The 576,716-nt window shown below is 41.9% G+C and overlaps 1 protein-coding gene and 1 non-coding gene across 3 annotated transcripts; both read right to left on the minus strand.

Moving 5' to 3' along the window:
- Positions 1-202,866: 202,866 nt before the first annotated feature.
- BMPER (BMP binding endothelial regulator) lies at positions 202,867-438,105 on the minus strand. 2 transcript variants are annotated; one of them, XM_004582375.2, is made up of 15 exons: positions 437,668-438,105; positions 436,560-436,645; positions 403,909-404,008; positions 378,902-378,984; positions 376,856-376,946; positions 372,650-372,732; positions 308,144-308,243; positions 303,473-303,582; positions 300,488-300,628; positions 298,442-298,546; positions 293,205-293,250; positions 277,652-277,981; positions 270,416-270,752; positions 214,104-214,234; positions 202,867-204,295 (listed from the first exon to the last, which is right to left on the minus strand). In XM_004582375.2, exons 1-15 carry the CDS (start codon positions 437,798-437,800, stop codon positions 204,114-204,116), a joined length of 2,058 nt encoding a protein of 685 aa, XP_004582432.1. In that variant the 5' UTR covers positions 437,801-438,105; the 3' UTR covers positions 202,867-204,113. The 2 variants fall into 2 exon arrangements, with proteins under 2 accessions (XP_004582432.1, XP_058534050.1); XM_058678067.1 differs by lacking the exon at positions 277,652-277,981.
- Positions 342,106-342,212, minus strand: LOC131482814 (U6 spliceosomal RNA). Its single transcript, XR_009247312.1, has one exon. It is a non-coding gene; the product is annotated as a U6 spliceosomal RNA (small nuclear RNA).
- Positions 438,106-576,716: the final 138,611 nt, after the last annotated feature.

Consider the following 576,716-nt stretch of genomic DNA (forward strand, 5'->3'; position numbering starts at 1 on the left):
CTAATAGTTTATATGTGTGTTTTCAAGATTTAGCTATTATTTTGTTTGAGAGGCAGAAGAAGAGCAGAGAAAAAGAGATCTTCCATTCATTGGTTCACTTCCCAAATGGTCACACTAGCCAGAGCCAGGCTGGTTCAAGTTGGGAGCCAGGGGCTTCTTTAGGGTTTTCCCTCCAGATGCAGAGGCCCAAGGACTTGAGGTGCCTATATGAAATGCTAGTGCTAGCAGGTGGGAGGATTAGCCCTTAAGCAACTACATCAACAGCTTGTGTTTTACAATGTGATGAACTGAACAGCATTCTACATAACTTCTGGATTCCCTGACACCAACAAGCAAACACACACACACACACACACACACACACACACACACCCCTAGGCTGAATGCAATGATGGGAAACCCCAAACAAACTCAAATTTAGAAACACCCAGAAAAATAGACACTATTTTCTAAAAACATTACAGTGATTCACCAATGACGATGATGGAGGAGCAGCTCTATGTTAGAGGAGATTAAAAAGGTCCAACAAGGAAAGGCCATATTTGATAGTAGAACAAAAAATACCAGAAAGGACATAATTAGCAAAATTGATAATATTTGAATGTGGGCTGACTGTCAATGCTGAATTTCTGGATACTGAAAACTATCCTGTAGTTACTTAAGAGAATGTTCTGTTATTGGATAATATACACTGCATAGACTAGGAGCAAAGTGAAATGATACTTGCCTTCTATTCTCAAGATTATGCTCAGATGCGGCTCAAAGCTCCTATCTGGAGGATGTGTCTAGTTTACACCAGTTGGGTCAATGTTAGAGCTTCACCTCTATAGCTGCAGAGGACAATTTACCAAAAACATGGAGGGAGATATTCCCAGCACATAACTAGGAGCAGAGTCCCACTTCCAAGGCAAGAAAAGATGATTCTTTTCTTCCCCATTCTGATACTGCTTATTTCAGAACGACCCTCTGCAAGTCTTCCCTCTTTCCACCCAGGATCAGTTGTGGATTGTGTGGGCAGACCCATGTGCGTAACAGGAGGGCATCAGAACAGTGTTACTTGACATCAAAGCCAAAGGAAGAACATGCCGGAAGCTGGGAAGACTGTGTGGCTTCTCCAACCTTCTAGACCCTGGCATGCAGACTTGCACAATGCTGTTCTTAAAGCAACTAGCCCTAGAGCTCCCGTACACACTCCCCTTTCTGTAATTCTGGATTTGGAAACAGTGGGTTTTATATGCTGTTTCTTTTCAAAGTCTGAGGACTTTGTGCTTCCTCTTCTCTCCTTTTAACTTGATGATCTTGTCATGGTGAGCAAAGTCACAACACCGATTTGTCAATGTCTCTTCAGGCTGCTGGGTGTTGTGCTCTCGGTTTCTGTCAACCCATCTGTAACTGCAGATGGATTCAGAGCTCTGACCTCGAAATGCTCCCTGATCTGAGACTTACTCCCCACTTTTACCCAAATTTCTCATGCTTGAATCCTTTATCTTTCACTTCCATCCTTAGACATACTTCAAGGAAACTAACGGTTCTTAGAATTTTCTTAACCAGGGTGGGCATTTGGTGTAGCAGGTAAAGATGCCATTTGAAATGCTTGCATGCATTATTGGAGTGTATGGGTTCAAGTTTCAGCTGTTAACATCCTGATAATACCCACTCTATGAGGCAACAGATAATGCCACAGTGTTTGAGTTTATGCCACCCATAAGAGAGACCTGATCTGAGTTCCAGGCTCCTGGCTCCACCATGGCCAGTCCTGGTTGCTGTGACATTTGGGAAGTGAGCTAGGGAACAGAAGATTATTCTCTCTCTCTCTCCTTCTTGATTTTTCTTTCAAAAAATATTAACAGCTAAAAGATTTTCCATAACCATTTCAGAGGAGAAGAGTGAAACACAGATTATTAGGGTCACAAACTACTAAGTGTAAGAGTCAAGACTGGACCCAACTTGGCTAATAGCTCTGTATACTTTCTGCTGTACTCTTTTCCTTAAAAAATTAAAGAACTAGCTTCTTCCACTTTTATGAAGAGGGAGCGTTATTCAAGAAATGTATAGTTGTTCTTCTAATTCACAAATCAGGGAGCCAGAATTATCCTTGTGTTTGATGGAGTTACTAAGCCCACATGAAAAGGTGCCAGAAGTGAGGTGGGGTTTGCGGTTGTTTTCCATTCATTGGAGCTATTCCTCCGGAAAGCTCAGAAAGAAAAGGGTACCAGGGATTCAAGTGGAAATATGATTTCTCTTTCAATGTGGTATGAAACAATTTGGAGATAGCGCTGAAAACTGTAAACAAGGTTTGCTCTCCTGGAGGAATCTGTCCTTCTCATGTGTGACTCTGGGTTTAGCAGAAGGCAGCTCACCTGCAGAGACAGAGAGAGAAAGGAGGATGCAGCCTGCTGCTCTCCACCTGACTTTTCCTTTGCCTGCTGCAAAGCTCTTTTCTAGTTTCTTTTATTTCAGTGTCTGGCTTCTGCTTCCAGTGGTGAATCCTGAAAACCTGTGCTGCCCAATTTTCCTTTTGCCTGCAAAAGACTGGGTTGCCCTTCCACGGATGGTCACCTTGCTCTGTCCAGCAATAAATCCACATGGCCATGGCAAACTGAAGCATCCCTGCTCAGACTCCTCCCTGCGATGCCTTTCTCATCCTCCTTCAGCTGAGATTATTACCTACTCCCTACTGAAATGACCACTAGATATGAACAGGACTCGTGCAGATAAGGACATGGAAGCCCAAGGGCAGCTCGAACTTGTTTGAGGTTAGACAATGGAAGGAGAGTGTTGGAACTAAAAATCTCGGATCTGGGCTTCTGCATCAAGCCCCTCCACTAGGTTTTGCCTTTGAAACAAATGGTTGCAATGAAAAGGCAGCCTGGCAAGTCCGGATGCTGGAGTCAGGCAGACCTGTGCTAAAGTCCCTGCTCCTCCACTTCCTAGGAGAGACAGAACAAACATTCTTCCCCCGGCTGTATAATATGAATTTTAATCCTAACATACTAGGTTGAATTGATTGAAGGAGACCATGCAGAAAGAAACTGTAAATCCAAAATTGCTTGATAAATGTAACAATCTCCTCTGTACCCTTCTGCAGAAACACCTTGCATTAGTCAGTCTTTTCTCCCCTTTGGCATGGTGGAACCTCCGCAAAGATTGACAGGGAGTCAGGATCTTACCCATGCATGTAACCTGTGGGTCTGAACACCCAACTTACTTCCTAAGGGTTTGAAAAGGAATAAGTAAATTTTAGTTATCAAAACAGAGAAAGACATTTTAAGGCCATATTGAAGTTTAAAAAGTTAGTGCTTGGGCCTGGCACAGTAGCCTAGTGGCTGAAGTTCTTGCCTTGCATGCACTGGTAGCCCATATGGATGCTGATTTGTATCTTGGCTGCTCCACTTGTCATCCAACTTCCTGTTTGTGGTCTTGGAAAGCAGTACAAGATGGTCTAAAGCCTTGGGACCCTGAACCATGTGGGAGACCCAGAAGAAACTCCTGGTTCCTGGGTTTAGATCGATGCAGCTCTAGCCATTGCGGTTACTTGGGGAATGAAGCAGCAGATGGAAGATCTTTCTCTCTGTCTCTCCTCCCTGTATATCTGTCTTTCCAATAAAAATAAATAAATCTTTTAAAAAGTTAGTGCTTAACTCCTTTATTTAAAGTGAATAATAGAATCATTTTGCTGAATGGAGAAGGAAACAGTTGAATATATTGGTCAATAACTCCCATTAATTGGCTTCAGAATCAAGAAAAGAACCCGTGGTTTTTGATCTCTGATCCATAGCCTTTTAGGCATCTCCTGTGCTGGGGACATATGATTAGGCAAAAGCATTTAGATTTTAATTATTTTGCTTAAGAGATGAGCAAATTGAGGACAAAATGAAGTCCTATATAATGACATTATTTTGTTAGTTTTCATTAGTATTGTTTAATTCTGAGTAAGATTATACAACTCTTGGAACTCTGTCACCATTGTTTTATTCATTAATTTCTTGGACACCTTCACGAATTTATTCTTTTCCTTACTCAATGCAGTTCTTTCTAAAGACTTGCAAGCAACAAGCATATTTCACAGTTGGTAGAAGTTAAAACTCCCACTAACCCTGCCAGCTTAGTTGCTATGGTGATAAATGGTTTAAGAAAGTCTCATTTATTTGAAAATATATTTAGAAATAATTGAGCCCCTTGAGAGCAAATTGTCCTGAATTCCCTCTATGGTGATGCTTGATACGTTTCCTTCAGGGGACCAATCGCCTTTGAAGAAAAATTCTCTTAATCATGGTAGCTACGTTATCCACATATGAATCTCTACATTGGTTTGATTAGATCTTGGGCTTGCAATACTTGTCCCGGGCTCAACAAATACCTTCATTATCATCTACTGCTAGGGATTAAGAACAATCTTGCCTGGTGAAAGTTTTCCCCTGTAGCAGCCGTGGACCGAAGCTTAATGCTAATTAGACAAATTGTGATTAGAACAGGAAAGAATATGAGAAGCCTGACAAAGCTGACTTCAGAAAGAAATATTAGCTAAGTACTTTCTATTTAACCAAAAGAGATGAACTATAGCAGTTTGTTTAACCCTTTAATCACATCCCATTACACAAATAATCATCTTTTTAATTTTCTGAACTAGTGTCTATTAAGGTCGACTTAATTTTTACATTAAAAGGACATACAAAGGATTCCATAGGCATTACGAGTGATGATTCAAATACTTGCCACTCAGGTGTGTGACTCAGATGGAGTTCCTGGCTCATGGATTCAGCTTGACCCTGGCCAGGTTGATGTGACCATCAGTAGAGTGAACCAATGAATGGAGGATCTTTCTCGCTGTCTTACTCTCCCTTTCAAATAAATCTTAAAAAAAAAAAAAAACTTACAGAAACTCAAAGAGAATGAGAAAAGTGCATCATAACTGAGTTATGGGGGGGTGCCAGGAGGACTTCAGAATGCCAAAGGTATCTAAATTACATGAAAATCTTTCTAAATTACTTCAGAATGCCAAAGGTATCTAAATTACATGAAAATCTTTCTAAATTACATGAAACCTTTCTAAACCTAGGTAAAAGTAAAACCACCCACACAGAGGAATCAGAGGTTACCAGTGAAATTCAACTAAACCAAGACAGAAGATCCTTAAGGTCTCAGAGTCGAAAGATAAGGGGCTCCTCAATGCTGCGAAGGAAAGACACAGAAAGCATTCGCTGTCTGACTGCAGGCTCTTCAGGATAAACTTTACAAGCCAAAAGGGTGTGGAATGAGATTCTCACAGCTCTGAAAGCAAAAACTGCCAGTCAAGAATACTGTTCTCAACAGAGCTATCCATTAGACATGAGGGGAAAAAGACTAAAGATCTTAGGCAAAGCAGAACCGAGAACCTATTTCCATCAAACTTGTCTTACAGAAATCAGTGCTAACATGTAAGAAAAATATCAGAAAGCAGAAAATTCTCTGGCAAGAGTAACTATACAAATTGGAACCACTCTAATCTTGGAAACATGATGGTTAAAGCATTAATGCCTTTAATATGAAGAAAAAACCCCAAAGTAATTAAAAATAATGCATTTCATACATCAGTGTATGAAGAGACAGGCAGCACAAAATATGTCAAATGAACAGAAACATTTTAAAACTTTGGAGAAATGGAGTGCAGGTATAAAAGTCTTCATTCGTATTCTGTCCTCATTCTTTCCTTGTTTCTTTCTTCTATCTTTAGAATTAATTTGTTTATTTATACTTCTTTCTTTGCAGTAAATCTTGTTTCATTTGAAAATAGCCTGTTATAATAAAAACAGGGTTTTGTAGGTCTCATGGTAACAACAAAGTGAAAATCTATAATAGTCTTATCAAGAATAATAATCTAGAATAGAAACTACACTACTAGAGAAACTGATTCAGCTACTAAGGAATGTTGTAAAAGGGGAGAAAAAATGACAATGAAATCAGAACTCAAGTATCACAAAGGCAATAGTTACCTTAAATGTAATAGATAAGATTCTTGTATTTGAAAAACATAATGTGACTGGATGGATTTTGGAAAAGATACAAATATCCACTGCTTACAAGAACCTCTGTTCATGTCCACACATAAGCATAGGCTGAAAGTGAAAAGATGGAATAAGGAATTCAATGCAAGAAGAAATCAACAAGTAGGAGTAATTGTACTCATAACAGGTAAAATACACTTTAAATCAACGGCAGTAAGAAGGCACACAGAAGGCTATCACATACCAAAGAAAATGATATTTGTAAGTACGTATGTAACCAAATTGGGACATCCAAATACACAAAATAAATATTAGCAGAAATAAATGGAGAAATGAACTGCAGTACAATAGAATTTATAGCCATTCTAATACCACTGTGAGAAATGCAGAGATCATTCAGATAGAAAACAAAGAAATCACAGTTAAAGTGTATCCTAGCTTAGTTAGAGCTAACAGAAACCTTTAGGATGGTGCATCTGCCAGACGCACAATGTAGATTTTTCTCATCAGTTCACAGGTTAGGTAACTAGGTAAGTCACCAAAGCAAAAGGCCTTGGCTGCTTCAAAACATAGCAGTGGTATGAAGTATTCTCAGAAACCAGTGGTTTAAAAAGCTTTGGAAACTATGTAAAGACATGAAAGTATAAAAACTTTTCTTGGAAGAAGCAATGGGCCAAGGAAAATGAAAATGGAAACAACACAATAAAATTCTATGATGCAGCAAAAAAAAAATGGTACAAAGAAGGACCTTTATAGCAATCAAGTAGTCTAAAAATCTTAAACAACTTATCATAATACCTCAAGGAACTAGAAAGAGAAGAAGAGATAAAATCTACAATTACTTGAAGGAAATAAATCATAAAACTTAAAGCATAAGTAGGCAAAACAGAGACTAAAAATGCAAAAAAAAATCACAATGAAACAGAGGTGGTTCTTTGACAGATTTTTCAAAATTGACAAACCTTTTACTAGACTAAGAAAAAATAAACAACTTTTAAATAAATAACATCAGCGATGAAAAGGAGAATGTAACACTGAATACAAAACAAACACAAGGGATAGACAGAGATAGTCACGTGACAACGAATTTGCTCAGCAAGAAGAAGCTGAGAAGTTCCTGGACATATACACTTTACCAAGACTGAATCACAAACATGGAAAACCCGAAGAGACCAACACAAAGCAGTGAGATCAAATCAGATATAAAAATATTCACATCAAAGTGAAATTCAGGTCCAGATGGCTTCACAGCTGAATTCTATCAAACATTGGAAGTTAAAATCTACCAAACACTGAAAGAAGAATTAACTCCAATTTCTCTTGAGATATTAAAAAAATACATAAGAGGAGGAGATTTTTGCAAAAAAATTTTATGATGCCTGCTTTACACCAACACACAATTCAGATAAAAACATAGTCCCCACCCCCCAAAAAAAGAAGAAGAAAATAGAAGAAAAAGCAAGCAGAAAGCCTGTATCCTTGGACACAGATACAAAAAATGTTCAATACAACACCTGCCAACTGATACAACACATTAAGAAGATCATTAACTATGATCAAGTGGGACTCATCCTATGCATGCAAGCTGGTTCAACATGTGCAAACAGATGTGATGCTCGGGAAAATTATGATTATCTCAAGAAATGCAGAAAATACGTTTGGAAAACTGATCAAATTAGGTTTGGAAAGAACACAACTCAGTATATTGAAGGCTATGTATTCTGAACAGAAAAATGTTTAAGGCTTTCTTCTGCATTTTGTGATGAACAAGGATGCCCAGTTTCAGCACTTTTAATCAGTACTGTGTTGGAAGTCCCAGCTGGAGTAATTACACAGGAGAATGAAATAAAGGACATTTGATGTTTAAAGGAAGGAAGTCAAATTGTCATGGTAGGAAATGTGTTCTTATACATAGAAAAACTCAAATATGCTACAAAAACGTATCAGAACTAATACACTTAAAACATTACAGGAAACAAAATCAACATACACTTATTATACACTATCAATGAATTATTTATAAAATAAATCAACCAAGCAATCCTATTTCAAGCAGCTCAGAAGGAAATATCCAGGAATAAATACACTCAAAATGAAAAATTCTTATGATGAAAACCATAAAACATTGATGAAAAAAACCTAAGATAGAAGAAGCAGAAGGATATTTATTAGTTATAAATTAGAATAATCAATATCATTTAAATGTATGTGATTCCCTATAAAAATGTCAATGGCATTGTTTCACAAAACCTGTAAAAAAAATGCGGCCGAAATTTGTGTGGAACCTGTGGACAACCAAAGAAACTTAGAGGGAGAAATAAGGCAAGGGGAATTATACTATCTGACTTTACAATTGATAACAATGCTACAGTCAATGGGATTCTGTCAAATTTAAGACCTTTGACACAGAAAAAGAAACCATCAACAGACAGAAAACAGAATGGGAGAAAACACTTGACACTGAGAAAGAGTTAGTAACAGAAATCTGTAAGAACTGAAGCAATCCAATAGCAATAATAATACAAATAAAATCAGAGTCAATCTGAACAAATTTACCAAAGGAAGGCCTACACACGACTAACAAAAACATAAACAAGTGCTCCACCTCACTATTAACCACAAAAATACACATTGGAATCACTTCACACTATTTGATTGTCAATTAGGAGACAGACAAAAGAGGAGGAGGTGTTGTGTCCAATTCCCGCCCCAGCTACTGTGATCTTCCAATACAGCTTCCTCTTAGTGTACCTGGAAACCAATAGATGATGGCTCAAGTACTTGATTTCCTGTCACCCACATGTGTATTCTTCTGGCCCGGCCCTGGGTGTTACATACATTTGGAGGGTGACCTACCAAATGCAAGGTTTATTTCTACCTCTCTTTTTCCCTTTCTGTTCTCCTTTCTCTGTTACTGTCCAAGATCTAGGAGAAATCTGTCTATAGGGAGCACCTGAGATCGTTGCAAGTGATAGGTTCCTAGTTTCACAGCTGGATGTTGGCAGTCAGTAGACCTGGTGTGGGATTCTGAGCTCAGTGACTCCCACTACATCTCAGGTCCCTTTTCTATGAGCCACCACCTGTTCTGGCCCTGCCTTGTGGTTCCATGAGTGGCTTCACAGCGATAGGTGAGCCCATTCAGTGGTCATGAGCAGCGTAAAGAGACCACCTTGGTGAGGCTTGTATTTCTAGCCACAACCTGGATGACCCAAGGGCCCGAGGACGGCTAACAGTGAGCTTGTGATTGAGTCACAAACCCAACATCAGTGTGGAAAAGACTACAACACGATTGCCACAGTCTTTAAGTACAGCACTTTGCATTTTCTTTAATCTTCCATTGGGAGATAAATCTAAAATCAATATTCAATATACTTTTAAAGAAATTATTTTCTTTCAATTTGGTAAGATGGCAAAGTGATAAACAAATGGATTGCCCATTGTTTCTTTATGTTACTTTGTCACAGACCACAGGGGGAGCATGGTTTGCATAGCCAAAGTGATCTGGAAGAGGGAGGAGACCCAGGGCTCTGGGAAATGTTTACAAAGAGCAGCATGTTCAACTAATAAGAGATCAGATGTTATCAAAATGTTCCATGTTTGACAAACCCTGCAGAGTTCTGGCAAGGAAAAATCATTGACCTTGTCTTGAAAACATGGATTGCATTTGTTGCTGGCAACGAGGTCCCTCAATTTCCATAGGGATCATGTGGCGTTACTACTTCTCTCAAGCCAAATAATAACAGGTTGGCCACATGTCAAAGCCAATTTACAAATGTTCAAAGAGCGCCGGGAGTATGATTCCCAATGATCCTTTTGTGCTTCGGTCCTTGCTTCTATAATCTAAATTGTAGCCAACAAAAAGAGAAATGCAAAGTTAATATCTTTACCATAGGTAGAAAATGACAGCATCCAAAATGGACTGGTGAAAAACATTCTGGAAAACGGAAAGGTTTTGTGTCATCCTTTGAGTAGTCAGGATTGACAAGAGGTGAAGAAAAACTTCTGGCATGACTTAAGCCTCTGTGAGGGGAGAAGGCAAGGGTGTACAAGTTCACTCCTGCCCAGTGCGGTACACAAGCCTGTTGAAATGACCCACAAATGAGGTGGGCAGCTTTACCAGATGCAATTTGAATAAGTTTTTTTTTGGGGGGGGGTAGGTGACAGGGCTTTTCAACTTCTATCACACAAAGCATTTCCAGCTCAGCAGGAAAACATGAAATAGTGTATTTTTGCCAGATCTTAAAGTCATCTCTCCAGAACTGATGCACGTCATTTTCAATCCCATTTAGGTGGAAACCCTGGACACAGGACACACCAAGGCTCATGGGTTCAGGAATCCTGCATGGAGATATTAGTGAATGTTAGCCAAAGCTTCTATGCAGAAACAGAAACATTAGTGTCCCTGAAGGAAATTTTGCTGTACCATAAAGGATGAAAAAGAATAGGAGATGTCACCCTAAGGAGGAAGAGGAGGGTACCCGGACATAAGGCCACAATGCAAAGCAAAGCTGTTTGTGCTGAAAAAAAAAAAAATGGTGTGGGCACAGGCATACTACAGCAGCACTTCCAGAAATGGGGAAAAATCAGCAGAATGCCAGAGTTTAGAAAAAAATCATGTTTATCATACTAAGAATGATTTTATTATGATAAATTGGAGTAAGGATATGAAATAGGCAGTGAATATCTAAGAATAATGAGCTAAGAAGACACATATTTGTAAGACAAAAACATAGAGATAAAATTTAAAACATTAGATGAATCCCCCAAAAAGTGGGGAGGCAGAGTGAAAAGTATGAGAGGGTGTTAGTTGCTCCTGAGATCCATGGCTTGAGTCTCCTGCATTGAAAGAATAGGCAACATTATAGGATCAGGTATAAAGGACAGAAAAGTGAGTCCCAGAAATCCCATGAAAAGTCCTGCCCCCATGGGAAATTCTCACGGCTGGACAATCACCCTGGAAGGTGGAAGCCTGGGGGAACATAAAAGTAGGTCTTTGAGTTCATCAGATTTTTGGATTTGCAAATGCATGTAAAGTGGGGGTGAATGAAGAGGGAACTCAGCTTAGTGGCTACTACACTGAACTTGGAAGAACATGAATAAAGAAATGACTTCAGGTAGAAGACAAAGATGTCAGATAAGCATAAGTAGAATTGCCTTCCTATTTTGTAAATAGATCTTCTCGGTAGGTTAAAATATTTGGGGCTGTATCTGTCACATGTGCGTGCATACTACTTGCTTTTCTCCAGTTCCCATGTGGAGCTAGCTGAGGGCTTTCCAATGTTAACATCGTGAAAAACCCCATGAAGCAGAAATCATTACTACATACAACTACAAATGAGAAGACAGTATAGACAACTTTGTCTGTGTCACACATCTAATAAATGCACTGGATCAGATCTTAAGAGTCTATTACAGGGATCCTGCTGTAGAACTTACATGTGTAAGATCATTCTAATGAATTATTTCAAAAATATATATATAATGTGCATGATAACACACATGCCAAAAGATGAGATAAAGAAAAATAGAAGTGCTAACATTTTCTCTGTCATTCTGATAAGTTTTCATCAGCTGTGTGAATTTGGACACCAGTATTAAGGTATCAATGAATTCCATGTGTGATGATGTTTAACTAAGTGTGAAAGAAGGCTACCTTGTTGTACATTGACAATAAGATTAGAAGTTGTAATTTTAGGAGTGGCTTATTTTTTGAAATGATGTGACCAGATAAGTGATAGTTTTTGAAATATAAAGGTAATTATTGACAAAACAGGGAATATGGGAGAAGGTTGAGCCAGGCCTGGTGATTAAGACACTGCTCAAGGCTCTCATGTTCCATATTGTAGTTCCTTGTTCACATTCTGGCTCCAACTTCCAATTCTAACTTCCTTCTTTTTGCAAAATTTATTATTTTATTCAAAAGGTGGGTCTATGGAGAGAAGGAAAGACATAATAGAGGCAGTGACGTCGGAGTTAGGTTCTCAAGATGGTGATGAAAGTAATGAAGGTGGATAGAAAAAGATATTCTTAAAGAATCTTCAGAGAAAAAAAGGTCTTAAAAACCAGGGATGTAGACAGTAAAAATCTGATGGGGGATTTTCTTTCCTTCTGGTTTAGATAATAACCTGTTGTAGCAGTCTGGCTTGTTTTGGGGCAGAGAACTATGTAGCATTGCTTCATCCGTTTCATCTAATTTTGATTAAAATTTTTAATTTTCATCCATCTACTTCTAACAGTGGGAGAAGGGTGTGTGTGTGTGTGTGTGTGTGTGTGGCATACGAGATTATTGAATCTAGCAGCTGTCACTGTAGGTTTTGCTCAGCATGACTCAATTATGGACATAAAGGAATTGCATACCAGCTGTTTGATACAAGCTTTGGGAACTTAAGAAAACTTACTTAACCTCTCTGCATCTCCATTTTCTCATTTAGAAAATGAGATATAATAATACCTTTGCTACAGGATCCTTGTTTGATTTAAATACTGTAGCACACACAAAGTATCCTGTAGATTGTATCTCTCCACTCGAATCAGAGTAATTATTGTTATAATGACTACATTATTATTCTGGCGTACCAACGGGGAAATGAACCCAGAGGAGCAGTTCTAAGATCCTTTATTTGGAAGCATAGTTGTAGTGACCAGATTGCAAGCAGATAAAGCAGAAGGTGCCAGCCTCCTGAACAGGTTGAACACATTGCCTCTTCGTGTTCGGTTGTGCAAGAAACCATCCATCAACCAAATCTCTGAAGGACAAAAGTACTGTAGCCACAAAGGACAGAAGACAGACTACAGCATATTGTCAGTAGCACAAGCTAGATCGGGTTGATGGCTTTGGTAATAATTGAGTGCTTTCTTTATGCAAAACTCCAGGCATTGGGTCTTCTCAGGTGACCTCACTGAAGCCTTACAGCAAGTATGTGATGAGCTGGCTTTTTTTTAGATTTTTATTTATTTTTACTGGAAAGTCAGATATATAGCAAGGAGGAGAGACGGAGAGGAAGGTCCTCCATCTGATGATTCACTCCCCAAGTGATCGCAACAGCCGGTGCTGCGCTGATCCGAAACCAGGAGCCAGGAACTTCCTCCAGGTCTCCCACATGGGTGAAGGGTCCCAAGGCTTTGGGCCATCCTCGACTGCTCTCCCAGGCCACAAGCAGGGAGCTGGATGGGAAGTGGAGCTGCTGGGATTAGAACCGGCACCTATATGGGATCCCGATGCTTTCAAGTGAGGACTTTAGCCGCCAGGCTACCACACTGGGCCCAAGATGTTTGGTTTATACATAAGGAGACTGAGGTCCTGAATGCTCAAAATTTCTAAGGGGAGCAAGGATCAGAACCAGGATTGAATGCTTGACCAAACTCAGGCTCTCCCTGGGAAATGAATGTATGTTTCTTGCACTGATTCTGTGGATGTGCTGCCCTCCTCTGCAGCGTTGGTGCCACATGTGAACTTACCAGAAAGGCAAATTCCAGGTCCTAGACCTGCTGAGTCAAAAGTGGAGAAACGGGCTGGTCCAGCAATCTACTGTTTAACAAGCCTCCTGGAAACTGGGATGCAGAAAGGGGGAGCTCAGAGTGCAGTGGGAGCAGACAGCGTACAGGGAATTGGAAAAAGGTTTTTTTTTAAGGTTTATTTATTTTATTGAAAAAGCAGAATTACAGAGAGAAGACAATACAGAGAAGGATCTTCTGTCTGCTGGTTAACTTTGTAAGTAAACCAGAACTGAGCTGAGCTGAAGCCAGGAGCCAGGAACTTCTTCAAGGTCTCTCATGTGGGTGCCAGGTCCCAAGGTTCTGGACTGTCCTCTACTGCTTTCCCAGGCCACAAGCAGGGAGCTGGGAGTGGATCGGCTGAGATACAAACTAGTGTCTATATGGGATCGCAGTATGTGCAAGATGAGGACTTTAGCCACTAGACTGCTCTGGGCCTGGAAAAAGTGGATTTTGAGTGAGGTATCTGGAGCTTGGGCAGTGAGGGAAGGCATGGGAGTGAAGGGTCTTTCCAAATGCAACTAGTGTGAGCGAAAGCAGAGGCACCAAAAAGGGGACATACTAGGCAAATTGTGAGACAAGGACATGGGTGCTTGGCAGACAGGGCCACTAGTCCAGAAAGATTCTGTCTTCTTCTGTGGCCACTGGGAATGGTGGACACTTTCCAGCCTGTGCCAGTGCATGCATGTCACCGGCAGAACCCAACCTCCTCCAAAATCATCCTCAGAGCAGGAACACCAATATAATCCCTGAAAGAAGTAAAAATGGGGGTCTTGAGCACCTGCAAAGTGGCAGCCACTCCCTTGGGGATATTACTTCTGTCAGCTGGTTCCTTACTTCGTTACTGAAGTTCTCCTGGAGGTGGTTTAGAGAAGTACACGCAGTCCATGCCTGGCTGCCACATGATGTTTGAAAGCCGAAATCATCGGGACCAGCTGGGTATGTCTCCGTCCGTTTACACAGTCGTTCAGCTATCTGTGCATTCTAGGCTTGGCTTCCTACATTTGGGGAGGGAGTGCCTTACTGTATCTTCCCCAACTCAGAAAGCTTGCTTTATGTCCTTGTTCTGCTCAGCCTTATGTACCAATTCCTGAAGTCTTTCATGAGCACGCATCAGCTATTGAATCAGCCAGTCCAGATGCCAACCCATCCTCCCCATCCTTCCCTGTCTACCCCCTCACTCCCAGATCTGCTATCAGTTTAAATTTATCTTTATCTGTTTTCCAATGCCTGTTCTTGAGCTCTTGGCCCCGTGACTTCCTGCTAAGTTTCTTTGGATTCTTTCTGTTAGCTGATATCTTGGGTGCTCAGGAATCACCTTAGTTTATTCTTTATCACTTCCACCCTCCCAGGAACATCGTTGCTGGTATTGCCTACAGTCGTGCAGAGAACCACTGAGCTCCTGTGCTGGTTCCTCACTCTGCCCTCATGCCACCAGGTGAGCAGCTAGTATTTTGACAAGGTTGGCATCACTGGTATGTGCTTCAGAATTGCTAGTGAGTGGGAAGAAGGCATCGACTGCTTTCATTTCTCTTTATGGTCTTGTTTAAATTCCTCTTTGGCTGCTGTCTGCAGTGCTGGGCCCTGACCCATATTTTCTTCCCTGAGGTATAATCTGTCTGACTTTCCAGATTCTCTCTAGGGGGACCATCTGGTTTTGTCTTGTCTCTTTTGGCTTCAGCCCATCCAGTGCCTCGGATTCGGGTGAGCTCACTGTGATTCACAATCCAAACTAGGACAAGGCCCTGGATAGAAATGGGCTGAGGAGTGAATCTGAAAATATAGAAATGTATTTCTTCACCCTTCAAAGCCTTCACATCTCTGAAGAGGTAGAAGTCCAAGTCAGAGAAAGACTCCTGGTGTGGTGGCAACTGCAAGTGGCATTCCGAGTTTATTTTCCATTTTCCATGTAACCAGGCTGAGAGAGTAATTGTTGGATACATTGGAAACTCCCTTTGCTTTTCTCCTTCAGGTGACCTTGATGTTAAGCAGAAAGCAATTTTGACATCCTATAAGGAGAGGAACTATTTCAGGGAAGCTTTATGGTAATGTAAGAATTAGAGACAGTCTATTGTAATTACCTTTGTCTCAACAATTAATATAAAATGAAGTATAATAATTTAATATCAGGAACACCGAGAAAAAAGTGCACCCCAGTTAGGAGTTCTAATTAAAATACAAAGGTGGAGGAGAACAGTTGTGGATTATCGATCATGATCATCATGATAGTTAAATCGAGCACTTTATGTGATTGAATCACTAATGATAACTCAATGAATCCGACATTAACCTCTTGAGAAGCGTTTGGGTTTGAAAATAGCACAGTGCAAGGATGGGGCATGGAACCTGGAAGATTGGCCAGCCACACAGAGAGGCCCTTTCAAAGTGAAATCACCTTCATATATTAACCAGTGCTGAGGTCCTGGCCCCTAGCCACAGCAGCTCATAAAAACATTTTTATATATGCATCAAAGTTAATTGGATTTGGAAATGCTGATTCAGGCTAGAGAGAGAATACACTTAAAAAGACTGATGAGTAAATCAGACTTGCGACTTATCCATCTGCAATAAGAAATAGCTGTCCAACAAAATAGATACTTGTGTCAGCCTCACCTGGATATCCCCTCCCTGTAGGCAGCTCTGCACGCAAGCCAGATGAGGATTAGGTGCAGCCTTGGGGAGCGGTGGAACTCAGTCAGGAGTTGACTGCTGATTAGTATCAGGCTATGTGAGCCCAAAACGCATCAATTTCCAGATGGCCCAGGCCTTCCAGATGGGCTGGGGTCAGCCAGACACAGATGGAATTTATGTTGCCAGAGTTTCTGTGTGACTCTCCATTTGCTTCATTCTACTTTGAACTATTTTGGTTATGCAAATAAAACTCTTAGACTAATTGAATCTACAAACTAGAATGTTTGATGTCACTGCTCTAAACCACGAGCTAAGCAGTGGTCCATGGATCAGTTGCAACTTGCCCTTAGATTTTGTACTGCCTAAAGAGTAAGAAGACTTTTCATGATTTCAAATGATTTTTGAAAAAAAATCAAATGTTATAATATTTTCATGACATGTGACAATTATAAGAAACCCAAATTTTCATACTGATACATGGTTTTATTGGAACCCAGCCATGTCCATTCGTATCTATATTGTCCATGGCTACTTGCAAGCTACATGGGCAAAATTAAATAGTTATGGTGGTGATCATGGTCTTGGAAAATTCCATATATTATTCATCACTTTGAGACTTACAGAAAACCTTTGCTGCCTGTGCTGTAATCCATTAGTTTGAGTTTATTAATTAACCCCTAAGAGTGGTGTTATTTCCCTGTATTCTTTTTTTTTAACCTCTGAAACCCATTATATTTCTTTTTTTTATTATTACATTGCATTATGTGACACAGTTTTATAGGTACTGGGATTCCCCCTACCCTTCTCCAAACCCTCCCCCCTTTCCCTGTGTTCTTAAAGGTGATACAAAGCAGAATATGTTCCCTTACAACATGATTCAAGTTGTCTTATTTTATTTCCATACAATTCTGGATGAGATCTGGAGGTAGAATGTAAAATGCTTTGTTCATACTTTAAATAGGTGTTATTTATCAAGCTGTTGTTATGTGCTATGAACTGTATAATTTTAGAATCATCCTGTGTGGTAGATTTCATTACAGCCATATTTTTTAATTTTTTTTTTTTTTTTTTTTTGTGGAAAGTCAGATATAGAGAGAGGAGGAGAGACAGAGAGAAAGATCTTCTGTCTGCTGATTCACTCTCCAAATGGCTGCAACAGCCAGAGATAAGCCAATCTGAAGCCAGGAGCTCCTCTAGGTCCCTCACACAGGTGCAGGGTCCCAAGGCCCCAGGCCATCCTTAACTGCTTTCCCAGGCCACAGGCAGGGATTTGGATGGGAAGCAGGACTACTGGGATTAGAACGGGTGCCCATATGGGATCTCAGCATGTGCAAGGTGAGAATTTTAGCCACCAGGCTACCCTGCTGGGCCCCCATTACAACCATTTTTAGCAAGAGGAAAGTGTGCCCAGTTAGCTTGTGACTCCTCCCAAGTTTACTCTGATAGTTGGATGAACTGAAGCCCTAGGCTAAGTCACACAGCTCTGTTTCTCTTCCCATTGCACTTTCATCCTTCCTTAAATAATCCAAAATAGAATCTGGAAGGCAGCTATACATATTTTAGGAAAAATCCACTAAAAAAATTTTATCAGGATTGCATTTCTAAAAAGGGTGTTGTTTGCTGGCACCTTCAATGCAGTCCACCAACTTCACAACCAGGTGTTTTCTGTGGTAAGAGTGATGGATCAAATGTTACAAAAGAGGCTGCACAGATCTTTCAAATAGGTATGATGGAGTCAGGGCCAGGCTAATCCTTTACCTGCCAGCACTTTCATCCCATGTGGGCACCAGTTTGTGTACCAGCAGATCTACTTCCCATCCAGTTCTCTACCTAAGTCCATGGGCCTCAACATTCACATGAGAGAACTGGAAGAAGCTCCAAATTATTGGCTTCCAATAAGCTCAACTCCACCAGTTGCGCCCATTGGGAGATAACTACCGGATGTAAGACCTTTCTCTGAGCCTCTCCTCTGTCTGTAAAAAAGAAAAAGAAAGATATACCTCTCAAAAAAATCTTAAAAATGGAGCACATTAAAGAAAATGTATAGTATTCTCTTTGGTTTTCCATTGTTGTACAGACAAGGGTTCAGAGACTATTTAATAGTAAACAATAAGCCTGTGATTAAATGCAGACTTCTTCTCATGTCTAAAGGGCAGATAAGATGCAAACCACCCACTTATGACCATGTAGGAGTGTAGGGCCAGCATTTCTAGTCTCTTGGATTTTCAAGGGAAATAATGGATTTAGATGTTTTTTTGCCGTGAAATGATCTGAGACTTAAACACTGTGCCAGTCAATCCTCACTTATCTTCTGTACAAATATGGCCCTTGAGCTGTCAGGCCACGATCTCTGGGCTGTATCAGGCAGCCTCCACCTGCTCCTGGCCAAGCTCTGTTATTCTCTGCTGGTACAGGTGCAGGAAGCTGCTTCCTATGCACATTTCCAATGACACAGCTAGGGTCTTTTGCTCTGTGCAGAGGGATAAAAGGCTAGAGACAAAATAACTCACCTATGAGACTTCAGTTCTTATCTATATGCTTCTTTCAGCGTTGTTTTAACACTACGTTTGTAATAGCTGCATCTTATGGGCTTTCCAGCTGTTTATTTTAATTTTCCTTGAAAGGCAGACTGATCTTCTGTGCATGTGCTCATTTTTTCAAATGCACATAACGGCCACAACTGGGTCAGGTCAAAGACATGATCCCAGAACCTACTTTACGTTTTCCACAGAGGTGTAGGGGACAGATAGCTGAGTCATCCCCTGCTTCTTCCCAGTATTTGAAGAAGAAGCTGTATTGGAAGCCAGAGAGATAGGACTTTGGTAGGAGAGGTGGGTATCCCAAGAAATGACTTCACTGCTGTGCCAAATCTGTGCCCTGAGTCCCTCAGGGTACTGCCTCCTTATTAAAAGTTTTCCTTCACTTTAAGATTTCTCATATATTCTCAATGCTCGCCGGCTGACTTGCCTGTCCTCTTTCACTTCTTTCTGAAGCTCACTGGGAATAGAGCTGACCTGAGTAATGAGGAATTTCATCTGACTCATGTCTTCCTGTTGCTAGCAGCCTCCATCCCAAGCAGATGCATCCTGCAGCCTGTCTTGCACAAATTAAAAAAAAAACCTAAACAACCAAACAAAAGACACCCAGTTGCAGTCTATCTTGTGTTGTCTGAAGAACTCCTTACAAACCCAAGCACTAATATCCTCTCTTCAGCTACTTAAAACCCTTCAACTGTAATAGTAAACCAATTTCAGCTGCAATAAATCTATTTTAATAGCTATTGATTCAAAATTCAATAGCTCTTTTTGAACCTCGCCAGAATTCAGCCAAAATTGCACTCTGCCTGGGACGCTGATTAAACTGTTTTTGAGAGGGGACGTTTAATAGCACAACTCTTGATGGTAGTTTGGAAGTCTCTGTCTGATTCTGTCCTTCTCCACTCGTCCCAAACAGAAGCTCAGTTACCTTGGGGTTACTACTGAGACCTCCTGGAGGTGGGTCATACAGACTTGTGTGCATTCACATGTGCCTAGTCTTTCCTGAGCCTTGGGAAATATTTACCCAGCTTTGTATGCCTAATGTCTGACTCAAAGCTGGAATTACACGAATGTTCATAGAAAAAAGTGTCCGGGAAGTTTTCTTTTCCATGTACCTTGAGCTCAAAGTCAAAATATCTGAATCTCCCCAAAGAGATCATATATGTGTAACTAACAAGGATTTTTTTTTTCAGAGACAGAGACAAATTTCCTGAACTAATTTGCCATTTCTTCTTATATACTTCTTTAAAAAAAAAGATTTATTTATTTATATTGGAAAGGTAGTTTCACAGAAAGATGGAGAGATCAAGGCAAAGATCCTCTACCCAAATGGCTGGGATGGCCAGAACTGAATTTATCCAAAGCCAGGACCTAGGAGCTTCTTCCATGTGTCCTATGTGTGTGCAGGGTCCCAAGGCCATTCTCCATTGCTTCCCAGGGAGTAGAATGGGAAGTGGAGCAGCCAGGAAATGAACCAGTGCTCATATGGGATTCCAACGTTTCCAAAGGAAAGGAAAGATCAGTCAGTTGAGCTATCACATTGTGCCCATAACTTGGACTTCTAAAACCTAAAAACACTGTTTAAACAGAGAGAGACAAACTCAAAGAGCAAATTAAACTCAATTTAAACTCTAAATTGTTTCATAAAGTCAATTTTTGTTGATTTTATATAGAAAAGGTACAAATATAGTTTCACAGCATATCAAAGGTTCTGCCCAAGGATTCTGAGAACTGTGATGGTTGTTGAATAGACCTCCCAAAGTTAAAAGTCAAATCCAGAGTCTGGTGATTGCTGCAGCACATGGTTGATGGGCTGAGTACACAAGTAGCGAGATGAGGAAAAGGGAAAGCACAGGACAGATTTGAAACTCATTCAAAACACCATTCCCAGTGCGAAATGCTGAGATCATTAAAGATCTTATTAGCTATAGGATTACCATTTTCAAACCGGCGGCAAGGCACACGGCTAATTTAATCATCTCATAGAACCCTGGGTGCTAGACATAAATCTTAAATCCAAGACACCCTCCTGGGGCACCCTGCCTACCCTCCGCAACTCCATTTGCCATCCTAGTTTCATAGGTGCCAAAGCTGTGAGAGCACTGCCATCATCTCTGAGACTAGCTCCTTTCTCCAACCACTTTCATCCCACTAAATGGCCCTGCAGTCCCTTCACCCTCATGCGTTTCTCTGTCATGCTCGTGCCGCAGTCATGACCTGTGCTGCTGGGACAGTCTGCCCTTTGGCCCCCTATTGCCAACATGTCATGGCGTCTTCTGGTTGAAGAATCTTCCAGTGCCTTTCCATGGGTCAAGAAGCAAACCAAGTTCCTATGTCTCTCCAGGAAACTCCTTGTCATCACCTTCCCATCTCTTCTCTCAGGCTACACTAGTCTTGTCTGGGTTTCAAGAACATGCCACCCAATATCCTTTCCTTACTTGGCTTATTTTATATTTTCTTATTCTCCAACGAGAAGTTCAAATACTCCTCCCTTACGCAAAATTCCTTGACTCCCATGCTTCTGTGTAAGACTCATTGCATGGTCCAGGTGATGTTCAGTCTCACCACTTCCTTGTTCAGCCTCTGCATTTTTCATTGACATTGACAGGATGGAAAGAAGGATGAACCTTAGCTGTAACGAATAAGGCAGCACTATGTGAGCAGTAATTGTAGCTGTAGTGGTGGGTGGGTTTGTGCAGAAGTTAGTATAATGCCAACTGTTCCAGGTCACCTGATTTATCACGTGCACTTCCAATCATGTAAATTTTCAGAAGTTATTTACCTTTGGGGGCCTCAGTTTCCTATCTATTAAATGGGAATGAAGATTAAGTGACTATATCACAAAACATGGAGGATTGAAAAGTGCTTAGAACAATGCTGGGCACACAGCTATATCTGCCTTGTTCCTTGATGAGATGTTCATCTTAAGAAAAGGCAGAGCTCCTCCAAATGTTGGAAACTTGCTTGAAGAACCCATGAAATTCAATTTTTGCAAAGTCCTCAGAGAAGCAACATCATGCATTTATCAAAATGTGGCAGATTAGTGATCGCACATTTACTGCGTTGCTCTTAGCCTCCAGGTTCTCAGAGTGAATTGAACAAAGATTTATCACTGACGTTTTTTGGGGAAGATTTATTTATTTTTTTGAAAGACAGATTGGCAAGGAGGAGAAGAGAAAAATGGGGGAGGTGAGAAGGGACTGAGGGAGACCGAGACTGAGAGAGAAGGAGATTCCGTCACTGATTCCTTCTCTACATGCCTACAATAACCAGGACCAAGCTAAAGTCAAGAGCCAGGAAATCCACCCATGTCTCCTGCCAACTGCACTGCCTCTCATTTGCATCAGCAGAAATCTGGTTTGGAAACACAAAGTACACAGGACTTGAACCAGACATCCCCAGCATGAGCTTATCCAGCGGTGTCATTTTTTTAAATTTCATATGTGAGAGAATTCTCCTTTTGATTTTATAGATACGTAGATGTTCCTTTTTCTAAGTCTATTTAATATATTTCACATATACAAACTTTTATGCGCAATTACAGCAGTTTGAATACATTATAGACATCTGTCATGGTTAGAGTTCTAAAAGTTTTCAAGTATCTAGTTCACATACAAACACTGAAAAGTGATATTAGAAAGGCTGAATATCTGGGTTGGAATTTGCAGCTCACAGTGCTTTGAATCTCAGGGTTCTGCTTTTACTTCTCATAAGCACATCCTCCTGTGGCCACTAACTATAACTGTTTCCGTCATTAGAACTCAAGTATCATCATCGAAATAAGGGCATGAGTAGCCTTTCAACTCTCAATGTTTTCCACTAATGTGTTTATCACAGAGAAACAAAATATATAACTGCATCTAGGAGCAGAGGTATTTCGAACGCTGTGTGTTGACTCATTTCCTGGTCCAAGAGTTCCTGTGATTAGGTATTATTAACTGTTGGACTTGACTTGAATGGAAGCTCAATATATACCTGATGGAAACCACTTTTCACTAGGCAACTTTTACCTTGAATATATGAAACTACAATCTCAGCAATAGTTTAATTACAACTCTGGGCCAGACCTGGTGTTAATTTCTTTCATATGCTGTGCCTCTTGTAATGGTTTGAATAAGGAGCCTTTTTGTACAAAAAGCCCCATTTTTTTAGACACAACAGAGCAATCAATATATATGGGACCTGTTTAAAAGAAATGCTTGGAGAATCTCTGAACTACTGAGTTTCCGTAAAAAGAAAAACATTGCTGTTGCAGATTACTTCGTTGTGTAAATAAATTTTAAATCAGCAGCTTCAAAGGTTACTCAGTAAACTAATCGAGCTGTAGTTTCCTCAAGTGCCAAGATTCTGTGCAATAGCAGAGCTGAAGTGTGACTTCACAATGTCATTTGAAGATTTGTGCCTCTCTGGAATGAGTGTATCATTTGCAAAGGGCAAGGGGTCTCAGAAAATAATCACAAACCATCGTAAAGAAACTCTTAATGTCAATCATTCAAGCAACCTGCTATGTATTCTTGGGGTGGAGGGGCAATGAGTGAGAGACCTGATGGAGACCTGGATCTGACACAGCTACTGTGGGCATTTGGGTGGCAAACTAATGGCAGATCTCTCTCTCTCTCTCTCTCTCTCTCTCTCTCTCTCTCCTTTCCCAATCTCTCATTCTGTTACTCTGCCTCTCAGTTAAAGAACATAAGGAAATAAATATTTTACAGGGAAATCCTTAGATTTTGACACTAATGACTCATGATTTCTGCCATGGTAAAACACTGTGGGAACCCACAGAGATATCACCCAGTGTCCTTTAGACATCCCAAACTCAGTAGCGAATATTTTCTCTGAATCCCTCTTCATTCATAATTCTTGTCATGGAGTGTCATGTCAAGTCAGCATGCCCTCAGTCTGTAAGACTCACCACATAGAGTGCTACCTGCTGGCCATTGACTCTGGAGAAATAACCTCAGCTCCCCAAGCTGCAGTTTCCTTATCTATTAAAAAACAGGATAGTAATTGTGACACCATAGACTTATTGGTGAGGATTAAATGGTGTTCAATGTGCGCAGGCACCCAGCAATGAGTACACATCTGTTAAATGCTATCTATTACTACCATACCCAGTAGAAAGTCTGAAGATAGGAAATATGACCTGGAGCAATATTGTAGGAGCCTAGTAATATTAACCAAACACTCTTGTGAATTCATAAGTGCAAAATCTCATAATGAAACGATTCTTACAAATCCTAGGCAATAAATCCAGTGAACTAGTGTTTGGAAGAGCTCAACAAGATGCATGGTGCACTATTAAATATAAATTGCACTATTAGGAATTCTTATGCCTTCTTTCTCATGGATCCCCTTACTTAGTGGAATTTGGGCATGTAAGCACTCATTCACAAATTTTGCACTCATGTGGGCAGGTGAACCCATAAATCATCTAACGTGTTTGGGCTTAGAGACATAGGCAGGGATTAGCAAAATGTGTTCCAATCTGGACTTCCCTCTATGTATTTCAAAATATCAATTTTTTAAAAAAGCAAACTCCAGAAAAATCACCCATACTTGCTTTTTAACTGTTATTTAATGTATTTATGAGGATCTATGTTATTTTTCATTTGCAAAGCAGGGTTTTACAGAGAAAAAGATAGACAGAAGATGATATATTCCACACACCAGCTCACTCCCCAAATGCTTGCAAACTAGTCTGAAGTCAGGAGCTTTTTCCAGGTCTCCCACTTGGGCACAGGGCCTCAAGGACTTTGTACCCATCCTCCACTGCTTTCCCAGGCCATGAACCTATTTTACCATGGCCCCAATCCCTGTTTTCTTTCTTTGCGATGAAGAATGATAGGTCTGCAGAGACAAACACCCACTTGACCAACATGAATTGCTCCAGGCTCAGACTGTGCTGGTTGAATCAGACATTAACCTATTCATAGAAATTGCATGTCCAGACAACCTCCTTGCAAACCAGTTGTGTTTTTTGTTAGTTCCTTTTACAGTTGTCCTCACAGCAGTGGGTTCAATGGAAGTCCAGAGAGGGTAGGACCATTGGATCTCTGTTCACTATGGCATCTTCCAGCTCTGCACTGTGCTTCATCAAATTGCATAATCACTGAATGACTGTTTTTCTGAGCTTTTTGTATATGCCAGATGGCACCCTTTGGGTTTCCCAAGTTCTTCCCTGCCTCTAACACTTTACTGCATGAAGATTTTGGTAAAAGTTTCTCAACATTACCATTCAATACAGTGAGGGAAAAATCATCCACCAGGGCTGACACTGTGACATAGCATGCTAAGCCTCTGCCTGCTGCACCAGCATCCCATATGAGCACCAGTCTGAGTCCTAGTTGTGCCAGTTTTAATCCAGCACCTTGCTAAAGTACCTGGAAAATCAGTGGAAGATGACCCAAGTCTATGGACCCCTGCACCTACATAGGAGACCTGGAAGAAGCTCCTGGCTTCCAGACTTCAGACCAACCTAGCTTTGGCCCTTGCAGCCATTTGGGGGAGTGAAACCAGTAGATCCTATAGAAATAAATAAATCTTTAAAAACCTCAACCGTCAGTAATCTCAGGAAGGCAACATATCCCCAGGTCTCTGTGGCTGTTTTCCGTTATCTCCTGCTCTTTTCCTAGCATTATCCATCCCCACCCCCTCAACCTCGAACTGCTGAGTGATTGTCTTCAACATCTGTAACTAACGTTTATCCTAACAGAGAGAAGCTACTTTTCCCAGTCACATAGGAAGCTATTTTGAATTACGTATTAGATGCCCTTGGGCTTGAGAGAAAACTCAGCGGTGTTCAGACCTGCCGCCCTCATGCTGGCCTCTCTTCTTCAATCTCAGCACTCTGTTCTTGAGCACATTCACCTCCACTCACCCCAGCATGGTACTTGTCTTGGGCAAAGAATGTATAGCATCAGTGTGTCACCCCAACAGCCTCAGCTTTCGCATCCAACGCTGCTATTTGCCCATGTGTATGTGTGTAAGTGCTGGGCGTCTTGGCATTGTTGCAGGTAAACTTGCCTCCTGCAATGCCAGTATCGCATATGTTCTAACTACTCCAGTTCTAACTACTCCACTTCTGATCCTGCTGTCTGTTAAGCTGTCTGGGAAGGCAACAGAAGATGGATGCATGTGGGAGACCCAGCTGAAGTGCCTGGCTCCTGGCTTTGGCTTGACCCAGCCCCGGCTAATGACAGCTATATGGGGAATAAACCAGCAAACAGACAGGTCTGTTTCTTCTCCTTCTCCTCCTCCTTCTCCTCCCCTTCCTTCTTGTTCTTCTTCTCTCTCTCTCTTTCTCTCTCTTTCACTCCCTCCCTCTGCTTCTCTCTTGTAACTCTTTCAAATAAATATAACTCCTAAAAGAAATAAAAAAAAAAACATAAAACAAATGAAAAAAGGACTGATGTTATCTTTCTTCAAATGCTTGCAAATTATTTCCTGTTCTATATGCAGGTGTTATTAACTAGCATCTTCTTATGGTCTGGTTCAATATTTGATCAGCGTGAGTTTCCTCTAATTGGCAGGTCTTCATCTGTCTCAGTAAATGAGAGACAATTATTCTCTTCACTCTCGTTGGCTTAGTTGGGGAATACTTCACATTCACTTCACCAATTAGGAAATCTTACTCTTTCTGACTTTCTCTTTGGATTTAGACTGTAAATCCTTCTCCAGGCCAAACACATCAGTAAAACTTTTGCCACATAATTACACTGCCTCTTTTCTATCCCTTTTCTTAAATGGTACTTTTCTTAGCTTATTCATGCATTTTTCATTTGTTAATACACGCCAAACTCTACCTTTACATTCATTTGATAGATTTTGTCAAAATACCAATGAAATGTAACACACAAATCACAAAAACAGGGTTGTGTGCATTAATTCATCCAGCTAACACTTACTGTGAACTAAGCATGCGTATCTTATGGGAAGCACTGTGTGAGATTCCTGACAAAATAAGCATAGATCAACATAAATCCTAACTCCGGTCATTTTTCGGTTTGGCAATAGACTAAAGTCTGTGGAGAGAGAACTGTAGCATAAATTAGACAGCGGTAAGGGTGGGGGCATGTACACTCAAAGTCCTGCAGGTGCAAGTTAAACGCTTGTGAATCGTCTACATGATCTCCCCTCACTGTAGATATTTTAATCAGAACTTAACTGTATGACTCATTGCTTGCTATAGTGTCTGCATCTTAAAAGGAATTAAGAAAAGGGATATCTCTCACTGATGTTTCTGAACACCTCCATCTTCCTGTCAAAGAAACGACTTCTCTGCAGATTACATCAGCACCGAAGATGCAAAGAACATTTGGTGCAGCTTAAAAGAAATCCCTGCGTGCATATTCTGTGTTGACTGCTGGATGAAATCATGACTAATATCACTACAAACTAATTATCTTACTTAAGTCTTGTGAACACCATCAGTGGGTTGAGGAAATTAAAAAAGGTGTGATCCAATAAATTAAGGAAAACTGCTTTGAAATGTATAAAGCACTCAAATTTCAGCGCATTATGACTGTAGCTAAGTGAAAAATCTGTGAGCATAAATGAGAAAATGAACTTCTGGCTTTACACAACAACAGGCAATGGGAGTGTAGGTGGGAGTGCCAGCATTCCACCTGGGTGAAATGGCTTCCTTAGATTTGCCTGCGCCTACTGCTAGGGCTGATTTTGTTTTGCATGCACAGTTCCCCATTTTTCTTTTGTCAAAGCTGCATACTACATTTAGCATTCTGAGAATTTTCATGGAATATAGGGATTTGCTTATTTTCAAGGACGGCATAAAAATCACTTATCTCAGAACTTGAATTACTTGCTATGAAAGGCACAAAACAAAGTAGCCGAAGCAAAGAGATAGAGAGCAGAGAATGATATAAACAGGGGTCATAATAATGTTTTGCCTTTACAAAATGCTTTCATTTTGCTTTGAATATACAACACACTCTTTTGACCCTAAGTAGTGGTGCTTTAACATATGTTTTTGTATTAGTTGGCTAAATATTTTATACTAATTATTGTTAAGAATGAATATTTATATTAAACAATGAATCACTACAGTATTAATAAAATACAGAAATAAATGACTGCAACACCCAGCATTGTAGTGTCTTGCATCCTTAAAAAGAAATATGTCATCAATGATGCATACCACTCTGAAGTCTTATTATGATTTAGAAAATAATTATTGTCTTTTATACCTGAAAAGAGTTTTCAGGTTTGTCCTTATTTCAACTTGCCAAGCCAGTGAAGTATTTTTCCTATTCTTAATGCGTTAAAGGAAAAAGGAGTTTCATAATCTCTCTCTGTGTCTGCCCAAATATTTAACAAAATTTTTTCTAGTGTTAGTTTTACTTTTGACCTTTTTGTTTTACATTAAAACCATAACTGAAGACTGAGCAATGGACTACCATTATCTTGACAGAACATGTAATACGTCTATTCTAACTGAATTATTCATTGTTTTTATTCTTCATATTCTTCTTTGCTCTGCCCTCCAGCTCAAGATGAAACTCCCTTCCTATGATTTATCCATCTCAACTCCTTCCCCTGATTCAGGACAATGCACTGGAAGTGCCTAGTTCGAACAGCGCTCCAGTCTCAGCAACATTCATCATGAAAGCATCCACAGCCTAGTGGAGGCAGCTGCATCATTGCATCGTGTGTCTGTTTACATGGGTGAGTGTACGTAGCCAGCACTACCATTACAGACTCATGGTGCTGCTTCTGGTGGTGGTGACAGGATGAGGGAAACAGAGACAGAGTCTCTCCTCCGTGATCAGTACACACTGCAAAGGGCATTCAAAGAAAGAAAGGAGAAGCAACTCATTAGAGCCACCGGAAATGGGTCAAGGTAGATGACACCTTGAAAAAAAATCTACTCAGTAATAACTACTGCTTTGTGGGTTAAGAATGGTTGCCAGACTTACATTGTGACCAGCCCTATCCTTCCCATTCACAGAGACCTAATCCCCATGCTTTATCAGAGAAGAGGAACTCAGCCTGAAGTTGGTTACATAAAACCTAAAAATCGAATAGGACATATTTGAAAATGAGAGACAACAATTCAATAGAAGAACAGAGTAGACGTTCTCTGCTCGCCTGACTGACATGAACTACACACACGTACTTGAGACTCTAGGCAACTTAGCAGCTGTGGAGAGACATACAGTCAGGCTCTCTGCCTTTCAATGAGATTGTCATGTTCAGAAGAGTTAGAAGATCAGCAATATGAAGTGTTGTCACATAGGGGAACAACTGGAAACCTAACTGTATTTACTGTTATTGAGAGTAGAAAATAAGGTTAGATTTGAGTGTCATCAGAGGACCAAACTTCATTTACCTATGCATTTATGTGCACTTCTTTGTGTGTATACAGTATTTCAATAAAGGATCAAAAAAAAAAAGAAATCTTAAGCATAAAGAAATCCTAAAAATTCTCAACATATACCAATACTGCGTCATGGAAAATGCTGTGTGCCTTGTGGAAATATAAACATCTCTCTCATTTAAGATTGATTGATTCATATTGCAAAGGCAGATTTACAGAAAGAAGAAACAGAAAGATCTCCTGGCTGCTGATTCACTCCCCAAATGGTTGCAATTGTCATAGCTGAGCTGATCAGAAGCCAGGAGCCAGGAGCCTCCTCAGGGTCTACCAATGCAGGTACAGTGTCCCAAGGTTTTAGGCCATCCTCCAAGCCTTTCCAGGACACAAGCATGGAGCTAGATGGGCAGTGGAGCAGCTGGAGAATGAATCAGTACCAGTGTGGGACCCCTATGCTTGGAGATGGAGGATTAGTCAATCAAGTCATCATGCCAAGCCATAAGGGGTAAAGCTGCTGCTTAGGTGTTGATTTCTGTCCAGGCTGCTCCACTTCTGAAACAGCTCCCTGCTCAGGGCCTGGGATAAGTAGTGGAAGAGAACCTACCTGCCTGGACACCTACTACTGATGTGTGATTGATGGATGAAGGATTAATTAATCCTTAAGAGGAAAAAAAGATGAAAAAATGTTGCAGCTACATTAAAAAAACCTTCTGGCAATTTCTTTAAAAGTCAAAAATAAATTCTCATATGTCCCCCAAATCCCATTCTCCAAAATATTTGAAAACCTGTAGCAAATTAATGTGATACATGTTTTTTATTCGAGTTATTATGATAACCTAAAATTAAAAGAAGAAGTCCATGAACTCTATGAATTGCTGAATGCATAAACCATTGTAAAATATTCATACAGTTAAATTTGCTTAGCAATAAAGATTGAATAAGCTACTGAGATGTCAAAAATCCAGATGAATCCAACTTCCAAAGTATCTTGATATAAGTGTTCTAAGCGTCTTAACTCAGTGAAAGAAATAAGCTTAAAAACCTACATGTTATATGACTGTGCTTCATGAATCTTTTAGAAAAGGTGAAACTGGGCCAAGAACAATGGCTTAACAAGCTAATCTTCCACTTGATAGAGCTCAAATTCTGTATGAGCGCTGGTTTGTATTTGCAGCTCCACTTCCAATCAAGCTTCCTACTGATGACCTGAGAAAGTAGCAGAGGATGGCTCAAATCCTTGGACCACTGTGCTTACATGGGTGAGACCAAGGAGCAGCTCCTGGGTTTAGCTCAGCCATTGCAGCCATTTGGGGAATGAACCAGTGGACGGAAGATTCTGTCTCTCTGTCTCTCTCTCTCGCTCGCTCTGTGTTTCTTCCTCTTTGTAAATATGCCTTTCAATTAAAAATTAATCTCAAAATAGAACAAAGAAAAAGTAAAGTTATGATAACTACAGCAAACTGATGGCTCTCAGGTGAGTGTTGGGGGTTTGATTGATTGTCAGGGAGTATCAGGCAGGGGACTTTTCAAAGCTGATGAAAATGTTTTAATTCTTGATAATGCTGATAGTTGAACAACTCTTTGAATCTACTGTGCACTTAGAGTGGAGTGACTTTTGTTGTATAAAATTTATGACTTTATAAAGCTATCAAACATGAAATGATGATTCTTTTTTAATTTTCTTACACTATTTTTAAACAGAAAGTATGTAGAAGCTCCAATTTTTTTGTCTCCAGTCTCTATGATTTCTGAATTACTGCTTTTTAAAATAATTTATTTGAAAGACAGAGAGAGAGAGAGAGAGAGATATGTTTAATTTATTGATTCACTCTCCAAATGTTCATTGGAGCCATTTGACGTCAATAGCCCCAAACTCCTACAGCTCTCCTGTGTGGGTAGAAGGGACCCAAGAATTTGAGTCATCTTCCATTACCTTCTCAGGATGCATTAGCAGGAATCTAATGATTCCTAATAGGCAGCTTACCCACTGTACCAAAACAGCACCGCTTGAATTATTGTTTGTTATTTTGTTCTTTTTCTTTTCAGATTTTCTTGAAGCAACTCTAAGACTGTTTCATTATCTTGGAATAACAAAAACTCATGCAAATTGAATTGATACCTGAATTTCTAATATTGTTTCCATTGTTTTATATTGTGAATCTAATTTGTAAAATAAAATTGGTAAATTTTCTTCTAAACCAATCTGCATATTATCCCAATTCTTTTTTCTATACTTAGCATTCTGCACTGCATAAGACACATATGTAAAATAACAACCTATGTTTCTGTGAAATATGTGTTTTCTGCCATAGTGTTTTGGCATGTGGTTAGTTTTCTTTAATTCACTTTTTACCCAATTCCCAATGGAAAAACCATCAGAACTCTAAAAATGATGCTAACTCATAATAACTACGTCTAAAACTAAGGCTGAGCGTTAACATTGCCAGATTGTAGGGAGCATTTTCACTAATTAAAAACATATGACACAGAAATAAGACTACATGAAAGAGACTAACATATGGTTTTCACTTAAGGAAAAGTAAATATTCTGGCTGAAGAATGAAGAACATAAAATTTCTCACCCAGCTTTTTTGCTTGTGTATCAGAGATAGATTTTTTTCAGTCCAGAAAGAAACCTATATTTCCCTGGTGCAGTAAATTTTTATTCTGTAGTACTGTGACACTGCCCACCATCCACTTCGTATCCCTGTTAGTCAAACAGCTTCAGAGATGGCAAAACGCCAGGGAAAGCAGTTGGAACTCTGTGAAGCTTCTTGGCTTTGCTTAGTTGTCCTCTAGAAGCAAATGCCACTGGCATTAAAGATTTTTGTTTATCTTCTCAGCTTGTAGTTTCCAAGAAAAAGAAGTAAAGATTTTAAAACTATCACTAATTAGGTAAAGAGAAACCCAAGTCACAAATCCTTTCTGTTGGGAAACTATAGAACTAGCTCATTATTTTAAAGTCTTGGAAGGAATCATACCACCAAAACTGAAAGTAAAATGAGCTTTTAAAAATGGAAATACAAACTTATTACTGGAGAGGTGAAACAAAAAAGAGGTGGATGCTAGGAAGAAAGTAGAGAAACAGATAGTAAAGCTGGATTGGAGAAACAAGGTAGCTCACACTTGAGCCAGGAACTCCGATATTGAATGCAGGCAGCCCAAGTGGTGAATTCATCACTTTGCCAAATGTCTGCCCCTATTATTTTATTCATATCTTATGTATCAAGACTCAAGATGTCAGAAGAGGGTAAAGACACGTTTAAAAGGACAGATAAACAATACCCTGCGGATTTCAGAAAGCAGCAATCTGAACTGTACTGGTGGGCAGACCTCTACCAGCTGCCAGGTGGGAAGGGGAGTTTATCGGGCACCTGGATACTGATGGACACAGGAAAGCTGCAGAGACAGCAGTGCGGTGTTGTAGTGACCAATACCCATGTGGTATTCAGAAAGCGGCAATCTGAACTGTACTGGTGGCCAGAACTCACACTGAAAATAATACCAACTCTGACAACTTAAGATACAAAATAGGTCCAAGAAGCCCTTAGACAGAATAATGGTCAGGAGATTTCAGCAAGATCAGCACCACCAACAACCTAACTATTTAGGACACCTTGTGTATCCATAATCCTGGCAATGATTTTAACCAGGAGTGGGAGAAAAGTTGAACAGACAATGGTGCAGCCCCAGGACAGGATCACAGGAGGTAGAATGCTGAGCCAGTAGCTGGACTACAGAGACCATGGTGGACGTCTACCATGAGATCCCAGATCTGAAACTCACTGGAGGGAGTGGCACAAGTGACTGCAATAAAAGAACTGGATATCAATTTCAATAAGTAAAGTTGAATTGCAGACCTGTGGGTGACACAGCTTAGAAACCTGCCCCAAGGGGAAGACTCTGCTAACCAGAACTACCATGACCAAGAGCACAAGAAGAGGCAGGGGCACAATGAATATTGCTAAAGACACCCTGGCAAAGGAGCCAAAGCCTCGGCCAACCTCAGAGTTAAGTGAGGAAGACATTGAGCAAATGGGGGATACAGAATTCAAAACACTTGTTATAAAGCTGCTTCTCAACAACAATGAGAAGCACATGCAGCAATTTACACACTATATCACACAGGAAATAGCAACACTGAAACAAAATCAAACCAAATTATTGGAAATGAAACACAATAGAACAAGTTAAAAATTCAGTGGAAAGTCTCAATAATAGAATGAATGAGGCAGAAGAAACAATTCCACAATTAGAAGTCATTTCTTGTCACAATGGTGAAACAATGAAAACGCTGGAAGCAGAGCTCAGCTAGACTAAAAAGAAGTATTCAAGAATTAAAAGACAGTATTAAAAAGCCAAATATAAAAGTTATGGGGGATTGTTTCTCAGCCTCTGGCTAAGATCAAGTGTAAAATTTATGAGAGTTCCAGAAGGTGCCGAAAGAGATTCTGGGCTTAAAAATGTATTTAATGAAATCATAAAACAAAACTTTCCTAATCTGGAGAAAGAACTGGGAAACAACATCCAGGAGGGGCACAGAGCTCCCAACAGGGTTGACCAAAGGCGATCCTCACCAAGACACAAAATAATCAACATAAGGAAATACTCCAACATGATAATCGAACATAAAGAAAAGATCCTTAAATATGTTCATGAAAATAATCAATTGACCTTTAGAGGAATGGCAATTAAACTCACAGCTGACCTCTCAACAGGCAACTCTGCAGGCCAGAAGAGAATGAAGTGACATACTCCAGATTCTAAAAGCAAAAAAAAAAAAAAGTCAGACCAGGATAATGTACCAAGTAAAACTTTCATTTATCTTTGAAAATAAAATAAAATTATTCTACAATAAAGAAAAGTTAAAAGAATACACCTATTCCAAATCTGCCCTGCAAATGATGCTTAAAGATGTTTTCTTGACAGAGTAAAGGAATAGTACCCACCAAAAACAAAGGCAAATGAGAAGAACATCCCAGAAAAATAGCAACATAAAACTAAATAGCAACATAAGACTAAAGTAATGAACAACCCATTGCTAAATGACAGGAACAGCTTACCACCTGCTTATATTAATTTACAATGCCAAGAAGTTAAACAACATGGCACTGGATATGATGGTCGCTGTTACACAGTTACTACACATCCCCTTGAATGAAAAGCCACAAAACAAAATCAACAACACGAAGAAAAAATAGAAACTTACAATGCCATGAAGTTAAATAATATGCTACTGAATGCCTAAGGTGTCGCTGAAGAAATGAAAAAGGAAATCAAGAACCTTCTTGAAGAAAATGATGTTACTGTATGATCTGAGTCAGTGAAGAATTTAATGGGAAAAAGCAAAACTGTTTTGAAGAAATGTTTTCCTTTATTATTTTGTTAAATATATTTTTAATCCCAGCTTCTCTTCCTGTACATTCTGGAACTCCCATAACTTTTATATTTGGCCTTTTAATAGTGTCTTTCAGCTTCTGAATGCTTGTTTTAGCTTGACCCTGCTCTGCTTCCAGCTTTTTGTTTGTTTCCACCTGCTGACAGGAAATATCTTCCAGTTTTGAGATTTTTTTTCTTCTGCTTCATTCATTCTATTTTGGAGACTCTCTACTATAGTTTCAATTTGTCCCACTGTATTCTTAATTTCTAATATAACAACTTCCATTTCATTCATTTCCTATGTGACATATTCCTTAAATTCCTTGAACTCTTGTGTTACACGGTTCTCATTGTTGAGAAGCAGCTTTATAACAAGTGTTTTGAATTTCTGTATCCCCCATTTGCTCAATGTCTTCCTCACTTAACTCTGAGGTTGGCCGAGGCTTTGGCTCCTTTGCCAGGGTGTCTTTAGCAATATTCATTGTGCCCCTGCCTCTTCTTGTGCTCTTGGTCATGGTAGTTCTGGTTAGCAGAGTCTTCCCCTTGGGGCAGGTTTCTAAGCTGTGTCACCCACAGGTCTGCAATTCAACTTTACTTATTGAAATTGATATCCAGTTCTTTTATTGCAGTCACTTGTGCCACTCCCTCCAGTGAGTTTCAGATCTGGGATCTCATGGTAGACGTCCACCATGGTCTCTGTAGTCCAGCTACTGGCTCAGCATTCTACCTCCTGTGATCCTGTCCTGGGGCTGCATCATTGTGTGTTCAACCTTCTTTAGGGTTTTATACTTCTCCATGGTTTTCTTGTCTTGTTACAGGTACATAAAATTTTCCTTTGAATAACACCCAGTTGAGGTTGAATATTTGATGCCTGTACTAACAGCAGTTCATGGAATTAGAAGCAATTTGTAAAACCGCTTTGTTCTTCCTCATCACCATGAGGTCTTGGTTCCCTTATATGATCTTAGAGTTCTTTAAAGTACAGTTAAAATATTGTATAATCAAGTTTTTCAGCCCCAAAGAACATGTTTAACTGCTAGTAATAAACATAATGCAATAATGTTCTTAGATTCTGCTTTGATTCCCTTCTTGTTCCATGTTTTCATCAATTACATTATTTCCATTTTGTCAGAACATAAATATTTATAGAAGAATGTACTTCAACATGTTCATGAAAATGGAAGTAAAAGTATGAGTTTATTTGGTGCAAAATTAGCCTAGGTACAATTTTTTTGCAGTATATGGAAAATAAGTAGTAAGAAGAAGAAAAAAACCATGCATGAATTTCCAAACTGTTTATGCACTAAAGCAAGCACATATTTTACATTAATTTGTACATGAACTATTTAAGGTACCTAGTACTTCTTTCCCCATAAAGACAGAGAGGCAGATAAACAGATTTTTTTTAAAAAAATCTATTCCACAGTTAAATATATGCAATGATGACTCTCAGATATTATGTTGACGCTTCTTCAATCATCTGAGGTTATCTGAAGTTCAGTCTCCAATAAATTCTTCAGGAATGTCTCACTGAATCAATCTTCACAGAGTCATTCTGTATTCATAAGTGTTTGCCTGTGACCTTTGTAATGGAAGATTTTCACTGAATATAAAAACTTATTTTCTTCATGTGAATATCTCAAAAATAGTTTTCCAACATTTTCAATTGAAAATGTTCCCACTAAAGCAGAAGATGTCAGGGTGTCATTCAGAACCGATTTTCTTTTTCTTTTAAAGACTGTGGCTCTGCCTACATTCTCAGAATCTTTTCTCCATGTTCTTCTGTGTATGAGTCCCTACTGTATATTTTGGGATGCACTTCAAAGGACCCTGACTTTTATTTCAAATAGGAAAATTTAGGACTTCTTCTATTTTAGGGAAGATTTCCTCAGTTATGATTTTGTAGCATTGATGATTCTCTCCCTGGCTTCTTCAGAGTCTCCAGTTCTACGAATGTTTAATGTCACTTATACTGCACTCAAATCCATTATAATTTTAAATATTACCCCCTTTTCTATACTTTTTTTTGCCTTCCTCCTTTAATTCTTGCTCTGGCTTTACTATAAAGTACAGAGTATATATTCTCTTGTATGCTCTTCCTATCGGCTTTTATTTCAGAGAGCTTTCTGTAGCCAGTACTGTGGTGTAATGAGTTATTCCTCTACCTGCAATGCTGGCACCCACATAGTGTCATTGATTAAAACCTAGTTTCTCCACTTCATATTCAGCTCCCTGTTAATACACCCAAGACAACAGCAGAGGCTTGTCCAAGTGCCTGGGTCTCTACATTCATGTGGTAAAGCAGGGCTGCTGGGATTAAGGATCAGAACCAGCACCTGTATGGGATTCCAAGCGCATGGAAGGCGAGGACCTCAGCCTCTAGGTTACCGCAACAAGCCCTCTTAGTGTGTTTCTACCTAGGTTTTCTTATACTTCTTGTAGTCTTTGTATGGGATTTCATAAAGAACAATGCTGTTTTGTTTTGCATTAATATCCACATGTATTGCATTTCAATGTGGAGTATAATCTTCAGCACTGAAAGTATTTTTCTCTTTCATATCTAATGACCTTAGCTAATAATATTTGTGTGACTTTAGATTACTACTCTGCTGGCATTTTGCTTCATTTACCTGACATAGTATGCCCAACCATTTACATTTGACATTTCTGAATTATTTGTTTCAGTGTGATTCTTGAAGACAGCAGAGCGAGATTGTGTTTTATTAATCCATTTGAACATCCTATCCTTTCATATGTAAGTTGACTACTTATATCAGTATGTATCATCTCAATTTTATCGTACTTTTGATTATTCATACTTCTCTATTCTTTCAGTATGTGCATTTTATGTATGAAGATATTGATAAGTGATATAAACATATATGTACTTTACATATGCTTTTCCTTTTGTGATTTTTATTTTTATTTTTTTGTGATTCATATTTTGATAATCATTTCTTTTGCATTGTCTTGTAAGAGACCTTCTTTATTGTAACCCTTTTTTTCTCACTCTGGCCAGCTCAGGTGTGTTTAGGTTCCCTTTGTTTTGCTGACATACATGGGGTTCAGAGTCCTCTAGTTTTGTGATTCTTTCTGTCTTACTGGACTCTGTTTCTCCCCATTTTTAAAATTTATATTTCCCTTTCTAATTGCCAAAGCACAATTTTGCCTTTTCACCATTTCAAAATCTACTTATTTGTAAGATTTATTTTATTTTCATTGGAAAGGGACAAATACAGAAAGAGAGAAGAGAGACAACTATCTGCTAGTTCTCTCCCCCAGTGTGTGCAGCAGCTGGAGCTGAGCTCATCTGAACCTCTTCCGGATCTCCCATGTGGGTGCAGGGGCCCAAAGCCCACTCTCCATTGCTTTTTCAGGCCACCAGCAGGAACTGGATCAGATGTGGGGCAGCAGGACATGAACGAGTGATAAGATGGGATAGTTGTGCTGGAGGTGGAGGCTTGGCTAATGTGTCACAATGTTGGCCCCCAAAATCTATTCATTTTAAGGCTGCTGTGAAATTAAGCCCACTCTTTAGCATCATGATGTGCCTTTAAATCCTAAATCTTGCCCTTTCTATTGGTTCTGATTTAATTCCTCTGGAATCAGCAGTGCCTTCCCTGAAGTCTATACCTGTTTCTGTCTTGAAGACCTGCAATTTTAATATTTCTCCTTGTCTGAACCCAGTCACTGCTGAACATCCTTGCTTCCTGCCCTTTTCAGGCTGCTCTGTGTTTCTCAAGGACAGCCATTGCTCTGTCACTTTTGCCTTCCAACAGGAAGGGTGGGAGCTCCAGGATCATTCACAGAGAGATTAAAAAAATGATTTTTATTTACTTGTTTAAAACGAGAGAGAGAGAGTATCTTCCTTCCTTCCACTGGCTCACTCCCCTGATGACTGCCATGACCAGGGTGAGTCCAGGTCAGAATCAGGAGCCAGGAGCTCATCTGGGTCTCCCCTGTGGGTGGCAGGGGCCATCTTTCATTTCTTTTCCCAGACACACTGGCAGGAAGATGATCAGAGTGGAACAGCTGTGACATGAACCTGCACTGATATGGATTGCCAGCATGGCAGGCAGCAACTTTACCCAACCATGCCACAATGTCTTCCCTGTACAGAGAATTTTTTAATGATTTATATATTTTTATTGGGAAAATCAGATTTACAGCAAGAAAGAAAGATATCCCATCAGCTGTTTCACTCCCCAGGTGGCTGCAGTGTCAGAGCTGACCCGATCCAAAGCCAGGAGCCAGGAGTGTCTTCTGGGTCTCTCACACAGGTACAGGCTACCAAGGCTTTGGGCCGTCCTCCACTGCTTTCCCAAGCCACAAGCAGGGAGCTGATTGGGAAGTGGAGCAGCTGAGAAACTAACTGGCACCCGACATGCTAGGCATGCAAACCAATGATTCAGCCATTAGGATATTGTGTTGGGTTCAGAATTTTATTTTTTTAAAGATGCATTTTATTTAGTTGAAAGGCAGAATTACAGAGATAGAATTACAGAGAGAGACATATCTTCCATCTGATGGTTTACTTCCCAAATGGCCCCAACAGCCAGGGCTGGGCCACACCCAAGCCAGCAGCTTCTTCCTGGTCTCCCACCTGTGTGAAGAGACCAAGGACTTGGGTCATCTGCTGCTTTCCCAGGCATATTTGCAGGGAACTTAAGAGGAAGTAGAGCAACAGGGACCTGAATTTGGGCATTTGTATAATGTCAGTATCATAGTGGCTTTATGTGCTATGCCACAATGCCAACTCCACACATAAGAATATTTTCAGTTACTTTGTGAGTCTATTCTCTATTGTCAAGTAATGTTAGGAATAGAGATTTTAGCATTATTAGATTACCTATATTTTGTATCATGAGGGAACTACATTTTGAGAAACTGATTATTTCATAGGCTATATTGTTGTCAGCTAACCAGAAGTCTTAAAATTATGTGGTGTTGTGCAAAATCTATTAAATGTAATATAGTTCAACTTGGCAATTATTCCCCTTACAATTAGTGTGTGTTTTTCTCTTTAATAATCTTGTGATAATGCTAAGTTCATGAAGAAGCCTTTTTATGTTTATGGAGAGATTTTTGTAATCTTTTATGCTTACAGGGATGTTCTTTGTTTTATGCTTATTCAATAGTATTTTCACATTTCACATTCAGAGTGACCATCGATCTGAAATTGATTTTCTTCTACAGTAGGAGCCAAGGGAATCTATGCTTGTCTTCTTCTTCTCCTCCCTGTTAAACAGCTTTCCTTATTTTATTTCCATATGCATATTCAAATAATGCAGCAGCATTCATTGGAATATCAATCCAATTCCCTACCCCATAAAAATAGCAACTTTGGCCAAACTTGAAGTGGCCAGACAGTGATTACAGGACAGAGCCCGCACCTAAGTTCTGATATTGTCATGGATTTCCCACGCATTTCTCAACAGTATTTCTACTTGCAAATCCTCTTTAATTATAAAGAAGTGACAGTAATGTAAATGAAAATATTATGCAATTCACATATTCTTTTACTTCGAAAAAGACCAGGTTATACGCATTGAGAATAGGAATGTTCAATTCAAGCATTGTGGCGTAGCCAGAGAAGCCTCTGACTATGATGTCAGCATTCCCTAAGGATTCGGGCTGCTCCACTTCTGACCCAGTTCCCTGGCAATATGCCTGGAAAAGTAGTGGAAGGTGACTCAACTACTTGGGGCCCCGCCCCCATGTGGGAAAAGATGGAAGATCTTGGTTGCTGGCTTTGACCTAGTCCTGGTCCTGGCCCTGCCCTGCAAGCTATTTGGGGAATAAACCAGTGCTTGGAAGGTTTCTCTCTCTCTCTCTCTCTCTCTCTCTCTCTCTCTCTCTCTCTCTCTCTCTCTCTCTCTCTCTGTTTCTCTCTGTCTCTCCTCTGCCCTTTGAATAATAAAACAAAGGAAGAATAGGAATGTTCTTTCACATATTAACTTGGTTACATATATTCTCTTGAGTAAACAGACAGTGCTTTTATGGAAGCTACAATTTTGTTCCAAGGGTGCGAATGACTAGATTATCTTTAAAACTACTGTTCCTTGTCCAGTAGAGGACCCAGTCTAAGGTTAGATTCTGCTTTCATTTAGTCATTTATTATCTCCTTTACTTTTGAACACAAACATAGCATTTTGTTCTTTGATGATATCAGTGAGTTGAAGCATATGGTTTCTCTCCCTCCTGTTTGAAATAAAAATCTCCACATTTGGGGTTTTGATCAGATTTTTCATCGTTCTACCAGGTTACGCATTCCTGGATAGAATGCTGCTAAAAGTGCTGCCATTTGCATATGTTGTGTTCAGAGGTACGTGATATTTATTGTCCTTCATGATTTTACATTCTGTTGACCTGGTCAAAGTGTTTTTCCTCCCTTTAATCATATGTTCTCTCATAGGTTTGTGAAATATATTTAAACCATTTACATACTCTGCGCTTCATCAAAATTTCCCCCCTAGATTTTCCTTCCATTAATAATTCTTTATTGACCAAAGAAATTCTTTATTTTGATAATCGCAAGAAGATGACTTTTAAACGCTCACATCCTTTCCCAGTCAACACTTGGCACTCTGCATTCTACTAGAACAAGTTGTTCTTCCCCCCATTTAATTATTTATTTATACTGAGCATGGAAAAAAGTCATATTTTTTATTTGAAAGAGAGAGTGACAGAGAGAAACAGAGAAATATACTTCATTCACTAATTCACTAGCCAAATTGCCACAATGGTCAGGGATGGGTCAGGCCGAAGCCAGAAGCCAGGAACTCCATCTGAGTCCCCATTGTGGAGGACAGGGGCCCAAGTCTGTGTGCCATCTGCTGCCTTCCCGTGAAGCGCTATTGAAAGCAGAGTAGCTGGGAGTCGAACTAGTTTTTTGCTGTAGGATCCAGCATCACAGGTGGTGGCTTAGCTTTCTGTGCCACGGTGCTGGCGCACATTTCCTTTTTTTAATGGTTTCTGAATCATTACTTAATTTTTTAGATTTTTCAAATGTCTCAGATTTGAGTACTAGGAATTTTCTAAAACCCTGTAACATTCTACCCCAATATGACAGGTTTATCTTTTCAACTTCCATGAATGAGTCCTGGAACCAACATTTTTCTGAGGAGCCATACTATCAGAGACAATACACCTTTATCTGATATAAAGTTTGTAAAAGTTTGTACCTTTTGCTAAACCATTAATTGAAAAACTATTGAAATGAGATGGCTCCCATGCCTTGGGCTTCTGTTTAAGCAAATCCAAACTCAATTCAACATTAACAGTAAAATGAAGCATAAGCTGAACCAATGAGAAACAGTTCATGTAACCATTTAACTAGAGAATTTCCACTTTAATGAATTTAGTGCATTTCTTTTGGTCTTGCTCCTATAGCGTCTCGTCCTATAGCGTTTTCCAATTCCCCCCACTTGGTGGAGCCAGAACTGCCTGCCATCTGACTGTCTAATTCTCTATCTGCCGAAAAGAACTCCAAAGCTTTGACACACCTAAGCTTATCTTTTAAAGCTGCCTTTTACTTTGTTCTTTGCAGTTTTGCTTGAATGTTTTACTTTTGCCCTCTTGGTGTTATATAGTCACACTTAACCATCTTTTTTACTGAGTCTTGAATTTATTCATTGTTAGAAAGCCTTTTCCTACAATTAGGTTTTGGAGGAATTCCACAAACTTTCTTGTACTGTATTTTTTCTTTCTTTCTTATTTAAGATCTTTAATAATCTATATGCGTGTAGGTAACCTAACTGTATTGTTTCCTAATTGGTTATTCATTTGACCAACTTATTATTTTTTTTAACATTTGCTGATTGAAGGGAGTTAGAAAGATGCAGAGGCATAAACAGAGGGCTTCCATCCAATGGCTCACTCCCCAGATAGGCACAGGGATCAGGGCTGGTAGAGGCCAGGAGTCAGAAGGTTCTTTTGGGTCTCCTGTGGGGCTGAAGGGCTCCAAGCAAGAGGAGCAGGATGGCAGGGGAGAAGAAGATGAGAGAAGATGACTAATGGGTACAAAAGCGCAGACCAACCTCAAAGAAGAACGTTGGATATTTTCCAGTATGGTAGGATAATTGAGTGGCAACATTTCAAAAAATAAACAGAGAGGATTTTAACTCTGACTCGCACAAAGAAATGATAAATGTTCAAAGTGAAGAATATGCCAATACTCTGATCTGATCATTACACAATGTGCATATGTAGATATGCATGTTATTATCCATCAATGACTAATGATTTTTAAGTGATAAGACATATAATATGCTGCTTTTACTTTACCTTGTCTTGTATGTTGTATCTGAAAATCTGATGCTAGCTTTTTCATGTATTTATAAGGTATTTCATCTTGTTGTCAGAAGGACTCTAGGACATTATCCCTGAAAGTCTACTAGGTAGGCTAAAATATTACATTAAAAACTTAAATATGATCATTCTGTCACTTTTTCAAACTACCTAATGTATCCTTTCAATGTAAAGATTTATATTCCTTTAATACTGGAATGTCTTCTAAGATTGTCATTTTAAGTATTAGCACTATATTTGGGTTTTTATTTAGCCTAACATCCTTAAAGAAAAGTGTATAACACTTGAATTCAAGCTTATTTTCCATTTTTAAGTTTTTATACTTTTTTTTTTTTTTTTGGTAAACGCTGCTTTTGTTTTAAACACCAATTCGGCTTTGTCCTGTTGGTAATTTTCTTGATTTAAGCAGTTTTTTTTTAATTATTAAATTTTCATTTCAATCTACTCACCACTGGGTGCCTTAAATTTAGCCTTTCTCTGTGGCTAAATATATATGATTTTATATTTTCCCCATCTATTTTTTATGAGTTCAATTAACCTTCCTTTAGCTTATTCTTGTTTTCCATTTCTGTAGTTAGTTCCTGGTTTTCCTGTTCCAGGTATGAATTTCTCACATACAAACATTTGTTCGAGGATGTTAAATCTAAGATATCTAGTGATATCTTCTGGGAGATTTGCAGCAGAAGAAATATTTATTTTTTATTTTTGCAGTAATTTTGTGTGGATCTGATCTTTTTTTTCTTCTGCTGTTAACCCTTATTCCCGAGAATGTTGAATGCTTGAGACCATCATCTTCTGCCAGTGACGCTATCCTCTGTAACATTTCTTTAGAGTGCCTGGTGGTGGGTTGGGGGATGGGACATGGACAGAGATTAGGCAGTGTCTTGTCACTTACTTTCATTTTATCAATTTCTTAAAATTGATCTTTACTGCCTTTTCCGTTCACTGCATTGTCTTCAAGGCATATCACACCCACTCTGCATATCTAGTTCTTTCTCAAAACAAACACTTCTCCAGGATTCCCACGAAACCCAGAAGTGTAAAACCACCTGCAAAGTTCATAGCTAGAATGAATAGTTTGCCACCTTTACCATTTCTATAAATGTAGCAAGACATCCCTGTATATACTTTAATGTGTACCATCATTTCAAATAAAGAAATTAGGTACACTTCCCACTCCCCTTCAAAAAGTAGTCTATGAGTTGGGCCTGGTGTTGTCACAGAGCAAGTTAAGCTTTTGACTCTGAGGTCAGCGTCCTCTTTGGGTTCTGGTTTGAGTCCCAGCTGCTCCACTTCAGATCCATCTCCTTGCTATCCCAGCTCAGAAAGCAGACAAGGAAGGGCCAAGTGCCTGGGCCCCTGTACCCACGTGGGAAATCTGGATGAAGTTCCTGGCTCCTGGCTCTTGACTTTGTCATGGCCCACCTCTGGCCATTGTAGCCATCAGTGGAGTGAAGCAGCTGGTGGAAAATCTCTTTCCCTTTTTCTCTGTAACCATACTTTTCAAATTAAAAAAAAACAACAGTGTTCTATGGAAGGTGCTATGTTGGGAAAAGTCACACTAAATCAGAGTCTTGTAATAGATTGTCTCAGCAATTAATGCAAAGAGAAGTAATAGAATTTAACATCCAAGTCTATGTCAGACCTTGACTGTTTTGCACATGATAACCACTACTAACGATATGCAGCTACTGTGTGATGTTTACCTGAGAGTTCAGATGATTTTTTCCTCTTGAACAGCTCACATTCTAAAAAAAAAAAAAAAAAAAAAAAAATTGCTTGCGGGGCCAGCGTGATAGCCTAGTGGCTAAAAGTCCTTGCCTTGCATACACTGCGATCCCATAATGGTCTCTGGTTCTAATCCTGATGGTCCAAGTTCCAATCCAGCTCCCCACTTGTGGGGGGGAAGCACTCGAGAACAGCCCAAAGTCTTGTGACCCTGCACCCACGTGGGAGACATGGTAGAGGCTCCTGGCTCCTTGTTTTGAGATTGGCTCAGCTCCAGCCTTTGCAGCCGCTTGGGGAGTAAATCAACGGATGGAAGATCTTTTTCTCTGTCTCTCCTTCTTTCTGCATGTATGACTTTCCAATCAAAATAAAACAAATCTTTTTTTTGAAAAAATTGTTTACAAAGAGGGTGTTTAGCACAGAAATTGACATCATACACTGGCATTCCATCTCAGAGTCCCTGGTTATAGTCCTTGTCCTGCTTCTAAATGTAGCTCCTTATTAATGCTCCTCCTTGAAAACAGCAGCTCTGTGACTTGGGTCTCTGCTGTCCATGTGGGTGACCTGGACTGAAATCCACGCTCTTGGCTGCAGCCTGATCCAAGCTCATCCTTTGTGAAAAGTTAGGGAGAGCACCAGAAGATGGGAGATTTCTTTTCCCATCCCTGTCCTCGATCCTTCCCTCCTTCTCCTCTCTCTCCCTGCCTGCCTTCCTCCTTCCTTGCCTTTCAAATAAGAAGTAAATAAATAAAATTTTTAATATACTTGTTTGATGTTTTGGTTTTATAAAAACACAGAGAGATCTGAAAAGACCTGCTACACCAGTTGCACAAGATTGGTTAATTTGGCAAAATAACATAAATGCAGTTCATGTTCCAGAAATACACCCTATTTCTAAATTACTGATGGAATAACTTACCTGAATTACTGATAGGAAAACCTTACCTGTTCTCTATCTTAGAACAGAAACAGAAACACAGAATAGGAACCAAAAAATGTGAACTATTAGCTTGTGAGAGTCCTTCCTTCATTGATTTGTATTTCTGAGTTTCTGCATAGAAGGTGCTACACCAAGAATGGCCTTTGTGGTGATGAGTACAGCAGAAACAGTTCTTAACTCTATGGAAAACTCAGACATACTTGCATTAGTAAAATTCCTATTGAAGCTGTACATTAATTTATTTTTGAGCTCATAGTAAAATGGACAGCATAGAATGTCATGTCTCCCCATTTCTCTTCTTTATGGTTGTCAAGAATAACCCTTTTTCATCTTACGACTCTTTGCCAAAATTACGCCAAAGAAAGACTGAAATTGCTCCGCCTTGAACCAAAACCCTAGCATGCATGTTTCCCCATCAAACTACCCTTTGTGAGTCTTCCATTTTGTTCACTGGCTGAAAGGCTGTAACAGTTCACTCGGTCCATAATGCCAGTAAGAATTGCTGAATTCTGTTTTGGGTTCTGCCATGTATTCTTTCGTGAGATCATTTATTTTCTCCACATCACAGTGCTTTCCTCTCGGCAACACGGGTTTGGGTTATAGCATCTGTGGGAGGGGTCCCGCTGCTGGAAGTTTCCTGACTCCTTCCTGCGTGAATCACATCACATCTTGTACGGTGTCAGTCCTCAACCAAGATCCCGAGAAAGCAACCCTCACTGTTGCCTGCTGCTTCTGCCCTGAAATTCCTTCACTGCGATACCAGAGCAGAGGATACTGTCGGATACACCACAGCCTCATCTGATTATAGATCTGTTCTCCACGTCACCACTTCCTTCCTCATTCTGATTTCCAGGAGCCTCTCAGCCAGGAACCAAACACAAGATGAAAAAAGAACAAGGTGCCAGCCACACGGGGCTGCTATTTAATTTTGGCTGCCGCACACATTTAATTAATCTTTTAGCAAATATTCCTTCTAGGTGAATGTTAATAAAGGGCTTACTCAATCTCATTAGAGAACAGTTATAAGAGATTGTGTTTATTATGTAGTTTGGATGGTACTTCACACACAGAGCAGATAAGAACTAGGAGCCAATATTGCTTTAGAAATTATTGCTATGATAAAATGTATTATTGCCTGGCCTCCCAGCTCACCTCTTTCCAATCCACACCATAAACAGCTTCTAAAAGGATAGTAGTAAACTGCAATTCTTTCTCTGCTTTCTGTATCTAAAAACTGTCAAAGAAACCTGCAGCTTATTGAAAAAACTCACTTAGTCTGTAGCGTCTTTTAGCTTGGCTCTCTCTAGCCTTACTCTGGGCTACATGGATATCATTTCGAATCATTGTAATTTCCAAAAGATGGGCTTTTCCATCCCCTGAACTTCCGGTACCTGCTCTTTCCTCTGTCTGAAATGTATTTTAATCTTTATCTTGCCAGTAAAAAAAATGGGGGGGGGAGGGTTAACTAAATATATTTTAAAATAACTGTAACCTAATTAGTTTTCAAAAATTACATTGCAATATTCTCACATTATGATGGTACCCACAGGTACCAGTATGTGATTTTTATAGGAAGGAGCCAACATCTCTAAAATTAAGTGAAATATTAACCTGAATTAACCCACATTCTTCTGACTCCCCAGATGATGCCGGATCTTTGTTTTCCTACTAGGTTCAGTCACCAACATTAGTAAACTCTTCCCCAGGAGCACAGGGAAAGAGTCTCATGTTGTGTTTTTGTGTCCTTTACAGTCAATGTTGTCATCCTTGGTCCCAAGCAAGAAGTTTTTGTTTTGTTTTCAATCAAAACTCTCTCTCTCTCTCTCTTCTCTCTCTCTCTCTCTCTCTCTCTTTCTCTCTCTCTCTCTCTCTCTCTCTCTCTCTCTCTCTCTCTTCCTCCCTCCTTCTCTTCCTCTCCGTGTGTGTGTATCTATGTGTAGGTATTTATCACTTATTTAGTGACTGAAATTACTAGAATTTAGAATTCTGGAGGAAAGTTCAAGAAAGTGCTGCTTGATCAGTCAGGATTTTTCACAAGAAGCAGGTTTGATAGGATGCCAAAAAATTTCATTGGAAACTAAAAGTTTATGTTGGTGCCAAGTAAGAACCTTGAAATCTGTGCATAGTTTTGCCATGATACACAACTTTCACAAACTGCTTGGAAATCCCCTCATATGCTGAAACTCAATACTTATGCACTAAAATAAACTTCACTTTTAATTCTATCTCCCAGGAACATTTGGAAAGATCCTCACACAAAGACGTGTTCTTTAAATAATTACCTTACATCTTTATGAAGGCTACAAAGTCTAAAGAGCTGAATTTGTTGGGTTGTAAGTCCAGGAAAGCCAACGTCCAGAGTTCTAGCCTGGGCAGTCAGTCAGGGAAAGGTTTCTCCTATTCAGCCCTTTGTTTTGGCAGTTCTTGCATTTGTTAGGCAAGGAAGGCTGTCTAGCCATCTACAAATTCAAATTCAAGATCACTCTCTTACAACCACATACAATGAAGTTTGACCAAATTTCTGAGTATGCCTTGATCCAGTGAAGTTCAAATACAAAATTAGTGGTCACAGTTCCATAACCTAGTTCATTCCAGAAAGAATAGGTTCAGAATCTTTTTTTTTAGAAGAAAGTTCATAGATGGAGGGGGAGAGAGAGATGAGAGAGAAGAGGGGAAGAGCCTGAGAGAGAGAGAGAGAGAGAGAGAGAGAGAGAGAGAGAGAGAGATTGTCTTTAATCTGCTGTTTTATTCCCCAAATGGCTGCAACACGTAATGGCCAGGGGGCCAGGGGGCCAGGGTACTACCAGGAGCTTCTTCCAGGTCTCCCACGTGAGTGCAGGGGTCAAAGCATGTAGGCCATCTTCTGATGCTTGGCCAGGCACATCAACAATGAGTCAGTTAGGAAGCAGAGCAGCTGGGACTGTTACTAGTGACCATCTGAGTTGCAGGTATGGCAAGCTATGGCTTAACATGCTTATGCCAGAGCAGCAGCATTTAGGTTTAGATTTTCATATTGTCACAGCCCTCCTACCCTCCAACAAAACTGCACCATTACTTCTAACCACCTGCTTCCAAAGGTCCTTGTGGTCACTCATGGCATTCAATGTCTTAAGAGTAGCCATCTTGTTGTCCAACTTCTGGGATTTGGGCTGGACCCTCCAGGAGCTGGAATGGGGTTATGAGATCCATGAGCTTTCTATTATGTCCTTGTTTTAACTTCCTACAGAGACAAAGGGGCAAGTCATCCCAAGACAGTTTGTGTTGCCAGGGAAAGAATGCAAGGATGTCAATAATAAAACAATGCATCCAGCCAATGTCAAATTGCTTTATATAGCTGTATATGTATATCTATCTACCTATATCTCTATAGTTACAATCTAGCTAATCTAATTATCTAATCATCTTGGTAACATTTATCACCATCTATCGTCTGTTTCAAATCACACTCTCAGAATCTGAACTCTCCAAAGGCAAGACATATACTTTATTCATCATTATATTCTATGCCAGAAGATAAGCTTGGCAAAAAGGAGATATTGTATCTGAGACTTTATAATATTTGCTCAATAATCTGGCATGTTCTTGGTGTGGAAGATTCTCAGGCATCTCAAGAGAGCATCTTTCCAGAACTAGGGGTTTCTGGCTTCATCCCTTCTGTTCCCCTCCCTGGGCTCTGTCTGTTGTGCAGTGCTCTCCCTTGTTCCACTGAGAGAAGGAGAGATATGGACCTAGCTGTCTTCCCTAGTGTCCTTGGCTGAGTGCCATCTCCCACCAACAGTGAGTTCCTCCGTACTCTTTATACAGCCCATGGTGTCTCTGATGGACATCTATGAATGTCCTCATTGCTTCTAGAAGGCAAAACAGAAAAAGCTCCTTTCCAGAGATCTGTTTCCTTTCTTCCACCTTTGTAATTTTCAGTCACAATACCTCATCATCCCTTAAAGGAAAAAAAGGGTAACATTCCTGCCTTAGGCAGCCACGCACATGTGCACATTCTTAGATCCTACTTAGTCCATGTCAGAGTAAGACTTGTATGGAGAGCACATGCTCTGTTGGCACCCTCTGCTGCTGATGGTTGATTGTCCGGTTTAGGGAGAAGCAGAGCCTCCTGTAATTAGTCCCAAGATGCTACATCCCAGAGGCATTTCAGTACACATACAGTGTCCCTTAAGCCCAGAAGGAATACACTGAATTCTTACAGTGAAAGTTATTTTCTTTCATTGTAGAGATGATACTTCTTGATAAAAATCACTAGTTTTTCTAATAAATGTTTCCTTTCTGTAGTGTCAGCTTTTTGATTTTTTGCTTGTTTCTTTTTTAACCACCAAGCACATCCGAAGGCCGGAGACTTAGGTGTATTTGAATATACCTCATAAATAATACATAGAAATCAGAGAGTTTCTGTCCGGTTCTGTTTATAAAATATACAATGGGTTCTCAGCAAGGAACAAATTTTTTGCCAGATTTTAACAACCATTTTTCCTATAATTTTAATGAGCAAGGAATTACTGTCAACCCTCACTGCTTGAGCCTGTGCTTTCAGAGCAAAATATAGAGTGGGTAATTTATAATGAATGGAAATGGGATTTATTTTATTTGTGTAGGAGGAGAAGTTCAAGATAAAGGCTCTGGAAGACTATATCTGGTGACTGCTGCTCCCTGCTTCCAACATGCTACCTGTCTGCATCCTCTGAAGTTGATGCTCTCTGCATCCTCCAGTGGCGAATAGGACGGAAGAACAAGAGTGCTTTCTCTCCAGCCCTAAATCATATTTTAAAGAGAGCTAATCCCATTCATGAGAACAGATCTCTCTTGACTTGGTGACTTCTCAGGAGCCACACCTGTTAATAGTATTTATTGGAAATTAAGTTTCAACCTGAATGCTGGAGAAGACATCATCATTCAGTCATAGCTCCCATCAATTGCTACTGCTCTGTTTAGAAGCATTTTGCCTTGGAGGGGGAGAATAGGCACTGCTTCTAGGAATGGAGACTTAAATCTCCTTCCAGTCAGATTCTATCCACTAGAGAGTGAATGGCCAGAGCACCCGAAAAGACAGGCCTAAGAATAATCATTTGGAAAAACCGAATAACTCCTAGACATAGAGATTCAAATGGAGAATACTACCCTCACTCTCCTCCTTAGTTTATACAATCCATAGAACTTGACACAGATTTGAACAAAGATGGGTATAAATAGACTCAAGAACTGACTTAGCCAGCTGGTAATGTTGGCAACCACAGTCTGTCCTAATTCTCAGATACCGGAAGGATGGAGAGGGTCAGACAAAAATTGGTTCTTTGGGATTTTTTTGTTTATTTACTCACTTATTTAAAATTCCAAATCACAGCAATAGAGTAGGAGCGAGCGAGAGAGAATTGTCCGTCCACTGCTGCACTCCCTAAATGATTAGCAACACCATGATTGGATCAGAATCTGGTCAGGAGCCTGGAACTCCACTTCTCCAGGAGGGGTAGCAGGGGCCCAAGCACTAATCCTTCTTCAGGAGCTCCTATTAGCAGAAAGGTAGATCAGAAGTGGAGCAACAGAAACTCAAACTGGCATTCTGGCAAGGGGTATGGGAGTTGCAAGCAGTGGCTTAAGCTGCACACCAACAGTGGCCCTGAAACGTTTTGATATTTCTTTTCGCTGTCATGAATCAGACCTCAAATAAACATGGTCCTGTGTCACTCAGACAAGTCATTCCTATCCTGTAGAACAAGACGTAAGACAAGATTGTAGAAACATCACTTTAAAAAGTCCACGTTGTTTAAATAAACAGGAAAAACAGGGTACAAGATTCCCTACTATAGACTCCTTTTAGTTGCTGATGTTGTGTTTAAGATGTAAACACTGAGTGTTCAGAATGACAGGTGTAAAAGTTGGAGCCTCCTGAAAGGAATCACTTGCAGAATTACATCACTGCAAATATCAAGCTTCCAGGAAAAAGAAAAATGGAAAGAAAACCAGCTCTGACCTTGCTCATCTGTGGGATTCTTGTGTTGCACTGATTATCTTCTCAGCCCCCATGGAAAGATGGAACAGGTACGTAGCTCTTTCTCTAAGCAATATACCTCTCCTGGAACTTGTGTTTTACCTCACTCCTGGGTATATGCTGTTCTGTGTTCTGTTGGAACACCCCTGGGAGAAGGCACGTTCTCATCCAACACCCTGGATCCTAGATGACTAGAGAGCCTTCAGCAGGATTGTACATAGACTACTATAAATACTTTGAATGAAGATATTGCTTGTTACCCCTTTAATACTCATCTATGGCTATACTAATTCAGAGAATTTGCTTCCAACTACTTCCAGATAAATGGAAGGGAATTTTACTTTCTAATGAAAATCAAGAATGAATGATTTCTTCACTCTCAACAGTGACTCTGAAAAGCACAGTCAAACTATGTAAGTAACCACACCAGAATCTACTAAAACATAACAAATGGGACATTTTACACAGGTAAGTAGAGACTGCTTTGCTCTCATTTAAGAGCAGAGGTTTGGGGCTGGTGTCATGGCATATGAAGTTAAGCCTCTGCCTGCAGTGTCAGCATCTCAAATGGGCATTTGCTCCAGTTCTGGCTGCTCCACTTCCGATCCAGCTCCCTGATAATGTGTTTGGGAAAGCAGAGACAGATGATCCAACTCACTGGGTCCCCTGCACCCACATGGGAAACTCAGAAGAAGCTCCAGGTTCCAGGCTTTGACTGGACCAGCTCTGGCCTTGGGTTCATTTGGGAAGTCAAACACTTGATGGAAGGATTCTCTCTCTCTCTCTCTCTCTCTCTCTCTCTCTCTCTCTTTCTCTCTCCTCTGTAAATCTGTTTTTGAAATAAAAATAAATAACCCTTCAAAGAATGAAAAATAGAAAGGGTGGTGGTTCAGTTGTTGACATACTGACTTTCCACTTGACTGAAGCTGTTTGCTGGTGACAATGGTGGCGTGTGCGGGACTGTGTCTACTCTGCAGTGGTCTTTCCTGTGTGCCAATATTGAACAGACATGCAGATAAATGGCCTCATGAAATGAAACCAAGGTAGGTTGCCATGAGCTGTGTACTGAATTTTCCATATCTATTCCAAGCCAAAATAAATTAAAAAAAAATCAATAAGTTGCCATGGTAACAAGATTTGGAGGAATCTAAAGGGGAGACCAGCAGACCAAAGTACACCAAAAAAAGAGAAACAAAAGCCATCCATTTGAACAAGCATTAGTCCAGAGCTAATCTTCTGGTAGCTCCCATGAAGTCTGATTTAGATCTGAGTGAATTTCCACTTTTATTTTCTTCCAACTATTCAACCTACCCCGGGAATTGCTTTATGGAGAACAAGGCTCCGACAGGCTAAGACAATTGATTTTAGTTCTCACTTGCTGACCTTTGCCTTGGGCTCACAGTTCTTGGTTACTCAGTCCTACACCACCTGACTCTCTTAGCAAGCAAGTTGTGCACATTGAGATTCTGACCCTGACTGGCTTTCCCAACATCTCTGCCCATGACCTTCCCAGCACTTGTGCAGAAATGAAAAGACAGGAAATTTGATTCAAATGTTTGAACTTTCAAGCAACATATATAACAGAACACTTCAGAAAAGAAATATATAGGCAGTGACTATATTAAATTATCTGATTAAAAATGGTGCAAAAATAAAGAATGGAGTTAAAACATCAGCAATTGTAGTACTGTTCCCCCAGTTTTCTTACTAAGTACAGATTAATTCATACGCAGGCTACCCAATACACAACGAATCTATATTTGATCTGAATACCACGCTTTTTATTGCTATATCTCCATCTCTTTTCCCTTAAAGTGCAAACTTCACTGACACTCAAGTGAAGGGACCCCGAACAAGTGTCAGCACTTAAATCTAGAATTCAACCACCCAACAACTACTTGCTGGTCACATGTAAGGCACACCATTGACCCTGTCCAGAGCTGGCCTTCATTGCATCCAGTAAGACATCATGTGGGACACCCACATCCCGTACTGCAGTGCCAGAGTTCAAATCCAAGCTCTGCTTTCCATTTCAGCTTGCTGATACAGTGCATCCTAGCAGGCAGCAGGTGCTTCGGTCCCAACAACCCATATGAGACTCCCTTATTCTTACCTACCTCTGGCTCTTGTAGCTGTCTGGGGAGTGAACCAGTGAAGATATCGCTCTCTCTCAGGTTATATATATATATATAACATAATGACCCTCTCAGGTGGTCAGGAATAGACAAGTTCAGTGCTTTTCTATCATTTGCCATGTAAAATTTCATAACAACTCTGTCACACCTTTGACTCAAAGCTCTGAGTATATATCACAGCAAAGTTTCTGTTACCCACTATTGCAAACTTTGTTGCATAGTTTGGGAAATGAAAGAATAACAGTGAAGGTCAAGACTCAAGATGACCTTCCTTTTGCACATCATTCTAAAAGGATCTGCCCCTTACATCTTTTCTTTATTTCCCATTCTTGCAAAATGAGTGTGCCTTTAATCAGTCAGAGTTCCTTGAAGCAAACAAAAATGCTGACAAATTTAATGAGAAGAAAGCACCTTTTGTGGTTGATTCAAACTGACGACCAGTCTCAGCACATAGTGATCATCAGTGTAAGTTGTAAAGCTTGCTCTGCACTTTGAACTTTAATTCCGCAATTTAGTAATTCCGATAAAAGGAAGAAAATCAATGAGGGCATAGTGAGTTGCTATGGGAAACAGAGCCAGGTATATTGCACTGCTCTCTCCTCCAGCCTTGTTTATGGATTTAACTGTGGGGCGAAAATATAAGATTGTTTACCTCTTCCCTGAGTTGTTTTGAGAGCCTGTTTTGGCAAGCATTAGGGAATTGAAAAATTTTATATTAACATGGGAAACAGGAAAGCTACTTTCAAATGTGCATATGAAAATTCCTTAGTGTTGATACTGTGCCCTATGGGAGACTTACCAACCTGCCCTGGCTATCTGTGCCTCTAAACTTGTGATATGAACTACAGCAGTAACTAGTCCAACTCCAAAGAGACACAAATCCTACTCCTACGCAAATTGAATAGTGCCCTTTGAAAAACTGCCTTGTTTAACCTGTTTTGTGTTGCCTGTTTCCAACCCTTCCAATTCCAATGAAAACAATTTGCTAATCTTGTGTCTTCAAAAAAAAACCTAATTGAAATTATTTAAATAGCAGAGAAAGGATGACAGATAGGGATCCCCCATCCATTGGTTCACTCTCCAAATACCTGGATGACAGTCAGGCTGGGCTAGGTCAATGCCTGGACCTGGGTTCTCAATCTAGGAACACAACTACATGAACCAACACCTGCTATTATGTACCAAAATGTACATAAGCAGAAAGTTGGAATACAACATGAAGCCAGGACTCAAATCCTGATACTCCAGTAAGAGGTGTGGGTGCTCCAAAGGCATCTAAATCACTCACCAAACGTCCTTCCTCTGCCGCTGCTTTTGAGTGACACTCTCTCCATTTCTAGATGTTATGGGTTGTATTAGGCCCCTCCTCAATTTCCCTCAATACTTGTGGGCCGGATTGCAAGTTGGGCAGCTAAGACTCAAACAGGTCTCCATAAGGGATACTGGCATCACACCTCTGATTTTAACACTGGCATCTTTTAAGTACACCAACTAGTGCCCCAGCTGCTTCACTTTTGATCCACCTCCCTGAAATGCCCCTGACAAATCAGCTGAAGATGGCCCAAGTGTTTAGGCCCTTGCACCCACGGGGGAGCTGGAAGAAGCTCCTGATGCCTGTCTTCAGACCAGTTGAGCTCTGGCCAATGTGGCCATTTAGGGAGTGAATCAGTAGATTCAAGATCTCTGTCTCCTTCTCTTTCTGTGACTCTGCCTTTCAAATAAAAATGAAGTGTTTCTTTTTGTTGTTGTTGTTGTTGTTGCTTAATGGTTGCTCAGTCAGTACCGTTTTCTCTGAGTGACCAGTGTAATGCGCTGAGCCAGAAGTAAGTTCTTTCCCAGCTTAGCACATGTGCAGCTGACTTATTCCTACAGTCCCACAGCCTCATCCTCAGTAAACAAAATGGTACCTGGCATGACACTGGTGGGGCTCTGGGTCTGCTGGCCATTAGGTCTGGAGGCTACCCTGACCTATTTTGGGTGGAAACTGTAGGATGCCAAGTTAGTACTACTTTCCCTATGAGATTAGTGCAATGTGTTAAGCTGGATATGAGTTTACCCCTGGTTTGAAATCTGCACATAAGAAAATGACCTGTAATCCTGTATTTACAGCAGCACAATCTACAATAGCAACAACCCAGATGCCCATCAAAAGAGGAGTGGATAAAGAAACTGTATTTCATCTACTCAGCCATTAAAAAGAATGAAATTTTACCATTTGCAATAAAATGATCCCAACTAGAGACCATTATGCTCAGTGAGATAGTCCAATCCCAGCAGGACAAACATCATGTGTTCTCTCTGATATAAGGCAACCTTCATGCAAAATACAGGATCAATAGATATTAAGGAAATTATGCATATACATAGTCATCTAGAGTAACTGTATAATAAGGACTATCATATTGAGGTGTGAAGATATAAAGCAGTATACATCTCTACTTTCATACCAAACAAGGACTCCCAATGAAACTGTTAAATATATCTTGACAATAGGATTCTGTACTCTCTGCTATTGCCCATGCCTACAATATCAGAAAACATTTAAATAGCAGAACAATGGGCTTATGACTGTTTTCAAAGACTATACTATTATAATAATAAAGGGAAAACTAGTGGGGGCAGGATTTGGGGAGCGGAGGAGGGAAAATTTCAGAGTCTATAGAACTGTATCATAAAATAAATGAATAGATAAATAAATAAATATTTTTAAATGGTAAAAAATGGGGCCAGGGCAGTGGCCTAGCAGCTAAAGTCTCACCTTGAAAGCGCTGGGATCCCATATGGGCACCAGTTTTAATCCCGGCAGCCCCACTTCCCATCCAGCTCCCTGCTTGTGGCCTGGGAAAGTAGTCAAGGATGGCCCAAAGCCTTGGGACCCTGTACCCTGGAGGAAGTTCCTGGCTCCTGGCTCCTGGCTCTGGATTGGCACAACACCGGCTATTGCAGTCACTTGGGGAGCGAATCATCGGACGGGGGATCTTCCTCTCTGTCTCTCCTCCTCTCTGTGTATCTGACTTTGCAATAAAAATAAACAAATCTTTAAAACAAAAAACAAAACAAAAAAACCCAAAAAAATAGTGAAAGACATAACCCTAAAGGTAAAATTGATTATTTTACCAGCGCTAAAGCTCAAGATTGTGATTAGATATCTGGTGTGCATATTATCATTATTTGGGATTACAACATAGCTAACCAACATTTTCAGCATATACCTTGCTATATTGATTATACCTCAAATCACATGTGATAATAAAACGAATGTGAAATGCATTAGAGTAGAAAGAATTAGAAGTTCAATAATGCCACCCCCCAGTAACAGTATGTAATTTCATGAGCAGTGTCCCGAGATAGCAGTTGAAATGTTGTTTGGGTCACACGTACCCCGTGTTGGAATCCCAGCTCAACTCTCTGTTTCAGCTTCCTGTCTCTGCACATGCTGAGAGACAGCACTGGTGGCTCAAGTAGTTCAGCCCCTTCACCCTGTCATCTAGTAGGGAACTAGACGGAGTTTCACCTGGCCACATCCTGGTTTTAGAACACTTGGGCAATAAACCAGCAAATGGAAAATTCTCAAATTCTCACTCTCTCTCTCTCTCTCTCTGCCTGTCTTTCAAATAAAGTGAAAATAAGCCAAAAAATTTAAACATGTAATTTCACAAAGAAAAGCACACAGCAGAATATTTCAACCTTTGCAAAAAAAGGTTAGGCTTCACAGTTCTGAGAAAACAGTGCACATATGCTCGTGTATGTTATTCTGAAGAAAGAATCCAAGTCTTTTCTCAGCTTCTGATGGGAGAGGCATTTCATAAGAAGATGCACAATCACCTTAGGCCTAACGCCATTTGTTTGCAACAGCTCTCACATTTTATTAAAGTTTCCTGAAAACTTACAATGTTTGACTTACCAAATTCTACAAACATCCATGATCTATCCAGTCTATAGATTTGGCTTAGGCAGCACTGTTATTGGAGGTGCGCAGTGTGTGTGTGTGCATCCGTGTGTTTGAGGGATAAACAGTCATCTGTCTGAAATGTGGCATTATTCAGTGTTTCTATACATCTGTCAAGACAACAGAATCCAACGCTTCAGAACTGCAATACCCTGGGACACCATCTCGCTCTATTATTAGACTTCACAAAGGAAAAGAGGGGGACTGGAGGGTAGTCTGGCAGCAACATCTGTCACTCCATTGATCATCAGGATTGACTTGTCTGACCTGGTTGACGTCCCCTTCCTCTGTTAGCACTCCATATGTGTCCCCCTTCTAACTGTGTACTTGGACAAAGAGGATGACCTCTGCTGCTTGACAAGGACTATTTGGTCAAAGATACACTCTGCTAGAGCCTCCGAACAGCCTCTCGAGAGAAAAGAGGAGTTCAGAGAAGGAAAATGCTCAGACTGTCACAGCTGGAGTGGTCAGGCGTCTACTTTCTCAATGCCCAGTCAAAGCATTGAAGACAGGCTCACCTGTTTTCCTGCATTTACAAAGTTAAGTATGTTTTCACCATAATTTGAGGCATCATAACTATCACCAGTGTCAGCCTCACTTTTCCTGCCATGCATATTGTACAGGATTGGTCACCACTCTGGCGAGAAAGTGAGAACACATCTCCTTAACTGGTGATGACTCAAGGTTTCCTCTCTAAACAATTAGTTTGGCTATCTTCATCTATGTACGGGACTGTCTGTGAACATTTTTAAGCAGATTGAGATAGTATCAGCACGGTGCAGCAGGTTAGGCTGCCATCTGCAATGGCAGCATCCAACTGGGGTCCTTGCCAAGGCTTAGTTGCTCCACTTCCGATCCAGTACCATGCTAATGTACCAGGGAAAAGAGTGGAAGATGGCCCATGCACCCTTGCAAGGGATCTGGGTGAGTTTTTTGATTCCTGGGTTCAGCCTAGCCCATCCCTTAACTTTTTGGACATTTATAGTGTGAGAGATGAAGAGAGAGACACACACACAGAGACAGAGATCTTCTATCTCTGTAATTTTGCATTTCTAATAAATAAAATAAATCTTAACATGTTCCTGGAGCCCTTTGCTATATCTCAATTACCTTGCCCTTTTCTTTTTGAAACAAAAACACAATGCATAGAAGGAAACTCATCTTCTTATGACACCAGAATAAAAATTACATGCTGAGAGTGGCAAAGCAGAAAGGTAGAGAAAGTTTAAATCTTTGAATAGCACTACTCAAACCCAATTTTTATTCTTATATGGGGTACTAAACCGTATTTGTTCAAGTTATTTACATGTCGTATTATCTATAAGCAAATACAATGCAGACATATGTGATAGACATTCCAGTTCAAACAGCTGGGAATAAAGGAGATCAGAGAAAACGTTTATGCAAGATGTGGGTTCACACCATTACACACTGCTTTAGAAAGCCTGTCAGACACAGGAGAGAAGCAGATAAAAGTGTTTCTGATGATTAGCACCTGAATGAATACTAAGAGCTCACTGCTACACAACATAAGAAGCTGGAGGGACCCTAGATGTGTGTGTGTGTAAGTCTCGACCTATCCAGCTTTTTACTCCATTTCTTTTGAGGCTGTCTCTAACTTATTTTATAAAGATAGATTGACCTAAGGCAGTATGTCAGAAAAGGAGGGAGTGGAGGGGGAAGAGAGAGAGGGGAGAAGGGGGGGAAGAGAGAGAGAGAGAGAGAGAGAGAGAGAGAGAGAGAAAGAGTAGAAATGTTCCGTGCTAACTTATTCATTTAAATGGAAGTGCTGGGCAAAGCTGAACCAGGAAGCAGGAACTCTGCGTGTGTCTCCTGCATGGGTGGTAAGTGCCCAAGCACATTGGCCACCATTCCAGGTGCATTACAGGAATGTTGTATTGAACATGGAGTGGCTGAGATTTGAACTAGTGCTCTGATAAAAGATGCTGGAGTTGCAAACAGCAGCTTCAGCTGTTGCATCACAACCCTCGTCCTCTTTCCAAATAAGATTCTTTCTCAATTATCCATGGGGGTCGGTTTCAGAACTCCTACATGAACAGCAAAATCTCTGGACACTCAATCCCCTTATGCAAAACAGTGTAGCATTTGCATACAAGCAACACATATCCTCTCCAAATTATTTATTATACCTAATACCCCATCTATCTATCCAGTCTTTACTATTTAGGGATGATAAGAAAGAAAGGTCTATGTATGTTTACTCCAGATGTGTTTTTTCCAGATATTTTTGATCCACAATTAGTTACAATTATGCCCCTTAATGCAGAACCCATGATATGGTTGGAAAATAGCAAAATGCGCTTGGAGAACCAGCTGCAGAATATGTGTTTGAATCCTGATGTCCGAGATGTTACTGAAAAGACTCCTGAAGTAGAGAATGTTGAGGATCCGCTGTATATAATTTGCATTACGAAGAGTCAAGCACACAAAGAGAGAAAGATTTTAGGCTTGGTCTTACAGATTTAGCTTTAATCACGCAGCCCATGCAGCATTGTAATGGAAAGCAGAGGCATATTTGTACAAGTTTGTTTTTGTGTGTATATATCTATTTATATTTGTATGAATTCCTTCAGTTATAGGAAGATATTTATGTTTATTAAACTGAAGGGAGAATAATATTAGTGAATCTCTTCCACATGGAAAATCTGGTCACAATTTTACCAAAAGCTACAGTCTTCAATTTTCACTAAAAATATATGATGTACTAAAAAAATAAAAATATATATATGACGTACTAAGTATTTGTAATTTTTACTGACAATTAGGAAAGTACCATTTTTATTCCTGTAGTCAGCCAAATTATGTTATCAGCTATAAACCAGTAGTTCACTAAATTGTTGACCAATACATACACACACAACACCCACATACACACACACATACAAACACACACATACAAACCACCTAAAAGCCCTCAAGACTGAAATTTGCATTTTTTCCCTAGCATTTTCCCCTCATTTCCCTTTTCTTATTTAATTGCATTGTACAGTGCTGTTGGGAATAGACTTAGTGACTTGCATGGGCATTGTTGCTTAGTTCTTGACTTGATAGAAACCACACTAGAAGTTTCAAAAAAAAAAAAGAATTCTTTCTTCAGGATAAATGTCTATCATTGAGGATTAGCTGCATGAGTTTATTCCTGAAAATTGGTTTCTGTGGGACAGTAGAAGGTTAGGTAAGCATTGTCCTACATGGGCTAAGGAGAAATGATGGGGATGTGCTTCCATTATGTGGCTTGGAAGAGGACATTCTCCAATATGCTTAGTTTTCTTATTTAAGAAAAATTGGTTTTCCATGTGGGATAAATATTAAATTTTACCTTGTCTTTCTTTAACATCTATTACATTGATTAGAAATCCAGGTTTTCACCTTTGCTCTGCTGATGGGATTAATTAGGAGAATGAATTTTCTGAGGTTTTAATCACGTTTGCATTACTCAATAAACCCTGCATTAATCATTGATTTTTCTTCTTTCTGTACACAGCTGAATTTAATGTAGCAGTTTTTTTATTCCAAAATTTGGCATCTATATTCATAAGCAAGATGAATTTCTTCCTGCATTGAATCTGTCAGATCTTGGAATCAGAATTCTGCTGCACAGGCAAAACAAAGCTATATTTTCCTATAATCTGGGATAGCTAAATGTCAGGGGAATAACAGTTTCCTTAACAATTTGAAAGTCCATCTGCAAAATAGTCAAAATCTAGCATCCTTTTGGAAGTGGTTCATAAACAACCTTTAAATTTTCATCACTGGATTATTGATTGGTACAACTTTTCTGCAGATTCTTGAGTCAGTTCCTGTCATTTGTAGTTTTTAGATTTAACCATTCATCCATATTTCCAATAATTTTTGCTCAGCATTGGTGCATGACATCTTAGTCTGCTTCTAATCTTGGACTTGCCTAATTTCTCATTCTCAAGGTGATCATTTTTTTTCCTTGAATGATCATGTCAGTTTTCTAACAAAACGATTAGTGCATTCAATTTTGGAGAAGTTGGTTGTTTAGACAAGGAATACTATTAACATGACCAGCTTAATAGATAATAGATTATGTTGGTAATTCAATAATTCATGACCATACTTGTTTAGGATATATGTACATTTGAGGGAAAGTTCAAAATGTTCAGAGCTATTTCATAAGATGAAACAATTCGAGCATTGTTCTGAAAAATTGTTTTATCAAAATAAGTTTATATTTGTTTTATTTTTCCATGAAATTTTAGTTCCCTCAAAACCGTGCATTTTTGACTGTAAGAATATAAGTAATTTTGAAGAGTTCCTAAGAAAAAATTCTCAGATGGATATTTATCAGGTGCTGGAAACTTTCTAGGCATTTTCCAAGGAGAGCATTTAATGATTGTCATGCTTTCCCTTCCACAGTGCCTCACACATGGTACAAGCTATAATGGGTATTTAAAAATATCTTCATAACAAAGAATGGAGTATCCTCTGAAGCATTTTAAGTACTTAATACTTTCTTTCCCAGGGAAAGCATTAATTCAACAGCCAGATAAAATATAAATCTTCTTTCTCAGAGTATATCTTCATTATTCTAAAATTTACAATTCAAGAACTTTTGCTGATGGAAAGAACACAGTATGAATGACTGCAAAAATGTCTATTATTATTTTTAAGTGAATTTTGTTACAGAGGCAAATCCAGTAAAAATAGTCCTCTTGATTTAGTTTCCTATTTAAAGTTTCGTTATTGTAAATTCTCAGGGAGCGGCAGCTGGGAGAGACAGAAAGAGCTCTACTATGCCAATTCACTCTCAAGGTGACTGCAGGGGTCAGAGCCAACGCCAGGAATGTTGCCCGGGTTTTTCACAAAGGTGGAAGGAAATTATTCCCTTGAACCATCATCAGTGTCTTCCAAGATCTGAAGAAGCAGGACTTAGGAACGTGGAGCCAGGCTGCAAACTCGAGCAGTTCCCACATGGGACAAGGCTGTCTTAGGCAGGAGACCAATGTCTGCTCTCATGAAGTCCATCAGTTTCTTGACACACATGTTCTAAAGTCTCTTCACTCAACAGAGGAAGCAAATCACACTAGAGTCACCCCCACATACCCCGTCCCCTATTATCCCCTCTACGTGTAAGGAAAGAGCCACCAGGGGATACCAGAACCTTCGTTTTAATTCAACATATTGCAGAGTGCATGATAGCACAGAATACCTGTGTTCCATCCCCAATAGTAATTACTAGTAACCATGGATAAATCTTTTTCCTTCCTCTTACACTATTTCTTTCTTTCTCTCTCTCTCTCTATAATTGCAGGGATTATATTCCTGTACCTGTAGTTTTCCTTGTAATTTTAACAGAAAACAAGTTCTTGTATCACATTGCACGTAGTATATCATTGATAACATATTAAGGATCTCCATCAAATTCTACACGAAGCATTCGTCAAGGCCCCCACTGGAAATGACATTGTCATGGTTGCCATTTCCATCCTCATTAATAATCCAGCAGTTCTGAAGAGGTGGTGCAATGATTCCAGCTTAATTTTGTGAGGTAAATCCTTGAAGGATTTATAATGTCTAAGCTGGCCTCTAATTTTAAATGTCTTCCCTAATCTGTTCTTTGTTAAATCTCTCCTGTCACTTCAACTGGGCAGTCTATAGTGGGGATCCTTATCCAAAGACTCTCAAAGGGTGATTAAAAACATACCAAACAAAATAGGACAGAAAATAAAAGCAAATCAAAATAAGACCGAAAACCTGAATTGAGCAGTCCCATTCAACAATTTAATCTACTTCTTGATGGCCCTTGGGACTTTGTGATATCTGGTACTTACCTTAGAGATCTTGAGTCATTCCTGGATGAATGCAAATATCCACGACAATTTATCAAGTATGCATACACCCACATGCACACCCACCACTCAGCTTGGTTGGGCTCAGTCATAGATGGCCTTTCTAATTTCCCGCAACAGGCTAAAGGAGAATGGGAGAACACAGACCACACAGACTGGAATCTTTAGATACATCTAAACAGCCTTGAAACAGAAAGTGGTGTCTGGTAGAGCTCAGACCCATTCTAGCCACTGTGAGTCTTTTCCAGCAAATCCAGGTTGAGTCTTGCACACTTACCATGTGGCTCACTTGCCTTTTCTCAACAAAAAAAAGCAAAAGACTTCACCACCCACTCACGGCGTGAATCTGTACGTGATTTTACTCATCTCCTCTCACAGTTTCCTGAAGGCCTTGGACAGACACCACCTGACTCCTCTCACACTGCCACACGGATGCCTCCGGTAGACAGTACCTGACTTCTGATTACAATAATACCTGGCACCTAATTCATCTTCATGGAGTGTTACTTGACTAGAGGATTGATGAACCACTAACTTTGGACCTTCTTGTTTCTTATTAATTTTGCCTTTCATTTGAAGGTTTATTTCACATACAACTAGGAATATATTACCTAAAACTCTATCAAATAGTAAATAGTAAATTGTTGAGAAGGCGGGAGAAATCTGTGAAAATTTTGCTTTTTAAAAAAGATGACCTGTATGCAATAAAAAGTTCATTTCTAAGCTGCTCTATGGTGTTGTTTATTCACTTCTTTGGGTTCTTAACATGGAAATGTGAAACCCTAGTTTAAATGAGCTCTTCTGTAGGTCTGGCAGCATTCCATTGTTACAGCACCAGCTCTTTAATACATATACTGAGTGCGTTGGATTCTAGTAAAGTGCATAATTGAGAATGCAGTCACATGTATTACCCTGCTACTATAATTTTTAAAAAATCGTCTGTCTCCTGAAATGTCAAATCATACCATTTACATTCCAGTATGCAATTTTCACCTTATCCATGAAAGTGTCTGAGACAGTGATTAGGTGGGACTAAAATCGCAATCATTATTTCCTGTAAGTAATGGATAGCATATAATACATTTTACCCTTCAAAGAAGTTTTTATTTTCTGAGAGTGTTTTATATTTGCTTTGAACAACAGAGTGCTGTCAGAAAATCTGTCGAAATGATTTCTTTGACTCTGGTTGTTTGGTGAAGTCAAATTATTGAGTCATGTAGAAATGGAGGTTAGTTATTTATAAAACATAGAAGGGGAACATGGCTTCAGCAAGTACATGGAAATGTTTTAAAACCTGTGTTTCATACCAGGAATTCAGGGTCAACCAAAAGCTTATGTATTATGTATTAGGTTGAATAAAACAGCCCAAAACTAGCAATGAGATGTGGCCCTGTAGCAAAGTGGTTACAGCATCACATAGATTACCTGTATCCCATATTGGAGCATCTTACTGGAGTCCCAGCTACACTGTTTTCAATGTTGTTCCCTGGTAATGCACACCCTGAGAGGTGACAGGCAATAGTGCAAGTACTTCTGTCCCTACTATGTGTGGGAGACCCAAGCTGAGATTTGGCTTCTTGAATAGTCCTTGGCTCAGTGGATATTTGGTGGAGTGAATCAGCTAATCTAAGATCTCTCTCCATCCCCCAACCTGGAACTCTTTGCCTTTCAAATAACATGAAAATAAATAAAAGCTGAAACTAACAACTGAATTTTAAAACGTGTTGCTCTTCATTACTTTAGAACATAAGCTAAAACTCTTACAGGAAAAAAAAACTTGACATTTTATAAAAATATGTTGTTATACCTAATTCATTTGTCTGTTTATTCATTCAAGTACCACGAGCATCTCTCACAGGTAGACCCCAGGACTAAGTGCTGATGATGCAAGGTGAGCAAGATGGACAAAGCTAGGCGAGTTGTTTCTTTAGTTTAAGATAGAAATCAAAAGCCCGGAATCAGTTGTGGACAGAGAAATTTTATTTGTAAAATGCAACTGAACATGAATAGAAGGAAGTGGAAAGCACTGCCCCCTGCCCCCGGGAGAGATCTGGGAAATAGGGTATCTTCTGGAAGGAGAGAGACAGTGGGGTTTTAGCAAGTGTTCTGGGTTTTTAAGGGTTCCTTGGCACCTCTTTGGGCAGGAACTTGCAGAGGACCTTTCCCATTGGTGATTTCTCAACTAGTTAGGAAATGGGCGGGCAATTCCTGTGTTGCCCACTTGAAAGTGTGATTTTTCCTGGCCACCTGGTGAAGGATAAACAGTGATTTTCTCAACAAATGACAACTTTGGCTTCTCACTGAGGTGTCTGGCTTCTCTGGATTTAAACATTGTTCTGTTTGCCAGTACTCACAGTATGTGCAGACATGGGGCAATGAGATGGTGCCTCGAGGAGAATGGCCTCGCAAGGCTTGCCCCTGGACTTGACATAAGATTTTAGTGGGCTTGCACAGTCTCACAAAGTGTCTACTCTCAGGAAATGAGTGCATAGATAAACAATAGAAATAGTGTGAGTTTATGAAAAAAGACCATAGAGAAATTAAGCAGGAAAGGGTGATATACACAGCGATCAATTTAGATACCGTGGTTGGGGAGCTCTTTCTAAGGAGGGGACATTTGGCCAGAAGAGGAAGAAAGGAATGATGAGTGCCCTCCTGGGCAGCTCATGCCATGATATGGGCATCTTTGTTGTCACTGAGAATATAGACACACTATAGATTTGTAATGCTTCCTTTGTGAATGTGCAACAACTTTAAGTCCAAAATTACACCACTAAGTGTGCTCAGACACAGTGGAATGCCATCTATCAACTAGTGGCATGGGTTACAAATTAAGCTGTCCAAGTTATTAGAAAATAGTATTTGCCAGCGTAGACGTATGCCAGAGGAAAACGTGTGCCCTCTGCTTCTCTCCTGGCTGTTCCCGGTCGCTTCAGGTAGCATTTGAGACACCCCGTGAAAAGCGCACAATGGGCTTTGGCTGGATTTTCTACACTTGCCTGCCCTCACTGTCATTTTAGGAAATCGTTTCCCTATGCTATGCAGTATCGGTGAGGAGATACATCATTGTGCCTTGCCCAACCTTCCCCATTGTGACTAAGCTGTTGAGGATTTGGGAGAGAAAGATGAAAGATAGAGCTGAAGTCCAGTCATTCCAGTAGCTGCTCGATGATGAAACTGAGTAATCCCTCTCATGTAGTGTGAGAGTAGGCCTGGTCTGCCCCTTCTTTTTGCTCTGTTCTTCTATCCAGGCTTCCTGTCGGGTCCACCAGCCGCACAATCTTCGGCCAATAAATCCCTTTCGCGCTTAAATTATTGAGACTGTTTTTCGTCCGTTGCCAACAAAAACCTCTGATTCTTCTACTTCCTGGCTGAGTAAAGTGCTATGTACACCTGCAAGGAACTGAATGCTGTCAGCAGTCATATTTTTGACCCATAGAAAAAGTGTGGTTATTAATAACCAAGCCGCTAAGCTTGTGGTAATTTGTTACAGAGAAAGGAACAACTTAACAATACCATGATGATGCAGCGAGCCAATTTCAAATTACAGAATGCACTATACCATAAATATCCTAGCTTCTTAAAACATTAATGGCTTTTAAAAAGGAAGAAGGACATCATTAAAGCACAAAGCAGACTCTCCGCCCATCTACTCGTCTGCATAATTTGAAAGTTTTTCATTTAAAAGCTGAAGATTGAAACAAAAGGGCATTTCTGAAGTAAAATTCAGAGCACAATAAGTGAAATAAAAGCAAGAAATAAAGTACGAAAAAATTGTGCTTGGAAAAAACTGAGAATGAATGATATGTCAAAATTCGTATTAAGGATGAGTCAAAAATAGATGTGTTTATATTTTTAAAGCAATGGTCCATATTGCAGAAGGAAGAAAGGAAGAAAACAGTTTGGAAAAGAAAAAAGGAAGGAATAAAATACATTATAGCTTTGCTTCCAAAAATTTTTATAAGTGTTTTATCTATGTATTATTTCTTTATTTTTTGTTGAAAGGCAGATTTCATGGAGATAGAAGGGAAAACGAGAGAGAGAGAGAGAGAGAGAGAGAGAGAGAGAGAGAGAGGGAGAGAGAGGCGTTCCATTCACTGGTTCACTTCCTAAGTGGTCTCAGTGGCGAGAAGTAAGCAAATCCAAAGATCTGGGGTCCAAGAGCTTCTTCCTGGTCTCCCACGTGGGTACAGGGCCCTAAAGTCCTGGACCATCCTCCACTGCTTTTCCAGGCCCCCATAAGCAGAGAGCTATGTTGGAAATGGAGCAGCTGCACCTGAACCAGCATCCATAGGGGATGCCAACACTAGCAGATAGATGATTAGCCTGAATCAGCAAATTGGGTTTCTCTCTTTCTCTCTCTCTCTCTCTCTCTCTCTCTCTCTCTCTCTCTCTCTCTCTCCCTCTCTCTCTCCCTTTCTCTCTTAATTAATTAAGTGTTAAAGCAGAGAGCTCAATGGAAGAGTTTACACTGTTGGAGTCCAGGTCTTTGAAGTTCAAAACCATGCAAACTGAAATAAATCACAACAATGATTACTGTTAGGGCAAGATCTGATTAAGGAGAGGCACAATTCTATTGATTTGGATGACAATGAAACATGTAAAAACAAATGTAAAAATTCAAAACACAGTACCTTCAATATCTGTGTCTTTTGTGAACGTTACCTAAACCAACTAAAAGGCATTACATGCTTTAAAATAAGTAGATAGGAATATTGAGCTAGTCAAATAACAAAATTCTGTAGCCCATGGCTTATTTGTAACATGTGATCTAGAATGATTTCTTTTTCTTTCAATTTATGGAAAATAAGCTGGATACCAAGAATGAGGTTAGGAAGTAGGCCATTAAGTCCCTCTCGAACTGTCCTAAGTGAACAGATGTTGAGGCCAAGGACAATTATTCCTTCTTTAGTAAGCTCCAGGATGAGGCAAATAATGAAGGCCACTGGGAAGACAAACAAAACAGCACAAAAGAGAAGCGGAATTGCTAAGAAGTTCACAATAAAAATTGCTGAATCTGAACTAAAACAAGAACAGCAAAACATCTTTCTAAATAACATTGACAAACCTTGACTTCTGTAGAATTGAACATCTTATGAAGGACCATCAGAGATAAAAAGCAGTGAACTATCTTGAAAAATGAGCTGTATCGTTAAAGAAATCAATGCCAAAAAGGTAAATCTGTCATGGTAAACCAGAAATACATCATTAGAGCAGAAGGTTAGTGGAAATGATACTGAGCTTAATGTCATCACTAATCCCTAAGTCAATTTGAACTCTTCTCTCAGAATTCAGAAAAAAATAAACCAAAGGAAAAATAGTAAGACACCAAGAAGACAAAACAAAGACAAGCAACTCCAGCCAACAGAATTACAGATTCAGTGTTTTATTATGTATGCATTAAGAAAGAAACCAGGACACTGCCAGAGCAGTAAACACAAAATTAGCAAAAATGCATCCAGAAAAATAAATGAGCCAAAAAATTCAATTCATTTTTATGCAGACAGAAAGCATTAAGCATATGTCAGACTGAAATCAGGAGCGTGGAAACACACCTAAATATATACTTGCAGAATATTTGAACAAAATAGATTTTTTTTAAAAAGCTCTTAAAAGCTGACAGGCAGAATTATGGGTTAGCCCAAAGGAAAGTACTTCCACAAGAAGCCAATTCTGAAAGGAAAGGTTGCACCCCAAGAACCTGTACATAGCCAGGTTTCTTTGTTCTATGAAGACAGTGGACTGATACAATATTAAATACCTTGAAAAAAGTCTTCTCTATAGGCAAAGAGGCACATTTAAAATGAAAACTCCACAAAAGGAATTTGTTGGAACAATAAGCCTGACTACTGGGCAGTAAGAGACCCATTCCCAACGCAGTAGGAAAGTTGGAGTTAAGTCGTGCTAAAAACTCAAGAGCAACTGATAAGTGAGTTTAAACCACACACACACACACACACACACACACACACACACACACACAAATGGTGAGGGAACACTTATCGTAACCTGGAGATAAGAATTTGAAACAGACTATTTCATTTGCATATTATTATTTCACATTACCATAAAAATCTCTTTTTGAACATTAAATTCCCTTAAATTGAAACTCTCCCTCAGATCCAGATATTAATTAAATATGATCATAAACATCCCCAAAGAAAAATATAACCCTATGCACAGTAATAAAATTTACCAAAACGTTAATTTAGCTATATTTAACTAACAGACATAGGCAATTTTCCACAAATACTTATCAGAGAAAATTTAAGAACACAGATTAGGAAATAATAATTTAATTAGAACTCCAAAAAGTCAAAGCAATTACAACTTGAAAGTATCCCAGATTTTTATCTCCAGGTATAAATGTTCCAAAATAAGGTTTCTAGAAATAGGATTATCTATATAGTGAGACACCTTTATGCAAATATAATCTGACCTTTCCCCCCGAATTACAGATGACCCCTAACTAATGGCTGTTGGGATTCATGATTTCTAATTTGGACAGCGATGAGAGAGTGATCACTAGTCAATACAAGCCTTGCTTTGAGTTTTGAGTTTTTATCCTTCCCTGGGTTACTGACTTGCAGCAGGTTCCTCTCTTCTGATGGTGGGCATTGGAAGCAACCACAGTTCCCTGTCAATCCCATCATCACAACAGGAAGGGAACAGGGACACTGCGATGTGCTGTGTGATACGCTAGAAGGGTGGGTAGGCTGTGTGTATTTGTTTCTTTCTTGACCTGGTGGTGTTTAATTCATGATGAATTTATCAGAGTAGAATCCCATAAGCTGAGAAGCTTATACAAAATCTTAGTGTGTGATTACATTATACCATTAACTTACTGAACAAACAGAAAAGAATAAAATCATAAATACAAGTAAAAACTGGGAAGAACATTATATGCAGTAAGACAAGTGGGCAGAAATTTTCTGCTGTATGTAGAGATGACTCAGATTAGTAAGACAGGTAGACTCAACCTAGCAAGTGACCAGAAAAAGAGATAAAATTAAGGAATATAAAATTCAATAAGTATTCAATAAGTACTTTTGGGTGAATATTGAAAATGCAATTGGCAGAAGGAAGTAATAAATGGATCAGAGAAAGTTTTACATGACCAGTTATTTGAGAACTACAAAAAAGCAAAATATTATTTATAATTGTGTGGGAATCAATTAAAATTGTAATATTCATGCTTTCTGCTGTGATTGCCCAGGAAAATTTGAACAGTCTTTTAAGAAGAACCTTGTCCTAGGTATCAGAAGATATAAATATGTGCTAACTCTGCAAGGTCCCAAGGTTTTGGGTTGTCCTCGAACAGGCCACAAGCAGGGAGCTGAATGCAAAGTGTGGCTGCTCGGATTAGAACCAGTGCCCATATGGGGTCCTGGAACATGCAATGTGAGGATGTTAGCCACTCGGCTACCATGCCAGCCCCCTCAAAATCTTGTCTTCATTTGCTATTGAAGTAATTGCAGCAAGAAATTTAACAACGTGCTGAGGTGAGTGGATAGAATGCTTTGCAGAGCAGATTTAAACAAAAGTTGTGAGATTCTATTTCTATTCCTCCAAAATAGTTAACATTGAATGTCTTTTCAAAAGAAGATACTGGAGGTGCATCATTTGACATAGTTTCAGTGTTAAGTATAGCTATACATCACAATGCCAAATAGTAATTCCTCCAAATGAAACCAAAAAGCTGTAGTTAAGAAAAATATTGAAATCTCTATTATTACCGAATATTTTATAAATGTTCAAAATGTATATATTTATATTACACTATATACTTACACTATGTACTTAGAAATCATGTGTGTGCTTTTGTGTTTTTGTATGTGTGTGTATATATGTCCACAGAGAATGTATTCATAAATGTGTATACATACATGAATGTGTAAGATGTGCTTGGGACATTTGTATATTCATCATACAGGACACAAATGTGAGGATCATCTACTAAACTTGAATGTTTCCTGGAGGGATTTTGTTGTGGATGACTTTTTCACTCCTTCAGCCACACACAGACAAGTTCTTCACAGACTTCCAAACGTTTCTTGAGATCAAGTATTGCCTTGCTTTAGGCTCTCATCTCTTCCTAACCTGTGCTGTCTCCTGGTACAACTGGACTTGACCAAAGAAACTTTGAGTGGCAGACTATCTGTATAGGGATGAGTTTGTGGCTAACAGACAGATGTTTGTCCATTCTAATTCACACTGAGGACCCCGAGACGCTTTTCTGAAGTCTTGCCGAAGGCCTTTGACTTGGTGTGGCCTAGGAGGCAATGGGTGGCCAGCTCAGGGTGCAGGCTGCTGTTGGGTTCCCCTGCTGCCCTGTTTCATCCTTCCTGCACTCACCTCCCCTCTCCACTATTTAGCAGATAAGCTACCGATCAGCTTGAGGAATTAAGACTAAGACATGCGCTATTTAACTTATTTGCATGTACCCCCTCCCGCCATTTTCTCAGCATCCCATATTAATATATTTGCCACAGAAAATGAACCATCCTCAGCTTCCTCTTTACATTCCCTATGGGAACTGTGGGTCAGTTCCATTTTTGCCCTGCAACTCTGGACTGCTTGTGCTATACCCCTGTAGTAACTTGGGCTTACCTGTGAGATCAAGGAGGTCCTGACTCCATGGCTCTGCTTCAGGCTGTTGACTTGTCATCCACAATCCTCAGCATTACTGGAACTCACCCCATGAAAACAGGCTGCAAGCTCCAGGGCTGAGACTATTAGTACTATATCCCTCCAAATCATGGGAACCTGCCAGTGGTACCCAGGGCAATGTCAACTTGCACGGCAGTGCTTCCAATTTACGATCCCCTACAAAAATTTGCCGTGTGGAGCTGTGACAAGTTCCACTTAGCATGGCCCAGAGCTGGGTCTTGGGTTTTTGGAGTGTTAGTCATCTTCACAAAGCAGCAACTTGAGAAGGTCCTAGCCACATCATACAGGCTGAAACTCAGAATGACTGGCTTTATAACTCCTGGCTTGCCTGGTGGGACAAGGGGATAGAGCCCTCCATGTCCCACAGCATCAGAAACAAGGATACTGCCATCACAAACCCCAGTGTTGTAGACACACATCATCTAACATGTATTTCTTTTATTTCATTATTTATTTATTTGTAAAATACACTACAAATCAGAGCTCCAACACACAATGTTACAGGTTTCATTGCCTGCCAAGGGTCATCATTTCAGTTTATAGCTTTTAAAAATAAAAGAACTTTTCATGGTTAGAAAAAAAACACAGATTTGAAGGCTGGAAAACATTTATTGTAGGCAAGCAGTGGTCTGGTGATCAGAGTAGGTGAAGTAGTGATTTATGTCAATGTGTCTGGAATACAAATTGAAATCATTCTTCAAGCCAGATCCCAGTTTCCAGAAAAATTATGTAGTATCATATACAAGTTCTGGTTGGGAAATTATGACTTTTAAATGGCATGCATTTTATTAAATGCATACCATGGTATGTGAAATAGCAATGGGGATGCTATTGACTCATCTTATATGAAAGGAAGAAAAGGAAGATGGATGATTGTGGAGTCGTATCTTGTGAATCTGCTATCAGCTGGCCGCTTTGGTTGTTGAAGAGCGTTCAAAATATTCTTCTTTGCCTAGCAAGCCAACATTGCCATTTTAAGTGTTTCTTAATGTCTTGGGGAGTAGAGAGATCAAAATGTCATCATGAGGAATCTCAGTCGTCTACTGTTGAGCATCTTCCAGAGCAGGATTCCAGAGCAGGGTTGAGATTCAGCACCGTTAGATAACTCCTAGATGTGAGTCTTTCAGGGAAATTTGCTTATATTTGATGAGTTTCAACTTCAAGTAGAATGAAGTAGATATGTTGAGACATCACCAGTGTTGGGCAGAGAATGCCAGGCACATAAAGAAGGCACTGGGAAATCAAAGGAGGAGAGGATGGTGTTGTGTTGAAGGTGATGCTGTGTGGTGTTATCCAGGAGATGTAAATTGCATATTTTATCCACTCATTATATGGTATCTGACACACAGTAGGCTCTTCATTCCAGTTACTTGTCCTCATGTCTGCACCCAGGAGCACTTTCTCATTAACACTGCCTGCTAGAGTCCCTGCACAGACATGTTCTCCACATGTGCCACAGCTGCCCAGACTCCAGGGGTAATGGGAGACAAACTCCAACCCACTGGATGCTCCGCACACTGGCAGAGAGCTTGGTAGAGCCAAACAGGTTGTAACTTCCAGGAAGATGAACTTAAAAATTATGAAACTAGTGAATGCCAGCTGTAGTGGGAGCTGAAGCAAAGTGTTTGTTGGAAAGCTGGGCAACAGAAATTAATTCGTTTGAGCTTTATATACCTATGTATTTACACATGGGAATAGAGGTATGATACTATTAATAGATTCTACCTATCTTTACCTGGAAAGTTTTCTTTCTTTTTTTCTTTCTGCTTCTCATATCAGGGCTCAACCATCATCTCAAATAGTCCCTGAGTTAAAAGAGTACAACTGCCATTAGCTACCCTGGCCATCTCATCCTTTGCTTTCTTCAAGAAATTTACTACTCCATAACTGTCTCAGACATTTACATATTTGCTCATTCTCTTCCCTCCCTCCCTCTGACTCACTAAATATAGCCTCAAATAAAGCAGGATTTATTCCCCGTGCTCAGCCCCACTGTACTTAGAGACCCAGAATCAGCTCTGCTACACTGCAGCTCTTAAAATATGTTCTTCGAATTAATTAATAATGTATGACTCTATGGGGTGCAGAGAAAGATAGCATGAATCACAAATACTGTTTGAAATTGCAGTAATGTTTAATTTTTATTGATTATTAGTGTACGTGTTATCCATTAATAATAAATACCTTGTGTTGTGCCTTCATTTGTGTTGTTTCTCCTGTGCACTTAATTGATCCTTGGGGAATAGAAGAAGCAAATTGTTGTTCAGAAGGCAAGATGGAAATAAAAAAGAAAAATACAAGTTAAAATAGTCTTACTTTTATCTGTGGGTAATGTAAGTGTTCCCTGCTCTCTTCCTTGTGCCCTCCCACTTGATGCTGTTGAGACCGAGTCAAGCACCTTTCAAGCACAGCATTCTGCACTCTTATGTCACAGAGCTGTGTGTGTGTGTGTGTGTGTGTGTGTGTGTGTGTGTGTGTGCTTCTACAGTAGCATTCACAAGATGGGGTAATTCATGAAGAACACAGGTTTGTTTAACTCATGGTCTGGAGGCAGCTATGTCCAAGAGTCTGCAGTCTTTAGTGAGGGCCTTCTCAGGACAGCATCAGTTGGCTAAGGGCACCACAAAGTGAGACAAAGCAAGCTCACCAGCTCCTTCCTCTTCTTACAGCTACACAAGTGCCATCATGGGATTCATCCCCATGACTGCACCTAATCCAAATTACTTCCCTAAAGTCTCACATCCAGATGCCATTAACATATGAATTTAGGGATTAAATTTCTAACACATGAACTTTTGGAGGACAGACTCAAATTGTAACACCATATATAGGCCAACAAGGCTGTTTATGGGCTGTCTAAATCTGTACTAGTCTCATTTCTGCTAATAGAACCTCCCAAGTGAACATATGGTAGACAAATGATGCTGCTTTTTCCAAATATAGCACCCGATTCCTAATTACCCCGTTAACTGAACCATGGAGTGGCATGGGCGATAATTAATAAGTTATCTTGGCTGGGGGATTTAATCCAGATATTTAATCAACACCAGTCGAGATGTTATTGTGAAGTTGTGAATGACATCTGAAATCCACTTCTTTTAAGTAAAGAGGATTCATTTTGGTTGTCTCTACCAAGAAGTTGAAGATCTTAAGAGCAAACAATGAGATACCCAGGGAAGAAATTCTACCCCAGGACCACAGCCTAGACTCACACTTAATTCTCAGACTACTATCCTGCCCTATGAGCTTCAGATTTACCAATCCCTACAACTGTATGAGCCACGTCTTTAAAATCAAATCTTTATATAAGCGTCTGTATTTCCTATTACTTCCATTTCCTTGGAAAACTCAGAGTTCATTCAACCATGGTCCTTTCCTAAGACTTTTAAAAGCTCCTTCATCTCTGAGTGTGAATCTATAACGATGCAGTAGAACCCTAAACCAATGCTGCTTGAAGCGGAAGCTGGTTTGAGTATAATGAAACCAGTTCAGGGATGCAAAGACCAGAGATGGAGACAGGGAGGATTGCCCGAGAGAGCACCCAATTGCAATGCAGCAGTGAAGTACAGCCCTATTCTTTCTGTCATTGTCTCATGTTGAGCATAGATCTACATCTCAGCCCTACCCTGTTGTAACCTACTCTGCCACCTTCATTCCCTCTGCCAGAACAGGTCATGGTACATGGTCCCCAGCACTAACTCGACTGTTGGAAGTAAAGCTGGATAGACACACATATCGTCTTTTCCATTACCAATTCCTGGTGAGATCTGGCTCAGAAAGATGGGTTGAAGTGCTCAGGTTCTAGTCTTGGAAATTTAAATAGTAGTAATTGTAACTACATTAGAAGTAAAGGTAGATTTTTAATTAAATTCATCATGTTGACAACAGAGCAAATCGACAGAAAAAAAGCCGGGGCAGGGAGGTGGTGAGAAGATGTCAGCTGGTAAAGTGAGAATCATTTAACAGATGCACAAGAAGTAGCAGCTATCATGAACGGGAAGCTATGTGGTTGAGGGAGTTCTGGTTCCTATTCCCACGAAGTTTAACGATGCGGACAAACAAAATAAAACTTCCTTTACCTGAGCTATTACAAGATTTTCTTTTACTCGTAACAACCAAACAAGGTAATTTGAGACATGTCCAATGTGGTTGATAAGCACTTAAAGTTGAGTTATATCAGGTAGGCCTCTCTTCCAACATGCAACATTTTAAGAGATAACAGTACAGGAAATGCCTTTTACATAGCAAAGTTACATATTAAGGAAAACCAGGTTGCAGAGTGCAGATTACATTGCATTGGTTAAAGTTTGCAGAAAGAAAACAACTGGGAAAGACTCTTTTTTCTATTTAAAAAAGATATAGTTATCTATTTTAAAGGCAGAAATACAGAGAGAAATACGCAAAGAGACAGAGAGGGAGATCCTCCAGCCATCGGTCCACTCCCCAAAAGGTTGCAGCATCCAGAGCCAGGCCAAATCAAAGCTGTGGGCCAGGAGATTCCTCTAGAGACCTTTATTTCTTAATTAGGTGATTTCCTTTTTTCTGACTACAGAACTGGTGTTTTAAATAAGTATAGTTTTTATGTATGTTATTAAACAGCCCATAAATATCATCATGCTTATCTAGATTAAAAGCAAAAGAGAAAATCCACAAAGCATGGCCGTGTTTTTGGCAGGAGAAAAATCATCACAATAAATTTAAGAGAGAAAGAAAATGTCTTAGCCTTAGAGAAAAGTAAAGATGTTGACCCACACTGAGATGTTTAAAAAAATATGCAAATCCTATAACAATGTGTTGTCATTATTTCTCTAAATGGGAGATGCAAATTATAATGTCAGTTCAGAGACATAATCTGGGGATAATCAAAATCAGAGCTAGCCTGCACAGCTTGGGAATAGCTTTCTCAACAGGCACTTAGTATCTGACTGTCCATTTTTTGTGAGATAGATGAGTGCAGGTGCATAATAAGGCCATGGCATTCAGTTATGATAATGGCCTGTGACAACCAAACTGATCCATAAATTACAACTGAACTGCAAATGAGTGCAGTCAGCATGTGACAGAATTCATTCAAGTTCCCACATTCTAAGTCCAAGCCCAGAATTGTGATTACAGAAGCCGCAGCAGACAGGGATAAGAGTTCTATAAGGAATCCTTTCTCTATCTTCAACTTCCTTAGTGAGTTTCTTTAAAATACTTCCCTTTTATTGTCAAGGCACGTAAACAGAGTGAGACAAAGAGAGATCGCCCATTCTCCAAATAACTACAACAGCTAGGACTAGCCAGGCCAAAGCCTGAAGAATGGAATTCAAACTGGATATCACACATGGGTCAAAAGGAGCTGGATACACGGGCCATTATCTGCTGCTCCCAGGGTTTGCATTAACAGAAAGCTAGGTTGGAAGTCAGGTGGCTGGAAATCAAACCAGGCACTCTTTCACTGCATGCGGTTGCCCAAGCAGAGACTTAACCAACTGTTAAAATAAATAAATAAATAAAAGCTACAAAAGCCAGGGTTAGGCCAAACCAAAACCAGAAACTAAGAAGCTAATCCTCTCTGCCTTGTAAAACGCAGGAACCCAAGTACTTGAACCATCATTTATCTGCTGTTTCACTGCACATTAGTAGGAATCTAGAAGCAGAGTAGCTGGGACTTAAATGGAAATAGTACTATGATATGTAGGCAACCCAAGCTGCAGGCATTCAAGCTGAGTGTGGCTCCAGCAGTTATACTACGATGCCCACCCTTATGTTCCAGTTTTAAACATGAAGTATAGGAAGACATTAGTTGCTTGAGCAGGAAGAGTCCGCCTTATCGCCCTCTTTCTACATCCTCTGTAGTGCCCCAGCCATTGCTATAAATGCCTTGGCAAGCTGCTTCTCAGGGAGGAACTTGCTTTAGGTAACTGTCCTTTCATGCTGTCTCCTTTTCTTATCCTAAGTTAATAAAGCTTCCCTTAAAGCAGATTTGGCTTGAGGTTGATTGGTGATAATGCCAAGCAGATGGATACCTTGTGTCCGTTAACACAAGTCCAAAATCCAGGGATCCTGATAGTGTCAACCTCAGACCAGGGATGGAAACATACCACACATTTCCATGGATTTTTGAAGATACCTTATATGCTTGGATTTCAGTTTTTTGCACCAAAATTATTATCCTTCAATGCCACCTCCCCATCATTGTTGTGAAGATTCTTCATCAAAAGAAAATGCCCCTTATTCTTGCCAGGAATTTCAACTTTCCTTCCTGTCACTTGTCTTATCTGTGTTCATGAAGCCCAGGGCAAACAGCCTGCATGAATGCGTCAGAGAAAGGAAAACCAGCCACAGCAAAACCAAATGCATAAAAGAAAGACAAAACCTCACTTGGTCACACGGAGTCCCTTGAAGCATGAGACTCAGTTTTTCAGGCTATATAGAGAAGCAGAAAGGGGTGGCTCTTGGTCACCCACGATTCCACACATGGTGGGCTCCAATGCCCAGAACCTCCATGTGCATGGAAACCACCTGTGGCCTGCTGCCTCTCTGCCCACGTGTAATACTCCAGGGGTTGACCCAACGAGGGGCCAAGGAAAGTCCACAGGCTAAATTAGCTCAGTGCCTCACAAGCCTTTTTCTGGCAGGCAGCTGCCATTTAGGGGTCCCTTGCTGGGAAAATCCACACTTTGGTCCCAGCTGCTTGCTTGTACTTAAGAGTGAGTGCAGCTTTTACCAGCATCGTTTGGAAGATGCACACAGTGTTCCCAATTACAGAACTACAGCTATTTGGCATCTGTCCTTTACCTAGAGCTGATTGAAGGATGTATTCTTTCTTACATCCGAGTGCTCTAGTGCTCTTATGAGAGAAGATGCTGATGATGTTGCCCTGTGTGTGAGCACGCCTGCAGAGCCCATGAAGGTCGTCGTAAAATGGCAAGAGTGTTCTCTCTCTCTCTCTCTCTCTCTCTCTCTCACACACACACACACACACACACCAGGCCATCCAGCTTCAATTAAGTGACCAGAGCATAAAACCAGACCATAAGACCAGAGCAGATCTCAGTAAGATAAACCAGTCGCCCAAAATTAAATGTTTCCCTGAGTTGTGGCACCGAATATATAAACAAAAATGTGTCTGAGCAGACGTTTTGCGATCTGATGATTGTTTATACCCTTGTCTATACTCTAGAGGAAGAGTGGTGTTAATCCTTACTACTTGTTGAATTCTTTACATGACAGAGGCTTAAACTTGTGGTTAGAAGGAAAATTAAAAGCAAGTAATTAGGAAAATTAAGAGAAAAGTAAGTAAAGGGGGGGGGAAGGAGGGTATGGTGGGAAGTATCATTGTGCTTTTAATATGCATATGTGAGATTCTTGAAATTTGTTTCCCTATACAAACAGAATTTTTTAATATCAGAAAGTATTATTTTCTGGATTTCCTGTTGGTAAAGCAGTTCCTGCTTGACAGAGCTATCTTCTCGTTTGCCTTCTGTGATTTGCGTTCAGACGCAGGCAGCCCAGGTGAAAAGCGCTCCAGGAGCACAGCAGTGAAGATGCGGTGGAGCATTCCTGCATCTCAGAGCAGGCCTGGGGGCCAACTGCCAGCTCTGCTCCTGGCTCCAGTGTCCTGCAGAGGGTCACCATGGGATGCAGCAGGAGATGGCTCATGGATCTGGGTCATAACCACCTAGATGGCACACATGGCTTGAGTTCCTGAATCCTGGTTTCAGTTTAGCCCAGTCCCAGTTATTGTGGCCATTTAAAGAGTGAACCACAGGGGTTGGTGCCATGCAGGTTAAAAGTCCATCTGCAGGAAGGGCCTTCCCCTGTGGATGCTAGTTCCAGTCCTGGCTGCCCCATGTAAGATCCATCTCCCTGTTAATGATCCTGGGAAAGCAGCAAGAGAATGGCTCATACGCTTGGGCACCTGCAGCCAAGTGGGCAATCCAGAAAAATTCCCTGGCTCCTGTTTGGGAAGTGAATCAGTAGATGGAAGATCTCTCTCCCTCCATAACTCTTCCTTTCAAATAAATAAGTAAACTCTTAAAGAAAAATGAAACAGCAAATGTGACCTCTCTCTTCTCTTCAAATGTATTTGAAAAACTTTTAAGCGATCTGCTGAATTTTCATCACTAGTGCTGATGGTAACCTGTACCTTTATCTATTTTTTCAAAAAATTTTAACCTCAACATCTGTCCCAGAGTGTCGCCACAGTAGATACAGTGAGCCAAAACCAGCATCTTTTTTGTTTGTTTCTTTGTTTGTTTTTGCATTGGAACTTACAGTCTTGTGGACACCTGGTATTATTTTAGCATGACTTCTAGTGTTCTCTATTGAATGAATTGGAACCCTGGGTCTGAATTCCCAAAATCCCCTGCCTCCTTCCTGTCTGGTCCCAGGTGGCATTTTCTTGCTACACATCACTTAGAAAGTATACCCAAACTCACCTGCTCACTTTTAAAATAACGCAAGTACCAATCTGTGAGCCTGCTTGCTGTGTCTGTCTCTGTTCTCTTCTGCTTGCATGGCAGTCCCTGCCCCACAGCCTGCCTGAGCTAACACCACAGATGTCTTTCTGCTAAAGCAGAAAGCAAGCAGCATTGTCAGATGTAGCAATGTGAATTGATTCAGCCATGTTTGTGGTACTGCTTTCAAGCTGACAGACAGAACACCCAGAATTCAACAGTGGACATCTGACCCTTGAGACAACTGGCTTCAAAAGCCTTCCTGGCGACCTTGATTTGTGTCCCTTCATAGCATTCTTTCTTCTTGTTTGTTTAGGACTAAGCACCTTTCAGTTACTGAAATAGTTCATTCATTCAGTGGTCCAAACGGTCACTCAGACCCATGTCGACAACATCCTGCTAAAACACACTCAATTCCAGCCACCTGCTGTGGGCACTAGAACAGGGAGAAACCACTCCCCTAACTATGACCCCGTCTCATCAGGCAGTAATCATAGAAACTGTGTCCCCATTCCTTGTTTGTCCCAGCTCCAGGGTTCTTGCCTGTGTAAAACCAAAATATTTTTGTTTCTTTCCATATATGTATTAAAATGCTGGGTGTCTTGGGACCACTGAGCCTGAACCCACAGGACTGATGAAACTTGGTGCAAATAGTTCATGTGAAGGCTAGTGCAATGCTCAATTGCTCTGGAGGCTCTGTGCTTGACATTCCACATTGTTAAGACGGTGTGCCATGAACTTCACCAAGGAGCCTTCCTTGCATGTCCCCATCCACCTTTCAAGTAAATAAATCTTAAAAAACAACCAAAAAGCATATTTTGCACAAGAACATCAAACTACCAGGCAGAAAGAGGGCTTTGATGACAGTTTAAAATATGATGGAAGGGTGTTATTTTTTCATTTGAGAGGCAGGTTTATAGAAAGAAGGAAAAACGAGAGAGAGAGCTAGTTCTATCTGATGGTTCACTTCTCAAATGGCCACAATGCAATGAATGGAGCTGAGTTGATCCAAAGCCTGGAGCCAGGAGTTTCCTTCAGGTCTTCCACATGGGAACAGAGGCCCAAGCACTTGGGCTGTCCTCTGCAGTTTTTCCAGCCCATAAGCAGGGAGCTGGATCAGAAGTGGAGAAGCCAAGGCACAAACCAGCAACCATAAGGGATGCTGGCTGATACCAAAAGCAGAGGCTTAGCTTCCTATGTGCAGACCAAGGATTAACAAATTATGCCATGACACTGGCTATGAGAACTTAGCTTTCATACACTGGTATTCAATCCAAACTAGGGTGAGTTTTTCTGAGGGTATATATATTTTTAACTACTTCATTCTTTCACCCCCTACATTGTTGCTAGAGGTCCCTGAGATGAGAAATACTTTTTATAAGGGCTTGACAACTCACCTCCACTGCCTTTGTTCTCCCAGCTAAACATTTTTGCAATATTAAAACGCTTGCACACATCTAGGGCATCCAGCTCACCTCGGAAGCCTGTGTCTGGCTGGATTTATCTCAGAGTGATTTATTTACAATCTGCCTTGTAATTAAAGAGACGTGACTCTTTAGCCGTTAGCAATTGGATGCAATTTGATTATGGCGTTTAGAAGGTTTGAAGTGGAAAGTCAAAGCCAAGAAATAGGCTTGCAACTATGCAAATATAGATTTGCAAACTATAACAAGTTTCTACGAGCAAGATGAGTTTTTACTTTCCTATGTGGATTGTTCGTTCTATTTTTCCTCTAGCCATTCTCCTTCTTTCTTCATCCCACTGTGTTCCAAGCTCCAAGGATGATATAAAGGCCTCCAGGCCCTCTGGGAGGAGACATGTGCAGGGCAGGAGACCCAGCAGGAAGCTGTGAGCAGAAAGGATTTGGGAGACTTTTGTCCTTGGTTCCCTGATGGGTCACCGGTTGGTAGTGGGTCTAGTCTTCTGCAGATGGACACCGCTCCTTTGGGGGAAGCTTCTCTTTCCTCCAATTACTGCCGAAACTCCATCCCCTTGTCTGGACATCTCTAGGATGAGTGATAACTCCCATGTGTTTATAGCATCAGGGACCTCATCAACCCTGGACTTTCCAAAACCCTACCTGCATTTCCAAAATAGTTTCTTTCTTAAGCCCCTCAGCTACACCTGTTTTAGTCTGATGTGCATCGTATTGCCTTTAGACGCACATGGGGCTGTGTCTACAAAAGGTAGTGGTGAGAAAAGTTAAGCATAATAATCTTCTATAAAGTACCCTGGCTTTGTTTCATGCATCACATTATAATATCATATTTATATTACATTAACCAGCTGCAATCTTATAATGGCATTTACCTCTCTTTTCTCCCTAAGAGTCTTGAGACTCCAAAATTCACTTTTCGACTTTTACTCACTGATGTGTCTTTGAAAATTACCAGGTTCCACTGCATTTTGACAGTGTTCTAGGCCATCATTCTTTATCCAGATTTAGCCAACTCTGGTACTCACCACGCTTATTAGAGCTTCTGTGTGATTCTTTCACCTTAAATGTCTTTTCTACCCATCTCTGTATCTTCATATCCTCTTTTTCGTTGTTGTTCAGTTGACACCTCTTCTGTCCATTCTCCTATCTAATAACTGTTTCTCTGATAAATTGTGCTTGATAATGATGATAAATACTCCCCTTCTTCAATGGGAGAGACCTAGAAGAGTCTTGCTAAAAAATCATCCCCCTCTTCTGTGTTCCTGAATGCATGTGCTTGCATTATACAATCACCCCACTTCACTGAGCAGTGTGAGAGCTGTGTCCACGGCTAGCTGCTACCTGACTATGAACTCTCCAAGAACAGGAAATCTGAGGACACTTTGACCTTTGTCTTCTCTTCCTAAAAGCCACATTCTAATCAGTAACAGAGTGAACCTGGTGGATGCTGGAGGAATGAAATCAGCAGGAAGGCTTCCTCCCCACAGCAAGTGTACCAGAGATCTGATTTAATGTAGGCTGGGACCTCTGTCAGGTATTTCAGAATTGTGGTCCATGTGAGCAACTCAGGTTTAAGGACAACAATATTGCAAAGCTCAGAAAGGCCATTTCAAGGGTTCCAATCTGAGCTGTCCCCGTTGCAAAGTAAGTTTAGTTTCCTTGCCACCTAAACTCTGCTCCCACCCAAAGCCTTAAATAACGAGGCAGGGACAGCTTTAGTCAATTTACATAACTTTGGATAAAGCCTCGCCCGAAACCCTGCTCACACTGTACTGACTCATACGCCCAAAATACGTCTGACCAGTGAGGCAGAAATAAGTGATTCTTGCTGGCTTTTAACTATCAGTCTCCCCAGCTCTGCTTCCCTCAGTCCTTAACGGTGATTCTAATTTGGTTCCAAAAAAAAAGTAAGTCTGCCGGTTCCCACTCCAGAGTGACTGAAGGAAGCAAATGCATGTGATTATTCTAAAAGCACATGGACCGGAGTACCTTGAAAAGTTTGTGGAAAGTTGACTTAAAGACTAAGTCTATTTTGGTGCTTTGAAATCCAGGCACAGTTTTTCCTAATGTGCATTTTCTGTGTATTTTTAGAAGACCTCCTCCTATTTCTCTTAAATGGATCCCTCACAACCTCTGTCCCAGACTCCATAGCCACCATTGTCCCTACCTAATTGCATGAAAAGATATGAGTCTGGGCTGATGCTGTGGCACAAAACTGTTGCTTACCCTGCTGGCATCCTGTAGGGGAACCAGTTCACGTCCCAGCTGCTCTACTACCAATCCGTTTCCCTGTTTGTGGCCTCGCAAAGCAGCAGTAGGGGATGGCCCAAAGCCTTGGGATCCTGCACACACATAGGACACCCAGAGGAAGCTCCTGAATTCTGGTTCTAGAATAAACCCAGCTCTAGCCATGTGGTCATTTGGGGAGTGAACTAGCGGCTAGAAGATTCTCTCTCTCTCTCTCTCTCTCTCTTTCTTTCTGTAACTCCATTTCAATAAAAGACATATTTTTTAAAATTATTAAACATCCCATCAAGAAGGAGATTAAGCCTAACATTCTGTTTAGAGACTTGCCAAGGAAATGCCTGTGTGCTTTCTCTATAGGAAGCAGGTATGAGCTGACAGAGCAATTGATTTAGCCTCTATTAGAAATACTGCAAAATGTGCAATCCAACCCCTTCCCTTTCTCTGCTGAATTGGAGAAAGGTTACAGCCAATGCTTGTTTCCTATGTGCGAGCACACAGGTCTCTGAAAGACACAGCTTTGTTTAAACCTCGTTTCAGGTTCCATTTCATATTTGTGCCTCTCTGGCCCTTTGTTTGTCTTATGTTTTTATCTCACCTTAGTGTATTTTCTATATCTTTGAAGACTGCCTGGGTAATCTACAGAAAAATGCATAGGCAAACCAAAAATGTAACAAATGCTTGGAACCCTTATCTGCCTACCTCCCTGCAGATAAGTCAGTCCTTCAAAGAGAACAGTAATTACCCTCAAAATGAGAGCCAAGACACAGGGGCAATAGTCTGCACCCTTGTATGCAGACACAGGATGGAGAAAGGGAGAATCCAGCAGCAGTCACTTGGCCTCAGCACCCACTTGCACCCTCCCCAGTGATAGCATGTCTGCATTGTCCCACATGTGAGGAGTGACCTGAGAGAATTGATGTTCTTTTTTTTTTTTTAAGATTTATTTTATTTTTATTGTAAAGTCAGGCATACAGAGAGGAGGAGAGACAGAGAGAAATATCTTCCGTCTGATGATTCACTCCCCAAGCAGCCGCAATGGCCAATGCTATGCTAATCCGAAGCTAGGAGCCAGGAACTTCTTCCAGGTCTCCCATGTGGGTGCAGGGTCCCAAGGCTTTGGGACATCTTCTACTGCTTTCCCAGGCCACAAGCAGGGAGCTGTGTCACTCTTTTCTCTCCTGGATAGCTCTGCCTTTCAAATAAATAACAAAAGGAATATTTTTAAAAATAACTAGTTATACAATTAGCTTGTATTTGGTAATAATATCAATTTCCTTTCTACAGAGACTTGGAATATAAATCATCTGTCACTTGGGCTTCCCAGAATAAGCACCTTAAAAAAAAGATTTATTTATTTTTATTGCAAAGTCAGATATACAGATGGGAAGAGAGACAGAGAGGAAGATCTTTTGTCCGATGATTCACTCCCCAAGTGACTGCAACAGCTGGTGCTGTGCCGATCTGAAGCCAGGAGCCAGAAACTTCTTCTAGGTCTCCCACACAGGTGCAGGATCCCAAGGCTTTTGGGCCATCCTTGACTGCTTTTCCAGCCTACAAACAGGGAGCTGGATGGGAAGGGGGACTGCTGGTATTAGAACCAGCATCCATAGGGAATCCGAGCATGTTCAAAACAAGGACTTTTGCCACTAGGTCACCGCGCTGGGACCAGCACCTTGTTTTTGTTTGTTTGTTTGTTTTGTTTTTTGTTTTTTTTTTTTTTAGAAAAGACTTATTTATTTCTATTGGAAAGTTAGATTTACAGAGAAACGGAGAGACAAAGAGAAAGGTCTTCTATCTGCTGTTTCACTCCCCACGTAGCTGCAAAGACCAGAGCTAAGCTGATCTGAAACTGGCTGCCAGGAGCTTCCTCCAAGTCTACCTTACAGCAGGGTCCCAAGGCTTTGGGTTGTCCTCTACTGCTTTTCCAGACCACAAGCAGGGAGCTGGAAGGGAAATGGAACAGCCGGGGTTAGAGCAAGCACCCATATGTGATCCTGACACATGCAAGGCAAAGACTTTAGCCACTACGCTACCATAGTAACATAGGGCAGGCAAGGGCAGCGGAGGGCGAGAGAGGGAGCAGGCTGCGGCCCAATATGCACCATTTATAGGAACATTTATTCATTCATACATCTATTCATAAATATTGAGGAACCAACACAGGGATGTAGAAGGCTAATATACCACTTAGTACTGGCATCCCATATGGACACTGGTTCTAGCCCCAGCTTCCATATTTCTAATCCAACTCCCTGTTAATGGCCCAGGAAAGCAGCGTAAGACAGCCCAAGACCTTGAGCCCCTGTAACTTTAACTTTCAAGTAAAATAAATCTTTAAAAAATTCTTGAATATCAAATTTGTGATAGGCTGTATGCGAATACTGGAAAACAACAAAATGTATAAATAGATACAGAAAATAGTATAAGCTAATGAGAGTTTGCATCACAAATGGAGTCACTGTAGACTGTGACTGCACAGCCAGAGGCATGGTGAATACAAGGTGCTCCATGCAGGAGTAGGCTGGGTAGATTCTTGGGATAGGGAAGGCACAAACATGGTTAAGATGCTGAGGGAGCATGCACAGGAAGAGACTAGAGTCCGTGTAGTTCACAGTGGGCAGATGTTATAGGTCTTTAAGGCATCCTTAAGAAACCTTTTAAATATGTAAGTACAAGGAGAAGCAATAGGTGGTTTCAAATGACTTTAATTGTGGAACTTTTAAGAGTCGAAAGTCTTTAGAGTGGGGGACTTGACCTAGGGGGATGCCTACAGATGAACTTTTAAGGAGCCACTAATCTAATGGCAGAAGAATGGGCTTGGCTGCTTTGCAGAGTTTGTGTTCCTCACTGTTTCTTGTTCCCTTATGTCCTGTAGGCATATTACTACCAACAGCAACAACAATAATGATGCTGGATTATCAGACAGAGCAAGATCTACTATGTATCACGCCAGTACTTGTGCTCATAGGGAGAGAATACGCACGAGGCACAGAACCACTGAGAAAATGACATGGGTTCAGACAGTTTCACTGGCTGTAGCACTAGCAACCTGCCTAATTCCTTTGCAACAGCAAATACCTCTACAGGCCTTCTTATTTTGAAATATTTTAAGATTTACTAGAAGTTTCCAAAATGGAGTTCTATGTCATCTTTACCTTCCTTCTTCCACTGACAGTATTTTACATCTACATAATACAGGTAAAAAAGAGAACATCAACATTAGTATATTATTATTCATTTAAGATCAGACTTTATTTGGTTTCCCACAGTTTTTATAGGTTATATTTTCGAAATACTTATTTGTTTGCTTTTGAGGATTTCATAGCATTGTGCAAACAGTACAACCAACCATTGCAGTAATCAGGTCACAGATTTATCTGATATTTTTAAGTAGATTCCTTTGGCACACCCCTGAACTATACAACGCAATCCATTAAATACTCTTCAAAAAGTTCATGGAACATAGTATTGTAAACCAAATGTATAGATTTCAATGCCTTTTTGTATCAGAATAAGTACCTGCTAATGTACCTGAGCAGGAACTTGTCAAATGCACTATCAAGGGTAGGACCTACATTTATCCACAGCAACACGACTTGTGCTAAAGTGGAAGCAAGAGAAAACATCGAATTTACAGTGATTTATAAATGGAAGACTGGCAACATAATTGATGCATTGTGAAACTTTGTGAGGAAAACATCCCTCTACCCCAAGTCAGCAGTTCAGAGATGGGAAACTGACTTTAGCAGAGGAAGAGACCGTTCTGACGATGAAGCTCCTAGAGACAAAGCTCATTGATTTGCAAGGAAAAATTGTCATCACGCTCCATGCCCTCAGTGAAGAGGACAAACAACTAACAGTGAAACAGTAGCCAAAGCCACGGGTATCTCAGTGAATTCAGCTTACACAATTCTGACTTGGAAAGTAATGGAGAAGAAATTTTCTGCTCAATGAATGCCAAAGCTATTGCACCCAGGTGGGCTCCACGCAAACACAGAGCAGAAAATGAAATAGGTTTTCACCAGCGTGATCCTGAAGACACAGAACAATCAGAGCAATGGCTGTCAACCACTGGAAGTGAGCCAGTAAAAGGACAGTTATCAAGGTCAGCATAAAGGTCATGGCACTGTTTCTTTGCCATTCCTCAAAGATCTGGCTTCTTGATTTTTTTTGAAGGATCAACAAATGATGACCCCTACCTACCAGGGGAGTATTTTGAGAAAGTTGACAAAAGCTTTCACAGAAATATTCCTGAGAATTGCTTACCACTGAGTCCTTCTGCACTGCCAGGTCCTGCCCATTCTTACTAAGACACATTTGTGGGAATTTTGATGGGGATTATTGAACATCCATCTTATAGTTCTGGTGTTTGTTCTTCTGATGTAAGTTTCTTCAACAAAGGTTTTTAAAGGATACCTATTTTTCTTCAGTTCAGAGTGTGGAAGGACTGCACTGACCCGGTTAAACTCCCAGGACCTTAGTTCCTTAGAGATGAATGGATGGGCTGGTAATATCACTTGAAAAGTGTCTTGGGCTTGAAGGAAATTTTGCTGAAAAATACAGTTTATATTTCAATATCTAATTTCCATGAACTTGTTTAAATCCCTTCTTTTGTTGTGTTTTATGAATATACCATTCTAGATTTGAAAAATATGGTTCATATAGGTTTCTCTATTTAAAATCCAGTTTATTAATTTTTAAAATCTACTTAACACAATGTTTATACACATTTACATAATTAAGTCAGTATTTACATATTGTATGAATCCTCTTAAATAATAGAGCCTTGGTTTAAAATGTAACTAACAAAACTCTACATTATTTCAACAGAACTGTGAGTCTAATTTGTCAACTTGCTTTAATTAACTCAGTCAGCTTGAAAACAGAAAATATTCACCAAATGCCAATATTATTTCAAAATTTATGTTACATCTTTTGGCTTAAAACAAATATGATGTTATGCTTTGGAGTCATTTATTTTTCTATATTTATTTTATACCTTCACAGGGTTACAGTAATTTTGCCAGACTCAAAGGAAAAGAATATCTCACACAAATCTGCTGTTTGGAGCATTGATTGACTAATTCCCGGCCATGGCAAAACATCGGATTGCACCCTGAGTCGCTCAGCCAGAAATGGGTACTTCTGAAGCCTCTTACAAACCAATCTGCTTTGTAAAGGAATTTTTCAAATTCAAACAAAAACTGAAGTCAAATACTTTTTTTTTCTGGGTGGAGCGGGGGCTGTTCTTTGCCCCATGATCTCAAGCGCAAAACTCATTAACCTCTCAAGTTTACTAATAAGTTTTATAGACCATTAACATTTCTGGGTGCTTTGTTCATACTTTATTACTTTAAGGTTTCTCCATGATTCTATAATTCAAGAACCAATAACCTGTTCTATACCATCTGTGTACCACAGTCCCGTAAACGGATGTTCCTAATCAAAAATGGAAATTTACAACTGGGAGAGGAGAGTGTTTGTATCTCATGTCCCTTGCTCAAAATCATTGAACTAATTCTTTTCCAGCCACTGCTAAAGCAATTCTATATAGGACTAAGCAATTTATTCCTGTTTATTTTGTTGAAAGCTGAAGGTAGGTAAGGATGGAGGGCAAGAAAGAGATCTTCAACCCAAAAATTTATTCCCTGAAATGCCCACAACAGCCAGGAATAAGTTAGACTCATGAGAGAAGCTGGAAACTCACGTAGGTGGTAGAGCGACAGGTGATGAGCCATTAGTATTGCCTCTCCCGTGTATGCATTAGCAGCAAGCCAGATCAGAAATGGAGAAGCAGCCAGGACTCAAACCAGACATTATAATAGGGAATATGATGTCCTACTTGACAGCTTAGTCAGTGTGTCCACAACTGCTCTTGGAAAACTGCTTTTGTATGAATTGGAAAAGAAATGAAGGAGAGAGAGAGGAGGAAAAAAGGGTCAAAGATGGAAAACGGTGTCTTTTGCCTTCCGTTTGCAGGTGTCATCCTGTAGCTACTTGTTTATCAAATTTCCTTTTATCAAGATTTATTAGAAGAAACAGGAATGATTAAAATTGAAAGTGGCAAACAGCATTCATATTTCTTTACAACAGAGTTACAGCCTCAAGGATTCCTCTTGTAGCTAAAAAAAAAAAAGTCATAATAAAAACAGTAACAGGTCAGAAAACCAGACTTTTCTTTGTGTATTCATTTTAGGAGGCACTGATTGTCATCTTGCTAAGGATGAAAAAAATTAACATGCTCATATTTCCTCCAACAATCTTCCCATTTTCTTACTGCTGTTAGTCAAGGCATGAACTTTCAATAATTTAGGCCACATCTGTGTGAAAATAGTTTCAGTTCCATAGTCAGTGCTTTTTGCCATGAATTCTCCATGTTAATTATTTTACTATTGCGATAATAAGATAAAATCAGATTTATTTTTACTTCAGACTCTAGAATTCATTTTGCACTGTTTTGCCTTTATCTAAAATACCTTATTTCATTATTATCTTTTTGGGCATATCAATATGGTAGGACTTCAACAGGCAAATCATAATCATCTTCTAGAAGGTATCTGACAAACAGCATTTTCTTGAGCTGTTTAAGCATCACAGCCATCAGGGTGGCTATTAGGTGTAACAATTCAGATGCTGCCTGGGACACCCACGTCCCACAGGAGCGTGCCTGGGTTTGAGTCCTCAGCCCTGCCGTGGATGCCAGCTTGCAGCCAGCATGCAGCATGGCAGACAGGAGGTGATGACTCCAGTAACTGGGTCCCTTTCACTCACATGACTCCTGTTCAGTTCCCATCTTCCGGTTGTCTTTTCTCTGGCCCAATTCCAGCTATTGTGGGCATTTGGGAACTGAAGGAGCCAATAGGAGATCTCTCTTTCAAACACACATGAATAATTTTTGAAAACCATTCTGTAAAAACCATGACTACTATCAGCCAAGAGCTGAACATTTCATTTTATTTAAATTAAAGTTTAAGTGATGAGTTAAAGTTACAAGTGGTTAGTTGCTACTTGATTACTCAGCTCAAGTCTGAAAGATACTGTTACAGGCTCATGATTTAGGGCAGGAAAATCCTTAAATAGAACACAAAAAGTGCAGAACACAAAAGAAACTATTGAAATGTTTTATTATGCGAAAATTTATTTTTGTGTAAATGTAGCCTTAAATGTATAAATAAACCATAGAATCTATAACCACACTTGCAATGCATTTAAGTCAAAGATCACATAGGCAGAGTTAAAAACAAAAAACAAAAAAACTCCTACAATTCAGTAAGAACAAAATAAAATATAATCCTAAAAGTACAATGCATTTAAGCACTTTTCTCTCAAGATTATTCAACTAGTTAATAACATATGAAAAAGTACTTTTATTATTCATGAGAAAATAAAAATTAAAGCTATTCACAGAGTTAAATCTTCAACCACCAATATTAAAGAGACTGATATTACCTCTCAAGTGTTGGCAGTATTGAGCTACTTGAACTCTCACACATTGACGATAGAAATGTAAAATTTTACAACAACTTTAGCGAAGAGTAGGACATTATATATTAAAGTTGCATATATAGGCATTCCTTATGTGTAGGTATTTCCAGTTCTGGATATAAATGGACAGAAAGTCCCATATTTATAAAAACATACAAGAAATCCACAGTGTCTCTGTACGTAATGACCAAAACCTAGGAGCATCTCAAATGTCAAAATCAGAATGATAATTCATACCAATCCACATTATGAAGTCTTGTACAACATAAATTTATAAGAATTCCAACTCCATATAGTGACCAGGATAAACACATAGATCCCATTGAAGCAAGGCAGATGTAAAAGAATGACTCCACTTACACGGAGTTGGAGAGAGGGGAACTTGAGCAGCAGTAGAACTGGTAAGCTACCTTGGGATGGGCTGGAGAAGCACTTAGAGGAAGCTTCTAAGAAACTACAGTGTTCAGCTTCCTGACATTGGGAGGGTAACCTAGGTGTTTGCTTTACGATGCTGCATCAGGTGGTCTCCTTAGAGTTTAAACAGTCTTCGCTACGTGTGTTATTCCTCAATAAGAAGTGTTACTAGAGGAGATATTAAAGCGTTTCCTAAAGCAATTGCTGTGATTCTTCAAAATATTTGTTAACATGACATAAATTAGCCAGTTAATTAAACTGTCCTTTTTGAATTGCATTTTATATTAATGAATTTTACTAAAAATGGGATTTGCGTTCAGCATCTATGAAAAGCTTATTCATATCCTTTCTGATTTTTCTATGAGGTACTCATTATTTGCATAACGATTTGGAAGAAGGTTATATGATAAGAATAGTACCGATTTATCTGCCAAATAAGTTGCAAATATTTAATCTAGTGTGTTTTTATATTATAATTTGTTTGCCAAACTTCTCATTCTTATTTAGCCCATTCATCCTATAGTTCAGTTTGCTGAGTTTTTTAGCTGCTTGCACTAGTTTTTTTGACCCTGAGCTTAAAATTATAAAATATATTTGCTTACATTTTTCTTTAGTATTTTAAAAACTCAATTTTTAAGAGATGAAAGCTATATATACCTGGAATTTATTTTTGTTTTTGATGGAATACAACCTAATTCTATCTTTGTCTATCTGAAAGTTATTTTTTAACACATTGCATGTAAGATTCATATTGTTTGCACCAACTTGATTCTTGTCGTTAAATATAGCTATACAGCTGCATATACCTGCAAAAGTACTTTATGAAAAATGGAATTAAAAATAAGTTTTCTTTGTTACAAAACCTTTGAAATCATATATACATATATGGTTTTTGTTACTTGAACTAAAATACCTAGTAATAGCTTCTTGGGGAAGAAAAGGTTTGTTCCCATCTGTAGTTTGGAAGTGAGAGCACAGGGCAGGGGAGCCCCACACTCTGGCAGAGGCTGGTCACGGTGCGTGCTAGAAAACAATCACAGCTTCTTTGGTTTATCAGACCTGTTGCTAAATATTATCAAATACAGAATCTATTATGATGATCCTATGATTTGATTCTTTAAAATAATTAACAATGGATCCCATTAACAACATTCTCAGCTTTGAACCATTCTTCTATGTCTGAAGCTCTCCGTGCTTAAAATTCGTTGTTCTTTCACACACTCCTACACTCCACTTATTAGTATTTTATGAAGATTTTCCTTCCTAATCGTACATGAGATCATTATTTATTTCTCTAGCATATTAACTAGATCCTTTAACTTGCATGGAAGGTATACATGAAACCACAGATATGAAATTGCTGCTTTGGGTTTATTAGAAGTAATGGGTCTGAGTATACTATGAGTTTACCACACTATGATGCTACCAGTGTTTCAAAATATTCCAGAATTATTTTTGCTTGTTCTGATCCTGGTACAACTCTAAAGTCTTTTAGAATTTGAGAACTTAAGAAAAGTGTCCAGTATGGACCATTCAATATTTATTACTCAGTGTCTGCTGCAAGTCCCATTAGTATTCAAATATTAGTGATTGTAATGTCTCTATTAACTCATAGAAATCCACAAGATAGCTAGCCCCTCTAGTCCTCGTCTACTTAGTCATGGGCTCCCTAGAGTAGTGTCACCCAAGCTGTTGTGAGCTGCACTCTGCTACCCTGTGGCACATTCTTTGCTCCATCTGCTTACATTCTGCTAAGTTGCATTCATTGCCATGGAGGGATAGAATTTCATGTAAACTTTCCAGGAAAGCAAGTGGTATTGCTCAAAGCAGCACAGTTGAGGTGCTTGAGGGACTCTGTCACTCTGGCTGCATTGCAGACAATAGTTTTAGCATCCATGCCCTGCCAACTCTAAAAATCAAGGAGAGTCCAGGCCATCTTCCATCCTTTCAGCATTTAGTAACCACCTCCTGGTCATTCTGCTACAGGGTACAGTCTTCATGTAACACCAAGGAACTCAAGAATCTAGTCTATCTGGGACTTCCAGAGAGAACTTTATCCCTAACTTCGACTCAGAACAGATTCTCTAGTAAATAAGTCCTATTTTCACACGTATTTTGTTCAATGTTTTAGCAATAAAGAAAGAATTCAGTAAACTTTCTCCCTAAAACTAACACCAAGCATAAAACAAGAGGCCTAAACATCTTCAAGCACTCATAAAAATACCCCTACATGTAAGTGGAGCTTTAGCTGCTATTCTGCAGAGTTGGCTGAGTAGAATCAAGCCATAGCTTGGAGAGTCAAGCTAAATTCCACGCATTTGAAGAAAAAGAGATATTCTGAAATTGGGGGGGGATTATCAGCACATTTAGGTTTGTGTGAAGAAATAAACCTAATGGAAGCAAAATACCTGCAATAACAGCAACAAAAAGCGATTTCGAACAATTCTAGAATTTGGCTTTAAATGTTTTGCGTAGGATCTTCATCTGAAGTCAAAAGTAGAAAGAATGCAACAAAATCAATTACTAGTTCTAGTAAATTTGAAGCATTTTTGTCCTTAAGTTTTCCCAAATAGCAAAAATATTTTTTGACATCTTAAAACACCAAAAAGAGAACTAGATTCTTCTGAGACAATATTTGAACAATTTAGAAAAGAATTGCTTGGCAAAGAAACAAGAAAGGCACAGATGAGCCTATTAGGTACTTGAAAAGATTAAGAAGCAAAAATATTCTATAAAATGTGCTGTACTCCAAATAAGATTATAAACCCTTAGAATTACATGGAATGATAATATGTGGATGTTAGGGCTAATTGTTTGATATAGTACCTTACTTAAAGAGAAAGCACTGCTTAGTTTTACAGTGCTTTTAAGAACAACTTCAAGGAGAAGAAAAAAAATTTATATGTTTACAACAGAGGGAGAGAAACCCTAGGTTCTTACACTTACTGTTTCACCCACCAGGCATGCCCTCTTCCTGTCTGTCCACTTTCAAGCATCCTTCAAGTCTCAATACTTTCTTTGTAATTTCTTCCTTGTTCTCTCTGAAATACGAATGTGAGAAGCTGATGATTAGCCAAAGGGCTAAGATGATTGCGTCCCACATCGGAGTACTGCGGTGGATACCCAGCTCCTGAGCTCATAAAGCTTCTCCTTATGAGAAGGTTTGTTGAAGATACACGCACACAGTTCCCCACGTGTAATGTGATGATGATCCTGTCTTGAGATGCTGGGTTCTGCAGCTCCCAGTAAGCCTCACAAGCAGGGTAGTGAGCAGTCAATATGCTAAAGTGCTTGGATATAGGTACTCAACACATTCCACGATGTATCAGTGCTTCATCATTGCAATGGACCCGTGTTGTGGTGTAACCAATTAGGCTACCATCTGCAACACCTGCATCCCACGTCAGAGCACTGGTTCAAGTCCTGAATGTCCTGTGTCCTGCTCCTGATTCGGCTCCCTCTTAACATGCCTCAGAAAACAGCAGAAGATGGCCCAAATTCTTGGGATCATTACATTAGTGTAGAGGATTTAGATGGAGTTCCTTGTTGTTGGCTATCCTGGTCAAGTCCAGGACACGGTGGCCATTTAGAAAATAAACCAGTGGATGGAAGACTGCATCTCTGTCTTTCTTTGTGTGTGTCACTCTGCCTTTCAAATAAATCTTTAAAAAGTGGTTTTAGAAAACAGGCTTTGTGTTAGATACTTTTCTCAACTATGGGTTATAAATAGTTTGAGAAAGTTTATGGTAGATTAAGCTAAGCTATGTTGCAGAAAGTTACATATATTACAGACTTCTTAAAATTGCTATTTTTAAAATTATTCTTTTCTGATATGTTTCAGTATCTGAACAATTTTATAGTGTACTGTGTGATATTTCAACACATATGCACAGTGTATATTGATAAAAATAGACAACCAGTGCCCAGCACAGTAGCCTAGTGACTAAAGTCCTTACTTTGCACACACCAGGATCCCATATGGCCATTGGTTCTAATCCCGGCAACTCTGCTTCCCATCCAGCTCCCTGTTTGTGGCCTGGGAAAGCAGTCAAGGACAGCCCAAAACCCTGGGATCTTGCACCCACATGGGAGACCAGGAAGAAATTCCTGGCTCCTGGCTTCAGATCAGTGCAACTCCAGTTGTTGTGTCCGCTTGGGGAGTGAATCAACAGATGGAAGATCTTCCTCTCTCTCTCTCCTCCTCTCTGAATATCTGACTTTAAATAAAAACAAAAAATAAATCTTTAAAAAAGAAGACAACCAGCTTTTTTCATTTCATTGTCCTCTCTTTTTGTGTGGAATCAATTGGTGTTCCTTGACTTATGGTAAGATTATATTGCAATTAATGCATAAAAAATTGAGAAGTTTGTAAGTGGAAGTATTACATATTACAAACAATTTTTACTTACAATATTTTCAATTATGGTAGGTTTGCTGGAATCATAAATCAAACAGACCTGTTTTCTTACTGTTTCTTTGTATTACTTTGGGGCGGGAGGAAGATGCAGAGCTGATAGGAAGAAAAGTGGGTCATCTGTCTGAAGTGCTTGAAGGTAGTGTGGTTTCATAGGTGCCCTCTTAGTGTGGCTTCTTCGCTTCTTAGGTAGCCTCTCAATGAATGCGGGGATTTTGTTTTTTTCTGAATTGGATGACATGGAATTTATGGTGTTGGATTCACAAATGAAAAAAGTAAATCAACCCATAAATGAGAAAGAAAAGACCTAAATAATTATTTTTAAGGAGCAAGCCTTTGGCACAGTGGTTAAAATGCCTCTTGGAATGACCGTATCCTGTGTTAGAGAGCTTGTGTCTGTCCTGGCTCTGCTTCCAACCCAGCATCTTGACACTGTGCACCCTAGGGGGCAACAGGTGGTGGCTCAAGTACTTGGATCTGTGCCACTTTGAGGCAGACACAGGTGGAGTTCTGGTGTCCTGGCTTCAGGCTGGTCCAGCCCGGATATTGTAGGCACCGCGGGAGGAAACAGAAGACTGAAGATTCCCCTCCTCACTTTTCTCTCTCTGCCTTTCAAAAAAAAATTCAGATAAGCAAATTTAAAAGAGTAATGATAGTTTTTTGACTGGACTGATTGGTCTTCAAGCATTTGTAGGGTCAATGGATACGTGAGTTTTCCTGCAGTGGGAAGGAGGATTGAGTGTTCTGCTGGAATGACATCATCTAGACTCTTGTTCACTAGAGTGGATAAATGGGATAAGGAGACACTTAGGAGAGGATGTTTGGGTGGGCAGTATAGTACAAGATGATAAAAAGCTGAGAAATGTCTCAGTTCACCACTTGCACTAAATAGTTTTCTTTGGGGTGAAAGACATTGCAAGACAGGGAGTTCTCCAAGAACCCTTCCAAGTGTCCTCCAAAGCCATCAACTTCATCACTCACGGGGATCCACAAAACACAAAACTGCCCGAACCTCTGTGAATTTTCCTGATTGTTCTCCTTCACCTGCCTTCCCCTGGGACCCTTCGTGGAAGCAACCCAAATGATAGAATTTGGCAAGATCATACTCCCTCTTTGGAAAAACTGCTGCATGTTCAAGTTGGCAGAAAGAGCTCTACCAAGTTAATCTAACAATCTGATGTTTATAAGAGGTTGGACTTCACAAATTGTGAGTCCAACGTGTTTGCTTTTTTAAGTAAATGTTATCATATTTCTAGAGTAAGGAGAAAATCATGAGTCTACCACAGGCAAAGAATACCACCACTGTACAAAGTTGAAGATAAAGTTGAAGATAAAAATAAAACTTGTTTTGATTCCAATCCACATATTGGGGTTATTCAGCATGTCAGTTGCATAAGGAAGATCTGTCATTCTCCCCCCTTCATGCCTCAGTAACTCATACACGAAGTTGCTGAGGCAGGAAAGTTCGTTAAGTTTTAATTTGGCTTGAAATGTTATTGAAACTCTCATGAACTACTAAACACTCAACAATATTTCATTTGCCTTTGGATAAGAAAGCTTAGATCGTTGAAGGAAAGGTTGAGAATGAAATTCATAGGTCACAGTGTCTCACCTCCTCATGTTATAAATAAAGAACTTCATGGTATAGAGTTGAAAGGTTTACCCTCAACACTGCTGCTGATTAACAGCAAAACACTTTCTGATGTTTCGTACTTCCTCTTGTCCTCACCCCCCACATTTCCACAGCCTGCTGGAGCTACACATCCAGTTGGAAAGGAGCCTGAAAATAGAAAAGCAGTGGGCAGTTTTCCTAACAAAGCTAATCACAAGTTAGAGAATTCGCTAAAGGAGTGTCAGAGAGGTTCTTACAAAGCAAGCTTCTCAGGCGTGTAGGAAGTTAATTATCTTCCTGTATAACGCATTACTCATCCTCCTTGTAACCTGGGGCAGCTGGAAAACAGCTTGTATACAGTAGCAAAGATTCAGAACACTTTGAGTGTGAATATGTCCAAGAGAGCCTCTTTAACTAGTTTATCTTTTCCTTTGCTGGGCTTAAATGACTTTCACAATCTATCATTTTGCTTTGCTAAAAACTGCAAAGTAACCAGGATGATGGAGAAATAATGTCTGGGTTAGAATCAATAATTACTTAATATGTCTTCTTCGAGTAAGTATGAATGAAGATGACATATTTAAGTGGAATCCTAGGGATGAAATTGAACAGGCTTTCTAAAGCGTGCTGAGTAAAGGACTGCCTTGGGTTATGTGGGTGAGAGGAACATTCTGGATAGACTTAATTTCCTCAGGAGAGTAGACTGAAAAAGCACCCAAAGAAGCAAGAAAAGAGAAAGTCATAAAGCTGAGGTAAGTAAAAATGCTGCCAACCATCTGATCTTTCTGCAAGCCCATCTGACATTTCCATAAACCCAGTAGAAGCAAAGGGACTTTGGGTATTTGTGTCTCTCCTCCTCTGAATTTTTTCTTCCTATCTCACTCCATGTCACAGAGTTCCATGGCAAGCATCCAGTTGAAAACCATTCTGATGCTTTCATATCCCAACGCTTTGGTCAACTTCAGCTCTAACTCTAACCATAGCTGTCTATAATTCATGTTTCAGATTTTAGTGAAATATGGTACAAAATAACATGCCAAATAGATAAATACTCACCAAACTACTTCAGCAGGTCTTCCATTTATCATACACAGAAAAATCGATATTTTAGGTAATTAGTTCAAGAAAGCTACCAAAAAACAAATAGCAGCAAGAACAACAATAAACAATGATTAATCCTGGGGAGGAGGTATATAATTTGTAGAGATAACACACTATATTCTTTTAAAAATTATTTAATTACTTTCATTTTATTTAAGAGAGAAAGAAATTGAAATCTTCAATCTGCTGTTTCTTTCCCCAAATGCCTGCATCTGCCAAGTAGCTTAGTTAGAACCCAGGAGCCCAGAACTCATTCCAGTTCCCACCTAAGGAGCAGGGATCCAGGTCCTTGTTTCATCATCTGCTGTCTCCTAGGTGTACATTATCCAGTAGCTGGATCAGAACAGAGGACTAGAACTAGGAAGTCTCTTTTTTTTTTTATTGTTAATTATTTTGCATTATGTGACAGTTTCATAGGCTCTGGGAATCCCCCCCTCCCTCCCCCTCCCCTCCCCCTGGTGGATTCCTCCACCTTGATGCAGTATTACAGTTCATATTCAATCAAGATTCTTTCATTGCAAACATATACCAAGCATGGAGTCCAGCTACTTATTGTCCAGATGGGTTGAACAGTTTCTTGGGGAGACCTTTTCTGGTCTGAAGTTTGAGCTGGCAGAATATCATCACAGTCAATTAAGAGTCCCAATATAACATCAACAGCAATTTGCAATGTTATGGAATTGACATGGTTTTGAGTAACCAGTGTATTAAAAAGAAAAAAAAAAAAAAAAAAAAAAAAAGGAAAACAAGTCCTAGCCACAACCTATGATTAGCTCATTGACATTTCAATTTTAGTTCATATACAGGACCGGCTGCTCTATACCTTAAAATGGCCATAAGGCACCATTCAGCTGTTTCGTGTCCATTTCATCTTAGTATTTAGCCAGTTGTTGTGTTGAAGTAAAATTTTGCTGATCTTGGCAGATTTTAGGATAATCCAGACTGGCTTGTAACTCTAACAAGATATATGTCAACATTTTAGGTGCAGAACATTTTTTTTTGGGGGGGGGGGTGCAGGAAAATCCTCAACACCATGGTGAGGAGTAACTAATCTTTGTGACCCACCCAGCGAGGCATGAGCCAATCCATGCCAGCTCTTTAGGAAGTCTCTTTAAAGTGCAAAAGTAACTGCTGTGCCAAACGCTTCCCGGACTTTACAGTATTTTGAATGCCTAGGAAAATCAAAGAATTATGAATTTAAAAAATAGAAAAGTATGCAAGAAAAAGTAAAACCAGCCTCTTACAAAAATCTAGACTTTAAACTTATTAGGCAAAGAATTTCAAATAAGCTATATATATCCCAAGATACGTGTATCCCAAGAAATAAGAGAAACCACACCAAATTAACTGAAAGACAATATGAGAACAAGACATTACATAACAAATTATCAACAGATTAAAATCACTTGAAAATTAGGAAAACAAAAAATGATAGAAACGAAAATTTCACTAAACAGAATTAATGGCAGATTTTAGGTGGCAGAAGAATTAACAAACTTTGTGTTAATTGATATGACAATTGTTAGAAAAAAAACAACAAAGGCAGGAGTGAAGTCAAATAACCAGATTCAGCTACTGTAAGACACCTGGAAGTACACAAAAATACACATGATGGAAGTCTCAGTAGGGTAAGAAAGAGGCAAATGTAAGGAAAGAATAATGGAAGAATGCATGGCAAACACTCCTCAAGTTTGATAAGAAGCAACAGCATTATCATCCAAGAAACTCAACAAACCACAATGCAGGATAAACTAAATGAAATCCACACCCAGGAACATCACTACCATCCATCAAAAGACAAAAAGATTTTTTTAAAAGATTTTATTTTTTTCGCAAAGTCGGATATACAAAGAGGAGGAGAGACAGAGAGGAAGATCTTCCATCTGATAATTTACTCCCCAAGTGACCACAAGAGGCCGGTGTTGTGCTGATCTGAAGCCAGGTGCCAGGAACTTCCTCCAGGTCTCCCATGTGGGTGCAGGAACCCAAGCCTTTGGGCTGTCCTTGACTGCTTTCCCAGGCCACAAGCAGGAAGCTGGATGAGAAGCAGGACTGCTGGGATTAGAACCAGCACCCTAATTGGATCCTGGCGCTTTAAAGGAGAGGAATTTAGCCGCTAGGCCACCACGCCGGGCAGATCTGAAATAAAAAATTATTCAATTTTAAGATATCTATTTTAAAAATCTGTAGAAAACATCATCCTGCAATGGAGAATGACAAAAGCTTTCATTTAAAGGTCCTACTCATGAACAACTCTAAAATATCTGCTCGCATCCCTTCTATTCAAGGTTAGGCTGGATGCCCTAACTAGAACAATTAAGGGAGGGGTGGTAATAACAAAGTTATCCACATTGAAAAGGAGGAAGTTAAACTCCCCTATTAACCAAAGCCATGATTTTATATAGGGATAATCTCAATCAACCAACAAAACCATCTATCAGTGCTAACAGACATACTCAGCAGAGATGAAAGACATGAAAATACAAAATTCAGCTGTGTTTTTACTCACTAGCAATGTGAAATCTAAAAGAGAAATTCAGAAAGCATGTTCGTTTAAGGGTATGAAAGAACTCAGTAGTCAGGAATAAATTTAACAAAAGAAGTAGATGAATACTATGGAGCATTGTTTTTTTTTTTTTTAAAGCAAAACAAAGGATGGACAAGTAAGTGCGTGTTCATAGCTCAAAAACCTAACACAATCAATACAGCAAGGCCCTCCAAATTCACCTATGTGTTTAAGATGTGCTTGTAAAATCCCAGCCACCATTTTGTCTTGCAGTTTTAAGCCATGTGGTTCTGGACTTTTATTTATTTGGAAAGGTTTTGATTACTGGTTCATTTTTCTATTTTAGATCTTTTGAGTTTATTAATATGTCTTCTTGAATCATTTTTGGTAATTTGTTATTTCAAGCAACTTTTCTGTTTCAAGTAAGTTATCTAAATGGCGGGTATGGGTTTGCCAAACTAATTCTAAAATGCAAGACATCTAGAATAGATTCAATAATCTTGGAAAAAAAGAATAAATTTGGACGAGTTCATACATACATGGTGAACCAGAAAAGCAAGTTCAAAGTATAATTAGGACTAGCAATTAATTTCCATGTATATACCCAAGAGAGTTGAAAACAACTTTTATGTGCAGTGGGGAGATAATGGATCCAAATCCAACCATTTTATCAGAAAAGTTACAACATCCAGGTTCAAAAGACATGGGATGTGGGAATTCCTTTCTCTATTCCACTTTCTCAATAGACACACAATCAAAATCATTGTTTAAGAGTGAGACAGAAGAAACCTGGAGAGCTTTGAGAAGAGAAAATGTGGTTACGATTGCACTCTGGGAAAATAAAAACTTGATTTGACAAGAGTCTAGGTGAAGGTTGTAGTCATTGTGAGAAGAAGCATCTTGGTTTTGTATTTCTCTCTAGTCCAGAAAGTACAGGATACCTAAGGATTTAACCAATGTTGGTATTTTCCAAGTGAGTATTGTATCTTTTGAGATTGTATACAGAGAGACTATTATGATGGGTCATGAATTGTCTTGGGTAACTATGGAAGCAAAGATGTAGAGGTTAACCAACAGAAAATATATAAAGTTAAATGAATTAAGAGTTACTGGGAGTTTAGAAAGTTATTGAAGTAAGTTGTCTCTTGTGTGTGACCCCAAAACTTAAGAAGCAGAAATTGGCATGATTGACACAGATTTTATAATAATTCTCCAAAATGATGAAATTTACCTCTAAAAATGAATGACTAAAAGCAGATAGACAAAATCAATGTTACCTGGAATCAATATATTGCTATTCATTGTCCAACTTTGCATCTGCTTGGAGTAGAAAAACTATAGAAGTTTCTCTTTTATAGCACTGGAAAAGAATATTATTGAAGTATGTAGAGGTGAGATTAGCACAGCAGGTGATGAAAGACTGGAGGGCAAGGGATTTCAGGATGCTGTAAGTCAGTGTTGCTGAGATCAACTAGGGATCTAAACCAGGCCAAACTCCAGCAGCAGGAAGAATTGCCGGGAAACTGAGAAACATGGTGGCCAGTCGAGATGGAAGAGGAACAAATCTACCAAGGAGTCTCTATGCTTCCTAGGAAGCATGGTTTGACTAATCTGCTCTTTTTCTCCACCTGCAAAACACATTGCAGCATAGTAAGATTTAGAAGATAACTTAAGGTCAGTTTGGGAAGTGTTAGAAATGCGTAGTCATGCCCTTAGCATCTGCTTCTTTCAATAATGCCTTCTTGTATATGAAAATCAACACATTGATTTTACTGAAATGTTTTGAGTTTTAGTGAATTAGTTTGGGATAAAAAAAAAGTTGTCAAATTTAGACTGAAATAGAATTGGTGGCCTCAATGTCTCAGCTATTTGAACTGTGAAAACTCAAGCTACCAGTTCTGAAATAATAGGAGAAGCCAAGTGATTAATTTTTCCTTTCAGCACACATAATGGAGTATTTTGCAGCATTCAAAATCTGACAGATGAAAGCTAAAAGCAGAAGAAAAAACAGAAAATAATAAAAAAAAATCAATCTAAAACATTGTTAAAATGCCCAGTCATCTTATGTTGCTCAATCACAGCTGGGCTTGAATCAGGTTTTCCTATGCCTGGCTATGTGACCTTGAATCTTTTTTTTAAACCATGCTGGATTTTAGATATTTTTTTAAGTACTGCAATAACATTGTTGTTGAATTTCATCAAACAATGTGCCGTTTATAAAGGTTATATTATATACAATGTCATATTCTTAAAGGTAAGAAGAAAAAGAATATGTTGGAGGATAAATGAAGTAGAATGTTTCATTGCAGATTATATAATCTGCCTCCAAAAGTATATTTAGACTCCCCCAAATGTAAATCTTTTTAGACCTCAGTCTCATTATTCATATATCTCCTACACTAGTAAGTTTTGAGCCTCTCAGAGCATTAAAAAAAAAAAGGGTTTAGTTTGGCTTTGTTGTTACTTAACAGACCTCTCTTGGGCCTTGAGGTTTGGAAAAAATATTGGTAAAGCTATGGTGAGTTCAAACCAAATGAAGGCAGGTAGTAAATTAGATAATATTTTAAAGTTCGCCTTTTTTGAGCTTTGGATAACCAGCATTAATTTTCCTTATTATACATGAATTTTGAAAATTGATTTTCCTTATAGTAGGTGCCATCTCCATGAGATTCATCCATGTTGATAAACTTGCAAATCCCACCATTGTGTCATTACTCCAAACTCACAAAGCCAATTTTGCTGCTGGAGGTAGAGGGATTGGAGGATTGGGTGAGGATGAACCTATGTGTGCCCAGCCAAATGAACTTGTGTAGCCAGGAAGGACAGACTCCAACAATTAGACCTAGCCATGCTCACCGCCTTGGTGTGAGGAATATGTCAACCAGGCCTCAATGTGCAGCTCACTTCATTGCTCCACAGTTATTCTTCAAGAGATGGACTTCCAGGTATCCATTTATGTGTTCATAATACCTAGTTATCTGGTGCCTTTCCAAGAGAGAAAATTAATACCCACATTAGCTAATGGGTTCATGGCAATTCTCCTATTCAAGGCTTGGCATCCAAATAGCACTTGCCTTTAAAGACTCAGAAATTCCACTTGTCTCATCTTACTCTTAAAGACAGTTTTCCATGTTCTTGAATGGGCCAATTCCTTTATTGAGATAACTGATCCAACAAAATCCACTAAGGGTTCCACACAAATAAACAAAAGCAACAATAATAAGATAGAATTTATTTAGTTTTAGTTGTTTTATTTCTACCTGTCCTCCTCCTAAATCTTATCTGAAATAAAAATTACATCCTTTGGGGTTTCCAGGCCTTAGGAGTTGTGATAGAGTTGAAAGTGAAAAGCTCTCAAGAATGATGAATTTTTCAATTTATAAGCATCAGAGTCCTTAGAGAATGTTTGTTGTTCCAGAGTTGGAGTAGAGCGATTTAAGTTTTGAGGGCAGTAAGAAAGATTGTGCAAGACTGGAGAGAGAAAAAAGTCCTTTGGTCCCTCAAGTAAGCCTGGTGTTTACCCCTCGTAGCATGTCCTCTGTCAGGAGGTCATCATAGTTCATTTGGAGAAGCTGAATCTCACCCAAGAGTGGCAGGGATGACATTGGGCCTGATGACATCACATCTCCATGGTAACCAATGGGGCCTGGCACACCAGAGCAATGTTGTAATGTCATGGGAACCCCCAGAGCTCTCAGACTTGGTGAAGATGATAGCTAAATAATTCCTCAAGTTGAATTTTCAACCCATTCAGATTCAGAATCAAAATATTTAAAGGATGAAGCACAATTTTTCTCATACGTATTTGTATGTGGACTAGGACTTAATATCATAACATTAATGTCTCATGAAGCTTTCCAATGCTCAAAATTGTTTCCTTCCTCCAATGACTTATCTCTTAGAAATAAATGTATTAGTAAACAGCCTTCAATTTTGACTGATAGATCAGGGAATTCAGATGCATGGAAATCAAACAATTGGCTTCGAATCCATAGCTAATAGGTGACAGTCAAGATGGACCGGACCCATCTTCTCCCACATTTCCTATTTTCAGTATGCCCCCACTGCCTTTCTAGTAAAGAAGCAAGACTCATTAATCAAGAACTGTTTAACAGACAGTGGTGGAGCTATTTAAATACAGTATAAGTAACGTTATAACTTAAGCCATAAATAACAAAATCAGATAAGATCACAGGCTCCCAAGATCACTGTGGGTTGAGCTTACTGATAATTTTTCTACTTAGAGCTGGCTCATTATCAGAGCGCATGGTTGCCTCTCCTTTTAATATTAGCTTTTGCTTTGCATTCCACACATTAGGTTTGCAAAACTTCCATGCAGTGGGAAGCTTACTCAGATATTGTCTTCTGTGGGACCCAAATGAAAACAAAAGGGTCCTGATTACTCCATGTGCAGCTCATGATCATGTATAGGATCAAGTTGTTACATGAAGCTCGTACAGCAGTGGCCCCTGCTCTCTGAGTAAAGCAATGTGTCTTCTTAGCCTGAGCTCTTCAGCTTTAATTATGCTCTCCAGAATGAAGATACTGCCCAGGCAGATAATTAAGCATCATGACTGTCTCACTATCTATCAACACACCACCCTTGGTTTTACTTCCCAAATTCTCTAGCCTGGAATCCATGACACAGCATTTTCAGAACCTTATTCCATTCAGTCACTCTCCATACTTAGCTAACAAAACACCAGACCTACGTTAACACTAATGTCCCCCCTTTTTTCATGTGCCTACCCAGAAAAATCTCATAACCCAGATGACTGGTTTCCCTGAGAATTCACTATCTCCTGTCTCCTATGAGTCTTCAATGGCATCAATCAATACCCCCACCCTCCTCTAGTCTTTCTTGCGGTCTTCTAGACCCTCTCATCCCTCAAGTAAGGGCCGTGCCTCTTATGTCATCTTCCCAGGAGCACATCAAAAGCACCTGCGTCCCTCTTCCTCTTCTCCAGTCCCAGTGGACAAAACATTATTCTCCCTCCTGAAGCCTCATGCTCCAGGTGAATGCCCTCTGCTTTCTGCAGGCCATTGTCTTTTCACTGTCCTAGACTATCATTTCTCTCCCAGTAACCATTCCTTTCACACGTTAATTATATTCTAACATCTCCCTTTTTGATAAAACCTCCAAACTTTCTCTGCCTTATGAGAATACCTTACTTCTCTCGTCACAGCAAAACTTCCAAAGAAGTTGTTCAGACACACATCACCTCCATTTCCCAACCTCTCATTCTCTCTGAAATGTCACACACTATTCCACCAATTCTTTTTCAAGTTCGATAGTAACGTCTATGCTGCCAAAGCAGCACACAGTGGATTTTACTCATCGTTCTGGTGCTATTCATACGTGACCTTCCCATTCTTGAAGCAGGACTTCCTTCATCTCCTTTCCATCCCATTCTCCTGGCTTTCTTCTTATCTCACTGCCTTAGGTATTCTTGGTTTTTCATTTTGTCTATACTTGAGTAGAGTGCACACTTTCCTCAAGGCTCTGTGTGGGATTCATTTGTCTTTTCTCACACTTTCTTCTGAGGCAATCTCCTCAAGTCCCCAAACTTTAGGACCTGTTTGCGATTATACAATTCAACCCTAAAGTAGTGGCTAAGCTTTCCTGATTTCCACATGTTGAAACAAAACCAAAATTGGTCATTTCTATTTAATTACATGTCCAAACTTTCACCGCATTGGTTGAGCCTGGAATACGTAAAGTGTTGCGTTTCTTCCCTCTCCTATCCTTCTGGCATGAAATCCGTTAATCCTGGATTCGGCTTGCAAGGTCTCCACTCTGTTATCTCCATGTCTCTTCTGATCTGTGCTATCCCTGTCATCTCTCCCCTGGACTTCTGCGACTGCACCCTCACTCCTCTCACCCTCCCAGTCCTGACCTACTGCTGTAACACACTACTCCTGAGAAGCAAAAAATAATCCTCTTAACCTGATCCCTGGTTCTGAACCTTCTAAAGCTTCCGCCTTCACCAAAAGAAATCCAACCTCTACATTATAGCCCACTAGGTGCTGTTGATCTGACACCTTCTCTGGCCCCATCTGCTGTCCTTCTCACAAAATCTCACTTGTTCCATTTCCGCTCGACTTTGAGATTCTCAAATGCCAGTTCTTATCAAGGGCTCCACAATGTTGTTCCTCCTGCCAATATAATTTCTCCCTCTGAATGCCTCTTTGTAGTTTGTGTCTCAAAAACCTCATATAAGACATCCTCACCCCATATAAAATGTTTAGAACTTCACCCCTATTTTGTGCATCCCCCTTTGACACATAAAAGTCTGTACTTGTTTCATTGTTTTATTCAACAATATTTATGCTCCGTGAATGAATACAGGGACCATGTCAACCTTATTTGTACTTGAGTCTTTAGTGTCAAACATTGTGATGGATACATAGACATTGTTTGCTGAATACAGACTGTCTGTGGAAGAAGGGCTTCATCACCAAACTCAGCAACTGTCTTAGCCTTGTCTTCACCTATGACCACTGGAGCCAGTTATGTAAGTCCTGCAATGGTTTTCTGTGTCATGTTACCAGAAAATATCATAACAATTGATGCTTTTAGAAGACAGTTTGGTCTTGCCTCTAGGTAGGCGATCAGATCATTTTTTCAAGGCTAAATACCTGTGTGGGTATACTTGTAATGTGCTTCATAATTGATTTTTGTTGGGCTATGTCTAGAAAAACTTTCTACACCTTAATTCTAATACACATGCCTTACTGAGAGAAGTATGGGGTATAGTGCCTCTCTTTTTAGCAAAATAGATTCAGAGCAATAATAGTTCCACTCAAGGGAGTTACTCAAACATAAAAAATAGAACTACTGATATATGTGCATCAAGTTAGGTGAGCCTCAGATACATCATACTGATCAAAAGGAAGCAGATTCAAAACACCGCGGACAGTTAAACTTTTAGGATACACAGGGAAAAACAAAACTGTAGGAAGAGAAAACAGATGAGATTTCAACAGAGGCAGAGTTGACGAGTGTGATTATTATTCTCAATATATTCACAGTAGAATGAAGAAAACATTAACACTCTACAAATAAACAGAATTCTTCATGTAAAATGTTAAGAGATTCAGCAAAGTAGGGAAAGTTATGCCACCTGAAGAAGAGGACATTGCAAGTATAACTTAACCACTTCAGCAAGTTAATGTAAGTTAAAAGTTCAGCCACATGTGAAAAGGGTGAAAGATTGCTTCACAAAGTGACGCTTAAGATAGACCATGAAGGAAGAAGATTGTTTTATAAAACAGAAAGGGGAGATGGGACAAAGGTTATTTCAGAAGGGAAGAACAGTACGAAAACAACAAGAATGATAAATGTGTGAATAGGTGGGAAGCAGAAAATCTGGGCTCCAGGAACTTGTGACCTGTAGAGCCAATGCGTAGCAAGTCAAATGTATCCATTGATTCAGTGAATATTTACTGAGGGCTTTCTATGTGCCAATGTAGCTAGAACATAAGGTATAGCTAAACAAGCGAAAGGTTAAGGTGAAAATACTGACTAGCCACATTTCTTAATTAGAGTCTGCTCTGAAATGTTTCACTTCTCTTTGGGAAATGAGTGAGCCCAGATGTGAAATGGATCACTGGGACTCGTAAGATCTAATTAAGATTTGCTCAAGCCATCATTCCACACTCTATTAAATACCCGATGTCTTTCCTCAAGGACTTTGCTGGTTCCTGGGACTCGGTGATTATCACTTCTGACTCCGGTTAACTATGCTCCTTGAACTCCCATTTCCTCATTGTATCTTCCAGCTGTTCTCTTTGATCTCTTCCATACACCTCCAGCTACCACCTCAAGAACAAGGCTTCTGCCCTATTTCTCTTCTTCCTATATCATCAGCTTCTCCTTCCTCATTGGATTATTATAACAGTATTCCAGATATATTTACACTCACGTTTGTGAAAACAGCATCCCCAACAGCCAAATGTGGAAGTGTCCCAAGTATCCATGGATGGTTGTATGGATTAAAAAAAAAAAAAAGAGTGCTACATCCATACAAAGAAATACTATTCAACCTTCAGGAGGGAGAAGGGTCATATAGGCTGTAAACTAAATGATCCTTAAACACTCTATCTTCAGTGAAACAAGCCAGTCAAAAAAGACAAATACAGCTCGATTTCATTTATCTCAGCTACTTGGAGTACACTAGATCTTAAACACAGAAATTAGAATGGTGATTATCAAGGGGCAAAGAAGGAGGAAATTTCAAAGTTATTATTTAATAGACATAGAGCTTTAGTTGTACAAAATGACTTCCTTTATGGAGACTGACAGTGCAAGTTGTACAATATTATGAGCATATGTAACACCACTGAATTGCACACTTCAAATAGTTAAGAACAAAACAAACATTCTGGAACAGTTTCTGTTTCTTGATGAGATATCAACATCTCCCTCGGTTACTCTGTAGCAGATTCCATTTTGTCAGTCTTCATGGAACTTAGTGTTGATTTTCATTACTTTTGGTCACTTATTTGTTGTCTGTCTTCCCTCATTCAAGGGCAAGGTTTAATAAACAAAAATTCTACCGTTGCCCTGCTCTCCAGTGACTAGATGAAACTTGCTTCATAGCAGATTTCAATCATCATTTGGTGAAGGATTGGACACATGCAAAAATGAGATTCAGGTGCTTTTCTTGATTTTCATTCAAAAAAAAAATAAGATCAAGGGAGCTCTTTACGCCATAGACACTTTGATGACTTGGAGGAGATGGAAAATTTTACTTCTGCTTGTCAGTCTCTATTTTAAGTTTCTCCAGCACACCGCAATTTACAGCCTGCATTCTCTCATTTTCTGATCCCCCTCTGCCTGACCTCCTTGGAGGACACATCTAATCCACATTTCTCCACTGGATGCACCTCTCCTTCCCTCCAGCTCTCAGGGGCAACCAAATGCCCACCTTGGCAGAGCCAAGCAATGTCTCCATCACACAGTCTGCCCCTTCTGAATCCTCCCATCCTCCACTCCCATCAGGACCCTAACAAAGGGTTTCACCTCTTCACTGGAGTGAATTATATGTCTCCTCTTAGAAGGCAGAATGCCCACATTTTGCTTAAAACATCTTCTTTTTAAAAAAATCGCAACTTACTGCTTTTGGGCAGATATTAAATTTCTAACTATATCCTCAGATTAGGAGCGTGACATGTAGGGATACTCCTCATGTGAATCAAATAGGAGCTATGAAATGCAATCCCAGGGTCTCGGTGGAGTCCTGTCTCCACTTCCAGTTTCCTGCGGATATGCACCTTGTGAGGCCCCCAGTTGGGATTCAGGTCTCGGGTCTCTGCGATGCCCCTCCACACCCCCAATGCGGAGATTCCAGTGAGGTTCCAGGTTCTGGGTGTCTGCCTGACTCTGCCCTGGTTGTTGCAGGTATGTGGAATGGGAGCCAACAGAGAGAGAGAGAGAGAGAGAGAGAGAGAGAGAGAGAACACTTCTTGCTTTCAAATAAAATGAAAAAAAAATCAAAACAGAAAAAATAAAAATGCAAACTCAATGCCCTAGTTTTGCATTCAAATGAGCAGTTGAGAGTGAGGTTGGTAGGCACGCCACATGACCTCGCTGCTTTCCCATCTTCCAGTTCTTTCAAAGAAATCTCAATTCAAACGATTTCTGCAGTCAGAGAAATAAAAGGCAGGTGCGTCCGTGCATATCCCAGGTCTTGATGGCAGTGCTCTCTCAGCTCTCATGCAGATGCTCAGAAGATTCCCAGACCTAAGCAATACCTTTCAGACAAGGTCAGAGTCAGAACCAATCTCTGGACCGACCAGCCACTGCCAAGGCCTCTCAGAGGCTTCAGGCCCACGTTAGTAGAAGAGAGGTGGAAAAGGAGGATGTCAGACAAGATAGACAAACAGGAACAATGACAGGAAGCTCTGGACATCACGAGCAATCGCCTTGGGTGCCCTCCTCGCGGCTGAGTCGGCCTGTCTGCCTGTGACCTCCAAGGGCCTGGCAGGGCTAACAGAGGGGCTCCTGGCTCACCGACCAAGGATTGAGACACTCCTCTGGAGGGAGGGCCCTGTGGAAAAGGGGAAATCACTACCTTATTTGCATGAGGAGTGGCTACTGAGTTCTCACTGCCTCTTCCAATGCGAGCTGGAAACCTACGCGGGGAATTTTGTCCATCAATTTTGCATGCCTTGCTTAGCAAATGAAACGGGGTCAACCGGCTGCCGCGGTAATCAAGCTCCAATCACGGCCTGCAGCTGGGGAAGCGTGTGGGCGCGTCTCCCTCTAGTGGGCACACCACGACTCCACCGGACCCTCGCAGCCCATGCGGCTGCTGAACACCCGCAGGTGCCCTGGGCACCTTGGAGCACCGCGGGGACCCTGGCTTCGCTGCAGCAAATTCAAGCCTGACGGCCCAGGGTTTGCTTTTATACAAAGGCAAGCTGAACTGAACGTTTTGCACATCATCTGAGAATGTTTATCCTCGAAGCGCTTGTGCTTAATTTCGTTGTGTGAGACTGCTTATCTCTCTCATTACACGGCAGAAGAGGAGCAGGCTATAATGTGTCATTTTCTAGGACTAATTTCAAAAATTCCAAGTCACTTCTAAGGGAGCTATATTTGGAGACTAGCTGAGAAGGACTGTGGGTCAAAAAACGATTTGAGGAGCACAATCTTCTTTGCACGGGAAAATTCCAATTTCTTTCCCCCATGAACAGGGACAGACGGGAACCGCACCAGGCAGGCAGGAACCACACCAACGTGAGCAGAATCTCACGGAACTCCCTGACCCCCCCATCTTTTGCCAACTCCACCTCAACCAGTCTCATTCTCTACCACGTTTCTTCACCGTCTGGGAAGAGAGGCCTAGCAAGTCACCCATGCCCTAGTGCTAGCCCGTATTTGTACCATCTGCTCCAGCTATTTTTGTCTCTGGATGGGGAAACGAGGCTGAAGTCTGTGGAACAGACGTCGAAGGGGCTTCTGAAATCCTGATGTGTAGGCGCAAGGCGTCCATTTGAGCATGTGTGTAAACGCCCACGTGACTGGGTGACTGGGTGTGTCTTACAGAATGGAAACGTGCACACTGGGAGTTCACCTGGTTTTCAGAGTATTTATAACCCAAGGAGTAGTATAAGCCACTGAGTAGAAGCCTGACTTTAAAACAAGCCACAGCAGGGGTTAGGTACCCAGTTCTACATTCCAACTAACATTTCACAGAAAACGAACTTAATCTTTCCAAGCCATAGTTTCCTCACTTGTAAAGTGAAAACAGTGAAAGATAGCAACAACAAGAGCATTGAAACCATTGAAATAATGTGAGGATTAAATGATACAAACCATGGGATGCATTCGGAAGCCTATTTGACTTATATTAATTGTTCGTTGTGAATCAAATAGGAGCTATTTGATTCGTTTTTATAATGAAACTTCCTCATTATAATGAATCCCTTGAAGAATCTGTGAAATGTTAGGATATTTTAAATTCTAATGTAATGAGCATCATGCACTCTCCAATATTTTTTTTTAAATTTTAGGTGAACTAGAAAGGTTATTTTTGTCTTTTGATAGGAAAATACTTCGTTTCTTTGGAGCAACTTAAATATAGTTCTATTCAGGGTAATGTCCTAGATCACAGAATCATATAATTTTAAAACAGAGAGCTGAATTATTATCCAGTCATAACTCCTTCTCTTATTCCATTTTGTAGATAAGATAATCCAGAGGCATTATGACAAATCACTATCCAGTTCATACAGATGTTGGAGCCACAACCCAGGACCTTGACTTTCAGTTCTGACCTGATTTTACCATAGCTGTGGCCTTTGCCCTATTGATGTTTCCCACTCTTCAGCCTCATTTCAGGAGATTCTCAAAGGTCCATAGAAGAAAAAGGCTGAGAATGGCTGTCCTGTGGGAAATGTGCCATCCATCAGCTAGTACCCTGGTCAAATCCCTGGTTTCCTGAACTCTTCCAGCCTTCTGCATCTGAAAACTTCATGTATCAAGTCTCATCACTGTTTATCTCAGCCTTAAAGGAAGATTGCATCTCATTCTACTCTTTGTCCATTATATCACAAACTCATTGAAGACAAGAGACATGGCCTTGAGTCTAATAGAATCTGACCAAATAATGTTCCATGAAGAGAGAAGAGAAATACAAATGGACTGGGAAACTATTTATTTTGCTATTGAACTCCTAGAAAACTCCAAAGGAAAGGGCATTACCTAGTGCCAATGCTTTCTGCTCTTCCAGAGCTAACTAAAATGATATGAATTGGACTGGTTGTGCTCAGTACCAACGACTCAGAAAAGCTAGAGGTGAAGTATGATGAAAAAATCAATACAAGACCCTCTCACATCTTGAGAGCAGGACTGTAACATTTCAGAAGGACAGAAGATGAGGATTCCAGCCTGCAAATGAATTGTATGACAGCAACTCATTCATAGGAACTTGCAAATCCTGAGTTCCTAGACTTAGACTTCAGGGAACATAAGAGGGCAGGATCAAAGCCCAGGCTTACAATATACATCTGAGAACGGAAGAGATCTGAAGGAAGGGTGCATGAGTGGGATGGGCTGTTCTCTTGCTGCAGTCTCCCCAATGTTGGCTTCAGCTGCCATTTCTCAGCCCTTATTCTTTACTGTACATTATAATTAGGTTTTAATGGGAGATAAATGGCCACACCTTCTCCCAACCCAAAACCTGTCCAGATGAAGCAAGGGTTCTTCACTTGGGATAACAGTGATTTCTGACCCCTGCTATGGTATGGATGTTACCCAATAGTGCTTGTGTGTTGGTAGCGTGTTCCTTACCTTGGATGTTTTGGGAGATGTTGTAGAACCCTTAAGAGATTTGGCCTAGTGTGAAGTGATTAGGCCATTGAGGATGCTACCCTTAGAAGAAACTGATGTAGCTCTCATGGGATACTGGTCAGTTTTGTAAAAACACAGGTTGTTATGACAAAGCAAGCCTGACACATTTCCACTCTGGCTTTTCTGCCTCACCATTTAGTCTCTCCCTCTCACATGCACTGCCCCCATTATGACACCTGCCCTCATGGGAAACAGTCAAGCGGATGGATGGATGGATGGCCTGACTTGTATGTGAACCAACTAGAGCTGTTTCCCTCCACCATTATCCAGCCCCTGTTATTTTATTTGAATAATAGGAAATAGATGAACATAAGTCCCTGGAAGGCTATGAAAAAAAAAATACCTCCTAGATCCATGTGTGTCTACCCAGATAAACAAGCTGAAGATTCCAGAGGATTCTCTAAGTAGTCTGTTACCCATAGACGATGAGTGATGGTGTTTCCAGGCCTCTTAGGTCCTTGCAAATCTCCAAACTCCTCCTCCAGAGAATTCTTGCTTTATTCAGAGTACTTTCTGGAAGGAAAACATGAAATCCAGTCCCTGGACTAGTGGGAATGTTTCATAAATGACTTCTCTTGCATCATAGACCACACTTCACTGTGTCATAGACTGAGAGTTGCAGAGCCCAGACCCTTCGAAAGATTCTCAGAAGTTGCTGAAAATTCAAGGCTAACACAGAATACTCATATGCCTGGAGAGGCAGACTACTTGAGAATACAAAAGGAACCTAAAGCCTTCTGTAGTGGAGGAGGACTTTCCAAAACACACTGTGAATCTGCTCATCCCCCTGTGACATAAAAGATGCAATGCTTTAAAAATGCTAGGTTAATGTGTGAGTGCTAATTGTTGCGGTAGATTGGTGATTCGTTCCTTCTCAAGTCAGACTTTGATCTTGACAGAGGGTGGGAACAACTGGCTTCATTGTACCTTTAGACTGCCTGGATGCCTGCTTTCCAACAGCTGGAGAAAATGAGGACTGATCTGGTCTTCCTGACCCAACACCATCAAGATGCTGTTGTTCAACAACAGAGAATTTACAGAGTGCTATCTGAGGTCCTCGGGTTAATTAAACACTGCAAGCTACCTGAGAGTGATGATGTATCATCTGTGGGATTTAGACCTCTTCCAGTCTGTCAGTGAATTGTACAAGTTGTTGGGGTGCCCCAGAGCCTGTGAATGATAATGGCAGAGATTGGTCTGAACACTGCTGGGGCTGTACTAATTAAAAGAGCAGCTTTTCAAATGGTGCTTTTGTGTCTCCTCATGTTAGACGCCCAAGTCAGTAATATTGTCCTCCCATCCATCCTGTCTCCTGCACTAAATCCATTACAATCTCTGACCACTATGCCTTAATGGAAAAGGAACGTGTCAGTGGAAATGGAGACATTGACTGAGAACTGAGGAAGGAGATGTTCTCCAAGGATTGGTGCCCACAAAGTGCAGTGCTTGTGTAAGACACTGCTGCATTCCTGCCTCACATCCAACCTCTCTTCTTTTCTTCCAGCCATTCTGCTTTCATATGTCTCAAACTTTCCGTTTTGAACTTTAGTCAAACTTAACCCTATGACATCTTGACCCTCTCCTTAGTAATTCTTTTTTCTGATCTGTTTCATCATAAGATATTACACAATATGTAATTTTATTTCATTTTAGTTGAGTGGAGACAGAGAAAGCACTCCCATCTGCTGGTTCATTCTGAAACATTCACAGCAGCCAGAGCCAGGGCAAGCCAAAGCCAGGAGCCCAGAGAACCACCCAGGTTGTTCATGTAGGTGGCAGAGACCTAAACCCTTGAACATCATCTGCTGCTTCCAGGGTGTGCATCAGCAGGAAGCTGCTTTGGAAGTGGAGACAGCAATCAGGTACTGTACTATGGAATGCAGACAGTTAGGACTTAAGCCACTGAGCCAAACAGCCTCATCTGTAATTTTTCATGAGAACATTTATTTATTTGAAAGAATTAAAATGAGAGACAGAGACAGAGACAGAGAGATCTTCCATCCATTGGTTCATCCCTAAATGGCCATAATAGCCAGAGTCAGGCCAATACAAAGCCAGGAATCAGGAGTTTCTTCCAAGACTTTCATGTGGATGGAAGGTCCTAAGTACTTGAGCCATCTTCCTCTGCTTTCCCAGACTATTAACAGGCAACTGGATTGGCAGTGGGATAGCCAAAACTCCAACAAGTACACATGTGGAATGCTGGCACCACAGGTGGCAGCTTTACTTGCAATGCCACATCACACATCAAGCACCTTTTTAAAAAGAAACCTTTGGGTAATGTAGGCTTTGTCTTCTCCTTTGTTGGACTGGGGAAGTCAGATAAATAAGGATCTCACCATGAATGTGGAGGAGAAACTAAGGTAAATGGAAATCACAGCACCCGGCAGGTCATAGTAAGTCCTATGGAATACATACACAGATACAGCAACCATGTAGAGGTGTCACCTGATGAAAACAGGTATGATTTTTAACACACAAAGAATGGGCGGGAAGGCAGTGCAGAGAGAGCAAAAAGAAGCAAAATGCCAGATGATGGAAACTGGAGCATATTCAATCTGGTGAAATCAATTGCTGCAATTCTGGGGTGTCTGTGAAAGGTTAATGTCCATTGTTAGTATCCGCTCAGGTCTTTGTCCTTCATCTGTCTTGTTCACTACCGCTGGAGGCAGAAGAAAGATCCTTCTGGGAAAATTGGAAAACATTAAGAAGAGGCTGAAAAACAGTCTTAGGATTTACAATCACGAGAGTTGGCCAAGTTTTCTCTCTGGGGAAATCCATACTACCAGGTGTCTCTAAAACGTTTGTGTAAAACACATATTATGAGAAAAACTATGCATGGATTTCAAAAATTTTCACACCAAAACAAAGATATTTGAACTCCATCGTCCACGAACTATTGAGAAGCATTCTCATAGATACAAATGCACAAATGGAATTATTTGTCTATCTGCTTAGCTGGTAAAGTTATAGGGAACTTTAATTCTTTTATTTCCTGACATTTTTAAACAATTTATTTTGCTTATTTGAGAAGCAGAATTATAGACAGACAGAGGGAGAAATAGAAAGATCTTCCATTTTCTGGTTCATCCCCAAATGGCTGTAAAATCCTGGGCTAGACTAAGCCAGTGCCAGAAGCCAGCAGCAGCATCCAGGTCTCCCACCTGAGTGCAGCGGCCCCAGCTTTTGGGCTGTCTTCTGCTTTCCCACATGCATTTACAGGGAGCTGGATTGGATGGGGAGCAGCGAGGACATAAACTGATACCCCTACGGGATCCCAGCATTGCCGGTGGTGGTTTAACCTGTGACGCTACAACACCAGCCTCTTTCTAAGATGTTTGTACTAAACATTTGTCATCTTCATAATCAGAAAAAAAAGAAGAAATGTTCAATAAAAAGGAGAGTTTAAAGGCCAACATTTATCATTTTGTTCCTCCTGAACATTCTTTAATTTGTGAATATGATGTGGTCTTGTTTGGACAAAAAAAATTGGATTAAACGTGATTCTGAAAACAAACGCAAAATGACAATTTGTTCTTTCCATGCTTAGCTTAGTAATGTCAGGAAACTTGTGAAAATAGAAATAACTTTAACAAAATACAATTCTACCCATGGAAGAAGGATTATATAATGAGACCCCTGCATTTCCAGAGAAGACCCACGAAATTTTGAAACCCTGATTTTAAATGCCTCTGCAATTTCAAGAACCAGTTCTCCATGGTTACCAACTGATGGCTGCATTTCTTTTATTATAAATGGGGCTAAACACAAATAATGTCCCATTGCTTGTTTTTCCTGCATGTTGTCTCACTTATTTTTCCTTATTGAATACTGTGATAGTTTTGAGAACCAAAACACTGGAATTACATACTTTTTGCATGATTCTAATCACTACTTTGGGTCCCCTGCTGTAGGAGAGAAAGTAGATGTTCAGCTGCTGACAGCTTACAAGGACATCACTGAAATGATATTCCCTGTCAAGCCCAATTATGGGGAAATGTGCTGTCCTGGGATTGTGGAATCTGTCCAGTCCACAGGAATGTAAACAAGGGCAGAGATGAGCCACCCCCATGGAACACCACCCGAACTCCTGACCCAAAGAACTGGGAATGATGGTGTGGTCTTTGTCTTCAGCAGCCAGGCTTGAGGGGTGTTCATTTGTAGAGATATCTGACCACACCTTCTCCAAAGCCTGTATCTGAAGGAGACAAACAATTCCCTAAAGCAAAACCTGAACACTGTCCTAGCAAAAGTGTGCGTATTCTAGGCAAGGAAGAACAAGTTATGGTCAATGGAAGACAATCTGAGACCCATGCTTTAACTGAAGCTTTCACTTACGTGGGTGTATCTCTCTCCCTTCATAGCCTCTTAGCTATTTTTGCTGATGCTCAGGTTTTAAGAATAGTGTCCTGGACAGGCCCATGCTGGATTAGAGTCCTGCCCTAAACTGGAGACTGAACATCTTCCCATCAAAGGATCCATCCTGCAAGCTGCCCATCATATTGGATGCATATAGATGCAGCTGTGTGCATCCAGACAGAACCTTCCGGAAGCAACCAGCTATTACATCAGCATCTCAAAGCTTGACGTTGCCCCAGATCTCTATTTTCCAGGAGCCTGAAGGTGTTATTTCTTTTTGGATTCTACTCTTATGTAATTCTGTCTTTCAATAAACTCCTAGAAATTCAGGGTTAGAGACTCAGGGATCTCAAAAAACATATATACAAATCTTGAGAGAAAGTGGCTTGTAATGTGTGGCTAAATAAGTCATTGAACTATGCATATACTATATGTTTTGAATAGAGAGCAAACAATACATTTGCCAATACCAATTCACATCTAATATTGAGAATCTAGTTGATAAGAAGAGAGTTAAGAGGAAGAGCAATTTTCCCTCCTTTTAAGAAGGTCTCAGCAGTAAGACCAGAGCCGGAGGGCATGAGATGCTTTAAAAACCCACAGAATAAAATGATTTGCAATTTTAAAAATCATTAAAAGTTACAAAGCTATTGTTTATGAATTCAGTCATGAAATGAATTTTTGCTTTGCCTTTGCCAAACTGGTCTCTAGGTTAGCTGTGTTCTGGTTTCCTCTGTTGAACGTAGCCTTTCTCTGTGTTTCTTACAGCTTTATTTGTCAAGAAGACAGGCTTTTCCAACTCATGACATATTCCTCATTTTCCACAACATATTCCGCTGCTCACTGCATCCATGCGCTTTATAGTTTTATAGGCACTGGCTCTATGAGTTTTTCATTTCTCAACTTTTATAGCGCTTTCACTCTGGCAATTAAATAGGGTCTCTTACTTTTTGATTTTCCACCTGTGCTTTCAGCTCCAAGATGTTTTATTCTTGGGTAGCTGTAAATCTTTTTCCTTCTCTCACTAACCTCACAGTTCACAAAACAACAATAAAACGGGAGCTGGCACACTATCTCAACAGGCTAATCCTCCACCTTGTGGCGCTGACATGCCTAATGAGTTCAAGTCCCGGCTATTCCACTTCCCATCCAGCTCCCTGCTTATGGCCTGGAAAAGCAGGCAGAGGATGGTGCAAGTGCTGAGGCCCCGGCACCCATGTGGGAGACCCGAAAGAGACCCCTGACTTTGGATCAGCTCAGCTCCAGTCATTACAGCCATTTGGTGAGTGAACCAGCATACGGAAGATCTTTCTCTCTGTCTCTCCTCTCTGTAAATCTGCATCTCAAATCAAAATTAAATAAATCTTTTAAAAAATTAAAGCAGTAGCAAATCTTCAGACTTTTATTTATTCATTCATTTCTTCAGTGTGTGTCTACATAAAGCCTTTTACGTACTAGGAATGGTGTTCTGCTCAGAACCAAGAAATGGGTGACTCAAGGCCTATTCTTCTCTGCGCCTTTTTATCTCCAATCTTTAGCAGATTCATGCAAAATGCATGTTGCACAAAAATCTACAAATTAAAAAAAAAATTTAAAAAACCAGCCGGTCCTTCTAAATTCCCAGGGACTTTCAAATGTCCTCTGCTTTGTGGAGGCTGACACGCCTCCATATGACACTCAAAGAAGAAACTTCACAAAACTCAGACAATAGCAAATGGAAACCCGCCAATGCCTTGACCATCACAAAGCCCAAGAGGCCTGAGCTGGTGGACTCTGAACGAGCGAGCTCTGCAGAGACCAATTTTGCTCAGCCACTCCGAGCTTTGGTGTCTGCAAAACTGAGAAGTCATTCTCTATGTTCCCCTCCAGTTGTAAAATTCTGTGGACAAAGATTAGGGTAAAATGTTCCTATTCTTACCAGAAGTAAAATGAAATTAGGGAAAAAAATTCAAATCGAGGATGGTTGTGTGATGTAGTTCCCTCAAGTGAAGGTTTAATGGAATGCTGAATTTTTCTCCAAATGAGTAGATTAAAACTTTCCAGGTTTAAGATATTTCATAATAAATCCTGTCAAGTTTCACAGTCTATAATGTCAGCATCCTAATAAAGCCTTTGAAAGTGAGTAAGAGAATAAAAGAAGGCAGCAGAGATAAATGGATTTTCTCTTTCTGGAGTATCATTCTACGAAAGAATTTCCCTGCCTCCCCAAAATTCACCATTCCTTGTTTCTTGAGTAGAATCCAAAGAAATGGAATGACAGTGGAATAGATTTGTAAAGCGTTCATTTACAATGACACATTTACAAAAAAACTTTTTCTCCTACCCAGGACACAGCTTCCAAGCAGAAAATGGGTTTGCAGCTTTGCCCCACACATCCAAAGGCTATACGCGGAGGAGACAGAAGAGTGAATATTATGTCAGCGTCATGATAAGCCTGAGTGACAAAGTAATCAAATTTAAGGACAAAATTTTGGGAGCCAAGTAGTAGTAGCTGTAATAAAGCATGAGATAAATTGTACCAGGAACCATGTAGCTCAGGAGACTCAAATGCAAAAAAAAAAAAAAAAAAAAATCAGCAGCCTGAGTTGAGCATTAACTTGCATTGTGTCTAAGTCTGAGGGGTGAAACAAAGTCCCCGAGGCAGCAGTGACGAGGACAGAGGAGCCACATGGGACTCAGGAAAGCAGAACCACAATGAAGGAAACATACAGAATCATGGAGTCAAAACGGATTGCCATGGACACATTCCATGAAGTTATTTTACTCTCTTTTCAAAATGCAGGATTCTTCCTTGAAAATATAGACATGCCCCCCCCCAAAACTGAGCCCTTATAGCTTTGCTGCAAAAACATGAATCTATGCCAAAGAGGCAGAAGGCAGGAAAATTAAAAGTAGATGTCCAAAAATATGGCCTCGAGTGTAGACAGCTGTGAAATAAAACAGAAATCCAAAAAGGTTCCAACTGTGAGAGAATATTCTCAAACATACAGAACTCTGTTAACATGTAAGTGCAACCATGGTACCATTAGGCCTTAATGGAATTCAGTTCAAGTTGAGACAAAAATCGTGATGGTAAGGGCTTTTAAGTCAAGTCAGAACATTTAAACCGAGGACTCCCCAGATAACAAATCTCAGACACCCTTACCCGTGCACTGCACTGCCTATCCGCTGGGTTGACTCCAAGGCTGTTCTGTGTATCAAATGAGCAGCACTGAAGTAGGGGGAGAATCCGGTAAATCCTGACCGAGGTACCTGAAGCACATTGGATTGTGAAACAACAGGACAAAAAGACAGTGTTCTGGAAAGGTAAGTGCTCTGCTCTGAGGGCTGTGTTGGGAAGCAGCTACATCACTGACATGAGCAAAGACAGGGTGCTGTGAGATCCTGCAAGCCGGGAGGGTCTGGGGGAAGACACACATGGCAGAGAACAGGTGGTGATAGACAAATTAAATGATCAAAGATATCCTGGAGTGGCACTGGAATTCCGTCTCTGGGGACTAAGAATTGTGCTTCACAGTGCTTACTGTGGAAGTGATGACAGACATTTTCCATACTAGTGAACTAGGGTCTAGACTTTTCTAATTGAACCAGCCCTGACCAGCTGGAAAGATTTGTGACCTAGTCTGATCTATACATCCAGAGAGCATTGTCCCCATGTTCTGCCCGTAGGACATGGTACGGACAGAAACTAGAAAGGAAGCAAACTGATGTTCATTCAGCACCAAATACTTGCCAGATACTTAGACAATTCACGTGTTTCTTTTAATCCCACTCTAAGGAGTAGCTTTTTATAGGTTAGAGGAAGTGGTAGATGAGAGAAGTTGAGAAATACTCCCATTACTGCTTAGCTAGACACCAGCGGAGTCAGCATTTAAAAGAAGTGGCTACAACTCTTAAACCTCCAATTTCCTCCATACCATGTTGCCTCACAACATACTCATTTGAGCTTTGCAAATTCCAAAAATGTTTTTCCATATCGAACTTCGCTTGAGCTGAGGTAAAGGACTTGCCATTGGGCTCAGCCTTACAGAGCATCTGTAACAATCACCTAATATCCCAGGGCTAATAAAAAAAATTGTGGTGGAAAAAAAGAGAGAGAATGATCCGGGGCCTGAAACTACAGTGTGGATCCCTAGATGGAAGAGAGAAGCCACCTGTGTCATTTCAGCAGTCACCACCTTCCTCACTGAGCATCAGGTTGTGCTCCGTGTGCAAGCAGTACTTGCCCAACAGACATCACACAAAGGGGCTCCAAACAGCCAGCTGTATCCTGCTGTGCAGAGAGAACATGTCCCAACACAGGTGCAGCTCCCTTGAAAACAAGATGCTGACAGTGGGGGAGGGTTGGGGTAAGAATCACATGAGGCTTTGCTACCTGCTATAAACATGGGAATTCACCAAACACTGTTATCATGGCCACATGAGGACCAGATACGCCTTTCTGGTTGTCTGTTTCTCAGCCTGATGTCTCAGACATCCAGGTTATCGCTATTCAATGGATCCTTCTTGTGGCATTCAAATAAAAAAATAAATAAGTAACATTTTGAAAGCAGTCTGTGGGTCAAGAAGTAATTATTTAAAGTGAAGTGCCGAGGACTTATCTAATAAAAAAATCCCTAGCATTATGAGTAAAGTCATGGTTTTGGTGTGAAATCATTTCAATCTGGCTATCTACCCTGCTTTTTATACATTAGAATTCATTTCTTACTCTCCCCCTGCCCTTTGTCTTTAGCTATAGGAGGTTAATGGATTTATTCAAATGATTAGTCTTAGGCTAGTATTTTCTCTGTAATTTAGATAATAGACTACTCAAGTGCACTGCTTTTTTTAATTTTTTGAGTATGAGGAGGATGTAACGTTTGTAGAAAATGGATTGTACGAATCAGTAACCATTTGCAAAGTCTGAGGTCACTATATGTGTAAAAGTTTCTGTATTATAATTTAATATCTAATTTAGAGACAGCTTATCTTTACATAATGTTAGGCAGGACCAGGGTGAAGCAGAAACACAAATTTAACTAGCAGCTGTTCATACAGAAATACTAATAATAGCTTAGCATTTGTCCTCATGGTTTTGTATATGCATATAGATATATACACACATACATGTAGTATTTGTGTATACCTGTGTACATGTATATGTGTCTCTAGGTGAATAAAGAGCTATACAAAATGCTTCATAACCACTAGGTATTTGATCAGATGCTTTAGACACCTGTTAAGAAACCTACATCCCACATTACAGTACCTATGTTTGACTTCTGGCCTTGGATCCCAGCTCCAGCTTTCTACCAAGTCAGACCCTTGGTGGTACACTACTCACATGGAAGACCTGCGTTTGAGTTCCTGGCTACTGGCTTCAGCTCTGACCATTACAAACACTTGGGCAATAGGCCAGCTAATCCCAAAATCCCATATGGGCACCAGTTTTTAAGTCTCAACCGTCCCACTTCTTATCCAGCTCTCTACTAATGTGTTTGGGTAAAGCAGAAGAAGGTGGTCCATTTCCCAGGCTTCTCCATTCAAGGAGAAGACCTCCCATGAGGCTCCCAGCTCAACCCCAGCTGACGTAGCCATTTGGGAAATGAACCACGGATAGAAGATCTCTCCCTCTCTGGCTCTCCCTTTCTCTCTCTGCAACACTGACTTTCGAATCAATATGTAACTCTTTTTAAAAAGACATAAATATCATTTTCATGCAGACAGTGTTTAAGTTCACATATGTAAGTATATATATATATACATACAAATACCATATATGTGTATTTCCATAAATACCCATATAATATATAGACATATAAATACACATGTCTATTTGTATGTTCATATATATGTCTATGGATATAGATATAGATATAGATATAGATATAGATATAGATATGTTTCAGTCCACCACTCCAGGCTCACAATGCCCATGGCCCTTGTCAATTCCTAAGTGACTGCAGAAAGAAGCATCTCCCTTGCTTAAGTATTTGGCTTTTTGTCCTGGGTTCCTGAAGCAGCTTTGGAATAGCTACAGAGCCACAAAGATGAAAGACTGTCTTTCATTATAAGCTTGGAACACTCAGCCTCAGAAACAGAACGCAGAATCTCTGTCTGACTTCTCCTGCCTGCCTTTCACTTGCCCCCCAAGGCAGACCATAGACATAAGAATTTCTTTTCTCCAAGGCGTGTCACAAAAACTAAAAATACCTTCTCATCCTCCTTTGCCTTTCTCTCCTGGAGTGGACCATAAAGAAATTCTCTGACCCATCTTTTCTAATAATAGATCACAGGACCCCCATTTTAGAAGGGGTCCTGCCCCCTGTCTGAGAAGAAGGCATGATGTTGTACAGCCAGTCCAGGACAGACAGGCCTTTTCCAATCACGGTTCTCTACGGTTCCTCAAGCTTCCATGGTGCCTATGCATTGGTCTTCTTCAATACTCAAAAGCATAAGAGAGCTTGTGAAAAAGCTGAACCTGTGGAAGCCTGCAGGAAGGGAAGCAACATCATTATCCAATGTTGACTGTTGATCATCTCTTTAACGGTATAGTATGCACAATACATTCTTAAATCAACAACATCTTTTACTTATAATATATTCATTAAATAACATACAGATGGGTCTGTGAACACAGAAACCTTCCCTAGCTTTGCACTTCATTCTATCCCCAATTCTCAACACATCTTCATATGTAAGAATGGCTCAGTAAATGCAAATAAGTACAGTATTGTTCACACTTCATATTTCTTTTTTTGAAGACTTATTTATTTTTGTTGCAAAGACAGATATATAGAGAGGAGGAGAGACAGAGAGGAAGATCTTCCATCTAATGATTCACTCCCCAAGTGACCGCAACGGCCAGTGCTGCGCTGATCTGAAGCCAGGAGCCAAAAGCTCTTTTGGGTCTCCCACAAGGGTGCATGGTCCCAAGGCTTTGGGCCATCTCAACTGCTTTCCCAGGCCACAAGCAGGGAGCTGGATAGGAAGTGGGGCCGCCAGGACTAGAATTGGTGCCATATGAGATACCGGCACACTCAAGGCAAGGATCCTAGCTGCTAGACCACTGTGCCAGACCCGTTCACCCTTCATATTTCAGGGACACAGTGATGGACACTTTTTGGGTCGAGCCAGCTCCCCCATTAATGCTTGGTGCATTACCCAACTGTGCAAGTTGTGTGAGGAGCAAAAGTCTGGCTATCAGAGCAAGGTCTATAGGTCCATGATTTAGGTTCTATAATGAGATGCATCTGCCTGGGTCTTTGGCTCTTGAGAGAGTGGCATCAACGTGCAGCGATAGGCCAGAAGCTCTTTAATAACGAAAAGAATCCCCAAGGGGAGAGCAGCAGCATCCGAGAGCCGTGTGGGGGTGAGTGCTGTTGCCATAGTGTGTATTTCTTCAACCTGAGAATGTGGCTGTTCAGTCCTTTCCTGCATTGTTGAACTAGATATCCTTCCAAAATGTTGATTTTTCTTGCTTCACCTAGCCCAAACGAGTTTCTATTGTTCACAATGAAGCATCTTTACAGAAAAGAAAAAGTGATGCTACCAACCAAATTCTAACTGAATACTTTCAGGGAAAGGAAGGAATTTGAGGCTGAATGTATGAATTAACAAGTGCTTCAGTAAGATTTACTCTTAGTATTCAACCATTATATTCTTGAAACCCGGAACAGTCTGCAGTAAAACATGTGAAAAATGAAGCACTACAATTCTTGAAGACGATGTGAGATCTCAGGGCTGCTGACACAGTGACTTTGAGCATGGAGAAACGTGGATTCTAATGGGGAGGTCACTACGACGGTGTAAAGAAGGCCACAGTCAGAGATGGGCCTGACTTCCATTTGTACCTTTTCCTAAATTGATTTGCTTGAAATGGCACTGAGGGTCACGGCATCAGTGAAGTCCATTTCTTACATCTTTTAGAATTGCCTTTACCTCATCTTGGGGGGGAGAAAGCAGACTTCTCAGTTCCCAGAAATAGTAACAGGGACAAGCACAATTGCTCAACTGGCTAATCCTCCATCTCTAATCATGGTATTCAACATGGGCACTGATTTGTGTCCCAGCTGCTCTACTTCCCATCCAGCTTCCTACTTGTGGCCTGGGAAAGCAGTAGATGGTGGCCCAAAGCCTTGGGACCCTGCACCCATGTGGGAGATCTGGAAGAGGCTCCTGGCTTCTGCATTTGAATTGGCTCAGCTTCAGCCATTGTAGTCACTTGGGGAATGAATCAGCAGATGTAAGATCTTTGTTTTACCTTCTCTCTTAAATCTGTCTTTTCAAATAAGATAAATAAATCTTAAAAATGAAACAAAATAGGGTCTGGCATGATAGCACAGTGGTTTAAGTCCTCGCCTTGCACACATCTGGATCCCATATGGATGCCGGTTCTAATCCCGGCAGCCCCGCTTCCCATCCAGCTCCCTCCTTGTGGCCTGGGAAGGCAGTTGAGAATGGCCCAGAGCATTGGGACCCTGCACCCCCGTGGGAGATCCGGAAGAGCTCCTGGCTCGTGGCTTCGGACTGGCTCAGCTCCAGCCGTGGTGGCAGCTTGAAGAGTAAGCCATCAGACAGAAGATCTTCCTCTTTGTCTCTCCTCCTCTCTGTATATCCGCCTTTCCAATAAAAATAAATAAATCTTTAAAAAAAGAAACAAAATAAATCTAATAATAATACTAATAATAACAATATGTTACTAGTACAGGGACAAATAGAGAAATTGGTGAATTTACTCTTCCTGTAATTAAGATACTCTAAATTACAGAAAGCCTATTTGAATAGTATGAAGGTATTTGAAAAAAAAAGTACCAAAACATGAAATAAAAGATAAACTTAGTGAAAATGTTTTGAAATTTGCACTTGCAGGGTATCTGGAAAAAAAATCTTGAAAATATGTGTTATGCAAAAACTATGCACTAATTTCAAAAACTTTTAACAATAAAATAAGCTCATCTTTTAATTTGCTTTCCATGAACTTTGATATGCCCTCTTATTTTCCCACTCCTAGATCAAAGTGTTGTGTTTGGAAGATGGAATATTGGCTCCTGTATGAATGTTAACCGACTTTGCTTGCTTCATTCATTCATTGTGATAAAAATTTTTTTAAAAAAGTGTAGATACTGTAGAAAGGCCTCTGCTTAACAGGCGTGTGAATGTGCAAGAGAAAGAATTATTTCAGGCACGTGAAAAATTTTGGCAAGCTTGTTTGCCTGATTTTTCTAACCAGAAAGAAATCTAAGAAGTGAGATGGTGTCTCACAGGATACACATTAAAAGCACTAATTGGATTTTTTTAAATTATGCTTTGTTTCTGGCAGGAAATGAATCTTGATTTTTTTGTTTTAGTAACATAGGAAAGACTGAATTTATCACTTTGTGTGACAGGGTTATCTCATTAATTAAGTTATACATGCAATTCTAAACTTTAGGGTTTAGAACTCTCTAGAGTTCTTACTCTATATCTCTCCTTGACTCTCCAAAAAATATATTTTTAAAAATTCTACAATAGTACCACTAAGTAGAATAACACTGCTTTCTTACTTGAAAGATTAAAAAGTTTAATATTTAGTCACAATTGTGTTTTGTTGCTATTACAGAGAAATTATGATAGAGAAATCAACTAAAAGATATTAACACCCATAAATTGTGATAATAAGTTATGAGTGAAAATATCAGAGATACAGGAGCTCACGAGGGGGAAAGCTATGTCAAACTTCTGACTGTGCATATCTTTTATGTATATTTTATTGGAGAGTATTAAATTGCTATGATATTTTGGTTCCAACAGGCATAATAAAAAAGCAACACAACAATTTTACTGTAAAAGATCAATATTTATAACATACTGGAAAATATTAATTTTTTTATGTGATCATTAAATTTATGTTGAAAAATATAGGCTGTCGACTTTCACTACTTGAGACGAAGTACATCATTTAAAAAATTATGTTGGCCAAATTAGAAAAATGCTGAAAAACATCACCATGTGATTCCATACAGGGAATGAGGAATTCAACTGCTGCCGGCATGCTGTGTCTCATGGCTCTGAACAGCTTGAAACTCAGGTTCTTAAATTCTGGGTTCCAGGCATGAACTGAAGTTAAGAATATCTTTGGTGTTACAAGGTAACCTCACCTTCTATAGCTATAGGGCTTGGCAGGTCAAAATCATTTGAGTTCGATCTTGCAGGCAGTTAAATAAAGTATGTTGGAGTCCCACCCTCTCGAAAATTCTGTGAAATCAGAGCACTGAAAATAAAAAAACAAGAAGATATTTGAGAACTTGGAGAAACTGTAAAACTCTAAGAAGTGTGAACCTGTTCACCTGCTGCAGCAGCCCCTCTGCTCCATGGCTGGGTTTTCCCTTGTTGCTTGATTTTGTGAAAAAGAGGAAATCAGTTCTCATGCCCCAACCCATACTCACCTTTCATTTTCTGCAGATTATATTTAAATGTTTAGCTCAATGTGCCCATGGAGGTCATTATAAAATATAACTCAAGAAAAAGTTTGCGTAAGATTTATATTTGTTTTCTGAATTTTAGCTTGGGTTATGTGGGTATAGGTATTTGTCAAAATGGACCGAAAGCACATTCAAATTTTGTACACTTATTACATGTAAAGCTTATTTTGAAACTATGAACAAATCTTTAACAGGATTTGCATGCTGAGATATTAAGGCAGGGGGGAGGTGGCAACAAATCTTCAACTTACGTTAAAATACATAAAAGTAAAACAGATTGAAGAACAACAGAAAGATGAAGAAACAGATATGCAACCATTCAAGGCAGTAAACATACATGTGTTCACTGTAAAATTTTTCATTGTGTACTTTGACATTTAATATTCTCTGTAATGAACTGTAAACAATGTACTGAGTACTACTTTTTATAGAAAAAAAAGAAATGTTGATAGAAATACTTTTCAGGGGTTTTTGATCTAAAGAAAAGTAAAATCAATTTTAAAATTCAAGGTGCTGTAAGTTTTAATCCACGCAGTGGAAATTGATGGCCACTCAGCTCTTCCCAGACATGTAGTTCCTATTAAATAGACTGGAACACTCTTGAGGAAAGATACCCACTGCAGTTCCAATCACATGAAACAAGGCACAGGAATATGTATTCTGATTTTCCAGGAAGATTCTGGAGGGAGATTTTTAGACCAAGTAACAAGTAGCTTTGACTTAGACTTTCTCCCAGTAATCCTAGTATGATATAAATCTCTTTCTCCAATTCTATGTAGAAGTGAAAAGAAAATCTACAGTGACAGGTAGAACTCCTAGAGTGAATTCCAAATCCATTACTGAAGCTGCCGTGGGTAGAAGGGCAAAGCTAAAGCCATGAATGAGACCTTCATGTCAAAGAAATAAATTAAAATCAATACTGCATCACAATGTGAATTAGATTTTAGTTCCAAGTGCAGTCTAAATTTTCAGGAGTGCTAATTTTCCTCATATTCCTAACTGTTTGAAGGTGAATGTGCTAAAGTTGTATTGGTCTATTACAAGGCTGATCATGTGGAATGATTTCATTATAGCTAAGAACTGGAACCAAGGATAAAGTCCTAATTCTTGGCATGCAATTATAGAACCGACAAATGTTGGTACTGCCTCCCACTAAAGAGAAATAGAGTAACATGCTTTTACCTGGAAAGGACAGCAGTACATGGGTTTCAGAGTTACATCTCCCCTGCAAATATGAGACACACTTTATTTATAAGAAATTTCAACATTCCGCCAACTTTTAAATCAGTGATTACGTTGCTGCGTTTGTAGATCAGCTCATGGAAAGGGTGGTTTTACTGGGAGACTCAGCTATGTTCCATTGCACTGTAAGGTGTCTGTTTGAGATCCAGACACAAAAGGAGGCTACAGCATTGATGGCAATTATCAATCACAATGATCAAGAAAACAAATATGGAGAAGATGTGTGCACGCTATGTCTAGAGAGAAATATGGATGAAAGCCAGTTGGTAGCTCTCCATTGCTAACTAAGCCTCAGAGTAAACAGTGAATAGAAATTCCAACAGTGCTCTAGATAGAGGACTCCTGGAGATTCTCTCCAGGTTTGGTCACTCCGCTCCCTGGAAAACCCCAACCAGCTGATGTCCCAGGTCTGTGAGAGCAAAAGAAATGAAGTCAGTTGCAGAACAAGAGAGTACAGACACCAGGCTGTCACAGCGTTATGATCATTGCCTAACAGTACAGCATACCTGATAGCTCCTCCCTCATTGTCTTGGATATGTAAGACGGTTTCTTATATCTCATGGTGACTTTCATTATCTGTTCATTCCATTTATCCATGAACACTTTGAAACCCTTCCTGTTAAAAAAAAATCTTTAAAAAATGTTAAAAAAAAAATCTTTTTGTTGCATTTTTTTTCTTCTGAGTCTGCATCCATGATGGTGAACTTCACAGTTTAGTTTATACTCACAGAGTTTCAAGTCTGTGAGACGAATCAAAGAGCAGTAGAAGGAGCTGTACATCCCCAGCTTGCAATAAAATACAGCCCTTTGTGGAAGGTTGGGGGGTTAAGTGTGCCTCTTTTAGAAAGTAGTTAGTACATGCCCCCCTTAGGAGAACAGTTAGATGGAAGGATTATTTTCAGAAGGCAAAAGGATGTATGCAGCCCTTGAGCTGAAATGGGCTGTGTAAACATGGTAACAGGTAAAGGTTCAGCTCTCAGCATACAGGAAGCTAATAATACATGTTACTCCTCTCCCATAGCTACTGGGAGCTAGAAAGAATCTTACCCCTGTCGTGTGTCCCACGTAAAAGATGCTGACCCATATGAGAATAATCTACAGCAATAGTGATGTTCAGCTGTCCAGCAGTATCAAGTGTCCACAACTGATGGAACCAAAGACACAATCCCAGACTCTTCTTGCAATGTGAGGTTGGCCACATTCCCTGCAACTTAGCTTTTCTTAATTCCTATGGTCTTGTAGCTTTCCCAAGAGATTTTGAACTCTCTGATATTGTTCCAATACATTCATTTTCTTATATTATCCAGCATTGTCTAGTGTCCATTGTTTGAAAGCAAAATTTGTGATTCATGAAAATGAATATGTTAGAGCCCAATAACAAAGAAACTATTAACTGTCACAGGGTTATCTCACAAGGTGGGTGTATGTAAGAAGGCAAGATACTGGGTCTTATTTCACATCTAAAGGAGAAATTGCCTCATGACTGCCTATAAGATATATTTAAGAAATTTTTTTTAAAAGTCAGTCTAATTGTTATTTTGATTTTAATACATTAAATTATGAATGATTGTGAGTATTTATATTTACAATTAATGGAGTACCTATAATCTAAACGTCTTAAATCTGAAAGACTCCAAAATCTGAAACTTTATGAACACTGATATGATATTACAAGAAGACAATTTCATACATGATCTCATGTGAATGTTGAACCCTTCATTGCAAGAATATAGACATTGTAAAATTGCTGCACTAACTTACCTTCAGGCTATCCATTTAAGACACAGATGAAACACAAATAAATTGTGTGTTTAACTGTGGGCCCCATCCCCAGGATAGTTTATTATGTATATGCAAATACTCAAAAATAAAAAAATTAGTGAAATACTCCTGGTCCCAAATTTTCAGATAAGAGATACTCAATCTGTATTTATTTTTGGTATTAGGTTATTTGTATCTTATTGCCAGTCTCTTTCATATCAAGGAAAGCAAACAGTACTGCGACATGTGAGCAGATATGATAAGGGTAAGCTTTAATCTTAATCCACAGAAATCACCCCTTGATGCTTTTTATAGGTAGAATTTCAGAGAACAAGAGCAAGGCTGTGTTGCAAATTACAAACACTAGCCAACTACAAACACTCATTTTGATCTCAACATGAACGTGAAATAAACTTCTACATTTTGCATTGAGCCATTTTGTATTTTGTCATTTGTCTGTTACCACAGTAGGACTTACCCTAGCTGGGAAACTCTTCAACATTAACTATAGGACATTAAATCTAAAACATCACAAACATATGGATAATAACTCCACAACGAGATTTATTTTCTTCACCAGGATCTCTGCATAAGCAGGGTGCTGAATTTAGGCAAATTTTATTCTCAGTTTTCACACTATGCTGGCATTTATAGATATATAATATGTATTTTCAGAGTTATATTCAGGCATTGGCAAATGGCATTTTTATAACCATTCTGGGTTTTCCTTCAAGAAACAAGACCCTGCAGAGAGCCACATGATCATTGGTATAATGACTCAAGACAGCAGTCAACACTCATTGGCACCTGCCCTCTTTGGAAACGTCTCTGGGTGAAAGTCGTGTCTGTTGATTCAACCCACTTCCTCTGTAAGACACAGTGAAAATCAAGAAAGACACTTTCCCTATAATAGCAGAGACACATTGACTTGGAAAAAAGAACAGCCTGGCATATTACTCTGTCACTCCATAGAAAATGCATATTGCCAGCAGATTGGGGACCTTTATGGGGAGGAAGAATGCTCTGTTCCTAATGAGGAGCCACTGTCCAAAGGTGTATTGTTTCTACACTTTCCTGGATTCTTACAAGGATACAGGATACACAAGTGAGAATTTTGCAGATTTCATGGGAACTGTTTGACCAAAGGACCAGTGAGCACACCGTGTCTGCAGAGTGGGTGTGCTTTCCTTCTCAGAACTCAAATCTGTGTCAGTTCTGAGCAGCTAAGTGCTACATATGCAGGAGTGTTATGTTGAGGGCAAATTTAGGAGAGTCTAGCACTGCCTCAGTCCACTCTTCCCTGACTTACTTACTTGTTGTTAGATTCTCTCGGGTTAGTGTGATGCGTAGAATCAGTGAAGCCCTTATAATTGCAACCCTTCTCTGCCTTCTACTTGTCCACAATCATGGTACCAAGTGTGGCTGAAGGTTACTTGAAATGAGTTTCTGCCCACTGCCTCAAGGGAATACTGCATGTCCAGTAACCATCATTCCTTAAATCAATTGTTTAGGCAAAGGATCATCCAATTCCTCAGATTTAGTTCCCTTTAGGATCTGCATGGGCTGTCCAAGAGCCAACGAAGTTCTGTTTGGAACGTTAATAGTGAATATTTGGTCAAGTGCATACCAGGGTTTGAAGAATTCAGAAAGCAGCCTTGTGTTCATGTCGTAATCTGTAAGCCAAAAGGAATCCAGTGAGAGTTTTGGAGAGAGATCATCTTTCCTCTTTAACTTATTCCATCACTACCATCATGGGAACAGGTGCCTTCTTCTATTCATATGGCTGTTCTATGATGCCGCAAGGCCACATACTCATTGTCAAAGATGCAGTGAATCCTTTTCCTTAACTCTTTGCCTGTCTTCCCTTCTTCTTTTTCCCAGCACTTTAAACCCCTTTATTATCGTTCTTTGGAGATTTTCCTCCCAAGTTCCACTGAGGTTCACGCTTTACATATAGGGAAGAAATCAAAGCAAATACAAAACAAAAACAACAGCCTATCCTTACCCTTGCTACAGCCACCAATGATCTCTTCATATAAGTTGCTCCCATATTTACACTTAAAGTACCCCTGTTCTTTCTTCCCTTGCACATTTCATGGTTCAAGGATCATCAGGTTTGAAGTATGTAGACAGGGGAAGAATAAAGAACCACATGCTTATCCCAAAATGCAGTCAGGAACAACTGCAGAGGCCTTGAATAAATGAGTGACCTGCAAGTTCAAGCAGAAGTGAGAAGACAGTGAACCTGGGAAATGTAGATCAACGGAACCTGCAGACTTGAGGCTCCTGCTACCCCCTAAGCCATTCTGCAACAGCCATCAAGCTTCTATTAAGACTTTGTCTTGGAAACTCAGTGCATTAATCTAGTGCAGGAGATTGAATAAAAACAATCAATATGTCAGTAACTTGGTGGTCATTAATACTGACTCAATAGCATAGAGAAGCAAGAATAAAAGATCGTAGAGAAACGAGCAGTCTCAAATATCCCCAGAGAAATTAGAGATGAAAGATGACCATGAAGGAAACAGTTGCTTCTGATATTCCATCTTAGCTTGTAGTATCAGTCAATTGAGAGGGACTTGGGAATCATAGAAGAGCCTGTATTTCTGCTTTGAATAAAAAGTTTGAAATAGTTTTTCTTGAAATAGTTTTTCTTGAAGAAATGAAAGGGCAAGCACTATCAATTCTTGATTCAGAGATCACAGGAATCAACTAACTCATAGGCAGAGCAGGGAAAGTAAATGTTAGGTCCAGTGGTGAAGAGCACGTGTAATCCATCTAAAGCCTATACATTTAACTTTTAGAATGTTAAATAATTAACAAAAGCTGTCACAAGTCCTCTGCTGGTCCAATGTGATGGTATTAGTGGATAATTTTTGGCGCACTGGTCTTTGTGTGTAACTTCTGAAATTTGGACTATCAATCTCAATACATACAACTTTCCAAGGCTTTTAAATTAATCTTCCTAAACCCTGGGAATGTACCCAAAGGAGATGAATCAGCATATGAAAGGGTTATCTGTACTCCTGTGTTTATAGCAGCTCAACTCAGAAAAATTAAGATGCAGAATCAACTCCGATGTCAGTCTTTTGAGGAATGACTGGATAAATTGTGATATACATAAATATGTATGTATATATTTGATGAAACCTGCATATGTGTGTATATATAATGGAATGTTACTCAGCCATAAAAAGAATAAAATCCTTTCTTTTGCAACAAAATTGATACAATTTGAGACCATAATGCTTAGTGAAATAAGTCAGTCCCCCCAAAACAAATACACATTTTCCCTGGTTTGTGCTGATTAATATCCTGAGCACAAAGAAGTGATGTATATGAGTGAAAATGAAATTTTATTATTGTTTATAGTCCTTGCATATTCTCTTGAGTAACAGGCTGAATTCTTTATTTAGTAAAGGGTTAAGGTTGTGATTATATAGTATATTAAAAGTACGCTTGTGTAAAAATTAAAAGAAAAATAAGCAAGGAAAAGAGAGGGATGATGGGAACAGTAGAGGGAATGGAGAAAGGGAGAAGTACTATTATGCTTTCAAATTTGTGTATGTGAGCTACATTTAATGAGTTTCCTTTATATAAATGCTTAAATTAATAAGAAAACAGGAAGTGAAGAAGGCATTAAAACACAAATGAATTACGTAAAGGATGGAAAAAATACAAGGGAATAATACACTGTTATTGTCAAACTAAGAAAGCTTCCCAGGCTTACTTCATAATTGAGATCCATGATTGTTGAAAACAAAGTTTGATTTTAAAAAGCAGATTTTTGGAGCAAACATTGTGGCTCAACAGATTAAGCCACTGCTTGGAATACCTGGATCCAATATCTAGTGCCAGTTCAAGTCCCAATTTCTTTCCTCTCAATCTAGCTTCCTGGAAGATAGAAGATGACCCAAATACTACCAACTAACATGGAATACCTTAGCGGAGTTCTGGGCTCCTGACTTTAGCTTTGTCCAGTCCTAACCACTGCGGGTGAGTGGGGAGCGAATCAATGCGTGAAAGATTTATCTCTGTCTCTCCCTTTTTCTGTCACTCTGTATTTCAAATACATAAATCACTCTATTGTTTAAAAGGTCAGATTTCCAATATCAATTAAGAAGGGAAATATTGGGACCTTGCTTGCTGTATTAGCATCTCCACTGAAATCTCAGTTGAGCCCTTGGTGGGGACAATCTTCATCTCTCAGCAACCCAGACCCCTTGGCACTCTGCCTTCCCAGCTTCTCATGTGCTAGTGCCAGAATGATCTACCCAAAGCACTCATTTGATTTAAAGGCATTTTCTGCTCTACTGTTGGCTATGGTTTCAAGTGCAGGCTTTAACTAGAATAGATGTTCAAGACTTTTTGCAGCCTTCAAAGATTTGCTGAGAAGAACATTTTCTTTTTTTCACATTTACCATCTCTAAAATCAGTTTGGGTCTTAAATCTCTCCGGCAGCCATGTGGCGGATGTACTGGTTATCGCCTGTGTGGACACACATCAGAATCTGCAGAACGGGTGTCAGCAGTTTGGAGAGAGTCCCAGGGGCAGCAGTGGAGCTCTTCTTAGGGAAATGCTGCATCACAGGACCCTGGGCAGCCCAGAGATCAATCTCCACGAGATGGACATCGACAACAGCACTTCAATGACTCTTGACTCAGGATGCAAGAAGCGAAGATTTTTACACATTCTTGAGTCCATTTACTTTGCTTTTGTTTTCCTTTCCTGCTACTACTTGATAATGATATATGATGCCCAGATAATTCTAAAGCAGCTGTTTTGATATAAGAAAGTCCATGTTTTAAATGCGATATGTGACCTGAGTTCTTTCCAAGTGATGCATAAAATAATGATGCAGGTTGCTGAAGATGGTGATATTAGAATTGACCGAAATGGACTATCCCGATCCAAGTATCCATTTAAGTTCCTGATCTCTGTCTCTCTAAACCTTTTATTCAAGTCAACCCTCACCATTAGGGGTTCCTGGATCACTTAAACACTTTTCAGCCTTAGCACATTTCATTTACCCTTCCAGAATTTTGTTATCTACCTGCTGACATTCGATGCAATCTGCAAGACCCAGTTTAAATGTAAATCTCTCTGTGTAACTCTTTCCCATTTGACTCACTTACTATGACTGTCTCCCACACTGCTTTGTATACCTAATATATTTATACAATCACAAAGTTTTGAAACTCTTCCATGGCCTGGGCATCGTGGTAACATCATTTGTCTTGTTTTATCTTTGTAGTAACCTTTGGAGTTAGGAATTAGCTGCAGTTCTTCAGATTAGCTTGACTGAAATTTAGAGAGAAAACTTACATATTTTTATAAACTTAGTAGTGGCAAACACGAATCTTTTGATTTAAATCCTTGCCTAGTGTGGGAGGCAGGCTTCTTTTTATTCACAGCTTCCCCTTCCATTTGCATATTGAATACACTGTATTGAATGTAATTGAATGTGAAATCCAAGACACCATTCAAAGCTAAATTTTCTTGGAAACGAAGCCCCAAATTTATGTGAAACGCAAGCTCAAGCATTTTGAATTACTTTTTCATTATTAGGCTGATATTCTTTGTTTTACCCCCACTTGTTTAAGCAAAATTAGCATTATATGCTATTGTAAAAAAAGAACTATAAACGCTTAGCCTCACAAATACTGTGATTATTTTTCTTGTTCTTTCTGTTATTTTCTTAAATGATAAAGGAAAACTGCTGGAAACTTAGTCATAACAATCAATTTACATTCAAAATAATAAAATGCAAGAAGTAGAATTCTCGCTGATGCTTATGGGAAGAATCAGTTATAGAGAAAGACAAACAGTATATCTTTGCAAGAAGGGGAGAGAAGGAATTTCCTTGTCCCAAATATAAATAGGAGAAGCCAGTGTAGTCTTGAAATCAAATAGACTTGATCATAGTCCAGGTTCCCTTTAACATTTCTTTAGCATATTAGGTACATTATTTCTCTTTGTTGGATCTCAAAAGCTTCATTTACAGAACGTAAATCAACCAAAATGTCATTTTAAAACCATTAATAATACTAAATCCAAGACCATATCATTGTAGAAGATAGTAGAGACTATTAGACCACATCCAGGAAGAAGACTGTGTTACAACCTGATGTTTACAAGAAGCAAACAGTGGCCAGAGTTGTGAAGTAGTGTATTAAACCACCACCTGTGATGCTGGTATGCCATATAAATGCTCACATCCAATCCATCTTCCTGCTAATGCTGCAGGGAACGCAGCAGAGATGGCTCAAGTACTTGTGTCCCTGCCAATGAATGATCTGGATGGAGTTCCACGCTCCTGGCTTCACCCTAGCCCAGTCCTGGCTCTTGTGGCCACTTGGGGCGTGAACCAGTGGATGGAAAATTTCTCTCTCTCTTTCTTTGTATTTCTGCCTTTCAAAGAAATACATAAATTTTAAAACAAACAAGCACACAAAGCTCTTACTTCTATAAACAAAACAGGTTAAATGGTGACTGGGAGTTGAATAACCAGAAAAATGATTATGGGTTTTCAAAAAAAAAGATGGTTGCTTGAACTCTACTACAAAATATGATCACAGGCATTTCAAGTAGTTACAATTAAAATAATTTTAGAAGCTTAATCCCTTTACTATGATATTGGTTGTGAGGAGTCAAAAAAAACTTTTACATCTGTGGATTCTATGAGTAGGTGGATAGTGATACCACCATTGACCTGGAGAAAACTGAGGTCACGTAGGGCAGGAGGAAGTAGAACCAAAAGGTGATTCTGATGCAGGAACTTAAGTGTTAAAGAGTCAGCAGGTTTCTTTGTCCTTGGAGGGAGTGACCCCTTTTGGGACCTAAAATTTTGATTGCACCATTTATCAAACCAGAGTTGTTCCCAGCCTCTGACTTCCCCACCTCTCTATAGACTCACTCAACAAAACCTATATTGTTCAGTTTGACTAACTTTCCTGGTTGATGTACAAACATAAAACCAGTTGCCACCTATGGTGGCCATAATCACAACTACAGAATCGTAGGTGTGGTTTCTATTATACCTTGTGTATACGCTAATCACCGTTACAACATTTCCTTTCCCTGGGTCCATCCAAGCTAGTAAGTCTAGATAACTCTGATCAATGACAGGCAGAATAGGATGACTCTCGGTAAAACTTCTCCCTCTCAGATCCTATGGATTATGCGTTGAAAACTTTAGAGGAAATGAAAACTACTTATTTCTCACATAGCTATTAATTTACCGGAAGTTTTATAGTTGTACTCATAATTCCTTTGATTATCAGAAATAGTGTCAGATGTACTGGGAAAGAAGACAGTGCTGCCAGGCTTCCGTAAAAAGGCATCAGAGACAGTGGCTTATGAAGTGAACATCTGTTAAAAAGCTAAGGTGTAGTGGTAGGAAAGGTCTTGGTTACTGCCATCACTAGGACCCTAATTAGTTACTGAATTTGAACACAGCCTCACATTTCTTTTTAACTATGTCAGGGTTACTTCCTCTCAGCACTACTGCCAATTGGGGTGGGGCAAATTTTTGCTGGTTGCTGTATGATTTACTCTGTCTTGTAGGATCAGAACCAATTCTTGGACTAGAAGCCACTAGCACTCTCCATCTCCGTGTGCCAACAACCCACAATGCCTGGAGCCATCGGTGAGTGTTGCCTGGGAAGCCAACTGCCCTCGCCCCTGCACCCGGGAGAATCTCTGAGGAGTTTATCCTCAATGGGAAAAGTGGTATAAACAAGGATGCCCCCTCATGCTTCCATAAAAAATTAATATAAAAGTTCTCATTTTTTAAGTTAAAAAATAACCACTGGTGAAACTGTTAAATTGATACATGTGTTCTGAATTAATGTATACTCTAAAAATAAGTGAAACCCTTTGTATTAGTTAATATTTCATCAAAACAGTAAAGTACCTGAGGCAAAACAAGTTTATCAAGAAAAGTTCACTTAGCTCAAAGTTTTGGAGTTTCAGGGCATAGCACTGGCATCGGCTTACTTCTGCTGGTGACCATCACGCTGGCAGAACGTTGAGTTGACACAGAGCATCATAGGCTAAAAGACAGGCATGTCTCATATCCACTGCTCTTCATTTAAAGCCACCGGGATTCAGTACCAGGGCTCACAACCAAGTCATTTTAAATATCATAGTTGGATTAAGATTCAATACTCCTAACACCATTAACTTTGGGTATTAGCCTCTTATAAGAGTTTAGTGGGACAAATCATGTTCAATCAATAACACCATATGATTTACTGAAAACAAGTAGGAGACACCTAGGACAAAGGCGAGCTCTGATTCTGTTAGGAGACAACATCAACTCAAACCCAAGAGTAAAGACAGAAACCTAAACAACTAAACATCTACCGACAGACAGCAGCACTCAGGTTGTAAAAGAGTGCAATTAAAAACCAGGTATAAAACAACGCTTTTTACTACGGCCTCACAAAAATAAGCAACCAAAAGAACAATACCGTAAAATTAACTTCAGCCATTGCCCAAGTTAAAGCATGAACAAAATCCTCTCATATTAATACTGGAAAGAACACAGAAAATTTTTATCATGTGATTGAGTGATTAAATTATATTGAATGTTAGGAGGGTTTTACAATCACTCCACAGAACTCTGAAATGCTTCTTCTTTTTTAAAAGTGAACGGCTTTTAAGCCAAAAATGGGCCTCCGTCTGCTTCAAAAAGTTGTAGATGGATAGGCTATATTACTCGATAACATAATAATAAATTCATAAAGCACTTAAAATGTGTAAAAACATTCTTTTAAAAAAATATATCTATTTTTATTGGAAAGGCAGATACACAGAGGAGGAGAGACAAAAAGGAAGATCCTCCATCTGATGTTTCACTCCCCATGTGACCACAATGTTGAGCTGTGCTGATCTGAAGCCAGGAGCCAGGATCTTCTTCCAGGTCTCCCACATAGGTGCAGGGTCCGAAGGCTTTGAGCCATCCTCAACTTCTTTCCCAGGCCACAAGCAAGGAGCTGGATGGGAAGTGGGGCCACTGGGATTAAAAGCCAATATGGGATTCTGGCACATTCAAGGTGAGGACTTTAGCCACTAGGCTACCACACCAGGCCTGTGTAAAAACATTCTAACAAACTACTTCAACCAGTAAGAAATTAAGCCAAATTACATTTTTGGAAGACCAATAACATGATAATATCACATTTGAAAATTGATGGGCCCAGCGAGATAGCCTGTTGGCTAAAGTCCTCTCCTTGTACGTGCCAGAATCCCATATGGTTGCCTGTTCATATCTTGGCTGCTCCACTTCCCTTCCAACTCCCTGCTTGTGGCCTGGGAAAACAGTAGAGGATGACCTAAAGTGTTGGGAGCCCGAACCTGCATGGGGGACCTGGAAGAAGCTGCTGGCTTTGGATCAGCCCAGCTCCAGCTGTTGCAGCCACATGGGAAGTGAGCCAGCAGATGGAAGTTTCTTCTCTCTATCTTGCTCTGTAATTCTGACTTTCCAATATAAAAATAAATAAATAAAATCTCTTTCTTAAAGTTATTGGAAAACATGCATTTGAAAGAAAATCCATGTGATACAAACTTGGAATTCTAATCAAGGCAGAAATATTGGTTTGGCAAGCAAATAAGTGTTAACCTAAGTAATACACCACATCTCTCTCCAGGAGTTGGTCCTGCTAAATGACTATGAACAGGGAGGGCAAGGGAAATGAGGGCCATATCCATGCTGGGTTGCCCTAATGACATTTTTTGAATGGTCGTGGAGACTAAATGCTGAGCCAGGTTTTATTGGTGGAAGGAAAGAGAAATTGCATTGTTATGTGTCTGGTTTGGCTGAGACTGTGGGTCACAGCACATGGTGGAAGGTCTAGAGGGCTCCATCCCAGGCAACATCCTGAAAAAGCTCTGTAGGCTCGGGAGAGCAGCTGCTAAGGAGAAAAGCTCATGGACTTCTCAGGGCGGAGGAGAGGCACTTGACACTCAACCAGATGGGAGCGAGAGCTTGGTCAATACCCTGGACCTGCAGTTGAAACTCAAAATGTTTAAATTGTCCAAATTTACATGAAGAAGTGAAAAGAAAAAACAACACTTAACACCTGAATCCTATGTGTTTCTCACATATGCAATGGGAAAAAAAATACACATTTTTGAAAGGGATAATGGTGGGGATGTTCTGAGACAGATGAATTGTAGTCAGGTTATATTCACAGAACAAACCAATCTTGTTTACAGTTTTGTTGTAGCTCTAAAGAGAAAAAGAAATAATTCTGTGGTAGAAGACATAACGTGGCTTAGATTTTTCCAAATGTCCCTCCCCCCCCCCCCCATTCTGCTCCCTACTTCGAGGTCCTGTTCGGATCTTGAACCTACTTCTGGCCAAAGAACTTGAATGAATAAAACTGTTTTCCCAGATCAAGCAGTAAGAGGCTGTGTTTCCTCCATAACTCTTACTACTCCAGCAAACACCGTGGTCAATATTTCAGATAACATAACACTAAGATGGAAAGTTGCTGGACAAATTAATCTTTGTCAGGTTTGGGAGCATTAATTATGCAACCATTAAAATCTTATAAGAATACAGACAGAAGGGAGTTTAGAAGATTTAGATAATGAAAATACTAGCATAAATCAATGGATTCAAAAGATGTAAAAATGAACATTTTTCTTTTAAATTATTAATCAGATAAGCAAATCTAATCAAGGATCAACAATAGAACATAAATCAACATTAGCGTTAGTTTCCTGAGGCTGCCATAACAAATTACTTCTAACTGGGTGGCTTGAAACAGAATTTATCCTTTCTCAATCCTTGAGAGTAGAAGCTCAAAGTGAATGTGCTGGCAGGGCCGCAAACTCTCTGAATGAACTTTCAACCTCCAGATCTCAAAGAAGAACTGCCTCTTGTTTAAACTGACTTAGTCTACCAGACTAAGATATAAAAATGATTCTGCCTTGTCTTTGTCTTAGTTTATGTTGACTGCTGGCAATTCTTCACTTTTCTTGTGTTTTGATAGCCCAGGATAATTCTAATTTCCGTCTCTATTCTCTATTTCTTATAAGAACACCAATTACATTACATTTATGGCCCTTTATAAATCAATATGATCTCAACTATTTACTTTTGTAAAGACTTTATTTCCAAATAAAGTCACATCCACAGGTACCTAGGTTACAATTTCAACCTATAATTTTTGTGGACCACAAGCCAGACCACAAGAGATACAGCAATATGGAGTAGATTTGAAAAATTGATAGCAGACTATGAAAACACATAGTACTATGAGATATGCAATATGTTTGGGAATCCAATTAGTTAATGATAATTAGTCCAAGAAGTAGTATACCCACACGGATAGATGTTGGCAGAACTTTGGGGACAATAATTAGGCCTCTTTCAAGCCATTGGGAAAATGCAATGTTTAGTTCCAAAAGCTACAGTTTGGAACAGATATTTGCAATGGTAGTTATGCTGTAATGTGGGGAGTTGGCATCCTGTATCAATCACAGTGTCTCATTTTGTGTCTAGGTCCAGCTTTCTGCTACAGCTTATTACAAATGCAGACACTTTGAACAGTTGTACTGGCTCAGGTGCTTGGGCCCCTGCCGCATACATGGGAGACTCATTTGAAGCTACAGGTTCCTGACTGCAGCCTGGCCCCAGCCTGGCCCACTTATGGCCATTGCAGGCTCTTAGAAGAGATCTCTCTATCTCTCTACCTCTCAAACTAAATACATTTTAGAAGACTAAAATAAAATGTCCAAGTCAAAATCTGCTGGCGCACTCTCCAAATGGCCACAACAGCTGGCAATGTCCCAGTCCAAAGATGGGAGTGAGGAATTTCTCCGAGTATCCCACATAAGTGCAGGAGCCCAAGCACTTTGGCTGTATTTTGCTGCTTCCCAGACACAATAGCATGGATCTAGATTGGAAGTGAAGCTTCCGATTGAGTCTGATTAGTAGATGTTAGATCTTTGGGACCTTCAAGACCTTCCGGATTATGTTGTCAGGAAGTGAATCCCACCAAAGGAAGCTACATTGTTTGGGACATGCTGAACCCCTAATACCTGCTCTCTCCCATCCCAAGACTGACCATTGAGGGAGATAGGAAGTGGCCTGGGGCAGCCCTGCGGGAGTCACCCACAGCTATTCTGCAGAGATGACTGTCGCTGTTAAAATCCTAGCCTTACACTCAGGGTTCATCTGTAGGCCTGCTTCCCACAGAATCGTGTCCAGTTTGTTTTGCATCAGTTTTAACCATCTCTGGCTACTTCTCCAGCACACGGCCACTCCTGTCCATTTGACACAACATTCTATAGGGTTACACTCCTCTCCTCTTTACTCAAATGTAACATTCCAGACAGTAGAGACCACCCTTCAACTGTCTTCCCACACAGTGTCATGTATCAGAGTGTGTGTTCAACAGCGCTGCTAACAAAGAGGATGGAGTTTGTGCTGACAGAAAATCATGTACAGGTTGCATGTGTTGTGGCATATTGTGTTTAAGCATAGCCTGCGACACCAGCAGCCCACAGGGGTTCTGGTTTGATCCTACCTGCAGCACTTCCAATCCAGCTCCTCGTTAATGTGCCTGAGGAAGCAGCAGAAGATGGCTCAAGTATTTGGGCCCCTATACCCACATGGGGAGACCCTCACAGGAAGTCCCTGACTGTTGCCTTCGGGATTTAACTGGGCCCTGTACCATTTGGAAAGTGAAACACCAGAGGGAAGAGCTTTTTCTCTGTAAGTCTGGCTTTCAAATAAAGTAAATAAATCTTAAAAACAAAAAAAAGCATCACATACCCCACAGGGAAAGAAAGGGAAAAATTACACATCAATTCCTTCACATAAATTGTAGATGATAACTATTTGCTGAAGTGTCCTTAATAATGCTTTTGGTAGACCATGATCATGCACTGATCTAAGAATTAAAATAAAACTGGCCTATTTTTCCAATATATAAGTCAGCAGATTTACTTTAGCGAGCATGTATTAAACTCAAAGACCTTGTGCAATGCTATAAAGACCTTGTGCCACACATGACAGAGATTGAGATTAATATGACAGAATGTAATTTAATTTAATGTAATTCTAGTATTTATTGAGTGCTTACTGTGAGCCAAAATGATGCATAGCTCAGAGCTACTCAAGGTTGGTAGTTGTTAACATTACTAAGGATCACTTTGTGAATGCAGTGAGAATTAAAACAAGTGTTCCATACTGGCAGAAGGAACACAAGGAACACAAGGAACAGAAGGGTTGACAGGAGAAGCAGGGGTCGTGGTCAGATCAGCAAAGGTAGTAATGTTGATGAGGAAATACATTGGATGTTTAGACAGAGTCAAGTTTATTTACTAAGGAGTGGTAGCAACTTCATTGCCAGGAGTAAGACCAGCCAGCTCTGCCCAGCAGAATGAGACTGAACGGGACTAGGCAACCAAAGGGCAAGCACACTAAACACACAGCAGACAGACATGTGGACATCTCAGTGACGTACACGGCTGGAGATAGGATCACACTACTCCAGAAATGAACTGAGGTATGTTCAACGATAGAAGTGCAGAGTCAATGAAGAATAAGCAGTGAATTCATCTTTAAGATCCTTGTCAGTGGGACCAGCACTGTGGTGCTGTGAGTTAACCCATCACTGGTTATGTTGGCATCCCCTATCATAAGGCCTGTGAATCCTAGATACTCTACTTGCAATGCAATTCCTTGCTAAGTGGCCTGGGTAAGCAGCATTTCCAAGATACTTGCTTTTTGACCATTACCCATGGACAGAGATCTTCAGGTCCTGGATCCTTGCAAGCTTAGGAAATCCCACTGCTTAGCTCAGGGCACATTGTGGGGTAAGTGGAAGACAGGTGTCTTGCTGCAGTTCTCATCTGGTTTGCCGGGTCAGGTGTCTGTGGAAGGTACCCTGCTTACACACATGCATACCTACACATTCACACTCACACACTACAGAGAGCTCAGCTACTGCAAAAGCAGCAAGAGTAATGATAAGCAGAGCTTTTATCACAGGCAAATGTTTTCTTTTCCAAAACATGGATTGTGTGTTTTAAGAGATAACCAGCAATTATACGGAATTATCTGGCTGAGGCCAGTTGCTTAATCTTACATAAAACACATCCCATGTTCTTTGAAATCCCTGATATGAACTGGAAGTCGGTTTAGGATCATCAGTTTCAAAATAAAGATTCAACCATAATTTGTTGCCTTGGTTGAGTTTCCTTGGTCAGGACATTCAATCATTTCAAGTCATTGATAAAAGACAAAACACCGTTCCTTTGATAACCCTGCTGATCATTTCAAGCTGGCCTTTAAGACAGTGAAACTGATACTGATTGCAAAGTGTTATCTAATAGCTTGGTGGAATCTTTTTTTTTTTACTGCCAATAAAATAATAACTTGGAAAAGAGCAAAAGGAGAATAAATCCAAGCTGCTAAGCTATGAGAATAATTTGGACCATATCAGCTTCCTTAAAGTGTGACTGATTTGGCTCATAATCTTTCAGGAAGTGCATCAAAATGCAGCAGGGGTGAATTCTGCTTTTTTTCCACTGACACAGTATGAATTGTAAAAGATGGAAAAATACCCAGAGACAAAAAGTATAATTCACGTATTGTCATTTGATGCCGACTGGAAATAGAAAGTTCTACCCCAAATCGTTCTAGCAATTTTTCATACTCCAAAGCCTGTCTAGGTAAAAACAGCTGGCTCATGCTCAGAATTTAAACCATAACCAGACTTCTAAGTGCTTATTTTATGTAAAAGGTCACGGCATTAAGTATTGCTCGGAGAACCTGCAGTAGGAGGAAGAATGAAAAAAGAAAAACAGGAATAGAAGGGCTGTCAAAAGATCTCAGCTGTGACCACGAAGACAGGTAGTGGCAAAATTCATGCAAGTATTTGTGGGGCAATCATATTATGAAAATTAAATATAGATGCTTGGCTGTTTGTAATGTGAGTTGGAGTGCTTTCAATCTGTGACATTTATATTCCTATAAAGTCATATCTTTCCCTGAAATCTCTGGAAGATTCATTCTACACTCCACAAATTTTACCAGGAGATATATTTGATTCTGAGCCTGTCGCCCTTATGCATAATATTCCATGACATGTACAGGATCAAGTCAAAACCTCCCCGCACAGCTCAGAGGGAATCACTCACCAGCTGCCACCCTTTTCCTAAATCTTATATCTCTTGTTTCCTCTCTACGCCTCATCCTATAAATCTTCCTCATCAACTATATTAATGTGTTTGTAGGTTCCTGAATCAGCAAAGCTATTCCCATTGGGATGTGTTTTCTGTTGTGTTTTCTCTCTGCTGGAAAATATCCTGTGCTCTACATCAGGATTCCAGTGCAATGTTTAACATCTGAAAGATTTCTCCCAATAGATCTTGTTAAGGTTCCTTCTCATGGTTCAAACAGGTCAAACTATCTCCACCTGCTGGACCAAAATCCAGCATTCATTGCACGTGTAACTAGTCAGTTTGCGGACTCCTGACCTCTCCGTTAGAGCATGACTGAGCTTTAGTTTCATGCAGTGCTAACATGCACCTGCAGTACAGAACTGAGACAAGCTGCATTTCAGGTTCCAGAAAGACAAAGCACTCAGTGCCCACCATCAACACATAATAAACTTAAAAGAGCTTGGATGGATGGAGCATATGGCTTTAATCCGGCAAGATTGGGGTCAGAGAAACAAAATCAACTTATAGACTAGAAGGGCTAGAACTACAATGAGAACCAGTGCTTTGAGAAACATCTATGCTTGTTGGAACATAGGAGCCCTGAGAACTTTAAGAAATCGCAAATATCTTGGTCCAAAGGCCTGGGCTGGAGACACTCAAGCCAGATGATCCATGAAGCAGCCATCATTTTCCATTATGTTCAGTGACTCAGCAATCACAATGAATATCTACAACATGTATTCCCCAATAATTGTGAGACTTCTCTTGAAATCTGTGTTTGAAATACCAAAGAAATGTCCAAAGGAGCTAACGCTTTCAAAATAGTGTTGAACAGCATGTATTATTGACATGTCGTCCAAAAATGCATTTGCCTAATACTATGACGCAGACATCTTTTTTACTTTAGAGTATAAGCAGAAGTGTTCTTGGAGCTAGGATAGACTGCCAAAACTGCTATTAAAGCTGAAAATAATTTAAGGATTAAAGGAATGCAAGCATAAGAGAAAAGTATTTTAAGCCCCTCATCTCATGTCCCAAAAGCACTGTCCTCCCAAGGTCCTTTCAGCTTCTGTTGTTTCAGCATTCTGATAAAACTGCAACATCAGTAAAAGTGATCCCCAGTGTCAGCTTGATACTGTGTGTTTCTCTCAGTGGTACAAATGGCACAAGCTTTGATGTGGAAGTTGTGCAGAATAGAGTGACTGCCATCCATAACTGATTCTGCCAAATAGTAACCATTTTGGTAGAGATGGACTCATTTCTATTGGTGCTGTTTTGTTATTGCATATCCAGCGATTTGTTCAAAAGTTATAGTAAGAAATAAAATAATGCAAGTCTGGCTTGGCCATGTGATATATAAAGAGAGTTTAGAAAAGAGTTTCATAACCCCAAGTTAGACTCATATTAAATTTGAATTCTACTTTAAAATTTTTATTCCCAGAGGAAACATTCTCATGTAGTGCAGGAGGATCTAGGTTTACTGAAAACCAAGAATAAAGGTAGATTAGAGAAAATGGGTATGAATAAAATCATAGACGCCTACACCTAATGTGATCATCTAGGAGCCTCAACTTCGTAATTTGATAACAGCTTAGGAACTTGGTACATCTAAGTCCCTTATTTTGCTTGCTGATGACATTTGTAATTAAAAAGTTCAGATTGTAACACACGGCCAGTGAAGATTTCCTTCACCAAAATATTGGCATTCCATTGATTCCTTGTCATCACTAACTTATTATAGCTGATTCTAGGTCTAGCTGCACTGACCCAGGTGAGGGTAGTGTTATTGAGTCCTGGTTTTAACAACAAGGTGGTAAGAACTGGTAGAAACAGTTCTGGAATGAAAAAGCAACAATTTTGAACAATCAGAAACAGAGCTTTGATCTGACCCTGACTTTTTGAAGCTTATTTCTTAATGATAGGGCTCTATATTTAGGATATGATATAGAAGTAATTATATATTAGGACATACTTTTATGTTCCTTAGTTTATCATGATAAGATTAAAGTGACAATTCATACTGTTATCTACTTATCAAAAATCATGTTTTATGATAATGTCCTTCAGATGAAAGTGTTAGGTTTGGCATATGTCCTCTGAGATTTCATAGAGTTATCGTCACTATAAACCATTGTATTTTTCTAATGGCAGGTTGAATTATGCAGTCACACTCATGGTATATTTTTGAAAGTATTTACCCTGAAGGGTTTATTAGGAAGTAAATTGTTTAGCATTAAGGTTCCCATTTTCCATGCACACATTCCTGGCACAGGGCCTACTGTCATAAACAGTTCCTGTCAGAATGATACAGATGGCAATGGGGACACTGACAGCAGCATCTCTGATGCCTCACACACTTCCCTCCAAAGACAAGAAAGAAAAAATACCAAGATTAGCCCTCCTTCCCAAATTTTAATATGCACCTCTTGTGCCATGCAACCTTACAGTAAAATTCAAGGCCTCGTAACTGAAATGGCCACCATTCATTGGACTCATTTTTGGATGGCTTATAAAATTCTTCACAGTCGTTCCTAGACTTGTGGTCGGTGTTTAACAGCTGCCAAAGATGTGTTGCTTAGATGTTTGCTAGAGGGATCTAATTAAGACAAGAAAGGCATCTTTTCCCACCAAGCACACAGAATGCCTGGCCTAGATCTGAAACAGGAGAAGCAGCAGGAGGCTCAGACAGGAGGAGTCACATGATGGGGACTGGGGCAGAGGGGTCAGGATGCAGCCACGGAGAGCCCCTCTCTCTTGTGGTGAGGACACAATGAAAGCAGTAGGAAGCAGGAGATAGAGGGAAGTTCGCTCTGTGATGCCTCATTGATAAACCATGGGGATGGCGTAACTGGAGCGGCTTTATCAGCGAAGTGCTTCGTGAATTGGGTAATTAGCTTTATTGGCTATCACTGGCTGTGCAGTCCCTTTACTGAGCACTCTCCGAAATGCCTGAAGTGTAAGACAAGGACCATTACCATAAAGCTGAATTCAGCGGAACTAAACAGAAAGAACTTTTGATGTACATCAAACAGTGAGTGCCTCCGGCTCACACAGAGACTCAAAAACTCCCTCCCTGGCCCCAACTTTCAAATCCTCATTCACTGTCCATAACCGTGGGTGTTGTTTAGCAACTGTAATTATAAGCAAGTTTGAAATGTTGATGATATACTCAGTGCTAGACCTTTCAGCACCTTCAATATTTGATTTAAACCATGTATTAATTAGCGTTAGAAAAGGTTTATTTATTTTTGTATTATGTATTTATTTGTTTCAAAGGCAGAGTTACAGAGAGATGGGAGTGGTGAGGGCAGAAAGAGAGAAAGAGATCTTTCATCTGATAGTTCACTTCCCAAATAGCCATAATGGCCATGGCTAGGCTGACTGAAGCCAGGAGCCAGGAGCTTCCTCTGAGTCCTCCTTGTGGACTCATGGATTCAAATACTTGGGCCATCTTCTGTGCCTTCCCAGGCACACCAATAGAGAGAGGGAAAGAGAGTAGATCAGCTGAAAATCAAACCCATGCCCATTTATGTTGCTGACACCACAGGTAGCAGTTTTACCCACTATGCCACCACATTGGCTTCTAATTCTACAGTAAATGTTCTAGTCTCAATGGTATACTGAAAATCAAAAGAGGCACAAAGGGGTCAAGCAGCCTTCTCAAAGTACACAGGTGGTGAGTAGCATCACAGAGGTTCTAATTCAGGGACTTGACTTTGTAGCCTTGGAATTCACCATAGAGATAGTGCCTCTCTGGACACAAAAGTAAGTGTGTGTGGTGGTGATGATGGTGGTGGTGGTGATGGTGATGGTGGTGGTGGTGATGGTGATGGTGATGGTGGTGGTGGTGATGGTGATGGTGATGATGGTGGTGGTGATGGTGGTGGTGGTGGTGATGATGGTGGTGGTGATGGTGGTGGTGGTGGTGGTGGTGATGGTGGTGGTGGTGGTGGTGGTGATGATGGTGATGGTGGTGGTGGTGGTGATGGTGGTGGTGGTGATGGTGATGGTGGTGATGGTGGTGGTGGTGGTGGTGATGTTGGTGAAGGTGGTGGTGATGGTGATGGTGCTGGTGGTGGTGGTGGTGGTGATGGTGATGGTGGTGGTGGTGGTGGTGGTGATGGTGGTGGTGGTGGCGGTGGTGTGTGTGTATGTGTGTGATGGAAGCAAACTCCCAGATCTCCAGCAATTTTGCAACATCCTGAATGAGTTGGCCAAGGACTGTCTGAAGCTTAATACTTGCACACATTTCACTCTGAGGCTGGAAGCTGGCATCAGACAGAAAGTTCTTTCTGGTTCACTTCCATCATTATCATCTCTCATCCATTTTCAAGAAAGTTCTGAGCAAGTTGTCTGCCACTGCCCTTGGCTGGAAGATCTGGTGAAAGTATTGCTATAGCAACCTAAGTTTGGACCTCTTTGCTTCAAGGCTCACCATGCCTATGCCCTGACATTCCATCCAGTGTCACTACCAAAGGCCAAACAAATGAGGATGTCTGATCTTGATCGGCATTCTCTAAAGAAGTCATGTAAAAAAAAAAAATATGTTCTTGTAATAGTTTCCTCAGGTAGTTCATTATGGTAACAACAAGCTGACAAATGCAATCATGGAAACTTACAGAGAAAGGCTTGCACAGAAGGGAGGCAAATGGTATCTCCCTGAAGGCAAAGGCAAACTTTGTCCTCTGTGGTATAAAATGTGGAAGCTGGAAGTTGGATGGGGTCCCAGAGATTAAGTATTGACAGAATAAATCCCCTGGGAGGCCTTGGAAGAAGTTTGTTCTCTGCTCTTTTTGAAGAAGATGTTACCTCTATTGAAAAAGCGTGATTAAATATTAAGGGCTCTGGCTTTTGACTGACTGCTGCATTGCACTGCAGAATGTTCTAGCAGAGTTTGTCCCTAAAACAGTTAGGTCTTGCCTGTAGCAATTTGGACAAAGCTGCCTCCATAGATGTCAGTCATCTTCTTTCTGGAACCAAAAAATTTGTTGGTAAAACTTATTAGGTCAAGGCGAACACTAAGTCCTACCTGATGGTGGCCATGAAAACATGCCACTTAGACATCCTGCTGCATGATGGCTTCAGGTGCTGTCACTTCAGAGCCACTAAGCCTTTACACCCCAGACACCTACCCATATACTGTTTCAACAAACAACTCTGCCTTAACATGGATCCAATTATGGAAGATGGAGACTTTGACAGTGACTTTGGCTAGTGATTCACCATCAATCTTGTTCATTCTTAGACCTTTGTTGTGATTAGAATTCCCTAACCTCTTCTCCCCCCTCTTCTGTCCCATTCCTGAACAGATGCCTTGTGATTGGCAGGTGCTTCCAGCCTTGCTCATCCCTTCCTTGCCATGGAATGCTATGGGCATTTCTCTTGAACTCCTTTTGCACATATACTCCTTGCTAAGATGGCACTGAGTGGAGATTTTCAACTAACACACCTATGAAATAAATAGAAAAGTCCTCAAGTTCTGAGAAATACTGCATTAATTCTAAAAATTAACCTAAGATCAAGGAAGATGACATTCATATGATAAGTGAAATTACTTGAAAAATGTCAAACGGAAGCAAAAGCAATATGCTGAGTGGCAGAAGCTATCAATTCAATCTAAACATCAAGTTTCCTTGCAGAATTTGGTAGTAAAGAAATATTTAAGTAAACCCAGAAAAAGAAGATGGAAGACATAACGAAAAATTACTCATTGAAGAAAGAAAAAGATGTTTGCTCCCACATTCCTTGAGATTAAAGGATCGCCTTTCTTTTCAAGATTCTGCAACTCCAACAGAAAAGGAAACAATAGGAGGTAGAGACCTTGTTCTTGATTGTCCAAGGGCTCTGAGAAACAAATGCTCCTGGAAGATTCTACCCTGGACGCCAACTGCCATTCAGGCTCTTTGTCAGCCTGGGAGCAAAGATCAACTCAGAGATGGACTAATTAATGTCTTTCAGTGTCTCATTATAAGAAACTGGTATGAGCTGCAATGTTGCTAGGAAACAAATCTCTAAATAATCATCAACATGACATAGTACAATCATCAGGTAGGGCTAATCAAATCACAATAAAACCCATTATTAATTTAGGTTAATCTGGAAAATAGGAAGCTGTGATTTTGTAGATTCTTTTAAGACTGATGCTCACAGTGTTTTTCTTTTAATTTAATATTGAAACTTAAAGGATATCTTCTTCACAAATCCTTTCATAAGGTTTTGCTAATGAGACTGGAATACATGATTGACTGCTTAGGAATAAGGCGAAGAGAAAGGATCAACACTCAATTCCTCTCTGTCTAGCCACATGCATAGTACATATATGAGAATTTCTGTCATCAAATCTATCATCAAATTGGTGCCCAAATGTGATGCTGGCATCACAGGTAGAGGATTAGCATACTACAACATGGTGCCAACCCTGCATTTCTTTTAAAGAACAATTAAGATATGATGTACTCAGCATCGAATGGCCCAGGAATGGTCTGGTTGTTAATCATTGATGTCTTCTTTACTCATGCCTTTCACTTATTTGAAACCATGCCCCTTTGAAAGGCAGAAGAAACAAGAGTTAAAAAACAGATCACAGTTTCAGGTTTCCGGGCCTGACATAATTGCTCAATTAGCTAATCCTTCTCTTGCTAGTGCCAGAATCCCATATGAGAGCTGGTCCATGTCCTGGCTGCTTCACTTCTGATTCAGCTCCCTGTTTGTGGCCTGGGAAAATAGCAGAGGATGGCCCAAGGCCTTGGGATCCTGATTGCATGTAGGAGACCTTGAAGAGACTCTTGGCCTCTGGCTTCAAGTGGGCTCAGCTTTGGCCACTCCAGCCATTTGGAGAGTGAACCGGCAGATGGAAGATCTTTCTCTGTGTCTCTCTGTCTTTCTCTGTAAATTTATCTTTTTAATAAAAATGAATAAATGGCCTCTTACAACTATTACTGCAAAAATTATATTGAAATGTGTATGACTCATTAAACACACTCTGGTACCCATGATCTTTATGTTAAAGGATCTGGACCCCTATTTTAATGGATAAATTAAAGCAGTCTGTCTTTTTGGAGAGCATATTAAAATCATATACTACTGGGTTTAAGATCTATGTAATTATCTGGCAAATGAGGTTTATTAAACAATAAACAGCTACTCCTTATAAACAGTACAAGCATAACCAATTTTCAAGGAGTTCCAATAAAACAACCTCAGCACCAAAATAAAATCCAGAGATAGTGAACGACTTTAATTTACATTGTCCTGGCTCAAACTTTGAAGTATTTTGGTTTAGCAAATTTTTAAAACTAATTTTGTTTCATAGCCTTTATTTCTTTATCAATATTTTATTAAATAAATAAAAGACTTGAAGAAATTATTTTATGATTTATTAAGATAAAGTACAACTGTTTCTTTTTTTCTGTATACAAAAAAAGGAGGTGGAAAAAAGAAATGCTGACATTAGAGTTTCAAAAAAGCCTCAGTTTCTAGTGTCCCTTTGACCGACAGTCAGCTGTTAGGGTTTGAAAAAAAGCAAAAATGGCCCACTGGTATGAAAAAGCAATCAGACAATTTTGCAGGAATTCCATCATTGCTACAGGGGTGATCAGTAGGAAGATTTTTGTTTTGGTGAATCCTCCAAAATGAATAATGAAATGTCCAGCCATCATCACCTGTAATTGCTCCTGGACTGTTTCAGCTATGAAACAGTTTGAATGTCAGGCTCGTATTTGAAGAGTAATAAAGCCATCAGCAAAACTAGGCCAGTGAAGTTTACTCCCCACCTCAAAGGTTGTACCAGTTAAACACTTGAAGCTACAAGTAACAGCCAACTTGATCTAATGCAGAGGCATAGAATGGATTGCGTAAGTATAATCTACAAGTAGGCAGTCTCCCGTACCATGTTCCTGCAACCCCGTTTCTCCATCCTGATCTCTGTGCCTTTTCCTCCAGGCTATAGACAAAACAGATGCAGCAACATTGGCTTTTTACAGAAGCCAGCATCATGTAGAGGGAGAGAATGTGTCCCTCCTGAGGCTTTGTCTAAATGTGGGAAAGCTTTCCTCAGAAAACCCAAAGAACCTCTATTGAAATCTCTTTGACCTGGATTTGGATTCTCTACGCATTCCTGAACCACTCCCAGTGTCAGCCATTGCTTGGGATCTGGGTTTCTGAACAAATTCCTGCTATTTCCATGAAGGAGTAGTTGGAGAGAATCCAGTGGTCAATTGTATCTGAGAGCATTGGTTCTCGGATCTGCCTGTTCTTAGGAGCTACTGGAAAGCTTGCCCCTAGAAGGTTATGACTCAGTCTGAGGAATTCCCATCCCCCTACATTTTACAAATGATGTTGCTGCTTTTGACCCACAACCACCCTTTGCAAACCTGTGAATTAGACCCTTCAGAATTTAACCCAGAAGCTGGAGTTATTTCCTTGAATGCCTCTGTTGCCATGTTCAAGGAATGAATCATTATATCCTCCTCATTGATCTTCAAGGTCATAAACTGAGCACAGCCTGGAGGCCTCCTCACTCCTTCCCAGTCATGTAGGTTTGCTTTGCCTGAACTTATTCTCCCCATCTCTAACTCCATGCCTAGAATTCTTTTGTATATTCTTTCTTCTGGAAAAAGATGGAGCATTCTTCAAGCTAACTGAAGTAAACTGAAAGTAATCAATAAAGAGTATTGAGATGCATTTTTTGGCCGAAGTTTTGAGGTTCAGTTGTAGACAAGCTAATAATCCATTAATGTGGTATTAGGATCAGTTCTCTAGGGCAAACAGCATCCTCCTGGCTCAGTGTTTGGTGTCAGGCTAACCAGTAAGACTTTATATGAAAAGGTTAATATAATATTAGATGTATTGAGTGGGATTTAAAAAATTTTTAATACCATCCTTCTTAACAAATGATTCAATCACATTGCAATGAATGCTAAACTTTCTTATCAAAATATGATGTCCTGAGAGAGTCCACTCCTCCTACTGCATGCGGCCTATACCATGAGGGACCACATCAGCTGGGAGCAGGGCAGGAATCCTTCACCATCCACATCCTTCCTTTTCGTATGTTCTTTGTTGAAAATGTTTTATTTAGGAGCCACAGGAGACAGTGGAAATGAATCACCTCCAAGTTCTCAATGACAGCAATGAATTATACGCAGGAGGAGCGATTGTATCTAAGGCAGATAGGAGGGTCAGTTCAGGTAATCACAGTGTAATTATAGCATTAGACCAAGCAGCACCAGACCAGGCTAGCTGATGCATGACTTTTCCGAAGGAGAACAGGGTGAGAGTACTTGGCAGACTGTCTGTGGCTTCCTTCTGATCGTCAAACATAGAATTGGATTTTCTCAAGAATGAGGCAAAGCAGTTCTGTGAGGCTGCTTAAACTATGCTTGTGTCAAAGTAATCACTTACTTAACAATGCTTGTCAAAAGATAGGAAAAAATTACCTAGAGGAGAAGGCCTGGTTACTGTACACTTCCGAGTGTCTCCTATATCCATGAGCAAGAGCAAATGAACATAGAGGAGGTGGATGTTGACCAATAACTTGTGTTGAGGAGAATGGCATGAAATATCTCCCAACACCTGCTTATCAAATCAGACATCTGACCTGCGAGTCAAACCTCAGCAACATGGGAAAGGCTGCAAAAGTAGCTGTCTGTCTCAAAGGAAGACCAAGAGAAGACTACGGAAAAGGAGAATGTCTGAATGTTGACAGTCAAGTGGGGACTTTAGTAGACTACTGTCCCCTGAAAGCCGCACCATCCAGTTTTTGGTGTCAAAGTTTGGTAGCTGCACCTGCATTTTATATTGTTAGTGAATCACCAATTCTGCATTTAGACAGTTTAATTTTGGTGGAAAATGTATTTCTGATAAATACACTTTTGAATATAAAACACAAGGCTCTGGCACCATCTAAGACAAGAAGGTTAAGGCAAAATGAAGATAAACTGTTCTGTTGAACAGTAAAGCAGAAATCTGGGATATTTAATAGGGAGTAAGGCCTTGGGAGTTAAAAGAAAAGGAAAGAAGAGAAAGCTCTAATGAGGAAGGATGGGAATGGGGTGAGCAATGTGATAGGATGCCAGGTCCCAACATACTGAGAATACTTTCTCTGGATTAGGGGATGGCAGATCAAGTATTAATAATAAGAACAACTACCAATGCAGCTAGGAATTTCTTACTGTTTTGTGCCACAAGCCTATTTACATTCCCAAATAGTTTCAGTAGAAGCCTATTAGACCCAACCTGCCTCGTATTAGTGATGTCTGGAGGGTATAATGAAAAATGCATCATGTCCACATTCTAGTGAAGTCAATGTACCTCCTACCCCAGCTGCTCATGGGTGAGCTAATGGATTACTAAGAATAAACAGAAAGTCTGAAATGGGGGTGGGCATTGACTACATTTCAAAAATATTATCTACACATAGCTCTCTAGAGGGGTAGGAGTTAGTAAGCAGTTGAGGATACATCTCTTGATGTCTTGCTTAAGGGACACATAATGTTCATGACTTCAAATAATGCAAGGCAGGAGATCACTTGCAGCCAAGCCCTCTGTAAACATGCACAAACCCTTTGCCCCTGAGTGGGAAGTGAAACAGGAGTATTGAGAAATGGAGTGTCAGCCAGTATCCCTGGAGGAGAGAAAGCTCCAGAACCACGAAGTGATGGCCACCAACAACAGGAGTTGCTGTTCCACAGAGAGCATTAGGGGAGTCGTGCATGCTCAAGAGCTCCAGTTCGAGAACAAACATGGACAGGGGCTGGCATTTGGGTCAGCAGTTCAGACTCTGCTTGGGACATCTACATCCCACAGCACAGTGCCTGGTGTGAGTCCTAGCTGCTCTAGTTCCAATCAGATTTCCTGCTAACACCTACACTAAGAGTCCACAGCTGAAGTCCAATGTGGGAGATCTAGCTGGAGTCCTGGTCTCCTGACTTTGGTCTGACTCAGCCCTGACTATTGTGGACATTTGGGGAATGAACCAGAAGATAAAATATTTCTCTTTATTTGTCTGCCTTTCAAATAAAATTGAAAAAAATTATTTGAAAAAGTTTTTAAACAACAAATAGATCAAGGGTGAGATGGGTAGCAGTGGAGAGGAGAGCATATTGTATTAGGCAAAAAAGATTCTGATTGAGGACAGAGGCCGCCTTGAGGACAGGAGGAGAAATCAGAGCAGAAGGCACTGGACAGGCAGCAGGGGCTCAAAGAGCTGTGCAAGCCAGGCTAGAGCAGGGCAGAGGTTTGTGCTGTTCTGGGTGGGTGCATAACAACTGCTTTCAGAAGCTGCTATGAACTGTTCCATAATTTGTTATATAATTATGCTTAAATTGTATCCACAGTGAATCATGCATCAGTTCCCATTCCAGTGCCAAAATACAGGTTCTGTCATTTGCAACAAATTGCCTGTGTTGCTATTATCAGTGCTTGGGCTGCAGAAGCCCTGTAGGTATTAATATAAACAGGCGTCTTCCAACACCATAGCTGATACCCACCCCCTCACCCATGCACACACACAGATAAATGGTTTCTTTATGGAAGACTGTGGACCTCAAACTGGACATAAGAGTTAGGCAGCCTAATTATCCTTGGGCTTAAACTAAAAAAGCAAGGTCATGGCATGCATGTAAGAGTGATACCAAATTTTATAATTGGAGAATATACTTCTGGTTTAAAAAATTAAATACAGTTTGCGGACATTTTGTTATCTGTGGTTTTAGCTTCTTAGGACAGTTGTCCTGCCTTTCTGTGCATAAGGGTTATAAAGGAGAAATCAAATTTGCAGGAAATCTGAAAATCTGAGTTCTGAAACAAAGTAGAGGATGTACTGCTTTCTCAAGAAAAGAAAAAGGCAAAACACATCAGAAAAATGTAATAAAGAAAATGGGCAGGAAACCTGGATACACAAAATAAACTGACAGAGAAATACAGGAAAAAGATGCTTAAGCCCACCACCAAGCAAGAACGACAAGTGGATATAAGTTATCATCTTCAACTGTTCAGGTTGGGGAGGTTGAAGAGAATGGAAATGCCTGTGATCGGCAGAGGAACGCGGAAGCCAGCTTTTCCGAGCACTGTGCTGTGAGCAGCAGATGGACAGCCTTCTGGGTCCAGGGTTGACCTCTGTGTCCAGAACCATCAAGTGCACATCCTCCTTACCTTTTATGAATGTTTCAAATGAGCCAGCAAAGGTGTTCCCTGTAACATTGTAGAAGATTACCACTATGTTAGAAATTCCAGGAATAAAGACTATTGGAACAAATGTAGATACAATGCAATATTAATTCGATTAGTTAAAGATGAGATCAAATACATTTTATAGAAAGGAAGATGATGTATCACTGCACTGCCAAAAGATGGACCGATGGCTAGAGAGTGATTTTTTTTTCCAGCTGCACGGGTATATACACACGGGAGACAAAACCAAAAGAAGATTCTACACCAAGATGGCACCAAGCTTCTTCTGCATCTTGGAAGTGAGTTATGGGTGAAGTTTTTCTTGTAATTCATTTGTCTTCTGTAATTAATGTAAATTGCTCAGGCAATATTCATAATAAAAAAGAATAATGATCCATCAAACTAATCAAAGAGAGTGTGGATCTTTGGTAGCCAAATTAGTGCTGTTATTATTCGCACTTCCCTTAATACCAACAAAAACTAATGTCCATGCATTTTTATACGCCTATGTGATCTGGATCCAAATGGGTCCTTTAAAGTTTAAATCTCACATTTATCTTCATAATGAGCACGAAGGAGGTTACTGTGTTGTAAGCGGAAAAAATGAGGCACAGATAGTAGAAATTTTCCTTGAAACAAAACAAGTAATAGAAGCAGCTGTAAAAGAAAAGATGAAAACTCCCAAACCATGGCTTTGAGCAGAAGTTTCCCTTTGGATTTTGGTGGGAATTTTATTATCACCAACATAACTTCAGTATCAGGCTCCTTTGGCCACCCTAAGAATTCTTTCCTCAGGTTTTAGAAACTTCCTCCTCCAGTCAGGAACATGGGAATGCCCATGCTGGTGTGGGTTGTGACTGCTTCTGGCCTAGGACAGAAATTTTGGAATTCGCATCGAATCTCTTCTATCTCCAGGAAGAGATAACTCTGTCTCTCTGCTGGGCTGAAAATACTGTGGAAAAGGAAGACTTCTGCTGTACCAAGAAAGTGAACTCAGAACCAGGCAGGTTGAGGTCAGAACCTTCACATTCCTGCATCTCGCTTTCTTACTAAGCAAAGTGGACCTAACTAATTGGTTCTGTGTTAATTTTGTGTGTCATCTTGTCTGGGCCAGGAGCTGCCCAAATAGTGAGTCGCACCTGATCCAGGTGTTTCCATGAGGGTATTGCTGGAAGAAACTGTCGTCTGACCAGATAGACTAGGCAGCTCATCACCCAATCTGCTGAGAGACCAGCTAGAACAAACATTGGAAGAACAACTTCCTCCTCTTGGATTTGCCCTCAGAAATCTGAGTTCCTTCAGATTTGGAACTCTGGCCAGCAACTCCTCCCACCCCAGTTTGTGGGTCTCTAGGATTGCATGAGCAGCTGAGCAGAGCATATGGTAAGACCTCTTACCTTACACAGTCTTGTGTGCCAGATTCCCATTATAAATCTCCTCTCACTTGTGAGTACTTCAAACATTCACAGAAAAATGGTATGAAAAGGCAAGTTTATTTTGTTTTAAAAATAAACCAAAAGGCTGGCATTGTGCTGCAGTGGGTTAAACTTCTGCTAACCATGCTGCTATCCCAAATAAACTCTGGTATAAGTCCTGGCTGCTCCACTTGTGATCCAGCTCCCCAGCAGCAGCAGCAGATGGCTCAAGTACTTGGGACCCTGCGAGAGACCTGGATGAAGGTCTAAGCTCCTGCCTTCAGCCTCACTCAGTCCTGGATCCTGTGACTATTTGGGGTTTCAACCAGCAGATGGAAGATCTTGTGTGTGTGTGTGTTTGTGTGTGTTTGTGTGTGTGTGTGTGGTACATGCCCCTCTCTATCTTTGGTTTTTTGCTTTTTTTTGTTTTTCATGATGCAGTTCCATAGGTTCATTGACTTCTTTTACCCTCCCCACTTCATTTCCCCCTAAATGACTCCCCCCTATAGTGTTACAAGACTATCATCCTTCAACAACAGTCACAAGTCTATCATTCTGCTATTTAAGTGTATCATGACATTGTAGCTACAAACAATGGTAGAGAGTTCAGCATCTTATTGTCAAGATATATTTAACGATTTCATTGGGAGTCTGATTTTTTTTTCAGGAGTAGGGATTCTTAATGCAAATGTGTCTTTACTTCTTGGTATGCTAGTCTTCATTACGCTGTTCCTCTAGATGAATATACGTAACTTTGTAAGTAACTCTTTTAAAAAGTGAGACCCATGCATTTTTTTTTTTGCAATACGCACTTTTCATGAACACTTTTCAAACTTTTAAAAACTATTTCATATGTATTGGTTCTATTTATAAGGAATCCTAATATTCAGAGGGAGATATCAACACAAGGTGTTCTAGGTGCGTAGTAGGATTTCAACAAGGGCTACCACTCTGTCTCAGACTCCAGCACTCTTTGCAACACACCCAGTGTACTCCCTGAAGGAGGGCTGGTCCTCCTAGGATCTGACTATACAACCAAATCTAAACCTGGGTGGGAACCCAGAGATGAAGATGCTGTGCAGTTGTGAGGTTTCAGTTTCAGGGTTCTTCCTCGTAGGTCTTTTAGGAGATTCAGAGTTTAATTCCAAAGTTGTAGAGTGTTTTGACTGGAGATGGAAAGGCAGGTTATGAGGAGGAGTTTTAGTAGCATCCCAGGTACTATTCTTAGATACATCACCTCAGGTCTCAGAGGGAGGAAGGGTGAGTATTCAAAGCCTCATCATTTCTTTTTCCATCCTCAGTATTTGCCCTCATATAAAAGTGTGGGTTTACATCTTGATAGCTTGTTATTTTAATTTTTAAATTAGTTTTTCACAGTTTCAATTCTACATTTTCAGTTCATAAGTTTTCATGTCAAAGAACATAATGATATTCCCTTTCTTCCTCTTCTCTCCCCCTCTTTTCTTTCTCTCTGTCCATTTTTTTAGTTTGAGATAAAATGTAAAATATTTTAAATTTATATTACAGTAAGAAGGCTTAATACTTCACTGAAGAAGAAACTTTGCAAGTAAAACAGACCCCAGTTTACTGAGAGAGTACAGACAATGGCTATGAATAGTAATTAAATGAAAAAACTGACTGTTTTACTCATGTACAGTAAATTTTAAAGTGATCACAGATCTTTAAAACATAGTAGTGTAACATTCTTAATAATTGGCTTGCAAAGCTATTACTAAGATTTACAAAGCTGTATTTGCAACAGCACTGAAGCACATAGACATTTTTCCTTTAAATTTAGATCCTGCATATAAAGGAGAACATGCAGTATTTGTCTTTCAGTGCCCAGCTTACTTCACTCAACATGACGTCCTCCAGCTGAGTGCACTTGCAGCAAATGATAGGGTTTTATTCTTTCTTATGGACTTTGGTAGTAATTAAGAGATATCCTAAAACTGTGTACTTCATGCCCTACAAAACGTGGGTCATCACTGAGAACCTAAACACATTAGTTAGATTAAGATTCTTAACTTTGTCCGCACTTTGGTCTGTGCTGGCACCCTGAGCAACAATGAGATTTCTACCTCCCTAGGATGTCCAGTCTAGTGAGAAAGAGTCCTGAACCATTTACCAAATACACCGACACTGTGTCCTTGCACACCAGGTTATGAAGGCACATTTCTGTTCCCTAGAAACACACAAAAGATGCAGTGTGTCTGCAGTTGCCATGGAGGCATAACCTTATCATCTGCTTGGGCTCCCAGCTTGCTGCGTTCCTCCAAGGATTGATGCCCAGGGCTCAGACCAGACCTTGGGGTATGACTGGGCTTACTGGATCATGTGACAGCTGTATGTACTTTCTGGTAATGCTGGGAACAATGCCCATCCTAAAAGTCCCCAGCCAAAAGCAGCCTCTGCTTAGAAACAATGGAAATGGACAACAGTGGAAGAATTCTAGGGCCAAAACAGCTACAGCCAATTCCCCTCCCCAACACCATCAGTTGGTGGTAATGCTGAAAAGGGGGGGTGCTTCCTCGTCTGTCCCCCAAGGAAGGGATTCCATGGAGTTTGTGGGAAGGAAGCCAAAGCCTGAATAGAGACCACAACAGAGCTAAGTTCAAGGATGGCAGCCATGTTCCGCATGTACCTGACCTGGCTGCCACAGGACAGTCAGGGCTGGAAGCACATTGAGATGGACTGCAGTCCATCTGGACTGCACATTGAGATGGACTCCCCACACACTGGGAGGGAGCAGAGGAGGACCCAGTGCAAGTTGCAACTACTTTCTTTGTGAACTTCATGGTCTGGCTTCCATGCCTCCTACTCAACTTTCTCCCAATCTTCATCTTCACAGATGCACAGAGCATGGGTCCTTGCCTTCTCACAATCCCCACCACCCTCACAAAAAGAGGGGGTAAAACCACACTTCCTTTGAAAAGCAGCTGTGAAACTAGAAAGAGCTTTCCTAACATCTTAGCCTCAGGGAATCCTGCCAGCCATGACCATTTTCCCAGTGGACAAGATGTTGTACATTCAACCGATTGGCAAGACAGATGTCAGCCAAACAAGCAGGACACTGAGATGACTGGGATGGGGTTAGCAAGTGGTGCTTCCCAGCACCACTGATTCACTGTCCAACTGTACTGTGCATGTAAACACACACACACACACAGAAACCATGCATACACACATGCATGCATGCACACACAAACACATCACAGATACACCACGCATTTGTGCCCACACACATGCTCCCACTGAGAGGCACACAAACACATCACATACACAGAGACCATATACACATGTATAAGTCACACAGAGACAAAAACACAACACATGCAGAGACATCACACATACATATATATACACAAACACGCAGACATATCACACACATTCATGTACAACACATGCACACATGCGTATGCAGAAACCACACAAGAGTTGTAAATACATACATCACACTCACATGCATACACAAATGCAGAGAAATACAAGCATATCACGTACACAGACACTACATACACAACTATGTGTCACACATGTACACCTGCATCACAAACACCAGAGATAACATACACACACACATTTATATACCACATACACATGTGCTCACACACACGTATACACCACACACATACACATGCTCACACACATGTATACACCACACACACATACACTTGCTCACACACACTTTCCTGCTGCAGTGGCAGCTTAGGACAGACTGTCTGTCATGGTGTAGATCACTATCCTGTACACTTAAGCACAGCCAAAGAGCTGAAAGTCCTACATAAAAAGACCTGCCAATCCAATCAAGTGCAGGCAATCCAAGCTATTTCTCTGTATATATACATCAGAAATGCTTCAGCCATCAAGTAAGGAAACCCAAAACAAGTGAGGGTGTTTGTGTCATTTCCCCACCTGCTAGCTCTCCCTGGTGAACGTAACTTGATTTGCGTAATGTCAGCACCCCTGGGTTACAATGTCCCAGCCAAGTGCCTCACAGACACACATCTCAGTCACTCACAGCTTGTAAACATTACTGCAGTGGAATTACACCATTTGTGATCTACCATGAACTGTGAAAATTCGGATTTAACTGGAAGAGGGATAATAGCGAACAACAGTAAAAGGCTAAATTTCACTTTTCAGAAACAAGCCAGAATCAATTAAATGGGCAGATTGGTTTTGACAGCTCCTAGCTGGAGTGTCATGGAATAAACAACACTGGCTAATGTGTTCTGTCATGGAAGATGAAACAGATGATATTTCATGCATTTTAGAATTGGCTGAAGAGAATTATGCAACAGCACACTGAAGCGACCATCAGCATATCCAGCCATCCCACCCAAAGCCTAATGAAGACCAGGTGAACCAAACTTACTTTTTTTTTCTGCTTTGCACTATTCATCCTTTATCCATCCATCCAACCAACAAATGCTTTTGTGAACTTCTCCCACCTAAGAAGCAAACAGAATGAGTTACATAGGCAGGAAATTGCCCTGTCCAGAGTCTTTTCTTTTCCCTTGCTTTGTTCTCCATCAGGACCTGTGTTCATGTTGTAACCTGCAATTTGAGGATGATGAGGAGATAGGAACAGGGATCCTGGGCAGTTGAGGCTAGCTCATCAAACCATTTCTAGGTCAAGTGCCATACTAGGAAGGCTGGGTTGGATCATCAGGTGAGATGTCAAGCCAAAAGAATGACTGTTGATAGTCCTGGAGTCACCAGGACTGACACATCAGAAGCTGAATTTGGCTCATGAAGAGGCTCTGAGCACTAATAGGCCAATGTCAGGGATCGCACATTGTGAGGAGGAGGAGACAGAATGCGGAGGGGATTGAAATTCCAGATATTTTTTTATTCTTCTGAGCCATATAATTGCCTATCTTGATGACTCTGCTAATGAAAGGAGTTTTTAGTTTAATTTTTATAAGGAGAGGAAAATGAGGATAGAAAAAATAAAGAAATTGAGATCAGGGCAAACTTGGTCAACCATGGCAAACACTTGCATATCAATCATTTTTTAAGACAGTGTGCAATATGTGCCACAGCAGCAGTTCGGCCTCTACTTCAACATCACTTTCAATTACTTCTTATCACAAAGCCACATGTCCTGACTCCTTCCTGATTCGATGCAGGCTCCTCAGATCCTGAGCTAGCCTGGAGAGGAGCCAGATGCATTCCATGGTCATCCTTCCAGAACCTGACGTTAATGACAAATGCAGAAGCCAAAACAAAGACACATTTAAGTCAGCTGAAGCAGTTAGAATGATTGTTTTGAACTGTGTGAGCATGAGATGCTAAGAGTGTTCTGTCTGCAATCCCCAAATCTGGTAGCTAAGAGATGAGATGGGTCTGGATTGCCTTCCAGGTTCTGTCTCTTACCTCACTCAAATCTATGCTGTCAGTCAATCACATAAGCACAATGATACCTCCATCACAGCAGCAGGCAGGGTCTTGTGCATGAAACTCTATCATGCCTCACAGAAGCATGGATGATATGATGTAGTCTCAAAGAGAGATGAAGGCAGGTTTCCTGAAGCCTTCTTGGCATTGTGTCATTTTTGCTTTGATTTTTATGCTTCCTATACAGAATGTTGGACTTACTGGGGAGTCCTTCCAAGTTACCCATTGTCAATCCCAAGACTCAGTGAACTTTCTAAGGAAAGCTCTGGATGATAATTACTGGAGCAGTCAGACTGTTTGGCAGCGGCTCTGTTTTTGCATTATGATGCAAAAGTAGTCATGGACTGTATCTAAACCAAGGGGTTTGTCTTTGGTCAATAAATGTTCATTTATAACACATAGCAGATGAGATTTAATCCATGAGCCATAGTTACAGACTACAAACAAGGTAGTATACATAGATATTACAGAGACTATAGCATACTTATACACACTTAAAGACATAAGCTATCTAAACAGTATATACACCAATGAGACAGTATATTTGTGCTTATCTTGACAATGTCTGGCACCTAAGAAATGTTCAATAAATATTTTTCTGGGCATTTTGTTTTGACAGTACTCATAACTCCAGAAGCATATTTATTCATTCAATAATTTTTGTTTTACTGCTTTCAGTATGCCAGGATCTATTCTAGTCACCAGGATACAACAATGAAGAAAACACAGTGCCTATTTGTATAGATTTTATACTGGGGAAATGATAAAGAAGGTCTGGAGGAATAAAAAGAAGGCAGTTATTATCTTGTGGTAAGTGCTATGCAGACAATAAATGGATGTTGTGGAAACCAAAAATGATAACAGCCATTTTTATGTTTATAGCAGAAATCACAGAGCAGGCGACATTTAGCTGACAGAAGAGGAATCATTCATGTCGGACTGGGGGAAGCAGAGTAACCAATGAGAGACAATGTCGCAGGGTCGGAAAGAACTGCCTGCTCCTGGAAAAGGAAGTAGGGCAGTGTGGCTGAGAGGGGTTGGCAGCCAGGAGAAAGACAGAGCGCAGGTGAGAGCCACCAGGCAGTCAGATCCTTTAGACAAGCACTCTCCTATGAAATAGGAGCCCCATCTGTCAATTAGAACTCTATAGTCTGTGTGGGTGCATGTGCAAATATATAAGACCAACATTCAAAATAGATCACCCTTACACCAACATATCTGAAAGATGATTTCAACATGCAATAATTATGTGTTTATGAGACAGGTTCATTTATATTTTCAATAGAAAGTCTCTAAATCTTACAACACTTCTCAAATTGGACAGTAGTACCATTTCAAGTGCTCAGTGGTCAATATGGGTAGTGGCTGCTGAATCTGACAGTATAGACTTAGAAATTCATATTGCAAGGTATACATCTTGGGTTTAAGAAAGCACATTTGGCACAGAAGTTAGAATGCCCACATCTCACACTGGAGAACCTAGTTTCAATTCTGGCCTGCCACTCTTGGCTCCAACTTCCCACTGAAGTGTCCCACAGGAGGCAGTGGTGACAGCTCAAATAACTGGGTCACCCATGTAAGAGACTTCAGTTTAGTTCCCAGCTCCTGACTTCAGCTTGACCTAGCCCCAGCCGTTGCAAGCACTTGGGGAAACAATCAGCAAGTGAGATCTCTATCTCCACCTGTCTTATCTTCATCTCTTTGTCTCTCGGTCTTTATGCCTCTCCAATAATTTTCATAAAGATTTATTTAGCTTTATTGGAAAGATATACAGAGAGGAGAGACAGAGAACAAGATCTTCATCCACTGATTCACTCCCCAAATGGCTGCAATGGCTGGAGCTGAACCAATCCAAAGCCAGGAGCCAAGAACCTCCTCCAGTTCCCCCCCACAGGTACAGGGTTCCAAGGCTTTGGGTTGGCCTCAACTGCCTTCCCAGGCCACAAACAGGGAGTTGGATAGAAAGTGGGACCACCTGGACAGAAACTGGAACCCATATGGGATCCCGGCACATGCAAGGAGAGGACTTTAGCTGCTAGGTTACTGTGCTGGGCCCTCCAATAATTTTTGGTAGAGCTTGAATATTTACTCCAAGTCATTGGATGGTTTGAATGAGAAAGTGATGTGATATATTTAATATCTATATATATGTATTTACATGCATATTACATATACATTGTGTGTGTGTGTGTATGGCTAAGGGGGAACTATAGGATAAGAAAAACACTAGGAAGAAGCACCTGGTGTGGTGCAGGTGAGGCAGCACTAGCTTGTCTTGGAGTGGTAAAGGGAGAAGAGGAGATTGAAAGGATGACGCTCAGCTGTCAATCCTAAATTGGTGTGGTAGGCAGGGTAAGAACCTGCGTATTTTAAGGCTGCAATCAGGACTTTTAAAATTCTTCTTGACCTCATAATGTTGGATAATATGAAGACCCTACTAACCTTCATGGAAGGAAGGGTCCACAATACAAGGTCAGACAAAAAATAGCATGTGGAAGTTTAACACAGCAGTTAATGACGATTCTTGGGTAACTGCACTCCCCATCAATGTGCCTGGTCTGAGTCCTGGTACTACTTTTCCATTCTAGCTTCTTGCTAATGTATACTCTGGGAATCAGAGATGATGCTTCCATGTAGTTGGCTTCCCGCCATGTGGGAAACCCTCGTTGAATTCTAAGCACCTGGCCTCAATTTGGCACAGCTTTGGATATTGCAGGTGTCTGGGGAGTAAACCAGTGGATGAAAGATCTTTCTCAGTCTGAATCTTCCCCCTCTCCATCTTTTTACCTTTTTAACAGATGAAAATTAATTAATTTAAAAAATAACAATGATCGTGTGGCATAGCTGTTTGAGCCACCGCTTGGAATGCCCACAATTCATATAGCGGTGTTGAAGACCCAGCTCTCTGTTTCTGTTCCAGATTCCTGCTAATTTCCACTTTGGAAGGTAGAGGGTGATAGCTCAAGCGTTTGAATCCTTGCCACTCATATGGGAAACTCTGATGGAGTTCCAGGCTGCTGGATTCTGCCTTGCTCAACTCCAGTATTTGTGAGCATTTTATTTGAGGAATGAATCAGTCAGCTGGGAGATTCTCTACCTTCCTAATAAATTTGTATAAATGAAAAAACACTTAAAATTTTAAAAAATAAATGCATAAAAATTGACTGCGGTGATGGTTAGCCAACCTTCTGAATCAAAAACCATAATATTACATATTTAATATTACATATTTAAAACAGGTTAATTGTATATGTGAATTACATATCAATAAATATGCCTTTTTTGGAAAAAGAATGATTCAAGAAAATTAGGATACCGATAACTTGTATTGACACTGGACCAAGAATAAAAGGCAATATTAGATGAGATTTTTCTTAGCATTCATCTAAAAACATCCTTCCCAAATAGTCTCTTTTTATAGCGTCTCCTTAGGACCTGTGTTTCTTCGGATACTGCCTCTGATACCTTCTCCCGTCCTAACTCAACCCTGCCCCAAGTCAAGACAAACATATCCCATCTACTTTTTTAGCCCTTTCCAAAATGGGTAGCAGTTGTTTCAGCCTTCCAGGGCCCTCTAATCTTAGCTTCTGCTCAGCACCAGGCCTAGCCAATGAGCTTCAAGGGCAGATAGGGCCACAGGAAGCAGGGGATTGCCTTGGAAAAACAGCTGGGCAGCTGTGGGAGCAGCCAAGAGAAGGGCCAACACAGAAGCAAAGAGAAGACTACACAATCCAAAGAGCCAATGTACTCTCAGCTGCTTCTCCGCCACAGCAGCAATCTCTACAAGGAGAGCCTCGCACTCAGAAGGAACTGTGTGATTTCCTGTACTTGTTTCACGTGACCTCCGGAAAGACCTTTGAGCTAGACATTTTGGAAAACATTTTTATGGAATGAAATCAGGCTCAGTTACCCCGGACTTGCGTTCAATCTCCACTCCCTATTCCATCCACATGAAGGTCATAATGACATTGCCAGCTGGTGGAGCCACTCCAAGAAACACACAGGAAAAATCCCACACAACAAGGGTTCGAATGTTCAGATCACGTGCATGAAATTCATTCAGGCCATGGCCTGTGGACGCCAAACATTCTTCTTCATTTGTATCTCCTTTCAGCTGAGTTTCAGACAATGCACTTAAATCAATGAATTGTTTCTCTGGACGGAGGCTATCAGTAGCATCTTGGATCAGTCCTAGAAGAGAGAGCCAGGCCAGGCCAGGATGGAAAATGTTTTTACTTATCATTTATTTAAACATTTCCAAGTTAAGTTAAGTGAGCTTGAAATGCCTCAGAAAGACAACCCAAAACACACAAACCTTAGAGGAAAAAAGCAGCTAAGCGACATGAGCTGTTTAGTTCCTTTTGTGCTTTTCTTTTCTGGATATAAACTGGGAAAGAGTTTTATACAGACTTGCCCAGCCCTGTCTCCCCCACCACATGCATGTAAGATTCCGTTAGCATCAGTTAATGCAGTACTTGATACGAGTGAGGCATAAGGCTCAGTGTTTTACATTCAGTCCTGACCACAGCTGTACAGATAAGGGTGCTACAATTATTCCTAATTTACTTGTGAGGATATGAAAGGAGTGGGAAAGAAGGGTGGTGTTAGCATTGATAGGGCATCTAGTACTGGCCTATAGGAGGGAAGATTGTCCCATGTCCTGAGTGATTTCATTGAGTTTTCCCTTAACACCATGGAGCACTGGGTTATTTCAGAGTTGAATTTGCTGATTCAGGGAGATTAAGTATTTACCAGAATCCATGGTTCAATATCTGGAGGCAGCTTCCTAACCAAGTCCATCCAGTACTACTACAAGGGACCTTGTTATTGGGACTGTCTTCTAGAAAAGGATAGAGGACTGAGGGATGTAGCTATATAGTCATGTATAAACATTAAGATTCTTATTGTCTATTCACGAACCTGTCTCACTACTGTATTCATTTTATTGCTTAATAGGCATCTATTGAGTGCCTAGTGCATAGTGTGATGTGGACTTTTTAGTCTATGAGGACATGGCATATGAACCTGGACCTGAGAAGGCTTGACACAGCTAAGACAGCAGGGAAACATGAGCTGGTTGCAAAGTGTAGAGTGGGTACTGAGCACCAGCTGTTCACCCCATGAAACAGCCACTCAATGCTCAGTTATTAAAAGTTGGAACTGGATTCTGATAGTTAAAGTAACAGATATAAACACCAGATCTGAGTAAAACTACACACATCCTACTACAACAAATTGGCTGCCAACTAAAAATTAACAATGGCAACAGGTAAAAAAAAAAATTATGAGAGCGCTAGACTTCTCAAGGTCAAACCTAAACAGGACGAAAGAAAGAAACTGAATTACTGGCTATTAACTAGGACAAGACAGGTTAGACAAACAGCTCAAAACATTTTTCAACTTATTTGGGGGCCATCCACACTCCTAGGATACTCTGCCAAGCCTATGATCTCCTGCTAAAGAGAAAAATCATGTGAAATTGACAGGATCTAGGCTTCACATTTGTCTTGCTTGTTATATTAAAAATTTAAAAAAAAAAACTGTCTTTTCACAAGCCATGGGCTGTTACAGAAAGTCCGTTGACATTTTCCCATTGATCGCCATCCTAATACCAAGCAGGAAAAGAGACTTTCTCAAATGCATTTCTTGCTAACAGCAAAGCTTTTTTTTCCCGTATGTTATTACTCAGCACTTTAAAAGTAACTCTGAATGTGGAAATTATGTATTTACAACTTTTTTGAATAGGTTTCTACAATAGGACATTTCTTCAAAAGAAAATGCAAGGAACGGAAAGAAGGAAATCAATGAGCCAAATAGCACTTAGGATCTTGATGTAGACCTTACTAAATGTCTAGCAGCAAGCCAGTGGCATGTGTCTCTCCTGGGCCAGGGCTTGGAGAAGGGTAGGTGAAGTAAGGAACCAAGAGCTTAGAGCATTTGCTCACTCCACCTGAATACAAGTGCTGTTCTCAGAATTCTGTCATCTCCTTGTTTCTCACTTCCATTTTTTTTCTCTTTCCTATCACTGGTATATTTACTCAGCTTTTTTTGTGCCAGAAACCAGTAGTTGTTTTTATAAATATCACCATCTTCATTCAAATATTTTCAGCTCCTGATTTGTGCTGGGACACACTGGCACACAAGATGGCCTTGTGCCAGGGCTGAGTCTAAACAAGGCCGTCTCCCAAGAGCAGGTGGGCAGTGGCTAAGGAGCAGCTGCTTCTCTCCTTCTTCAGGACTTAAACAGGACACAAATCCTGCTCTCCTTTTGAAAGAGGACATTTTGTTTTCACACCCCTCTGAGAGGCCGTTTCTTCTGACACTTATTGATGTGTCCATGCATTCATTCAACCAAAAGAAAAAATGTCCAAGGGCCCAAAAGCAATGTGATATGGTCCATAACATGAAGCTCCAAGGCCAGGCTAACTTTTCCCCATTCCCAGCCATCCAACCTTTCTAAGGCTCCATTTCATCTACCATAAAATGAGGATTTAATGCTTTAATCACATTGAAAATTATACATCTAGTACATTCAATATTAGTAGTTATTATTATTGCTGTTGCTGTTCTATGCCATGCATTATTTACAAGGGACAAGAAAATCAAATAAAGTTGACCAAGAGACTCAGCGTGTTGGTGCTGCATCAAATCAAAACAAAGACAATCCCACTGCCTGTCCCTGACAAGTCAGGGGTATCTCTCATCCATGTAACCACATGAGCAAGTGGAAGAGGCTACAAAGTGGCCACTTTGATTTCCTGTGTATGAAGGGACATCATTCCAGGGTCTTTGGAACCTTCCAGCTTGTAGCCACATCATTTCTTGCCAGAGGGAACATTATCCATAACTGATCACACTGCACAGCCTAGCCCATACTTGAGATAACTGTTAGCTCAATAATTCACCTTGGCTGCTTGCATACAGCAGATGTGACTCCCACAAACTGCTGTGAGCACCCAATAGTTATGAAACACAGCATCTTCCGGTGGGCCTAAAGAAAGCAGTAGCCTGAGACCTCTCCTGAGTTTTGAAGTGGTGGTAGGGACTATCCCTCCAAGGAATGCTTACGTGAACACTTCCTCCAAATAGAACATGTGCCCTTGCAATGCATAGGAGAGAGCTAGCAAGTGGTGTTGGCAGAAAAGAGACCTGGCCAAGAATGTAAACATTCTAAGGGAGACCTATCTACTCAGTGACGTAGTAAATATCAGTGTAAATATAGGTGAATGGTATCATTAGGTTTAAAGGTATGATGGAGCTTTCAATTGACTGGGATGATACTCTGCTGGCTCTGTCTTCAGACCAGAGAGGGTATACCTAAGAAGCCGTTGAACTTGACTGGACAATAAGATGCTGGACTCTATGTTTGGTGTATGCTTGCAATGGGGGAATCTCAACTGAACTTGAGCTGTGGTTATGCAACAAGGTGGAGGAATCCACCATGGTGGGAGGGTTTGGGGAGGGGTGGGGAGAACCCAAGTACCTATGTAACTGTGTCACATAATACAATGTAATTACTGAAGTTAAATAATAAAAAAAAATAAAATAAAAATTAAAAAAAAAAAAAGTTAGTGTTGGGACAGATAGGAAGGTAGGGGAGGATTGACAGCTGTCAGCAGGACCTAGAAAAACCTCCTAGTTAAATGATTTCTGAGTGAGGACCAGTTTCCTAGAAAACATTGGCTGGGATGCCTTTTCTTCCTTCTTGGAGTCCAAGAGCTTGTACAAGATGTAATTTGCAGACAAACATTCGTGTCTCTAATTCTTTATTTATCAAATATTTAAAGGGCAAATTATCCATCCAGTACAGTTGCATATATACAAGATTCTTCAAAAAAAATTGTAAAGGAGCAAGCATATGGCACAGAAGTTAGAACCCCACTTGCTTACTTACCCTCCATGCCAGAGTGCAGAGGTTCAAGTTCTGACTCTGCGCTTGGTTTCAGGTTCCTGCTAGAGTGCAGTGGGTGATGGCTAAAGTAGCTGGACCCCTGCCCCCGTGAGGTAGACACAGTTCAAGTCTCAAGCTCCTAGCTTTGGCCTGACAGCTTTGGCTGTTACAGACATCTGAGCCAAATGTGTCTTACACATGTGAACCAATGTGTAAGATATCTCTTTCTCCCCTCCCTTTCTGTCTTCCCCGTCTCTCTCCTTCCCTTGCTCCATCCCTACATTCTTCCCTCTCTAAATTTCAAATAGACTGAGTAAGTGTATGTGATTTAGAAAAAAAACGTAGAAAAATTCATAGAAAATGTATAGTATACAAAAAGATGGCATGATGGCTAATGTTTAGCTGAGCAGTTTAGATATCTGGCCCCTCCCATGGGAGTTCTTGGGTTTGCTGCTTGGCTCTGGCTCTCGACTCCAACTTCTTTCTAATGCAGGCCCTTGGGGGCAGTGGTGGTGGCTTCATCCGACTTGTGCTGTCAGTGTGACAGCTCTGAGTGGAATCCCCTGCCATCAGCTTTGACCCAGCCAAGGGACCATTGCTGCCTTTGGCATCCCACCTCTGTCCGTCTACCCAGCCCTGTTTGTCTCCCTGCCTCGTACATTAATCAATTAAGTGAAAAAAAAATGTTGAAACAAATAGTAGATTTCAATTTTGGGAGTCAGAATAAGTTTATTTTTAATTTGGTTTTGTTATGAATTTTCCAAGTACTGTCATATACATACCTGTAGTACAGTAAAAAAAAAATACAAAAAAAAAACAGATAAAAGGTATTCAGCTGAAAAATTCTAAACTTAAAACACGTTCATTGTCAATGGCAAGTTAGCTCTGACTAAGGAAGCCTGGAGAGGAAGCTGAGGATGGAATCAAGCCTTTACTTCTAGCTCGGAATCTCTCCAAAACTTTGGGGACAGAGGTTTTGGGGTAAACTGGAAAGGGACCACAGTTAGTGCTGTGGGTGTGATTTACGCAATAATCTACTGGGTGTGTTTGCAAGGCCATCTTTAGAGATAACTGCTGGCTTCATCTGCTTATATTTTCAAAGCAGGGGGATCTGAAATTTGGAATACACAAGCACAATGAAATTACTGCTTATTGTTCAGTAAATTATTTTTAGTTTCCCCCATGGAGTGAGTTTAGTCCTTCTCAGCTATTACTTTCATTATCTTTATGGAGCCCTGAGGTAGACAAATAGCATCTAGTATTTGTTCACAATCCCCCATCCCCATTTGCTGCTGCCACGGCTGTCCTGTAAGAAGAGTGTACTTTCATCCAGTGGTAGGCATTAGTTCACAATCTGCTTTGGCCTGTAGTGTCTATGTGGAAATGACACTACATTTTTCCAGCTGGAGCTTTCAGAGTCCTAGAAGTGGTGGACCTGGTGTGATGGCTTAGCGGCTAAATCCTTGCCTTGCATTCCTCACATCCCATATGGTTGCCGGTTCATGTCCCGACTTCCAATCCAGCTCCAAATTTGTGGCCTGAGAAAGCAACAGAGGATGGTCCAATGTGTTGAGATCCTGCATCTACATGGGAGACCCAGAACACATTCTTGGCTTTGGGTCTGCTCAGCTCTAGCCATTGTGGCCTCTTGGGGAGTGAAACAGTGAATGGAAAAGTTTTCTGTCTCTCCTCTTTGTAAATCTGCTTTTCCAATGAAATAAATAAATCTTTAAAAACAAAAAAAGAAAGAAAGAGTCCTAGAAGTTTCAGGTGACCTCAGGCAGGCAGGTCTGCAAATGAGGGCAGTGTGACATGGTCAGCCACCAGCCTGACTCTCGGGGTGAGAACAGATCTGAACCCAACCTGTGACCTGAAGCCAAGTCCAGCTGAACTCTGCCGAGACATCATAACCCTGAGAATGAGAAATAATGTTACTATTTAGGGGTTTTCCATTACACAGAATCATTATAGCAAAATCTAACACAAGTCCCAACTTAAAGAAACTGCAAATGATACCAGGATAATTTCAGCTCATTTGATCATGGCATTCAAGTCAACTTTATGTTGCTTGAATCTAGTCTTCATCTGGCTTGACAGGGGCCATATCAGCAACTTCTAGTCCAGAACTTGGGATGGAGCTCCCACAGGCAGGTAGTGTCTTGGTCCATTCAGACTGTTAATAACAAAATCCCTTCAACCTGATAGTTCACAAACAAGAGGAAACTCTTGCTCTTAGTTCAGTGCTTGAGGAGGAAGATTAACATTCCAGTTCATGGAATAGTAACTTATCCCCAGGTGCCCTCACATAGTGGAAGGGGCATGGCAGTTCAGTAGGGATTCTTTTATAAGGGTACTAATCTTTGTCATAAGAGCACAGTCATCATGGCCTAGTCACCCCCAAAAAGCTGCCGTTTGATACATTGTAAATACATCACATGAATTTAGGGGTTGGTGTGCAAATAACACTAATAGACCACAAAAGCTATAATGCAGGAGATCCTGGGTATATACAAGTGTCCTGCCATGTTACTATTTACAAAGAGCTTGCTGCTACATCTTTGTAACATAGTATCTCATTTATCCGTCAAAACTATTCAATGAAATACTTGTTACTATTATCCCCATTTTGTAAATATTAAGGCACAGAGAAGTTGAAAAACAGGCAAATCACACCAACAGAAGCAGTGGGGGCCAAGACAACCTCAGGCAGCTAGCTTTCAAAGTCCATGGAAACCAAAGCCCTGGACAAATTGATCCTCCGCTCTCTTCTACCGTGCAAGCAGCTACCTTTATCAGAGAGTCCATCCTCCTTTGCCTTGCCACATGTCGTCTCCTCCAGTTCATGACATAGGTTTGTTAAAGACAGTGGATAACCAGATCCCAAGTATTGTTTTGACAAATCCAGAGTGACTCAGAGGTGATCAAGTTGGGGGCAGGAAGGTGGGCTGGGATGAATGAAATGGCTCCTGTCAGCAGGCTGAGTGGGTGCTATGCCTGGCTCCTTCCTCACTTTTATGAGTTCTTACAAAAACCATCATTGTCTTTCATCTTTTTTGCTTTTGCTGTGAATTTTTTCTATAGAAAAATATGTCTTCATTTGTTCCCTTTACATATGCAATACCTCATGTGCCATTTTTCTCTTATTAACTTACAATTTTGTGTATGTGTCTTTGGTTTATAGTGTTTGCTTTGACTGCCCTGAAATTCTGCAAGGCAGATGAAAGCTTTTCCTAATTCCCCTATCTTCCTAGGATACAGTGAAAGGTATACTTCAGCCAGGTGAATGTGACAGTGTAGTTGGAAAGAAAACCATTGCCCATGAGATTGCTTAACCAAAATAGAAGAGGAGGAATAGGGGGAGGAGGAGCAAAGAGAGAGAGAGAGAAAAAATAAAAGCAAAATACATTGTCAAGGTAACACATTCATCATATAAAAAAATAGAAAATGCAGGTAAATGAAATAATGTAAAAGCTATTCCTACATCTTTCTTCCACAAGATTACTGTTTTTAATTAATAAATTGCTATTTTTTCTATATTTCTCCCACCACAAGAGGACCACAAGGACCACGGTTAAGCAATGCAGGTGACATTGAAGCAAGCATCCAAGTTTTTGTTACTCTGGTGTTCCTGGACCAGTGATCCAAGGGACTACTTGAGTATCATGAAGATTGGTGATCCAATGTTTCTGAAGCTTCTCCCATGAAATCATTACACTGCCTATCTAGGCGTCAAAACTCTAAAATTAAGAAACATTCACTAACCCCTACAGAAAAAATCTTATTGAAGTCAAAGAAAGAGACGAACCAGTGTATGGGTTTTTAGATTCAATTGAAATTTCTAAAGAGCAACACATTAACCTGTGTCACTTTCTGACAGTCACACAGTGCCAGGTAGGATAGATTTCCTTTTATTTACTGTCTCACATAGTTCTCATGGCAGATTTGTCCAAGTGCATGCTGTCCCATTTAGCAGGTGGGAGTACTGAATGTGGGAAAGGGTGGGAGACTGATTGAAGAACACAGCTGATGGAGAAGGGAACAGAGATTGGAACTCAGACCCCTGGGAACATGATTTTTCCATGATATTGCAGCCATGTCTGGTCACGCTTTTCTCTCAGCCTCAGTGCGGCTTTAATGCCTGAAATGTGAAGGTTTCATTCCAATACACTTAGTTCTCTCCTTGGCCATTTCACCATGCTCCTGCTCAAGATAATCTTTTTCATTCTCATCATTTAGAAGCCTCACCTTCTGAATACTTCTCTCGGTCCTACATACTAAAATTATAAGCTAAGTCTCTCTTTCTGTCTCAGACCTTAAGCTTCGCCTGATTATAGGACTTCAGCCTTTTCATCGAATCCATTAGAAGGCAACAGGAAGGCAAAATGTGGTATCTGGTTTACTAAGGAATGATAAGTAGCAGATCACAGACCATCTTCCCATGGAAGGAGAGAAATGAGAGTGATTGATATACTCCATTGCTTCATCAGGGAAAGATGAAATAAACAAAGCAAACTCTCTCAGCTATCCCAAGCCAGATGCTTTGCACCTGCTGTCTCATTTTTAAAGCAATTTTGGAAAGAAACTGAGACTCTCTGAAAGAATGAATCACACCAACCTATCACTTTTAAGATCAGTGGCCCTAAATAGAGGGGCAGACCAACCAAGAAAGCTTATTCTATGTTGGCCACTAAGCGTAAGGCCAGCATGAGAATACAACTGTTTTTTGGAAGAGTGTTGATTTAATCCTCTAGTATTAATAACACCCTCTTTGGTTCCCAAAATTTTTTCCCAACTTTGATGATAAATTGGAAATCTCCCTCAAGTTGGATGAATGGGTCCTCCCATCAGAAGTCAAAATTCATAAGAAAAATCTAAGGCAACAACACAGCTGCAACTCCAGAAAAGAAACATCAGAAATTATAGCCCAATGACCCTGGCTTCATAACCCTGGGTTATGAAGGAGTCCTGGCCACTCAGGGCTCCATCAGGACCTGGTCCCAACCCTCATCCTGGGAGGAGCTGGAGTGATGGGCAGGCAAGCAAAGTGGAAATTCTAGGACAAGGCTTAGGACAAAGCTGTGGTAACTCCTAGGACCCAGGCAAGTGTTGGGGAAATCCATTGTCAGAGGTAGAGCAGCAACCAGGTGGCCTGGGATCCAGATAATTGCAGAACACACTGGGGGCCCACTGAGCAGGCACACCTGTGAAACCAACAGGCTGGAAAGAAATGCTATTAAAAAAAAGCCTTAAACCAAAACAGTAGGTAAGAGGTTGGGTGCATGTGGTCATGGGGCCCAGGGAAAGATTGCAAGGGATGGGTTCCTAGCTGCCTATGAGCAAATAACTGGACCAGACTGGATTTAAAGAAGGGCCAACAGTCAGAACTTTCTTGAATCCATTTTTTGCTTACTTTAGTAGTTTTTGATACTTTAAGCATCATTTAACTGATCCGTGTACTGAATTCCCATTTCGTTTACCACAGATGTTTTTCCCCTGAGCATCCATTAATGAATCTAAAAGACAAGACAGCCTTGAATAGTTAGGGAGCTACAGTCTATCACGCTCCTCCTCTTTGTGCCAGGGGAAAATCTGCAGTTTTTGCAGCCAGGCTAGGCCTGGTTATGACACGATTTTACTGCATGAGAGATGTTAAGTCTCAAGGCACTCCTCTCTGTCTCCTCGGACACTTGTAGGTTCATCACCTAACAGGCTAGAGAGAGACCAACAAAGAGACCCATGTTGCAAGCTCTGAAATGGGAGGAAGCCCCGTTTGCTCCCTTATGTGCTGCACTTGAGGGGTGATGGGAAATCATGCTCAGTTAATGGGGAGTATCATGTGCAAACCACACTGACGGTCGGAGTCCCCAGAAGTCAGTAGTGACACAAACAAACACAGATTAGCTCCTAGCCAGGTCCTCCCAGGCTGCCTGAGAGAAGGAGCTGCACTGGAGAGAAAATCCAAAGAATTTGGACATAAAAGGCAGTACTGCTTTGTGGCCCCAAAGGAGGGAAAGTGACTCTGGGCATTCTCTCAGCATGTGGCTGGTAGGATTGGAGAAGAGAAGCCGCTGTGTCTGCCAGAACCGAAAGAAGGGCAGCATTCACAGCTGTGACACTGCCAGCATCCAGGGCTGCAGGTGGTGGTCACCACAGCAACCAGCGATCAGGAAGATCACAGCGTGGGGCCCCCAAGAAGTCTCTCCACTGAGCCAGAGCCGTGGATTTGGACACAGTGGCTGTGCCATGCTCTATCACCAGGCAAGTCACTAAATTGGCATCAGGACTTTCCTGGTGGTTTGTGGCTACCCAGAGCCAATAACCTACTTCTCCACCACCATCCACCATCCCTATGGAACAGCTTATCTGGGTTTGGCATCCAATGTGCTATGCTTAAAGCAAGCTCAGCATCAACCCAGACCTTCCTGTTCTGACCCCTTCCATTTCAAGAAGGACCTCTCCTGGTTTTCTAATTCTCCCCGTGCCCAAAGTCTCCGGTCTGTAGTGTAAATATGCCCTCTGACACAAATGGGCAGAAGGAAAAACACTCCGCAGGGCCAATGAGCAGTGCAGCAGACGACTTTGCGGAGACGTGGAATTCTCTCTTGCCAATCACATCATCAGCTCAGAAAAAAAAAAAAAATGAGTCACAGCGTGGCCAGCCAGCAGCAACCACGCTTCCCTTGGCTCCTCTGGAAGTCAAACCATGCCAATCAGGGAAACAGGAGAAAAGAAAGCAAATGCCGACACATTGCAGCAATCCGCAAGTAGCAGCAGCTGGACCAGGGAGGCAGGATTGTCAGCAGGACCAGCACCGTGGGGAGAGACCTGGCTCCAGGCTGGTGGCCTGGGGAAGCAATCAGGCTCCGACCTAGCAGTGTGTGTCCTCTCCTAGGTGCTGCAGGATGTGCTGCCTGAGCTTGACTTGGCACAACTCCAGGTGTCACTCCTTTGGGACTCTACCACATGAATATAGCAATTTCAGCTCCCCATGAAAAACCCATCGATGTTCAGGGCTCCTCACCTCTGCAACCCCCACTCAGGGAATCTGTGATTGATGGTTTCACCGCCCACCAAAAATCACCGCATGCAGGACTGAATAGACTGGTAAGTGCCACCAGAGGCAACCGTTTCACAGCCTAAATGCCATCTTTTACTTCCAATGGCAGCCGCTGCTAGCACATCAGAGCCCCTTTGCTGCGCATCAGCCTTTCCAGCCTTGGCCCCTGTTAGAGTTCCCTGTTGCCACTGCAACGTACCCAGATGACTTTTTCAGGTGAGGACTTGAGTGCAGGATCTAGGGCGCTGCCCAGACACTGGCCATGTCCAATCTGGCTTTGGCCGAGAGTTGCAGCCCTGCCCAGCCTACTCTGCATTCTGACGCTTTCAGAGCCCAGATAGTGTGTGCCACTGGTCCTCATGGACTCCTGCCTTCGGCCTGCCCTATTGTGTCTGGGAGCCCAACCCTGAGCAGTTGTCCTATTTCTTTTTCCACCACTTAGTGAGAAGGCCAAACCATGAGTGAACAATATAAGGGTTTTTCAAAAACCTAGTGGGAATGGAATTGAGCAGTGTTGCAGCACGGTGGGCTAAGAAGCCTCCTGTGATGCTGGCATACTAATGGGAATTAGTTCAAGTCCCAGCTGCTCTACTTCCAATCCAGCTCCCTGCTTATGTACATGGGAAAAGCAACGGAAGATGGCCCAGATTCTTGGGCCACTGTCCACCAGCTGGGACACCCAAATAAAGCTCCTGTCTGCTGGCGTCAGCTTGGCCAGTGTTGGTTGTTGTAGCCATTTCGGGAGTGAACCAGCCAATGAAAGATCTCTCTCGCCTCTCCCTCTGTCGTTATAACTGTACCTTTCAAATAAATTACTTAATCTTTTTAAGTAAGAAATAGAAAAGACAATGTTTATTTGGGGGGCAGAAAAATAAAGTCCACCTATATTCTAGTCATAATCCCACATTTGCCATGCGCCTGTTGAAGATCATCTTACAGCCTGGGAGCAGGATGGAGGTTTTCGAATGCCTCCTCCACTCCTCCATTCCATTCTTCCTTGACTGCATGGTCAGTTGTGAGTTCCTGTGGGATTCCCCAAGATCTGTGATGGAAACAGGACATGAACACGCAAATTCCCGGCCCTTGATTGGGAAGACTTGGTCAGCAAGCACTGACAAAATGTACTTCCCCAGACATATTTTTATTACTGTGTTACAGACAATATTGGCCTACAATTACTACACCCACATACAATACACATGTGATTCCAAGGGGTGTCTTGATTGCTAAGCCAGTTGTCTCTTGTCAATGTAGGTATTTTCTCTTGTCCAGTTCAGTAATCTGCTGTGTTTATTTGCTTCTACCTATTAAATTAGTAATGTTAGATAATACGTTTCCTTAGTGCTAGGATATTTAAGGCTTTTGGGGGGTAAGATTTACTTATTTTTGTTGGAAAGTCAGATTTCCTGAGAGAAACAGAGTCAGAAAGATCTTCCATGTGCTTGTTTGCTCCCCAAGTGGCCACAATGGCTGGAGCTAAGCCAGACCGAAGTCAGGAGCCAGGAACTTCTTCTGGGTCTCCCACGTGGGTGTGGGATCCCAACACCTTGGACCAGGCCACAAGCAGGAAGCTGAAAGAGAAGTGGAGCAGCTGGGACATGAACCCCTGTGCCCATGTGGGATCCCAGTGTATGCAAGGCAAGGATTTAGCTATTGAGCCATTACTCCAGCCTTTCTTTTTTTATTATTCTCTAATTCTCTTGATAAAATTCAGAACCATTTCTTTCTTTTTTTAATGTACAGTTCCAAAACCCACTCTTCCCTTTTCTAGGAAGGGGAGAGGGAGGCTGGCCACTTAGTCCAACCTGGAGCTGCAATAAAGAGGGACTACTTTGCAAGCATTGTGAGTTCATTCTACCCCTGCTTCATGTTTATCTCCAGCAAGTTACTCTTCAAGGCATGAAACTGGGAGCCTACCCTGTTACTTTGCTGGGTTCTTGCATTAGTCAGTTTTTCATCAGCACAACAAAATACTTGAGACAAATGATTTTGTGCAGGTAAAGCAAACACTTTTGAAGTTCAAGATCAGGCAGTTCCGCTGACCTGGCAACTGGTAGGGGTGACAGGCAGCAGTGATAGAGCAGGTGCAACGAAAGGATCACATGGCAAGGAAACAGAAGAACTGTTGAAGTCAACTTCACTTTTGTGACTAATCCTTTCGTGACTAATCCTTTTGAGAGAGTTATTTCCCTGGGCCATTGGCTATGACATAAGGACTAGACTCATCTCCTAAATAGCGTAGTTGAGTTAACTTTCCACCTACTTAACAGTATTAACTTATGACCTTCAGGCAGGTGTTCTGGAAACAACTCATAGTTGAACCACAGCAGTTCTAAACTCTATTTTGCTCAGCAGAAAACTTGGTTTGAATGCTTTATTCTTGGAATTTTTTCTACACAATTTTATCATGAATTCAGAATTTAGCAAATTACTTAAGAAGGAAACTGAATGATGCCTAAGTTCTCTTAGTTTCATTACAGACTGCTAAGAACTCAGACAGTCCTCCTTTTTCTGTCATCTAAACATGTTCTAGGGCTGGCACAGTGGCATGCTAGGCTAATACTCTGCCTGTGACACTAGCATCCCACAAAAATACCACTTCAGGTACCAGCTACTCCACTTTTTTTTTTAATTGGAAAGTCAGATATACAGAGAGGAGGAGAGACAGAGGAAGATCTTCCGTCTGATGATTCACTCCCCAAGTGATCGCAATGGTCAGAGCTTAGCCGGGATCTTCCTCCAGGTCTCCCATGTGGGTGGAGGGTTCCAAGGCCTTGGACCATCCTTGACTTCTTTCCCAGGCCACAAGCAGGGAGCTGGATGGGAGTAGGGCTGCTGGGATTAGAACCAGTACCCATATGGGATCCTGTTGCATTTAAGGTGAGGACTTTAGCCGCTAGGCCACGGCACTGGGGCCGGCTACTCCACTTTAAATCCAGCTCCCTGCTAATTACCTGGGAATGTAGCAGAGAATGGCCCTAGGCTTTGGGATCCAGCACCCACTTGGGATACATAGAAAAAGATCCTGGCTTCCAGCTTCAGACTGACCCCGCTCTGACCACTCCGGACATTTTAGGAGACAAGCTGTGAATAAACAATGTCTCTCTCTACCCCTTCTCTGTCTGTCTCTCCTTCTCTCCCTCTCTTTCTCTGTAACTCTTTCAAGTAAAATAAGTCTATCTTTAAAAATAAAAAAAAAGATGCTCTCCACTTGAGATGGATTGGCTTCTCAGCTTGTGTTCTTGCCATCCCCACACGTCCATAGGTAAGCAGCATCTGCATGTTTTGAGCTCACATTTCTGTATTTCTGATTCCAACAGAAATCCTCAGCCCTTCAAGTGCTCATTGCTTTGGCAGATTTCCCCTGCGATTAAATAAATTACTCCTACATCTCATCTTGATTTATTACTTGTGTTAACAGGAAAAAAAAAAGTAGTCTAGTACCCAATTTCACTCTACCTTGAGATAAGATACCAATGATTTATTTTTATGGTAATTTCTTTCTATTTTCTAATATATCCATGTCACCTTAGTATTCCCAGTTATTTAGCATATCTATGCTTCCATTTATTTATTTTTTAAGACTTATTTTATTTGTTTGAAAGGCCAAATGGCTATAATTACTGGGAATGGGCCAGGCTGAAGCCAGAATCTGGGAGCTTCTTCCTGCTCTCCTATGTGAGTGTAGGGGTTCAAAATGTTAGACCATTCTCTGCTGCCTTCCCAGGCACATTAACAGGGAGATGGTTTGGAAGCGGAGCAGTCAGGGCTTGAACAGGTGCTTATATGGCCTGCTGGCATCGCAGGCAGCAGCTTTAATGAATATACCATGATTCAGTCTTTCAGATAACATGAGAACCCATCTTGCCAGAAGAAACCCAGGCCTATTTCTGAGTAAAAATTTGTATTATCAAAAGAGACTGTTGACACTTTTCCCTGAAGAAACTAGGAAGGATTTGCCACTATACATGCAGTTCCAGACAGAGTGGACAGAATCTCCCGGGATTGGTTGCTACATGTGATGTTGTAGACAAGAACTGGGGTGGATGGAGGAGTCTATTCATTTCTTTCCTGCAGCCACAGTTTCCAATTTCTTCTAAAACTGAAGATACCTGAAGTGCTTACAGTGTTCCAGAGTTTGATTCTTGAGTATCTTTTTCCATACATTCCCCCAGAGTTTGACTCCAAGAGACCATGAACAGCCGGCAGACACAGAGAGGCCCTGGGAAGCTGCAGCAGCCAGAGGGCCGGAAGGTGAGTGTTGTGCACAACCTGAAAAGCCTGTGCAGTGGGCTGCCCAACCAGAGCTCGGAAATAACTGAGAGCAAATCTCACAGCACCGTGCAGTGCACAAGAAGAAAAAGAGCACTCCACTCTAGCAGAGGCAGGAGTAGAGTCTGACAGCTAAAACACTCGGCAATTTCCTTCTTGCCAGAGGAAAGGAGGTTTCAAATGGTTCCGTCAGCTTTCTTGGGATTCAGAAACCAACTTCCTCTTGTCAGTAATGGAAAACGAAAATGCTCTTTTGCTGCCATTTCAACATTGATAGTCAGAAGACTATCTGATTGATGTAAACGCTTGATGATTTGTAATAGCAGTAACATTAATACATCCTGATCACAAGGAATATCATGTGCCGGTCACTTTGCTAAGTGATTTACATACTTTTTAACTAAGTCATCCCCGTGATATTAGGAAGCGTTCATCTCATTACATGAGTAGTTAAGTTGCTTGCCAAACTCATGTAACTAGTTAAGCCTAAATGTAGTTGGGGACTGTACATTTCAGTTCTTACATTGTGTTTTTCTGCTTTGTCTTCTCCTAATTGTTTGTACATAATGGTGGCAGGGGAGGCTTATATAACACGACCTTCTTGCAAATTAGGCACTCGGCATTGTATTTGCTACTTTGTGAAAGCTATGCAACTTCTTCTTTTAATATTTATTTTATTTGAAAGGCAGAGTTACATAGAGAGAAGGACAGGCAGAGAGAGATCTTCCATCTGCTGATTCTGACTGATAAAAATATTGTAGTTTCCTAGGGGCTCCAAGCCTGAATAAATGGTCTCTCTCATTTAACACAGTGCATGCTGGATGCTACTTGGTGTCTAGGTGTTACAGAAATGAGAAAAACACAATGCTTAGTCACCTAGAGCTGCTGATCTAACGGAATGTCATTCTTTAGCTGGAGAAGAATGCATGCTACATTTGGGAGTCTAGCTGGTGCAGTTGGGAAGTAGGAAAGCATAGCTCCAAACACGGTGACCAAGGAAGGGCTCGCCAGCTATGCGGTGCTGGAGAGTTCATCTTCTGCCCCATCTCTAGGACTCAGAACAGCTGTGCCAAATTTTCTCCGTCCATTCCAAGGCAGAGGTGTCACTCTGCCCATTTGGACTACTTGAGCGAAATACATAAACTAGATGGCTTGTAAACTTCAGCCATTTATTTATTTCACTTCCGAAGGGTGGTGAGTCCAAGAGGAAAGCAGTAGCATCTTCAGTGTCTGGTGAGGCCCCAACTCCTAATTCCTGAAACAATGCCTTCCCATTATTTATCTCATTGTGACATAGAAGAAGCAAGGCAGCTCTCAGGAGCCTCTTTTATAAGGACACTAACATCCACAGTGGTTCTCGTTTCCTAGCCGCCTGATACAGTTACTGCCCAGGGCCCTCATCACGTCGGTGCTGAGGTTTAACTGCAGGAATATGGGGGAGATGGAAATGTTGAGAACACAGCATTTCATCTCTGCCCCCTACCAGCCTAAAGTTCATATCCTTCTCATAGGCACATACATTTTTCCATCTCCATAACTTGCATATTATAAGCTTGTTCATTTACATCAGATACAAGTGAGACTCAACGTATGATTTGTTCAGAGACAAATTTCTCTCCAGCTGGGAACCTGACGAAGATGCTATACAGCTCAAAATAGACTGGGGCAGGAGTGCTAGCTCAGGGTGGATGCTCCATCCCGCGGGGAGAAAGAGTGGCCTTTTCAGGTTCACTCGCTGTATGAATTGGACCTTTGTCTAGCGATCACTTGAAATTTTTCTGCCTCTATGCATCATCTGGCCCAAAATCATTTCCACATTTTAAATATTTGTCATAGCAATACTCTCACTTCTCAGTATCAATTTCTTAGTCCATTCTAACTGCTATAACAAAATACCATAAGCTAGGTGGCTTATATATTAAAAAAAAAAACCTTAATTCCTCATGCTTTGGGTGGCTGAAAAGGTGAGAATCATACATCAGAGTATTTAGTATCAGGTAAGGATTCACTTCCTGGTTCATACAAATATATCATCCTCTGACATACAAAATATATCCAGTAAGCACTCTGTAACCTCCGTTAGGTTATAATAAACTAATTAATAAAAGTCTCTTGCAAATTACATTTGATAAAAGCTCCTTGGGACTGGTGCTATGATGGTGCAGGTGAAGTCACAGATTGGTGCTCCTGCATCATATGACGCATTCTCCTCCTCTGGGTGAATGCATGCGTTGGATTCCAACCTTGGCTTCCAATCCAGCTTCCTGTGGATGTGTGCCCTACAGAGCTCAAGAAACGGTGTCCCTGACACACATGCAGGAGATCTAGACTGAGTTCCTGGCTCTTGGCTTCAACTTAACCCAGCTCGAGTTATTGTACTACTGTTAGGTATTTTGGGAGCAGATCAGTGGATGCAATCTTTCTCTCTTTCAAATAGTTAAAAACTTTAAGAAAAGACTGTTGTCCACTCTTTTCTTGTCTCCTCTTTTTTCTTGCTCCCTCTCCTGGAGCAAATTTTACCAAGTCATGTGCTGCTCTTTAAAGAGACCTGTGGAACAAACGCACAGCCTCACAGCAGGGTTTCTCAGTGGTACAGCCCATGAGGAGACAAATGCTGCCCAACCACAACCTTGGAACAGATATTCCCCAGGCTGAACCTAGAGGTTGATAGCAATCCTGGGTCTGACAACTTAATTGTAGCACCTGTAAGCGTAAGTCATTGTTTGAGGTCATTAAGGTTTGGAGTATGTTGTTACACAATAATGGATAACTGACACACTCCCGTGCAGAGCAAAGTCCCAGGCCTCTGCATGGTATCAACCTGGACTGGGAGAATTCAAGCACTCTTAGCATCAACTGATTCATTGTGGCACCTGTTACAAGGATGCACAATTCCCTTAATTTTGTCCAGACCTGCATGAATTCCAGGCTGAAGGATCTCCTAACATATTGCCCAGACCCAACCTCATGTCTAAGAGTGCACAGGATCTTCTCCTCTGCCTCACTACTCAACTCAAACCCCTAATTTTATTGTGTTTTGTGATTAAATTTCTTTTGCAAATTGTTTTCATGAGCCTTGGGACAATAAGCTCACATTCTTTCACTCCTAAATTTCTCCTGGTCTAGAAAGTAGGAAGAGGATGACAAAGTATTTCAGAAATACTTTGGTTCTTTCTTTTTCATTTAGCTTCTTCTTTAGACTCAGTTCACCTACTTTGCAAAGGAGAAATACAAGTTTCTGGACCAAAATTATTTTTAAGTAACAATTTCACAATTAGGGAAAAATTTAAATGATATTTTGACTGTTATTTTAAACGTCTTTGTGTTCATATTTCCTTGGTTTGAGTTGCCTATGTTTATTGGGTTTTTTTTATTCCTTCTAAGAGAACAGAACCGACAAGTTATCACAAAATTTCACTGTAACAAATATATAACAAAGAATTATGTTGAGAATATATCTTTCCAAAGAATTTTCATGTTCCTAGTGAGAGATATATAGACATATAGAGAGATTTATTTTTCTAATTTCAGCAGATTCCCTGCAGTCTATAATCCTGTGAGGAAAAATTTTCTGGCTCCTGAACATGCAAAAATAATTTTGACTAAATGTCAAAATATTTAAATTATGAACCCAATTCAATTGCTAATTAGCATATAACGATAGGCAACATAATTAATTTTCTTATTAGTAAAATAAAAATGTTATTACTCAGGGTTATTGAGAAGACTAAATGAGATACTTGTATACAAAGCATTGACAGATTAAACACATGAAAGCATATTTTTGAAACCAAAGAAGTGGGTGAGAAGTTATGTTAAACATTAAGGATAGCAGAAATTCATTTCATTATCTTAGACTCAATTTCCTCATTTACAAAAATAGGCCAATCTTCAAATTCACAAAATTCAATGTAGCTATAACCAACAGGCAACAGGATTTTCTATTATGCTTGGTAAGTCGATTTGACATTTGTCAAAAACAGTTGGCTAAGCAACTTCATAAATTAGACTGGACTCCAGGCAAATTAAATATTTAAAAACTAGAACTGTAAAAGTACTAGGGGAACTGAGCATGAGAGTTAAACAGCAAGAAAACTCAAAACGTGGAGATAAAAAGATAGGGACTCAGGAAATGAGAAAATGGAAAGTTCTCTGAGCTTTCTGTCTTGCTTCATATTCTCCATTGGTGGATGAAGAAATTGGAAATCCCAACATGCTCATGCTAACAGAAAAAAAGTCCCAAAGAAGTATCTTCCCTCCTTAGCCTGGAATAAGAAGGGGGCAATAAAACAGCGAATGTAACTGTCCCATTCCAGGAACATCCCATGGAAAATGGAGTGTCAGTCCCAGACTTTCAACAAAGGCCAAATGTGGAGTCTACAAAGGCTGTAAATGAGGTACCCCAGCTTACCTACTGGAGAGGTGTCTGAACCCATGCACGGTTCAGACCTTCCTCACCATTGGGGTGTGACAAGAAGCAACTCTCCTGCCCCAAGAGAGAGGCGGGAAGAGTAACCAAGATTGTTCTTCTCTCATCCAGGGTATACCAGCAGAGTCCCAGAGGGACACCTCAACTTCTGCTCACCAGTAATAATAGGTCCTTACCTGCCAGAGTGTCACTGAACACAGAGTGGGGACATAGACTTACCCAACCAGCAATAACAGGGGGCATCCCACTGCCTCTGTCCGTGCAGTGTGACATGAGAAGCGAGGTGTTACGGAGTGATTTGTGATACTCCATTAGTTCATACGTTGAAGCCCTAAACTCCAGTGTCTTAGACCATGACTACACTGGGGGAAAATGTGGTCTTTAAGTAAGTGATTATAATGGATGTTATAATCCAACGTGACTGATGTTCTACGGAGAGAGGATCAGCACACACAAACACCAAAGGGATAGCATCAGAAGCAGCAGTGAGAGGATGGTCATAGGCAACAAAAAAAGAGAGAGATCTCAATGGAAAACAACTCTGCCAACATTTGGCTCTGGGCTCTAAATTTCCAGAACTGTAAGAAAACCAATGTCACCTGATAAGAACAAGTGCCTTGCACAGCTCTCTCATGGACCTCCAGCAGTTCTTTCAGCCCCAAGTCCTGGGTCCCTTAGCTGGAAAATAACCCACTGAGTCACTGAGGGCAGGGCAGTTAGGCTATATCCTATCTAGAAGAGGCTTGAAGGAAGCACAGTGTGTTTCTGATGTCTTTTCTTGGTCACTCCTCCTCTACCTCACCAATTGCAGTATCCCCAAGTCCCGTGGAGCCAACCCTTCCTGCTTCTGCTTCAGCGTCCACATTCTAGGGTCTCTTGACTGTCTTGCTGTTGATGTCCTAACCATTCCTCGCCTTCCTCCTCCCTCAGTTAACAAATAGGAGGCTTAAGTTTGGTAGAATATATTGTTTTATGATTATACTGCTATGGCTCCAAGGTCTGTGAGAAAATCCACTAAATCAAATGGTCTTCTTTGTGTATGACATATTTATCTGAAAGTCGGTGAGCAAAAAAAAGAATCTTGTATGTGCTGTTTCACTCCCCAGTTGGCCACAATAGTGAGGTCTGGGCAAGGAAAAAGCCAGGAGCCCAAAACCCCATCCTGGTCTCTCCTTTAGGTAGCAGGGGTTGCCCTCTGCTGGTATCACATGCCATTAGCAGGAAGTTGGATAAAAGTCTGGACTCAAAACTAACATGCAATATCAGACACCAGAGTTGCAACAGGGAGTTTAATGTTTCACGTCACAGCACAGAGCACATATGCACTTGTCAATTCCTGGCTTTGCCATTAACCAGCTGTGTACATTTGGCCAAGCCATTCTACCTCTTTAATCCTATTTGTGTGGGGTGAGGGTATCCCCGCAGGACACACACCATGTGGCCCTAAGAATGCTATCAAACGATTTACCTCGAGGTAAAAAATATACTCTGTCAAACAAACAAACAAACAGTCTCCTTCCTGTAGCTGGGATTTTCACTTTTTACTTTTGATAGGGATCCATGGCTTCTGTGTGTTTCTTGACACAGATGTCCCAAGAAAACAGCAAGGGGAGAAAACCTGGGACATCTAGGCATTTCTGACTCCCTGCCCCCAACGTGTGGATTCATCCACCCAAGTTCACATGAGGGTGTGTGTGCGAGAGACAGAGAGGGAGGGAGAGCGAGTGAGCGAGCGAGCATGCCTGTGTGGGTACATACTTGCTAGGTTTCATCTTTTGGAAATGACAACAGAATCTGCCTCAGACTTTAAAGCACCTAATTCATAAGTGGCCCATCTATTTTTATAAAGGGCAGGGAAGAGGGGTGGCAGTTATCCAATCTTATTAAAATTCTCACAGCAATTTAATGAGGATGGATTGTCTTCATTTTACAGTCCATGAAACAGGGTTCAGAAAGATTAGGCAACTTGTTCAAGGTCACACCGGGTGTTAATGGAGAACTTGGACTAGTGAGCCAGCTTCCTCCGATGGCACATCCCATGCTGTTGGCACTGGCTACTAGATCCCTGCTCACAACACCAGAAGTGGGGAGGGATGCTTTGAATTAAGAAGAGCCAAAACAACCACAAAGCACTATCCAAGTTTTGGGTATTAAAAAAGGATGTACTAAACAGTAACAACAAAAGCATCCTAAGGGAGGGTCCTGAAGATGTCCATGGAGAAAGCCAGGGAGCTGCAGGTAGTCCCTCCCACTTCTATTCTACTCTGATTTTATTTCTCTGTTAACTGTGTGATTCTGTTCACTGTAGTGATCATGGGGAGAGAATTTCAGTATTTCAGAATGTGCAGCCTGTTGAGTGTGCACGAGGAACGTAGTTGGAGAAAGTGAATGGAAATAAGGTGATGCAGGAGGTCCATGAGCAAACTACTGCCATAATCCTGAGAGCCGACAGTGAGTGTGGACCAGGGCAGTAGCCTTGGGGATGACAACAGATGTTCAGCTTCAGGACATATTTTAAAACACAGTTAATAGAAGTGATTACTGGGTGGAATGTGAGGTGCAGAGAATGTGCAGAGCCAAGGGTCACTTCTAGATATCACATCTGTTCACGTTTTTCCACCCACCTTTCTCTTGCAGCAGTTGCTGGGCAACAACCTGCTGTGGGTGTGGCCTCATTGCAGCTGGGTTTCTCCTGCACCCTGCATCTCTTCGGCTTGCTTTTCATTGGCCCCAGCCTCTTCAGCCCCTCTATGAGGGCTCTTGCAAGAGCCCACTCAACAAATTAGTACCTGAATTGGCCTCGAAAGATGTGGGAAGTTAATGCTTTTGGGGTACCATTTAACCAATGAGGGGTTGGAACAGCTGAATAATTCTGATGACCAATTTACACAGCTCTTCAAAGAGTGTTCATTGGCACTGAACCCCCAAGTGATTAGCTCAATTATACTCCCTTAGGTTGAATTTTCCTTTTTCCATTCTATGCTTTTCATTCTCTCATGAATAACCCTGGACTTCCCTTCCAAAGGAAACTCAAAACTCAGAAAATATCGAGAGCTTAGCTTAGAGTGCAGGCAATTTTTTTTAGGATTTATTTATTTTATTACAAAGTCAGATATACAGAGAGGAAGAGAGACAGAGAGGAAGATCTTCCATCCAATGAATCACTCCCCAAGTGAGCCGCAACGGCCGGTGCGCGCCGATCCAAAGCCAGGAACCAGGAACCTCTTCCGGGTCTCCCACACGGGTGCAGGGTCCCAGAGCCTTGGGCCGTCCTCGACTGCTTTCCCAGGCCACAAGCAGGGAGCTGGATGGGAAGTGGAGCTGCCGGGATTAGAACTGGCGCCCATACAGGATCCCGGCGCGTTCAAGGTGAGGACTTTAGCTGCTAGGCCATGCCGCCGAGCACAGAGTGCAGGCAATTTTGAGCCGTCCGTTGGATGTCTAAGTGGAGATGGCAGGGAGACAGGGTGACCAGTTTTCTTAACTTCAAAGATGACTGTTTAGGGGTGTGTCAGACATTCCGACGTTCACAGACTCCCCCAGTACACTTCTCCATCCCCTACTGTTGCTTTGGTGGGTACTTCCACCCAGCGCTCAAGAGAAGCCAGAGAATGCAATGAACACAGAATGAGAAAAAACCTGTCTGGTCCTTCTGATGACAGTTCATCCATGTTCTCTTCCCTTTATCCTACCTCCAGCAGTTACTGTGTCTTCAAAGCATAGTGAACAATGGTAGCAGAATGCAGCCTTATTGTCAGAAATCAGCGTGGCCACACTTGGCAGAGAAAGACTTTCTCCTTCATTAGGATCCTTCCTGAGGTTTCGGTATTGGAGAAAAGAAAAGTGAGATAGGTGAGTTGGAGGAGGGGGGGAGGATGAAGACCTTCGTTTCCAAGGCACTGCTCAGGTCCCCCTGACAATTCCTGGCCCTGATTCCCAGTCCAAGCCTGCATTTCTGAGTCACTGCAAAGATGGACATGGTTTTTGTTTTCATTTCCATTTAATGTGGTCAAAGGAGAACTGCAATTACTGAGCAGTTACACAGTCCCATGTGCTTCAGGGATGCTTTCCATGGCACATTTGCTATCCTCATTTGGACAATTTACCCATAAAAGCATCAGACTCGCCTGCATTGAATGTGGGAATCTGCAATGTTATCCTTTGTGCAAGGGATAAAAATTCACCCCGGGGTAGCAATTTTAATAAGGCTTAATTAGACCAATTTGTAGTAAGCTGAGGTTTCCACTCTGCGAGTTGACAAGCAGCTTGAGCTGGTTCACTGTATTTTTATGTTCAAGAATTTCTGTGTCTCAAAGAAAAGGTCAAAAGGAACATAAAATTCTATTCAAAAGGTTCCTAAAGGAATAGTGAATTTCTGTTGTCATTTGTGTGAGGGTGGTTCATTTCGCTTTAACTTTTAGATTGTCCTTATGATGCTAAAGGGATGATCTTGGGCAATTGGAATAAGTCCTGTCTTCTCATGTGGCCTATCCTCCCCACAAGCAAGGTCAAGAGGGGAGTATAGAACAAATCAGCTTTCCAGCAGACCTAATATCTTTTTTTCAGTAAAACATTTATTATTTACTTTTATTGGAAAGGCAGATTTACAGAGAGAAGGAGAGACAGAGAGAAATGGCTTCCATCTGCCAGTTCACTCCCCAGAAGGCCACAACCCAGAGTTAAGCCAATCTGAAGCCAGGAGCCTCTTCCAGGTCTCCCATGTAGGTGAGAATTCCATGGCTTTGAGCCATCCGGTACTGCTTTCCCAAGCCACAAGCAGAGAGCTGGATGGGGAGTGGAGCAGCCGGACACAAACTGGTGCTTATATAGGATCCCAGTATTTGTGAGGAGAGAGGAGTCAATGGAGACATTGCACTAGGCTCCTGCCTCATATCTTTCGGCCCTTTCCAACAGAGGAGGAGAATGACCTCACAATCCTCAATACAGAATGCAATAACCCAAGATCACTAGATGATGGCTAGAGAGACAAGCCACGTTGCTTTGGGAATAAAAATGAATGTGTCATGCTTGGTTGATGAACAACCATCTGCTGGAACTGTATTATCTTCAAGAGTTGCAAGTAAGTTCGAGTCCCACTTGGACTTTGATGACATGCCCAGGGGGTTTCACTCAAGACTATTAGAAGGGAAAACATGACACAATTCTTTGATTTTTCTATATTCATATGGCGAGACTCCTCTTCTTGAGAAGCAAGATACGGATTAAGAAATAAAAAGGGGAGAAAGAACAACACTTTCTTCACTGATGAATTTTTGAACACTTCAAATTATAGCCATCACATGTAAAGTATAAGCAATGCTCTGCAACTAAATAAAGGTTTCACAAAGGGTTTCAAACAGCTTATAACAAACACAGCCCATCCTCCTGCCAAGCGGATTCTGTTGTGCCTATATTGCTGGAAGCAGCAGCAGGTCCACCTGCCCTGTAAAAGTGATCCTCTCTAATTTGATACAATTACTCAAATGTCCATAGTATAAATAGATCAGAGGTTCAACATGCTAAATGCTGGAATACTAAGATGAAAATGTGGTACTTAATACTGATAATGCACAGACTGCAGAGCAGCCTGAATGTATTGTTGGCAAATTGGTTTTTAAGGGAGCAAAAATCAGGTCAGCTATGTTTTTGAAAAGTGCCAGGGAAGAACCAGAACATAAAAATGCTATGAGGACAGTCCAGTTTGGAGTGGGAATGCAGGAGAGAAATGTGAACCAACTCCATCTAGGCTGAAGAGAAAAGTTAAAAAAAAAAAAAAAAGACAACAAAGCTGCAAGGTGGGCAGGAGGAAAAGGTAGCACAAATGCATAGCTCACATGACGAAATCTTTCTTATGTTTGGTAAGAAATCTCAGAAAGCTGTATCAGGATTTCCTTCTCCTAGTGGAAGATGTGCTGTTGCCCCTGAATTATCCATTACAGCTTCTGGACTCCTTGGCTGGAACTATGAAGACCCTGTGGTTTGTGAGGGAAGCCATTTCCCATCCCCAGGGAGGCCAGTCGCCTGGGCTCACTGGACATCCAGCAGGAACCCTTCCCAAAGCAACGACACACCAAGACCCATGACCTACAGCTCCCGCCTGGAGCACCTGTTCAGGACTGAACAAACAGTCCTGCGCATACATCGGGTCATTGCAGTAACAAAGCCAGTCACTTCAGAAGTTTGCCTCTTCCCTCACCATGCGAATGATGGCAGGTCCAATTCTGATAGAGCTCAGCAGCTGCTTTCAGTTAAGGCAACCCTCTTCCTATGAGTCATTAAACACACACACACACACACACACACACACTCCTGAAAACGACATGGGTCAGGCCACAGAGTCCATAGAAAAAGCATGGTGAGAAGAGACATAGATAAGGCTACACCCACCCAATTCCAACAGGAAACACCTAGGATGGGAAAACAGCCAGATGGTTGTGTCGGCTGCATCTTCGCTTTTGACTCATAATCACTGTCTTTCACTGGGTTTCTTACTTCAAAGCAAAAAATAATATTAATTGTGACTTTATGCTTGGAAGAACAGGGAAAAAAATTTAACTATATGAATTATTAACATAAAGATAATAAACATTAAGTTATGTAGGATAAACAATGTGCAGGTATTTTGCTTACACAAACATTCTGATACAGTTGCCCTCCCAAAGCAGATACCTCAAATAACCTAGCTGTATTGGCAATAAACTATGCAAACCATTTTCAAAGAAAATGAATTGTTCTTTGGAAAATTTCATTCAAAACGTATGTGGTTGAGATAAACTCAAAGTGAAAATTTTGGAATTCAGTGTGTCAGAGAGAACTTGAATTCAATGAAACAGGAAATTCTAAAAAATTTATGTAATCTAAAAAAAGTTAACAACATGTGTACCATATTGTTTCTTGACATTTTTACAATTTGCTTCCAAAGTAAAAATAAAGGGAATAAATAGCAAATTGGGGGAGAAAGAATATGAGTAAAGTTGGTGTCTGCTTGGGTGCTCTTCATTCTCAAACAAAATGGAGAAACTGGTGGGTGCATACTGACCCATCACTGCAGTCTGCAGTCACAGCAAACTGCTCTGAGCTTGGCTGGAAAGCCCACTTCCACGGGGAAGCTTTTCCTGCTTCCATATTTATATTCTTTAATCAAACCAACCCAGCCACTCTGTGGTCCAGGATCATGGCTAAGCAAAGTAAGACCAAGGACAGAACACCCTAAATTTTTATAGGCAGGTCAAACCTGATTTGGGGTTTAAATTCACCTACAGAGACCTTGAGTGGGTGGTTTATCATGATGATAGGCCGGTACAGAGATTCTGCTCAAGGCATCTCAGAAACTGACAGAATCAAGATAGTTCTACGGAAGCATCATGGAAATGAAAATTTTCAGACTGAGATACTCTATGAAAATATTTCTGAAATATAAGGGTACCTCAAGGCAAAAATGGAATTAAAAGATTATTGCATTTTGGTGCAAAAAAAAATTTGAAATCCGTGCAAAATCTTTCCATATTACACATTTCCATGAACTTTTTGAAGATCTCTTATATGCATGGATCTCAACATTTTTTTTTGCACCAAATGAATTTACATATTTTTCTTATTTTTTTAAAGAATAGAGACACAGGTTTTCTGTCCCTTCATTCATTCTCCAAATGCTGACGAAACACTGGACTGGGTTGGACAGAAGGTGGTAGCCTGGAATCTCCAACTTGGGTGGTAGGGAGCCCAGCTTTGGAGTTATCACCCACTGCCTCCTAGGTGCACACTCCAATCTGGGAGGCAGACATCCCAAGTGACAAATTCAGCAGGGAACCAAATGCATTCAGCTCACATTTCTAAAATTCCATTTTTTCCATCAATGTGTTGATGTGCCCTGATACCATCCCATAAAACAGCCTGTCCTACACCCTGAGCTTCCAGAGGTGTGCCTGGAACAGCAGTGTGGAGAAGCCTGTCTTTTAATTGGCTCCCAGCTTTCTACCACAGCCAGTCAGTTTTGACAACAAGTAAAGCAAGCAAACAGGGTTAGGAAGACAAGAGGCCCCCTGGTCTTGCATGTCTTCCAGAGGGACAGGGGAACACACATGGATTTGAGAGGATCTTTCAAATTGCCTGCTTGGCAGAGGGTGTGGGAGGAAGACAGTAGCTTACACTGTCATGCAGCCCAACCAGCTAGCTGCCTCTGTCTTCTCCCTTTTTGCCTGTTTAGATACCCAAGCCAGAAGGAGCTGTTCAGGAGGTGGTGCTTTAAATCACATGTAGAAATGACAACATAACAAATGAAATTTGTGCTCTTGGAGCCAACATGAAACTGTTTCATCACATTTCTTAAAGCTCGAAATTTCGCTGCTTGAATCACCCCTCAAGGGAGTTAGGCCAAGTTCCAGTTGTAAACAGTGGAGCAATTGAGGTACATTTTTAACGCTGAAGCTTGGCTGCCACAAGGTGGATGGCATGGACAGAACTGTTCTGACACTCTGGCTGAGCTTGGTTTTCAGGTCTTTTAGCCATAAGCGTGCCCAGAGCTTGTGACACTAGCAGGACCAATTGCTTGGACCCTGAGCATCCTCCATCTGCCAGCCCTCAACCAGGCAAGTCACCAAAGGCAGTGATGGAAAGGATATTCAGTAAGGCAGCTGAGCGTGTCCTCACTACCCAGCCAACACTGTAGGTCCAAGGGAATATTCCCACTGGGAATCCTATCCTTCTTCCTCACCTCTCAGGATGCTCAAAAGATACATTAAGGAAATGCAAATATACCCTGATGCCACAGACAAGGAGGCTGATGGCAAATGCTTCCAACGTCACCTGTACGCATTCTATTACAACAAAGCAAGAGAAGCTGTAATTGCCACCGCTCAAAAAAGTGAAATCTGTCACACCTCAGCAGGGCCAGAATTGTTCCCTGCATACCCACACCACTTGCTTGTTTCTCTCCTTAATTGTGTTGCTGGCTGCCTGTGCCTTAAAACCCTGGGCTGTCCCATCCATACCCTCCTACACTCTCACCCACAAACACATGCACCTCAGCTTCCCCATAGAAAACTTAAGAAGTCTTCTGAGATCATCCAGTAATCGCATCCTCCCCAAAAAAAAACTCAAATTGGGCTTCCTGAGCCTCCAAAGGTGGCAGTGTGCTCCTCTGGTTTACCGCAAGCCATGCACCCCACACTACGATTGTCTTAGGAAAGACCACATCTCAATCTTCGTGCTCACAATGCCTGTGGCTAAAGCAGTCACAGCCTAGCAGAAAACATTTTGATTGACAACCAAAACTCTGGTTGATCTGCTTCCTGGACAGTTTCTTATGTGGGCAATTGGCACTGCCATCATCCAGTCACTCAAACCAGAAACCCGCCTACCCACCACCTGGTCTGTCACAAAGCTCTCTCCTTACTTTTCCCCATTGTCCTGAGACAGGCACTGGGCCTCTGAAGGCTCCTCTGACAGTCACATCCTGCCTCCACTCCACTGTTATCTGCTTTCTGAAGAAATGGTCTGATCAGGTGACATCTTGGCTTCCCAGCTTCTTCCCCAGCCCCCTGGGGTGGATCTACTTGCAGACCACCACATGCGCTTCCTCAGTGCACTGGGCAGTAGCTGGGGGAAGGGTGGGATGGGTAACAGAACAGTTTTCATTCCTCTGTGCACGTGAAGTTGGACAGGATCTAGGATGATCTAACTATGACCTCTGACCGCAAGCATCCTTAGCTATTTATTCCAGTACTCAGACATTTGGGATTTTCTGAACGTACTGCAGCATAAACTCTTTGGGATATACTGCCCTTAGAAACAAAGCTCAGATTCTTTAGCATGACTATGAGGATCCCCCAAGACCCTCACTGTCTGGCATCCTCTCTGGCCAGTGCTTTTACCCACCTGCTTTCCTCTCTGTCACGCAGCATAGAACGCAGCCACAGGCACACACTGTTGCTGCTTTGGGTTTTGCTCTCCGCCCACCCTAAACACCCTTCTCACTTTTTCAAGGCGAAGCTCTAAATATACATTTCCCATCTTTTTCCCTCCACATCACCCTTTTGAAGCTGGCTTGCTCCCAATTAATCTGAAAAGAAAGCCCAGCAAAGATGGAGCTCGAGCGTGTTTCTGTCAACGGAACATGTAGCATCGTGATTTCAATGCCAGAGACCCCCTTAGAGGCACAAATGTCTGCGTTCTTCATTCAGGATCAGCCTAATCTCCAGCCTTAGCTTCTTTCCCTGTTTATCCCTTCTCAGCCACTCAAAATGCTGTCACTGCTTGAATTTAAATCCCAGGTTCTGAAAAGGCTTGTGCTTCAGGATTTAGAAGTGACAACTATTTTTGCTTGCTCCTGAGAGTTATGTGTGGAGAAGATAGCTAATTAAAATATCCTGGCACCTGTCCCCCACGGCAATCTCTGTCTCCCACACCCGAATGCTTTCCAGTTCATGTCCTTGATAAGTGTTAGATCTCTATGACTGTGAGTGACAAAAGGTGCAAAAAGAACAGACACTCAACAAACCTCAAACTCAATACATTCTATACAAGTCTGTCACCACCAGAAAACTTGGCATTTGTTGGTCTATTTGTTAATTCAAGAAAATCCTACTGACTACCCACCAAATTATCATTCTTAATTGGGCTAATGTACCTTTAGGTGTTGACAATATTATTTTCTCTATGTAATTTTTGTGGAATTGAAGTATTTTATGGAAAGAAAGTTTCCCAGTCAAAATGGTCCATCCATTGGGCCTTTCCCATTCTTACTGGAAGGTATCCTCTTTTAGGTTGGTGGTCCAATGCTCTGAACCACTGAGCAAGTCAAGAGCAGCTGAGACCTTGGACCTGAAAAACTGGAGATTTTCAAGGTATCAGTTTTAACTGATATTGCTTTTGTCAATATCAAGGAGCCATTTTCTTTTGGGCTCAACACTTTCAGGTGAGGATGTTTAAACATTCCTATTTTATCAGGGAAGAAGAGAAGAACTTACTCTCCATACCAACATCTTTGTGCAACTGGAATTTGTGAGATACATTCCTAAAAGAGCAGAATTCAAAGTTTATCTTTCTGCAAAAATGTTGGAAATCATGCATAGTTTTTCCATTACGTTCATTTGAAGACCCCTGTAATTGTGTTCGCTTTTCATCAAGAGTGTTTGTTTCTAATCTAACTCAATATAGTTAGGAACACAATCAGAGCAGAACTTCTTTGCATAGAGATGGAGTGAGATCAACCCGTCTTTCAATGCTGGGTAAACCATGGAGCCAAAGTTCATTACCAACCTAGATTATGTATATTATGGGGGAAGTAGGTTTTTGTTTTGTTTTTTAATTCCAGCTGCAGGCATTTGGTTTTGAAAGCCCAAGCAAACAGTACAAGACCTCTGTGGCTGAAGCAGCCAGTGAAGCCCATGGTTCCATCAAGACATGATGCAGATGAATGATTCCTGACTCGCCCCCGCCCCATCAGATGACTACCTGCTGGGATTCACAGACAAATGCAAGTACGTCTCTGCTGCCCCTTCCTCCCTTTCTTCTCGGGTGAGGGAGAAGCATCCAGAGATTAAACTAACACCCAACCGAAGAATGTCATACAAACTTATATCAAAGTATGTCACACAAACTTCTAAGCCAGTCATCCACAGTGATAAAAACTGTTGCATCCAGAAAAGCCTTGCTCACTCACCTACCATGTCTGGCGCTGATGAAAGTGTTGTGCAAGGGGCCACTTGGCCTTATCGGGAAGACTTACTCAGTTTGGGGATGAATCACAGGCAGCAAATAGCCACCCACAATTTTCCTTTCTGAATCATTTCCTTCCTGCCGTCCTCCTCCTTCACAGAGCTAATCTAAAGGAGTCTACTCCTTTTTTAAAGATTTACTTATGTGTCTGAAAGGCAGAGTTACAGATAAAATAAAAAGGAGAGACAGACCTTGTATCCTCTGGTTTACTCTCCCAAATGGCTGCATCAGCTAGGGCTGTGCCAAGGCTGAAGCCAGTAGTCTGAAACTCCATCTAGGTCTCCCAGGTGGGTGGCAGGGCCCCAAGCGCCGGAGCCATCTTCTGCTTCTCTCCTGGACACACAAGCAGGAAGCTGGATGTGGAACAACTGGGACTTGTATTTGCATTCATGTGAGACATTAGTGTTAAAGGTGGTGACTTATTCCATCACGGCACGACACTGGTTCCTAGGAATCTATTCATTTTAAGAAGGAGGCCAACAGCTCTACTGCATACTCTTCTTTCTGAGCAGAGCAAGGAATGTGTAAGAAGGCAAGTGTGAAAGTGTTTCCAAACCCCAAGAATCACAGACCACAGTCAAGCAATATATACAAGATTTTTGTGTGACACATATACAAATGTGAGACCCCATAACACTTAAACAATGCAGGCAAGGTCAGACACCTAGAACCCAAAGCATTTTAATCAAACGCTTCCTTGCAAGTGCGGCACTTAAGCAGAAACCTGATTAGCACGAGCCCCAGATAGAGGGAGTGGCAAGAATGCATGAACCACAATGCCAAAGGGAAGCATCCATCCTGCTGCCCCGTCGGTCACTATTCCACTCTGCACTTTATGCAGTTTACTTAACAACTAGGGAGGAAGAAAGAAAAGGAGTACTTCAGCTGCTCTGAGTATATACGCACACAGAATACAATTGTCAAATAGGCAAAGGCAGCTGAAATTCTTTTTCTACTGTGTTCCAGGTTACAGGTTCAATAAATCATACATAAACAAAACTGGTGAAAATCAACTAGCTGAAGTAGTTATAGTTAATTTAAAAACTCTGACTTATAAAGAACATTTTGAAAGAGAAAATGCATTGTTTTAAATCATAAGCCCTTTATTAGCTACAATGCAGAACGTCCTGTTCAACATCAGTGGGTTTTGTTCTTGTTGGCATTTTCACGTATTCAACTGAAAACAAAAAGTCAGGAAAATCACATGGTGACTAATATTAAACTCAATAAATGAGAGCAAGTACATGGACCACTCTTTGGGCTGACATTACATTGACTGGTCAATCAAGGTTTTCTTCCTGCTTAACTGTGATGATCTATTTTTGGTCTCCAAATCACACTGCACAAGAATCCTCTGGAGATTTCTAAAGGAAAGGCTTTTTTCTTTTTTTTTTTTTTTTACATGATAATCACAAAATGTAGAGGGCCGAGATCAACTTACTGGACTTTCCCATTCCAAATTGCTCTGAAATTTAAAGAAATGGATATGTCTTCATATATTGTGCATCAGGTTCTCCAAATACCTCATGTGCAATAAAATTAACATGTCTCACACATGCACACCCACCCCTTAATCTCAATGCATGACACATAAGTGATCACATCCATCATACACACATACATAATTAGGAGACTCAGGGAAAATGCTAAGATGGCAAGAAATCACTAGATTCTTTGGTTATGTCTTAATGACATATATTTCTTGGCAACCAGCCAATTGGCTTTGGAAATAATATCAGACTATGACCCAGTAAAGTCTTACAGCCTGTCCCTTGCTTTGCATGCACCATTAGGGCCTGTCACCAGTCTCCCGCCATCTCAGGCATGCACTCCTTTCTTTGGAAACATGAAATGCCCCTAGATAAATGTACCCTTCTCCAGAGAAACACATTTCCCACTCAATTACAAATCCTGACTCAGAGCTAAAATTAATGCAGGCAGGCAATTGAGGGTTCTTAGAAAATTTCCTTTAAAATGACAAATGTGTGTGATGTGAAAGCCATCTAATAGGTCTGCATGCCGCCTTATTAAATTAAAAACACCTGGGGTATTTATACAACGTATCCAATGGCTGGCAGATTAGAATCCTAGAAATAATACATGTCTTATAGCAAAAAATATACATATAATAGTCCACCTATAGTTTATATAAATGATGAAATGTTTCTGAATATATCTATATATCTATATATATACACACACACACACACTGTCTCTGTGTGAGTGAATTTGCAGAATCAGGCACACAAATACTGCAGTCCTCCATTGGTGCTTCTACTTTAGTGTCAAGAACCTCGGGTTTCAAAGTCTTACGGACCAGGACAGAGGTCACCGCTGAGGACAGAGCACTGGCTTGATGCACCTTCCCTTGTGAAGAACCAAGTTGGCTGGACAGTGGCAGCCAGCAACGCAGGGCTTGTTGCAAGGACCAATCTCATTCCAGTTGTCACATGTCTTGACGCATCCTGGGCCACACGTATCATAAACTGCACCATGCTTGCATTGGGTGGCTGAAAAAAGGAAGAAACAGATGTGTGATGTGTTATTTCATCCTCAACCTGAAGCCATCGTTGCAAGCTCCTGACACGATACAGACCTCTCCTGGGCACGGGTTCAGATATGCACTTCGGCAACAGAATAAAAATGCTTAACATTCCTACAACACTCGGACCCAAAGGTCTCTAGAACTCCAGAACAAAAACATTAATACAAGCTTCTATTTCTAGACAAAAAACATCCAACAATTTTAAAGCTATGGAGAAATCTCTACACCTATTCAGTTAATAGGAACAGAATGCAAAACTAAACCCACAGAACTACAAGAAATAGAAATGCTTTGTGCACCTGCAGCAGTATTTAAATACATGAAATTACAAAACACAGGAAAAACACATCTACTGAGGATTTTGAAAATGTGTGACATGTTTTAATCAAAATGATCATCTGTTGAAGGAGTCCATATGAGGCAAGTCAGAATTAGTGCGGAAGAGCCAGGAAAAACAAAACAAACAAAACAAAACAAAACAAAAAAAATAAGCAAATGGGTGGCCAAGGGGAGGGTAGTATCTGGGTTGACTGGCTAGAGAAAACGATGACAATGATTAGGCAAGCCACAAATAATTCTTGCATCCTTGTTAACTTAGGGCTAAAATAATTTTGATGAAAGTTCCTAAAAATTCATGAAAATATTTCTTAGAATACAATAACACAAATGCTCTGAAAGTTTTGTGATACACAGATTTTTCCACCTTAGTTATGCCCAGTGGTTCCTTCTCATGCATACAAACTCTGACACAGGTAGGGATTCAGAGAGGCACTTTCCACAAGCACCAATGGCAATTCATGCTTCTACTGAATTTGCTCCAAATAGAAGCTACTAAGAGTGGAGGATCAGTAAGAGCTTAACACACCTCTGCTGCTATTTGTGCAGCTTACAGAATATCTGTATTCATATTATATTGAGAATAATGCCATAATAAACACTTAAATGCATATTTAGTTACCACAGAATGTGTTTGACCAATTTTTTTTACTAACAATACATTAATACTAAGCATAAAATCAATTCTATGAAGGTATCTCAAAAACTATTACTGTTGCTTTAAACAAATGAGAAAAGAGGAATCCAGTCTGAAGAGTATTCAACTACTTCTCATAAATTTCTGCTTTTTGGTAGAAAATTGTCAAGGAGAAAAAGAATTGGAAAATTATAGGTTTGAGGCATTTAATAAAATAGGAAAGTTTTCGTGAACCCAGATTTTGGATCGCTACATGCTGAACTAGCTGCCTGCACTCCTTTTCCAGGTGTGAACTGACTCTCCGTCTGGTTCAAACTGCAGCTCCCCAGCTTTTCCCAACCATTTGTCAATGTCCCCCACTTCCCAAAATTGCCTAACAGTACCCACACCCCCTTTCTTACCTATCAGGTAGTATAACTCTCATTAGTATCAATCATAACTTCTGACAAGCAAATGACACATTTATCATCCCCTGCAACTTTTAGCTTTTAATATGGTTGGGCACTATTGCATAAAAACCTTGGAGGAAATATTCAAAGCTGCTTTTACTTGCATTTTTACTGAATCATAATTCTAAGTAGCCACAAGTAATATAATTTTATGTGTTCTCAACTAGGTTTACTTCATTCTGGGTCAACAAACTGAGCTATAAGACATCAAGAATTCTGAAAAAAACTGTGTACATTACACTTACGACACTAAGACTTTTTTGTTAAGGAAATAAGGCCTTTCAAAGTAATTGATGTACTTTCATCAGTAGGTGTGTACCTGGTTCCCAACACACGCAACTGATGATTCACAAAAATTCCTTCTCTGTAGTACTGCACTTCCTAACATTACCTCCACAACACAACTTCAGCAGGATGTCTAAGAGCTATTCACGATGTAATTTTATCCTTCAGGCTTCAAGGGAACCTTCGATAGCCAAGTCATTCCTAAAGATTTGTACACCTTCATCTAGTATAATTTTCTAGCTTGATGAGTGCCGCACCATTCATCTCCCACTCTGCCCATTTAAATGCAGTTCCTGAATTCTGTCCCTACCTCTCAGCAACAGATGGGAGGTTGCTTGACTGTAGACTTAGAATATACCTGCTAACTGCCTCCATTACTGCATTTACAACACAAAATCATATCATCAGTTTCCTTCATTTTTTTTTTCTACCATCCCAACTAAAATAAACTGAGACTGTTCTATTTCTTCTATTTCTTTGTTCTCAGTAGTGGCATGACGTTTAACATGCAGCAGATACTGAAAAGGACTACTGGGTGATTCACTAGATGGATAACTGGGGCAGGGGGAAGAGGAGGAACATCACCTAATTCTTACTTTAAGTCTTTCAACTGATGCTTCACAGAGATAATCTCATGGCTTTTTATTCAAAGCTCTTTGAGTGACTAACAGAAGACTTAGACATTGCACATGCCTAATGATTTTTGGTCTGTCTGGCTGGGCATCATACCAACGCCTAATAATTGCACCCGTGTTTTGTGATGATTCTGCAGACCAATGACGATCAAAGCTGGGGTCAGAATCCCCAATCAGATGCCCCAATCCCTCTCGAAACCAAGTAAAATAAAACTTCTGAGGGTGGCACTAGGATATCTGTCATGGCTAAATAGAAATCTTACCCCTTCCTCCTTGTCCCGTAGCAGTGATCCTAACTGGCAGTGGGATTGAGATTGGGTCCATACACAGCATAGCTCTCACATTCATGCTTCAGTATTTGCAGAGATTCATTCCTTTTTAGCGAATGGGGCAACTGAGAGTCACAGAGTACACAATGTAAATTCCTATCATTTCCGGTCATTTTTGACTACTCTCTCAGCCCCAGATTACCCCGGTGCTAGCTTAGGTCATCTGCATAAGCCTTCTTAGCTCTCTCCTTCTCATCTAAACCCTCTCTTCATCTGCCCTTGTTGTTATCTGCTTCCTCTCGGCCAAGCACCTGCTCTACTACTTGTTCTTTTACTTGTACATTAATTTTCTTCCTTCTTTGTTGTGCAAATAGCATTCTCTAAGCTATCAGAATTATTCTTCCCGATGTCTCCAACTTTCCTAGAAAAGCTGTCGTTTTACCCCATTCTTCCTTCACCCATGAAATCTGATTTCAGTCTTTCTTGCACCCCTACACACACACACTCACACACACACTCACACACACACACACATTACTGAAGTCATTCCCTCTACAGTTTTCACTAATGATAATGTATCCACTGGCATGTCAGAAACTCCCAATCTCTTGAAGACCACTATCTGGAGAATCTAAAGTCTTTCCTTCCATTTTCACTATGACACTGGACAATTCTGGCTCTTCACTGACTCCTGCAAAAATCCCCTCTCTCTTGGGTTGTTTTGCTGATCCCTGACATGAAATGTTTGCATGACTCCTGGATAATTTGACATCATGTTCCTTCCTTCCTTCTCCTCTTCTCTTCCCTCCCTCCATCTTTTTTCCTTTTAATTCTCTCTCTCTCCTCTCTCTCTCTCATTCTCCATCCCTTCCTTATTTCCCTACCTCCTCCCTTCCTTTTACTTTTGACCAATCCCAACCTGACTCTTCGCTCAATCTGTTCACTTTGTTTCTTAATTAGAATGTCATATCCTTCAAGACATTTCCCAGATGTCCCCAGGATGTCCTTCCCTCCCCAACATCACAGGGTACTTTTCAAGTTGTAGCTATCTATCTGTTTATGTGTTGAAATCCCCCAGGTGCAGTTCTTAGAGTCACTCGTGAGTCCCCTGACATTATTTTAAAAGACACCAACTCCTTGACTCCATCCCTGCATCTGCAGTGGAACCTGTGTCACTGTAGACTTTCTGTGCTCTAGGGGGTCACTATGGCCAGCACCTCCAGTTAAAGAAGAAACTCCTGAAACTTGGGTTCCTGTGGGCCAAGCACAGAAGACCAGCTCAATAAATGCCTATCGGAGGATGATGTAATGACATGTAATCCATCATTTCATTTCCTGGTATGAATTCCAGTTGGCTGGTCTCAACTTCATTTTCCATCCTGTTGCTTCCAGAATGCCTCTTTCAATTCAACTCACCCTCTAGACACTGGGCTCCCCTTCAAATCTTTCTAGGATCCCTTCTAGTATGAAAACCTCTGAGCAGAAGTCCTTCTTTCACCCTGTATTCCTTCTTATCCTTCGACACTCTGAATACATAAACTCTCAACCTTCTCCTTTCTCTGATCCCTCAGTTCCTTCTTCTAGTGCTATCATCTGTAGCATCTGACCTTTTGTCTGTTAAGCACTCACTTGTCCCTCACATTCTGTGGGCAGAAAGTAGACTACAGAAAATGAAGTACCACTAGGAAGAGCCAATCTCTCCAGCATTCTTGTTCATCATATAAATATCAGCTCAACTCTAATTCAAGAAACCTCTAATGAGCACCTACTGTAGACATGGTAGTCTTCTAAGTTGAAGAAAATGAAATATGAGTGAAAGAGTGGCTCTGCTCTCCCATAGGAGATTGGGCTTCCAGTAAAATAAGGGAAACTGACATGCAAACATGTTCATAATAAAATGAAGATATATTAGACAGATCCCAAGTCTTAGAAGGTGAGTGGAAATCGGTCAGATTGACACTGCAGGAAGGCCTTTTCAGGCAGAGTAACAGGACTGCAGTTTCACCAGGGAATGTAGGAATTCTGACTTGGGAAGTGGATAGCAGCATGGAATTTGAGAAGGGGAGTGGCTGGAGAATGAGAAACAGAAGCAGGCAGAACTTATAATCGACATGACATCACAAGGTGCTTTATTTCAGTGGCAGAGAGATGGAGCAACAGCAGACAGAAGAGAGAGAGCGAGAGCGAGAGAGTGCTCCTATCCACTAACTCACCTTCCAAATGCTTACGATGGTTATGGCTGAGATCAGCTGATATCAGAGATGCTGACCCATTTCAGGGCTCCTATACACATGGCAGGGATGCTCTCACTGAATCCATTACCTGTTGCCTTCCAGTGTGTGCGAATTCTGAGTGCAAGCAGGATTCAAACCACCACAATTCAATATGTCACGTGGGTATCCTTAACTGGAGTCTAGCTGTCCATCTCTGATAAAAATTTCCCTTGATTTTATACAAAATCCAGGTGAATTAATAGATTTGAGCCCTCTTTTTCTCTCTGTGAACCCCAAACTTATAAAAGGAAAGATAATTTTAAAACACAAATGTGATTCAATGTGTATTTTAAAAGTATTCATTTATCTCAATATTTTAACAAAAACTGGAGGGCAGGCATTTTGCACAAAGCTTAACCCACCCTAGAGATGACAATATCCCCTATCAGAGGGCTTGGAACCTGGTACCAGCTCCACTTCCTATTGCAGCATCAAGTGATGGCAGACTACGTCCTGGACTCCTGGCGTCTGTTTGGCCCAACCCTGGCGTTTGTGGAAGCGAACCAGTGAATGGAAGAGCTCTCTCTGTTGTTGTTTCTATTCCTTTTAAATAAATGAAAATTAAGATTTTTTTAAAATCAGGAAATTATTGATGTGATTGGTGTTAGCATGCATTTCTTCTCAAAGGGGCATTCAAATATAGATAATACATAGAGGTTTATGTGATTACTTTAGGAATATGCTGAGATACCATGGATCTGGGATGTCTGGAAGCCAACAATGGCTGTAACCCGCCCCCTGCCTCCACTGTGAGGTTAAAAATCATTGTATTTGACTTTATCTCCTGAACTTTCGCAGGAAGCATTTGGTCAGCCAAAGACCAGCACAGTGCATATCATTACGGCAGAGTTGCTGCAGGAAAGGAGCCAGAATCATAGGAGGTTTGTGGAGCCGAACAGGGAGGATGAAATCTGCTTGCACGGCCCAGAAGACCATCCGTTAAGCTGCAGAAAAAACATGCACACCCGCTTTGCCAGCACTTTTTTTTAACCTTTATAAAATGTTATTACTGAATGTGCAGTGACAATTAGTGTCGCTTACAGGCAAGTGGCAAAAATTCTGCTAAGGATGGCAGAGTGTGACACAGAAAATGAGATCAAAACAAATTTAGAGTCGGAAGGGGTCAAATAATGGCTACCGGAGGTATGGGATGAATGAATAGAAATTAGGAAGTCACTATGGCTAACGAAGGTCAACACAGATACTTGGATGAACTGGTTGATACTTATGTATGTAGGTAAGCAAATACGCTCTCGCTTTTACATGTTCTATTAATGATAAAGAACCGAGGTTATAATGAAAACTCACCTGGGTTCCGCTCTCAGTACCCCTGGTGTCTAGCTCTATGACCTTCAGCAAATGACTTCACTCTTCCAAGCTATAATGTCCTTACAGGTAAGATGTAGGTAATAGAATGTTGCCATATAGATTACTATAGGCATTAAATAAGATAAAATAAAATAGAAAATGCTTGTATAGGCCTTGCGGGAAAGGAGATACTTAGCAAATAGTAAATAGCAATATAAATGGCTATTATTAAATTTTTATGTACCTTCACTATAGCCCTTAGCATACTATATTTTATTTAGTAATTCCCATGCTAAATTAGAGTTCCATTAGCCCTTCCTGACAGTCAGTAGGCATACACCGTGTCAGTAGTCATGACAGTGTTAAAGCCCAGGGTAGCCTTTAAAATGTCATTTTTTATTCAGACTTCCTTGCCTGGCTGGCTTCTTATTTGTTCAACTTCCAGGCCTTGTACTCTGGAAAATTTCTCTTCTGTGTCTTGCTTAAGTGGCCTTAAGTGCTGTCGAGAGTCAAAGGACCTTGGAACTAAAAACAAGAAGAAATGAGTATTCTTACAGTCTGCAATATTCTAGAGGAATCTGAAACGAATTTCCCAAGAGATGCTGCTTATTTCTAAATGTATTTCTCCATATAGCAACTGTCAGACTTGCAAGTGCATAATGTGTGTGTGTGTGGACGTGTGTGTGTGTGTGCATGTGTGGGTAAAACATTCCTCTCCAACTGCACCCTGATGAGGAGTTATACATCACCCAGATGGCCCCACTAATTTTGAGAGGTAAATGGTACCTTTCAGAAGCATTATTCCAGTTCCATTAGAAAAGTAATTTTAGCTCCAGAGATTGAGTCCCTGAAATGAGGATGCTGAAGTGAAAAATGTATAGTCTTCAAACACAATGTCTGCAGTGAGATGGTACCAAGTATAGCTGTGGGCCAGGAGGAGAAGCTTTGCATAGCTAGTATATAATACAATCTTTTTTTAAGATTTATTTATTTTATTACAAAGTCAGATACACAGAGAGGAGGAGAGACAGAGAGGAAGATCTTCCGTCCGATGATTCACCCCCCAAGCAGCTGCAACAGCCAGTGCTGTGCCAGTCCGAAGCCGGGAATCTGGAACCTCTTCCGGGTGTCCCACGCAGGTGCAGGGTCCCAAGGCTTTGGGCCGTCCTCGACTGCTTTCCCAGGCCACAAGCAGGGAGCTGGATGGGAAGTGGAGCTGCCGGGATTAGAACCGGCGCCCATATGGGATCCCGGGGCTTTCAAGGCGAGGACTTTAGCTGCTAGGCCATGCCGCCAGGCCCTATAATACAACCTTAACTAGAGTGGCACCACAGCCAATAAAATGAATCGAATTCTACAGAGCCCTCCATTTCCCCAGTAGGGATGGACAAGTGCTGGACTATATTTATTTTATTCATTTTTTCTGGGATATTAATAAGAAGGAGAACTCAAAGAAGGGGAGGTAGGAATCTTTGGGATAGTTGGTAGGATTCATCCTCTCAAAAGCCTCACTGCCTCCTCCCCACGGCGGATGCAAGAAGATAGCAGCCAGCCATATGCCTCAGCTCTCAGCATCTGCAACCGCATCTTAATGTGATTTTTGACTGAATCAATACTCCTTTAGGAAGGCAGAACTGATAGGTATTCTTGCTGTGAAGAGTGATTCTGCTGTCAATATTAGCCTCGAGTTTGCAGAAGAGAGAGTAACGGGGAAGTTAGAGGGAGCTCAGAGGACCTGCGTGCTTTCCAAGGACACAGGCAGGTGACGGCACTTGGCAGGCACTGAGGAAGCCTTTACAAGCCCCAGGACCCAGCCTCCTGCTCCCTCAAGTCTACCCAAGTAAACACATGGACTAATTCAAAGGTTTAAGTCTGGCTGCAGGCTGGATTCACCCAGAAAGAACTGAAAGCTGTACAATACCATTTAAAGTGACATGTAGGTGTGGGAATCAAGTATAAGTTTCTGGGTGGATTTTTTAAGTTCTCAGAGTGATACCTAGGTCCAGCCCAGTTGATTTACTGGTATAAGAGAACACAATGTCTGAGCACTATGAACACAGCTTGATGACAATTCTTCTTCACTCTTCTATTTAGACGACCATATCTATCCTCACCAATGCAGGCATCTGGAGCCAGCGATGATTCAGACCACCTTTTTCTCTAGGGTCTCATATGAGCCTGTTAGGATCTGAGTGGCATATTGAAAACCCCAATTTCCTCACTTGAGGCAACTCTCGGCAAACCTGAACAATGTGATAAATGTGCAGCTATCTCACCTTCACACGTAAGCAGCAGCAACGACTATTTCCTCGGCATCTCCTATCAACTGGAGGTTCTTTGAGACGCTCCACATCTGCATTACAGATGCTTGCAACTCTTCATGAAATCCAAAAATATGCCTATAACCTGCCCCCTTCTCTCCACAGAAACGTCCACCCTCTCAGTGTGAGCCACCACTGGGTTTCACCGGGACCATGGCAGGAGCACTGCCTTCCATCTCGTCCCCTTCTAATCCATCCTCGCTATGATGCAGCGAAGGGGCTTGCTAACACCCCGATCGCGGCTTGCATTTCTCTTGGAACAGTGGCTAGCTTCCTCTCTGCAAAGCCCTGCCTGATCCAGCTTCCTTCTCCGGACCCACATTTTCCTTGCCTGCCAGGCTTAAGCCATGCAGGTGTCCATCCGTTGCGAATGTCTGTTATTTTCTTTCTGCCTTATGGCTACTAAACGCATTTCTTCCACACAACAATGCTTGTGCTGACTCGTAACCTTTCTCAGCTGAGCCGCAATCCCATCTCCTGGGTACGGACTCCCCTCTACACCCTTCCTAAATTGGCTCTTACCCCTTTCTATGGGTCTGTTATCACTCTTCTCTGTTCATCCCCTTCTCATAATTTTCAAGTTATTTATCGTGAAGTTTCTGCCTTCATCTCATTCTGCCTTTAGATGGCCAATGCCTCAGTTGCAGTGGCCTCAGTGCTTATAGTTATGAAAGAACCCACTGTGCCTAGCACAAGTCCACGTTGTAAAAAATATGTTTGGATGAACAAAGAAGACCATTTTAAGGATATTAAATAAACGAACTTATGTGAGGACAAAGAGTTACAAAAATTTCTCTCTTGAGGGAAAAAAAAAAAACATTCTGCTAAGATTTATACAATAATTTCTAAAAGGAAAGCGAGTCCAACCACGCTTATCCTGATAGTCTTAAATGGCTGCAATTATTGCAGATTTCCTTTGTGCCACACATTACTTGAGCCACAATCATGACTACCCATGTATGGAGTACATCCAGCTGGTAGCTTGAGGCTAAAAGGATTTTACAACAGTGGAAATGGTTCCATTGTTAGAATATGTTTGTTGCAAAGTTCTTCTGTTAAACGTGTCTGCCCTGTCCAATAGCAAGCCCTTGTGTTTTTATCAAGCTGCAACGCAGATGGCCAACAAAAGGATTTCCCTTCGGTCAGCTGGAATGTGGCTGATTCTGTCAGCATCGACAAGCCTGATTGGTGCCATTGATGCCTTGCCCTCAAGGACACTGGGTGAACTGCAGAGGGCTGGATGGCTTAGGACATCCTTACCTGCACAGTTCTGCTGAGGCTCCCAGTGGACTTTGATGCCCTCTCTCTGGCAGGCCCGGGTATATGCCAGAAACGACTCGCAGTAACAGTTCTTGTGGACTGGACATTCACACATGTCTGTGACACAGGACCTAGCAGACCCAAAAGAGAGAAAAGAACTTTAAAAATATTGACTCAAACACCCTGAAAGTAGCAGAGGATGGACCAAGTCCTTGGGTCCCTGCACCCATGTGGAAGACAAAGAAGCTCCTGGCTCCGGGCTTCCAACCAGACCAGTTCCAGCCAATGTGGACATTTGGGAAGTGAAGCAGTGGATGGAAGATTTCCTCTCTCTATCTACCCCTAACCTCTGAAACACTGCCTTTCAAATAAATAAATAATATTTTTTAAGTCTTTGGAAAAAAAGAATCTGGAACGTACTCACAAATTTCTCTTAGCCCTTCATTCAAACGTGCACACATGGGCAACAGAAACAAGCAGAGACTAAAGGGGAACAGATCTGGTGTCTAAATAGATTATTCCGTTACATTGACCAAGAGACTACTTTTAAATAATTAAAGTGGAGAAAGACAAAGAGAGAGATATTTATCTTCTATCCACTGGTTCACTGCCCTAATGGCTGTAACAGACAGGGCTGGGCCGGCAAAACAGGAGCAAAGGACTCTATCTGAGTGTCTCATGTGTGTGGCAGAAGCCCAAGTGCTTATGCCATCATCTGCTGTCTCCTGGGCACATTAGCAGGAAGCTGGATGGGAAGTGGAGCAGCTAAGATCTGAACCAATTTGGCATTCTAATAAGGATGGCGGACTTCATAAGCGGTGGTTTAACACTGTGTCAAAGGGCAGGCCCAACCAAAAATTCTTTCATAAGTGTTATTGCAGACACAACATACATTCCATAAAAACTGACTTATTTCCTCTCTGTAACAATTAAAGTTGCATTTCTTAATTATTGTACTTTTATTGCAGAAATTCTAGGAAATCACGCTTACCTGCAAATGCATTCAAGAACCAAACACCCAGTGTTAAGATTACATTGAGTGCTCTCTGGACTCACAGGGGAAGGCCACAAAAAGCTTGTCCTTCAAATGTCTGCTAAATGGGACCCGGCACAATAGCCTAGCACTAAAGTCCTCACCTTGAATGCAATGGGATCCCATATGGGTGTCAGTTCTAATCCCAGCGGCTCTGCTTCCTATCCAGCTCCCAGCTTGTGGCCTGGGAAAGCAGTCAAGGACAACCCAAAGCCTGGGGACCCTGCACCCACGTTGTAGACTTGAAAGAGGCTCCAGGCGCCAGGTTTCGGACTGGCTCAGCTCTGGCTGTTGCAGTCACTGGAGAGTGAATCAATGGACAGAAGATCTTCCTCTCTGTCTCTCCTCCTCTCTATATATATATACCTGGCTTTGCAATAAAATAAATAAATCTTTAAAAACAAGTCCTCTAAAGGTTCATATATAAAACCTCACCAATATAATTTCTTCTGCTGTCTCAATTTTCATTTCCAAATACCCACATCCAGCAAATTCATGCAAGGCTTCACAGTGCGACTTTTGGCTGTCCCAGGTCCTAATCTCTACTTCCCCAGTAGATCTGTCTCCCATCCTCTATGCTGACCTACTGGGGTGTGGTCTTTTTCTAATATTTTCAGTTTGCATGACTTGACATGGACAGAATGGCATCTAATAAGCCTGGTAAAATGACCACAATCACATGAAAAGCCGCTGGTCACGCGAAGAGAAAACGTGCCCTCCAATTTGAAAGAACCTCCCCTGTAATCCTGTCAGACTGCAATAAACAAATAAAATGTAATTTGGGCTGAAAGGATTGCTCATGATTGTTTTCCTTCTTCTTTTCTACTTTTTGTCATATGAAGCTATTTATAAAACAAACTATACACAGCTAAATCCAATTCATTGAGGCGATGGAGAGAAAATGTTTTGTTCACACATTTAATAATCACTGCATACATATGTTCTACTTCACCAAAGGACACACTGTCTCCACAAACACAACTGCAAAGATGGCTGCACTTCGAAATGAGGGAGGTGGGATTTTTAGACGATGTGGCATTCATAAGCAACATCAGAGGGAAGAATGATTGTCGAAGCCACTCTTGAACTTGACTTATTTTACAGGCTGAGAATATGTGTTTTGTCACAGAAGTCAAAAGTCTAAGATGTTATTTTCACTCATCAAGAGGATGATTTTTATACAAAATAAGTTCCATGGCATTTGAGAGAAGAAAGAAGTAAATATCCCCATGTTCAACTGGCAAATGCATAAAACTGAGCTCTTATAGGGAACGTTATACATAAACATTTTTGTGTAGACTGTCTTGTTTTGTCATGATCTGAATATCAGGTTGAATGCTGAATGGAACCTGAAGGCCCAAGTGGTAAAAGTTTGGCCACCAAAGTCTTACGTTAAGGTGAAATCTCCATCCAATAACAGTTGCCTGATCTTGGACTGCGAGCCTCCAAAATGATGAGCTAAAATACACTTCCTTCCTGAAGTTGTTATTCTTACGTATTCCACCGTAGTAATGAAATGCAACTCCTATTCCTTAACATCACACAGCAATGGGATGCAAAGCTACCATTACTGCCCCATTTGCAGATAGGGAACTTAGAGCTCGGAAATATTAACAACCTTCTCCAACATCAAATGGTTAGTAACAGATCCAGAATCTCACAACCAGGACTAGAGCTCAGTATTTTTATTTTCCCTATCTCTAAAACCACAGTCTTTCAAACTACATTAAAAAAATACCTCTAGAGAAATACCTGCCAATATTTCTGAACAGTTCAAAGAAAAGTTCTTACACTTTGACAGGGAAATTTTATATGTAAGGAAATACTAATGCTTGTACACCAAAGAGGTCAAATATTGGATTTTCATCTCTATTTGAAATGGTGGGGTAGGTCAGGCGAATGACCTACCACGGAGAGTCAGTTAAATGTGGGTGCTATATAGAGAGAAGTCCTCTATAGTCAACAGAATAATGTTTTGGAAATATATTTCAAAACGTTCAGGAGAGATTAATGGGGAGAAAAAGCAAGATAACAAAACTGTTTCAGTGTTGTGTAATCTCACATAGAGGAAAAAAAAAAAAACTAACTGAAAACAGATAAGCCAAAACAGTCAGGGTGTTCATCTCTGAGTAGGAGAGTCATGGCCCACTCTAGTTTCTTCTGCTCTGTATTTCATGAAATAAACATGTATCATTGTCTAAGAAGATAAACATCACTCTTTTTAAAAGAGAAGAATAGCATGGAGCATATTAACATTTGAATCAGAATTTAAGAATTATGGTAGGAAATAAAGAATGCAAGAAAATGAAAGCATTCCTTTACAGGTCTTAGTTATTAGATAATTCTCCTATTGAAATCTTTCCAATCTGTCTCTATTCAGCCGCCTGGCTCAGGGTCTGCGCTGACTTCACACTTCCACCTCGCTGGACTTTTGATGCTATCAACTTGATATTCAGACGGATGGAATAGATAATGGAGTAATTACACATGCCAATGTTGGTTACAAAAGAAATTTATTAACAGAAAAATCAGAGAATATTCAAATGCACTTCAAATTTCTGGGAGGGGTACAACAATTTTGTTCAACTATTCAGTGTATGTCCTAACCAACTAAATAATTCTGCAGGAGGAACACATCTTATAGCTGCCCATACTGGTGTCTCGGTTTTCAGTGACTTTCTGTCACCCAGTTCTGCTTGATGTTGAGTTGGCAGGCATCCATTGCTCTGGGAAAACACATGGCATTATACCGAGCTGTCCCTGCATAACCCCACAGGTAAAGGGCAGCTGCCTACCACGGGACTAAAAAGGTAACAAAGGGCTCAGGGCTGTGCAACGCCCTCAAAGCCTATTTTTTGGTGCAGGAGCTTTTTTTTTTCCCTTCAGAATATCTATGAATTGTTTTATGATTTATCTTCCCTAATCCTACATCTTCCCTAAAAGTAACAAGTGCAGGCAGCACTCCTGCTCTGTGTGTGGTTCGTACGCATTCTAAGTGCCTGGGGATCGGAGGGCATCCGAAGCTAGGGCAACACAGGGTGACCACTGTGCTGCAGTCCACCTCTGAAGCTCTTGGCCCCACACTAGCCGCTTCACTTCTCTCGGATTTATGTGTGGGTATTGCTTCAGTGACTCCTTGAAGGCTTTTTTAAAAATCCCTCACATCCCCTAGCACCATACTGACATGAAACAATCTGGTCATTTCCCGCACTGAAACCCAAATGATCCCATTCATCTACGAGACAGCCTTCACCATCTTCTCCCATCTAGTTACAACCACCGCCTCTTAAACGGCTCCCAAACAGCAGCCACTACCCACATTTAAACTGGCTTGTACACGAGTTACAATTAAGTAATACCACAAATTCCGAGTGTTCAGTGGCCACATGTTGTGTGGCCACCATGTTGAGTAGTCTCATTAAGAATATTGCCATTCGCACAGAATCTGGTACCAACCATGTGGCACCGTCACCCTCCAGAACACATTTCTATGCTCTTAGAGGGATTCAACGGTGTAGTCAGATTCAGAAAAAAGTTTACTCCTGTCTTCTGTCTACGCACCTATAAAGTTTAAGTTTCATGACATCAAATTCAAAGGGTGCTGACAATAGACTCCAGACTACTTTTCTAACTCCATCTCTCTTCTCTGTTCATTATTCTACTGAGTTATAAAGTCTCCTCAGTGTCAGGACTTCCTCCTGTCCTGCTATTCCTGCCCTAACGTACTGCTCTGTCTTTGCCACTGGAGAAGCTGATGTCTGTCCTTTATAACCCACAGGTACGTGTCCATGGGATCTTTATGGTTAGCCTTTCCTAATAGATCCCATGCCCATCCAAAATCTGTTATTGCAAAAAATCCTGGAGCTACAGCTTATTGCCTTCTTTCAGGGCATGTGGGCTATGTTCGATTACTCTAGCATTAGACAGTAACTTTAATGTGTATATCAATGAGTATCTAGCTAATCATCAAAAGAGTTGATGCCAGAAGCTCAGGACATCTGGTTCCCAGATCAAGCCAGTTACTAGAACTCCTGGCTTACACCATGGTTTTCTGAAGGTAGTGCAGAGGGTTGCTGGTAGCTAACACATCTACCTGTGACACAGAGGGACTCACCAATGTGGGACAGAAGTAGCCCCTTGTGCCAGAGAAAGCAGACCATGGATGAAAATGGCCTGATGTCCGTAGGTGAGCTTCCACTTGGTTGGACAGTTGCACAGTGATATGTGAAGAGATACTTGAATTTCACTCATCCCTGCCTCCTGACTTACTGCCTAACATAGCTATGGCCAAGAGGGCTACTGGCCACAGAAACCTCTGAGCCTAGCTGCTTGCATATCAACTTTGCTTGCTGTCATTTCCATTTGCAACTTCTCACACTCCTCTCCTGTCTACCAGGGGAGTGTTTTTTTTTTTCTTTTACCATTTAATGACTGTGAGAAAAAGGATGTGATGAGAGAACTCTGCTATAATGACACATTTCCAGAAAAGCACATATTCAGTTTTGTAAGAACAACCTATAGTTTTTTGTGTTATTAAAAAGACAAGCCTCCAATACTGCTAACATCCAAATACCAAATGTATCTACACTTCCTAGGAATGGCACAGCCAAGGGGTCTCCCTCTGCTTTCTCTGAGGCTGATCACTCCCAGCTTGAATTGCATAGAAGCAAACGAAGGCACAGCCAAGGTAACAAGGTCCTTATTAGGGGCAGACATGGTTAAACCTTGGTTCAGGTGCCTGTTTCCCACATGAGTGTCAGCTCTGACTCCTGACTCCCACTTCCTGCTAATGCAGTCTGAGAAATAGTGGCGAGGGTTCAAGTTGCATTGATTCATGCCACCCACGTGGGGGATCTAGATTAAGATCCTGGCTCCTGGCTTGACTAAACCTGAACTGGATACTGCTGATACAGGTATGGAGAGAACCAGCAGATGGAAACTCTCTCTCTTCCCTCTCCACGCCCCGCCCCTTCTCTGTCATTCTCCGCCTCTCTCAAATAAATACATAAAACTACTTCCTACAGAATCACATTGTACCTTCAGAAAAGCCTCCAAGTAGGAGCTACCTCTGTTGTTCTTCGCAGTACTAAACAGAAACCTTCACAATTCACCCTCATTCATCATGGAACAGGTATGGGGGTGGAAAACAGCTTTCTTTCAGAAAATGGACCCCAGGATTGACTACGCTAATCCATGCATGTTTCATTGAGCTGTTGGGAATGGACAAGGGCAGCTGTGCAGCCAGGAACAAGGAGGTCCCGTAGCTCCCTCTAGATCCTTCCTGAGGCACCACCAATGCAACGGTCTTCTCTGGATTAAATCCTGCTGGAACTATTCCTGGTTCTGTGACTGCTTGAGGTTGCCAAGCTGAGGCAATTGCCACTAGCTTGTCCATTTCACGAATGTGAGCTGGGGAGACGGGGTGGAAGGATCCTGGGAATGGGAGGTCATGGGGCACTGACACCACGTATGCCAGTCCAGCTTCACTGAATTCCATCCCCTTGAGCCCACTCCCGAGGGAAAAGAAGGAATGCACAGGACTCAGCTCGCTCTGGGCACTAAGTGATGCAGAGAGTTGAGCAGAGGTACACCCCACCTTGGAAGGGGAGATTGTACAGACAGCTCAAACGGCACAGGAGCTGCTATGAGCATCAAGCCAGGACTCCACTGGGTGTGGCAGCCACGGGTGGGCACAGACTTCTCTGCAGAAACACCTGAGCTGATCTTAAGAGATTATTTTCACTCCTTGGAGAAGAAGGGAAAGGAGAGTTCAAGACAAGAGAGGAGTCATAGTCAGGACACAGGGTCTCCAAATCATCGCATCTGAGCTTCAGTGGTCACGTGATCAGTGCCCATGCCAGCGTAAAATGCGGTCACATGGACGGAGTAAAAAGAGGCTATGGACGGTCACATGGCCTTTTCCTGAAGACCTTGGGGGCCAGGGAGCTCAGCCCCCTGTACAGCAGCCTGGCAGCTGCTTTCCTTCCAAGGACCCTCCCCCACCAAGCTGCATCCCAAACTGTGAACCTAGAGCCCGCACTGTCAACATGCTCCTGCCTGTGACAGCTGCTCAATTATCTCCCCGAGCACCCCTGCTCAGCCCTGTGATTCGTCTCCTGTCCTTTGGGGGCCTCCCCTCCCTGTGACCTGCTCTCCTCCCCCCTTGACAAGAACACGGACCTCACAGGCAAATCAGCAAGGAAAGACACTCTACCGGACCGTTCTGATCCTTCCCAGGAAGCCTCCTCTGTCCCTGCCTGTCTTCCACATTGCCGGCTCAGCTCCACTTGCAACATTTTTACCTAATGTAGACACTCTCCAGATATCAAACGGTTATTGATTTTTTTTCTTCTTTTAAGATTTTCCTAACATTCTCCAGAAGGTGAGAGATGCCAGCAGAACTGCCGGTCCCAGTACAACAGATGAGTTCTGCAAATGGTCATTAGCCCCTGACCCTCTTCTAAAACTCTGGGCTATTTCTGTGGAATAATGAAGGCAGCTGTGGTCACAGAGACCTGCATTTAGAAAGCAACGCTGCTCAAAGATTCTCCGCAGGTGCCGTTTTCCAAAGAAGGCCCTCGGACTTGCTCTTAGTAGAGTTGTGTGGTCACCAGTGATGAAAACACCCATCAAGCATGTTCTGGAATCTGAAGGATTTCCCCCTCCCTCCTGCTGCCTGGACGGGGCTGTGTGCCAGTCCACAGATGCAGAAGTTGGTCTCCAGGCCTGAGGTTGAGTTCTTAGAGCTGAGGGAGGTATGCGCACCACTCTGTATCTTCCATGCCGGGGCCTTGAAATGGGTCAAATCAAAGACTATACAGGTTGAGTATGTCCCTTCTCCAAAATACTAGGGACTAGAGGTGTTTTGGATTTGGGGTGCCTTCAGAAATGTTCATTATTCCTACATATAGATAATGAGATAACTTGGGAGGTCACCCCAAGTCTACGCATGAAACTGATTTCTATTTCAGATAGATCTCATATACCTGCAGGTAACTTGATAACAGCAGTTAGATTGCAGCCCATCACATGAGGTCATTTTCCACGCACGCCATCAAATCAGCCTGGAGCAATTGGGGCTTGGGATTTTCAGATTAGAGATCTCCAACCTGCCCTGCCCTGTAGCCAGGAACGCAATTAGAAGCCCTCCTCTCTTGGGAAGATGAACAATCCTTGCTGATGTATGAAACGTCGACGTCGCAGAGGACAAAACTGACCATGATTAATAGAGATTTGCTGAGACATCACTCTTCCTGGAGACAGACAACTCATCATTGCAGTCTGGGCGGCAGATCTTGCTGAAAGATGGTCTCACCGCCTATGGGAGAGAAGAAGCCTGTGCACTACCGCCCTCTAGTGTCTGAGATTTGTTACAGCAGCACGTATCTGTAATTCTTCCAGCAAGTGCTCCTAAATCAGACTACTACTTGCTTTTTTAGGAGGTTAATTAAAAAAAAAAAAAAAAAAAAGATGGCAAGGGATGTGAAAATGGCTGCTTGGCAGAAAATCAATCTCTTTTCTCTTAAATGCATGCTCCATTCATCACTGTCACCCTTCCTGTGAAACAATTGTAAGGCCAGCCAACTGAACCCTTGAACAGTGCCTGGAGCCTGGCCCCAGCGCTTGCCAGGAGGACGAAGCATGGAGCCCCCTCCTGCGGTGGGAAGGAGCCCCGACGGCAGCTTCCTCGTTAAAAAAAAAAATCTTATTTTACTTACACATTGCAGTGAACCTCATGTAATTTTGTTCTTAAAAACAACCTCAAGTACAAGAGTATCAGATCTCTATCATTTAAACCGGAGTGATACAGAAAAATTTAAACTGTTGGTTCTCTTCACACAGGACACTTCTGGTCACCGATACGTGTGGAAAAAAATTTTTTTCCACCAGGCACGAATTCTCCAGGGGGATCCCAAGCAAGGGTGTGATTAAATTGCTGGCATGCTTACAGAACTCTCGGGGAAAGGCCATCCTTCACTCAGGTTTGCTGGTTTATTACAAAGAATATTGCAGAGGCACTGAAGAAAGGTCAGATGGCAGGATGCAAAGGCCAAGGTCTGGGGGCGGGGTGCAGGATAAGCCTAAGCAGGTAACACAACCAGGGCTGAAGCGGGGCCAGTGTGCAGCCAGCTGATGTGCAGTTGTGTTTTTACATGTGGCTGCCTTTTAACTCCCCACATGTGCAGTGCAGCTCCCATAGCCCAGCACGAGTCCTAACACTAGGACATCCACGTCTAGAAAGGTTCTCTAGAAATCAGGGAGCTGCTTAGGCAGCACATCGCAGAATCTCCTCTTTGCACACCCCTTCTCACCACATCTGGACCTCTAACAGAGACAGATACATTTTTAAAGTCATCCCATTCCATTCATGGGGCCTACTCTCTCTAGCTACCACACTGGATACTGTGGGGAATACAGAAAGAAAGAAGAACCTGATTTTGGCTCCAGGACCTTCCTGGTACACTGCGGACAGAAGGCAGCTCAAAGCCGGGCCAGGCAACAAGGAGTCCCGGTGCAACACTTCAAGGGACACTACCTCTCAGAGCTCATGTGCACATAGGCATGGCATTTGAGAGCAGGTGCTCCTAGATTTTGCTCTAAGAGCACCGTGGACATTTCTAGAGCCTGGAGGAACACCTGCCCAAGAGTCTCCAGAGCAGGATCTGTTGGGAGAAGCAGCACACACGGATTAAAATCCAGCTTTGCACGATGAGACACAGTATGTTCCCTCTCTGCATCCTCCTTTCATTGTCTATTGGGAAAAGCAGTTAAACAACATAGTATTGTCCCGCCCTCATAACAAATCTCTGACAGGCAGGTGGAAACGAATCTACACCAGCAAAGGAAATGAAGGCTGTGAGACTACACAGGGAAGAAATTACGGTTGCACAACTCCCTCCCAGCTGCAGAGGAAGCACCCAGAAAAGAGAATTAGGTGTGTCCATTTTGTCACTCCTGACGGACGTTCTCCCAGACACCATTCTCTCGGGTACCCTGGCCCAGCAGAATCTCAGTGTAATCTGGCCATTTGTGCATCAGCAATGCCAGCAGGCATCTGCCTGGTGCAGCTGCAGCAGCTGCTTCCCCGGGGCAGAAACTGGGAATGAACACTCAGAAAGGGCTGTGAAGAAATCTGAGAGCAGAGCATCCAACATCTGGAAGCCACACCCCAGCCACACGCAGCAGCCACCAACAGCCCGCTGCTTCAAAGAGCTGGTCCTTCCAGAGGCCTTTTGCACATTAGATGGTGGACGGTTGCCAAGCCCCACAAACGGGCAGAGGCACAAATCCTGCACGGCGTGTATTAATAAAAGGGCGGCAGCAGAGGCTGTCCCTGGAGAATGTGGTGTGGTGGTGAACAGTTCAGATGCTGGGGCCTTTCATCAAGCATCTGCTATGCCTTCTGGCTCCACCACCAACCGGCACTCAGATCCAGCAACTGTACTGGGCAGGATGAGCCCTGAGCCACACTTGATGCCCTGAGCCAACCTGGGAGATACCCAAAGAACTTGGTGTACTGCACCTAACCCAAGGGCCACTCACCCTTAGAGGCCCAGTTCAGCCCATCTTAGGCTCATTTTTCAAATCATAGACAAGTACCTTAGTGACCAGACATTCCCCAAAGTCAAATAACAAACCCTACAGCCCCAATCTCCTAGGCCAGCCTCCCCAACCTTCGCTGGAATGACAGTACCCTCAGATCAGTCCCATGGGGACGGAAGGTGAGGTTTCCTTTCTATGAGCAACAGAGAAGAACATCGCATTAGAGACCTTAGAACGTTCATCCAAGACATCAAGCAGTTATTTTTGAACATCACACTGTTAGCAAGTGACAAAGTTAGTGGTCAATGCTGGAACTGGGCTCCTTCCCTCACAGCACGTTGCTTGCTGGATGCACCATGTGCTGCTACTCCGACCTATAGAATGTCTCCCACTCCCCTTCCCTAGTTAAAATCACTCCTCCTTCAACAGGCATTCAGTAGCTTTCACAGGGGCTGTGCCTGAAGTCCCCAAACCAGAGGAACGTTGCTCTGAAACAATCTCCTGGTCATCTCGTGTGGCTCTGGTCACAGCCTGCGAGTGTGTCCTAAGTGACCAAGCCCTGACTTGCTCTACTGCCCTGCGCTCGGGCCTGGGCAGGCTTTGCTTCCCAGCACACTCACAGCTTCACTGTGATGCTTGGGCCGGAGAAGATGCTCAAATCCTCCTTCAAATAGAATGTGCTATTTATACATGTGTATACATACAGTTAAGTCCAAAGGAAGGAACTACTTAGATGATAATGAGAATCACATGGTTCAACTGTCTGTGCATTTCAAGGGAGGGAAATGTGTATTCCCTAGATTTGAACTCTTCCTGATAGAAACAAGGTCTGAAAACGTGATGGACATGGAGAATGGGTGTGGTGACCTTAGCAGGAATACTTTCCTGAGAATGGCAAGAACAGGAATCACCCGGAAGTATCAGAAGGTGGGAACTAAAGAAGGCATCGAGTAAAGACTAGGCCTTTAGTAGGATGGTGGCCGCAGGAGATAAATGGGAGATAATTAACAGAGAAGCTGGGAGAAAGGAAGAGAGAGAAAAGGAGACAGGGAACAGGGAGAAGGAGGGAGAGAGAAACAGAGGGGGCAGGTAGAAATAGAAGGACAGAGAGAGAAAGAGACGGGGAAGGGAGGGAGGGAGGGGAGAAGGGTGGGGAGAGGGAGGGAGATATGGAGGGAGAGGTGGGACAAAGAGAGAAGGGGAGGGAGGGAGTGAGGAGGAGAGACTCAAGGAAGGGAGGAGGTGGGAGGGGGGACATAAACAAAGGGAGGGGAGAGGGCAGGAAAGAGACAGGGAGAGAGAAGTGCGAGAGAGAACAGGAGAGGAAGAGAGAGATCAATTCTCAGTGTTTTGGACCCAGTGGAGAAAAGCTCGAGAGCAGGGCTGGAAGCTAGACGGAGCGAGCCGAGCCGTTAGGTGCAGTCAAGTCATGAAGATGACGGCAAGAACTGCCTCAAACACACAGGAAAGGCGGGCCTTCCTAGGCTCTCACGGTCTGTAACAGTTACACTCTTGTGAAAATCCCTAAGACACAGCAGGGGGGAGGTAAAAATCAAGACTAACTTCTAGGTCAGCAGCTGAGGAGGGAAGTCTAGCCAAAAAGGGGATGGAATTGAATGAAGTTTGCAAATGGTACCTCCAAGGGTCCATTGCAATAGCCTAGCAGCTAAAATCCTCACCTTGCATACACTGGGATCCCATGTGGGTGCCGGTTTGTATCCCGGCTGCTCCACTTCCCACCCAGCTTCCTGCCTGTGGCCTGGGAAAGCAGTACCAGATGGCCTGAAGCTTTGGGACCCTGCACCTGCGTGAGAGACCTGGAAGAAGCTCCTGGCTTCGGGTCAACTCAGCTTTAGCCGTTGCAGCCACTTCAGGAGTGGACCAGCGGATGGAGGATCTTTGTATCTCCTTCTTTCTGTAAATCTTTTATTTTTTAAATCATATTTCCAGGTGAGGGAGGACTGGAGACCAGGGGTAAGACCAAAGGTGCTGTGGAAGCAGGTCCTGTGCACTTAGGAACTCAGGGCAAACGGACTGACACCAACCTTAGGCAAAGTCCTTCTCTGGCAGAAATTGAGGCCTGGAGTCATTGGTTTGGCTGTGAGGGGAAGGTGCAAAGCATTTTCTAGCCCTCTGGTTACTGGTGGTACACATTTTCCCATTGTGGAGGACCTGATGTTTAGAAACCACTTTTGAAGGCAGAATGATCACGAGGCAGCCTTCACAGATGTCTTCTTCCTAAATCTTCCAAAGCTCCCACTCTCCAGCAGGCCCTAACAGCGCTGATCGCGGCCACCCGCCTCGGTTTATGAGCGTAAGTGTTCAAAAGCCCTACACCAGGCTGGATGACTCAATAAACCATAGCAGAATTATAGAATCATCGAGTCTTAAAAGACCCAGGGAACATCTAGTCTCTGCAGGAATCTCTTTTATAACACTCATGACAGATGGGCATACATCTGCATTGTGTCTGTGATAGACGCTCAATAGCTTTTTAGGAATCACATCCCTGTTTTAGACAATTACAGCGTCCATCTTTCAGGAAGTTTCCCTATATATTACATGGAGATGTGTTCTGTAACTTCCATCCATTTGTTCAGACTCTGCCTTCTGTTACATTGTGAAATTATCCTACTCTATTTCAGCTTCCATACAACATCCTCTTCAAATCTATTACATAAGATAAAAGTGTTCCACTTAGAAGTTAAACTTCTGGAGGGATTCCAGAAGTATCCCTATCAAGTCCCCCCCCCCATTTTTTCCAACTTCCTGTACTTTTATTTCCTTTATATCCAGCAACTAAAGGATGTTCCATCTAAGCATAAACTTTCTTTCCCTTTATTTATTCTTTTAACAAATCTACCGAGCAAGGCACTGCGACTGCCTCCAAGGCCAGGGCAAACATGGGTGAGGGAGGGTTCCCATGCGACATGACACAATGTGCTGAAATCAACTGTAAAGACAGGAGGCCAGCCGTGTGTTAAACAGGGATGGGTTGTTTTTGAGAGAGTTCGAGGAAACCAGGGTATCATTCCGGCCTGGAGAGTTGGACATGAGCATGGATCATCTGAACTGTGTCCAAAAGCATGTTTACCCAGGCACAAGGGAAGAGAAACCTTTCAGGAAAATCGGTCCCTGAGATACACATTTTCTGGCAACACTGTATATTCCATTTGGCAAATTCATTAACATAGAGAAGGGGATAGAAGTCATGGGAAGGAAAAGCAAGCTGAGCTCAGACAAGGGGCTTTAAAACATCCATGGAGGATTGGTGACGTGGTGTAGCGGGTAGATCCGCCACCTGCAGCACTGGCATCCCATATGGGCTCCGGTTTGTGTCTCAGCTGTTCCACTTCTGATCCAGCTCCCTGTTAATGGCCTGGGGATGCAGCAGAGCTTGGCTCAAGGACTTTGGTACCTACATCTACATAGGAGACTCAGAAGAAGCTCCTGGCTCCTTGCTTCAGACCAGTCTGACTCTGGCCATTGATTTGGGTAGTGAACCAGCACGTGGAAGACGTGTGTGTGTGTGTGTGTGTGTGTGTGTGTGTGTGTGTGTCTGTGTGTGTAACTCTACCTTTCAAACAATTAAATAAATATTTTTCAAGAAATTCATGGAAAATGGGCATCAAGAAAAGATGATGCATGGATTTCAACAATAATTTGTGCCAAAATCATCTCATCTGTTCATTCCATTTTTTCCCCACAAAATTTCTGAAATGCCTTCTTAGAAACCTCCTTAAAGAGAAACTACTGACAATTTTGGCAGAAAAGTATCGGAGTACAAAGAATCACTATGGAAATCCAGCTGGCACTGGCATGTTAGACGTGATGAAGGAGATGGAGACGGAGGAACAGATGAAAGATTAAGGCTAAGAGATTAAGACCCAATTAGAGGTTGCAAGAGGGAAAAAGCCAGAACACTAGAAAGGAGACAAAAGCACACAGATAGGACAAAGGATAATTGTGTGGTTTGGAAGAGTCTCCTGTGAGGGCACAGGGGAATGGAGAAGATGTCTCTAGAGATTGCAGCCGATCAGTAAAAGGCAGGCAGAAGGAGGAGTCCAAGGTGGAAAGGAGTGGGATGTATTTAAACTGAAGCATGTTGAGATGCTGTTAGAGCATTCAAGCAATGGTAGGATTGCATAACGGCAGAGTAACTGGCTCCCGGGGCCCAGGGGAGCACAGGGAACCCCAAGTGCATAGCATCACTGGCTTTTGCAGGCTTAATACTCACAGTGTGGTTTGCTTTGGGCTAACAACATGACTCACTGGTCACTGAGTATGGGGTTGGGAAGAGATATGAATAGTGGGCTTTAGAAAGCTAGTTTATGCCAGCTATAACACACCACTGCTCCCAGGTAAAAATGTTTAACAGACACTGGGGACGGGAAGATGTAGTTGAGCCAAGAGTATTCCTTATTGTCCAGTAAACAAAATGTGACTCTTGGCAACACAAAGTTAGCACCATGACTACAGACAGACTTGAACATCCTGACAAATGTGCTTCTGACTTTAGCCAAGATCCACAAACAGGTTCTCTCATTCTCTCTTACAACATTCGTATAAAAGCCATAAAAACAAAAGCTGACAGCAACCAATGAGCTTAGGCCAGTTGTATCTTTCATAATGTCCTAGGATGATTCCTCTTTCAAGATTTGTTATTGTTTTGCCTACCATAAAATGGTAACTAAGTGTTTTGCTAAATCAATTTAAAGGTTGCTTTATTTCACTGTTACCTTTGCAAGTACCTCTGGGCTGTCTTCTCTTTTATAATGGCTCATAATAATTCTGCTCAGTCAATCACAGGATGCAATTTGCTTTAAATAAAGAATAGCTACTTTTTAAAAATCTCTTTCCAGGCATGTAAAAATTCAGAATCATGACTAGATAACACTGCGACAGTTACTGATGCTGTGAGGTTGGTAGTGGGTATTTTATGGACCAAAATGTTTTAAAGTGATAAGGTTGAATAATCCACATAAGTGTGATGGGTAGAAGTCATGCCTGGGAGAAAAAAAAATAGGAGGAAAGAGTGGTCACAAAGCATTTTACTAAGACTCAAACTGAAGAGTCGCTATTTCTCACGTTTCCAACTATTGCACAGACCTCATTCTAGGTCTTCCTCGAGACATGGCAGGTAGTTCAATACTCTTGCATAGCCATTTCTTATAATACTTAAGGGAGCAAAAATTCACTCCCCTCACAGCATAGCAGCCAAATGTTCTTTTCGATGTATTAAACAGATCATAATACTTCTCTAATCGAAATTTTCCAAAAACATCTCATCACCTTTAAAACACAGTCTAACTAAGCCCTGATCACAGTGCACCAGCCCCCCGATAATTGGAGCCCTTCCTGCTTTACATGTCTGCTTTGCTCAGCAGTCCCAGCTCACTACTCCCCTGGCTTTCCACACTTCCTTCCCTATACCGAGGTCATGGCTGCCTTGCCTGCAACCATCTTCCTGCCTCCCTTGTGAAGGACTCAGCTCTGCAGATTTCCTTCTTATCATTAGCATCTTAAAAATCACCTCCTCCCCGTTCCATCATGTTCTCTCAAAGCAGGAAGTACTCCCTGTAGCTGACAGTTTATTTAGGGTTTCATGTTCTCCTTTAGAACATGAGTGTTGGAAAGGACTGTGTCTAATTTCCTGTGGAATCTCTAGCACCTGGCATGGTCACAAGACTACAGAAGCTGCTCAGTAAACACCTGTGCGATGCAGAATGCTGCTACTCACATTTACTTGACACACTTTTACTCAAGAGAAAATCTTCTGAAACAACGAACCATGCCTCCAGCATCATATTCCCCACTATATTTCAATAAAATTCTCTGCCATCATGATGCCACGTTAACCACCAAAACAGATGGAGGATTAAAACACATGATGTGGAGTGCTCATAGAATCCCAGGCAGGCCATTTTAAGGAAATACAATTTCTTCCCAAACAGGAAATGACCTGTGGTCCTCCAGAAAGCTCTGCAATAAGGCAAGGTAAACTGTAGGTATGAATTTGCTTCAGCTGCCCATGGATGTAACCAACATGAATGTACCGGCACTTGTTACATGGTAGCACTTGTGTTAAGATGTGCTGAAATGAACAAGTCGAACTCTCCACCTTCAAAGATTTCAAAGAGATGAAGAAAAAAGATAATAAAAAGAAACTGTTTTTTTATTGATCAATAGTACATTAGAGACAAAAACAGTAGACAGCAGTGACAGCAATATTCAACCAGCTTAGGAATGTGGACACTATTTCTAAGGAAAAGTCTTTGAAGAAGAATTCCATCGCTCACATCTTGTATGAACCTGAACAAGGCAAGTAAACAGGGGAGGGAGTATCGCACCACAGAAAGCCATTAAAACCCGGAAATGACACATACTTATTGAAAGAATTATAATGAATTTTATATATTATGCTTATGTGTGAGAAGAAGCACATGGTCTTCCCTAAAAGTAACAAAGAGAGCACAGATATGAGAACTTCAGACTATTGACAAATACACTGTAGAAAATGTAGGTTAAATCCAACAATTCAGTAAATGAATAATAACTAGAGAATGTTTCTGTTAGGAATGCAAGGTTACTTTGACATCAAGATGTATCCAATAGCCTTGTTCCTATTAATAGATGAAAGAAGGACCACTGTGTATTCATTTTGATAAATGCAATATGATTTATAATAAATTCAACTTCAGTCCTGATTTTAAAATTTCACAATCTTGGTGGAAATGAAACAACAGAATGCTTGTTTAACTCTATGAACAGCCGATCTCAACTTAAAAAGTCAGAATTATTCTTAGTGATGAAACAGAGGGACAAAAATGTTTTTTTTTTAAGGTCGCTTTTCTTGCTACTACTAACAGCAATCTTAAAGTTCTGGTACTTAAACTGCAAGAAAACAAATCACAGGCGTGGACTGTAGAACATAAAGGGCAAGATTTTCCTTGCTTGCAAATAATTTGATTGTCTATAATCAAGAAATTTCACTGTCAAAAGTTTTCCTAAAGGCCAGTGATAATACATGACACAAAAAGGCCCAACTCACAATACCAACCAGCCAATGATAGAAGACACAGATTTTAAATTATAGAACCTATGAAAAGCAAACAGCGACATGTATTTGTGTAAATGGAGAGACATGTCCTGAACTAATTGTTTTACTTTTAACTTATGGGTTTTGTACTATGCAAATATTGATAGTGTGGTGGAAAGCAGAGCAATAAATAGAAAAAAATACAACTTTTAAAGATCATTTTGCATAACATAAACTGGGACAAGGAGGCAGAGTCCACACTGGCACAAACCAGGAGATTCAGGAAACAATAATGCAGCTCTACAAGGGAATGGTGGATATTAATGCAACCAAGGAAACGGTGTTTAGATAGATTTGGAACCTGCAGCAACAAGATCCATAGATTGACTAAATATTTGAGCACAAAAGCTAAGGGAGAGAGAAGTCATATATCCAGCAAATACCTATGAAATATTTTTCTAAATGTGATCACTAAACTAGACACTGCCACCATTGGTAATTAAATGAGAAGGTACATTAATTTAGCAGCCCCTTAGAAAGGAGGAAGGATTAAAAGATTTGGTTTTCAATCCACTAAAACCCTACACGCATTCCCTAAAGCAGCCTAAAAAAATCTCATGCAAATCCTAGTTAGCTAGAATTTGTGAAACTGTATTACACTTTCCAGTTAAAGAATGGACCAGAGAAGAATGTCAAAAGCGCTTCCTTCACAGAGGAGATGAACAAGGAACTGTAGGGAAAAGGAGTGACATCAAGCTGATCCGTGAATTTGGATCAGAGTGAACAAATGCCGAGGTGATCCAGGAGAGAACGGAGTGAGGTTCATTCAGGAGAGGACCCGGGCCTCTCCACAACTGGTTCCCAGTCCTGACGCCAGTGTGCAATCCCCAGGACCGTCTCACCACTCTGGTGCCTGGCAGCAGCCTGTTGACATCCTGATTGAACTGGTCTCAGCATGGCCAGAGCACACGTCTAGGTGACTAGAGGGGTGGCTTTCTCAAGAGCTGCACACGCAGAGCTGATCTTCCCCACTGCAGGCCCATGTATTGCTCCAAGCAGGCACAGCCAATTAATCCCCAGTCAGCTGGTTCACAGATATCACCAGCCTCTAATTCGCTACAAGAATCCTCAATCAGTATCAGTTAATCCACGTGCTTTTAGGACAATGGAAAAACAGTTTTAGAAGTTTCTAAAATCTAAATAGCTTTCCAACCTTAAAAGTGCTACAAACATAATATTTTATTCTACTCCCGTTGTATAAATAACACCATAGAATCAAAATACCAGCCTGCTGCTTGCTCTCTGACCTTCATTGTTGACATTTTATTTCATTTTAGAAAACTGGCTAACATCAGGCTCTTAAAATCCTATCGTTGTGTGCGACACTCTATAAAGAAAAACTGTACGATAGTCAGCAATACAGTGTAAGTAATGGAGAGATTTTCTAGAAGCTCAGAGAACATGGCATCTTCTCGCTAACCTTTGCACAACAATCAGGTAAACACTGAAGAGAAAAAAATGTTATTTTAGACCTGGGGATGAGAATCATCTCTCTGTACACATCATAAACTTAGAGAAAAAAGAACCTCCTGGTCCATTATTAAAAACACTCAGAAAGAATAACTGTAATATTCTCTCTCAAAGCCTTGTAGTCACAACCATCCTTCAACTAAAGACCCCAGTAAAACTGACAATCCTCCAATTCAGGAAAGGGAGTCAAGACAAATGACAAGGTCACTGGAGGTTTCTGGAGAGGAATGACTTTTTCTTTCCCCCAACAAAAGCAGTCTACATGTTGCACTATTTTGCAAGGCCAAGTAGTGCCCTGTGCAGGCAGTCATTGAGGCTTGTGGTCCATCTAACGGACGCCATGATTCGTGATCCCTGTATGCAAACTCAGCTGGGAGTTGTTAGAAATGTAGCACCTCACTCCACCTAGGACCTGTGGATCAGTACCTGTGCTGCAGCAAGGTCTCAGAAGACCTGAAAGTGCATGGGACCTGAGAAGTGCTGCCCTAGAACAAAACTACTGAAAGGGAGGCCTGGGGAGCAGCAGCAGCCTCACCCAGAATCCAAGTGCAAGTGCAAATGCTCCATTCCAGACCCTCTGGAGCAGACTGTGTTGGGGCAGGGTCTCATTTTACCTACTAAGGTCTCTGGGGAGTTTTAACATACAACAAGGTCTGGAACAGGTTCCTGCCTCACCTCTTCTCACCTGCAGAACATGGGCCCCCGAATAGCACAGCACAAACCCAAGCCAGAAGCTGATCGCCAGAGTGCAAGCAGAAAGAAAACCCAACTTCAACAAGTTTATTATGACCTCATCTTATTTTTAAAGTTTGTCTATTTATTTTTCTGAAAGGCAGAATGAAAGAAAGTGGGAAAGAGATAGAAACAGGTCTTCCACTGCCTAATTCTCTCCCCCAAATGCCTGCAACGGTCAAGGGCATGTCAGGCCCAAGCTAGGCCCAGGAAACCTGTTTGATCTTCCACACGGGTGGTATGGACCCCAGAGCTTGAGTCATCATCTGCTGCCTTATGGAATAGCCATTGGCAAGAAGCTGGATTAGAAGTGAAGGTGGGAATAGAACTCAGGGACTTCAATGTGCAATGCCAGCACATGCCAAGTGGTGGACGCATTGCATGACAACATCTGACACATTTTCATATTTTAATTAGATACGTATGCATATTTTATATATGATATGTATTCAGACAATCTTTTACTATAGGAGTAAACAGACTTTCAGAAACCGATTATTGATCCCCTGATCGGAGTCCACTAGTGTGTTGAAATTAGGTTTAGAGGGTATTACAGTGTGTTTTGCACTGTGGGTGAGAGGCAGGCTGCAGTTGGGACAGACTGAGGTATGATTACTGAGCAAAGAGAACAAAGCTAGAAGTGGACCCTGAAAAAATGGATAGTTTCTGGCTGAGATGAGAGGGAGAGAGAAGCTAGATGTAAGAGAGAGGGGAGGGCCTGAAGCTTCAGAACAAGGGATGACATGTTCCACCACGGCAGAGTACCCTTATCATCTAAGGGTGTTCACTCTATATAAGTGTCAGAATACAAAGACGCATCCATTGGTTACAAATCTGTCCTGATCTTTTTTGCAGAGTTTATACTTTTATCTCTATTTTTAGAACATCAGTAGTTTGGGTCCTGGCCCACTTTTCCACCCGTTTCCACTAAAAATTTTCTGCAGAGATTAAACGCAAATCTTTCACAATGATAAGAATCTTCATATATGTGTGTGTGTATACATATACATGCACTAAAATATTCATGCTCTCAATCTCCTACTAAATTTAAACTTTTTTTTGTATTTATGTATTGTCTCCATCACATAAGCTGCTTTCCTCAAAGTTTATTTACTGTCCCTTGTTCACCCTGTCTCTCCTCCAACTGGCATGTTTGAGCACCTGCTATGGGGCGAGGTCCGTGGAGAGGGCACACAGCAAGCCGAGGAGCCCCAGCCTGCAAGTGATGGGCTACTGTGAGAATCATGGGGAACAATGCAGGAAGAATGATCAAGGGTTCAGGTTCCCATCTTGAAACAGAGGACCAGACTCGGTGTGGGACATCATGGTCAGACCCTGTCAGCCATGCTTGCAAGAGCCAGCTCCAAACGGCATTTCCAGGCATTTCACCTTCATTTGCAGCTTTGGGAGGCAGGTGTGTATGTGTGATGGGGAAACATATAGCATGCCAGAGCTTTTGAACAGACAATGAAAAGTAGATTTGTGAGCTTCTCTGAAAACACAACGAAGCCCTATGCTGTCTTTCTGTTCCTCCACAGAGTTCTAGACCTGTATTACTAAGTGTGTGGGGTGGGGATGGGGAAGGGGAGTGCACCACAGATGTGCAGTAAATGTGTCTGTGAGTCAACTAAGAATTAAAGAGAGATGACACTTCCTCCCCAGGAACTGGAACACGGTCGTGGCACTGCAATCAACCTCAGCCTAGTGCTGAGTTAGTGAAAAGAGTGGTTCCTGTTCCAGCCCTTATACCATTGGTCTCTGCCTTCTCCCACGAAGATGGACTCTATAATTCTTTCTTGTTTAATATGCATGACCGAAAGTCTCAGGAGCCATGGAGGAAAGGGAGTAAGAATGCAAACAGAAAATCAACATCCAGAGTGGAAGACTAAAAATTAGTCAAAGTATAAATAAACCTAAGGAAAATGGAAGGAATTCAGTTTGAAATTTATAAACATTATTAACTTTCTTGCAACAAAAAATAAGAAAACCAAAATATTTGAATTAAAATACGAACTACTAGCTGGCATGTTAAAGTTTTCTTCATAATAAAATATTTCAAACAGAAGACAGCTACCAATGTGCTGAGCACTCAGAATTATTAAATGTTGATGTCTGTCTATATTTGTTCAAGAGGTTTTACAATTAAATATTTTATTATTTTTGAGATAACGTATTTTTAATTTCCACTAAATAAAGGGTTCAACAGACAAAAAATGAAAAGACTATTTCAGTCCAATTGGAAATAGATGAGGGTTATAACTAACAATCAAAGGAAACGAGTTCATCTTCACTCCCGTGAAGCAAATGTGTTCTAGCTTTTTCTAAGGAAAAAAATTAGAGATTGAGTAGATATTTCTAACCTCTCTATCATGAATCCTATTCTGCTACTCTTTACTGCAATAGCAAATAACTCTCTTTCCCTTATAATAATATTATTTTATGATATGATTATCTTTAGTCATACTTATGTACATGCATCAAATAATTTAATATAAATCAAGCAATCTTTTTTTTTCGCAAGTATGAACGGCCTTTATTGTTACCACGCGAAATGGAGGAGGGGATTACGACAGCTCCTTCTGCTGCAGAGGCTCCCAGACACTCTCACTGCCCTCCGAAAGCTAAATCAAGCAATCTTAAGAATAATTTATGTAATATTAATTCTATATTGCCCAGATTTAATTTTTAAGGAAATACTAAGTAATACAATTTTTCTAAACATAACTGCATCCATTAATTATACTTTTATATTTTATTTTAAAATAAATGGTATCACATGGCATATATCATTCTAAAATTTCATTTTCTATAGAATCATATATTTTCAAATTTATTTAAACCATTCGCCTAGTTATAAGCAATACGTATTTCAAATTCTTCTACTGTTAAGCATGCAACCCATAAATATTCTTATGTATATCATTTTTCTCTATTTTTAAAATTTTTCAAAAATTCAATTGCATGTTATATCCACATTTAAGACATGCTTGATTTTTGAAGTCTAATAAGTGTTTTTATAATATTTCATGTAGGCCTTGATAAATGTGTACTACTTCTGTTGAACAGAGTTTAATAAATCTATTAAACAATACAATTCTAATTGTTTAAATTTTCTGTATTCTTTACAAGTTTCCAGCTTGAACTATCCATTTCTGAGAGTAACATGTTAAAATCTGAAGTTTCAGAAGGTATCACATTCTCTCAGGAAGTGAGAGAATTTCTAATTATATGAGAATCAACATTGTTAGTCACTGACATGTGCATGGTTCATATCTTCTTGGCATACTATTTGTAACATCACTGTTTTACCTTTAACTTTATTTTTTAATATTACTACTGGAACAGTTTGCAGTAGTTAGCAATAGAAGATATATTTGCCCGTAGCTTTGCTTTTAATTTTTGGTGTCCTTCTTTCAGGTTATTCTTCTTTCAAACCATATACAATCATTTAAATGATGCTGAAAAAGTTTATGAAAACGCAATTGTGACAAAACCTTGCACCCAAGTAAACACCATTTAATTTCATGAACTCACCCATAACCACTTTTTTAGAAATTTCAGTTTGACCTTTTCCAATTTTTATAACAGGCACCTTTAATCCACTTATAATTCTTATCACTGATCTCTTTGAGTTTTTCTCTTCATATTTCTATACATTCTATTAATGATCTTTTTTTGGTTGTTATTGTTCTCTAATTACTGCCTCCTATTCTTCTCAATAAAGCAAAATGTCACTTTCCCAAATCTATGGAGTTTAATCTCATTGATGGTTTTCTCCTTGTTTAAAGCATCAGGAGATCACAAAGCCTGTGCAACATTGAGGTGTACACGAAGTATTATTTACAATAAACAAGAAACATTACTTTCAAGAACAGAAAATTTAATGGACTGCATCAAAACCACCAGAAATTTATGTGAAATCTATGTAGCATGGGGAAAAGCTTAATGATGTCCTATTAGGATAAGAAATAAAATACAAAATCCCTTGTATATCATGCATACCATGACTTGAACTATATAAATATATATTGGTGTTCACTTGTAAGAACGTCAGATCTCAACATCTGAAATATCCTCACACAACCCTCACTGTTTTTCACTTCCTGCAATGCAGAGATGCATACATGTAATAGCATGTGTCTATTTGTGCTGTTCAATCCAGACAGAGACTTTCAGAAATGTACCAAGACCACAGGCCCTGGTAACTCCAAAATCTGGAGAGCGGGCCTGTAAGATGGAGACTCGGGGAAGGGAGGCTACTGTAGTCCCAGGAGTCAGTGAGCTGGCGGAACTCCCTGCGGCTGAGTGGAGGCCAGCCTTTCTGTTAAGGTGTTTAGCTAACTGCATGAACTCATCCACATTGCAAAGAGTAATCTGGTTTACTCAGTCTACCAAGTTCAACATTCATCTAATCAAAAACATAGCTGCACAGACATTTCTGGAATGTCTGATCAAATATCCATGCATCATTCCTTATGCAAATGGACACCTAAAATTAATCATAAACACTTAGTCTTTCTTATTTTTAAAATGATTTCTAATTACCTTGTTCTTGATTTTCAAGCATTCACCCCTCTTTTGAGAAATGTTTCATTGAATATCAAATATGTGCCAGATGTCATGACCTTCATACTCATCCAACAAAATGTTTTTCTCACTATATTGTAAATCCCAGGGTAACTGGTCACCCTCTTACCCAGGAGGATCTGCCGTAGAAATTCTCCCCTCTTTTGAAAGTGGAAGTCCCAGAGAAACACGGAGGAGGAAAAAGAAAGTTAAGAAGAAAGGTAAGGTGAAGGAGGAGGAATTGGGGGGGAAAGGGTAGAAACAAGAAAGAGGAAGAGGGAAAAGACAAATGTGAATGACCTTGTGCTTAGGCAGCTGAATCTTTTGTGGCTCTGCATTTTATTATTTTATTTTAGTAAGAGTTGAACCAATACACTGAAAAACTTTTAAAATAATCTGTGATATCGGAAAAACCACACTAAAGAAATGTATTTAAGGTAGAGATTCAGTTCTCAGGGATTTTCAGAGGTTTAGGCTTAATTCTTTAACACAAGACATAAAAGTTTGGAAAATGTCTTTTCATCCCCTTCAGAGGAGTACACTTATTGCATTAGCAGAGTGTCTTTTTTTACTGGCCTTGCAGTAACTAATCGGATGCCAAATTGGCAACACCTCTCCTATCCTAACCTTCTGTTTCTGGGTGAAAAATTATTTTTGAAGCAAATCTGGCTTACATGACGCAAAAACGTTTCAGAGACCAACAGCTTCCAAGGTATTAAATAACAGTGGACAAAACTGAATACATACATACACACACAAACACACACACACACACACACACACACACATTAGTAAACACTTTAGGGTATCTCTCTCAGTTGTCATGAAGGTGCTGGGTTTGAGAGGACAATTGTTACATTACCTCTCTTTGGAGGAGCTGTGTAACAAGAGTGAACATCCACCAAATCATTTCCTTGCCTGTTTCTTGTTAGCACACTTACTGACCTAGAAGAGGACTGGGATGAGCCACAGCCAAGTCAACTAAGTTTCGGAAGAGCTGAGGCCAGCGCTTCTGACCCCAGAGACCCTTGCAACATCTATACCTTTGGCTCTCATGGATTTCTAATTGGAAGCAGCAATGCTTTCTATTTAGAGATGCCCAAATTCTTCAGGTAGCCTCTCATTGAGGAATGGGGCAACTTGACCCTTTGGCATAACTGGAGCTTTGACAGTTTGCTGAATTATAAATCATTCCCAATATTTAAGAGGAGCTGAGATTCTGCTTGGGAGGGTATTAGATTCATGTTGATTTTACGAGTCCAACTCTCTAGCATTCCATAGTTGTTATTATCATTGTATGAATTCTTACACCCACTCAGGAAATAGGGGGACTTAAGAAGCGCCATTTGCTTTTGCAAGTTTTTTAACACATGATTGCTAGGGCAAGATACTCTTTATTATTGTTGTTTGACTTCCTTAAGAGTCATGAAACAAATAATTCAAGAAGATGACAGTAATTACTTAAAAAATTAAAGAATAAAACAGTTTACCAGGCCCAGCATGATGGCTCAATGGCTAAATCCTCACAGTGCAAAAATATGGGCACTGGTTCATGTTCTGGCTGCTCCGCTTCCCTTCCAGCTTCCTACACATGGCCTGGGAAAACAGTGGAGTAAGGCCCAAAGTCTTGGGGCCCTGTGCTTGTGTGGGAGACCTGAAGGAAGCTCCTGGCTCCTGACTGCAGATAGACTCAGCTCCACCCGCTGTGGCCATTTGGGGAGTGAACCAGTAAATGAAGATCTTACACTGTCTTTCCTTCTTTCTATAAATCTGCCTTTTGAATAAAAACAAATTTTTTTTAAAAAAGTTAACCAAAATCTTGATCACTTCAGGTCTCAAATTTCTCTTAACTTTCACAATTTTGTAATCTTAGAAGATGACTAACTCAGAAAGACAAGGAAAATGAGCTGTCTCTGAGCTCTGAAACAACTCCTTTAGACATTGGATGCCTGATGAGGTTTTTTTCTTTGTAAATATGGGAATGAGTCAATAAAACTGAGTAACACAGGAAAAGGGCAAGTACAGAAAAACTAGATCCCATTTTAAAAATCCTCACACCACTAACTTAACCAGAAGGAATAGGCAGCAGCCAATGTCCCTTCCATCACTCATCTATCCATCAGCCATGAATTTATTTATTCATCCATCCATCCATCCATCCATCCATCCATCCAACACTACTGTCTACTAAGTCATAGTCGGATTACAGTCGTGAACAAGCTAGAGGGCCCCCATCTTCGTAGAGTTTATGATCTGCCTCATCAACATAAAAGAGCATAACATTTCCAACAATTTTTCTAATATAAGCACCAAAGTCCTTCCATGCAGAGGTTCTTGGCCGCAGTAGTCATCAAGAACACAAACTCCCATCTTAATGAGGTACCACTCCACACTCACTGAAAAGTCTAAAATTAAAAGTTGGATGTTAATAAATGGGGACCAAGATGTGAAGAAATCTGAACCCTCATAAACGGTGGGTAGGAATGCTGGGTGACACCATGTTAGCAAGTAATCTTGCAGTTCCTCGCATGACTAGTGGCAGAGAAAGCATGGAACTCAGCAAATTCACTCCTAGTCATAACTCTGAAGAACGGAAGATAGATCCTCAAATAAATGCATGAAAATGACTGTTCAGAGGATCATGACCCACAATATCCAAAAAGCAGAGACAAAAATGAATGCCCATGGATAAATCTAATTTGGTATATTTATAATAGAATACTATTCAAACATAAAAAGGACTGGAACACAGATAGATGTTACAACACAGATTAACCTTGAGAACATTACGGTAAGCAAAAGGATCCCGCCAGAAAGAACACATGTATATAATCTCATCTATAGAAAATGCCCTGATAACAGAGACACGAATGAGTCAGTGGCTGCTAGGGCTGAGGGTGGAGTGGGGAAGTAGGATGTGGTAGCTAAAACACATAGGGTTTCTCTTTAATATAGTGAATGTGTTCTGAAATTAACTGTGGTAATGGCTGCATATTTATGAAAATATAATAAGATCCCTGTGTTACAAATTTTAAATGAGTGAATTACCAGACACTTGCTGTGGCATAGTGGGTTTAAGGCAGTGCATGGGATATCCAGATCCATATCTGAGTGTCTGGGATGGAGTCCCACCTCTTCTGATCCAGCTCCCATGAACGGGTCCCCAGGGAGGTAGAGGACAATGGTTCAAGTGATGAATCCCTACCACCCACATGAGTGACTCAGATGGCTCCTGGTTTTAGATTGGTACAGCCCTGGCTATCTGAGGGCTTTTGGGGAGAATACCAGAAGATGCAAGACTTCAATCTGTCTCTGTCTCTCTCTTTCTCTCTGCTCCCATAAATATAAATAAATATCAAACAGGTGAATTGTACTTGTAAAAACTATATTCCAGTAGCATTTTTTAAAGGAAAAATGCCATGGCTATTATCAAAAGATGCGTTAGCTCTCTCCTCAAAGAATCACCTTGTCTGTAGACACTGCTCTGTGGATACAATGTTACTGGCATGCCAGCTGTCTGCACAGCTGCTTACTGTCCCCTGCCAAAATGCAAGCACCTGGGAGGCAAGACGTGTATCTGCTTCATCTTTGTAAACCACGAAGCACCTAGTTTAAACCCTTTTGCATAGCAATCACTTAATATCATTTTGAGAAACTGAACCATTTATTGGTTCAAACTGAAGAATTTCCGTATATTTTTGCTAGTTATCAATTGGTTGATATTTTTCAAATATACTATCAGTGACCATCTTTCCCACTGTATCAGCTTTCTTGGTTCTATTTTCAGGATGATGACTGAGTCATGACTTGGCCCACACAATCTTACCTGTCTATACTATTCCATCTGATTTGAACTACCTGGCCTCCACCTCATTTCATCTCCTTTCGGATCCTGAAGAAAGCCTTCCTCCCTTCAACTTCATCAAGTCTGCAATGAAGCTCAGCCCCGTTCTTCCCCGACTCAGGCCCACCCCTCCTGCAGAAGGCGCTGTACGTTTCCCTTCATCTGGATGTCTTCTTGTTGGCCCAAGACCACATCAAGTCCACATTCCAGCACCTTACAATTCCTCCCACACCTCCTTATGATATTTTGTTGTTCTCCCAGTTTGCAATGACATTTACTGGGTACTTCCATAAGTGTTTTTTTTTTTTTTTCTTTCTTCCCTCGGTATTAAGCTCAGTGAGAACAAAGACTCTGTCTTTTAAATTTCTATAAGACCCAGGTGCCTAACTCAGTTCTTAAGACCCAAGAAGCACTCAGAACACAGTTTTAAATGGATTAATGAACTGGGTTCGTAATTATAAGCAATCAAAACACAGAATAACTACAGTGCTCATTTGAACAAGAATCCATAAACTAACTCTCCGTGTGTTAACTTGCTTTGAAGAGTTGAACCACCAAGTGACACTGAAACTCCAAACATGGCAACTGCAGGTATCATTAGATCCTTTGCTGGCTGAATTTATAGCTGAACAATGTAAGAGTTAAACTCCTGAGGTCTTGTGTCTGTGAGGATGAAAGTGAGCTCTCATGGATGCTGGGAGGAAAAAAGGACATGTGTGGATGTTACTGTGTGTGGTGGAGAATGTAAGAGAAAAAAAATGAAACTTGCAGCCACATGATGACAGCTGCCTAAAAATGGAAGCCCGGGCTTATTATGTGGGAATCAACTCCCCATGGATTAAAAGCAGAAAGGCAATAAAAATGCCAATTGTGTTAATAAATGTTGTCCATCAGAGAGAAGATGGTACCAACGTTCAATCACAGGAACAACAACTGTGCTTACAAATCATTAGACAGAAAACAGATGGGAAAGGCAGAAGAGACGGGGACACTACCCAGACTACAGTCCCAGCAGCAGCAAGGAAAGGACAACCAGCAGATCAAACTGGGACTGTGGCTGGGCAACAGTGCCCGTTGCCAACCTGTGTGCCTGACCTGTCACCACGACACTGCCTTGATGCCTATCAGACACTCCACACCAAGCTGATGTTTGCAAGCCTGTGAACCAACACACAGGACCCAACACGAGTTCAAGAACTCAGTATGTATAGATATTATTTCTGAAACTAGTATTACTCAAGCTCAGTGTTTTATATTTTTTTTCTGTAATGTGTTCCAAAACCTCACAAACAACATTTACTTCTGCATACTGAAAGTATGTTGAGAATTTCCCAAAAGTCTATACTGACCAAAATAAATTCCACATGGATTAAAGATTTTAAATAAAATAAAGGTACTTGAAAAAAATGTGCATTTTTATATAATCCGGTGGCAAATAAACATGAACTAAGCATAAATGTAAAGGGAAAAAATAAATCGCTAATGGAGACATATTTTACTACCAAGAAAAGCAGCACTGGCACATAAAGTCTATAACCAGAGAAAATAAATGTAAAAGAAAAAAACTGCAGTATACTATAAAATGCTGATAACTTCACTACTAATAGAAAACTGACAAATCAAACAGAAAAAAATGAATAACCTTGAAAGCAAGAAATCCATCTTTACATGTCAAAGATCTCTTTTTCTGTGCTTTTGAGATTTTTAGATTTCAATTGTTTGGCTTAATGAAAATCAGTTAGCAAAATGGTGTTAAATGAGCCTGGTCTCACACAAACTGTTAGTTACAAGAGAAAGCAGGCAATGGGCTTGATCTTTCTGGAGCAGTTCAGAAACTCACAAGGGTACTTTAAAAACTTCATGGAAAACAGAATGAAAATATCATCTTATGTTGATGGAGAAAAAAGTTGAAATCCATGCAGCTTTTTCATCAAATGAATTTTTCACGAATTTCTTGGCCATTTAGATGCACAAATTAAAACAATTTGGATCAAAATAATCTTATTATTTAATTCCATTTTCCATCGATTTTTTGAAATACTTAGGGTGTAAAAGGACTTAAAATCGACATGCCATTTTCCCTAGCAACTATGCTTTTGAAAATTTATTCTGAAGAATGCAAATGAGCATAACTAATTAGCTGCCAAGTGGCTCATTGCAATGATACTTACCAATCATCATAAAAACATCATAAATGTGTGACATTAGCAGAAAGGCAAAATTTAACATTATATCTATGTATTAAGAGTTAATATTTATAAAACTATTTTGGCACCTAAGAAACTCTATAACTTGTATTTAAAACATGAAAATAAAGAGTAAATAAAATATGGAAGAGACACTTAAAATAATGCTATGCATGAATATTTATCGATATATAAACATGTGAATAATATACAATTAGTAAAACCAGGTTACAAATGGTCATTTAATTATACATACACGCCTCAGAATAATAGAAGCTATTTACTTTGGTGGAATGATTGTTGGCCCTTTTCATTATCTATGGTTCCTAGCTTTCCTGTAGCATTATAATATTTACATAGCACATTTTTGAAGCACAAGGTGTTTGCATTTGACTTAAGAGGAAAAATTTGGCAACCCTTAAAAACTCCTCTAAGATCTCAAAAATATACATAAAACTTGTACAAATTCTATGAAACACTAGCATGTGTACTTTTTACTGATTTGCTTGGAGAACACAGTTTGTTTTATAGAAGTTCATTCCAGAATGGACAGCAATTCCCCTACAGTTCCCAATTTTTGCCTTAAACTGCTTTCTCTTCTGAAGTTTAAAAAGGATCTTCGTTTGTGAGATTCATACAGATTACTTGGGAATTATTTATCATCTTCCAGTGCCAGCAGAGATCCAAACCAAAGCCCTGAATCCAGATTTACTCCACCTTGCTATCCCCAGATGAGATTTATTTTCCACAGACCACCCAACAGCCTCCAAATAGCTGTAACACTCAGGCCTTGGCCAATTACAATCCAATTGGAGCAGCATCCAAATCCACCTGATTGATTGTGCAGACAAACCATTTTCATGAAAAGGGTAACTGGGGGACAAATTAAATTTGGACAAAACTGGGTTGAATTGGGGCCTTGGCGAGGTAAAGCCTGAGGTATAGCTCACCAGGACAAAATGTCTACACAGAGAACTGAAAAATTGCCCGGCTGAGTCTCTGATTTCCCATTTGAAATTCTATGAAACAGCAGGAGATTCCATAAAAGCTTAAGAAAAAATAATAAAAAGCTGTCTCTTTTCAATAATTTTTCCAACAAGTTGTTAACAGGACCGTGTCACTGAAAACTAATTTAAGCATCAATCTTCCTTATGGAAATCCCAAAATTTACTCTCCCTGCTTTGCTTTCAAAGCACGTTCAGCCGTTAGACTTGCAAGAAAACAACTGAACCAGAAGGACTTTTCCTCTTGGTAACATCTTAAGGGCAAACGCAATCTCTTTCCAGTAAAGGTTCTAGAGTATACAGAAGTCTCTCCTGCATCTTAGCCCAGGGGTCTCTAATAACTCTCACAGCCCTGAGATCAGAATCAATAGTTCTTTACCTCATTATTCACCATTGTCTTGCCTGATTATTAAATCTGGGTGCATTTCTCACTCAAATGATGAGTTTTAATACTATAGTCTGTCCTGGATTCGAAACAATAGTATTGGGATTTGGCTCCCATAGGAAACCTTTTCACAGATGCAGTTCACACTGGATCTCTGTAGAACACAACTAAACCTTCCCACCCTAAATCCGTTTGTACAAATTCTTCCAAATATCACAGGAACACACAGTATATAAAGTCTGAGAGCACGTACAACTGTGATGAGGAAAGTGACAAACACACTACTTCCATGACTCCAGATCAGTGGGCCAGCTGTTGTTCTCATCACTACATCCTTTCCTAAATGCTCCCAGGGGACCTTGCAATCTGGCACTCACCCTCAGTGCTACACTAATCAAATCGAACAGGAAGCAAATGCTAACCTGCGCGTCCACTTTTCTTCTCTCCCCCTCTCACCTGGCAGCCTCACCTCTGATGGACAGACTGAGCAGGTGGAAAAAGGAGCAGGCTGTGGGGGAAGATATTGGAGCCTGCTGGCTCCACAACTGGGGGTCACAGGCTTTTTGTGCTTGCAAAGCCAGGTGGCCTTTGCCCATGAGAAGACCAAACATGATAAGAATGCAAATGACAGTACAGAGCCAACAGACAGACACACAGCCAGCCATGTCTGGTGCACGCGAGAGCCAGCGGAAACCTTGACACACAGTTCAAACCCAGGTCGCTGCTTTAAAAAAATCTCATCAGGCGCATGCTTTCATTCGAAAGGCTTCTGGGGGCAGGCAAGGATTTTCCTTGGATGGCATTTTCCCCTTCCTGGTATAGTGACTGTCGTCAAGATTCGACAAAAGAAGAGCCAGAAAGGACAGCTCCTTCTCCAAGGGAGGGAAGATGTGCAAGGACGAAGAAGTAAGTGAGAAGAACTAACCCATTTGCTTCGGTTAAAGCTCACCAAGTCAAATTTACATGCACTGTTAAAGTGCCAATAAGCTCAGGATCAATTAAGACACAGAAAATGGTTTTCTACAGTGAAGTTGGCCGTGGACATCTAGTAGTTTTCTGAAGCACAAAAAAAAATAATAATAACAAAATAAAACCCCCCAAACAGAAACAATGTGGTTAGAATAATCTCTTCTCCTGTCTTCCCATCGAGATGCCTGCTAATTTCAGAACATGAAGTAAGGAACTGAAGGCAATATAAACTTTCAATACTGCTCAGCACATCATGGAAATGGCAAGCCTCTGGAGCTGCCTCAGGTAGGCCAAGGGATCCAGGAATGAGCTAACTCCACTTTGAGGGAGTGCTTCTCCACATGGTCTTCCAGGGGTTCCACATCTGTCCTTGGCTTCTGTAAGACCAGCATGAGAAGCCATTTCTAGTAAGCCAGTTCGTTTCACAACACTGAAAATGCAGGTGTGTTGATCCAACACGTGCAGAATCAGTATATGCAAGGCGGCTGGTCTCTCTAACACTGTTAATGAAATTGGTAGAATCAGAACAGGCTGTTCACTGCTTTTTCTTTCTTCTTCTTCTTTTTTTAATCTCCACAGAATCTTGAAGATCTGGCTTATAATCTAAACAGGGATTTTTGTTTGTTTTATGTTATTCTCTAACTCTTTATAACATGTTATGTTATTCTCTCTTAATAAAATGAATATAAAACATCTGCTTAAGAATACATTTATTAAACATTAACTTTATCACAAAGTGCTTTAGATGCATGTCATAAAACAGCTACATATATACTATGAGAGCCATTACATGTACTTTATAATTGATTAGATTAAGACCTGCAAAACTTAAGCTGGTTCCCTAATGACAGCCACTAACAGTGAGGCTTGTGTTTCAGTCTAATGGTCTGACAACAGGGCCTTACTTCTTCTTGTTGTGCCAAACCTCAGCTAACCAAAAACCAGAAACACGCCACCTGGTACAATGACCACCATGTCTCAGAGGTCATATGGCTCACGAAAGGTAAATGGTCTCACATGCGTGAAGTGCAAAAGGAGTCCCATTGGAAAAGCAACCCCCAAATGGAGAGAGATGCCCTTGATTTATTTTTTTGAGACCAGAACACAGAGAGAGGAGAAAAACACCTGGACCCGAGTTGGTGTCAAGTTTCTGTTTCACTTCCGAAAAAAAAAAAAAAAGCTAACTCTAAGTCCAAATTACATAACACTCCAAATGGCTTACTGAAGTCGGTTGCCCTTGTTCCAATTTAGTCTCTGGAGGATGTCAGCCAGAGCTGTGCTCTGAGGTTTGGCAGAAATGATAAAGTCTGAGAGAATTAACGTTCTAATGGCCATAGGATACAGTAACAAATTAGCTCGCAAATGCTGCTCAACTAAAAAAGTGATTCACATTGGCATCTCAATTGAGATTAAGATGTTGCACATTAGGTTGCCACACCTCCTGCTCATGTGTACTAAAAATAAAGAATTCTGTAAAGAAAAGATTTATTCTGATCATGAGTAACCTCTTTTATATCCAGCCAACTACTGAAGCCCCTCAATAGAAGGAAGTTCGGGCTAGAAAATGTGAAATATGAATGTAGTACGGTCTCCAATTCTATGACACTCACAATCCCTATTCGAGAAGATGGGAAATAAGTTGAAGAAAAGACCAACAATCAAAGATCTAAATCCCAGCTGAAGATCACAGCAAGAAGCTGGATAGTTCAGTTAAGAACCAAACCAAAGCAGAGATCAGTTCATATAGCAGCTCAGCAAAAAGAAAAGCAGGTGTCACTGGTCGACAGGTAAGATTCCCAAACGTCATGGTGTGTGATCATGACATGACAACTATCGGGGGTGGAGAGGTCGGAGAGGAGTTCAGACAAAGGGTTTCAGGCACAATACAGCAGGGTATATTTGGGGCTTTTGATGGCTCAACTAGGAGCTTGAAATGAAGCCACCTGATTTTTTTTCTTTTTAAGATTTATTTATTTTTATTAGAAATACAGATTTACAGAGAGGAGAAGCAGAGAGAAAGATCTTTCGTCCTTTGGCTCAGCCCCCAAGTGGCCACAACAGCCAGAGCTGAGCTGACCCAAAGCCAGGAACTTCTTCTGGATCTCCACGTGCAGGGTGCAGGATCCCAAGATTTGGGGACATCCTTTACTGCTTCCCCAGGCCACAATCAGGGTGGATGGGAATGGAGCATCTGGGACATGGACCAGTGCCCATATGGGATCCCAGTGGTTGCAAGGTGAGGATTTAGCCACTAGGCTATCATGCTCGTCCCCACCTGAAATATTCGATGAAAGAACTAAATAGCTCACAAGCCTGAAGTCTGAAACTTAATGTTCAATCCAATCCAATGATAGGAGGTGGGGCCTAAAAGCAGATGACTATGTCAAAAGGGCTCTGCTCTCATGCGGGGACTAATGTTGCTATCTCAGGAAGTGGGTATGTTACCACACAGGGAGGACTCTGCTTAAAAACACCACTCTCTTGCACTGCTACATGCATTCTCTCACCTTCCCTTTTCTGCCATGGAATGACACAGCCTTTGCTTGGCCCTCCAAATCCAATGGGGACTTCTAACTCTCCAGGACATTGAATTAAATAAACTTGCACTGTTTATGAATCACTCAATCTCAACTTTTCTATTACAGCAACACAAAATGACTAGAGGCAGACAGGTGCTCATGAAGGGGATGAGTTGGGCACCTGTGGTTAGAGCGCAAATTTGGTGGCCTCAGGAGTGAGAAAGGCAGAGAAAAAGGAGAGTAACATTGGTCCATCTGTAGAAAGGCACTGTGCCTCCCAAAGTTATACCCATCATCTCCCTGGGAGCTTGCAACCACTCAAAGTGTAACTCCTGCTCATCTCATTTTCTAGACATGGGAAGTTCAGGGACGTTATCCAGCTGTGTGGCCAGTAAATGGGGGGAAAGTTATACATGCATAATTTTTTGGAAACATCAGTAGAATTCCTAGTGAACTCAAGAGGGTGTGAGAGGCAGGATGGAATGGGTTACGCCTAAAGTTTTCAAGAAGAAAAAGCAAAGACCTTCTCTAATAAAAATAGGAACTCGCCAAGAGCACAGAAAATGTTTGGCCAACTGTCCAGAGGCTTGCTTTTAAATGCCTAGTTTCAAATCTCCTGAGTTTCACCAGGAATGAATCCTACAAGTTCCCTGAGATGAACTCCTTACTTAGCACAAGACCCACAGGCATTATCTTACAGAACCTGTGGTAAGGTGCATGTGGGTACAGATTTGCTAAGAATCAAGAAGACTGTCTGGAAGATAGTTGAGGGCTAGAGCATTGAAGGCCTGGATATTAATCCAGTGCTTTTCTTATGTACAGACTGGGCTCCTATGGGAAGATGGATTGGCAGTCTGTTGTACTCCAAAAACATTAAAAGGCAATAATGACAATATTCTCAATACTCCATCCACTCAATTCAAGGGCAATGTCAGTTTGAATGAAGGGGTGTCTCCAACTCACCTACAAAAGAAGCAACCCACTCACTTCAAGGCAAAAGCAAAATGATACTTGGGAAAGGTATCCATCTGTTAATTGGGTCCATAAATACATACTTCACATTAATGTGTAGTCTCATTGTCAAAAAGGAATGGACTTTCCATTCACTGAGGAATTCACTTCTCAAAAATCACTTCATTTAGGTCCAGCACAGTAGTCCTCGCCTTGCACATGCCAGGATCCCATTTGAGTGTCAGTTTGTATCCCGGCAGCCCTATCTTCCCATCCAGCTCCCTGCTTGTGGCCTGGGAAAGCAGTCAAGGATGGCCCAAAGCCTTGGGACCCTGCACCCGCATGGGAGATCTGGAGGAGGCTCCTGGCTCCTGTCTTTGGATCGGCGCAGCTCCAGCTGTTGCGGCTGCTTGGGGAGTGAATCAGTGGATGGAAGATATTCCTCTCTATCTCCCCTCCACTCTGTATATCTGAGTTTCCAATAAAAATAAAATAAATCTTTAAAATATCATTTCATTTGCTCTTGAAAAAATAACTAACTAGATTCATGAGTCAAAGATCAAACTCTTCTCATTGAGGCACCCAGATATCCTTACTGGTCCACTAGGGTGAGCTTGGTTTCCAAACATAAATGTGACAGATTCTTGACAGGTCCTCAGACACCTCTGGGTTTCCTTCAGTGTCATCTAGAGGGAGGAAGAACAGTGTTCATGTTGAATATGTCTTCCCAGAGCTTTCTTAAAAGAAGTCCACTTGAGGATAGGGAGGTGTGGCATTGCTCTAATGGCTCACTCACAGTTTGTTGCCAGGCTTTGCTGACGTGCAGGTAGTGTTTAGATTTCACACAACCTGATGGCCCTGACAGCTCCCACTGTTCGCAATATGCCTCAAACTGCAATTCATCTGTGAGATGAGATCCACAAAGCACAAACGGTTAGGAACAGCCTGACTCCACCTAACGCACTCAGAAAGAGTCAAGAACATGTGGAGTTACTGGCGTACTGCACTGCTCAGCTGCCTTCTCTCTGCTCAAGACCCTGAACTTCCTGCACATTCCTAGTCAACTGCTTCTGCACATGAGGAATGCTGAATGAAGATAAATGTAGAACACAGATCTTTGAGCAAAGAAGACTACATGCATGTTGTAAAGGTTAGCCCTCCCCAAATCTTCAAGCATCAAGTCTTCCCATGGTGCTTTCTAAACTGCAATCTGTAACTACACCCCACAACAATTTATCAGGTTGGGAGATCTATGCTGGTGATATCTCACGTCCTTTCTCCTCCCTAGGCCATGGGCCAAGGGGAAGACAGGCAGAGCATTGGAAACCAAAGTGTTAAATATGTCTAGGCACAGAATGTGTCTAAGCTTGTTTTGACAGAGCTTCCCAATCACTACTGCACACTCGCATTTTAGTCCTAAAGGCAGACTGCTTGCTTGGGTTGAATCATATTTCTTTCTCAGTGGCAGTTCTAGAAATTTCTAGAGAAAAACAGAAAGTGGTCTTGAGCTTTGGAAAGCTGCTATTTAGGCATCTTAAAACTAAAGGAGAAGTTGTTTAAATGTTTAAAAGCAGGGGGAGATCTGCTTGACAGCTCCTTAGGTTGACACACCCTACAATCATTTTTGCACAGCCAAAGGCAGGATTCAGTTCAACAAGAACAAGGGTCTGTTGAGCATTCCCTCTGATGCAGGCTGGGATGTGTTGGGAGGGGGAGGAAAATAAACAGGAATGACAAATGACCTCTTTCCTCAAGAGCTTATCTGTCTTGAGGGAAGCTGTCACATAAAGGAATAGTGGCAGTATTTCCAAGGCCAAATGGAATTAGTGCACAAAACAGAATCACTAAAGCGTTAGAGAAAAGAGGAGGAAGGGGAAGAGGACATCAGTGTTGTCAGGGCTTCTAGAAAGAAACGGTCCTTAGACTGAGCTAGAACAGCAGGGTGGGGGGGAGGGGTGGGACAAGGAAGGGCAGGGCCAGTAAATGACATACAATATAAACAAACACACATTTATTCAGAAAGCGCCAAGAGCATTCAGGGGTTACCAGATTGGATAGAGCAGCATGTGGGCAGAACATCAGTCTTGGCATGTGGTCCTGGAATTCTGCTTAGGAGTGTGACCTTGATCTACTAAACAACAGATTCCCCCTAAGCACTTGTGAGCAGGGAGGAATGGATGAGCCAGGCTTCATATCCCCACCCCAGACGCTCCCGGCACCACAGCTTCAGGGGGTGCTAAGAGCCTCAGGGTGAGCTTGCTCTAGGGTTGAATGCCTGGTCTCCCACAATGACATTTATGGTAATCTTCAGTCTGAGGATGCAGAGGCCTCCCTCTCTAGCAGCCCTGCGGCCCTGTAAGCACCTTCTGCTGACACACTTGCATTTTCATTGGACCTACTATTTCAGCTTCTTTGATAAGAGGCTGTTTAAAAAAAGAACATCATTGTGTTTCCAAAATATCTTCCCAGACAGGATTCAACAGCAGGCTCCTTTCCCTGTGGCTCAAGAAGGAAAAGAAGAAATGGCTGAGCTTCAAGTCTGTAAGATGCTAAGGGAAATCACTCCGAGTGTAAATTTGAAGGAAATCAATCTTCTACCTATGAGACTTCACTGGAACATTTCCTTCCTCTGGAAACAGAGAATTCACAGCATCTGGTTACAGAAACCACTCCGGGCAGGGAGTGAGATGCCAGGTCCACTTAGAGCCTGACTCTGGTCCTCCCAAAGGTGAACATTAACAGCATGCAAGGGCATGGTACATTTTCTCTACATCCATGTATATCACATCCTGTTTCAAATCCTGAATCCCAAATGTGTTCCTCATATCTCAGAGGAGTTTTTCATCCTCCATAGAGCTAAATGCACCACCCTATAAGACCCTAGACCTGTGCCTCAACCTCCTCCACCTGTGTCACTGTGCCTTCATCCCAGGTTCATGGTTATCCCTCATAGTGTCCAAGCTTCCTGCACTCTGTGAGAAGTTATTGTGTGTGTGTGTCGCTTACACTCTCACTTTCTGCAGGTCTTGGCTATAATGATATCTTACCTGAGAGGATATCCTTGACTGCCTCCCACTCTCCATCTCCTTCCTCGCTTTGTGTTTCTTTGTAGCACACAAAACTACCCACTTTATGACACATGCACCGGCATTCACCTACCCAACTCTACCTGGTTAGGTAAGCACAAACTCCAGTGGATCACAGCTCCATGAACCAACCTGTGTTCTAGTCAGGAGAATCAGAAAGGTTCATTTTCCCTCTTTGGGTAAAAGAGTAATACCCTTCAACAGACTGCCTCTCCTTACCTTGGGTTTCATGGTTAGGGTATTACTTCATGGTTCTATATTAGTACTTCTCAAAGTGCTTCTTGGGTAGAATAGCAGCATCAACAATGCTTAGGAATTGTTGGAAATTTTCTCAAGCTACATCATATCTACAAAGTCAGAAACTCTGGATGTGAGACCAGAAAACACTCTTCCACTGAGTCTAGTAATGCCAGCTGATATACTAGAACCGTTTGTCTGGGGGTGGGGGTAGGGTGCATGTTGTACTGCAATGGACTGAGCCATTAATTGGAGTATCTGTATCTTATCTCTGAATACTGGTTTGGGACAAAGCTACTCAGCTTCTGTATCAGTTTTCTGGGAAAGAATCAGATGGGTCCCTGCTGTCTACAGAGGAGATGCAGATGGAGTTACAGGCTCTTGTCTTTGGCTTGGCTTAGCTCAGTGTCTGGGAGCATTTGAGGAGTGAAGCAGAGAATGCAAGCTTGATTTATTTCTCTCTCTCGGTACCTTTTTTCCTATCACTCTTAAAAAATGAAAAGGAACCATTTGGCTAAATAAAACCATTCCTTCAGAATAAATAAATTCATTTATTCTGTTTACCCAACTGTAGGTCTTACAGATAACTTTAAACCCAGTCAAAAACAATGCATGAGGCTTACTGGAGTTTGGTGGAGTAAAGATTCATCCTGGCCTGGGTAACCTGTCTGAAGCTGTTATCATGCCGAACTGGGAGAAATACAGTTCCTGAAACCAAGGCCAATATGGAGCAAGCAGTAGCAAGAATTGGAGAACGCACCAAACAATGACCTAACTCTCATGGTGAATCAAGTCATGGGTGAAACAAAATCCGCCATGACTTTTCAGCTATGTGAGTCAGTTAATACCCATCCTTACAACTTAAACCATTTAAATTTGGGTGTTCTTCATAGCCAACTGAACAGAAAGACCTAATTAATACAAGATGAGCAGCAGTACATGTGACAGTTAAGTTTAGGAAATCATGGATCACATTAAAGAACAAAGGAAGGTGCTGTTGAAACACAGTCCCCTGTCCTGAGTTTGACCCCCTCCCACGAGAGGAGGGAGGGTAGCCAGAGACTAGTGTGGGAAGGACCTCTTGCTCAACACTATGAGTGGTGTTAAATCCAAGCAAGAGGACAAAATATTCACAAGCTGGGTGTTCAGATGGACCAGAGAGGCAGGGAGAGACCAGAGTCTAGGAACTGGAGATGAACAGAGACTAGGAATTGGAGCACAGGGGTCCATAGTCATAAAAGTCTAGTAGCTTTAAGGTGCTGTGTTTCAGTGGCGCAATAACTGTCAAGACACTTTCAAGGATCAAACATGAGGCAAAAAAAAAAAAATGTTCCTACAACTTAAAAATGAGCCATTTTACTGATTAGTGTGCCGCTACCTTGCCTGATTTCTGCATCACTGATCAGTTATAAAAGATCATGTTAAGAAACTACTATGTAAGTAGTGAAGAAAGATGCTCGTGACAAATGGGTCAGCCCAAGAACAGGTGAAAATGAGGAAATGTGAGTGTGTGCATCAGCCTCTGAGGAACTGGTCCATATGTTACATATTAGAGTTAAATCCCACCTGTGTCATGGAACATTCTCCTGGGTTCCTGAACCCAGCATGGAAAAACAGTGATGGTTGTGTTAAAATCTAGATGATTAAAAGCATCCATGTGCTACCAAGCCTTAAATGGAAGCATTTGGACTAAACCATCTAACAGCACAGAAGAAATCGACCATGGAAAGGGCCAAACCAGCCCTGCTCAGTGGCTAAGGTGCACATGAATTATGTGGGGACTTCATCAAGTTTGTAAATTCTGATCCAGGAGTTGACGATGACTTTAGGCCTGAGATTCTACTTTTCTAACAAGCTCCCAACGATGATCCCAAGATGGTGGTTTGAAAAGTGAAGTTCTAAATCACAGGCCAGTGTAACAACAAACACATACTACAAAATACATGCAAGGGGTGTGTGTGTGTGTGTGTGTGTGTCTATGCATGTACATCCACATGGGCACATGGGAGGTAAACAAGACAGACATGTGTTTCACTCCAAGCATCCAATAGCAAGTAAAATAAAACAAAGACTATTGCCTCAGACATGAAAATGTTGGGACAATAGTGTCAACTTACCTGCAGTTTCATATTCCATCGTTTAAGTTATCCAAGGTCAACAGTAATATATTTAGCAGGAAACTATTTAATGGAAAGCTCCAGAAGTAAATAACATGCAAGTTTTAAGTCACATACTGTTCTGACAACACACTACTCTGCTGTGCCTGGGTCATGAATCATACCTTTGTCCGGTGTATCCACACTGTATATGCTATCTACTCAATACTTGCTTAAAGGTTCTCTGAGATACCAGATCTACAGTTAAGGTATCACAGAGATTGTGTTCAAAGAACATTTATTTTAATTCATTTGGCACTAAAGTACAAGTACAAGGGACACACCATGGCACAGAACATAGAAGAATAAACAGGTGAACTCTGGTCCCATGTGAACGTGAATGGAACACAAGGAAAACTGTAGTGTAGATAGAGAATTCTATACCAGTCCCAGTTGCAGCATCCACTGGAGGCACTGGGACTTATTCCCTGCAAATAATTAAGTAGTACAGAATTGTGGAATCTCTTTGAGAGCAAAGAGCAAACCCATTTTAAATAGATTTATCTTCAAGGGAAATACAGGTTTACCCACAACAGGTATGATCACTGGCATGTGAGATCTGAGATGACAGACCTTATTATGTTGTAAGTAGAACTTAAGACACAGAACTCTTTGGAATAGGCATGCCAATAGCACATAAGTTGATTGCATGAGTATTTTAGTGGCATGTGAATGTGGTGCAACACTTTATGTCTGTCTCTCTCTCTCTCTCTCTCTCTCTCTCTCTCTCTCTCTCTCTCTCTCTCTCTCTCTCTGTCCCTACCTTGGTACACTCCTATCAATTGTTTTGGTTTCAGTTCAAATATAATTATCCCACTGGGGAGCCTTCCCTGGTTCACCTGCCTCCATCTTTCTCATCATATACCCATGCCAGTGCGGCCCTCAAATGATCCTAAACCATAAACTTTTCCTTTACAACATTCACATACACCATAATGATACACCTGCTTACTTATGAGATTGTTGAATTAAAGTTTCTAATTCTATCAGACTAACTCCATAAAGACAGGTACCACCTTTGCTTCAGGCACAGTTGAAACCCTAACTAAATTTAGCACAGGGATTATCATTCAACAGGACTCAACAAAGACATTCTGAGTGATTGAAAAGAGGGGTAAGTGAGAAAGGATGGGAGGAAGATATCCTAATTTTATTTTACTGATTCTTAGATAAAGAACTTTCTGTTAGACACACAGATATAGGTATGGGGTTTTTTTGGGGGGGTGGGGATCAGCTATTTTTAGAATCTCAAAAAGGCTTGTAACTCCCCAAATTTAAGAATTAGTAAGTTGCCAGTTTCACATCAATTAAGAACAACGTAAAGATATCTTGCACTCCATTTTGCTGCCCAATTCAAAATAGCAAAGACAGGGACTCCACCTAGGTGCTCTTCAGCTGAGGGACGGATAAAGAAAATGTGGTCAACACAAGAGATAGAATATTACTCAGCCATAAAAAAAGAATGAAATGTGTCTTTAAATCAAAATGCCTAGAACTGGATATAATCATAGTATTAGACACAGAAAGAAAAGCACATTTGTTCCTTATAAATAAAAGTGAGTATGCAAGAGCATACTAACATATGTGAATGTCACAATTATTTGCCATACAAACACAATTTCACTGAATCATATCCTCTGAGGACAGCCTTGCACAGTGAGATCAGCAAGGGTGTGTTTTCCAGAACTAGTCCTGTGAATCATAAAACTATTCCGAGTTGATAACACTCACCAGCTTGAAACTTCCAGATTTCTCTGTAAAAAGGACTATTGGGAGGTAGGCATTTAGCATAGAAATTTACTCGCCACTTGGGATACCAACATCCTATACAGGAGTACCAAGTTTTACGTCCCAGAACTGCTCATGCAGCTTCCTGACATTGTACATCCAGGGAAGCAGCAGGTAATTGGTCAAGCACTTGGGTCATCTGTGTAGGAGATCCGGGGTCCTGGCTGTGGCTTGGGCTAGCCCCAGCTCCTGCAGGCATTTGGAAGCAGATGGGATATCCATTCATATCTCTCTCTCTTAACCTTTCTGTCTTTCAAGTAAACACTAAAATCTAAACACAGGAAAGTTCACATGATGGCATTTGTTTATTTAAAGTGCAGGCAGCATAAACGTCAACATACTCTTTCCAAAGTCTGAAAAGCCAATTTTCTAAAAAAAAAAAAAATAAATAAAACAAAACCAATTCCTCAAAATGAAAATAAATTGTAGTTTATGAAATAACTGTAATGCCTAAGTGTTTTAACTCACTTTAGAAAATGCAAAAAATGGGGGTTGAAGGATGGGTTACCATGAGGCACCATTGCTGAGTCACATTGGTAATGGTCAAACACATTAGCTCTGGGTCAAACAGATCTGATTTAAAATCCTCATTGTGCTGCTTTTTTGTCTTGGCATCTTGGGCAATATCCTTAACTCCTTCAAATTTGGTTTCCTTGTTCACCAAAAAAAAAAAAAAAGGAATAACACAAGAGTCTCTCAGAAAGGTCATGGAAAATAAAATTTTAAAAAAATGAAAATGAAATTACAGCATACATTTATTTTGGTGAAAAAGATTTTGAACTGCATGCACAGATTTTCATAACATGCATTTATCATGAATTTTTAAAGACCCCCCTTGCATGCACAGATTTCAGCACCAGAGTAAATGTGTCTCTTAATTCTACTTCCCAGGAAATGCAGGGACAGCCCTTAGCTGTTGCAGGGCACTTCCATGAAATTCGGATCTATGAGGGCTCATTCATCCCCTCATTGAGTATTGGCCATTAGTATTAATACTGCGGGATACTATAAGGCTTCTCAGAGTTGCAGGCACACAGTACACTTTCAGTTGAGACTGGCTAACCCGACTGTCATTACCTCCTGTAGTTATTACCATAGACAATGCACTCATTATCTGTAACAATATAGTCGTCCACACACAGCCAACATCTGATCTTGTTTTCCCACTGATGTTAAATGCCGACTTCAGCTTTCCTGCACTCCTTATTTGCTATTCAGGTCAATAAATCCTAACAGTGGCCACAGAACTACAGGTCAGTATCTGCTTAATATCTTTCCTCCCTGGCTTTGATCACAAAGACAAAATGAAGCCTCCAATTTCCTGGTTTCCTTTTCATATGGAAAAGCTTTCAGGGGTTCTGAAAGGTCCTCTGGCCCAGATTTCTTTGAGCTCAAAGGCAATCTACCTTCCTGCTCACACATGGCCCTTTGCTGGGGATGCTATGAAGAACCTGGCTCGCCCTTCTCACTTTTTAAATTCCAAACACTAGGTAAGATGGTAGAGATCACAACGAAGAGCTCTTTCATGTGAAAAGAATTATTCATTCCAGCATCGCCACCAGATATCCCCTTTTCCTACTAGTGCACTTATTTCTCTATTCTCTGTGCCCATTGAACAGACTCTGTAAAGTCTGAAGCCAGCAAAAAGGAAGCATTTTTTTCACAGCTACATCCTGTTGGCTGCTCTTGGTGTACAAGCCTGGGCCCCTGGCTTGGACTCCTCCATCCTGCAAAAGGGAAGGCACGAATTTGGGCGGCTCTGCCTCGGCACAGGACCATGGGGCTGTTGATCTGCCCAGCAACAAAGCCGCATTATATCCAATGTTTTCCCTTCCCTCGCTTGCTGGGTCCTGAGTAATTCATCCAAAAGCTTCCAGGCTGGTTTCCCATACTGGCCTCTCTGGAAAGCATCTCAGTGACTGGGAGATTATTGATCCTGGACTCCAGTTCTGGCTTGCTCAATGATCCAGCTGAGCAAGTCTGGCACTGCCTCTAGACATGACTTTATGAATAAGTGGGGACTAGGACCAGCACCCTACTGCTCATGAAAAAAAAAAGACACAAAAGGGTTTACTTTGGCAATGTACTTTTCAACTCCTAACCCTCTCACCCATGTACTCACTTTGCATTCTTGTCTGTGAAGTTTAGAGATGGAATGCCAAAGGAACTTATGCTCCACCAAATACCTATCTTGATACAGAGGTGGGGCACCTTCTGTTTCTGCCAAGGGCCAACTGGATATTTATAACATTATTTGAAGACTATATAAAATGATCAACTTAAACATATGCCTACTATAAATCTATTGACTTTTGAGTCTTACCTGTAGTTGCCTGGGCAGAATCAAATGATTTTGTGGGCCTTAATGCAGCCTGTGTATCAGACATTCTCCACCCCTGAAAGTGTCAAAGAATCACATCCCTTGAGGAGAACCCACAGGATGGAACCCTTTCGTAATTTCTTCACCCAAGCCAGTGGTCATCAAGGTGTGCTTCCCAAACATCACTTGGGAACTTGCCAAAAATACATATCCTGAAGCCTCACTTAGGTCCATTGAATAAACTCTGCGGGGGATTCTGACTTGTGCTAAGGTGTGAGAACTACTGGCAGCACACAGAATATATACTAGGCATAAGAAAACTATTCCAGAAATAAATGCATGCTGAACAGATGAACTCAAGCTTACAGAAGCATTGTTCATCAAAACCTGCTCCAGTGAACAATGAAACACACCATGAGGCACCCCCTTAACATCTGAGTGATGCCTAGATGTGAACTTATGCAAACATGGCCAACTCTGTCTACAAGCCTGGAAGCGAATGGCACATCCCACAGAATGTCTCTCTGATGGCTGCCTGGGCCAGCCTTTCACTGCCCTCAGTGGCTTTTTAAGGTGTATCCTTCCATAGTTGGCACGTTCTCATTCATTCTCTGGCCTAATCCTCTGTGCTCTGTCCAGCTAAACCCTACACATGGTTTTGCTCCAGCCCAACAAGGCATTCCTCTAGCAGGGTATGGCCTCGTATAGCAACCAGCTATCTGCTCTGTCAGAAAACATCCCTCCATCTCAACATTCTTGTTCATTCACCTTTTTAGCTCACTACCTTGCACTGCCAGCACTTTAAGTCAAAGTACTCATTTATCTCGCTCACCGCCATGTCTCCAGCACCTTGAGCAATGCCTGGTGTAATTATGTAATCAATTAATCATGACTGGGAAAGAATGCATGTTCCTTTTTTCTTTACAATGAATGATATATACTTATTTTAATTTATTATTGATTGATGCCATTCACGTCTACACATGAATAATTGACCATTAGTCTAGAAAATAGGCCTTCAAACACAAGGATATAATTTTCAGCACTTTTTTTCTTAATAAGATTTCCAACTTCTGTAAGATATACATATTTCTGAATGTTTGGTCCCCAGTTGCACCACAGCCGCACCTGTGTGCACCAGAGGCACACACAGGGCAGTGTCCCTGTTGTTCCTTTTACTTGCCAAGTTAGAAGAAAATAACACTGATACTCATATTTGCATGTTACAGCACGATATATTGGAGCATCCTGGAATGCAAAAGCTTCCCGGCTACTTCATATTTCCACATTCCCTATCCTATTTATATCTTTGCCAACCTGATTAGGAATGAACAGAATCCCGGATGACCGTCCAGCTCAATCCAGAACTGAACCTCTGATCAGGCTACAAGCAACATACAGCGTAAAGAAAATGGGGACTGAGGTTAGTTTTAAAAACAAAATCCATGCCCTGAAGTTTCTGTACATCTGGTTGAAATGAAAACGTTTCGGGAAAAGGTAAAAACCAGAACCCATGTCCTAAAGTTCTTGCTCTTATCCCACAGAGGAGAACTTTGGGTTTTTCTCTTTTTTTCTTTTTTTTTCCTCCATAATCCTTTAAGATGTCGTTTGCCTATGATAGGAGCTAATGCTATTCTTCCCATCTAATGCAGAGAAGGAAGTATAGTAAGAAGAAACTATAGTTCCTCTATAAACAAAAGCTACGTATCGTTTCTCAGTCTTTTGGCTAAGATCAGGTGTATAGACAAAAGCTACTTAGAAAACAGAGTTCAGGAGCTCCCACCACCTATCAGGGGAATGATGCCCCTATTGCACTGATACTCCAATTCTATTCTTGAGTCATCACAGAGAGATGGGATATTACATTTATCCAACTGTTTAATAAGGCTGAGAATACTGGCATCAAGAAGTGACAACGTGTCAAACATCCCTTCTCTTCCTGCACTCTGCACAAAAGTACGTCAAAATGTTTGTGGGAAAATGAAATTAAAAGATGTCTATGTGTTGCCAAAAAAAATCCCAGTCTAGGCATACAAAGCAACTTCAAAAAGTTCATGGAAAATACATATTATAAGAATACTGTGCATAAATTCATAAAGACTCCTTACTCCCAAATCAATTTGTTCAATTCTATTTTTCCACAGACTTTTAGAGGACCCTCATATTCTGCTCCTTGGGGGCAGTTTTAGGATGGGGAATAAGACACATAAAGCTCTCAAACTGTTCCCTGTAAAACACTTTTTTTAAGTTCAGAGATACGAGTTCATCTTATATAATGAGTTATCCTTTCTCCATATCCCCCTTCAGTCCAAGCTTCTCCACTGAAATAATTTATAAGGATTACATTTATGGAAATTTTAATTAATTCCAAAGTAGTGTCTGGTTTTGGTTTTGTTTTGTTTTCGGGAAAAGTATCAATTTCTCCACATGATAGGAAGAAATTCTTCCAGATGGGTCTAGAAATAATCATGTAAAATAAAAGAAAAACATTTCTTCAAGAAGCAGCACCAGATGGCCTGGGTCATTCCGAAAGCCAACTCCACACAAAACAGGTTTCCATTTCAATGCGATGAAATCATATTAATACAGCTAGCCTGACTGAGCATCTTCTCTGGGCCAGGCTTGGATGAGCACCTGACCTGGAATGCCTGACGCAATCCTCACCACAAACCCTCACAGTGAAAGCAATGCGGTAGGTCCTCTCATCAGTCCCTCTTATACATGGGCCATCCATCTGGGGCCTCGACAGGTGCACTCTGCCACCCAAGGGCTACAGCATAACGCGGAGGAGCCCCCAGTCAATACAGTCTGCTGGCATATCCTATATGATGACTGCTCTCCCCTTGATTTGTGCCATCTTACCTACCCCTTTCTAAAAGCATCAGCCGTAGAACCCTCCTTTCCAGACCTCCAATGGCCTTGCCTTTCCCAGCAGGGGCCTGCGATTCCACTGACCTAGGCAAGCCTCCTAGCCTGCTCCTCCCACAGAGCATTCACTCCACCCCCAGGAGCACCCAGCACAAAGGCTTTCCCTATCCACCTACATCAAAGATAACACCTATCACTTCATCCTATCACTTCATCCTATTTCCTCCATTACGTTCCTCACAATAGGGAAGGGCCTTTGACTGCCATTTACAGCTGTCTGCCCATGGGTACAGACCTGAATTGCCAGGCTTGTCACATGAACTGGACCCAGCAGATGCTCCTTTGAAAATTATAATACAAAATGAAGAGATATATGACAACCAGAGTAGGTAGTGGGTAGTGATGGCATCAGGATGGCAGCTTTGAGGCCAGTGCCATGGCATATCAGGCTAATTCTCCACCTGCCAGTGCTGTCATTTCATCTGGTCACCAGTTTGCGTCCTGGCTGTTATACTTTTGATCCAGCTCCCTGCTCATGGGCTGGGAAAACAGACAAGGGCCCAAGTCCTTGGGACCCTGCATCCACATGGGATACCTCGAAAAAGCTCCTGGCTCTCAACTTCAGATCAGCTCAGCTCTCCATTTGGAGAGTGAAGCACTGGATAGAAGACCTTCTTTCTCTCTCTCCTTCTCTGTAAAATCTGCCTTTCAAACAAACCAAATAAATAAATAAATAAAACCCAAATCTTAAAAAAAAAATGGGGATGACAGCCTTTGCCAAGCTCTCTGATGGAGAAAAGCAAATGTTCCTGGGGGCCTAGAAGGCATGCCCGCCACGCTTGGTACCTCTATTATCTCAGGAGTAAAATGAGGAAAAGTGTACTCATATCAGCTTTATCCTCCCAACTCTACGGGACCTCATATCCATAAATAGTGAAAACATAATGAAATTACACCATTCTGCCTCCTGTTCACTAAGAAATAATCAAGACGTTTCCTAAGCAGTCAAGAAAGACGCTGCAAAATAATTAGTGTTTTACCTGCTACCATGACAGTCACTCAAATATACGCTCAAAAGTCTCCTCTAATTGTGTCTCAGAATGCAATTTTCTGAGGGGGAAACACTGCAGGATGCTGCAATGTTTATGCTTAAAAGCAAAACTAAGATTAAAAAAATCACATTGAAGTTATAATTAGCCTTAAGTGAGGAGAGCTACATGGTAAAGAATTAACTTTGATCTAAGGGAGTCTGACCCTCACATTCAACTACTGCAAAGTGATCTCTAGCCCTCTGGAGTTTCCCACCTGGAGATCTGGTCATCGGACAACCTACCGATGTGACTTAGGTTGAACCACATGACCAGAGCTCCAACATCCAGAGAAATCAATGACTTCAAGACATTCCTTGAGGAGCTGTGGACTACATTCCAGCTACACAGCCAGATGTGTTCAGGCCCCTAAGATACACTCTGGATATCAATGGCATGGGTGAGCTTTCCTAGTTGGTAATATCCAGTGAGCACTGTCACATACCATAGCCATATAGAGGCAATACCAGTGACCTATGGGAGAGAACAGCAAAAGATATCCCTTCTGATTTCAGTCTTCATTTTTTCCTTATAGCAATTGATACCCATCAATATAATAGCTTTTAATAAGTCCTATGAATCATTCTAACCAATTATAGACCGTTGGGGTATTTTGAAGAACATCTCTGAAATGGTCAAGTCAGAAGTGAGGGTGGTTCAGAGAACGGTGTGCTCTCCCTGACTCTGCAGTTGGCTAAACGTACAGGTAACCAATCTCCTCTCTAAGTTTACTCTATTCCTTGTCTTTGCAACATTTTTCTTACAGCTTTTGCTCTAAAAAAATGGTCTCTCTCTACAAAAAAAAAAAAAAATCAAAATCAAGAGGGTTTTGGAATAGTGGGTAATGACATTCCAAGTCTCCTTGTGCTCCTCTGAGGATTTCTGCCTTTCCTTCTGCTTTGCTCCAAGCAAACTGAACTAACCAGGGTCATTGGTCCCTCACAACTAAAGACCAGGTAGCCAGGAAAAACTCCAGGACCTTTCTCTTGGGTTACTGTGATGGACTGATAGGAAAGAATGAAGTTGAAGGGAAACCATCACAAGAATTTGGGTCCAGTCTGGGAGGATGCTCAAAGACATTGAGAAACCAGGATGGATGGGATTTCTCTGCAAGAATGCTGAGTGCTGCCAGGGCAGAGGGCCAGTTGGCCTGACAAGCAGCTCCCATCTGAGATGCAGTTATTTGTGCTGTCATGATGGAAGGCTAATTTGAGGCCCTATAACCACATGGAACAAGGTCCAGGCACAAACATCTGCAGAGCAAAATGCTGTGTAAGCCAATGGCAAGGTCAACTACTAGCTGAGGGATAGAAGAGTAGCCGAGAGGTCCACCTGGTCTCCAGGTGGATTGTGAGTAGATGGAAGTAGATTGGGAGGCTCACTGGGCATTGGGCTGCCCACAACTCTCAATCATGAAAGTCACCTCATACAGTAAGAAGTGCCCTTGAATCTTGGGGCATCAGAGATGGAGCAGACTTTGTTCATTCTAACCACTGACTTCCCTAAAGTGATGGTGCTGTGAGCACACTGATTCTAAGTTCTTCCCTGAGTGTGAGGAGAAAGACCTAGAGTACACCAGGAAGCCGAGGTAGCGTAAGCCTCAGGCAGACCAGAGAGAGTGTGGATGAGAGGCAAGCTGGAAAAGAGTGGTTGTTTCCTTCAGGGTGCCAGGTAAGATATAGAAGGACAACCCACAGAGCTTAATCTCCCTTGCTGGAAGAAAGACAAGAACCGGTAGCATGTAGCATCCGTGTTAACTAAAGAAGAACTGAACAATTACAGAGTGCTGTCAGAGACCTGGGATGAAACATAGACTAAAGCCATGTAGTTAATGAATGCTTCTCAAAGAGGGAGAGAATGACAGGACCCCAATATAGCAACTTGAACTGTGCCTTTCAATATGGTGTAAGGAGAACCTGGGGCACATGGTTCCAGGTGGTAGCATCAGGGCACCATGAGATTAGCAGGGAAAATATGGTGGATTTTCGGGGACTGGTGTCTGTAAGGTGGTACAATTGGAGCATCTACTGCCACCTGGTGTCAGCATACCTCAGGTACAGAATGAGGATGATCACTGTGATAACTACATGTACATATATATGCAAACACATAAATCTGTCTTTGAGAAATAAAAAGTAAACTATCACACTTTTGCATGAGCATTTCATTTGCTTGAGGTTTCTCTAATGGCAGTTCTCAATAAGTGATGGAAAGGTGCAAACAGGTGCCAGTGCTGTGACCTCCATTTGACCTGTTGGCATCCCTTACAGGTGCCAGTTCATGTCCTAGCTGCTCTACTTTGGATCCAGCTTCCTGCGTATGATAATACAGTCACGAGGATTTCCGTGATATGTGACCTCTCTGGTTACCAGGGCATCTCCATAACACTCCAATGAAATATACTGCCGAAAATTATTAAGGAGGATTATCTGGCCTTGGGAAAAGTCAACTAGTAAGCTAAGCTTTTGACTTCATTACCAACATAGTAAATGAACCTTTCTTTTCCTAAGATGTATTTGTTTATTTGAAAGTCAGAGTGGCAGAGAGCAAGATTGCCCATCAGTTGGTTGACTAAACAAATGGCCATAATTGCCAAGGCTGGGCGAAGCTGAAGCTAGAAGCCAGAAACTCCATCCTGTTCTGCCACAAGTGTAGCAGTGGTCGAGTATTTGAGCCATCTTCTGCCACTTTTCTAGGTGAATCAGCAGGATGCTGGACTGCAGGTGGCACAGCCAAGCTCAACCTGGCACTCCACCTGCATACTCACAACACATATAGTAGCTTATTTTTCTGTGCCATACCAACAGCTCCATTGAGTCAACCCTTCTATATGATTAACAATTAAATTATTTAAGTTCAAGACATATTCAGTTGACAAATAATAGCTAATCATTCTGATTAGACAGAACTTAAACTATATATACTTTTTTGTGCCAAATTAGCTAAGATGGATCAAGCTGACTTGTGAATAAAAATTAGCAAATCTTTAAAAGTTTCCCCAAAGAGAAGAAAAATAAACTGACTAATAAGCCTCCATTTCTCATTCATTTACAAAATGGTAGCTTTTCAAGTAGAGGTGAAGAACCTCTGGGCCAGGAGCCATACATGCTACATCATGTGGTGTGGTCCTGCCAAGGTAACTGCAGGTGGAACTCAGAATTCAATAAATCTATAACAGGCCAACTTTTAAGTTGTATGCTATGGCCTGCAATGATGATATAAATATCCAAAAGACTCTTGGTTGCAAAAAAGGTTCCCCACTCCTGAATGGACAGTCCAACATTTAATTGTAGTATAGTAATGAAACCACTGACAGCAATGCCAGCCTCCCATATGAGTGTCAGTGCTAGACCTAGCTGCTCCACTTCTGATCCAGCTTCCTATTCATGTTCCCAGGACAGCAGTGGAACAGAGCACACGTACTTGGATCCCTGTCACTCACATTGGAGACTAGGATGGGATCCCAGGCTGCTGGGTAGTCCTCCTGGCTCAATCCCTGGCAGTTGGGCAGTGAATCAGTGATGTGAAATCAGTAAATGCTTGTTTCTGTCACTGTGCTTATGTGTGTGTGTGCATGAGCAGGCATCGTTAAAAGAGAAAAAAAAGTTTTTAATTCCACAAGCAATATAAAATATACAAGCAACAATCTGCATGCATGGATGCCGTGTGATGACTACTTTTTCTTTATTCTCTTCAATACTGCTTAAATGCATGGTGAACACATAGTATACTTATAGGACAAAGATAGCAACTAGCTTTCTCAGCAATTGCAAGGAGGTGTTCACTTACACTGCCTCATTCAACATCACAAAGGAGACATGGTTCCTTTTAAAACTGTTCCACAGACTCGTTGGTGAGGATCAATCTAACCAATTCTCCATGATAGGAGCAGGGGCAGATCTCAACAGTCAAAGGGGAAACAAGATTTCCCACAGACGGTTAGGGACTGAGTAGAACAGCATATTTTGTGCCACTCATTCCACTCACCCACCCAGGGGCAGCACTGCACTGCCCTCTGACTTGAGTCCTCAGAACAGCAATACTGCCAAGTAGTTACTGTCACACCAATTCTATAAGGAATCTGAAGCTCGACCACCTACTGAGTCACAGAGATGGAAAATGGCAGGATTGGGGTTGGACCCTGCTTGGACTCAGCCTACCCACAGCTCACCCAGGAAGTCTCCCTACAAAGACTGGGGCATTGATCCTCCCTGGTGCTCCCCTTGGCAGAGGGTGAGCTTTATTCACTACCCCCGATTTTCCTTTCTTACATACACACGCTTGGAAGAAAGGAGTAAATCTTATGCTTTATCCAACTTTGGCCAACAGCAATGCTTCTTTCAATAGGTGCATCTCCTGCTGGAGAGATGAACAGCAGCAGGGACCGTGGCAGACAGAAGTGCCCTGAGCTCCTTTGCTCTGTTCTGGGAAGTGTCACTATCCCATGGTACTGCTGGACAAAGCACTAGCTCACATCACTTCCTCTAAACCGCTGTACACAGGGATATCTGGAATATGCTTGTGAGCTGTCCATGCTGAGAAAGAAGCCCCTGATTAACTCAAGAAACCCCCTCCCCTGGCAGGGTGCTGCTGGAACTGCAGGGGCACTTTTCCAGGGCAGGAAGGGAGCATCTGCATGGCCACCCAAGGATCCCTGCTTCCTTTTGAGTATATCAACATTGTTTCTCACGATGGCTGCCAACACATTCATCTTATTCCTGCCTAAGTCCAGAGACTGAAACTCCAGTAACACTGCCAAAGGAAAAGAAAGAGGAGATTTTGGACAAAGGAACTAATCTCTGCTGGCCTGTTCTCCCAATTTTGTTTTCAGTATATTCCTTTAAAATGGGCAAAAAATGAAAGTTTACGGTGTCAGGACCCCAAGAGAAGCACAGCCTTTCCATTCTATTTTCTGCTCCAATCGAGATCCGCAATCAGGGCAGGCAGGGGAGCTTCCCAAAGAGGCCTTCTCGTGCTTATCACTGAAGTAGTAGTAGTAGAAACAATGGTAGGCAACAGTTACAGGGCCCTTATAATGAGTGGGCAGCAAGCTAAACTTGCACATTTGTGTGTATAATCTCTGTGAATCTCAACAGCAGTTCATCAAGATGGATCCTTTACTTGCCCATTTCCCCAACGAGCAAACAGATTTCCAGAGCTAGGGTCATTATTTCAAGCTCTACAACTCCTAGGACTTAGAGCTCCTGGGTTTTGGGCCCTGGGGGTCTGAAGAGCTCTTCACTCTGACGCCTTTCTCCCTCCCTGTAGACCTGGAAGCAAGGGTATCTCAATTCCAAGGGAAGCCTTGTCTGCCCAGGTGCTTAGCCCACTCCCAAGTCCCTCAATTTCAGCAGTGGAAATGGGGAGGACAAAGACGGGAACCCAGAGAACTCAAACCATAACAGGAACATGGCTTAACAGAGCTAAATGGATGAGCTGGAGCCAAACAAATAGCTTGGCACACACAGCCACGTTCAGGGATTTGTGATGACAGGGACAGTCTTTTTTCCACTGCACTTTGAGCTGCCTTCATAGAACTTTATCTTTTATGTACAAAGATCAAATAAAAAATAAAGATCACATTTAATGAGAACTAGAGGAAATAAACTGGTGGCAATTAAAGAGTAAAAATAACCTCTCTGTGGCTTCAGACCACAGGAGTTTCCTAACTTTAAAAGGCAAATCACTTAAACAAGGCCTCTCGGGCTGTGCCCCTCTCATGTTTCCTCGCACATTCACAGTGGTTAAAGTTACAGGCAGCCATAGCTCCTCACCCCATGCGACTGTATAGTGAATGGAAGTAGAACCAGACCAAATGCACCATCTCACAAACACAACCCTCCAGCATACAGTGAGTAATTGCAAGACACCTTTCTAAGGCTGCTTTGGGTGAAAGGGGATCCACCAGATCCTTATTCCTCTTCCCTCTTCAATCCCTTTTCCTTCCACGCTTTGACTCTGAATAAAGACTTTCAAAGTTGGCCTCAATTTAAGGATGCTTTGTTTAACTTCCTTATTTTTCATGGGCAAATCTTATGTGAGCTAAACCATGAGGCCGACCTGAACTCTGTCCCTGACTTTGAAACAAATGAATCTACTCACAATGATCTGAGAGATTCCATTCTAGGAAAACACTTTCACCCTATACCCCTGTGATTTTTGACCAACAGTTGGAAACCTCTTCAGTTTCAAGTGCAAGTTGAAACATGGAAAACAACCCACGGCATCACCAGCTTCCCAGACAGCTGCAGACCAAAACAGGAATCACCTAGAGGCAATCCCTCTGAGCTACCTCCCACCCTGGAGACACAACACAAGATCAGCTGACAAACATGAAGAAATCCAGATGTTCACCCCATGCTTCGGGGTCTTGTTTTCCCACCAGGAGATTTGATCCTCCCTTTTTCAAAGGTCAAGTGTGTCCTTGGTTTGTAACCTAAACCCATTCCCTAGAGATACCCAACTTACCGGTAGAAAGTGACATAGTCTACTGTTGAGTGGCAGCTCTGAAACTCCCAGGATTTGAGCTTCTGGCATTCTCGATGGGCTCGGAGTTTTACCTTCACTGTCCCCTGACACAGTTCAGGGACTGGTTTCCTCTGGGGTCTGTTGCAGAATTCATTGGATTCCACCCGCCAGGACTCGGCAAAGTCATCCACATCAAACTTGAAATTTCCGTCTCCACCAATTAAGTCATCACGTTTATGTCCATTGTAGTTGCCACAAAGACCACATAGCTTGCTCTTGAGATGCGGGGCAGCCATGACTTCTACAAAACTGTCTCCATCCCATGATATTTCCAAACCTACAGGAGAAAAAAAAAAAGGTAAAGGATGATCGACTGTTCCTGAAATCACGAGTAATCCCCAAAGGTACACATCTTCGCACATGTCTGACAGTCTTGGAAGGGGAAAAAACAAGACTCTGTGCAAATTCTTGGTTCCATTTCAATATCACTATGTTGACTCTCTTATAAAATTTCACGAATGACTAATTTAAAACTTTAGGAAGTACACCCTTGCGTTTTACTATTGATGATCATTGCTTGATTTTATTACTTTAGGATTTTTTTTTTTTTGCTCTTTCCTAAAGTGTGTTAGTCTAAATTGTGTCTATTTATTTTGTAATGACTATGATGTAGAAATAAGAAGAAACAAAAATGATAATTTGAGGGGGTGGGGCTGACTTATTCCACTAAGCGTAATGGTCTCCAATTGCATCCATTTTGTTGTGAAAGACAGGATTAAAATCTTTTTATAGTTGAGAAGCACTCTATCACGCATATATACCACAATTTTTATGTGATCATTAGTTGATGAATATCTGGGTTGGTTCCATACCTTAACTATTGTGACCTGAGGGGTTATAAATATGGGGATACAGATGTTTTCTCTATTTTTTGATAACTAACATTGGAGTACAAAAACTGTAATGTCTATTAATGTAATGTCTATGAGCTTTGATTACACTCTTGAGGAACAGATTTTTTCCTCCCTGTTGAATTCTTTATTTAGTGAAGGATTAAGCTTGTCATTATAAAGTAAACTGAATTTATATCATTGCAAAATTTAAAAGAAAAGTAAGCAAGGGAGGAAGGATAGTGGAGCTTCTGAGTGAATGAGAGTAGAGTGGGAAATATCATAAAGCTTTTCAAACTGAATATATGAGTCACATGAAAATTTTCCCTTCATATTAATATAACATTTTTTTAAAAAATTCAATAATTTATAGCTAAAAGTTCCCCCTCATAATTTTCATCCCAATGTCAAGGTGAACTTTCTGATTTGTTGTAATGCGAATATTAGAGCCATTAATACATAGCTTCTGAATGCATCCTCTTCAAGAGGAAATGCTCATATAAAGTGAAACATTTTCTCCATTACTTTACAGTCTTTCCTGAGGCATGGGCCACTCTTTGATCAGTGTTTATGAGTTGAACTATTATGAAACCTTTCTACCCTCCATCCCTGGTCGCTCCTAAGTTTCAACATTTGAGAAGGCATTGGGGGCTATCAGGCTACTGGTTAAAGTTTTTATTCATCCAAGAAGGTAGAAAACATGGACTAATCTCTGTTTGCTGAACTGTCTTAAATAGCAAAAGGCTCATCTGAAATGATACACATTTCTCCAGACATCATGGCCCAAGATGTGAAGGATCAATTCTAGCCAATGGCCTTTCTGAACAGTGGAATTTCTATTTCACAAGTAAGGCAGCAAGGTTACATGGTCACACAACAAAAGTAAGCCTATCTAAAATGTCTAGAAGAGATGCTATTATATAAATTTTAATACTGTGTGTTCAGATACAGTCCAGAGAGAAAAGAGAGCTGGCTCTTCACAAAAACCATTCTGAGGTTCCACCCAATGTAAATGATAAACATTTTTAGCCAGTTTGTTCTTTATGTCTCAAGTTTGTTTAGAAATTATTTTTTTTACTGTTTTCCTGGCAAAAGCTTAGCGGAGTTTGAGCACTCCAGGGACTGAGGGAATTGTTTGCCAGCATATATAAGCAAACCACTGTGATGTGATTGCCAAGGGCCCATCTACAAGAGACCAACATGCTTTTTTGTTCCTAGTTTTCTCCAGTCACTCTGCCTCCTAGGAGTGGTGCACACAGGGGAAGTCTTTATTGGATAGAAAGGTCTCTGTTACCGGTGTGTGTGTGTGTGTGTGTGTGTGTGTGTGTGTGTGATTTTTAATTTTTATCCACTTAAATTCCTGATTAAAAGTTTTTTTTTAATTCTACTCTGAAATTTTAGAAAGAGCAAAATTACTTTCTAACTAAAAGCTTTTGTTAGTGAACTAACAATATTAAACTCATGAAAAAAAATGTTCAAACCTGGGAGCTGAGGTAGTGATATGAGCAGCAGAAACAGAAGAGAAGCGAAGGGCAGGCATACATATATCAAACTGCCCAGGTTCAAGCATTCCCTCTGCTTCCCATCCAGGTTCCTGCTAGTGGGAGGCAGTCGATGATGGCTCAAGGGCTTTTCTCCTGGCTAAGTCCAGACAAAGCTCTGGTTATATGGGCATTTAGGGAGTGAACCAGTGAATATGAGATGGATTTTTCTCTCTCTTATCCTCTCTCTTTCTCTCTCCCTTTCAAATAATAAGAATGAATAACCATTTAGAATGAGGGAGGGGTAGAGAGAACAGATCTGATCTGGCCATAAAATCAGTGTAAGGTAACAAATGATGCAATAGGGTCAGGAGGAAAGACTGAGAGGTAAGATTCTAAAGCCAATACTCCCTGAGGTTTGGACATGGAGCAGGAGAGGAGGCTGACCGAATATTCATCTTGTGAGTTTAGGGAGAGTTATTGGAAGAATAAAACAATAATCTAAAACTGGGCTTCTTAAGAAATCAACAGAGAAGTCCATAAGGAAGTCACTTTGTGATAAACCAAAAGATCAGAAGCATTCTTGGCTCAAGGCAAACAAGAAATGATTCCTTTGTTGGGAAAAGAGGTTAGGTTCAGGAAAGCAACCAAAAGGCATGGAAAAGGGAGAGAAAAGAAAAGGCTACATAAATAGAAAAGAATCTCTCGGGAATAATTTAATAGAGAAGACAGTGATAAGACCAGGTAATGAGAGATGGAGCACATCTCTAAAACAGTCACACCTCGAACGAGCATCCTATGTGGATCTCTAACAACGTGCAACAATTATAACTATCATCTCCTCCTTTATATATAACACAAAGCACATTATCTGGCATGCAACATACCTCCATAAGTGGATGAATTAGCCTTGGAACGTTAATATGTGGAATCTATAAAGCCAAAGAAATCGCAAATTTCATGCTAGTTGAGACACTAAAATAACCATTTTTCAAGAAGACAAGCAAACTATAGCATCATTTGTAATTCATACTCAGAGGTATGGAAGAAACTCCACCTCCCAAGTCTGTAACCACACAGTTTCCCAGCAAGGGAAACGAAACGAGGGGAGAGAATCAAGTCCATATAAAGTCCAACTCTTAGATCAGAATTCCAAAGATTCTTCCATGCTGCAAAATTTTCCAAACTACAAATTTCTTTCCTAGACAGCAAATACTTTCTTCCAAGTGCCAGAAGTGGCTGAGGCTTCACACCCCAAAGAGCTCCAACTGTCATGACCGACAATGATATAACAAATGCAAGACTCCGGGCAATTGAGTCTGTGGGAATTAGGATCACAGGGAACCTACCCACCACGTTCTTTCTTGGCAGTGGATGGGGGGCAGTGAGGAGGGAGGATGGTCTTCACATGCCTGAGAAGAGGTGGGTCTGCTGTATGTTCAGGGAACTCCTCTCAGAACTCATGACGTCTCATTCATAAAACACAGTCCCCAAAGCAAGAGAATGATTTGCAATTCATTCTGCCTTCTTCCTCTTTGTCCTTCTGATTGTTACACTATACTACAAACCTGCACAAGGATGCCTAACGTAAAAGGACAACGTACTCAGCCGCAGATGCCTGTGTCTATTTCCATGTCATTGACGTGTATGCCTGCTTGGATGTTTTCACCCTGTACATGAGTCAAATGGATTCCCAGTAGGGAAAACGCAAAGAAAGTAATCATCTGTACTTGAGGGAATTGTTCTTCCTGTATTTCTTACAGACGTTGTATAAGATGAAAACATCGTGGAAGTGTTTGAGGGCCCAGGGAGAGTCCTTTCTGCAGCTGGGATGAGTTTCCCAACTTTCTACATGGAAGTGGGGTAGAAATAACTGGCAGAGTCAGGAGACTAAAACTGAAGCACATGTCCCATCTGGGACGCGAGCAGCCCTCACATTCTTTCCACTTTGCGAAGAGCCTTCCAATTTTCCCTTCTCACTAGCGAACGGTTTACCAACTTAAGCCTCACTCTTCTAACGTGTTGACCTGGCTCCGGATCAGTCACGAGGCTGTGGTCCTTGCTTGTGTAGCTGTTCTGCTTTGTGGATGCTGTTTGCATCCCTTCATTTTGCTTTAAAATCATCCCTTTAAAGTTGCTGTTTTTTAAAGGGGAGAGAGATGGAAAATCTATAGACAGATTACAGGGAGGTGTAAAGGTGGATGTCTTTTCTGTTCAGATTTTATACGCAAAACAGAAGCAACATAGGATTGATTCTCTAGGTTCACCAAGTGCGGGGTCTGTGCCAAAGTCCAAAGCCGTGTTCTCCGCATGTGAGTGCTCTCAGCTGGGTCTGATGTGACTCTCAGGTAGAACTGATGAAGGAAACAACCGGCATCTGCTAAGTGCCAAGAATGTATGTATGTATGTATGTATGTATGTATGTATGTGTGTGTGTGTGTGTCAGAGAGAGAGAGAGAGAGAGAGAGAGAGAGAGAGAGAGAGAGAGAGACAGGGATGGACAAAGTTCCCAAAGCACTTAAGCCTTGTTCTAGGGCTATTGTTAATAGGTTAGTAGCAATAGCCTGATTCCACCCACACAGCACAGCTACTCAGCCATATGATTTCCTCACAAAGTACTGAATCCATAAACCACAGAGGCAAAGAGCCATGCCTCCCCAGCTCCCAGCTGCAGGTTTGATTTAAGCTACTATTTGGAAGAAAGGACCCTTTGATCAAACGAGCCTTGAAAATAAAATAAATAAATAACTCTTACAGAAGAAGCACACTCTAAGGAAATACTGTGAAATCTTAAATAGACAATCAATAGGTGATAAAAAGAAAACATCCCTAAGGGATAGTTCAAATTGAGATGGCTGGACCAGGGTGGAGATTCTGTCTGAAAATGGACTTGTTTCATTCAGAGAATAAGCACAAAGTAAGTTTAGTGCCCAGAGGAAAATGGCTCGTCTCTCGGAAGTAGAGGCTGCTGTGATTTCAGTGCTGCAGAAAATTGCTCAGCTGCGTTGAAGGGAGCCATAAAAATGACTTGCACAGTGAAAAGAGACAGAGAAATGAAAGAACCTGCAAAACTGAAGCTCAAGGCCTAGCAGAATCAAATTCACTCATCTTATTATGGTGTTTGGGATCTATTATTATTTCCTTAGCAGCCTCATTCTTTCTGCTCAGTTTTATGATGTAGAATCCTTATAAAGAGTACACTTACTCCGTATGATTTTGCCATTGTAAATGGACCTACTAGGCTGTTAGTACCCAGGATTCCTTTGAGAAGTGGATTGCTGCTAATACTTTTCATATCAGTAAACACTGCTGTGTTGAGATGGCTTGCAAACAGACAGGCAAGGTGCTTCTAATTAGTGCTGTGTGATAATGGGTCACCTGGTGCAGATTTTATGAGGAGCCAAAAAAAATGTGGCCTCCTTTTAAGGAATGAGCTGGGGCCTGCATTTGCAAAGTGGCAAATGCAGGTATCTGAAATTCAGGTAACTGAATTTTCTGAGTGAATCATTCTCTAGTTGAGTGAGCATAGCTCTTCACATCTGTTCAGAATGAGAATGCTTCCCTCTTTCTAGAATGTTCCAATAATGTTAACACTTAACATTATTTCATGGACTCCATGTTATGCTCTCTAAGTAAAAACTCTCTGGGCCTCTCCGTGACTTCTTGCTTTTGCTTAGCCTAGCTAGCACCCAAATCAACTTGTCAATACAGATTTTTGCTTGCACTGAAACAATCTCCAGGGTTCTAAAGATACAGAAAAAAAATCTTACTCTGTAGACCCTCAAAAGTGCCTGTTAGATCAAATGTTTCCTTTGGGATGCATATTATCTAAATATGCTGCAATTCAATTAATGCTTTTATACTGTTCGGTTCCCAGTGGGAAAGCAAAAAATATACTGATTTCCAAAAAGTACCATCTTTAAAGAAATAGATACATTGGGAGATGTCCGAGTGGCAAACAATATGTATTAACCAGAAGTAGCATGAAAAAGACCATGAGATACAATGTGCAAATGAGCTGAATTCATATCCTCTAGGTTGGTATTCAAAAACAATCCTGGACCCAGCATTGTAGCCTAGTGGTTAAAGTCCTCACCTTGCTCGTGCCAGGATCCCATATGGGCACTGGTTCTAATCCTGGTGGCCCCACTTCCCATTCAGCTCCCTGCTTGTGGCCTGGGAAAGCAGTCAAGGACAGCCCAAAGCCTTGGGACCCTGCACCTGTGTGGGAGACCCAGAAGAAGCTCCAGATTCCTGGCTTCAAATCGGCTCAGCTCTGGCCATTGTGGCTGCTTGGGTAGTGAATCAACAGATGGAAGATCTTCCTCTCTGTCTCCTCCTCTCAGTATATCTGACTTTCCAATAAAAAAAAAAAAGAACCAGCTCCTCTAGTTGAGTAAACCTGATACTAAGCTGTTTCCTTTTATGGATCCATTTGCCCTCTCAAACACTAACAAAGGACTGCTCTTTCTCTTGGATTTGAAAGTGCACCTAAAGCAGCTAACTTGGGAAAGACCCCACAATTCCAAGCTACTAGATACCAACAACCTAAAATAGCAGCCAAACTTGAAAGAGACTCCAGAGCTGTAAAGTGTAACCCCACCGCTATACTTAGAAGATTGGAAAGGTCCCAATGTGGGAAGATTACCAGACCAGTGTGGCTGATATCCAAGTGCAAAACTCCAAGTGGCACATCATATCCCCAGCTATATTGTGACATCTTTGTGATATCTTCCCCCTGGGAATGGGAAGGCGGTAAGGCCTGCGGGGACACTTTGTTGAGGAACTTCTTATGCAGAGGAGAAAAGCTCATCTCCTAGCACTTGCTGAGCATGGAGGTAAGTAGGAGGCCACACAAGCCCCACCTGCTTGGGTGGTCACTTTCAGTAGGTAGCCATCCAGGTCCACGTGGAAGTGTGGCGCACGGCAAGGGAGTGCAACGCGCGAGCCATTCCAGCGCACGGTGAGGTGCTGCTGCAGGCTCAGGGTGCTGTCACCCAGCACCAGCTCCACTGACTTGGTCCATGAGAAGGAGCGGGTCCGCCGGGCATCGTTCTTCACCAGCACCTGGAAGGGTGAGGCAGGGGAGGAGCAGTCTTTCGTCAAAACATACTGACATGTCCCCTGAAAGTTAAATGTCCGTCCGTCAAAAGTGTTGTAGTGGGGATCTCCGAATACCGTGCAGACGCCGGGCTCTGCGGATGAGTGAGAGACAAAAGCAGGGTCACAAAGTGAGGACGCAGAGAGACAAGGGTCCCTGCCATAAACCTACAGGGCCACCTGCTGGGGAAGGGAAGGGCACAGCAAATATGCACTATGGGTACTCAACTCTTTTTTAAGAGTTTGGGCCAAACCTTCTAAAACATTCAGATTACACTTCTGGTGGTTTTTTTTCTTTTTAAATGCATAAAACTTATTTTTAAAAAAAACCTGTGGCTGCTTAAAGTGTCTCTGTTCTGGAGCCTTTGTTGGCTTCTATGGTCTTAATGAAAGGGATGAAGAACTAAAGTAACCCAGAACTCAATTAACTTTGCAACCCACAAAAATATGAACAAAGTGTAAATGACAAAACACCGGGACATTAGTATTATGGCTATCATGGCTTCAAAAACATTTAGAAGAATAATACTCCAAATGATTACTCATGACCTTAAAGAAAACTATGATTTCAACACTCAGATATGATACTCAACACTCATATATTTACCAAGGACTAATAAATGGAATTGCCCAACAGACACTTGTTTCACAGTGTCGGGAAACAAACTACTGATAAAGATAATATTTACAGAGTTTTTACATGTTTTCTAGAAATATGAGTTTCCTATATTTTGACATAAGCACCAAAGTCAAAAGCTGGATGTTTAAAAATGATGAAATTCTTCACTTATTACATCTCAGAAATTCCAATGAATTCATCACCCTAAAAAAACCATTAATTCAAACAGTTAGATCAAGGGAAAGTTTTATACTCTGGGTTATCTCAAAGATTTGGACCAAAAATTAAATAGCGTTGCTTTTTTGAAAACCAAGTTTGGCATTGGCTTAGTTCTCTATGTAAGGATATTTTATCTCTTTTCAAGCAGGCATGAACAACTAGGAAATAAGGATTTCATTTGGAGAAACTAGACCAAATGATGAAAGAACTATAATAAAAAGCAATTTAAAGTCAACAAAGAAAAATGGCCAGGTTAAGAATAATAACCACAATAAAAAGAACAGGTCAAGAAAGCCACATAAGTAATTACTGTGAATATATAAGGGAATGATGAACTTGAGCCTGAGGAAGGATGTTCAAACTGACCGGATAGGACCAGCGGGGTCCAATGCAAACATTTGCTTTTCATTTCCAAAGTGTTTGGAGAGTAATGTCCTCCTGGGTTATGATATACTTTATCATTTCATATGGCAACTTCATCTGACTCCATAAAAATCACATGTGTTTGGAATGTGATAAATCCTAAGTCACTTTCCCTTGTCAATATTTGATAAAGACACGGAATAAAGGTATAACCTCTGGTATGTTGACAGTTTCAATGAAATACTCTGAAGGCTCTGTAAATGGCACCACTCAGGAGAGGAGGAAAGAAGAGACAGTTGGTAGTGATCATGTAATGAGTCCTTCACTTTTGTCCCTTTGCTAGTCTTTCCTCGATCATCTTTTCTTGTGACCCCAGCTGTACCAACCCCCAATCTCTGTAACCCCGTGCCTCCCTCACCGATGTTTCCCACATCTAATCTCTCCATATTGCATCTCACAGTGCTTTCTCCATGTGATTACTTTCAAATTATCTTTTCACACATTTCTCTGATTTTTCAAAAAAAACAGAATCTCTCCCTGGCATGCAAATGCTGCCTTTGGAACATCACAAGTGGCATCAGTGTAGTTTAGCACATTCCTACTGTATGCCACAAAAGGACCAGATAGTAACCTGAACACCAAATGCGTCACATATAAGAGAAGGGCTGTTCAAGTCTTCAGTTCTTCCTATTATTCAAGAAAGCTCAGATTCAACCTAGGCCACTAAGTTTTTGCACTTATAACAGATAGAACTCACATTAGGAAGGCCAAGACATTACCAAAAAGGCTGAAATTACACGCCTAGGGAGTCCTCTCCCAGCTATGAGCAGACACAGGGAATATCCACACCTAATGCTGTCTAGTGCTGCAGTGGTGAGCTTCTCTCTGAACCTTGCACACTACACTACTCCTGTGCAGCAAAATCATTAAAGCAACAGCAACAGAGTTCCCTTTACACTCTACCTAACATGCTTCTATATGCTAACTGATCATGGTTCAGAAAAATTCATGTTTCATTTTCTTCTTAACATTAAAAACACTAAGCATTTAATCTAGGGATTGAGAAAGTTTATGAATAATTTTCATGTCTCAGAAAATGCTTCTAACATTTTAAGTAAATAAAAATGGGAGATCAAGTTTTAGGTACAGGATAATCAACTACACCAAAATAAACAGATACACACACACAAAGACCCCAACATTGTCAACAGTGGTTATTTCTTGGTGGCAGAATTTTGTGTGCCACATTTTTCATTCCTTCCTAATGCTTTTCTGTTTTTGTTTTGCTTTGTAAGAATCAAAACATGGATGCTTGTAGATCTGGCCCATTATGTGACAAATCAAATCCTCAGAGAAGCAATAGAGAAACCGATGGCCTGGAGTTGCCCTGGGGAAGCCTCGACTGGCTCATAGCTTAGCAGAAAACAATGGGGGATGTCTGGGGAGAGCTTGGGCAGGGGAAATCATGTGTGAACTGGGCTGTCAGGAAAGATATTTTTCAAGAGGCCCTAACTTGTGGAAGAGAAGGGTTGGAAATCAGGATGATTTTTCTGTGTGACAGCAATCTAGACGGGGCCAACAAAATTTCACGACTCTGAAGTTCCCTGAAAATTATGTGCTGCATTTGGGAAGACATTCATATTACAAGTTAAAATAATTTTGAGACATTGGCCCTTTTCCCTGGAACCTCGAGGTCCCTATGCCAGAGCTTGCAGCAGCAGAGAACACGTGCGCTGGACAGTATCTGGAAAGTGAGAATGTTAGCGTTACAAAAATCTGCCTAATTGAGAACGAAAACGCCTGGAGGATCCTTAGGGAATGAAATTGAACACTGTATCCTCAGATAGTCTTTTGCCAGCAAACCTGGTGAAACAAGCTGCCTTCCAAGCTGACCAGATGTCCAGTCACACTGGCCTGGATGGCTGGACGCCCCGGCTGGAGCCGGGACAGGAGGTGGGAGGGACTACTTAACCACAGCATCCCATTGCCTAGAAGCTAAAACACCTCACACTCTTCATATTTGGCTTTACATATTTGTGATCTTATTTTGGTCCTGCACCTACATTTGTATACATACGTTGAAATGAAACAAAACAAAAATCATATCTTATGATTTTATTTCAGGACTGTTAAAATGTACCCAGGGATAAGGTGGCATTTTTGTCTGCATCCTCTGAGTTAGGCACATGAAATCAGGGCTGGATTTAGGATGCTGTGGTTAAGTAGTCCCTCCACCTCCTGTCCTGGCTCCACAAAACAGGGTTCCAAGATTTTGCTCCTTACCATGTTGGGTACATTTATTTCTGCCATGGATATATTTACTCTAACTAAATGTTTTTTTTCTTTTGAGAGCAGCAGTTATTTACAAAACATCTGTCAAGCAAAATTCAGGGAAAACTATACAATTCCAGATTATTAAGAAAACAAGAGAAATTGGGTAGGCTTCTAACCCGCTCTCCCACAATTCCTTCCTTCAGGGATTTCTAACTGTCAAGGTGAGCATTTGAACTAGTGGGTGGGCTACTGGTTGGGACGTCTACATCTGATGTCAGAATTTCTGAGCTGGATGCCTGGTTCTAGATCCTGCCTCTGGCTTCTTTCTAATGCAGACCCTGGGATACAACGATGATAGCTCAAACAGGTGAGTTGTTTTCATCCACATGGCTGACCTCACTTTGATCGTGGGCTCAGTCCCAGCCTTTGTGTGTATTTGAGAGTGAATGAGTAAAAAGAAAAGCTCGTGTGAGCTAATAAATTTTCCTAATTTTTCTTCCAGTATCAGCTGTGGCTCTGACAGCAAAAAATAATCACTGTTTAAAATTCTGAGTATGAGTACTTATTTTAACATAAAGTAATCTTGTACATGAAATTTCATTTCCTACTTTTTTACTTGACATGTCCACAATCATTCAATTACATTGTACTTTAAAACTACAGAAAGGAACCTTGATCCTCCACTTAATGCTTCTGCAAAGAGGAAAATTTTTCCAACTCATCATACCCCACTATCCCTTGGATGACTATTATTTCCAGAGTAGGGTTCAAACCATGAGAAAGCCTGTGAAGTAGAAAACACACCTTATAATCCCACAAACTCGTCGGAAACAGCTTCAGGACACTACAGAGTCACTGTGGAGCAGGTGTTCTTGGGATTCCCAGAGAGGCAAACATCATGACAATGCCAACTTTGGGTCAAGAATCAGGAAGTGCTAGGGTTAGAAACACTACCCATGACATGAGTCCTCCTGTTTGTTGAGGTTTCAGATGAGGACTGGTGAGATTATCCGGAAGGGAAGGGATGTGGTATAATCCAGAAGGACCCATGTTTCTCCTTGCCAGTCTCAGCCTTGCCCAGAGCAGCCACTCACAGCTGCTGTCCCACAAGGTGCCTGAAGGCTGACAGATACCACCACCAAATAGCAATGAGTGCCACAGGAATGCCACAAAGACTTCAGACGTTTGACTTCTTGGATCAAGATCATCTATTGCTGCTGTGTTTAAGGGGGGATAGTAATGGTTAGCACAGTAGCTAGGGCTTGCCCAACACTTAGCCATCCATGGCTCACAGCTTCTGGTTCCAGTGCCAGCTCCCCATAGCAGTATTCCTACGGCCTCAGTCAAAGCCACTGCTTTCTTCTAAGCTCCAAAAGCAAAACTGACCACAGGCTCAATTTTAAATACTCGATCCCATAGTCACAATAGTGATTTGTCCAAGTGGGTTTTCCACTTGGAAGCCAAAAAGACCTATGACCCAAACCTATGACCTAATTACAATAAATAATAATCTGTGTAAATGTGTAGTTATGATGTACCTTTAGCACCTCAAAAAGGCCCTAAAACACAAGTGCATTCTGCATATACCTCTCACACTGGCACACTTCCTTGTATAGAGGAGGACCTAAATATACCTGTAATACATGATACTATCTGCATTGCTTACAACAATGTCTGATGAAATACACATCAGACATGGGTAAATAGCTGTTGGATGAATGGGTTAGGAATGTAGTTTGGATGGAAGGGTTAGAGTTGTGGTGTAGCATGCTAAGTCACTATTTCAGACTTCCATGCCTCATACTAGAGTCACAGCAATTCTGATTCCCAACCATACCCCTGGTAGTATGACTACAAAGCAAAGGAATGGTTCCTGGCATTCTTCTGAGAGACCCAGATGGAAACCTGGTTCCCGGCTTCTGGCTTCAGGCTGGCCAAGCTACAGCTGTTGTGATCTTTTAGGCAGTGAACCAACCCCTTTTTCTCTCCCTTCAACTGAATATATAAATCTCTTTCAAAGAAATATAACTTGATGAGAGAACACAAAATGACCACCAGATAACCGACAGAATATTCATGGTCAAGTAATTGAACAATTAACAGATGCTCTCAGAACAAACATACGACAGTAATCCCTAAGTATATGTGGGGGATTGTTTCTAGACCAACCCCCCACGCTGACTCCAAAATCTGCAAAATCTAAGTCCCTTATTTAAACTGATGCAATCTTTGCATTGAGTTTGTACATCTCCCTTATATTTTAAATACTCTTTTACTTACGTATCATACCTAATACAATATAATTTTTTTATAATCTAGCTATTATACTCTATTGTTTAGAGTGCAGTGAAAAGGATTTTTTCAAACGTTGATTCATGATTTTTTAATTTATCTGTATGGCAGACAGAGACAAGGAGAGACAGACAAAAAGAGAACATACGAATATTTTCCATTCACTGTTCACCCCCTTCATGGGTCAGGCTGAACCCAGGAGCCAGGAATTCCATTCTGGTCTTCCACAGGGATGACAGGGATCCAGCGGTTGAGCCATCATCCACTGCCTGTCCAGGTGAATTGGCAGGGAGCTAGATCAACTGCAGAATAGCCAGAACTGGTGCAGACATTGTGTTACTGGATGCTGGCGTCAGAAGCCACAGCTTAACTGCTATATCACAACACTAGCCCCTAAAGTATTTTTGATTTGCAGTTAACTGAATCTATAGATGCTTAATAATGGGGGAAATGGAGGACCATCTAGATAAGGAAAACACCTGAAATGTCAGGAACATTGCAGTTGTCTAGTACAAAGGGAGCTTTCTGAGAGATTCAAACCTGTGACCTTAGACACCCAGTTGGTCTAGCAGTAGCTAGCAGTAGGAGGGTAGCAGTATGAAGCCCATTCACCTACCCTATGAAAGGTACTGTTAGAGTCAGAAAGCTGTGTCACAATCAGAACTACTTGGGGAAAACAAAACACACTTTTAATATCACAATATGACCAAGTATGTATCACAGAATCATGGTCTCCCAAAGATATCTCTGTCCAAATACCCAAAAATTGTCCATACTATATTCACATAGCAAGAGAGAATTAGTTCACAGATGAAATGAGGTTTGCTCATCAGCTGGCCTTGAGATGTGGAGCTTATCCTGGACAATCTGAGAGGGACAAGTGTATCCCTAAGAGTCCTTATGAGCAACAGAGGAAAGCAGGAAGACAATGTGCTCAGTCTGCCATTGCTGAATTGGGAGACAGAAAAAGAAAAGGAGAGGGAGTCAAGGAATGTGGGTAGTTCCTAGAAGCCAAAAGAGGTGGCGATTCTCTCCTAAGAGGAAGACAAGCCTGCAAGCACCTTGATGTTAGCTCTCTGAGAACCTGCTTCAGACTTTGGACCTCCCTGGTGTGTTCGTCTAAGCCACTATGCTTATGGTAGTTTGTTATCTCAGCCATGCGAAACTCAGCATCAGCAAATAGATTATCACATAGTAATTAGTGTATGCTGGGCGCCATGCCAGAAGCTTTCCATCTTTGCAATATCTCCTCTCATCCTCACTGTATCTCCTCTTCATAAACTACATGGCAGAGATGTGTACTTGGCTCAAGAGATGGATTTCACACCCTCAAGTTAAGCTGCTGCTGACTTTAAAGCTATCTAAGTGTTCTACAAACACTGAATGCATTACTATGAAGAGAGTCTTGTGTTTGAATCTTGATCTTGCCACTTTAGTGACCTAAAAATCCCTTACAATCTGCTTACGTAATTGTATAAATACCTAGAAAATGGGTCTAGGAACAGCTGTCTTGTAGGATGCTCATAAAGATGAAAAATAGTACCAAAAAGGAACCAAGGATGTAACAGATGCTCATTATCTATTTCATTATTTTAAATGCTTTAGAAATTTAGTAAATAGATGTCCACCACGGGTTGAGGTAAGGCTGAGTGAGACTATGGCAGATATGGAACAGACTGCTAGAAAGATGACGTGAGTTGACTTGGTTTATAAAAGATATATAGAATTTAGATTCACTGCCAGAATGGATAAACTTTGTAGATCAGATGAAAAATGTTAACAGAGACACAAATAGAGGGAAAAAGAGGCAGCTTGTATAAGCAAAGCTGGAGACTGGTATGACCAGAGCAGGAAGTTACTTCAAGAGATGTGAGGCACCCACGTTGTCTAAATAAATTGCCCTGAGATTTATTGCCAGCCTGAGAAGTTTAAATGTATTCCAAAGAACCAACATTTCTAAGCGTGTTTCCTATGAAACATCAATCCTTCTTTGGCTCTGCCAAAGTAAGTAAAAATTGTAAGAGCTCCACAACTCAAATTAGTTTGGGAGGTGTTCTATACTCCATCACCACCCTGAAAGTTTACTGAGGGCACTGGAAAATAAATGTTCTGAGAATTCTCCTCAAGAAAACAGATTTAAGTTTACTTGGCCTGGCAGTCCCCTGATCTATTTAATCATGGAATTTTGTTTTGAAAATATTATGTATTATTGTCCCTCTGCTCTACTGTCCTATAAAACAAACTTTGGGAAACCCTGTGGAAGCCCAACGAAGCAAGCTGATGAAGGTCCTGGCGCATGCCAAGCATGGGTTCTAACCATGACCTGCAAAAAAGGACTGATGGAGGAAAGACAGAGGTTACTGAGAGGCAACAAGATGAGGACATGGCTGCCGTGGGAATGGGAAGGAAATTGTTTATTAGAAAAACAACATGAAGAGACAACCAACCAGACTTGATGACTGATTAGCAACATGGGAGAGAAATGCCAAAAGTATGAGAAATCACATTAAGGCTTGAAACCTGTGCAGCTGGGATAATGGGAGTGCCAGAATTCAGTCAACAAATAGCATTTGGAAACATCCATTAACCCCTCCATCCAACTCCCAACTCAGATCATTTGGTGAGTCCAAGGTAGCAATTGCTATTACAATTCAAGAAGAGTGAGCTGTACAAAAAGACCGGAAGCTGGATCCCATCATATTAGCATCTTTTCAAGGAATGATATGCTAAGGGTTTCAGAGTTCCAACAAATCTGGAACTGTAATGACAAAGTAACCACAGAAGGCACTCCATAGAGGTGAAGCAGTAAGGTTGCAAGACAAAAACCCAAAAGGAAAAAAAAAGCCACAGAATAGATCCATGTGTGCTAAAGAGGGCTAAGCAAGCTGCAGAAGTTTGGGACAATGATTCAGGGCACACAGCACTCACCAAAAAAAGGAACCGTGATAGAGAGACAGAGAGGAAACCCTCATTTCTATTGATTCCACATCAAAGGGAAATAGAACTATAGTACTATGACACAAGAGACCAAGGAAGTTAATGTGGCCACGAGCATGCAGGTAAGTCTCAAAGGTGAGCCCAGAACAACTACTTTCTAACAGAAGCCCCCAGCCATATATAAAAAGGAAGAAGTTGGCAAACTTCATGTCTATTTGAACGCAAACCTCCAAAATGAATAAAAATATAGTCAACAGAGAACAAAGATCATTGCACCATTCCAATTTTTTAGTATACGTGCTGTCAAAGCAAGCACAAGAACAAAGAACATCATACAGAAATTTGGGTTTTTGGTCTCAGAAATCAAGGTATTGGCCAACTGCACACTATTTAACTTCTCTGATCTTCTAATCTCTAGTCTGTAAAACTGAAGATGATAACAGTTTCTACTTCATCGAATTACCATGAGAACTAAATGACAGAAAACTTGGACAGCATTTATTACAATGCCTGACGTGGACTAACATTCAACAAATCACTACTAGTATTAGGCGTAATTGTCGTGGCAGCAGAAGTAACAATTTTTGTTCTTATTTTGCTCATAGGAGATGTGACCTCCAGAGAGGAATAAATCTGCCTGTGCTGTGTATATAGTGATGTGCAGTTTACTACATAAAATCTTTCACGGTGTAGCTTTCAGCTTCATGGTTTAGGGTCTGTAGTGTTTGTCATTAGGTTTATCATCACTGAAGGCAATTTTTGGTCTAAGGACCTTCATCTAAAATTGGGTACTTGTTCCCTTCTTGAGATTCAAGATGGCAGCTTTGTGTTTAAATCAAAAAAAAGAGGAAAAGGTATCAGATGTCTAATAAGGAATTTAACTATCTCTTTATATACACAAGACATTTTTTTACAATTAGGATGCACAAAGCAACCTTTAATTGAATGACTTAATAGTAGCGCATCTATACTAAAACTAGCTCTCCAGACCAAAAATGAAGGGAGAACAAGAGGCTGAATACAAGCTTAGGATGTTTCTTTGAAATGTAGGTTCTCACCCCAGTTCTTGCTGTTAGTACTACTCCAGCCTCTGCTCATCTGTGAAGGGGCAGAGCTCCCCTCATAGTTAACATTCATTCACTTGTGCAAGTACAATCCCATAAGGCTAATACGGTGATTAGTGGAAATTATACTAAGTGTTCTTTTTGAGCTTAAAATTTTGTACTTTAAAGTTTTTCTAAGTTAAGAAAATATAATACTTTTTCACTTGCCCCAGAACATACCTTAACCTGAGTTGCTAGAAAGGTGAAAAAAAATCTAGAAAAATGAGTGACATGGAAAATGAATCCAATTTGAACCATCGGTGAGTTCACTGTAGACCAACTCTCCCTTCTCTGCTCCTAAGTAGAAGGGGTGGTGCAGAGGCACAGAACAAGAAAATCTGAATGTTTGAGTCTCAGGAGGAAATACTGTTTGATTTGGGAAATGCCTCTTGATGAGCTTGTCCAATCTCCTACTCTTTCACATTGCAAAACCCTACAGACTGCCTCTTCCCTGCGATTGCAACTGGTTCTCACACTGTACACAGCAGCATGGAAGCCCAGAGAAATGATCCAGGGGGTGGGGGAGTCGGGGGGTAGGCTGCACCTCTCACCTGGAGCATACTTTTTAAACCTCTGAGCATCACCATGCTCAGCTGTGAAATGGAGTTCCTGCTATCAGTTGGCCATGGGGCTATGAGAATCACACAGGATCGAATGGAATGATCCCTGTGTGCCGGGACATGCAGCAGATGCTAAACATTAGTTGCTGCTACCACTGTTACTATTAATGGTTATTATCCTCTTGTAATGGTGGTGGTGGTGATTATGATGATGACGATGATGATGATGATGATAAAAGGGATGGATGATAATTGCTAACTGATCAAATTCTAACTTACTGAGTACATCTCAGGCACAACTTAATGAGCACTAACACCCTGTGGGAACTGACAACAGGTGGTACAAGAAGGCTGATCCCAAGAAATTCATTCTGCTCCTTCAATTATGCATCAGTGAGCACCCAGAAAATATCAGCCTCTCTTAACATAGAGCAGCATATAAAACAGAAAGCAAATGGGTTTCCTCACATTCCTCTGACACTGCCTTGGGTCGGGGGGGTGCGGGGAGGGAGTCAGCTCTTGACCACACGTGTGGCACAGTTAGGTTTTCCTGCCACGGCTGCACACTGCCAAACCTCGGGAACAGCAACATGCTCAGCAAGCCCAACTCCAGACACTCAAGCAGAAACTTCAGTGGCCACTTAGCTTAGCACCTCTTTGGCGGAGCTGAGGTCAACACCGCACATTCTTACTCCACAAGCATCTTGAACTCTGGTCTCAGATTTCCTTGCTTTCCTGAGTCAAGGACAGACTCTTGGGGTTAAGGGACCTGAAGTTGCTTACATTCTCAGAGGCCAAAAACCTTGCTCAAACACGGAATTACTAATTTGTGGAACCTATGTCAGTGGAGATTTCTCATAAAATAGGCCCCAAGGTCACTGTTTCATTACCCTTTTTCCAAGGGAATAAGTGAAATTGTTTTTCTATCCTCCCCCTGCCCAGTACAGCTACATTGCTTAATTTGAGATACCTGCAGGCATCACGGGGAGTGTTAGTAAAAGTGCCAAAACTAGCTGAGCAAATCCCACCTTCTGTGTAGGTGCTCATAACAGGGCCAGGATTGGGGAGAGAGGCTCTCAAAGAGCAGGATTCCCAGCACTGTGCACAGCTGGAAACTAATCCTGTGGGGTGGGATGCAATCACCTGGCAACCATGGGCCTCCCAGCACCCTGCGATGCTGATAGCTGATATGTCCCATTACTTGTGGGACAACCAAGGTGGTTACTCCTTTAGAAACACCTTAATGCTTAGTGGACCCTTCCCACCTCTTTATTACATCACTGTGAACTCTGGTCTTGGATCGGGGTTCTGATGGTTAGCTCTGATGTAACCAAAAGTACAGCTTAATAAATTGGGGCCAAGCATTCATATTTGGTTGTTTAGCTGCCTCTGGATTTGAGGATTAAATTGCTTCATATAATCAATCTCTCAGTCGTGTGTGTGTGTGTTGTGTGTCCTGTCTCTCCCTCCTTTTTTCTTCTCTCTCTCCTCATGGCCCATACACCCCACATTCCCCCCTGTGTTACCAAATAAAACTTCAACACCAAGCACTATTTCCAGGTCTGAAAATAGACATTCTGCCAGCCAATAATTTATCTGATTGAGGTCTCTGTTGCATGATTAGGTCAAGGTTCCACCTACACTTTGCCAGCACAGAGTGAAGTAACATTTCACATCAACCAATTGCTACACATATAAGCAAGTGGCCTTCTTAGCACCTAGCCCAGAAAAGTGAGGCTCACTGGTGGCTACAGCCTCATACCTTGGCAAAGAACAGTGCCTGAACACAAGCTTTATGAAGTTTGTTTAGCTCACTTCAAATATTTTATTTTAAATAAATCATTCAAACCAAACTTAATTCTTTTCTCTTGGAAATGAAGAACGAATGTCCCAAGTTATTAAAAGAGAGAAATACTTTTCATACTTTCTTTGGGTCAGATTATAAGAGGATTCTGTCCCCAGATTTTGATGGACCAGTTACTACTAGTAGTACCAGAGACGTTTATTTCTGCATTCCCTTAGGCTGTTTCCCTGGGCTGGCATGCCTAGGATTCCTGACCAAAATTGCCAACTGGCCAATTTTATCCACCAGAGAACATCTGACAATGTCTAGGACATTTTTGGTTGGCACAACTTTAAGGGTAATGGTACTGGCTTTTCCCGGACAGGGACTCAGATGCAGCACAACCTGCACTGTACAAGACAGCCCCTGCCCTCACAGCTAATTGCTGGCCAACTCATAGGAATGCTGGGATTGATACCCTCAGTAGCCTAATTGTGTGTGCACCTGAGGGAGAGAAAGGCACACAAAGAAATTGTGCTTTCATAAAGTATAAGTTTTTATTTGTAGAAAACCTCAGTCTTAGTTTGTGGCTTTGACCTTGGTTCCTCCACTTTAGAAACTCATTCATCGGAAGAGTTCTCCTTACTGGCCAAGTAGGAAAAAATAAGCCAAAAGGTTTGCTCTGGATTCTGGATATAATGACAGAGGAATTTCAAAGTAGGAGGTCTTTAGGCCACAGCTAAAGGACATCAGAAGAAGCCTACCTGCATGTGTTATGAGAATTTGGGCATTGTTTAAAACATTGGAAGTCATCCCATCTCCTAACTCGATCTGAACAAATGAGCCTCGCCAAATAGAATGTTTTACAGCGGTGATGGAAGAACTGCTGGAGAGCAAGAGAGAGTAAACAGATGGAAAGAACACCAAAGGAAATTGAGAAACAGCCATCCGATGATATAATTTAGATTTGGATGGAGAAGCACATGCCTGGGTTCTTCCAGCTCTGACCTGCTCCATGCAGGTGCAGAGTCCACGGCCCCTGGGTGCCCTTCCAGCTGGGTGGCTGCTCTCCTGCCAATTGCCTTGCTCTGGAATAGAAGTCATGGGCTTATGCACATGTCCAAGACAACACATTACTTAATGCAGTCAGTTCAAAGCTGCTTCTTCATCTTTCTATTCTTTTTCTTTTCATTTTTTCCCCTTCCTGTTCCGGATATGGAAATAGGGATTTCTGTCTCTCAATCAATTACTGTCTTGATTCCAGTGACACAAAGTCAAAGAAGTCAGGAATCAGGCTGTTTCTGCAACAGGCCACCACATGTTTATATGAAACTGGTAAGTGGAGATCCTACCTAATACTGTGATAGGCGCCAGAGGTGTGTTAATGCAAACTGGTTAACTGGGAATCATTGGAAGTCCTTACGAGAATTGCTTCTGCTTCCATTGGGAGACACTTCATGGAGAAATGCAATCATCTCCATTGGCATGGACACAGAAGAAAACTCCATCAGTATAGACCCAACTCTGCTCATCCAGAAAGGAACAGAGCTGAAGGCAACCTCAGAGTCACCCATAAACACGGTTTCCTCTGAGGGTCTCTGGGAGGGTCATTAAATGTAATGGTTTATACACATGCCTTGACTCAACTGGCATTTTAATCAGAGCTAATTCCTCTTCCTGCATTATTCCTGGATGCTACTAAGTCATACTTCACTGGCCTCCTTTGAGTTATTTTATGAACATCATTAACTTTAGAAGAAAGCTCTTTTATTAAATCTATAATTTTTATTAATCCAACCAACACTTATGTTCAGGGTATAATTATTTAAGAGCTCCTTTTCCCTAAAAATATTGCTATTTAATACACAGAAGTTAGTAACACAGAGGCATTTCAAAAAGTTCATGGAAATGCTTTTAAAAGATTACTTGGCTGCAAAAAAAAGCATGTGAAGCTCATGCCTAACTTTTTCATTATATATATTTTTCATAAATTTTTAAGTCCTTTTGTATGCATGGATATCAAAATATGTTTGCATTGAATTAATCCCTTAATCCATGTTTCCATGAACATTAAGTGTCCCTTTACATATACTTATATATAAAAACAGCATATACTTTATATAAAACAACTTATATTTATATATGTATGTGTCTCTGTCTATAATGATCCTCCATATCTATTGTCTGAAAATGTTGACCAATAAAGAAGAAAAATAATGAGAGATTGAATTATTTCTCAGAAATGTAAACTCTAATTTTAGGTAAATGCAAGAAACAAACCTATTTTCCCCGAGAAAGCTGCTGTCAGCTGCCTTCAAAGCCACCCCTCTAAGTCTCACTGGCTCACAGACCAAGAAACTTTCTAGCCAATTTCATGGTGTAGTTAATCCTGCTCATCGTACATAGGAACTAATTTGACAGTGACATCACTAATTCCCCCAGCCCCTACTCAGTGAAGCACTTTGGAAAACTATCTCAAAGGTATAGGAATGCTGAGTCAGACTGATAATGCAATTTGCTAATAAGTTTAGGTCTGTGTCTACATGTGGGGTCAGTATGAAACCCGGTAATACACTGTGTCTGTGTGATTTCCATTGTGGTCTCAGATGGCTTTCAGAATAGACAGATCATGTTTAGAAAGAACCTTCAAGAACTTAGCAAACAATAACAATACAGCAAAGCCATGAACAATTGACCTTTTGTTTTCTGTTGGCCATCAGCAATGTTGTATGTGCCATGTCAAGTGATCCAGTGCAGAGGTGGAAGTAGGAAGCAGGAAGAGCAGTTATTGGGTTTTATGATGAGAGAACTTAAATCCCTTCCAGATTAGGTATAATGTGTGGTTTCATTGGATGTCATTATCCAAGCAGCACTGGCTGTAAATGCTATTAGACTAAAATGCCCATGAAGTTACTTGGCCCTTTTTAAAACCTAATCAGACCATGTATCTTCCTAATTTCTCACAGGAACAAATTCTGATAAAGATACCTAACTCTGTTTCAATTGTGTTTTGTGAGAGAGTTAGAAATAACTTGAAGTATCTGTGAGATGGTGGCATGGCCCTATCCTATACCTAAGGAACTAAAATGTGCTGAAAATTCATACCACTATTTTACCATAACAGGCAAAACAAATATGAATAACATGCTTTCAAAGAAATAAACTTACTTTCAGTACAAATAGGACAGCATCCTTTTCTGTTGAGAATTTTACCCTAATTGAGAGAAAAACAAAAACAAAAACAAATTGAAAAGTTAGTATTAAGAAGCAGAGTCTGCTGAGGACAGTTCTCCCCTTTTAAATACCAGATCAACCAATGAATCCGAGCTGTATTTGAACTCAATGACCAGATGGAATGGTGATGGTGAAAATGAAGTTTCCAGTATCAGGTTCTAAGGCCAGGCAAAATCACTCAGGAAGCTTTCCTGTTTTTATTCTCTGAGAAATATAATAGCTAGAGGACTCATTGGTGTGATTTTTCTCACATGGGAGGAAGATGAAGACAATCTGGACCCAACTTGTTGCTGCTATCCAATGGAGCCCCTGGAGACCAAATGCACACACACAAGAATGGAAACTGTCTGCCAACTATTGATGTGGACAAGGTCGTCTTTCTGTCTTCACTGGTTGGAGGTGCTGAAACAATAAACTGTAATCCAAGTTCAAGAGGCATCCGCTCCTATGGAGACAGGCAATATCTGTGCCACAGATCAAATTCAGTCGGGTTTCTTCTCTCAAGTGGCACCCTATCTATCCATGAGAAGTCAGTGTTACGGAATTATGACAAAGCCATTGAAGCTGAGAAATTCTGCATTACCTTGCTGGAAATAAATGCAGTTTCCTCCACTGCATGGGCTTTCTCTTTTTCTTCCTCTTTTTACGCATGGCATTTAAAGGAGGAAGTATATTCTCAGAATCTTTTTCAGAGAATGCCATTGTCTTATCTCTGAGTCAATGGTTAATGGTAAGAGTCATGTGCAAGAAAATTCACATTTAGAGAATGTTAGCTACAAAACATTTATCTGACTAGATATTTGACTTACATTGCTAAAAATCAGATTAGTTAGCAATGACTTGCTTACAATAAATTATGGATTAATGAAAAAAGATGATAATGATAGTTGCTATTATGAAGTATAATAATTTCAAGAGCTGAGTATTTCCCTGGTTAGGGATGAAGGGACTGATGCCATGCAACACTGAGTAATGGAATCCAAAATCAAATTTGTGTGACCTTAAACACCATCTTTTTCCCACTGCTCATTTCTTTCCTCTTATGTTCCTTCTTTACCTTTAAGAAAAAGTGTTAGTTATTGAGCGTCTGCTATATATTAGACAGACTGCCGTGTACTCTTCACACTTTATCGCATTAAACTGCGAAATAACCTTGCAACAGCATGAGTCCTTCAACTCTTAATAGAGAACTCAGAAAAGAGAAGCCACAGAAGGGTTGCCAGAAGCTCACACACTAGTCATTCTTAACTAGTCATTCTTAACTCACACACTGACTCATTCTTAACTGGTCAGCTGCATCCTGGGTACTCGATAACATGATATTAACTAAAAAAAAAAAAACCTGGTTAGGGGTGGGCAGGTGGCACAGGAGAGAATTTCTTTACTTCTGCACACTTCAGATGCCTGCATTGTGTATTGCAGGGCTTGCTTTGAATCTTGGCTTCTTTCCTTCCAACTTCCTGACAACACCTGAATGCCGCAGTTGAGGTCCCTGCCTCCTGTATGGGAGATCTGGACTGAGTCTGGACTCCCAGGTTGGGTCTAACCCACTCTAGCTGTTTCAGACCTCTGGGGAATAAACCAGCAGATCTCTTTCCATTGTGCTCTCACCTTCTCTCTACCACTCGAACTTTCCAATAAAATGAAAATAAATCAAATTTTAAAAAGTAACCTTGCTTAATTGTAGAAGAAATAGAATAAGAACTGATTTGTTTTTATATCAGTTAGGTCTAAAATGGTGTACTGAAATTCTGTGATAACCTGCGATAGTGGGAGGCAATCGTGAGGATAGAGGGAGGGGAGGGGCAGGGATGAAATCCTAAGCTGATTTTTTTTTAAAAAGCTGTGATGGCTTTTGGAATGGGATTTCAAATCCAGCTGCATTCAATCATCCAATAATTCGGGGGCATCACGACCTGTTTTCATTGTCGGAAGCTCAGTTATTTATTTCTATTGGCTCAGAGGTCGTTTTTCATTCCTCACAACTGAACACAGTTGAGGACAAATCCAAATGAGGTCAGTTTGGACCTGCAGCATGATGGTCTCAGGAGGTTGGGACAAGATGTTCCAGCCCAGTGTGGTGGAGCTATTAAAACCAAGGCCCTGACCACCTGTGGCTATAATGCCTCCATCACAGAAGATCCCCTGCCTCCAAGAAGAAAATCAAAGATGTAACATCACTAAGTTAGATGGAAAATAAGTCAGGTGCATGAAGCTAGAGCACCTACGTCATGAGAGATTCCATATTTGGAGGGTTTGCATCTGCAAGGAGACTGTTGGGGGTGGTTTCGTGGTGTAGTGCGTTGACTCCTGAACCACACAGGAACGTGTCTAGTTTTGAGTCTCAGCTCAGCTTTCAATTCCAGCTCCCAGTGTTGACTCAAGTAATTTTGTTCTTGCCACTCACATATGAGACCCAGACCGATTTCTAGGCACTTGGTTTCTCGGTCTGATCCAGGCCCAGATCCTGCAGGCATTTGGAGAATAAACCAGCCTATGGAAGAGTTCTCTTTCTCCATTTCAAATAAAATGAAAGCAAATTAAGAGATAGTCTTATTACAGCACTCAACTCAAAAAGGTAGTTACAGCATTAAATTAGATTAATTCTTTTAAAAAAGCCATTTTTATTGCAAAGTCGGTTATACAGAGAGGAGGAGAGATATAGAGGAAGATCTTCTGTCCTATGATTCACTCCCCAAGTGACCACAATGGCCAGTGCTGCGCCAGTACGAAGCCAAGAGCCAGGAACTTCCTCCAGGTCTCCCACGCGGGTGCAGGGTCCCAATGCTTTGGGCTGTCCTTGACTGCTTTCCCAGGCCACAAGTAGGGAGCTGGATGGGAAGTGGAACTGCCGGGATTAGAACGGGTGCCCATATGGGATCCTGGCGTGTGCAAAGCAAGGCCTTTAGCCCGCTATGCCACTGCACCGGGCCCTAGCTTAGACTAATTCTATTGCCACAGACAAAGTCTCAGTACAAGGAGACATGATAAGCTTATTTGAGTGAAAATTTCTGAAAGCCACACATTGTGGGGTTTTTTGGTTTGCTGGTTTTGTTTTTCAGATTTATTTATTTTGATTGTAAAGCCAGATACACAGAGAGGAAGATCTTCCATCCACTGGTTCACTCCCCAAGTGGCAGCTACAGCCAGAGCTGAGCCGATCTGAAGCCAGGAACCTCTTCCAGTCTCCCACACAAGAGCAGGTCCCAAGGCTTTGGGGCTGTCCTCCACGTCCTCCACTGCTTTCCCAAGCCACAGGCAGGAAGCTGGATGGCAAGTAGGGCCATAGGATTAGAAGCAGTGCCATATGGGATCCCAGCGTGTGCAAGGTAAGGACTTTAGCCACTAGGCTACTGTGCCAGGTCCTGTGGTTTGGTTTAATAATAATAATAATAATAATAATAAATATTTCCCACGCGTTCTTTAAAGACTCCTATTAGCAAAGGTGAGGTGACAGTGTCATGTTGACCTGTCCCAGTGCCCTTTGGAGCTCTCAAAGGCTTTCTTAGCAATAACACTGGGGCGGGGGCCAGGGAAGGCTGACACAGCCTCCAACTGTAAAATGCTTCTTCAACAAAACTAACACACTTCTGGAAAAAGAGATATGCAGCCGCCAGGAAGGATGGAGAACAAAGAGACTGCTTCTATTTTTTTTTTTCTTTCAGTTTCCCTCAGGCGATGGAGGGGAGGGGAAAGCGATTCTTAAACAAGATTTCCACAGCCCAGCTAAACTACCTTCCAAAGACCTCACGCTGGCCCCTGAGGAGGGAAAGTGTGAAGCAGGGGATACTCAGAGTGGTATTCTCCGAGACAGGAGCCTTGTCAGGGACGCTGACACGGGCTTTGACACGGGCAGCTCCTGGCCTCCACAGGGTCCACAGAGGAAAGAAGGCTAATGAGATGCTGCTGCCACAAACAGTGCCGACCCCCTGCAGCAGGGGGACAATGAAAACCATCAACCAGCAACAAGTGGCAGAACTCAAGTGGAGCTGGCAACCCCACTCCGGCCTGCCAAGGCTAGTTACTTGAGCCACCAGGCTGGCAGGGCCTCCTGTTTTTGTCTTGTAGAATAAGGAAGCCCATTATTACTAACATGTGTGGTAAGAGTTCATTAGCAGGCAGGGTTCCCCAAGGACCAGCTTAAACGATGTATCCCATTTTTTCCAATGAATATTTATAAGCAGAGCATGTTCAAGTCTACTTACTGTATCTCCCCCCCACACCACCTTTTTTGTTTTGTTTTGTTTTATTGGAGCTTTTCAGGTTTTTTTTGTCTGAGGCTTTTTAAAGCAAGACTAATTAGGGATTTTTCTCCTTTTTTTCTTCCCCCTCCCCCGCTTCATTCAGTTGTGCAATAGCAACAGCTGTTGTTTTTTTGAGCCTCATTTGGCACTCAAGAAAAAACAGCAACTTTTTGTTTATAATAATAACAGATGTGAATAAAATTAAAAGCTGTCTATAACAGAGAAGGGAGAACACGTTCTGAATATATGGATCAATTCTTTTTTCATTCACTGGAAGGTACTGAATAGGTTTGACTTTTTCCCAAAACGCAGAAAGCCTTAAAAGGTTCGGAGTTGCCAAGGTAAAGGGGGCTTGTGCATTAAGAATGAATGGCTGCTTCGTGTACCACGCGTTCCACGCTGCAACTACAGGGTTCTGAAAAGACACATTTCCAGCAGACGCTGTTTCCACGCGAGGCTATAGTGGAGGCCAGGGTTACAGAGACAGAAACTTCAGCAGAGGGGGCAGGGTTGCTGCTGGGCAGAAGAAAGCCCCTGGGGAATTTATTAACAAACAGCCACGCTTTACTATAATTCTTAGAAGAAAGGTCCGGTTTGGGAAGGGAGGAGAAAGAATGGAAAGGCTAAAGTTGGTAAGGTTGTTAACAAGGAGACCCAGCAAAGGGAAAAAGAAAGAGCAAATCTAATAGGAACAAGAAGCAAGGCAAGAGATGTTTCACACAAGGCCACGCTCTGGGTGGGAATTATCAAAACAGAGGTGCAAACTTTGCATGGGGCATCTGGCCGCTGGGAGAGGATGATTCTGCATTCGGAAGATATGTGATGATCATACACACACACACACACACACACACACACACACACACACAAGGAATGGTTTCCAATGGGCTTGAACACAATGAGAGTCCACCTGTACTGCACACATACCTGAGGGCAGCTGCTGATGGGAACACACTGCTTCCTCCGACATTCCGTTTTGCCTTTCACACAAGCACAGATGGTGCAGTTGACAGAGGACCACATCTCGCCATCCTGCAGGAAAGAGCACAGGACTCTGCGGTCAGCTGGAAGCTGCCAGTGGCTGAGCCACGAGGCTGTGATTTTTCATTCTCAGTGAGGGATGCCATCCTGGCACTAGGTGGCTCTGAGGATTTACATCCAGTCATGGTAAGGAAAAGCCTGGGGAGGAATTCCGGGGGCGGGTGTGAGCCCTCTCTCTGCGATATAAAGAGAATTCGTATGTCTGTCCAAGTCACATTTGGATCTTACGCTGAATGCTTTGTGTACTCAGTTTCTCCCTGTAAAAAACAAAGCATGCATTCTTATATGTGTCAACAACATAATTCTAATTTTCCTCTCTTGGATAGAACTATGATATTTCAGCTATATCTGGTACCAGTAATTAACTGAGATGTTCAGAGACACTTCACCTATACCCAGAGCTACCAAGGACATGCAAAGAATGGTGACTAATTCAAACTAATCAGGAAGGAGATTATAAATGCAGAGCCATGCCTAGCACTCTTACCAAAAAAGTGAGGTAGCACCTCATTTCCTGCCCGAGACCCTGACCCAGACAAAAAGAGTTATTGAAGGAATTCTTCGGTATATTGGGTTTACAATCTGCCATTGTCAAAGGCGCAGTCACAGGGTTCCCTTATACCTCAGGGGAATAAGCAGTGATGTGCGCTCCTGCTTATAGGGCAGGGGGAAAAATGCGACACTGCAAACAATACTGTGAGTCCTGACAGCAAAACAAGAGCTCCTTCCTAGGATTCCCACACAGGAGAGCTTGTCAAAAACAGAGCAGTTTCAATCTTTGATGATGATGGCTCGTCTTTCTTTTCCTTGCTCTTCAAGGATAATCGACCTTCTGGATTTCTCAGGTGAGGAAATCCTGCCTGAATCTGTCTTCAAGGGTACCTGACTGTTCCATCTCTAAGCACACCACTGTAGAACTCAGTGTCTAAGTCATCCCAGCCTCTGCCACTTAAAGTTTTCCAAGGTGACTGTGAAGTCCTTTGCACAAACCATCCTCATTAGACAGAAGCTGGCTTTTCTATAAAGAGAATGAATGAATGTTTATGGAAGCCTGGAGTCAACACAACCCACATGCAAGTACCCAGCACTGGGGAGAACACGTTGTGTCTCTGCCAGCTCCCGAGGAAGGGTAACATCTACCATCGACCATATCTATGTCCCTGGGCAGCAGACCTGGTGACCCTGCCCAATCCCCACAGGCATCACGGATGCCATTTGGCAGTGCAGTTAACCCTTCAACCTTGAGCAAACAGACTTGCTGGGCAGCACTTTGGGACAAAACCAATGACTGCATCCTGAAGTTCAAGTGACCGTGGCATAGCTTCCCACCGTCAGAAAATCACATAGGGCACACTGGAGGTGATGCCAGGTGATGACAAAGTCCTATGCCCCCAGGTCGTGGCGGGGGCAGGCGCAGGGCTTCTGTCACTTTCACCCAACTGCTGTGTTAGTCAGAGACACTACGAACATCTCCCCTGAATATCTCCCAAAAACGAAAATGTCTCTGCAGAGGAGACTTTGTGAAAAGTTTGCCAAAGTAGCAAACTGTATATCCTTCAGCAATTCAATGAGAGTCAGTGTGACAAGGCACACTGAGCAATATCAATGAATGAGACACTGATGGCATTCGGGTGTCCACACCACGCCTTCCAAGGGGACACATTCCACTTATTCCTTAACCACTGGCTGGCCATGTCTGGAAAAGTGAAATTAAGGTCTACAGGTTTGAAACAGCAAAAAATGAAAGCCAATCAGCTGTTTCTCTGCCTCTATCTGTACTTGATTCTAAATATATGTGTTTATATTATGACTATTCTTATATATGGTACACTGAACACTGTGTGATTATACATGTGTGTGGAATGACCCAATCTTCACTGTATCAGAATGGAACACATTGCAGTAGTGCTCAGCAACTGGCTCATGGCATACCCGGAAAACTTTGTTGCCAAACTTGCACACTTTGATGTCTTCCGGGGGCACTTGAAGGAGACACTCCTCACAACAGGGCTCCTGGCCTCGGTCACAGCTGCCGGGATGAGAGCACTTTTTCTTACACACCACAGTGGAGTCCTGGGGGCCAAAGGCAAGCCAGAAATTAAAAACTGACTTTGTCTCTACCAAACATCCTATTTAGCTAACCTTGTATGACCCACCACTAACTGACTTAAAATTCAGGGTGTAGATACCATATTTTTAACATTCATTTCAAAACATTATTGGCTGGTTCAATATCTGGACTAGACTAAGAGGGAGCTCAGGCAACACAGAGTATCTGCCCTACCTTCCCAGCGTTTGTAACTTCACGCTCAACAGATTGGTGCACCTGCTGTAGCCAGGCTGAGGCAAGCTGGCCAGCTCCCTCTGGGTCTTCTTCCTGGCTTTGTTTCTTTCAGGCATTACTTTTTTTTTAATGTGTATTTATTTTATTGGAAAGGCGGATGTACAGAGAGGAGGAGAGACAGAGAGGAAGATCTTCCGTCCGATGATTCACTCTCCAAGTGGCCGCGACGGCCGGTGCTGCACCAATCCGAAGCCGGGAGCCATGAACTTCTTTCCAGGTCTCCCATGTGGGTGCAGGGTCCCAAGGCTTTGGGTCGTCCTTCACTGCTTTCCCAGGCCACAGGCAGAGAGCTGGATGGGAAGTGGAGCTGCTGGAACTAGAACCAGCACCCATATGGGATCCCAGTACGTTCAAAGCAAGGATTTTAACCACTACGCTATCGCGCCGGGCCCTATCAGGCATTACTTAACAGTTTTTTCTTGGGCCTCCTCCTTGGGTTTATGATTTCAAATGTTTCTGAACCAAAAATAAACTCCAATAATCATGTTTGTGTGTGTGTGTGTGTGTGTGTGTGTGTGTGTGATAGAGAGAGAGAGAGAGAGAGAGAGAGAGAGAGAGAGAGAGAGAGAGAGAGAGACTGGTGTCCTGATCCCTAGCACTGGCTAAAGTAATGGGAATATAGACACAGATAAGCATACTGCTGTCAGCAGGGATCTCAGAGTGTAAGAGTGTAACTTCACAAACAAACTGTGATAAGATGTGGAAAATACAACTGGTAAAGGTACAGAAGCAGTAGACACAAAAGGCTAATTACCTATGTAGGTCTTGGGGAAACCCTCCAGCAGAGGGCCGTTGAATAAAATTTGTTGTGGGGAACAGTGGAATTTGATGATCAGATTTAAAGAGGGTGAGGGTTCCGCAAGTAGAGGACTCCCCAGAGCCAAAGGCATGGGCATCTAAAAACAAATTATGCCCAGAGAACTTCTAAATGGTTTTCTGCACCTGCCATGTAAATCATGAGGAACTGTGGCAAAGGAGACTGGTGAGGGATGTTCTAAATAGACAGAAAACGATGCCCATGTCCCCCAGCCAAAAAACAAAAAACAAAGACAAAAAACATTGCAGTCTGATCCTGCTCCAGGCATCCATCCTCCAAAGATGCCTGAATTCATAGTCTGACAAAAACAGCCACTTGAAGGGAAAGCATTAATTACACTTCTTGCTGGGCACCGAGACATACTGCCTAACATTCTCTCATGGAACTCATGAGACCCGGAGCACTGCAAGGGAAACTAATTCCCATTCATGGGATGTCTGGCTTCCAGGCAATCAAAAAGAATGGGAACGTGTTTTCATCTGAGGCTTAGAATCCCTGAGAAGAAACTATAACCTGTATAATTCCCAGTGGGAAAGAGAAGGCCTAAAGATGAAGGCCAAGTGAAACATGAGGAATTGTTCTATTTGAACATAGGATAATGCAAGCCCCTGTACTCTCTGGCTAAGGACGACTCCGTAATCGGTGCTGGGAAAGAGGTGACTCGGCGCTGGCCCAGCCACCCCTCTGAAGTGTGTGCATGCCTCGGATAATCACTTCTGAACTTCTGAACTCTAATCCCAGCTACTGACTCACAGCTGACACAGAGCAAGGCTCTTCTTCCCTCTCTTGCCCTTTAGCTCTTTTTTTTTTTTAAATTATTGGAACGCCAGATATTCAGAGAGGAGGAGAGACAGAGAGGAAGATCTTCCATCCGATGAATCACTCCCCAAGTGAGCCGCAACGGGCCGGTGTGCGCTGATCCGAAGCCGGGAACCAGGACCCTCTTCCGGGTCTCCCATGCAGGTGCAGTGTCCCAATGCATTGGGCCGTCCTCAACTGCCTTCCCAGGCCACAAGCAGGGAGCTGGATGGGAAGTGGAGCTGCCGGGATTAGAACCGGCGCCCATATGGGATCCCAGGGCTTTCAAGGTGAGAACTTTAGCCGCTAGGCCACGCTACCGGGCCTGCCCTTTAGCTCTTAAAAAATAAGGCAAGCACCATCATCACCCACATCTATTATTCTAAACTCACATCACCCATCTGTGTGGCTTGTCTCCATGATGAGAGATCCTGAAGTCTTCCATGATAAATGCATTTCTTCTTGGCTTCCAACATACGTCACTGCATAAGGACTGTGTGTGTGTGATATGTGTTGTATACAACTCTGGGGCTGTGGAATCCTTTCCTTACTAGCAATCACAGTCATCCGTTTGTCTGTTGAGAAGCAAGTAGTCTCTCAAGCAAGAAACGAGACAAGGGATGACATATAGATGCACCTTCCCCTAGGGTTATTTCTGGGACAATCCATACACGCATGCTTTTCTTTTCTCTTGAAGGTGACTGAGGTCATTTTTATTGCTAGGTATGTGATAGAATTCATCTTGGATCATTAGAACCAGAGAACACTGAGGACAACCCTTCTGAGTTTGGTCCTCAACCCCGGAGCTAACCTGTTGGTCCTTAGAAAATGACAGTGAGTTATAAGGTGCAGCCTAATGTACAAGCATCTTTGTGCTGCTGAGCACCTCCCAGTCAGTACCATGTTATCATCTGTTAAGGAGAAAACCCAAACCCTTAGCATCTACAAGCCACCTTACCCTGCAGGTGCATGCCGTGCAGTTATCATAGAGAAATGAGGATCCATTGTCATACACATCACTGCGGAAGAGGCAGCTCCCAGAAGGAAGGTCAAACACCTTCCTCTGACCTGGAGGGAAGCCAGAATACAGTGTAAGCAAGACAGGAAGAAGCCAGGGGTGTCCCATTTTTTCATCAGCAGTTATATCACAAGATGTTAAATATCCCCACAAGACTACGTAGGCACAGTGCACAACAATAAAGTCTTGGGTCGCTTCTGCCTTAGAGGTTCCCAGGGCCCATTAATTTTGTGGAGAATCGCTGTTAAAAAAGACTTTAATTCTGTGGTGAATCCTGCAAGATCTATAAATCATTATGTGTTCATCACAGTGAACTAAGATTGACTTAGACACGGGGCACTCTCATTGATCACAATCTACTGACACTCACCAAAGTTCTTTGCAAAACAAGAAAACGGTGAGCTCCAGAAAAGAAGCAAATCTGGGAATTGTGAAAACTGGAAGATTTATTGCAGAACAAAATGCCTGAGTTACATTTTAAAAATAGGTAAGCTATGCCAACAAGAAGGTGAGGAAAGGCAGGGATAGTCAAGATAGCCAAAGAACTAAAATGAGCAAAATGTCCTATTGAAACACCATCTGCATGGCCACTGCCAAATTCTTATGTTCAAATTTAATCAGCAATATGACTGTACTAGGAGGTGGACCTCTAGAGGGTTATTACATTATGTGGGCACAACCTTCATGCAATAGACTCCTGCCTCATCAGAAAAGCCCCAGAGAGAGGCTTTCCTCCCTTCGCCACATGAGGACACAGAGTGAAGGCACCTTCTGTAAGTAGCCCCTCATCAGATACCGAATCTACTAGCATTTAGGTCTTCCCAACTTTCACAGCTCAGAAGTAAATTTCTGCTGCTGTAACAGCCAAAGTAGACAAAGACAGGATCTCAGCTAAGCAGCTATAAATGCATAAAGTATGAAGTTAACACAAAGGGTACCTAAGTGACAAGACACAATTCTTCATGCCAGGTGTCCAAGGTTTTGCAGGCATTGCATCTCTGAAGGCCTAGCTTGCATTTTCCTGGTTTGAGCATTAGAAGAGTGATCAAAAGAACCATATAAGCAGCCCCCAAGAAGGAATACAATCCAACTGCCTCTTTCCTTTCTGCATTTGAGCTTCTACTCCCTAAGGCACAACAAATCATCACGGAAATGTTACTTTAATTAAGGACTACATTAAGAAGCCAAGGATTCATGGTCACTAATTGAATTTACATCCAAACTTCCTTTACTGTAAAAAGATTAAGAGCAATTTCTATTTATCAGCAGGCCCAAAGAGATGATGAAGATAACTGAACACACACTGAATGGTCTCTGAGAATTACAGTTGTTGGAATAACCATTAGCAAGAGTCAAGAAAATATGCTATCTATGAGAGCCAACCTCAAGTCCAGGATGCAATATAGACATAACCTAAACTTTCGGAAGACAGTGAATTATATTTAGGGTCCTGTGATGGACTCTCTCATGCCTTCGACCATGGTTTCTCCAAAGTACACTGGCTTAACTCAAGAAACATCATCAACAATACTTCGGCACCCTATCACCACCTCTAGAGTATATAACCAAAATTCATGGTTAGATAAACTTAACATAGTGACTGTTAATATCCAAACTAACACAGGTATTTTACAGGCATTTTACATGTGTCTCTCGGATTTCCTAACAAGTTACATGTTATGCTGGAGAATTATTTGCAAAATACAAAATTCATCTTTTCCCAAAATACTCCTCTAACGTTACAATGAAGTATTAGAAAGCTGTGGGCAACGCAAATCATATGGATTTAGCTGATCCCATTAAAATAATCTCTGTCAAATAAAGCTAGTTTTAGGACACTACAGCAAAAGAAATATCACCAAGCAGGAATGTTTTTATATTTACTATAAAAATGATGGTGAGGCCATTCTTCACTGCTTTAAATATCACCTCAATTTTTATGAATTTACCAGAAATTTATTTAAGCTCTTAATTCAAAAATAGCTCTGCTTTGGCATTTTTTCTTAATTGTGAAAATTTGGTCTGCCCTTTTTCCTATCTTGCATGCATATGTACTGTTTGTATTTTGTAAATTGCCTTGGATCTCTTCTGGCAGAAGATAAGTAAACACACCACTACAAAGCTCTACAAAGCTTCCTTCTCTGCCAATGGGAGCACATCCCCGGTATGGCTGACCCGCACAGGCATCGCCTCCTTGGGGGCCCTCACACCTCTCGGGGTGAACGGCCCCTTCCTCCTGCGCTCCCTTCGCCTACTGCTTGCACTGTCCACAGGATGTTCCATATGGCTGTGTGGGTGGATGAGTGCATCTACTCATGCACCGATTTACTTCTCACATGATGAAGGGACAGGATCCATTGTGTTTATCCCCAGAACAAATGTGGACAATGGCTTTTCTCTCACTGCAGCAGTGCCTGAACTTACGGATAAAAAGCTCACAGTAGAGTGCCTGGCCCTCACTAGCAATCCCGCATAGATGACTGGTAATTTTTCATTACTCGTGGTGACATAATTCAAATGTAGTGCTGGCTTTTAAAAGAAATGGCTATGGGTATTTGAGTTTTGATATGCATATAAGATCATCATACACAAAAGATAGTTTATTCTTAAATAAGCCTTGTTCTCTCTAACAAAGAAATAAAAACGTAATCCTGGCTGTATCACCTTGAGAGCTGGGTCCTGGTACTGTTCTATGTATGCTGGCCACCAATAAGATTCCTTATTGAACATGAACATGTGTGACAGATCCTGAGCAGGGAAAAAATTTAAGAGCTAACCAGTGCCCAATCAGTCCAAAGGCTAATTAGTCTAAGATTTCAATGTCTAAAAAAGCACCCTAGCATTGCTTTTTTTCTTTTGGTCTTTTGTTATATAGGCATGTTTCTGTTTACTTCCAAAGAACATAAAATCTCACCTTAATCCAAAAGTCATCATGGTCCAACATAAAACATTCAAGGGAGTGGCTCAGTAACTCTGTGGACAGCCTGATTTAAGCCATTCCCACATCATCCCACTGCGGTTTAACCCAACCCAAGAAGGTCTCATTTGGGGGGAATTATGATTTTCAAAGTTTCCCAAAGCTTACACTGCCTTTTATAGCCTATCTTATAACCACAAATGAGCAGAAATCCTGTATCCAGTAAAATGGCAGTTGCTCATGTGGGAAACTTCTGAACTGACTCAGCAAGTCCATAGAAATCGTACAAAGCATTTACCAAGCCTGCCTATCTCTACGGCTGGGGCCAGACCCAAATGCCACCTCTTCTGCAATGGCTCGACCACTTAGAACCCTTCTGGCACCACCACCCACCCAGCACTACAATAAATATCATGCCAAAGTGGCCAACTATCCTCCAGGAGCACAAACACACTCCAGAAAACACACACAGGAGTGGAACTGTCTTTCACCAGGTGTGTTTAAATATTCCTGCATTGTTTCACATTTACAGAAAGAGTGGTGCATGCGTGTGTGCTTTCTCAAACTTCATACTGTCCATTTGTTTTTTTTTCCATAGTTGGAGAGATTAAGGATGCAACTATGGAACTTTGGCAAGGAATAAACCAAATCAATGGACATTCTGGAGTTGGAAAAAGCAATCGTGAAAGAAGAGACAATGTAAGGAAAGGGTATGAACAGTAACTGACAGGGAGTCAAACAGAACAATCAGCGAAAATCTCCCAGCAGCAAAACCACTGACACCTGTTAAGGACAGGGAATGTCCTAGCCCACTTTGTGGTGTTCACTATGCTTCTGTGTAATAACCCTCCTTAGTGGCCGCAAACCTCCAGTAGAGTCCATTACCCAACTCTTGACGCAATGGCACCTTAGGGTGTGCAAAGACTGAAGGGAAGGTGTCTCTGAAAGAATAAAATGATGTTGAAAAAGAAAGAAAAAAGCAGGACAGAGCAGAGACCAAGAGAAGCTGTGGGAGCAGAGGCACCAAGCCAGAGGTGATCTGGGAAAGCGTTCACCATCCCCCTTTCACAGACCCATGGAGACTCTCCAGAGGAACACCCCTTTCTCAGCACACCCCCATTCTTCATGGGAACTATGGTTCAGTAACCATAATTCAGAGCTTCTTAACAGCATTAAGTGGGGGAAAACATACAAAGTAGTTTTAGAGCAGTGCCTATGACATAGGAATATTAAATGCTCAATTAGAAAGACCTCACATTTCCTTTCTGTTGGCTTTTATTCATTACTCCTTTTCCGGCTTCCCATTTTCTGGCACGTTAACCTTCCCTAAAAGTTACAATAGTCTGTATTCTTGCATGTGTTCGCTATCAATGTCTTCAAAATAGGTTTCTTCTTCAGCGTCATCCCCCAGGGAGAGTCTCGTAAACCCCGTTGTCACCACAAGGGGTCAGCATCCCATGTCATCGGGTGAAGGTGGTTAGGGATACAAGGTTAGAGTTACACGGGCTCCTGTAAGAACCACACTCTGGAGCCACCTCTCAATTTTGTACTAACAAGGAAAGTTGAATCTAACAAGCCATGGAATAGGATGCCTTGAGAATCCCAAGATCACAACATGGATAAGGGCCCATGGCAGAAACTCCATGGGGAAAAAAAAAATCATATTGTTCTTTGATCTGAAAGTAGTCACTCACCCAAACATTTAGGGCAGCACTGTCCTGGGGGCGTGTGACTAAGGTGCTGGGGACAGGAGAGAATGGGACAGACTTCTCTCACACACTGTGTCCTGCCTCCCTAGGAAAAGAGAGAAAGAAAAAAAAGGCACATTTAGCAAAGTCGGTAAATACAGATGGTACAACCGAGTCATCAGCAGAGGGGCAGCCGCTCACATCTGTATGATTCCTCCCACACACCCCATCGTTTTCCCCAAGGGAAGGACGTAAAAACCTGTCTCAAAGGAGATGACTGGAGTGTAACCACCACCACCTCCCATTTTTCTCTTCCTTCATCAGCTATGGAGCAGGTTCAAGGCAGCTGATGCAATCAGTTGGCAATGGATTTCAGACGTTCAGTGCTGAAACTAGGACCACTTCACCCTAACCAAGACCATCAGGCCACCCAAATAGGGTGTCATCTCCCCTTCCACTCCACCTAGCTAGCATTGGAGCCCTTTTCGGTGTTTAATGAGATTTCCCTGCTACCTCCTCCCCACACCCTGCATCTTTTCAACAGTTCTGCAGGCTTCTCTCGCTGCCATGGCTGGATGGTGCTCCTTGGCCAGCTCCAGGAGGTTTCAAACAGGGAAAGTGGCCAATCAGCCACAATGGATCCTCTGAAAGCCAACGCACAGACGACTCTATTCACCAAATTCGCCAGCCTAACCGAATCTGTTTCCATGAACTAATTATAAGCTTATGATGACTGATCCTGGCAGAACGGGCTCGGCCTCAGCTGCCTACCACAGATGTTTTGGAGCAATCAAATATTTTCCTTGCTCCCTCGTTCTTTTCTCTTGACTTTCATTCCTCCAGCACCCTTGACCTCTGACACTGAGTCGCTTCCTCTTTAGCCTCAGCATGGCCCCCATGTTTCTCTGCCCTTCAGTAGCTCTCTCCTTTCTGGAATGCAAAGACACAACCCGTTGGCTGTAACTGCATTTTCAGAAAGCACTTCTAGCCAATTTAAATCCTATAAATTCGCAAGGCAAAGGTTACGCAATATGAATTACTCTGAACTCTATGAATAATTAAGTGTTGTTTTCCGTTCTTTTTTTTTTTTTTTTAAGAAAATGAGTCCGTTTGGTAAATAGATCACCAGACATATGGAATTTCAGTGGACTGGTTGCTCTGGGAGTTACAAGCTAGAAACCAAAGACTTTCAGATACCCGCAGATAATTTATATCTCAGGAGGTCTCAGGAAATGAGGCACTCACACCTCAAAGAACCCTCGGCTGCACAAGACAAAGATTCGGCTTTAGGGGCTTCCTCCACCTTCCCCAACACCGTCAGCAGCATCCGTGGCCTGAGCCCAGAATCCATGTACCCTCATCCTCACACCTTCTTCCTTGTACCTTTTGCTTTTGCTTTGCCGCTCTGTTCTTGCTGTGATGACAGCTGATTTTTTTTTTAATTTGGATGAATTAAAAGGGGAAAGTCAGTTGTATATCTTCTAAAATATGTTAGGTTTAAGCCTCTTTAATGTTGAATTCTTCCCCGAAGCAGAAGAAAACAAACTGGAAGATCTGTTCGTTTTACATCATTTCCAGATCAACAAGAATCATTAGAAGACCTTCCCCCAACACCCCCAGATTCCAGGTTGTTCTGAGAGTTTTCACTCAACCCTGCATAATCTTAAAGTTGGGGGTCTGTCATCAGATTCCAGAGGGCATAACCCTGAGGTCAGCCCCAGCTCTTACATGAAACACAGAAGGCAAACCCAAAGGGAGCACAGGACAGCTTTGCCCTTGGCTTTCAATTTCAAAGAAATTCATGGGAAAGCAACTTCCTACAACCCTGCAGGCTAAGGCGCCACAAGCATGCCTGTGTGTCAGCTTCGCATTGGGCGTACAGAGAACACAGTCTTCTCACCAGTATTCTCTGTTCTTACTGGATCGCAGTCTGAGTTTTTTAGCATATTTTAAAATTAAAATTTCGAAAAGTATTTCATAATTGTGAAAGAGTTAACCTGTCCAACACTTTGAGTAGCTGGCAAAAGATTAGGTGCACACCAGTAATTTTCCATACTCTAAGGTCAAAGAGCAAATTTGCATACATAATACGAGTGCAGTTTGTGTTTCCCAAGAGCCCGTTAAAGTAACCTGAACACCAGTCTGGGTTTGCTGGTTTAGTGGACTTTTATTTTGTTTGGGTTGCAGTATTGTGGCATAGCCCAAGTCCCGAGGCTGTATTCCAATTCCAATTAATGCCTCCAAAGAAAGTCCAGGCCTTTCCTTAGGAATACAGTTGCAGCGTACAACCTGCTTCTACAATTTCAACTCAGCAGGGACTCTGGTTAAACTATAATCTGTGACTAGGCTGTAAACTAAGAGGGTTAAAATAGCAGAAGTAAACATTTCTGGTTCAAAAAAATGAATGAATTCCCACTGAAACCACACCAACTTGAGCTCTAGATTATCCCAACTGCTTTGTAATTGGCTTCACTGCTACAGATCTTTTCCACCAACCTCTCTTACGTGGTCTGATACAGACTCCTTTCCAGCATTCATCATTCCATTATTTTGTCAAATATTTTTTCAGGCCCTTCCAGTCCATAAAATGATGAGGATACATCAATGAATAATATATGCAATATTCATTCCCTCTAAGAAGCCTAAATTGGGGCTGGCACTGTGGCATCGCAAGCCACTGCCCGTAGTGCCAACATCACATATGGGCGGCAGTTTGAGTTTATGCTGCTCCACTTTCATGTGCCTTAGAAGGCAGTGGAGGATGGTCCAAGTGCCTGGGCCTCTCTACACATGTAGGAGAGGTGGAGAAACTCTTGACTCCTGGCTTAGGAATGGCCCAGCTCCAACTGTTGTAGCCATTTGTGAAATGAACCAGTGGATGAAAGATCTCGATCTCTCTCTCTCTCTCTCTCTCTCTCTCAACTCTGCCTTTAAAATAAATAAATAATATTACAGGAGGAATAAGAGGAGAAGGAGGAGGAAGAAGAGAAGTGCATATTACCAAGGAGATGGCCATCCCTACTAAAGCTAAGAACGACTTATCCCTATACTCAAGATAAAGTTCAACTCACTCTGGCCAAAGTTAATGTAAGGAGACTGTGCTCCCAACAATCAGCTTCCTTTTCCTCTCACAAATCTCTACTACATTTCCCAGATTCCTCTGTAATCAAGGGCAGGACACATGACTAAGTTTTGACATAATGAAGGTAGATGAAAAACGACAACACACTTCCTGGCCTAACAAGCAAAAATATCTCACAATTCTCTATGTTCTCACTTATTGTCTGTGCTGGGTAGATGGCCAAATGAATGGAGTAGAAATTGAGAGCTGAAGAACTTCACAGAAAAAGAAAGAGCTCAGTTCTCTGAGTCATTTCATGGGAGGCTCTTCACAAAATCGTTGCAAATGAACTAGGAAACAGCAAGAAACAAACCTTGTCACATAATTTAGGTGCAACAATTGTTTATTACAATAACATACTTTATTAAGATTCCCATAATATCCTCAAGATACCCAATCTTTTCCCCTATTCAAACAAGTTCAACACCAAGAGAAGGTTCCAATGTGTCTTATTCTTTGTCCCCAAACACATTCTGCCTTCCATCTTCTTCAGACACATTTCTTTTCCTCCCCCATCCACCATTTAACACCTATCAAAATCCTGCCATTTCAGGTCTGTCTCAAGCCCACTCTTATCGGTAAGATCATCCAGTATCTGTTGGTTTCCAGTGACCCCCTCCATCTTCACTTCTCTCATTTCCTCCCCACCTACTCCTATGTTGTGAGCATATACATAATTTTAGTGTATACATAAAAACTTTATCTTGCAAGGAGACCTTGGTTTTTGTGGGTTTTTGTTGTTATTGTTGTTATTTTTACATAAGTTGGACTGTTCTATAGGCAATAACACATACCTGATACCTTTCAGAGAAGGGAAGGGTCAAAGATAATTCCTCAACTAAAAACAAATGAATGAATGGAAGAGCTGTCACACACAGTGAGTTGCAGAGCCTAGGTAACTTTTCAGGTCACTGTAACTAAAGGATGTTGAATGCAGGGCTGCCAGCCTTCACTATCTCACCATCTCCTTGAGTTTTACACATTCTAGTCTTGGGTGATGCACATTTTAGATACTAACAAAAAGTGTGTTGGTGCTAATACATCAGAAATCACATTCAACATTAACATATCACGCTTGCAGAACTGTTTTCAGCATAATTGAAAATCTGTGTATTTTTATTAAGTGCTTAAAATAAATCAGCACAAATTAGCATCTTATTTGGATGATAAGGAAAGGAATGCTAGAAACATCCACAATTGCTTGTATGTTACAATTTTCAGCATTTGCCTCTTCTTGAAGGACCAGTTTGTTCTCTGGAGATGATCATCTGCTCTAAGTGATATCCAAGTGTTTCTCTGCCAGCAGTTGCTTTCAAAAAGAAAATCTGGAATCTCTCCTAAGTCTATTTTCTGTCCTCTTATTTTCCTTTTACCCAATTCGGTGAAGAATATAGTTGCTTTGTGTAGAAGCTCTCTTCCCTTGAACAGCAATTTCCCTGCAAAATAGAAACCTATCTTCCTGAATACAGTGATAAGTGCAAGATGATAAAACAATAGCCAGGCACATACAGGATATTTCTCCATCCCCTGAGAAACAACTCAGAATTAGGGCCTGGGAAACACCCTGGAACATGTAACAGGATTCTCATCCATAGACAAAGATGCAAAGCCTGGATATCACCCTGATGCTGCCAAGAGTAGCCCACTGCTAAGAAGCTACAATGAATCAGCTACACTCTACCACATTCTAGAAAGATTTTTTTCTTAGGCCCAATTATTTGAAAATAATAGAGTTCTCTTATTGATTTTGAAACGAATGTAAGAAGGGAGAAAGCAACTAGAGGCACTACCCTAGAGGAGAAATACATCTTGAGTGCCAAAGGTTTATGTGTGGTCCATAAATCTTATATTACAATAATCAGTGATGCAAAGCTGATTTGTGAGCACATCAACCACTCTGAATTACAAATTGGGTCAAAAAAAAACTTTCATAGAAAGAGATAGATGTCCTTTAGCATTCCTCTGCTTTGGCTTGAAACTTTATTTTGCTAAAGCTTCAGATCATGACACTTAACTCCCAAGGGGAAAGATCTTGGTGCTTGATTTGACTTGTTCTTGGTTAGCACAGAAGAGGAAGGAAAAACTAAGTAGCACTCAAAGCAGAAGAGGGCATCAGGCGAGCTACTGGACTCAGGGAGTAAAAGCAGAGAGCAGGGGTAGGCATCTGATAGTGTGGTTGAGATGCCAACTTCCCATTTCAGAGTGCCTGCATCTGAATCCTGGCTCCACTCCCACATCTACCTTCCTGCCAATGCCACCCTGGGAGACAGCTGGTGACAGTTCAGTCAGATCCCCAATACCCACATGAAAGACCTGGACTGAGTTCTCAGCTCCTGGCTTGGCTTCAGTTAGTCTAGCCTCTGCTGATGCAGATACTTAGAGAGTAAGGAAGTGGTTTCTTTCTCTGTCTCTCCCCCTCCTCCACCTCCACCCTCTTCCTCAATACCTCAAAAAAATACAAAGGAGAGAAAAAAGAAAAAGAAAAAAGAAACAGAGCAGACAAGGGAGAAACAGCTTCCCCCAATAGGTAGTGGCTGTGGAGCCCAGGACCTCCCAAGCCCTGTGGTTGGCTGGGTCCACTGATGACTTTTTTTTTTTTAAAGATTTATTCATTTTATTGCAGCCAGAGATATACACAGAGGAGGAGAGACAGAGAGGAAGATCTTCCATCTGATGATTCACTCCCCAAGTGAGCCGCAATGGGCAGATGGGCGCCGATCCGAAGCTGGGAACCTGGAACCTCTTCCAGGTCTCCCACACTGGTACAGTGTCCCAATGCATTGGGCCGTCCTTGACTGCTTTCCCAGGCCACAAGCAGGGAGCTGGATGGGAAGTGGAGCTGCCGGGATTAGAACTGGTGCCCACATGGGATCCCGGGGCTTTCAAGGTGAGGACTTTAGCTGCTAGGCCATGCCGCCGGGCCCCACTGATGACTTTTAACAAAGCCCCACAGGAAGCCTGTGGGCTGATACCACTCTGCATAGAGGCTAAAGCACTGAACCTGAAGGAGGCTGCACAGAAAGCTTGCCACTGGCCAAGTGGCAGGAGTGAAATATGAACTCAATTCTGTGATGGTTGCCATTTTTGGTGTCAACGTGACTGAACTAAGGCTGTCTACAGAACTGGCAAATCCTACTTCAAGGTGGATCTGTGTGGGTGCCTCCAGGAAAGAGCCCTGTGTAGGTCAGGGAACCAAGTGAAGATTCTCCTACAGAAATCAGGCATTGTATTTTCATTCAAGCTGGGATTAAGCTCTTGTCTCAACCTCACACCCACCCATGTTCTGTTGTCTGGAGATGGGGCTGGGACTCTGTAAACCCTATCTCCTCTCACTTTGCTGGCTGCCTCCCAGTGAGGCGCAGCCCACAAGGGCTGCTAGAGGAAAGGGCTGGTTCCTTCTGTTAGCTTATGGTGGCCTTCTGTTCCTGTATGTTTTGCCCAGGCAACTCATCCTTCAGTTGCCCCTTCAGTCACCTAATTAACAACTCTACAGCTACTTAATAGTGCTTTTTACATATGTACATATACTTATGTGTGTGTGTATATATATAAATATATATTTATAAATAGATTTACATTTCCACAGGAAATATTTTAAGCTATATTATTATGCCTAAATATTTATATATACACACATGTATGCATTCATATATACATACAGAAACACACACACACACTTTTCTCTTCTCTGTTTCTCTTTTTCTCCTTCTTACTTTCCCTCCTTCCTTCTTCTTCAAGTAACTGGTGAGATTTCTGCCTCGAGACCAGATGTTATATGGAACAACACGTGGCCCTGGTAAGCTTCCAGGTGTGGCAATCCAGCTTGCACCCTGCTCTGCATTTCTTCAGCAAAACTAGGGGCCCTTAGCCACACAGCTCTCAGAAGCCATGAGACTACACAGACTCAGGGCTTTATAGAGTTCACTGAAAATGTACACTATAAAAACCTATGTATGGATGTAAAAAGCATGCTGTTGGCGTGGTGGTTTATCAGGCTAATTTTCTGCCTGCCCATCCCATATGGGTACCATCACATGTCCTAGCTGCTCTACTTCTAATACAGCTCCCAGCTTATGTCCTGGAAAAGCAGTGGAGGATGCCTCAAGTCCTTGAGCCCTTGTACTCACATGGGTGACTTGGAAGAAGCTCCTGGTTCACAGCTTCAGATTAGCTCAGTTCTACCTAGAGCAGCCATTTGGGGAATAAGCCAGCAGAAGCAAGTCTCTCTCTCTCTCTCTCTTCTCTCTCTCTCTCTCTTTCACTCTCTCTCAGTAACTCTGACATTTAAGTAAAATAAAAATTTTAATTGCATGAAAATACACTTATTTTGTAAATATTTTCCAACTTTTCAAGAGCCTTCATTATACATATCCACATACTACAAGGGGATATATACCATTGGATATAATCATCTTTGTGTGTGTCAGACTTGCCCAATAGATGTGAGTGTTCCTCAAACTTGAAACTGTTGAAATTTAGACTCAAATAAACCTTTGTCACAGGACGCACAGCAGTGTCCAAGGCCTTTATCTGTCAGATGCCAGGAGTACCCTGTGTCCCTTGGCTGTGACAACAAAAAATGTCTCCAAATGTTGTCAGAATGCCCCCTGCGAGATAAAATCACCCCTACTTGAAAACCAAACTTCAAACTGATCAGGGTGAGAAAGAGCTAAGGAGCTTAGGACTGCCAAAACCTAGGCCACACACCTTTCCCTAATTCTATCACCTTCATGTTGACCCAGCATGGGGGAAGACTCAGTCCCCGCCTTACCAGGCAGCTGGTCCTCACTCTCCATAGTGCTTCAGATTCTGTAACACCTTCTGGGAGACGATCAGGGTGCTGCAGTCCAAGGCCACATCCTGCCTCCTGTCCTGAGCACTAACCTCCTACTCTACATACAGACACCCTCAGCAAGGGTGTTGGTACATATCTCTGTTAAAGTTGCTCACACTCATATCTGTGTATGATCGTTTTTCCTTTCAATAAACCCTGCTCTTTTGTTCACTTCTCCCTATGTCTCTGGTTTTATTTTTAATAATTTTTCTGGAAGTCAGAGTTCCAGAGAGAGGAGGAGGAGAGTAAAAGACAGAGACAGAAAGAAAAGGAGAAAGAGAGAACCATCAGCTGGTTCATCCCAAAAATAGCTCCAATAGCCAGGGCCAGACCAGGCCAGACTTGAACATTGACCATACGGGACACTGGTACTGCAGATGGCAGATTAATTGCCACAGCACAGCTCAGCCCTGCTCTGGTTGTATTCTCACATACAGGAGCACAGGACCTGGACCAAATCTACTGGGGGACCTCTCCCCAAGCCTCGTCGGGTCTCTCAATCTTCACAATATAATCTGGGGATCCTCACCCACACCACAGAACCTTGATGCAGAAAAACGTATTTTTAATGACTTTTCCAGGGGAGTCTGTGGCACTTGTCTGAGGTGCTGCACCTTGCAGAATGCCTCACAGGCCCAAGTCCCCACTTCAGAGCTCTGACAGGCACTCAATTGTGTGTCTTGAAGGATGAAGTTCATTGTTCAGGTGGAATGCTTCTCACTGAGCTAAAAACACAGGCCTTCGCTCCCTCCGCTGACAGCTGCAGGCCACTTTCTTCAGGCTTGTGAAGGAAGAGGTCAGGGAGAAGCAAAGTGGAGGTGCAACTGGGTCTGACACTGATGGGATAAATATGTGCTTCACCATGTTGAAATCAGGGGATGCTTTATGGTCTCGGTCTGTGCAGAGACTGGCAGCTTTTGAGAAATGGAATATGATGGCTACCCCTGGATTTCCATTTCTAAGGAATAAAATAAAACTCAACTTTGGTTCTACACATACAGACTCTAGAACATATCAGCAGCCTTGATCAAACTATTTCCCCCTAAAAATCCTAAAGAAATGATGATCCCTGAGAAGGACCCGTAGGGCTACCAAAGCAACAAAACTCCTTTTGTACTTCACTGAGGATCCAGAGAAGCATGAACTGATGCTCTGTCTTGAGAATTAAGTCTGCAATAAGTCCCTTTTAATTTTCCTAATGATCAAACTTTCTATGTCTGATACTGTTGTTGGTATCTCTGTTTTACCTTCCTACAACAACCATAATAGGTGACCACACAAAACAGTGACCACATACAACATTCACACGTTATCTATAGCTCTGGCTGTCAGAAGTTGGAAATTATTTCCCCTGGACTGAAATCAAGGTGTTAACCAAGTTGTGCTGCTTCGGGACGTTGGGGGCAGGAAGGTGGGATTTGCTTCCAGGCCTTTTCTGCTTCCAGATGTGGCAGCCTTCCTGGGTTCACTGCCTTTGCCTCCAGCTTTAAAGGCAGCGGCATAGCATCATCACTTTAAAAATACATTTATTTATTTTAAAGCTAGAGAGATACAGATATATAGACACAGGGGTAGGGGTAGAGAAAGTGAGAAAGAGAGAGAGAGAGAGAGTGAGAGAGAGAGAGAGAGAGAGAGAAACAGAGATCTCTCATGTGCTGGTTCACTCCCCAGATGCCCACAACCACCAAGGCTGGATCAGGCAAAAGCCACAACTGAGGAGCTCAGCCAGGTCTTACAGCCGGGTGGCAGAAACTCAAGCACTTAAGCCATCACCTGCTAATTTCCACAGTGTATATTAGCAGGAGCATGGACTCAGGAGCACAGACGGGACTCAAACCCAGACTCTCAGATACGGCCTGTGGTATGCCAAGGAGAGTCTTACCACCAGGCCAAACACCCACACTGTCTCCGAATCCCTCCGACCTGGGCCCTCTGCTCTGTTACCACTTCGCACCCTCTGACTCCCACAATCTTGCCTCCCCTCTGTAGGAACTCATGCAAGAGAATTCACCCAGGTCAGCCAAAATGTTTCCCTGTCATTTTGACTGCAAAAATCCTTAACTTAATCACATCTGTAAAATCCCTTTTATCAGGTAAGGTCACTTTCACAGGTTCTGGGAATTAGGACATGCACAACTTGGGGTCAGGGGAGACATTCATCTGCCTATCACAATTATCAGTTAGGGAATAATGTCTAATTTCTCCGGTTAGTCCCAGTCACAGTATTTCAGACATAATATTCCAAGAACACACCAAAATAATCTGTTCTATTACCCTTCCCCTCACTGAAAAAACCTAGTGCTTCCTGTCTTTTCCATGAAAAAAAAAAAAGACATCCAAGAGTCTCACTGTGAATCCTGTTCATAAGGACTGTGAACTGACCAAATTCACATCTACTGGCATGTCTTTCCTGTGCCCAGCTCTGCTTAGAAAGGGAAACCTAAAGCCAACCGTCTGACCTTCTCATCTTACCCAATATTTTATTATTGTCACAGGCACGTCAAAAGCGCTGAGGCATTGCCTCGGGAGCAATTATTAAGGGGGTATTAATGAGGTACGAAAGCTTCTTGGAAGCCACTGTGTCTCCAGCACTCTGCCAGCCCTGCTGGACAGGACTGACCCTGTAAACTCCAATCCCCACTATGCTGCAAGCCTGGGCTGGTCACATTCTGGCCCACGACAGCAAGCCTTAAGCGACTTCAGTGTCCTCTCATGGTCAGACAGAAGCCTCCCAAAGACTTTTGACGATGTTCACCATATTCCAAGATTCTTGTGGTAAATCATACAAAAATGCCTGCCCTGGTCTCCACGGGGGGATTGCATAGCTCACACTCTGACACTCGAGCCTGTAGATAGCACAGCTAGGTGCTGTCTTTCAACAGCTGCAACAATCAACAGGCCGGCCCAGCTCTGGAGACAGCATTGAACTTCAAGTGCACACAGGGGCAGAGTGAAATAATTCTGTGAAGTAAATATCAAGTGAATAAATAAATAAGGGGTGGAAATGTCTTTATTATTGTTTCACTCATCTGTTCGTGTGTTATTTGAGAGAAGGACAGGTAGAAAAGAAGGAAATCTCTCCCACCCACTGGTTGCTTCACTCCCCAGATTTTCCCAAGAGCCAGCTGGAAAGTGACACGAAGAACTGTGAACAAAATCCAGGTGCTTCCGTGTGGTTGCAGAGATCCGTGATTCCTGCCTCCCAGGGTTTGCAATAGCAGGAAGAAGTGGTGGGGAAGGGTGGCAGGGAGGGTGAATATGGTGGTAGAGGTAAAATCAGTCATCAAACCAGGACTCTGATCAGGGTGTAGACCTCCTAAGGGTGTCTTCACTGCTAGGCCAAGTGCCTGCGCCCCATCAATCCTAGTCTAAGAGGTGGTGTGTGTTGTGTTTAAGTCTCATATTTAAAAGTAAAACTCACCTTGTCTGTACCTTCAAATTTTCCATCGGAGTTCTCTTTTGTCACTTAGCTAAAGGGCAGGTTATTATTTCACTTATTTATATCTTTGTTTCTGCTTTGAAAAAAAAAAATCGGGAAATTCTTCCTCTTCCAAACCCCAGCTTTCCAGTCTGGCTGACACATCACTGATAAGACTTGGATGCCATTTGAGGCAAATTCCAGCAGGTTCTGGGTTTCCACACATTTTACGCCCTCTCTATTTTAGAAGCAGGAAGATAAGAGCACCATATGGGACCATGCGGAGATTAGATCTCCAGACGAATGCTCTGGGAACCGAGGGGTGAAAATTCGTAGAACCTGACCAGCTTTGTCAGCCTTGGTGTGTCTGGTGTGTGGGAGCAGGTGCTGTGGGACAGCTGGAAGCCCCTGGAAGTGTCCCAGGAAGATGATATCTCCCGCAGGGCTCATGGAGTGGAAAGACGGTGGAGGGGCTTGCTGATAAAGGCCTGGACAATCTAGTCCTGCTCTGCCAGCAAGCATGGGTGTTCCCTCCCTGAGACAACTAATAAATAAACAAGTAAATCCGCCAGAACAGCCTCCTAAGATTTCAGATTCCCAGAAACCTTGCAGACCACCCTGGTAGGACGTTTCTCAACTCCCACCCAGGAGAGAAAGAAAAAAAAAGGAGAGAAAGAGAGAGAGCAAGAAAGAAGAAAATGGACCCTTTTCATTTTCTTTCCATTTTTATGAAAGTTCAAGCTTTCATCATCAGGTAAGCAGTCAAAGCTGTTACAAGCCTACTGCTGACACATCAAACGCTTTATCTACACTCTGGCCAGCTTCCAGGGAGATGAAAAGAACAATCATTCAGGACTCACACCTCCTGTGAGTTATGAGCTATTCCTAAAAGGAAGGAAATAACACCATTGTGCAGAAGAAAGGGCATTTTTCATGGTCCCCTGGCTGTCTACACCAAAGAAATGCTGGAGACGCACTAAGAAAGGAGCCAGCGGCAGGAAGACCCTGCTGTACCAAGTGTCTATAGGGACAGGAGTTCAGCCTAGTGGTTAACACACCAGTTTGGACACCCATGTTCAAACTGGAGTGCCTTGGTTGGATTTCTGTCTCCGACTCCTGACTCCAGCTTGCTAATGGAGACCTTGGGAGGCAGCTGTGATGCTATCCATAGTTGGGTCCCTGCACCCTGCAATAAGCCCAGCCCAGCTGCTGCTAACATTCAGGGAAGTGAACCAGCAGATGACAGCTTTGTCTCTCACTTCTGAGATAGAAAGAAAACCAAACATCATCAATGAACTACTTTCCTAAGACTTTTTAATTGCCTTTGAAGTTTTCGACTACCTAAAATAGTTTATCGATGTTATAGGCTTTATTCATACTTTTGTTCCCACAAAGTTTCATGTGGATCTATCCTTTTCCCACAATGACGCTGGGAGTTCACTAAGCACAGAAGCCATGTTAATATTTCCTCCTTGTTGAGGTCCACAGTGAGACTACAGTAAGATCAGAAGCGCTTAACACATATTTATCTGGTTGTCATTTAAAGCTGAAAATAACTTTTAAAAAATGTTTAGACTCCAGTGAGGTTTCTTGAGGTATAAGAAAACATCAGTTGTCTAGAAATGAACTACTCTTAATGAAAGTATAGCTGGGTCCCACCCACTGTATTGACAAAATTATCCTTAAAATTCTCTGAGGTTGTCTTAAGTATAGTGTGATTGGAATACTAGTGAAACCTAAGAGTACATTTAAACTTCACTTTAATTTCAGAATAGTAATTGCATGGTCGCAGCATTTTTACTTTCATCTACCCAACAAACATTTGAGTTCCTGTATATTAGGCACTGTGGTCTTTCAGTGAAACTATCCGTAAATACACAAAGCCCAGTTCTTTCTTTTATATCAGGTGACAATTTCCTAAAATTCCAACAAGATACAAGATGTTGAAAACAACATATCATGACATTACAGGATAAATACTATCTGGAGACATGAGGCTTCTGGTATCATTCATTCAAACTAGTGACTCATCTGGGTATCGGCCTTGTCAACCCACTTCAGGTTTGTGTTTGGAGACAACCAAGTTGCTTCCAATTTTGGCAAGCTCTTGGGGTGATCCTAATCTAGGCCAACTTTGATCAAAGGAAAAGAAGAACCAGCTGTGGCCAGAAGGTCTCTGTTTGAGTTGCAAATATTCTGAAATGCCTGGGCAAGTTCAGTGAGGGGAGGAAATCTTCCCTGAAGGAGAAAGAGATGAGACAGAAGACGATCACCTAGTTACCAAGCCTGGATGCAGAAGGAAGACAGTATCCTCCAGAAACTTCACGCCTGTTACGCCAAGCACCCTAAGCTCAGTCACATGCCAGTGTTTATCCTAGGCGAGAAGGAATGCTGAAAATAAACAGAGTAGTGACACTAAAATCCCTGTGACACAGTCAAGCACAAGCCCTACTGAACTGGGATTCCTGGAATTGAGTAAAGCTCAGGGAAAGGAATTTGATGCTGGTCCTGGCCACGTGGCCAACAGACCTCCACACTGGTCTTCTGAGGTGTTCAGGACAACTGGCTGATTTCTTACAGGAAGATGGTTGACGTCTCAAATGCATTAGTGTGACAGAACAGTACATCGCTGCATGGCACAGACGTGTTCTTAGATAAAGGGATTCATCCACAGGCCAGTCAAGGAGAAAACGAGTTTGGCTCCCAGTAGAACCTACATTAACATTAGACCAGGTTCAGCAGCAGCAGCAGCAGCAGCTTGTAGCCTTGGTCTGAACACAAAACCTCAGTAAGGTCACACAGCTGGGTGGGTAGCTCACCTGGCTGTGTATGAAGTCTGAGTGACCAAAGCTCGACAGCCGTGACAATATGCTTAACAACCCACAGGTCTTTTTAAGAAGGATGCAGGACTTGAGACTTATAGCTTTAACCTCAGAAGGAATGGAAGAAAGTTCTACCTTAGCCACATACCTTATTTCAGAATGCAGTACAAAAAGAAGAGCAATTCAGACTCTTTGTAAGGACATAACTATATTGAGAGATGCTCAAGGGATTGCCAGGACCACCTGAAAACCTCAGTGAAAGCCAAGGGACAGGCTCTAAGGCTCTTATGAGGCTAATGTCAGCGTGAAGGCTACCTGTGATTGGAAATTGGGAGTGTCTTACACACTTTTGAGAGTTTCAGGCATCCATGCATGGTCAGTGAATGAGGGTCAAGACCCTCAGAACAGGGACTCTCATTGATGGCCAGTTTTGAAGAGAGATCCTTCTGGGAACAAATATTGCAGACTCAGGGAGGCATCAGTTCAAAAATATGCACTTTGTTATTGTACCAGACGAACTTGAGGATGGCAGTAATGTCTTCAATTCACGCAGATTAAGTGAAAGTTTACATTCTGAAGGCTGAATATCCAGCCCTTTTTTGACCAAAATATTCAGAAAATCACTTTTTAAATTGGTGTATGTTATTTATAAAGAGCCTCATCAACCAGAACTATGTTTGGCTGCCAAGTTCAGAGAACTGACATAAACAAGTAACTTAATGTGTATAACCACCTCATGAACAGAACGTATACTGGGATTCAAAATTGACTTGACTCTAAATATTTGCAGTAGCTAACACTTAATGAGCATTTACTATGTGCCAGGAACCGAGTTAGAAGCTCTACCCTCAGCATCTTATGCTTAGCATAAAATCTACAAGACGGGATACTACTGTTTTTCTTGATTAAACAGATAAAGAAATCAAAGTGTTAGAGAAGTTAAGTCACTTTGGAGCAAAATACTAATGAATAGTGCCTGGGGTCTATAAAAGTTCTTCACTCCACTAGTTGGTCCCTTTGATTCTGTGGGTTTCCAGTTTCCTTAGTAGAATTTGAAACTACTTACTGATTTGTATCCAGTTTAAAGCAAAGATACAGTCATGTAGTCAGGCATCCAGATTTTAGAAATGTTTTTCAATTCATTTTTACTCCTCACATTTTTGATTGATCAATTCTGTGGAGTTACATTCGCAGCTACTGCTATTTCTACAAATCTAATAATACAACAGATCTGAAGTTTCAGAGAACATTTCTGGGCAGACATCTTGCATCTAAGTTGCTGATGAAGGATATCGCCTCTACAAAGATTCTCAGGCTTTTGCTTGTAACTCTGGACTCCCTATCTATCTGCATGGCCTTTAGACTTGAGAGTGAAAATAGAACCATTTAAAATTTTTGCTAGAAACAATTTTCATGCAAACACTGCTCCTTTCATTTATAAGTTTTAAGGACGCTTCAGGGTTTTTTTTAAATATTATTATTTTTGAGTAAAGTCCTTCAGAAACTCTGGGAAATATTAATTTTGAACACTTATCCTCTTGTGGTTGCCCAAGTTTCCCCACTGCGGTATGTTTTATTACTGCTGTAGTGACAGCAATCATTTTTCCAGTGGGATTGATTCAAGAGAATGCGCTGTTTGTGATTTCCAAAACAGAGGCTGCCTTGCAGAGCTTAGGAAAAACGGAGTAAGAATTGAACTCAAAAGTTACCTCAACACAAATCAGCTGGCAAAAAAGCTCCACAGACCATATTCCTAGACTACCAGAAACAACCTCCTAAATAAAAATACAGAAGTCATCGCACATCAATGGCCAGACAATGCATTTGAGCTAGAAGAAAAGGAGATTTCATGAAGGTTGTGGGGAAAAAATAGAATAAAAGACAAGTTTACTTTGATACAAAAAAAAAATTGGCATCCATGCCTATTAGGGGTGTTCACAAAGTTCAAATGTATGTTACGAACAAACTAAGCATGTATTTCAAAATCTTCTATATCAAAAGAAACATCCTTTAAAGTCACTTATCCGCAAACTTTTTAAAGTATCCTCATATAAACTACAAATTTGAGTGCATTCTAAACCTTCAGCAATTTTTGTAAATATTTACTTAATTATTGAAAGGGGAAGTGACAAAAGTTAGTGGTGGGAGATGGGGCAGAGAGCGAGAGATGCACTGGTTACTCCCCAAATGACTGTAAAAGCTGAGCCTGACTGAAGCCAGTGGCCAGGAGCTCCATTCTGGTGTCCCACATGGGTGGCAGGTCCTTAAGCCACCACCTGCTCTCTCTCAGGGTGGACCTCAGCAGGAATCTGGGTAGCAGGAAAGCTGGGACTTCAAACCAGGCCCTCTGACACAGGATGAGGACATCTCAATGAGCTAATCACTGTGCCAAATATCCAAATTCAGCAAGTTTTGCAGAGGAAATGAAGGCCTTTTATTCTAGTTTGGAGTATCATCCAAAGACTCTACGAAGTGACTGTAACAGACGGTTACTTATAACACAAATTTAATATGCTACCTAAATACTAAGAGAACTGCTTGACCACAGGACAACATCCGTAACCCACACACTGTGGCTGCACAGGATAATCTCCAGGTCACAAATCCAATCAAACAATCAGAACTGATCATGGATGGATCCTTAATGAGCAAATGAATTGTCTTAGGCAAATTTTCATCTGAATTGTAGTTCTTTTCTATCTACGCCAGCTTCATCAAAGCTCTCATGAAATCCAAATGCATGGAAGGGAGCAAAGTGCCCTGTCCACTGATTAACCTGTCATTAGCCAAAATGATCCTTGAGCATCCGCACCCCCACCCTTCTGTCTTTTGGTTTACCCCAAGTGTGTTTCATCAGTCAAGAGAACAGGGCTTTGAAAGGTACAGAGCTGTGGTGACTTTTCCTCTAAAATAGCTGGAGAACATTTGTGTTTTTCTTGGCACCAAGAACACATAGGGTAGTCTTTGGGGTTTACAGTAGTGTATACATCGCCCATATATTTGCATAAAGTTTCAAAGCACTTGCTTGATATATGCAGTATGACAGCCGCTGTCACAATATATTTATATAAGTTGAACACAGATTTTATAAAATAAACTTGCAAGTGTTTGTTTTCCTAAGAAGAGGTTTGTTTGGGGGGTGGTGAGGATAATCATTTCATCTCACTATAGAAAGTAACGCACACTGACATGCTCCCTTTCCATTGCCACAAATAGCCTGGTGTTCCCTACCAATATAGCAGGCAATCCCACCAATGTAGCTGGCCGTGAATTTAGGAGCCCGTGGCATTACCAATTTTTTTAAAAAGCCTGTTTTGTAAAACCCAGCACTGATGTGTGCAATAACCGCAGGCCATTGGAGGTTCCCTGGGAAGGACGACACAAATGGCTGTGACTTTCAGCACGCAGAATCCCTCCTGCCAACTGTCATATGCCCAGCCTGGCTGCCTACTTCTCTGTGTGAAGGACTTAGGGAGACATGGAAGACAGCAACAATCCCTTATCAACACACACCAACACTCACCCCAGGCCTTCTTTCAGATGCGCTACAAATTTAGATCGTCTAAAACTTTTAATTGAAAATAATGTAACTTAAATTGACAATTTCCTAACATAAGATGTTACTAGGGGCTCTGTAACATTAGACACCCACAAAGACATGTGGAAGGTTGACCCATACAAAGCTCATAGGTTTCTTTGCTGCATGTCTTTTCTTATTCATCAATACACATGTACATCTAATTAGGGAATAGAGAAAACAGTGTTTCTCAAATTTATTTGACCGAAAAAAATCCCTTTGGCATGGCACATGAACATTCTGCTGCAATAGAAGAGAGGTACAATTTGCAAAGTGATGATTGCTTTCAATTTACTACTGCAGGTTTTAAGAATCTAGACTTGTGCTTTCCTTTCTCTTCGGGACAAATTCCTTGGTAAGAATTTTTTGGTTAAACATACATTTATATTGAGCTACCAGCTAAATGAAAAATCAACTCTACTTCCCAAAGGTTCTTCCTTTCCTTCTACATGTTCAATATTAAATAATGTCTTCAAATTCAATTTAAGATTCTATTTTTATAGATTCCAAAACCACTCTTCAAGTGCCGTTTTGCTGTTAGTTTGATTACTTGCTTCTTGATAGACATTGACAAACCAGGCCCCTTGTTCCTGCTATTTGTCATGATTACCTTGATTTTTTTCCTGATTTTAATATATTCAAATACATATACAAATGGATATATAAAATATGTACACATAATATTATAATTATGTATACATATATATAAAGAATTCTAGGCTTTAAGATAGCCCTATTTCAATTCTATAAACCAAGTCACCCTACCAGTGGCTGGCATTTCTGGAATATTTATAAATACCTTAGTATGAAAACTCTACCTACCACATACTCTGAAAACATCACTGGCTACAATTCCCTAGGCAGACTGTGTGGGATATGTGGTTTCCATGCCTCTAAAAAGAGTATTTGTACGCTATGTTGAGGAATAGTTCAGGCCTAAATTTCTCCCGTCACTTTTCGACTAGCAAATTTTAACCTCAATCCCTCACTGTGGGATGCCTTAAAAAAGGCTATATATTGTCAACAAAATGGTGCCTTATAGAATCCTCAGCAGGTGGTCACAGCAGAAACAAACAACCAAGAAGACTTGCTTACCCTACACAGCTCCCCTTGGTTGGCACCTCAAGGTGCAAAAGTGAAGATGAGATGGGATAGCTTAGATCAAGACATGGAATAAACAGAAGGAGTAAGGCAGGGGCATCAAGCGGGGAGTAGCCATAATGATCAATTCCCTTCCAAAAACCTCCTCTTCTCCAGTGCTGTGTGATGCTTTGAAGAGGAAGGGGTGGAAATGACATAGTTTTCACCTCATTCCTATGTGACATGTGTGCCACTGACTGCAGTTAAAACTTGATATCCATCATTGTGGCTATTTGGTGCAATGATTAAGATTCCAAATGAGAAATCAGCTTCCAGTTTCAGCCTCTCTGGCTCTGCTGCTCAAGTGCATCCCGGAATACAGCGAGTGAAGGTTCCAGCACCTGCCATCGCTGTGGGTGACACAGATTGAAATCTGGGCTCGTGGCTCCACCCTGGCCAGCACCAGGTGTTATGGGCATTTGGGGAGTGAAATACAGGAAAAACTCTCTTTCTAACTCTCTCTTTGTCTTTCAAATAAAGGAAAATAGATAATAAGTTAAAATATTTTTTTAGAGACTGTGAGAGCTTTGAATCAGCTGTTCCATTAATCTATTTCATCTGTACTTAGGACTTTCAAATTTGCCTCGCTATACGCACAAATAATCTCATATTTACAGTCAAGGACTGTAGGGACTACTATCCATCAAATTATCCCAGTATCCAACACAACTACCTTTCTAAAAGAATAAATATTCACCTGTCTGTTGATAAACTACAATACTGATGGGCATTCTATTGTCAAGATTAGAAGTCTTAGCAAGAACTCTCCATGAGTTCCCCCAAAGAACACTTTATTGCCCTTTCTATCTCATTATGTTAGTGATATTCTTGATAACGAACTCACAGTCATTTTTCTAGATTTTGTCTTTAGATAAGAACAGAGTCATTTATCTCCCTGGGCAGGGTGTCGATGCTGCACATGAAGACTGCCAGACAGGAATGACAAGGATGATTCAGCTTTGGTACTCAGGGTTCCTCTCTTCCACTACAGGTGGTGTAGCGGATGCTGTAAGGTGGGGTCTCCTACAGGTGGGCAGGGTGCACTGGAGCACCAGAATTGAGGGTCAACAGAATGTCTTACGAGCCTTTCTTCATGGAACCAAAGGACAATGGGAAAGCTACAAAAAATGAAAAGCACAAGAAAAATAATTTGCTGTCTGTGTAAACGAGACATGAACTCCTAGTCTGTGCTGTGAAATGTGGAAAATAGCACACCTGAGCAGTTTTTAAACTTTGTTGCTCAGGATCTCATCACACCTTTAAACATTCCTGACCCTACCTGAGAACTTTGGTTGACATTGTTACATCCATCTATCAATATAATCTGCGGAAAATAAAAATTCAGAAAATTTAAGCATATCCATTTTAATACCAAAATCCTATTACATACAAGTATAAATAATTATTTATGACAAATAACCATATTTTCCAAAACAAAAAAAAAGTTAGTGCAGAGTGGTATTGTTTTATAATTTTGAAAACTTCCTTATCTGGCTTAAGAGACAATATTGAATTCTCTTTTTGTCATTTCATTGCAATATATTATTTTCAGTGAAGTGTATGAAGAAAATTCAGGAGCTTGTACAGTAGCTCAACAGGCTAACCCTCTGCCTGCAGTACTGACATCCCATATTGTCACTAGTTCTAGTTCAGGTGCTTCTCTTCAGACTCAGTTCCCTGCTTATGCACTGGGAAAGCAGTGCAGGATGGCCCAAGTCCTTGAACCCTGAACTCACATGGGAGACACAGAGGAAGCTCATGACTCCTGGCTTTGGATTGGCTTAGCTCTGGCCACTGTGGCCATTGGGGGACTGAGCCCTCATATGGAAGATCTTTCTCTCTCTCTCTCTCTCTCTGTCTGTCTTTCTCTCTGTAAAGCTGCCTCTCAAGTTAAAACAAATAAATCTTTTAAAAAATCCAACTATAAATAGACATGCAGTTGTCAGAGAACTTTGATATCTATGTCATATAATTACAATTACTTTCCATTGATACTATAGAAAAAATTCAACAATCTTAAAGACCAACTGAAATACAGAATGCAAAGCAATAATTATTAACAACAATTACTACTGAATTATTCTGCTACATTAAAATTTATTGCTCTATCATGTATTTCAATTGGGTCTTTACCCATGCATCAATTTTTAAAATTTTATTCATTTGTTTTGTTTATTTGAAAAACAAAGAGAAAGAAAGAGCTCTCCCACCTGCTGGCTCAGTCTCCAAATGCCCAGAGAGCCAGAGCTAGGACAGATTTGAACAGGAGCCCAGAACTTCAAGACAGACCCCAACTACCATCCCCAGTTTTGCCTGCCTCTCACAGAGTGTATTAGCAAGACACAAGAATGCAGCAGAGACTGAACCTAGACACTTCAATATGGGGTGTGGTGTCCAGAGAGATGACTTTGCTGCTTTGCCAAATACCCATCCCCGGGCACAGGTTTGGTTTGGTTTGGTACACATTGATCACTTAAAAAAAAAACGAGTTAGGTAGTTTCCAAATGTTGATGAAATTCGCCACAAAATATCAACAATAAATCACATTTATGAATACGATCTTTTCAGAACAGTCTTCGAGTATCAGAAAGCTATTAAACTCACAACGATAAATAAAACTTTCCAAAATTCACTTCAAAGCTCAGATTTTATCACTGGCAACAACTGTTGCCATTTGTTTTCCTTGAAGTGACATCCTCATTTTTTTTTGTTACTTTTGAGTAAATGTCTGCCAAACACTCAAGTTTGAATAATCATACTTTTGTCTGCCAAGTCATTTCTGTAAGGAAAAAAATGGAATTTTATTAAATGGTGGCTAGGTCATGTTATAACTCAAATAAACATTTATTTTTCCTCTAACTATCCACTCTATTTCAATATATATCAGACCTATTATTTCCAGGTCTAAATGACAACTATTCAAGTGTAAGCTTTAATAAAAACTAATAAATTTTAATGTCATCAAGGTCACTTTTACATGAAGATGACATTTTTCTTTCTTTTGTTACTCAGAGTACATGGAAATGACTAACACAGTGACTATTAGTACAGTTAAGTGTCATTCCTTTGGTTTGTGTTGCGGCTGTAGCACTTTCAGTTATCATTGGAGATGGTAACTAACAAAAAAGATAAATTCCAAGACTCTCTAACATGAAGGGGTGAACCTGAGACTTGCAAAGGGATGCTTATCACCATGAACAGACTCTCTGGTGGAGACAAAGCACTAGTTTCCTTGGGTTATCCCCCATGACCCTCTCAAACTGTCTTAATCCATTTCACTGCTAGTTTCAAAGAGTGTGCCAGGTTGGCTCAAAGCCCCTCGGCTCATGTCTCAACTAGTGTGACAGGAGAGAGATAACTGTTGGCTCTGACCTGCAAGAGGAGGTTCGGAAGGAAGCTCAGTCACCTCATCAGCACAGGGAACAGGAGGCGACTACTGGGTCTCTGGCAAGCTCGGGATAGGAGGCTGAGCCTCTGCCAGTGTGATGGCTTCTTTGTTGCCTCTTCACTTCTTTATCTTTTTTTTTTTTCTTTTCTTGGCAATCCTTAAAGGGCTCAGCTCTCTTGGTCATAATCTTGTTAAGTGAAGCCAAATCTAAATTACCCTTAGAGGCTATTACTTATTCCAGGCTGAGCAGAATTCAGAAGGCTGCCCACAGCAAGAGTCTCTTATTTGTCCTGGAGAGCCTGAAAATAGATTTGAGTAGAATGCTGAGTTGGAGTTTCCTGAATGAGTGAATTTTACGAAAGAGTTCAGGTTCTTCCTCAAAGATTTAAAAGTCTCTGTTATTAATGCCTGGGATTCAATAGTTCTTCTACCCTAAGGGACTCTGGACACAAAGAGAGAGGTTACTGGGACTGCTCCCCTCTTACAACATCCCCCCAAATTTCACACAGGACAAGGGAAGGCAACATGTGGGAAAACTCCTTGACCAAACATTCCCAGAAAAATGATATGAGGCTGTAAATCCTACTCAGTGGAATTTTTTTTTTACTTATAGTAAGTCTCCAATACTTTCAAAATTACAGTAGCTTCCAGAACACCTGTAGATGGGAAAGAATCTCTTCAATGCCCACCATGTGATGACACAGGTTCTGGGAGTTTCTATCCAGGCTGGACACTTTTCATTATGTCAAGATGCCTTCAGAAGTCATGGCTAAGAAGCACTACAGAACAGGACACAAATGCTGTGACAATGGCCTTTAGTACTACCTGTTCCCTACTTGGATCTAATCACTACCATCCCATTGCAATAGCAGGAATAACCCATGAGGAAGTAAGTATCCTGACAGTAGGGGCTTACCTTCCCGCTTTGGTCACCACTGTGTTTCAAGCTTGGGTACAGTGGTGGGCACTCAGTAGTCTGTGGGTGAGGTGGATGTGAAGTGGAGCAGCTGGGACATGAACCGGCACCCATACGGAATGCTGCCACATGCAAGCAAGGACTTAGCCACTAGGGTTTGTGTTGGGCCCTGAAAGTGTAAGTTTTAGTGTTCCATGGTATGGTAAGGTGACTATAATTCATATCAGTTTTTCACATTTTATAAACATCTAGAATAGAGACAATGGCCCTTACTGGTTACAACTTGGTTTGGAATGCCTATACTTGGTATCAGAGTGCCAGCATTTGAATTCTAGGTTTGTTCTGCATCCTGGCTTCAAGCTAACATGCACAAGGAACAGTGGCTGATGGTTCAAGCACTTGGGCCATTGCCACCCATGTGGGAGGTCTGGATTGGGGCCCCAGCTGCTACTTTGGTCTGTCCTCGTCCCAGCTGTTGCAGGCTTGGGAAATGAACCATCTTATAGGAGATATCTATCTCTTTCTTTCTGTTGTTTCTCTTTCAAATACTTAAGTTAAAAATAAGTTTTAAACCTAGGAGTTCAAAGGCTTCCCAATGCAAAGAAATGACAAACGTTTAAAGACAAGGAAACACTAATTATCTTGATTTAATTCTTGCTTATTGTATGCATATACTGAATTATCACACTATATCCCATAAACATATTTAATTTTTAATGTATCATTTAAAGTTTTAAGCCAAAGGCTAAAAATAACAATAATGAACAAGAATCACAACTGACAAATTCTTCAAAAATTTGCCTTGGAGCCAGACTTTGGCTCCAGTTCTAGCTCAGAAACTTGATTATTATGTGATCTTGACAAAACAGTTGTTCTGACAGTGGTGATGCCTACTTCCCAGAGCTGTTGTAAAAACTAAGCAAAATTTCTCAAATAAACCTTCACAAACAGTACTTGGCATATATAAGGTCCAATTAATACTACTTATCCTTAGAATCATGACCGCATAAAAATTATTCATTTTGATTAGATTTAAATTCATTAAGTCAGATTAAAATCTGTGGGAATCTGAAATTTGTTTTCAAACACATTTTAGTTCAAAGCCGAAAAGGCAGTTAGTGTCACTTAATCAGATAAAAAGGAGCCATCATTATTATTGATCATTCAGCATTGCCCAAAATTTCAGAGATAATAAATAACAGTTATTGGAACTCAATGAAAGAGCTGGTCAGAAATATTTTCCCAAAGATTGTAAAAAAAGGTTGAAAATCCTCTTCCCCCTCTACCTTATGTTCAAGCATTTATGAAGCAGTTAGCAAAGTGGAATGGAGGAGGCCGGCTAAAGTGGACTTTATCTTACCCTAAGCGTCTTTTCTGATACACATGCACACACACACATGCACACACACACACACACACACACACACACTATCATACCAAAGCCAGGAGCTCCATCTGAGGCTCCTCCATAGATGGCTGGCACATAACCACTTGAGGCATCACCTTTTGACTTCCAGGATCCCATTAGCAAGAAGCTGGACTGGAGGTAGAGGCAGAGCAGCCAGGACTCAAACCAGGCACTCAAATCTGAGAAGCAGGGCACCCTAAGTAGGAGCTTAACCCAATGGGCCACAAGGCCCACCCCAAGAAATGTATCCTTCAGAAAGGAGGAGGAGTAAGATTTTCCTGTTTGGGAAACTGCATTTATAAAAGGTAAAATACCATTGAAAGCTCCCTGTTGTCCACTATGCACACTGTCCTCTTTTGCCCACTGCTGACTGACGCGCCTGTGCCAGCAAATAGTTTGCTAAGCAAATAATCTGTGTAATTCATCGTAGCCATCCTGCTCCCTCAAGATCTCTCCCTAGACTTTGCAATCTATCTCGCTTTGTTTACTCCAAAGTGCAACCCACAGAACCACAAATACCAGAATAACACTGAGGAGTCTGAGGAAAAATGCAGATTCCCACTGAGCACCCAGAACCGCAGAATCAGAATCTCTGGAATTAGAGCCACAGACTTGATTTCAGCAAACATCACATACAATTCCTCAACTGGAGTACGACTGGCCTGTAAGTTCTTCCAGAAGCAGTCATCCTCCATGCACAGGGACAGGAGACAGAGCAGAGATCCCCCCTAAACCTGTCACTTCCATGCAACACCCTGCACCCATCCACTAACGCTAAGTGTTGAATGACTACTTTTTATTTGAGAGGGAGAGAGGCAGAGGAGATAAACAGGACTCCATCTACAGATCCAATATCACAAATATCTGCGGTGATTAGGTCTGAGCCAGGGTCTTGTAACAGAAGTTAAGAGTTCAAGCCAGGTCTCCTGCAAGGATGGCAGGAATCTAACTACCTGAACCATCACCACTGTCATCCAGGGTTTGCACTGGCAGCATACTGAAGTCAGGAGCCACAGCCAAGCAATAAACCCAGGCACTCTGATGCGGGACACCGGCATATTAACTACTAAGCTAAACACTCTATCCCTAACTTCTATGTCTGATAGCCAGTACGCAAGAAATCCTCAACACATGTGTCATTGTTCCACACTATTGGTAAATATCTGATCCTCTTTTCCACTGCTTAACTCATTCAGTGGCTCCTGCTGGTTCTTACGGCAAAACCGAAGTCCGCATGGACATCTCTGTCTACTTATCTCTACTGCTTATTTCTGCTGCCTACTTCACTCATCCTGAGCCATGGCTAGGGTGTTCTGTGTTTTCTCTGGTCCCCAGGCCTTTTCAGTATACATGCTGTACCCTCTGCCTCCTTTCTAAATTCTTCTTTTCTCTGACACAACCCCGTTCACTCTCCAGATTTCAACAGGTCTGCTACTGCTGTCAAACTTTATATACTAGCTTCCACTGCCCTCAAATAAGGCTGATGCCCTTCCCTATTTAGTCTTCTCTGATATCTCCTACTAGTATCTGGAACACCAACCACCTGTGGTCTTCATGCCACTGTGCAGTCCCAATAAGTTGTTCTACAAGGACTACCTTACTTAAATTCTTCAATACCAAGCAGGAAAATGCTGTGTGTGGCACAGGTGTGTGGCACAAGGTGTGCTGCAAACTAGAGCTCCAAGAGTGTTTATGAGATGACTAAATGAGCAAACACATGACCCTTGGTGCCTGACATCCCCCAAATATGAGAGAGACACTTTCAGCCTCTGTGACATCACTCCACAAAAGAGACTCAACTCAGCAGTCTGCAATGGCTGTCCATGAACACTGAATGAGATCATTCTCTGAGGACTTCCCTGAGGTTGAGAGTATAAACGATGCAGATTAGAGGAAGAAAAATGTCTTTCATGTATCTTATGTCCCAGAAGTAAAATCTGAGTGTGGGGAGGGTGCTGAGTAGTAGCAAGAGCCCTTGACCTTGGTCACTTGACCACAAAACAGCTCCTGGTCTGTGAATATGTCCAGTTTGCTCTTAATCCCTGCTGTCCATACCGTATGATTTATCAAGCAATCAAATCCCAAGCCTCCACTGCATACAAGCTGTTTAGAAGCTGGAGGATAAGGGGGAAAAAGATGTTCTCCGGTTTCTTCAAAGCTCTCTTCTAGACACAGTGATACAACACTGTGGGCCATTTGAGCTCCCAAACAATGTGTTCACCTCCGCCGACAGATCAGCATCCTGCAGGGGGTCCACTGAGTAAGCTATCCAGCAGCTCCTCCACCCATCAGCCCTCCGGAAATCTACAGCTTTCTTTTCCCATCCTTAGCACTGACGAGGATTTTACAAGGAAATCAGATCAGGGCTTCTCCTGGTGCACAGCTAGGACAGACTTGTCTCTTACACCAACAGGCCCCTCTCTGAATCAGGAAAAGCACTTGCAGTTACAAAAAAAAGATAGGCATAAAAGCACATGCGTTGGGGGAAGGGAGCAGGGGAAGGTTGGTTTGCGAATCTACCTTCCGGGAACTTTTCTTTCATCTTCCAGATTTACAGAGGGGAAAAGTGAGACAACTTCCAAAAGGAAAAAAATTCCACTTTAACATGGTTTCTCTCCAGCTTGGAACATCTCAGTATTTGTGACGCAGCCAAGGCAGACCAGTGCATTAAGACTCAGAAAGGTAAAATACACCAGCACAGTCTGTGTTCCAGATGGGAACTGAAACATGGAACTCGAGCAGGCGCACCTGCTGCCCACTTTCATACCTCTGCATTTGTCAGGTGTATAGAACTTGGCCAGCACCTTTCAAAGGTGACCAGCAATTCACACACAGGTTTTTTGAAAAGAAGATCTAAAGCTTGTGTAACTAAATCCACCTTTAGTATTAGATCTCTGTTTGCTAATTCTAACTTGAAAATACTAGAATCACACATGTCTTCCTGATGTATGCTAAAGATCTCCCTTTACGTTTCAAGGCAGCAGGATGGGGTACAGCTAGGGGAGCAGGTCTCCACGTGGCTGCTGAGAGAGGAAATGCTGCTTCACCTTCCCACATCGCTTCTTTGAAGTCGACTATCTCATCTCCCCAACTCATAACGATGGCCTTTAAACCACGGTGTTCTTTATTTTCTTCTAACAAGGAAGGTCGCTGCATGTGGTTGCTGGTGACTCCATCTTCCATCTACTGATTCACTCCCCAAATGGTTGCAGCAGCCAGAGCTGTGCTGAGCCGAAGCCAGGAGCCAGGAGCATCTTCTGGGTCTTTCACATGGGTGCAGGGTCCCAAGGCATTGGGCCATCCTCAACTGCTTTCCCAGGCCACAAGCATGGACTTGCAAGGGAAGCGGGGCTGCCGGGATTAGAACAAGTGCCCATATGGGATCCTGGTGCATGCAAGGTGAGGACTTTAGCTGCTAGGCTACCGCACTGGACCCACAAGGCAGCATTTTTAAATTGGCTAATCTGAACTAGCACCTTGAACCTATCCTATCAGTCACTTTTTCTGATCCTAAGAAAATGTCCAAAGCAGAGTAACTTTACAAAAAAAAAAAAAGAGGCTTATTTTACTCATGGTTCTGGAGGTACAAGAGCTAAGCACCTCATCTGTGATCTTCATGCTGGAAGATTTATACGACTCGTCTGTCTGTTGATGGCTACTTCTGACGTTAAAAAGCCACCAGCAGCCATCCACAGGGGCCACACCCTAAAAACTTGATTCAGTCTAAGCACTTCCCAAAGGCCCCACCTCCAGCACTGTAATTGGATAAGCTTGCACCCTCTTAGTTCATTAACTTACAAATCTGGGCTTAAACCTTTATGTGAATTCAGAGACCAAATCATTCTTCAAACAACACCATTTACTGAATTAACATTTTCCCAGGTACAATGATCAGCCTTCCATAGACACCACTGAATAACTCACTCTACTCAGTCAGTAAAATCAACAGAATCACCTCCCAGCCCGGAATGGGGCACTGACGATTTTTTACTACCTGCTTCTAGTTTCTTTAGAAACTAAATTGTGTTTCTCCAAGTTTCAGCCATGTCCCCCAGGTTCCTTCTGAGTCTAATATCACATGGATTTCTGATTTAAAATGAAGTTGATTCCTTTTACTTGTCATTAAAAAACAGCAGTATTAAATAATACCAACATTTTAACTGCAAACTCTAAATCGGCAATAAATATACACTAACTGAAAATTATTCATGTCATTTATACGCCACCAACCAACCTCTTCCCCAACCCCCAAAAATATATTTTTCCTGAAAGTGTTGGAAGAGTGGATTGGGCATGGTGGTTGAAGACACACTTGCATGATTTGGATGCAGGAGAATTTACTCAGGTAAAACTTCAAAACTGGAAACCACACAAAATAATACGTTATAAAGAATTTAACATTCAAGCCAGGTGAGGTGATTAAGAGAAGTCATCAAAACTAAATCTGAATTTCAGTCCAAGAACTAAAAGAAATTGCAGATGTGACCTCATCATGGGGCCAGTCCCCTAAGGAATCCCGTGGAGTCTATAAAGTGTAGCAAGCAGAGGAAGGACAAATATGGTCCTAATATTGAAAGGAAAGGGAAAGATGAACCTCAGAACATTTCAAGCCACTCAGTTTGAACAATTTTCTGTAGAAAGTTTTGAGGCACTGCATTTAAACAGGTCTGAACACTTGGGGGGAAAAATAAAACAAGTGACAGTGTGCACATGAAATCATTATTTCAAGATTCAATCACAGCCAAAACCCTTCTCAAGCCTATTTTACATAATTACTGGTGATCAAAGAATATTTGAGCTTTGCTATCTTTCTATCAGTAAAGCGACTGGAAAGCATCCCATTATGTTCCTAGTAAGAGGTTAAAAATGCGTGGGATAAATAATAAATACCACCCACATGTTTTCATCAGGACAATGCGATCAGGGGATAGATTAGGGTCCTAATTGAGTTTTCTTTATAAGCTTTAAGGTTTGACAGCATCCTCTCAATCCGCTCTCCTTTCCTCCTCCTCTGCTCCAGTTCCTCTTTGCCAGCTTTCCAAAGCTACTATTCTGAAATGCTGCCATACTGACTCATACAAACCTGTGATTTTCCAGGGGCATAGTGCCCAACATAGGGACACACATTCAGTTCCTTCCACTTGAGAACCACTGCGTGGCGCAAGGTCTACAAGCTCCAGACTGAGAACACAGGTTTAGAGGGATCCATCTGAAATAGACGTCCTTTTGAACCACAGCTAGCAGACAGTAATGAGTAACTATAGATCAGATATTTCATGTTTCCAACTACTAAAGGAATGTGCATGTGCCCATTAATAAGGAACCAAATATGTTTGTTGGTTGCTTAGTACTCTAGTCATTCCTCTACAGTCCCAAATTTCCCATAGGTAAAATCCTGACAAGCATGGATTTATTTCAATGCTAACATTTCAACAGTTATCTTTTTCATATACCTCATCATGTGTTAGGAACACTGCCAAACACATGCAGCAAATCATTTTATCTTAGCCCTGCACTGCGAAATGATATTATTATTCTGTTCTGCAGATGCAAAACTAAAGGCACAGAGCAATTAAGTAATTTGTCAAAGGTCACTTGGCTAATTAGTGATAGAATAAGAACTCAAACCCACATAGGCAAGCTCCAGAATCTAATTTTCTTCACCTATTATATTTAACCTGCGCTTAGTTTTGTGTTTGTCCCTAAAAGATTTTGTCCACATCTAGAGAAATCTTCAGAATACATGCAGTTGTGATATTTTAAAAATCAGATATTATTAAATCACAAGCATATTCAATATTTGGTTTCCTGCATCAGAAAAGAGGCATCCCAGTAGGCAGAATCACTACTTGGACATAAGACTATGAAAGAAAAAACAACTTTGTGAAAGAAAAACAAATTTGTAAGCATTCTTAGTCCAGCAAAATAAAGGAAATATGAATCGTTAGACATCTATTCTTACTGATGTAAGATGTATCAAACTCGAGAAGTCTTCAAAAAATTCATGAAAAACGAGTATTTTAAAAATCTCTGCAAACATTTCAAAATTGCTTTGCATCCAAGTAAACCACCATTTCATTTTTTTCCATGGACTTTCTGAAGAATATTAATATTCAGCTATTCTTTGTACCACAGAACATTAATTTTACATCATGAGCCTACAAAATATTTATAAAGGCTTTTGAAGATTTACTTATCATCTCAATGCCCTGATATAATTTTCCTGTAAGATCTTAAGTTGCCCAACCAAGAATTCTTTCACTGTAGGTGTTTTCAAAGCCAGATGGGGAGGAAATTCCATCCTCCACGCTGCTGGCCTGGCACAGTACTGCACAGTATGGTAAGGACACTCTGCACACCAGCAGATATGAATGGGCTGCTTTGACAGGCTGGAATGCACTGTGTCACAATGATGCCTTCAAGGGCTATTGAGCTGGGACATAGACCTACCTCACACTGCTTCACACAACACAAGATCTCTTTAAGAATTTTTCTCCTCTCTTTGGCCCCTTAATAGTAATGCTGTCCTGGGAATTCCAGGAAGCGTTGCCTCAGCTGTATCGTGGCCAGAAACATTGCTTGCTATCCACATGACTGACAACACAGCCTACCGTCTGAACTTTCCAAACCACCTCCTCTTGTCTTTGCTCTCCTCTCATTCTTCCACCCCTACTTGGCTCTCCCCTAACATCTCCACACTGAAGGAAAAACTCAATCCACAGCATGCCTGTAAAGGTGTTGCTATCCTTTGATTGAGTTCATTGTTTAAGTATTCATGCCACATACTTAAAAAGTACTAATTGAGCACTGGTATTTGCCACTGTCCTTTGCCTTTGGTGCTAAGCAATGACAGACAAGGATCTTGCCCTGATGGAGCATGCAAAGTAAATCATACAACTGACAAAGAAACAATCCCGTAGACTAGCATTACTCAATGGCAAGTGTGTCTCAAAGGAGACACAGCCATGGAAAGCCCCTAAAGATATCTATATATATCTATATATATATATCTAGATATCTATATATCTAGATATATATAGGGACTGGCATAGCGATGTAGTAGGCTAATTCTTCAGTTCCGGGACTGGATTGTGTCCTGGCTGCTCTACTTCCAATTTAGCTCCTTGTTTATGATCTGGAAAAACAGTAGAGGATGGCTCAGGTCCCTGGGTCCCTCTACACATGAGGAAGACCCAGAAGAAGCTCCCAGCTCCTGACTTCAGAAAAGCTCAGTTCTGGCAGATGAGGCCATTTGGAGAGTGAACCAGTGGATGGAAGATATTTTCTTTCCCTCTCTCTCTCTCTCTCTCCTTCTCTCTGTAAATCTGACTTTCCAGTAAAAATAAATAAAACTTTCTAAACAAAATATACCTAGAAAAAGAAGGTGATTAGTCTCATTAAAGTACGTCATGTGAAGAGAAAATGAACGCTCGTACGGGCTGCTGCTTGACTGTCAGCAAAGACTATGATGATAAACATCAAAGGCTCAGGTGTTTGCAACAGTGACTGATGAACGCATTGATAACCCCTATAGATACACTATTAGTTGTTAAAGGACAGGCATGCCACAAGGAAAACTTGCACCATCTGATCTCTTCAACAAATAAGTTACAAGGGAAAAAATGGAAAGGAAAGCTTTGTCTTGAGAAATTGAGGAGATATATAAACCAAGTATCACAGCCATACTTTGGATCTAAATCAACTAACTGTATCAAACAGGAAAAAAAAAAAAGAAAAGTGAGAGAAATTAAAATGCTAATTAAAAATTTAGTAATATTAAGGAATTTAATAGTTTCTAAAGATGTATAATATATTAATATTTTTAAAACGTACTGAAATGATTACAGGTGAACTAATCAGATGTCTGGAATGTTCTGTAAAACAACACAGTGTAGTTGAAGGCACGGATGAAGCAAGATGGCCTATATGTTGATTTATATGTTGAGCAGGCATGTGGATAAGGAACAAGCAAATAAACATCTCTTTTCCTGTTATGTGTCTCTTTTTCTCTTTCTCTGCCTTGCATTCTCACTCTCTTTCTTCTGTTCAAATCTATTTTAATTTGATTTGAATCTTTCTTGTGAAGTTCTCGATATAAAGAAGAAAGACATATTAATGATATGTCTACCAGCTCCTCTGGACTTGGTAGATGGAGAAAAGACATGAGAACAATGAGGTGTAGGGTATGATTCCAGGTATCAGGCTCCAAAGAGAACAAAGAATTCACCACTCTTTGAGACTGGGAACTTGGGAGAAGTAGATCCGAACGAAGAGGACCAGGAGTTCTGCTCTGGTACCTGAGGAACAGCAAGCTGGGAAGCCTGGCAAGGGGCTAGAGTACAGCGATCTGCGTGCAATTTTTAGGTCTTAGTTTATTTCCAGTAACGTCTGCCTGCTATTGAGCCAGGGCCTCTAGGCTTGAGCCATCCGGGATTCCAGAAGTCTGACAACCAAAAAGGCAACCAAAAGATATTGCCTCCTCAAAAAGTTTGAGATAGTAATTTCTTAAAAACATCCTTAAGAAATAGGTTCATCAGGTTTCTCATATTGATTCCATTTGAGTTTAATCAAATTACAACTATTATTATAATGAATAGTATTTATTTCCCTTTTAATAGTCTTTTTGACGCTTGTTATTTATACGTACTGATCATTTATTTGGCTGTGATTAGATTTATATGAGTCATTTATTGGTATCATTACATGAAGGTGTATTCTATTAGCTTCTTAATGAAAATTCTGTTGGATTTTTTGTCTTGTTTTTAAAGGATTTATTTATTTATTTGAAAGAGTTGCAAAGACAGGGAGAAACAAAGTGAAAGAGATCTTCTTTTCACTGGTTCACTTCCCAAATTATCCCATTTGCCAGGAGAGGGCCAGGCTGAAACGAGAAGTCTGGAACTTCACCTGAGTCTTCCACATGGTGGCAGGGGAGGCTTAACTCACTGTGCCACAATGCTAGCACCTTGGTTGTTTATTATTATTATTATTATTATTATTACTATTACTATTACTATTACTATTACTATTACTATTATTTTGAGAGGTATATACATGAAGAAAGCTCCTCAAACTGGTTCAAACCTCCCAGTACCCACAACGGCTGAGACTGGGACAAACTGAGAGGCAGAAACTCAATCCAGATCACCTGTGTGAGTAGAAGGGGTTCAGTTACTTGAGCCATCCCCTGATGCTCCCAAGGGCCTACATTAGAAGAAAATCAGAGTCAAGAGCCAAAACTGGGTGCTGTCCAAGCACTCTGGGACATGAGACACGGGTTTCTTAATTGGCATCTTACAGGCTAGGTTCAACACCTTGTCTATTAGTATTTTATCAGTATTTTTTTTAATATGGAATGATTAATGAATTAGTGTGTCATCCTTGTATAGGGACCATGCTAATCTTCCCTGTATCATTCCATTTTTAGTATATGTGCTGCTGAAGTGAGCACTCAGTATTTTTTTAAAGACTTACTTACTTATTTGAGCAAGTTGCAGAGAAAGAGACAAAGAAAGAGAGAGAATATATCTCCTATCAGCTGGTTCATTCCCCAAATGGCTGTAATGACCAGGACAGAACTAGGCCTGCGCCAGGAGCCTGAAACTCCATGCATGTCTCTGACATAGGTTGCAGAGGCCCATGTACTCTGGCTGTTTCAATTCTTTTTTTTTTTTAAGATTTATTTGTTTTTATTGGAAAGTCAGATTTACAGAGAGAAGAAGAGAGTGAGAAAGATCTTTCGTCCACTAGTTCACTCCCCAAGTGGCCACAACACCTGGAGCTGAGCCAATCCAAAGCCAGGAGCCAGGAGCCTCTTTCAGGTCCCCCACATGTGTGTGTGCAGGGTTCAAAATTTAAAATCCAATACCATTTTTTGTAATATGCATTTTTACACATATTATGAAACAAAATGGCATATCAAAAGTTTCGTTAGCATGAAGATGAATTCAGAATTCTAAATTCTATTTTCCATAAACTTTCTGAAGTAGCCTTATTCCTTCCAGTCCCACATGGTAGAAATGGCATCTGGTCTTCTTGGTGTGTGTGACACACCGAGAGGATGGAGAACAGGAATTAGCACTTTTTTTTGCTGCTTCTCTTCTTTTATACTACTTACCAAAATGAAAATTAGACATGTAGCCAAAAGAAATTAAAATCTGAGTCAGTTTCCTTAACTAGAACCCAGTTGCCTTATAGTTAATGCCATTTTTTTTCCAGATACTAGCATTCACTTTTTAGCCACCCAGTTTTCAGAGTTCTTGGAAGTCCAATGTTAGAGCTTTTGACAGGTCATTTTTGTGAAAACTTGTAAGAGGCTGCACTGACGATGGACATTCCAATGAGATTCTGAACCTGCAATACCTCTCAGCAAATCAAAGTAAAATGAAAGCCATCCAGACTCCATTAAACTTGCAATCCCTGCCATCTTTTAGTTTTTAACTCAGTGAAGTTTCTGTCTCCAGTTCTATTTTGTTCCACCTCTCAGTATAAAATCCATATTGGAAAACTCACTGCTCTCATTTCCCTTTTAGTAAGTTTCTATGCCCCTTACCAATCTCATCCTAATAATTTGCAGATTTCATTTGGCTTCACATATTACCATTGTTGCTATTTCGAGGCCCTCCCAATTGCTGCATGACTTCCAACTCTAGATGCATTCTTGGGGTTTTTCCTTTCAATTAAATGCTTCCAGAAACAAAACTTTTGAAAATGGGTTCACCCTAGCTGACTCAAATCTGAAGGCTTTTCCAAAGAGACTTTACAAGGAAAATATCAGTGGCTTAAAACCTTAAGCACTGACTGCAGTGTGAACTTGACCTTCATTTTTCGGATCTCCAGCAATGTAAAAATTCTAGCAAAGTAATAGTTTTTTTCTAAGATGGGCCCAACTCACTAGAATGTGTTTGCTCTTATCCAAAAGAATTTCAAGGTACAGTGTAAACTTGCTTTTTTTCAGACTGACCAAATGAAAGCAGCAAATCTCTTATTTATATTCTGGCTTAAAAGCTTTTCCTTTAATGGAAATTTTTACTCATCTTCCACGGAACATAGTATGAGGATGAGTGAGCTCAGTGAAGTATTGTGAAATTTTGCATATGCAAAATATGTTTTTTATTTCCTCCCAGGGGTGCCTTCGAAAGCAGCCAACCAAGTTTCTATTACGTTTTTAAAGCTACAGCATCATTCTCTGTCCTTAGGACTCAAAGTGTGGACTGTACATCAGCAGCATCAGCAACATCTGAGAACTTGTTAGAAATACAGAATCCTGGGCCCGACATAGGACATACTGACTCAGAATCTGCATTTTATCAAGATCCTTGAATAATTAAATACACTTAAAAGTCTGAGCAGCATGAAAACAATATGATAATCAAAGCACTACACTCTTGAGGTGTTAGAATCTTGGGAATGCAAGCAACTTCACAGTGGAAACAGGTCAGAACAGAATCATAACACCAGGCAATTTTGGATCCCATCACATAAGAGATTTGGGCAAAGGTACATTGGATAGTAACAAACTAAAACGAGTCCTGAGGGAGAGAATAATGACCGAAGACTTCACACACACACTCTCACATTATCTAAAGAAATATTTATGCTTATATATTGTAATTTTTAGATTTCATGCCAACTGTGTAAGGAATACATGAGTATTGTCTACATTTTAAAGAGGTGAATACTCAAGTTCATTGAATTTAGTGGCCTACACAAAAATTACACCAAACGTAATTAATACTGTGCCACATTTAAAGCTAGATTTATCTAGCTCCAAAGAATTTGCCGAACCAAGCTATTCTCATTTGACTATCTTCTCTTGCCCAAAGACAATGATGTTTACAGTGCTAAAACTAATCCTTTCATTATTCTAGCAGGTAACCTTATTAGAATCAAGCATAGGGCTGATGTTGTGGCTCGAATTGTGCAACTGCCACCTGCCACACCAGCACCCCATAGGGTCGCTGGGTGGTGGCACAGCAGCTTCTGCATTTCAGCTCTCTGCTAACAGCCTAGGAAAAGTAGTGGAGGATGGCCCAAGTTATGGGCCCAAGTCATGGGCCCCTGCCACCCATGATAAAGGCCCAAATGAAGCTCGTGGCTCCTGGTTCAGCATGATCCAGCACTGACCCTTGTACCCATCTGTGGCGTGAACCAGCAGATGGAAGACCTCTGCTGCTGTCTATTCCTCTGTCTCTGTAACTCTGGATGTCAAATAAACAAATGTATCTCTTTAAACATTAGGACAAAAATCCTATTTTCAAAGAAAATGTTGTATGTGCCCTAATGACATTGAGGGTTGCTTTTCTTTTTTAAGCCCCCCAAATTTCAAAGCAATAGAGTCTGTTAAATTTAAGCCTTCACAAATGTCTCCCATTAAAATGGCATTTTCTACATTAAGTTATTCTGAACACTTAGTTACTATCTAGTAAAATCCATTAGCCTGAATATATGTCAATTAGTGCTAGCTGTAAGAGGTCTCCTAATGGAACCAGTGAGAAAATTAAAAAGAGAGAGAGAGAAGAAATTGAACAAGATTGTGGCAATTATTTCTGGAACAAAAGGCTGCATTTAATGTCTGTAGAATTTCATCCTCCAAAAACCTTTGAAAACTCACATTTAAAAAGTTATGCTTGTAGGTACATTGTGGAACCACAGAGATTAATGGAAAGAAGCAATATTCCCGATATTTTGCCAGTGGATACTTAAGACAATGTCATGCATTAATTTTAATAGCACTGGATCTCCTATAACTTAACTGGAAGTGAAGATGGCTTAATCTGGAAAATTCACACTTGATCACTGAAAGAGTAGCCACAGTATTGCCAAAGGTTAATGATGACCTATAAATGAAGTATTAGTAAAACTGTTTTATGAAATGTGAAAGTAAAAAAAGTTCTTTAAATATCATGTCATCAGAAATGATTTTAAATATGCAGGAATAAGTAAGTTGATAAGCAAACCATTTTAAGCAAACTTTAACAGTCTTCTCTACACTCTTCAACTCACAGTTATTTCAGTTAGCCAAAAGACCATTTGTTGAATTTCCTCATTGCGTAAACGAATGAAGGTTAACCTTCCCAATATTCAGACATATGAGAGTACTGGTTAATACTCAAGAAGAAGAAACACAACCATATTACAGGAGTTCATAATAAACTGCATACCAAAAAACAAACAAACAAACATAGAGGAAGGGGCAACGGACTGGATGTGACCAGGAAACACTTAACAGGAGATGCCGTCTGAGCTGAGTCGGCAAGAGAACCAGAAAGGACAGAAGAGTGGAAACATAAGAGCTCACACGTGCTCAGTCAGGAAGACCGGGAGAGTGACCTGGGGAGAAGTGTCTTGTTCACCAGATGTATGAGAGATGGCAGCTGCACTTGGAACAGGAAGTAATATTTGAGCCTGCTTACCCCGGAAGGGTTAAGGACAAGGTGGGAAAACCATGGAATCTTAATTCCATGGCAGATCACCTTCCTTCTAAGATGGCCTTGCTTCAACAAAAACACTACTTTCCTGTCTGTGAAGCTGGTTGACACAGAATGATGGTGCCAACCTAGAGCTACAAGCCAAGTCTAGTTCCTGAGGAAAAATGTTTTGGGAAATTAATTTTACTTGAAACCAGCTGAAGAGGCCAAAAGAGGAGACCTGGACCTCTGATTCTTAGGCAAGCTTTCTTGATCACATCTCTCTCCTTTGTCTTAAGATGCCTTTCTTCCCTTGTAACACAATGAGACAGCCACCTGCCTCTTAAACTGAGATGCTCACTTACATTATATTATATGTACCTTTGTATAGCTCATTATGTTAGACATTAATTTTTGAACAGTAATGATATTATTTACACAAGTCCATGACTCATATTTTGAGACAGAAACACATTTTGAAAGCCATGCCCAGTATGGTCCTTACTTGACAAATGGAGTTTCCTCCAAAAGCAAATACGCCCTTCCACTAGCAGAGAACCTGCATGAAGCTCCGTGTAAGTAGCTTTAGTAGAGCTATTTAATCTTCTTTTCTAACGTATAACATTCTAAACTCAAAGTGTTCTAGCATGTAATTACAAAAAAGTATTAAGATATATTCAAGAATTTGATTTAACATGTCTGTTTTAGTCTTAATAAAATAGGATTCATTGTACATTTTCTTAAAAATATACTTTATCATGAAAAGTTCTAAGGATGAGAAAGAATAAAAGCAGACATTGCTAGTCACATTAGGAACAACTTCACAAACATATCTAGTATCACTAGTAGCATTTAATGTTATTGAGGTGCTAGCCAGCAATTTTACAAGGGAAGAAGTAAAACAGACATGAATTTCTTGTTTCTCTTGCCTCGGGCAGCAGTAGCTTCACCCAACAAAGACTATCATAGATGAAGGATTTTGATTTCTGGCTATTCGTCACATTTAGGTCTGGCTGCTTGCACGTGTTCAGATGTTTTCAGCATTTTCATCCTCTTTTCCTGGCAAATGGCAGGTCTGAGTCAAGTGTTTCCTTTCCATGGATGCCTGGCCAAACATACATGATGATTCTAGGGATGCACTCAGAATCTATAAAACCTAATCCTTCATTACAGACGTAAGTTTCTCCAAGATTTAAAAATTCTTCATATTTACCTAAATTTCTATAAGGTCCTAAAGTGAAATTAGCATTTTATTTATATATATATATATATATATATATAATCAAAGAAAACTACATTATTAGTTCAAGTGAAAACTCATACACACACTCCTGCTTCTATGTAGAACATATTCTTGGATCCTAAACTGTTACAGCATTTTATTTAAATGTGGGAGTGGGAAATTCAGTTTCAGTGCTTTCTAATTTTATAACAGAATGATGAACATTATAATACCCAGAGCTCTTAAGCATAGAGGAAAACACCACTGCACGCATAGCAATGGTTATGGCATGAATTGACAGCCTTTATGCAAGTCAAATTGAATATAATCAAAAATTTTAAAATCTTGATACTTAGATCAAGCAATCATACTTCTTAAAAAAATAAGAAAAACTTAAAAATACAAGAAAATATTTTACCTCAAGAACTTTCCTGTCATTTAAGTAAAATGAATTGGGAATATGAAATGTAAACATAACAAAATGATTCTGAAAAGATTATAATTTCCAGAACCATGGGGTAAGGTCTTCCAAATATTCACTCCTCCAAAAAGCAAGAATAACACTATCAAACATTATAAAAGTCCATCTTTTCCGAGTTGTCATAAGTGTAATGAAAAATATGCCACAAGAGAAGCTCACTGGAAGATATGAGCTAGCAAAAGTATGAGGGATCCTGAAGACAGATCGTTGAACTTGATCCAGTGTGGGAGACAAAAACAGAAAGAGCAGAACCACGGAGCTGTGTAGGACACGAGGAAGGACACCAGCACACAAAGAACTGGAGTCCTGGATGCAAAGAAGAGAGACCTGGCGGAGAAAGACGATCTGACTGTGCATCTAAGATCACCAAGCTCCAAGTAAGAGCAACACAGAATAATGCGTACTCAGGTATACCACCAACCGTAGGAAAACAAAGAATCTTGGAAGCAGCAAAAGTGACTTGTCACATATACAGGATATCATTCAGATAAATAGTGATTTCTCATCAAATATTACTGAGGCCAGAAGACACATTTAATTAAATGGGTAAAAGAAAAAGACTACGCCAAACAATAGCCAAACTGTTGCTAGAAAAACAAAGGACAATTGAATAAGATATTCTCAAATAAAGAAACACATAAGAGAATGCACTGCTAATGATACATGTATCTCACAACAATTACCAAAGGGAGTCCTTAAGGCTGAAATGAAAGAACACTACCCAGGGCCCGGGCGGGAGTCTAGGGGCTAAAATCCTTGCCTTATGTGCCAGGATCTCTGTGGGCACAATGTGGGAGCTCGTTCATGTTGCAACTGTTCTGATTCCTGTCTACCTCCCTGCTTGTAGCCTGGGGAAGTAGTAAAGGACAACCCGGGCAGGAGACTGGCAGGAGGCTCTTGGCTCCTGGCTTCAGATCAGCTCAGCTCCAGCCATTGCAGCCACTTGGGGAGTGAACCAGCAGACAGAAGATCTTTCTCTCTGCCTCTCCTTCTCTCTGTATATCTGCCTTTCCAACGAAAATCAATAAAACTTAAAAGAAAAAAAAAGATCTAAATTCAGCATATAAGGGTAAATATAAAAGACAACCTAAATTCATATTTGTTTATAGTTCTTTGTTCTTCCTGTAATATTTAAAATAAACTGCATAAAACAACACTACAAGAATGTATTGTGTGCTTATAGCATATAAATGCATGTGTACGACAAATGTAAGACAGAAATGGGGGAAAGCACTATACCAGAAAAGCATTTTCGGACTTAATTGAGTTAAATTGGTATTAATATAGACTAGATTACTTTAAGATTTTGATTTCAATTTCCAGTGCAAAAACTAAGAAAACAACATTCTAATTTTCTTTCATCCTATAGTATATTTATGTAATATATTATAGTAAATATTCATACATCATGTGTGTGTTTGTGTGTATAACAAAAGTTGTTGCTTTAGTTTATTGGTTCTAGGATCCAACCAAAACCCAAAGACATTCAAATCTTTTATACACAACACATACTATTTGCATATAACATAAAAACTTCTTCCCGTATACTTTAAATCGTCTCAACATTGTCTAAAATACCTAATATGTTGGAAATACTATGCAATAGTCATACTATTTTATTGCTTAAGGAATAATAACAAAGAGGAAAATCTGTACATATTAAGTACTTATGCAATTCTTTAAAATATTTTTTCAACTGTTAGCTTAATCCACAGAAGCAGAAGCAATGGATAAGGTGGAATAACTGTGCAATAAATTATATAAGTATAAATTGCATATTATAAGTGGATATACAGTACTCTTTTCCTAGAATAGAACTGAAAATTACATAAATAACTACTTAATTTTTTTATTATACATATGTAAATGATATACAGTGAAAAAATATTAAATTTAGATTAGGTTAATATATACAATAAAAGGAAAATTACAAAGGTCTACTAGTAAACATCCACATCACAGTAAAAAAACAAAAGCAACGGAAGTTTTGAGGAACAAAAAACACACAAGACAAACAGGAAACGGCAAATTAGCAGATTATAAATCCCATTTCATCAGGAATTATATTAAATACAGGTAGACCGACTAAGCCATTCAAAAGTCAGAAACTGACCAAATGTGATTTTTAAAAAAGGTAGTGTACGGTTACACGCCATCGAGGAGAGACATATTTTGGTTGCCAACACAAATAGTCCTCGAGAAAAACGGGAAAAGAGCATAAGCTACAGGAAGAGACTCAAAGAGCAGGAGGAGTCACACTGCCTCAAACAGAACCGTCCAGGAGATGCAAGGCATCAGACCACACAGGAGCTATTTCTACAATGACAGAGATTCAAACAGCAGGGTGTGACCCTTGTAGACATATGTGAACCTAAACAGAGGCACAAAATACACAAAGCAAAAAATGGGGCAAAAAAATGAAATTAAATAAAACCATAAAAACAACAGTATTGGGTTGAGACTTCACTACTCCACTTCCAATAAGTAGAACAAGAAAGCCAAAGATCAACGAGGAAACAGAATACTTAGACAACACTATCAATCACCTAGGCCTAAAAGACATATCCAGAACATTCCACTCCCACAAGCCATAATACACACGCTCCCCCATTGCACACACAGCATTCTCTAGGATGGACCATATGTTTGGCTGCAAAACAAATCTCAGTAAATTTTAAAAATATTTAAATCACAAAAACATGTTCTTCAATCACAATGTAATAAAATTAGAAATCAATAACAGAAGAAAATTTGAAAATTAAGAAATATGGAAATCAAGCCATGCACTTACAAAACCAGTAAGTCCAAGAATAAACAAGAGAAATTAGAAAATGCTTTGAGATGAATGAAAATAAAAATACAATACACCAAAACGAATGCAACCTAACTAAAGCAGTATTTACAGAGAAATTGGTACCTGCAAATACTTATATCTAAAAACAAGAACAACTCAGATCCATGAACTTCTACTTCAAAAAATTAACAAAAGTAGAGCAATTAAACCCAAAGCACTTGGAAGGCAGGAAGTAATAATGTGTAGAATGGAAATAAATGAAATATAAATTTAAAAAAAATGAATAGGGCCCGGTGCCATGGCCTAGCAACTAAAGTCCTCGCCTTGAAAGCCCCGGGATCCCATATGGGCACCAGTTCTAATCCCGGCAGCTCCACTTCCCATCCAGCTCCCTGCTTGTAGCCTGGGAAAGCAGGAGAGGACGGCCCAAAGCTTTGGAACCCTGCACCCCCATGGGAGACCCGGAAGAGATTCCTGGTCCCGGCATCGGATTGGCGCGTACCAGCCCATTGCGGCTCACTTGGGGAGTGAAACATCGGATGGAAGATCTTCCTCTCTGTCTCTCCTCTCTGTATATCTGGCTTTCCAATAATAATAAAATCTTTAAAAAAATGAATAATTCGATGAAATCAAAAGTACATCGTTTTAAAACGATCAACAAAATTAGTAAAACTTTAGCTCGACTGAACAGGAATGGAGAGAGCAGACTAAAATATCTAAAATCAGAAAGGAAAACAGACACATTGAGAATGACGAAAGAAATGACAGTGATTTTAAAGAACATTCTATGAACAATAATCAGCTTGCGAATATGACAATCTATACGAAACGGGAAAATTAGCAGAAACAAGCCACTGAACCTGACTCAAGTAGAAATTAAAACATCTAAATATATCTTCTAAATACAGACAATGTATTAGCAATGAAAAAATTTCCTGCAATGAAAAAATTTCCCACAATGAAATGTTTTGGCAAACTAGGTTGAACTATCAAGTGTTTAAAATTTAATGAAATCTTTCATTAAATTTTCCAAAAAGTAAAGGAACAAACACCAGCCTGTTTTATAATGCTAGTGGTATCCAGATAAATAAATAACCAAATAAATATATTACAAGAAAAGAGAACCACAGATTAATATCCCTGTTTAATATAGATACAAAAATATTTAACATATCAAATTGAATCCAACAGTATAAAAATCTATATACAATGACCAAGTGAGTTTTATCCCATATTGTACAAGATTGGTTTTAACACATGAGAAATTAGCCAATATGACAAACCATATTAATGTAATAAGAAAAAAAGTACAGGATCATCTCAACTCACGTTAAAAACGTGTTTAACAAAATCCAGAAGCTATTCACTGGAAAGAGAGGGGAGGGAGAGAATTCATAGCAACAACTTACTTAAAGGTGAAATGAACTACACCTCTGCTAAAATGAAAAGGAAAAAATACTTTAGCAACCACTTTCTCTTCTCTCCTCAGCAGTACTTAACTTCTAAAAATTTCAAGGGGCTGGCAGCATGGCACATTCATCAAAGTGGATACCTGTGATGCCAGCATTCTATATGGACACCAGTTTGTGTCTCAGCTACTCCATTTCGAATTCAACCCCTTCCTAATGTGCCTAGGAACGCAGTGGAAGATGGCCCATTCCTCGGGCCCTGCACACACCTAGGGGGCTCATGCACACACACAGGAGACCCAGAAGAAGTTACTGGCTCCTGGCTTCCGCTTGGCAGAGTCTAGCGGTTGTGACTATTTCAGGAATGAATCAGCAGATGGAAAGTTGCTGCCTCTGCTGTGCCTCCTAATCCTTCTTATAACTCAGCCCTTCATATAAAAAACAACAAGAGAAACAAAACACTTTCGAGCCCATGGTTCCCTCAGAATTACCAGTTTATAATGTTTGGCAATATTTTCTCTCAGGGAAGCAGAGAGAAATGGGAAAGATGGAAGAACTATTTAATGACACACACACTTAAGTCCTGTTAAAATGTACTGTACGGGAGTTAAGATTTTCCCTTTCTCTACATAACCATGATAAAATTATCACACACACAAAATTTAATATTAATATGGTTAAATATACTATCTTCTCTTTTTAATGAAGAAAAACATCTTTTTAACTTTTTATTTGTTTTTTGCTTTATTTGAAAGGAAGAGGGACAGAAAATCAGATGCGCCACTTGTTGGCTCATTCCCTCAAATGCCTACAAGCAGCCAGGGTTGGACCAGGCCAAAGCCAGAGGTCCAGAGTTCCTTCTGGGTCTCCCATGTGGATGACAGGGAGCCACTCACTCAAGCTATAGTCTCCTGTCTCTCAAGTACAAACCAGCAGGAAGCTGGATTGGCATCCTCAAAATCTTCAAATTTTCCCTATTGTCCTAATAATGCCTTTTACAGAATTTGTGTGAAGAGGGAAAAAAAAGTTCCAGTCCAAGATCAGGAATTGCACGTATTTGTCTTTCATCTAAAACAGCTGTCTGAACGCCTTTTTCTTTTCATGACATAGGATGAATAAGTAAATGATAGGTTTAATCTCCCACACTAAAATCTGCCTTGGTTATATGAACCACACAGCTCCTTTTCGAGCATGATTTGATCGAGCTGTCCACAGATCATTTCACTTTCTGTGCTCTTATGTGAGTACTCAACATGGATCACTGTGTGATTTAGGAGTTACTAGCAACGAACAATAAAGGAGCCGTTCGGGAAAAAGAGCATAGTTATTAACCAATCTGTGACAAATACAGAACTCTTCAAGATGTCAATCCCTATAGGTTTCCGATGATTTCTACAAGTCACTTTAGAACTTGGTTGTCTCCTGAGAAAGGAGTGAAATCAAAAAAGTATGTAGAACAGGGAAATGGATGGAAGGTTAAAAGAAAAAACTGGAGCATAAAATGAGTTATCTCTGGTCCCCTGCCCAACAAGTCTTTTTATCATTTCTGAAACCCAGTCCAAGCACAGTTCAACATCGGCCTCTCCAGCTCACTTGTTCCTGATCACTGGGATTACAGGAGGAGCAGGGAACATAGCAACCACAGGCTTCCCATCTAGATGATATATTCTGGCGTTTCTAGAAGATCCCTTGAAGAGGAGAAGCTGCTTCCAAGCAAAATATTCTTTCTCTGAACAAATTCAGAAGTTCTAGTCAAATTTATGACTTTCATATTACCTTTATAACAGAACCAATCTCTAGGTAGAGTAAAACCTTCTTCCTTACATTAACTAAAATCTGTAAGTTCTAAGTCTGTTGTGGAGTGGACTAAGCCACTGTTTGCATTGCCACCAGCTGCTCCACTTTCTATTCAGCTTCCTGCTAATGCACTTGGGAAGATAGCAAAAGAGGCTCTAAGGTCTCAGGCACCTGCCACTCACATGGGCGAGCAAGACAGTGCTTCTGGCTTCAGCCTGGCCCAATCATAGTTGCTGCAATCATTTAGAGACTGGATCAGCATATGCACAGCTTGCTCATTCTCTCTCCTCTCTCTCTCTCGTCACTCTGCCTTTCAAATAAATAAATGTTTCTTAAAAATACCTGAGTCCAAAACATTTCATTAAAAACAAAATGTTCAAGAACAAACCTTGATATATTTGATTCTTTTCACAGGAAGAATATCCTTTTATAGTTTAGATGCTTGGGCTGAATTCAAACATATCCGATCAAATTTTTCAACTAAGCGCAGGAATTTCTTGACTTGAAATTCTTCTCAGCCAGTGCCAGGTAGAGACGAGGAAATCAAAAGGCAGTCATGGGCTAGAAGCTGCCATTTGCATTTTGACTCTAAAGCCACAGATGGTTTGATTTCCTCCCTGGGAACATGATAGAGAAGTGGTATAAGGCGTTCCACTGCTAGAAAATATGACTTAGTATGAAATGTATTTGCAGTCACTGCCAAGTTTATGTTCAAGTACTGGGAGCAGACAGAGAGCTCTCAGCTCATCTCCATTCTGAGTCTTAAAGTCTTGCGGGAGAACTTGGGCCATTGGAGTCCTGCTGAGACAGGAGGACATCTCCTGCTGAGTCCTTCAAACCTTCTTGGAGGCAAAGCAAGACAAAAGAAAGTTGCTTGGCTTCCAGAGTAGACTTGACAGGCCCCTCCTCTGAAGAGCTGGTCAGTCCCCCGGCCAGACTCTGCTGTCTGCCAGGTCTTCAGCAGCCGCCGGGGAGATCACATCACACTGTTTGGCTGCACAAGCTGATGGTTTGCACTGCTCCCCACACATCCAGCCAGCAACAACAGCCCCTGCGAATGTTTATCCCTGACACCCCTATCTCCCTACCCCCACCCTGTGCAAGTGTTCACAACATTCCCCAGGAGGCCACTAAACTGAATGAGAGAGGTTTGCCTGAGCAGATTTGTGGATTTACCAGGATAAAGGAGGTAATTCCACCTACCCTCACTGAATCTTTAACTTGAGAGTTCCTGAGACTTGAGAATTCTTAAGTATCTACTTCCAGAAAAGGAGAACTCACAGATTTGAGTCTGTTCTGACACTTGAACAAGTCACCAATCTGAAGCGAGCAATGCTGCTGAGGGCACTGACCCAACACCCACTAGGATCTAACTGACCTGGACAATAACCTGAGATCCCCTAGTGGGCCTTCCAAAGTAGGGTTTGGAAGCTAAGGCACAGAACGCTGGTTGTGTTTTCCAAATGAAAAGTAATGTTAAGGCACTCAACCTATCTCGGGAAAAATGGTATTCAAGTTTATCAACTACTGACAAACACTGTGATCAGCATTAATATCAGTTGCTTGGTGTTAGTCATTCATGTGAACATTCAGTCAATATTCACTGAGCACCTACTGTGTGCTAAGTCCTAAGCTAGGTCGTGGGGTACGCTAGTGAAAAAAGCTAGTGTCCTTATTGTAATGGAGCATATATTATCCCAGGGCAAAGGAAGAAAAGAAAAAACAAGTATATCAGATGGCAAGAATAAGCAAGAATTGGGAAGAAAATGAGATCAGTTTAATAGAGATTTGGTGGCAAAGCAGAGCAACAACACAGAAAAGCTGACACCCCAGCAAAGCTCTACAGGAGCATCTAGGAAAGAGAATTCCAGGCAAGACATTCTACAAATACAGAAGACTCAACGTGTGGGGCTGCCTGGAAGATTCTGGATATGTGAAGTGTCTCCAGAAACAGGTAAGTGACAGAGGAGTCTCACAAATTTGAGGGTCCATGGAGAAGGAAGATTTGGCTTAAAGCAAAGGAAATGTCATTGGTGGACCTGGTACTGGGGTGGACATGGTCCCCAGAGAGGGTGACCATGGCTGTGATTAACTTTTAATCTCACTTGCCTCCCGATTTCTTGGCACAAAATCAATGTCAACTTGGCAGAGCATACAGATATGAGATGTGATATATGAGGCAGGAGGGAGCGATCCTGTTGAGTGTGAATACAGGATCATTCCTTCTTTGGCTTCCAGGATTCCTTACACCTGCACTGTCCAATAAGGTAGTCACTAACCACATGTGCAATTAAGCACTTGAAATGTGGCTATCGTGGAAACAATGTGTTGGGACAAACACATGTAGGAATTTAAAGACTTAGAGTGCAAATTAAAAGAATGTAGGGCCCGGCGCCGTGGCCTAGTGGCTAAAGTTCTCGCCTTGAAAGCCCCGGGATCCCATGTGGGCACCGGTTCTGGTCCCGGCAGCTCCACTTCCCATCCAGCTCCCTGCTTGTGGCCTGGGAAAGCAGTTGAGGACGGCCCAATGCATTGGGACCCTGCACCCGTGTGGGAGACCCGGAAGAGGTTCCAGGTTCCCGGCATCGGATCGGCGCGCATCGGCCCGTTGTGGCTCACTTGGGGAGTGAATCATCGGACGGAAGATCTTCCTCTCTGTCTCTCCTTCTCTGTGTATATCTGGCTGTAATAAAATGAATAAATCTTTAAAAAAAAAAGAATGTAAATACACTATGCATGCTGTCACCATCATTATGTTGAAATGATAATATCTTGGATACTCAGGGTTACATATTTTTAAGTTATTATTTGTTTGAGAAGCAGAAACAGAAAACAAGTTCCCACTCTGTGATTTACTTTCCAAATATCCACAATAGTCCAGTTGGATTAGTTAGACTGGGCCAGGGCCAAAGTCGGGAGCTGGATGGTCAATGCAGGTTTGCCTTGATGGTAACAATAACAGAATTGCTTGAGTCATTACCACTGCTTTCCAGGGTTTCCACTAGCAGGTAGCTGGCATCAGGACCCGAAGCTGGGTATCCAACCCAGGTTCTCAAGGGAAGACAGGAGCATCTAAACTGTTATTTATGCCAAATGTCTGATCCAAACATAGGATTTTAAAAATAATAATAACAAGTCTACTGAGGCCCGGTGCTATAGTTCAGTTGGCTAAGCCTCATCTCCCCCTGCCCTCCTGCAAGCAAAAGGATTCCATGTGGGCACTGGTTTGTGTTCCGGTTATTCCATTTCCCATCCAGCTCCCTGCTTATGGCCTAGAAAAGCACTAGAGGATGGCCCAAAGCCTGGGTATCCTGCACCCATGGGGGAGGCCCAGAAGAAGCTCCTGGCTCCTGGTTTCAGATTGGCTCAATTTTGGCTACTGAGGCCATTAAGGGAGTGAAGCAGCAGAAGAAGACCTCTCCCTGCCTTCCTGCCTCTCTCTCTCTGAAAAACCTGCCTTTCAAATAAAAATTTAAAAATCTTTTTTAAAAAATTCACCTTCCTAAAAATTTTTAATTTAGCTATTAGAAAATTTGAAATTGAATATGTGTGTTACGGGATATTTTTACTAGGATATGTAGGATATTAATGTTACTAGAAAGTTCTCAGAGCCTTCCATCATATCTATGCATCATATATGGGTCTGTTGCGTAAAGAAAAATAATGACTAGAACTGCAAACTACTTTCTCCATGACTTTCACATTAACATGTAAAGGCATGGGAGAGGGTCTTTATAAACCTCATAGGGCCAAAGCAATGCATGTGGTGAGCCACAAGACATCCGTAGGTTTCGCCACAGAAAACAAAACTAAGAAGTGATGGTTTAAAATATGGAAGTGGGGGGCTGGGCTTGTGGAGATACAATCAAGCACTTGGAACAGTAAGTCACTGTTTAGGTGGTTGCTTGGGATAGATGTTCATATCCCATATCAGAATGTCCGGGTCAACTCTTAACTGCTCCACTCCCAATTCAGCTTCCTACTAACGTGCACCATGGCGAGCAGGAGATGAGAGAAAAGCACTTCGGCGAACGTCATCCACGGGTTCTTGGCTCCAGGCTCAATGTCTGCGGTCGTGGGTATTTAGGGAGTGAACCAGTAGAGGAAGATATCCCTCCTCTGTTTCTTTGTTTTCCAAGTAAAAAATAACATAAGGACATTTTTTTAAATTAGTAAATAAGTAATTGTTTCTGAGCCAGTACACATGGATGTCCTAAAAAGTGAATGCAGACAGGCTTGGCACAATAGTCTAGTGGTTAAAGTCCACACCAGTTTCCCATATGGGCGCTTTTCTAATCCCGGCAGCTCTGCTTCCCATCCAGCTCCCTGCTTGTGGCCTGGGAAAGCAGTCAAGGATGGCCTGGGGCCTTGGGACCCTGCACCCGCGAGGGAGACCCAGAAGAGGCTCTGGGTTCCTGACTTCAGATTGGCTCAGCTCTGGCTGTTGCGGCCACTTGGTGAGTGAATCATCGGATGGAAGATTTTCCTTTCTGTCTCTCCTCCTCACTGTATATCCGGCTTTCTAATAAAAATAAATAAATAAGTCTCAAAAGCAAAACAAAACAAGAAGAGTGAATGCAGACAAGAGACCAATGGCAGAACAACAGCTCACAGACATTAGACCCAAGCAGGAGGGGGGCACCTGCTAGAGGCTGGTCCCTAAGCACAGTGTGCCTTAATCCAGCAAATTCTCACATCCATCTGGAACTTCTTTTATAAAACAAGGAAAAATGGTACTGGGAATGGTTTTGGCTCCAAAGCCCCAAAGGTTCACTGAAATGTGTTGTTTCCTTTCTACAATGTGAAGCCAGAGCTCTTTGTCTTCTGTTTTGCATACAGCTGTTTATGTATGAATTGATTTCAAGGGTCCAACGTGGCACAACAGCTATTTTGAAGACAGAGGAAGAAAACATGAAGTTCAATGATTGGCCAAGAAGTGGTTGCCCATTTTATCAATAATGATTTGCAAGGCGCAGCGTTGTATTCATTTGATCAAGAAGTACAAACCAATTATATCCCTGCCTGTCTGGTCTGAGAGGTGATGTCCCCTTAACTAGGTCACACTGACCTCATGAGGCCTCAAGTCAGAATTCTCCCATCTGGAACTCCCAGGTGGGCCCCCTAACTCTTAAAAACAAAACTCCAATCATGACTAACCCACTCCATGGAAAAATAGGGCCTCTTCTGTACCAACATGTGGACAACACCTGGGTCGAGGAAGCAGCAAGGATTAACGCAGAGAAGGAAACAACACCTTAACATCTGCACAGGCATCAGGGAACCAACACTGTTGAAAAGCTCAAGGGACTCTCTCTCCTTAGGGAAGCTCAAAACCCTTCCAGAAAATCATCAATCTTGCACTGTCTGATTTTATGCTAGTGCAGAACCATGTCAAGATACTGGGATCCCTTTCCATTCCCAAGTTAAGAAAACCAGAATATATAATAAGCACAATACTGTGAGCTCTACCCATTGATCAATACCAGTTGTAGACTTCATAAGCAGCACGTTCATCCTGGGTCCCGCTACCACCCTGTGTATCATACCCTTGTCTTGAGTGTGAGGGAAGAAAAGTTTTCTCTACTGCTAATGGTGGTTCTGTGAGCAGAATCCACAAATCATTTCTTGAGAACTTCATGCAATGGAGAAACTATGATTTATGCGTCAAAACAGCTTCCCTTTTTAGTTTTTGAACACAATACATTGTAGCCAAGACTTTAATCATAGGGTAAAAGACTTCTTGAAACTCTGAATGGAATTTAACAATGCTAATAACTATTTATAAAACACATGAATGCTTTTGTCAAAACACATAGATGTGTATGACAAAAAAAGAGGGAATTTTACTTAGAGTCAAAGGACTTCTCAAGAAGATGAAGGCCTTTTTTTAATCAGGAAAGCATAGTATCAGAACAATTGCAAGAAGACTTCATTTTGTCTATTCAATTTTACTTAGGATAAAACTGAAGTCTGGGAGAAGTCAGTGGGTTCTTTCTCACACAGGCAGCCAGTGGACGAGACAGGACCTCAGATCTCCTTACTCCATGGCTGTGACCTCTTGTTCACAACAGTCCTTTCTAAGGAATATCAAGCCCGTTTACATCCCCAATCATTCACATAGGTACAACCTTTAAAATACATATACCCAAACTTTATCGAACTTTTGTCGGTGCTGGATCAAATGATTTTGCTTAATGGTAGAAGCTTAGGGTAAACATCAAGCTTGGTTATAAACGAAATCTTGCTTCAATCTATGAACATTTCTGTGCTGGAAAAAAAAAAAATCCCTTCCAGCCTGATGTTTTTCTGGCGTGTGTTCTGGGCTTTCAGTGAGTAGGCCCACTTATTGAAGACAGCTGCATCCATTGTTTATGAATATTATGGATGCTGAAAACCTAATAACAAAACCAAAAATTCTCTAGTCACCCCCTCTCCTTTTCTTGTACTCTGAAACTGAAAAGAAAATGTACTTCCCACCCATGCCAACAGGAGTCACTCCTGGCATCTGCCAATCACATTCAGAACCCAGGCTTAAGAGGAAAAGACTCTGTAAGCCAACATGCGTGTATAATCCACTATGTGGAACAATATCAAAACTTCATTTCATCAAACAAATGCAGGAGAAAATTCACATCTGTATCCATCCATGTGAATGGTGCAGAAAGGTCGATTTTTTATATTCATTTTAAAATAAAAAAATAACTCTCCTATGATTGAATTTTATTTCTTAAAATATGACCGAAGGATACTCCTTCAAAACAAGTAACTGTTTCTGTTGATATTTGATTATGAACTTACATATAATCAGAACCAAAATGAAACAGATATCTTCCCCTCAGAAAGAGAATGTCATGGAAAAACCAGAGTCTTCCTTTTTTTATTTAACAGACCAGTTTTTGTTTTGTTTAATTCTAGCAATATTCAGAGGCTTAAAAATCCTCACATAGTTTTTGTAATTGAACATCTGGAATATGACATTGTTAACCACGACCACATTTTGTCTGATCGTTATGTGCATCACATAGAACCAAAGAGAGGCAGCAGGAAAAAGAAAGATGGTATATAGAACTGTGTGTGATCAATGTGCTTGACATTGGAGCTCTCCCGTCATTTGTGCATTTCATGGGGCTGCTTATACCGAAGATTCACCCAGATCCTGGGGCCGGTCCCCTCTCCAAAAAGCAGACTCTGCTCAGTACTTCAGGCTGGCTGTTTCAGCTCAGAGTTGGAGAATGCAGGTGGGTTTCCAGAGGGTGATGCGCTGTTTCTCCTTCAGTGTAGGCTCAGAGGCGGGCTCTGGGAGAGGACAGGGATGTGAGGGGAATGTTCCCTTCCTCTGGTGGGTTTGTGGTTCAATGACTCCGTGTGATCCAAACACATGGCTGCCTACACATCACACAAATGGTACCGTTTAAAATTCCATTCAGAGGGAATGGTGGTAATTGAAGCCATTCTCAGGACCACAAAAGCATTGCCACCCTCCAAATAGAACATTTGAATGACATTTAAAAGGTGCCAAAATGTGTAATCAATTCATTCAAAAGATATTTCCTGAGTATCTAGTGTGTGCAATACTCTGGGATGATTATTCAAAAAGTGATGAAGATAGCTGTGAAAATGAACCGTGGGTACTTTATAAATGCCAGGTGACCCTGAAGGGCCACAGACTGCAAGGAAAGCGGAGGCTGCAAGAGCTCTAAAGTCACAGGGAAAATGGAAGTGGAGGGGAAGGGAGGGACCCCAGAAGGGCATAGGCGCCATGTGGCAGAAACAAGGCGAGGAACGGAGACAACAGCTAATTCAGAGGCACCTATCCTTCAAAAGAAAACAAAGCTGAAGATCAGAGTAAACCAAAGTTCCGAAAACGTTATGGCAAACTCATATTACACTAATCTCTGTGGAGCCACGCACATTCAGAGAAAAAAAGAGTATTTTTATCAATGGAAAGATAAAGTTCAAGATCATCACTTCATTTTTAATGATGTAAAATCCCAAATCCAATACTGTAACGCTATGGTCAGGCATGCAGCCTGGAAGTTCAGATGACTCCGTTCCACAGCAGAGTACCTGAGTTCAACACCTACTTCTGGGTGCCGACTCCAGCTTCCTGGAGACCCAAGCGCACAGTGGTGACCACCCAAGGAATGGTGTTCCTGCCATCTACCTGGATCACATTCCCGGCTCCCAGCTTGGCCTGGCTCAGGTTCAGCCCTGTGGGAATCTGGGGCGGGAATCAGCAGATGCGAGCTTTCTCCCTCTTCTCTTTCTTTCCTCAAATTAATAATATTTCTCAAATTAATAAGATTAAAATGTTAAAAAGTAGGACTAATCATTTCATCAAACATTTACTTGCTTCTGTGCAAGACACTACCCTCAAAGGCATGACTTACATTAAGTGTGTCCACAAGCGATTTGAAAATCTAAAACGCAGAGCAAGGTGCTAGGATACAGAGAAAGGAATGACGGCAAGAGCCTGAATGCAGGATTAGGCAAGGAAAGCAATGGGGCATTTCCCCCCTGAGCCAGGAGGAAGAGAGAAGGAAAGAGCAGAGGGAGGAGGTGGGAGAGAAGTGGGAGGAGGCACTGCAGGACCTCACAGAAAGACTCATGCTGGTGTGGCAGCAGGCACTCAGGGTCATCGTCTCTTCAAGAAAGAGTTGGAGATGTAAGAGGAGAAACTTCCAGAAAGGAAAATATCTTGGACTCATTACATTTGGGAACTAACAAGGTTGACTCACTTTCCTCCTAGTAAACATATTTGGATAAATTTGTAAAGATCGGAAGCAGACACAGGATTTGAGCAAACTCAGCCACTGTCCACCATGGAATGCACAAACGCAGGTCAAAGTGCATATAATGTATATTTTCATTGCTTTTTAAAAAAACACACCTTAACATAAGTAGCAGAGGATTAATATCCATCATACACACATGAGCCTCAATAAAATTTCACCACCCAACAGAGAAATTAAAAATAAAATAAAAAGCACAATTTACAGAAGACTTGATGAACATACAGAAAATGGTCAGTTTAAGAAATAACTACCAGTGGGCCTGGCGGTGTGGCCTAGTGGCTAAAGTCCTCCCCTTGAACGTGCCGGGATCCCATGTGGGTGCAGGTTCTGGTCCCGGCAGCACCACTTCCCATCCAGCTCCCTGCTTGTGGCCTGGGAAAGCAGTCGAGGATGGCCCAAAGATTTGGGACCCTGCACCCGCGTGGGAGACCTGGAGGAGGTTCCAGGTTCCCCCGGCTTCGGATCGGCACAGCACCAGCCTTTGCACTCACTTGGGGAGTGAATCATCTGACGGAAGATCTTCCTCTCTGTCTCTCCTCCTCTCTGTATATCTGACTTTGTCATAAAAATAAATAAATCTTTAAAAAAAAAAAAAGAAATAACTACCAGGGCCGAGATTGTGGCACAGTGGGTTAAGCCACCAGCTGCAATGCATATAGGCTGCACCACTCCTAATTCAAGTCCCTACTAATGTGCCTGGGAAAAGCAGCAGAAGATGTCCTAAATGTTTGGGCCCCTACACTCCCGTGGGAGACCCTGATGAAGGTCCTGGCTTCTGGTTTTGGCTTGGTCCATCCCCAGCTGTTGTGACCATTTGGAGAGTGAACCAATAGGTGAAACATCTTGTTTTCTGTCTCTCCATCTCCCTAACTCTGCCTTTCAAATTCATAAACAAATCTTACAAAAAAAAAAAAAGAAGGAAACAAATGCCATGAAAACAATATTCCAAAATGGAAAATAGCTTTAGAGAGTGGAAAAAATGGCTGACCACGGAGGGTTGATGTAAGGGGGAACGCAGAGAGAGAGGGCCAAAAAGTGCCAGAAGAAGGAGCAAGTACAGTTAGAAATAGTATATGCAGGCGTGCGAACCTCCCAGGACACTGTGGAATCCACCAGATCCACCCAACCTGGAGAACCAACCAAAACAACAACAAGAAAATAGCTTTAAAAAAAAAAAAAAAAACGGGAAGGCCCATCAACCAATGGGCACCATGTTTGTTTTTGTTGTTTTTTTTTTAAGATTTATTTTATTTTTATCGGAAAGTCCAGCTCCCTGCTTGTGGCCTGAGAAGGCAGTAGAGAACATCCCAAAGCTTTGGGATTCTGCACCCGGGTGGGAGACCTGGAAGAAGCTCCTGGTTCCTGGCTTTGGATTGGCTCCTCCCCAGCCACTGTGGCCACTTGTGGAATTAACTAGTGGATGGAAGATCTTTCTTTACCTCCTTCTCTCTGTATATCTGCTCTTTCAATCAAAATAAGCATTTATTTCCACCTTCGAAAGCAGGGGCAACGAAGGTGGCTCTGTCTGAAACACTATTCTATCTTCTCTGTGTATGCATAATTTCTTGGCAAGGAGTTGTCTGACGGATCATAGTCTCTTCGTTCTCCAGCTGATGTGAAGGTAACAGATACGTGTTATTCATTCACTCTGGCATTATGGTGACATATGCTTCGGCTGAAAGCCCAAGGCTGAATCTGGTATGAGTTTAAACTTGCTTAGACTTGTGAACTTTAGAGAGAAAACATAATTCACATTTTTTTATTGTGTTAATATCTTGCACAGATTTGGGGCTCTCTTAAGATGTTCACGTCACTATTTTTTATCCCTTGAAATATCTGGTGGTGGTTGTTCACTTGTAGACTGAATGGAACTTCCAAGTTTCCAGTGTCTACACACAACCTCAAAATTCCCCTGGTTAGCGGGGGTCGAATACATGGGAACAAAATCATGTGGAACCTCCTAATCCAGCAGTGTAGGGTTTGGACTCTTGTTAGTTCCTCAACTTTGGACAGCTATTACACTAAAAATCTCAGTTTCTGCATTTAAAGACAAACAATAATGCTTCCTAGGCTATAGGATCCTTTTAAAAATTAACATTAAAGTACTTGACATACCTGTCACAAAATAGCTATTATTATCATCAGTAATTCCTTTGTAGACAAATCATTTGCTCTTTTTCATATATATATGCTCAAATGTTGCATGAAAGATTTCCTTTCCAACTATTTTTCTTGTTGGGCTCACTGTAAAAGTAGTAGTACACCAGGTTGAAAAATAACTTTGAAGACACTTGAGTTCCAGACAAAGAAACTATCACAAGGAATCTTAGAAATCACAAAAATAAGACATATGTACAGACAGAAATTTAGGATCTGTCTTCATAAAAACAGAGTAGCCATTTTCAATCTTAACATATACACAGGACACATACATATTAAACTCCTTTATGGTTTCAGCAATTTGCTCAAAATACTCAACTGGTTAAAAAACACAGATAATCTAAAAATAATCTAAAAACACAGATAATCTAGTAACACAGAGAACTAGGCTCACAAGCTTGTTAAGACATGCATTGAAACCCTTTGTCTAGCTGTTTCTACAATTTTAAATGAGTATTTCATGGAAATTTTCCATTCCAAAATAAGCTCTCCCATTTAAAAATCACCTTAAACCAGACTCCACCTTCCCTTCAACCTTGACAACTCTTACATTTCCCATCTTCGCCCTCTTCCTTCTAAAAGGAAGGCTCTGTCAAGGTAACAATCAATGAATCCAGCCTTTCCTTGTAAACAGATCATTTTAGCGGTATTTTCAAGAATCCAGACATTTAGGAATTCCCTCTAATGAGAACAATATGACAACAGATCTTCCTATAGAGACCTTAACCAACAGGTAGATCACAGACTACTCAGGTTACTCAGGTTGCCCAAATCCGTAAGCCAAAGCACCAGCACCAATCACTCCTCTGATCAAGTTGGGAGCCCTTTTGATTTTTTTCAACTGTCTGTTCAAAACCATGACCTTTTTGTCCTCAGGGTGATGGTACAGCCACAATGCAAACAGAAACACTGTAGCAATTATACCAATATTTTATACAAGTTTTGAAAACTCCTCTGAAGCTTTTTGGCCCACACTAGCTAGCTAAACTTCCCACATTGATCTAATTCGTTCAATAATTGCTCAATTCTCCAATTCATTGCCCAGCCGGAGCCAAATTTTTCCCCACGGACAGGGAAGATATAATGACAGCTTATGACTAAAATGCACCAAATTGCACAAATTACCACAAGTAAGGCAGAGGCCACAAAAGGGGATCCAGGCCCATGGGCCCTGAGTCCCCAGGTCAGAGCTGAAGCAGAGAGGTTGGGAGACACTGCCAAGTCATCCCAGGACCCCTGAGGAAGCTGCCCCTCAGCTTCTTATTCCAGGAAAGCCTGATTTGGGCTGGAGACCCTGGAATGGGAAGCAGTTGCACAGTCTGCCCTCACGCTGGAGCACACCATCAACTCCAAGGAATGGGCATTATGCCTTCTTTTAAAATCTCAGCCACAACAAGTGGCTAGGTCATTGTCCACAGGTTTCCTGCCACTGCAACTTCCTGCCACCATGAATTGTGGGAATCTACAAAGCTTAGAGAACAGGAATGCCATACTCGTTGCATTCAAAGCAACTTACAGTGGCGCCACAGCAGCTGGATGTAAATCCGGCTCTGTCTCTAAGCTTCTCCACAGGGAAGGACATCTCTCTAGTCCCTGCTGAACTGGTAAATATGGAACATTTTGAGGGGGTGGGGTAGGAAGTGAGAGAAGGAGGACAAGAGTAGGGGAAAGGAAGGAGAGCGAGAAGGAGGGAGGGAGGGAGAAAGGAAGTAGAAACAGAAAGGAAAATAAAGTCGGCACTTCAGTGTTCATAAATTCAGTCGTTATTAACAATAACCATGGTGTGCCAAGTAGTTGAGGATCCAAAGTCACCATTTTAATTTGATAGTTGGTGCCAGATAAAATCATTACACATAAGAATGGAACATGTGTGCTGCAGAAGAGCCCCCCAACAGAAGTCACCTTGTCTTGATAATCACTTGATCTTAGCCAAAAGGCCAAGAGGCAATGGTCTTGGGATTCGTTGTAAGCTTCCCTAACAAGTATTCAGGTTTCCAGGTACAGGATAGGCAGACACTGAAAGAACGGAGCCATGGCATGGCAGGGGTGGCGGAGGGGTGGAAGGATAAGAAATGAGAGAGAAGAGGAAAAGTAGGCTGGGTAAAGGTAAGGAGATACTAAACCACAGCTTCTCAAACTTTGTTTTGGCAAATGGATCCTTTGGGATCTTTTCAAATGGCAGAGTGCAGTTCCACGGACCTGGAACAGGAACAGAGATTCTGCATTTTTTAACAAGCTTCCAGATGACATCTGTGCTGCTGGTGGGCATCCACAGCTTGTCCAGCCAGAATGTAGAGGACCTGTGTGAAGGCCAGAGTGGCCAGAGAAGAGGAGGGGCAAAGGGAGAGGGGAGAGGATGAAGCCAGAGGGGTTGTCAGAGGCTGGGCATGCCATGTCCTGCAGAACATCTGAATGAGTCCAGCCCAGATTCCATGGAAAAGCTCCACTGTCTTGATTCTCTCCAAGCAACCTTCCCTGGAGTTTCCCTTTCCCTGGGAGACAGCACTGTGCAATATCTCCTGTGTTAAGTGAGAGCAAAGGTGTTTATGGACTTCAAGGCTTCTAAGAGCCAATAAAGCACAGCCCCTTCATCACAGACAGCCCATTAACAACCCATGTTTATTCGTAAAACTACTCTGAACTTCATTTGCCTTTGTCAGCAAAAGTAATTGATCTTGGCCAGTTAATTTGGCTGGTTTTACAGACTGAGGACTTGTCTACAACTCTGTGGGCTGTATTCCTTTCTGTTAGCTATTCCAGGAAGGCTGAGCCCCTGAGGTTCTTCAAATAATATGATTTTTAAAAAGAGAGAGCATGTACATGTCTCCCTGGCACCCTGGTCATCACTCTTACAGGCATGAAGATGGGTTGCACAGAAACGTCCCTGTCACACTGCCACCATATTCCCTTTCTGGAAGACTGTACTCAACAATGGCACACAAAGCCATCTATTGTACAGTAAGAAAGGTAGTTTAAAAAAAAAGGAAAGAAAAAAACAAGTTTCAACTGAAAGAAGGCAGTGGGCACTTGGCACAGTGGCTCATGGTTCAGTCACCATTTGGAGTATTTCAAGCAGAAGTGTCTAGTTTGAACTGGGCCACTCTATTCCCATCCAGCCTCTTGCTGGAGAGGTGATAGCTCAAGTACTTTGGTCCCGACCACTGGCATGAGAAACCCAGAGCCAGCCCTGACTTTTTCAGGCATGTGGGGAGGGAACCAGCAGATGACTAATATCCCCCCATCTCCATCTCCCTCTTTCTCTTTCAAATAAAATTAAAATAAATACGATTTTTTTAAAGTAGGCAAATACATGCTTTAACCACAGCTCAGTATATTTCACATATTATTATTCAGAAAGAATCATCGTTCCATTTTAAAATGTGTCTATTCCCACTAAATGCAACCCATAGGGAACACACTCTAATATGATTCAATATAATGACTAAAAGGGACAGCTCAAGGAACTCCAGTCATCACTTCCCCCACTGGCACCAGGACTCCTGAGAAATCATTCTCTTGGTGCTATTACTTACATCATGGGTAAGTGGAGACAATCCAGTTGAACAAGTGCTAATAAAGCACTACATTCTACAAGTGAGTCATGATGATATTTACACCTAAAAATGCTGGACCCTCAGCTTCTGGAATGGGTCAGAGCAAAACGTTGTGAAATCCTCACCAGATAGCTTTGAATGTTACCATGTTCTCAACCGTCTGGAATGCCACATATACTGTCCTGACCAAAGTCAGGATGTCAGATCATGTGTGAGGCATTTGTTTCATTATCCAAGGCATCCATCTCAATTTTTTTCTGATGGTCTCTGTCACCACATCATAGCAACACGGGCAGGCAGGTATTCACACAGCTGAAGGGTGTACCCAAGGGGATGGGGCTTCACACACAAGCGACCCAGAATCTACAATGTTTACTTGTTGAGCACCTCAATGGGCTGACAACTCATAAGAGACAGAAAACTGAAATAAGGATACTCACAAACTCAACCCCCCAGGCAAAGACTATGCTAATGCTAGTGGGATGTATAACTACACATAGGCTCTTAGGCAAGAACGGGCTGGTAGCGTGAATGGGCAGAACTGCTCCAGTTGGAGAGAGAAAGTATGACTGTTTCTCAGCTGTGAAGTTGACTTCACTGAGCACCTAGGGTGCGAGGCATAGGGGGTAGAAAGATGATGATAAGGTGAGAGTTCAGCACAGCGGTTGTGGACACTGCTTGGGACGCCTGCATTCAATAGTTGAGTGTCTGACTCCAGTTCCAGCCCAAGTTTCAGCTCCAGCTTCCTGCTTGTGTGTACAGCCTTGGAGACAGCACCTGACAGCTGAAGTAGTCGATTCCCTCCCACCCACATGCTAGACAAGAGCTGCTGGCTCCTGGTTGCAGCCTAGCCCAGCCTCGACTGCTGAACGTATCTGAAATTGGATCAGTGGGTGGGAGATCTCTCTGTACCTCTTTGTGCTTTTCTCTCTTTCTGCCTTTCAAACAAAAGGAAAAGTGGTCAATCAATGAATATTTGCGGGGGGGGGGAACAGATAAATAGATGAATCCATGGCCCCTTCTGCAACTAAAAGAACAGGTGAGTAAGTGCTCACCTGGAAGTGTGTGTGTGTGTGTGTGTAGGCAAAGGCGGTAGGTAGCAACTGACAGCAGAGAAGCATAACACCACGCCCTCCAGACTGTTTCTCCTTCTTTATGTGGCTTCTATACCCCTCTTCCAAAGCCAACCTTGTCTCTCACAGAGCTATGCAGAGCTCATTTTAGAGTCTGCTTCTGGGATAATTCAGACACAGAACTATAAATGTGTTTTTGTATGTGTATTTATAGTCAAGGTACATGTGTCTGTGGATGTGTGTACAAGTAAGCATACTTATTGATACATAGAAACGTAGGAATGTGCTGTCATAGAAATACAATCAGTTCTCTGTATCCAGGAGTTCTACCAACCAGAAGTCAAAAAATGTTCAAAATCATTCCATCTGTGGTAAGCACAAACTTTGTCTTGCCATATTCCCTAAGCAATAGAATATTAATGAATGATTACTTAACATTTAAATTGTTTGAGGTATTATCCATAATCTGAAGATGATCCAAAGTACACAGGAGAACTGTAGAAGTTAAATGTCAATACTACATCACTGTATATCATGGATTTAAGCATGCATACCTTTTGGTGTTCACAGACAGCCCTCCCCCAAAAGAACATGCAGGAGGGACATCATACTATATATACTGTCAAGCAAGGGAATGGGTCTATACAAATGTGAAATGCTTAAATGTGCTTATATCTCTACAGAGAAGTGTATTTCAGAATGTTTGTGGAAAATGCAATGAAAATATTTTGATAGCAAAATTTTGAAATCCATGCATAGCTTTTTCATAATACTCATTTTCTATGAACTTCTTGAATAGCCCTCAAGAAGTAGCAATATCTTTTTTACTAAAGCTGGGGAGATTTTCACGTGCCACCCTTTTCTGCCAGGGGAACCTACAGCCTACCACTGAGCAATCCTCCCTGCCATCTCCCCAGGGAAGCATTAGTCTCACTCCCACCCTAGCCAGATGTCCTCTCACTGGGTGAGATGGCGCCTTACTCCTGCAGGTACCATATGCACCTAAGCCTCCAAGCCAGCTGCTGGGCAGAGCTGGCATCACGCCCTGTGGCAGCACAGCATCTCTCCAAGGTTGTCACCCTCAAGACTAGGCCACTTGCTGCCAGGAGAGTTCTTTTTTTTCAGTGCAGCACATCAAAAGATAGCCAAAATAAAATACTAAATTCCAAGTTACTTTAGAACAATCCACTACAAGAAACCTGGCACCTCCAACTGTTGTCTTCATGTAAAGAACTGCCAGTATGACCCTCCTCCATATCAAGTCCACAACATATGTCCTACCCTTAATAAGATTAATCAAAGCCATTAGCTGAGCACATGGACATACAGAACTGCAGCCTACACAGGAAACCAGAACACAGTACGAGGGTGGAGAAAGGGCCAAAGAGAAGTCACAAAATGGAAAAGCTTGAGCAGGTAACACAATATTGGGGTTCCTTCTTTTTTCAACCAAAATTGAATGGAGGATTTCCAGAGCCCTGAACGTGGCCCTCAGGTGTGTCTCATACAACACATATTCTAGTTCAAAATACATGGAGATCCAAATGCTTTCAGTGTGTGGACGAGATGACCCCTCCTAGACAATCCTAAAGCTCATTTCCAGTACGACGCAACCCTGAATGTCACAGGTGGAACGGCAGGGAACTCTCCATCCTCCTCCCACTTTCTACATTTCCTCCCCAAGGAGGCTCAGCTGCCTGACCTTGGCACACCTTTGTCAGAAGACAGTTTACTCAGAGGCATGTTTAAAATTTCCTACTGAAATACGCCTTGGGTTTCCTCACTTGGCTCCCAAAAGAACAAAATTAATAACAAAAATTATCAGAAAATATTATAGCTTCCTCTACAGCAGCAATAAAACCAAGAGAGAGGCAATATTAAACGGCAAAGAGCAATCATTTACACAAGAAAGCTATTGAGTTGTAACTAGAGAGGAAAAATAGGGAAGTTGAGTTAAAAAATATATACTCATGTTCATTTTTAGTAAATGATTCTTGGGTTTCGATAAACTGTATATATGTTATGTTCATATCCTATTATAAACATTTTATATCAAGATGTATAGCTACATATGACTCTGCTTTTCTTCCTTCTCATGCTCTGCTCCCATATATAAATACCATCCCCTGTTGGTCATGTTTAATCTGGACTCACTAGGCTGGGCACAAGTGTGCTGTAGCAGGGTTAAAGACTTAAGAAGAACAAGTGGGATGACTGACGATACTCCACATCGGATTCTGATTTGGTGCAACTGGGACTCTAGACTTCGCCCATGGATTTTCCTTTTCAGATTCTGAGATGCATTTCGAGGCACCAATAACCTGGAAAATGCATGTTCTTTATTACAAATGACTTTTTAATATGTTGTAATAACTCCTTACTGTAAATAACTTGGAGCAGCTGATTAGGACTAGATTTCCCTCTACCACCACTAAATTTTTTACTCCAAGTTTAGAAGACATTAGCAAAAAAGATCTTTGAAACTGTAACCAGCTTCTTCTTTCTACTGCTTAGCACTCTGAAGATGTCCTTAGCACAGGGGTTAAAAATGAACACACTTAGAAAGATACAAGGATGGCTTTCTCTGAGTACTCCCGACTCTTCCCGCAACCCATCCTGTAGCGGCAGGCTCCTCCTGTCCATTCCCCTCACCTGTAAATGACCAGCTCTCTTTCCACTGAATATACTGAAGCCAAGCTGTGCTCAGGCCCACCTGCTTCTAGAATTCAACATCTGCCAGAAGCTCCTCTGACTCACAGAACAGATAATCCATAGTCTTCCAAAAGGAGGTGATGTGGAAGAAAATCAGCCTCTCCTCCTTGCTCTTTACTGTACCAATTCTCCACTGTGGGTAAGTATGCCCTCCAGGGGACACTGGGCAAACCACCGCAGACACTGTTGGTAATACAACGAGGGTGAAAACTACAACTAGAACCCATTGGATCAAGGTGAGGAATGCTGCTGAACACACTGCAGAATACAGCATCACCCAGCCCAGAGCACCAACAGCACAGAGGCTGAGAAGGCTTCCTCCAGCGGAAGAGCCTTCCCTTAGTTCCACCCATGGAAAAACTGAGGTTTCCACTAAGAGGAGGAGAGGAGACTGAAAGAGCTGAGGGGAGGAGGAAAATGAAGTGACTGCTAGCAGTAATGACCCAAAGGATCATCCTTAGAGTCTGCACAGCAGGACTTACAACACAGGAACACTTGGTACATTTGCTTCCTTCCGGCTGAAATTCCTCTCCTTCTCGGTACTGCACACCCTCAAATACACAGCCTGAAAAGCAAAGAAAGGTTCAGAATTAGGGTCAGCCTTCACGCAGGTGGGCAGGATCTGTCTGTGCATTGCTCATTCACCCTCACTTTCTGCAGCCACTTCCACCCAGCAGGGGGTTCTCTTTAACCAGTGCACAAGACTGCTTGATGGTAAACTCCATTGGCAACCAGACCCCAGAGGACCAGAAAAGACGAAAGGTAGGCCTTGGGAGGAAGGCTTTGAATGACAACGTAAAGGACCTCAGAATCACCAATGATGACTTCCCAGGAACAATGCAGCCTCTTCCAGGTCCCATGAATCCCCAAGCTCACTCCATCTGCTCAGTGTTCTTCCAAAGTGGGGACTTGTCACTTTCTCCACAGATAAGAAAACATCTCAGAAGCAGTCCAGCCAGCTGGCACAGCTGGGATTTGAATTCAGTTCAGACCCACTCCCGTACACTGTGCAAAGGGCTAGAAAGGACAGACGAAGGACAAGATGTGCCACGTGGATTTTCAGCCCTACATTTTGCATTTTCAAAGGGCTGTGTTCCCTACCAAGTGCTAGTAACAGGATGAAACATCATAAAGGTGTTTCCTATTTGGCCAGGTGCTGAGAACACCACCAAGCTCTATTGTCCGTATAAATGGCTCGAAGCGTAGGCTGCTCAGAGATCATGTGCCCCCTGAGGTCCAGGGAGGACTCAGCGCCATCCTCACACAGCGTTGGCCAGGCTAGCTGACACCACTTTCCACAAAGCAGACAGTGCCAAAGTAGAGCTACTAATGGGCAGAACTGGGCAAAGCAGGCTCTTGGGAAGAACTGAGAATCCGTGTTTCAGGACTTCCAACTATCAGCAGATCCCACCGAACTCTCGCAGCTGCTAGTTCTTGACCAGAGAAAATGAGCACTCACCCTGACCTGACCACTGGCTCTTTACCTCACAAAGCTGGATACGGAGGCCTCTGTTCAAAGGCCAAAGTGTCAGAGGTCATTGAGCCTGATGTTGAACAGTGGTTTTGTGAAACTATCCCAGGGAAGAGATGTTTTGGATACCCATACCCGGAGCTAAAAATCAACCGCCTCCTTGTCGTTCCCAAGGATGTGGAAAGACTTGCTAAGCCTGGGTCCCTCCAAGTGGCTGGATCCCAGCAATGCTCCTAATAGCAGATGCCCGGTCACCTCTTTTCAAAGGAATCTTCTGACAAAGTGTTTTCAAGTCTTTCATACTTCTTTGCATCTCTGATTCTATCATAAAGATGGTCAGACAGACTAACCACCGCAATGTACATGTGACAACTTAAATAATAGAATTTCAACAGAAATTTCTACTCCAAGTGCCTGTATCACAACTCACCATCCTTAAGCAAAGAGTCAGATGAAAAGGAAGAAGCAGACGACCAAGAATGCCCTGCAATCTGTTTCAGGAAGAAACTGACCACAGACTGTACATGGTTGTCATTATGCAGAATGCCATTCCCTGATCAATGACAGATGTCACTCCTTCCGAACTGCCACAGAGAATACCCCAAGGCTTCCTCTCACGGTCCCCACGTACACTTGGTCAAGGCTGCCCTCCCAAGACAAAGAATGATAACAGAGGGATCTTCAAGAAGTTCATGGACAGTACATGTTACGAAAAAAGTTAAGTAAGATACCAAAAAAATGACACCAAAATGAACTTCATCTTTTAATTCTGTTTTCCCACATACTTTTCTTGAGTATCATAGTAGTTTCTGGCAAAAACTTCTAGATCTGACAATGTGCATCCCAATCTTTTGGCACTTGGGGTTGGGAAGAGGTATCGAAGTTGGCCTCATCACTGACTTTTGTACAAAGCCTGGTCAGGCATCACAGGTCTCATGTTTGTCACTAGTATGCTAAGTTTTAAAGAAAATTTGCCTCTCAGAACCAAGGCAGAACAGTTCTTGTGGGGAGTGGAGGAGCAGAGATAATACAGGAGGATGATGACAAGCAAAGAGAAGGGGTCCCTTTGGCCCTTACTCACTCATGGACTTGAGGCAAGCATTAATTCTCACTGGGTCTGACTTCCTCCCACAGAACGGCGTGCAGTCCCTCGTCCCTCCCTAGGTGACCATGAGGGATTTAGTGCTGCAATGCATGGAGCTCAGTCCTTTCCTTCCCAAGAACTTAATCACAAACAGCATGAAAGCAGCAACCGCTCAAATATGAAAAATGCTTCACTTGCTGAAATAATTGCTGTCATCTGTGAAGCCATCCTCTCAAAGGCAGCCAAAAAATACAACTCTCTCCCTAGTGCAAGAATGTTACCTAGGGTGAGAGATGTTCCATTTCAAAGGCTTCCCTTCATTACCACTGTTCCCTCAGAGTTGGGAGTGAGAGCAGGGGCAGCTCTGATGGCATCTCTACAAAGCAATGGTCTACTTAACACAAGTGAATTCATATTGAAGAGCTATGATATTGAAGAGCTATGATACTTTTTAAAATCTATATATCATGCAAAACTTTGCTCTGCTATCCATCTCAAGCCTGGCTGTGTATGCTGTAGGCCTGGGTGGCATGGGCAAGGATTCTAACGGAACTGATCTAGGATGCAGCCAAACAGGCCAGATATCAATGTTTCTTTTTGTCAAGTTTCCCAGGTGATTCAGGTATGCCACACAGAGGACCACTGATCCAAATTACTAAAGATCCTATGGGCATTTAAGGATATGATTACTGGAAAGAAAACATTTGGCATTGTTTGGAGGGAAAAGGGACTCATGTAATGCTGATTCACAGTCACAAAATAATTGGATCATGGAAATGATCCTCTTATGTTTCACCACATTTTGGTCTTTGCATAAACATATCTAGCTAAACAAGCATTGTAGAAATCCCACTGTGAAAAGGAAGCTACAGGCAGGTGCTTGGTGTCATAGTTAGGACACCACTTGGGAGGTCTGAATCCATGTCAGCTTCATTCAGATTTCAGCCCCCATCCAATGTGTATCCTTAGACACAGCAGATGACAGTTCAAGCAAGTGCATCCCTGCCATCCATGTGTAAGACATGGATTGGGTCCTGAGTGTCTGGTTTCAGCCTACCCAGCCCTAGTTGTTGTAAGAACTTTCGAGACGATCAGTAGGTGCAATTTTTGTGTGTGTGTATGCGTGTGTGTACTTTTCAAACCAATTTTTTTAAATCATTTTTAAAAAGAAGTTGAATAAAGCCTATATGGGGAATGTAAGGAAAGTTCTGGAAACTTGGGGTCCTGCTCATTCAAGAAAAAGACTGAATTCTGAAGAGGCCAGTGGAGGAGGGATCTGGGTGAGAGCCTCAGGAATCTCTCAGGAAGGACAGAAACTGACTCCTTGGAGATTCACATCAAGAGGTGGAAATAGCTGCCAGATCCGCTTCACAAGGAAAATGACTCTTCGAAACCCACAGAAAAGGCTGGCCTGTGTGAGACAATCAGCTGGTAGCGGGAAGGATCTGAAAACAAATTTTTTTTTTTTTTTTTTTGCTCACTTGAAAGTTGCCAGGCTTGTAACTAAAGGCATGAAAAGGTACAGGAAGCCATGAAAAGGTGCCATCTTGTTCAGGGCAGGCAGAGCAAACATTTCCAGCCACTGCAAAGGAACGATGTCCTTGCTGTCAGCGGGGTAGCAGGGTGCTCTAGAAAAGCCAGGAGGTCCAACTGGTGGAACCACACGGAAAACGGCGAGCAGCAAAACCCCAAGCTGAATGCACTCGGGGACACAGCACTCAGTTTTCAGAAAACATCTGGTCACCTCATTACCATGGTGAGCTCTGGGCAAGGTACTGCAATACGAAGCAATAAAAAGACTTTTCTGGAAGCCAGCAGAAGCCACGGCCTTGCCTTCCAACATAAGCGTTACTTGTGGCCCTGCGGGGTAGAAAGCAGGCCTCCCGAGCCTGAGGAGTCCGCATGCCAAGACCTACAGCATGTTGTATTCACACAGGGCACGGGCAAGAGGCTGGGCCGATGTCTCTATGCAAACGAGTCTGCTTTCTACACCCGTGAGGATGCAGAGGTGAAGCGAGGAAATTTCCACTCAGGAAGAAGGGAGTCACGCACTCTTGAGAGAACACAGATGGTGAACAGTGGTGCGCTGCATGCCAGCAAGCCTTGCGGCCCTCTCCTCCCTGAAGACCTTACCTGGGCATGTTGGGCAGCAGGCTCCCGGCTGCTCCAGAGGGTTCCTACAGTGAACAACACAGCGCACCTCGGCCTCTGTGACAACGCCCTCCTGGAAAATACAACTCCACAGTCAGCTGGCTCCAGGTTCCTTCTGAGAAGGTAGGACATTTGGAAAAGTAACCAAGATGGGTGGAATCTGAACTCTCCTCACCAGCACCCCATCCCTGCCACCAAAATGCAGGTGTGGCCAAGCGTCAGGCCGGAGGCACACCCAGCACAAGTGAAGGGGAGACCCAGCTCTACCCACTCACTCCCTCTCCTGACCCCGTCGAGGCCTTAGCACACCAGGTCTGTCATCTCTTCTAATGCCTAGCCTGGCTTCCTCTTTTGAATCCTCCTGTATTTCCATCACTGATATATTATACTTCAGGTCATTAATTGGGAGGCATGAATACAACAGTATAATAGCCCAGAAAATCATGTGATTGTTCTCTCCAGACGATTCTTCCCCACCCTGCTAGTAATAACTAGAACAGCTCTACTATCTTAAAAATATACCTCTGCCTCCCAAAGAACTTGCATGTCAAGTTTTTGATGTTTTTCAAGCATTAAGAGATAATTTTAAGTCCATATTAGGCAGGTAAAAATACACTTGAGGTCTTAATAAATTCAAGCAAAACTGTAAAGTGACCTTGGGACTGTATTATCATTTAATGTCAACTGAAACATTTTAAAATTAATATCACTTCCCATGATAATTTCCATTCCATTTCTTCATTCAGACAGTAAAAGTTAATCCTCGCCCCCATCCCTGCAGCGTAAGGATCGTCCTCTGACTGCTATATAAAAATGGTAAATTTGTCTGTAAAGAACAGGAGGCCGTTATAAATGACAAAGACTGGGGCCAAAACTTCCAGGGCTGAAATTTCATTGCTTAAGAGGCAGGGCATATGGGAGCAGAACAAACTATAGAATCAATGTAGGCTTTTGCGTTATTAAAAATCTCATTTCTTTGTACCTTGAGGTTGAGCTAATGGAAAATCTAGTGTAAAAGCTCAATATTGTTAATGTGTTCTACCTACTACATATTTTCACAAAAAGCTTACATTACATGCATAAGCTGAATATCTGACTGCATAAATAACTGAAGGTCTCAGCAATGAGCACATCTATTTGGTCACATAATAGAGTATGATTACCTGAAACTGGCAATTCAATAAACTGAATGTCAATATGATTGAGATAAGATCAGAGAAACCATCCATTATTAAATTAACCTTTCAATCTTATTTCAATGCAAATGCATCTCCCTGGAGGATGAAACGGGGTGAAGAATAAAATAATTTAAGGGTAACTTCCCTAAAGACAAGAATTTTCAAGTTAAATCAAAATTATATGAGCATTATTGTTTTTGCAACAGAGTGTCTCTATAGTGATAAGAGAGTTTGAAAGCTTACGTTCTTCACAACCCCTTTGCTTTATCCTGTTGTTTAGTACCTGCAGCAAATAAAGCCATGTGAAATGGCTACTCTTTTTGGGATTCAGCAAGGATCAGCCACAGCTGACTCCTTAGTTGCTCCGCTAGAGCTTCTTAAATTAGCCAGGTTGAAACCCTTGAGGTCACAATATACTAATTGCCTCGATTTAATACAGCTTATGGATTGGCCACAGTCCAAGATCTTTCTAAATCAAAAAAGGAAAACATGTATCATCTAACAATACCTCTTTTTTGTTAACAAGAATTCATGTTTTACTCAAAGTTGATTTCACAGGAAGACAAATTTTCCCCAAGGAAACAGGCAGCTTCCTGGAGTCTTTCCAGGCACAAGTTAACAATGGTGGACAGTTCCACTGTGAGTTTCTGGAAGTAGACACTATACCATCCCTATCCTGTACCTGTATTGTTACAGTGAATGACACAATGGAAGCATGCAAAGACACAGTTGGCTTTCCATTTGCTTCTCATTTTTGTTTTGGAGAGACTTCACTCTGTGCTATCTGACGGGGACAGCTGAGAACTCCAAGGACTCCTTCTAACTGGAAAATGAAATAGTTGGCCTTTACCTGGCACTGGCGCAGGACACAGGGCTCAGCTGGGCTCTGCCATTTGAAGGAGCTGTTGTAAGTATTTCCTTCATAGGTGCAACCTACACGGAAAACACAACAGTGGGAAGAAAAGTCAAGAATGGATGTGGATGTCCCTTCATTTTGGGAACACGAGAAGTTACATCTTCTAGGCCAAGTCCAGCACTTGGCGGCGCTGTCGTATTCACTGACTGCTTTCCCCCAAAATACTACTAAGCCTTCTAAGTATGCACTTGGCATTCACTGACATTAATTCTTTGGCTATTGAGAAGATTAACTTCATGGATTAAATTTTCAAATGGCAAATCACAGATTGATGAGCTCTCTTGGCCAAAATGCATAACCTCATAAATTTATGCACAATAAGGTAGAAGCAGTATGAAAGCTAAAAAGCATCACCACAAAAAGGGATCTTACAGGAGACTAAGCTAATTCAAAATTACTGAAGATTAGGAAGTTTAAAACATGTAGGAAATAAAAGCATAAAATTGAAATGTAGAAGAAACAGATTGTAAAATTTTACATCCATCTAAGACTGTTAAGAAATACAATTGGGAGGGGGTCGCGGCATGATAGCCTAGAGGATAAAGTCCTTGCTTTGCATGCCAGGATCCCATAGGGGTGCCAGTTCTAATCCCGGCAGCCCTGCTTCCCAACCTGCTCCCTGCCTGTGGCCTGGGAAAGCAGTTGAGGATGGCCCAAAGCCTTGGAACCTTGCATCCAGTCGGAGACCCAGAAAAAGCTCTTGGCTCCTGATTGGCTCAGTACCTGCTGTTACAGTCACTTGGGGAGTGAATCATCGGACAGAAGATCTTCCTCTCTGTCTCTCCTCCTCTCTGTGTATCTGACTTTGCAATAAAAATAAATAAATATTTTAAAAAAAGAAAAATACTTTTGGGCCCAGTGAATAGCTCAATTAGCTAACTCTCCCCTTCAAACACCAGGATCCCATACGAATGCCAGTTTGTTTCCCTGACTGCTCCACTTCCCATCCAGCTCCCTACCTGTAGCCTGGGAAAGCAGTTGAGGACGGCCCAAAGCCTTATGACCCTGCACGTGAATGGGAGACCTGGAAAAAGCTCCTGGCTTCGGATCAACTCAGCTCTAGCTGTTATGGCTACTTAGTGAGCAAACCAGCGGTCAGAAGATTTTTCTGTCTCTTCTGTATATAAATCTGCCTTTCCAATAAAAATAAATAAATCTCTTTTTAAAAAAATTCTTTAACAAGTGGAATTTTACAAGAATAACCTCTCAACTCTAAGGACTATCATTTCATGTTTTGCTTTTACTTTTAGGAAATAAATTAGATTAAGAAAATCCAAAGCTATCACTGTATGGATTATCACCTATTAATTCATTGGCTAAAATAGAAATCACATAAACTCATTGATCAAAACAGATGTCCAAGGCTAAATTTCCTCAAAAGAGGCAACAAGCAAGTTGGCTTCTATCCCCATAGAAACAACCACAAGGACCTTCAGCCTGCCTGTGCAGTGGGTGCTAGGGCCATGAGCCCCAGGGGTCTGGCAGGGCCTGGGTTGCCTGGTCCAGGTCCTAAGACCCACCTGCATGGTAGGTGCCAGGGCAGGAGGCCCGGGAACACGAGATCTAGTGGGTCTCCGGTTCTCTGGCTAGGACCTTCAGCCAACCTGCAAGGTGGGTGCTGGATCTGTGAACCCCAGAGGTGGGCCCACCTGTGAGAACTGGTCCTCCTCAGTGTAAAGGATGGAGCGGTAGACAGCAGGCCAGGGTGCACACAAAGAATCTGGTAGCCCATTGGGTCCTGAGAGGACATGAGGCACCATAGCAGAGAATGGAGAACAGAACATGCAAACAACTACCCAGCCAATGATAGCATATATCTGGGTGAATGGAGACTCCAAGGTTGACTGTTTCAGCCAATGGACATTGGAAGGGTTTCCTCATCCACAGATAGGTGAGATGGACAGCATTTCAGAAGTATTGCATATACCTGGGCAGAACCCTCAAGTTTGTACCATATTGGGACCTGGGTTGATACTGAGTGTCAGTTCCCCAGCTCTGGGTACTAGGGTTGTTGGAAGTCTGGGTATGACTTCGCCCCTTATCTCCTTCCTCCCCCTCCAGAAATGGGAACAGAAATAGAAAGTTTATAAACAATGATCACATCCACTTTTCTCTAACCCTGGATCCTTTCCATCCTGATTAACTATATAAACATCACCTACAATTCTAAAATTACAACACACACACACAACACATATTTTATATATATAAATATATATATTTTTCATATATGTATATATGAAATAGCCACAAAAATAACAATGTGAAGAGCACAGACTCAAACCTGGACACAATTTATACAAATTACACCCTCAACATTGTAGTTGACACTTCCTAGAGGACATACCAGGCTATACCTGTAGGTAACTAAATTCTTAGGTGTCTATCAGACAGATTAATTAATAGTAATACGGATCACTGAAACTAAAAAAAGTACCTATAAAATACAGCAACAAGCACATGGGGAAATGCAAAAAAAGTGATGAGGGGGAGGCGGTGGACTTGATTTTGTTTTAATGACTGATTTCTGCCAAACTAATACATTCAAGCAGAATAATAAAGGACTTAGGAAAATTTCAATAGATGTTTCCACAAACTGAGAACCATGATCTGAATGTGAGTGATTACAAAAGAGCTCAGTGATACTCGGCTCTCTAGTTCCTACAAATCAAATTACTAAAGTACACAGCTGATTGGAAACACATTAAGGCAATGCTTTCACAATATATTTTTAAATTTCCTTTGTGTGAATTGTTACTGAGATAAAATGTTCAAGCATAGGAGCCCTTATTACACTACAAATACATACACCAAACCAAGAATGAATACAGTAAATTTTCAACAATGTAAATCAATATAAAACAATTGGGACCAGCATAAATCTTTACAATAACCATGCCATGTGCATGTCTGGTCCACTAGCACAGACTCACTCAAATAATAAATAACTTGTTCTGAGAGATGGAGGCGGGGAAATCAGAGAAGCAAATCCGATTCATGTTAAGTCCAAGTAAATATGAAACGCCTGCCAAGACTGCCAGTAGAGTTTCCGAATATGTTATATATTTTCATCATGTGGATTAAAAAAACTGAAAGAAAGGGTGATTTTTTTTTTTTTTTGCTACTAATAAGGCAGGCAAAGATTTTGTCTTTTTTTTTCCTACTTTGCAGGAGGAAGTATTCTACAAAATCCACATAGGTCAGGCTAAGAGACTGTTCCTAAGGTGTGCAAAGGGTTCCCAGGAGCTGCACGCAGCCTTCAGGAGTATTCTACTTGAGATAGGATGGAAGGATTTGGAACAGGTTGTCTACAGTACAGGGAGCCCAAAAGTGCTTCCTGATTCAAATGACTGTCCACTGGAAGCTGTGTTCCTCCACCGTATTATAGTATATAAACAAAGATTTGCTAACAATACTGAAAAATCAAACCAAGGTCAGACTGTGAAGTGTTTCGCTGCCTGACTGCTCTTGTGTCAGATGGAACACTGAGTCTATGGAACAGATTTTCCCACATGATGGATGAATCTGAGTGACTGAACACTCAAAAACATCTGTGGAAATCTCGTTAGCAAATGTAATCCATGTCTTTTGCTTCTCCATGTCCCCTCACTAGCATGGAGACTTCAGCATATCAACCATTAGAATAATTAGAATTCTTGGGAACAGGGTAATTAATGTACTTTTAATTCATTTTCTAAGATAAACATGCTATGCTAACACAAGATTTGAGCAATGTGAAGACATGGGCATAAACACAGCCAAGAAGAACCCTGTACACATCCCAGAAAAGAATGACCTCTCAGTTTCTGGAAGGCAAACTTCATAATTCATCCAAACTGCCACCAGCTTTATGCTGTTGTTATTGTCTTCCCAATCTAATGTAGGCTGCTACTTTCATAAAAAATGACTTACTAGAGAGATGAGCGTTAAGCCCAGCAGTTAAGACATCAATGGAGATGCTCACATTTCATATCAGAGAGCCTTAAAGCAAGTCCCAGTTCCACTCCTCCGTTCTATTTTCCCGTTAATGTGCACACTTGGAGGCAACAAGTGATGGCTCAAGTGGTCGAGCCTAGACTGAATTCCTAGTTCTGATTGGTGAAGCCTCAGCCACTGCAGGCATGTGAGGTGTGAGCCAGTGGAACGGAGAGCTCTATCATGCACTCTCAGTTTTCTCTATCTCTGTTACACACACACACACACACATACATAAAATAAATAATCTGCAAAGAACTTTCTAGAAAGGTTAAATGTCAAATGTAGACTATTAAGACCAGGAAGGTGCTTGGCATAATGCTTGGGGCACCTGTCAGGTTGTCCCCATTCCATGTACATGGATGTATATATTCTAGTCCTGGATTTGCTTCTGATTCTGATTTCCAACTTACGGGCACTATGAGAGGGATCAGGTGACACTTTGAATAGCTGGATCCCTGTCACACATGGAATACTCGATCTCGAGTTCCTGGCCCCTGACTTTAGCCTGACTCCGTTCCAGCTTTTGTGGACACTGCTGATTATCAGTGATGGGAGGTTCTTTGTTTCCCATCTCTTTTTGTCCCTCCCTCTCTGTATTTCAAATAAATCAAAATTTAAAAAGTAAATCAACATGAGATAAAAGATTTAGGAGATTAAAAGAATTAAAAATATAAGCTCAATGTGTTTATTCTATGTAATACACAAGGAATAATCTGATTATATTAAATGTTATGAGTCGTTTACTCTTCATTTCTGTGTTTGTCTTTCTGTAGATCAGCATTGTACTCTACAGACCCTTGGCCACCTGCCCAGCGCATTCTTGGTATCACTGTACTGGGGGATATGTCTTGGGGTGACAACCTGGAGAATCAACAACCATATTTCAAATTCTGACATTTAAATTAGAAGCAAACTTACAGATAATATAGACTTTCCCTTTACATGTGGGAAAATTTGCACAGAGACCAAAGTATCTTGCTCCAAACTAGAAGAAATTAGATGTGAAATTAACAATAAAATCCAGGATGTGAAACACATTTTTCACCTAGACCAGTAGTATTATTTTGGCACTTTCTAGTTTGGCATGATATCCTTCACTTTAAGGAATTGAAGCCCCTGGGAGAAAAAAATAATCAACGTTGTTCTTATAAAATTAAATGAACACAGATGCAATAACTAAGAGTCAGTAAGATAGGTAAAAGAATGAACAAGTAAATATGAGAGTGCGTCCAAAAATTCATGGAAACATGGAATTCAGAGATACCCATTTTGGTGCAAAAAACTGTGAAAATCATGCAGAGTTTTTTTAATAATTCACACTATCTTTGCACTTTTTACAAAATTATCCTACACATATCCTTATTATTATTTGTTTATTCATTTGCGAAGTATAAAAACAAAGATGGGGCCTGGCGGCGTGGCCTAGTGGCTAAAGTCCTCGCCTTGAAAGCCCCGGGATCCCATGTGGGTGCTGGTTCATATCCCGGCAGCCCCGCTTCCCATCCAGTTCCCTGCTTGTGGCCTGGGAAAGCAGTCGAGGATGGCCCAAAGATTTGGGACCCTGCACCCGCGTGGGAGACCTGGAAGAGGTTCCAGGTTCCCGGCTTCGGATTGGCACAGCACCAGCCGTTGCGCTCACTTGGGGAGTGAACCATAGGATGGAAGATCTTCCTCTCTGTCTCTCTTCTCTGTATATCCGCCTTTCCAATAAAAACAAATAAATCTTTTTTATTTATTATTTTTAATTCATTAATTACATTGTATTATGTGACACAGTTTCATAGGTACTGGGATTCTCCCCACCCCTCCCAAAACCCTCCCACCATGGTGGATTCCTCCACCTTGTTGCATAACCACAGTTCAAGTTCAGTTGAGATTCCCCCATTGCAAGCATCTACCAAACATAGAGTCCAGCATCTTATTGTCCAGTCAAGTTCAACGGCTTCTTAGGTATACCCTCTCTGGTCTGAAGACAGAGCCAGCAGAAAAAACAAATAAATCTTAAAAAAAAACAAACCAGAGATGAAGAACAACAGATAGAGAGCACCCATCTGGCTCTTTCTCCAAATGTTTACCAAAGCTAGCACTTCTTCTTTTACATGTATTATTCAAGAGACAGGCAGAGAGACAGGAAGTTCCTACTGTCTAGTTTATTCCCAAGTCTGCAATAGCTACCGTTGGACCAGGGTGAAGTCAGTAGATAGGAACTCAGTCCACATCTCCCACATGAAAGGAAGGAACCCAGTTACTTGGACATCACCTGTGTCCCCTCAGGGTTTGCATTTGCAGGAAGTTGAATCCAGGAACTAGAGGTGGCCATGGAACCCAGGCACTCTGAGACGGGATGCAGACACCTTAACTGCTGGACCAAATACCTGCCCTCCGTTTTTCTTGAAATACTTTTAAGTAAACCTGTACAAAGGAATTCACAAACATTTGCTAGTTTTACTCTGGTGCTAAAAAGTTTTTCAGATTCTATAAGCATCAACAAAACCATCAGCAATACAGCAAAAAAATGTATTATTTTCTGAAAAATAATAGTAATATATAAAAATCAGCAGTTCTCAAACAAGAAGAATTTTGCTTCCCACCTCAATCCCTACGTAGAGATCTTCTGGCAATGCTTGGAGACAGTTTTGGTTCTCACAACTAGGGGCAGACAGATGCTGCAAGCATCCCCTGGGCAGGTGCCAGAGATGCTGCTAAACATCCTACAAGGAACAACAAAGAATCAACCTGCCCAGAATGCCATTGTGCCAAGGTGAATTCGGGGCCTGCTTCAAACCATCCCACAGAGCTCCCTAGCTCATCTTTAGGTCTAAAATGACACCGAATTAAGACTCAACTAACTACACATCTGTTCTGTGCTCATTTTGGCTCTTTAAATACTTCAGGGTCAGGAAGGTTGTTTACAGTCTGTTTTGAGCACACGTACTCTCGTAGAGAAAACTTGGCCTCCCAACACGTGGCAATGGAAACAGGAAGAACGCACATTAATTGAATCCACAGTTAAGCAATAAAACTCATTTTTCCTATTAGTTGTGACCTTTCTCCATGGCCACATCATCCCAAGAGAGAAAGAATACCACACATTTTCATCATTCTGCTGTTAAAATAACTGTTAAAAATCATCAGGATCATAAAAAATGGCACTGCCTTTTAACCAGCCTTAGTTATGCCTCGCTACCCATCTAGTCTAAATCTTCTAACTTCTCATGTTAATTATGAGCTAAACAGCACAGAATTATATGTTGCTGCTACCAATAACTTAACCCCTGGTAACCCATGTCCATCCCAACATGGTCCCAAACTAGCTTTTCAGTCTTCTCCCTTTATTCCAAGTCCTCCACCTTGGTCCCTGGGCTCCTGATACAATGAATCTGCATGCATCTGAATGCATGCAAGTACATCAGCCAAGCCAAGACTTAACTCCCTCAGCTGCAGCTACCATCTGAGTGACCATCTAAGGATGCTCAGTCTTCTCCTTGTAGGACCTCTCTGCTTCCACCTCCTCCCACATGTTCCAGAAGCTGTCTTCCAAAGATCTTTCCATCGCCTCCACTTCAGGCTCAGCCAAGTCAAGCTTCTGCTTATTTCTCACCTGGACTACCACAAGGGACTCACCAGCTACTGGTTGGGGTAAAGGGGGTGGGGCTTCTTCAAGCCATCCTCCTCCACAGATGCCCATGTTTGCTCTTTTAAACCCAGTTCTTATCATTTCATCACATACTGGAATTCTGTATCAGCGACAGATGGTGCTCAGCCGAGCAAAAGCACAGAGCAAATAACTCCTGTCAACCTTTCTCCAGACCAGCTGGATCAGAGTCTCCAAAAACTTGAAGTAGAGCAGGAATCTTATTTTTAGGATTAAAAATATCTTGCCTACAATAAAATTAAGACATCTTAGTAAACACATTTATTCCTTGGTATTCACGGGGATGGCGGTTTGGATCCAGAAACACACAAATTCCAAAATCCATGGACACTTACAAAAATTATATTAAAATTATGTTGTATTTGCATATAAGTTGTGTACATCCTCCTATATATTGTAAGTCATCTCCAGATACTTAAAATAACAAATGTAATGCAAATGTCTTGCAAATGGCTGTTACACCTGTATTGTCTAAGGCTCAATGACAAGGGAAAAAATGTCTTCACAGGTTTGGTACAGATTCAAGTGGTCCCTCCCCTTCTCCACTCCCAATCCCCAGTATTTTCAGTACAGTTGGCTGGGTTTTCTTTACGGACACAGAGAACTCGCAGTACAGCTCTTCTAGGCCTGGTTTCAATTCACCTCATCCTTTTTTTTTTCTGCTTCTCCCACGTCTACTGCCCCCACTGGAATAAAGTTGCAGTTAGCATACCCTCCAAATGAGCTTGCACACGCTGGTTCCTTCTGAAAAAGCCTAGATCTCAACCCATTCCCTCCATATCCACCCCGCATCCGCCAAGTCACCCATGTTCACCTGGTTAGCTCCTCCTTCCAAACTGAGCTCAAAGTCATAGACTCTCAGAACCAACTCATCCTTGAAACCACCCCTCAGGAGTGTGCTCCTGGGCACTTTTTCCACACACAACGTGAACTTCCTAATCCTTCACATTACTTTTTATATAGCAACTAGTTACTGTTTAGTTTCACTGGGAACAGATAGTAAGCACCAACACAGAGCTAAGCTCCTTGAACTACAGAAACACAACAGAGTAAATGACATGCTGTCTCTCGTGTCTGCTCTTAGACAGAGACCAGAGCCAATCACCTTCGCTCCCCAAGAAGCAAAGCTTTCCTAGAGAAATTCAGATAAGTTAATTTTCCTTTTTTTAAAGATTTATTTTATTATTTCTATTGCAAAGTCAAATATACACAGAGAAGGAGAGACAAAGAGGAAGATCTTCTGTCCAATGATTCACTCCCCAAGTGACCGCAACGGGCAGAGTTAAGCCAATCCAAAGCCTGGAGCCAGGAGCCTCTTCCAGGTCTCCCACCTGGGTACAGGGTCCCAAAGCTTTGAGTCATCCTCCATTGCTTTCCCAGGCCACAAGCAGGGAGCTGGATGGGAAGTGGAGCTGCCGGGATTAGAACCTGCGCCCATGTGGGATCCTGGCATGCTCAAGGTGAGGACTTTAGCCACTAGGCCACGGTGCCAGGCCCAGATAAGTCCATTTTCAATAGATATTTGTTCTTTGGAAAAAAAAAATCTGCTTAGTCCTGCAAATCACTGTTTTATTTCTTATCTTTCTCTTTTTGGATAGGCATGTAAACCACCAAATTTGCTTAAGTTCACCCAAACTTGGGAGTTTTTGAATTCAGACATTGTGCCACTTGGCTTGTGGAACACAGCGGCCAGTCTGTCATTCTTTGTTGATACTTTCGGGCCACCTGACAGGGCACTCCTACTCTCTGGACTGGGTCAGTAATCCCCAAATTACCCCAGTCCTTCACAATTTTTTTAATGAACCTCTTTTTAGACGCTGTTTTCCAGAAACATATGGAAGTACAATCAAATGGATAAACATAAAAATCTGACCAGCCATTCTAGGTTTTAAATTGTGTCCTTAAGAGTTCATTTAAAATAGGCTTTTATTACTCTTCAAGGCTGCACCTACCAAGAATCCTGCAGGCAATTTTGCTTATTTTTGGCTAATGGGAATTTTATAGCCAAACCATTTCCTCAATCTCCAGGGAGTGAATCAGACCCACAAGCTGAGTTCTTGGAGAGCACTGTGTGGCCCCTCACCACAGCATTCTTTTCCTGGTTTTTTTGTTTTGTCTGCCAATAAGGAATTCAATGCATGACTTAAATGAAATACTCAACACTAGAAAAGACATAGAGAGCTATTTTGCTTAATTTTTGATAACTATGAATTCAAGCTTAAATATACAAACACATCATATGAGTATACAGAATCATCTGCAAATTCAGCTCCCTTTGGGTATAAGCAACAAAAAGGTCTCCATGTGACTTCAGTGGATTTGTAATCTTTGTTTATTGGATACCATAAAGTGATGAAATTGTGGCTCACGGCTTCATAACTTTATAGTATTATAACCCATACCATATCTGGCATTAATATTAAGTTAATAAATAAATTATATGAATCACAAATAAATTGGGCTTCTCTTCATTAAAATATACTTTTGAACTTCTCATGTAATGAATACAATAAATGAAGATGCAACGCATTAAGGGATAAAAGTGCTTGCAACAATCTTTTATATGAGCCACATCACCCATGGTTCTTGCATGTGTTCTGTTCTTATCATAAACGCTTCTAATTACGGGAGTGCCTTGCTGTGGGTTACATATCATTGCAATGACAATTCTACCCTGATTCCCCACTGCCAAAGAGACCGTACCACTGCTGCTCATCAGCCAGAAAAAGAAGAAGGTGGAGCTCATGCGGGTCAAAGTGGAGAAGTAGCAAAATTGCATCACACCAGGAGAGCCTATTCTGTGAAGTCATCAGCTTGGTTTTCTAATGACCCTGGAGGTCACACCCAAAGATGGGTTCCTGAGAAATATTATGGGAACTACTACAAGATTAAATCCCCAGTGGGATAAAGAGAAATAAGACAGAAAATTAAACTGTTGCATAATTACTATAAGTGAGACACAGTACTTGATTCTCCATGGGGGTTAATTTTATTATCATAAACCGCAGTTAATGCCTGGTTTTTAAAAATCAATGAAACCAAGGCTCAGAAAACCAGCATTACTTTGCCCAAGGCACATAGCCTGTGTCTGTTTCCCTCCCAAATCTGTGTTCCCCTCTCTCCCTGGGTTCTTTCGGACACACGGAACAGCTCAGAACGACAAAGCTGGGATACAAAAAATGATGTCCCTGGGGAAGACAACTTGCTGCTGTCTTTCAGTGATGTACCAGGGTCGACTGAAAGCCACCATTATAAGATAAAATGCAGGTTTTGTGACCAGAGTGGCTGGAGCTGATTTCTGTAGATTTATGTTCCAACTCTGTTCTAAACGCCTTAACATTTGGCCACCAATCATCCAAAGCCTTGGGCCTTGTGACATTAGGAAGCAACAAATAATGAAGGCTCAAACTCAAACATCTACAGTTTGATTCATGCTATTTTTTTAAATGGAAATGGGTTTCACAGTTCAGGGTGCACGGTAGCAGCCAGAGGAAAATGATTTATTGAAATGCAGCAAACAGTCAACAACTTCAAGGGACAAATTATGGTGGCTAAAGACAAAAAGCCATGAATGAGACCCTCATTTGGCCCAAGGTAATGTCAAAGACATGAGTGACTATCTCTGATGAACACACAGAAGAAGCGAATTGACTTGCCATCCAACACACACATGAAATGCCATCTGTGTGACTCATGTATATAACAGCTCTGCATGGTTTCTATACTTGGGGAAGCATATTATATGAGGTAACTTTTATAGTTGGTTAAATTGTATATTCAGGGTGCATTGAGGGAAAAAAATGTCAGAAACATTCCTCCACCTCCATTTTTCTTTTATGTTTTATTCTGAAATAATTTTAGATTTAATGGGGATTGCAAATGAGTATCCAGGGAGGTTTCAACCAACCTCCACTGGTGTTAGCATTCTGTATGACTATAGTAAAACTTTGAGCCAGAAAATGAATGTTGGCACAATTGAAAGAGCTAACTCAGTCTTGACCAGTTTGCACACACTCATCTGTGTCTGTGTGTGCATAGTTCTGCAAGACTTTACCACATGTACATTTCCATCATTAATAACTATCACTCACTACCAGGTACCCTCTAGCTTTTCATTGATAGCTACATGTACTATGCTTCCGTCCTCCCTCCCTAAGTGCTGGTGAACACTATTCATTTCTCCAAGTGCATAATTTTATTACTCAAGAATGTTACATTTTTAAAAATCATGTAGGATGTAGTCTTTTGAAATTGACTCTTCTCCCTGAATAATACTTTTGAGCTCCATCCAAGTCATTTCCTGGACTGACCGATTGTACTTGGTGAGCGTTGAGCAGTCTTCCCTGGTCTGGATTACTGCAGTCTGTTGAAGCACAGCTGGGTTCTTCCTATTATTTTTGCCTATTAACAATACAGCTTCCATGGCCATCTGCATACAGGAATTCGTATAAACACAAGTTTTCATTTTACTGGGGAAAATACTCAGGAGTGTAATTACTGGGTCACTCAGTAACTATAGTTTAGGGCTTTAAGAATATGCCATACTGATTTCCAAAGTGTCTGAACCAGATGACAGTTTCCCCAGAATGTGCTGTTGTCAATTTTTCTTGTTGCCATTTTGATAGGTAAGAAATGATATTTCACTATGTTTTTTACTAGCATTTTCTTCACTAGTGATGCTACCTTACATGTGCTTAATTCCCATGTATATGTGTGTGTGTGTGTTTTATGAAATGTCTCTTCATTTCTTCCATTTTCCTTTTTTAAAGGTTTATTTATTTTTATTGGAAAGGCAGATCTACACAGAGAAGGATATACAAAGATTCTCCATCCACTGGTTCACTCCCTAAGCACCTGCAATGGCCAGAGCTAAGCTGATCCGAAGCCAGGAGACAAGAGCTTCTTTGGTCTCCAACTCAGGTGCCAAAGCTGTGGGCCATCCTCTCCTGCTTTCCCAGGCCACAAGCAGAGAGCTGATGAGAAGTGGAGCAGCCGGGACACAAACCGTGCCCATACGGGATCCTGGTGCTTGCAAGGCAAGGATTTAGTCACTGAGCCATTGTGCTAGGCCCTTTTCCACTTTATAGTTAGACTTTTTGTTCTCCCAAGAGCAACTATTTGGCTTCACTTTTGATCCAGCTTCCTGCTAACAGACAGCCTGGGAAGCAATAATTGATAACTAAGATAGTTGGGTCCCTCCCACTCTGTGGGAGACCTGAACTCCTGGCTTCAGCCTGTCCCTGCCTCAACTATTGTAAGCATTTGGGAGGCGAGCAGGTGGATGGAAGATTCTCTCTCTCAGATAAGGAAGGGAAGCAAGAAGAAGACAAAATCATAGCTAGATAAGAGCATTATAAAGAAAAATTCACTCTAAGTTGGTAAATATATCAACCTATGGGTCACAAGAGAGGCAGCCAAGTATCTGGCATGAAAAGCAGTCACATACTTGGGTGATCAATCACACTGGAATAAGAGGGCCCCAAAGAAGGATCCGCACCACACCCATGCTGGAGCTGTGAGGGCACCAGCAGGAGCTCCACTGAGAATCACCCGTGCTGCCTGAAGCTGAGCAGAACCACTGATTTCTGGGTTTTAGCTTGTCAGCAAAGACTGACCTTTTTAACATCTGTTTCTTTCGTTAGCGACATTCGTTAAAATGAAGAGAAACGTCTGTCATATTGTCACAGGTGTGTTGCTAATATTTAACCACTGGCTCTCCCCAAGGAGAAAATCAGAACATCCTGATTTTGCAAGATGTTCTAACGTCAAAAGCACAAATGCTCCCATCAAATTCCAAGCATCAACGTGAAGTCACTGAATAGAGCTAAGAACTTAAGTACTCCAGAAAACAATTGCACACATGACTGTTTATTTTATTATTACATGCTACTTGCTTTAATATCAAAATGGTGTAATTGTATTGACATCCTAGATCATACCATGTATTCCTTAACACCCAGCTATAAAACTATCACAGAATTCTAATCATCGTATCTTTAGTTATGAAACTGCTGAACACCAGATCCTAGCAAAGAACACAGGTGCCAGGCAGGCCCAACCAATACATCCTCCTTTGGAAGAAGGAATAAACAGAATGTGGCATATGTGTACAAAGGACTATTATTCAGTCTCATAAACAATAGAATTATGGTACATGTTATAACATGGTTGAACCTTAAAGACATCGTACTAAAGTGAAATAAAACAGGCACAAAAGGAAAGTGCTGTGTCACTCCGCTTAGAGGAGCTACCCTGAGCAGGCCAATTTGTAGAGACCAAAAGTAGACTAGAGGTTACCAGAAGTAATGAGGAGGAGAGAATGCGGAGTTCTTGTTTCACAATGACACAGAGTTCTAGTTTAGTATGAAAGATAGGGAATGTGGGGAATGACTGAGCAACAATGTGAATACATTTATTGCCACTGAACTAAACACTTAACACAGTTATAATGGACAATTTTATGAATATCTTATCTTTGTAAGAAAAGAATGCAGGTGCCTGGGCCCACTCATCAGAGACTATGACTCACTTGTTGTAGGGCGGAGCCCTGGGATATGGCTATTTCACAAAGTAGCCCTGGAAATTCTGAGGCACAAGTAAGTTTGTCATTTTCTAATTTAGCCCAGTCCCAACATTCTACAGAAAAGAAAGCCAAAGTTTGGGAAGAAGCAGCTTGGTCAAGGTCAAATAACTTGAAGTAGCAGAGTCTGGAATGATTGCACAACCAGGCCACGTTCTGCTCCATTTTCACCTCATTATACAAGTCAGTGAGAGTCTCTGTGACCATGGGACATGGAATTTCCCTGCGTAGAAGCCTGAAAATACTAGCCTGCATTTGCATCCCGCACATTGGAGCAGCTTTCCCTCTGGAGCTCCGGATTTGTCACCCTTGCTGCCACAGTCCCCAGAACACAACAAAAATCCCAAGTGAGCTTCAGAGAAGGTTCAGAAGTATCTGGCAGAGGGGTCCCCACCATGTTCAACATCAGCAGGCTGATATCCCAGCACTTTCCCAGATAAACATCCTGAGCCCTTCATCCACAAAGCTACTGGAAACAAAATGAGCCGGCCCTGGTGCAATAAGCTGAGATGGAGTGAAGGAGGCACCAAAGTCGTGGACATACCAATGCACTTTGATCACCTCCATTACCATATCAGCCCCAGTAAACACTAGCCACTCTGGCAGACCGATTTCTAAGGCAAACAGACAAGCGCTCCAAAATCAGGAATTCCAAAAGTGAATCTGGTACATTTGATCCTTAAAAACAGGGTGGGGACAGCAGGGAATGTCTCAACTTCAGAAGAGACTAAACGAGAGTATTCTCTGATCATAACCCACTAAAGATGCTTATCCTTGCATCAGGGTGATTATTTTTAAAAACTCAGTAGAGGACCGTACACTCATGTGTCTTCATAAACAGAAGCATGACACAAACACCGAACCTGCTATTGGAGCTGCCAAACTGAAGTGGCAAACAGAGAACCTAGGCATCGGGGCTGTAAGTCAATTGCTCCTTTCTCAAGGTCTCTGATGATACACCCCAACTTTCCGCCCCAGACACCCATCTTCATTTATGTACCACTTTATAGTCTACATGGAACAATGCCATTAGAAGTCTCAAAGGAGAGCCCGGTATGATAGCCTAGTGACTATACCCTTGCCTGGCATCTGCTGGGATCCCATATAGGCACCAGTTCATATTCTGGCTACTCCGCTTCCCAACCAGCTCCCTGCTTGTGACCTGGGAAAACAGTCGAGGATAGCTCAAAGCCCCAAAACCTTGGGACCCTGCACTCATGTGGGAGACCTTCAAGAAGCTCTTGTCTCCTGGCTTCAGATTAGCTCAGCTCTAGTCACTGTGACCACTTGGGGAGTGAACCAGCGGACAGAAGATCTTTCTGTATCTCCTTCTTTCTATATATGTGTGTGTATGCATATATATGTGTGTGTGTATACGTATATATGTATATGTCTGCCTTTACATTAAAAAATTAAAAGAAATCTTAGAAGAGATGAGGATATTTTAGATTCTAAGATATTTAAAGATGAGAACCATGATTGAGATTTCATCCCAGCAGTGAAACAGAAGACAAGAAAGGAGGAAATCACCTTGAGGTGCTGAGTATTTTCAGAGCAGGGATATTACTAGTAGTCACAGAGCAGTTTTAAAATCATCTGAAAAAAAAAAGTAAAGGAAAGAAAAGAAAAAATTTCAAAACTAAATTAGAGATGTTCTATAAAGAGGATATTCATATCAAAATGACCATACCAGGTACCTAGGACATTTACAGTCACAATTGCTTAATATTATTTGGTAACTTCACACAAAACAATGAAAGACTTACTAAAAACTACATTTAGGATAACGCTGAATCTGAGCAGTAGTACTGAAACATGCTGAAGCCTCTCCCATGTACTGCTTTTTGTCCTTTTGGCTAAGATCAAGTGCAGTCACTACCATAGGAAAATAAACATGACTTCCAATTGGCAATGCTTCAATTCATGATTTTCTGAACTTCAAGATAGTGGCATCTTTCACTTTCGATACAGGATTGAAACTGTCATGAGATGATCCACACATTGTTGTAAAGCAGGCCTTCTGTTAGACGATTCTGTCCAGCTACATGAACATGTGCAGTTGTTTTGAGTGCGTTTCAGATTAGTTACAAGCTCCAATGTGTTAGATGGATTAGGTATGTTTTCAATTTAGTAGTATTTTCAACTTACTTACAATTAGCATGGGATTCTCACTGAGGAGCATCCCTACACTTGAGCTGTGAGGGGTTTAATGATTTTTTAAAATAAGCCTATGGAATTCAGTGAAGCAACCAAACAGTATTAAGGGCCTAGGACTGCGTGAAAGACATTCAGTCATTTTTCATTCTGTTTATTTATTCTCATTCTCTCCCCTTAACATTTTGACTTAACTTCTATGTGAGTCAATAGTAATGCACGAAATACACAGTTGATATTGTAAGTCACACATCAAACTAGGACAACTGAATTTTGGTCCCAATTTCCCTTTCTGTTAGTCTTCCTCCAACACAAATGTAGCAGGCAGCAACCATGTGCCAAGCAGAATAAGGAGGGCAGACAATGCTATGATCCTCTGACCTCACAGTTCAGAAAACCAAAATGTTCAATCCGAAAAGTAGCTAATAGTGTCGAGAAGGGGACACTTGGCTCCACGGCAAGCAGCCCTGGACGCCAGAAGCAAACCTTCAGTGACATCTGAAGAAAGGGTCCAAGACGGCATAGGTCAGAAAGGCAGCCCAAGCCAAGAACAACGTACACAAAACTCCACAGCAGGAAGCAGCACAGAGCATCACAAGGAACAAAAGGTAGACTCCTGCTAGGAAGAAGGCAAATGAAGAAGGGGTGTGACGTGAGCAGGTGCCAGGCTTGGCAGTGCTTGGTGGTTCCCTAGCTTCAAGAGAAAAGGCAAAGGCCAAGAGAGTATCTGCCACACCTGCTGTGTGCAACATCTGGATTTATTTGAACACCATTTTGCTGGTGGCATCTCCTTGGCATGAGTCCTACAGCTGCTCTCTGTGAATCTTGTAAGAATTCTGGGATGGTCCCCAAGATTTAATCCAGCTGCTGATCCATGCTCCTTGTATAACTCTTCCCGGAGTGTAGGCAAGGCCTGAGAAGAGAGTGTTTGGCATCCCTGCTATCTGGCAAAAATGAAGACACTCCAGTGATATAATTAAGTTCCCTAATCATTCTGACTCTGAGTTTTTAAAAAAGGGAGATCTTCCTGAAAAGGTCTCACCTTTAAAAGGATCAATAAGGAAAGAACCACTCTATTGGCCTTGAGGAAGGAAACTATTCTACAGCTGCAAAGAACTAAAAAGATTACGATGGTGGACATTTTTAAGGGAACCCTGAGCCTTAGATGAGATCCAGGCTCTGGTAACCCCTATACTGCTGTATTGCAAGACCCAATTAAATCATACCCAGAATCCTAACCTAGGAAAACTGAGATAATAAATGAGGGTTACTACAGGCCCCTAAGCTGATAATAACTTGTTATGCACCAATAGAAAATTAACACACTAGGAATCAGCAACAGAAAGCAGGTCTGTTGGGCTGAAAGCCACTAGAGACAACAATAAACCTCTCATGTCGCTGTCAGGCACTTTGTATAGGAGACAACGGAAACCAAAGCCATACTCTGCTCACCTTGGCCTACTTTAGAAACACAAAATTCATGCACCCTAGGTCAGTAGCAGGCTCTGGAACACTAATCTCCTAACTGAAAGGCAACCACAAACTATTTAAACTGCCTTCCACAATTTTACGGAACCAGATCCCACATGGGTGCCAGCTCTTGTTCCGGAGTGCTCCACTTCCCATCCAGCTCCCTGCATGTGGCCTGGGAGAGCAGTAGAGGACGGCCCAAAGCCTTTGCATCCTGTACCCATGTGGGAGACCCGGAAGAAGCTCCTGGCTTCAAAGCAGCTCAGCTCCAGCCACTGCGGACACCTGGGAAGTGAACCAGAGGATGGAAGATCTTTCTGTCTCTCCTTCTCTCTGTAAAATCTGCCTTTCCTCAAGATTTATTTATTTTTATTGGAAAGGCAGATTTTACAGACAGAGAAGGAAAGACAGAAATAGAGGGTTTTTTTACGCACTGGTTCACTCCCCAAATGGCTGCAACAGCTGGAGACAAGGTAACTTGAAGCCAGGAGCTTCTTCCAGGTACCCACACAAGTGCAGGGCCTGAAAGGCCTTTGACTATCCTCTGCTGTTTATGCAGCCCGTACGTAGTGAGCTGCACTGGAAATGGAGCAGCCAGGATATAAACCAGGGCCCATGTGGGATGCCAGCACCACAGCGAAGAGGATTAATCTACTGTGCCAGCCAACCAGCCCCAGAATCTTTTAAGGCCTAAGTATAAAGTAGCTAAGACAAGCCTGACCTGGAAAGTTAGTCTCTGTTTTAAATTTCCTTATCAGTTTTAACAACAAAAACATATTTTTGTGAAGTACTATTTCATCTCCTTTTAAACCAATAAGGTCATTTTTGTTTAAATGCCATAATAGCCTGTCTCATATTACAAGTAATCAATCTGTGAATGGTAACATTTTATGCATCTTTTTTCAGTTAGAGAAAAACAGACAGGAGAAAAGGAAATTCCTGTTGTTTTTTTTTAATGTTGCTTTTTTTTCCCCTTGTTTTTCAAAACATGTTAACAATCTCTACTCAAATTCCTGGAGCTAAGTCGTTAAAATCGTTTTTACCACATCGGTTAAAATACACACGCAGGTGTTCCAGAAGGGAACTACTACCATCAACAAGCACATCCAAAGTTCTCACAAACACAAAGGGTCCAGGAAATGAGTAGTTCAGAGGCAGGGAGTCCAACACAGCAGCCGGAGTGTCAGCATTCATACAGACACGTGTAAAGCTAGTAGAAACATTCATTGAAAGAAAACACATGCGTGTGCACACACACGCATATGCATGTGCTATAGACCGAGTGCACCTTAGAAGAATTTCCAAGGATCTGGTACCAGTGTCATCACCCAGAGAAGATGACAAGATAGCTGAGGTCAAGAATGAAAGAGAACCTTACTTTTAACTATAGATGCTTTTCCCTGCTTTAATAGATCACCTGTTCTATTAAACATGGTTCACGAACTTAAGCTCACACAGACTCATGACCAAGTAAAAGTGATTTGCTATACTCAGATATTGCTGCTGTGATAAACAGTGATGGCTCCTGAAGAAGAAGAAAAAAAAAATCAGGGGTTTCCAAAACACGACAATTAGTAGGAATGGCCACTGCCTGTTAGGTCACAGGCTGTTCTCAGTCACCTCGGCAAAGTCTCTGCTCACATTCTTCCTTTGACATCGCTGGTCCATCCAGACTATTACAAGCCCTGGCAATGGCAAGGGGAGACAAAGACAGGAGCTGCAGAGAGGAAACGGTAATGAGCATAGGTCTCTCTCTCCCTTCTTAGTCTTTGGGGTTCCCATACAACTCTTCCTTCTGTCCATAGGCGAAGAGATGGCAACAAGAACAGGACGCTTGGAGCCTGAAACCCCCTCTCTGTCTCAGTAATCTGAGATCTCTTAGAAGCGTCCCTATTTAACAAATAGGGATTTAAGAAACCAAAATAGTACACACCACCACCTCAGGGTTGAACCACAACAACCTCTATTAAAACATCAGTGTCAAGTTTGCCTTTTCTTCCAAAATATTCTCTAAAACTAGTTTACAATTACAGTTCAGGTATCTCATCGACCTTTAACCTAAAGGCAGGTCATTCTTTCTTTGGGATGTGAAACCTGGGGCAAACTACACCCAAGATGATCCCAACTAACCATCACACAAAGAAAGCAAAATAGAGGTTGAGGAAACAATCACTCTTTTGTTTGGGCAACAGGCAGTGCAGAGTTATGACTGCCAGAAAGGGTTTGGTTAAAAGTGAACAACCACTTTGGTACACTGCGAACTCAACCTTTCCATCTTAAAAAGCTTAAACAATAGGACAATGTACTTGATCCATGAAGAGAGCACGATCAGTTTTACTTAAGACTTTATTTAGACGTCTGTGCCTGTTTTTGGTAGCCGGCTGGCTTCCTCTTAGAAAGCCAGATGGCAATGTTCTGGAAGTCATGACCGTCTGCAGGTCATCCTTGAGGCAGCACAGGGGCAAGGGGCCTTGTTCATGACCTTCTACCACGCAAAAGGAAACATGGCTAACATTGCACAAGCTAGTGCCTGACTCATCCTCGCCTCAACTTTAGCTGGCAACTAGTCGACATCAGTGAGCCTGGTTCCCTGAAGATTCTCCACACGTTTTGCTTTCTAATTCTTTGTTTTATCACAACCTATCATTGTTGGCCAAATGTTGAAAATCGGTGTACCAATATTTCTATTTCACTTATTTTCCATTTTGAGAGGGACATCATATTTTTAAAACCAAATATAAAACTCTAAAAAAATAGATAAAAGACACAATTCACAAGCTCACAAACCATAGCAAAATATGACAAAGCACAGAGAAATCAAAGAGAAAAGAACATAAAATAAATCCTACTTAACAAGGCCTAGTTTCTTCCTCCATCAGAGTACTCTCGACAATTAATGTCCCACGTTCTTTATGAGGAAATTGCATGGAATCTGACCTATAAATGTTTGAAACACACCTTATGCATTTATGATCCACTAATAACAAACACATATGCAGATAACAAATACATTATTGTTCATGAAAGAACCCAAATTAAAAGGCTGGGTTTTGGTCCAAGTAAATATAGAAGAGCTGCCAAAACCATCTGATGGACTCTCAATGATCTCATTTGTTTTCATCAAACAATATTGAGTTTTTTCAAATTAGATTAATCCTTTGCCCATCTACTAAGCTATTTGGATAAGAATTTAAACCATGATTAGCATAAAAATAATCTCAAAATTACACTGAAATGCTTGCTGGAGAGGAATGAGTTATAAAACATGGACTTTTCTGTTATGAGGCATATTCATGTTTTGAAAAAGATGAGAGCAATTTGACAGGCAACACCAGCCCACTTGCACGGAGAGTAATGGCTGAATTAACGGAACGCACAAGTCACCTTATTACAACATCTGATAGGATCAGAAATGGGTGCAGATACACGCTCATAAAACTTTTCCAAGAAAACTTTCAGGAATCAAACTGTTCACATTTCTGTCCTCAAGAAGACCTACTCTTCTTTTCTAGATCCTCTTTCATAGCAAACACCCCCTCCCCACTCTGCCACCCCACAAGGAAAAGAAGTACAAGCCTTGACAGGATGCTGTGGCTTTTCTACTGGATCCCTCAACCCTTCCACGCACAATCAGCAAGCAAACTCTTAGGACAGATATGTTTTAATTCACTAGGTCTGGGAGGAAGCCAAGTAGCTGGTACTTTAACATATCCTGGGATGATCTGGGGTGCCAGGCGATGTCTAAGAACTGTTTCATGATTTCGTGTGTCCGTGACATTCACCTACCAGCCTTCCCCCACAAGGACATAGGCTTCATCTTTGGTTCATGTACAACCTGGCAAATAAAGACTGCAACTTCTTTAGACCTTCAGCTTTCTCACAAATTTTTTAAAAGGTGGGCATTATGCCATAACATGCTCATCTGGCCTACTGAGCAGGCCACCAACCCTACAAGTGTTACTGCATTTTCATCCGTAAAATGGGACTGTGAAAATACTTCACATGCTGTGACACCATTTCGAAGACTAGAAAGTGAAATGCAAAGATCACCATATTTTGAGAAGTTTTTAAATCCATGCATACCAAATGTATGCAAAAAAGTCTGCCAAAAATGAGCAGAGTAGGGAAAAAAACTACAAATAGATTATCATGCCAAAATATAATTAAAGATTAATTCCATTTTTCACAAGCCTTTCTTTTTAAAATATAAATTTTATTCCTTTGAAATGAAGAGACACAAAGAGGGGTGAGTAGAGAAAGAGATCTTCCAACCACTGGTTCATTCTCCAACGGCCGTAACAGCCAGGTAGGGCCAGGCTGAAACCATGAGCCTAGAGCTTCATCTGAGTCTCCCACGTGTGTTCAGGAGCCCAAGGAGTCAGGCCATCTCTGCTTTCCCAGGAGTAACAGCAGGAAGCTGAATTGGAAGTGGAGTAGCTGGCAAACAGATGCCCATATGGGATGTTGGCATGACAGGCGGAGGCTTATGCCATAACGCCAGCCCCAACAAACTATTTGAAAGTTCTTGTTTGCTGTGAGCATTCAGGGCTTGGCTCTGGCTGAGCCTTACTGCAAGGCCCACCTACTGCTGTTTGGATGAAGTGAATCATCATTTCAGTGACTGTTATTACTGGGTAAGGCACAGGAATCTGCATTTTAACAGTTGTTCTACAGTCTACTAGTTTCTAAAACTTATTATTTATTTACTTACTTATTTATTTGAAAAGCAGTGTGGCAGAGTTAAGGGGAGGAGAAAAAGAGAGATTTTTCATTCTCTGGTTCACACTCCAAATGGCCACCAATCAAGGTCCAGAACTGAACCTAGGCCTCTCACTGGAAGGCAGCGGCCCAAGCATTTGGGCCATCATCTGCTGCTTTCCCAGGCACATTAGCAGGGAGCTAAATTTGAACTGGCTCTCAGATATGCGATGCTGGTGTCAAAAGTGGTTGCTCAAATTCACTGCACAAGACCAGCCCAATCCACTACATTTTTAGAAATCTCATTCAAAGGATTTCCCTCAGCAAAAGGAAAGACAAACAAGAAACAAAACTGAAGGGTCACTTTCACTATTGCTTCATCCAGTTAGTAGAAGTAGATGTTTCTCTCCCAGGCACGTCCTGAAAGGTTCTGCCAGTAACACTGCCTGCACCGGAAGCCTGCTATCCAACCACACGATGCAATCATCCCTGCACCTGGCTCCAGGAGCTTGGCTGGATCCACTGTCTGGATCACAGGTCCACATCTCGTCTCAGAGTACCTGGGTTCAATACCCAGCTCTGGCTTCTCACTCCAACTGCCTGGAAAGGGGGGCTCAGATAATTGGGTTCTTATCACCCAGATGGGAGACCTGGATTGCGTGCCCTGGTTCAGGCTTGGTTGTTGGAGGTTTTAGAGAAAGAACCAGACAGGATCTCAATCTCACTCTCTCAAATAATTAAAATAAAAACTGCAAGAGGCAGTATTTTTGAATAGTTGTCTTTCAAAATGCAAAGCTCAGTCCATCACTGATCCTGATACAGTAACTGATCTGAAAAACAAGAGGTTCAATTTCTTAGCTAAAAAAAAAAATCTTTTTACATTTTATATTCTATATATTATGCTATATAATATAATCATTTCCCAATATAATTAAGCCTTTTATGTAAGATGGCTTTATCTAAATATGCCTAGATAGCCTTTGTTTTTAAAATAAAGTATTATCATGCCCAATGTGATAGCCTAGCAGCTAAAATCCTTGCCTTGCATGCACCAGGATCCCATACGGGTGCCGGTTCATATCCCAGCTTCTCCACTTCACATTCAGCTCCCTGCTTGTGGTCTAGGAAAATAGGAAAGGACGGCCCAAAGCCTTGGGACCCTGAACCTGCATGGGAGACCCAGAGGAGGTTACTGGCTCCTGGCTTTGGATCAGCTCAGCTCCAGCTGCTGCGGCCACTTGGGGAGTGAATCAGCAGATGAAAGATCTTTCTGTCTCTCCTCTCTATAAATCTGACTTTCCAATAAAAATAAGTAAATCTTTTTAAAATAATAATAAAATATTATCAAACTTCTGCTTCAATATAATTTCTTACTGAACAACTCTCACGAGTAAGAAAAGTCAAAACCCCAGTGTTGGTAGGTACACCACTGCTGGGGGCATGATCAGCAAGGCAGCAAGTGGCTGTCTCGTCTCTTCCACGTATTAATGATGCACTGTTGTTCTGTGTAAACAGAGAAAACAGTCAGACAAGGAACTGGCACCACGATGTATCAGGCCCAGCCTCTACCTGCAGCACCAGCATCCCATATGGGTACCAGTTCGAGTCCTAGCTGCTCTACTTTGAGATCTAGCTCCATGCTAATACCCTAGGAGAGCACCCATGTGGAAGGCCTGGGAAAGCTCCTGGCTTTGGACTCACCCAGCTTTGGTCATTGCAGCAAACGAAAATAAATAAATAAATATTTTTCAAAAAAATAGTTAAGGTAAGGCAAAATGCAAAGTGGTTTCCAGTTACTATCGGGACCTACCAAACACACCATTAAAGCCCCAAGGCCCTTCTTGAGAATCTTATTCCCAGCATATTTCCTTATATCCCTGTATTTCCTTACGGTCATTATAACCCAATGCTCTTCACGTTCCACTTCTTGCATCCGTGCCAACACAATGCTAACATCCAAATGCCCAACAACATGGTCACAAATGTCCAATGAATATTGGGACTCTCCCACCACAGAATAATATGCACGTCTCAAGGACAATGTGCCCACAGAAATGAAGATGTCGTACCCCAATGTTAAGTGGGGGAGGAGAAAAAAGTAATAATATGATATGGGTAGTCAGACACCAACCATGTGACCAGTCTTACACAGGAATAAAACGCAGAAGGAACTGCACCAGCTTAAGACACACTGGGCCTTAGAGAATAAATCATATATGGTAATGCTCACCATATCTTCATTCCTCCACCAAGAGTCCCCTGCCTCCCAGGCCCCCAACATACACACACACACACACACACACCCCTCACCTCACTTCCCCACGCTCAGCTGCACCCTGGCCCAGAGTTGAGTGAAGGGGATGGGCCAAAGAAAGGGAAGTAAAACCCCCTACAGACTCAGCTCACCTTTGCAGCGTTCACAGCAGGTGCCTCTCTGTTTGATGGCCAGGGCACAGTCTCGCGACAGCACTGGGCACTTCTCTCTCTTACACGTCACCTCCTTGTTCTGGGCAAAAAGAGACAAGAGACACACTTCAGTCAGGCTCCCCAGAGTCCTAACACACGGTTGAGGTTTTCCTAGCTCCCCTCTTCCTATGTCGCCTTCATCTTGCCAAGAAAACCCTGTGGTCGCACCAAAAAAAAAAAAAAAAAAAGAAAAAAAAGAAAGCTTTTGCTCTCCCTGGAACAGAAATCTCCATCTGGGAACAGGGGAGTTTTTTGAGATTAGAGGCAGATGAGAGCGGAATGAAAGGCGGCTTCTTTACAAGCCAGCTTTGCCTAGATAACCAAATGCTGAGGGAAGAGCCTTCGCCCACTCTGTTCTAAGGTTTCTTTTAGTACACACTACAGAAATGATAATATTTGTGCAAATCATATTTTGCCCATTGGGCTACCTGGGCCAGGACTGCATCGTGAGAACAAAAATATTTTCACACGGCTGTCCAACAATCCTTAATAGTAGAGCGCATTAAAATGCAGCAATCTGAAGTTCCAACTCAAATAATGACAAAGTCGAGTATTGAATCAGCTCAGTAAGAGAAAAAATAATATTCCACATGCCAAGCAGAAACACAGTTGCCAGTGTTTTATAGCCATGGGACAGCTGCATTACATTAGCACTTATGCTAATGAAAGCATGGTGAGCATTTGCATCTTGGGTTTTATCCTCAGAGGTTAGCTGTTAGAATGTCTTAGAAAGATCCAAGCATGATGTATGCGCCTGTTCTTGTATGGGTTGTGTGCACATGACCCAAAAACACCATGTCACAAAACTTCAACAAGATTTAAGCTTGAACAAGAGCTTACTACAGACGAGGCACTGTGGCTTTTGTTCTCATTAAAATCCTATACGAGTCAATAATGTCATCATCCCCATTATAAATAACACAGTTTCTGCTCGGGAAAGGCAGCTGACTTTTCAGCATTACGCACTTCACAGTGGGCGACGTGAACTCCAAGCTGAAGCCCCCAAGGTGCACACACACCCATGCACGGCCACCTTCCTTGGCTGGTTTGGAGGCAGGCTGCAGAGGAGCAATGGCTCCCCTGGAAAGGAGCCTAGGACTCCCCTGGAGTGTGGGAAATCCCAACTCAGCCTTGACAGTGACCTTGAGAAGATTCACAGGTGAATGCAGAAATCTCAGTGTCATGATTTTACCTTTCCAGGTCCAGAACCAAATGACTGAGAGTGTGTGTGTCGAGGGGGGGGGTCTCAGATAAAATCGGGGATTGCAGGAGTGAGGTGGCCCTGAGTGACCTAGTCCTCTTTCTTCTCCCTTCCTGCCTCTTCTATAGCAAGTGCTCTCATGAGGTTAACCTCATCCTTCGCTGCCAGTTAGAGCCAGCAGGGAGCTCCCAGTAGGACAGGTACCTGCCTCCCAGCCCAGGCTCCCAGGTGACCCCATCCTCCAGCCAGGCTGGGACCTCACTATCCTCCAGGAGTGCCCCTGCCCACCAGAAGGACAAGGTGGGTGAAGAAGGTGTCCAACGTGAACCCCAGCCGCTCTGGCTCCTGGCCCCCCAAAGCTCCTGAATGACAACAGGCAGCAAAGCTACTTTTAATACACAACTCCTAATCTTATGCTTAGAACTTTTATTACATTTCAAACGTTATGCAAGGGGACCTCAAAAACTTCACTGAAAGTGAAAATAAAACATAAATTTTGGTGGCACTGTAGCACAGCAGGTTAAACGTCACTGCTTAGGACACACATGCACCCCTCAACTAAGTGCTGGTTCAAGCCCCAGCAGCACCACTTTGGAGTGACCTTCCGGCTATGGCATCCTGGGAAGCAACGGATGATGACCCAAGCTCGTGGGTGTCTTTTGTCTACCTGGGAGACTTGGGTGAAGTGCCAGGTTCTTCCCTTTAGCCTGGTCCTACCCTGGCTAGTGTGGGAATTTGGGGAGAGAATCAGTAGATGGAAAAGCTCAGTCTTTGTCTCTTCCAATCACTCTGCATTTTAAGTAAATACAAATAAAGAAGTAACCATTTTGAAGGATTAATCTGGTGCACACAGTTTTTAAATCCATGCATACATTTTGTCGTAATATGCATGTTCCATGAACATTTTAAGATCCTCTTATGTGCATGGATTTCAAGGCATTTCACACCAAAAAAAAACTGTCTGAATTCCATTTAACTTTCTATAATCTGCCTCCGTTTTCGAAGCCATTGGCCATAACCCCCGGGAAGTACAGCGCGGTGTTGTTATCAGCGGCTTCTCTTTTGCAAAGCATGACTAGTGCAGGCTGTATTTTCACTCAGACTCCCCTGCTCTGGGATAACTGTGAATTTGCTCCCCAGCAGCACGTGTGCCTTCAGCAAATCTGGCCTCCATGGCACCCCCTCCCTGGAGGGAAGACCCCCTCAGACCCGGGGAGCTCAGCGCTCTCTGGCAGCCACAGGGGTGTGAAGACACAGAGGAAGGTTCACACTCTCTTAAATACAGGAACTCGTTGCTAAACGAGAAACCTGGGAGCCAGTCAAAATGCATAACAGGATCCCAAGATCCATAATAAATAGCTTGTAATTACAGTCCAGCACAGAACTTATTCCAACCAGATGGTTTGTAGATTCACATCTGGACTTTTTTCAGAGAGAGAAGGAGAACAAACCCAAATCTTGACCGTGGGTTTAGGGGGATTTTCCTCCTTCTGATTGCACTCAGAGGTCTAGCAGGTTCACATCGGTGGGGGCTGCTGTATCTGGTTGTTCCCCGGCTGTCTGAGTGGCAGGGATATGGAGTACCCACACGGAGTTCCCAGTCCCCGGAGACAGACAGGAAAACTCTATAGAGACTCCCCCCGCCAGTGACTCTGCATGCTCTGTCTGCCTCCTTCACCAGCTCTGATGGCTACAGAACAAAGTCAAGCACAAGTTTGTGAAGAACACTCACTTCACCTTCCCAGACTTTACCAAGAGCCACACACACACACACACACACACACACACACACACGTCCTGGGACCAGGGTCTGCAGCGAGAGGTGGTACGAGCCCAGTCACACCTCCAAAAGTCCCCTCCATCTGTGGCAGCCTCATCCCCTTACCACCCTCCCCCGCCCCATCCCAGCGCCCAGTGTCACTGCTGTGATTCCAGCTCACGGCTCCTCCAGTTCACTTCCTTCATTCCCCAGCCGTGGTCTGGTACCAGCTCATACTTTCTGCACACTTATTAGCTCTGGGCTCGAATTGGCACGTGCCCTCCTTTCCCAAAAACTCCCTCTCATGCCCAATGTCTGTGTGAGGCAGCGAGGCTAGGAACACGGGGAGAAGCAGGTACGGAACAGAAATACAAACGGACTTCAGAAATGTCACAGAGGACGAAATCACAGCACAGCCATTCTGGTACGGTTTTTTGAAATCCACACAGTTGAATGGTAATACACATAATACATTAGCTTTTGTAGGGTTTTTTTTTGGCACAGAAATACATGTTTATCTTTTCATTCCACTTTGCATGAGCTTTTTGGAAGTCCCAAGCTAGAGGTGTGTCACTGAAGGGCTTCATCGGACAGATATTCAGGATGCAGACACAGCCAATAGCCAATTGCCAATCGGTATCTGTACTCTGAGCTGCCTGTAGATTCTGGCGTCTTCCAGGTAGCTGCGAGGCAGCCCGTGAGCTGAGCTGACAGGTGCAGAGTCACTGCCAGGGCCTGCAGCATCACTGTCACACAGGGCATGCACACACCAGCTGCTTTCTGGGAGCGAGGAGGGCTGCTCCAGCGCGGGTATCGACAGGGATGTGTCTGTCGAGCCTCTGAAAGCCAGCCTGGCATCTCCAGTTGTTTTCTCCTTATTCCAGCTGGAATTTGAGATTACCCAGATCTAAGAATAGAAATGGTGACCAAAAATAAATAAATAAAATTTAAAATGAATCTGGAGTTGTTCAGAGCTCACTAAAATAGGAACCTCATCAGTGAAAGAGACAGCCCTCCTTCTGTCAATGGCTTTCTGGGCTCAGCAGGCTGGCAACGGACCTGTCATCAGGGCTCTGACCCTGCGGAGACGTGCAACAGATACACCACAGCCCAGCACAGCCTCTGGAGGCACAGCAGATGAAGTAAGTACCCGCATCTACAAATAAAAAGGGGCACAGGGAGTAAAAAAAAAATCTACATGGCTGCAACAAAACTCCAGGAGGATGCGTGCCAAACCACAGAGAAGCCGCACGCAGCCGAGTTCAAACAGGATGCCGGCAGCGGGCACGCTGTGTCTGAGAGCTGCCACTAGATGGCGGCACCGAGAGCTCCGGTTTGCGGACGAGTGGCCCAGAGCAGGGATCCCCAGCATCCGGAGCAGTGTCTGCTGCAAAGAAGAAGATGATTTTCTCCCCCAGAGGAGGGCAGAGTGGAGGGGTGCAGAGAAAACGGCACCCCTGCACACGCCCGCTGCTTTCCTCAACAAGAAAAAAAAAAGTTTCTGAGATGCTAGTGATCTATTCCAAGCCCAGGTCTTGAAGATATTTTCTTTTTTCCAAAGAGTTTTCCAGAACCAATTCTCCTATGGAATATGGAAAATGTTACCTGACCTTTCACTTAAATTAAAAAAAATCATAAAGTAAGAACCTGGGAAGGGGAAACATCGCTGCTCATGGGATGATGGTAACGAGGGAAGAGACGCACAAGTGCATCTCAAAAAAATTGGGGTCAGAAATAGAATTAAAAGATAGGTCGATTTTGCTGCAAAATAGTATTTTTTTACAATACATATTTTCCACAAAATTTCGTTAGTGACTATGGAAGATCCTCAGAAGTCTTGAGATAAGAAGGAAAATGGGACTAGCAGGGGGCCATGTCTGCTTCTCCTGTACCTGGCGAAGCCAAAGCCAGGCCAGGAAGGTGGGCAGACCACACCGGAGTCTCCCCAGAAGGCAGCGGTGTCTGCCTTTGATCTCCGTCTCTCAGGGAAGCATGGCCTGCTGTGGGGGCAGGCAGCTGTCATCTGGCAAACGGAGCAAATTCAAAGTGCCAGATTCTTTTTCAGAAAATCAAGAAGACCGAGAAGTCGTGAGTTTTAAAAATATTTGTCTGTCTGTTTGGTTGTGCCGCCCCAATGCATGATTCTCAACACATCAGTGAAACACTGAGTCTGGTAGTGCCATGAGGGGGAAATAAAAAGGCAGGGGTTGACACTCATTGCTAAACCAGAAGTCCTTGGGTCTCCACCATACACACGCACACACACACACACACAAAGTACTCACTCACATGCTTTCCTGTCATTTCATCACAGGAGTCTTAAATGGGGAAGGGACTTCTAGATTCTTCTGCCTTTGCAAATTCACCGCCAAACTGCAAATACCCAGAGATGGACCTGTGTTCATCCCAAATGCAGTCTCTTCCATCGTTGGCTACTCTGTATCAGACACCGTACCTGGCAACGGAGCCAGCAGTCCAGGTTGTAGAGCTTCAGAATCGAAGGTCTGGCACACACATACGTCATTGGGGGGGAGAGGGAAAGAGCAAGGCTGTAAAGTTCCTCTTTTCCAAAATTGTTCAAGCCCTCGGAGTTAGACGTGACCAGATCGCCCACGCCCTGCCTGCTGCCGTGCACCCTCTGCCACCCAGGCAGACCGGCAGAAGGAGAGCAGTTCCAGTGGACCCAGAGCCCAACGTCAGGGAGCTCAAGTGGTGCAACACTTGGGCCCGCCTTCCCAGCAGAGAACTTGACCAAGGAGGCACACAGGGGTGTTCCACGGGGTCAGTCTCAAGCTCGCTCACATCGGAAGCTATTTTTAGAAACACAGGCATCTTGGGTCAAGTTTCCAAGGAGGAGAAACAGATCCAACATGAAGGTGTGTATCCTCACTGAAATTTCTAGTCCCCATGCAGAAAGGTGGTGAACTTGTTCTTGAAGGATCATGCCTGCCCCGGTCTGCAACCCCAGAACCCAAGGGGACTCGACAATGCTGCTGAACTGGGGACCCAGCGTCTTGTGGGCCCTCTCTATCAGTTCCCAATCAGAAGAGGAAGACCTACGGGTTCACAGCATCCTCCTTCTACAGAGCCTACAGACTGCATGCCGGCCATCCTCACAGATACAGGACTGGCACACTGGAGCTGTGTGTCTTGGGTCTCTCAGCCAGCGAGCAGTGCAGCTGGAGCAGGATCCAGTTCCCAGGCCTAGATTAAGGGACCAGCCAGGAAGGTGAGCGGCTAAGGCTCAGCACTAAAATTTATAGGGTGTATCACACTGGAACTGGGTTAGATTTGACACAGCTCCTGGGGTTTTTAGGGATAGATTAGTATTTTGTTGAGCTAGTCTTGAGACTTTCTGGATCAGAGAGGAGGTCTCCTGCCACACTGCTTGCTTCAGTACGAGGTAACCTCACAAAGGTGACATGGAACACATGGGCTAGGATTTCAGCAAGCAGACCTGACTCCAAGCTCTGAAGATTCCAGAATGCGTAATTGTAGGCAAAAGCTGAAGAAAGAACTGTTTGAACAGTATCCAAAGACTCAAAAGGTGCATATTCCATTACTACTCAGAGGGAAATGGAACAGGGGTCGGGAGAAGTCCCCACAGGTGGATACACACATGCAGACAGAGGCCGTGCAAGCCTGCACCTGCTCCAGCCCGTCTGCTTTGGACATCATCTGTTCTCAGCGACTCAGAAAATGAGACAGCAACCTGGGATGGGGGATTGAACTAGCCCAGTGGTTGCCAATGGCAGCATTAAATCTGATTGCTGATTTATTATTTTAATTAAGCTTTGACCTGCTTGTCGTTACTGATAGGACAACTGACTTCCTCATAACTCTTACATAGAAAGAGCCAGAAGGGAAAGAATTAAAGGCAGTTTGTCCTGCCACAAAGCCTACATGTAGAAGCACAGAGTTCTGGGTCTTTCTCTGCTCAAGAGGACGTGTACAAAAGTTGGGGAAAGAAGGAGAGAGAAGGAGAGAGAAGGAGAGAGAAGGAGAGAGGAAGAGGGAGAGGGAGAGAGAAACACTAACAAAACAATTTCCAGGGTGGGGAAAGTGAGGTTGAAAGAAGAAGACCAAATTCCCAAAGAGAGAGAAATGGTTTCCCAGGAGTTCTCTCTTCCCGGGCTGAGTGCGTTCTGGGGGGTCTCACCTGGGGCCCCCATGTGAAGCCTGCAGCATTTAACCTATAGGAGCACCTCTGGGGTCCCTGCACTCACAATGGTTTCTGTCGAACCCTTTCACACCAAGGTCACAGCCAGAGTGGACCCGCCTGGACCAGACAACGAAGTGACACAGAGCTTTCCAGGCAGGTGGCTGAGTTTTAAGGACATCAGCACCTGACATTGCTGTAGTCCAGCCGCACCATGCCAATCACTTGTGGTTTTTGTCATCAAACCCTTGCAACAATCCTGAGCAAGGCACCGCTTCTATTTTTACAGATCAGAAAACTGCAGCCCAGGGATATGGGCTCGCCCCGGCAGACAGAGCCAGCCAGAAGGGAGACCCAAGCCCAGGACTGTCTGGTCCCACAGCCATGATTCAACCACCGTGCCCCCCAGCTTGAGTCAGAGGCTACCAAGAGCCATCTCTCCCTGCAGTTCGGAATTTCAATGTTTGTCTTTATTAAGCATGCCCCATTTTCACGCCATTATAAACCTTGATGCTTTATAGTTTCATTGGGAAAACACAAGTAAAAATAGTGCCTTTTAGGAAAGACAGCTTAAGTCTCTGACTTAAATACTCAAAAAAACACTGCCCAGGCTCTGAGCGCCTGCTCATTTGTAAGACAGACCAGAACTTGGACCCAAACCATCCAAGTCTTCTCAATTCTTCCATTTGGGCAGGAGGGTAGACTCTGCTTGGAGACGTGCGGCCTCCTGCGGCCAGCACTTTGGAGACTTGTTGATAAAAACTATCTTGCAAGGACATCATGCAACTCCTTGAGCTACATCTGCAACTGTTGTTTCTCCCCCTCCTGTCTGGGTTCCGTGAGCCTTTCCCCAGGAGACCTGGGCCCTAGCAGAGCCCGCCTCCTCCGGCCCCCGCTAACGGCACACACTCGGAACAAAGCTGCCCTTGAAGCCCAACCATTTGAAAGACTTTATGAAGCCCACTGGGGCCCTTCGATTATTTTGCAACAAGTCATATCCCATGAAAAAATTCACTTCTCTGCAACACAAAACAGAAGGAGATTAAAGAAAAAAGGCAGGGGGGTGGAGGAAAGAAGTGAGAGGCCCCGCTGCTCCGTCTGGCCAGGATCGTGTCTTTTAGTACCCATATCCTCTACAAAGACCAAGTGCTATGATATATTGCCCTCATACATCACTGAGTGACAGTGTTCTCCTAATACTGTACCTCGAAAACAGGACGTGGGCCAGCAGAGCGACGGGGGAGTCACAAGGAAGGCGATTTGGTGTTCAAGTTACCTAACATTTTCTTCTTCCTTTTTTTTTAATGGGCTTTAGTTTGTGTGCGTGGGTGGAATTGTTAGGGGTGCTACATTTTATTTCAGGGTTTAGGTGTGGCCTTCCTCCCACCACCCCCCCCCCCCCGCCACTCTTGCCCTTTTCAAGAAACCCTGAGAAGAAAGAAACACAGGCCATCAGAATGTGCCGGCTGCCCAAGTGCAGCTCTGATTGAAAGCAGGGCGGTGTCAAACAGCTCGGCGCCCTGTTTAATCATATTTTGAAACAGAACCAAAACATTAGAGATGGCAGAACACAAAAGAAATATCCACCAAACAAAAACGGTAGCCCAAAGAAAGTAGCACTGCGTGTGTTTTAGCAGATCATACACCATACAGGGGCTGCTGGCAACACCACGGACCTACGTAACAGCCACAGGGTGGACAGCAAGCAGCCGATGGCTCAGCCCAGATTCCCTGTTGAAGATGCAGCTCTGCCACCCCATTTGCAAAGCCAAAGATAGACTGTGCCCGCTTCTGTCAGGTCACCAAGTCGGGACATTAACAGAGAGGAGTACCTGTTGGCCTTCTTCCTCTATTGTTCCCGAAAGCTCAAGTCAAATCTTCTCTCCTCTCTAACCCAAAACAGATTACAACACCTGGGACAGGATGCAAGTGGGGCTGCAGAGAAAATTTCCAGGACAGTCCCCACTTGGAAAAATTTGCAATAGAAATAAGGGTGGAAGAAGCCCCTCCGTGTAGCACGGCTTCACATACCAGTGGCCCAGTGGCCTCACCCTGTACCTCTGATTATTTTATACTGCCGGGCACCCTTCAGCACATAGTGAAAAATGAATCAGCTTTTCCCTTGTCCAAACAAGAAAATAAGAAAGAAAGAGGCGATGAAATCCTATGAATATTTTTATACCTTTCCAGTTAAATTCCTTTTAACTATGGAGAGAATAATGGGACCGATGTGGGGCGCTGCACTCCACAGGCCAGGAGGATCTCCAACAAGGACATGAGTGGGGCTTTCCAGGGCCTTGAGACACGGCACAGAGCTGGCCATTGGCCGGCCAGGCTGGTAGGGGTACTGGAGAAAGGAAGATGGTAAGACCAAGGACTTGAAAAATAATAAAATAAGAGCGACTTCATTGGGAGGTTAGCATCATGCCTTATGGAAAGGGGTGCCCAGAGATACTATTTTGAGGGTCCCTTTTCCTGATTCATCACAGAAGCTGGGATCTCTGGTTTAAAAAGAAGGACTCATTGGTCCCTTTCAAATGACACACACGCGGGATTCTCTGCCAAAGAGGAGTATGTGCAACCACAGACACTGAACCTTTGGAGCTTGCTGGCAACTGCTGCTGGCAGCATCACTCCCCCCACCGGATGGGTGCTGGAGGGTTGTCACTTCCGAGATCAATATCTGACTCCTTTCTGGATCACAGGGACCCTACGCCCCTGATTCCTGTGGGACAACACAAGCTGTGTAGTGTACAAAATGGAAGATTTTTCGTGGATTGCCCAGACAAAGCCCGCACACATGCTGTTGGGAGTTACAAAAATAACCTGATCTTGACAAGCACGTGGAGAAGGCATCCTGGGGAACAGGAGGGGGTGGGGGGGAGCTGCTCGCAGCCCATCTGTCATTTTGACAAAGTAACTTTCTGGTCACCAGCGAGACACTTGTAAAGACATCTGCACAATGGGGCTGGGAGCGCCAGCAGCCTCAGAGCCTTTCAAAGGTGCTCCTGGGACAGAAGGGCGGCCAGCTTACACCTACATGCTATAACCTTGCCTCCTGGTACTAGTAAGAGTAGAGACGCCTCCAGTGATAGGGCGCTGTGTACCCATGGCTGTCATCACATTGCTGCTCATTACAGAGCAGGGTGCTTTCGGACTGACCCGAAATACCAGCATCAACCAGCATCTCGTCTGATTGCCTTCCTGGGCTAAGGCTGGCCCGGTTCGCTCACCAGGGCTGTGGGCACTCTTCCAAGGGCCTTAGAAGGAAGTGGAGATGCCACAGATCGATTTCATAGATTTAGAATGCAATATCAATCTACCAGCTTCCTTTTTCAAACTCATGAAAGCCACCAACTTCTAAGCAGCATATCATCTATTTCCCAAGATGGAGTCGTTAGAAAGGTGGCATACCACGAATGTGGTTACCCTAAAATATCATTGACTTGCAGCGTGTTGCTAAGGAAATTCACAAGCTATACCCTACTTTTTAAAGGAAAAAGTCAGCCAGGATTGCCTTTAAAAGTTACTTTTAACAAAGGTTTCATCATGAAACAGCTTCTCAGAAGATCTAACATCAAAAATAAAACGAAAGTGTCAACAGAAAAAAAAAAAAAAGCAGATTTTAGCAGACACGACATTGGGCTATGAACCTGGACTTTTCTGCTGGTTTACCCTTTACATTGTACAACTCAGAGCTAGCTGACTAAAACATCCATGAATTTGTTCAACAAACATTTTTCGAGCCCCTGCCTTGGGCCAGGCATCCTGCCAGGTTTGGCAGGGAACAGAAAATATGAATCAGACACATTTTCTGCCCTAGAAGAGCTTCCATTCCAACAGGCAGAGAAGGCCAGAGCCTGTGCAGAGACCAAGTACGGTACATGTTGCATGGAGAATGGCAAGAAGGACTGGCCACCAGCGGGCAGGAGCTGATGGTCACGACACCTGACTCCACGGCCACTAACCGCCTAAGAGCATCCGAAGCACCCTGGCATGCCTTAGACACTCCATGGGCTACTGAGCGGGCCTTCACAGCATTCTGTTATACGGTTATCTCACTGAGACAGAATCTGACCTACATACGTCATCCCCAGGGGACTGAATGCACAGCCCACAAATGGCCCTCCTTCCAGCAGGAGGTTTCCCAGGGCAACAGCAGGAGGAATCGCAAGCAGAAAAGTGGTGTGTCTGATATACAGGAGATACTTACTGTGTGTGATATTTACTGGCTCTGTAAAACTGTGACATTGAACACATCTTGTCAGTCTCTTGTCTACACAGGTAACAGCATACAGAATCAGAAAATCCCAAATCTGAAACTTGTGGGGTCTTGACATGTGCTAGGAATAGCACAGTTGGGGTCTGCCTTGTGGTATATTGGGTTAAGATGCGGCCTGCAAAGCCCGGCGCGATAGCATAGCAGCTAAGGTCCTCGCCTTGAACATGCGGGGATCCCATACAAGCACTGGTTCTAATCCAGGCTGCTCCACTTCCCATCCAGTTCCCTGCCTGTGGCCTGGGAAAGCAGTCGAGGACGGCCCAAAGCTTTGGGACCCTGCACCCATGTGGGAGAGCCCGAAGGGCTCCTGGCTTCGGACTGGCTCAGCTCCAGCCAGTGCGGCTGCTTGGGGAGTGAACCATTGGACAGAAGATCTTCATCTCTGTCTCTCCTCCTCTCTGTATATCTGCCTTTCCAATAAAAATAAATAAAATCTTAAAAAAAAAAAAGATGCTGCCTGCAGTGCTGACCTCCCATAAAGGCACCAGTTCAGTTCCCATCTGCTTCTCCTCCAACCCAGCTCCCTGCTTACGTGCCTGGGAAAGCAGCAGAGGACAGCCCAAGTGTTTGGGCCCCTGCAGTCATGGCTCCTGGCTTTTCTGGTCCAGCCTCCAATGTTACAGCCAGTGGGGAGTGAACCAGCCAATGCAAGACCTCTCTTTGCTTCTGCTTTTCCCTCCTCTCTCTGTAACTCTGCCTTTCAAATAAATAAAAACCTAAAAATGAACAAACAAAAAAAGAAATACAACACATGACTCCTGTGATGGGTCACAATCCAAATGTAGGTAGGTTAAAAATACTGTATGAAATTATCTTCAGGAAATGCATAAAAGGCATACACGATGCATGAAGCAAGTCTGTATTCAGATGTAGGCCCCATTCCCAAGATATTATATTATGTTTATGTATATATTCCTAACTCTGAAAAAAAATGTACACTCTTCTGGTTCCAAACACTTGTGATTCAGGAAGCTTAAACTATAACATGTTTTGTAGAAGATGTTAGACAATGACATACCAGACTTTTCTATTCCTACACCCATTGATTACCATACGATCTATATGCAGTAAGAACACAACATCTATTTTTACATTATTGTTCTTTGTGACAGATTTTCCTATTTCAGTGTATTCCAATAATTTTCCCACCATCAAACATGCGACACACAGTAACGTGAGCTATGAAAGAGGCAAGTCCTCCTAACAACAAAAACAGAGCCTAAAGTAGAACAGAAAATTCTTACTTCATTTGGGAGACAAAAACAAGTTGGATCCCCAAATTATCACATCCAAACCTTAAGCCAATGGCACAGACTCACTCAACAGTGAGTGGGCTGGACTGGATGAGCTCTGTGCTGTTCTAGGCCCTGGTACGATGTGAGCACAAGCAACAGTACATCCTCCTAGAGCTGACTCTGAAGCACGTGAAGACATTTCACATACAAATGTGCGGGGTCAGTCCCTCGTGTGGGCTCCGCCGAAAACGAAGCAGAGAAGGGACCAGAATCACTGGGTAAGGTGCCACTGGGGAGAACGGTCACCAACGACCTTCCCAGAAGGAAACATTTATTCAGAAACCTGAGTGAAGAAAGGAGAAGCATGTCGCAGGTTCAGGAAAGGGCAAATGTGAACATACTATGGACATGTGGAACTAGCAAGGAGGCCAGGAGAACTGCTGGACAGGCAAGAAAGCAGGACGTTTTGGGAGGTGAGGGCAAGTCAGACGCAGCACCAGGAGCCAGGTCAGGGGGCCTGATGCACCATGCTTGTTCTTCAGACCTGATTCCCAGCAAGACGATCATCCACTGAAGAGCTGGTCTCAACCAAGTGGAATCATCTGAGACTTTTCAATGGACACTGGCTGACTCTACGAAATGATTCAAAAGCAAGTCTGGTCGTGGAAGTAGTCAGACACACTTGTAAAATTTTGCAGTCAACCTTTGCTAACAATGCAACACAAGATACAAGAGAAGTGGGAATCAAGGGTACCATGGTAGATGACTTGAGACAAATGGAACAATGGAGCTGACATCACAGCTGGAAAGGATTAAGTTCTGAGGAAGGTTGGGAACCAGAGCTCCTTTGGGAACACTGAAGTTCGAGATCCCAATGGATCTACCAGACATCCCAGCAGAGATGTGGAACAGACACGTGGACCTAACTGGGGCGCTGGCAACATGAATGCGGGAACTATCATCAGGCAGTAGATCCAAGCGATGGATGAGCACAAATGGGAAATATGTCTCAGTTGATTGCTGGGGCCCGCAGTCTTTACACACTGAGAAGACAAGGAAGATTCAGGAAAAAAAGTCAGAGAGAGAAGCCAAATGGACTGAATTTTTATCAGTCCATCACACAGATGCCGAGAGCTGCATACACTAAGTTCTTACACACAGAGAGACACATACGCAGGTGTGTAGTGCACAACTAGTCACTCTCAATGGTCTATGTGATTACACTGACTCAGTGGCCACCAGGGGTCACCTGCTGACATTTCCCACCGCACCTGGCACTTGGGCATCAAGACATTTTAGGGCAGCAAGTTGCTGCCCTCTGTTTGAGGGCTCACAAGAGAAGGCTGTCTTGGCCACTGCTTGGCTTTTCCCATGCCCATTGCTAGTAACTACCAGGCCTGCCAACCTATATCTCTTAGGGTACAGATTAAGTGAAGAATTCTCATGGGCTGAAGTGTAGAGAACACCAAGGAAAAGGTCAAGAGTCAACAATCCCAAACCAGAGGGATCAGCAGCACCAGATGTTAATGACCCACATCAAGATAAGTATTCAAGCTTGAGGGGGTGAAGGAGCTGTTGTGGCAGAGCATATTCAGTTGCTGCTTGCTACCCTGGAATCCAGGGCTGACCTGAGTCTTGGCTGGTCAGCTTCTGACCTATCTTCCTGCTAGTGTGCCTGGGAAGGCAGAGGATGATGGTCCAGGTGCTAGGGCTTCTACCACCCATGAGAGAGACCTGGATTGGAGTTAAAGGTGCCTGGCTTTGGTCCAGTCGAGATTTGTCTGCTGCAGCGACTAGGGAGTATGCTAGAACTAACAGATGAAAGACTTCTCCCTCACTCTTTCTCTCTCTCTTTCTCCCTCTCTCTGTGCCATGTGTCTTGTGTGTGTGTGTCCCTTTCTTTGTCCTTTATTTTCAGATTAAATATACCTTTTTCAAAACTTGAGGGCAGGCACTAAGCACAGTACAGATTCTACCTGGGATGCCCACGTCTCATGGATTTGAGTCCTGGCTCCACTTGTGATTCCAGCTTCCTGCCGATGTGCACCCTGGGAAGCAGCAGATAATGGCTCCAGAAATGGAGTTCCTGACACATACATGGGAGACATGGACTGGCTTCCCAAGTCCTTGCTTCAGTCTAGTAGTCCTGGGTCCTGGCCAGAAAGTGGAAGCGCTCTGAGTCCTGAGAGACACAGTGTCTCTCTCTCTCTATCTCTCTCTCTCCTCCTTCCTCTTCCCCTCCCCTCTGCCTTTAAAAAAATAAAATAAATTTCCAAAGATGAAGTGCGAAGGGCCGGCACCATGGCTTTGTGGACCAATTCTCCACCTGCATCACTAGCATCTCCTATGGTTGCTGTCCTGAGTCCCCGCAGCTCCATTTCTGATCTGTTCCCCGCCTATAACCTGGGAACACAACAGAGTAAAACTCAGCTGGATCCCTGCACCTATGTGGGAGAGCCAGAAGTTTCTGGCTCCTAGTTTTGGATTGGTTCCACTCCAGCCACTGTGGTCATTAGGAGAATGAACCAATAGATGGAAGATCTCTCTCTATGCATCTCTCCTTCTTTCTGTGTAAATCTGCCTCTCAAATAAAAATAAATGATAAATCTTTAAAAAAAAAAAAGAAAAATAGATGGGAGTGAAACAATATGAAACACCAGGAATAACAGAAAGAAATGGAAGTGGAAACATCTCTCAATTTATCATGTTCTTTTCTAGTTATGCTAAGTCCTAAAGCTAAAACTCTGGGATGAACTGAGTCAGCGAGTTGGTTTCTGATTCCCAAAAGCATGGCTCAAAGCTGTGACAGAGGCATGCACCTCCAGCTGGACACAGGAGTTCAGCAAAGACCTGCACTTGCAGGAACCAGCCAGGAAGCTGGGGAGGCCAGGAACCCACAACCTACTCAGGCTCTGTCTGCAAGAGTGAGCAGAGGTCTGTGGGGGAACAGAGGCTGGCAACATTCCTTCTGCAGCTTTGGCATTCATCCTCTTCTCTGTCGCTTCCACCTAATACTGCCTTTTCCACATCTTGGAAGACTAATGTTAAAGTTTTCCCTGAGCATTCTATTTGCTAGGCTAAATTCTATCAGCACATCAACTTTAGTGAAAAAAATATTTACTGAACTCCCACCTAAGCACTTGACACTGCTCTAAGCTGGCCCTTTAGTGATCCCCAACAATCCTTCCCTTGACCCTTTAATTATGACCACAAATGGCTCTCCACCACATCACCCCACTTTGGCTTGGATCAGGGAGCACAGTGAGGCACATGGGACCCCACACATCCAGTCTCCCATGCTGTGTGTAGGCAGGAAAGCTATCCTGTTATAATGCCTGTTTGTACATTTCCATCTCAGGCTAAAACCAAGCATTACAACTCCAGCCTGGGAAAAACAAAGACACAAAACTTGGGGAGCAATGACATCATGAAAACCTTGGGTTAATAACACAGAAAGAAAATAACATGGTGAAAATTAATAATGATAGAGATGAAAGGGGGGAAACAATGGAACAATAGTGTGCCAAGGTTTTTTTTTTTTTTAAGAAGAAAAAAGGTTCCCATTAAAAGTAAGGGAAGCTGTGTGGCAATATGACCCAAAATATATGAAGAGAAATGGGTCAGAACCTGGCAGGCTTGGCTTTGCACTCTCCCCAAATGGGGCAAGGCAGGTTTAGCCAGAACGAGGCAAACCATAGCAAGCAGAAAACAACTGGACAAGGCAACATCCCTCCTGGGCGTAAGTTGCCCACAGTAGTTTCATAGAAAGGATTGGGGCGGGGGGCTGGCCCTTGGCAATTCATTGCCTGCCTCGCCTCTAGTTCCTCCAGATGCGCCTGGATCCCACCAGGTCAGCCATAAAATCTTGGCTGTTTGGGTCAAATTGCTACGTCTAGTTGGTTTAGGCCAAAGAAGCAACAAACAGAGGTTGTATTAACTCCATTCTGCAGCTGCTGCCCATCGTAGAAAGACCACAGGGAACAGAGTGTATCCCTCAAGGAACCCATTCCATGGAAAGGCTGGCAGCAAGCCAGCAGGTCCGTCTGTCCCACTCAGAGACTTACCCAGCTCACAGAACTGTTCAGAACATAACGTTCATGGGATTTCTCTGCTGAGTGTGTCTCTCATCGGCCCCAGTGGGTTAGGAAGCATTCTCTAGCAGGTATCTCTACACAGGGTGAGACAGGATTCTCCTACTTGCAGTCCCAACTTTTGCCAATTTGTGCCATGATCTTTGCTGTGCTTTAATGTACGGAGCAGTAACGATCTCAACTTCCACACGTACTTCTTTTGAAAAAGTTGGCCCAATCTCACAAGGGTAGTTTGAAAGTCAGACTTGTCCCCAGTTTACCAACAGACTATTCACAAACTATGCATTCAGACTTAAAAGTTTGCAAGGTGTTATTCTGGGTGCTTTAAGGGACTATGAGAAGAGTTACATATTATTCCTGTCCTGAAGAAGCATTAAGTCCAGTAGGGGAGCTAAGCATTTAAATAATAAATTTGGAGGTAGACAGAACTAAGGTTTATAATGAAAATATTCAACATAGGGTCCAGGGCGGTGACCTAGCAGCTAAGGTCCTCGCCTTGAACATGCAGGGATCCCATATGGGTGCCGGTTCTAATCCCGGCAGCCCTGCTTCCCATCCAGCACCCTGCTTGTGGCCTGGGAAAGCAGTTGAGGACAACCCAAAGCTTTGGGACCCTGCACCCACGTGGGAGACCCAGAAGAGCTCCTGGCTCCTGGCTTCAGATCGGTTCAGCTCTGGCTGTTGTGGTCACTTGGGGAGTGAATCAGTGGACGGAAGATCTTCCTCTCTGTCTCTCCTCCTCTCTATATATCTGATTTTGCAATAAAAATAAAAATAAATCTTTTTTAAAAAAGTATTCAACATAAAGGCTTCAAAGGACTAATTCTGGTGATTTAATTAGAAGGGATTTGACAAAAGATAACAGGAAAAGGAAAATGAGCATTTCAATAGTAATAACAACTGACGCACAACACAGTTGTGTAAAACCTTACAAACTTACAATATTGTGTAAATAAGAGTAAGTTTCTCTATCAGTAACAAGATTTGAATGACAACTAACTACCATCTTTCCAGTAAACTTCATTTGGGAAAAGTCTTTCAAAAATTGACCTGTGCATAAAATCCATTAGAAGAATTTATTAAAAATGGAGATTTTCTGATCTCTGAGGTAGGACATGGGAAATCTGCATTTGTAGCCACCCTCCCCAGTACATTAAAATCCTAGGGCCACCACTGCTGTTGTTAGAGGAAACGGATAACAAAATTCTTACCACCAACTTGTTCACACTGGGAAAGAAACAGGTGGTTGAAACGGACATGTAAGAGGGATGATGAAGCCGAGGCTGTCGGGGCAAGATCACAGTGAATCGTCTGCTACTGGTCACCAGTGTTCAAAGGCGACTCTAGGGGTCCCTGACACCCGTGAAGAACTACGGCCTTCATCACACATCCTCACTTTCAGACTACTAATAACAGGTAGTGTACAAACTAAAACCATCATCCAAAAGTTATATGAAATATACACCTGTACAGTTGGATAAATATATGAAATTCAGCACCCTCAAAGAATCCTAGGTTTATCTGGAGAATTATATATACATGCATCTTTTATATATAATATATATAATGTATTCACTACAGCTAGTCAATTTATCTGCATAAGCTAATCAATTCTCAAAGAAATCTGAAGCAATAAAAGATGTCTAACTTCAAAAGTTTCTGGAACATAATTTAATCTGTGGGTTCAGGGAAAATAATATTTTTCCCACCTTGTAGCGCCTCAGGACATTATTAACGTGAATGCTCGGTAAACATGTACCGAATTTAATAACCATCAATCAATCATGTTTCCTTGCTCAGTTCTGCAAAGCAATTCCCACATGTCCTGCAGAGTAGCTACCATGAACTGCCCCACTAGGCTGAGCGAGGTTTCCTCCTGGCCTCCCTTGGCCCCCATCCTCAGATATCCTGCCCTTGAACTCTGAGCTGGGGGCTCACTGATTGAAAGACATTTCATTACACCGCCACATTTTACTCTTACTTCATGAACCTGCCATAAATTCACTCTGAAAAGTAAAGACTGCTTGGCTCAGGCACCTGGCAACAACCTGTTGGGATGAAGATCTTCCTTAAAATGTCTAAACGCACCGAATCTCTACTTCGGGTTGAAGTGAATAGAATTGCTGTTTTCTTGGCATTCTGTTTTAACACGGATCTAGATCAAGAATTTCACAAAATCGGGGAGTCTGAGATTTCTCTGCCATGGACAACCAGCATGAAAAGTAATTTAAGAAAATGTCTCTTTGCCATTGCACAGAATACAGATGACATGAAACAGAAAAAAAAAAAAAGCACAACACAATTTTTAATCAGTCCCAACTATTACTTCTCACACACGTGCACCCACGGAGGCAAACGAAGCCATGACCAGCTGGTACATGCATTTTCAGCACATCCCAACAGGGAGAGGGAAGGGCTGGTTCCCCCAGAGAAGTCAAGGACATGCATCCGCCCCTCCCCCGAGTCAGCTCCTTCCCCAAGTCCTGACCTGAGTCACCTCTTTAGGGACAAGGAATTTCGTCCGTGCGCTAATGGGGCTCCAGCTGACCTCGGGTGGGTCCCCTTGGGCACCAGAATCATTGTTTCACATGTGCTTGAAAACAGGAAGTCAGCACAACTCTAGTCTCATAAACACAGGCCCCTGGCAGGACCCTAACTACTCTGACGCGGCAGCTCCCCAGTTGGACAATGTCTGATTTATCCCTCATGTCCTCTCCTTCAGGAAAGTAATGCTGCTCTAATAACAAAACCTCTGCTGGGGAATCTCTGGATGCTACTGCTTTTACGCCGGAAATCCACCAAGTGGGAGCCACCCAGCAGGCGGTGTGTGCCTCTAAAGTTCAGAGAGTTCTGGGAAGCAATGGAAGAGAAGAAGGCAGTCAAATGTGGCCCAGGAGGCTCTCGGAGAAGCAGAAGGTGAGGAAACCACCAGCCAGCGACACAACACAGGGAGAGATTTCGATATCTTAGTGCAGGATTGTTCTGTTCAACTAGAAAATAAAATAGAAAATGAATCCCACGGTACTTGATTTTCTTAAATAAGATGCCATCAAATTATTTACTCACTGAAAAGAGACCAGTAAAGGGCTAAAGAAATCCTAATGTTATTGCTACAGGCCATAAATTGGGTTCAAAGAGGAATCCAGGAAGATAGCTTAAAAAAAAAGTTAAAGAAGAATGGGGGGAAATAGAAGACAGGGTGGGCATTTAATAGCATGGTTAAGATACTTCCAGGGAAGCCTGCATCCCGTATCAGAGACCCTGGCCTGGAGTCCCCCACTGCTCCTGATTTGTGCTTCCTGCTTAGGCAGCACACGTCAGTTGAAGCACTCAAGCCTTGCCATCCAGGTGGGATCTAGCCTGGGCTCCCAGCTCTTGCTTTTGGCCAGGCCCAGCACAGTGAGCACAAGCACTTTGGGAGTGGCCCTGTGAATGGAAGATGTCTATCTCTGTCTTTCAAAAAACAGCTGAACAGGTAAGTAAAGAACATTAAGACAAGTTTGGCACTGAGACCCAAAGCAATGGGAGCACAGCCTCAGCTTTCTGCTTCTTCTGCCTCCCCGCCATGGGCCAGGCTGGCTTCAAGGTCCTCCGGCCCCCACACAGGGCCAGGAAAACCAGGACTTGAGCAGGAGGAGCCTACAGCATGGGCTGCTCTGGAAAACCGTTTGGCCAAAGTCTAAGTCTTTAACCAAGAACACACGAGATATTTTGATAAGTCGTAGAAGTTGATGATCACCATCTTCCTTCTCCTCATTTCACCACCATGCTCTTTGAAGTGGCTCCTCGGGGGGCACTCTCACAGATGTGCCTTTTATGGTGATTCCAGAAGCAGGCCTTGTGGGGACATTCTGTGGCCAGTGAAGAGGCAGCCAATCGCCTCTCTCCTCCCCCGTCCCACCAGTCCCTCTTCTCTTACTGAGTTATCTCTGTGAAACTTTACATTTGCTAGACAGGTTCCAGATCTTTGAACTTCACACTTGGCAGATCTTGGGTTAGGTACCACCCCTAACCTAACATTTTAAAATAAGAAAGAGAAAAGGCTCATTACATTGCATGACATGTACATACAATGAGGGCTTTGTCCTTAAAAGAAAAACATCATTTTCAACAGAGTCAGCTTCCAGAAGCCAAAAGAGCTAACATCCAAGACCTAATATAAACATGAAGGCTGGTGTCAAGATTTTGGAGTTAGCCTCACGGAAAGGGGGCTGGAAGTGACTGGGGAAGTGCCAGTTATGAGGATCATGAGCCACTTTTCATTGTGACTTTGGAAAATACAAGACAGACAGTCCCAGGCCTCTGCTCCCTGTACACTCCCTCCTAGTCAACAGGCTTCAGCGTCTAACGGCAGGACGGAAGGCTCCTCTTATCACAAGTATAGGAGGTCTTCATGTCCATAGGGTCATACATTCTCCAATGCAATTTACATTGCATCTGACGGAGAAAAGGGACTTTTGGAAGGATTATTTAGGATGTCTTTCACAGGGAAGGGTGACCTTCTGGGAGATACTCTCTGAGAGAGTCATGTTTTGGAACTTGGAGTTCCACCCGGTGGGGGGGGGAGTTCTCCTGAGTGTTAACAACCCAAACTATAAACAGGAAACTGCAGTCTACCTCCCACTCAAGTCCCAAGGTTGTGGATTGTTAGCTGAAACGATGGAGCCATCGGAGATGACAGTGGCAATGTTGTTATCCTTCAGGCACTCATGTCTTACAGGGGTAGGGAACATCTGGCCCATATAGCCCGTGGGCCATACAAGGTCCACAAAATTATTTATTCTGGTCCTGCAAAGGCAACTGCAGGCAAGACTCACAATTCAATGAATTCATAGCAGGCTAATTTTTTACACTGATAATTTTGCATGGCCCACAAACAACATTACAAATATCCAAATGGCTCTTGGCAGAGAAAAGATTCCCTACTGCTTCTGGAACATGAAGTTGCCCAAGTAACTGCACTGGGAGGTAGAACACGCTACCAGAGAATCAGCAGCACGCTCCTGGAGCAGTGACATGATGGCCGGTCCCAAGCAGACAAAGCTGGTGGATCTGTAAGGTCCATACAACCGAACCCAAGCACCCCAGTTCATCTATGCCTGCCTCTGCAGGATGCAATCACACCCACAGTTAGGCAGAAGGGCCTGCTCTCCTGAGAAGCAGGACACTGCTCTGTGCATGTCAGAAACAGGAGCCCAATCGCTCACAGACATCTGTGCTTTCCCCATGGCCTTCCCTGACTCCACAGCAAGTGCCCCTGGGTCTTGCCGTGCAGACAGCCATGGAAAGACATAGATCAAGCAGCTGAACCACGGGAGCTGAAAAATAAAGGAGCAACCACCTCACTAAGCGCTAAACAGCACATCAGACTTCCATCTTTGGTTTGTTTTCCCTTCTTTTTTTTTTTTTAACTTTTTCTTTATGTTTATTTGAAAGGCAGATTTATGGAGAGAAAGATCTTCCATCTGCTGATTCACTCCCCAAATGGCCACAATGGTTAGAGCTGAGCAGATCCAAAGCCAGGAGTCAGGAGCTTCTTCCAGGTCTCCCATGCGGGTGCAGGGTCCCAAGGCCTTGCAGCATCCTTCACTGCTTTCCCAGGCCATTAGCTAGATTGAAATGGAGTGACTGGGACATAAACTAGCACCCATATGGAATGCTGGTGGTTGAAGGTGGAGGATTAGCCAATTGAGCCATCATGCCAGACCCATATTTCTATCTTTGATCAAAAGGAACCGCAGCTCTCTCTTCTAAAGTTCCACTGCCCACCCTGAGAAACTTAAGAGTGAGTATTGTTTATAGGTGCTGAGAGTAAACTGTGTTAGAAAGGGCTCATGGACTCACTTCCTGGAAGAATCACATGGGCAGAAAGGCATTCAGACAGTGACAGCAGATGTCCTCTCAAGCTACACGCCATGTTTGACTCACACAGCCTGTGATTCTCCAGCTTCCTCTGTGCACCTGGGAGGCAGCAAATGACAGCGCAAGCACGTGGGTCCCTGCTATCCATGCAGGAGATCTGGATGGAGTTCCTGGCTGCTGCCTTCGGCCTGAACTAGCTCCTGCATTTTGTAAGTCACCCAGTAGATGGAAGATCTCTCAGTATCCGTCCATCTCCACCTTTGTGCCTTCCACATAAAATCAAAATAAATTGTAAAAACTCATAAATATTAAAAGAAAAAATATGCTAATTATACTTCTACAAGTAAATAACGTTTAAATAAAGATTTGTATTAATGTGGTTTATGAATGATTTTTTGCAAATCTCACTGCATGTTTAACTCACTTTCAATTCCTCAGGAACACACACCCTGGTAACTGACCCAGTACTCCAACGAAGGCAGGCGGGGGGGGTGCGGGGGCAAGGCGCCTGTTCCATGGTGCACAGCGGCCATGCTGCCAAGCGTAGGGGAGACCTGAGCCCATAAATTCTAACACAAAGGTCCACACACTGCACAACTATATTTCACTGAAAAAAGTAGCATTAAAAGTTCACAAAAAAAGTTTTCTACCTAAGCATCTAAATTTTAAGATATTAATTATATAATATTTAAAGCATGGTTAATAGTTTAACAGAGCAAACTTTAAAGTTTATAATACTAAGATTTTATATTAGCCAGATACTTTTATGTTGTTGCTGTTATTACTAATTAAAAAAAAAGCCTCAATGCATTTTATATTCAACTATAGAAACATTCCAAAAATATTTGGGGAAAAAAAGGCCTGTTACTTCAATCCATAAAATTAGTTTTGTTTTGGTACCTTTTAAAATTTAATGTGCTATTTATATATATTCATATTTGCTAAGATCTTTTAAAAATCAAAGTTTGGAAAATTTATGATTTTGGCATTAAAGTGTTCAAAATTCCTACAGCAATCTTAGCTTTGGATTCCTGACAAGTGGGGTCCCACCAAATTCCATTTATGCACAAATCAATTCAATTCCATGTGCAAGTGTGTAGCAGCTACTTGGGAGGCAGGCAACACTGTTCACTGCTTCCAGTAGTCAAAGGCAGTAACGATCTTCTTCTAGAACCTTCAACCAAGGGCCCGGCACAATGGTTTAATTGTCTAAATTCTCCCCTGCAAGCACCAAGATCCCATTTGGGTGCCAGTTCTTGTTCCAGCAGTCCCACTGTCATTGCAGCTCCCTGCTTGTGGCCTGGGAAAGCAGTCAATGACAACCCAAAGCCTTGTGACCCTGCACCCGCATAGGAGACCCAGAAGATGCTCCTGGCTCCTGGCTTCAGATTGGCTCAGCTCCAGCCGTCGCAGCCATTTGAGGAAGTGAACCATTGGATGGGAGATCTTCCTGTCTGTCTCTCCTTCTCTCCGTAAATCTGCCTTTCAAATAAAAATAAATAAATCTTTTTTAAAAATTTGAAAAAGGATCTTCAACCAAAGACTCTTCAATAGTTAGCAGTGCTTATCTTTTTTAAATAATTTTTTTTCTTGGCCTGTGCTAACCTGGTTCTCTGCCTCTGTAAATATTTCTCATTATGTTCTTCAATAGGTTTCTCCTTTTCTATCCTTCTTCTAAATGTAACTCTTCTTCTAGTGAATTCCACTTTTTTTTTTTAAGATTTATTTATTTGTACTGGAAAGGCAGGTATACAAGGAGAAGAGACTGATAGTAAGAGAGCTTAGCTGATCCAAAGCCAGTTGCCAGGAACCTCCTCTGGGTCTCCCACACGGGCGCAGGGTCCCAAGACTTTGGGTCGTCCTCGACTGCTTTCCCAGGCCACAAGCAGGGAGCTGGATGGGAAGCGGGACGCCGGGATTAGAACCGGTGCCCATGTGGGATCCCGGGCATGCAAGGCAAGTTTAGCTGCTAGGCTACCACACTGAACCCACCACAGGCTCTTTTCTTTAAAAGTTTCAATTTTCATTCCTTCGCAAGTGCAGCAGATCAGGGATATTAAAACCTCCACAGTTGCCTTCTCTGCAGCTGATGCGCTGCAGTCCTCTGGGCCTGCTCTCGCCGCTGAAGTCGAGCTGCACACTTGCCAGGGCTCACTGGACTTCTCTACTCAGAGGGTCTGTGAAACTCACCTCATCAAGTCTAAACTCATCACCAACCTACACCCTTCACCTCCCAAAATGCCCTTTCTTTCCACTCGCCCTATCTCTCACCTCCACCATTTATTTTATTGTCGCATACTATCAACTCGGACTCTCAAATGTTCCCGTGAACCTAGAGGTGCTCAAAATCACAGTACATTTTTTAAAGATAAGCTACCAAATTTGGAGTAACATCTAAAATGTGAGCTGCAAGGAAGCATACAGGCTACCATAATACCTGCCAGACTGAACTTACCAAATGGATCAGGCCACAGTGGAGTATCTCTGCGCCTACAAGGAGAGAGATGTCACCCAGAATAGAATTTGGAGGGCGGGCTCTAGGAAATAATTCTAGCCCAGGATCACCAAGTGATTAGCAAAGTGGCCCTGACACAGGAGCACCCTACCAATCGTAACCGCGATAACGACCACTGCATTTTAACGACTGGTCTTCCTGGGTGTGTTTGGGGTCTTTTAAGCAACACATTCTAGAACTGGAAAGTAGACAAAGAAATTCAAAAGAATGAGCAACAGATTATCATGAGGCCTTCATTCTTCTAATCACCCACCTCTGCTCCAGGCTACTGCTTTCTTCTGACCATATCACATCCCTGGAATCTCTCACCATTCCCTAAATACCTCCAACAAAAGCTCACAAAAGCATTTATTTAAAGTATACCTAACTGTGTCACGTATCCATGCAAAAATATAAACTGGTTCTTACCAAGCCATGACCAGAACTGATCTTGCTACTGTACTCAAAGGCTACTCTCCCATTCAACTGCTCCTATGGTCACAGCCATGGGCACACTGGATGTCACTATTACCACACATCTCTTCTGTGTGTTCCCTCCAGTGAAGTCTTGCCTGGACCATATCTTCTCATCATCAGGACCCCAGACAACGCATGTCAGAACTCATCTACAACACCTGAGTTCAGGGATTTAAATCCATCACAGCGCTTCTCTATCAATCCTATACAACTTATACATGTGCTGTCCCCTTCTTGAGGCTGGCTGTCAGATAACTGTCTTTGCAAGGTACCCCACCAGCACAATGCTTCAAACACAAAAGAAAGGCTAGAAAGAATCAAGTAAAATAGAAGTGGGGTGAGGTGTGGAAAGAAGGCAGGAACAATAATATTATTGTATTTATAACCTGCTATCCCTAGTGCCTTGCACAGCATTTTACAGAATTAAAACTGAGAATCAACAGGTCTTAAAATATATACCCAGCTCATTTGCTGATCTTAACCAAGTTCAACAAGCACGCTTGACCTCTCAGTGCCTTGATAGGTGGTGTTATTCATATACTTTCAAAGCACAAAGGATTTGATATGCTTCCTCGGTTAAAAGAGCCACAGAAGAGGGTGTGAAAAACTGATATCCTCCATTCACACTGATTCAACAAATTCTTCTGAACTGGCTTTATTGTCCATTGTTTCTGCCTTGCCCTACTCTCCTGCCATCCCCAGTTCTGCTGTACTATTTGTTTTCCCAACCTGAGAAAGAACTCTCTTCCCCCTGGCATTCTTTCCTCCACCGAAGACACAGGTGACTGCAGATGCCCATGCTAAAGAACCAGGGTGGCAAAACTGAATGAGTACCTGCTTGAAATGGGAAGGGGCTGCAGAAGGGGAGCAAGGAGTAAGGAGGCAGCAAAACACACACTCAAGTCTGGAACGGGGTCGAGAGACTTCCACAAGGAGGGCCAGGAAAATCCCCATGATGCCAGAGCACTAGGCAGTTTTTCCAGAATCGCATTGCTCCCAAGTCCCAACTCCATTCCTCTGCCAATAAAAGTACAAGTGAAGGTGACCCCACAGGCGCAGAGATGTAAATACTCTGCAAAAAGGAGGCCCCTCTTCCATGGAAAGATTTTTTTTTCTTTTTTCAACGTTTAATAGAGAGTGACGGGGAAAACTTAACACCAGGGTACACACAGAATTCTAGACCAGTAAGGAAGCAGCACAAATCAGCTCGGTCCAAGCCTGGAAGGACAGAAAAACTCACCGAGCATTACTGCAGTAAGATCAGTGATGATGGGTGGGCTCGGCACCATCATCCCTTCCTGATGAACTTTCATATCCTGTTCCATAAGACGAAATAAGAAGTCAAAGCAGAGCAGTGGCCTCGGTAGCGCCTGCATCCCGTATCACAGGGCCTGGGTTCGAGTCCCAGCTCTGCTCCTCATTCCAGTTTCCTGCCAACATGCACGTGGCACAACAGCAGGTAACAGTTCAAGTGGTTGAGTCTCTGCCACCCACACGGATGCCCAGCTCTAGTTCCTGGATTCTAGCTTTGGCCTGGCCCAGCCCCAGCTACTGTAGGCATTTGTGTAGTGAACCAGCAGACAGATCATTTGAGCACAACCCCACCCACAACCACACCCCCTCTCATTCTCTGCTTATCCTTCAAATGACATCTATATATTTTTAAAGATAGAAGGATCATTATAAACAATTACAATAAAAATGCATTGCAGAATATTCATATGCCAAGCCATGGGTCCAGACTAAAGTGCTGTACATCTTATTTAATTCTCAAAGCAACTCCGTGAACTGCACGTTACCATGCACTCTTCAGATAAGGACAATGAGGCTTAGAAAAGGGAAGTAACTGTCATAATGCAGGCAAAAGTTAAGATTCGAACCTAGCCTTGTCTGGTGCCTGGGCCAAGTTCCTTACCAAATGATCTGATGCCAGCCAAAGCCTGGGCCTCCTTATGAAGGGCTTTCAAAATTCCAGACTTGGTTTGTGCTACAAAACCAATCTAACTTTCCCCCAAAGAGAGGCCCTGTTATCAGCCTGAGGAGGTTGAAACTACTCTCCAAGAGCTGTGAAGGTGTCTGTACACATTTTAGGTAGGAAACAAATAGCTCCTGTAGAGAAACAACCAATTTCACATCCCAGTTTTGTCTCTGAAGAATTGTGTGGCATCCGGAGATCTGTGTTGCCTCTCTGAGCCTGAGGAAAAGGCTGATAAAAATAATTTGTGAACCTGACAGCACAGTTCTACAAACTGGCTGTCTTCCTCTCAAACCATTCTTTTATAATGCAAGATTTATTTTTTGTTGTTGTTTGTTTGAAAGGCAGATTTGCAGAAAAGGAGAAATACAGAGAGAGAGAAAGAGAGAGAGATCTTCCTTCACTGGTTCACTCCACAAATGGCCAGACTGGCCAGAGATGAGCCAATCCAAAGCTAGAAGCCAGGAACTTCTCCCAGGTCTCTCATGTGGGTACAGGATGTCAAGCACTTGAGCCATCCTCCACTGATTTCCCAGGTCATAAACAGGAAATCAGATTGGAAGTGGAGAAGCTGGGACATGTGGTGCCCATGTCTGCTGGCACCACAATCTGAGGCTTAGCCCACTGTACCACAGTGCCTGGCCCCAGGTGTCTTACTGACATGCAATGGGCCCCATCACCTTCTAAACAATGTTAATCAATCAAAAAGTCATTTGATTCCCTAATGAGTATGTAACATTTAGAAAGAAACAAAAAGAACAAAAAATTAAGTGTGCAATGGTACCTAGATTTTGAAATTTGCACCAAAGTTCACTTACCTTTGAATTCCATTTTTCCACGAATGTTTTTGCAGTAGCCTTGTTTGTGCACATACCAAGAGCAGTATCTTTCTGAACACATCTGGACTAATTTACCTCTCTTCTACAACCTGCCCCACCACACACACACCACACAAGAACTGAATTGACTCCTGATGCAACATTATCTCTCTCATTCTCACACATATGCCTAACACTTACTCAGATAATGGACATCTAGTCTCCAGCCAGCTAATTCGAACAATAAAAAACATGAGGATTTTGTGCAGATAAGGCATCCATGAGAAGCTAAGATGCTGAGTGCTACTTGTTCCAGCGATAGAGGAATTTTCTGTGTGTGATTAAAAAAGTGGAAACCCAGCAGACAAAGTCTGCTCTGTTTTCACTATTTGGTTGGCTCCAAGATAGGTGGGGCCCTGCTTCTTGTAACACTGAATTTCACATTGCTTTTTATGAGCGAAGGGTCCATTTCAACATTGCACCTCTGGATTTAAAAGAGGAAATTTCAACCTCAGAATAATGTTTTTTGCTGAACAAAGTGTATGCCAAACTAAGCTCTGACTTCTGGTTTTCTGAATCCTGGCCTCCACCGTTTTCTCAGGTTTCCAGGACTGGACCGAACACTCTGGCATCGACAATTTCCTCCGATGCTGTGTCTAAAGGGAAAGGGGCTGCGGAGGGTGAGGACCACTTCTCAGCAGGCAAGAATTTTTTCAGATGCATTGATACCCGTGTGGATGGCTCTTATTGTACTGTCTTCCAAAGCATTATGAAGACAACAGTACTAGCAAGCAGGAGGGGTTGGGGAGAATCACACAAAACTGCAGAAAGTCCAAGCCCTGCTTCCTCACCTCCAGAAGGCCATGTTGAAGAAGCCAGCGTTTGGCTTTTTCACTAAAAAATAGAGCAGGTGCAGCTTTATCCTAAACAGCCATCAGACCTTAGCACCAGTCTCTGACTCCTCACCACCTGCGCAGAAGATGAAACAAGGCTCTCTGGCCCTTACGCTGCAGAACAGAATTCATTCCCTTACACTGCAGAACAGGATTCATTCCCAGCTAGCATGTAGGTTGTTCTTGTACTGTGGCTGGCTGTGGCAAGATGCGCAGGTCCGGGCCCGGCGGCATGGCCTAGCGGCTAAAGTCCTCGCCTTGAAAGCCCCGGGATCCCATATGGGCGCCGGTTCTAATCCCGGCAGCTCCACTTCCCATCCAGCTCCCAGCTTGTGGCCTGGGAAAGCAGTCGAGGACGGCCCAAAGCTTTGGGACACTGCACCTGCGTGGGAGACCCGGAAGAGGTTCCTGGTTCCCGGCTTCGGATCGGCGCGCACCGGCCCGTTGCGGCTCACTTGGGGAGTGAATCATTGGATGGAAGATCTTCCTGTCTGTCTCTCCTCCTCTCTGTATATCCGGCTTTCCAATAATAATAAAATCTTAAAAAACAACAACAACAACAAAAAAAAAGATGCGCAGGTCCAAGCAGACCATGATGAGAATCAAATCATCTAGTTCTGCCTGCAGTGGTCACTGTGCTCAGTGTCACTCTGAAGATGAGCACAGTAGCAGGCTCACCCCACCTCTGAAATAGTTCCAATTCTGTAAGCTTTATGAAGCTGTGACACTGGGCCACCTTTTCCCTTCCTCCTACTAACATTTTTACATTTTTTTAAAGCATACACTGAGGTTGGTTTCTTGTTGTTTTTTTTTAAGTGCACATTCTGAACTAAGATATGAGTTTATGCTTATCCTTGGGTAGCTTTCTGCCTAAAGTCTGCATTGACACAAACTAAATACGACTGTGTTCTTTATCCAAAGTACAGCTGAGGCTGTTCCACACGCTCTTAATATGCACACATGAAATCAGCTCTTGACTAACACTCCCTGCAGGTCAAGTAAAATCAAAACAAGATTTTTCCTTCTATATAACATGATTACCAAATTAAAGAACCAAACTCCTCAAAGACACACAAAGAAAGAGATAACAGCTCTAAGAATAAGAAAACATGAAAGCCATGTTCACAGTTTATTTTCTCACTGCTTCTTTTTGGCATCCACTGAACAAATCACCTGTTTCTCACGAGTATAGCCACTTGTTCCCAACACAGACAGGACCAAGTAGCAGCACTAATTTTAGACATCGAAGCCTTCATAAGCTACTCAGCCTCCTTCTCTCCAAACCACAGGTAAAAACCCTCCAGGATTTTTGTGAGGATTAAGAGAAATGATACAGGCTTAGAAAAGTGACTGGTGAATAAAAAGTGTTCTACCTCATCTTGCTATGGTTAAAATCAACAGCATGACATACGTGGTCACCTCCCAGGCTAAGGATCAAAACAGAAGTGGCCTGTAGGCCATCGCCAGTGGTCTGAAACCCCAAGATGGCAGTGGATAGATACTGCAGAAACGTACAAGAGTACTTACACATGCCGAAATGGTTGCCCACCTATCCTGACTCAACTTTACTAAGACATGACACGTGGAAGCAACAGTGAGTGTGACAACTCGGCACCACAGCTTCAAACCCCCTTGGGAAGGCATTGATGACACATCGTTGATCCTTTCAGCCCAGGAAAGCAAGCTGTGAGGGACCCACTGTACAACGGGAGAGCACCCTTGCCTCAGCGCCAAGGATTTGACAGTACTCACCGAAGGCAGATGCTGGCAGATGCTGGCAAAGACTCACACGCACCTAACACCTTTATGAATTTTATCAATACTTTTTGTCAATAAATGCTATTCCCACTTGAATTCCTTTCCTTTCCTGATTTATCCTTTATCTTTTAAATGGCAGGATTCTGATGTACATTTTTTTTTATTACTAAACCCTTTACTTTCAGAATAAAGCAGTATTCCCACCAGGGTAGGAGTACAGCAAAGAAAATGCTGTGTAGAAGATTTTTCATAACAGTATTTGGGAACAGTCTACAAAGCTCAAACTGTATATTTAAACTTCATAAATAGTAATACTGCCAAGAGGAAAAACAGTATTTTCACATGTGGTGCTCTCAGCACATTTAAGTGTTACTTGGTCAGGATGGTTGAAATCTTTAGAGGTTAAGATAAAATAATTCATTCACATTATAAAGATAAGAGAAAATGAAAGGATATAAACACACAAATAGAATTTGTGAATAGATACATGATTTGGGATTTAAATTCAAAAGCTTCTTTTCCAACATGTTTGCTAGTAAAAGATCATTAATTAGTATAGCAACTCATAAATGAGATTTAAAGAATCCCTGGCTCTCTTAGCTTTTTGTCTTGCTTTTATCAGTCAGCAAAATATATGGTCTGAGGAGGCATGGTACATTTTCACTAGCTTCTGCTGATTTTCTTAGTCTTTGGAAACTGATAATCATTTGATAAGGCATTCACCTTCACCCAGACCTAACTTGGTAACACTGACCTCATCCCTCACGTTGGAGAAAAGTTGGCTTGGCTTTCACCTAATCACGAGGGACCCCTCCTGCAGATCCCAGCAGCTCCATCCTGGTGGTCACTCTTTGCTTTTAACTGCCTCACCTATTTCCAGTAGGGTTCTGTGATATGCAGTTATTAATCGGGCCTGCCAAAAGTGATGGGTACAAAAGCTCTTAGAAGCAAAAATATTACTCGTGGCTGGTCTATATTTCATCTCAAAAACTTTTACTCATGGAACTGAATCTCCCTCAAGTGGTCACCTCCTGGCCTTAACATTACCTCGTAAGCTAAAATAATTTAAAAATAAATCATGGCTTTAAGTCGACCAGCCAGTGCAAGTGTTAGTAAACCAAGCCTCTGGCTGCTCAGGGGTATCTGTGTCTGTCATGGCTAGAACTGTCCTGACGGGCCCAGGAAGCCTGCATTTGAGACCTCGGTAAAGACGTTCACCGCCACATCCGGCCCCTGGACTTGTCCTTCGTGGCGGGCATCTCTTGTGGTCACAAAATGCTTTATCCCTGACCTGGACCGGATGACAATACCAGGGCAGCAGCGCCTGTGATCTGTCGGGGACAGCCACTGCCAGGAACAGACATGGCATGCTGCTGCCCTTTGCAGCATGGCAATGACACACAGAAGTCCACGGTAAGTTCACTTGTGAGGCCGTGATGGCAAGAAACCCACAGCCTCATAAAACGGAAACCGCCACAGACCAGCTTGATTGAATTCACTGCTTTTGGAATGATTCAGGGCAAACTGTCAGACCTGGCTCGTGCTGTCAGCGGGTGCAAGAGGCGTGCACACTTTCTCCACACTTACCAAGCAGATACACACAATGCAGGGGTTGTCAGTGATAAACGGGATCTGCAGGACTTCACCTTCATTTTCACATTTGGCAACAGAACCTGAAAGGAGCCAACAATGCTTTTTTTTTTTTCCTCCATGACATATAACTTAGTGACTTTATCACAAAATTCAACATTTTTACACTAATCCTTTGAGAAAGGTCTACCTAAATTTCACAAGTTCTTCATGAGTTTTAAATGAACAAACTTACCAAAAACAAGTTTCTGTCTTTTTTTTTAGCCAAACTTAAAAAAAAAAAAAGAAATCAACTAATTTATAGGAAGATTCTCTATTCTCGAATGGCTTAAGCAGTTCTGAGCCTTTCGTTGCATTTCTCGCCCTCTCCTTAGCATTTCAGTTGAACACACTCCCTCCAGACTCAAAGAAATCCCGATATTTAATGTGAACAAAATTCACGGACGGGTCCACGAACAGGCCTAACAAACAGGTCTCCCTGCCCTGACCGCGGGCTGGAGCGCTTTTTGGAAACACAACCTTGCTTGCTTTCTCTTAGAAACTGCCTCCACGGTTTCTTTTCTGCACCAGGTGTCAGCAAAGTATGTCGTTCGGAAGCGCGGCTGAGGTCTTCACCTACCTGAAAATGCATCCTTGCTAGCTCCTGCCTAGCTCCCCTGTGAAAATCCGACCCTTCCTCTACACTCAAGGTCTGCAAAGCTGGGGCGTGTTGGGAAGCACTCCCTCCGCACTTTGGCAACCTGGGAGCTCACCGGAAAATGTGCGGGAAACTGCGCTGATTTTTTTTTTCTTAGTTGTATAGGAAGGAAGAGATTAAAATAAGTGCTTAGGGAAATATGAAAAACTAGGGAATTTCTAAAATCCAAAATAAAAGTGTGTCTGTTCTGTCCGCATGAAGCCCGTAGCCAAGGCACCCTTTCCCAGACCACCCCTAACCCCTTCGCCTTGCTCTCCGCTTCATCCCCAACGCCCCGAGATAGGCAGGCGCCAAGGTGCGCACTCCCCACCCTCGGTGCCATCCCCAGGGTCTGCCAGGGTCTCCTCTCCCAGGTATCAGACCCACGTCCCCGAGGGTCGTTGCCTCCGCCCCTCACCACCGACCTACCTGTCAAGAAGGAGGAAGCCAGAGACATGGGGACCCCGGAGCAATTGAGCAGCAGCAGGACGCAGCAGGTAATCCCGGGCGAGCGCCGGCGGGGACGCTCAGCCAGAGCCCTGACGCCGGGGAACCAGAGCATCGTCACCTGGAGGGAATCCCGGGCGACTGCAGGTCCCGCGCCGCCGCCTCAGCTCGGCTGCCCCCGCAAGCAGTCAAAAAGGACTCTCAACCGGCGCGTCGGGAGACAGTCGGCGGCGGCGGAGGGAGGCGGGCGCCCGGCCGCGGGGGAGGGGGCGCGGGGGCGGGCGGGAGGCGCGGCGAGGGGGTGGGGGGCGCCCCCGGAGGAGGGGTCCTGCGGCCGGGCTCCTCCAATGCGGCGTTTTTTTGAAGGCAGTGTGGCTCGCCGCGGTGGAGTCGGCAGCCCTTCCCCACGGGAGAGGGGGCCAGGCGCGGGAGGAGGGGGGCTGTCGGAGCGGTCCACGAGCTGCAGCGCTGCGGACCGCGCACCGGCCGAGCGGCGACCCCAGGCGCCCGATGCAGCTGCGGCTCCGGGCGCGGGAGCTGCCGCTGCGTCCTCTAACGCTGCGCTCCCACCTCCCGCCGGCCCTATGCCCTGCCGGCGCGCGCTCGCTCCGGCGCCCGAGCCCGGGGCTCCCAGGTCGTTCCGACCCCCCGGGATCCGCTGCTGGCGCCCGGACCCAGGAGGGAGTGTGGGACCCCCGCGCCGGGAGCGCGTCGTGTACTAGTGTGCAGCGGGTTCTCCAGCACCTCCCGGGAGGCTGCCAGCCCCAGGCGTTCGCGGATCGCTGCCGGGAGGGTGCGTCTCCACCGCCTGGCGCGCCGCCTCCTCCCTTTCCTGGGAGAGCCCTCCCCGCCCACGGGGGACGCCGCGGCGCCCACGCCCCTGTGTCCCAAGCCCGGGAGCTAGCGGCACGCGGGGCGCTCCCGGGTGCCCCTGCTGTGGGAAAGGGATTCCTGCCCGGCACAAGCAAACCCCCGACTTTACACACGCCGCCGCGCTCCCCTCTGGCAGGGCGCGACCGCACACTTCCCAAGCCAGGGGCACAAGAGGTCGGTGTGGCGTGCTTTTGTGTCTCGTCCTACGCTAGGGAAGGCACAAGTCAGAGGGACTCGCAAGGTCCATTAACAAACGCACGGGGGCAAATGCCTTTCTCTCGCAAAAAGTGGAACCATAGCTCCAAGACTCCTCCCTTCCAATCTCGGGCTGACGGGGGCGGGGTGGTGCTGTTTGACTAACCATTCATTCACCCGCGAAACACGCAAAGGGGAGGGACCCGCTCGGCTGCCGAAATCGGGTTGGGGCCGCCAGCGGAGGCCCCAGCAGCACGCCGTGCGGTCTCGGTGGCTGTAAGGTTGCACCCTTGTCGCCAGGGCTGCACCGGTGTCCCTAGGGGCATCTGGTCCTGTAATCCCTAAAGCACAAGGGTGGCATAGACCACTTCTAAGGGATGCAATGGAGGAGAGAGGAGTTGTGTAACATCCTTATGAAGGTGTAGGGTGGCAGGAGGATGCGTGGCAAGCAGTGGGAGCTGATGGGCCCCGGTTTATGCCGCGTCCTCCCCAGCAGGGTGGAAGGCAAGTTACCAACGCGCCACTCTGTCCAGACCCAGTCACTCCGGCGGCGGGTCCAACAGCAATCCCGCACCAGCTAAGCTTCTTCCACCTCTCCCTTCCCCCTGCGCTCCCCACCAGGAGAGATCCAAAATGCAGGAGCACAAGTTATAGACCCTATACCTTTGCTGACACATTTCGTCTCCTTTTCCTGCGTTTTTGGCTGTTTGTTTTCCTTTTCCTGAGTGGTTTCCAGGCTTCCCTTTAATGAGTACAGCCTTGCCAACTTCCCCACACAGTCAGCAGCTGATAGGAGCATGTGGCTCCAACGTGGGAAAAGCTAAGGAAGGGAAAGCTGTCATTAGCTTACCACGCTCCATTTCCCTCTCCAAACAAATTTTTAGTTGTAAAATTTAAATTAAAAGAGAAGAGAGATGATGTGTGGTTGCTTCCCCCTGCCCCCACCCCACCCCCAGTAACTCCAGGGTCAGTCAAATTCCTGAAAAAAATCAACGTGTGTAATGTGCTTACTAATCATAAAGAAGGATAATTTGGGGAGAATATCAGTGAATGACCTGTGAAAGGGAAAACTGTTCTGTGGAAATCAGTAGCAGCAGTGGCACTGCAAGAGGTGGTACCTTCCATCTAAAAAGATTGTCCCTGGTTGGAGTTTTACATGAAGTTGTTCCTTGCGGTTTGATTTACAAAACGGAACAAAGGCACCCTGGGCAGCACTTAGATATAAAACACATGCAATGCAGCTGAAGCTCACTGATCTGCCTTACCTGGCTCTAGCCAAGCAGTTTCATTCTGACAAAGTTCTTTAGACAAAGGTCTAGGCATATTTGGCATTTCCATAGCAAGTTGCATGGTGCTTTGGGGTACAGAAACTCCCCTGTCAGTGCAAACCCAAAATCCTCCTGGGAAACACTTCAGTCGGCCTTAGGCAAGCTTGTCTCTTCTTCCTGTGTGTTATAATCAGCTGGCACCTGTGCTGCCCCATGCTGCCTTCTTGGCCAATGGCCGCATTTCTGCAAGAACAGCCTCTCTCCCCAAAGAACTTCTGGGAAGGTTTTCCTATGCATGTGCCACTGCCTTCCAACCGCAGTCCACATTCTGCCAGATGGTCTATACAAAGCTGAAAGAGTCAAGGTCAAAAAAGAATACTTGCACACAGATCTGTTTTCATCCGAATCCTCAGGTAACCTTGAGTAAGATCCGGAGCAGAAGAAAATGTGTTTGTCTCTGTTTTTGACATATTTTGAAGGGATGAAAGTAATGGAGCCCCAAGACCAATTTTTAGCTCAGGGCCTGTCCCAATCTCAGACAAAGTGCTGTCTCCTCCCCTCTCCTCTAAAATAAAATATTTAACCTGATCAGACTAAAAGGGAGACAGACCCGCAGTGAGTGAAATCATATTAGTCTCTTCTCAGAACTGGTGCTGAATTCTCACTGGAAAATTCAACCCAACACAACAATTCAGGAATATGGATTGAAGTTTCCAAGTTCCTTCTAGAAAAATCACATCAACCCAACTTCCCCAAAATAGGAATAAACAGACCCTTCGAAAAAGACCTAAGGAAATAGAACCATTAGACCAAACACTGAAACAGGGCAGAAGGAATTCCAGAGATGTGTGAGGGTTATACCTTGTAGAGAGGGCAGCAGGCTGGGCATTAAGACTTGGTTTAGATTTCATAATGATATAGGAGTGTATTACCAAGGATCTTGCAATCTAGCTCTGGAGATAAGGCCTATTTATAATGATTACCATACAAGGTAGGACGTGAATGTAAGAGGAGGAATGAACATGACGTGGAAATTCACAACCAAAGTTTAAACTTCTGGAGGAGGTGACATCAGGAGCTGAGCTTTGAATGAAGAGGGAGGTGTCAGGGAGGGAAGGAGAGCCAGGGAAGGGCAGGAAGTAACACCAGAGAGGCGCCCAGTCTCAGCTGAGCAGGCCCTGACAGGGAGCTGGGATACCTGGAGCAATGCATTGCATAGACAGCGCTGGGAGAAACTCAACCTGATTTACAGGGAGTGTCCTGTGCACCCATGCCTGTTGTTTGAAACAACCAGATTACATTTGTTTACAAGGGAGAGGATTTCTGCAGGTGTATTCAGCAGTCTGCACTTCGGGTTACTATTCATCACAGTCCTGAGGAGCGCCGTTTCCACCCCTGACCCCACCTAATGTTTGGAAGGGTTCCGGTGATGGAGCAGGTTATACATATGAATCACTGGGAGTATTTCTATTTGACTGTTCTTGGGATTAAGATAGAAATGCTACTTCTATTTTTTTTTTTTTTGGAACCATGGGAAATCTTAGAAATCTACCAACTCCTGGCCCTTTCACTTTAGAAGTGAAAGTTACATTAGAAATAACTTTTTAGAAGTTTGTTACTTTTAGAAACAACATACTGAGAGCTAAGAAGTAAATAACTTCCCCAGCTACTTCATGCCATAGCACAGGGGGGAAGCAGGGTTTCTCTAGCTCCCTGATCATGGTGCTTTCCATTGCAAATGTTCTGTCTTCTTGGATTATGAGTCATACGAATTATAGGAAAGGACCACGGGATGTTTTAGATATGCTACAAATTAAAGTTATTGAGTTGGCGCAATAGGTACTCAAATATTTATTGAATGGAACTGGAACCAATGCTACAAGTTCTAGCATCATAAAAAAGCAGACCACAATTTGGTGCACCAGTTAAACAGTGAATTATTCTTAGACCACTAGGCTAAAATGTTAAAGAACTGCACTCTTTTCCTAGGCTTCGCCCCTGCTTTGCTTAGTGTCTCTGCTCTCAGAGATGGAAGGGCTCCACTGGTCACAGATCTAGCAGACTGCCAGTGGATGCTAGTATCGTCCCCAAACAACAGAGGCTCTGAAATTACTCTTCATGTGGGGGTGGAGAGAAGGGCAATGATAAAGGCATCATTTTGATTATTTTGATCTAGTGTACATACATAATTATCAAATTTTCTCTTAATTTTTAAATTTGTTTTTATTTGCATAGCACAAAAAAAAAGAAGAAAAACAGAGAGAAAGGGAAACAGAATGTCCTTCAAATGCCTGCGTCAGCTGGGACTGTGCCAGGCCAAAGCCAGAATCTGGAAACGCAGTCCAGGTCTACATGTGGTTGGCAGGGACTCTACCTAAGCCATTACCTGCTGCCTCCTAGCTTGTACGTTAGGAGGGAGACAGCATGGACCCAGGCACCCGGATACGGGGCATTGGTATTCCAGGGAAACTGCAACAAATGGTCACTTCTCAATATCAAAACTGAATCATTAAATCACGAGCCCAATCTTTTTTTATCTCATCATGTTTTCATTGCTTCAAGCCTTGGGATTCTTTTCATATGACTGCATGTATTAGGGTGCCTAGCCATTTCCCAGACAGCTGATTTTAATGAGGAAGAGAGCCTCAGGACATTTCCATGTTTTAAGATTCACCATTTATTTAAGAGGCAGTTAGGAGAAGGGAGAGAGCTCTTCCACCAGCTGGTTCACTCACCACACAGCCATGGTTAAGGCCGGTGGAGCTAGGCCAACCAAATCTCTCACACACAAGGCCGGGGCCAAAGTACCTGAGCCATCTTCTGTTGCTTTCTCAAGTAGTTTAACAGGAAGCTGGATGGGAAGCAGAACATTCAAATGAAATGCTGGAATTGCAGATGGCAGTTTAGGGACATTTTTAAATCATTTCTTATAAATAGCAAAGTCACTGGATTTTTAAAATTAATATTATAACAAAAAACCACTCTCTCCTTTCCTGGCCCTGACACCACCACAGTCTCTACTTCAAGGATTCTGATATGTCGTAAGTAGAGATATAAGGTTTGCTGTTTCATACAACATTTGTTCATTTAATTTTTTAAAAAAGATTTATTTATTTTTATTGAAAAGGCAGATATATAGAGAGAAGGAGAGACAAAGATAAAAGATCTTCTACCCACCGATTCACTCCCCAAGTGACCACAATGGCCAGAGCTGAGCAGATCCAAAGCCAAGAGCCAGGAACTTACTCTAGGTTTCCCACATAGGTACAGGGTCCCAAGGCTCTGGGCCATCTTTGACTGCTTTCCCAGGCCACAAGCAGGGAGCTGGATGGGAAGCATGGCCGCTGGGATGCAAACCGGCACCCATTTGGATCCTGGTGCATGCAAGACGAGGACTTTAGCCGCTAGGCTACTGTGTCGGGCCGTGTTCATTTAATTTTCCATGAACCAAACCATTGGATTAGAATGTCACATATTCTCCAGACATACAATTAAAACAACTACAATAATATTATGCAATTAAAACAGTGGTTTTCTATGTGTGGATTTATCACCATGAATTTACAGAATCAGTGAGTCATTTTGATGTTACAACTCAGAGAAAAATCAGATACAAAGTGGACTCCATCACTAGGCAAGCACTAGGACCACTCATTTATGGTTAATGGTCTTTGATGTAATCAACCAAATTTACCCAATCATCAACTCCACTGGTATGAAATCTGCAACCCCATGTATCTGAAGTAGGAGATGTTGAGGGACTCTCAGGGACCTGCCTAGAGTACCAGAATGGTAAGCTGATGCCTTGCCCCTGATGTCTTAGAAGTCCCAAGCTCTCCTACACAATGGAAAGTCAGTCTTCTTTGGAACAAACAACAACAGAGGAGAGAGAGTCACCATTGCTATAGTATGGATGTGATTTGGCTTGATGGTATTTGTTCATTAAAGGTTTTGAACATTGGAAGTTTGGTCCCCAGTGTGACAATGTTAAGAGGTGGTAACACCTTTAAGGGATAGAATCTAGGGCACCAACGCTGTGGGGCATCAAGTTAAGCCATTTTGCATATCTAGGATTCCATTTGGTGTATGGTGCCAGCTCCTCCACTTCCAACCCAGCTCCTTGCTTTGGTGCCTGGGAACGTAGTAGAAGAGGCCTGACTCCTGGGTCTCTACTAACTACATGGGAGATTCCAAAGCAGCACCTGACTCCTGGCTTCAGCCTGACCCAGTCCTGGCCACTGTGGCCATTTGGGGAATGAACCAGTGGATGGAAGATCTCTTTGTCTCCTTCTGTCTTTCTGCACGCCTGAATTTCAAATAAATAAATCTTTACAACATAGAGCCTAGTGGGAGGCTATTAGATTGGTAGGGGTACAACTCTTGGGAATAGTAGCTATAGTACTCCAAGGAACCAGAGTTAGTTCTCAAGAGATTGAGTTGTTAACCCTCAGGAATGTCTCCTCCCCATGCTCCAACTTCCTTCCTCAGCATGTAATTTTTGACATGTACCTCTACCATAATAACTTGCCTAAGTGCCCTTAACAGAGGCTGCTGAACAGTGTAGCTCAATCTAGAACTTTGAACCTCCACAGCTGTAAGCTATATAAACTTCTTTTCCTCATTAAGTATCCAGCTTCAGGTAATCATAGAAATAGATAGTAATAGAAAGTGGACAAATATAAAAAGTATCTCAAAATTCTTGCTCAAAATCATCTATATGCTCATAAACCATTCAACATTGCCCATTTGGCATGGGTGGAGACTCTGAAGTAACCCCAGGCTGTCCCTCAATCTGTTCTTTCCTTCCTGCCTGAAGCACAGTCCCCAGTCTGCACAGTGCACATAACGTGCCAGCAGTAAAGACCACTTTCTCAGGCTCTCTTACACAGAACCATGATCTCATGATCCACCTGTGGCCCACAAGACATAAAAACACAAAGTGCCCCTAAAGGAAGGACCTGTTCTTCCTTCTTCTCTTTATCCATTGTAGAGGCTGGAACACAGACATAATGTGGCTTGGAATCCAGAGCCAGCTGGTCCCATGAAAAGATGCTGGGAAGGAAGCCTCAGAGAGGAAGGAGAGAAAGAGACTGGGACACCTGAAGGGCCATCTCTGGCTTTCCTCACACATGTAAGGAAAGATGCTCCTATATTCTGGCTTTGGATCAGCTCAGTTCTTGCCATGGAGGCCACTTGGGGAGTGAACTAGTGGATGGAAGATCTTTCTCTCTGTCTCTCCTTCTCTCTGTAAATCTGACTTTCCAATAAAATAAATAAAAATTAATCATTAAAAATAAAAGCAAACTTCATATATTTGTATAATCAAGTTCAAGTAGCATCATTCATAGTAGCCAAAAGATGGAAGAAACCCAAGGGAGCAACAAGTGATGATGGACTAACAAAAAGTTGTAAAGTTATAGAAATAGATACAGATGTATATATCATTTATCCTTAAAAATTTGGACTAATATTGTTTTTTTTTATTTGAGGGACAGAAAAACAGAACCCCCATGCATGGTTTACTCCCCCAAATGCCTGCATGGGTCAAAACCAGGAGCTGGGGACTCAACTCAGATCTCCCAGATGGACAGCAGGGAAACAACTACAGAGCACGCCATCACCTACTGCCTTCAGGGTGTGCATCTTCATGCAACTAAAATCAGAAGCCAAACCAAAGACTTGAAACAGTTACTCCAATGAGGATTATCTCAGCCCCAAGGCCAGAAGTTAAACCCAGGAATGAAACTGTGACAAGTGTTGCAACCGGGATGCATTCTGAGGACATTATTCTTCAGTGATGTAAGTCAATCACAAAAGGATATATACTATAGGATCCCACTCATATACGGTGCCTATAGTGGAAAACTGAGAAACAGAAAGGAAAATGATGGGTTCTCAGGGGCTGAGTGGAGGGAAGAATGGGGAGTTTTGTTTAATGAGTGTAGAAGTTTAGTTTTTAAAAATATAAATAATTCTGGAGATTGTTTACACAATAGTCAGAATGCATGTAACATTACTAAATTGCTTAACCAAACAGTTTTGATAGCTGATCTTATGGTTCATATATATGTGTGTATATGTATATATATATATTTGTCCTTTTTTAAAAAGCTTTTGTATTTTCTCCTACATTACCAATTAGCATGTTTTATAACTTCATTCCAGAGCCTAACTTTTTAGTAAGTAATACATATGTCACCTCATTCAGTTCACCCAACCAACTTATCACTAGTCCCATTTTATATTTGAGTAAATTCAGTACAAAGAGTAAGAAAATTGTCCAAGGTCATGCAACAGGGAACTGGTTAAGCTAAACTCAGAAACCAAGGATGCTGACACCAGAATGGTTAAGATTATCTGTTATAAATGTTTTTGTTACTGGCTACTCTTGGAAAGTACAAGTTTGAACCATTACATAACATTCTACTATGAAGGCACCATCCTCTCTTAAATAATCTCCCATCTAAGACATTTTCAACTTTTTACAAGTAAGATGCTTCCCATGATAATCCTCTTAATTCATATTTGTTCCCTAAGGGTACATTAATTAGTAGAACAAACACCAATTTATTAAGGGTTTTATAAAACCTTTTTATAATACTCATACTTTCATGATGCTTACTCAAAGATGACTTTCCTTTTTGATCTTAATATTTTTTTTTTGTTATTTAAGCTGATGAATTTCCTATAAAGGAGCACTGAAATATTTCTGTCACTTTAATAAGTAGTTGTAGATGCAGAGCGTGTGTTAACTTAAGGCTCGTTAACAAATAAAGCACAGCCTACTGGCTTTCTTACACTTCATTGACTGTGGTGTAAATATTTATTTAGAGAAATCTTAAACAAACAACAGTGACTTATTTGTCTACTATCAGCTTTGTGGCATAGTATCAAGTGTCTGTGAGCTAGAAGATAAAAACCAGTTGTTCCTGGGTTTTATCTCAAGCTCTTCCTAAAAGCAGTCTTCTTCCATTGGTATTCTCAGTAGTTTTTCTTTCCCCAAATCATATTTCCAAATATCTCCTGCTTGAAGGACAGTAACTACATTAAGAAATGACCCTAGCATCTTTCAGAAGGCAGCAAAATAATGAACTCAAATGCCAAACACTTAATTCATCAAAACGATCCCATCAACTATAGCTAAATGTATAGCAGCTTGCCACCAATTAGATTAGTGAGTGGTCATTATGGAATGAATAAAACTAATTTCACTAATGTGGGAGGCACTCCAATGGAATTCCTTGAACCTAATCCACTGGCTTAATATCTAGTCCCAGTTCTGCCTCCCGACTTCCCAGTGACTTTAGGCAAGTTAATTAACTTCGTAAGCCTCGGTTTCCCCATCTCAGGCAAGGAGCGGAATGGCATCACCTTTTCCTGCTCGTTGAGGCTGAATGTGAAATCACTTAATAGAAAGTGACGAGACTAGAGACCTTTGGAAATGGAAATCTCTGAGGAGGGATCTGATCCAATTACTTGATTATACACACTGTCCAAATGAAATTCAAAACAAAAAATTTGTCCAAAGCTATGGTACTCATGAGTTTCCTCCAGCAGAACAAACAACTTTGGGTAATATTGCTCAAAATATGCGGTTTTGCTGGGATCTACCAAGCATAATATTCCTCTAGCCAACAAGAAAAGGTATGTGCCCCAAGCCGGGGCAGCCATGGTCTCTCCTTCTGACTGCATTTATCAGTTCAGGGTTAGCAACATGCTCTCTGCTATTTACTCCTTCGGCTTTTTCAAGTTAGAACTGGGAAGAAAGTGCTTTTTTCTGTCTGCTTGAAATCTGTCTCTGGTTCTTCCCAAATAAATGGTGGCATCACATACATTATTCACAACAGTAATAGGAGTGCAATGATAGCATTAGTACAGCCAACACCTAGCACTGCTATATTGTCATTTGTTAACCAAAAGGACTGAAGCTGAAATGTTGAGGCATTGAAGCAGGAACTGCAAAGAAGGAAAAAGCCACGGAGATGGGCCTTGCTGGACCCTACAAGATGACAGGACACAGCCAGCAGCAACCCATTTCCCCACTCTGGAGTCAGTCCTTATCTCATAGTCCACATCAACAAGCCTAGCAATCTGTCTTGCAGTCATTCAATTCAGTACGCCCACATTTATTGACAAACTATGGTGTGCATTCAGGCTTTTGATTTCCATTAAAACTGTCATACTTCAGTACATTTCACTCTCTCTAAAGTTTCCTACTAATTTCCACTGCTTTGTGACATTATAGTGTCTAAGACGAAAGATCACAGTGTTCATGGAGGAAAAATGAATTAAATAATAAGCTTATGCTGGTGCCAAGTCATTTTAAAATGCATTCCTAATTTTTTTTTATAATATGCACTTTCCACGATCATTTGGGAGATCACCTATCTGGAGCAGTCATTCACATTTAACTGTTTAAATACAGGAAGGAGTCAGAGAGAATCCAACACCTTCACTGATTATTTTAGTCGATGCAGGAGGGAAAAAATCAATTTTGAAGGAAGAGCTAGATCTATTTCATTGCTCATTTCCAGTGAGGTTTGTGATGGAAATAATGGCAAGGCATTAGCTATCACAGTACTAACAGATGCAATTAAATGGACCCCAGACAAAACAAACCAGTAAATGGCAGTCTATTTATGGGTCACTCTATTCTTCACTGCTACAAATAGCTTGTCATTTGGGCATCACGATAGATGTTGGCTCCGTCTATGAATGTGCTACTTTTTGTCCTCCAACATCTGGAGACACAAACATGTAAGAACTAGTGAAACCCCAAGTCTCAGTTGCTTCTTGGTTTGAAAGCAACAGGTCCACTACTCCCCTCTTCCAGGAAGATGATCCCCTGTGGCTTGAAAAATCAAAAAAAGTCGGAAGTGCAATTTTTGACAACTGTTTCTTGTTCCATCAGTCGTTGCTTTCCCTCATCATTTGGGGAAAAAGCCTCATGGTACCAAAGTGACTCTTCCGTTGGGGGAAAACTTCCTTCAATCACAGATTTTTCTAAAGAGAATGACTTCTGAATTCAGCCTGCACAAAAGAATAGACTGTAATGGTAAATTCAGTGTGTTCTAATGCCTAACAATGTTTCTGATGGAATGTATTTACTTTACTGATGCTCAAAGCATTGGAAAACAATAAAAAACAGATAATATGCAAGCAAATAAAATATATTCTGATGATTCAAAGGATCAAAGGATCCACCAGCTCCTGGTAGCTCACAGTGTGGCTGCTGGTATAGTGGTATCTGTCTCACCTGGGAGGCTGCTAGAACTACAAAACCTCAAGAGGAAATCCCAGACCTGCTGAATTTGAATCTGTTTGAACAAGGCTTAAGAAGCACTGTCAGTATGATGGAGTGGCTGATTTGAACACACAGTGAGTGAGCGCACAGAGGTGGGCTGTGTCCTGATGTCAATTACAATGGACTTTGAGTTAGTACAGGCCAGACACACAACACCTTGTTTTGTGGTCTACAACATTCAGTCATTCGGGTTGCCTTGAAACTACACAAAGCAACTTAATTTGCAAATGGATGAAGATTTAGGTCCTGGCAACACAAGAATGCAATTCACTTACGGAAAGTGAAAAATTTCTGCCATGTTCTGTTTTCGTTGGAGATGTAAAGCAGTACAGGATGAGCAGCTTTCCCGTGCAGACAAGTGACCGCTCCTGCGGGTTGGCGCATTTCTGCACTGGAGAAACAGAGTAATATGCCACGTCGTTTCTTAAAAAAAACATATATACATATATATATCATGTATCTACATATATGCAGGTCAAATTCAGCAGGTCTGGGATTTCCTTTTGAGGTTTTGTAGTTCTAGCAGCCTCCCATGTATATATATATATGTATATATATACATATATATATATCTCATCAGGCCCATCCAGCACGGTAGCCTAGCAGCTAAGGTCCTTGCCTTGCATACGCCTGGATCCCATATGGGCACTTGTTCATGTCCCAGCTGCCCCACTTCCCATCCAGCTCCCTGCTTGTGGCTTGGGAAAGCATTCAAGGATGGCTCAAAGCCTTGGGACTCTGCACCCGCATGGGACACCAGGAAGAGGCTCCTGGCTCCTGGCTTCAGATCGGCTCAGCTCCAGCCATTGTGGCTACTTGCGGAGTGAATTAGTTTACAGAAGATCTTTCCTCTCTGTCTCTCCTCCTCCCTGTATATCTGACTTTCCAATAAAAAAAATCTTAGATAGATAGATAGATAGAGATAAGCAGGGTTTCAGCATGCCAGGCTCTAAATAATTGCATACCTCATTCCTTCACTTACTTTGAAGCAAGGAAAATAATAGTGGTGACATCTTGTATGTAGTAGTAACATAAGCCAAACCACCATCACCTGGTGTGTGGTAGCACTCAATGCGCACTTTCTGCTCTGTGTGTGAAGCTTTATCTTACTTAATGTTCTCATTTTAATTCCCTTCCCATTAGGGAAAAAATGTATAGAAATATGGTCTGGAATAAGTCCGTCTCTAGGAAGACCCCCTCAGAACTTGAGAGTCAGAAGCTCAGCGCTGGGGACAGGACTGCAGATTTGGTGCCGCCCTGCTTCTCAGATCCTGTAGGTGGCAGCACTGGGACCGCAGGACGCACTAGGCCACTGGAGCTGCTACTGCAGCACCGAAGGAGGTTCAGCTGGGGTCATCTGCCTGGATGCTCCGGAGTTGCCCTCACGCAGATGGAAGCTCTGCTTTCCGGTACCTGTGCAGATTTCCTTTCCCTTCCCCTCCCTGCCTCACTGGCCTGCGTTTCTCATTTCTGCACGGTTTCTCTCCTAGGGTGAATCTGAAGGCAGCACAAAAAATGGGTCTTCCACAGTCTCTCAGATTTCACACCCACCTGTGCGGACGGTCTTTTGAGTTAGTCCCTGCTTCCTTCTGGCCACCCTGGGGGCAATTCCCACCCCTGCCCTCACTCTAGACTGGCAGGTCAAGGCAGGTGCACAAAATGTGGCTGGCCAAGTTACAACACTGATAAGCTCATGTATAGTTAAACATACAGGCACAGTTCTAAGTATGTTGGGTGTGTTAACTCATTAAATCCCGAAAACTATCCCAGAAGATAGTTGCTCTTCCAAAATCACATCCGCAAAGTAACGATTTTAACCCCACATTGAAGACTTCTAAGGGGAGCATTGTCATAAGAGAGGGGGAAGAACAAACACATGAAGAAATGCTCAAACTCTCTGACAATAAGGGAAATTCAAATAAAAACAACACTGAGGTTCTACCTAATGTCTTAAAGAATCACCCATATACAGAAAACTCCCAACAACACCTGCTGGTGAGATTGTGGAGAAAAGGGAACCCTACCCCACTGCTGGTGGGAATGCTGGCCAATGCAGACACTATGGAAATCAGTATGGAGAACACTTAAGACAATTAAATTCGACCCAGCAATATCACTCCTAGCAATACATCCAAAAGACTTGTTATACGACAAAGCAACACTCACCCCAATGTTTATTGCAGCACAATCAACAATCACAAGAACTTGGAAGCAACCTAAATGCCCATCAATAGAGGACTGGATAAAGAAACTGTGGTTCATCTACATTATGGAATACTACTCGGCGATTAAAAAAAAATGAAATGCATTACTTTGCAGCCAAATGGGCCAAACAAGAGACCATAATGCTAAGGAAAATGAGCCAATCCCCAAAGGTTAGATATCATATGTTTGCTATAATATAATATAATATAATATAATATAATATAATATAATATAATATAATGTCAAATCTAGAGATGTCATATGTGAATCTTACTCTGAGTTAATCAATGTTACTGCGTACTTACCTGTACCTAATGTAACAAGAACTTGTGATGTAATTCATTAATTAACCATCCTCAAGAGGTGGATTGTCTATAACCACCTGTGATTGTCAGTGTCCACATATAACTGTTATTGGTACGGCCCATAAACAATGAAGGCCTAATCCTCATTGTACATATATTAGAGCCCCAGGATACAAGAATTAACGTACAATGAAAAGTTTTTCTCCTACATGGCTGGGAGACACTCCAGTGGAAGCCTGATGGACTTGGGAAAATTCACGGTGGACACACATTATGATTCTAGAGAGGAGAACAGAGGGGAGGGGAGGGAATTTGGGGAGGGGAAGGGGAGAGCCCACCACCAACTAAATTGTATCAAAAAACAATTAAAAAGAGAGAGAGAGGAAAGAGGGGGCTAATAGGCAATTGCTGTCAGGGAAGAAATAAGTGTCTACTTTTGGGGAGAGCTCCTCAAATGCAGGTAGCAACTATTAGCCCACAAGCAGACAATGTAATATGAAGAAACTTTTAAAAAGTTCACAATTAATGGAGTTAGAAAATAAGTTATGGGTTGGGGGGCAAAACACCGATATCCATGCACAGGTTTTTTTCCCCATAATATGCATTCTTCCATAAACTTTTTGAAGGCCCTGAATATGCTTCGATTTCAAAATATTTTGTGCCAGAATAAACTCACTTTTAATTAAATGTTTCACGGGCTGTTTGAAGTACCCTAGTAGGCTGGGTAATAGCATAATGTGGGAGTTCATCAAAGCAGCACTCAGAATGTAAGAGGCAGCAAGTCTGGCAACAAAAAAAAGGTGCTTTCCATGCGGAAATGGGTGCATGAAGGTGTTGCGTCATGGCATGTTAAGCCACCTCTGTGCCACTGGCATCTGAGTCAACTGGGAAAGCAGACAAAGGTGACCCAAGTACTTGGAGCCCTTGCTACCCACATGAAAAACACGTAAGAAGTTCCAGACCCCTGGCTTCTGTCTGACCCAGCCAGTCTTTGCAACTATTTAGGAACTAGGCTGACAGATAGAACATATCTCTCTCATGCTGCTGTACAACTAACTAAATAAATCTTTTAACAGATAAAGATGCCCTAAAAAAAGAAGAAACTGTGTGTGGAACGGAGAGTACTACGGAGTCATAAGAAAAGCCACTAGCAGGCTGAATCAGGTCAGGTCCTGCTGAAGGTGTTGGCTCTGCCACCCCTGTCACCACACTGCCAAAGAAAACCAACTTCCTTCCATCCCCCAGGAGATCCAAAACAGCGGTGTGGTCAGCTGAATACTTTTATGAGCTTTGGAACCCAAAGACCAGGTTCCCATCTTTATTTTTGCAGTTACCTGAGGATGTGTAACTTAACCAGTGGTGAAGCGGGTGAACACGCCCCTAGAGCAGTGCCCAGGCCACAGCAAGAGCCCTGCCTCAGGGCTTGGCACTAACAGTTCTAGGTTTCTGGTCAAGTCTGGGAGACCCTGCTTTTCACCTCCTGCTAGGTTCATCTTGCTCCAAAGTCCAGTAAAGTGGTATCACTCCCTCGCTCACAAAGCTTCCCTTGCCCAGGAAAGACCGTTTCAACTATTCACACTGAGAGAATTGACATGCATCCTCCTTCATCTGCCCTCACTGTTGGCACCCTTCACCCAGCTTGAACTGCAGCACTGTGTCTGCCCCATGGCTTCTTGCTTCTTGAACTTCTCTTCTGTAGCTTCCTTGCCCAGTCCTACAATGACCCGGTGTATTGCAGCAATAGCCACACATGGCTATTGAAATAAATTAGACTTAGAACTCTCCCCTCTGTTACCCTAGCCACACTTTCAGTGCTCAGTAGCCACATGTTTTGGACAGTGCTGGTTTCCAGCACATTTCTCTCATTGCAGAAAACTTAAAGGGACAGCACTGCCCTGGAGCATATGTCTAAACCCTAGCCATCCCTAGGAAGCCACCTGAATGTCACAGAGGCCACAGAGCCACTTCTGGGCCTCTCCAGCTGCAAGTTATCTTTTCCAAAGCAGCAGAGGTCCCCATGAGCCATGACTCATATGTCTGATTGGAGACCACTGAGGTGCCCAGTGTCCCAGGCCATGTGTCTATTCAAGTAAAGTGACTGCTTGGTTTCTAAGCCAGGGAGTTAGACGGTAGATATGAGGATGGGGTTCCAGCAAACATGACATTTAATCTTCTGGTTCTTGTATAAGAATGACCCAGGAACTTTGCATATGCTCTTATTTATCTCCATCTCAACTCTAAAGTAGACTATGAAAAATGAAATATACTGCTTTAGTCACTCAACCATGGCATGTACCAGGAAATAAATCAAATGCAGACTCCAGATCTTTGAGACTCAGTGCTCAAGCTGGTTCTATACCTGTTCAGGCCACTCCCTAGCCTATGATGGGAACTTGTCTACAATACTTCCGAGTGAGTAAGATGATTTCAAGTACAGCTGAAGAGGCAGGCATTGAAACTGAGGTGGAGTGGGTATCTTCAACAGGAAACAATAGAATTTTGAGCAGGACTGCCAGGCTCTCATTCATGTCATTGTGCTGTCCATTGCCATCTGGTTCCTTAACTCAGTGAGGTCACAGAAGAGAAAGATGAAATGATAGCGTGTTCATGTGAGTGTCTGTGTGTGTGAGCATACGTATTTTCTTAGGACAGGATTGTGGGGGTACAGAGAAAGACATTAGGAAACTTGACACAGTGATAAAAAGCACACTAGTTCATCATTTCTATTTGAAATCATTGTGTAATACTAGTCTGCCTTATTTTGTACGTAAAAATGGCTACATTTGGTAATTTTCCATAATTATTCTAAAATTCTAGCATCAAAACAAAGGGCTGGTTATGAGTCTAGCTAAAAAACTTAGCATGATTCAAGTCTGAAGGCTTTACAAGCCCTGCCAGACTTAGGTCAGGTGCAGATGACAGGATACCATTTGCTTGTAGCCCTCACTTGATCTCGGAAACTGGGCAACATGGTGACCCTCTGAGACTTCCACACCAGGGGAGCCAGGCAGGGCCTAAGTAGGGATATAACATCTCCTCCAGGAGAGTGCAAGGGTTCTGCAGGTGAGAGCCTGGAGAGAGTATTACCAGGAATGTGAAGATCAACAGCAGCTGCTGTAGGCACTGTGGGTTGCAGGGTCAGCTCACTGGCCTGGCAGGGATCTGCGAACCAGGCTAATTGCCATTGAGATAATTCACTGGGCCTCCATCCCTGATAGAATTGCAGATTCTCTTGGGGCTGTTTCTGCAGGGAAAGAAATTCCCTGTGCTGTGCTTTGCTGTGCAATGCTAAGGAAGTGCAGCATTTCTGTTACATCTGGGTCCTGGGCTGAGCCATAATGTTCACAAGGAGAGTCAGTCCTATTTGTGTGTAGAAACTGATGCAGAACGAGAAGTAAAAGCAAATTCCAGGATGTCCTACCAAGAGGGAAAAACAAGACTATGATTCCAAGTGTTTGAGTATAGAGAAAGAATTATATCGATAACAGCATTGAGCACCTGCAACCTTTCACTCCCAATAAACTGTTGTCCACAGTTTAATGGGATCATCTACCCAATCACAAGAAGCCAAGGGACCTGGCAAGGTTGTTAACAGCCTCTATCAAGGGTGAAAATGTAAATGAAGACAAGTTCACCCTTATGAATACGAATAGTTACCTGTGCTGCTTCCAAAGGGGTTACTTCTGACCTACAAAAGAAAACTCACTTGCAGAATTGAGTGTACATAGGATTTTTATATAGTGCTTGATATTTATTTTGGTTATCTTTAGGGAAAAAAAACTTTGAAGTTGTGAAAGAAAGATTTCCATAGGTTCAGATTTGTTTGCCTTGAAAAATTGCCATGGAAATGTTGAATCCATGTTTCTGCCCATTCTGTCTGATACCTTTAAAAGCTTTGAGGCCAAAGCATCTCATCTTTGGGATTTTCCTAATAATCTGGAGGCAATTTTAGACTTCAGTAATGCATTTCTGTTACACACTGTTACAGTTCTGTTCTTCAGCCCAACTGTAATTTTTTTAATTGAGTTTTTAAAACCATTCATGGGTCAACCTGGAGCAGCTTCAATCATTCAAACAATCTTCAGAGTCAAAGAAGGGGTGGTTTTCCATGCAAAAGGGTAATATGGATCTCTTATGGAAATACAGACTAGACTTCACTTTTTTAGGAACATATGAATAAAGGGAGGCAGTGGCTTGTTTTCCATGATTTTTAAATCCAAAAATCTCAAAATGCAAGAGAATGTTGAAAGTCAGGTTAATATTTTAAAAATAGAAAGAGTATGATCATTCTTTGAGATTTAAAGGAAAGAAATTCCAAGGAAGGGAACTGACTTGCTTTAAAAATCCTTGGTGGATTCTAATAAACATCACTGTTACTAAATCAGTAGGCTGGCAGCACTTGCAGTCCTCAGGCACGACACTGGGCCATGGCTCAGCCCGTCACTGCCTTCTTTCAGACCTGCTCTGTGGCTAATACATATTTGTAAACCAGTAAACCAGAAGTTGCTGCTGGTAGTCATGCCAAGGATATCTGTCTAGATGAACCAGAAATGATCTGATCTCTTTAAAAGTAGGGCTGCTGCTTGCATCAACTCTTCTCCACGGCCACTTCTACCCTCAGCACTCAGCATTACCTGGAGTTAAGGCTGTACACTCTTCAAAGAGTAGGGACAACCATGTAGGCACCTGTCATCTTCGTGTTGTGTATCTGGGGTTGATGTGTCACCCAGAATGAAACAGAAATGGATTATTTTGAAGCATGCACAGCAGTGAAGCTCTGGCAGAGTGGACAGACACCATTAACTTTTCCAGCTTGGTAGTAAGTTGAAGAGAAGATGGGTAAAGTTCACTGAGTAAACTATAGCATTTAAGATTTATTTTCAGTTGATGTAAACACATACACAGTTCCACAAACTATTCCAGAAGAATAGTTTGCCGGAGAAGCAGTCACAGGGTTTCTGTTTCCTGGGCTAAGATTGTCCTATTCTTGATTTATTTTTCAACTATCACTGTCTTGATCTTCTTAATTTTTGGCATGGGACTGGCCCTGCATTTTTATTTTGTACTGAATTTTGAAAATTATATAGTTATTTCTTAAGATGAGGTAATGTCCCTTAAACCTATCATAAAGTCAAGCTATCGTGAGTCAAAAATGCATTTGCTGTAAGGACTTCAAAACTGCATGGGAAAATGTGGTTATCTAAGAACTATGCGAGGACTTCTATTTTTTTTTTTTTTGCGCCAAAAAAACTATCTTTTAATTCAGTTTTTCCATGAACTTTTTGAAATTTACTTCCCATCTCTCTATTTAACTTAGCTTTGGGTGAACCTGACTATCAATGTCATCTCAGTCTACCTTCACAATAGCCAGGGGAAGGGATTAATAACTACGTCCTGCAAATATAAAAGTCAGAGCTAGGAGGATTTATGTAAGTTGCTTAGGATGCTAAGAAGTAGACGAGAAGCAAATACAAAAATTTTACTGGATTAATCTCACTAAGTATATGCTAGATTTCAGAGTCATAAAGAAAAAAATTAAAAAGACAAGAAAAATCTGTCAGGACACAAATCAGCATCCATAGGAGATGTTGGAGCTTGAAAGTGGAGGGTTAGCCAGTTGAGCTACACAGCGCCAGCTCGGGACTTGCACTGAACTTTCATCTATAGTGGCTGAAAGGGTTACTATGAATGAGTTAGCACCAGGGTACCATAATGAACTTTGAGCTGAGAAAAATGAAAGGTTTCCTACCAGGCACTCATTTAGGAGAAATGAGCTCACCTAGTTCTTTGAAAGATTTTAACAACCATGGAAGGAAGCCAGTGAGACAGAATTGGAGCCAGTTAGATACCTGCCAAGGTGATTTCTCACCGCATCCACTTTCACAAAAGGCCAGATTCTTAGCAGCCCGGGCTGCTCCTGGTTGTGCTGAATGGAGGCGTGAACTGCTCTGAACTATGTAAATGGCACTTAGAGTTCTCAGGAAGCTTTTGCCCCGGGGGCTGGAAAGCCTGAGATGCATCTGCCATCCCAATGAGAAATGCATGGAAAGAGGAGCTGTCAGCCAGGAGTGAAGGATGGAGTAGGGACTGGCCATGGGTCCCTGGAGCCTGGTGAGGAGAGGCAATTAAGTGACTTGCTCTTCTTTAGCCAGTAAAGAGTGTTCCTGAGCTTCACACAGGACTGCCACCATGCACATCCACCACAGTTTACTGAAAAGTAGCAGCTTGGCATGAGGGGCTAGGCAGGGCGCATAGACTAGCCCCCCAAATAAGTGAAGTGAGATGACATTCTAGTAACTACAGCTGCACAACAGTCCTCCCCAAACTTAGTGGCATGGACCAATCAGTGAGTGACGCTCATGGAGCTGATACCTGGAGAACTTGAACGGGGCACAATGACATAGTTGTCTGCTCCATCATGTTGGAGGTCTAGACCAGGAGGACACAAAGACAAGGCTTGGTGGAGACTTTGCAGCCGTGGACTCCTGCAAAAATTTTCACTCATATCTCAGTGGATGATAAAAGTGGTTGAGACATCACTTGGCCTGTTGACCTCCCTGGTTACTTCATGTCAGCCCCAGGGTGGTCAAATTTCTTACCTAAAAACTCAGGGTTCTGAAAGTGAACGTCCCAACCTCAGGGTGACACCTGCATTGACTTTTTAGACCATCCAAAGGAAGGTACCCAACCACCCCCTACACAGGATGGATGAGTATCGAAGAGTATGCTGCCATTCTGATAGTCCACAGTTATCCCAGAATCTGGGAGGGGAATGGGAAGGTGTGATGCTCTGTGGGAGGTACCAAGCTCTAACAGGAAATGCTGTCATCTGTTCTGGCTCCTTTTCTTCAATTCTCTCTTCCTCTTACAGCATCTCTGAAAACCAGCGGATTCTGCCCTACATATTTCAGCCTCTTTGAGAGAGCATTATTTTCCTAAGGGTTCATCACAGTCTCTAGTATCATTCTTATTATTCTTACCCCTCTCTGGCACATCAGGAGAGTCCTCCCTGCCCTTCCACAATGATTAAAATTCTGGCAGCAGCAAGTTTGACTCCACAAAAGCTTAGCCATTTGACGTTAGACAAGTGCTATGGGCCCGTCACAGCCTCAGTGTCCTGTGGAAATTTTCCTATGGAAATTCTACGAAGAGTTAAATAGATGATACCCAACAGAGCAAGGACACCCAGAAAATGTAAACAGACCTAATTTTAAACTGTTCTGGGCAAACTTTCATTTTTCTTTTTAAAGGTATCTGCCTTTTTGTTCACGGTGCCACAAGAAAATGCCACATGCACCCCAGGCCCCCCCAGAAGCTGCTCTGCAGCCTCAGGTTTGGGCAGTCCCTTTAACCCTCTGGACCTCATCTGTCTGCAGTGGATAGTAATGCAAGGATTAAGGCAGATTAGATGAGATTGCACACAGAGCACAGCTTTACAAAACAGGCTCTTGTGAAAGTCAGTTCCCTTTCTGGTCTCATTTCATCAACCCCTCTCCCCCAATCGCATCATCATCTTTCCTTTTTTTTTTTTTTTAACCATGTGTGCTTTCTTGAGATGAGCAAAGATCATCCTACTGAAGATTCAAAACTTTCTTTCCAGCTCCACAGCCCTGTCCAGTTCCCTGGGCTCTTAGCACAACAATGGGAATATCTGAGTCTTTGGGAGGGGAAGTTGCTCCACTGATAGCAGGATCTACCTTACCAGAAGAAAAGTCAGCAGGACACCCAGGGTTGGCTGGGGGTGGGGGGACAGCCCAGGGTTGGCTGGGGGGTGGGGGGACAGCCCAGGGTTGGCTGGGGGTTGGGGGACAGCCCAGGGTTGGCTGGGGGGGTGGGGAGGGGACAGCCCCTTGTCACAGTTGGTTGCCTAGCCTGGAGGTCTGGGTAAATAAGTCAATCCAGGGGCCTGGCTCCAACCCCCCGGTGGGGAGGCTGACACCTGCACGCTGGAGGGAAAATCTCCATTGCCAGTATGTCTGCTACTCAATTCCCAGCCTTTGTGACTAACAGGGGACTGGGACAATATTGTGGAAGCCCTGGGTTTTCTCCTTGGGATCAAACTGTGAGTAGTGTGACAACAATTCTTCCTCTCCAGGAAAGAAAAGTCTTTTTTTAAAAACAATTCTCCCTGCAAGTAGGGTGGGCCTTAGGGGATCCCAGCCCTCTATATTGTGTCTCAGCCCATTTGCTATCACAGCTCCAAACATGTTCCTGGAAATTCAGCAGCCCCAAGTGACTGTCATCTTCCCTTCCCCCGCCTTTATTTTAAGGAAAAGAGAAGTTATTTTTCAGTGAAAGGAATCTGAAGTCCAGTTGCTCCAGTGTTTACATTCCACAGACCGAGGGAGGAGATGTAGCCTCTGGGAAAAGACTGGCCAGAAAGCTCAATGGGTTTCCTCTCTCCTGCTTTCTGAAATGTTTCCTAGGGATGCCCAAGAGGTGAGAAATAACAACTTTTTTTTCTCACAGTACCCCAGGCTGCACACTTTCCCCTTTGACAAATGTTTCATGAGCTCATCCTCCGTGCCTGGGAATGGGACCCATCCCGGGATCCTAAAGATAAATTCAAGGTGATCTAGTCTTTAGGAAGCGCTCTGTGCCTTTTGGTGGGAGATGATGAGATGGCTACATACAGAAACACATGTTAATGCCATTGGGCATTAAAATCCTGTAGAAGAGCCCAGTGCGATAGCCTAGTGGCTAAAGTCCTCACCTTGAACGTGCCAGGATCTCATATGGGCGCTGGTTCTAATTCCAGCATCTCTGCTTCCCATCCAGCTCCCTGCTTGTGGCCTGGGAAAGCAGTCTAGGACAGCCCAAAGTTGGGACCCAGTGCAGGAGACCTGGAAGAGGCTCTGGGCTCCTGGCTTTGGATTGGCTCAGTTCCAGCTATTACGGCCGCTTGGGGAGCGAATTATCAGATGGAAGATCTTCCTCTCTGTCTCTCCTCCTCCCTGTATATCTGACTTTGCAATAAAAATAAATAAATCTTTTTTAAAAATCCTGTAAGAGTATAGGAGCATATGTTTCCTGGTTTTCATTTGCAGTTCATGTCTTCCAGGTGACATAAGGATTCAAAGTGGGAGCAGAAGTAAGGTGCACAAATGAGAAGGTGTTTTCTTTCTTTCTTCCTTCCTTCCTTCCTTCCTTCCTTCCTTCCTTCCTTCCTTCCTTTCTTTCTTTCTTTCTTTCTTTCTTTCTTTCTTTCTTTCTTTCTTTCTTTCTTTCTTTCTTTCTTTCTTTCTTTCTTTCTTTCTTTTTTTAAAAGATTTTTTAGGTGCAGCGTCCCAAAGGCTTTGGGCCATCCTCAACTGCTTTCCCAGGCCACAAGCAGGGAGCTAGATGGGAAGTGGAGCTGCCGGGATTAGAACTGGCACCCAGATGGAATCCCGGTGCGTTCAAGGTGAGGACTTTAGCCGCTAGGCCAAGCCACCGGCCCGGGAAGGTGTTTTCAAAGTGAGACCGTGGATATACATCGCGTGCTTGAGTGTGGGCTGCCCCACAAAGGGAGACCTTTCTCTGATCTTCCTTTGGGGCTGTCCTGTCTTGTCCTCCCTGGATGAACAGCATCACTAGTGCGCATAGCTCTCAGCTCAAGGATGGGTGGCTGCTGCAGGGTGGGAAGGCAGAGCCTGGCATGCGGACTGCTATAGCAACAGTGACTGAACTGAAAGCTGTGGTCCTCATTATCTGTTATGCAACTCCAAGATACCAAAGAGCTCTAAAACCTAGTATTGCACATTGTTGCAATGGTAGAGATACATGTTTAAACAATTAGCTTTATTTATCACTATGAGCTGTTTTGACCTATATGAAGGTATTATTTTGACCCAGACCTAGTGAGGATTACAGTAGGGCCCCCTTTTCCCCCACTGTAAATTTTGTAGTCCACAGATGAAGGAATGTTGCTTATGAAGAGAGAGCACCAGGAAAGACAGAGAAAGTAAGAAGATAAAGAACAAACAGGCTGTTCTCACATCAAACAATCCCTTTTATCATGAGAGAAAGTGGTGGCCTGATTGAGTATGCAAATAAGGTGCAGTTTCGGGGGGAGTTTACTGGGCCTGAGGTTTTCTGGGAGTCTCATGGCGCCTCCAAGTGGCTCTTCCACATGTTCATCATGGTGTCTCTTCCTTTGCAGACCCAGATGATACGCAGATAGATTATAGGAAAGTGGAAATACTGCATGAGCACGTGAAGGGATGGAGCTGCAATATAGGGCTGAAGAGACAAATGTCGTAGGAAAATCTCCCAGGGTCATTTGCTCATATCCAGTTTTATGCCTAGTTCCACCAACCCTCCCCCTTCAAATCAGGAGGACCAGAGATGCAGCTACCAGAAACATCCACAGATTTTGGTAATGTGTGAGCAATGGATGAATGAGTACTTGCCATGCAGGAAAGGGAGCCAGCAAATATATCAGACAGAAGAGGTAGTATGGGCAAAAGTGTGGAGTGAGATGAGCCTCTGAAGAGCCACAGGTCCTTGGGGGCAAGCTGGGAACACAGCTGGATGCCGCGGCTGTTCTAGAACCTGCCATGCTACATCTGGACTTTTCTTTAACTCTCAAGAGCACTACCTTCAAAATGACAAGAGCTGACAGGCAACTTCTAACAGTCACACCTGGGACATGGGCCTACGCTTCCTCTGTTTCCCCATCTGCAAAAACATGAAAGGATTTGTTCTCTAAGTCAAAGCATCACCTTGGATGGGCTGCACAGGAAGTATTATGTGACATTCAGCTTGCATCTGCCTTATTGGTTCAAGAGTTTAAAAATATTCATTTATTTATTTATTTATTTATTTATTTATTTTTAAGATTTTATTTTTATTACAAAGTCAGATATACAGAGAGGAGGAGAGACAGGAAGATCTTCCGTCCAATGATTTACTCCCCAAGTGAGCCGCAACGGGCCGGTGCGCGCCGATCCGATGCCAGGAACCAGGAACCTCCTCCAGGTCTCCCACGTGGGTGCAGGGTCCCAATGCATTGGGCCGTCCTCGACTGCTTTCCCAGGCCACAAGCAGGGAGCTGGATGGGAAGTGGAGCTGCCGGGATTAGAACCGGCGCCCATATGGGATCCCGGTGCGTTCAAGGCGAGGACTTTAGCCACTAGGCCACGCCGCCGGGCCCAATATTCATTTATTTTTATGGGACACATGGGCTTGGTGATTTTTTTATTATTAAAAATGAAAGTCTTGAAAAAATTCCAAACTTAGGTTTCACAGCTTCCTCCAGAATTGCATTTGGATTTGCCGTCTTGCAAAGGCAGAGAGCAGAATGGCAGTGAAGTGCAGGAGCTTCTTCTGTGATAAGAATGGATGTGCGTGCCCTTCCCCACTGTTCCTTTACACATTACTATTGACAGAGACTACTGACAGTGCCACTTCACTGTTTGCTGGGAGCTGACACCCTTGTAGTGGGCTGGCCATTTGATGAACAAGGCTGTGCATTTCTGCCTGGAACCACACAGGATGTTCATTTCGACAAGGAGAAAGAACAGGAGACTTGTGGGTCCCCTCTGCTACGTTTCCTGATTGTTCTTCTTTTCAGCCTTGTTATACGAAGAACTAGAAATGTCGGTTTTTATGCTAAGGTAGACCTGTGTCCAAATTTGCGTTCGTGCTAGGAGTGAGGACCAGGACCAGGAGTGTGGATGCTGTAGTGATGTCAGCCCAAAAGACCAAGTAAAGGAACAAGCTTTGGAAGGAGATGAGCTTGGCTCATTGGTAGGATGACATGGTGATTCTTCCAATGAGGCTCAGGAAGTCCTTGCATCGGAACTTCCTGAGATGTATGCATATGTAGAGATTCCTGGGACACCCCTCCCCCCAATACCAGAGTTCTTAATGGAATTTTTTGGGGAGTGAAATAGAACCAACTGCACTGTTGACTGGGACCTTAGGTGAGGGTTCGGAATTACTATGGATAATTCAGCAGGTTTGGTTCTGGAGTTGCATGGGTGTGGCGGGGGTGGGGAGAAGCGGTAGCATGCACTTGCCCCTTGGCAAACTTCAGTTGCGTTTCCCTGCACTGCAGACAGTTCAGCAGAAACTGACTGGCTGCAACTACCAGAAGTTTAAAAATTTAAGAATAAATCTTGATTCTCTCACATAGCCAGCAGTCTGGAAGGAATTACCCTGGAGGGGATGGATTTAGTCTCCAACCAAAATCCCCAGAGTCTGAATCAGCAACCACCATCTCTGTGTGTGCAATCCCATGTGTCCTAGTTGAGGGGCGGGACTTCCTCTTCCGTGTATGCTGCAGTGTTTGTACTGTCATCGCTGTCAGATGGCTGAAATCTCTTACACATGGGTGTAGTGGGTCAATACAAGTAAATCAACAATATGGAGAATGCAGGAATGAAAGAAAATGACCATTCTGCTGACACTGAACAGAGCAGCCTCGCTCAGCTTGCACAAGCCCTTAGCAGTTCTTGTTCTGAAGAGTTTCCTGGTTGGTGTTAATAAGAATGAAAATCAAGGCAGTCCAGACTCAAGCTTATCCTTACTCCACTCAGGTAAAAGGCTGAGAGCCAGGAAAGGAGTAGGCAGAAATCAAGATAATGGCTCTAGTGGTTAAATCAGAAAAAGAATTGTGGGTAGCTCTCCTGGGGCGCCCCGATTCTGGCAACGAGAGATAACCAGGCTAGATTGTCTTCGACTGGCTAGGCAACAGGACTCTGTCCAATTGGCCTTCTCAAAGCCACCTGCCTCTTTGCTTTATCTTCCCAGTGGCTGCCACCATGCAGTTGTCAGAAAATTTGTGATAATTATTTTTATTGATCATCCCTATTGATTTTTGTCTATGGTGAAAATATACTGCAGACACATTAAGTAGCTATTTATAGGCAAATTGTCTCTTAATGAATTGTACCGGCAGACAGGATTTTACATTTAACCCTAACTGGTATTTGGACTTCTCAGCTTCTTAATGGCCTAAATGAAGCTAAGTGGTAAGATAAAATCTCAGCCAATACGTGACAACTGTGATTCTCCTCTACGCTACTGATGTGTGACACACCTGGAGGGATGCACGCTAGACAAAAACAGATTCCCAAGTCTCAGTAGGGAAAAGACAGATCATCATAAAAACTACTACTCAATGGTCAGTGCTGTGATTTCATTTCAAAAGCATGTGAATTTGGCCATTTTTTATAATTTTAAATATTCACATTAATCCTTATTTTTCAGAACTCCAACAAAAAAAAAAAAGAGGGGGAAAGGAAAATCCTTTTGGATTGTCCCACATTAGAACCATATTATGGTCTTTAAAGGGCTGCCCTAGTACTACACTGTAATACAGCTGGTTACGCCATATCACCCCTGAGATGCTGACATCCATGCACCTGTTCAAGTCCTGGCTGCTCTGCTTCCAATCCAGCCCTCTGCTAATGGCCTGAGGAAAGCAGTGGAAGATGGTCCAGGTTCTACCACTGCTGCCACCTGTGTGGGAGACGTGGGTGAAGCTCCTGGCTCCTGGCCTTGGCTTGGTGCAGCCCTGTCTGTTGAGGCCATTTGGGAAGTGAGCCAATGGAAAGAAGATCTCTTTCTCTGCCTCTCCATCTCTTCACAAGTCTGTCTTTTAAATAAATAAATGAATAAATCTTTAAACAACAAAAAAGAAGGGGCTAGAAGAAGGCTTTCGCACTTTATCGAAAAGTGTACTTCTTCCTCCTTCATGTGGGAATTTGCCTAATATCAAGTAAATGTGTGTGTATGTGTGTGTGTGTGTGTAATGTAGCATATGTTTTGCTTGCATTTTAGAAAAACTATTCAGAGTGGTTAGAAGATTAAATCTAACATACCAACTTTTAGCCAGCAGGCAAATTTTCCAACTCTGTCACATCCTTCCAGAGGGCCTGAGTTGAAAATTACTTCGTGGTGATGGTGGCAGACTCTCCACCAGTGCTCTGCTATCAGAAGCAAGTCTTTGGCTATTATTATTTTATAATGTAATGGGTAAAATTCAGAGTTTAAAAATGTTATCCCTGATGGGAAAATACTCATTTGCCAAACTCCTGAAAGTTGTAATTTCAACATTTTGGCAGGAAAAAAAAAAAAACTAACCCTGTTATTGGAATGAATTATGACTAGAGGCAGTGACAGCAGAGGCCAGTGTCCCAGTTGCACTTGAGTTTAGTTTTAAGAACAATCATTTAGGGCCGGTCACATGATGAAGCTCCATTTTCCTTGCACAATATACGGGAAATAGAGCAGCCCTTCCAATTCACACTGGCCAGTGCCCCAGGGTGCTTTCAGTACATTCAGAGGAGGGATCCTGTCCAAGTGAACAGAAGCCAGGCTGCCGCTCACATTGCAGGGACTGAGCCGTGACCATGGGCCAGGTTCTGGGCTGAGGCACTTGGTCGCCCTGCTCATCTGATCCCAAACAGAGGCTTTCTCCCAAGTCTGGTTTGCCTGTTAGGTACAAAGATGTCCACGTCCAGAATTCAAGCCCTCAGAAATCAGATTCTCCCTGATTCACACTCCACAGGAGAAACGCTAAAAGACAAGGGAAGAGCTATGGGAAGGGTGCCATCTTCTCACACGGGTGGCAAACCATTCCTCTTTGTATGACTGAGTCAACTCAATTGTGTGCCTTCAAAATGACTAGAGATGTTAGAGAAGAAGGGACATGAACTGCTGCGTTTACACTTCCCAGGACTGGAGACAATGTGGACCCCTTGGCCAGATTAGGGTTCTATTCACAAGTAAGGGAGTTGACCTCATGTGGGCAAAGGTGTTTGCTGAAGTCTTATTTGCTTGAAAGGCAGAGTGCGAGAGGAAGAGAGAGCATGTTATGTCTACTGGTTCACTCCCCAACTGGCCACAACAGTCAGGTCTGGGCCAGACTGAAGCCAGGAGCCAGGTCCCCACATGGGTGACAGAGGCCCAAGTACTTGGACTATATTCTGCTGATTTCTGGGTGCATTGGCAGGAATCTGGGTTGAAAACAGAGCTGTTGGGACTGAAATTAGTGCCCTGATATGGGATATAGCAACACTGGCAGCTGCTAAGCAATCTATACCACATTTGCTTCTGCTACACAGTCGTATTTACTGTTCATTATATTCCTACACAGCAAATATAATTTGGGTTAATGGAACAAAGTGAGATTTACAAGTCGTAACCTGAGTGTCCAAGACTGTGCAGGTGGAACCTGGTGAAGTCTGATTGAAACAGAAGCATATATATACTTAACCTCCTCACTTCACTGCCTGCTTTTGTTGAGAATGTTATGGGGCTGCAGTTCCAATATTTTATTATATCATCTATGCCACAATAATGCCATTTTTCTGTTAGTAACACAGATAGATGAAGAAATGCAAGCCAATGGATGTAAGCAGGTGACTCGGATATCTATTCTTACTTTCCCTCATCTTCTGCTACTGCTCAAAATATAATAGTTTCAAATGTTATTTCTAACAATGTTAAAGGATCATTTTCAAAAGCAGGTTGCATCATGACTCTCACAGGCATAAAATAAGCACATGTTCGACTGGATATATTAAATGAGGGAAATAGCTAAATGTTGTAACTAAGTCAGCAACTACAGCACAAATTGAATGTAGAGAAAAGGAATGTTGAAATGATGGTAAAAATGGAGATAAATTTGACTTTTGTATGGCCCCCACATTGGACAGAATTCCTATATGCAAGAATGCTTCTGGATTTAGAGCAGTCCTCTCCAATGTACAGAATATTGACAGAGCTCCCATGAAATCGGAACCTGAACATCTGCTAAGGTGTGGTAGAAAATGCATAGTTTTTCCACAGAATCACATCTTTCCCCTATACATTTATTTTTTTTCAAGACTTTGCAATTTGGGCTGGATTCAGATGGGAAATTCTGTTGCATCCAAGATGGTTAATGGAGGCTTGAGGGTCCAAGTAGCTAGTTGGTATTCCTTTTAAAATTTGTGCCCGTAAGATTTTAATCTGATAACATGGATATGCCAATAACCTGGAAAGAAAATGTTCATTACTTGGAGAACGATGCAGGCCACACCATACAGGGCCACGTGGTTAAGCACTGTATTTTAGTCTAAACCAGAAACAGAAGTTAGAGGAAAGACAAGGTAAGGGAGGCAGCAGTTTTGGATCGGTTGTTTAGAATAATTCTGGAAGACTTTGAGGCATAGGAATAAGCCAGGTTGCTGGTATCTGGTTTTTGGTAGATTCAGGGCAGGAGATATTCTGGCTTGGAGTGTGAGAGTTAGATGAGGCAGTGGTGGTGGTAAGGTGGGAAACAACAGTCTGCACATGAAAGGTGTCCTCCCGGCAAGCCGTCTACCACATCCAGGAATTAGCTAGCCCTGCGTGTCTCATGCTCCATGGGAAAACCCTCCAAGATGTCAACAGGGTAGCCAATGTGTAACATGTTTGCAAGGTCTCTGGTTAAGACTCTGAAACAGCACATTCTATGGCATTCTATGTGTTAAAGCGAGACAAAAAGACAGCCCTAGCTCAAGGGACAGGGAAAAAGAATCCATTTTCTACCAGAAAGAGGCAAAAAGAGGTAGTGGCTGTATTTAATCTAGCTACAAACCTATTTCATGTCACTTATCAGCTGTATTGAAAATATCTATTAGTGTGGAAAGAAACCACACCTTCTCTATCTTTGTATCCGAGGGTCTGAGATACAGCAAGCACTGTTTGTCCAGAGCTAATGGGAGGGGAAAAGCATTTAGATGAGTTGGAATTAAACAAACAAAACCAGTAAGTTAAGAAAACATATGAATTGATGAAATTCAGAAATCTAATTCTGGGGCCACTGCTGTGGCACACAGGCTAAACCACAGCCTGTTACACTGGCATTATGTATGGGTACCAGTTCAAGTCTGGCTGTCCTACTTCCAATCCAGCTTTCTGCTAATACCCTTGGGAAAGCTGAGGAAGAAGGTCCAAGTGCTTGAGCCCCTGTATCTAAATCTATGTGGGAGACCCAGAAGAAGGTTCTGTCTCCTATTTCAGCTTGGTCCAACCCCAGCCATGAGGGCTATTTTGGAAGTGAACTTGTAAATGGAAGATTTTTCTCTCTGTAACTCTGCCTTTCAAGTAAATAAAACAATATTTTTTTTAAAAATAAAGTGTCCAATTTTATATGTGATGGAGAATAGAAAAGAAGTTCTCAAGTCTTGTATTTCAGACAAAGGAGTTAAACATTGTTCCTGGAAAATAGAATACAAAGGAGCGAAACAATAACTGTACCATTATGTCTCTGATGGTTCTGCTGCAGATTTTGGTTAGCTAATTTGCTACTAGAAAGAAAAATGCTAAAAGATACACAGGGGTCCACTTTAATTTGCAAGGGATGAAGTCCATCATATAATTAGCACTATTATACACTGATGTAAGTCTACTAGATCATTAAAAATTGTGTAATTCTTCTTGGTTGTTTTCTCTATCTTCAATTAGAAGATGAGGACCACAGATTTCCCATCTTTTTAATAGCAGACAGACTGTGACCATAAAAGCAAATTCTATGTTGGAAATAAGCAATGATTAATATAGAGGCACAAGAGTGTCAGGGAATCTGCCCCTGTAAACTCCAGGAAATCTCACTTCTCCCTTCAGACTCATTTGAAGGTTTTACTTAGAGCAAAGGACTCAGCCTTCTAACAGTAAAGCTAAGCTAACCCAAGGCAGTTCAGATTATGTAACCCCTCATCTCATAGACAAATGCAGGACTGAATGAGAGTCTTAGGCCTCGGCCACCATTTGGAAAATACTGGCTCTGGGCATGGCACATTCTTAGGTCCCTTACATACAAAGCAAAGATACTCTGTTGGGCATCAAACCCTGCCAGCACAAATACTCTCCATGATTCTCCATGGATATGTGTACGTGTATGCATTTCTAATATTATTTATGCTGTTTAGCACAGGCAATACTACACATATCTTAAATAGCTTGATCAAGATATAATTTGCATATCATATAATTCCCCTATTGTAAGTTTAATCAACTAATATAAAAACTGACTACTCTCAGTTCTTGTTTAGTCTGAAATATGATCCCTGTGGCTCTTGTGTAATAGTATCTACCACTGGATCACAAATTTATTTCCAAACTTAATGGCTTAAAAACACATTTCCTAGTTTCTATGGGCTAGGAATCCAGACACATCTTAGCTGGCACCTCTGCTTTGGGGACTGTCACAAACTGCATTAAGCTGTGAGTTGGGTATACAGCCATCTCATAGCTTAGCTCAAGAGGGATTAACTTCCATGTCCCCTTGGGTGGCTACTGTCAAGATTCAGTTCTTTGTGGATTGTTGGACTGAAGATTTGTTTCTCTCCAGCTGGAGGCTACTTTCTGTTTCTTGCTGTGTGTACCTCTCCAACAAGGTGGCTTGCTTTAGCAAAGCCAGCAAGACTAGCAGGGAAGAGAGAAAGGACAACAGAGAAGTCTTTTGTAATCTAATCCTAGTACTGGTCTTCTACCATGTTGTTGTATTCTATGAGCATTTTTAAAAATGAAGTTGCTTGGTTCAGTCCACACTCAAGGGGAGGGCATGGCATGGGGTGTAGGTCTTGGCAGCTGCTGACCTTGCTTTTTAATAGCACCCTGTAGACTCTCGATGAGAGTCTCTCTGGTGTGAACCAACCACTCTGATTAGCTGGCTTCAGTCAACAGAAGTCTCACTTTAGACTACAGATGCAGTAACCACAGGTATTTATCACATTGAAGTCAATGTTGAAACATTAAAGCTAATTACAGACAAATTCATCTGTACCACCATTCTTCTCCAAGACAACAATCACATTATAAAATTGTATTGAAAATTATTTTACTTCTCAGTTTAAGTTCCCATGATCCATGACCTTCTTCTTTATCCGTTTTTAGAGGTCTTATTTCCATGTGTAGTGTGTGGTAAAGAAAGCAGATTAAGTTGCAGGAGTAAATAATCCTTAACCTTGAACACTTAAGACTTGTTAGTCTTAAAAAAGATTTAAATCAACAACAAGGGGCAATACAAAGTCACTACGTATTTATCTCAGTTGCCAAAACTATTGCTGGAAAATGTCATTCTTTCTGAAGTCATTCTTTCTAAGAAAATAGCAAAAATATTTCCCTCAATTCAGAGTAAAAGAGTAAAATAATAGGTAAGTAAAAGGAAAAAAAAAGGATTACTTCTGAAGAAAGTAATATGCTCTTTCTTTTAGTATTGGCAAACAGAAACTGTATATTTTGACCAAAAAAAAAAGAAGAAGAAAAAGAAAATGTCCTTACTCAGGAGGCAATATTTAAAGTCCGGCACAAAACTGACAACTTGTGTTGTGGTGTTGTGCAAGTTGGTTATTGTAATAAAATCCTCTTCATATGGATGAGCTTTCAAACAGAACTCCTAACAGTCTGTATTGAAAGGGGGTGGTGAAAAGAAGATAACAGAGTCCCAGCCCTGCACCAGATTAGGTTTCTTGGAAACGTAGAACATGTTGTTATTCATTGCTTTACTCAAATATGACTTGGATAGAAAATTGTTCTCGGGGTACACAAACCACAGAAGGCTTTTGGATGGAACACAACCTCCAAAAATTAAATGATTCCAATCTTGCAAAGTTTCAATTGGATTCATGTCCTTATAAAAGTCATTTTTCTTTAGTTTGGTAATTGCAAGTTCAAAACAAAAGTGGACAGAGTGAAAACATTTAAAGCCAAACCTACAAAATGTTCCTGTTATTAATGCCATATATAACTCACTCAGTGTTATTGGTAAAGTCATTTTATGCTAACAGCACCAGCAATAAACTTGTAGAATGGCTCAAATGAAAAACAAAACTGTTCATTCCCGTCTGCTCTTGAGAGGGAGGAGCACTGCCACGTGAAGCAATCAGATGAAGACTTCTATTCCACTTGGTGAAATTAATAGCATCTTGATAAAGGTCAGATGGCTAATGACTAAACCCATGTCAATTTAATCACATAAAAATACAATATTTTCTTCTGATAACTTTATGAAGCCATGGCATTCATTAGGCTTAAGACTTCATTCAATAAGAAACAATACGATCTTTATGCAGCTGTTCATTCTGAGATATAAATAACCAGAATCCAGATAAGAGAATCATATTTACAGCCCAGCTATTATTTTTAAATTGTTGTTTTTCTCCTTAAATAAGTCAGCTGACTTTTTAGATTACTGGAAATCCTTGCACATTTTATCATGCCTCGGTCAGCAATATATTCTTGGCTTCACAAACATTGATGTTGAAAAATGAACATCTGGTCTTCCCTTTCCACCTCTCCTCCATCGTCCCCACTCGCTGCATGCCACCCCCAAAATAATCAACCTTCCTCACTTTGCTTCCCTGCCTTGAATAGCATTTGAATTTGGTAGATTGTACATGTTTCGAGAACCGATTTGAAAATATTTCCAGTTCTGAAATATTTTCTGACACATTTTATAAAAGAAAAGCAAGGATGATTCTGATGGGTTGGGTTACTTGGCAGCTAGCAAAGGGAATTATATCTCTGCCCAAAGTCTGAATCCCATTTCTCTCTTCTCACCTATTATGGATATTCTTTAAGCAGATTTTAACGGAAATCTCCTAGAAGGACATTTTAGATGCAGAGGTTTTTGAACCCCAGAAATGGAATGCAAAAACAATGTGCATGTGCTACGTGTTTTGCCTTTTTCTTGGCTTTCATCAGGTGAAATGATCTATAAGACTCATATTTTAAGAACTCTATTTGGTATTGTGGTTGAGATGCAGCTTGGGACAACTGCACTCCGTATCAGAGAGCACGGCTTCGAGTCATGGCTCTCCTTCTAATGCCAGCTTCCTGACAGTATGTACCCTGGGAGGCTTCGGTGATGGTGCAGGTGATTAGGTCTCTGCTACCAACTTGAATGACCTACACTGAGTTCCTGCCTCCAGACATCAGCCTAGCCTAGCCCAGCCCAAACTGTCTCAGGTATTCGGGAGGTAGGCCAGCAGATGGGAAGCCTGTCTTTCTGTCTCTTTGCCTTTTATATAGAAGTAACTTAAAATTAAACATCTGGCTTCTCAGTCTTGGGCCAGAATTTTGAGAGAAAAAAAAAGAAATAGTCACATTCCTAAATCATGAAGATTCATCACTTACTCATTATAAGCACCAGATTCCCTTCTTGGATGCCCACTGATTTTCACAGGGTAACTGAGACTGTGGATTAAAAATGTTCTAGAGCAAAGAGAAGGGGCAAATAATCCAAACCATTGGTGTGCAGATTACAAATCAGATTACTCACATTTCACTTAAATTCCTCTAGTACCTTTCTTTTCAAAGGTAATTCTTTTCTTTTTCTTGTTTTTTTTTTATATTTTCAAGATTTATGTATTTGAAAGTCAAAATTTCAGACAGTGAGGGTGGAAGGGAGCAAGAGATCAGTCTTCGATCTACTTGTTCACTCCCCAAATGGTTTCAGTGTCCAGCAGAAGCCAGGAGCCAGTACCTTCACTGGGGGCTCCCCTTTGGGCACAAGGGCTCAAGCAGTTCAGCCATCTTTCTCTGCTTTCCTAGACACATTAGCAGGGAGCTGAATCAATATTGCATTAAACATTCTTGGATAATTCTTAGCTCTCTTGCTGAAAGTGTCTTTGAAAGGCAAGATTTTAGTTGTACAACTTGTTTTCTAGTTTTCTAGCAACAGATTTTGCTGCAGTCATTGCAAAATATACACGATCCAGGATCTTTAGTAACAGTCACTAAATGTTTGGCTGAGAAGTGTATATCCATGGACTTTTCTAGGATCACTGAGATGGGAACAGAAGCTAATAGAATTTATTTCTGCTGTTTCATTCTAAAATCGGTCTGAGAACAGAAATGTGCTTTTTAAAGTTGAACTGAACTTCCACTTTTAGGAGACACTGTACGTTTTTGAGGAAACAAGAGTCGTGTGTCTGGGACCCAGCCTTCCCGTGTGGCTTCCAGTTTTTAAGATTTATCTCCCGAGTGCGGATTCCTGCTATACAGGAAGGACCTTAACATTTCTGGCCAAAGTGTACCACTTAGGTAAAGCCCACACTTACATACCTTTTAAAAATTTCTGAGCAATTAAATAATGAGCTAATAAGAAAGGTAACTACAGCATTTGCAAAATAAATAAATAAATTTGACCATTTTATCTCTCCTACTACAAAAATGAGATTTTTTTCCCTCCACATTTCTAAACCAACTTTCTTTTCTTTTCTTTTCTTTTTTTTTTTAAAATGCCTCATCTATTTTGTTTCAAGGCAAAGCCCTTGGAACCACTGGGTGAGTGTATATTGAATGTTTTACTTCTCTTCTGTGAGACAGCAAGAAGTTCATCCAAATAGAACCAAGCTCCTACCACATAAATCACTCTGAAAATCTGGTAACATTCCATGTGATTCAGTTAAATCCTTTTAAATTCCACATGAGAATTTACTTGCTTTTGGCATATTTCACCATATTAGGAGGAAAACCAGTCTCCAGGGACGTGGTGGTTAGTGAGAGTGGGCCCAAAGCAGATGTACTCCACTCAGTTTTATCAGCTTTGGCATTTTCTACCAGTGTATCTGTTGCTCAAAATTCCCTTTCTGTGTCCTTGATACTCCCTCTAGACCTCCCTCCTGCAAGGCTTTTAAAATGACAGACATTCCCTCTTTATTACTAAAGATAAAAAACTTCAATGCAACACATTAAGCTGACCCCAAGCTTCCATACTACCATAATCAATGAGCTTGAGGGCACATGAAGAGGTGGAGGAGAGAAGTAAGCCAACTTCTCTCCAGGCAGTGGCTAGGAGAAGCAAAGCAAATTTTCCTATCTGTCAATTTAGTCTGGTCTGGCAAGATTGGCCCATTGTACATTCTCTGGGCTGCAACGAATACCCACCTTCTGGAGGTGCTTGCTATTTTATCAGTAGTACAAATCCTAAACTGAACTTTAAGTCATAAAATATCTTTCCCATCTTTCACCTCTGGAAGTTTCATTATGTGAGCATTAATAAGCAAAGGACAGAAGTGAGATATGCTCTGTTCTAAGAAAACTCTACCATTTGTCCATGGGTATTCGGATTAGTAATATACCTTTTCCACCCAGGGATTCTTCCTTCAAGTATGTGTAAATGAAATGGAAGGAAGGAGAGAAGCGAAAGTCATAGATGAGATGCCATCTGTACTAATCTGTTTTCTGTGGATGCAGTACAATGCCTGAGGTAAGCCAACTTTACAAAGAAATGAGGTTTATTTAACTTAGAGTTCTGAACATTCAGAGATATGGCACTGGCATCAGTTTGCTCTGATGAAGACTTCATGATGGATGGCAGAAGTACATGTGAGTGGAAGGAACTCTACGGCCAAGCAGTAAGTCAGAAAGCAATTCAGGACCAGGCTCTCTCTGACAGCAATTGCCTGAGATTTCAGAAGATCCCAAAAGGAGTATCTTATCCCTTCCAAGAGTAGCTCCAGTGTGATCCAATTATCTTATACTAGGGCCCACTTCTTAAAGGTTCGATCATTTCTCATTTTCCTCATAGAGGACCAAGCTTCCAACACAGGAGACCTGGGGTTCAAACCACATCCAAACCATAGCACTGATATCATGACAAGAATTATCTCTCAAACGACTACATTGTGAAATCAACAAATGGCTAAGTACTGCAACTATTCTCCATTCCCAGGGATGCAAGGGTAAAAACCACACATAAAAATGTTGCCAAGGCTCTCTGCTGAAGGTTGTGTGGCAGTGTAGCTCTTCCAAGACCAGACTGGATTTTGGTCATCCCCATTCCTTGGAGGTTTTCATAAACCTGCCCTTTCAGACAGAAGGAGACAGAGGACAGAGTAAGACAAAAGAAGTTTTCAGTGTGTGACTTCTAACTTCATCATAACAAGCCCTCTAACAAGCCCTCTTCCCTTTCTTTCTACCTATTTCTGCCATAGACAATTTCCCAGAGCAGAGTTAAAGAATTTGTAAAACTTCTACATATATGTTTATTCTCTTTTAAAACACTCCATAGATTTTGTTAACTGAGAAAAGCAGAAAGTATTGCAACAGACTACATCAGGTGGGAAAGGCTCAGCTGACCCAGATGCCCCAGGCCCTATGCTGGGGATCATTCTGCCTTCCATTAGAACATGACCCTGTCCTGAGCCTGAGCCTATACGTTAAAGGTCAAGTCAGATCATTAACAGGCCATTTGCTGAGGAGGGGAAGAAAAACGTAAACTTAGAAGGATAAGAGTACACACAAAAATATGCCCATGAGTGCACAGTACTTGATACCTGAGTACACCCAGATAGAATAAAGAAAGCTGGAATCTGTGCCTGAATCCAAGCCTGCTGATTAGGACAGAATTTCTTCTTGAAAAGTTAGCTCTTAGGGTGAGCATTTAGCCTACTGGTTAACATCTGTATCCTTACATCACACTCCCTGGATAGAGACTTTGAAAAATGCAGGAGGCTCGGTTGCGGATGTGGGTGATGGTTCAAATAACTGGTTTCCTGCCACCCACATGGGAGCCTGAGTTGAATTCCCAGTTCCTGGAGGCTTGTTCAACGCTGGCCGTCACAAGCATTTAGAAAGAAAACCAGTGGATGGAAGTTTCCTGTCTCTCTCAAATCTCTCAAAGAAACAAATACATATTTTTAAGAATTTAGCACTTAGATTAACTTCCCCTACTCCAACTCTGTCCCAGGTGTTGCAAGAAATGGATTACCCTAAGGTCCATTTAACACCCACTGAGTATACATATTTAAATTCTAGGGCTCCAAGCCAAAATTCTCTAGTGAGCCACCTATCCTTTGTTAATTGAAAAAATAAACAGTTTCATAGCAATGTAATGGAGCACTTTTTACAGAAACTTCTTTTATATTAAGACTGCTTTGAGATTGTATGTTTCTGTATCCATTGTAACACAAAGACAAACTCAAGGATCTCACAAAGTAAGGAGAAGCTAATAGGACCCAAAATGTACTTTCTGTAAAAGCTACTGATGGGGATTTATGTTCATCCATCAGGTTCAAGAGCAGCCAAATCAAGGATGGTGAGAGAGCTGCAGAATCAAGGCTTGTGCATTCCGCACTGCCCTGAGGCAGAGCTCAACAGGGGAAGAGTGTGAGCAACACACGCACACCAGGCTACTGCCTCTCCTCTTTTGAGGTGGTGACAGCTTATGAAATCCTAACTGCTGCTGCTGATCCAATGGAAGCAGTCCATGCAATGTTACTGCCAACTCACTATTTCTCCATTAACTTATCTGCTACCACCTTGCACAGAGGAAAGAAGAGTTTTTCATTTATTTTTACTTGGTGTGAGTGGGGGAGGAAAGCTGGCACGTGCCTGTATAAACATGAGAATATTAAGTTGACCAGTTTTAAATAAGTGTGAAGGCCTCACTGAATGTTACCCTTCCTTCTCTGCCAGACTCTTTTAAAGGGGTCAAGAACACACACTCTCGGGCCAGTACCATGACTCAAAAGGCTAATCTACCACCCTTGGTAGAGGGTATCAGCATTCCATATGGGTGCAAGTCCATGTCCAAGCTGTTCCACTTCCCATCCAGCTCTCAGCTTATGGCCTGGAAAAGCAGCAGAGGATGGTCCAAGGCCTTGGGACTCTGCAGCCATATAGGAAACCCAGCTCCTGGCTCACAGCTTCAGATCATCTCAACACTGGCTGTTGCAGCTATTCGGAGAGTGAACCAGCAAATGGAAGACCTTCTGTATCTCTCTGTCTCTTTTTAAATTTGCTTCTCAAATTAAGAAAATCTTAAAATAATAGAACATACACTCTCAAGAGTTAAAAAGACATCTTCACTTGCAGCAAAATATGGGAGTACTTCAAAAAGTTTATGGAAAATAGAATTGAAATATAAGTTTATTTTGGTGCATAACTCTTCTGAAGTTCATCCATATGTTTTGCACAGTATTAATTTTTTAGAAACTTTCTGAAGACCTCCCATAAAAAAGCATAGTATATGCAGTATACATATGGGTGAACCAATCTGTCAACAGCCCACCATCAATAAACAGATGTTGTGCTCCAACCTGACAGTATCACATTCAAACAGAGACTTCTGCCTCTTAGGTGGGTAACTGTCTTCAGTCTCCCAGAAGCTGTACCTGAGCCAAAGATTGAAGTTCAAAAGAAAGATCAACAAAGAACTCCTAGGAAAAAATGGTAAACGATTGAGAAGTAGATTAGGGAAACTTCAGCAAAGTGATGTGATTTCATTTGAAGATCAGCTTCACTATGATCCTTAGGAGTTCTGAAGTTTTAACTGCAATTCAGAATTTGTCAAGTGGTAGAGGAAGCTACTGGGCTTTTGTACTTGCTCATGAGTTAGTCATCAGCCAGTGGGGGGAGCAACAGAAATAAGCTCCTTGGCACTTGGCACAGCTGAGGCAGCCTGGAGGTACCGCTCTCCAGACTTTGGCAAGCCATCAGCAGCAAGCAGCACCAAAGACAGGGATGAATGCAGTGCCCTGGTGAAGATGATCCCAAGGGATCTAGGCACAGGTACCAAGAGTGTCCACCACAGTGAATGTGGACATTTCTGAACTTCTATGAGCCTGTTTCCTTCTACAGAAAGTAGGATATCCATATTCACCCCACACAATGCTACTATGATAACAATATGGGGATACCATATGTACGATGCTGAGAACCCGACACAAAAGATTCCATTAAATACTGTCATTGTATGAGAGGTATTAAAAAGGTTTGTGAGAAATGTTTATTATGAAAAACAAAGCATCACAGATGTCATTTTATTTTCAACATGCATGGTTCTATTTTTCCATGAACTTTTTGGAGTGGCTTCCTATTCTCTGGATGGATACGAACTCAACAAAAGCAGGGATAACATCCCCTTCGTTGTCATTGTGCCTCCTCCCCTAGGAAAATGCCAGACACAAAGCCTGCAATGAGAACCTGCACAGCCTTATGGCAAGAACAACAGCAGGGAGTGTCTGTGGCTTTGTCAAAATGAGAAATCTAAATTTCATTAGGACAACACAGCAAGCCTGTGGCAATTCAGAAATTCCGCACTTGACTAAAGGAAAAAGCAGAGTTGTAATGTAGACAAAGAGAAGCTCATGACGGTGATCATTGGGACTTCCTAAAATGACTGTCACTAGCAAAGTCAAAATCCTGTTCCTCCAAGGTTATCAACGGACTGTCTAGTCAGAGTCCAGTGCTTCTTATGATCTTGGGTCTTAGGACTTCTCTCCATTTTTAAAAAGTACCAAGAACTTCAAAGAGCTTCATTCATGTGGGTTATGGATTGCATTAAATATCAAACTGTAAAAAATTTTAAAGATATCAATTGTATAATTTTAAAGTAATAATAATTACAGGTTAGGTAACATATTTCATTTAAAATTAACTATATTTCCTGAACACTGCAACAATAATGGCATTGTTTGTATATTTTAACACATTTTGTTTAGGGCTTAATATTGACAGATGAGTCCTCTGATTCTATATTCAGTACTTTGTACTGCATTGTTCTGGTTAAAGCACACCAAGGAAACACAGTCTCACGTACTAATGTAGTTAAAAAGGGGGGGCATTCATAATTTTTAATCTTTTGTATAACCGTTTTTCTTTGAGTTTCCTAAGGGTGAATTGCAGTGTACAATTTTTTAAAAAAGATTTATTTTTATTGGAAAGTCAGATATAAAGAGAGAAGGAGAGACAGGAAAATCTTCCATCTGATGATTCACTCCCCAAGTGACTGCAACAGCCAGAGCTGCACCGATTAGAAACCAGGAGCCAGGAGCCTCTTCCTGGTCTCCCATGTGAGTGCAGGGTCCCAAGGCTTTGGGCTGTCTACTCCTGCTTTCCCAGGCCACAAGCAGGGAGCTGGATGGGAAGCGGGGCAGCTGGGACATGAACTGGCACCCATATGGGATCCTGGCAAGTGCAAGGCAAGGTCTTTAGTCGCTAGGTTACTGAGCCAGGCCCCATTTTAAGTACACCTTTTATCCACATATGATTTTACAACATAACACATTGGAAAATATTACATTAAGTTATGCAAATCTTCCTAATGTTGATACTTTCCATTAAGCAGTATTTTAAAAATTTCATTTATTAATGCTACTACTCATATTATTATAAAACTTTATTAAGTATTGATAAACAACTTGCAATGAAAAACAACTTTTCCAAAACTCGATTTTCAGATCAGAGCTCAAACCTGTTAACCATTTCTAGTTGTAGTTGCCCCTGAATGTGGAAGTGGTCGCTGATCCTCCCACCGGGTTAGGGATGACCCAGAAGAACATCATTTCCTCCCCAGCAGAGCCTCATTCTGTGAGCTTTTCTTCTTTCATCACCAGATCTTCAGGACCCAACTATGTCTTCCACTTCCCTGCCCTGATAGTCTTATGCACCGATGTGACTCGGGGGAAATGATTGAATAAATCTCCAGGAATATAGAAGGTGTGCCCATGGAAGTGTATTTCATATTCTTGGACAGACTGTATAATAATGTAAGTTCACACGTGTTCTTAAAAATGTAAGCAAAATTGAAGTCTCCTACAAAATAGTGGGGGTGGTTCACATGGTTTGATGCCAAAAGAGGTATCAAAGAATAAAGGTCAAGGACTTTGAAATCAAAGGGTTGGATTTACACTGGGACAGACGGCAGTCTTCACCAAGCAGGCAACAGAGTGGGAAGGTCGCCCACAGCATGTGCAATAATACTGTATGTTGTGGGAGAGACAAGAAAAATAGAGAATACCCCTCCCCTCAAAGGGAAAAAAAATCCTAGCAGAGACGATCAAAAGATGACAGAGAAGTTATGAAATAATAGCAGAGCTTTTTTCAGTAGTTAAAGATAGGAAAGGGGCAGGATTGGTAGACTGAACCAGAGGAGAGTGCAGCTGGCTCTACAACAAAGACACCCGCCTGGGAGATTGGCTGTGCAGAAGTGATCTACTCCCTAAACTCCCTGCAGGCTTGCCCTACCTCCTGGCTCCAACTTCTCTCACGCTCCCAACCTCACTTTTGCAATAGTAGTATGTCTCTGGCTTGAGCTACGGCTTCGCTGGAGAAGGCTTTCCCTTCCCCAGATATTTCCTGCTCATCTTCCAGAAGCCCTGGCTGACCTCTTCTGCAGGGTCAAATTTCCAACCAACTCCAATTTCTTCACTAGGATGCTTTTGTCCACAAGTTGGACCTCTCTGTCCACGAACCATGATTAAGTAGTAATTTCTAATAAATCAAGGTGATTGGCAGAATGAACCAGAAGTGAATTCCAAGGTGAGAAAATATCACCAAATGCCCTTTGCTGTGCCTGGTACACCTTCTCCCTGATAGGTGCCTAGCTGACATCCTGAGCTCCCACACATCTGCTCAGATGTCATCTCCTCTTGGGGTCCTCCTCTAACTACCCAATTAAAATTACAGCCACACACCTGCAACACTCCCTAAAGCCTTTTTATGTTTTAGGTTTTTTTTTTTTTTTTTCCCCATCTCCCTTCTCTACTTCTAATGTACTCTATAATTTAATTATCCATTTTGATAAAAGGCTGTCTCTCTCTACCAGAAGGCAGCCTTTATGAGCTCAGGGATTTTGATCTCTTATTCACTACCAAGTCTCCAGCATCCAAAACCATGTCTTGTGTACAGCAGCCACTCAGTAAATACTCATGGAGAGACTGAATCCAAGAAAGATTGGGTAGAGGGTGCTTCCTTGAGGTTGTGGAGTGTATTTCACATTTCTTGGTATTGTCCCTCTGTTTTCCAAGTCTGTCAAGGTAGGCAGTCACTGAGATGATGTTTTGATCCTGGGAGATTATCTAGACTAGAGCGCTTGACATCATTTTGGTGTTTGGTGTCCCAGAGGTGAAGCAGTAACAGGAGACTGTGTTTCCAAGACTCTGTCACTCTTAGCGACATCACACAACCACCCACGGAATGCCAACTCATGATACTATTAAGGGACCTGGAGAAAATACCGTTTCCATTTCCAAACAAACAAATAATACAGGGCTTCTGCTGTGGAAAATACCCATCAATCAGGAACAGAATGTGGCGTGGTTTGCTTATATTCCTATAACCTATGTTTCTGGGTATTTGCTAATTTTTATCCATTATAAATAGCTAGTTGATGAGCATTTTAGGATATAATTCTTTCACATTTAGCTTAAGCCTTTATGGAGAATACCTAAAGGCTTGAGTATTGAATCAGAATTTATGAATCTTTTTAAGACTCTTGGTACATAGTTCCAAAATTCTCCCCGCCCCCCTCATAAAAGAATTAAGTATCAAGGAGAAACACATAAATTTATCCTGTGGGTATTTTACTCCATATAGATGAATACCAGTGTTTAAGATAGGCAGGAATAATTTCCACCCAGAATCCAAAGTCATTGAGAGACACCTTAACTTATTCATAACTATATATCTATAGCCAAGTCACAATTGATACTCTATGGATATTTATTCAATATATGAAATAATAATAAAATGCATAAATAATTTTTATGATCAATTCATTTTTTATTTTAAATTTTAAAATGCAATTTAAAATGTTCAATTTCACTTCTATTTTGCAAATATTCTCTTCATCATAATCAATTCTTTGGCCATGAATTTCATAGCCATTTTTTGATAAATTAATACTCATTTTTGTTCTATATTAAGCATTACAAATTATAGCTATTATGATTCCAGATTTTAGTCTGTATTTATTTACACCAATCAAATTCAACTTACTGTTTAATTGTGCAAATCTAAATTTTGAAAGATTTTCATTTTTCCATCAATTTCAATCAAAACCAATGCCACCATGTATAGTTTAATTATAAATGATGTATTTTACTTCTCATGGAAGTTCTTTATATATTATTTTAGTAAATATATTGTATGAAATAAATAACTTGGTCTTTTGTATTTATTTCTTAGCTTAACTAATAAAATTGTTAGCAGTTCTTCTCAGACATTTGGTCACTCTATATTAAAAATAGACTCAAAGGTCTTTTTTCTCAACTTTGATGAATTTTGATATGTGCCATGGTTGAATTAACCCATTCTTGATTAAGATAGAAAGAGTGTAAACAATAGATTAAAATGTCCTATTTGAAATTAGAAAAGCCCCAATGCAAAATGTTAAACCTTGGCTAGATACGGAAGAAGAATTAAGATCTGCTGCCAAAAATAAGAGATTCTGGCTGTTTTCACATTACTACCTTTCCTCACAATAATACCTTCAACATCTGACCATGTGGATAGTCTCAACTCCTGTCTTATATCCCATTTTTTTTTAAAGACTTATTCATTTTATTACAGCCAGATATACACAGAGGAGGAGAGACAGAGAGGAAGATCTTCCGTCCGATGATTCACTCCCCAAGTGAGCCCCAACGGGCCGGTGCGCGCCGATCCAAAGACGGGAACCTGGAACCTCTTCCGGGTCTCCCACGTGCGTCCAGTGTCCCAATGCATTGGGCCGTCCTCGACTGCTTTCCCAGGCCACAAACAGGGAGCTGGATGGGAAGTGAAGCTGCCGGGATTAGAACTGGCGCCCATATGGGATCCCGGGGCTTTCAAGGTGAGGATTTTAGCCGCTAGGCCATGCCGCCGAGCCCTTGTATCCCATTTTTTACACATTTTTACTGACCAATTGACAACACTTCTTTTAAAAAATATTTATTTATTTTTATTTGAAAAGCAGACTTACAGAGAAGAAGAGAGACAGAGAAAAAGATCTTCCACCCAGCTGTTCATTTCCCAAATGGCCTGAATGGCCAGTGCTAAGCTGATTTGAAGCCAGGAGCCAGGAGCTTCTTCTGGATCTCCTGTGTGGGTTCAGGGTTCCAAGGCTTTAGTTCACCCTTTGCTGCTTTCCTAGGCCACAAGCAGGAAGCTGGATGGGAGGTGGAGCAGTCAGGACATGAACTGGTACCCATATCAGATGTCAATCGTTCATGTGGAGGATTAGCCATTTGAGCAATAGCGTCAGCTCCCAACACTACTTTTCAAATTCTTTTTGTATAAAATGTAGTTTTGGGGTCAAATAACATTACTTTCTTTCAATTTTTTTGTAAGACACATTGAGAGCTTTTCCAATGCTTTTTCCATTTTAACTTTTGCTTCCAGTTCTATCAGATGATTTCCCTTGAAAATTTTTCAGATTTTGTGCAGTTTTTACCCAAGCTCCCATTCTGTGCTGCACATTGTTCTAAATACTGAGAACACAGAGGTCAGCATGATAACAATTCCTGTGCTCCTGAAGCTTAACATTGACTCATTACTCAGGGCTTCGTTGTTGTTTACAAATAAATTTGCACCTGTATCTGTGCCATTGTCAATTTTCTGTTTTTGAGGTCACAGTTCCTAACAAGTTCAGTATTTCTGGCAAATCTGACTGATTTAATTTTTGTTAAGAATCCTTGGTTCTTCTATCAGGCTGGCTTTTTTCCTTCTGTCTGTATCTTGCCATGTACAATTTTAGTTGTTGACAGTTTTATTTCATGCTGATTATTTCTACCAAGTATAATTTTTTCCTGAGCCAATTCTTGTAGTATCCAATATGATCAACATGACATGAACCTTTAGACAGGTTTTCATTTATAACAAGTTTTATGACTTGCATCTTTAGCCATTGTAAATTTTATTTTGTGCTGATTGTTTCTACTAAGCCAAAAACTCTTTTTCTTTCCGAGAAACCTAGCAAAAATGCCCTTTGGGTCAAACTTATAAGGTCAAAATTTCAAAATGCAAAAGAAGAGAAAAATTCCTTGGTAGAAATGATATGCCAAAAACTTAAGACTTCTTTTTTTTGAAAGGCCACAAAGAGAAAACTTTGAGAACATGTGAAGAGCCGTGGTTACTTAGAATGGCATTGCTTATATTTTAGAATGGCACATAAATTACCAGGAACGGTGATAAAACGTGGATCCTGGTTTGGTGGGTGTATGCCTGGCCTCAGATGCTTTCTACCAACTTCCCAGGTGACGCTAAGCTGCCAGTCCAAAGGCTGAAGAGCCAGGAGTTAGAGTGTGTGTAGTCTGTGGTCCAGCAGACCTGGGCTCAAGCCGTTCAGTAACTAATTTTGGGGGAGTTGCTTGACGTGTGAGTCTGGTTTCATTCATTTGTAAAATAAAAACGGTAATAAAATTACCTGTGTAGGAGATTTGCCGTCAGGATCAAAGGAAATGATTTATGCCAAATGCTCAGCACACAGTCTGGAACCTAGTAAAGGGCCAACAGCAACCCTTGTTAACTGGGGACAAGCACAGGACAAGTGCAGGGAATGAATGGTAAGTGCTCCACGTGGTCTAGCTCATGGCTACTCCAAGTGTGGTCCAGGGACCAGTGAGGCTCATGGCAAAGCAGAACTACAGACTTGCTAAGAGTCTGCCTGCGGAGCAGGGCGTCCCTGGAGACCCATGTGTATGTCACGGCTGGAGGCTTCTGGCACTGAATGTAAAGACAGGAGCAAGAGCCAAGTCTGAAAAAGCATACCCGAGCCTGATTGACCTCCTGAGGCTCTGGAGCCTTTGCTCAGAGGGCTGTGGAGTGGCAGACGTCCCCTTCCTTCCCACGTCCATCCCCTGCTCCTCTTCCACCTCACACTCAGACTTTGTGAATCAAATACTGATCCTTGTCAAACCATACTCAAGGCGAAGCTTTAGCCAGACAGCCAAGTGGATGGACACAGTAATGTGCCATCCCCACGAGAGATGAAAGGGAATGAGATAATGCACGTGTTGCTTAGAAGAGAACTGGCAGTACCTAATAAGCACTCAATTAGTTTGAGAGTTAACTACTTCGATCTAGCCTAGTCATCTAGGCCAACATTTTCACCAGGTAGTGCATGAAAAGACACTTGCAGGACCAATAGTTAACATGTTTTGGTGCCCAATTTGCAGATGGACTTTTTGTTTTTATATTGGAAGATTTATTTTCTTTATATTGCAAAGTCAGATATATATATATATAGAGAGAGAAGGAGAAACAGAGAGGAAGATCTTCCATCCCATGATTCACCCCCCAAGTGACCGCAACAGCCAGAGCTGCGCCGATTCGAAGCAAGCAGCCCAGAGCCTCTTCCGGGTCTCCCACATGGGCGCAGGGTCCCAAGGCTTTGGGCCGTCCTCGACTGCTTTCCCAGGCCACAAGCAGGGAGCTGGATGGGAAGCAGGGCAGCTGGGACATGAACTAGCACCCGTATGGTATCCTGGCGCGTGCAAGGCGAGGACTTTAGTCCCTAGGCTACTGCGCCAGGCCCGCAAATGGACTTTTTAAAAAGTTCTCACATGGTAAAACTAAACCTTTGCCCACCCTGTGTTCTTTACTCCTGAGTCCCTCCCCCATTTCCTGTTCTCTGGAGGAATGGTGTCTTGGATACCTGGAGGTGGTCATAGCTCATGTAGAGGGGCACGTAGGTACTTGGGTAGGTAGTTTTATGTTGGCTAAAAACTCCCTTGGAAGAATGGTTCAGCCCTTCTTCTGTTGTCCCGCTCCATCTCCACCCTCTACCCCTCAAGGTCTATTTCAGAACAAGGAAGAGGGTGGCCTTTGAACGCGGTGTAGGTTCTCCCTCCCCACACCACAGCACGATTGGTTCAGCTCTTTGGGGAATTTTGTGGATGAAAGCAGATGAGAGAAGAGCATGGCCAGTGTACTGTTGGGGGCCTAAAGTCCTTCTGAAGGGGCAGAGTCCACTGTCCACTGAAACCTGCCGGGGTCCTGCCGCTTAGGAGGTGTAACATGGGGTCTTCAGGCAGCATCTCTGTCAGCTGTCTTCAAACAGAAGCTAACACGGGTAGGATTAGCAGCAGCTGAGCCCACAGGTGAAGAGGGTTGCTTTGCATCAGAGGCCCCGAGAGCACTTTTCCAACACAAGCCTCAGATTTGGGAGGTGAGCGCTCTGCAGGACGCAGGTGCTGGATGCTGGGATGTAGCAGGATACCTGGGGCTCTCTGAGCCAGCATTGGCTTTGGAACGCCACGTGGGCTCCTTCTAAGTGTTCCGCTCACCCCGCATGTTCTCCTGGTGGTTCAGAGGCTGAAATGCTCTGACAAGCACAAGCAGCAAAGTCTGTTGAACTTTAAGGCTCCTTCTGTTTAAACATATTTGGCATTTATTGTTTTGTTTTTGTTTTTTTTTGTTTTAGGCCAAACACAGGAAGTTAACTGCAAAATAAACCACCCACTCCTTCCACACATACTCTCTGGTGTTTTGTACATGGATGCCTTGTCACTGGTTCCAGAAAATGAATATATAGACAGCATAAAACAAAACTGTATCATGCGTCGTACTCTGATGGATCTGTTGTTGGAAGAGGAACCAGAATTCAGAATGCAAGAAGTGGAGCTGCGATAGGAACCCTGTTTAATCCCACACTAAGCACTGCATTTTCAACAAGGACCTTTTCTTGATTTCTTCATGAATACCCAACTTCCCCCATGTTCATCAGTAATTCACTGTCAAAATGTGACATCAGCAGACTTTGCATAAAAACACATGTCAGATAATGAAGGCTTTGGTTCTACTGGGGTCCTTTGAAATGGCAGCCCTTAAAAAATAAGATGAAAAATCTCTACTGAAGTTTCCAGTTGATGAATAAGGTTTTGTACTTATGCACATGAGGCATTCTACAGAGAAAGATGTCAAATTGCATTCCCAAACTAGGCTCAGGGTAAACATCGCCACTTTCCTGGTGAGTAGATTATAGCATTACATTTGGGCTGGCCGATGTGGCTTTAGAGGTCATGACTTACAATGTAAAGTATCTTAACCTTTGATGAAAGGTTTCAAAAGAAAAAAATAGTGTTGATCACCTCCCAGCTATTTTGTTCTATTGAGAATGTCTTTTATTTTCCATATTATGAAGCCCTGATGACTCTAAAGGGATTACCTCTGCTCCCTCTGCCCTCCTTACTCGCCCACCCCCATTTACCCAAGCTCTTAGAGAGAGTAAACAACTCCCAGGGATGAGTGATGTCTGGCCCACGGGCTGTATAAGACCCACAAAATCCTTAGGTCTGACCCTGCCAAGGCAACAGTAGGCAGAACTCAAAATTTACTACATGTATAGCAGGCTAATTTTTAAGTTGATAATTTCATATGATGTGCCACTGATGTTATAAATATCCTTAGCAGAAAAAAAAAAAAAAAGGTTCCCTACTCCTGTAAGTACAAGCCAATCAACTCCAGGCCCACATGCCAACAGCCTCCTCTACTGGGCTCTCAAACTTGGGACTATCATATACCTAGCCTATGCCCCACGCCCCATCCCCAGGTTCGGATTGCAGACAGCTTGCCATAGAGACTGTGCCACAGGAACTACTGGAATTAATTCAAACTAGCACCTGGCAAGCCTGCTTATCAGGCCTCCCCTGTCCTTCTTATGAGTGTTGCTCTAAACTGGGCTGTTCCACTTACCACCCAACTCCCTGCTGCTGTCCTAGTAAAGCAACAATGGCCTTGGTACTTTGCACCCATGTGGGAGACCGGAAGAAGCTCCTGGCTCCTGCTTTCAGACTGGCTCAGCTCTGGTCACTGGGGACATCTGGGGAGTGAAGCAATGGATGGGAGATCTCTCTGTCTCTCCCTCTCTCTGTAACTCTGACTTTAAAACGAAGTAAATCTCTCTCTTAAGTGTATACCCACTCCTAGCAATATACCCAGAGGAAATAAAAACTGCATATGAGAAGGGGATCTGTACTCCTATGTTTATAGCAGTGCAATCTACAACAGCAAAGACATGCAAACAATCCAGATGCCCATCCAAGGAGGAGTGGTTAAAGAAACTGTGGTACATCAACTCCATGGAATATTATTCAGCCATTAAAAAGAATGAAATCATACCATTTACAACTAGATGGTCCCAACCAGAGACCATCATCCTTAGTGAAACAAGTCAAACCCAAAAGGACAAATACTGCATATTCTCTCTGATATAAGGAAACCATCATGCAAATCAGGCTTTTGTATTTTCTTTTTATCACCCATACGTTGAACACTCAGTGGCACATTTTTTTCAGCTGAGACACACTTTTTTTTTTTTCATTTTGTCTTTGCTTTAACTTCATATCTGTTTTCCACCTTATCTTGTGGCTTCTCAATGGAATGTATAGTGATGGAGTAATAGAGACTACCATATCCAGATGTGAAGATACAATGCAGCATACATCCCTACTTCCAAATCAAAGATGGACTCCCAATGAGGCTGTTGGACATACCTAGACAATGCGATGCTGGACCATCTGACATTGTCTGTACCAGCAATTTGGGGCGCACTTAAATAACAGACTGATGGAACTATAACTTGTTATGAAGGACTATACTATTGTAACAATATGGGGAAAATCAGGGGGAGGCAATTTTTGGGGGGTGATCCCAGACCCTACATAATTGTACCACAAAATTCAAAATGAAAAAAGGAAGTGTTTATTTGAATGACAAAGGGGGAGAGAGAGAGAGAGAGAGAGAGAGAGAGAGAGAGAGAGAAAGAGAGAATTTTGCTTTAGCTGCCTCACTCCGTAAGTGCCTACATCAACAAGCTTAACCCAGAAACCAGGAAGCGGATACACATCTCCCATGGCGGGCTTGGGGACTAACCATCTTTTGCAGCTCCCCAGTGTGCACATTAGCAGGGAGCTGGATTGGAAGTGAAGGTGGGACTTAACCCCAGGCATTCTGATATAGAATTCAGGCATTGCACATAGTGGCTTAGCTTGCTGTACCACAACAAACAACTCCCACAGTTTTTTTTTTTTTTTTCAATGTTAAATTTGTATCATGGGATCTGGGAACATCTGAGGTAATTTCCCGCTGTGGGATTTTCCTCTTTAACTACATATTCCTCACAATCCTCCACCTGGAAAGCCAAGCTTAATCCTGTTCTTCAATATCCACATACTTAAGGGCAATAGGGTGTGTTGGTGAAAAGTCAGTCTCAGAGTCCCAGCCCCAACATCTGGGGAACACACGTTTCAACCTTCGGTTTCTTTATCTATGAAGTGGAGAAAAGAATAGAATGAGATAACTTGTGATTTTTAAAAAAATATTTATTTATTTTATTTGAAATGTAGAGAGACAGAAATTTTCCATCTGCTGATCTACCCCTCAAATGCCCACAATAGCCAAAGATGGGCCAGGCCAACATCAGAAGCTTAAAACCCAATTCAGCTCTCAAATATGAATGGCAGCAACCCAGATACTTGAGCCACCTGCAACTGCCTCCCGGGCTGGAAGCAGAGTGGGGTCCTGAAGCCGGGCACTGTTGTATGGGATGTTGGCATCCTGCAGTGCAGCAGATACCCATCTCTGAGTGAGATAATACGGAGAGAGCACTTAACACATCTGCTCGGTACAAACTAAGCATTCCATCCATGATTTTCTTTTCACCCTTCTAGTCTCGGGTTAAATTAATGATCTCTGCTAGGAGAATGCCTGTCTGACCTAAAATCCATATGTTTGACGGGTTCTCATAAGCTTTCTGTTCATCTATTATAATCCTCAGCACTGTATTTCAATTTTGTGTTTAATGCCCTCCTGATGAACTGTTTTTGTATGATTATTTCATAAGATTTGGCATTCACAGATACACATATTTGCATATATGCATACGTAGATGCTAGTTTCCTGTACACATCTTAATATATATCTGAAAAATACATGTATACATAGTATGAGGGTCCTTCAAGAAGTCTGAGAATGGGACTGAAAAATAAGTTTGTTTTGGTGGCAAAAATCTCAATATCCATGCACAGCTGTTTCAGAACTTTTTGCAGACTGCTCATATATCCTCCGTGTGTTAGTAGTGCTCAGTTGTTGGAGGAGCAAATGAGCAATCAGAAAAGGGTCTCCGATTTCTCCAAGAGTTGCAAAACCCAGTGGCAAAGCTGGACACATTGATGAGGAATTAAGCCCTTCCAAATTACTCTATTCCTTGTCAAAACTTCTGCAACAAATAGTTAGGGAAACACCATTCTCTCCAGACCTCTGCCTGCCTCCAAAATTTCCCTGCAGAAAACACCATAGCCCTTTTAGTGTTTAATTAACAAATCCCCCTTCAGAATATTCTAGCACTTAAAAGCAGCTTTCATTCATCATATTTTCCCTACCTACCACTCTACCGTTCACAATTTTTCATTATGAAGCTGAGAGGGAGGGAGAGGATGGAAAACTCTCCTGTTTCCTTTTCCTCAACATATAGTATTTCTCCCAAGCACCTCTGCCAAAAGTGGCACCTCACAAGATCTAAGAGGGGAACAAGAGCCAACCACTGCCAAGACAACCACGGATAAAACCACCCATCTTGGCCACACATTCTCCAGAACACAAGCAGGGCACTGGATTCTTCAGTCTGCCATTCGATGCAAGCAGATCCAGAGCGATATGGGCTGGTTTCATGGAAACACTCCATTACTTGGAATTGTTGCTCTGACAGTGGCCACCCTGTTTGAGTTGCTGGGTCATTCGAAGGTCATGGAGAGGTTGCATGTTCCCCGGAGTCTCAGCGCAGAGGCCGAGGCAGGGCCTCCCCCTCCCGCTCCGGAGGGCAAAGCCTGGGCTGGCTGGACTCACAGCCATGGGCGCCCTGCCTGCAGCCCACCTCCTTGCCTCCCCTTCCTTCACCAGGCGGCTCCAGATGGTAATCATTTTCATGTTTTCCCAGTTAGGTTTGGAACTGAACCAGTGTCAGCATCCCCTCCCCGCCCCCGGCCCCCCTGGAAGAAGGACTGTTCAGGGTCAGCTGCGTGGTTTGCTACTGAGGCTCTCTGGAGCCCTGACCTTGGTGTCCAAGCATTCAGGACACCTATGAGTGGTCTGTGTTCAAGCATAGCCCACAGTGCCCCACAAGGAGGACAGCAAGTCTTACTTTTCATCATTTTAAAAAAAGATACTTTTTCTTTCTGGTTACAGAAGTAGACAGTGTAAAATAAAATTGTCAAAAAAGTATGAAAGATAGTCCCATCACTTAGTATCTTTCTATTCAGAAATAATCACTTTAACTACTTGATGTCAATTTCCCAAACATTTAAAAGGGGAAATACAGACTGCATGTTTTACTTTCTTCCATCTTTATTCTTGAAAATTGGGATCATATAAAACAGTAGATCTTGGTGAATCACCAAAAAGACTTTCACCAGTATATTAATTTGTATAAATGCTACAGTGCAAGTGAGACATCAGATGAGGGAAGGCAGGAAGAAATTCAATCTGACATGAGCTTGAGTGATGCAGAAAACACAGTAAATAGGCGCAGGCCGAGTTCTGAACTCCGCAAACCTGTCCTATCCTACTGGCTCTGTGACCTTGGGCAAGTTATATAACCACTTTAACTCAGAACTTCCCATCTATTTATGGTACCTAAAACATGATTAACATCATTTCTAGCCAATAGGTAGATGTAGAAATAATGTTAATGCCATACTCCTTCTAAATAGTAATGTAATGGCAAATATTATGGTTTGGGTGTTTGGCTGTTTCAGAACTCATGTTCACATTTTTGAATGCCAGTATTGCTCGCATTGTGATATGGTGGATTAAGTTGCCGCCTGTGCTGCCGACATTCCATGAGAAAGTGCCGGTTCAGGTCCTGGCTGTTCTGCTTCCAATCCAGTTCCCTGCTAACTTACCTGGCAAGGAAACAGAAGATAACCCAAATACGTAGGTCCCTGCAGCCAGCAGAGGAGATCAGCTGGAGTTCCAAGGTCCCAGCTTCAGCCTAGCCCAGCATTGGCTCTTGCCACTGTTTGAGTGAATACAAGAACTTCCTCTCTTGCCCTTCCTTCCTCTCTGTCACTCTGCCTTTCCAATAAATACATCTTTTTAAAAAATGTGATTGCCAATGCAATGGAACTAGGAACAGAATTCTTAATTAGGTTCTGAAAGCGACCAACCCAACAGTGGTTTTAATGACACTAAAGTGGTTTTCTGAGTGGGCTCCCTCGTATCGTTCATGCCCTTCTGCTGCTGCCTGAGGCCACAGGGTTCTTTGCCTCCAAAGGATGCAGCATTCACACTGCCATCTTGAAAGCAGAGTGTTTCTTGGCTGCTTCCAGGGCAAACCTGCCAGGGCCATGCTCTTGGACTGTTCAGCCTCTAGGACAAAGTTTTTGTTATTTACATGGTACCCGGTCTGTGGTTGCTGCTATAGAAGCCTTCATGGCCCAAGAGGAACACTATATCTAGCCAGTTCAAACAGAAGCAGTACTGGTATACTGGTATCCTTCTCCTGCTGAACAGTAATGTGGTGCCTAGGGACTTTAATCAGCTTCCTTTGGATGAATTTATACTCCCAAGGAATCAAGAGTAATTTTTAAGATAATTAACAATTATATTAATAATTATATTAGTCCATGCAAACAGGCAGTAGGGGCTGGTTCTTAAGCAACAGAAATTTGTTTCTCACGATAGTGTAGGCTAGTAAGGCAGAGATCAAAGCATGAGCCGACTCAGTCTGTGGTAGGGTTCTGATGGGGGTAGGGGGTCTCCTCCAGTGTCTTTTCTTAGGATACTAATCCTGTGCAATTCAGGTCCTACACAAAGTGTAGGTCTCCACTTACCTCTAATTACTTTTTCAGTGGTCCTATCCCCAGATACAGTCACCCTGGGGGGCAGGAGGAAGGGGCAGTAATGAACTTCAACATAAACACATGTGTTGGAGGGGGCGTCACAACTCAGTGCACAGCACTCATTCATGTTAACAAAGCACCGTGAGCACAGGAGTCTCCTATGGAGCAAAGCAACCGGAGGGGCTCATCCTGCAGTTGATCTGGACATCATCATCTGCCCAGGAGGGCAGCGTGAGCTCCTTCCAGGATAACGGGAACATTCGGTGAATGTGCTCCCAAGAGCCCACAGGTGTTCCTCCCAGGGTCTCTGCCAATGCCCTAACCACACACTGGACTTCAGCAGCCTCTCGGGGAAATCTGTCGCCCTGTTTTGGAGCCTTGTCCTATCCAGAAAGGCCTCAAGTTTATAAAGCCCTTACTTGAGATGCAGAATTAATGTTGATTCCTTTTTAGAAAGTTAAGCAACTCTCACTCCCAGCCCCAGTGGCTTGAGTGATTTTCTTGCCTTTCCTGTAGCTGGTTAGTGAGTAATGCCGTGGAGGAAGACAGGACTTCCTACTGACTCCAGCTAGGATGCAGCTTGACTCACCCATTCCTTCCCCCGCCTCTTCTACTCATCTGTAAACACTGGTCTGAACCTTGGCCCTTGGGCTGGCTTCTCCTGAAACCCAAACCTCCACGGAGGTGGATGTACTACACCTGCAGGCTGACACTGGGGACCTTTGCTTCCAGAATAATTTCACAGTTTCCTCTTCTTTCTCTGTGCAAAGGGCCCAGAAGTGTTTTAATTCCACCCTGAGAAATGTCTGTGACTTTTCAAGTGCAGAAGGACCTCAGGGAGAGGAATCGAAAATGTTCTCGCTTCTCATTCAGTTATTGCTTCCTGTCTTCCAGGTTTTGCAGACCAAGATAATCTATTCTGGGGGACTCTCACAGAGTTGTCGACTTTTTAATTTTGTCAATTGAGTGCATGTGATTGTAAAATGGAAGCGGGCATGCCTAGGATAAATGATTGTTCTTCCCACAAAGGACCTTCGGCAATCTTAGACTGACATGGTAAAATACGACCTTGTCTATACTCTTGTTTTGCTATAGATGACAAAATTCCATCAAGATGGCAGTGGTCAATTAGGTGCTTTGGAATCTTTTCTAAAAATATTTATTTTTCTATTTGAAAGAATTACAAAGAGAGATGAGACATATGTGCATGCACATGCACAGAGATAGAGAACATCTTCCATTTGCTGGTTCACTCCCCACATAGCATGACTGCAGTGGACAGGACTGGGCCAGGGATAAGCCAGGAATCATGAACCTCCTCTAGGTCTCCAACATGGATGCAAGGACCAAATCAATGGGACAATCCGCTGTTTTCCTAGGGAAATCAGGGAGCTGGATCAGCAATGGAGCAGCTGGGACTGGAACCAATGCCCCTGTGGGGGATGCTGGTGTCAGAGGGATTTGACTCAGCCACAATGTTGGCCACAGGGCTTTTGACCTTTGATTCTGCTTTACGTTCTTTCCCATTCAGAGCTGGCTCTATTGTCTCTGCAGCTATCTGCTCGATGTCTTCTTCCTGGTTTCTTGTCTCTCTTAACTGTTGGATACTCACACAGGACCAGTGGGTGGTGGACAGACATCACCTGTCTAGGTTGAAGGGCATGCCAAGTTCAGAACAAGATGACTACTCCTGCTTCTAAATGACCCGTCCGAGCCCTGTATGGCCTCTGGAATGAAGTGACTTATAAAGACTAGATCTGCCTTCTCCAAGTTTCAGCAAAGTGTAAGGTTCACGAAGACAGGAACTGGTCATTTTCCATCTTCTCACCCTCTGCACTTTAGCCCAGCAGCTGGCACTAACAGGGCCTCCATAATTTCCAGTTGAATTTATTTATATTGAGTGAAGACATGTTTTACCTCGTTTTTGTTTTTGTTTTGTTTTAATCATTCTTTCCCTTCTGATGCAAGAACTAGGTCAGCTCTAGAGACCCACCCCACCACCATCCCACTTACACATTGTTGTATTTTATTCTCAGAAATAACATTATCCAAGGCTGACGGGGTTTGGAATAGAAGGCAGCCAAGTACCATAAAACAGCAAATGCTTACCAATACTTGTCTCTGTTGAGATGTTTCCCTCCTACTCTCTTTTGCAATGAACTGATTCATTAATTACAAATATGCATTCCTAATAACCTTCATCTGTAAACCCAACTCTTATTACATGAGTCAGTATTTTTTAAGACCCAGTATAGTGGCACTTTACACATATTTAAGTATTTGTTTATGTAATCTCTGGACCCGGCACAGGAGCCTAGTGGATAAATCCTCGCCTTGCAACGGCCAGGATCCCATATGGGTGCTGGTTCATGTCCCAGCTGCTCCACGCCCCATCCAGCAACCTGCTTGAGGCCTGAAAAGTCAGTAGAGGGTGGCCCAAAGCCTTGGGACCTAGCACTCACATGGGAGACCCAGAAGAAGCTCCTGGTTCCTGGCTTTGGATCAGCTCGGCTCTAGCCATTGTGACCTCTTGGGGAGTGAACGAGCTAATGGAAGATCTTCCTCTCTGTCTCTCCTTCTCTCTGTATATCTGCCTTTCCAATTAAAAAAATAAGTAATCTCTAGTTAGAGCTTATGCAGCAGAAGGAAAAGGAAGTACATACTCAATAGAGCCAAGCAGAGATCCACATGGTCACGAAATTTTTATCTTTTTAGAGGTAGATAATTTCAGAGAGGAAAAAAGTAGTGAGTTTAAGGGCTCTTATTTTCAGAGAGATCTTAAAACAAAGATTTCTCTTTCTACCTACTTTTTCCCTAACATTAAAGGAACTCCAAAACGATGCCTTAACTCACAGCACCAAAACGCCTGTCCCCAGAAACAGTTTCTGAGTTCTCAAGCATGGTCATGTGCCTGGCCCCTAAGAGCATACCCTCGGTCCTCAGGTCATGTGTGCAACCTTTGAACATGGCAATGAGGAGTATAGAGGAAGAATATGGATTCCCAGGCTTTACCCTGTGAATTGGAATTGGACTCGGATCAAACCCCACGCAGCAAAACAGCACCCTGCAGAAGGAACACTGGAGTGTCAGAATGAAGGATATGAGAAGTCAAGAAATAAAAAGTGTTCACTGGAGTTTCCAATGAGAGTGGTGGTGTCCCTATGCTCTCAGAAGCTGGCATAATGTCAAGATGAATTATTCTCATTTTCAGTTTAGGGAATCTCCTTCAAAATATTTTCCTTAACGAAGGGAATTCATAGGAGTACATTTATGGTCGTGCTTTTCCATCCTTTTCAAGATGACACATTCCAGAAATCAAGTTCAGCTTTCATGTCTTACTATCAAAAGCAAGCTACAAGGCCAAGATCTCACTTCCTTTCCTACCCCTCTGGCTTCTTAGATGTGAGAAAGTGAGACTATACCAATTAGTGATGGTTCAAAATGAAAGATTCATAGGCCACAAGGCACAAAAGTCCTCCTTGGATGACAAGAAGGTGATGAAACACAATTTCAAGAAGAGAGAAAGGAAAATTACTGAGAATAAAAATTGTTTAAAAATGTTAGATTTCCCATTCTTATTAAATGGGTGCCCACTATGGATTCAGGTGTACATGTGATATCATTTTCTCCAAATCACAGATGAGGTTACTGAATGAATGATGGTATGGCTGAGCATGATGTTAAGCAGAGCTTGAGAATGTAGCTTCTGATGTACCCAAGCATTTGTGTGTGCTCTGACCTCCTTCCCCACAACTCTAGCACTCCTGGGAATTGGAGCCCTTCTCCATAAAACAGAGAAATTGGCTGTAAGCTAGATCTGTCTTTAGCCTGGCCAGTCACTCCAACCACACAGCCCGGGACCAGCTGAATGTTCTCTCCAGAGAGACAGGCTACACCTGACAGAGGTGAGCACACCTCACCTCTGCGCTCATCTGCCTTCCTGAAATAAACCCTATCTGTGTTAGCCAATGTACTGTGTTGATTTGTAGAATGCAATGGCCGGACATGTTCATCTTTGTAGTCCCAGAAACCAACTCAATGCCGTGCATGGAGTAGGTAACCCATAGATGTTTGCTGGCTTAAAATGGAAACAAAACGACAATCATGCTCCATGAACTTTCAATATTGTGCTGCTCTGATATCCCATTAAGGGCTCCTCCTCCACAACAAGAATTTTCTCCCTTTCTCAATAGAATTCATTACATCTGAGCCTGTCCCTGATAGGCCCATACCATGACTTGACTATGTCGTGCAGTTGGTGACTTTAAAACCTACTGAAGTAGTGGTGCTGGGAACAGTGCCCAAAAGATGCAATGGTATACTTAATCATTACTGCGATCAGTTTGTTTTTCCTGGGGCAAGGAATTGGAGGCTCATTGTCCACTGAAACAAAGGACTTTCTGTTCACCTCCTACTTAATATAAATTCAGTTAGCTAGAACACCTAGCTAACTGAGTTTGTGTACTGGACTAGGACAATTTTTCTCTTCTGACATCTGCTGCATAAATCAGTGTATTTACAAAGTGTAATTATTATCACTTACAATTGTACATGGCATAAGAGTACTTTATGACAAGTGTATAATCAGGGCAGGGCAGATGTAAATGTCCTTATTTTATTTGACTGAGCTGAGTCTTACATAATTACATATGCCTAGATTTACAGGGTTGGTAAAAGTTTCTGACTCATTTCTTCAATGAGTGTTTGCTGAGCACTTGCTATATGCCCAGTATTGTGTTAGGCCCTGTGAAGCAATCTGGAGTCAACTGGACAATCTCTATCTTGTTCAGCTTACAACTATAGGGCTCCACATTCCTTACCCCTAGTTAGATCCCCAACCTCATGCTGAATAACTCCCCGTAAGCTCTTGATGTGATCTCATCAACTACACAAGAAAGACCAATGCTCCATTTCCTCTAGAGCAAGATGGCTGGACTTGTCCATAGGCACAGCTGAGACATCTGTCGCAGCAGTGGGACAGAACTCCAGACTACTTCCTTCCTACTTGCAAGAATGAGGCAGAATTCAGGTCACCAAATCCACCGTGCTCAGCCTACCATGTTCAACTGAAAAATCTTTGCTCATTCTGGATGGTGTCAGTGAATCATTTACCGGAAAGCTGGCAAAGTTGTAAAACTGCTAGCAGGAAAACAAGTGTTTGGCCTAATGCTTAAGACACAGGAAAAGGTCCCTGAATCCCGTATCAGAGAGCCTGGGTTCAATTCTGGGCTCTGGTTCCTAATTCTAGCTTCCTGCTGATGTGGGTTCTGGGAGACAGCAGAATGAGCAGTCGGGTTCCTGCCACATGTTGGAGACCTGGATGGAGTTCCTCAGCTCTGGGTTTTGGCCTTTGCCCAATCCCAGCCATTGGGAGTAAAGCAACAGATGGGAGCAGCCTTGCTCTCTATCCTCCCGTCCCACCTTCCTTCTTCCATCCCTCTCAAGATAAATAAATAGAGGAAATGAGATCTGATTCTTGGTCCACAGAATAGTAAAAAATGCTGAAAATTAGAGTCACTATAACTTTAATTTTCTGCTTCAACAAATTCACAAGAGCAAAGCACAGTGTATTAACTCATCCAAAATTTCTTTCTTCCCAAGAGAAGCTTCTGAGCCTTTTAAATCAGCCAATAGTACAAAATATAGTTTTAGATAGGATCCAGGGAAGATTGTCTCAGAAACCCGATAGTACAAGAACACAGAGAGTAGATTAGAAGCCCAAATCAGCTGTAGACCCATCCTGTTGGCTCTCTCAGGGCCTCTGATTATTACTGAAACCTACCCTGACTGTGGACACAGTTGACCTGCACCCTGACCCAGACAGTGGATACAAGACAGTGGTTAGCAATGCCTTCCTGCTACTGACCTAGATAATCATCTCTAAGACCGCTTCACTCTGCTAGCACTTGCTTTCAACCCCTTACTTCTGGGTTTCCATCCCATACTCTGGCTCTTACACCTGTGGGAGACTCATTTAGTTTAGCAACTCCCCAACATCCTCTTGTGATAACTTACATCATGCAGCCCATATGGCTGGAGCGCCTGTGGTCTAGAAGAGGGTAGTGGAGATGAGATTAGACTAAGTCATCTGTGGGTTCCCTTCTCTGCCAGGCACACAAAGACAACACAGACAACCCATGAACTCTCCAATGCAGATATTGTTTCTAACTTGGCTTTCCAAGAAGTCGCCTGGGGTGGCCTGGTGACAGGGAACCAGAGGCTCTAACTGGCTTGAGAACCGCAGAGAGGTTGGCTCCAGGGGGCAGCAGCAGTTGGGCTGGGAAGGATCTAGGAAGCTAGAGTTCTTGCAAAGGCTTCATAGGGACAGGTGAGTGGGAACGTGAATTTCTGATTAAGTGTGAATGAGCAGTGAAGGCTTTAATGATTGTGAAGGCTAGGGAGAGTGAACATAATGAGTTCGTTTGTGGATCTGTTAAATTTTAAGCCCTAGGAGACCTAGAATGTGAAGATATCTACAAGGTCAGTTGTGGACAGAAGATCCTGAAACATGGTTATATCAACAGAAACTTATCTGACAGCCAAAGCATGATTTGTCTATAAGCTGTTAATATGATAGGATGAAAAAGAACAATATATTACAATCTCCCCTTATCTTCATGGGACACATTCCAAGACCACCATTGGCAGCCATGGATAGTACTGAATCTTCTATATGCTATGTGTTTTCTATCTATACATGCCTATGATAAAATTTAATTTATAATTTAAAGATAAGAGATTACCAACAACAACTAATAATAAAGTGAAACAATCACAGCAATATATTATGATATTAGTCATGGGAATGTAATCTCTCAAAAAATATCTTCTAGTTTATTTCTGGAACTGTCCATTTACCATATTTCAATTGTAGTCAACCATAGGTGTTATCATGTAGGTGTTTGAGTTCATGTCTTGGGAATTTGGTATGGCAGGAAAGGGTAGAACCTTTAAGAGGTAGAGTATAAGGAGAAGTTGTTAGGTCCTTGAGAATATGCCCTTGGAAGGGACTAATGGAGCTCTCATGGGAGCTCTTAGTACTTGAAAAAGAGAATTGCTTGATCCCAAATTGCTCCCTGGCTTTCTGTCTTCCTCCTTCCCACATGTACTCAAGTCATTGTTACATCCATCAGATAATACAGCCAGAGGACTGTGTACCAAACCAGTAGCAGACTTTTTGGGTTTTCTACCTCCACAACTGTGAGTCAAATAAATCTTTTTTTATAAGTACCCAACTCAAGCATTTCATTATAGTAACAAAAAATATGTAACACAACAGACAACTAAAAAAACAGAAAGCAAAATCTTGGTTAAAGGGAGACTACTGTCATAGAAACCCATTTCTTAGCATAGTAGCTCTCATTAGAGAACCTCTGTATGAAACAGCACTGCTATCAGAGGTAGGGCACAAGAAAGAGACAATAAAACAGACAGTAGTATAATGTATTGGAGAATGACAGTCTGTGTGAACTGTAGAGAATATGTTTGTGTCTACTTGTGCATCAAGCCTTGGGAGGCTGGTGAGTTACTCAAAACACAAAACACAGCAATCAGGATAAATCAATTTTTGTCTTCATTATTTTAATGTACTATTTCAAAAATAAAAGTTAATACAAAAAGAAAATATCAACATTTTAATAAAAATTAACACAAAAAAGAAAATATCAACATTTTAAATAAAGACAAAATCAGAGCCAGCTTTGTGGTACAATGCATTACAACTCCAAAATCCCATCTGGGCATTGGCTGCTTCACTTCAAATCCAGTTTCTTGCTAACTTGCCTGGGAAAGCAGCAGAAGATGGCTCAAGTGTTTGGGACCCTGAGCCCACATGGGAAACCTGGAAAAAGCTCCAGGTTCTTGACTTTGGTCTGGCCCAGCCCTACTCATTGCAGCCATTTAAGCAGTATACTAGTGGATGAAGATCTCTCTCTCTCTCACTGTCTCTCTCTCTTGCAACCCCTCCCCTCTACTCGCCCCACTGTGCGTGTGTCCTTTCCTTCCTATGTGTAAATCTAACTTTCAAATAAATAAATATATCTTTAAAAAATAAAGATCAGTTACAGTGTCAAGCTACGTGTGCTATATTGAAACATAAGCCAAGGAAGATTCATTAATACTTATGTATATATAAAGACTTGTACCACAATGGATTCTTTCAAGTCCCAGCTGCTCCACTTTTGATCCAACTCCTTGTTAATGTGCCTAGAAAAGTAATGGACAATGGCCAGTGTTCGCTGTCATTTGGTGAACAAGCTAGTGGAATAAAGATAGAGGTCTTTTCTTCCTTATCTTTCTTTCCTTTGTTCTTTGTAGCTACCATTGCCTTTCAAATAAATAAATGAATGTTTAAAAATAGATGTGATATCGTTTTTCAGCCTTTTGGCTATGATTAAGTATAAGATCTAATACTCTGTTCATCATTGAAGCTATTTTGTGATTCAAAAATATTTCACTGAAACATGGTTTGTCTTGATTAGTTTATGTTTTGCGAGGGGTATTGTTTGTTTGTTGTTGTTGTTTGGCATTCTTCTAGGTTCTGTGCCCAGGGAAAGTGCCTCATTCACCTCACCTTAATCCTGCTGCCTCTGTGTGTGTGTGTGTGTGTGTGTGTGTGTGTGTGTGTGTGTGTGTATGTCACAGAAAGAGAAGATAGGGAGATAAAAGGAATAAGAATAAAAACAACTGAAGTACAGCTTTATGTAAAATGCATAACAAAGCAAACCTGTAACATGGGATATCATCCATAAGTAATAATTTTAACTTCATACTTCATTGTGCCATGTGTTTTATTCCAATGCAACCCATATGTCTATGGGTCTCAAGATTTCATTTTAAGCACCAGGGGGTCAGATGCTACCATCTTAAAGCACATGAATTGTGTACAACAGTTCTTCCTTGAATTATTCACCAATTGTTTTTAAGCCTGTATGACCGGATCCAGAAAAGACTTGGGCTTTGCTTTCCAGATCTATGACTCTTTCATGCCTTTTAATTATCAGAGATCACATAGATACTGGGGACCCAAGATAGAACTAACCAAAAGCAATGACTGGATACTTTGTCCCATCCCAATAGAAATGCTTTCCAGTGTGGTGTGCTTTTTTGCTTGAATGTAGGTTATAATTTTTACAGCAGCAGAAATGCATCAAAACAAGCTTAAATATAAATAAAGTTTCCATCACTCAAGGTCAGTGACAGCCTACAGAAGATTACAGAGGCAAAAGAACAGCTACTGCTACTGCTGCAGATGAAAGAAAGCAGCACAATTGGGCAAACAGGACAGAACAGAAAGGTGCAGAATGTAGAAAAATAAGTAAGTTAGAATCAGTGCTCCTATGCTTGCCTCACAGCTTCGGGAGAGATCTCTGAATTTCAAAGAGGGAGCATTTGGTTTGCTCCAAGTCGACTGTTCTTGGAGGCAATCCAGACAGACACCCATGTCTAGACAAACCCAGTGCTACCAACAAATCAGATCTCCACACAGCCCTACCTGGCAAAGAGACCATCAATGCCTCCAGACTTCATCCATTCAGAGGGAGTGCATAGGAAACCAAAACAAAAGTGAGCCTCTTGGCTTGCTACAACCAGTTGACACATTTCCCAGATTTTGAAGGTCAACCCAGCTGAAATCTGAGCATCTAAGATTTGGGGTGTTGAGCTTTAAAAGGCTAGATATAAGATGACTCATATGCCAACCAAATCAACTACCAACACCGTGACTGTCAACTAGATAATCAAGATGGCTTCTGAAATGTCTGCAAGACTGGCTTCTGCTCTACTGCACTTGGGCTGCCAAGAAACACTACACGGGAAGCGGGGAACAACCTCTCGCATTGCCAAATGTCAAAATCACCTCCAGGTCCAACTTGTTAGCACAAATTATTCCTCCCTCAGAATGTGAAAATTCCCAAAAAGCTTTGGTATTGCTTTAAATATCACCTCATCTTAAGTTAAGGGTTTTAATTTGCACATGCTACATGATCAGTTTTAGAAAGAAAGTCATGCATGTAGAAAGGAGGCATAATAGCCCTATTTTAACTGCCAGGGAGAACAACGAGGGGGTTACAAAAGAAAGAAACAAAAAAACGGTCCAGACTAAATCAACTGGACGCCTATCTACCAGTGTAGACAGACTTCTAGGTGCTTTTTCCCATTCAACCTTTTGGAATTGGCATTTAAATTTCCCCTACTGGAATTTTCCTGACCCTGGTTTTATCTAGAATCATCTAGGCGTCTGTACTGGATGAATGCAGTTCTTTGCTGGGCTAATGTCTTTTCTCTTTCATACCTGAATGTGCAGGATTGGATTGGTTGGGCTCCTGTATATTAATTATTCATAGAGCTTGCTCTTTCTCTTTAGAGTATTTTTTTCAGTTTGCATTATCCATTCATCATCTGGTTATTTGAATAACAAGCACCTCTTCCCTTGGATTGTAATCTCTATGGCTTCAGGAAGCCTGTTTTGTTTACCTCTTGCACTAGTTTTCTAGAGCTACCACATCAAAGTACCAGAAACCTGGTTGTCCAAGCCATTTGCTTATCAGCTACAGTAGCAATCTTGAGTATCAAGCTAAAAATCATGGCGTTGGCAGTTTATTCAATTGGCATTCAGTAGTTTTAAGCAATAGTATTGTCTGTCTCACAGGTCTGGCAGCCAGAAGTCCAAGAATCAAGATGTCAGTCTCTTCTTGAACATGAATGTTTATTTTGCTCACTGCTACATCCTCGGTGTCTTGACCAGTACTTTGTATATGATAGGCATACAGTTGACTTTTGAACTTTAGGATAATATCTTTTAAAGATACCTCCTAAATGAAAAAATGAAATTAAGAGGATGTGACCCTGTATTTTTTGACATTCTGGGATTGCACTATCAAAGAAAGGAGAATCCCAAGTTCAAGCCTAGCTCTCTTCCACGTGAGAACATGCAATCCACTTTTCCACAGGCTTGCTGGAGTTAGCTCTCCATCACTTGAGCAGAAGAACAGCAGTATCACTCCACCTCAGCCCAACTGCCTTGAGTGATGAAAGAGGCTTTGAGATCAGCTCCCACCTCTCCTCCATCAGGTTCTGTTCTGACCCTGGAATGAGTCAGAGAAAGTCCACCTATACTTATTAGAACAGCTTTCACACTTCCTTTTTGTGTCCTCAACCTTGGGAGAAGACATGTTAATTCTTCCCATTGCTTCTATTCCTAAGAGGAGTTCATGCTTCTCTAAATCCAACCGGGTCCTCTTCCAGCAATCCCCAGGGTATCACTGTTGTTTCCAAGCTTAGTGCCCAGAAATGAGCACACACACCCAGAAGCACACAGACTCTTAATCTTCTTGAATACCATCACTCCATGCTGGGGGTGTAACTTACTTCACACAGGTTGAACTTCATGGAACACACTGTTGCATAGTGCTGATAGGATTTGCTGGGTGCAGTCAGGACAGGCTGAGCTTTGTCTTTCCCCATAAATACAGTGACTGGAAAAGTGGAAGGAATATTGACATAATGCTACTTGAATTTCTTTCCCTCCAGTCATGATAGGATTCTAAGCACATAAGTGAGTATGAATCCAGTGATTGCCCTTTTGTGGGTCATAGAACTTCTGTCCCCTTTCATGCCAGCCAGCACAAGTTCTTATAATCTGATAGGAAGAATAATAAAGCTCAAGGAACAAGAGATTTTTGTGAGGAATAAAAATCCTGGTAGTGTTTGGTAATCATTCAGGTACAGAAAATTTCTAAGATGATATCCACTAATCTCTGCTTAGCTGTATCCTATCCCTTGAATGTGATTGGTCCTACATTCAATTCAGTTTGAATTGATTCAAAATATAATGTCCAGAATACTACCAATAGGACAAAATTGTTACTTCAAGGTTAGGTTAGGAAAGTAATGTAACTTCCTTTTTGTTCTTCTTTTGCTCTCTTACTTATCACTTGGAAGGGATTCAGCTACCACAATGTGAATTCTTATGGTGAAGTTCACCTGGCAAAGGCTGGACAAAAGACACCAAGGAACACAGAACCTCAGTCTAAAAGCCTGTGAGAAACAGAATCCTGTTGCTAGCCACATGATGGAGCTTGGAAGTGACTCAAGGTGACTGTGATCCTGGCTCAAAACTTTGCATCTTGTGGGAGATGACCCAGCAGCCCTGGAAACTGCAGGGCTAAGAAATGTCATTACAAGTAATTTGTTACAATAAATAATCAATATATTTGGTGTTGGTATCCATGTGTTTTTCCTTAGGTAACACCCAAAATTTCTGGAGCTGGAATTTCACAGGCTATTTTTTTCTCTTCACAATTTATCTTGGCAGCCATGAGCTTAGGGCAATGAAATGCTGAAATGAAGATGTTTCCTTCTGAAACTGGCAGTCTAAAACCTCAGTCTGGTTTCCTCCTGGTCTCTATCCTGCTCATCAACGATGTAATCACAACTCTAGCTTATCTGATCAGGATGTACTTTAATGTTTGTTAAGGACTCAAATGCTTTTGTCATTTTCCCAAGAAGTAGAATCGAAGACTTTGTCAGATATAACATTGATTCTACCTGTAGCTGGAAGCAGGATCTGAAACAGGCTTAGTCATAAAGGAGTACCTCAAAAACTCTTTGGAACAGTGAAATTAGGAGATGTTTATGTTGGTCCAAAACTTTTTTTTGAAATGCACAGATAGGTCTTTTTCTTAATATGCATTTCCTACAAATGTTTTGAAGTTATCTCACATGACACTGCCCATATTCAACTGTGTCTTTATTTTCCTTTGTCTTGGAAAGGAGCTAAGGGACAAATGTCTGTGGGGTAATACATGGGCTGAAATCTAAAGATGCTTAGTAATAATACTCAGAAGGCTGAATTTTCCTGGTACTACACAATTTTTTTTGAGAGGTGCTCCCAGTCTGATTCACTTCCCAAATGCCCACATTGCCTGAGGACTGCACCAAGCTAGTCTCCTACATGAGTTGCAGGAGCCGGCCCAACCACTGGGGTGATTACGGCTGCTCCCTGGGCTCTGCGTTAGCAGGAAGCTGGAAGGAGGAGCCAGACCTGGGCATCCAACTGGAGATGGTGGCTTCTTTAGGGCATCTTAACGGTAAGGCTGATTATTTGCTCTTTATTATTCGTAGCTTATACACATGGTCATTTTGGATGCCTCAGCTTGAAGCCTCTCTGATAGTGTTGTGCTGTCATTCCTTTTTTATGCGTCTGTCCCTTCTTCCAGGCTCCGGCAGTTTTAGGGGAAGACAGTGATTTGCGCATGTTTGAATCCCTGGCAACTGGCCCAGAGACTGCGTGTTGTAGACATCAATAAACATCTTTAGAATTGAATTGTTCATGTGTTTACATTGTCTTGCAAAGCAATTAATTATTCATTAGCTCAATAAATGTTTCCAAAGAACCTGAGTGTCAAGACTGGGCTAAGCGCCAGGGTTACAGAGATGAGTTAGTTCCTGTCTCTGAAGTGTTCAACATCTAATAGGAGAGCAGATAAGTAAGCGCAAATTTACAATCCGATATGGAGAGTACTTACATGAACACAGCAATAGTGATAAACTTCACAAGGACAGCTAATTATATCTAGTGTAGTTAAGAAAAGGTTTGAAGAGTTAAATCCTCATCTAGGAGTATGTGAACTCTGGATTCAGTGAGGCCTGCGTGTGAGTTTCAGGATCTTAGGATGATGTTTATGCAGTTACCTATTTTTGTATAACAAATTTCCCTAAACTTGGGAGCCTTAAGATAACCCACACATCTATTGTCCCGTGGCTTTGCTGGGCCAGGAATTCAGATTTGGTCTAGCTGGGTCCCCTTTCACCGTTTTTCACAAAACAGCCATGAAGGCTAGGGTTCTGTCAGAAGGCTCACCTGGGGAGGGATCAACTGCATAACTGTTAGCAGCATTCACTTCCTTTGAGCTCAGATCGAGGGCCCCTGTTTCCAGATGTTTGATTTACTAGAGTTTGTTCCCTGTTTCTTGCCACGTAGATATTCCCAACATGGCAACTTGGCTCATGAAAACCAGAGAGAGAAAGAACTAACAAAACAGGAAATTACAATTCCTTGGTATCGAGTCATGGTTTGTTATCCCCTCGCTTGTACCTAGCTGTTTGAAGCACATCTACACTCGAGCAGGAATGCATTACACAAGTCCCTATCTCAAGCTCTGTGATAGGAGAAGCTTCAAACAAGTGTTCACGAGATCACATGTTACTGACTTTTCACGGAGAGAGATACTACAAAAACAATCTCTCTCCCTCTTCTTTTTTTTTTTTAACAAGATAGATTATATCCTGATTCTCATCTTTCTAGAATTGCTTTACTTTGTTGTTTCTTTCTTTTTTTTTTTTAACTTATTGGAAATACAGATAAGGAAAGGAGAGGAGAGGAGAGGAGAGGAGAGGAGAGAGAGAGAGAGAGAGAGAGAGAGAGAGATTCCATCTGTTGGTTTATTCTCCAAATGCCCGCTACAGTCAGGGCTGACCCAGGCCCAAGCCGGAAGCCCAATCTGTATGTCCTATGTGAGCAGCAGAAACCCAGTTCCTTGAGCTAACACCTGCTGCCTCGAGGGTGTACACTAGCAGGAAGCTGGAATTAGAGTGGAGCTGACACTTGAATCCAGGCTCTCTGATATACAATGCAGGCAACTTAACCACTGTGACAAACACCTCCCCCAGAATATCTGGCTTTGATGAGTCCCAGATCCAGCTCCTAACTCCAGCTTCCTTTTAACACACATTCTAGGAAGCAGCTGTGAATGCTTATGTCATAGATTTCCTGCCACACACATAGAAGGAGTGGATTGAATTCCAAGTTCACGGCTTCAGCCCTGGCTGTTACAGGCATTTGAAGAGTAACCCAGGCATTCGAAGAGTAACCCAGAAGATAGGAACCCCATATTTGTCTTTCTGTGTCTCTCTGCCTCTCAAGTAAATAATAAATTTTAAATAGCCTTAGCTTGCAGAACTTTGTTGTGACAGTTTCCGCGAATGCTTACTGGAGTGCCAGCTCAAGTCCTCTCTGTTTGGCTTCTGATGTATCCCCCTAGTAATGCACTTAAGAAAGCAGTAGACCAGGGGCCAAATGGTTAGTTCCATGCTACCCAGGTCAGAGATCCAAAAGGAATTTCTGGTTCCTGACTTCAGTGTGGCCTAGTTAAGGCTATTGTGGCCACCTGGAAGATGGAAGATAGATGCCCATGTCACTCTGCCTTTCAAATATATAAATAATTTCTTTTTAATTCTTCAGAATAATTTACTCATTGCCGAAAATATAAGCAAAGAAAAAAATTTTTACAATCCCACCAGCCCAGACATAAACTAAAATGTAGGAGTGGGCATTTGGTCTAGCAGTCAGCGCACCCTAACCAATATAAACATGTAAAGGTATCAGGGTTTGATACTTAGCCACAATTCCTGACTCCACCTTCCTGCTAACATAGGCCCTGAGATGCAGATATAACGGCTCTGTCACCCATCTCCCAGTCACTGTGGGCTACGAACCATCATGCAGGGGCTGAACACATGAATGGTAGAGATCTACTATCTATCTGTCTCTCTCTCTCTTTCAAACAAATAAATAAAATCAAAATGTACCGGTGTTGATGTACTTCTACCCTCTTTGTTGCACATATACTTACTAAAATTATTTATTCTTATTCCAATCCCTCTTTTTCTTTTAATGTTGTACTGAAAAAACATTCCTTTCCTTGCCACTAAAAAGTCTTTAAAACCAACTCATTTGTGGAATCTGGCCATTTTGTTATTTCTATTTTCTCAATTTTAGAATGATATAGTGAAAATACTTGTATATATTTCTATCTATGCTACTGATTATGCCTTTAAGAAAAATTATTAGAAAAGGGCATTATTGTGGTTGGCACAGGCAAGCTAATCCTCCATCTGCAGCACCAGCATCCTATATAGGTGCTGGTTTGTGTCCCAGCTGCTCTACTTCCAAGCCTGCTTATGGCATGGAAAAAGCACTGAAGGCTGGCTCAAGTCTTTGGGCCCCAGCATCAGTGTGGGAGACTCAGAGAAAGCTCCTGACTCCTGGCTTCAAATCGGCTCAGCTCTGGACACTGTAGCCATTTGCAGAGTGAACTAGCAGATGGGAGAAATTTCTGTCTCTCCTTTCTGTAAATTTTACTTTCAAACAAAAATGTTTAAAAAAATCTTTAAAAAGAGGCATATTTACAGTGTGCAAAAATTCTGACTCAAAAGCTCACAATGCTTTGCATTCCAATTGGAAATATAGGAATATGGGAATTTCCCAACCCTTTGTCAACATTTTGTACTCTCCTCACACACCCCCTCCTTTATTTTTTCAAAATGTCACCTTGATAATATAATTCTCAAGTTTCAGGAACCAATAAAAGAGGATACACCTGTCTACAAGTCATTTTGCTTCTCTTAGAACATCACCCCATTTACTCTTCAACTTCTATCTAAAAGCAAAAATATCTGATAGGTTAGATATGCACCGACCACCTACTTGTGCGACCAAGGTCCTCAGTTCTCAATTCCTTCGGGCAGTTTCAGTTTGATGAAATTTCTTGGCTCATGTAGGAATTAGATCCTGCCATATGTCTGAGAGGCTCATAATTGCAAATCCAGCCAACAAGAGGAAAATCCACAGCTACACATCTTGGGGCAAAGCCACCATTTGTTGAACACTGTTATAAATAACGTCTTTGAGAATTGGAGAGGTTTGCGCAGCTCCTGGGAGGTGGGACCTATGGAAAGTTCCCCTGAAGTGTCAATTTTGAAATGAATCCCAATGTCGAGGTCGCCACTCCAGCATATTCTCCTTCCATGACTGTGACTCCACGGGAATTCCCATGGTCCACATGCAGCTACTACTCATGGAGAGTGAGAAGGTGAGATGAAAACAAATCTCCTTCTTTGGGGCCTGTGTCACTTAAAAGAATTAACTTTACTGGGTGGTTTTGACATCTTTGAGTACCTTGAGTTCAAGTGGCCCGCAAAGGAGAAATTTCAGTTCAATCGAGTTGCCATAGAAATAAGAAAAATTTCCATTGATAGTGTAACCAAGCAATTCATCAAGCAGTTGTGCACTGAAAATACAGGGGACACTCCTGTGCCAGCTTTTTTGCCAAGACTGAGAGGTGTTGTGGGGGGATTGGTCCTTGGGTTTGATCTCATTGCCTCTGTCTTCTCAGATACTTGTATGCTAGTCCATTTTCTCTCCTTAATATGCTTCAAGCCTTGGTTTCTGCTACAGTTGTTATGGGGACAGAGGGGTTTGAGGTAAAGTTTCCTGTTTAAAAACTCAAGTGCTGGTTCTTCCTCCCAGCCATAAAATGATACTGGCAGATATAGAATCTAGTCTCATGCCAACGCCCAAGAACCCTGCAACCCTGCACCCAGTATAGGCACTCCAGGACTCATCTTCTCAGTTAATTTTCCCCTAATTTGTTTCCCAACCACCCACATGATCATACTACACACACACCACACACAGATACAAACACACATCCATACAGTGCATGATATATATTTCCATTTTGCATGCCCTTGTCACAGTTTTTTTCAATTGAAATTTAGTTCATTTTATTTTTGCTCCTTAAAAATTTTAAGACAAAGGCAATTTAACTATTACTATACCATTCTTTTGAGTGCTGTGTCCTACCAAAATGAAGAAAATGAACATTGCTCAGTGTCTACATGTGATATAAATAAATGCTTTATAAGTAACTGGGTGTAACTGCCATAGTCCATATTAAATTAACTGATTTTAAAACTTTAAAGGAAGCATTTTGATTTTCTTCAGAGGGCCAGCATAGATTGCTGAAAACTCTCCACTCTCTCACAGAACAAAAGAGAATGAGATATTTTGGCATATTTTGAGTCCGGAGAAAGAACAAAATAAACAAGCAAACAAACATGTAGCCATATATATATTTTTTATTCCACCTTGTTCCAAAAGAGGATGAGCAAACACACCAAGATTGTAGCAATATTCACTTTTGTACACAGGTGCCAAAACAAGAATCCCAAGCTTCCATGTGGGTCTGGGTTCCTAGGACTTCCTCTCAACCATTTCCCATGATTTTGAGTAGAAGTTCAAGAAAACTTGAGAAAGAACCAAACCATATCAGGATTGTGTGGGTTAAAAAATTAGTTTGACTTCCTGCCCTGGGATTCACCACAGCAGAGGCAGTTTCCTTTCAGCTCCTCCAAGGTTTCCTCAGTACAAGCTCCATGCTGTTGAGCGAAGCACACCCACATGGGCAGTTTCGATTCCAGGGTAGGAACCCCACACAGCCAACAAAATGGGGTGAGGCCATGAGTCAACAGGGATCATGAATCCACAGCACAAGGGCTGCCCAGGCCTAGGTTGGTCCGCCAGTAGGTGTTACTTTAGCCATTAATCCAGGGATGGAGGGTGGTTGCCTCCTGCCAAGAAACACACAACAAAACTCCAAACCAAACTGAAATTTGCCAGTTCGGCAAGTCTCCTCAGAAGGCAGAGTTGGGCCCCTTAGATAGGTTCCAGAGCTCTCCTGAGCAGGCTGACAGCAGCCCCATCCGGCTGGGACAGAATCTCAGGGCCTCCTGGTCGCCATTGCAGGCTGCTTCACTTCATCATTCAAAGTGGCTTTTGGCATTGGGATTAGTATGATTTAATGCAACTGCAACAATAACCATCCCCACTCACTGTCTGAGACCATGAGAGCCCATCCAGTGCTGTTTATTAGCTTTGGCTTCATTTACCATGCTTATTAAGTTCTTTCAACATGCTTTCCCCGTCCGCCAGTGACAGTACCTGAATCCCCCAGTTTCTCTACTTAAGCCATGTGTTTCACAAGTTCAAGGACACCAGGAACAAACAGAAACTTCCAACTGGTCTGGGATGATACTGTATTAAAGATGAATCTTATGGAACTGACCCCTGGATGATATGTGCTATTCTTGTGGTCTTTAAACCTGTATTACATTCAGAAAGTCTTCCCTGCCAGCAGGGGTGCGATAACCCGTGTAAGCTTCACTGCTGGGATGACTGACTGGTGGGTCAAGCAAGCTACTTCCAAGTATATTCACTTATTTATCTATTTGCTATTTGCCTTTTATTAAATTTGTTTTTATTTTTATTTTAAGGTTTCATTAGCTTTTAACAAAGTTAATGTATTTTGTAGATAGAATTCTAAGAATAGAATTCTAAGAATTCTAAGAATAGTTATTGAGATAAATTGTTTCACAGTTACATTATACTAAAAAAGCTTAATGCTTTACAGAATAAGAAGTTTGACAAGCCAAAACCAAAAAAAAAAAAAAAAGCCCTAATTTAGTGGGAATACAGACAACAGCTATAAACAATAATAGAATATTTATTTATTTACTTTTCATTTATTTGAAAGAGAGATATTTCATCTGTTGGATCACTCTCCAAAGTCCTATAACAGCCAAGGCTGAGCCAGGCCAAACCCAGAGCTCAGAAATATCTGTCTAACTCTTGGGGATCTGCAGCCCAAGGAGCCTTCCCTGCTCCCCCTTAGAGTGTGCCTCAGGAAAAAGCCGAGTGCTAGGCCTGCCAACAACGCCCTGATTCTGGATGCCTTGCAACAAGCAGCTTAAACCATTGCACTATGACAGTGGTGGGCATTTCTCCAACTTTCACCTCTATTCACACAGGGACAACGTGAGAACGCATGAGAAGCTCAGTGCAAATCCAACTCCCCAACCCTCAAGTAAAACTGAAAGAGCACAAATGACTTTCAAACAGCTTTGAAAATGAAACAATTACTCTTGCTAGTAGAGGAGTATCATTCTTTTGGATATAGATAAAATACGGTTTGGCCAATATTTGGATGAAGCAGGTAAGAAAAATCTGTGTTAGCACATCCTTTCTTGTGTGGCCTAATAGACTCAGCTTCCAGATATGAACAATGGAAATGATGAGATTTTTCCCCTAAAGAATTCTCCTTTATATTGTACATAGGATGGCAATGTAACTTATTGTCCAAACCAGCACACTTCAAACAGGAATGGTTATTCTCTTGTTCATTATTCTAGATCAATAGGCAAAATATGGGGCTGGGTAGGTGGTCACCTAAGTTGCACCATGTGGGGTCTGATATTTGACAAACTGTGGTTTTGTTTTTTCTTCGTTTTCCTCAGGAAATCAAGCAAAGACACCCTTTTCATCTGCTAGGCCTGGATAATGAAGCATCCCTTTATCAATTGTATTTGATTCTCCCCTCCTCCTTCCTTCCCATCCCTCCTAACACTGTGGGCAATAAGAGCCGAGGGTGGTGCCATGCTCTCCCTGCCCCTTCCAAACTCTCAGTGGCACCATCAAGGGCAGTTGTGGGGAGGAGCGAGGGAGGGAAGAATATGGCATTTGCTGTTCTGCCAAGGGCACAGATGGTCATTTGAAACAAAAACATCCCTATTTGAGAAGGAGAAATGTTGTGTTATGAATACAACAATTATGAAAGCATAAGAAGGTCTAAATGTCTTGGATGAGGCAGAAGGAGGTCTGTGTGGGGTTTCTGATGTTCAACCCATGTACACTACATGAACTCACTTAGCAATAATACAGCCTCTATGCTTTCTTGGTCTTGTATTTGTCTTAAACTCAGGCCCGCCAAATTGTGCCAAATTAAGTGCTGTTCAACTGAGACTGCCCCGAGAACACTAAGCTCATTTTGCAAGTTAACTGTGCCGTATTTATAAGATTTCAGCATTACAACCCAGAGTTATCGAGAGAGAAAGAGAAATAAACAGATAATTTTTAAAGGTTAGAACTACAGTCATTTTTCACTTCAAGCTTGGATCAAGGTTAAATTTGTTCGAGTCTCTGTGTGACATTTTAATACTTTGCACACACATACACCTAGGCAGACTTATATGGTACTTCGGTGTAAGGATGCGTAAATCAACAAGATCAAGGTAAATATCTTGCATTGTGTTTCTGAATTTGTATATCTATTTTAAGCCGCCATATTTTGGATGAACTGCACTTTAACCTCATAGTTACTTTTTTTCCCCCTAATATTCACTTCTATTTCAAGATAGCTTTTAACCTGAGCCAAAAAATTAAACATTCCAAGCATTTCTTTTGAAATGCTACATTTCCAATAGTTTTGAAGTTACTTTTCCTTCTCCCTCCCACCTTATCCCTTCAGGCAGTAAGATCTATACTGTAGCTAAAAGTATCATATGTATGTTCAAATCTTCACACTTCCACTTGCTACAATGTGGCATTGGTCAAGTTGTTTGACCCAGCTAAGCCTTCATTTCTTTATTTTAAACTAGAGCTGATTTCCACTCTATGGAGTTTCTGTAAGTTAAATACATGTCAATACTCAGCCATTATCCCCCTATACAAGAAGAGGACAAAATACTGCATTACTCCTATTTGTAACCATCTGAATTACTCACTGCTTTCTCTGTAAACCTCCATTCTCTGCTCTTGTGGCATCTAGATTGCAGGTTCTTCTCACCACATCCCTGGACTACTGCAAGGATCACTTACCTGGGCTCCAAGCCCCGTTTTACATCTCTCTTGCCAATCAACCCTGTGAACCAGAGCAGCATCTTCTCTACACCAGCTCTCTCATTCATGCCTCTTTTCAAGGACCTTTAGGGACTCCCATTCCTAAAGGATAGTCTAAACTCCCCAAATGGGACAATTCAAAGTCTGACACAAAATCCCTCATCTCTCTGTCTTAATCTTATCCTGAATCCCAAACAGGAAGTATTGCTACCCTCCATATTAAAACAAGAGCCACACTTTCCTTCCAGCAGGCCTTTTCTTCTCCATGAGACATCTCAAGTTCCTCTTATACCTCTCTGCCTTACTGAATCCATTCCATGCACCATTGCAAAAGCTCACCTGACATTCAGTTATAAACTCTCCTATAACATCTCTGTGATGAGTGTAGTTCCATTGCCCAACAGAATGTTGAGTTCTGGGGGGAAGAACATATTTGAGGTTCTTCTCAATCTCTGCCACATTCGCTTTAATATTTCCCCAATAAAAAATTTGTTGACTGAATGAATACATTATCATTTACAGTCCTTGTCTATACTGTTGAGAAAGTGTTTTTTTTTTCTGCTTACTGTTTTAAAAATTCTTTATCTGGTGGAGGATCAAGCCTGTAACTATAAAATAAAGTGAAAGTATGTCATTGTAAAAACTATAATATATATATTCTAACAAAGGAGGCAGGGAGGGAGGGTGGGAAATACCAATACGCTCCTGAATCTGAATACATGAAATACATGAAACATGTTCACCTTATAACTTGTAAAATTAAAACATTAAAAGAAACAAATGTATAGACTATAAGATTTCAACATTTTATTATATAAAACCACACTCTATAATAAAGAGCAAAGGCCCTAATAATTGTCAAATACTTTTTTACTCTCTCTCTATATATAAAATGACATTACTAATAAAAGTGAAATTGAGAGGTATGGTTTTCTTTGGGATACTTTTTGCATTTGAATATTCCAGAGACTTTGGTCAAGCCAGGAAGAATCGCAGCTGAAAAAATAACTATGGGAATATTTCACTATCTCATTTTACCTATTTCAGGGTCAGCATCTCCTGGCTTCGATCTCCACTTGTCTAAATTTCCAAGAAACAAAATTCATTAACTAATTATTAAACGTACACATGCCAATCCACTAAATATAATACATGGGAGAGTCAAATAGACATTTAGTTTTAAAATTAATACACTTTGGAGCCAACTTTAAATCAATATTTGTTGCAAAGGCAAGATCATTTGCTGTGTTCATGAAGAAACTTGAACATATCTCAACATTGTCCAAATGTCTGAGACATATGCTACCCATCAGACCCAAAGAAACGCACAAATGCATCTGTTTTTACTCAGAGTCCCCTTCTGCATGTACATGAGTGAGTGCAACTGAAAAGTCACTAGGAATAAAAAGATGGTTGTAACATACACACAACTAATCACTTAATCCTCCCTCTAGTGCCCCGGCTGTCAGGGCTGAGGATGATAACATTGAGGCCAAGGCGCTCTGTCTGTAGGAGCTGTCACGGCCGCCCGTGTCCCTGAGCTCTCTTGGTCAATACCAGAGGGATTACAGGGAGACAAAGTACAGAACTGGGTCGAGTATGGATCCAGTTTCCTTGTTTGTCAGTGAGTGCTGATGGATCCAGGAACACAGTGATGACACCAGCTGAGTTCTCCACAGGCAGACGCAGTGGAATTTTTTTTCCAAAGCAAAGTAAAAAGCATACGGGTCCAGAAAGAGCAATTCAGCCACTAGATGGTCAAAACAGCCGGGCTCAATTAACTCATACCTAACCAGGGAAATTCCCATGTGGCCAAGACCCAACATAAGAAAAAAAAGGGTGGCTGTTCAAACACCTGTGTGCCTGGCAAGCTGAAGTCCAATCCCTCCCAACACTGTTGGAGCCAGGACCATCCCATTGCTTTCCCAGGCCTCCCAGCACTCTGCAAGAGGAAGAGCCAGAGGACAAACATTCAGAGATGCAGGGAGGCTGAGGGAAGCAAATGCCCCTGGGATAATTCCTGCAGCATCCTCCCACCCTCAGCCCCCACTGGAGATGGTTTGCTAGGTGAGGAAGCAGAACCCACTGTTGGGAGGCACTGTGAAGAACTGCACAACCTTCTCTGCTTTGGCGAGGGAACGCTGGCGTAGGTGTGGCGCCAATTCCAACTCATCTTTCTTTAAAGGCCATTGTCTGAAACCCAAGTTCTTCTCTGCCATGTATTCCCGAAAACCTCAGCTCCATTCCAGCTGGCCTTCAGAGGGAATGGATTGGGTTGAGCAGCCAGTCTTCATAAGCATGAAGGCTGATAATGTCTAGAACAGTAAGAGGAGACAACCTTCCAAAGGAGGCTATGAGAGGCAGAGAGCCCAGCTCTCTTACCTACCAGCGCTGTGACTTGAGGTGCTTCACCTGGACCTCACTTGCTCACCTGACCTGGGGCAATCATCATATCCATCATTCCAGTCTTGTGCCAAAACTGCAAATGATTTATGTAAAAGGCACCTGGCACTATCTCTAGAACATGGCAGCCACTCAGGGTTATGTTATTAACACCCTCTTATTAAACAAGAGAATTTCCAGAACATGAAATGACTAGGGGTGGTTTGATGTTCACTAAAGCTGGGGTGGCCTTAGCTTCTGCCAGTACACATAGAGCCCCCAATCCCATAGCAAGAAATGTTCTATCAATGTTTTCACAGTGTGTGCTGATAAACAGGAGATTCCTACCGTGCTCCCCCTTAAGGACACAGTGTAGCTTCAGCAGGTGTTAGCCACAGTCCTTGGTGCCTCACCAGATAATTTAAAAAACAAAGATTAAAGTTTGGTGTTTCTTAGCCTACCATGGCATGTGCTTAGCACAGATTTTTCCAAAGGATTTTTTTCTCCACATGACTTAAGAGAAAAACAGGTGCTGAGAGGAATGAGTTCAGTATAAATCCAGCTTAGAGCAGGCACAGATAGATGGAGGGAAATTTCATCTAGGCATTAACAAAGTCAGGATTTATATTTCCCTGAAATTTGTCTCCTATCACACTGTTGGGTTTTTAATGTGATGGAAAATATCACATGCTAATTTTCTTCCTAAGCACACTGCATCTGTTCCAAACCTCTGAGAAACTATCCGGGCAGGAGGTGGTGAAAGCAGTGACCCAGGGTCAGCTCTTGTCCCTACAAGTCCTGGGAATAACACAACAGGTGTCCAGATTGGAGAGCCCACTCATGCCCCAGCTCAACCAAGGAACTTTGTAGACTGCCTGTCTCAGGAGGCTGAAGAACACTGCATCATGTGCAGGGAGATGGTGAGAAGCCAGCACTCAGAAACCGGAGGAGACAGAGAACCACATGGTCCTGGGTCTCGATTCCAAGTCAATCAGGGAGTTATTCCTGTTGTCCTATGTGATCAGATACCCAAACACCTCCCCGACTTCATCTTGACTACTCTCTCCCAGTTCTCACAACCCAGGACTCAGTGGCCTCTTTTAAATTCCTTCTAAGTGTAGGGGAGCTCCTACTTCAGGGTCTTTGCAGTTACTAATTCCTATGCTCAGAAACAGAGGATGGTTCTCCTCTTGTTCCAGGTCTTTGCCCAACTGTCAAGTTACTGAAAAAGAGTTTTCCTAACCACCACATGTCACATGTCTCAGAGCACCATCACAGCACCCTACCACAGCATCCCTGTCACCCTCATTCCCGCCTTGTATGCCCTCTCAGCACATAATCAGGAGATTAGGTCTGCTGAAGCAAAACAACCTGCCTAAAAGCCCACAACTGATAAATCTATCAACTCAGGTGGCGAGAGGGGAGAAAAACTGGTTCTGGCAAGAAAAGGAGGGAATACATGCATGCATCCTACTGGCTGAAGAGTATTCTGGAATCCCACCATGTCTTAGATACAGTGAAGACTTAGCATCTAACAAGCACTCTGCAAAATCACATCTCTTGCAGGCAGACAAACCACACTTCAGAATGGGCTCTCAGGAGGTACGGGTCTCCATTCATCATTGCCATGCAGTGGGGATATTGCAACTGCCGAGGTTTATCTAAAGAAGAATTATCGTTTTGGTTCACATCGCCCACCTGCAGGCAGAAAGCCCCTCATCCTAGATGGAGAAGAGTAAAGAGGCAGGAAATGAGTATTTATTGTACTAGGCGCTGTGCCAAGGGCTTTCAAGTACCTCAGTTCATTTTCATAACATCTCTGTGGCCACTTTACAGACGAGAAAACTAAGTCTCAAAGGGGTTAAGTGGACAGCTCAAAATCCCCCAAATCCCGTAGCTAATCAGTGACAAAGCCAGAACGCTGACTCAGGGCAGCCAGCTCCAAAGCTCATGCTCTTTTCATTGCACTAGGCTATTTTGATTATGAAAGAATAGGGAGAAATTTTCCTTTATGCTTATTTAAAGCTGCGATGTTTTAAAAATTTATATCCATTGTAATTTGAAAGGAAGAGAATCTGAGAGTGACAGTGAGAGAGGGTGTGCAACAATCTAGAATTCAGTGATTCACCCCCACCCCAAATGCCTGCCATCAGCTGGGCTGGGCCAAGCTGTAGCCAGGAGTCTAGGAACTCCATTCTGGTCTCCTACTGGAGTGGCAGGGGCCCAGGTCTTTGTGCTGTCATCTAGTGCCCCTCAGGTTATCCATTGGCAGCAACCTGGATGCAAATCAGAAGAACTAGAATTGTGGGTCCAGCCATTCTGATATGACATGTAGATGGCTCCAAAGGTGACCTATCCACTGTACCAAATACGCACCTCCACGTACAGTGCCACCTCCAGATACCTGCTCTGGGATTCTTAGCCAGCAGAGTGTCTTGCAGAAACGACTCCATCTGTCATTAGACTAAACATTCTGATTTGGCAACACAGACACCTACCTTGACTCTCGAAGGGAGATCCTTCAACTTCTCCCCAGGCCATTTTTAAACAGGCCATTCAAGTACAAACAGTGTACTTGCTTTACAAATGTAGCTTTGAAACCTAAGTTCTAAAACCACAGTGACTAACTGTCTCAATTTACGTGGGACCGCAGCAACATTGTTTTGGGGACACAGTGCTTCCAGTCTCCATGCAGAAGAAGTTCTGGACAAACTGGGGAATTTGGTCACCTACCTAGCAAGCGCACCTGCAGCTATGCCATCCTAAGCATCCCCTGCCTGTGAAGAAATTCCGAGGCCATCTTTGCGCTTGCATAACCTTAAACTGACTTTGGTCCAACCTTTGGGTCCAGCTCTATGATTAAAATGTCAGTTATGGAAATTCTATTAAAAGATAGGCATTGCTTCAGAAACATACACCAGCAGACCACAACCCTTCAGCCTTTCTGCAGATCATAATTTGGTGTTTGGTCTTTATGTAACAGTGAAGATATCAGAAGAGCAGAGTATTACTGAATTTTACTTAGTATTTATTTGTTAAGGTTTTTTTATTTATTTGAAAGGCAGGGTTAGGGAGACAGGAGGTGGAGAGAGAGAGATATCTTCCATCCACTGGTTCACTCTCCAGACAGATGTAATAGCTGTCACTGGGCCAGCAGAAGCCAGGATCCAGCAGCTTCTTCTAGGTCTCCCATGTGAGTGGTAGGGTCTGAAGCACTTGACCCACCTTCTGCTGCTTTCCCAAGGGCATTATCAGGGCACCAGATCAGAAGTAGCACAGGTAGAACTTGAACTGGAGCTCATATGGGATGACAGCATCAGATAGTAGCTTAACCTACTATGCCACAACACTGGCCCAAGGAATACCACTGTGTTTAATGAGGGCCTGAGGAATGAAGAGAAAATGGATCATGTAGTAAACTTATGAAATTTATTTTACATCGTAAGTACCAAGAAAATCTTTGTCTCTCTTGAGAAACTGTATTCTTCTCACTTTGTGAAAATTAGCATTGAATACATGATCCTCTCTTTTTCACTTCAACCAGCAGGAGACTCAGAAACAAATTTCTCATTCAATACTAAAAACGATTATAGGAGTTTCTTGCCTGCATATCTATATTTCAACGTCCTGCATTTCCAAAAATCTTGATTTTATGTAATGTAATAAAGTTAAAATATTGATAATAAGATGAGAAATGATAATTTCTACATTTCATTATAATTGCAAAAACCTAGGAGAGTGAATATTAATTGAGGGATTTCAAGTGCATAGAAAATCTACCAGCCAACAGAAAATTAATAGCTTATTATTAGAATAAAAATTGAAGACAAGATATAGCTGAACAAACAGCAATGATTCGTTTAAATTTTTCAATTTCTTCCAGCATTTGTCAACACTTTGTATGTGCTACCTAGGAAAGATGGAGTTTTGGCCGTCCTATGCCTACTTCATTCTTTCCCAAGATTTCAGCTAAGGAGGCGAAAAAGCCTTGGTTCTTGTTAACAAACAGGAGACAAAAAAAAAAATCAGCTGTAGGCCATCTGGCTTTATCTTCTCCAGTTATTTTAGCAGCGGCCTGGTGCCTGATAGGTTTGGAGTAGGATTTCAGCACCAGTGTTTGTTACCAGGATGACCTTTGCAGTATCATTGAGACCTTTTGAGTCCGTTTTGTCATTGGTAAATCAGGAATAATGATGTCTAGCTTTTATGAAGACTGTTTGAAATCATGCATAGGAAACATCTCCCCTACCTCTCCCTCTACCCAGCACAGTGCCTGGCAGGCCAAGAGACAAAAAAAACCCAAAAAACAAAAAACAAAAAAACGGTCTTAGCTGTTACTACAGAAAAGTTAATCCACAGACTGCAGAGTTCACACTGTCCTTGGCAGGGACTGGAGATTTTATCATAAACCTCTGGCACTGGAACCTAATATAACATTGGCCACTCTTGCTCATTTGTGAAAGGATACTACACAGACCCAGAGCAGGGGCCCTGCATTAAAGCAGTTATTATAGTGGGTCACTGGGGTTCTTTTTCCCAAGGCAACAATGAAACTGCATTAACAAGCATTCATGGGGCAGACCATAGGCAATGAACACTGGAACTTTACAAAAATAATAAACTCTTAAAGAGATGTACCGCTGCACAGGCCAGCCTAGGGGATTCTTGCTTTCTGCACAAGCTAAGCTGGCTGGGTTGGGGCCAACACTTTCAAGCAGATACATGCTAAGCATCACAGGCTGGTTCATCCTTGTGATATCTGGGATGGCATTCCAGCCATTGAGATGTTGCAGATACTGCTCAGATTTCCCTAGCTGGGGCCAGATTGTTTTGTTCTGGCCCCTCTGGACCCCTGTTTACCTCCTCCTTGTCTCCACTCAGCATGCTACTTCCATTGAATTGCCTATTCTGTGAGGTGCCCCAAACACACATTTCTCCAAATTTAAGCACCGGAAGGAACAGGATACACAGAACTGGTTACAAATTTAATTCCTTTGTATGGTTCACAGACTCAAAACCAACAGAAACAAGCAGATCCACAAGAAAGACCAAAGTGCCAAGACCTCTGACTCTCAAACTGGAAGCGTTAGATACTTCTGAAATGTCCCTTGGACTAGACTGGAAAGTCAGAAAAGACTGGGGCAAGTGGGATGGTGCCAGCAAAGAGGAGGGCAGAGCATGCCACAGGACACTAGATAGCAGAGTGTGGTTTGAACCTAGGCAGTGTAATGAGCATCAAGTCCTCAGCGTCAACTTTTCAGGTCATCTTAGCCTCCCGTATGAATCAAGAAGTCAAGAGGATTTTCATTGACAGAGAAGTGTAACACACTCAAGGTATACTATGACCTTTTGGGAATAACTGTAATGCATAAACTTGTTCATTTGTGAAAATGTTCTTTTTAAAAATTAGTTTGCCTCAATTTAAGATGATATGATGTTATGTATAACATGTTATGTTATGAATGTTATATGTTGTGTATAAACTAAAATTGAAGTGTAGGTGAGGTGGTCACAGAAGGTGGCTGGGAACTCGCATTTACTTTTAACATATTGGTTACTCATTACTATGTCAATTAATTCCATAATGATGTAAATTTTTGCTGATGGTATGTTGGAGCTTTCAATTGACTGGGATGATACTCTGCTGGCTCTGTCTTCAGACCAGAAAGGGTATACCTAAGAAGCCATTGAACTTGACTGGACAATAAGATGCTGGACTCTATGTTTGGTATACGCTTGCAATGGGGGAATCTCAACTGAACTTGAACTGTGGTTATGCAACAAGGTGGAGGAATCCACCATGGTGGGAGGGTTTGGGGAGGGGTGGGGAGAACCCAAGTACCTATGTAACTGTGTCACATAATACAATGTAATTAATGAAGTAAAAATAATAAATAATAAAATAAAAAAAATTATCAATGAACTTAGAATTTTTGAAAATATCTAGGCAGTTAAAAAGAAAAAAGGAAAGCTATAAATCTGCATTCTTTGATTACAAGAATTCCTCTGCATCTTATGTTTTTATTGACCATTTATTTCTATTTCTTCACTGTAAATTGCCTCTTTATAGATATACTCTTGTGCTATTGTGGTTATTTTTTCTTATAGACTTACAATAATCCCTTGCATATTGAAGATATTAATATTTTGCATGTTATATAGATCATACAAACTTTTCTCAGTTGTGCCCTTTGATTTTTAAATTCTGTTCCTAGAGTTTTGATGCATCAGTTCATATATATGCAGTTATTATAGCCAAAAAAATTTTTATGACTTCTGCTTTTGAGGTTATGCCTAAAAAGACCCTCTCAAGTGTCCAGATTATAAAATAATTAACTGAAGTTTCTTTTAGTGCTTTTTGAGGCATGATATTTTTCAATTATTTTTATTTTTCTGCTATTTGTTTTAGTATATGATTGAAGGCAAAACAGCTTAATCTTTCCAAGATAAAAATCATTCAAGTATCATTTACTGAATAAATCATGATTTTACATAAAAACTTCACATTCTAAAAACAGATATATCCATTCATTTAGAGTAATCTGTTCTATTTTCTTGTTTCATCTATCTTGACAGCTTCTATATGCTTAATGGAATACAATTTGAAGTTATAATTTAGCGTATGTAAGCAAAAGGTCCTCATCCAATTCCTTCCTAACATGTTTTCCTCTTCATATGCACCTGTTCTTCAAATAGAATTTAGAAGTCACAAAAAGAAATCCATCTGCATTTTCTTTGTAACCCCATCAAATGCATATGTTAATTGAGAATTTCCATCTTTACAATAAGTTTAGGATACTTGAGAGTAGAAATATCCAAGTAAATAGAAAAATAGTAAGAAATACAGGCACATGAGGGAAGAAAAGCATTCCTGTAGAATCCACTAGAAACAGAAACACAGATAACACTGAATTATTATGTTGCGACCTGCCTGTATTTAGATTACTCTTGGAAGCAGTGCAAAAAACTTTAAAGGAAAACTAATCTTATGCATGCCTTGATGAGGCGGGAGAGGTACCAGTGGCAAGAGATTGATAGGAAGTAGGAGGAGGTGTCCAGCAACAGTCTGGGGGCAAAAGGAGTGGAAAGATTGCAGAAATCGGGACCTGGTGCCTCTCCACGTGCTGAGGACGAGACACGGGAGGTGCTAATAATAACGCTGAAGTAGCAAGCTCACCTAACAGAGAGGGACTGCAGCTAGTAGCAGAAACAGGGAACTCAGGAGATAGTTTCCAACAGGCAAGGGAGATGACTAACACAGGTATGATCAGGCTGAGATGAAGCCAGGAATGATGGGAAAGAGTTTGCAGGTGTAGAGCTTCCTGAGGGTGAGGCGCGTGTCATGCAGAGGATGCTGACAAATCTCTGAGGCGTGGAACTGAACAAGTGGCAGAATTGAAAGGCTGCAAGAGCTGCAAAGATCCATAAAGTGTGCCTTAAGCAAGGTTCACAGGGGAGAAAGGAAACCAAGGTAGGTACAAAAAAGCAAATGCTGTGGCAGGTGGCTGTGATAATGAGAAAATACTGCAGAGTGCCATGGATCTCATGGCATTTTTGAGGTACCATTTTCCAAGCACCAGCAAGCGGTATCTTCTTACTTTGAGGGACTTTGTTATAAGGATTTGAAGAGAATTTGAAGAGAATAAGGATTATCAGTAATGAGTAGTGTTTATTGGGAAGCTGTGGTGTGCTATACTATGCTAAGCTCCTTGCAGATACTATCCATAATGGATCATTCCTGTCTTATAAATGTGAAAAATAATGCATTGAGAGTTTATACAACCTGTCAAAAGCCAGCCTACCAGGATGGAGTGGATTACGTATCCAAGTTCAGGTCTTTTTCCATTTAATTCCAACAGAAGCTAACAAGAATTAAAGAGGAATTTATATGGTTGGGGTTTATAGGTGATGAACCACTATAAAAGCCAACATGATGAGCTTTAGTAGGGTATAAAATTAGGAAGTTCAACATGGGCTAAGGGAATGCTTTTTACAATGGTTTCATTTCCCCCCTTATTTTTCATGTTGTCCCAAAACAAAAGAACAAAGGGTCAGTCCAAGTTCAAGGCAGGTAAATTTAGGGGGAAAAAATAAAGAAAATAAGCTTTGTCCCCCCAGCATGGGGTGCCTCTGTGGAATTCCATACCATGAAACATTGTGGAGTCAAATATCAGGACTGTAACTTTAAAAGACGTTTTGGTTGATTTAACGACCCACAACAATGCTGGCTGTTGGACTGGGCTAAGAAGACAGCAACCAAGCCACTACCTTTGGGCTTCACTGGATTTCCTCAGAGGCCAGAAGCAAAAAAGTTTCTTTTCTCTCCTGCCATTGCCATCTGCCACAGAATGCAAACATCCAGAGGCCCTGCAAGTCTCTGCCCTGTCCCCACCATGAAGTTTATGTCACTGACAAGCCCTCACAGCCAGGGAGCAAATCTCAGCCCCCCTCAGAAATAGCTGTTCCAGTCATGGAAGGGTTACCCATTCCAAATCCCTAGCCACAAAGTGAAAACAGAGCGGGGTCTTTGTTTATTGATTTGCCTAGGACCCTTGGACTGGCACAGGAAGAAAAAAACAACCCGACACAAAATAAATGTTCGATTTCTTTTATGTAAACAAGATTGAGACCAACTTGGCTGTACAAAGCAATTCTTTGCATGTAAAGCAAAAAACAGCTCCCCTGAGGAGAAAGGAGCCCAGCTCTACCCCGCTCTCCCTCCTCACTGCCATCCCCCCAGCCACTTCCATAACTGCTGGATTTTTCAGACACAGGGCCCTGGGAGGGAGTAGCTGCAGGCAGTGAGCCCCCACCCCTTCCCCTTCAGCTCACCACCCTATCCACAATGTTTTCTGATCAAGATAAAGAATATGGAATCTATGTTTAAAGTCAGTATTATTGCCATAAAAAGGAAAAAATTTTATCCAAATTTCTTGTGCTCTTATTTCTTTTTGTGGGGCTCTGATTGGTCCCAAACTGCTTTTATGTGGGATTAGAAATGAACCAACAGAGATCTACAAAAAATTTCAAATAGTTTTTTGTTGGCTCCTCAAATGGTAGATGGCAATTTTGAGGGACATCCTTTAAATAAGGGTCTCAAAAACTTAGCTTACTGTTGGGGGTCAAGGAAGTTCATTCTAAATCCTTGTCCAATCCTCATCAGGCTAAACTCTCGGTGACTTTAATTAAACATCTTCCAACTTGGATCACAGGACTCAGCTTCATTAGCCAGGGTATCTATGACACAGTAACATTTAAGGAAAGCAAGAATTTACCTGAACCTGCACTCCAGACTGAACACCAACACAAAGGAAGGTGCTCAGACCTCAGAACACCTCACTTCCTGTGGCTAAGGGGATGTCCTCATTTTCATACAGGTCCTACTTTAGCACGTTCAGAATGAAACCTGGATAAATGTCTCAGGAAAATCCGGTTCCCTTAGCTCCACTGATGTCAAGCCAACCTGGTATCAGGCACTTGTGGGAATGGATATTTGTGATACTCTGAAGACTCCAAGGGTTACAGAAACATTTGGGCTGACAGAAGTTACCACACCCATTGGGTGCTTACTGAAGGCACAAAAGGAGGGGGGAAAATGGATTCTTACATCTAATTCACTGATACTTTTCTCAGAATCAAAATGCTAGCACATAAGGGAGCATAAGGATGTCCACTGATTACCAACAAAATAATAGGATTACCAACAGAGGTAGGAGAAGGCTTTCCAGGCTTTAGTTAACAAACCCACAAAAACTCCTTCATGAGAACAACTAACTGGAGCACCCATTAGAACCAAACTGAAGTCAGGGTGGTGTCCACAGTCTTTCCTTTCTGACTTCCCATGGTTTCATCACATGGTAAAGAATGCCTCAAGAATGAAGTGGCCAACACAGGCAGGTTGGAAAGGGGCAGAGGCACATGCTTACCTAACTTTCTCCTTTTCCACTGGGGATAACAGTTAATGTGGGAAGGAGTAAACAGAAGGAGCAGATGTCCAAGTCTTATGGGTTCAAAGACAAAATTCAGATGCCCCATTCACTCAGTTTTCCCTGGAATGAACTCGTGACACCTCAATTCTCCTACCTAGCAATGGGGTTAACCTAATAAGCAAAAGAGCTGGTTGGTAGAAATGTGTGCTGTTTACTTATTTGTTTACCTATAGATAGAGTTTGCCTTCAAGTCTTTGAGATGGGATGACTACACATTCTCAAAGGCCAAGAAGATGTTCTTCATGTACGATATTATCTTGACTAAAATCAGAGGATGCACAAAACATGAACAAATTCATAGGAGCCAAAAAAGTTAAATTCTTCCTAGGTAGGTATCAATCACTTAGTTGCTGGACAACAGAGGCAGGTCAAAGGTAAGTACTTGACAGAAGAGATCAGAGTGCTGAGCTGGTGGGATGGAGACCATTGAGTGGGTCTGTGAGACTGCTGTTTTGTGAGAATGTGTCCCACTGCCTTCATACATGAACCCACATGTTTTGGGCCCCCACCTTGACATAGCCTCACTGGAATTTCCTAAGAAACAAAACGCTGTTACATGTAAATGCTCCTCTCTGCCTGAGTTAGGTCAAGATAGTGGTGCAGAATGATCATCACTTAGCTCTGTCAATGGGGAGTGTTCAAATTCTGCCCCTCTCTGAACAAACATGTACCTGCCACAGGGAATGGATAAGGGAAGTGGACAGCAGGTAAACTTCAACCCATGAGCTGACAAATACGAACAGTCATCTTTGAAAACAACAGTAACTTCTGGGCTGTGCTTTGTGGAGGCCAAGATTGGGCTTTGTTTAGTTACCTGGTTGTTATTGCCAGCAGGAAGCTTGTCATTTTGAGCTGCTGCTTTCTGTAAAAATAATAGGATGCCAAATTCTCTCCCACAAGACATTTCCTTATAGGTTATCAGAAGCACAAGTAGCATAAAAATGATCTTCAAGGGCTCGTCTCTGAGCCCTAGAAACCCAACAGATAAACCCCTCTCCATGCTCATTCATCGTAAGGAGTTGACCAATGTTTAAAAGTCTTGGATTTCCTAGTTCAGAACTGGATAGCCACTAACACTCATTGGCGAGCTTAGGATGTGTTTCACAAGAGGTTTTTTTGCATGACCTCACTGCTTCTTCATTGCACTCAACAGTAACAGGCACATTTGTGAGTAAGAAAGCTGAGATGCAGAGGCAAGGCCTCTTTTTTGCTTCCTCTCCTGCTCTTTCTTAGTCTATGGAAGGAGGTCCTCTGGAGAACAGTTTCAATGTTTGCAAAGACTTTGGAATCCCTTGCTTGCTTTACAGGTTTGGAGAATCACAAGCTGTGCATGTTCTGCTGCAATCATAACCATGACACTAATAAGAAGCATGGCTTGTTTGAGGAGTCCCTTGTGCCTGTGCTTGTCCCCTTGCAAAAAACTGACCACTTCGTTTCTCCCTATCTTATCTTGCTTAATGGAGCCATATTTTACTTTTCTCTGGCTCCTACCAAGATCCCCTTGAAACTCTCCCCAGTTAGATAAGCCCCGAAGGGTTCTTTCTTCTTGCCATTAGTCACAATTTCCTAATGCTGAGCCTGTGCCAGGAAGACAGAGGAAGCAACTCCAAAACAAATGATTAGCTTATGTGTGGGGCTTTGACAGAGTTTTGGTCACTTGCAAAAACAAACACCCAGTTGGCTCAGGGGCAGCTCTATGTCATTTTGTACCACTGAGAAAATTTCTCAGTAACAAGCTGCTTCAAAACAATCAGTCCTTTACTACTTCTGAGGGTAGAATCAAGCATACACCTGAAGCCAGTTTACTAGGTCTTGAAGCCTCTGGCTCACCTACAGACTCACCAATTTGTGGCACTGTACAGTGTTGAGTTCTGTTCTCTTAAGTATAGCCCAAATCCTTTAAAAGCTCCATGAGGACCAATCCTAATATACAGAAACTTACAAATGAAACATATTATCCTTGTCCTACTTCTTTAACAAACATTCTCTTCCCTGCAACACAAGGTCCAGAGCCAGAACACAAAACTGTGCTGAAAACTTAATGAAAATAGTTATCAAAGAGAGCAATTTTGAATTATTTAAGCACATTTTTCAAGTGGCTAGGATTTTGAATATACGTGAAAACACCATATTTTTATTAATGGCTTTCTTTTGATTGCTCTGATAATAAACACCTTATTTCTGTGTGCATTTGTACAACCAAGATTTCACAGAAACTGCATCACATACCTGAAAGACAACAGGGATATCAAAATAGCATGCTAAGACTCATTGAGGAATTGATTGTCCCATGAGATGATATATTGGATCAGGAAAGATGAGTTAGATTATACAACAGCATTAAACAACCCCAATATCTTGTTGGCCCAAATTAGCAAAGGTACTTACTCATGAAGCCATGATCCTCTGTAACACTGCCAGTCACCATACCAAGGTACGAAAGTTAACGTATGAGGTTTGCACAATTAAATGCTCCATCCTTAAAATGACACTTATCTCTTTCCTAATCAATTCATTGTCCAGAGCTAGGCATGGGTTCCCTGCATTGATAAGATTGGCAGGAGTAACCGCACTTTCAACTCAACTGAGGAAGATTCAAGAACACTGGATGAACAGCTCTGACACACATACACACACTTGTAGATAATCATGATAAATGTGCAAAGTGCTATAGTAGAGAAATGGAAAAAAAGAGGAAGTAATACATCAACAGACTGAATGATTTCCTATTGGAGGTATCATTTGAGTAATTTTCAAGGATAAATATATGCTATTTTAAAAGTAATTTTATTTTTTACAAAATGTGTTTACTTGAGAGGCAAACAGAGAGACAGAGGAATGCATCCACACACACATACACACAGAATGCTCCCACCCATTGGTTCACTTTGCAGATGGCTGCAAAGAAAAGGGCTGGGAAAGGGCTGAAGCCAGGAGCTGGAATGTAACCTAGGCAACTAATGTGGTGGCCAGTACTGATTACTTGTCTTCCTGGAGTCTGCATTGCTGGGAAGCTGGAGTCAGAAGCCCGAGCAGGGACTCAAAGCCAGGTACCTCTAACCACTAGGCTTGGTGTTCGTCGTCAAATGATGTTTTCTTTTTTCTTTTTAAAGAACTACTTTATTGGAAAGGCAGATTTACAGAGAGAAAGAGAGACAGAGAGATCTTCCATCCACTAGTTCACTTCCCAAGTGGCCAAAACAGCGGCACAAGAGCTAATTGGGAGCCAGGAACTTCTTCTGGGATTCCCAAATGGGCACAGGATCCCTAGGCTTTAGGCCATTCTCTGCTTATTTCCCAGACCACAAGCAGGGATCTGGATGGGAAGTGGAGCAGCTAAGACATGAACCAGCCCCAATATGGGATGCCAGTGCTCGGAGGTGGAGGAAAGTCAGTTGAGCCAACATGTCTGTCCCAGAAGATGCTTTCTTAATAAGAGCATTCTAAGAAAAAGAGCACTGAGGAGACAGGCAGCAGCAGGATACCTTCTGTGTGCAGGTAATGGAGGAAAAACCAGGGGCTGAAGTGCAAAGAAGCAGAGAAGCAGAGAAAAGATGGCCAGCCAGGGGCCAACTGCGAAAAGCATTCAGCTCTCTGAATTTACCCTATAGGCAACAGGAGGTGTCAGGGACTGTCCCATAGGGGAGTATCACACCAAAGAGGCTCAGGTTGACACGATTGTGGACTAGTGCACATGGTTGACAGCTGAGTCCTGTTCATAGTTACAGTATCTCCTAGAGAAACCAACATCAAGGCAGATGAAAACATCCGGGTACAGACATTCTACCATACATCACATTTGAAAAGTGAAACATGTGTAAGGAGTTTAGGAACAAAGAATTGGGGGACATCTCTTCCATCCAAATACCCTGGGAAAATTATTTCCAAAATTCCAGGTAGTGTCTATCCTCTCTAGTGTGAAATTTTCTTGCCTGTGGAAGCATTGGTAATTTAGAGGAAGCAGGATATATATACCTCAGTCAGAACTAATTTGTTGTTTAACCTGAGGAAATTTTGAAACTAAACTTTTAATAACAATTACAAGTAATCAATGCCAGTTTTCAAGTGACTAATCACATTGGAAGAGTTTCAGCAAATTTGGGTGGCCATCCATAGGAATTCTCATTAAGCTGAGTTTTTTTTTCCTTTTAATTTTTAATTAAATTGGCCTAAGACGGCAATCAAGGTTTCCATGTTGCTATGTAATGCATAGGGTGGTAAGTGAAGCAGGCTCCCACTAACTCCAAGAAAAGATCATTGAGAAGGCCGGAGGGAGAAATCTGAACGCTCATTGTCAGTGTTCCAAGAGATAAACAGAGCATTTTACGTCGTTCTGAGGCAATGGGAGCAGACTTCTAAAATAAATCATATTAATATGTGAATAAGACCAGCATTATTCTCCACTTTCAAAATTTAATAGACCTTTTGTTTCTGCCAAGCAGGAAGGTGACTGTGGAGTGTGCAGCTGGGGGGTGCATCACAAGCTGCCTCCCTGTGTACCCACTTTTTCAAGGTAGTCCCTCGGGGTTCAGGAGGCCCATCCACTTAGGGCTGGCTAGCTCAGACATTTCTTCCTAGCGTTGGAAAGGCAAGCGCTTCTGCTTTTGGTAATTTATATTTTAAAAAGCAACGGCTTTCCAATTTTTGTGCCCTAACCCATTTTAGGAAATAGCAAAAAGTTCATGGAAAAAGGAATTGAAAGATAAGTTCATTTGATGCAAAAAATATATATATATACATATATACACACATAACTTTTTTCAAAGTATGTATTTTACATGTGCTTTTGGAAAACCTTTTATATGCATGAATTTCTATTTTTTCTGTATCAAAATCAACGTCTCTTCATTTCACTTTTCACAAACTTCTTGAAGTATTCTCATACACCTTATCACTATGACACAAGTTTCATGACACAATGTCTGCCCTTACAACATATAACATAGTCTGGTAGTTTCTAGTGTATTCTACTACATTCATTTAAAAAAAAAAGTCTACTGGTATTCTTTTAAATGATTCATAACCCACTAATTGATTTTGACACACAGTTTGATAAATACTGTGATAGAGTATCTCTTCCCAAAATACGCATTTAAATCTATACTGAAAAAAGAGACCATAACATCAGTAATGCTTGACACTCTGCACAAGTATACGGCACCACTGAGACTCTGAGATAATGTATTCAAGATTGACTACCTCTCCTTTCACACTAAAGTTGAATGATCCCTAAGGGTTTCAACGCTGTAGAGCATCCATTTGGACCAAATTTTCATTAGCAGCACGTTCACCGATTTTAGCCTTTATCTTCTCAAATATACCCCTTCTCTTTTTGGAATTAACTTTAACCTACAACGTGGTTGATTTTTGCTGAATTTTTTTGTTTGCTTTGTAATGAAAATGTTCTGTATCTGTGCCATTTGGTGCTCACAGGCCACACGCAGCTCATGAGCTCTTGAGATATGACTACTGAAATCAAGAAAATTAATTTCTAATTTTATTTCATTTCTGTTGTTGAAAGTTAAATATCCATCTGTGGTCAGTAGTTTACACATTGAACAGTTTTCTGTGCTGGACAAAATCTTAAAACTTTCTCTATTTGTTCCATATTTCTTCTGTTGATGGGCACATTCGTGATAAGATGCCACCATGGTGGACATTAGGATTTGGGGAGTTATTAGAGGACTGAGTTGGGAACAAAGGCGTCATACAAGAGTTACCCAATGATGCAGCTCTGACATACTGGCAAGCATAGATGTCTGAGGGGAGGACGCATACTGAAAGCTGGAGAACACTGTAAGTGGAGCTTCAGTAGGATGGTAATGGCATGTTCCAGGAACAGGAAGCTTCTAGAATCTCAATGTCTGATGTGTCTAATCACATCAGAAATGTTCCTGCATTTTAGGAAGACACATTCATCACAGATACTTGCTTTGGAAAACAAGATAAAGTAACTGGTTAGAAGAAAGTCACATTGGAGCAGGGAAATCAGTGCCTGGACTGACAAAATTATCCCGTAAGAGATAACAAACTTCTGAGAGAATGGCAAGCTGTGGGTCACAGGCTAAGTCATACCAGAAGTGTCTATTTTACAAATGGTTTAAAAGGCACACAGCATGTCTACTCATTTACATTTTTTTAAGGCTTGATTTTGTACCACAAGCCAAGCACTGGATAATTGCATAAAGACAGCATGACTAACAGAGTTTAAAATATTCTATCTAACTCTTTCAAGGTGAAAGCTTCTTCCTTGTGTTCTAGAGTGGTGGCAGTGGACAAGGGGGAAAGTATACCAGAGAAATGATGGTGGTGAAATCCATGACTCAGGGACAGATGGTATAATGGGGTTCGGTTCCAAGGGATTCAGTGAAGTCACTGTCCTTAGTGTCTGTCTCAGGAAACACATGGGAAGGCAGTTCCATGAACTGGAAAAAGCATGAGAAGACGACAGATCGAGAGACGTCAAGAGGTTAGATGGGTTCTGTGTGAGGCACACATCACACGCCCAGTCTGGAGGAGAGAGGCACGTGCCTGGGCATGTAGGTTTGGGGCTGCATAGGTAGAGTTGTGGACCACAAGGACAAGAGATTAGAGGTCACGAACAGACCTGGACCCTAGAGAAAACACCTATTAAACAGAAGGAGAAAAGGAAAGCAGCAAAGGATTTAACACAAAAGAGGAACCTATGATATCTTGGAAACAACAGGAACACACATACATACACACACACACAAGGTCAAAAGCTGTCCTCAGGCTCAGACAGGGAGAGAGAGACTGGGAGGAGTTGATGGGACACATCTGAATGTCATTGTTGACATTTGGTGATAAAATCCAAGGACTGAACAGGAGAACCAGCTGTGACAGCAAATGAACAGTCATCCTTTGAAACCTTCAGCCACAGAGGAAAACCAAGGAACAATGAACTGGTGGCTGGAAAGAGAAGTAACGGTAGGGGAGTCTTACTACAGACAGAGGTCCATTAACCCCAGGTGAAGACATCTCCAAGACTCGGGACTATGTATTCATTGCTCTGATGTCTTTGTTTGCTTCCTTCAGCACATTCATCTCAGCCAAGGCCTGAAATTGGATAGTTCTAGAACCCAGCTTGAAAATCTTCTTACTTTATAGAAGAAACCAAAAATCTAAGTGTATAAAAAGATCTTCATACCAAAGTTTTAAAGGTGAGAAAAGCTGTAATAAAATTAGAAAAGGTGAGAGGGCCCGGCTTGGTGGCCTACCAGCTAAAGTCCTCACCTTGAACTTGCTGGAATCCCATACAGGCAGCCTGTTCATGTTCTAGCTGCTCCACTTCCCATCCAGCTCCCTGCTGGTGGCCTGGGAAAGCAGTCGAGGACGGCCCAAAGCCTTGGGACCCTGCACCCACGTGGGAGACCTGGAGGAAGTTCCTAGCTCCTGGCTTCGGATCGGTGCAGTGTCACCTGTTATGGTAACTTGGGGAGTGAATCAGTGGATGGAAGATCTTCCTCTCTGCCTCTCCTCCTCTCTGTATATCTGACTTTGTAATAAAATAAATAAATCTTAAAAAAAAAAAAAAAAAAGAAAGAAAGAAAAAGTGAGGAATGTTTCCAAGCAGAGTACTTCTCTCTCCTAGGAAGCTTTACCTCTAGACTCAACTGGAAGCAACCCATGTCCCAAAACACAGGACAGGCTTCCTCCTCAGCTGTTGTCTTTGGACCATCCATTTAATATTCAACTGCAGGTAACTTGCCCTGTGAGACAGTGGAACAGAAATTAAAAATGTCCTGATTTGGATCTGTGTCCTGGGTTTAAAGCAGCAGTTCCCAACTGGGGATCTCTTGTGCTTCCAGGGGACACTTGGCAGTGTCTGGAGGTAATTTTGCTGGGTGGTGCAATTGGCATGTAGCAGACACGGGTCGAGAAGGCTGCTAAAGAGCCTATGACAGTCTGCATGACTGATGAGCTTCGACAAAGAATTGTCTAGCACAAACTGCACAGTAATATTTGATACGCTCTGTGTGGCCTGCTCCTTTGGGAAAGGTGTCACACACTAATTCAAACTATGTCATTTTTCCTGATGAGGATAAGTAACATGCACAGATATAGGCACTTTCGGTTGTCTACTCAAGATTCATTTCCACACTTCCCTTGGTCCAACAAATTCACTATTGATTTAGGTGACCAACTATGTCAGCCACAAAGGATAATTAATCCATGTCACTGTGGGTTTAAGAATAGGCAAGGCAATTAGTACAGCCCAATTAAAATATGAAATGGAAGAAGGATGCTGACCAATGTTTAACAATTTGTTTTCCAAGAAAAAAATGTTTATGTATACATGTTTATTGTAGATATATACTGATATAATGGATATGTAGAATCCCAAACACTAATTAAAGCAAATATATGATATTCTTTATTGCAAATTACAACCAATTTATTTTTTACAGAATACTTTTTAAAAATCTGTTTATTTTTTATTGGAAGGCAGATTTACAGAGAAAAGGAGAGAGAAAAAGATCTTCCATCTGCTGGTTCACTCGCCAAGTCTCTTCTACAGTCGAAGCTGAGCCAATCCGAAGCCAGCAGCCAGGAGCAAGGAGCTTATTCCAGGTCTCCCACATGGGCGCAGGGTCACAAGGCTTTGAGCCATCTTTGACTGCTTTCCCAGGCCACAAGCAGGGAGCTGGATGGGAAGCAGGTCGGCCGGGACACAAACTGGTGCCCATGTGGGATCCCGGCGCATGCAAGATAAGGACTTGAGCCACTAAACTACCGCACCAGGCCCCACAGAATTCTTTTATTGACTTCTGTCATTGTAAATCTATAGCCAAACTATAGCTACAGCTAACAAATCATTCTAAGACTGGTATTAACATTGTATGCTTTTGTTTATGGGGAAAATACATGTCAACTTCATAGATTTATCAATGATATGATTGGTTTTTTGAATCCAATAATACTGGAGAGAATATTTTCAGACATTTTTGTGCTATTCACAATACTTTTTAAATAATTCTTTTTAAAGTTTATTCTGCATTATGTTTACATTTCTCCATAACTTTTATAATAATGACAATAAAAAGAACAAGAAAGTTATATTTCAATATCAATATATATTTAACCATATAACCACCTAAAAATAGGTAAGACACGTATGATTGCTTCTGTTTTGTCAGATGAGGTCAATAGCTTAAAGATCATAGGACTGGCAGTAGGGTCATGTTACTGATAACTAAATGCAGTTTACAAACCCAGGTCCTCTCTACCACACAGCACTAGCCACAGGAAATAGCCATGCAGCCCTGGCAGCATCAGCATCTGGGCTCAGTAATTAGGGGATGATCCAGAAACCTTGTGCCATAGTTTAGGCCTTAGCTGTGTGGCCACAGACAAGTTACTTCATGACTTTGGCTCATCTGCCCAATGTGGGTGACATCCATATCCACTGCCTATGAAAACCACATAAGCAATGCAAATAAAATATTCAGTGTGAATAACAATCCTCTACAAGTCAACTGCTGCAACGATTCACATGGTTGCGCTCTTGTGAATGCTACCCCAGGCCCTTGCATTTCCCCTCTGTCCCAAATGGATCCTCTGACAGCCCTTGTGGGCTCCCTTCCAGCTCCTTGCAGGCAAGATGCTCCTCTGACATGAGGACACAACTCCCTACTTGCAACTTGGTAAATTTGGCCTCATAATCTCCTGGGGCCATGAGCGCTCTAGATTAATCACAAGAGCTCTCTCTCTGAGGAATCGCATTAACACGCCTAGGCAACGTGCCACAAGTAAATAGCTTTTCCCTCTATAATTCTTCCAAAACTGTTTGGTGCTGGGAACTCATTATGCACTTGCCCACAAGAAAGTCCTGGTCCAAGGTAGGTGCTGCCAGTGTATGGGAGGAGAGAGGAAAGCATATAGAGCAAAGGAGAAACTGAGAGCATCCTGCAGGGTTACTAACCTGCAGCAGGGTGCAGCCAACTGGCTGCCAAGCTGGCTCTACCCAGATTGCATTTATCTCCTGCAAGAGGCATGACAAACACATGTGCACCCCATCCCCCTGTTTCAAGTCTTCCTTCCATGTCCCACCACAATAGGAAAGAGCAACGTGTCCCTCTAAGAAGCCACAAAGTATGGGAGGACCATGCTACAAGGCTCAAGCTGAGTTTCACAAGGCAGCAGGTGAAATGGATGTACCAGATCAGGGCTGGCCTGGCAGAGATAGCATGGACGCCAGAGGCATGTTCCCTTCCCCTTCACTCTTTCCAGAGACTGCAAAAGCAAGGAAGGAAAGCTCCTCTGGTCCTGCTTCAATTCTCTGGGTGCCAGAAAAGGAGCTGTGATTAATTAGATTCATCTTGGGGGCAGGAAAATGGAGTTCTTTGGCCACTGGATACAATTATTAAGCATCCACAGTGGATAGAATGTAGCATAAGACATTAGTAGATCCCAGTAGTGGATTCTGTCTGCCCCCACACAACACAGAGCCACATGCATTCCCCTGGAGAAAAGGAACTCAGACATGTTCTTTCATTCATTTTAACAATGACTTAATAAGTGCTTGCTCTTGAAGCTGATTTCAAGAAAAGTTTCTTTTACAAGAACTCCAGAGATGAGTGGGAAACCCAAAAGAATGGTGGAAAAATTAGATGATAACGTAATAAGTGTAAATGGAGACACATTGAAAAGATTAGCAGGGTTCACAGAGGACCAGGGTCCTGTGTCTCAGTGGGTAAACTACTATTTGCAAATGCTGAGGAGGGGCCTGGGAAGGAAGTCAGGGAAGTGATTTTGTGCAGTCTTTGTAGAGCACAGTAGGGAATTATATTCTAAGAGGCAAGGAGAATATTTCAAGAGTTTCAAGAGAAATATGTAATCTAAACACACATTTTTCATGAGATTGCTCTGGTTATTCTGTTTGGGGTTAGAAAGAAAGGATAGGACCCGGCGTGATAGCATAGTGGTTAAAGTCCTCGCCTTGCACACGCCAGGATCCCATATGGATGCCGGTTCTAATACCGGCGGTCCGGCTTCCCAGCCAGCTCCCTGTGGCCTGGGAAAGCAGTCAAGGACGGCCCAAAGCCTTGGGACCCTGTACCCGCGTGGGAGACCTGGAAGAGCTCCTGGCACCTGGCTTCAGATTGGCTCCAGCTGTTGTGGCCGCTTGGGGAGTGAATCAGTGGACGAAAGATCTTCCTGTCTCTCCTCCTCTCTGTATATCCACCTTTCCAATAAAAATAAATAAAATCTTAAAAAAAAAAGGTAGAAGCAACATCAGCGAAGGAAATGAATGCAAAATTCATGTGAAACATGATGGAATGTTGTTGGCTTGAGCTCTTAGTAGTACCTGAGGAACCGAAAGCATACAGTAAATCTTGAAGGAAATACAAAAGTAGGTGTTAGACCATCCATTCAGGGTATTTTGCGACCACCTGGTCAGATCAAACCTTCTTCATCCTTCAATAGTGATTTTTTTTGCTGTCGTTCTTGTGTTTGTTTACGATATATTCATATGAAAGGCAGAATGACAGAGAGAGGGAAAGGAAGGAAGGAAGGAAGGATGTGCTTCTGCTGGTTTAGTCTCTAAATGACCACAACATCCAGGGCTAGTCCAAGCTGAAATCAAGAGCCTGGAACTCCATCCTTGTGGGTAGCATGGACCCAAGTACCTGCACCATCCTCTACTGCTTTCCCTGATGTATAAGTAGGTAGTTGGATTAGAAACAGAGCAGCCGGGACTTGAACCAGAGCTCTGATAAAGTAGGTAGTGCAAGTGGTGGCCTTCCCCACTGCACCGCAATGTCAGTCCCAGCTGTCAGTATTTTGAGGATCGCTCTGTAACAATAGAATTTATATATTCCCATTTCTTCCCTAACTTTTTTCTAAGTCTTCAAATAGCCACCAGGCTCATCAATTCTCCTTTCCTAGTAACTTCCCTGGATCTAAGGGTAGGGAGCAGAATCCATGAGACCTTATTGGTAAATACTGGATAATATCGGATCAAGCCCAGCTTGATTGAGGGGGTTGCATGCCCACAGTTTCAAGCATTGTTCAGAGGCTTCACGATTAGAGATATGGAAAGACCAATATTGAAGCACCATGTGAGTACAATAGATGCTATTCTTGCCAAAATTCTTGGGAGCGACCCTCTCTTACAGAAGACCCTTTTATCTCATTCCTCCTGCTTACATGGCGAGTTGTGTCCTTCAAAGGAAGCATTTATGGGGAAATGTCTCCACAGGCCTGATCCCTTTCTTTGAAAGTATAATAATGTTCAAGAATGACAACAATGTAAATCACCAGAATCATTAGGCAGGATCTCAATGAATTAAAACTGCTTACATCAGGGTAAGATTAGGTCAGTGCCTTGAAGGGACCAGAGTGCTGGGGTTCACCGACTTCCAGCCTTTCAAAAGCAAATATTGTCAGAGCCCTGAAGTCTCAGTCTCAGCACGGGAGAGCGTCAGCCTCTGATAAGATCATCCTTGTCTGGAAAAGACCAAATGACTGTGCTGTTCAGTCTCCAAGACCCCTTCATTTCGTATCCCACAAAGACACATTACCCCACACACGTTAATAGGACTGAGCCTCCGAAACAGCCGAGGCTGCCTCCCCAAGTCAGGCTACTGCTGCTCATGCTGCAGTTGGAGGCAAAAGGGCCACGTAGGAAAAAAATCCAAGAGATTGCCTCGTGAGAAAAACTCCATTCAAATCACCACGCAAAATCCAGGAGGGCTTACAGGTCTCAAAGGTGGAAAACCCCAAGAGCAAAATACAGCCACGATGCCTCAAGCCTGGAGAGAGCCTGAGACACTCTAGTATCCCACACCCATGGCTGGAGAAACATGTCAGATGTGTAACGGTGTAGCTGTGGCACACAACACAGAAAAACAGCTACACGCTTCCAGAGGGGCGCCCGAGCAGACACCTTGATAACATGAACAGAGCGGTCACTGCCGGCGGCAGGGTTCGACCACCGTTATTTTAGGATGCCAGGAGTGATCTGCCCTACAAAGGCCTGGTGAGCACCACATTTTGTTTCTTTTTTTTTTTTTTTAAAGATTTATTTTATTTTTATTACAAAGTCAGATACACTGAGAGGAGGAGAGACAGAGAGGAAGTGGAGCTGCCGGGATTAGAACCAGCAGCCATATGGGATTAAGGCGAGGACCTTAGCCACTAGGCCACGCTGCCAAGCCCTTGTTTTCTTTTAAAATAAAGTAAGATTTATGCTGGTGAAATCAGGAGTTGATTCTTTCTGAGGGCAGAGTACACCCTTTTCTCCACTGCCCGTGGGAGAAAGAAAGGAAATAGCCTGGGCTGGATTCTGCAGCAAGCCCTCCAGGTACGTCCGAACACAAGGTCCGTTTCCTCACCATTCCCAAGGAGGTCCTATCATCCATCTGATTTGTCTTACACGATTTTGGCCCTCACTTCTGCAGTTTCTCCTAACCTGTCAGTGAAGCTGCTGTCGTTAACGAAGCTCTGGGATCACACTGCTTGGGTTCAAATCCCACCACCACCACTTTTTAGTAGATGATCTCAGAAGAGTTGTTTTATAATTCTGTCTTTGCTCCCTCCCAGAGAAACAAGAATGACAAGAAAGTGGTTGAGAACATCAAATTAAACCATCTGTGTAAACCACTGCGCTATTGGTAAATTTTTGCAGAACTGAGTGAAGAGTAAACTAGTGATGAGAAAAAGGCAAAGAAAGAACAAGGGTCCTCCTCCCACAGGAAACCCAAGCCTTGGGCCCCGAGTTCCTTGACAATTAAGCATGGCCCTGATGGAAGCAATAGTGGCAAGGAAATGGCAACACCATTTTCTGACGGGAGAAAATATTTTTATATGTAAACTATTAGAGAGAGAAAATGTTACTTATAAAAAGAGAGCTAGCTCCCATCATCATCACCAAGACAGAAACATGCAACCCGTAAGGATCCCCAGAGGTTAAAAAAAGATCCAGACCACTCCCTGCTGTATGGTAAGGAATCCTCTTCGTCCATCGTATGTTTAAAATAAAAGATGCAAGAACGACAAGGGCTTCCCCAAGAAATAAAAGGTCCAGAACAGAAAGGAAAGAGACAGCAATTTGCTTGTATTCTTTTTCTGTGCTACATGACTCTCAAATACTGTTCCTATGGTAACATCACAATGTAAACCCCCATTTCACAGACCAGAACACTGGGCCTCTAGAAGGGACCAGCAGCCATGCCACCAGTTGATTGCAAAAGCAGAGATTATAACCCCAATCTGTCTGACTTCCAACCAGAGTATGCAGCCTCAGTGGTCACCATGACACCCACCAAGAACAGAAACATCAGTGCATCAGCAACATCCAGTCCCAGGCCAATTGCATTCATGACAGAAGTGAATGACAGTGAAGGTGTCTTTATTCTTTCTCCAACCAACCTGACCCCTGACCCAAACCTCCAGATCCCATAGCATGTTGCTGTGAGGCAGTTTGAGGTTTCAGTGTCCCGTCTCAAGCTGCCAAGTGGGAAGGGAAAGCCCATTTTAACAATGCATCTCATTTTTCACCTAATTAGTACCAACATACTTAGGGATGTTAAGGGGAAAAGTCTGCCTTGTCAACTGCTGGTAAACGCAGCCCATCAGAGTAGATCTCACTTTGTGTGGGGTGCGAGGGAGTGTGGGATTTCCCCAGCTGAAGGCTGCCAGTCTTGGCTGCTTAGTTATCCTCTGTGTCTATGGTTCTTCAAGAGGCTGGCTCTGCCATGGTCAAGGCTGGCCACCCTTCCATCTTGACAGTTGTCTGTGATTCTTTGCACTTAAGAGCTTGGCTCTGAGCGAGTGAAGCGACACAGCCACCCCTTATTTTTCCTGGGAATAGAAGCTGCCTTCTCTCAACTGTCCACCCATACGGATTCTCCCTCCTCTCTAGTTACAAAATGGAAACAGATGAATTCAATCAAACCTAAGCCCCCCGAATTATGGCTTCATACCGTGTGGTACAGGAGTTTATACATAATTGGCACATGATTTTCTCCAGTGGTTTCAAGTTGTTCCCAAATGTAAAAAGGAACCTTTCAGTTTGGCAACGAGATGGTTTTGTTTCAAACCAATCCATCATGCCTTCAGAAGGCCGAGAGGGTAGGCTGGCTGAGCAAAACCAGGAGAGCAGCCCTTGGGTCATGCAGTTGGCAGTTGGCAGCAGGGCAGTGAGAAAAGAAGCACAAAACCTTCTGTGGCAACTGCCTGGGGTGGAGTGCCCCTGGGGAGGAGGACTGTGTTGGGTAAAAAGGCACTGATTATTCATACAGCTGCCCCACATTTAGAGTGGCAGACTTTGTTACCCAACTATGAAATAGAAGGAAAGCTATTCCATGCTTCAGTTCAAGGCCAACCAGTACCGAAGGATTCAAGCTTTTACAGTTGATGTAAATCTCAAGAACCCTCCACCAGTCCCCATAAACAGCTGGCATGAAGAAGCAACATAGTCAGCTTTTATGTATGTTTTCGCACATCCTTGATGGAAGTCAACAGAGAAAACAAGGAAATACCACTTCACACTTGGCTTTAAAAAACTAGGTTTGGAGCCTGTGAGGTTTCCCTAAATGACTTACTATTCACGAAGTTAATACATTAAGATATTTTCAGGACTTCATCCAAATGGGACACCTAGATAATGACCCTATGACATTAAGGTAAACAAAAATGCAATTTGTGCTCACCCCAGGATTAGGAGGCAGTTTAAACGCTCATCCAAAAGAAAAGGAAATGTCCAATTTCATTAGAGACAGTTGCCTTCTTGTGGAAAGAGTGCATCACTCAGTACCTCAGGCTATTAAAGATGCATGTAGGAGTTTTACCAAGGAGAGCGACCATAGACCTCTGCAGGGCTCAGCCTGCATGTCTTCCCTGGTCATGGTGGATATGGCAGGGTTAGCAGAGGAGAGAGAACTTTTTCAGCCAACCTAAGTCATAGGCACACACCTGTAACAAAGGATAGGGGCACAAGAGTAAAGCATAATGCTTCTGTCTGATCAAAGCTTTCTGTGACACAGGAGGCTCCAGAAATGAATATGCCAAGAGATGCAGCTTCTTTGTTTCAAACTCTGCCCTTCACAGTAACTTGCTTGCTCTCTCGGTTCCAAGGGCCACATGATGAGCTGCCACCTCAGGAAAGGGCCACAGAGCAAGGAAATGCAGAAAGCCTACACAGATAGGCAGCAAGGAGCTGGATTCTGCCAACAACCACAAGAAGGAACTGGAGAGTGAGTCCAGTTCCTGTGCCTCATCTGACACCTTGGTGGCAATCTTGTCTCATGACAGAGCTGTCAAGACACATCTGCCCTACAGAAACTGTGAGATAATAAATGCTTGTTTATTGACTTGGGAGTAAGTTATTGCACAATAACAGAAAATTAATTCAGGAACTCCATGATCACAAATGGGAAGGGCATCACCAAAGAGACATCACAGGTCCCAGAGCCTCTGAAGCACTAAGGGGGCTGCCTCAGTGGCCCTTGGGTTCCCCTCACTGGTTATGGGAACAAATGAAAAGAAATCCTTCTATAACTCACTATCATCAGGCCACACCGCAGATAGCTGCCACAGTGATACAGGGTATCTGTATGAAATGAAAGGAATAGACCTCATTGTAGGGAACAGAACAACTGCCAGGGCACTCTTCACAGATAAGGGTTACAGCAGATCAGAACAAAATCCATGTTCAGGATAACAACCAAATGGAGGAAACGGAGTTTGCAAAGAGTTATATATCTGTGATGTCATCAAACCCTCAAATTAATAGCCGACAAGTTTCTTCTTGGAGCTGGAGAACAGTTTTCCAAGTACCCAAGTCAGGCAAATGGCTCTCCATGTGAGAAGGGGGCTACCTGCTTTGGCAAGCTACAAAGCTTCAGTGAGGGAACCAGCAAGGGGCTGCCTACACAGGGAGGGAAATGATGCAAGGACATCATCTCCACATGTACATCACAGAGCAGAAGCTCCCTCCAGTTCCATAGCTGAGGTTGTTAAACCTATAGGGTTAGCACACTCACAGCAAGACACACAGGGCAGTTAGGACCAGTGCTACATTATATCCCCAGCTTTTCTGCATCCCAAGTTGAGTTATTGCCTATTTAGAGTGAAAATCAACCTCATAGTCTAACCTAACAATTTTCTGCAGCTTTCTATTGGAAAATAAATGAATATAAAGTAATAATAAAATAAATAATAATATGAATAATAATATAAATAAATAAAATAAATGAATAACCATGAGAATATTTGTAAAGGTCCTTCCTATTTGGGGCTACTTCATACTCTGTTGTTAAAGACCAAAGTGAATGTGCATTGATTGAACTTGCCAAAACCCAGATCTGACCCCAACATTTGCTTCTTCCAGACTTTACAAGGGTATCCACGCACTACAGGCTGGATCTCGTTGGTTAAATAGCACACAGGGTCTTCTACAACTGGCCAAATGTCCATCCATCTCAGCAGCCTTAGCTTCCACCACCTCCAAACCCTACTCCCCACTGCAGCCACTGTTGGAAATGCTTCAGTTTCCTTAGACACCTATCACTATCACACTCTCCACTCCTTTGCTCCTGCTGTTTCTTTGACATTAAATGCCCTTTTGCTCCTTTATACCTGACTAAATCCTAACTCACTTTTAAGACACAGGTGAGGTCAGTGTTGTGGCACAGTAAGTAAAGCCACTGTTATCTTCAATGAATGCCTGCTTGAGTTCCAGCTGCTCCACTTCTGCTGCAGTTCCCAGCTAATGCAGCTTGGAAAGTAGTAGAAGCTGGCCCAATTATCTGTGTCCCTGCCACTCATGGGATACTCAGATGAAGCTCCTGGCTATTGGCTTTGACCTAGTCCAACCCCAAACTGTTACAGCCATTACAGTGGATCGAACACCTGTATCTATATATAGATAAAGACATATAAAGATACAGATACACAGACAGATCTGCCTTTCAGATAAATACACACACACACACATGCCTTTCAAACAAATTAATAAATAAACCTTTTTAAAAAGTTCTAGGCATTTATCCCTCCTCCTTCGTCTTCCCTCTCCTTCTCCTCCCTATTGTGGTCACTCATCCCTCTGCAGTCCCACAATATTCTGGGCATCATATTCTACTGACATTCTATTCTAGCAGCATTACCAAGTGTGCATTTGCCTCCCATGCTTGGTCTGTCTATAGGGCAGGCTGGCTACACATGAATGACTAAAGTGCTCACACACAAAACCAAAAAGACACACTGTTTTCATTCATTTCTGTTGCTACCACAACATGCCTGAGATCAGGTGACTGACAAAGGGCAGAAATTTATTCTTCACAGTCCTGGAGTCTGGGAAGCCTAAGCCTGAGGTGCCAGCGCATTTCATTCCTGATGACAGCCTGGTCTTACTGCTAACATGCTGCTTTGTTGCTAATTCTCCAGAGTGCAGGAACGCCGTGTCTTTACTTGGTGCAGGGGATGGAAGGGGCATGGAAGAGTGACTCCTCTGTCAAGCCCTTTTATTAGTTCATTTGTAGGGGAGAACTCTCATGACCTAGACATCTGCCAAAAGGCTGACCGGGGGAGCCTATTGCACTGGGGATTGCTTCCAATACATGAACCTGGAGGGCCACAGACCACAGCAGAGGCAAAGGGGTCACAGAGTCACACCAAAGTGGCAGAAGGAAAAAAAGGCGAAGAAAGAAGGAAAGAGAAAGAGAGAAGAAGAAAGGGGAAAGGAAGGAGGGAGTGAGGGAGAGAGGAGAAGAAGGAAAAGTAGAAAGAGAAAAGAAGCGAAGGAAGGAGAGGAGAAGACTTCTTGTGGCTTCTGAGCTTCGGAGGGGATTTCAGGCAGACGAAGCAAACATGCTGCTTCTTAGGGTGTTCATGCCTCCCAGTGCACCTTCAGGAAGCATTTGAGGGGAACGTGACTTTGAGAAGACCCTATTATTATTATCCCCTTTTTGGGCACTCAGGTAAGAGACCTAGATGGAGTTCCCAGTTTAAGCCCAATCCAGCCTCAGTTGTTGAGGGCATCTGGGAAGGGAGTCAGTGGATGAAAGATTTCTGTCAGTCTGTCTCTTATCTCTTTATCTCTAAAATAAAAAGCAAACAACAAACTTTTTAAAAAGAAATGTCTTGGGCCTGGCATGGTAGCCTAGCAGCTAACATCCTCACCTTGCATGCACTGGGATCCCATATGGGCGCCAGTTCTAATCCCAGCAGTTCCACTTCCCATCCAGCTCCGTTTGTGGCCTGGGAAAGCAGTCGAGGACGGCCCATAGCCCCAAAGCTTGAGGACCCTGCACCCACATGGGAGACCCAGGAAGAAGCTCTTGTCTCCTGGCTTCACATCAGCTCAGCTCCAGCTGTTGTGGCCCCTTAGGGAGTGAATCATCGGACAAAAGATCTTCCTCTCTGTCTCTCCTCCTCTCTATATCTAACTTTCCACTAGAAATAAATAAATGTTAAAAAAAAAAAAAAAAAGAAATGTCTTAGGCAAGCCACCTGGGAACTATGAAGGACTTGTGGGTTGATCATCCCCTGTGTCTTCCCCATTATCACCACACAGGAGAGCTGAATCTATGGCTTCAATTCCTTAGGCAACTAAGTGAGCGGCAGCTATGTAGCCACTCTCTCTAGGACGCCAAACACAAATGCGGCTTTCATGGATTTGCTACTTTTCTTTATAATATCAAACCTAAAACAATACCTGCTAAAGGCACTCCCCAACAAAGCCTCTCGTTCAGACAGACCCATCACCATTCCCAAATAAGGATTCCTTTTGTGCCATAGGTATCAGGAGACCATGGACACAGACATAAAAGCAGAATGTGCTGGCGCCCCTGAGACACTCGGTGATAAATTAGCCCCCACTGTGGGCCACCAGGGTACTAATCACAACACCCAGCAGACACAACCTTCATTTTGTTTCTCTTCCTTTGAATGAAAATATCTTGGATGCATCACCTACAATAAAAATATCCTACAAGTCGTAAAAGACAAAAGTAATAACACACTCCATCGGCGTGCATAACCATGAGATAATTGTGCTTCTCAGTTTGCTGATGTTGCCCAACCCCCACCCTGGATGTTATAATGTGTGCCTTGTTGTGTGGCAGCTCCCCAAAATATTATTCATGGAAGGTTTATAATAACAAAGCAGTATCATAATAAATATTAGTCACAAGAGTCTTTTATCAAAGACTGCAAATCTTCTTCATATTCTATGCCCTAGATTTAAGATTAAGTTTCACTTTTTTAATCAAAAGATTCTAAATCCTAAGAACTTTAAACTTTGAAATTGATATACCCTCTTCTGAAAGAAAAATTAGCTTGGAATTGTCAGAGGAGTGATCAAAATGACATGAAGCAAGTCAGATGATGTGTGTGGGCAAGAGGTTTTCTATAGTTCAGATATCAGGAAAACATTGAAGTGTCTTATCTACCTCAAAGCCCCAAAGCCAACGTCCCAAGCCAAGCAAGCCAAAAATTGTTTTAAGAAAAAATAAAAGCACAAAAGACTTCTTAGGAAATTCACATTTCAAGTGTTACTTAAGCCCACAGTCAGGATCAGTCAGAAGCGGGCAATACAGAACAGTGGGAGGCAAATGAAAGGAGAAATTATTTATACTATCAAATCCTGCGAAAGAGAAATCTAAAGAGACTGGGGTTGTTTAATTATTCTTATCTACTATTCTATCAAATATTCCTTGAAGTAAATGGGTCAGGATTTAGACCTTCGAAATTTAATTATACATAATTTTGTTGGAGGGGCATTTGTTAAAATGCTTTCATTGAAAAGAGAGCCTACTTTTAAAAAATCCTTTTATAATGAAGCCTTGGTAACTTCCCCTTAGCAGTCACGCGGATCGTTAACAATGAATAGCGCAGCAGAGGCAAACCAGCAGTGCGGGAGCGGCTGGTGACTGGGAGCTGGCAATGTGACACAAAGGAGGATTGCAAAGGGGGTTGCATCACGTTCCTGTCTTCCTGAGGATGATATCACAACCCTGGCAGAATGATTCCTGGACCTGTTCTTCACGCCTCTCCTGCCCTGGTTTCTCAAGGATGGGTACACTTCCCTATAAACATCATCAGAGATCAGAGAGGTGAACTCATGATGAGTGGTCCTGGATTTCTTACAAGGGCTAGGCCTGTATCTTGACCTTAGTGAAGTAGCCCATTGAAGGGTGTTGTCCTTGCATTGGGTGCTAGGTTGAAGGCCAGAAGTGATGTGAAAAGAGCAAGATGTGGGAAAAAAAAAGTCTGGATGTGAAAAGAGCAAGAGAAATGGCCAACCGCAGCCAGAGAGATGCCCTAACACAAATGGGTGTCCTGCTGTTCCAAGGCTTCCATCATTCAAGCAGAAATGCAGAAGACAGGGGATACTCCAGGGCTGTGGGCTGCTGCTGCCCCATGCCAACAAGCTGAACCAGCAGAGATGTGTGCAGTAGGCACAAGAATGGTCATTTCATTTCCACCTTCCAAAGCTGTGCAAATTTCTCTTGTAGCCACACACATGCAGGGAAGGGCATTCTTCGAAACATGACTGCTTGCTTAACCAAACTACCACACTGCTCCCTGACTCTGAGTTCAGCTCTGTGACTTGCCATGCCCAATGGTCTGAAGGCATGGATGTGTGTCTCAGTTATAAGAGATTTTAAGTTCCACCTGGCCACTTTTATCGTCTTGAACAGAACTGAAGTGAAAATAGAGCAAGCCCAGCACAACCCCAGCCAAGTCCAGACTAGATGAGCTAAGTTGTAGCTAACCTGCACGTGTGTAAGCAACAATAAATGACTGCTGAAGGGACTGAGTTTTGTGAAGTACCTCTTCCACACTACCTCCACCTTGATGATGCACAACTCTATCGTTACTCTCATGACTTCCAGTCCTACCAGATTCCCGGCCCCCACTGCCTACAAACACATAACCAGAAAGTAATACCAACTGAAACTCTGCAACAGGAATTTGTCTCTCACAATTGCTGGATATCTTCATTTAAAAAAATAGGAGGGGCACATATGATACATTGAACTTCAAATGCAAACTAGAGCCACAAGAATATGAAACTGAGAAAAAACTGAAGAAACATAACAATTCCTATATGGACAAACACAAAATCTGATGGATGAACATAAAGAAATGGAAAGACATAGTGTTCCTATGTGGGAAAGCACAGTATTGACGAAAGGCCAGTTCTCAAATCAAATTATGAATGTAATGTTATTCCCCGTAAAGTCTCTGTGGTATTGGGGGGCGGGGGAAGCTTGTTACCATCATGAGAGAAAAGAAATGCTTGAAAACAGCCCCTAAAACCACCTTTCAAAGGCAAACGGAGTACTCTCCAACCTGATGGCAAAGGCCCCTATGGTCTTGGGTCTTGAGATGCCAGGATCCCTTGTCTCAAGGATCTCCACTGCCCAAGAACTCTGCAAGGAAAGAAACTTAATGAAGCTAATGAAATAAACACAGTCACACACACACACACACACACACACACACACACACACACACAAGTCTCGTGTGTGGTTGGAGTCACATCTGTCTGGTCTTTGGCTGATTACTAAAGTCTGAGAGTTGGGACCTGTCCCTGGGCAAAACAGAACAAAAAGAGACTCCAGTGGCTGCCAAATCCATCCGCAGTGCTGCAAGCACTGTCATCTCCTACGTGTGCTACACGTGCAACAGCCTGTGACCTGAACTAGGGCGAAAGAGTAATGGTGATGGCAAAGTGTTCAAGTCTTAAAATAAACAGAGCTGAGATTAGTTAGGTTTGATGTTTAAGCAAAACACTGTCCTGACACTCAGGAACCTTCTTATTTTTAATCACACACACACAGTTCTGTATGTATGGGAAATCACAGGTCAACTACTAACACTTGACTGTGGGCTTTCCTGAGTGTTAGGCCGTTCTCAATATGGGTCGTATCAGCTGCAGCCTTTGGGTTCAAAGGCTTTACTGCAATAAGATTCAAAAGAGAGTTCAAACGTCAGACTTATATGGGCCAACACATGGTACCCAGCTCCTTACATGCCCTACGACAGAGGGAATCCAGAGAAGAGATTCCTGAGGATTCTCTCCTAGGAAGGGTGTGTGTTGCTGAGGGTAGGGGCTGGAAACAGAGTTAGATACATGGATTAGCAACATAGGCTTACCTATGAGAGATTTGGAAAAGGTCATGGAAATGGAATTAAAGTATAATTTTATCTTCATGCAAAAGATTTTGATATTTATGTATAGCTCTCTCATAATACTTACCTTTGTGAACCTTTTGAACATATACACATGGACTTTACTTCTTGGGCAGCAAAATGAACCTTCCCTTTTTTAAGATTTATTTATTTTTGTTGCAAAGGTAGATTTACAGAGAATGTGTAGACAGACAGAAAAATTTTCCATCCACTAATTCACTCCCCAAAGGCCATCATGGCTGGAGCTAAGCTGATGTGAAACCAGGAGCCAAGAGCTTCTTCGGGTCTCCCACATGCATGCAGGGTTCCAAGAACCTGGGCCATCCTCCACTGCTCTCCAGGCCACAAGCAGGAAGCTGGATGGGAAGTGGAGCAACTGGGAAAGGAACTGTGGTGCCCATGTGGGATCCCGGGACTTGCAAGGGGAGGGTTTAGTTAATTGAGTCATAACGCTGGACCCTAACCTGACTTTCACATCTATCCTTCTTTATATTTATTTATAGTATAGGCAGGAGAGAAAGACAAAAAATAGAGTCCATCTATTGGTTCACTCACAAATACATACATGGCTGGTCCTGAAACAGGACCAAAGCCAGGAGTTAGGAAGCTAATCAAACCTACTTCATTGTGGCAGAAACCCAATTCCTTGCATTGTCAGCTGCTGCCTCCCAGGGTCTGCAAACCCTGGAAGTTGGATTCAGAAGCTGCAGGCATGTATTAAGCCCAGTGACTCCAATGTGGAATGTGGCATCTCACAGACTAGGCCAAATGCCACCCCCAAACTTGTTTTTAAATTCCATGTTCGGGGCCCGGCGGCGTGGCCTAGCGGCTAAAGTCCTCGCCTTAAACACACCGGGATCCCATATGGGCGCCGGTTCTAATCCCGGCAGCTCCACTTCCCATCCAGCTCCCTGCTTGTGGCCTGGGAAAGCAGTCGAGGATGGCCCAAAAGCTTTGGGACCCTGCACCCGCGTGGGAGACCTGAAAGAGGTTCCAGGTTCCCGGCTTCAGATCGGCACAGCACCGGCCCGTTGCGGCTCACTTGGGGAGTGAATCATCGGATGGAAGATCTTCTTCTCTGTCTCTCCTCCTCTCTGTATATCTGACTGTAATAAAAATAAATAAATCTTTAAAAAAAATTCCATGTTCCATGAAGTTCTGGAAGCATCCTTGCATGATGAGACAGTTTAATTTAGGAAAAACAGAAGGCTCAATAATAAAATACCTGGGGGTCAAAACACACCTGTGCAGACTGTGTACTTGAGCAAATTTCTTTGTTTCTTGTGGACTCCCCTTCCCATCTGTAAGAGTGGCTCCTTTGTGGTAGATCTTGACAAGGCTCAAATAACTCAATTATGTAAAGCTACTCAATACGGTACCTGGCACACAGAAGCACTCTATGCATGTCTGTACACAAATTGATATTGAAAACAATCCTGGACAAGATACATATTCAAAAAGCTACAGAGAAGGTGGGGCTGCTAATTCAGCCTGGGGGCTTGGGTTAGGCCCTGGGCAGGAGGTAATATTTGAGCTGAGGCTTCAGGAGTGGAGTGGATTTTGATAGCCAGAGGACTTTCCAGAAAGAAGAAAGAGTATGTATGAAAGGAGGGAGGTAGAAAGAGGTATGTGGATTTTATAGATGTGCAGAGAGGGATGTGAGGTCACACACAGATCAGGTTGGCCCGAAGTGTGGGGTACCTCCAAGGCCACAAAGAGCAGCTGGGGTTTCACTATGCACGCGATGGATAGCCATGAAAGTGGTGGAAGCGGGGCACTTCCCCAGTGAGATAACACCTATTACTTATGCTAACTTCCTTTTCCAACTGAAAAACCTGCATAAGTAAAGAGAAGCAATAGAGGCATGGCTAAGAAATAGACAACCCCAGAATCTACTTGGCCTTTTACTGTGGAGGCTGAGTTCCCTGTGACATGATCTCACCACCACAGCCTGGCCGGGCCATGATTCGTTGCTTGGCTGTACTGTCAAGGGTTCTTACGATTCATTTTCCCAGAGTCCCTCCAGGTAGCATAAGAAAATATTTTACCACTGGGAGTTCACTAAATGTCATGTCTAATTTAATCCTAAATACATTTCCATGGCAAAGGGAGCCAATGAGTAAACCTCTCCCATGTCCTTGAATTCCTGTTTCTCTAGCCCTTCAGCCACATCTCTGTCCTCCATCTCTCCCTCTGTTTTTCTCTGTAGCGGGTGTGGAAATGGATAGGGAAGTGAAGAGGTAGACTGTGTCCATCACTAATTTGTTTTCCATCCTAAGCCCTGGGTTTCTTTCTTTCTGGTTGCAACAAGATACACCAGACCTGGTGAAGGCGAGAAAAACTTGTTTATCTCAAAAGCATAAATTACCTCTGATGACCAGAATGCTAATTATATACATGTAAGTGCTTCTGCTTCTCCTTAAAATATTTTGGTTTTCTCAGCTGCTCATTGAACTTTTAATCAGATAGTAGGAGCGTGGAGGGAGAATTTGAACTTGGCTATAGATCTAATCCCCCCTCCCTCACTTCCTCCTTCTCAAGTTTCCTGCTCTTCCTCATAGTGAGATGGTACTGGTGCTGAAATGAATCCAGCTAGCATTGGATCAGATAGTGGGAAGAGCCCTGGGTGAGGACAGGGACCTGGCTTTGCTACCACATTCCTACAGGAGCCAAAATCACATTCCACATGACCCAGCTCCTGTACCTGGAGGGTGTATGAACTGAGAAGATGCAAGACCCCTCGCACTCCAGATGTGATGGTTTTAAGAGCACAACTCAAAGTTGCCTTTGCTTCTGAATTATTGTGGCACAGTAGAACACCCATACTGTGTATCAGGGTGCCTTGGGTTGAGTAACTCCTCTGTTTCCCAACCAGCTACCTACTAATGTGCTCTCTAGGGTACAACAGGCAATGGATCGAGCACTTGTGTCCCTTCCAGTCACATAACAGACTCAGATGGAGTTTCTGCCTCTTGGCTCCTGGCACCTGGCACCTGGTTCTGGCTCCTGGCTCTGGCTCCTGCCACCTGGATCTAGCTCCTGGCTCCTGCTCCTGGCTCCTGGCTCAGGCTCCTGGCTCCTGGCTTCTGAGTCCTGGTTCCTGGCTCCTGGCTCCTGGCTCTGGCTCCTGGCTCTTTGCTCCTGGCTCTGGCCTGACTCAGGTTGTTGAAGGCGTTTGGGGAATGAGCACGTAGATAGGCTTCCCTCCACCTATTTCCTTCCCTATAACTATTTATTTCAAATAAACAAACTTAAAATGTATTTATTGTATATTAGCCAGATCCCATTCAAATGCGGTCATGGACTGAGGCAGGGCTGCTAACTGTTACTGAGTGCTGTTGAATTTAGCAAATAATATCAGAAGAAGCATTTAGAAATGTTATCGTAACATGATGTATCTGTGGCATCTAACTGGTGACTAATGACCTCAGCTAGCATGATGAACTGTACATAGCATGAATTATATACAGTATGGCAATATATGAAGTAGAAATTTTAAAAGAACCAAATACTCTAAGTCAGCAACAATACTCATACTGGTAGTCTGTACCTTTAATATCATGTGCTGAGAAAAGTGCTTAACCTTCGTGGACTTCCTTCCAACAGTTCTTAACTCTAGTCTTATCATAAAAAGTATCGGACAATTCCAGGAAAGTCAGATGTATAGAGAAAAGGAGAGAAAGGGAGGACCTTCCATCCGCTGGTTCACTCCCCAAGGGGTCACAATAGCTGGAACTGAGCCAATCCGAAGCCAGGAGCCAGAAGTTTCCTATGGGTCTCCCACATGAATGCAGGATCCCAAGACCTTGGGCCATCATTTACTGCTTTCCAGGCTACAGGCAGGGAGATGTATGGGAAGTGGAACAGCCAGGACACGAATTTGTTCCTTTATGGGATCCTGGCAACATGCAAGGCAAGGATTTAGCTATTAGGCTATTGCACCAGGCCATGTATAATGAATTTAATGGATGAGGAAAGCAAGTTGAATGAAGTTCATTGAGTTGTGAAAGGACAAGGTTTGAGCCCCTTCCTCTTTGTTTCTATTCTTCCCTCTCCCCTTTCTCCTTCTCCCCTGCCCTAAGAAAAGAGACATTTATCCAAGTTTATGCTATTTTTATGATTATGAAAACCAAACATGCTTGATGTATACAGTGAGAAAGTATATATGAGGGTTAAAAGCACATTTTTAAAAAAAAAAAAATTCTACTTGAAAGGGAGAGGGACAGTCAGGGAGAGATTTTTTATCTGTTTACCCTCACCATTCAGCAACAACCAGGAGTGGGTCAGGCCCAAACCAGGAGCCCAGAACTCGAACTTGGTCTCCCACATGGATGGTAGAGATCCAAGTACTTGAGCCATCAATTGTTGCCTTACAGAATGTACATTAGTAGGAAGCTGGATAGGAAACAGAAGGGCCATGGCTGGAATCAGTGTTCCTGTGTAGGATGCAGACATCCTAATTACTACATCAAATGCATGACCTCTAAGAAACAATTTTTTAAAAATCTAAAACAGTGGCTAACCTTCAAATTTCCTTTTTCCTTTTATTTATACATAAGACCTTAACTGCTCTCACGTGTGGAGTGAAGGAAGCAGGTACTGGAACTGAAAGAGAGGGAGTCAGTGAGAGAGTACTATGTGGAGAGACTCATTCACAGGCCACTAGGAAATGGGATGTCGGGCAGAGGGATGCAGCCATTCTGCTGGAAAAGAGGGGAAAGAAGAATATTCAATGGACGGAAGAACAGACAGAGGTTATCTAGACCAGAACTGGTTCAGTGACCTGGTATTAAGAAGGCCCTACAAGGAATGGGAGGGATGGGCCTAAGGTTGTAAGGAAGAAGTCAGCCCACACAACAAAGAAAGGCCTGGATTCCTCAGCATAAAGTGTAACAAAGAGTTGCACACTGCTATGGATCTGAGATACAAAAGACACAGCTGAGAACCAATTATCTCATCTTTTCTTAAGGAAGTACAACCTGAGGTCACTGAAGATGGAATAAGAATATGGTCAGATTCTTAAGAACACATAGTAAGCTCCAAACACCTACTGCTAATATGGATTTGAGCGAGAGAATCAACCAGAAACTAATTAGAGCAGTTTCTAGCACAATCAATTCTCAGCTTTGCCAGTGAAACAATGGCTACCTTGAACCAACTGCTTGAACTTGGCATTGGGGTACCTTCAGCCTATGACAAAACCTTCAAGGAAACCCATTCTACCAAGCCTGGCACCAGTTTTTGTTTTTCTTTTTTTGTTGTTGTTGTTTTTGTTTGTAAATAGCTGAACATCCTGTACATTCTCTGTACATAATCATGTGACTGGAGCTGGGGTGTACATACAGAAGTTCCAATATTAAACCTGAGATCATCAAGGACAGCAGAAACCACTCCAAAACAGGAAATCACACTCAGAACCAAGTAAAATCAATTCTCATTGTCTGTGGAGGATTGGTTCCAAGATTTCCCCCACATGTTATATTATTATATTTTATATCTACTTATTTCTCATGGAAATGTCAAGAAAACAAAGTCTGTGTGCTCAATGCAGACACTTTTTTTATTTTGCAAATGTTTCCATCTGTAGCTGGTTGAGTGCATGGGTGCAGAGCTGTGGGTTTGGATTTGGTGGAGATCAGGCTGAGAAGCGTTAAGGATATACCCTGAGGAGTTAGAATTAACCAGTCTTCTGGTAATCTGCTACTTGTCAAACTAGTATACCCTTTCTCTTTCATCCTTCGAAGCAAATCTCAGTTTTGCTGGGGACGGCATCATGAAGAACTAAGATTACATCTCCAAGCATCCTGACTGAATAATGTATGACAACACTCTAGTTACATCATGTAAGCTGAAGTCATTGGATGAAATTTCCAAAAAAAAAAACCTCTTGAAAAATCTGGCAAATTAGAGTAGGGGGAGAAAGGAAGACTCACGCTTTTGTCTTCTTCTTCATCCTGTAGAGAATGCAGAGCAGTTTACAGGGGAGAAGCAGGACCAACCACTGGTCTCTGGTGAGGAAAATCAGCAAACGCCAAGGATCTGGGTCCTGGTGTCGACCAACACCTCTGTGGTCACAGCTGTATTCGTGCACACTACTAGGAACCTGAGAAAAACAAATTCAGTGATTCATTTAGGCTCTGCTCAGAGGGACTGTTTCTCAAATACAATCTCTAATTTACACAAGAGGCCACAGTGTATTTCAGTCATTCATTTAGAAATAGCATGTCAAATTGTTTGCTTGAACCAGGAGTTCACGTGGTGATGTTGCTTTGAAAGAATCAGGCTGTCCCTACTGGGACTTGGAAGTTCTTTTGTAAAACTGGGGGCTTTGTTTTGTTTTGGGGTGTCTGTGTTTGCAGTAAAGTGAGCTGACCTACATGCACCACATTTGATAAGCATGAAGCTGCCCAACTGGTTTTATTAGTTTTCCTTGGGCTTTGGTCTAAAAAGGTTTCTTGCTGAGTTGGTTTCGACCACCTCCTCAGCTGCCCCTCCTGCCCCTCGCCCTCACCTATAACTTCCTTTACACTCCACTTCCTAATCGAAAAAGGCCCACATCAGGGGTAGAGAAACAGAGACCAATCCTTTCCCAGCCCTCTCCTGGGGCTCCTTAGCTCTTTACTACACCCTGGGCTGGCTTAGCAAAAGCAATTTGATGTCCAGAGTTTCCTGGCAGCCATCCACAACTCTGTCTGCCTCATCAGAAAACTCCAATCAGTGAGTCTGTGGCTAAAAGGAGTCTGATGCAAGCGGTGGTGTTGCCACACTTTGTTCTTTTTCTGATGTGCTCTGCGTTGACAGTGGTTTTGCTCTTTGTGGCTCCTGAATGTTGACATGATGTGGAAAAGTGAAACATGCTTCCCTAAAGTCTAGCCCATAACTCTCAGGTGAAGCTCTCCAAGTCATTAACCTTCAGGTAAATCTCAGAGCAGGGCCTTTACATTGGACTCCAAGAGCTACCATTCCAGAGCCTAGACTTAAAAAAAAAACTGTTGTCAGTTGCAACATAATTGCTCCAAGCTAAACCAGAAGGCTGATATGTAAAACTAATAAAAGCAGAGGTACCTGATTAAAGTGGAAGCATAGGGCAGGGGTGCAGGCAGTCTGAAGAGAAGACAGTTAAGATCCCTTCCAAGGAGATCCCCATGGAGAACCTTTGAGGGACCCAAGGACTCCAAGCAACACAGCTTGAAAGCTATATTGTCAGTAAGCCTAGAGTGGCAGGATATTTCGTCATTATCTTTAAGGTAAGCAAGCTAAAGGTAATTTGAATCGAGAACACTGAAAACTAAAGAATAAAGTCTATTTAAAAACCTCCACTCCGGAGAAGGCATCCGGCCTAACAGTAAAGACACCTGAATTCCATGTTATTAGAGTGTTTCAGTTTGATGCCCAACCCTAGCTCCTAATCCCAGCTTCCTATTGATGTATACTCTGGGAGATCACTGGATCCCAGATTTTCCATCTGTTGGTTCACTACCCAGATGTGTGCAATAACAGCTGGGCTGAGCTAGGCCATCCTGGTGTGCCATGTTGGTATCAGGGGCCCAAGTACTTGGGCCATCTGCTCCTTTCCGGGCACATTGTCAGGAAGCTGACTCAGAAGCAAACTAGAGCTCTGATAAGGGATGCCGCTGTTAGAAGTTGTTAGCCCCTGCTTTCCCCTTCTAAGCTAAGCTCAGTGCCAGATACCTGACCCTACCTAAACTTATGCAGCAGTCCCTAAAGTCAAAAGTCATTATTGTCATTTTCACAGCACGTAAACACACAAACTATAAACTCCACAAAGGAGATCATCATATTGGGAAATAGTGTACGCATACAGTATGCATCTTTGCTGCTGAATAATAGTAGGATTCCTGTTATTATTTTTAACTATACCCTTACATTACTTTATGTTCTTCCTTTTCCTACACTTGCCACAACATGATACATTTATATATCAGAAAGTTAAGCCTGCAATGGTGCAATGAATGACTGTACCATTGTAATAAACTGGAGACAAATAAGACCAGGGGACATGGGGGATGAGGAGAAGTTGGTGGGGAGGGGTGATCCTTTATGCATGTAAATAGGTTGGAAATAAATAAATCTTTATAGTAAAAACAACATACGGTGACAGAGATGTGAGATCAAAGATTGCAAACTCAAATGTTGGAACTCTGGGAACTTGAAAATGTGCTTTGCTCATATGTGCAATCAGATTTCAGTGTCCTGCAAGACAAGAGGACTCTCCTGAGGAAGACTCTGTTCACTGTGGAACCAACAATGACGTCAACTCTAACATGTTGGTGAGTGATCCCAGGCAGAAGACAGGTGAGCTAAGGAGAAAATTCACAACGGGGTGTGTGGGTTCCTCCACTGATAGGCTGTATCAGCAAGGGAAAATGAGCATTAGAATTAGGAGGAAAACAGGCATTAGAATTGAATTGAATTAAAAAAACAGGCAATAAAGTTGACAATAGAGTACTCCAGTAGTATAAGCGGTATCACTTTTGAGACAACTGTTTTATCTCTGAGTTTCCATTTTCCCCTTGAAACACATGGAGATAATGATTTAGATAGCTGAGAGTACCAAAAGAGGGAGCATATGTGAAATGTGCCAGCTCAGACCTTGGCACATATTGGATGCCCCATAAATGTTTGTTTCCCCCTTCCCTTCCTCCCAACACAAAGTATCCAGGCTTCCTTTATAAGGTGATAGCAACGCAGTGAGCATCACCATAACCCCTAATGTTCACAATCTCAATGTCTTCATGATATGCTATACCTAGAAAGGATTCTTTTAAAAATCAGAACAATGAAAAGATATGCAGAATTACTGTCTATTTCATGGTCCCCGCCCCCACCTGTGTAATTGGAACCATTTTAAAGTTTTATTTGGTACAAAATTAATTTCACATTTTCATCAAGGAACTCATATAGATCCCAGATTGATTCAGATTTTCCAGTTGAAATTCAGAGCATCCATTACTGGTATTTTTCAAGACAAAAGAGTTCATGCCACAGAAGACCATTTATGTCCTGTTAAATGAGTGAATGAAGAACAGTTTTAATGTTGCACTTCCAAAATCAGACATACATTAACATTCCATAAGAGAGCTACATGCTGGGCTCGGCAGCGTGGCCTGGTGGCTGAGGTCCTCGCCTTGATCCCATATGGCCGCTGGTTCTAATCCCGGCAGCTCCACTTCCTCTCTATCTCTCCTCCTCTCGGTATATCTGACTTTGTAATAAAAATAAAATAAATCTTTAAAAAAAAGAGAGAGAGCTACGTGCTTTTCTTTCTTCTTCCTTTCTTCCTTCCTTCCTTTCTTTCTTTTCTTTTTTCTTTCTTTCTTTTTCTTTCTTCCTTCCTTCCTTCCTTGCTTTCTCTCTCTCCCCCTCTGTTTCTTTCTTTTTTGAATTTACATCAATTACTTGTACCCAACTTTCTAGTTTGCCAAAGAAATAAAAGCATATAACTTGATTTACTTTGGAAAAAAAAAAGTTTCCTCTCGAATTGAACTCAGAAATGACCCTGGGCTCACTTGTCAGAAGGAAATGCAGATGAAATCAACATTTTTGCGTGAAGTTCTGGCTACAGGAAAAGCAGACATTGGCGTTTTGAGCCTCACGTCTTGCAGAGGCTCCTCCGGGCAATCTCATGCCATGCACACAGCATCAGAATAAATATGCCTCCAGTCAGTCTCCACTTGCGGTCTCCTGAATGTCACACAGGAAGGGTCAGAAACACTAGGTAACGTAGAGCAGATGAGCAGGGCAGCAGAGGCCAGGGAAAAGCAAATGGCTATTTTCTAGAAGACACCCACATGTGTGCTTCCTGCATGAATTCTCACTAGACCTGACCCTCTCTCAGTGTTGAAATCAAACTGTCCTCTTCCGTGGATCTGCCCCCGCCCTGGAAGCCTTTCTCCGCAATCTCCAGAACACAGCCAGGTCAGTCTCCTAGCACTTGGGAAAACTGACATGTGTCACATGGCAGCGTGCTCTTAGTTCACTGTTTCTCTTTTTTTTTTTTCAATTGATGAAAAGTAACATAACACAACACCCACTATTTTGAATTTTTTAAAATGCACAATTTAGGGAATTTGGGACACATGTACTGTAGTTAGCCATCAGCACCATCTAATTCCACAAGGTTTTCCTCATACCCAGATCAAACTCTGAACCCACTGAGTTCCCTGCACATTCCCTGACGACTGCAGTGCCTGGAGGTCACAGGGTCTCCATAGCCCTGCAGCTCTGAACAAGGGCTCCCACTGAAGAAACATGTTCGCCTCTGGTCAATATCATGCAGTTGCTAGAGAGGACAAGACAGTCAATATGTGTTCGTTTTTCTTGGTTTTTTTTTTTGCTTCTCTCTTCCATTATATTGGTGGTAGTGATGTAGTAATTTTGAGGAGGCAGAGAAAGGAAGCAATTATTGCACACAGAACATGAACCATTGTTGTATGTGTATAATTGTAAATGGAGAAAGTCCTAGATATAGTGCCGTGTCTGTAGATCTCCGATAGTCACATGGAAAATTAACCTCTACATGGCAGTGCAATGAAATCAAAGCAAAACAGGACAAAGATACTGTAAAGCAGTGTGGTCCCCACAGACCTCTTTGTCTCTTCTACTTTTTGGTATCACATGGAAATATTTTTTAAGTGTATTCGTTCTTTAGCTAAGCTCTCTTAAAGTGGTAATATGATATTTTTCTTCCTTATCTCTACATGAAAGAGTAGGACAGAATTTGTACCTTTAAACAACTGTATTAGGAGCAGGGAGAATGGCTAAACCAGGACATCAGAGAATCATAAAATTCATATGCCAGCCTTGACTGCGAACGCAATTCCTATAAACACAAGATATAGTAACACATCTTTACGGAGCTCAGATACTGAATGCCTGCACGTGTTTCTAATTTATGTGGAATTGTTGTCTCAGTAGGTTCCATTTTCCCTTAAGAAACTCATACACACAAATGCAAAATTTGATTTAACGGAAACAGACACCTTAAGAATCTTAACAGTTACAGTTGACCTTTGAACATAATTGTATAAAACTGTATGGTGTACTCCATGCATTGCCAGCAGTGCTTCGATGCCTCAATGGATGGCAGTCACTTGGTTCACTTCTGTAAGCACAGATATTAGATCCAGAGAACAAATTCAATGAGACCTAAGGACCAGGGTGACTTAGTTAGATTGAAGAGGAGCTGGATTTTCTGCTATGCCAGGCTGTATTCAAGATGCCCTCTTCCCCATGGAAACCACAATTGGTGCAATTCCTCTCACAGGACTATAAGACTTTTTAGTTCCATGGGAAGCAGCCCTTCTATGAAAACAGAAATCATACATAGAGTGGCATATATGTCCATAGCATCCATGTATTCATATTCTGATTACAAGGTCTAAGTCTATAGCAATGCCACACATAGACTTTTTAGGAAACAAAGCTAATAAATGATGCTGAGGGTAATTTAATATTTTACTGAAAACATACTGATACTTTTAAATGGCTCAGGCCATCTTTGGACCATTATTTTGACATAAAAGCACTTGAATTTGAGGCCGGTTCATCCAACTTTTAGAAATCAGGAGAGGAATTTGGTGCAGTGGTTAAAGATCCAGCTTGGGTTACCGGCATCCCATATCAGGGTTCCTGGATTCAAGTGTTGGCACTATTCTATCACACACATTGGGAGGCAGCTGGTGATGGCTCAAAACATTAGGTTCCTGCCTCCCACGTGGAAGGCCCAGACTGAGTTCTAACATTGACCTGGTCCACCCTTGATTGCAGCAGGCATTTGGGGAATGAACAGAGAATGAAACATCTTTCTCTTGCTCTCTGCTTTGCAAACAGATTATATAAACTCCTATAACTGTTGGTGTTAGACTGGAAGCTCCAAAATGTATTGGGAACAGCCCCAGCAAGGAAAAGTCCTGTTCTTATTACAAACTATCAGTATTCATAACATTATGAGAGAGTCAAGAATTCTGTGGTCTTCTCTGGTCTTCATTGGTACAATGAGAATAACATGGTCTAGCCTTCTTGCCTCTCAAAAGTCTCATGAATAACAAATAATTGGATAAATATCAGGGATGGATAGAGATTCTTCAGTATGAAAGTGAAGCATTTGTATAGTATGATTTAGCAATCTACAGTGTGGAACTCAGATTATCTGTTGAAATGTGAGACAAAATTACTCAAACTTTTACTTACATTTTATTTTACCCTAGGAACAAGGAAAAAATACAGACATATCGATAATAGCAGATATATAATTTAGCAATAAATTCACAGATAGAAAAGGTCTTTAAGAGTTCATAGAAATGCACGTTAATGTAAAAACTATGTAGAATGTAAAGGGCTTTTGCTACCAAAATAAATGTATCCTTTAATTCCATTTTTCCACAAACTTTTTTCCTTTGTTAAAATAAAATGTTAACTTTTTTCACTAAATTACTGTATTAACAATAATTACATATAGAGTACAGTGTGACATTTTTCTTTGAGCTTCCAGAAGCATCTTCAAAATTTTACTTCATGATTTAATAATTTTAGTATTTTTCCATATTTACCTCATATGTATATATTATATACCTATGAATATATTAATTTCCAATTAATATGGGATTCACAAAAATGACTAGCTCTGCACATAATCAAGAAAGTTTGAATAGTACAAAACAATATAATAAAAAGTAGAAATCCAAAATATTGTTTTGTGGGTGTAGTTTTATGAACTCAGGGTAGGTAGAAATGCACAAGAAACCTATCAAGTAAGCAGCTCAAAGTTGTAATAATGAATTATCAGTTATTTTTACTCCTCAAGAACCCCAACAAACTGGAGAAACCATGAAAGCCATTTTTTTCCTATAACAAACTTAAATTTCAGAGTTGAATTTTTCATTATCTTCAGTTCATAACTCACTGTTTACAACTGTCTAAGTAGGATGAACTTTAATTTCATTCATTAATTTACTCATTTATCCACTAATTCAGTTATACTGCCATGAATACTCATGGACTCACAACTGTGAACAAAGAACTTGAAGTACATTTACCTATGTTTACCCATATGATCTTCTATTGCCCTGTCTCCTAACTCCCCATGAAAAGTAACACCACTTTCAGACTTGTATAATTATTTCTCTTCTGCTTTAAAATATTTGATCACACATGCACTAATGCATCATGACAATGGGGTTCAGGTCTCAGAAATGCTCCATCAGGTGATTTTGTTTCTAAAGTTCATTTCCGTTGGTTCACCTCTTTGCAATCTTTGGTCTTGTACAGTTCCTGGAACACCCAAGGTTATTTTCTACCTCAGCTAATGCATTTCTTTCTTCCTAGAAGGCATTACTCATCAATGTTTCGTAGCTGGCTTTCTCTTGCTTTAGAAATCTGCTGAAAAGTCACCTACCCAACGTGAGGTAGTTTCACACCTACCCAATTACCCTCAGTCTTGGCCTTTCTATGTTTAATGAGAGTTGACAAAATTTGTAATCATATACAGAGAGAGAAAAAAAAACCTCAAGAAGTTCATCGAAATTGCAATTGGAAGATAACCCTATTTTGATGTAAAAAGTGAAATTCATGCATAATTTTTTCTTAGTATGCATTTCCCTGATAAGTGTTCAAAGATAGTTTTGATCTGCCTTCCTTATGAAAGTGTTAGCTGTTCAGGGACAGAAACTGTCAATCATTCTTGCACTCCCTAGCCTGTAGCACAATGCCCAGTGCTTGATGAATGTGTAGATGTACTGGATGTCCACTGGGTACCAAGCTCTGAGTAAGCCACTCTACACCTATAACTATTTTAATTCTCTCAGCAATCTCATGACATGGGCATTCTTAACCTCATTTCCAAGGTAAGTAAACAGGCTTATAAAGGATAAGCTGAATTGCCAAAGCCTCCCATGTAGGAAGTGGTAGAGCACGAATTTGTATGCAGGTCTTCATGGAGACCATAGGAAGGAGATATTCGGGGAATCTGACATTAGATAGCCTTTTCAGAATGCCAACCTAGAAGTTCTCTGGGAATTTCTCATTTTCTATGCCAAATCTTAGAGCTGTTAGTTTTGCAGCATTGCACAACACACTGATAAAAAAAAATGTCACCTGACTTCTTTATCTGTTAAACAAACATTAAGAATAGTTATTTGGCCAAACTCATGCTATTGTTCTCTCATCTATCACACTACAGTATTACTTATCAATAGAAAAGCATGTTCCCAAATGTCACAGCATGACTCTAAAAGCTAAGTGGAACCGTAAATCATTTTTCTAAAAGCAGCAAAGCTGACCTCTTCCTTAACACTCAGATATTCACTCTGTAAATTATTTAGCTTGCAGCATTTCGCTCCCCCCACCCCCAAGGCTTAGGTAGTAAAACAGCCATTTTCATTTCCTTCTTTATTTCCCCAAGTGATTAGAAGGCAATAGTCATCAGAAATACAGATGACATCTAATAACTTCAATGAATGGCTTAAAAGAGTAACTTTCATTGGTTCACTAAATACTATAAGAAATACTATGTTCTCTTACTGAAGAGACCTAAATATGCAAAGAAAAAATGTTGCAATATAAGTTACTCTCAGTTTTCAGGCAATAACACCACCATGACTCCTTTGTGGTCTGTCATTCTGGCAAAGATAAGAGACAGCCATACATCTGTCTGCCAACCACAAGCATCACTTCCCTCAAGTTCAACTCCCCTTTGACTAGTCCATATTTGTACTGCTCCATCCTATTCTCAAAACTGGTTTATGACACTCAGACTACATGATGATGAATCAAGAAGCAATCAAGAACAATCTAAAGAGACCTATAACATGCACTGAGATTGAATCAGTAAAGCACTCTCAACCAAGAAAAGTCCTGGACCAGATGGCTTCACTGCTGAATTCTACAAAACGCTTCAAGCAGAAATTACCCCAATCCTCCACAAGCTTTTCCAAACAATAGAAAGAGAGGCAATCCTTCCAAACTCTTTCTATGAAGCCAGTATCACCTTAATACCAAAGCCAGATAGAGACACAACAGAAAAAGAGAACTATAGACCAATATCCTTGATGAACATAGATGCAAAGATTCTCAACAAAATACTAGCCAACAGGATCCAACAGCACATCAGATTATTCACCTGGACCCAGTGGGAGTCATCCCAGTCATGCAGGGATAGTTCAACATCCGTAAATCAATAAATGTGATACCTCACATCAGCAAATTGAAAAATAAAAACCATATACTCCTCTCGATATATGCAGAGAAGGCATTTTATAAAATCCAACACCATTTCATGCTGAAAACCCTAAGCAAGATAGGCATAGAAGGAACATTCTATAACACAATCAAAGCAATTTATGAAAAACTCAATGCCAACATCATACTAAATGGAGAAACATTGGAAGCCTTCCCACTAAAATCTGGAACTAGACAGGGATGTCCACTGTCACCACTACTCTTCAATATAGTTTTGGAAGTCCTTGTCAGAGCTATTAGGCAAGAAAAAAAAATTAAAAGAATCCAAATGGGAAAAAAGCAAATGAAATTATCTCTATTTGCAGATGACATGATTCTCTACATAGGAGAACCAAAATACTCAATTTTGAACTCCTAAGAGACTTTGGCAGAGTAACAGGATACAAAATTAATGAACACAAGTTGATGGCACTAGTGTACACAAAAAATTCCATGTCTAAGAAAGAAACTGTAAGTATAATTCCCTTTAAAATAGAAGAGAGAAATCTTAAATACCTAAAAATTAAGCTAACTAAATATGTGGAAGAACTCTATGATGAAAGCTATAAAACATTTTAAAAGGAAATAGAAGAAGAACTTGAAAAATGGAGAAACTTACCATGTTCCTGGATTGGCAAGATCAACATCATCAAAATGACCATATTACCAAAAGTAATATACAGATTCAACGCAATCCCAATCAAAATCCCAACAACATTCTTCTCAGAAATAGAAAAGATAATACAAAAGTTCATCTGGAATCACAAAAGACCACAAATAGCCAAAGCTATCCTGAAGAATAAAAATCAAACAGGAGGAATCACAATTCCAGACCTCAAGACATACTATAGAGCAGTGGTTATCAAAACAATCTGGTACTGGTACAGAAACAGAGAAGATCAGTGAAACAGAATAGAAACACCAGAAGGGAGCCCAAACATATATAGTCAACTAATCTTTGACAAGAACATAGAAAACAATCCAGCCAAAAATCCTGGTCTATTCAACAAATGCTGTTGGGACAACTGGATAGCAGCTTGCAGAAAAAAGAAGCAAGGCCTTCACCTGTCACAGTATACAAAAATCAGCTCTAAAATGTATCATGACATAAAACTACACCCAGAAACCATCAAAATATGAAGGACTGTACTATTGTAGCAACATGGGGAAAATCTGTCAGGGGGTGGGAGTTCGTGGGGGAATCCCAGTCTATATAAAATTGTACCATAAAAATTCAAAAATTCAAAATAAAAATATAACAAAAAAACCCAACAATTAAAAAAAAGACTACATGATGAATTCCAGGCTTAGGTACTTCCTTATATTTGCGTTCATTGTTCAAAAAACTTGCTGTGAGAGCAAACAATTGGTTTTGTCATATTCAGATGGCAAGCCTTTTAAGGGCTGCAACAATTCTTCTAAGACTACTGTTTCCCAAAGCACACAGTCATCATCTGTCCCCCGCATCCATTCAGCAGATCCCTTCAAGCAATGTGAAAATTGTAGCTGCTAAGTTAGATAGTCCTAGGGAGACAGATCTGAGAGATACACAGCAGATTTGAGCTTAAGCAAAATGAAGAGGTGTAGATTCAATAACTATGAGGAAAAAATACAGAAGAATATTGACAGTGATTGTTTCAATTAACGTGATAGAATTCTATTTCTCTTACTTCCCTATACAATGAATAAGAATGTGTGTTTATCTTATACTGGGGAAAGCTATTTTAAACAAAATCTAATCACTAAATTGAAAGACCCAAGTCAAATTTGCAGAACAAAGCAGCAGATAGGAATAGAGTAAACAAGCTCTCTGCCAGGACTTAAAAGTTTGGATTTGAGTTGAGACTTTGCCCCTCACTCACTTTTGTTTTTCAAGGTCTGCTGTTCTTGTCCATAAATTGAAGATGAAAATACCTTCTTCATAGAGTTGTTCTGAGGATTACATTAGATTATGTGACTGAAAATGCTTTATAGGCATTAAGAAATGAAAGGTATTGTTGATGTTGTGATTTGGGTCTATTTTCAAGTGAAGGACTCTGAAAGTGAGGCCTATTGCAGACACCACTAAGCATATTATGGGATTAGGAGGCTCAAGGCCAATTATTCACAAAAGTGATTTAAATCTCCAGGTTCCTACTTCCCCACGGTTGTCACAATTTGCAAGATGAGTGAATACTAAGAGTATCTTGCCAATTCAAGTGCCTTTGCTACTTATAATTAAGACTCAGGCATTGGGGACCACAGAGAGAGTGGCATGGCAAATCTATGGGCTCAAATTTCTTTCATCTTCTGGGCCAGGATGAAATTACAAAGATCTATTTTGATTTTATTTTCACAAGTCAGGGAGACTGTAGGGAGCAAGTTGATTTATTTTTGCTACTCATAAAAAGAAGGGAAAAAAAAAAGTACTGTTCTGTTTACACCTGAGAAAATATGGTAATGCTTAGCTCAGAAAAGAGCAAATCGCATCTCTACTCTAATCAAGCCTCGAATATCCTGTATTATTTTTCTTCTAAAATTCTCCCGATAGTTTTGGGATTTAATGTTCCTTCTTTCAAAACTCAAAGGGGGAATAATCATTCTATTTGTCACTTGTTTGTCAATGTAGACAAATCCCTCATGGCATATACTGACATCTGTTCCCCACATTCTAAATTTCTCTACACCAAATTAAAAAAAAAAATTATTTGACAAAGATTAGCCAAAGTCAAAACTGGCTCAAGAACTGCCCAGTAAATCACAAGGCAGAAGGCATCCCCAACTCCTCTAAACCTCCAGGCTTCAACTTCTCTCTCCCCTACCCACCAGCCCTCATTAAATGGAAAGACAACAGCTGTTGGGTCAGATTACTCTGGACTGAAACCCAAGCTCCTCCACTTGCAAAGTTTATGGGTTTAGGTAAATCTACTGGTTTCATGAAGCCTTCAGCTTCTTCATACAAGTAAGAATATCTAACTTATGAGATAGCTTCAAGGATTACATGAGATGCTTACAAAGCTTCAGGCACAGTGCCTGGCCCATAACCAGGCTCATTAAATATCACTTTCTGTCTCTGCCTCCTTGGCCTATTTTGTGCTAGTTTCAATACAACATAGGTCTTGACTGTACAGTCATTACAAATACCTGAGCCTCTGACACATCTGATATTATAAGGATTCAGAGGTAATAAATTGGAGGGAACCTCCTTGGACTTTGGGAGCCTACCCCTTAAGCACATCTCCTTTGAGGGGAACAGCGTCCAGTCCAAGAAACAGGCCTCCATCTGCACCTCCACCCTCTGGTCTCGAGGACACAGGGCAGTCCACTCCCCCAGGGAATACCAGGGAGAGGTTCAGGCTTTGAGGTGATAAATCAGCTTGCACCCTCTGACCCAGATTAAGAGATGTCCAGATCCAGCTCGTCACGTATGTCACCAGCAAATGATTCTAACTCCCTCGCAGGAGACTGTACAGAATACTTGGACCAAGAAAGCCTGTGGTCCAGTGGAGTTCTGCAGTGAGCCCTCATGAAGCCCGAGGTGTCACATATCTCACTGATATTTCACTGTGGCTAGCCATGAGAGGCGATTTATATTCTGCAACTTGCTGTTCCCAGATTACCGGGGAGAGAGGAAGATGAGGTAGAAAAAGCTTCCAAAATCGCCTCTCAGGGTATGACCCTCCCCAGCCCCAGTGCAACAACATCAACAATCCTTGACAGTTTATTAGAAACGCAAATGTTAAGGCTCCTACCATACTCCCAGTGAATCAGAAACTGGGAGAATATAGCAATCTGTGTGGTCCCAAACTCTCGTGTAAATCCGATGCAGGCTGTCTTCAGAATCACCTAGCTAAAGAATGTTTAGAGAGCTTGAAATTCTTGTTTAGAGAGCAGGGTGCTTAGCGGAAGCTGGCTACAATAAAGAAGGAAATGTCTGGGTTCAGAATAGGAGGAGCTGGTGTCAATTCCAACTCCAACCACGCCTGACTGTGTGACACTGAGGTAATCACCTGTCTTTTTCTGGGTTGTAGTTTCCCTGTGCGGGAAATGAGAGCCATAAGATTCTGCTGCCCTCCCCCGCTACATATTTAGGAGATGAAATTCACTTCCTCTGGATGGCCTAGCATTCAGGAATTTGTTCTTCTCTTCACCGCATCACACAACTTGTACGTCTCTGGACACTGCCAAGCATCCTCTGCAACACACTGCAAGTGGTTGAGAATGACGCCGTTCACGCTGGGACGCAGCTAGGTGAAGAACAAGAGCATCCTGTCTGGTTAGCCTAAGACAACCCAACAACTCACTGTCGGATGTGTCTAGCAACCTGCTGAACTTTAGTTTTCCTCACCAGCAAGGATGCTGATCCTAACATTGAACTTCTCAGGGTTGGGGGAAGGATGGAGAATGATGGTGTGCAAAACAGACGTTTGATAGATCTGTACTCTACGATGAAAATCTGATCTCTCTGTGCTTCTGAATTGGCTGCTAAGGGATAGTTCAGATGAACTTCTGATGACATCTCTGAAATTACAAAGCAAGGGACAGCCAGAGTCAGGAAATAAAAGGCAGAGGTCACCCAGAAGGGCTGCCTGTTGAGCCTGGTATGAGAAAGCCTCCATCTTCTGGAAAAAGAGAGGGTAACAGACGACCCCTGTTGGGTCATGCAACAGCCCATTTCCCCAGCCCCTCATTCCAAAGTTCAAAGACAAAGTGGATGCTGCATACAATTGTGCTGTTCCCATCAGCAAGGCAGTGCAAGCAAAGGTGGCAGTGAAGCAAAGTGTGGGTTCTCACAGATCTGAATTATACTCCTAGCTCTGTATATACTCTGTGAACCTACCCAAAATGACTTTAACTCTCTGAGTTGAGATTTCCTTATCAACAAAATGGGAAGACAAACAGTAGTTACCACTAGTCTCTTACTGTAAATTAGATGAGATCATATAGGCAGCATTTAGCATCGTGCTGCAAAATTATCCCAACACTGCAGTTTCCTGGCCTTTGTAACAGCATCCTATTTGGCCAGGTTCTGGACCAGTATGCTTAATAAACCTGAAAAACATTTTATCTTATCCAACTATCGTAAAATCGTACATTTCATCACAATGAGAAAGTGATTCAGCATCTCACCCTCCATGGGTCAGTCCTCTAAAGGACATTTCAGACAGGAAGGCTGTGACTTGCCCCTAAAGGAGCACGTTACTTAGTACTCCTTGGGGTGTGTGTGTGTGTGTGTGTGTGTGTGTGTGTGAGCGTGTGCGCAAATGGAACAAAGTCTCCTTGAACTCCCTCCGAGTGGGCGATGATCTTGCTTGTAGGATGGGGATGAAGAACCTGTTACTGACCATTTATAACCACACAATTCAAAGCTAGTTACTGCCTGCTTTATCTGCACAACCCCCCTTAACTCACTTTACCTACGGGAAAGCTGAGACTTAGAGAGCTAATTATGTCCATATCACACTAGGAAGGTAGAGAACTGATACAATTCTTAGATTTTACCACTCAGTCTTTCTTAAAATAATCATTAGTATGATTTTGTCTTAAAGAAATACTAAACTTTTAAAAATATATAAGCAATAGTTCATGTATTTATTTTCGCTTTTTATTGGAAAAGCAGACAGCTCTTCCATTCACCAGTTTACTCTGTAAATGCCACACATTCCCGACTGGGTCTGGCTAAGGCCAGGAGTCAGGAACTCAATTTGGGTTTTCCACATGGGTGGCAGGGACACAGGTATCTGACCCATCAATTGCTGCCTCCCAGGGAACAAATCAGTAGGAAATTGGGAATCAAAGCTGAGAGAACTCGAAACCCACCCCTACAAGCAATCTTTATTATCTATTTATTGTCTGATATTTTCCACAGTCAGGAGAATTCTCCTTGTGCATGCACCTTCAGCTCGCTCTGAGATCTGCCTTAGGGAGGTGAGAGCTGCGGAACCAGTGCCAGGATCCCAGGCTGCATTTATCTTCTCCAAACACCTATCCAGGCCAAGTGTAGGAACCATGGGAAAGGGAAATCGGAGCTACAGAGGGGCAGCTATTCTGAACTCTTCCTGATGGCAGCTGGCAGACACCTGGCTTGCTCCAGCACACCCACCATTATTACGCTGGAAGTTGAAGGGAGTCCTCCCATTTTTTTTTTGAAAGTCACCAAATCTCACTGGTTCACGCCCTCTTCTTTTAGTGGATCCTAGCTATCAATCCAATGCTTCTGAAATCTGCTCCTTTGGATTCTCTTACATTGAGACTACTGGCAGTACACCATTGGGCCAATATTGGGTCAAGGATGGATGGCAGGGGCAGAAGGTGAGTAAGTGCCTGGCAATCATTTTTGTCAGATAATCTTCATCTAGTCTAAGTTTAGTCCAACAGGGAAATTTTTCCCCACATCAGTGGAAGAAACCAAAAGAAACAAATGTTTGGTAACTGCACTTGAGAATCTTGATTTCTAAGGTACTCTGGGCTGTGAGTTACAGCACTCACCAATGCAAAAGAACTGAGGAACATGACTTCTGCTAATCTCAAATCTAGTCAGACCTCAGCTCATTCTGGAATGCAACTTGTCTCCAAGCTCCTGAACAACATCTGACTTTACCAGCTTCCACCATTACAGAGCACATTTGGACTGCTGGATTTCAGCCTAACTGGAAATGAAACAAAAGTTATGAAACAAAAATGCTTCATTGACAGTCTGAAAATTGTATTTGCGAGGAAGTGTGGTCTCACTGTTTAACTTTAGTAGCTCCTGAAGTCATAAGTTCCAGTCCATTTTGCTATTACTATTTAATTATACAAGGTCTTTGGTAATTTTATTTCAACTAAAAGTGGCCTGGATTTCCCGGCAAGTGCTAAGACTGTAGAAATTAAAGATATTATTCAATGCAAGCAAGCATCTGAATAGAGAATTCACCCCAGTCAAGCAAGAGGCTTGGACTGATCAAGTCTGACCCACAGAGATGTAGCAGGTATCGCTTTTAGAGAGGCAGCAGCACCATCTGGCATTAACAGCATTTCTAGCTAGATAAGCAGAAATTAACAAATTGTCTCTCACACTAAATGTGAACATACTCCCTCCAAGAAGTCTTCAAAGGAAGTAATGAGTATTGATGAATAATTTTCATTAATGCAATAAAAACCCTGCATCTTTATCCTTGCTAACTCTATATATAGACTAACCAAACTACTAAATAACTTTGTTTTTTGATGAAAAACCATTACTTATCTACTATTACTTATCTACCCTATTCTGAGCAGGAGCTTTTATACAGGCAGACTTTTTTTTTTTTTTAATTCAAGAGGTATCTGCGGGGTTCAATGCCTGAGCCATCAATCACTGCTCTGAGAGCTTGTGTTAGCAGGAAGCAGGAACTGAACCAGTTACTCCAATATGAGATGTTGGCATTTTTAACTATTAGGCTAAACACCCATGATGGGCAGTCTTTGATTAAAGATCATGAAAAAAACCAATTTTTTTTTATTAATTAAAGTTATTTTTACTAGACCAACACACCTAGATGATGGGGTCTATGAGGAAAAATAACAATAAGGAAGGTACTTGCTGTGTTTGCTGAACTCTTGGATAACTGTTTTGTTTTGCAGAGGGTTAGAGAAGTTGAGGGAAAAACTAAAGTAAATGTGAAAAGTAAAGAGGGTGCACCATTTGAGTTAAATGGGAGGGATATGTTGGGGAGATCTGCTGTGCAATGCAACTGTTGCTAATAAAAAAATGTAGGGAATTCTTGAAAATCGCTGACAGTTTCAGTGTTCTCAAGACCAAAATTTACATCTGTGAGGTAATGCACACATTAGCTTGATTTCACCATTTCACAAAACACAGATTACTTCAAAAATGTTCTACACAATTTGTATTTGCCAATGAAAAGATAAATTTAGAATAAGAACCAGATAAAATAGAAAATTAAGGAAACAACAAGCAATCCACAGAGCCTTTATAAATTAAGAGTAATAGATTATAGCTCCACCTAATGGTTGGAGGAGTTTTTGTTTGGATCACTGACAAACGATGGATGCTTTACGGGCGAAGTGCCCTAGGTATCGCCAGGTTGTTTCTGGTGTATTTGACTCCTGTGAATAAGAGACCCAAAAGTGATGATCACCACAACTTGGTTGTTTCTGGATCATTTCTAGAAATTGGGATGTATGAGTTTTGCTTCTTCTCAACAGAACGTGAATACACTTCATTGCCATTTATCACCATTAGGCAATATGTGGATCTGCCCTGCTACACACTAAAAGGTTCACTCACACAGGCACAATTCTGTTTGAAGATGGTTACCAATCCTGGCAACCTGAGGAGGGGCCAGCCACGCTTGGCTGGTGTCCTGCTATCCGTCCTCCCTAGCCAGCACACAGAGCAGACATCATTAATCAGCCAGAGACTCCTGCTCAGTAAGAATCTTTCTCAACACAGCATTCCAGACATCACTACTAATCGACTGGATTTGGCATAAACTCTATTTGCCTACGCAGCCTTAAGACAAAGGTGTCACATAAATTTGAATTCTCACTCCTGGGAGGCGGTGAGTCATAGGAGAAGGAACGTGGGCCCACAGTCACAAACTTCAAATCTGAACTCTGTCACTCCCATAGCTTTGTGTGTTTGGGCAAGTTACTTTGCCTCTCTGGGCCTTGGTTCTGTTCTCTCCGCAATGAAAACTACATCACCCAGCAGCATGACCATGAGGACTAAGGAAGACAACATTTCCAAGCTAGCAGCACAGTGCTTGGGATTCAGTACATGTCCAGCAAGTGTGCACCACACAAGCGGTGGGCATCTTATCCAAACTCCCTCTTCAATACCGCCTACCAATCTCCTCAATTTGAGTCCTTCAGCTCAGGGGTGTACTGAATTCCTCAGATGAATAGCATATTAAGAAGCAGAATAACTGAACTCCACTGAAAATGCTAGGGCAAGGTGAAAAACTAAATACCAGTGGATAAATGCCTCCCAGTTTGAGCGGTCAGTTTTCATGCATGTCCTGTATAAGCTCTGACCCTATACAGCCACAAGTGCTAACAATCCGGCTGTGCCCAATGTAGCTGCCAATTGGACCATGACATTTGTCAAAGCATGGTCCCATGCCACCAAACCAAGGGAAGAAATGTCATTCAAGGCAGAAGGAAGCAGATCCACCACTTCCAAACTATTTCTGGCCCATACCTTTCTTCCAGGACCTGGAACAATGGAGTCATTTGCTCAGCAACCCAGCTTCATCATGCAATCTTTCCTTCGCTTCCTTCCTCTGGAATAAATAGAGCTTATCCTCCTGGGACCCTGTGACCTGATCCCCAGTGCCGATACCAACTCTTACTCAGTCCCGGAGGCTAGAGGGGAAACCCGAAGAATCCACAGAAGGTGAAGGCTAACACCTTGACCTGTTTCCAAACAGCAACCCTGCTGCTCTTGATGGGCAGGACAGGAGCTGCGAGTGGAACTGCGACCCAGGCCTAGATAAAACCCACAAACGATTTGGTTTGAGCTTTTGCAAGAGATCAGGATTGTGTAGCACAGCCTTGTTTACAGGTTTATGGATCTGCCTGGGGGCATCTGACGCCCTTGACTATGATTTATGAGTACAGGACAAAGATTATCTCAGACTGGGCTGGAAATGGATCTTGGCTGAGTTATTTAACTCACCGGATGCAGTGTGTGAGAGTTGATGGCCTTGTTTCTCAATTTGTCAGTTGTAAAGGGAGTCCCCACGGCTCAATTTCAGACCCTGTATTGTTTACATAGCCCAGCAATAATACATCACATGTGGCAAAATCTTACAAATTCATTTTTATGCTGATGATATGGCTCAGGCATAAGAGGGCTAATGTGCTTCTCCTTCTATTTGAAATTGCAGCAAAGTTTCTAAAGGCACAAAGGGCCTTTTGTGTTCTGAACCATGCAGAAGAGAAAGTATAGGACAGTTTTTAGAAGGTCTAATGAAGGGTTTGATCTGGCTCGGCTGCCATCTGTGAAAGAGCCCCATTATAGCAGTTACCGTCATTATAATTCCATACCATTGGAAGGGAGCTGTCAGGATTTCTCATACTATTACTATTATTACTATTATTGTTTGGGAAGCTATGGAAAACAGCTTCCATTTGGCTGTTTGCATTTAGGCAATGGGAAAGGAATAATTTGAGCGATGACTTCCATCTGGTACTTTATTCCAATGGCCCGCGCCAGCCACATGGAGATGATGCCTCAGCACACACACTAAGCACCAAAGGGATACCATGCTTAAACTCTGGAGGTGGATTTCAGCCATTTCCATGCAAATCATGTAAATCAACTCACTGTGAGTCACAACAAATTGCTCACACCCTGTGTCAGAAGACTAGCAGGAAAAACCACTAGCGTCTTTCAAGAAGCACAGAAACACCCTCCCCGCCCTCCTCCCCCTTTCTCCCCTCCCCCATCCTCCCTCCTCCTCCCCCCTTGCTTCCCTTCCCCTCCCCCTCCCCTCCCCAACAGGCAGAAGTGGCATTTAGTTCCCAAACTTAGAATCTAAGAATGCAAAACCATGGGCATCTTCTCAGGAAAGAGTGGCGCCTTTGAAATAAGATTTCATGCTCCATGACACTAACAAATCAAAAAAATAAACCAATAAAACGGTAACTTCCTCAGGAATTCAGCATGTTTGAAATGAACGTTAGTGAGAAGGGAAGGGAACACAAGGAGCCATTGGAGAGACTTCCAGGAATTTTCTAACCTTGCAAAGCCCTGTCTCTTCCCCCAACACTGAAAGATAGCCAGTAGCTACGTGGCCACGGGCAATTTGGGTTTAATTGTGTTTGCCCAAACCATACATTCCACTGTCAAACCATAAAAACGGATCCTAGAAATCACAACAACTTGAAAACACTAGTGGCTTGGGCCTGTTGGCCGTCTCAGACGAAGAGTCCCAGGAAAGTTTTATGGGAACTTGTCTGTTGGAATTTTTTGAGATCCTTATTGGGAGCATTTGGGATATTTCTAACACACAGTACCTTATTTAGGAGATGTACGGCAGATCAAACACCAACTCGACACCTCCAAGTAATGTCCCAGCTAAGTGTTAGAAAAGGTATGGCAGAGAAATGCACAGCTAAG

This window comes from Ochotona princeps, chromosome 20 (assembly GCF_030435755.1).
Source record: "Ochotona princeps isolate mOchPri1 chromosome 20, mOchPri1.hap1, whole genome shotgun sequence".
Taxonomy (NCBI): Eukaryota; Metazoa; Chordata; class Mammalia; order Lagomorpha; family Ochotonidae; genus Ochotona; species Ochotona princeps.

Bases quoted from the DNA above. Each gene is read 5' to 3' on its own strand.
- BMPER (XM_004582375.2), bottom strand. From the start codon at position 437,800: ATGCTCTGGTTCCCCGGCGTCAGGGCTCTGGCTGAGCGTCCCCGCCGG. The intron at 378,985-403,908 runs GTGAGCTGAGTC...TTTTCCGTGTAG, and splicing joins CTGCTGTGAACGCTGCAAAG to GTTGCACCTATGAAGGAAAT. The intron at 300,629-303,472 runs GTAAGGTGGCTT...TTTGGCCCCCAG, and splicing joins GCACGGCATGCACCTGCAGG to GACTCCACTGTGGTGTGTAA.